Source organism: Melospiza melodia, chromosome 8, assembly GCF_035770615.1.
Source record: "Melospiza melodia melodia isolate bMelMel2 chromosome 8, bMelMel2.pri, whole genome shotgun sequence".
In the NCBI taxonomy this organism is placed as follows: domain Eukaryota; kingdom Metazoa; phylum Chordata; class Aves; order Passeriformes; family Passerellidae; genus Melospiza; species Melospiza melodia.
The window spans coordinates 10,775,609-11,327,313 of NC_086201.1; the positions used below are offsets into that span (position 1 = coordinate 10,775,609).

The following is a 551,705-nucleotide window of genomic DNA, read 5'->3' on the forward strand; positions in this document are numbered from 1 at the left end:
CATCAGAAGGAGTTTGGGATTAGAAGGGATGGATGGATGGCTGAAGGGAGACTTAGGGAAGGAAAAATCTTTTCACTTCACAGTTGAAGGACCCAAAACAAAACATCCTTTATGCCAAATATCTGCACCCCTAACCTATTGCTATCCACACTGCCTCCTCTCACCTGCAGTCCTTACTGACTGCACTGGGATGGATGGATGGACAGATGGGTGGGCTGCACTAGTTACCACCACTGCTGGTGCCAACCTCCCAGCCTGTGATAATCAGCCTGCTAGTAAAAGGGTCTGGATGTCCAGTTCAATCCCAGTTCAAACAAGCTATCAAAACTAACAGGAATAGGTAACCTCTTCTAGATGCTGTTCATCTTCAAATCCCCAGCCTATACCTGAAAAGCTTCTGCATGCAACTACCCTGACACGTCCAGACCTCTAATCTCAGCTGGATATCCAGATCCTCAAAGACTGCTTGAGTCCTCCTGTGACTCTTTTGTGTAGAAAAATGTTATATCTTCTGATGCTTCACATCACGGTTACCATTATCAGGCAATGTAAAAGTAACCTCAGTGTGGTAGAATTTTCTGTGCCGTGTCATAGCCATACAGGATGTGCTGCCATTGTGATAGGAAAGGATAAAATCATGGGAACATGGTTGTTTTGTCACAGCAGTACATTTTTATCGTGATGGCAAGAGGAAACATTCTCAGGAAGAAAGAAAAAAAGAAGACAAGCTATTTCAAACTGAGCTTCTGAAAGGTTATATAAAAAATCCAGTTTGGGAAGCTGCAGTTTTTATATACAGGAGAATATAGAAAAGGTATCCATGTGGCAACTACAGCTTCTTTCGTTCAGTTCAGCTCAGTAATTTGTATTGACATGACAGGCACTGCCAAAACTTAAGAGACAAGATCATTGAGCATCTGTCGCAGGTCAAAATAATATATCAAGTATCAGCTCTAGACAAGGCTTTACACAGTGGCAACTACTTAATCAATCCAGTCGTGCATTACTAATGAACTCATTACAGTTGTATCTCAGTGCACTGCTTTCTAGTATCCCAAGTTTACCCTGTATCTGTTTGACATTAATATCATATGTTGCTTGCTTCTCTGTAATTGTAATATTTGTATATGGCACTGCAAAACACTGTGAAAGCATTCATTTATTCACCACTGAGAAGAAAGCATTACTAACCTTGGATTATAGATCGGAAAACAGTGGCAGTGAGATTATATGATTTGCTCAAGGCTATAAAACCAGACAGTTTCAGACCATGTTCGTTTCCAAAGCCTGCACTGGGTCTGCTAATCCTTACTGGACTATCTACATTCAAACACCTCTTTTACCAAGAATAAAATACAAAACTGGACTGAACAGTAAGTATGTCTGTAAGGAATTACACCTTCCACATTTCCTCTATGTTTCTGCTTTTTTTGACAAGCTTTATTCTTTGTTCTCTTTTTAACCTGAACAAGTCTCTGTTGGCTTCTCACAAAAGATAAAATGAGTCACCTTTACCACAAAAAGTGATAGCAGAGCAGACAGAAAAAGATACAAGTCAAATTTCAAGCTATACAGAATCCAGGGGCAACACAGGCTCTGCTGGGACCCAAAGCTACATGTCATTTGCCCAGAATGGAAGCATGATTTGCTCACTGCCTTAACTACACAAAGTTCTCTTCCTTCCTTCCTTCCTTCCAGCAACATCTCTTCCTTCTTTAGTTCAGCTTCAGCCAACTGATTTTGATCTGCAGGGTTATCTCCTGCAAGTTTTGTGACATCTGTGTGTGGCACTGATTGCATCAGCTGAAAAGAGACATAGGAGGTGGTTGCCATCAACAGATTGATGGTATCATAGCCCTGGGCTCCTCATGACCTTCCTACAGCTCTTCAGCACATGATGAAAAGGAAGAGACAGGACCAGCCCCTGTAGGACTTCACGTGGGAGTGGTCTCAGAGAAGAGGCACAGCTGTACATTGCTTTTCTCCAGCTGATGTCTGTCAGAGGGGAGAGCCTGAAGGCAGCTTTCCACTCCTGCAGCCTCCTCAGCATCTGACAGCAGGGCTGCAGATGCAGCCTATCCATACACATAACTCAACTAGCAAGTTCCACGGAATACCATTAGCACACCATAATCATGGATACAAAGGTGCAGCTGTTACATAAAGGATTGTTTCTTAGGCCACACATTCTAGTTTCATACTGTTGCATGAACTCTTTTAACACTATTTTAAAATACATCATGAGTCTCAAGAGACTGCTTGTTATTCAAGCTGTGACATATTTGTGCTTTTCACCTGGTTCTCTCACTGAGGTCAATGGGAATGGCATGGAGGCAAGCTGGGATGGAGTTTAGTTGGAATGCTTCAATATCAGTGCTCTGTAATGGTGTTCTCTGCAGCATAGAACTCTGGGCCTCCATTTGCTACATCATATCCTTTTCCATTTTGGAGACCTAGAAGGCCTCTGGACTTTTTGTACAGACCTTGAACACTACAAAGAAAAAATACACACATGCAGTGTGCTTTCATGGGAATTTTACTTTTATACTTTATGGTTGTTGTTTCCTTCATTCTAGAATAAAAGTACTTTTGGACCACAGGTATACAGATGCTCTTTATATATGAGAGGAAAAAACCAGTCAGTACTGCAGGAATCAGTTAAAAGTTGAGTGCTGATATTTTCCAAGTATTTCCTCCTAGATGTTTTCCATTATAGTTTTTATTGCTTTCTCTAAGTCTGAGGTCTGCATGCCCCTTTACATTTAAGAGGCCCTACTGTTAAGAACACTGTCGTTTCTTTGACTGAGTCTCCAAAGCTGGATATAATGTGTTCCTGAGTAAAATAAAAACCTTCTACAGAACAGGCACCTTGCTGGCAGGTAGTTGATAATTTATGTCTCACAGTTACCTGCTGAGACAGTAGTTAAACAAGATTAAAACAACCATTGGAGTCTAGCTGTTGTGCAGTGACTGCCGCGCTGCTGCATGTTCCCCAGCTACTGTGGTCAACAGTTTTCCAGTGATTTGCAGAAAATATTTAGGCTTTAAAAAATATTTAGGCTACTTTACCTTTACTGTATCTTCAGGAAAGTGTTGAACTATGAGCTTGTGAGGAGGACAGAGATCTGAATTCAATGCAGAGTCCAACCACACGTTTCCTCCATGAGGATTTACATGTCATGTGATCTATGGGGGCTGATGTCTCCACCTAGAAATCAAAAATAGGTGCATAAGTGGAGTTTAGCTGATACCCCCTGGATGGTGATGACCTACATACTCCAGTAACAGGGGCCTGTCTGGTTATTTTTGAACAATATAGGTCTCTATTCTGCTGGCAAAATGTTTGACTTCAATATGCAAGTTCACATAACAGGACTGATTCTGCCATGTTCATCGGGGTAGCCTCACACCAACAGAGAAGGTGGGGCTTCTCCTGCAAGTAGAATTATTATGCCTCTGGTCTGGGTGCACAAAATATTAATCCAAATGAAGGACCAAATATAAAGACAGGACTATAAAAATACAATCAAAATACTGTTTGGTGTAAAACAATGTTTGCACTACTGGCCTCAGTATTTAGTGGAGCTGTATCCATGCACAGTAGCTGTGCATCTGTCTTCATATTATGTCCAAAAATACATTAACATTCAACTATCAGCACATATTTACTGCAAACTATGTTCTACTAAAATATTTTTCATACATCTATCCTTTGAGAATATAACCAATATATCCAATATATACATATTCAGTACTTTTCCCTCTCCATACATAGATAGATAACTTTGTATCTATTTTTTACACATGTGTACACACACACATACATGCACACATATACATGGTATGTATTAGAGATGCCTTGTGTGGATTTACATGAATTTATATTAGTAAATATCCAGTCAATATTGGGTTTTCTCTTCCATTTTCAGGTTTCCTGGAATTAGTTTGTGTGATTAAATACTGCCTGTTTGAGCTTAAGATCAGCAGAATAATTAAGTGTATGACTATGCAGTCAGCAGCTACAACACGTAATATGGCAAAGTTTAATGAGGGATTTTCCTCCTGGAAGACCTTGTCTTTGCAAAGACCACTACTCAGAGCCATGTGAAAGAATCTGTACTGTGATGAAGCAAGCATGAAAAACTCCCCTAATCTTATGATCAAATCCCTTGGCTTTCTGCAGCTGTGCACTCAGAGTAGCAATTTAGCAATCCTGTAAGGAATTTACTAGGTCCTTAGGATTTTCTCTATAAACCTTCTTCCTTCCCTGCATATTGCAGTAACCCATCTTTTAGGAGGAAAACACCACAGAGAATGCCGCATAGGAAAAGAGATTGTAGAAGAAGCAGAGAAGCAAGCGGAAATAAGACCTTGATCCTAAACTCTTTGAATGTAATGGATTGACTTCAGCAGGCTTTGGCTCAATCCCTAGCTGTCAGGGAGGAAAGTTAGTAGGAAAAAGGAGGAAAAACAGCTGAGGATCAACGGGGAAAGAGAAGAAGTAGAAAGAAAAAGTATTGAAGAGAAAGGAAAAAAACAGGAAGGGAGAAAGGTAGAGTGCCAAGGGAAAAGAGGCAGAAGAGTAATAGTGGACACCACTAAAAGAGAAGTAGAGAGGAGTGAGAAAAAAAAATAAGTGAATGATCTGTGAAAGGGACTGTGCAGGACACTGATTTGCTCCTGGTTTTTAAGCTGGTTGCACACAGCACAACCTCATCACCATGACTGAGACTGTCACTGTATTTGCCTGCTGATGTGCTTCCTGTCATGTCCTGTGCCCCAGCTCCAGGCCACCACTTCTTGGAGAGCACCATGGTTCCCAAGGGTTCTCTGCCTCGAGGTTTCCTGCACATGGAGCAGCCTGGTGTGCACCTGGGTCTCCCCTTGGGTATGGGGGTAAGCTCCTGCAGAAGTCAGTGGGAATGGAAGGAGATCAGTGTCAGAGTAATACACAGTCTTGCCTCTTGCTTCCACTGCAACAATTAATAAATCATTTAACATAGGTCTTATAAGCACAAGATTGTTTTGCAGGCCAAGAACAGAAGTTAGGAGACCTGAATTCTGTTTCAAAGCATGTTGACTGTTGCTCTGGCAATTGTTAGTAAGTCTGTACAATTTTTTTTCTCATTTTCTTCTCTTGAAATATGCATGCACCTATTTGACTTTGGTTTTGGCCTCTTGGGAGCTCACAGGCTGAAAAGTATTCCCAGAATCAGACCAGAACTGACATCAATCTGTTAGAGATCATGATGAGCAAGGAAACATGATCAGGAACCAGTGTGAAGGGCAGCTCTAAGACAGACTGTAGAGTTGCAGGTAGGGATGGTGGGCAAAACTCATGGGTGCATGAGGAGTCTGTGATGGCATGAGGACACTGGGAACAGAGTCAATGACTGAATGATGGATTGAATGAGGAAAACACAACTGAATTTTAAAAATTGGTGGATGAAACTTAAGGTAACAAGACGGGAGCTAGCAGGACAGCAGAAGCTGTAGACACATCCTCCCCTAGAGCCGTTACCGTCCCACATTTCTGCTTTCAGTCAGTATGTGCCTCAACACACTCTTATCTACAGATGGTAATGTGCTATTTCTATGAGTTAATTATGGTGGCTCAACAACCAGGATGGCAATGTGGAATTTTAGTGATGTCAAAGACAGAACATCACCTTCAAAATGAAAATCTTTTTTGTCTGGATTGCTTTAAAAAAAAAAAAAGGAGATCACATGCACACAAAATTCTGTTCAGAGGGAGCAAAGTCACTCACTCAAAAAGTCAGGAGATGCCAGATAAAGAATGCTTGAAAAATCATAGTAGCCTCCCTTGAACGCAGTTTGTGAAATGGGGTTTTTAATGACACAATTATTTTTTCCTCACAGATTGCCTAAGCTGTTTGTTGCAATAGTTGGGAGATGTATAATTAAAGGCAGGAGATAACTGAAAGGAAAAAGATGGTCTTATCGTTAATGCAATGTGACCTCTGTAACACTGGGCAAATTGCTTAAATGAAAATTTCCCACATTATCTCTAAATGTTCATATCTCTGTTTCTGAGCATCCAACTTGGTATCTGAACAGATTTGTAGAAATGCTGAGCACTCGTAAGAGAAACTGAATAGAATAGGAGCAGTGCAGTGAGTACGCAATGCTCTGTACAGCTGACTATTCTGAAATAGGAGATTTTTGACTGCTAAACTGTGCACTCAAAATAGGAAACTCAGCCATATATTCCCTATCTGAGAAGTGGAAAGACATCCTGTTTTGTTCTACAATGTAATAGAAAGACAAGCTTATCACGGGCATGAAGCTCTTGAGCTCTTAAATGATAAACAACACACAGAGGTAAAACTCACATCAGAGGGAAGTCTGAGAAGCATACAAGTAGGGATGCAAGGGACACACATGGATCATGGAAGTTAAAATATGAAAAGCTGTGCACCGACTGAGCACCCTCTACCCCCACGCTGAAAAAGGAAAGGGATTGTGGGGAAAAAAGTGTGGTCAAATATTAACAGATGTCTGTTTATCTAAGAAAACCATTTTAGAGGAAACGAGCAGTGACAAGACAAGAATGTGTTCAAAAACATTCTGCCAAGCCTATGCAAAAATGTGTTAAGGACCTATAAAACTGAGATAATGATACTTTTCCTTGCAAGAAAAGTGCTTGGAGAACTGCTGGTGAAATCTGCTACAAGACTTAATGCATTTTTCTTTTCACAGGAACTATAAGATCTTACCAAGTGACTCCCAGATAACTCAAAGGATGAATCTGAAGACAATTTTAGTCAGTGGGAACTTAGTTAATTTCAGGGATTTTGGAGCAAAATCCATGAGCCATCAAACCCAGTTCAATTTTATGAAGTGGCTTGATGTCATGAACTGTACACCCTAGAGACAAAACCACAGAGCTGAGGTTATTAGGGTGACATAAACCAGGATCTGGGTTTGGTTTATTTCTCAAACAAGCCGTGTCTTGGCAGCAACCCAGAAAAAAAGCAATATACATAAAAACAATAAGAGAAAGGATAGTATGGTCATAAAACAGCCACTGAAGTCTGTGAAATATAAGAGGGGGACAGCACTGAGTCTCCACAAAGGCATTGGCCAGCTGAATTGGTATAAAACAATAGAACAAGGTTTAGCTGAGGCTGCCGGGGTCACCTCAAGCTCATATCCCCACACATGCTGCAGAAGGAACTTAGCTGAAAGGGACAGGGATTTTTCACTTTTCTCAGTTATCCAGCAGGAAAAGTGAGCACCTGCTGAAGGCTCTTGCCAATGACAACCAGCAAATGGTAGCTGTAAAAGTGCAAGGCAGTGCAGTGAATGTGATCTGAGAAATACAGGCTGACAGTGAAAAATGCTGCAGATCTGAAGTGCACCATAGTTCTCCAAGTTTATGAAAGCAGTACATCTGGGCAGCTCACAGGGGAGACAATGACAGGACACATCTGTGGTGTTACTGTGCAGAGACAGAAAGTGCAAGGTGCTACTCATCATCTAGAAATGGAGTCTTACTGTGATAGTGAAGAAAAGAGAACCACGTTACCCATTTTTGTCAAATTCCTGGGCCAATCCCCTTGCCAGATTTGCAGCCCCTGCTCAAAGTCAGCTGGACACACTGTTTCTAGTCAAAATACTCCTTGAGAGGCCAAGTACCCAAAAGCTTTTGCCTGTCACTGGCAAAAGATCCATTCCTCTGTGAATTCCCAGGTGTAAGCTTTTATCTCACTTTGCATATGGCTTCTCTGAGCCCCAAGGAAAAGGGCTCCATGTACATTAGTGCTGAAAGTAACAGGCAGTTACTGTCACTGCAGATCCTCTGTGTAGGTGAGGGCTTGATGCACTGGCTGTGCAGAGTCTCCAGAGGTAAAGGGACACCAAGCATTTTCTTGAGTAGCTTCTGCTTAAAGCCTGCTCTGAGGAGAGCATGAGCAATGAGGGATTCAGTGAATTTGCCTCAATGAAGAATTACCAAACACTTATGTTCTTCTAGCAGACCTCAAGACAAAAGCTTTAAGGTACGAGCACTTTTATTCTGCTGTCATGTCTTTGGAAGAGGAATCCTCATTTCACATCTTGCACCACAGTGCTCTGATCTGATTAGAAAACCTTCACACTGGTGTGTTGCAAGCAGTAATGGTAATACTTATTTTCCTTTTCCTCTTGATTCAGTCCTGAGGTGGTGAGAAAAAGACAGAAATGGAAATATTCAACTATTCTTCCTTACTACCTTATCTTCCACCTTCCTTACCTTGAGTTCGTGCCTTTCCCTGTCCCATTAGTATCTGATTGGTTATGTATGCATAAATGCCAAACTTTTAAGTGGGAATGAACTTGTTTTTAATATTGTGTACTTACAGGAGGAATTTAAGGGCAAGGACCTTTTCTTTAATTGGCACATAGATATAATGTAATTCTGTGATAAGGAACATAGATATATTTGGATGACATAAATCAAAACACTCAGTGTTTGTACCACAAGAGGGATGATATGCCTTATGCAATAGAAAATCATCACTCTCATATCTTCTGGAATTACAAACCCACAGTTTTAATCAAAATCTTTTGGCTTTTTCCTGTTAATATTTAAGTATTACAATACATGCAAGAAAGAGACATAATCAGACTCAGCAAAACAAGTTAATTTTTCTGCAATGTCAATTCATGTTCCTTTCTTAAGACATGTTGTGTGGAAAAAGCACAGCTGACTTCTGATACAGTTCTGCTTTTGTAATTGGATTTACATACTGTAGTAAGATGCCCTTTTAAATTTCCTTCTTTTCAAATCTGTTCATTGTTTTTCTCTTATCATGTTGACAATACTACCACAAAGCCTATTTGATTTATAACTGCATTTTAGCAGACAATTTTGTTAACATAAACATCACCTTTTTTTGCCCACATTGCTAGTAAAAATATTTAAAATAATTTTAAAAATCCATTTGACCTTTCACTTTTGAAGTGTTTTAGAGTTCTGAGGAATTTCACCAAGTGTATGAGTAAGACAGCTTCCTTCCTTTGGATTAATTTTATGTTTTATGCAATAAGAAATGCAGGGGAAAATAAATGTTCTTTGTTTACAAACAACAGACTCCTATTCAAGTGTTGAACAACAGCTATTATTAATTATTTACATTGTTATAGCTCTGCAGAGACACCAACATGGAGCAAGGCTCTATTTTGTTAGCTGCTATACAAACACAGATGAAAAAGATGATTGGGACTATTTCAATATGCAAAGTTGCTTAAGGTAACAATGATTTGTCTATAAAAAGCAGGAAAAGGCTTGGATTAATCCAAACAAAAAAGCCTAATTGTACTGCTAAAATCATTTGTGGTAAGGAAAAGGGAAACATAACTAGAAAAGAATGTGGTGCATTAACCTCACATCTGTTTACTTCTAATAGAAGGATTAGCTATTCAAACCTTCAGAAGGGCCATTAAAAAAAAACAAGACTAGAGAAGAATTAAGGGGGTCATGAAAGGAAAGTGAGCCATTTTTAAATGGCTACTTCCTGCATCACCTTTGTGCTGAAACGCAGCAGAGCACTGCTGGAGCAGATCAGGCTCTGGGGGAAGCCCTTGGTGACTTCTGCCAGCTTTGGCCTAAACCCGAGCAAGCGCTGAGTTTCTGTTCATTGGATCAGTGAATCACAGAATATCCTGAGCTGGAAGGGACCCACAAGCATCATCAAAGCCCAACTTCTGGCCCTACCCAGGACACCCCAAGAGTCACACCATGCTCCTGAGAACATTGTCCAAACACTTCTTGAACTCTGCCAGGACTGGTGCTGTCACCACTGCCCTGGGGTGCCTGTTTCAGTGCCCAAACCTCTGGGTGAAGAACTTTTTTGTCATATCCAACCTAAACCTTCCTGGACACAATTTCATGCTGTTCCATCAGTTCCTGTCACCAATCACCAGACAGGAGAGATCAGTGCCTGTCCTGTTGCTCTTTCTACTGGATCTTTTTTCTCTCCTATCTATTTCTTCTGCATCTTTCTCTTTTTAGCATTTTTTGAGTAAGGGTTTTGATTAGCCAGCCAGGATCTCAGGCCTTGTTGCTGGGACATTAAGTAAGCGGAGATCCCTGCATTCAAAATCCCAAATCATGTTAAAATTTTTAAAACCAGACATGGGCACACTTTAGATTCACTCATCCTATCAAATTAAAAAAAAAAAAAAAACAAACAGTGATGCAGCAATCTACAATCTAGGAGCATCACACTAATCTAAACTTATAAAAATACTATTGTATGTTCTAAATTTGGACCCAGAACTATTTGAAAGTGTTTCTGTTATTGATAAAACCAGCATCAGAAGGTGTTAATCCCTAAGAAGTTTCAGGTTTAAAATATGGATGTAGGAAATCTGTGACATATCAGGACACTGAAGTCTGTAAAACTACAGGCTAGCATTATCATTACTGGATTACATTACTTTCTCCTAGCCCATTGCCATTTCCAGTAGATTTGATTCATTGTTGTTGCTTCATTTTCAGTAAAATGCCAGTTTCTGGGACAGCCAACACAATATACTGGGTTCCACTGAATTCTCCAGAAACAACAGCCCCCCACAAAGCCCCACTCCCTTCAGAATGCCTATTGAAGATGGGATTTGTGTGTCAGAAAACAGTCAGGCATGCCTTTTTCTGTATGCCTGCTAAAAGATATTTAACATACTGTGCCAGAATCTAGAGAAGGCTGTTTTCCCCTACAGAGTTTTTCTGAGGAAAAAATTGCTTCCTTTCTCTCTAAGAGGGTTGTTTCCATCAAGCTTTCGGAGAAGCAATCTCTGCTAGAAGGCATGATCATGATCATAAAGGCATCTCAGCACTGCAATTCATGTATGAGAATTGGAGGGACCAGCCCCTGTCATTTAATCTGATTCACAGGGGGCTGAGAAAGAAGCAGGCAGAAGCAGTGTCTGCTCAATTTGTCAGCAGGAAATCCGACCAAAAACTGTGCAGTTCTACTCTGGTTTAGGTGAAGAGCTGAGCTTTTGATACAACTGTTTTAATTAAAAATGCTTCTGGTCAATGGTGCTTGTTCTCTGCAGAGAAATGCAGCTAAAGCAGTGATAATAATCCTACTATTACAATTTTGTAACATTACTGGGTCTCTCATATATTTACTCTGTTTGCCTTATGCTGGTTTTTTTAGGCTGTGTTATCCCTTCATTGTGTTGTGGACTGCAGTGATGCACCATTTCCCTGTACAAATAAAGTGGAAGAGGAGGGCATGTTGGTCTACTTATTTATTACAAGGAACCTAACCTACAGTGAAGAATATAATTTTGCAATACCTGGACTACAGTTCCCAGGAGGCAGAGCAGCTGTGTTTAGGAATCAAAATATTTTTCTTTTTCCCTGCCATTTCAGGCTATTCTGTACAAATCAAGGTCTCCTTAACTGCCCATTTTCCAGGCAGTGCTAACCAAGGATCCACAACGACACAATAGAGGAGACCTACTTAAGGAAAAAAAGAAACCTAGGCTTTTTTTCATATTTCAACATCTTCTAATGAGTTTATTTTCTTTTATGTGAGGTACTTAGGCTGATTCTTCAGAAAAATTGGAAGTTAATAATGATCAATCTACATTTACTCTGCACATAACTGTAGAGGTTATGATGCATGGCATAATTGCAGTGTACTGAATGTTTCCCTTCTACAGCTGGCTGCAGAGACTGTAATAGCCTGTTACTCATTTCTAGATGAAGGAGTTCCTTCAGTTTAGGAATTTGTGCTTCTGCTGCTGAAATGTCTGAACTTGATCCTGACTGGTAGTTGTAGACAGCTGCATTTAATTATCATACAAACAACATTTGTTTATCATTCTCCATTCAAAACAACTCAAATATACCTGACAACAGTACTGTATCAAATAAGCCAAAGATGCTCTTGGAAAGGAGGTTTTCCTTAATGCCCTTCTTTACAGCTAGTAATTTATCACATGCTTTAGGTGTTCTTGTTTCTTTGTTTCATTTCTCTTTCCCTCAAAGACAATAAAGAAGCAGAGAAGACCCAAGGTTAGATCTGGCATAACTCCAACACCACTTTGCCTCTCATTCACCGATTAATTATTTATCTATTTTCCCGAGAAAGACAAACAACATGCAAACAAAATCAGGATGTATTATGTGTATTTACAAGCAAGTGAAACACAACTAAGATAAAAGAAAGAATTGAAAATTTAAATTATTATTGAGGAAAAGACACCAGGGATGAAGTGAAATTTCATGAATGCGTTCAAGTACTTTGGCCCAAATCCATGCCAGCTATTAATCCATAGCTCGCAGATGAATTTGTTTCACTGTTATTTGAAAAGAGAACAAAACTTGAACTGGAGCTGTTACAATGAGCTGACAATCCCAGCACAGAGCACAATGTAGTGGATTAGACCAGAGAAAACACATTTCACTAGAGAGCTGTCGCCAAAGAGTCAGGATGAGCTTGTGGCTATGGCTTTAGTGATGACTGGGAAGGGCTGGATTCACGTCTTGTGATGTGAAAATCTCCCTCTCTCTGTGGGTCTGTTCCCTGAGTAAAATAAATCAATTTTTACCATTCTTCCCCACGTAAACCTTCAGTGAAGATATGATGGGCCACCATTGGAGACAATACCTGGGCTTTGGAGAGCAAAAGCCCTGCACCTCTTCTGCGTGAAAGACAATCCCAACATTCTCCCAGGTCTTCAGGCATCTCAGCCAAAACGCAGCTAAATTGCTAAATTTTGAAGGGAAGGACGTGGAGATGCTGTTGTCTGTGCTGGCCCACAGACGGGGTGAGCAGACCTGGCCGGAGATGCCGCACAAGAGGAGTCACCCCTCAGGGGGAGTGAATCGCCTCTAAGGGGGAGTCGCCCCTCAGGAGGGGTCGCCCCTCAGGGGGAGTGAATCGCCCCTCAGGAGGGGTCGCCCCTCAGGAGGGGTCGCCTGGGGGCAGCGCAGTCCGGCCGGAGACCCTGGTGCGCTCCCTGGGCGATGCTGCTCCCGGACAGCCGTGGCCGCATCCCCCTTCCCTCGGGCCCGTGTGGTGCCCTGACGATGCCGGCTGTGCAGGCAGGCAGGCGGAGCCGGGTCCTGCTGCCATCTCAGGAGCTCTCCGGTGGCTGGAGAGGAGGAGGTAAGGCTGGAGGCACGGCGTCTGTCATCTTTGGGGGGATGGCAGATCATGGTGTTCAGAGCTCCCCATGCTCGTTTATAACTAATTTAGAGAACCCATGAAAGGGTTTTCTGGGTTTTTCAGGGGAAGCTTTAGACTGTCCCTCCTGAGTGGCAGGAGGTGGCCATCGGGTCCCTGTCACTGCTTGCCTGACCCAGAGGTGTTTTCATCAGCTGTGAAGGGACAGGATGGCTTTGGGGAACTGCTGCTGGAAGGCCGGAAGGGAGCCCCCGGAGCCCAGAGGCGCTGAGGGCACTGGCCCTGCTTGGCAGAGCGGCCTCTGGGAATGTCCCACTCGGGGCAGCAGCCAACGCTGAGGGACTGCCAGCTGGTGGGGGCCGGGGCGTGTCACTTATAGTTGTCTTCTCTGTGAATTCATAACAAATATTTGGAGAGGGGAAGGAAAAGAGAAACTTTGTTGTGCTGCTTCACAGGGAACATGTGTCAGGAAGCCATTAGAAGCGGCAGCTCCCTGGGTTCTGGAGGTGACAGGACATCCCTTCCCAGGGATCAGAGCAGTGGGGGATGCCGGGCAGCTCCAGGCACAGAGTTCCTCCCTGGGCACGGGATCAGCTCAACAGGACCCATGGATAGGGCTGGGGAGCTGGAGACCAGTGCTGTTTCATCCCCATGGGCAGGAACTGAGGGCTCCAGGGCTCATCAGGCATCCAGGTCTAAAGGTGCACTCAGGGCCCTGGCAATGGGCTGGAAACTACTGCACAACTGAGTGAGAAATTAAATCAAACAGCAGAGAATTCCGCAAAAGGAAGCATCTGATAAAAATAAGCACTTTTGCTGAGCATGGAACATACTGTCACAGGAAGCCACTGATGCCAATACCTTAAAAAGATTGAAGCGGGTTTGGTCAGTTATGTTATAGTAAGATTGCCCAGCTTTGGCATTATTTATGTCAGATTTCAGAGAGATTTTAAAGCATGTGCTCCAGAGAAGTATTGAGTCTCTCAGGAGATTAACTTGAGATTTAAAGCAGGAAAAAAGTACCAGCTTATGTCGCTGCCCTCTTAGACTACAATTAGAGAGGATACTGATCTGAACAGATTGCCAAGTTGATAACACATGACAATTCCTATATTCTAGGCTGAGTGCAGCCCTGGAAAACAACAAGGGAAGTGAAAGGGATGTGATTTTGGATTTTGCAAGGCCAATGGCAACTTATCTGCTGGCAATGGAAAACATATCTGACCTGAGCATCTTTCAATCAGTGAGGTCCTATCCTTCAGGAAGGAGGAATAACTGACAAAAATGTTATTGCTTCCACAAATTAATTCAGGTTTCCTGCTCTTTCACCTAGTACATAGTGCTTTGTTCCCTCTCTCCTCTCCTCCCTTTTTTATTCTTGCATGCATAGGAGACAGGAATGCTCCATCACTTAGGTAATCTCTTGTATTTACAAAACCAATCTGGTCTTGTAACATTTTTGATGACACATGAAAAATCACCTCTGGATGTGCCACTGTATCAGCACAGCAAAGAATAAGCAGGATATGGATTCCTTTGTCAACTCACACATCAGTTTAGAAAAGTTATAATATGGGAACATGGGGAGAAGGGTGCCATTCCTACCAGCTGTCCTGCTGCCATTCCCAGTTTGGCAGTAATATGGGGTTCTTTAAAATATACAGGCTACAAATTGACCTTAAAGAATTCCTGGGTGAGCCTTGAAGTGAAATTTGCATTAGTTGTATCAAGGTTTTCCCATAAAGCATGCATCTGTGTAAAAGGTAATAAATTAGAAACATATTTCTTTATATACTTTAAACACCACATAGCAAAATGCCCCAGCACTTTGGGGGCTGTTGGGATCCTTTGCCTGCCACTAAAGTGCAGTCATTCCCTGGCTGCAAAACAGCAGTTGCTGCAAGATCCACTAATGAACAGTTTGAACATTGTGTGGGAAGAATATTATCTCTTGCTGAAACCACATATGAACAGTAATGCATGAATTTCCTGATTTTCAGATACTGTATCATCACAATCTGCACCTCAGATCTTTCATGGATTCTGTTTTTCTTTCCAGTGTCACAGCCTTTTTCTCAATACTTTCTAACATACACTGGAGTTGCCATAAAAATAGTTAAGCAAAATTAGAGTGACTATTGGCAACAATATGAAACTGAGCTTCCTTCACCAGGAGGTGTGCATCTGCTTTGCTGCACCCTGTCATTCAGCATTCTCTTGGCAGAAGTGTTAGGAATTTACACTTGTTGTTACTGGGGACTTTTTTTCTGTTGCATGCAGATATATAATTTTCTTTCCAGGTCACTCAGTGTGTTGGTTCCCTCCTCTTGTTTGTTACCCTCTTGTTTTCGGCAGCGGCTGAGGGTTTGCTCATAGCTGGATTTTTGCCAGAGATACCTGAAATAGAAACAGCTCCAAGAAATATTCTGATTTCAGAGTCTAGCTGGTCAAAAAAACCCCAAACCAAACAAACAAACAAACAAACAAAACCACCAAGCTTCAGGACAAAGGGGGAAAAAAAAACAGAAAAAAAAAAATTGAAGATGCTTTTGGAAATCTTAAATGAATTGACCTGAGCTCCAAGCAGCAGCAAAACATCAGAGCCCTGAAATTGACAGATGTTTTAGTACTCTGGCAGCAGTGGTTTGGTAGACTGGAGTTTGAGAACTGCTGCATTTGCTGATTTCCTGGAAACTGAACAGCTAAAATATTTGAATACCTATGCACAGATCTTGCCTGGCTTCCTCTTGCTGTTCAGAGGAAGAATTAGGGATGGAACACAGGTGAAAACCTGGATTAAACTGAATCTGAACTCTCATAAAATGTGTCTGGCTCTGTCAAAAGATGTGATTATTCAGACCTAGCTTTCAAACATGGGAGCTGAGAGAACCTAAATTGTAACACTGTCATTGAGGCTCATCAGCTGATCACCTCTGAGTAAGTACAAGTGGGTGTAAAGCAGGACATGCAGGGGTAGAGGCAGAGGATGGTGTTTCAGTGCTGACCTCTGCACCTCACGAACCCTCAGCACCTTCATTTGTAGCAATGTGGCACCAATTTCCAAGGCTTGTTTCAAATCATGCAGTGGAAAATTATTGGTGCTTAGGCTGGATAATCTTTTCCCTTGTCATGTCAGGAGCAAATGACAGTTTGAAGTGAGTACTGCTGCTTCAGCTCAGCATCTGATGGGTTTGCTTACCTGATGCAGTGTTCTTAGGCAGTGATTAATGACAGCTCTTGAGTCAGAGCCTGTAACTGTGATGAGCATTAACAGGTAAGACTACAAACAATAAAGGAAAAAGCTCCTGAGAGAGCCAAAGGTATACTGACTGGCATCTCAGTCTGACTGTTTATATATTGGTCCCAATCAGACTGTTCAGAAGTTGCTACATTTCAACCAAAGCATCTTAAGGGTCTAAAGATTCATTAGAATATTAGATTCATTAGAATATTAGATTCATTATTCATTAGAATAAATATTTATAGCCAAATCTGACCCCTACAGAAACTGGTGGCTAATTTCTCTGGTTTAATCAGATCCAGGCTGAGAACTCATATTGGAATGCTACTTTTCTTCTGTGGCAAAATCAAAAGTACCAGCAGTATAGTTGTGTGGCAAAATCAAAAGTACCAGCAGTATAGAAACAAGGAGATGCAGAAATGCCTGCAATGTTAAAAAAAAAAAAAAAAAAAAAAAGATGGTGGAAGGTCCCTGTTTTATACTCAAGGATGTACAAGTAAAAATACCCCAGATCATTATGCATTTAAGCACATGCCTATCTAAGCAAGTGCTTGAATATCACTGTCCTTCCCTGAACTTTAATGGGACTTTGGGCCTCTGTTCAAGGATAAATCTATATTTGTGCTCCTTGTACACCTGAGATGGGCTTGCTTATGACTTTTTTTGCTTTGCTGGAACAGGGTTTATAACCCTGTAAGTTGATTTCTATCCTAGTCTGTTTAAATATTTCAGACACATACACAAAAATAAACCTAATCTTCTGCCAATATTCCACCTCTCTGGTCTCATGACATCCAGGAAACAAGCCACTGATCTTTCCAATGATCTGACTTACAAATCCAGTTTTAGAAGGCACCAGCAGCTAATCACTCTGCAGCTGGAATACCTGCATTACTGCATCTCTGTTGCATGTGACTAGCTTGGAAAATGAAGTTAAACTTGTACAATAGAAGTAATTTAATACATGATTTAGAACTTTAACCATCTTACTACAAATTAATTTGCATGCCTACAACCCTTTACTTGTATGAGTAACCCTATGTGTTTTGATGAGGAAGGAATATTATGAGCCTGTTGACTGTAGAAATGATTGTATCATAGATCCACAATAATATTTACATGAAATGTAGCAGTTCCACTCATTGTTCAGGGCAGAACAGTTTCTATCTTTTGTCTTTTCTTCCTTCATTACTACTGCTGAATCTCACATTTTTGAAGAAAAGGAGAACAGAGTCAAGGTTTGTATATTTCATCATGTTACAATAATCTGCATGTAGTATGTAGGCAATCTAATAATTTATTTCACTTAACATGATTACATACACTGTTATAATAAGCCATTTCTGTTGACCCCTGACAAGACTTGAGCACCTTGTACGGCTGGTGGAAAGGATATGTAGTATCATATGGAACTGCATTTTGTGAGATGCATTCATAGAAAACTTTAGGTTGGAAGGCACATCTGGAGTTCTGTATACCAAACTTCTGCTCAAAGCAGGACTAGCCTCAAAATCAGATCAAATTATTCAAAGCGTTGGGAAGTTTTGAAAATCTCCAAGGGTGATGACTGAACAGCCCCTTTGGGCTCCTGTTTCAGTGATGCTCTAGTCCCTCTGAGATTATTTTTTTTCCCTTCCCAATTAGTATTTCCCTTGTTGCAGCTTGTGACTGTTGCCTTTTGTTCTTTTGCCATGCACCCCTGAGAAATGTCTGTCTGTCTTCTCCAATGGATTGAGGCAGTGGAAGACTGTAGCTACATCCTGCCTTGGGCTTCTTGTCTCCAGCCTAAGGAAGGCAGTGGCCTCTGCCTCTCTCTGTACCTCAGGGGCTGTGGTTCCCTTCTTGCCCCAGCAGCCTTTGCCTGGGCCCTGTGCAGGCTGTGAGCAGCTGTTGTTGTGTGAGCCCCAAACTGCAGCTCTGGGGCTGTTTGCTCAGCCCTCAGGCTGGCCTGCCACATGGGGCACGTCTGACCCCAGTGCACAGCTTCATTTGGCTGTATTGAACCTCATGGGGTTCCTGCTAGCTTGCTTCTCTGGTTTGTTGAGGTCCTTTTGAATGGAAACCCTGCTCTCTCCAGTGTTCCACTCCTCCAGTTTGGGTGTCACTTGATGAGGTTGTGTTGTGTCTCAGCATCCAGGGCCATATGGCATAGCAGCACAGTAACATATTGACTTAGTCAGCGAGTGATAATTTTCAGCTTATCTGGCAGGAATAGAATTCTTGATAGTTGTTGACCAGAATTCATGGAATATTTTTGGCCACTAGACTAGATTGAGTATACAATATACTTTGCAGTATATGTTACACTAATTAAAATAGAGAGAGAGAGAGAGATTGTATTTTGATTATACATATCCAAATGTGTTTTAATCTAGCAAAGGTTTTTCCAATGAACAAGTTTGCATGAAAAAGAAATGGCAAATAGATAATCAGTAATAGATCATTACTTACACAGTGTAATGAAATGGTTGGGATTATCTGGGTAGAATAACAGTGCACTGCTTAATACCTGGGACTCAATACCTGACTCAGTACCTGGCCCTGCCTGTTCCAACACCCTGGTCTGTGTGGCTGCACCATGTACCCTCAGAAGGCACTAAGAAGCTCTTGCTTGCTATTGTGTTGTGCCTTATAATTGAGATGCCATCACTATATGTTGAGATGGCCAAGCTGAAGGAAAGATGTGGTGTTTTGGAGAAGAAGTTGCAGTGTTTTTAATTATTGAAAATACAAAGCAGAAAGCTTCTCTCAGTGCACTAACCCACTGTGCTGCAATCATTTTCCTTTACTGACACTCCTGGTGAAGGGAAGCACACACTCAGTTAGGAAGTGCAGCCTAATGTGACAGTGTGCCTGGCTTTCTGTTACTGCAAGGTTTGCAGTATGCCACAGTCCTTTGCTGAGGTACTGCAAGAAAAAAGGTGTCTATTTCTTTCAACTTTTTTCTCTAACAAAAACAGGTTACACACTGTAGAAACATTCAGCCCAGCCTCTTTCTGGTTTACCAATGATAAAATAACAAGGAACACATGTTTAACATCATCACAGAACTTCTTCCACCACCCTTCTCTTTGTGTGGGCGAGAAGCCACCTTGCCTCACTGAATCAAGCAGTGAAAAGGGCAGAGAGGGCTTTTTTGGGAGACTTTCACCTCTTCTCTAATGCAGGGCCTTCCATTGCTTTGCCAAGTCACAAAGGGGGACACTGCAGTTCAAGGGGGAACATGGCTACAATATGCTACATTTCCCTAAAACAGCAGGAAGAGCTTTTTGTGACGTTTCAGGTTTGTTGTTGGGAAATGTCTCACCCTGTGAAATTGTAGCTAACCTGTCAATGAATTTGGAACCACATTTCCCCAAAATGCATTGACCTGTCTGCATCAGTTCCAAAGGGCCTATTTCTTAAGAGATAAAAGACTTGGTGACTTCATCACAACCATTGTAGGTGAAGCTACAATACAGTTTCCCCTCTAAGCCCTTATTTTCAATATCCATCTGAAAACCTGCAAAATGGAGGGCTGAAATCTAAATTAGTTGGCATCTGCCTAAGGATAAAAATATGTGTTTGAAAGCACTTTATATTTTGATTGTGAATACTAAAAAAGTTTAATTTTAAAAATATTTTTCTCCTGATATTTTAGTTTAAACAGCCCTGCGGCCAAAGTGGGTGAGATTAGAAATTCAAATTGTTTTGATTTGAATTATAAGCATCTGAATATCACTAACTGAGTAGGTACAGTATGTTTTTTAGTTAAGTTCATTAAAACATGCAAGTATGCAAGGCCATTGTATTAACTGAGCGCTGTGAACTTCCTAAATCCTCAGAATGGCTTTCCAGATCATGAGTTTCAAATACTACAACAGAACTACAATCTGCAGAACAGATACTCAGTTTTATCAGCATGTTCACATTCCCATTACACTGAGAATTTCATTTTCCAAACCAGACACTGCAAGTTGCATTATCAAGACATTGGTCACTGTGTAAGCAAGTGGAGGAAGGAATATTAATACTTTCAAAACCTCCTCACATTTAGACTCAGAATTTTCAGCTTGCTGGACATGACAGTTCATTGTATAAGTGGGTCCCTGTAAAGCTTTTTAATTTAGCTTTTTAAAGGAAAATTAAAATAAGACAAGGTACTGCAAAGGCTGTAATGGGAACTTGCAGTGTTGAGTTCATCTTTCAGCTGAATTGCCTAAAGTGGGATATGAAGTCAGTAGATTAGCTGTCAACAGTCCCGAATTCACCTTCAATTAAAATGTGTTTTTTCTAGAGTGTGTTTAGTGAGATGTCTGATGTGCTAAACAACATGTCTTTAAATAAAGGTTAAGGCTAATTGTAAAGGTACCTCTACTTCCCAGAGAAAAGAAAACAGAAATTCCACTTGTATTTAGCAAGGAAGTTTTCAGTCCCTCAGGTAATATGTGTCTAGGGGCACCAGAAAGGTGTTTGGTGCTAGGTTTTACACTTCCAGTCTTAAGGCAAAAGTAATATACAATAAACACAGCCACTAGGCTCAAAGCTTGAGTTAGAGGAGGGGAAAACCAAGTTTTGATGTAGTGTTAAACCTCCTAATGGTATTGTTGAAAAACTAATTTTTCACTGCTCTTTTTTATTTGCCAACAAATAGGTGACTGCTAGGTGCTGTGTCTCTTACCTCTGTGTGGATGCTTACTGGGCAACAAGAAGTTTCTCAGTTTAACTTTCCCTTCCTCCTAGTGTATCATTGTGTTAACACACCTTTTATGTTTCACAAGTCTTTGTCTGCAAAGAGGGAACTTTCTACTTTTGTGAGACTCAGTGGGAATACTCAGGCCTGCCTTTATGAAGTGTGATGACATTTGCTGACTTTGTCATGTTGACTGACATATGAAGATTGGCCCTTGGCATCAGGGGGGAAACCACTGTATAGCACTTGTCTGTAGGCTTCAGATGCAATTCTCTGAAAATAAAGCAGTTGTCCCAATTTAAGCTCATTTCATTTCTTTCCAAAGAAGTTAAATACTGTCACTCTGGTGACAGTGTCAAGTCATCCCTATATATTATTCTATTTGTTTCATCACGGTGTCTTTTCTCCAGGGAGCTCATTTATATTCTCTTGCATTAAGGTCATCTGACTTTTAGTTAGTGTCATGGATTTAAATTCAACTTATCTTTAGTAAAAATTAAAATGTTGCTGTCACCACCAGACTGAGCCCGGAAACCACAGCTACTGGCTATTTAGCAATCTATTTAAAATTCAGGAAAAAAGCCATATACCTAAATATTTTATGGCTAGTTGCCATTTGGCTTCAGATCTAGATCTCAGTATTCAAGATAATGCTTACTATTGCTATTGCTGCATGCCATTGCTTCTGAGTATTTGCTGATACTGTGTTTAGAAATGTATTTTTTCTCTTTTGAGGAAACTGCATTAGAAGGGCATTTGGGCTCCACTCGGGGTCAGGCATTTGAATCATCAGAGATAGTCTGCTGCATATATTTTGACTGTTTTTTTTCATGGCAATTCTTCTTCTTCCCTTGCAGTATGATGGGGAAATAAAAACGTGTAGTTGGCCAGTGTAGTGATTGTCTGAACATATGTGTCCAGCTCTAAATTCCAGCATAGTTTAGAATTTTTTGCCACTGATATATGCACTGTCAGTCTGTGTGAAATGGTCTGGGTATCTACAGCAGAAAGAATTTTCTAATGAGACTGCTAGTAGTGTGGAGTCATGGTCCAGGCATCAAGTGTGGGTCAATGTTGTTCCCTAGCTTCCAGACAACGAGGCCAGGATTGATATTCCTCTAGACCACCCTCTAAAACATCTAGCAGGAAAACTTATCTGAATGCCCAAAACAGCTTAAGCTCAAGCAGGTCTGTGCAGTCAGTTCAGTCATGAACAGACTGACCTGTGTACAAATGGGGGCTAAAAGATGATCTGGTTAGGTTGCAAAAATACCATTCTATCTGCAATTTGGGGGACTGCCTTTGGATGACCCAGCTCATAAAAAGCCCGAGTTTGGTCTCTTCTTTCCCAGAGAGCTCTGTTTTACACTTGCACGTCCTCATCCCCACCAGAACCCACCTGTACCTGTTATCCTGCCTCCTTCTGCCCTGTAGCCCAAAGCGCTCCCATCCGACTCCTGTCCCTCGTCCCTGCAGCATTTCCGCTCTATTGAACTCTCCCCCATCCCTCTCCGTGCTCTGCACCGCTGAGTTTGAAGGCAGCAAAGGCGGGAGCCCCTTTTCCCTACAGGGTTCCCGGAACGCCTGTGCTAGACGCGCCACTGCCCTGGCTGCTCACACGAGTGCTGCAGATCCTGAATCACGGGGTGCGGGCCCCCGAGTCACGGGGTGCGGGCCCCTGAATCACGGGGTGCGGGCTCCCGGCTCCAGGTGCGGGCTCCCGGCTCCAGGTGCGGGCTCCCGAATCACGGGGTGCGGGCCCCCGAATCACGGGGTGCGGGCTCCCGGCTCCAGGTGCGGGCTCCCGAATCACGGGGTGCGGGCTCCCGAATCACGGGGTGCGGGCTCCCGGCTCCCAGGTGCGGGCCCCCGAATCACGGGGTGCGGGCTCCCGGCTCCCAGGTGCGGGCTCACGGGGTGTCCCGCGGTCCGGTGGCCCCGCACCGGCAGCGGCTTGAGCGGGGCCGGCGCTCCAGGAGGCACCAGCAGCCCCTAGCGGTGACAGCCGCGCCGAGCGCCTGCACCGCCGAGAGCCCGCTCCGCCTCAGCCACAGCCACAGCCACAGCAACAGCCACAGCCACAGCCACAGGCGCAGCCACAGCCACAGCCACAGCCACAGCCACAGCCACAGCCGCAGCCACAGCAACAGCCACAGCCACAGGCGCAGCCACAGCCACAGCCACAGCCACAGGCCGCGTCTCTGCCCCCAGCGGAAAGGGCGTTTCTCCAGCGGCGGTGGCTCTGGACAGGGTTACAGTTCAACACCTCTGCGAGCAACTGTGAGGAGTCTTGCCATGACCTCGGCCTCCGCCAAGCCCGGAATAGGAGCCCGGTACATCCTCTCCTCAGGAGACTGGAAACAAATTGTTTGATACAGATCACTTCACATGCAATACCCTGACTTTTCCCATGACATTTCTCTCTTTTTCATAGAATTGTAATTGTAGTGCTTTGCGTCACAAGCCCTTTACTAAAAGGATTTGAGTAGTTTCTCTGTCTGGCCGGTGATTTCCCGGATACCATGCTGTGTAAAGGCATTAAGGTGTCAGGACCTGACTGTCCATGGAAACATTACAAAACTTTTATTCATGTGCACATTTTATTAACAAGTCTTCAAGCAATGCATACACACACATGACCAACAGAACTGATCCCAGCCTAGTCGGAGAAATAGCAAAATAGTAGCAGGAAAATGCTAGAAGATTTTAGGACAAACAATCTTTCCTTCAATAGAAAAGTACTACCCATGATATCTTTAAATGTTGACAGACATTTATGTGGTCTCAAGTTCAATGCTCAGTGCCACATCTCAAAGTCTTAAGATGAGGAAAGGTTGAGCTGTCTTCTGGAAATTGCATATGAAGTTGTGGCATTTGATGAGGTGATCCTGAGGCTTAGATAACCAAGTGACTCACTCTACAGTAAAACTGAAAAAGAAGACAAATAGTGTCCCAGCACAGAGCACAACCTTCACTGTGTTCTGCTCTGTCCGCCCAGGATGTTGTACATCATTATTTAAAATTCAATTCACTAAATTGAAAGATATCATCCTATATATCAAAGAAATGGAAGGACACTTACTTACTATTCACATGTAAATTAAGACAATATTCTAAGAAGATACTATTACCAAAAAAAAAAAAAAAAAAAAAGGTCAGAGTTTTTTCAGTATTAGGAAAGATAGGGAAAAAAAGAGGCACAAATGTGATGCCACTGTGAATGGGGCAGTTTGCTCAGCACTTTCCAGACTATGTCTGACTCAAGTCTTCTTCCAGAGTTTGAGTTTTGAACAGAATACATAGGGAAATTGCAATTGTTTTGTATTCTTCACCTGTTCTATGCTTTCCAGTGTGAGTTTTAAAATGGAAAGGAGATAAAAAATGTTATGCATATAAATAATATATTGACTGCTTCACTCAAGGTATGAAAAAATACATTACTGCCTGAGCAGATGTAGTGATATAGTTCCTCGGTTAAGGAAGAACTGAGAAATTATGAACAGGCAAACAATTACATGTTGTATAATCATCATCTCAGCGGATCTATGCAGTTAGTTCTCTGAGATGAGAATTGGGAGCACACCCACTGCCGCCACAATTGGCTGTCACAGCACTGATGAGCCATCATACAATTACACTGTTTTTATATAGCTATAACATACTGTCAACATGAATGACAGGATCAGTTTACAGAAGGAAAAAACCCCAGCCTCATTATGTATGCACACATACATATGCAACGGCATCAGTGCAGGCCGTTCTATCTGGGGATTCAGCTGATAAATAACTGAGGCTCTTATCTGGCGATTTTAAAATGTCACTAGACCAGCCCAGAAGTGTTTTTATCCTTTGACTGCCGGGCTGCTTGTCCATCAGCAGGGTCCATCCTATGGCTTTATGCGGTTGTCGCTAAGGGCGTTCGGGCGCTGTGCATCAGCCTTCCCAAAGCCACGTTTGATGCAGCCCCCCGGCCTCGCGATTCCCCCCGGGCAGCGGTGGGGCCGCGGAGGGACAGCGCTGCTTCTCCCGTGCGCTCCGAGCCGCGTTCTCTCCTCATCGCGGATTTTCCGCCGCTGTCTGCTCTCCGGCGTCAGAAAACTGCCGCTTCCCTCCCCGGCTTCATCCCGGCCCCATTAGCCTCCGGCAAACAAGGGGACATCGGGGAGACGTGGCCACAGCCCCGGGCCCGAGTGAGGGGCTCAGTCAGGGCAGGGGACCGCGCTCCGCTCCGCGCTCGGTGCAAGCCCCGGCGGGGCGGCGTGTCCGCGGGGGCTGTAAGGGAGCCCGGAGCCCCCCGGCGCCGCTCTGAGCCCCAGCGCAGCCGCTTCCCCGCTCCCCTCTCCCATCACAGCCACAGCAACGCAGCCGGCCCTGCCCCTTCCAGCGGGGAGGGAAGAGGCTGGATTTAAACGCAAACATCGCTCCGCCGTTCGGTGGATTATTTTCGCTCTTGTCTGGTGCCTCACCTCCACCCTCAGCCCTCCCCACACCGGCGGCACTTGAACCTGCCCGCCTGAAAAGTGTGCCATCCCCCATCGCCGACCCCCTGCTCTCGGGGCCAGCCCCGCCGGCCCCCCTCCGCAGGGTCCGGCCGGGAAGTGCCGCTGTGCTCCGCGGGACCCCCCACCGGCCCGGGGAGGCCGGCTGCGACCAGCGGGGAGGGCGGCGAGGGCGATTCGCTTGCTAGAGAAATGCCCTGTTGAACTTTGAATATATTAGTTGACATCAGTGCGAGTTGGGGCTGCCAGCCCCTAGCTCCCTCCTCCTTCCCTACCTCCTCCTCCTCCGCCTCCTTCTCCTCCTCCCCTCGGTCTCCGATGGAAAGAGTTGAAGCCGTGCTGATAGGAGCCGCTTGGAAGAGACAGCGGAGCGCCCGGGAGGACTTCGGTCCCAACTCCGGCCGCACCGCGGGGACGCTGCCCGCCGCCGCTCGCATGGCCCGAGGCGGCACTCCCTGAGCGCCGGGCTGGGCAGAGCCGCCGCTCCGCTCCCCGCTCGCCCCGAGCCGAGCCCAGCCGAGCCCAGCCGCGCCGAGCCGAGCCCAGCCGAGCCGAGCCGCGCCGCGGCTGCCCCCGCTGCAGAGCGCGATGTGCCGGTGAGCCCCGCACCGGGAGCCCCGCGGCCACCCCGTAAGCGCAGCGCGGCGGCGGCCCGGGGGGCGGGCGGCGGGACGGGCCGGGGGCGCGCAAACTTCCCAACTCGGCGGGGTCGGGGGGAGCGGGCGGCGCTGGGAAGGGGATCCGGGGAGATGGGAACCCCCGGGCTGCTGCGCGTCTTCGTCGCCCCCGGAGCAGCGCCCGGTAATGGGGGCCGGGGGCAACCTGCGGGGCGTGGGGGTGTGTTTGTGCCCGGCGCTCGGCGCGCCGTCCCTCTGCCCGCCAGGAAGCCTAAGGGGCTTGTTTTTTGTCGCTGTGTTCGCGGTCCGGCAGCGCCGGAGAGCACGCTAGCTCGGAGGTGGCAGTGGAGGTGGGTTTTTTTTCCTCCTCTCCGCCACCTTCCCAGTTCTTCCTAAACCCGCTGAGGGAGGCTGTGGCGGGAGCGAAGGGGTGCAGTGGTGGGAAGGAGGATAGCCTAGACGAAGGGATATCAATGATTTTTGTTTTTCAGATGGTAATTTGTCTTTGTGGTAGGGGTGGCCCATTAAATTTCAGCTCACGTCCAGATGGAGATCAAAAGCGAAGGGGAGAGGGAGAGGGAAGCCGAGAGCCTTGTGCTGCTCCTTAGATCCGCGCATTGTTAGAAACTTACGGGGAGTATATGGGGGGTAGGATTTCCAGAAACAACCTTTGTAGATCCAGCTCAAATATCCACACCAAAGTTGGAGAGCTGTATTTTCCAGCGCTACCATCTGCTCCTGGTGCTGCCCAGGAGCACGCATACTGTTATGCCTCAGAGGAAACAAACAAAAGGTGTGCTTGCCAAGTCGGTCCTGAACCTGTCTTCATGGGCTTTTAGGTGGAGCATTAAGTATCTAGGAGTATCTATGTCCTAAAGGTTCACTGTCCTCTGTTGGCTCAGTTTAGACTCTTTGATAATTTCCTGTCCTTAAAAAAAGGTCTCCAAACATGGTAGATGCCAGGTCCTGTTTTTGTTGTTTGGTTGGGGCTTTTTTGGTTTTTTTGGGTGTTTTTTTTTCCTAATTTATTTATCTGGTTTTAGTTGAGGTTTACTTCCCCCCCCCCCCCTTTCTTTTATCTTAAAACTATTTATGTATGGATATATTGGTTAAGAACCACCATAGTAAAGTTCCTTATTTTGTTGTGCAAGTGCTCCCTCTCATTACAAAAAACACTTCTGTTCCTAAATTATGGTCTGAGCTGCAAGAGGTTTGATGTCTTTGCCTCTGGATGTGTTCAGTGGTAGGCTAAGACCCCAGGCTGACTACACCTGTGGACAAAATAGACCAGAAGTTGTAATGGGCTTTGATTCTTACTGCTGCTTGAGATCCCTAGAGATCCCAGGTGAGTGGAGGAGGAATGAGGGGAGCTGGAACAAACTACTCCTACAGAAAAGTACTGTTGTGATTATACATCTGATTTGTAAGCACCCAATGTCGAAAACCGGTCATAACTGCAGACAAAGTGGCAGTGGAGAAGGAAAATCCTGCTGATATTTAACCGGATTTTTAACAGATTCAGTTTTTAAACAGACAATTGAATGATACATATCTTTCATCTTTTCTCCTTTTGCACTAAAACTTTTCTGATTGGACTGGGACTCGGCACTAGGCAATAGTGGGGAATCTCTGTGTTTTATGTTATGCTTCTTGCATTTTCAGTGAAGTCTAGGCACGTTGTTCTGGTTTTCTCTCTATCTTTTTTCTTTCATTAAAAAGGCCAAGTTTTTGTCCTCTCCTGCCAGGGACTCACTAATCCTGAAGTCATGGGGGAGAGAGAGAGATCCCACCCTTCAGAATATAGATATTTGCTTTGTTCATCCCCCCCCCCCCCAGCCTGTTAGGCTGATGGAATTGGCAGTGGCTGCCCTCTGTGACCTCTCTCCCTTCCTGCAAAAAGCTGGGGCAACCAGGGAGGAGAAAATGTGCAAACTCCAGCAAGTGAAAAAGCACAATCCCAGAGGACAAAAGGCTTGAACAGAGAGATGCGGGGGATGAGGTTCTGCACAGAAAATGACTTTTAGCAAACTGGCCTTGATCAGTTCACATTGACTGGAAACAATGGCATGGGGATGGGTTCAGCAGGAATGTGGGTAGCCCAAGAGAAACTCGATGCAAGTGGTGCCGTGGAACTTTAGTTGCTTTGCAGTAAGATTAAAAAAGTTCCCAGACAGAATGGCTTTGGTCATCTACTGTGATTGGCCTTTATTCCCCAGGCCGACAGCTGACCTGGGGGAACATACCCCCAGACTATAAACTTTTCTTCTTACCTTGTAGTCAGTTGTAAAAGTGCTGCTTGACTTGGGCTGACACATGATAGGGCCCTGTAAGAGGGAAAGTTCCTGGGAAGCAGGCACTCTATGACATTAAACATGGCTCAAACAACAGATTTCTATTTTAGTCAGGACAAATAATGATGCGAACAGACATAGTAGGGTTAAATAAGACCATCTGCATGAATATATCTTCCCGAAAACAAATAGATGCCGGGCAAAGTTTCAGAGTGCAGCCGGGGCTGTTGCCTGGCTGTTCGGCGAAAGGGGGCAGTATCCAACAGTGCCAGGGAGCGAGCTGCCGCTGCCGCCTCCCTGCCTCCAGCGCCGGCTGCTGCGGGCTCCATCAACCGGGATCTGGGAATTCAGGGTCTTATCCGGTAGCCCGTGTTCAGGTGATTCCTTGTAGATGCAAGATCAAAGCTGTAATTGTTTTACTTTGTGGTCGCACCACTTCCATATGCTGGTGAAGGACTGGAAATTAAGGACAATGCTGTATGATTGCAAAGCTAGTTTTGTTCACATGTAGTAGGCTGGCAGTAGTAACCTTACCTTGTTTTTACTGTACTGTTTTTAGGGAAAACATGGTGAAGCCTTAGCATTGGAGTGCTGTTGGTACAAGTGCCCTCAAGGAATTATCACCACTGTTTTCCGTAGTAAGAAAACCAAACAATTTCTTCTCTAAATTTAACTTTCTTTGAGAACTCGTTTGTTTCCAGCCTAGAGAAATATATTGATCCATCTCATAAAATATTGGTTTTAGAATGCATTTAAAAGCCTTTTCACCTTTCATTTATCTACATGCCTGCATTATTAGATTAGCATTTCTTAGTTCATTTTTTACTGGAAGCCACGGGCAATTTTACTGAGGGTCTGTCATTGGGAGGCCACGTGCTGGACTCCAGCTTTGTCAGGTCTGCTAAGTGCAGCTCACTGCCTTCATGGCAAGAACTGCAGCAGCAGGGGCAGACTGGCTCCAAGAGAGGGGACGTGCTGAGGAGTGGGAGTCAGTCACTGTAATGTGAAGGTGTTCTGCTGCTGGGGTAGTGCCGAGATTCAGAGTTTAGGTGCCAGTGTGAAGTCTTCAACTGGATTTTCCTTGCTGCAGATCATGCCCACAAGATCATTTCTGGTATAAAGCTGAAAAAGGGAAATTTAATTACCTGCAGAGAGTGGTAGAGACAACTCAGAATGGTTCTCTAGGGGTAAAATTCATCAGTGTTCATTGTGTGTAAGTACCAAATCACACTGAAATCAAAAAGTCAGTCTTAAGTGATGGACTTACCTTTTACAGACCAAATACTGTGAAGGTGAACTGCCACAATTTTGGGTTGGATCCCTGTGATTTAGTCCAGGAGACAAACCGTGGTGTATCGCACTATCCCTGCTGTGCCTTGACATGGGCTGTGTCTGAGCGTTTTTGCTTCTGAGATTCAAGTCAACAGCTCTTTGTTATTGCTCTGTTACTTAAGGAAACAAAAATCAGCTCACTGAAGGCACTGTGTCAGTTTTATTGTAGGGATTGTTTCTCTTGCTTTTAGACTGCTGGCTTGTCCGGTGTGCCCAGTATCAGGAATCATCCCATCTCTGTCCATGGTGGCAATTTTCATTAGTTTCAGTGGGAGCTGAGTGTGAGACTTTTTCAGCTCTTTGAGCCTGCAACTGTGTGGACAGTGCTTTGCTTGCTGGAGATTATTCTTCAAGCACAGTTAACCTCAGTATTTATTTCCCCACTGTTCTCATTGTTGTCCAAAAAAAATTTACTGCATGACAGCCGTTATTTCTTACCCCAGGCTCAAACCTTGTGAGTAAAGTGCAGCAGAGCTCTGACTGCACAACTGTGACTTTCAGCACGCAGGGTCTCCTTGACTACAGCGCCGCGACTCCCAAAGTTACCTCTGCTTCAGAACTCATATAAAGCACGATTTTTTAAGGTCCACAAAAAATCACTCAAGGTGATTTTCTGAAGATGAGTTTATCAGTAGTAATAGTCCAGAAATATTACTGTTGTCAAAAATGTATCTACAAACCAAGTGGGTTTATTTTGTTTCTAAATGTAATAACTCGGGGAGGTAATTTGCATGTGAAGGATGTTACCAAGTTACAAAGTATGACTCTGAATTGGTGGCAGGGCTATTCATGTGCTTATAATTAAACATGTACCAAAGCACTGTGCTGGTTAAGGACTGGTGTGTCTTTATTTACTTTTTAGTGAGCTGTAAATCAGACAATAAGTAAACATGCTGATTAGTTTTAATCCCCAAATCAATTGTCAACACCTATAGAGTTTATAAATCATATGTATAATTTCATTGGTGTTCAGAAAGAGGTCATTTGTGGAGAGAGCACAGAATATTTTCTTCCCAGAAGCTGCTGTGAAGAAGTTTGATCTTACAAGGTGCTGCATGTTCCTCATTGTTGTTAACGCGTCTCCGGGAAACAGCGCCCGGCACAGCCAGACCCTGATAAACACAAACTGCAGCAGTGTCTGACCTCGTGGCTTTGTTGAGCAGGCAAAATGCTTATGGGCTTGTTAGTCTAGATAACATACTCCCTATTAGGCTGTTGCTGCAAATTAAATAAATTGCAGAGTGCCAGTTTCAAAGTTTGACTTTATCCGTGATGCAGCAACACGTGACCAGCCGGGACATAGCCACCTGCAGAGAACCTCAGTCATAAGTTTTATTTCTGCCAAACATTGTGCTGCACTCAAAAGCTTCATCACAACTTCAGACCATGAGGCAAACCCATTCCATAATTGAGAATATCATGTGAGCATCTGATGATGCAGAATGGATCCTCCAGTAGCCTTGGACCCTCTGTGCTATGAAGGATGTACCCTGATGCCAGATTGTCTTAGAAGTTAAGCAGAGATGCCACCTGCAGTCCTGCAGAACAGCCCAGCTAAGTCCTGCATAGATGATCTCTAAGCCATTTGCAGTTAAAGGGTTTGTAGCTTTGAAAGTTGGTATATTTTCCAGATTGTTTGTGCTGCAGTCTTCAAAAACTATTAGCTTTTAAGACAACCAGATGGCTTTAACAAAATATATTTGCTGGCACCTGGAACAGGTGGATGTGGAATCAATTTATGCAGTGTAATTTTTTCCACACCCCTTTTGGAATAATTTTATACCTTGGAGCCACCTAAGGTGCTTATTATGTAGCCAATAGGGAACAGCTTCTGTCTGACTACATAAGATTTTACACATCTTTTATAGCTAATGCCTAGATTGAAATGCAAAATTTAGTGCTGGGAGTGCATGTGAATTTGTGAAACTCCCTGGAGAAAATGTGGGTGCATGTATCAGTGAATGAATTATGCTTCTCCAGAGACAGAGAGTGTTTTTTTTAGTGATAACAAATGTCCTGTGTTCAGTGTTTGTCATTTTAAAAGCAGTATTTTTCATTTCAAGTGCAAACCTTGTGCAAACCCTGTGCAGGTTACTGATGTAGAGTGAAAATGAAAAAATAGCTTCAAATTTATTTGAAAGGATAACAGAATGAAAATTTCTTATATGGTATGAAATTGTTCTGACTCAGAGATCAAATTGGTGGTTCCAAAATATGGCTGTGACAGTTATGACTAGTTTTGTGGGAAAGAAGCAGATCCTGCTTGTTTTCTCAAAATGCAGAACACAAGCTTCCATGAGATTTTGGCCACATCCTCATTCTTGCAGCAGATGCAGGGACAGCGAGTTTACCCAGATGTTTGGATTCATAGTAACTTCAAAGGGTTTTGAGTGGGTGCTGTGGAACCATCTGCACAACTCAGAGGTAGGATTAGGAACTAAATCTGGGAGTACTTTGGCTCTTAAGGGAAGAGGAGTTTGACTACAGATGACCTGTTGGGCAGGTTTAATTGCTTTGCTGTGCTGCTTGGCCACGTGGAAGTTGTTTAGCCTGCTGTTTCAGCTAAAGGTTGCTTATTTTTCTCCTATGGTGCTGATTTACAGCACATCAAAGACAGGAGGAAAAAATAAGGCAAGAAAGGAAAGGGTAGGAAGTTCTGTCTGGATAACTCAGTTTGACAGGATAATATGGTAAATTCAAGAATGCAGAAGGAGATGCTTTTGGGGCCTGTATATATATATATATATGTATATATATAACACATGGAAGGAAAACTCAGCTAGGTCTCAGAAGTTTCTTAGAGTGATTACAGATCCCCCTGCCCTGCATCATGTTCCTTTCTCTGCTCTCCCTTCCTGCTTGAAGATTGTCTGCCAGGAGGAGATTTTCAAACACATGGTTTGGACAGGGAAATCAGTCTATATTTGTAAAACACTTAATATTTCACTCTCTGACCTTTTCTGGTGTCCATTCCACATATGAAGGGCATTTTCATTAGAAACACAAAGCTGAGACTCAGTTTTTGCCTGTATCCAATGTGTTCCTCCAGTCCAAAAGAGCTTAGCTTTTAGTTGCAATTGCACTTGTAACCACCTACTTAAAATAAAAGGCAACAGGGGGAAGAATATCATTAGTGGCTTGTGGTAGGATAAAGATACATACTTGCTCAACATGAGCAAAATAGGAATATGCACTCTAACCATGTGGTGTTCTAATACTGACAAAGGATGAGGTGAGGTAACACATAATATAAAAAATTTCACAGTTCCTGCTTTGTGAGGATAATCAAGTGATATAATAGTACAACTTAACCTTATTTCCATTTTAACATCCATGCTCAGCAGTCAGAATTAATAATCATCAGGGACAGAGAGTGAGGCATAAAAGGACTGTGGCCTGGAGAATTTTGTGCTCATCTGTTAAAGGTATCATGAATAATGATGCAGATGGGCGCCAGGTAGGGTTGCCAGCAACTGAAATCTGTACAAATTAAACTTTGAGGTCTGTGAAAAGCTAGTCTTATGCAACTTGCTGAAGGTCATAGAGTGTGTGTTAGTGGCAGAGGCAAAGTTACAAGCCCTGAAAACAGTTATTCAATTATTTAATTCTATAAGTGTAATTAAATCCTATGAATGATATGTTACATTTTGTTGCTTTCCTGCCTCAAAGCCCTAAACTCATGCCTTACAAGACTATGCCTTTATCTCCATGCTCAACATTGCCAGTGTGTAGGTTTATTGTGCAAATCCTTTACACAACTAAACAGTTCAGTGTAAGTGAGTGTGACTGTGGTGCAAGAAAATCAGTACCCTGCTGGCATGTGCACTGTTGGTCCCAATGTTTTCAAGATGAGCTAGGGATTATTCCTGTATTTTGCATTTTCATATGCATACCAGACATGCATCTCTACAGGTTGAAATAAAACAAAAACAAGTGATTAACATCTTTAAAATTTAACATTTCCCCCCCTTAACCAACAGAAATTGCTCCCGAGAGAGTAATTTACTAGATACCTTCTGTATTTGTCTAGGACTGTACATCAGTAATACAAACCATGATTTTGCTAACGCTGTGTGCTCCCTCTAATGAGTCTTTGAAATATTAAACCAGCTTATATTTGGAATGAGTTTTGCACAATTCCTTGTCTATGGTAGCTTTGCAAATCCAGGCTTCACTGTTTTGCCTCAGAGAATTATGAGTTTATTATACTCCTGGAATGCTAATAGCACTTCATTTTCCCCCTAAATTTCTTCTTCATATTTATTTATTGATTCTTCATTTGTGCACAGTTTCACAGATAATGATGGTACTACTGAGAATAGCTGGTGTGAGTTAATTTTAAGAAGGCTGCAGTTACAATGCCATCCTTTTTTGCCAAAAATTTCTCTGCAAAGTTCATACGCTAAGGCATCCAAAATGCTGAATTAGTTAAGATGACTGGATAAGATTACTGTGCTGTATTTCATTCCTGGTTTCATCAAAACAAAGCACATCAAGGCTGACAAGTCTAAATTTAATTTTGCATTGAAAACTCATGGGCAGATTTGAGGGTGATGTGCTTTGGGCAAGTGTTGGATCCCATTTTTCTCTTTCTCCTCTGTTTTATGGTTGATTTATGTTTGCTGGTTGTCGGTTTCTCTTCCCGGCTGTTTTATGTTCGGAGATAGCTCAGGGATGCCACTTGCTCGGTTTCTCGGCTGTTTAGGTGGCCGGGAAAGGCCCAGAGTGGCCTTGGACAGCCCGCGCTTCAAAGGACGAGGAGAGACTTCTGATCTTGTTTCGGTCTCGGTGTTTATTAATTGTTTATCTAAAAGATTTTCTTTCAGCCCAACAGAGGTCTGCACAGCAGTCAGCCATGGGCACACTCCCCAGCCTCCTGGGCGGTCACCTATCTTTATACTCGAAGTTACGTGTACAATATTTATGATTTTTCTCCAATACTTTCTACTCTTATTAACCGGTGCACTTCTAGTAAAGACCAATCCCAAAGTGCCACCATCACCACAGAAGATGGAGGCCAAGAAGAAGAAGAAGAAGGACAGGACACGCCCCAATTCCTCCATCTTACTTCTCTAGACCCCCCTGTACAGAAATCCTAAACCCTGTGTATTATACTCTAACTAACTTATCCCTTCACCATTCACCCCAGTGAAATCCTCCCAGTCCTCATACAGGTGTCATCTCCTGTGTAGGATCAAAGTCCTGTCACCAGACACTTCTGGCAACATTCCAGGACTCCCGAGCCCCCCAAGGGTGGTCTCGGTCTCTCTCTGCACCTCAGTCCTGAGGTGCTGAGATCCCACAGGCAAGCAGTCTTTGGTCATTTGGTCCTTTTTCAAATGGAGTTCATTGACCTGTAAGACTACATATATGAACAGGGTTTTTAACATTTTACCCTTTAGTTTTTACCATTTTACTTTTGATTCATGGGGTTCTTCCCCATCTGGTCCTTCCTTCCACAGTGACAGACTCCAGAAAGGTGCTTCCAGTCATTTTCTTCTGCCTTCCCTGAAGGCACAGAACTTCCCCTGAGCCAATTCATGTTCAAGCTGGTCAATTTTTCTAAACAAACATCCTATTTTGATTTAAATATTTATGAAGGGAGAGAACATCCTGCAATTCTTGGTTAAGTGTTTACAATTTAGCAACTCTTGTGATTATGCTGCCCCTTAGTTGCTAGGTTCTTGGCCCTGCTATGCTCTTATCCAAAGAGGAAAGCACCACATTTCTTGCTGTGAAAGTACTTTGATCTGCAGTCAAGTAATCTCTTAATTTTCTGTGATATTTCAGTATGATACTGGATTTTCCACTGTTTTTTTCAATCCTTATTGCTTGATGGCTCTTCTTTGAACTTTTTAAGGATGCTACTGGTCAAAGTAGACTGTAGAAGTGACAGAAGGTTTGGGAGAACTGAAACAGCAGAAGTTGTAGAGCAGAACTGAGCAGATAGACATCAGGAGATAAGTATGCAAAGTTGGAATGCAGAAGAAAAGGACAGTGGTGTAGGAATCCCTTGGCATGAGGAGCCTGGTGTAGAGCTGGAGTGGCTGCAATGGTTAAAGGCAGCAGCAGGTTTTTACTGGCAGAGGAGCATGGCTTGGAGCTGGGTGGGGATTGCAGCAGCAGCACTGCTTGTACATCAGAGCAGTGTTGTATCAAGGGAACTCTCTGCAGAAAATGTCAAAACATCTGTCTGCACTTTGCCTGGGCAGACTCTCATTCAGGAGCACTGCAATGCAGGCAGGGGGAAAAGAGACACTTTAAACTAACTGAGGGCAGAGTTCAGGCAGAATTTCTGGTGAGGAAGACATTATATTCTTGCAAGTGTAAGATCTGAGCCTGCAAAATCAAACTCACTTTTGCAATCTGTACAAATTCAGTGTGTTACTAATTTCAGTAAAATGACCTGTGAATGAGAGTTTACTGGCCTGAGTTCTTGATTGCTAACACAAGGCAAATGGTTAAATTATTTGCAAAAGTTATAGTAGTATCAGGTTGGCTTGCACTAACCTTAACTGTGATACCTGTGGTTAGAGAGGACTAGAATCTTCCCATAAGTACTACAATTTCTGTTTTTAGTTTGGAAAGATGTTATCATTTAATGAAAACCCTTTGTTTTCTGGCAGCCTACTCTGCTATCCATTTACAAAGCTCTCAGAGGGCTTGGACGTCCACAAAAAGTTCAAGAGCCCAATTCTACTCACAAATAGATGAGTGCAGCCTCAGTGAAGAGCTGTGGTTGTGCTTGGCTGAGGACTGCAATGTGAGCCCAAAAAATCAAAGAAAGTTGGTACCTATGGAACCAGATTGCATAGGGAGGGTATTGGTCTGGAGGAGCTCTCCTAAATGAGGTCTGCCAGATTATGCTGTTGCAAAACCCAGCACCAAGAGAAGCATTTTTAGTTTTAATTAAAACAAAAACGTGAAACAACATGATTTCTGTTTCTGCAGAATTTTAGGCTTCCACAGGTTTGAGCATAAGATGCAGAAGTAATTGATTAAAAACAGAAGTAAAACAATGAGGCTTGCGGGTTTTTTTTCCAAACTAATTCAACTGAGGAAAGAAAAAAACCAAACTTCTTAAGAGTTAACTTGAGATGAGTAAGACTTTTCTTCACAAATAGACCAAATGAACTACTGAAGTGCTTCAGTGAAGTTATCACAACAGCCTTGAGCTAGCAGGATTATTTCCATGGCAGACTTCTACCTGATAGAAACAGAGTTTTAAATTAGTAGTTTAAAGAATTGGTAATAATCATGTAATAAACATGTAGTTCTAATGGTCTAAGATATTTGTTGAAGAGACAAGAGGCTGACCCTGCAAGAAGGGACATCAGTAGGAAGAGTTCAATTTTTGTAAGTTAAAATTTGATTTTTTATCTTTAAAAAAACCCCAAAGTTCACATTTTGCAGTTCTTATCCAAAGAATATTTGGGTTTGAAATTGGCATACTACCTGAGTCAGAGCTGCAGGAGATGGCCCCACATTTTCAACTCGACAGTGCTTCTTTAAAATGCAGTGGTATAATTTAGGCATCTCTTATTTGTTTTGAATAGCAGAGCTTACATGTCTGTCAGTCACAAAGACTTGACAGACATGATTAGAAGGCAGGAGATCAGGAAATGTGTGCTTACCACAGCCAGCTCTCCCCAGTGAAGAAGTGAGTGGCTTGGTAGCATATTTACAATTAAGGAGTAACTGAAAGCTTTTTTAAAACTGTGCTTTGTAGACTGCATTGAAATGGTGTTTTCTATTATGACCAGTTTCTGGAACAGATTATCATGATTGTAGGAAGCACTTCAAAGCAGATTGATTTAGGAAGATCTTTCACCAAAAACTTCAGCTTCTCTGTAAAACAGAAATCTACAAATGTGTCTGCAATCTGGGTTGTTTCAGCTACAACAGCATTTATTTGATAGAAATGGTCTGCTCTTAATTTCCAAAGTAGTACAAAGCTCTTTTTATTTTGCTGGCCCCTCCATTTCACAGTGAAGTTCAAAGGTTGTGTTTCCTTTCTCCCATATCCTTCTAAATTTCTGTTTGGTATTTTTAAAAGGCTAAGATTTAAAGATTATAATGAAATACTGAGCTGCATCTGATGAAGTCAGACACTAATTTAATATATTGGTGGCCAGACTTTCATAGAACTGACTTCAGCACATTGTCCAGTCCATTCCCCCAGCTCAAACAGCATCAGCTAAACCTCCACCACTTAGCTAAACATATGCTCAGCTGAACTAAACCATGGTAGGAACTGGAAATGTTCTTAAAATTTATTAATTTCTGCATTTTCACACACAAGGCTAGTGATATTGCATTTAATCAAGACTGTGAAAAACTTGTAGGCTGAAGTCTCTGTCTTTGAGAATTGAAGTCTTCTGCTTACTAGCAAACACCAGAGCAAATGTGAAAAGCCATCTTTCTGGTTGGGATAAAACCAGGTGGTATCAGCACATTGAACTGTGATGGGATGCCAGTAAATTCTTCGTGGTTTTCAAGGATGTTGAAAAGAGAGGAAGCTTATGCAGAAAATGAAAGGCAGCTGTAAGAACAAAGACAAGAATCAATGAGAACTGTCTTGCTCCACTATATTTAGTAGCACATGCAGAGGACAGGAAGAAGAATTTACAAAAACAGTCATCATTGTTATTTTGTGCTTTATCCAGCAGTAATATAAAACACTCATTGCATTGTCCTTTATGAGTCTTAAGTGAACAAATTGATTTTTACCAGGGAAGAAGATGAGACAAAGAGAAGTCAAGCCTCTTGTCTAAACTCATAGAAGGCAGCAGTGAAAGACAGTCCTGCAGCCACAAACATTTTTTCTTGTTTGACAGCAGAAATCTGATGGATTCTTTATATTAAAGAGGGGCCTTGAAATAGTTCCTGTACATTCTGGGAAATTATTTTTTTCCTATAAAGCAAGGCTGAATGCTGTTGAAGAATATATTATGAATATTTATGGTAAGTGCTAAAAAATAAAAGTTTTTTTATCCTCAGTGTCATTAAATGAACAATTCTGAAATTCAGAATACAAGTTATTTATCAAATGTGGTGAGTAAATTAAGTTATCTTATGCAGAGGGTTTATTCTGGTTCTTTCTGAAAAAGTACATAAGCTTCTAAAGCAGACAACTCTGTGAACACTTCCTTACCATTTCTTTTTTCCAACATATAAAATTAATAGCCAAGCACCAATTTTGTCTGTATTGTTAATGAGGATAAATTAATCTACTTAATATGTACCATGCTTCTTGCACTTACACATAATTAAATCATATTTGTTCTTAGAAGCTATTCGTCCTGTGTAAACCTGCTTCCTGAGTAAATATTTCTTTAATTACTAGAACAAATAGATTGTGGGATTTGCAGTTGATTATCACAGCATTTCTTTCCCTGATGTGTGCTTCAGATGTGCACAGCAGAGAGGTGTGCTAAACACAGCCAGGAAACACAGCAACCAGCTTTTTTGCAATTTGAAAATAAAAATGTCTTATGAATACTTCACACCTACAGAATCCTTCATTTGGGGATTACAAGGTGCTTTGCCATGCTTTGTGGGTATTATTTATTTCCATTTTGAGGAAGGATAAAGGGAAAGGGGGAGAGAGACTAGGGCCCATTTGCACATCCCCATGTTGCATTAATAGAGATAGCTGTACTAAAATGTATATGGTTGTATGCTACTTGTGTAGGACAGCAGAGGACATGGCTTCTCCTACAGGCTAATGAGGTACAGCCTCTATTTTTGGATGTCTGGTAGTGCATTAGGGGTCCTAAAAGCCCAAAGCAGATGGAAGTCATGGAGAGTTAGAGACACCAGGGATCTCAGGACCATGTCTCTCCAGCAGGGCACCTCACGGTCAGGTTTGGCTACTGAGGTTCAATGGCTTATGACTGGTGTGTGCAATCAGTGAGAGCTGGGAGAGAAATGCAGGTGTCCAGTTCCTGGACATGTTGTGCCAGAGCAGAACAATTTAGTCCCAAATGAATATCCTTGTCTTCACTGCACAACTCATCTAGGAGGTTGGAAGCTCTGTGTGAATAGTACAACAGCAAAGCCATGTGTCTGTCCTCAGTGCCTGTGTGCTTGCCTCTGGGGAGGTGTGTGTTCATGTGGGTGTCACTGTCTCCCAGGACTCTTTTATGTTGAGACTGTATAGGAGTAATTCCCCAGAAGTTATGGGAGAGATACATTTCCTGTGGGAGGAGTGTTTAAGAGTTGTCAGCATCTTCATGTTTCTTAACTGCAGAGTAAGGAGTTTCTGATAGGGGAGGGTAGATTTTGAGCTCTGACTTTCTCTTGCAGAGTTAATTAACCAGAGTTTAAAGCACTTCCTCTCCTGAGCTGGAGTTTCTTATGTGGGAAAGAGAGGTAAGAGGCCATAGTCAAATGAGATCCCCAATTAAGAATGCAGGTGAACAAGGCTTGTAAATGACTGTCTTGAGTCTGAGCAGAAGACCGTGTCTGCCAGTAAAATACTGTTTGGATATACCCTTAATGAAAAGAAAGGGTTTGCTGTGGAGTCAGCAGCCAAACCCTTTCTGCTCTTAGAGTGCAGCATGTCACATGTGGTGAGCCTCTTCCTGGTTTTTCTTCAGGATTGCAGGGAATGGAGTAGGCATTTGGAGGAGACTTTGCAATATCAGAGCTGAGAGGGGCAATGGGATGCTGAATGATACCATGTTATTGGGAAGAATTCTTGGCACCTATTTGTCTTTTGATGGGTTAAATTCATAAAACCATCATCACTCACATGTGTACTTACAGAAGTCCTGTCTTCTGATAGTTGCTGTTTTATTTTTTCCTTACTGGAGCTTTTAGATGTGGCTGAACCCAGTCAGATGATGGACTGTGAAGGAACAAATACATCGCTTAAACAAAAACCTCTTTAGCATCTTTAATTTAGAGTTTTATTTCTCTGTGCACATTAACTCCAAAAGGTCACTGTTTCTTCATGGCCCCTGAGGGCTCTTGTTTGACAGCAAAGGTGTCAAGTGCCCAAGTAGGCACCTGGATGTTGGTAGTGCTGATACAGCCTGTGCCTTGTCAGCTATCACAGGTGTGCCTACCTGTGCAGGGATTGCATCTCCTGCCTGAGGTGGAACGGTAACTGAAAACTGCCTTTATGTGGCTCAGTGTAATCCTCTCAACCACAAGAAGATGCTCTGACTGTGCAATACAGTATCCACTCAGGGAGCTAATAGGAATTACCTATTGCAATTGAGATTTACATCCTGGATTATTGGGCAATAATTTCCTTTTTGCAGGAAGTTCTAAGTGACACAGAGGTCAGATGATGCTGGGATAGGAAGTTTAGACCATCTCCAGGAGGATGTCTGATGAGTGCTTTCTGCCTCAACTTTCCATGAATGAGTACTGAAGCACATTTAGTCTGTTTTGGTTTTTGAGATCAAAAGATCTTTGGGGATGAGAAGTTACTCTGTGGATAGCAACTTGTGCAGTGGCACTCGTGGAACCTCTGCCTGACTCTAAGTCAAATAGCAGTGGAATCCATCTGAAATCCAAGTACCTTGTGGTTTAAATGCTTTCTCTGTGTTTTCAGATAGCAATCTCTTTAGCTCTTTGAGGCATTTAATGAAAATTGTTTTAACAGGACTGCAGCATCATAGAGAGCATTGTGTGTGTTTTCATGCAGTGGGGGCTGCAACCATACAGTACAGCTGGAGCATTTTGCTGTGCTGTGACAGGTAGCATCGATTTTACAGTTAGGTGAGACTGATTTCAAATGTTCCCTTGTTGAGTTTATTGGCACCTACAACTAACAGTGTTAAAAGGTTAAATGGTATGTACGTTACACTGCACACAGCCCCAAAATTTGTTTAGAGAACAAAACAATAGTCACTTGTGACTGGTCCTTTCACCCTACAAAATTTCTGTATGTGGATCTCTGTCCTTAATGAGGTTGTCTGAGAACACATAGCCTTACATCTTCTCTGAGCCTCTTATGGAGAACATTTCTGGCTAAAAACTGAACTGAAGGAAGGGCAAAATGGACTCTTGAGCTGAACATTGGCTGAAGACTCAGAGAATGTCGTGGTACGTGGGGATTGTGAGATGACACAACGTTGAGGTTTCATGCAGCAGAGAGAGATTATTGGTCTACACAGCTCTTTAGAAAGGCCGTTCAAAAGACTCTGTACTTGATTCTGACTGGTTACCACCCAGCCCACTGACCAATAGTTACCTGCTTGCATTCATATCAGGGATTGGCTCTCTGTAGCCAAACCCTGCTCCTCTTGTGAGGCATACAGACTATCTGCATGCTTTCATAAGAGACCCCTTGAAACACCTGGGAATGACATGGACTCCACGGCTACCATCAAGTCCTGTCACATGCTGACTCTGTGAATATGAACCTGTCCCATGCACACTCCATCATTCCTTACTCAGCCCCCCTACAAAGCAAATTGTACTTCACAGAGATGTTGAAAGGCTTTGGTATCTGGGATTTGTAAAGCTCTGGGAACACTTAGCCTGGGCCAGCTATAGAATTGCAAGTATTAATATTGGTTGCATTCAAGTAATTCTATATAAATGTCACCTGCTTTGGTCTGTGTTAACAGTTAGAAAGGGTCATGAATTGACTGAGAGACGTGCTGTGATTGCTTAAATACAAACCTGGCAGTTGGTGAGTTTTAACTTCTAAACTCATCTCTACCAGCAGCTCACTCAATGCCTTGGGCAAACACTGGGAAGTCAGTATCAGGTTTCTCTGTTGAAGTAATAACGCTTGAGGGGAAAAAAAAAGAAGATAGACATAATTTTCTAGAGTTGTAAGAATTAATCAAAGATTGTTTTAGAGGATTACCTGAAAAGTGCTGTGTATTTTATTTTTTTTCTAATCCCTGTATATTAGTTATATACATAGGAAGTAATCAGTCTGAATAACAGCTCCCATTTGGTGATATCCATTTGAAATGACCCATCAAAACAGCAGAAAGGACAGATATGTGCTATTAAAAACAAGATGTTCTGTTTCAAACTGGCAGCATTATCTCTGAAACTCTGCTGGAGAGTGCTTTCAGAAAAAGTAGATTCCCAGCAGTTAGCTGCTGCTAACTCTTTAACTTAATTCCCCAAGTTTTTTGCAGAACAGCTGGTATTAGCTGCCCTTACTTCCTTTGATCCAAGAAGTTTGCATTTCCAGTTCTTAGATTCCTCCACATCTGTGCTCCCAGTAACAAGCAGTGATCAGCTGTGAGTCACTTTGACACATGGAGTGTCTAGTGTTGGCTTTGCTCCTAGTGACATGTGCCAGCCTGGGTGGGAAAAAGAAAGAAATGAAAAGAACATAGACCCTAAAGGCATGGTAACTTGAATTATTTCCCTTCACCTCTTCCTGAAGTGGAAATCCAGCTTGCATATGGAGTTCACGAACTGGAAACAAGCTGCTGACTCTGTGGCTGCTGTTGGCCATGAGCCTCCAAACCTCAGCATTCAAACTGAAAGCCAGATCTCTCTGGTGCATTAAGGCTCACACACTGGCTTTAAGTGTTGAGCTTCCTTTCAGGACTAAGAGATTACTAAGGAGTTGCCAAAGCTCTCTTGTCTGTATTCCATGTTCCTATGATTCCCTAGATAACTTCACTTTGAAGTGGGCTGCAAATGAAGAAGCTCCCTCCCCATTCTCTCTTCTCCAAATGTACATCCAACAGCCACTGAACTTTCCATCAGCTTGATTAGTTGGCACCAGCTCTGACATGTTCTGAAATGATAACAGCGAGTTTTCTTTATAGACTACCCCTTTAAAAGTTACTCAAGAAGTTACTGTATTTGTTCCTCCTGAATGTAAAACCTATGGACTGGCTATGAACTTCCAGCTACGGACCTGATGCAAAGAGCGCTGACATAAAAGGGAGAGAGTGTCTTAAAATTCCTTCCACTGTCTTTGGATTAGGCTGTCTTTTGAATATATTTGTCTTCTAATCTCAACCAAGTGTTCTTGAGGACTGTGCATGTCTTTACTGTTTCAGAGTTTTTTCATTTCACTCCTTTCATGCATGCCCAGTTAACAGTTCCTCTCATTTAGAATGGCTTGTGGTCTGTAGAAGCAGGTTGGTTTTCATTACTGCACCCAACATGGATGGCTACCAAGATTGTATTTTAATAGAAGGTAAAATAGATCAGTGTTGTACAATTGAAATTGCAGCCAAAAGCATATTTTACCTTTAAACTAGTGAGTCTACCAAAGTCAGTATTCTTTAAATTGGAACAGGGACTGTACATCTGTGCAGTACAGCTGGAATACACATCGTTAAGGGCAGGGTGTCCTCTCCAGGGCCTGGGTGTAGCACTTTATATGCAGTCCACCTGCGAGGGACTGTTTTCACTTGGCTGCACTCAACCGTGGTCATGGTTGAAAATAAGCAGATTTATTATTTAATACCTTTGGCAGTCTGACAGGTAGTTTTAGTAAAAAACCCAAAGCATGCTTGGTTGGCATCCTGTTCCCATCAGGAAGTACTCATGTAGCAACAGATCCCTGTGCTTGTCCTCTTCCGCTAGGGGTGTTATACCTGCTAGAGAGAGCAGGACTTCTACAGTGTTGCTGTTTGTTGAAACCAATTTGAGAAGAATAATCACAGTCACTGCTTCTCAGAAAGAGCCTTTTGGCTCTGGCTGCTCTCTTTGGTCAGGGGTTTGAGGATAGCGTTTCTCAGCCTAGAGTTCCTGCTGCACGCAAGTGTTTTTGTGTTAGCCTCCCCTTAGAGGTTGCGGATTTGTTCTGCCGAATGCAGGAGGGCCGGTCTCTGTCGTTTTTCTGTCAGAAAATCCCCCAAGAGGGAGAGCAAACTTCAGCTGAATTGCCTCTCTTAGAGGCTCTTTAAATTATGTGGCTCTTTCAGATGGAAATGGGCTGAGCTCCAACCTCTCTCATACTGTTTGCCCTGTGACCTCTGTTCCTTTCCCGGTTCCCATCTGCATTGTCAGAAGTGGGCAAGCGCCTGTCTGCTGCGGGCTGGGCTGCTGCTGACAGAATTTCTGCCCTTCCAACAGGGCAAGGCCCTTCCCTCCCTCTGCCCAGTCCTTGCAGACTGCAGTGCTTGGATGTTGTCCTTGGCTTTCATCCTCAGAACTGTACCTAATCCAGTGAATCCAGCTGTTTGTGTTTCACCAGAAAGCCTCCCCATCTGTCTGGGGGCAGGTTGGGTGGTAAGGGAGCGAGGAGTTTTCAGCTACTCCAACCTTGGGCTGAAGTACAGACTTTTAATGACATTTTTCTCCTGAATGTTAACATTAGCTGGTTATGAAGCCAAGAATGTGTCTCTTCATGCCACTGGAACACTTTACTGAGGGTGAGGGCACGATTAGTCATTCAGCAGGCAAACATCTGGTGCTTTTGTGTGCCCTGCAGCTCTTCCTAATCAGGAGGCCTCACCTCGGCCTGGCTAAGCCAGGAATGTGTTACCACAGGCATTTTAATTTTATGCTTTTAACCACCATCATACATGAGCAGGGAATAAAACTTGGTTTCTCATGTGCTCTTTTTCAGCTCTGTATCCTTGTATTTCTAGATCCCAGCTCACTCTGCACAACAATTTGTCTCTCTAGGTATGTGTGATAGATAAGAAAAATAGGATTTTCAGAGAATTCCTAAGCCACTAGCTCTGTCCTATCATGCAGAATAAGCATCAGAAAACTAGGGAGAATAAAAGATGTCCATATTCAATCTCTGCTCCTTTCCTTCCCATGCTTGGCTTCTCTTCTGAATCCCAGACTTACCCTTTGAACATGGCAATTCATGACTGATAGTTGAATCATTGCAAAACCTCCTCCTTTTATTTCTTTCCCCTGACATTGTTTCCTTCATCTCTGCTAACCCACACAGGCTTTTAATTCTAGAGTGACAACAAGTTTCTTTGTTTTCCACAGATGGGGAAACTTTCTTTCCAAATGCCTCTCCTTGCTGCTTGCTGAAATAACCGGCTTCTCCATCACTTCCAGCTCTTAGCACACCTTTTTCCTGTCTGTACATAAAGCTGCTCTCTTTGTCTTTTGTTTGTGTTGTGTCATCTTCCAGGAGCTTTGTGAGATGTGCCTGGGCTCTTAGTCCATCTTGTCTAGGGCTGATGCAAAGTGTGTTGAAGTTTGGAGCCTGAGCTGAAAGTGCATTACAGCTGCTAGGAATGCAGACAGCGTCTGTAGCCAGAGCCCGGAATTGCTGCAGGTATCTCAGTAGATCTTAATCACAACCTGTTTTCTTCATCCAGGCATAACTCCCAGGCACACTCAGACTCAGACAGACAAGGTGCAACTGCTCTGTTGTTTTGCAAAGTGCAAGGAGGTCTAGTTAAAGTGATCCTCACCATCATTTGGCAAGTAAACTCTGTGGTGAAAAGCCTTCACTGTATTTCAGTAATTGCAAGGTGACAGTACAACACATTGTACAGGGAGAATTTTTACTCTCTGTTGGGTAACGTGCATTTATGGAGACCAGTGAGAATAGTGAGGGCCTGAACCTTTTAACCCAAAGAAGAATTATTAGTAAATCATAAACTAACTAGAATTGGAAAAGGCTGACAGCCTATCCACTTTATCTATTACTGCTGTGGAATTGCTGTGGAATTACTGCTGTCCCTACAATGCATTCTTTCCTGTTGGCTTTAAAAAACGAAGCACCTGTTGCCTCCCTGGGGAAGACCAGTAGTGGACCAGTAGTGAACTCTAACAACCATCCTAAACTTTCCTTAATTTTTTGCCCATTTCCCCAGTTAACTCAAGAATTTTACACTTTTCCCGTATTGGTAGATGGCTCTGTTGCTACCATACTTTATTGAGTGATCAGTAAGCTTCATTCTTATAAATTGCAGTTTAATACTACTACAAGTTTCACTATGGAGATGTACATCTTCCACTGCCACCATTTAATGCTCAGCTCAAGCTCCAGAATGTCCTTTATTAAACCAGCTTGTGCATCTTATGGGCTCTGCATAAATCTGTTGCTTCAGATACCTTTGAAAATGTGGCCCTACAGCCTTGGAACAACATGAGTCTGTGCTGTGGAAAGCCACTAACTCCATTTTCTGATATGTGAGCACCTGTTTATTTCATTGCCCTAGGAAAGTGATTTTGCTTGATAAGTCAGGACAGCTTCTGAATGGAGGCTTGTGCATGATTAGTACAGATTGCTGTTACAAACTGTGTCTGAGCATGTGTGTGTGTGTGTATGTGTGTGTGTGTGATACATGAGTGCAAATGTCACTGAGATACTCAAGTCTTTAAGTCTTCCCAGCTCTGAGTTAGGGGTAATGTCAATTGCTGGGATTATTGTAAAACTTCACAAACCAAATACTAATCACTGTTGTATCAAAAATGTGCCTTATCTTCAAGATAGGCTCAGCTACCACCAAATTCTAGAGAAACCTTTCTTTTGTCTTTACCAGATCTGAATCTGAAAGGTTTCAGAGGAAATACTTCATTTTAGGCTATCTTTGCCATCCTTCAGCCTGGCAATTAGGCCACCATTTTCTTTTATTTCAGCTCAATGACCAAGCTATCTGGAATTACATATCAACCCCTGTTTCATATATTTTATGATTCATTGTAATTTTAAAAGAGTCCTTTATTGGAAGCCTGGAATTTTACTGGTGATTGAAGATCCAGAAAATCCATTTAGAGGAAAAAGACTAGTAAATGTAAGAGAGGATAAGAAGCATCACTGGCTGTGTCTTTTGGTGTAAATCACATTCATTTCATAAAAGTCTTGAACACATCTCTTAAACTTTAATACCAGAATTTCAAGCCCAGCAGTCAGTGGAGTTTTTAGCACCAGCCAGAGAGTGCTCATAGTTGGCAGGCAGATGGTCCTTTCCCCTCTTTTACATTCTTTTAACACACTATCGCTGCCAGTTGGGCATTTGAAAGCCTCATTAATTTTCCTTGCTGTTTGGCAATAAGACCTTGCTTGTTCCTTGCTGTCTTCCATTACAGAAACCTGTGAAGTTTTCAGATTGCTCCTACCTGTTGTTTTGATGTGGGGCTGGATTATTTGCCTTGCTCAGGAACCAAGTGGTGGAGATATTGAATGATGTAGAAACACGCTGAGATACGGTGTCAAAAGCACAAGTGGTTAGAGTGTGGAGAGAAGTAGTTTGGTGTGTTGATGCAAGGAGGGAATTAGAAATGAGAAGGAAAAGGACATGTCAAGACAATATTGATGTTGCATCCAGCAAATTCAGAGAAAACTCTTTTCTCTGTTTAAATTGTCTGTGCTTTGATGCTGTGGAATAATGGGGGTCTTTTTCTCCACTTTCTGGTGAGGTTTCAGGTTTCTGTGAAGCTCTGGAAGTACACTTGGCTACAAAAAACACTAGTTTTGCTGAACTTCTTTTCTTCCCCCCTTCCCCCCCCCCCCAACAGAGAAATGCTTTACAATGTAGCCATATTTAATAAAATGAATCTGAGAAGCGACAGCATGGGGCTGCATGTTGAGTGGTTTCGAATGGGCCTATATCTCATTATCCAGGTTACAGGGTAGATTTTTGATTGCCTGCCCTGCAAACTCATTTTGAGACAGGTGTGTTAAAAATGCATGTGTCCTTGGTTACCTGGAGAGAGCAGAGGTTCTTTGTAGCTCAGAGTTAAGTTAAACGACTAAAGCCTGTATTATTCATCAAGACAAAATCATTTTCTGAATCTGGAAGAAAAGAAGCTGTCTTGTCTTTGAAAATCATTTATCTGGCCTTGATTTTCCTCGGGGCACCAAGTAGAAGTCAAGTTTAAAACAGAGATTAAAACTCTTTTTCAGTGGGATCAAGAAAAGTAAATTGCCAGCAGAACCACTTTTGATCAAATGAGTGTCTGCTGCAGGAATTGACTGTGCTGCCTGTGCAGCACAATGTTACAGTGTTCATCTGCTCTCCAGTCAGTTAGCACCACTTCGTGCTCTCCTCATGGTGTGCCTGGCAAATTGAGAGAGATGGATGTGTAAAAAGGGTTTTGTCTTTCTGATGTGGACTACTTGAAGGTGAAGAGCTCACTGATAGATCAGCAGCAGTTGCCTCTGTCAGCACAATACAGAGAAACCAGAGGTGCTGGGGGTTTGTGGTGCCAGCACCTCTGCTGATATCTCAGCAAACAAACAGTGCCTTGTTCTGTCAGCCTAAAGAGGACGTGACTGGCATTCCTCAGATCTCTACCTGGGGTGCCATTGTCTGGGCTCTCACAAGTTGAGAAGAGCCAGATACAACCAGATCTTCAGTGCAGAACTGAGTGATAATTATTGTTCATGTGTTGAGTTCCTCTGCTGAAGGGTAGGATGTTGTGGAGTCATTATCTTTAAGGGATGAAGTAATTCTGATAATCTGAACTGTTTTATCACGGTCAGTATCCATCCATTTCATACCTCAGTGGTCTTTGCTTTTGAGTCCCTGAGTCCTGACAAGTGGCAAATTGGATCAATTTATATTCTTGGTGCCACAGTGAGATACAGAGGAGAATAAATCTCCATAGAAATGTGTGTTGGGTTTGTGTGTGAGTAGGCACTAAGCAACGTCACCAAGGGGACCAGGGCAGGCACAAATGGGGGGACTGAGTGTGGCAAATAAAAAAAGTAATATGTTGATTGATTTTCTTGAGCTTTTACACCAAGAGAGAGGGGCTGTGCAGAAATTTCTCTATAAAAATAATTAGGATTGATGAGTTTGGATAATCTGGATTCATATTCACTGTTGGTCTATCAACCAATGCCTGTCTTTGAAATTACACTCCTCAGACTTGTTACAAGTAAGCTCACCAACCAGCTTGTGAGACACAGCAAAAAATAATACATATATTTTCCCTAAAAATTCAGTTGATGTTCTTTTAATTCTTGATGCCAGTGATATTATTATTTTTTCAGTGATTCTCTCCTTCCATACTGGTAGTTAATAAGGTAAAACCAGAAGAGATACAAGGAATACTTAACCTCTTCTTCAAGAGGAAGCATTCCAGGTGTTCCCTACAACAAGGAATGTTCAAGATATCCTGTATTTGAGTCTGCTTGTAATTCTCCATAGCATTTCAACTGGTTATGGTGTTCTTTCTCTTCTCTCCTAAAATATTTGCCCATCTGTATGATATACAGTTAAACAGGAACCTGTAACTGTATTGCTGGGCAGGATGGAATGTCTTCTAAGGATAGTTCACAAAATACTTCATCACTCTGAGCATGAGATAATTCTACCACGAACAGCATATATCCTGCCTTCTTAATAATTCTCAGACTTGTTTTCTTTTAATGGATTAAAGAAAACCTACTATTTTTCTTACTCTTTTGTAAGCTGTACTAGTTGTCACCCAGATTCTTGCAATAGCATTTTGTTTGGCTGCTTTCTCTTCTTCATTATATACCAGAACTTAATTGAACTGAATGAGCTATACATGAACATGAAATGGTGATTACTCAGCCCTGCTCGTGTTAATTCCCAAATATAATTTAACAATTTTAAAAAGTCTTAACTTCACTCAGTAGTTTTAGAGCATCAATCACAAAATTAATTAAAGCTTTCTAAATACGTCATGCAAATTATGCTTTACACCCCCAAATACATAAATCATATAGAATTTCTAAGTGTCAGGGAAGGTTTATTGCTGCAGCTGCCTGCAGTACACTGGTGTGACTACTTACATCATAGCAGCACAGGGTAATGAGCTACTCTTTGATGGCTGATTCTCTGCACAGTGGAGGCTGCCATCAAATGTGTTGTACTTGGAGTCGACCTAGAGTAAGATGTTATCACTCCAGCTGCTCATCTCCAAAACCTTGCTAGAGGTTATTTATTTTGGTTAACATGCTTCACTCATTTGCAATGGGCTAGGAGCACTCATGGAGTCAATTTTTTATGTTCATCTGACAAGTGGTAACATGTTACCACAAGATTTACTGTTGTTTCTTTATTATCTAGGCATAGCTATTGCTTAGCCTGTAGCTGTTGCATGTTTTTATTTACCTTTTTATTAACACTCCTCTTGCTGAAATCTTTTCTTCCTCAGCTGCTACTCCCCTCCAATCATTCTGCCCTCAAATCTTGTAATCTTCCCTTAAACTTTGGCCAGATTGTTTTATAAGTTTTTAAGTAGGATGCCTTTTGAATCTATAATTTTGTGATAAGCCCATGGATGGTGGGATTTTGTTCCTCACCAAGGCTGGGGAGGCTCAAGTACCCCACAGGGTAAGACTAGGATGGCATCTCCAGACTACTGACCCTGCTCCCTGTTTTTGATAGGTGGTAGGTCGTTCAGCCCCAGCAAGAGCCACTTTTAATAATTGTGTTGTTCCCACTATTCTCACTGGAACATTATTAAAGAAACTCAGCCCTTTAATAGCCAGAAATATTCTTGAAGGTGTAAGTTAATACTATTCAGAGACAACCTATATAATTTCATTTCTTGTATGAACACTTCCTATTAATCTAAATAGCTATTTTATACTGATATATTTATAGTTAGTAATCTTTTCCACTCTCAGCTTTTGTTTTCCTTAACCAATCTAAGCTCATGAGATCCATAAAGTGTCTGATAGCATGAGTAGTTTTTCTCTGGACCTACTCAAGTTTGAATTCCTCTGCTTTGGGTACAAGACAGAAGTGTATTGAACAGCTCTATTAATGCTTTTTCACCTCTGCTAGAAAAATGTTTTTTAATACAATGATGTAGCTTCATTTGTTTTTGTAACAGCTGTGCCCTGATAATGGCTCAGGTGGCTTGTGAATGCAGGTATGAACCCAGGTCTTTCTCTTTCTAGCCCCTTATATCCACAATATTCTTGTTGGGTTTTAAGTACCGTATCTTGCCCTTTGCTTTATTTAACTTCTTGATTCATACCTCTTATGTCATGTATGATATCATTGTTCTCTGCTGTATCACTACATTTTTTGAACTGTGAATCAGCATCACATTTCTTCAGAACACACTGCTGAATTAAGAGCATGTGAGATGTAGAACTGGGGCTGCAAGTTACATCGTAGCTCTTGCTGAGGTCTGCCTCATCTGCAGGACTTAGACTGTAATGAAGCTACAGAAGTGTCAATCAGAAAGTTTTCATCTTTCAGTTTATGCTAGCAGACAACTTAACTCTGAATGTCTTCAGTTAAATCCCCAACATACCTGTTGTGTTGGTTTCCACAGTGCTGTAAGATCTTGTGTTGTGCTGGACTATTTCAGTGTGTGCACACTTCAAGGTACTCAGCAAATGCTAAGACAAAGCTGCTTTGCTCAGGGTAGCTTTTCAGCAAGATATATTTCTAGAGGTGCTCATGCAGAATTCTTTGCAGGACAGTAGCCTAAATCACTTTCAGTTTGATTGTAATGCAGAATCACTTTCAGTTTGATTCTAATACAGATGCAGTCTATGCCAGGCTGTGTAAGGGTGTTTGTGCCTCCCTGTCTGTGTAGAATTTGGAGGTCACCTGCTGTGACCCACTATCATTCCATTAATGAAACTGGAGCAAGCATGATTTACTTCAAAGCAGTGGAACTCCATATGGACAAAATTTATGCCTGCATGGAGCTCTTCAATAAAGCAGGATTTTATGCAATATTACTCAATCTTCTGATCCAGACAAAGACTGGAAATTCCGCTTACTGGCAAAACCTGAAACTGGTCAAATTCCATATTAAAATTGTCTATTGCAGGATCCCACTGTCCTATTCAGTAATTCAAGCGAGGTTACACCAGGGGATGAGTCTGGCCAGTTAATTTACCCTTGATGACAGCAGTTGTGCCGCTGATCTACACAATTGGATTGTGTTTTGGCATTGGAGGGACTCCGGGGAATCTCACGTGATCTGTGCTGTGAAATTAATTTGATAATGCACCATTGTTTTTCCTGAGCTTGCTCATTCATTCCCTGCTGAAGCTAAGGCCCTCAGGATCGGATTCATCACGTTTAGAAACCAACTACAGCTTTCCATTTACAGGATGTCAAAATCCCTGTGTGGTCTTTCTCTTAGGGAAAAAACAAAGCACAGCACTGTGCAAAAGGAGGCCTGACGGAGGTTTCTGCCAGTGAGGGGCACATTATCATCCCTCAGGCTTTACAGTTTACTGGGAGCTCTGTAATCCATAATCACTGCCCCATGAAAAACTGGCATCATTGAGTTTCCTCAGAGCTGATCGTGGGTGAATCTGCAGGTGCTCATTCATGAAGGAATTGATGCAATCCATTCTGATGAATGTGAATCCTGCCAGGTTCAGAGGGAAGCATCCAGTCCCTCCGGGCTGCTGTCTTTCTGTATCATGCTTGCAGATTTTAGCTGTGCCAGCTGGAGGCATGGGGCCAACTCCAGCCTTGGTGTAAATCCATTAACATCAGTGGAGTTGCCTGCACCTACACTTTGGCCCACTGTGGTTAAACTTCTGTCAGTATTTCCGCTAAGCCCTTTTCTTTATTCATGGGTTTAGAAGCTGGCTGTAAAAATGTGCTCCATGCTGACATTTGGCATACAGCATCTCCTCATCCTGGGAGTACAGAGTACAGATTTTCTCCTTCTGCAAAACAAAATAAAATAAATAGAATAGCCAAACCCCACTGAGGAATTTTAGTCTGATTTCCTGGATTAGAAATAAGTAGGAGTTTGTTTCAGACTTTTTCATATTCACCTGTGTCTCTGGGGTGGATTTGTGTTAAAGATTATCATACCAATCTGTGTGTACATACAGAGAATCTGTTTTTTTTCTCTCATCTGTGTGTGATGAGAGCTTATATTGCCTGTTTTGGTAGTTGGGGTGCCATGGCCCTTTTAGAAAATGCAACGTGTTGCTCAGGCCGCTGCATCCATAAATCAGTGGCTTGTGCTAAACAGGGAGCTTCTTTGTGATTTGAGATCCCTTATCTAAATCACAGCAACTGCTTTCAACAAGCATAGGTCTGGTTTTTGTCTTCACACAGGGATTTGTGACTTGATAAATTTGTTTGTTACTTAAAGTAAGTATTCATATAGGCTTTTATGGAGACAAATCTCAGTTTCAGAGTTGCTTGAGAGTGGCCAGTTGTGGTTTTGCATGGCTCTCATTTGTTGGTGGCCAATGGTGTAATGTACAAAAGCCATGTGAATCTGTCATCAGTCCGAGTGAATGGGAGAAGTGTTCACTAAAAATGGGGGACTTAAATGAGTTCATTTTGCAGATGTTTATGCCAAAGCATATTTACAGGAGCATTCATGAAACTGCCAGGATTTCCTCAGTGATAGTTCTTCATCTAAGTTTTTTGGGGTTTTTTGTGGGTTTTTTTGTGCAAATGCAAATGCTTTATGGACTACAATAAAATCAGCCTTAGAGCTATTTGTAGACTAAAATGCGTTTGCAGTGCTGGTTAAGAAGAATTGGCTGGAGGGAGTTCAGATAAAAAGGGAACCTGCCCTGTGCTACTGCCAACACCCAGAGATCAGCTAAGAAGTGGGTGCAGTAGGGGTAAACTGATTTCTGCCCTCAGTTCTGTCCTGGATCCACTATGGTTACAACAGACTACACAAGGGTAATTAGGAAATCTAGGTGTGGGTGGAGTGTGTCTATTAGAATATTTATCTATTTCACCCAGATATTTTGAAAGATGGTCATGTCCATGCGTTTTAAACAGCTGTACTGATTTAGGTTGTTACTGTCTCTCAGCTGTTCATTATCTGCTGCTCAGCTGACTGATCATGTAAGTATTCCTAATTTGTTTCAGTACAAAGTGAAGCAATTCATTTAATGAAGCTTTTAATGAGGCTGATAGCAAGAAGGGATGGCCAGATCTTAAAGCACAATTGTTTTCAGAAGTAAAGATAGGGCAGTAACTGCGACATTTGCAAAAGCCTTTGAAGGTGCAGAGGAAGAAGTGATGGTTTGGTTCATATTTTTAAAGACGTGTCTTGCCCTATATCCATAGGATATACTGTTTTTAAAACATTTTATGGCTTGCTTTCTTTCCCTTGTAACAAAATACAAGATCCTGGAAAACAGAGCCAAAGAAAACTGGGAAAAAAAATGTCCTTGTAAAGTGCAGACTTATTGGAAATTAAACCCAGACATTACAGGAAAGCTGTAGATTCAGACTTAACAATACTCATATTCCTTATTGCAGCAGCGTTTACATGGCCAGTGATGGAAAAACCCCAGTGTTCACAGATCTTCTTTTTCAGACTAGAACCTTCACAGATTTATGCAGTGCCTTGCCATTTTTTAGCTCATAAATCATCAGTCCTAGGGAAGCATATGTCCATGGACCTGTGGGCAGCAAGACCTTGTTTGGTTCTTTGTAATGGAAATATCACAGCCCATCTGCTTTTCCAATTGTGGAGCTGTCCTGGTCGGTGTCTCCCTGGCAGAGCAGCTGCAGGGAGCACCAGACAGATACACATTTAGTATTAATGTACACTACACAATCTAGTACCTTTCACACGCTCCTTTGATAACCCTTGTGCTTCTGAGGTTAGGGAAATATCAGGCCCTGAGGATATGCTGGCTCTACTTTTGAAGACTGAGCTTCAGAGGCAGCCAGTGGAAGCAGTGGGGGCTCAGGACCTCTTAAAGCTAAGCCACAGGTTGTGCAGTGTTTGCTCATGCAAAATTAGTACCTTATCTGCAAGTGGTTCCACTTGCTTCAAAGCAATCCCCAGCCGAAGGAGGCGCTTTGCTGTAGGAGTGAGCCCTAGGGCCAGATGGCTGGAGTCACTGAAATAAAGAGGGGTGCCCAGGGATGCCTCAGCTCTTTTTGGAAGGGTCACTCCAAGGATGCCTCGGATCCTGATAGGATATTTCTGCATGCTGCACACCCACACCAGCTGAAGATCTATGGCCAAGGGATGAACATACTCTGCTGAATGAAGACCTATTGTTATATTATATAATTGTTTTCAAAATAGAATGTAATACCCAATGTTACCTTTAGGTTTTACATATGTTTTTTTGTTTGGGTCAAAACCTCAAAGCTAGTTTGACTTTTATCTTTAATAAATTTCCCTTTCCAGCTCTGTGTTTTCTTCATTACTGTTTTCCCTCTGTACTCCTGGAATAATTTTAAGTATTTGCACAGAAATAAAAACAAGTGGAACTGTTTCTAAGAGTCTTCTATGTAAAGAAAATCTTGATATTGTTATAAATGTAGGATAAATAACCAGTTTAACTTTGAAAGCACTTTGTGATGCTCAGCATATCATAGAACATGTATTTGTTAAAACAATGCAGCATTTTTCATGGCCACTGGTTTTTACTGCTCTACCCTCTGAATGTCCTTCACTGAGTTTCTGACCATTTTGGTGCCTGAGCACATTAGAGTACCTGATGCATTAGAGTATAATGGATTTGTTTCTTTGCTTATTAAATATACGACCTAGTTCAACCTGAAATTATGTCCAAAATGCAGGAATTACAGGTGACAGTCTGTACCCTGAGTAATTCAGAAGGTCATCATAGCTTAATCTGTCTGTAAAATATAACAATTTGTCTAAACTTGTGAAAGTATTTTAAAGTACTGCAAGGTACAAAGTAGTCTAAACACAGTGAAGAGCCACCATTAGAGAGGAAATGACAACAGCCTGGCTTGCTTGGCCCAGCAGAGCGGAGGTGGGAAGGTAATATAAGTGTTCATAAATATATCTTGAGTGTTAATACCAGGGAAGGAAAGAACAATTTAAGCTAAGATACTAGGCTGGCTCAGGATTAGGAGTGTATCCACTGGTTGTGAGTTCAGACTGGGAGCTGTAATGTTCTGGCCACTAGAGAAGTGAGAGGCAGTTTTGTGTTGCAGCTTCTGAAAGGGAGAGTGTGTTTAGTGGGGATCATGGTTGTTTATAAAAAGGATCAATAGTGTGGTTGTGTGCGAGAGCGAGAGGCTGGATGACCCAGCAGAGTTCAATAAAGGAGCACAAACAGCCAAACTTTTGTTTCAGGCATTGAAGTGTCCGATTCAAACAAACCCCAGCAACACTGCAGCTCAGCTCGTCCTTAGCTTACCCCACTGCACATATTTCCATCACTCTGTAGAGCTGAGCTCTGGATATTGTGTGTAAGATTTTACCTTACCTTTAAAGTAAAACTTGACAATCTCATGATGGCCAGCAGACTGCATGGTAAGAAAAGAAGTATGTTTTCCTGCTTGTCACTACTTTGTTTAGACATGTTTGGGTAGAATAAATCTCTTGAGTTATCCTCCATATGCAGTACTCTGTATCTTGAGTGAAGTTTAATGAGAAAGCAAGGTCACAGAACAATAATGGGAAATGGCTGTGTTCAGCTATGAAGAGAAAAAGATTGATCCAGTCAATAGCCATTCAAGTTGGAGGAAACCTTTACATTGATTTCAATGAAACTGGATCAGAGCCTCAGTGAGTAAATTACTGTCTGCTCTCAGCACCGTGTCTGTCTGGTATCGTGATATAACACAATTATATCTGTGAGGACATTTTGCTCAGTGTTTGTGCTGTAAGGCATTAGGAATAAAAGAAAAAGTGATCCCAGCTGGAGCATTCTCTACACTGCAGAGGTCATTAATTTTTATCTGGAGCTGTGAAATGTAATTCAGAACTCTATAGAAAATGGACATTGGCGTTTGTGAGCTCTTTTTTAGAAACACTCATTTTCCTTCTCAAAAAATAAAGCAGATAATCACTTTTCTTCGATCAGTAAGGAGAGCTCTGTATGTGACTGGTTTCAATCAAATGAGGAATTTTCTTCCTTGGTGATTTAAACTACAGATGAGTCCAAGCTGAAATGTTGGATCCTAAACCTATGACTCCGGGACAGGTTTTTGGATTTCTACAGGTGTTTAGTTGACACTGCCAGGAGAGTGGCTGTCTTAGTTAGTCTAGCAAAAAAAAAGCTGAATCTGAAGTGAGATCCACAGAGTGGTATTGTTATAGTTGCCCAAAATTGTTGGTACCTTTTCAACTTTAGCACAGGCACAAATTACATTGCCTACTTAGAACTCCATATTTGAAATCCATTTTTGAAATCCATTTTCAAGATGATAACCAGGGCTGCAGCCAAGTCTGAGGGACTGAGCAGGGGTCAGTGGCAGAAGCAGTACTGACCCTGGATTGTCTGTGTTGCAGTATTTAATTCTAGACACCACCATTTAGGTCACTGAGCTGCATTTTAAATTTATAGCTTTCTCTAGCCTCAACAGGCTCCCGTGTCTTCTGAGTGTGGAGGAAACAGCATTTTTAAGAAAAACCTTACTTCCTCTCATTAACCCTGAATGTTCTAATGTGGTATGCTGGAGGCTTCCAATAAAAGTTCCTCTTTCACCTTCTGTATTATCAGATAGCAGACCAAAGCCAAACAAAGGAGAAGGAAAATCGCATGGCAAATTAAATCATATGGCCATTCTGAACATTTTAGGTATGCCATCCTTTTTTCCAGTTATGCAGACAAGATTGTCCCATATAAATGGAACTATCAAGCCTTCAGGGATGGGACCCTCCCATTGGAACACTGTTTAGTGTGTTAGCATTTTGTTTCTGAGCCATCCACAGAGAATACTTGAATCTGACTCGTGTTTGTCTTGGCAAAGAGACACCTCATGTATTCTCTTTGGTAGCACTGCAAAGCCTCCACTTGGGATGCACACACTGAGGATGGCTTAACCTGCCCTCTCCCCCCTGGAATATGTATGGATTCTGCACACGCTTATACCGAGCCATTCTGGCAGGTTTTATTTTGTACCATCACTGTGGATTTTCCAGGCCACAGAGGGATGGCTCCATGGGTGAAGGAAAGCTGATAATCTTCTGCTTTACAACAGATACTTGGATGTATGTGTTTAACCACTGCTGAGTCAGACACATAAAATTTTTAGGTGTTGTGTGAGAAAATACTTTGAGCAGTGAGGATCACGATCATGTACTGGTCACATCTGTACTGGCTGCACATCCACAGAGAGCTCTCTTAGTCCCTGAGAGCCATCTGCCATCCATTTGCTGGGGAGTGCTGGGACCTCTGTCCCATTTGGTGAGCCCTGTTGAAGGTGCAGCTTGTCAGTGCATCCTTCAGCTCACCAAGGGCCTGTGCTTGGAGAACAGAGCCAGCACAGTATTGCACCCTAGTGTGGGTATGTGCTTCCCAAAGGTCTCCAGAGCTGTGTGATCCTGTGTGTCAGGCAAATCCTCTGTGTTAATTGCTGGAGGAGAGGAAACAAGGAGTCTCCAAGTGCTAAAGTTAGAAGCGCGTTCTCTCGAATTGCTCAGAAATGTAGAGGATGTTCCCATGGTACTTCTGCTTCTCATCTTCCAGCCTCCCGAGAGAGTTCAGAAAATACAGAGCTGTTTCACCATTTTCACTCTTTTCTCCAGCTTTTAAATGTCAAATCTGTGTTCCCATATTGTCTTCAGGCTCCAGCTGTGTTGGTGTTACTGCCCTCTTAGGTCAGCTGCTCATTAGGTGCTGTGAATGCACCCCACTGTTGTGGTACAGATGAGCTGCAGTGGAATATCTACCGTTTCAACTCAAGTTAAATGACATTTCTGCTTCAGCTCTCCATTTGTTGCTGAGGTATGGCTTTGCTGATCCCACTGCAGTGGGAGCTCATGTTGAGTTCCTTGTTTGTTCTGACTCCCTGACTCCTTTCCTGGAAAGCAGTAGCTCTGCAAGCAGTTCCTTAGCATTCCAGGATGCATTATTGTCTCTAGACGAATTATCTTCGTCCAACATTTGACTAAATTAATTGTATTTATTTTAGTAGAACCAGAATATAAAGAAGTCTGAAGCATATTGTACATGCTTGGACTGTGAGGACCAACTGAACACATCCCTTATTAAAGGCAGCTCCTACTTTCTTTGCATTCCTTAGCCAGGCCCCTTTATTGGCTTTGGTGGCAATCTGTTCCTCAAGAACTGAGAGTATGATCAAATTCAAACAGTTAATACCTGTGGACCCAAGAGTTACTATTCCAGCTAAGAGCCCAGCTCCATATTCCAGGATCCTCTTTAGCATATGTTAGCTCTGAAGTATTCTCTCTTGTCACTCTTTGTCAGATGTCACTTGTCACTGCTATCACCTCAGGGCCATTGGGGTCAGACAGCTCACATGCTGTGAGGAAAGCAGAGCTCAAATGCTGCAGTGCTCAAGAGTGCAGCTTTGAGATGGGCTGAAGCAAAACTGTCAGGGAAAAAGAGACCTGGGGAGTGTGCAGATTTGAGAGATGTCTGTCTCCCCTCTCCATATTGATGAGTTTAGCTTTAAACTTTGTAGCTCCACTGTGTCTGGCATTTTCAGCAGTGCCACAACACTGTTGGTAAGGCAGGAATTTCTTTAGGAGCTGGACATGGAGAGTTTTCCCTTCCCTAAACCGACATTGAGCATACCCAGCAGAGAGAACTCACAGGAGGCTCGCTGTTAATGCAACCAGAACTGGAACAGATAGGACATATGTGTGAATCAATTCCTGACTTCCCCATGCATGTCTTTATACTCTCCCATTTCAGCAGTGTGGTGGAAGCAGAAAGTATCCTGAAGCTATTTCTTCTGCTTTAGCATAAAACACACAGGATACTGTAGAGATCAAATCAGAAATGCATATAAGCATATTTTATGCACAAGCTAACTTGATAATCTCCTTAGGTAGGAGGCATTTAAAATTATCCCAGTACATTCAGAAGCACTAATGCAACAGTTAAAGGAGTTGATTGTAGCAGCTTCTTGAAAGGTAAGTGTAGCTTAGTGTATTTGGTGCTGGCCTAGGACTGGGGAGCTGAGGTTCTGTTTCTGACTCTGCTATCAGTTCTTCCTCTGCAGTTTCCCTGTTTGTAAATAAAGACTTATCTCCTTCTGGAGAGCTTTAAAACCAGTTAAGGAAAGTCATGAGAGAGCTGCAATAATAAAGAGACGGCTTGGTTCTAGAAAACAAATCTGGAATTTTAAATTTTTGTACTAATATCTAAGCAGGCTCCTGTTTTTTCTTGCCTGGGGGGGGTCTCTGTTAGGAGTTGAGACCAAACCCTGAACAGAGGGGCAAGTGTTCTGTGCAGCTTGATTGACCCCAGGGCCTGTTGCAGTTAACAGGACACTGTTTCCATAAACAGTTTTGTGGGATGGGTGGATGCCTAATTAAAGACTGGAGGCAATAAGTGAGCATTGCAGTAGCAGAGGAATGGAGAGGTAACTGGAATAAATGGGAGTGGCTGAGCAGTCCAGATTGCTCACAACTGGATTTCCAATTCTGGTTTCACTTAGGGAAAAAAATCAGCTCTCTATGCATGCCCTTCTGCTTCCATTTAAAACTAAAACTATTTTTTAAACCTATGTTTATCCTCAGAAACCTGTTTCTGCCTGTTTTCATTTAGTTTTTTAAATTACTAGTTTAACCCAGTAAGACTTACCATGGATTTTCTTAAGGGGAAGAAATGGATTCTGCAATTTCAAGCCAATAATGATCTGTCCGTGTATAACATGAAAGAAAGAAATGGAAGGAATTTTTTGACAAGGAACAGACGTCTCTGTAAACTAATCTTTTCTAAGCCAACTGTGGAGAGATTTAGCTTTCTGGTGTTTCCCATGGAAGCACACTTAACTCAGAGCTGCTGAGTAGTTTCAGGTCACTTGATGGGGTGTAATTAGCAATAGGTAATGAACTGGTGAACCCACTGCTGGTCTTGCCAGGGAAATGTTTAGGACTCTGCAAAATGTCCTTCGAGACATTTCTGCTCAGCTCACAAGATGCGTTTGATGCACATATACACGTGGTGTGTGTATGGCACATGGTGCAGCCACAGGAGAATGTGACCACATCAAAATTGGTGCTTCACTAACAATTTGGGGTTTGTGAGCTGCCAGCACTATTCCCATGGATGGCCTGGAGAGGAGAAGCTGCCAGGGTAAGATGGGAAGCGAAGAACCTGGTGTATAAAAGAGCTCTGTGTGTGTGGAGGGAGAGAAAAAAGCCTGAGATAAGTGATAGAAAACCCCTCTGTGAGTACTCAGGGATTGCCTGGTCCTGCCCATCATTAGAGGGAGAAGCTCTGTGGGAGAGCAGATGTCTTCTCCAGAACTAGTCACTGGAGTTTGGAAAGGATCTCAGGGAAATCCGCCTTATACTCAAAAGCACATGTTTTCTGAAATGCTTTCTGACTGTGCATGTTCAGCACTAGCAATAATTTAGGCCCCAATCCAATACCCACAGAAGTAATGGGTGTCTTTCTGTTAACTTCTTTTTAATAGACCAGCCCATAAAGAGAAAACAAGCATATTTTTAAGAGCCTGCTAATCTGTGGAGCATGTGTTACTTTGAGTGAAATCCCCTAGCACACTGTTAATGGAATGTTTCCAAAAAAAAAAAAAAAAAAAGTAATAAAGAAAAAAGAGTAAATATCCATTTGTGGAAGCTGAGAAACTGCAATGGTTGAAAAAGGAAAGGTCAGCTGCATTCCAGGCTGAAACTGACGATCTTCATAGTTATGAATGTGCTTTTTCCATGTGGGAATTGTGAAGATGCCTCAATATTAATTTTATAGGGAAGAAATCAACAAGAAATCCATCCAAACAAAGCCCAAACCTCCTCACTTTACCTCAAAATAAATTGCATGAGTGGAAGAAGCAAGGGAGCCAACTTCCTTACAAATAATTGGAAAAATTTATTTCATATCGTTTCTGTAACTCTATTGTGTATTTATTTTTCTTTTTAAAACAGAAGAGCCTCTGAGTGTCTAGTCTGATTTTCTGTAAAACTTCAGAACATGGAATTTCATGTGCTAATTCTGGCATTTAATCCAATAATATATGACTGTGTTCAGACATACCTGTACTAGGGAGAAATTAACACTTTTACATTTAAGAAATTGGCAGTGTATGGCATCCTGTGTTGAAGAAGTAGGTAAAGATTAAAATGTCTGCTTTTTCCAGTTTATTGGTCTAATTTCACTTTCTAGTGCTTTGATGTGCCAGATTAAAGAACTGCCTAGGACCAGATACTGTGCAGGTACTTAAAGACTGTGATCAAATCTTCTCTTAACCTGCTCTTTGATAAGCTAACATTGATTGAATTCTCTACATCTCCCACAGAAAAAGGGAGATGTAGACCATAAGTCATTCTTGGCCGTTTGTTTGATACTGTTGCACCAGTGTAGAATTGGAGGTGTCTGATGGAGAATCAAGCTCTGTGCTTTATTTATTTTGTAGAGGCTCTTGTTCTTTGAAAAATAGTAGGCTTTCAATATCTTCCAAAATGTGACCAGCTCTGTATTTTTGCCAAAGAAAAACTGACAGCTGTCTAGAAGCATCTTCCCTTGTGTAAATCCACAATTTTAAATATTTGCACACCAGCAAATGTTTCAGAGAGGCAGTTATGGTGAGGTAATGTTCACTGAGCCTCTGGGGTGCCTGAAAAGCTCTGAAAGAACCAGAAAATGTTATGGTTAGACCAGTGTGGTATGAATGCCAACATGATGTTTTTATCAGCTAGGTAAGTGAATCATCTGTCTTGATGATCCTGTTGCTGATGAAATCAGTAGGAAATCCTCCTCAAACTTCCATGGAAGGAAGAGAGTATCCAGCCACTGTCACCTCCTTGGAGGCTGTACCTGCTAAATCCAGCCATCTCCATTCTGTGACAACTGCACTTCTTGGGAAATCAAAACATTAAAGCATTCCTGTGTTGTGAGTAAATACTGGCTTTTTGCTGAGATCTGGTTGCAAATTTTTCTGGCCCAGACAGAAAGAGGTCCCTTGATGTTTGTTCAGTGTTCCAGTAAAGAAGGAAAGTTGCTTCTTGGTTGCAGCAGTACAGGATCAAAACTGACAGCCATCAAAACCATCAGAGTTTAGAAGTTCTCCTCGGGGCCTTTCACTAGACATAGCACTCTAAAGCCCCATTTCTCCTGGTGTCTGCCTCTGACAGCAGGCAGCTGCAGATGCTGAGGGCAGAATGCGTGCAGCATGCACTGCACCAGTGTATAGAGAATTCATCCCTAGAAAGCTCTCCCTGCATCCAGGGGTGATGTCTTCTTTAGTGCTCCTACCTTAACCCTTTTTTAAGTTATATTGTATGATCTCATCTTCACCAGAAGATAAATCCACAGGATTTATCTATTTCCTAGATAAATTTCCTTTCTATTTCCAGTGTTAGATTTTGGAATACCGGTTTGTTCAACCCACCTGTAGAGATGGTGGTTAAAGTTTTAAGTCCTTTTTGTCTAAACTGTGCCATTTGGTGTATAGTTTGGAAGCTTTTGTCTTCTGGATGAGGAGATGGATTGAGGGATTAAAGAATTAAGGTTTAGCCAAAGAAACATAATATGTGTCCTCACATATATATTTAAAGGTGGAAAGTAGGTTCTGAAAGGAAACTCAGATCCCTTATCTAACTCTAATTAAAGGAAAAGGTGCAGTGTACAAAATTTTGCATCTTATTTCCTGTCTGTACAAAGGAATAATTCATGTGATGCTGGAGAAGTTATACCTGGTTGATAACCAAGTAAATGACAGCAAAAGCTAGCAGTGAGCCTCCCTCTCCTACAGACAGGTTCCCCAGAAGCTGTAATTGAAAAACTTGCTGGGACTACAAGCAGTCAGTGAGGGCTGAATGCATTCAGGGTGTTAAAACTTATATACCATGAGCATAAGGAGTTTGGTCAAGGCTTTAAGGTAAGGTATAATCATCTGCTCAAACAAGTTTAAATTCTTCCCCTGTAGGCAGGAAGCTGCAATGCATAACACGTACACGAACACTGTCAATATCCAGCTACCACAATTAGTACAACTGTAGCTGAAGTTGCATTGATCCTGAATGAAGAATTCCTGTTTATGGCTGGCAGAGGCAGCTTGCCTGCAGGATCCACTGGGGTTGGCACATTAAGCACTCTTCAGCCTAAATGCATGAACTTCAGCCTCTTTTGCTCTGCTTAGGTCTGCTTATATTTCAGATAAACCACCAGCAGTTTGATGTTTATAGTGGAATGCAATCTGAAAATCAATGTTCCCTTGCCTGCTTTCGCTATTGTGCTCCGTTGCTCTTTGTGGTGTTATGTTATTAAAATTACATCAGGTGTGCGGCTGTATTGTTTGATTTGGTAGTTGAAACACAGATAACACTTGGATTATTGGGTCAGACGTATTTATTATCTGTTCAGAGGCTGGATATCTGATGTGAATTTCTGGAAGTGTCTGAGTCAATTTTGCAGGATGAGGACAGCTTCCCCAGCGTTGGCTGCTGTGTGCAGACAGTGCTCTGGCTGCCGCTTACCTTTCCTTTATCGTCTGCTCTGCTGGAGCGTAATGAGCATCTATTGGAAATTGTCTGTGTGGGGAGAGGCAAAAACCTGTAGATGGAATCCAGCATCCACTGATCTCCTGGCAGAGGAAGAAGGGAATGGATGTTTCTTGAACCTTTGTACATGCCACGTGGGGCTGGCATTTGGCTTTGAGCTCAGACACTTCTGTCAGCACTCACTGAGGGTCAAGGGAGTGGCATGTGCTGATACAGGAGAATATCTCCAGTGAGCAGGACAGTCATGAGCATTGAGCAACTGGGCGTGTTACAGTGAGTCCTGTGACACCTGTGTCACTGTTACCTGTCTGCTGCTCCACGCTGAACTGACGCAGTGTCTGTGGATGCACACACAGCTGGGTGTGTGCCTCGGGGCGGGTGGGGCAGCACCTCCCTCCCTCTGTCAGGCAGGAGTTCCAGCTGTGGGCAGCAGCAGATGGCTTGCCATGGAATACAGCTCACCTCGGGCAGAGCAGCATTTCTCAGAAATGCCCAGGTCAGCCCAGGAGGTGCCTGTTTAGCAATGCAGAGCCAGGTGATGACACCAGGGTGATGCCTTTTTGGGTTAATTAGTCTTCCTTGGAAGCAGGTTGCCTCAGCTTGGCAGTTAGGTTACATTGCTCCCAGGTGCCAAACAGAAAGTGATTATGTTTCTCTCAAGGCTCAGTGTAGCTTGTCGAGAGCTGTCTTGGGTGTCTGCCCAGCAGCGCACTCCCGACACCTACTCTTGGAGATGGAGGCAAGTTTAAACAGACTCATCTTTGCACGGTGAAGAGAAGGGACTCATCCAAACCAAGTGTGTGGCTAGACTTGTGCAAAGGAGTCACAGCCAGGATGAACAATTTGGCCTCACTTTGGAAGCAGAGTAATGGAGAAGTACATGTGTGCCTGGTGGCCCGGTTTATAGGAGCCAACACATGAAAAATCCCCAGCCCCTTCACTCTCTTCAGTTCTCTGTTCACAAGCAGAACCCTGCAGGTTCAGAGAGACTTCAAATGATTGAATCCCTTACAAACTCACATTCAGCTACCTTTCCCTCCCCAAGAGCCAGCTCCCTGCTCAGCCTTTTCTTTTAGGAAGATGCAGCATTGTCCTGCATCTCAGCTTCTTCACTCAGGTGCCTGCAAGCTGGAGAGGGGAGGTGCAGTGCCTTCCAAGTGAGGAGGTGTACTCAGCCAGCAGCTGCTGAACTTCCCTATCAGGAGCTGACACTTACAGACATAAAACATTGAACCCAGGTTCACCTGAAGCCTTAAAAATACTTTACAAAGCTGTATGCATATTACTCACTAAAAGAGATTGCACCTGGCCAGCCCTTGGAGCTGTACATCAAAGGGATGTACACAGAGAGGAGGGAAGGGAGAAAGGGAACTGGGGAGAGATTTCTCATAAGATTGTTATCTAGGAGATGATGCTTGGCTCAGCAAGCCTGTTGCTTCCAAGGTTATAGTTGAGATTGTATTTTTTGCTGCCACTGTAAATAGCTTCTGGCTCCTGAGTCTAACTTGTCAGATCTTCGTCATACTCTTATTTGGCTCCTCTCTGGCAAGGTCCAGTTTGCAGGGCAGCTCTTTTTGTCTCAATCAGCTCATCAGGAGGGACCTACCTTCTTATGGGTCATGTTTGTACAGAGCTGTCAATACCAGTTGGGCTCAATCCATGTTTCACTGTCTTGTCCACCTGGGACTTTGAGATCCTTCACATGCTTCCTTCAAGGTCTTGTTTCCTTCTTAATCAATTCCACCCTTGGGCCTGCATACAAATTTTTAATGATTCTTTCCTCCTCTTCTAGCTCAGTTCAGTTCTCCTCAAAGCCAGTCTGGTAAAAACAACAAGCTCTTGGTATCTTGTGGTGTTACCCCTTGCCTCTGGGCAGCTGCAGTGCTGAGTGCCCCTGTTAGCTCTCTGTGCTGAAGGAGAAGCTCAGGCTGCCATGTCCCTGTCTGCAGGTGCCAGTGGCACTAAAAAAGGGAGGCTCACACATGTCTGGGGGGAGCCCAGATGTTTTTCTCCCTCAGGAGAGGGAATAACTGGTGCTATCAGCTCAGTGCCTATTAGTGTGCCATACACCACAGTAGATATTTCTATAAGCAGCAGTGCCTGAATTCATTTTGATCTACCTTGGTTCTGGATTAAGCTTTTGCAGAGTCCCAATTTTCTTTTTGTGAAACCAAATTTCCAAAGCAAAGGGAACACCTGGAGTGGAAGATACTGCAGATGTCAGAGATTCAGGCTATAAAATTATATGATAACTTATTTTTCTCAGTATGTGGTTCAGCAGCAGCTAGGCATCCAGGTATTTAATTTTAAACTATTAACACATAACATGGATTTGCAGCTCTATTTTCAGTGCAAATATTTTATAAAATATTGAAATTTAACACAGCTCTATATTCCTTGTTACAGGATAGTTAAACCTATAACGGCAGTTTCTTTCTTTATCAAATCCTGTAGAATCCTATTAGCTGTTGAGCTATAAAATCCAATTGGCCTTTTTCCCGTAAGATCAGCTGAGAAGATGTGATATAAATTCAAAATATTAGCACAGACTTTAGCCTAGGGCAAACACTGTTCTCTGCAAGGATATAGGGCCTTCACCATACTTACACTAATATTTGTGACATACCCTTTACCCTCAGTTTGAGACTTTGCTTTCCCAATCAACAAACCTGTCAGCTTGAGACTTATTTGATGAAGCAGTTGAAGCATCCTGCTGTGAAAATAAGCACAGCATTCAAGGGTCATTTGAAGTCCAGCTGACCAAGTCCTTTCTTTAAGACCACTTGAAGAGGGAGGGAAAATTGGGAAAAAACTCTCTGAAGAGAAACTTTACACCAAAGGAGCAATTTGAATAAAAATATTACATAGCTGCCTGAAGTGGTGGAAAAAGATGACCAAACAGGGTTAACGGCATCTGCAAAGTGTTTTCACATTTAAAGAAGAAGAAAAATGTTAAATCCTACACTTTTTCTTGTTTGCCAAGTCCATTTATAAGCTTCTTAAACTGGCATGTAGCTCTGTGAGCTCTTTCAGGCCATAATCATGTTACAGGTGTGGTCAGGGTGGCCCACAAGACACTTGTGTTTCCCGTGGGAGAGGGGAGAACCTGTGCTGTAACCAGCACGCTGAACAGGGGGTCAGGAATAGTTCTGGCACAGCTGGAAGCAGCAAATGTGGCTGGGGCTGGGTCCAAACCAGCAGAGCACTCAAAGAGCTCTGTGGCTGCAGCCCCCATGGGCCTCAGGTACAGAAAGATTTCCTTACACTTAGGAGTTGCTTGTAAAGGACCTCTGTGGGGACTGAGCATGTGAGCTCAGCCTAATGAGATCTGGGGAGCTGGTGCAGATCTTTTCAGCTTTGTCTCAGAGCTGGCCATGCAGGATCCATGCTGATTGACAGTAGTGAGGTGTCTTTATGATTTTCATTTTGTTGTTGTTGTTGTTGTTTTCTGTTTCCTGGGATATTCCAACTTCTTGTTACTTTGGACAGCAGCATGCAGATGGTATATGTGATCAGGTTTTTTTTCACATAGTTGGAACATAGGAATTTAACACACGCCTTATAATTGGCATTCATTATATCAATAAAAACAGCAATTAACCTGCTACCCTTGTCTGAGGTTGACAAAACAAGGAATTAAAGTTGTTGCCCAGCAAAATGGGATCTTTTACTTTCTCTCAGAAATAGGAAAGTTTAAAAGGCAATTCACTTGAGATCACCAGAAAAACCAACCATAGGGGGCTTGCACCAAGGAACTTGAAAACACATTGATGGCTTTATTGCTAAAAATCTTGTCTTTCCATCACATTAAGGTATAGATGAAATATGTTACATATGTAGCATAAACAAGCACCTCCCTACTTCAAGCTGCAGGTGAGGTCTGGGTTGTACACACCCAGTAGGAAGCAGCTTGAGGGTCAGAGATGATTCTTGTGTGAGATTGTTACTTCTTGGCAGGATGTGAGTCAGCAACAGGTCTTGTCTAAAAGACATGACTGGAGGGGGTGAATTGGGTCATTTTCAGTTACCAGCAGGACAGAAAGCCCCACCTCCCAGCAGTGCATAGTCACAGCCTCAGGCACATTGTGCCCTTGCCAGATCTTGTATAGGAATTTATATTTGAACAGGTCTGTCCTAGAGAAAGACTCTTTAAAGGTGTTGGCAGATGATGACATGGATGAGAGAGGTGTTCCTGATGAATTGGTCAGGCATGGTGTCACTAGTCCTCCTCAAAATATATAAAATAAAGTTTCTGACATTTGAAATCATGAATTATCACTTAGCATTTTTCAGAAGTGAAGAGATCCTTGTTCCATTCTGCATAGTTATTTCTTGCAGATATAATAGAATAAGAATTCATGTAGGATTTTCTTCTCTGTACCACTTAACAGCAAGTGTGTATTAAGCAGTGGCCACAGTGATCTCTAGCTCCAATCCTTCTCCAATTCATCCTTTTTCATACATGAGGCCTGAATTAATTCAGTGTAGAATTGTGGCCATTGTGTATAAGACACCATTATATCTTCCCAAGGAAAGTACTGTAGAAATTCAAGATCAGTATTTTAAAACACCCTCCAGGTCTGGACTCCTGCCTTAAACTCTATCTGAAAATAAGCAGAAGTGCCAGACACTGCCTGTTTTGCCCTGCCGCTGGCCCCCTGCCTTCAGAGCAAATTAGGAACAAATGTGGAACTCACAGGCCTGCTTAAGCACTCCAGCAAGTTTAAAAGCAAACATGATGATAAAAAATCAACAACCTTTTCATCGAGTTTTAACTCTGACTCCTTAGTAATGATGGAGATGTATTATGTAAAACAGAAATGTAATATATATTCATTTCTTCATGATGTCTCTTTACAGTTAGTAAAGGAGTAATGGGGTAATTGAGGGGAACTATTCATTTATTGTTGGAGGAGATGAACGAACTTTTTCCTCGCTGATATCTCCTCCTGTGAGAGAGAACACATTCCTTCTCTGATGATGTTGTGACTTTTGTCACGTTCTTCTTCTGAGAGTGTTTCTTAATTGGCACCTCTCAGATGGGCCTGTCTGTCAAAATCACATGTAGCACCTGGATGCATAGTGTAACAAAATACTCCCAGTATTTGAAAGGAATCCAGATTTAATATCATATTCTATAAATAAAGACTCCTTGTTGATATGAGATTGATGTGATATGCTTTTAATCATAAAAATGAAAAGTCGTCTCTGCATTTTCTTTCTAATGTTGAAGCTTTCAGATCCCAGATCAAGACAGAACTTGGACCCACAAATAAGCACCGCTGAAATCGATGACCCCTAGACATATGCTGAATTTTAAGTAAATGCTTCTTAAATGCTTAAAGTGAGGCCCCACTTTTCTTAAAATCCATTAGATTTCATTTTTAGACTTTATTGGTGACCTAATTTCCATGGATTTGGAAATGTCCCTAAAGTGGGGATAGACTATATAGTTTCCACAATACTGCTTTGGCCACCATCCTGCAGCCACATCCAAAGAGTGCAAACTATTTTCATAGGAACAGAGATTTCCTGGATGCTGTACAAATCTATAATCCCCCTTCTTCACTTGTAGCAAACTAAACTTACATCCAAGAACATATGATCATGCAGCCCAGTTCATGGAAAGAATCATTGACATTGGAGGAAGGGCTCTTTATTAGCATGTCACATTTCCCAAGTGAGTTACATTGTCTGTTCTCATGTCTTGTGTTCCATATTAGCAGCTTTGAAGGTTGCAGGTATGCTTGAACCTCTTGTTTAGTGGTAATGACTGAAATAATTGAACACAGAGAATCTCAACTAAAGACTGAGGGTCAGTGAAAAGGTCTTTACTGACTGGTTTTGATGATTACCTTGTTTTTTGTTCAGACCAAACACTGAAGTAGGAACTGAGTTTATGAGAAAGTATCCAGCACTTCATGCTGAACCCAGGTGTGGGTTTGGAGTCCTTTGCCTGGGAGATCTGTGGACATTGCAAAGAGAAGTGTTCTGCATTCTCACTTGTGTGCACAACGTAGGAAGGCTGGAGAAGCACGTGGCTGAGCATAAAAATGAAGGATAAAGTGCTTTCCTTGCACTGATGAGAGCGAACACACAGACAGAGAAATGCACACAGACAGAATGAGCCCTTTCATGCAGGGAGTGATGATTTACCGATGTGCTGACTGCATACCAAGTGCAGCTGTGACAGGAGCAAGGCTCTGCCCCGCGGGAGACTGGGGACAGACACCCAAACACCTCAAGTCCTGTTTTCTTCCTTACACCAATATTGCTCCACTGACTGCATGAATTTCCTGCTGACCTGTACCAGTATGAGAGTTACGATTTAAGCCCCTTCTCATCTTCTCTTCCCTCTATTTCCAAACTGGTGTAAAAGGCAGTCAGTTGATACCAGCAGTTTGCATGGCTATCAGTACCGTGTGCTTTGCTCAGGTGTGAATAACTTTGGTGGCCGAGATATGGGCCTATTTCCTTTAGTACTGATGATCACTTACATTGCTGTAGACACCACTGGGTCCCATTCTGCTGGTTAGTGCAGTGACTCTGAGGAAGAGGCAATCCCTTTGGCAGATCAAGGGCCTGTATCTGATTTCACATCTCCGTGACAGGTTAAATGGGTTGAAGTCAACGGAGCCATGCAGGGTGAGAGGAGAACGGAGCATCCAGGGTGATGGATCTACCCACTTAAGGAGTTTTTATGGCTCCCAGAGCTGTGATGTTTGAATGCCTCACAAACTTAAAGACCACTCCTGTGAGAGATGGAAGCATTGTCGTCTCAGCCTAACAGCTGGGGAGCTGAGACACAGTGAGATGAAATACCTTGGCCAAGGTCACTGTGGAAATCTGTGACAGAGCAAGGTCTGCCAAATTAAACCTTGCCAGGTTTCAAGCTGGTGTGTGGACTACTGGGCCAGTTTTCCTCATAGCATGAGGTGAATGGGCTGTTCCTGCCTTCTGTCCCCCTCTGCCCCTTCTCTTTCTTGAGCTGTGATGGTGGGAGCTGCCTACCTGCAGTGCACTGAAAAGGATCAGCCTCTGAGATGCTCTCCCCAGCACAGGTTGGCTGAGGTCCCCTGAGGTGCAGGCAGAGGATGGATTCCTGTTTCCCAGGAGTGTGGGAATCTGGGGTCAGCACACCAGCAGCCTGTTCATTACCAGAGTCTGAACTGTAGCACCTTCCCCTCTCACATTTCTGTTATTTAGGGTGACTAATCATAATAACAAATTGATTAAGGTTAACTGGATAAAGTCATCTAAGTCATATTTACTGCTAAACTAACTGCCCAGGGAGGTGAATTAATGATCTTTACAGAAACCTTTTATGGTTATTTGGCCACAAGGTGCGATCTGGTTTGATCTTTTATGCAACATAAATCAGTTTAATGGTTAAATCTGTGCAGCTAGCTGTTGAATTTAAATGAGGGCTTTTTAAATGAAGTATGATGCTTTTTCACACACAGAGGGACATTGAGCAGGTGTATATTGCAATTAAATGGGAAAACTTACAATTAGATAATGTTAAGTTTGTGACACTGGCTGACAGGAGCCCAGAGATTCATGGTGAAGGTCCATGATCAATCATTAATCCCTGCCACTGTGGAAGAAGTAAAATTGCAAATGGTTTCAGCTGAGGTCAGAGCAGTGTGGGAGAGTGATGTGGGTCGTGCAGCGGATGTCTGATATCAGCCATTCATTTCAGTGGCCTTGGGTTCAAATACTATGTTGAGTTACAGATGGGAATTATTTGATCTTCTGAGACAGATCTCTGCCTTCTAGTGTTTATGCTGCTTTGGTTAACACCCAGGAAGGTCTGCCAGAAGCCAGGATCTGTTACAATAGGCAGCTACAAACATGTCCTGGGAGATGGCTTCAGATGGTTGCTGATTTTCCGAGATGGGAAAATGCTAAAAAGACATTGGTAGCTCTCCCAGCCTTCCTGCACTTTAGCACTGCTCCTAAATTGCCTGATGTAGTCACAGCCTGTCCTCCCTCATTTATATAGCAGCAATATCTCTCCCAAGGGCTTGTTGTTTAAATAGTGAATGCACTTTGGGAGGCAGAGGCTGACAGACCTGTGCCAGTGCACCACAGGTCAACAACCCAGATCTGGAAATGAAACCAGAGCTTCTGGTCTACACAGCACTGCCTGCTGGGTCTCCCATGAGTCCTGTCCTCACCCAAGGATGGAAAAAGGGACCAAATATTAGACAGGACAGCTTAGCCATGAACTACTTCCCAGGGGATCTGCTGGACTTGAGAGCAGTCTGTTAGGCACACCTGTTTGCTCAGGTGTTTCCTGAAGGAAGGGAGGAGTGTTTGGGATGCTGACTGAGCACTGGGAAAAAGCTGTTTGTATTTGGGAAGGCATGGAGAGGAGTGAATGCTTCCTGTTTAATTGACTTATGTTCTGAGTGCTCCTATGTTAATGTTTTACTGGAGATATTAAAGAATAGGCAAACAGCTGAGATGGGTGGATGTAGGTGAAAGGATTCATAAATGCTCAGAGGAGGATTGGTCCAGGCAGAATAAGACACTTCTTTCCCATCCAAGTGGGGCACGATCCTCCTAGTCTTGTCTCCTTGTTGAGCAGACTGCAGTTCCTTAGTTTTTCCTGTAGATCTCGAAGTCTCTAAATGATTCTTTTTAAGTGATTTGGCCAGGTCTTCCTGCACATTTGCACTCCCTGGTGTGACCAGGACAGGCAGCACAGCGATGTGCCCACAATGCTGAGCTGGGACTTGGTCATCCAGTTACAGCCTTAACTCTTGTGTGTTCCCCACCCATGTCCCATCATGGAAAACAGATCTAGTAATGCAGAGTTCTGGGTAAATACTGCTTTCAATATAAGGAAGAAAATGGCTGTGTAAGAGTTAAGTCTACTTCTCATAGCTGTGCCTTAAGTTTACTGCTTGAAGATATAAAGATCCATCTGTGTGCAGGGTCAGAGTACATCGTGGGCACTTCTTGGGTTACAGTTTTTCAAAACTGCCAGCCAGTTTGCTTTGTTCCTCTCTAGTGGTTCACCTGTGCTGAAGTTCTCTCCCAGTAAAGTCAGGAATAATGTTTTAACACTTACAGTAATCATTTACATCTTCAAAATGAGTTGCAAACACAACTGAGGAGTTGTTGTCAACCAAGAAATCAGTTATGCCTTTTTGATTTTCAACTTACTTTCTTAAAAACCCCACTTGAGTACTGTAATAAATGCTGCTCATAGAACAAGGAAAGGAAGATTCTGTGGATTTCTTTTTGTCTTGTTTTTCTGGTTGAAGTTGTGCTTGACAAAGTTTTAATTCATTGTTTTCTTTATTAACTGGCTTGAAACACAAAACAACATGAAAAAGAAATTAGCTGCATTCCCTCCTGTCTGGTTTTGCTGTGAATTTGCAGTATTGGAAATTGGGGCTGTTTGGATTCTAATGCTTTTACCTTTAGTTCATTGATGTTTTTGTGTAGAACAAAATAGAAAGAACATCACAAAAATATGTGATTTTTTTTTTTGAGCCTTAAAAACAAAATGAGGAGGTTCAGGGTAGTGCCTGAAACTGCTTCAGACATTATCTTTTTGTATTGCATAAAGTGCAAGTTGGTCTACTAAATCTCCCACCACTTTGGTGAGGTAAGTAAATATTATGATCCTATTTAACATATGCCTCAAGCCACATAAAAAACCAACTAGAGACTTGGTGTCCTTGGAAGTAAATAATTAAAACTGCAGCTCATTAAATGAAGACTGAATTCAGTCTAAGGAGAGGATGTTAGAATTGGAATTAGACTTGGTCATCGACCCATCTCCAGTCCACCAAACTGTGATGTAATGACACAGTGACATGAAAAACTGTGCTGATGATTCTGGTGGCATTTCAGATGTCCACTGTCATGATTTTACCCCTGTTTTTATATCAAAGCTCATAGTTTCTGCTGTGCTTGAGCTTGTATAAAGGGTCATAGATCTGGCTGGCTTATACTCAGGGGAGTTCTTGCCTGGAGCCCTGGTACTGTGTGAAGCTGGGATCTCAAAACAAAGTTTGAAAACTTGACTGGCTCCAAGTTCAGTCTCTATCATGGAGAGCATAGGATTTCCTCCAAAGTGCATAAGGAGGCTTGAATGCATGCAGAATTTTTTTAAAGCATGAAGCAGGGCTGTTGTGGCAAGCTTGGAAAGTGGTTTTGTTTGGGAACAACCTATTTTGTGTAGAAAGGCAGTCTGAGGCTGGGCGGAGAATGTCGGATGCCAATTGCTTTGTTTCTTTACCACTTCACAGAGAAATTGGCTTATTTATTTTATTATCAGGACTCTCAGGATTCTGAAAATGAACATAAATGATTGCCCTATGCCAAGCCTGCACTGGTCTTTCAATCACTTTTATGTATATTTCAGGATGGAAATCAAATCAGCAATCACAGACATTTTGTTTCATTTCCAGACTAATAAAGTTGGCTTGTTCATGTCATTTTGATGTGAAGTTTACATTTAAGAAACCTCCAGATATGGCAGCTAAATTCTGTCAGCAGAGAGAATGAATAGTGGTCATCTGAAATATCTGGCCCTGACAAAAATTACTCAGGGTTGCATAGGTCAGTCTCTGCTTTGATTATATGACTTGATTTTCTTAATTTGATGTTTCAAGTCTGATTTTATAAATATGGTTGGCCCATTCTGCTGAAGAAGACATGTAGTCACACATCACCATAGCCTCACAATTTAGGAAGATCAAATGCATTTTCTTCTTTCTGTCCCACCTCTCAAGGAGGAAACCAAGAGGAAAAGGATTGTGTGGGCACTCTCTCAAAAGACTTGCAGAGTGTCAGCAGTTACCTGCCTCAGTTGTGCTTTCAGGTTTGCGCTGGCAGAATTGTCCAGTTAGAAATAAAAAATAGTGTTGGAGCCTGACTGTGGAACTCAAAGAAAAAGCCAAAGTTGTAAGCATTCAGCACTGATCCCAATTAAAACTGCTATAAAACACAAAGCAGATGTTCAGAGTGGATGCAGGCACTGTGAGAAGCAAAGCAAGTGAAGGTAAATCAGCTCTGCTTGCTCAAATGTCCACATCTCCATAACTCTGCCAGATATGCTGCAGAGAGGGAATGGGGAAGTGATCCAAGCACTTCAGGAGCTGGAAGCAGCTTGCAGCTGGGGGAAAGGAGGTCTCTGGCTGTAGCACATCTTCATTAATTGTCAAAAAAGTTTGCCCACTTGACACTGCTGCTCCAAGTGCTCTGTTTTCAGTCCCACCTGGCTGTGCTGTAACTCTCATTTTCTGCTTGTGCTGCAGGAAGGGAACAAAGCAGCACTGCCACTTTCCCTGCTTTGCCCTTGAAAGGTGAAGACACTCCATTAGAGGCAGAGAGGAAAGGCCTGTGGTAAGGGCACTAGCACAGGATTGGAGGATTCTGGTTTAATTCTTGCCTTTGCCACAGATGCTTGTGTGACCCCAAGGAGTTGGTTAATCTCCATGTCCTTTCGGTACTGCAGTTGTAGGGATAATCCTTCCCCAGCCTTCTTCTTCCTTGTCTTGCATATGAGCTGCTCAGGGCAATTGTGGTCTCAGCTTCTTTGCCTGATGCAGTAATGGGACAGTAGGGCTCCATGGGTTGCAGGAAAAATAGAACAGAAACCCAGGCCACTGTGAGCTGATTCAGGCCTTACATAGAATCAGAAGGTGGAGAGCTGGTGCTTGGCAGATTTGTGAGAACTCTGCCCCATGGGTGTCTGCAGGAATGCTTCTCTGGGGAGAACTCTCTCTGTTGTGCTGGAGGTGAGGACTCTGTGACGCTGTAGTGCCCTGTCAGCCACAAGGGATAATGAGGTGCTCTGCTGATAGGAAAAACTATGTGTGTGCTGGGCAAATTCCTGTGGGTCCAGATTCCAGAGCAGTTTCTAGGCAATAAAATTCTACTTGCAGTTTTTGTTTCATTTCCCAGGCCTGGGACTTGCTTTACTTACTGAGGTTCACAGCACATCTGTTAAGGTTCAGAGGAACCTAGAGGCTAAAATGGGATTTGTAACTCTGTAGGACAGACACCATTTGAGTTCAGCCTCATGCTGGAAATGACACCAAGAGACTGAGTTCTTATGGTGACAAGTCACTTCCAAGCTGGAACCTGAAACAGTTTGCCACAAGTCCCAGTGGCTGCATTTTAAATGGCCTTGTGGCCTAGGTCACCCTTACATATTGTACCTGTTACAACGTCATGTCAGTAACTCAGTGCTGAAGCCTCCTGAAACAGAAGAGAGCTTTGTGGGGCAGCTGCTCCCCAAGACAAAGCAGAGCACAGAGGGTAGGAGAAAACAAACAACAGCAGAGAGAGATGGCCACTGGCCAGGTTTGATGATTCAATTTTTAGGAAATTGTGAATGTATAGAGAAGACTTCTGTTTTCCCTGATGTGTTAATGATTCTTGTTGCTCCAAAGCATTTGAGTGGAGGGGCAGTATGAGAACCTCTATTCAGTTCTGTGGGAATAAATAGAAACCTTGTAATGCTGTGGGACAGCCCCAGCCCTCCTTTGCAGAGGAATCTGAGTAACAAACCAGAAGTGGCCCAAGCACATGTTGTGAGCCTGCAGACCCAGCCCTGCTGAAAAGCTCTTGAGCACGTTTTGAGTAACCTCAGAAGGGTTTGTGTGCTTGATTCGGATCTGGCATTACTTCTGTCACAGCCTCGATTGGCAACGTCCCTGCAGTGACTGGGGCCCGAGCAGTGTGATTTACAAGGGAAGTTGCTATGTTAAATAAAAGTTACATAAGGAATAATTTACCCCCAGCTGCGCACAATAATACTGCTGTAATGCCATCAAGACACTGTGCTGACTTCAGAAACTGCCCGTGTGAAGTGGAGTATCTTGTTTTTCTGCCCAGGCCTCACAGAGGGGTTTGAGCCGCAGCTGAGCTCCTGTGCTGCCCGTGCTGCCCTCGCGGGCAGGCGCAGCACGGGAGGCGCGGGCACGCAGCCCTGGCAGCAGAGCCTCCCAGCACCAGCCATCCCCGCGCAGGGCGGTGCGGTTTGGAGGGGGAATTACCCCATCTCTCCTCACTTCTGGCTGGCTGGGTGCGAGTCAGCTCCGGCCCCGAGGCTGCAACCGGGGCCTCGGCATGGCACAGAGCTGAGTGCCTCCTCGGGACTTATTAACAAACTCCCCTTTGATGCTCTTTGAAATACAACTCTGTGGCTCCTGGTCTGCCTCCAGAGGGCCCGGGGTGTGGGTAGACGTGGTACGAGCGAGCACACCTGACCTGCAGGCGCGATCGGCGGCGTGCCAGAGCAAAGGCCTTGCGGGTGTGAAGGGCAGCTCTGCTGCTGGGCTCGCTGGATCCTGACATCTGGCTGCCAGTCCTGCAAAGGGCTGGGGGAGTGAGCTTGGAGTGTGAGCCGGGAGTGTGAACTGGGAGTGTGAGCCATGACATTGAGCTGGGAGTGTGAGCCATGAGAGTGAGCTGGGAGCGTGAGCTGGGAGTGTGAGCCATGAGAGTGAGCCGGGAGTGTGAGCTGGGAGTGTGAGCTGGGAGTGTGAACCATGAGAGTGAGCCATGAGTGTGAGCTGGGAGTGTGAGCCATGAGAGTGAGCCGAGAGTGTGAGCCATGAGAGTGAGCCAGGAGTGTGAGCTGGGAGTGTGAGCTGGGAGTGTGAGCCATGAGCGTGAGCCATGAGACTGAGCCAGGAGTGTGAGCTGGGAGTGTGAGCTGGGAGTGTGAGCCAGGAGTGTGAGCTGGGAGTGCAGCTGCCCTGTGCTGGAGTGGCTGAGCCTGGAGCAGTTTACAGCAGGCCCTTGTGCTGTTCCCTTCCTTGGGCCCCTTGGACTGTTTGTGTGCTCATGACCCCCAGACCCTCTGCAGTGGGACTGCAAGCTATAACGTTTCAAATGAGAGAAGGATGATGGGGGGGATAAAGAGGAGCAAGGGAAAGGCACCTAATACGATTTCAGAGAGCCCTCTGGCAGTCTGTCCGTGGGAGGCTGCCATGTATAATAAGGAAACGATTTGTCTGGGAATGATTCAGCATGTAAAACTCTCCCTCCCTGACCTCTTTCTAAGTCCCCAGCATGGGATTGCGGGAGGTTTCCAGCAGAGGAGAGCCGATAAGGCGCAATAGTTTTCATATGCTTGGAAGAGAGGTCAAAGTGTCCATGCTGAGGCAGCATTCTCACTGCCATGTGGGGCTGCGTGGAGCCTACATTTCACCTTTACTCCATGGAAGGAGGTGGGTTTTGCTTTGCTTAGAGACACATTAACCATCAGGGAGCTCTCCTTCCCAGCCCTTGGGCTTGTCCTTCCCACAGCCTCTCCCTCTGCCCTGGGGACCATGGTGAGCAAAACCCCACCAGCAGCTGCAGAGCTCCCTCCTGGCTGATTTTCACGGGGCTGCCTCCTCACTCTGAGTTGGCCCATTGGTATTTCCCTGAGGTTTCCTTCCCTTTTGTGGGGGAACCACAAGGAGGGCTGGAGGCTGGAGCAGCTGCCCTGTGGGATCCTGGTACTGAGGGCTGGTTTCAGCAGGGAAAGTTCCTATGAATTTTTTGGAGCTTGCTCTTGATATGAGGGTTGAGACATTCTTGCTTCTCAGGTGCTCTGGGAGTTCCTTCTGTCCTGCACTATAAGCCTGACTTGCACAAATTATTACAAGACTACTGTTTCTTGGCATTTGGATTTTATAGGTTGTCAGGCTCTCCCATCAAGTGTGGGAGGGGAAGAGGAGAGAGAGCAAGAAAGTAAACTCAGCCACTCTGAGTTTGCAGATGCTCACTTTTAATGCAGTAGCCACCTGTGTGGGCTTCTCTGTACCCTAATATGCACCCTGACATTTGCAACCTTCTTTCATTGAAATCCTTAATTTCTCTTGGGGTGTGATCTTCTTTTGCTGCTTGTTTTCTGCAGTAAGTTATACTAATTTTAAAAAGATATGGAGCGTGAGCAAATCAAAATGGGCAGCCTGAGCGGGCTGCAGGTCCCTGCCTGCTGCCACTGTCATGTGGGGAGGAGCAGCTGTGCTTTTGAGTAGTTCCCTTCCAGAGCACTGCAGCTGTGTCCAGACCTAGGGTTGCTCCTTTCCTTTTCATTAGCTGAATGTAGAGATGGCCAAGATTCCTGACTCTACAAGTTCTGGGCAGTCCAAATTCTCCATGTGGCTGAAGGCCATGAAATACATACAGCATGCCTTGGGGAGCTGAAGGGGGAGCTGAGCCTAGTTCAGAGATAGGAGAAGAGACAAGATCTGCAAAGGTGTGACCATTCTGCTGCAGGACAAGGCTGGACTGGGCATGCAAAGGGGTTTTAGGGTGAAAAATGAGTGACAGTCAGCTCACTTCACCTGCAGCAGGGACTTATGCTTATACCTGCTGCACTGCTGGCAGTGTAACCTGCTCAGCCTGGGGGCTGGGTTTGAAACAGTTCTGAGTGTGCAGCTCAGAAGCTGCCTGGGGGCACCCCAGGCTTAGTGAATTCACAGTGTACAAAGCCAAGGTGAATGAGGCACCCAGTGTTAGCCCACAGCATTGAGGGAGATGTCAGAGGTTCAAACCAGAGTTTATGAATTCACCTTCTGAATGCTTGGCTTTCCGGGTCCATCAGAGATACCAGCAAGGACTGCAAGGGAAATAACTCTTTTCTCTGTTATCAGGTGATATCTGTTACCAGACACCTCAATTTCTGTTCTGCTCCTGATGGGGACATTTTGGCCAGAAGCAGTTTCCAATCTGGCAAGCACAGCAAAAGTATTACAGGAAGGGAGAGAAGGCCAGATCCATGGAGGAAATATTTTTATTCTCTTTTTCTTGCTGGTTTGAAAATAGCCCCTAAGCAGGATATGTCAGCCAGGAACTGAATTGTTTCAAGTTCCCTCTTCATATGTATCAGCTAGTAACAAGTCCACTCTGCACTTCTGTCTCTTCTGATTTTGGTGGGAATTTTAGGAAAATCTGCCCAGATCTGGATTCCTGCTTGAACTGCACATCTGCTGGGTCTGACATTGGTAAAAATTGGCTGCTTTGTGGGGTGTGTGCATGCAATAAATGGTTCTCTGTGAATGTCTTCTCCCAGCTCCTAATATCCAGGGACTGGCTCTGAAAGGGGTAGCATTTTGCAAAAGCTTTTGCCTCTCCCTGTCTACAGTTTGCCATCACAAATCTGGATAGACTTGTTACCAGTATGAATGCCCAGTCCCAGCTCTGTGTTTTGTACTTTCTCCTCATAGCTGCCAGTACAAATTTATTGCAGCCTGTCACAGCCAGGAGCAGAGGAAAACCAGGGAGTGTGGAGGAAATTTGGTGACTGTGTCAGTCATCATCTTCCTTGCTCTGCTGTTCACTTTTGCAGTGTAGAACAAATCACATAACCTTTCTCTGTCTCAATTCCTTCCCGTATAAGGAGGACAAATATTAATTTGTCTCCTAGTGACAGAGGTGTGTTCATACTCATTGCTTTGGTAATCACAGGTATTCCATCAGTGCCATGTATTGATATCCAGCCATCTGAATGATCAGGGTTTCCTGACATCTGGCCACATGGAGCTGGCTCTGTGTGGTACTGCACACCAGCTTCCTGCTGTGGCCAGGTGCTGAGTGTGTGACAACCAAGAAATGGTGGGTCTGGATGTGGCACCTGGGTCTGTGCTGCTGCTTTCTAGCCTGGTGCATTGGTAGCCATGGAGCTGCTGTGGCAAGGACAGTGTGTAGCTCCACGGGGAGAAAAGCGGATGTACAGATCCCTCTTTCTCTTCCCATCACCCAACCCCAACCTTTTGTCATCACTTGCTCTATGAACCCCTGTGAATTCTCTGGTGTGCAGCCATGGCTTGTGATGGGATGGTCAGCAAACCCATCTCTGTGATCCTGTACCTTGGTATAGTGGGGACTTGCTCAGTGGTAATTAACAATGTGCACTTCATTAGCACTTTCCCCATGACTTTTCTGAGCAGTCTGTGTCACACCAGTGCTTTCTTCATTACCTTTTCCCACTTCACTGTTGAATTAATTCTTTCAGACCTCTTCCCAGAGGACCTACTGCTCACTCACTGATATATTGGGTTTTCTTAAAGCCTGGCTTTTTTCTGGTTTTCATACCTTGGATATTGTTTCCTATCTTATCCTGCCTTCCCTAGATATTTAACACTTTGCATTTCTTTTACAGTCCATGTCTGATATTTTCTCTCTGCATTTTGTCATCCCAGTCTTCTTTTTTAGCTTTCCCAGTCTCACTCTTTTATACAGGAAAATGGAGTTTTGAGCATTCTTAAATCATCCTGTTAAGTTCTGCAGAGCACAAGTTCCCAGCAGCAGCATCCTAGGTGCTGGGAAAATTATTCCCAAAAGCCTTTCATTCTTTTCTTTAAATACAGGTTTTGGTCCTTTCTGTAGACCATGGTTGCAGTACTGCAGAAACTCTTAGTTGCATTTATGTTGAGAAGCCCAGGACTCTTCCACATGGACATCTGTGCAACCACAAGGGAAATACTTTATTTTAATTCTCCTAAGAGCCTTACAGAAGGTAATCTTCACAAGAACCCCAGGATCTGGGGTCTTGCACAGGTGGGAAAGCTGGGACACAGATGCTTAACCGGGGTCACAGGAGGAAATCAAAAGCAGAAATGGGATTGGGATTTTTGCACTGCTGCCTTGAAGACATTGTTGAAAACATTCTAACAACATGTTGGAATGTCTTCACCAGTTTTTCTGCTGCTTCAGTGCATGCACACCATCTACCCTCTACCAAATGCAATGGAAACTGCCACCAGGCATGGACAGCTGGCAGATTTTGAGCAATAGGTCTGAGGTGCAGCTTTGGGAGGAGCATGGATTTATGATGACACATGCTACATATTATGATGTATGACACGTAGGATACATTTTGTGAAATGTCCCTTAGTTGACTAAAAAAAAATCAATTACATGCATCCAAGATTCCTGCCTGAAAGGATTTCTGTCTACAAATGGCCAAACAGCATAAAATTTAACTGCTCTAATGTAGCAAGCCATTTGCCCTCACACCCCATTGTTGATCTGAAGAATAGTGGCTTTGCACAGGGTGGGAAATCTGTATGGGTCATTTTTAGCACTGACTTGTCAGGCTGTCTGTAAACTTATCTCAATGGGTTTTCCTGGGCTTTGCATCTCTGGCAGCACCTCCACAGTGCAGCAGCAAACCAGGGCTGGCTCTGCCCTCGGCTGCAATGGAGTTACACTCCCTCCCCAACACGGCTCTTCTCCCTTCTCTACTGCTCAGGGTATGTTGGGGGTATCTTAAATGCTGCTGTGCTCTGGCTGAACAGGCATTTCTTCTTGTTCCAGACGAGATCTGAGACTTGGGCTAGTCTGCTTTAGGTCACCTTGGCTATATGTGATGGTTACTGCAGTGTGTTTCTTTGACCTATCTGTGCACCAGTGGTCCCAAGCTGCTGGTTTGTACACAAGAAGCTGGGATGCTGCTGCTTGCCGAATATTGTCTTTTGAATCTTGCTGCAGAGTGAGCAAACCAGAGTATAGATTATCTGATCATGTGGCATGTGGATTATTGCTTTTTAGTCATAAATAAAGCAGAAAAACTGAGATGCGATGTAGAACATGAACATACAGCCAGTCTGGATGTTCAGCTTTTGCAGCTCAGGCCAGTACCTGCAGAACATAAAGGGTTAGTTTTTCTTGCAGTAGCATGATTAGGTGCTGTGAACACTAATGATCCAAAAAGCTCAGTTTTAGCTTACGTGAGAATTGTATCCAACTTTTTCATGCCTGTTAACTTTGCAGACAGCAGAGTTCCAACAGGAGGCAGAGATCCAGGAAACTACATGAAAACTTACTGCAAATGCACGTAGTGTCTGACTAGACCTGTGGTCCGTGGTGGGGAGTTAGACAAGGTGAGACTGTAAAAGGCTGTAATTGTACACAGGAGATGGCTGTGATTGCTTTGAATGTGGAGCCATTGTCAGGAACGCAGAGGGAAAAGCACTGCCTATTTGAGCACTCTTATCTCAAACTTCTGGCTAAGTGAAGTCAGGAAATGATTGGGGGGTGCTGTTGTTGTCTGTGCATTTTCACCCCTAGGATTTGAAGAAACTTGGGATTTTGTGCTGCCTTTGGCATGGCTTTGTTACCCTTTGCCAAGTTTCATTAATCAGCAGCCAGGGGTTACATGAAGGGTATAGTGTCTACCCGATGGGAATTCAAGGACCACAAGGAGAGGTTTCAGTAACGTTTGTTTAAAGGCACTTCAAGGTTTTTAAATTATTTTTGGCTCCTGAAACATAACTGCCATCCTTTAACTATTATCAATGGCAGTAGAACTTCACATAATAACAGCATGCTGGGATCCATGAGAGTGTCAGACTGGCTTGCTGTTATATGAAAAATGTCACATCTTGCGGCTTCTCAGCTCTTGATTTTTGTCTGGTTTTTAGCACTTTGGAATTTGATGCCGTCATATTATCAAAGGGAAAAATGTCTCAAATTAGAGCCTGCTTTAAACAGATGCTTGCAGTCTCAGATAAGTACAATTTGTAGACATTACTCAGAGAAATTTAAATGTTGAAGGCAGCTACCCTCACCAAATTGGTGGCATCCACCTAACCTGCTGAATTTTTACTTCAGATTCCCATTACCCTGTGAGGAGGTCTTTTCCTTCTGAGGCATCCCCTCCATTTGCTGTTTTCCCTGAGACTCTGGTGTCTTCTGTGCTGAACAGCAGCACTATCCCCTTGTCTCTGAGTCTCCTATGCATCACTGTTCCCAGTTGTGTGACGGTGGTGTTGCACTTCATACATCTCTCTATGTGGACAGAAAGCTTAATTATGGCACATTAAATGGAACAATATGTAGAGCCTGGGCTAAACTCTGGGATATTTTTAGTCTTTGTTGGCCTTGTCATGGCCCTTGCTGTATTTCTCTGGGAAACAGTTGCTGAGTAGCATCATTTAGCTTGTCCCACATAACTCCAGGCTCTTGGAAAGCCAGTTTCCTGCCAGGCTTGAGACTTCTGGGATGGCTGTTTTCCCAGTGGGAATGTGCCCATTTTAGTATATAAGACCTCATGCTTTATTAATGTTTTGGTGAGTGTTTGGGGTGGAAAGGCAATCTCAGAATTAGTGTTGCATTTGGGGGGAGTAAACGCCCAAGGTCAAGAGTTTAAACCATGGCTGGGTTATGTGTAGCCAACATCTGCATCCCCAAGCTCCTTTTGCAGAGCAATTGGATCACTGCTTTCAATGGTACCTGGTGCACAGATACTCCCCTGGAAAGGGACAAGAAGCATTCCTGTGACTGAAAAATGAAAATGCTATGGTTGGGTGGAGGACAGGGAGCCAAATCAGTGCCTCCATAGAGAAGCAGCCACCTTAGTGCCATGGTGGCTGACTGGGCTGGGCTGTCAGCTCAGGCAGCGTTCAGCTCTGCATGCCAAGCTGTTTGGGGAGAAAAACATGTTCTGGCTGGGGCTGTGGGACAGAGTTTGTCATGAGGGGATGTCAGCAGATTTGGAGGAGGGATGTTGCAAGGGCAGGGTGGGATTACAGAGGACATTGAAGAGCTGAGGTTATGGGGTGACTGAGCAGGGAAGCCAACCTGACCTGGATCCTATGGCAGCGTGAGCATTGCTGCTTCCAAAACAGCTTGTGTGAAAGGCTGGGCTGCAAAATGAGGGTGCATGAACCTGGGGCCAGAGAGCCAGAGATGTGGCTCCACTGTCTGTCCAGCCCTGTCTGTCAGAGCCCTGTTCCACAGCAGAATAGGCAGAAGGGCAGATAAGCCTGGGCTGCCTCCAGCTCTGTGCAAAACCTCCCCTTTAGCTCAAACCTGAGGCTGATGGTTGTGCACTGAGATCTCTGGCTCTAAGCTGTTGTGCTTAAGTGCAGACACATGTTCTGCTCTGCCCATTGCCTCAAGCAATGGAAACCTCTAGCAAGTGGTTGAGCCAGCCATCTGGGGATGGTGATGTCTGACACTGCTGTAACGTGATTTGCTAGGGCTGGTCTGGTTTTTGAACCTATGGTATTTTCGCCTTTGCAATCTCCTCTTTCTTACTCTGTGCACTAAAAGCTTTTTTTCCTCCTTCCTTTTTTTTATTTATTTATTTTTTTTTTTACATTTTGGTCTAATGAGAATTTTGTGTAACAACATGGCTCCAGGAACTGCAGCTTTATGAAGAAGAGAAAGTTATGAGAGATCGTATAAAATCATGCTCTATTATATTACATAAAAATTAAATAACACCACACTTCAGAGACAGAGAAGCACTTTTATTAGCTGAGAAAACACATGTGAAATTTGAGCTTTACATGCAACAGCACACAGGGTGGGTAGCAGGACTGGGAGCAGAACAGACCTCTTCCATGTCTTAACACAGGGAGGGGAAAAAGAGAGCAGCTGAAGATTCTGAATGTGGAATTCTTCCTTTGCTGGGCAAAGAATTAAATTAAGAATTAGAGCAATTTATTTTCTGCAGTCATTAAACTTGCTTAGCAAAAGGAGACCTTATATATTCTACTTTAAAACTAATTGTCCAGTTTTAAAACTTCTAAGAATCCAGGGAGTGCATTTAAGACAGTTTTCTGAAGAAGACACTGCTAGTCCCAAATTGAACCAGGACTTAGATTAATCACAGTCTTCTGTGCAATAGAAGGCATTTGAGAATCCATCTAGTTCATGGGAAAGTGATCTTGGAAGAGCAACAAATAAATAATGTGACCTTTTGACTCTGCTAGCCCTGGAGCTGTGGTAAGTTTGCAGTCAGGCTCTTGGTTCCAGACAGGAATTTTCATTGCTGCAGTGAAGTAAATCACCATGAGGAGGAGGCCTCTTTGGCCCTGTCTGTATGGAGATATTTTCAGAGCTCTAATTCTCTGTGAGTGCCCCCTCCATCAGTGATAATGTAAATGAAAGCTGAATGGTGGAGCTGCTCAGGAAGCCTGAAATGCTGGCATCTTAAACCACCCTAGTTGAGGCAATACCAGAAATGCCAGCTTTATCTCTGCTGTGGTCTGCAGTGGGTTTTGGCTAAATCCCATCGGTATGGGTTGGATTTATCCCCAGGGCAGATTTAGTGAGGGAACAAAGAGTACTGTAGTGCCTTTCCATAGCATCATCTTGATGTGGCACTTGTAGGACAGATTCTGTTTGCCATTCATGTGCACATATCTTTAGCAATTCAAAGAGGCTGAATTAATGATGGGAAAGAAAATAACTTTTGGAAAAACCATTGGTTTTCATGATTATTAATTCAATGATCCTTAGAAACAAATGGTTTCTAAACCTTATGTTTGGGAAAGGTAATTTCTCTGAAATTAATGTGGCTGAATTTTGTTTCTTTGTTTTGCTTCTGTAGCCAGGCAGAGCTGTGTCTTCCTCAGTCTCAGTTCACATTTCAGCCTTTCTTGGAGTTATATCCTGTCCAGAGCTTGTGTTCATGAAATTTGTGAGAACATACTTATCCTGAGAGCCTCCACTCTCTGCTCTGGATAAAAGCTGGTCCATGAGTTCTCAAGTTAGTAGGAAGAAGAGAAAGTCATACTGCACGTTTGGTCTCATTTCCTTAGGAACCAGGCACAGCACTCATTTTTGTGTAACTATAGAAACCAGTGCTTTAAAGAAATGACCAGCCAGTGCAAGATTTGGGATAAAATTGAGCATTGACAATGATGGTTTCTCCTGATAGGTCATCATGCACAAGGGAATAAAAGGCCTGATTACCACTGAGGCTGCTTGAGGAGGCAGTCCAACCAGTCTGGATGTTGTTTTGTTCTGCTTGATTGCCATGGTCTCTGTGAGGGCTCAGCATGACACACCTGTCATGTGAGGAGAGTAAGAGGGGTTTGTGCTCTGTGTAGTCATTGCCAGCTTGTCCAAGGAAAATGCGGGGAAAACAGCTTTTCTCAGCATTGCAGCTCCTGTTGGAGAACCTTCTGCACCAACAGTTACTCACTGGTACAGCTGCATGAACAGGCATCTGTAGCAAATGTTCCGTCTTTGTCTTTATGGGCTGTGTGGGCTCTGTCCCTACCCTCAGTACAAGACAAGCCATGTTAAACATGCTGAGAATCCATTAAAATGAGTCCATTTCCTCTAATGTTTGCAAAACTGGTGCTTTCATCACTGTTGTTCCTGGAAGTCTCTTATGGAACAGTTCCTAGGACTCAGCTTCTGAGTAGTAGAAACCCCTGGAAAAGTACCACAGCCTCTGCTGCTGGCTGTAGAAACCTCCTCTCCTTCCTCAGCATATGTGCACAATCTGAACCTGTGAAATGCTGAAGAAACAACAGCTATAAACTCACTTCTCTGAAATACTTCCTTTTCCTCTTTTCATCCTCTCCCATCTGCTCTTTTCTTGTGCTTCTCTTCTTTTGGTGATGACAAAGACCCCCCATATTCATTCTGTGGTTTTCCTCTCCCTCAGGCAGCTAGTGAAAAGTACAAATGGTATTTGATGTAAATCAGAGTAAGATTCTGCTAGGTTCCCCCTGCCCCCCTTTCCATGCTCTAGGCATTAGTATAATAAAGAAGGCAATGATTGTTATTTAATTTACATTCTTTAAGGCTGATGCCTTTGACCTGTGAGGGATGGGAAAAGACTGGTCAGTGTGGCAATGTGTGAATGTCTTAAGTCTGGGCTGAGGCTGATTTTTCACGTATTTAGGCAAAGAAAGGAATGTACCTCTGCCTTCCTTCCGCAGATCATCACCTGCCATACCCTCCCTTGTCACCTCTTTGTGGGCAGTGATTCATGGGCTCCCCAAGAACGCGGCAGCTGCTGCTGGTTCCGGTCCCAGGGATGGTGATGACAACTGCAGCACTGCTCCCCAGTGCAGAGAGAGCTCCTGTAACTGGCCAGAGCAATCACTCAGTGAAAGGAGACATCCCATGGCTGAGAGCTGTGCCAGGGATTTTCTTCTATGCACAAAAAAAGCCAAACTAGAAGAGCTGGGTTGGCCTGACCTGTCCCTGTGCATAGGGAGTAGAGTCTAATCCCCCACTGTGTTGTCCACAATATTTCCTCCTGCACTGGCTCATTTCCCCATGATGGAGTGAAGGGAAGCAGCAAGCTTTGTTCTGCCCCTTGTTTTCCCTCTAGGGTGGCTGCACACAGCCTGATGCTTAATGTTTCTTGCAGTGAAGTGGATACAGCTTTTCTCTGGCAAGACTGAGGGAACTGGAACTGCCTGTGCCACAATTTGTTCCTTGGATTCTGCTCACTGGGAAAGCTGGTGCCAGCCTTTATCAGAGCACATGATGTCTTACAATCAAGATGTAAGTGATTGCACTATTAGGATTTTTTTTCCAAGTCAAAAATGGCCCTCCAATGATGTAAAATATTTCATCCTTGATCCTACTGTCATGGGTGCATTGTAGTTCTTCTGCTCCCCCCGCACATCTTCCATTTCATATACGAAGGTCCACCAATTAACTCATTTACCATGTTTTCTGTCTTTTAAATATTCCTTAAATTTCCATTACTGGGAAAACATTTAACTGCCCTAAGCCTGCAGCATGGTTTTGAGTCCAGTTTGTTGAGGCTTTGAGGCCAGAAAACTTTATTAACAACAGTAGCTTGCTTTGCAGACAAATCCTCCTTTTCAGAGAACATCTTTACTAAAGAGTTTCACAGCTGATTATGGACACAAATAACTCATCAGAAAAATTTACTGATACTCAGTGCTTGGCAAGCCCTGAGTCATTATCCAGTTAATGCTGTGGCACCGTGCATTTCCAGCTGTGTTGCAGTGGCATGCAGACCTCAGCAGCTGTTGCAGAACTCATCAAATGGCTGTTGAGCATCATCCTTGATTTGTCATAAACCTGAAGGTTTCTCTGGGGAGTGAATGTTATCGCCTGCCACAGCCTGGCTACACTACAGTGGTGCTCCAGCACTGTTGTTATCTTACATACACTGCCTGTTTGAATTCTTTCCCTCTCCCCTTTGCTTTCATTATTTCTCCTGTTTGTTGGGATAGTTGGGATCAGATTATTCATAGCCTTATGCTTCTAACTGGCTTGTCTGAAAATGCAGTCTGGTGTATGCTGAGTGCTATCTGGCTTCATGTCTTCCTCTCCAGATGAGTTTATATTTAAAAAAATATTTAGATGCCTAATAAAGAGTCACAGAACATTTGGTGAACTGCTCAGATGCATTGTCCCTACAAAGAAGAATGGAGTTTTAGGTGTAAGTTATAATATGGACAAAAGCTATGTTTTATGGAGGATTTTAATGTTTGCACTTATTCTGAATAGGATCAAACACAGACAATTGCAAAACTGGAAAGAAAATTCTTAGGTGAGGGAGGGAGGAAGCTTTGTATGGGGTTCACAGAAATGCTTTGTTTTAAGAAATGTTTATCTTCAGATGCATAATACAGAACATGCAGAAGCAAAACCTTATTTCAGAATGTTTTATGCTTCTCAAAGCTTCTCCATGTCTGATTTTCCCCTTTTCATAGCTTTCACAGTTTTCTTCCCTTTTTTGTCTTTCAGACACAATTTTAGCAGAACTGATAAGGTACCACAAATTGTTTTGGCTCAAGGAAAAAAATTTCCCAAAGATTTTCTCACCACTTCAGCCTTACTGCTGCTGGAAACCTTATTTCAGTACTCATGTGCTTCCTAGAGACTTGAAAAATCCACCCCATTTTCTGCTGCAAAAGGTGTTTTGCAGATGTAAGAGATCACAGTTAAGTTTCTGATCCTGGTGGCCAGATTGCTTAAACCCTCTGTGTTTCACAAATTTTGTGATATTATGTGAGCAACAATAAAGTTGTTTTCCTTTTTGGCTCCTATGATTGTCTCTGCAGGTTCTGAATTATTGCACTGCCAAATTTCAGAGCTCAGCTTTTTAACTCAACCAACACCCCTTCAGTCTTTTAGTCTGGAAACACCTTGTTCAAGTCCTTGCTAAGTGGCCCTTATGTTTGTATGGAAACCTTATCTAAAGCAATGTAAGTCACTCCTGGCCACATCCCTTCATCTCTGAGAAACACCTTGACAATGGTATTTTTCCTCCCTTAAGTTGCACTGTAATTGCAGGAGATTTGAAATGGTCACTTCCAGGGACCCCCAAATGTCACAGGGGAAAGAATTTGTGTGTTTTCACAGAGAATTGCTAATTTTGTGACTGTAGTTCTTGCAAAACTTGCCTGTCACCATGATTGGGCTGTGAGTGTCCCTGTGATTGCTCCATAAATAGCCTGGGTGGACAGCGACCAAACAGAGCACTTAAGCAGTAAGGACTTTTCTGTTGGGCCTGCTGGGTTTGTGCAGGTTGTCACTGTCACTGTCACAAACAGGCTGCAAAAAAATATTTTCAGCTGCTTGAGATAAAATGGGCAGAGGTGGAGACTTTGTGTTGGCTCGAAACACTGAGATGCTTTCAGGCCAGAAATGTTCTTTCTGCTGCCAGCCCCCTGAAGACTTTGGCCTGAAGGCTCATGTGTTACAGCTTATATATCAGCCCAATAAAAGATTCACGATCTGCCTTGTCTTGTTATCAGTCCATCTCCTAAAAAATGTTGCTGCAGCTAATAGTGGCTCAGATTTGATTTCTATGCAGGGTATTTTAAGGCTGCAAAACCATGTGGCAGGATAGGTGTCTGTCTCAGTGCTATCCTCTGCCTGTTATTATGTGTGTTTGTATTAATGATGAGATATCCTGCAGCATTAGTTGATTTAAATATTGAAAACAAATGTTCTCCTATTTCTCTGCCTTGGGGCTAGGAGTGATTATTCCAGCCTCTTCAGTGTATAGGAATCTGCATCTGTTGAGGTCTCTGTTCTGCTGTGAGCCCAACATATGAAATTTTTGTTTGCAAATTCATCTGAGAAATGCTAAAATCAGCACCTAGTTCTGCAGGTACCTATACCATTACTATCCCATGGTCAAAATCCTGCTTTGCTTTAGAAATGCAGGTTTTTTTAGACTTGGTCACTTGGGTCAACATCCTTCTGTCTCTTGATTGTTTACATCTTGATGTTTCAGTATCACCAGGATACATTATTATGACCCTGGGACGCAAACAGTCCACTGCTGATGGTTTTTTTTAGTAACTTGGCAACGTTATCTAAAGCAAAGCAGACTCTTGAAATTGGGACATACTGCAATTCACAAGGACAATAAAAAGTATTTGTGGTACAGGGTATTTTGCACATTTGAAATCTCTGTTGTATCAATCTTAATGAGAATAGAGTGCCTGGAGCAAAAGAAATTGCTGTTTAATATTTCTGATAAAAGTAGGATTTTCAAAAAAATACATTTAGAAATGGTATAAGAGTTTCACACAGTAGCCTTAACAATGTTGATAGTGTTGTTTATAAATATGTGGTTAGGGAGATATAAAATTGTAGATCATTGACTTGCTAAGTTATAATATCATTTTCTGAGCTATTTAGGTGTGTTGACTGAATGAATGTTTAGAATCCATGCAGCACATGTAGTAAAAATTTGCATGAAGACCATATTGATTTCAGGTGCAGGGGAAACATTTCAAGGCAGAATAGATGAGCTGCTGGATTTATCTGTATTCCAAGTTGTGAGAATGCAGAATTTGCCCAAGGGACCCCTTTTAGTCTTAATGTGAGCTGGTGCAAGGCAGGGAGAGGCATCGCATACGAGATGTATCGAACAACTGCAAGCTGCAGCTATTGGGTTTGGTTCCTGGCCTCTCCTGTATATCCCAACGAGGCATTCCCTGATGGATTCCATCAAATAGCCTCATTTCTAGCCCTTCACACAAGGGAAAGCTGCTCCCACAACTACACCCAGAGAGGTAGAAGTAGATGTTACTCTTCAGTCTGCTCATTACATCAGTCTAGTGCTGAGTCACCAGCACTTTTTGGTGGCTGTGTGCTGGTTTTGGCATTGGGGGCTGCTGTGTTGGGATACCAGCAGCAGAAGAAGGCACAGCCCTTGCAGAGCAGTGGGTCAAGGGAGAACCTACATCCCTAGTGAGTGGGCAGTGAAGAGAGCTCAAGGAAAACAAAAAAGCATGGGGAATGTTGCTATTAGTTGAAGAAAAGTAACAGGAATTGCAAAAAACTGATGCTTATGTGGTGATGTGCCTTTTATGATGAAGTGCCTCAAGTTGTCAAAATCATTTTGAACATTTTGTTTCTTCAAGCCAATGTCAAGATCTTTTTGTGTCCTCAATCTGGAGCTCATTAAGTGTATGACGCATGGAAAATTCTGTTTATCTCTTAATAATGTGATACTGGGGAAAACAAACTCTTAACCCCATTTTCTGTTGGACACCTTCTGTACTCCAAATTCAATCTATTTCACATATGTGCACTCAAATATTTGTATATATGTCTCACTGTGTCTCAGTGTGGATTTGAAAGTTGTTCTGTGCAGAAATCTCACCTGGGCATCGAGAACAAACTACATAAGCACAGAGCTCTGTCTACCTGAGATGGCCCGGGATGGAAACACCCCCTTACTGCCAGTGTTACAGATGGGTATTTCTCTGGAGGGAGATAGTGAAGGATGCAGTGCATTTAGGAGTTTGTTGTTGCCTTGCTTCAAAGTGAGGAGAGAATCAATAATTTGTTAGGCTGTGAGCTGACGTCTTGTCTGAGTGCCAGCTCTGGTGTCCTCCAGGATAAGCTGCCAAAATGTCTGAGGGAGCAAAGTGGGATGTAAATTCCACAAGTCATTTTCCTGAAACTCTTATGTGGGAAACCTTTAGAAGCCTCTCAGTAAGGACAAAATCCTTCCAGGCTTAGTGCTTGTTTGAGCAAAATTCCTTCTGAGGTCAGTAGACCTAATCCTGAAGTCTTATCACTTGTTTACCTTGATGGGATTTGAGTGTGTGTGGGGGGAACAGAGGGTCTTGGGACAGGGTGTGCTGGAAATGCTTTCTTGGGAGGCTGGAAGCAGCTGCCAGGCTCTGCAGAAATGCATATGTGAAAGGAAGGCTTGCTTCAGTAAAAATCACCTTGGTTTCCCACTTTCTAGGCAGTGGTAGAAAGGGCAGGTGAGGATCTGTCTCCTCTGAAGGCTGTTTGGTGCCTGTGGGTGGCCCAGCCCTGTCTCTCAGGGACGGTGCATCTCACAATTCCATGTGTGTGCTTCTAAAGTAGTTTGCATCTCAGACTTTCTTTTGCACCCTAGATGGAAAAAGCCCCCCAGGCTGGCAACCCCCTCATATCTTTTTAATTGTAATGTAGCCCACCAGAGTGATAAATAGTGTCAGATACAGAAGGAGATGAGAACTGAGATGTTGGTTTCTCTTATGCTTAAGCTGGAAAACAAGCTCTGGGTTTGCCATGTGGCTCTGGGGAAAGAACCTTGCAGGGGGCTTTGGGGCAGGTCCTGGCTCTGCCTGCCCCATGTGCTGTCATAGTGAACCCCCATAAAAGGCCCCTTGTCCCTGCACCGCGAGTCATGGCGTGCCAACAGAGCCCTCAGCAGAGATTTCTCCTGCCTGTCTCTTTCCCTCCCCTCTTTCTCCTTGCAAATTGAAATCTATCTCCTTTATAACAGACTCAGCCTTTATTAGCCGAAGATCATGCCTCTTTATTAACCTTTCAGTAAGGCTACATCAGCTGAGTGAAACACCATTCAGCGGGGCATATGGTATCATAAAAGTCACTGCTGGTGTCACACAGCTGTGTACAATTTTGTTTGGTTTGAGGCTTTTTGCTTTTCAGTAAAGAGATGGAAAATGTTATTTTCTTCTTTTCTGCTTTCTGGTGAGTGACTTATAAACAGTCTGTGTGAAATTGGCTCTGGAAAATATAATCAGAAAAATATATATAGGCTGTTGCATTGTTTTTCTGAATTCCAGGTCATGGTACAGGGGAGATTCTGTGATAAAGTTTCATTAAAAGTAAAGAAAGAACACTAAAACTCTGCTACTGACCCAGGAAAAGTAAAACTTTGTCAAGACAAGTAACACTGGGCCATCTTGTACTTTATTCCCTGCTGCTTATCTAAAGCACATTACTTACATTCAATAGATTTCTACTTCTGGTAGTTTATAAGTCCCTGAGTTTAAGAGCCTTTGACTAATTAAGAGCAGAGAGATTTTCACCATGCTGTCATAGCCCTACTGGAAGAATAATTTTCAAGTGCTTTGTTCTTTGGGGGCATATGAGGCCAAAATTACAAATAAGTGTCTGTGTAACTATACATATATACTTATACTTGTATACATAAATATGCAGACAAGTATGTATATGCACACAGACATAAACATGCAAACATACACTCACACATACATATATATGTCCATATCCATATTTGTTTTTTAAAAAAAGCCTTAGAAGTGAACAGCTTTGGCAGGCAGAATGAAGGTACTGTTACCAATCTTCTAGGAGGGTCTCTGGTTGGGTTATAAGTTATTTGCAAGCTAACCACGGAAGAATTTCAAGAGGTTTGATCCTACAGGTGAAGAAGCAGGTGTGATTGTGTGACTGCCCATGCACACATGCAGAAGGCATGGGAGGGATGTCTGTGCCTGAACTGAACTGACAAGTTTTCTTACTTCTGTCCATTGTTGCTGATTTGAAATATGGGCTAAGCCTTATTAAGGTAGCTCAGAAATGTCTTTCGAAAATGGGGTTTGGTCCAGGACCAGAGAAAGACATACAGGAAAGGATCACAAGTGAGGAAATGACTGTGACAAATTGCACTTGAACAGTGGAAAGGTAAAATGCACATGAAAAACAGCTAAGTTAAAACAATATGTAAATGAAGGCACAGGCAGCTTAGCTGAAACTCACAACTGCACTGACCTTACTGTTGTTTGGAGTCCCAATCCCACAGTAAATCCTGTACCCCAGAGCTCAAGATTTAGGAAAACATAAAAGTTCTTAACTTCATTCCTGTTTGACAGCATAAGCCAGTGCCTCTCACATCACTGTGAACCTGATTGCCAGCTCTGTCTGCCAAAGGCTTGGGCAGTACTGAGGCCCAATGGGTTTTTAATTCCATGTGTAGGTGTTTGTGGTGCCACCAGGGAAGTGTCTGGTCTGAATCAGCAAATCTATCCTGAGATGACTGATGCAAAATGAAAGCAGTCAGGAAAAGTATTTGTTGATGGGAGTTATCAAAACAGCTTAGCTGGGATAAGAAAATTTACAAACGTGTCATTATGCTGTTGCTGAGATCACACCTGTAGCATCATGCACCAAGATCATGCTCTTAATGTCAGAAACCAGACTCCAAAGGAACACTGCACCATTAAAGGAGATACAGAAGCAGGAATGAATTTAGCCAGTTTCATCTAGAGAAATGCTTAATGGCAGCATGATCATCTTAAGGGTCATTTAATACCAGGAAAAGGAAATGATACATAACACAAGTGGTAACACAAAGAACAGTGAATTCAATTTAATAAAGGGCACATTCAAATTGGAAATGAGGCTAAACTTTCAGATGGTTAGGGGCCGGCAGAAAAGGGAAATCATTTGCTTAATGAGGTAGTTATGACAAACTAGGTACAAATACTTTGTTTTCTGAAATCAGCAAGTGTGACATTCATTCTTTCCTGCCTGATACAGTGGGTTCAACAGCAGAGTCCAGTGGTGCTCTGTCAGCCTTGTCCATCATGACCATTAGTTGCATTAATAATCCGTGTTTGCATAAAGGCACTATGGTAGCATTGTAGAATCCTTCTTGTTTCTCTAACACCAAAGAAAGAAATTGGATATTTTGTATCTTCATAATATGAAACAAAAACTCAAGTGTGCTGTGGTTGTACAGGTGATGGAGATTTACAGCCTCATGACTTTTGTGCCTGGTCAAAACTGTGTTATAGAAAGCCTGGGGGGGACTCTTCATGGGGTTGTGGGGGGTTTGGGTGCTTCGCTCTTCACTGTGTGAGGACAGTGGACACCTCAGAGGTACCTGCTGGAAATCCTACTCTTGTATTCCACTCCTGCTGTTTCCTCGAGGCAGAGCTGACCCCATGGCTGTTGTTACACAGTGGGTGATCTTAATACCCGACCTGCAGGGCTTGCTGCTCCAAATGGGCTCTTGGGCTCCTGCCTGCTTACAGCTCATTTTAGGAGCATGTCTGAAAACAGCCTTGTCTCTGTGTTGCCAGGAAGGCTTTATGGAAAAGAGACAACAAATGCCTACTGCCAGAATCTCACATCTGAGTAAAAGTGAGCCAAATGAATTTCCAGTGCAAGTTCACTAAAATTGGTGAACAGTGCAAGAACTGATACTGATATTTAAATCAGTGATTCTGATGCAGTAAAGGCAAGTGATTAACAAAACTGTTTATCTTTTTGTAGCACAGATATAGAGTTGATAGTTCTTGCTTTATTTTAAATATACTGATAGGCACAAATTGATGAGGTTGCATAGGGATCCCAGCTAACAATTAATGACTGCCAGCTGATGAGTTTTGCAATGTCTGAAAATGAAAGGGTAGCATCCGGTGCATGGAAGTGGTTTCTATTGTCCAAAACAGCTGATCATTACTGTGTTTAAAAAACAGAATTCTCATAAGGATTTGAGCTGCTCAAAATTTGATGCAATTTTTCCAGGACCTAGATAATCATCAGGAAATTAATGTAAAACTGTGATCTCATGTCATTTGGAAAATTAATGGAATAATCTGATGGGCAGAGCTTGCTAGGGATGTAACTGTACACTGGAAAATAAGTCTTTAGGCCTTGGTCTCTGTCTGCAATGGAAGTGGAGAAGACAGTAGATTTTATTCTGTAATTATCTGAAATGAAAATGGGAGATGTCCTAAAGACAAATAGAGTAGTATTGCTTTCAGCAAGGAAAATAGGGCAGCCTAAATACTAGCACTGGTTATTACATGCTACTATGGATGTGTGTGTTAGAGAGCTGGCTGAAAGATAAATTTATTCCTGTAAAAACATTGCTTTATAGAGATCTTTGAGTTTTGAGATTTTCATTGGAGAAGTGGAAAATTAGTAGTTTCCACCTACCAGAGATTTTTAGATGGAAACCTGGTTGCTAGTCAAGTTTCTTTCCCCAGTGCAAATACATAAACACTTGCAGGAAATCATCTGTACTGCTGTGGACATTATTTCCTCTGCAGTACAAGTGAGTCCATTTTTGCAATCTGTCCTGTCTCTTGGTTCTGCAGCATCCCTTACTGGATGTATAAGTCACCTTAGCTGCAAACTCGCACTCCAGTTGTGAGATTTACAGTTTTTGCTTCTAGGTTTCTGTTGCAATCAAAAGTTTGCTTGTTGCTTGGAGAACTTGCCATCCCATTTACTCTCAGATCTTCTCTGCTCTTTGGTGAAAATCAGTAACAAAGTGTTTGTGATTTTCTGTGGAAACAATGGCAGCAGTTGCACTGGCAGTAAATGTCAAATAAAGAAGCTGTAAAGGCTGAGGAAAGTAAATGTGAGTTATCAGGAGTCAGCACAAGAGATTTTGGTGCAGTAACTCAATCTCTTTGGCTGGGGATAGTCACAGATTTAATCCAGCTCTCATATGAGGCGTTGAAGCAGATGAACAGTAACCTATGAAAGTTACACTCGTAGTGTTCCAGGGCCATAGGAAAGATAACGCTTCCATGGGGTACAGCCAAAATATTTTTTTGGGCCTATATAGCACATGGCAAGTGTTTATCAACTACTGTTTAGCATGTACTGGACCCAGCTATGTAACTGATTCCAGCTTTAGTCTTTTATGCTGTGACATTGAGTTTCTCCTTAGGGTGCAAATGCCAAGTGGTCTTCCCCCAGCATCTTTATCCCTATGTAAAATGAGCAGTGCTTTGTGGGGGAAGTCTTTCCTGTGTTGGTAAATTAAGGACTTACTTAAAATATCTTCCCTCCTTTAAGTAGGTGTCAGCCACATTTTTTTGGTTAGATCCCACAGACTAGATCTGTGTCTGCTTTGGCTCTGCAGTTGAACAGAGTAGTTCATCACTGGGGGAAACAAGTCTTTCTCTATTAGTGTGTATAACTCTTCATTTTATCTGGGCTTGTCAGTGTCTGGCAGATTCTCCATCCTTTGTGCCGTTGGTCTGCAGCTCACTTACAGAGCCATCATTAGCTCTGCATATAGTGGCAGGCTTGGGATTTCATCACTTTTCTGAAGTTTCCTTCACTCTTTCTTGGGCTCTCTTTGAAATTTATTTTCTTTAAAGCTGAAAAAGGATGGGTTCTGCCCTGAATCTGGTCTTTGCTCTGTTCTTAGCACTTGTAATTACTACAGGACTGCACTGACCTGAAGCAGGGCTGCAACTCTGCTTAACATTTCTGCTTGGAAAGGCATTTATGAGATGCTGGCATGTGCATCTCATTTTGATAGGTTTACTTGTACTGTTTAGAACAATCTGAGGAGATTTATAATTGCTTGTTTTGTAATACAGATACAAAGAATTAAGTAAAGGCTTTTAAAGTAATGTCTTTTTTTCCTCCAGCCAAACAAGCACTGTCATGTTTTCATATATCAACTTATTTAGGGTCAAAGTTTGACTTCTCTCTGAATTTGATAGGCATATATAAGTGCTGCATCTGAGTAGAGGGATTTGGCACTTTGATTCACAGAGGGATTTGGCACTTTGATTTTTAAATGCAGTGCCAAAAGTGTGGAGAGAAAAGTGTGGCTTGATTAGAATGGAGCCCATGCAATGACAGGAGGTAAATTTTCAGCAAAAATTACTGTGAGAGGAGACGATGACTTAGAAAACCAATTGCAATTAAAATTGTTGTAACTGAGTTGATACTAGAGGCAGAAAACTGCTTTTGATATTTGCTAGCTAGGCAGAAACTGAGAGAATATGTGTTTTCTGAGAACAGAGATATGGAGGAAAGATGGTTTGTGTTTAAGGCTCTACACAGGGACTCAGAAATTGACTTCAGTTCCTTTCCTGGCCGCCTCACAGGATGCCTCTGTAGTCTTGGGGACAATTACAAAGTTTTCACCATATGTTTATGCTGCATCTAGTGATCTGGAGCCCTCATTTTAGTTGGGTTTCATGAAATTCTAGCCTATCAAGTAATATTTACTCACTTGTGTATACCAGAAAGTAAAAATAAATGGTCTTTGGAAAAATTAGGCTGAGTTAGGTTTACACTGCATAGGGATTCTGTGTCCTGGTCTGTGATGGAAGAAAAGTAGGCTCTTCAGAAATTGTGACATACCAGACTCAATGCTCAGACCCAGAATGGGCTAATTTAAATTGTTTAAAAAAAATTGTGAGGAGGGAAAAGGGAGAAGGGGAAGTGGTGCTTACCATGAAGTTTATGAGCTATTTTCCCAGGATCTTTGTCACATAACTCAGCAAAGAGGAAGGACATGAAGTAGAGAGATCCTTCCTCAAAGAGGCCTTTGTAACGCCATTATTTGTGTCAGCCAAATGCAGATGCGCTTCTTTTTTAATGGAGGAAAAATGTGCCTTTTTTTTTCTTAAATAGATAAATCATCCACAAACAAGCTTATGTGAAAATTAGAAGGAAGAAGTCCAAAGAGGCATGCCAGAGAAGGAAGTTTGCAGAGTCCCAGGGATTCAGAGAAGACTGCAGTGGGACTGTCTCTGAGAGGGAGCGTTTACATCACCCATTCCTGACGGCTTTACCTTCTGGGACTCTGACCTTGGACTGCTGCCAGGACATTTGTCTTGGACTTGTCCTCTGGGCTGGTGAGTTACTGATGGAATGACACACGTCTCTGTTGGGCTGAAACATGATATTTTCAGATGGCTCAGTGCAAGGGGTTTTGGTCTCTGATCATTCTGTCTCCTGCTCCAGTGATGAGAGGATATGTCAAGTAGTTAAAGCACAAATCTTGGAGCTGGAGACTTGGCCACTGTTCCTGAGGCTGCCACAGCCTATTTGTGATTCTGGAAAAGGCAAAGAATGACAGACGCAGCATTTTCCAGTGGCTCAATGACTTAACTCGGCTGTCATTAGACTCAGTGGGACTTTCTCTCTTGACTTTGTTAGGAACCTTATATTTCAGACTGTCTATAAAGCATGCATGTTCCTCTAATCATTTGGTTATAAAAGAAATGTGTGCCTGCTGCAGTGTAGGGAATTGATGCAACTTTTTAGCTGCTGTATAATGGGTGGGAAAATCACAGTTGACTAAAAAGGTGGGTCACTGCTGCAGGCCCTGGTTATATACTACTTCAAATCCCAAATAATGTTGGTGTATTTTGCCAGAGTTCATTGTTACACAGGAACCTACTACTTCTCAGTCAGGACAGATAGATGTGATGTAGTATAAGCAGGGGAATGCTGAGTGGAAATTGATTAGTTTGGTCCTAGAATATATCCCACAAAAACTCAACAAATTTTCCACAGAAGCACTACACAGAAGAAGTACAAGAAGGTACTATTTATAGTTTGTGCTTATTTTATGCTGTCTGAAACTAGGAAGAGTTTCCACTTTGGAAAGGTTGTAGTTTAAGTTTGGAAAATGGAAAGGCATTTTTAAATTCCTTATTGAAAATAAATTTTTTATTCTAACAGAAAGATAAAATTTTTTGTCTGATTTTGTAGAATGATGGACCCAACATAGAGTTTTCCAGAACAACTGATCTGGTCCAATCATGTTGATTTGTTTCCCTTTGGTCTGTCTGGCAAAGACAAATGGGTCCAGAAGATGTTTTTCCAGGGGAAGTGTCAGTTTCAGTCCTGCAGACAGCTCCCAGGCTGGGAGTCCTGTGAAAGAGAGGAGACATGAAGGAGGCTGCAGGAATCAATCAATCAAGTGGTGCCATTAGCAGGCAGCAGTCTGCAGAGACGTGTTCAGAAAGCCCCAGAAATCCCAGATACACTGTTCTTTTGCAGGTGGCTATACTGAGCAAAACTTGGTCATCTCACAAGGGAGAATGGGATCATATGGCCTAACTCTGCTGCTGGAAAAAAATACACATCCAGAGGGACCAAGTGCCACAGTGCCTTGAGAAAAAAGGGATAGTCCTGTGCTCCTTGTGCTCCTTATGCTCCAGAGGCTTGCTCGAGCAAGTCTCTCCTGTACCCTGGGCAGTCTAGGGGCAGAGGAAAGTTATTTTATTGAGAACTGTTTGACTGCATATCAGGGATCCTAAAAGCCCCATGAGTTTGACCTTAAAATTTGCCTGTACTTCCAGTACTTTGGTTTGTGGCCTGGCTGTGCACTGGCCTGTAAAAGCCCTGGCCCTGTTGCTGTTTTGCCTATGTCCTGCAGTGTGAGCTGGTGGGAAGCTGAGCAGTGACAGGACCAGCAGTACAGGCTTGGTCCCCTCACAGCTCTTCTTTGAAAGACCTGGCAAAACCAAAAGACCAGATGTGTCAATGTCAACAGATAAGCTTTAATCAGAAAAGAGTCATGTTGGAGATTTCCTGGGCAGAGTTGCTCTCAGTATCCTGGGTCTGGCTAAGAAACAATGAGAAAGGTGAACTTGGCTCAGTGGCTTTTACTTCTTTGATCTTGCTTGCCCAGAGTGGTACCTTCTGCTCCAGAATGGTGCAGCTGTACTCTTTGCAGGAAGAATAGGAATTTCATTTAACTAAAAATGTTTGCAGTCATTTCCTGTCTCTCCTTGAATTCTTTTCATATTCATATTCATGGATTTAGTGCTAATGAGAACAATAACTATATGTTAAAAAGATCACCTGTCCCTTAAAAGGTCTCTTGGAGTAGCCAAAGGAGGGGAAAAAACAGCTCCCTCTGAATTTTTGACTCATCTAATCGCCTAAATTAATCTTAGTGATTTAATTAATCTTAAAAAATTCTTGGTGTGCAGCTTGGTGTGACCATCCAGGGCATTTTTTCTGGCTCCATGACTTACCCTGCCTTGCCTCTGTATCCAGTGTGCTCTGTCCTCAGGTGCCTGCCATACTCAATGCTGTGTAATCAGACTGAATTCAGGACTAGTGTTGGCTATGACAGATGACTATTGCCAAGCAGCTGTAGGTCTAGTTTAGGCCTTTTAGGATCAAACTTTCATCTCCAGTTTAACTCTACTGAAGGAAAGAGTTTATCTTTCACAGCTTTTGAAAGTAGAACCTAGAGCTAAGTATTGTCTTCAGCACTATCCTGGGCCCTGCCTCTGTGACCTTCCATGGATATGTACATGGTTTTGGTGACAGTCTGAAGTTAATAGTCATGTCTGTGTATGGAAAAGGTAGGAAGGAAAATAATGCCTAACTTCAGGGTGTTCTTGCAAGCAATGAGGAATTGTGTCTGGGAAGCACTGGCTGGTAAGTTGGGGTTCCCCCCTTCCCCCAGCTGTGCCACTGGTCTGTTGTAAAATCCTTTGCAAATCATTCACCTTCCCTGGAGGCTCAGTTTAGCTTTTGTGCAGCAGGAACAATGATTCCTTTCAGCTCTGCATCCACAGTGGTGATTGCACGGGGCTAACGAGCAGTAATGCAGCCTTCAGGGAGCTGCAGTGCTGAAGCCACTCTAGCGAGTGTTTTGTGCTGGGAGAAGAATAGATCCTTAAAATATTTAATCAACAGTCACTGGGTATATATACCCCCACTTCTGGATTAAATACTCTTAGTGATTTAGGGCTCTATTATGTCTTTTCCTCTTTTGTTTATCTCATGTTCTCATCAATCAGAGCTTCACTTAAGACCATGATAAAGCACTTTAACCATGCCTTTACTGGCTATAGTTGTTAGAAAATCTTCTGCATATTTTTAATAGTTTTAAAATAGTGATTCCATTCTCACTTTCTGAAATATCTTGTCTTTTTTTAAAGGGAAAGAATAATGAATTTCCGTATGGGTTATACCTTGTAAAAAGATTATCTCCATTTGCTCTTTTTAGAAACTTTTCAGAAGGGAAGGCACTGTCCCAATGCACAGAAGCAATTTTTCTTTTCAATGGATCCTGTGACTCAAATCTAAACCTTTGCTCTCAGAGGAACACTTTTCAAATGTTTACTTAATGCTTGATTCCTGATAGGCAGTCTGGAGAAAAAAACAGATGAGGTGTTACTCCTGAAAGTTATACTGCTTTATATTGTTTGAAAGGCAGAGATTGAACTGATTTGTCTAGCAGCTTGCCTTTTCTCAGCTGGGGGAAAAAGTTCCTTTGTAGCTCAGGCTTTTATCAACAGTCCAATAAAAGTGTTTTATATATATACATAAAAAAATCATACAACATATAAAGCCTTTTATCTTGATGGCTCCAAAATAGTTGACAAATCTGTCAAGTTATTTGTCAGCTACTTCCCAGCAAAGTTATCTCTTACTCTAGAAAGTTATCATGGAGGTATTTCTATGGTAGGTGAAATTATTCTTGCTACTGATAGCTTTGAAATAACAATCAGACTTGTAATGCATGCATTACAAAATTTTAATCTACAAATTTTAGAATGTTTTCCTAGGCCTTTTTCCTAGCTGAAACAGGTTGTTGTGGATCGGCAAAAATTGCATGAACTGATGGGGATGCCTGCTCCTCTGTGGTACCTCCAGACCCATCCCAGGCTTGGAGAGGACCCTCTGGGCAAGAAGTGAGTTGTCTTCAGGGGCCTTGTGAAGTTCTTCACAGCAATTTACCTTTTACCTCACCAGTGACACCATGACCTTCCATGGCCACTATTCCATATAAGCCTTATATATCAGCAGTGTTTGCCTCTTCTGGCAGGGCTCTGGACACATCCCACATGCACACACACTCTGCATCTGTGAGGCTTCACCAGAGGATCCCTTGGCTCCTGAACCTTTCCCCTGTGCAAGTTGTTGGCTACCTCACCAGCAAGCTGGTTGCAAGGTGGCTGAGCTTTTGTGCAGGGATCCACAGCAGGAGTGTGTTAATGGACTCAAGTGCTGTTTATTGGCTCCATGGATTTTGCTGCGCCCTTGGCACGCCCGTGCTTCCTGTATGAAACTTGGCTGGAGGAGCCAGAACTGCAAGACATCATCCCAAATTCCAGCTGGGATGCGTAACTTGGCTACATGACACTCTCCCCTCTTTACCCCCCTTAACTGCTTCCCATGTTAAATAGTTTCTCAGGACTCAAAGGGGAAAGAGGAAATAATCTCCAGGCCAATGATTCTCATAAGTAGAAAAGTTGCATAAATAAATTAGCAATGATTAATAGGAAGAAATTGTCACTTGTCTCACTTGCCTGGAAGCTGTAGCTTGCTGAAATGACAGTCTTGGTGTCGAGGGGTTGGGATGCAGAGAGTGAGTGATGGGGGTAGGGATTTATTTTATATATATTTTCAAATTGAAAAAAAAAAAAGGTGTGATTTATTTTCCTTTGCTGCAGCTTGCTCCACATTTTCAGTTTTACATTAATAGCTGTGGGAACAGCAGTTCTTACTGCCATATACTTTAGCTATTAACACTGTGTCTGGTTTGACAGTACATCTCTCAATTTATTTTTTTTATTCCCTTGTGATCATAAAATATGTATCAGCCTTCCTTTCTAATCTCCTTTGGCATGTCCAGCTAGCTATTTTGTACCTTTTCTCTGTTTGAATTTGATTTTTCTAGCAACATATACTTAATCAGAAAAAAGAAACCCTCTATTAAAACTCCCTTTTTTTAAAATTTGAAGCCTGATTGAATTCATATATAATGGAATGATTTCTCTAGTAACCCCTAACAGCTTTCTACCCAAAATGTTTGCTTCACTGATATTTTAATTGCTGTAATAATCAGCATTCTGAGTACGAGGTCCTTCCTCTAGCTCAGTAAATCCATACTGGCTGAGTAAAGCATGTCTGTGATTTATGTGCAGATAAACAGCTTTGGATCCTATCCAATCACTTCATCAGTTTTAATTCGGCTGCCTAATCAGTAGCAAACAGAAGGATTGCTTTTTGCTGGTTTGGTTGTTGGGGTTTTTTTGCTTTATTTTGTTTTTAACAGGGTTGAGGGTGTTAATACAGGGTTTGGCATGTTCTCCAGAATGGCACAAATAGCTCCCCATTTCTCATCATCTTTGTGTCAAAATCAGCTGTAACTTTCTGAAAGAGTTTATAAGAAGGGGATGAGATGCCAAGCTGTGCCTTTGGGCTTTTGGTGGTATCTAAGGAACCAGGCAGATATGCAGTCTGAACAGCGAGTCTGCTCTTATCTCATGGTTTATAAAGGACTTCCCTCAGATGCCTGAGAAAAGTGGAAGAGCTCATACAGAAGCAGATTTTGTTTACTTTCTGTGTTTAGGGGTTGATGCCTTCAGAATCATTTCCACAGCAATTATTATACTGCAGTTGCTGTCTACTACAGGCACAGTGTCTTGGGAGGGTCCTGGGAGGTGCAGGGGCACTGTGGGGTGCAGCTGTGCAGGAGTGGGACAGCAGAGCCCACTCCCCCTTTGCACCCTCAGCCTTTTGCTTGCTGCACAAGCCAGAGGGCTCCAGCTGATTCCAGACAGGCTCTTTGAGATTAAGGCTCGTGACCACAGTTCCTGACCTCATTTTTGTCTAAAATAACCTAAGCAAATGCCTGTTAAGGTTAAAACATTGCACCATTTACATTATCATCTATTAGTGCCATGTGTCAAGAGGTGAAGCATTCTGTGATTTATAAGCAGCCTCTGAAGGATTACAGAGAGCAACCCCATTCTGGACATCAGATCTAGGGCATGCAATACCATCTGTAATAACAAAGCTTACCTAAAGAGCTTAGAATGGTTTGAGTAGTAAACCATGGCTGTGTGTCTGTGAACCTTGTCAGCTCTCCTGGCTGCTTCATTTCAGTGTGTAACTATGCCTGGCCACTCCATTTACACTGGAAACTGCAAGAGGTGTTAGTAGCTCTTCCTCTGCATCTGCTTTTTTCCTGTTTCATAGCAGCACTTGCTGTACAAGCAAGGAGCAGACTTGGGAAAGCTGTGCTAAGCTGTGTGGGTACCATTGGAGTGTGGCAAGGGGACACTGGCATTGCTGCTATATCTTCTTGGGGGTTCACATCATAACCCAGTTGACACATGCCACCTTTTTTCCATGTCAGGGTAAATCCTCCCAGCTCTGTGTAAAATTTCACTCTTACCAAGAATTCAGTCAACTTTTTGGCTCAGCCTTAATATTTTGCACACACCCATAGCTGTAGGCTTTAAATAGACTTTTGAATCATCATGAAATTCAGAGAATTAGGCTGGGCTGGAGGGAAAGGCAGGGCACTGGGTATGTGGCATTTTGGGATCAGTTCTCTGTGCAAATGTGGGTGTCCCAAGGGACCTTGGGTGAGGTGTGTAATCCATCTGCTGTGTTAGAATTTTTATAGCTTGCAAAAGGGCAATAACACCTTGTTGCCTTTGACTGGCAATGAAGAGAGAATAAAACCCATTAATAAAGAGAAGACATTTAGACCCAGCGGTGGTTCTGGTACAGCTCTATCTCCACTAACAGCACTTACTGGACTATAAAAACCAGTGCTTGAAGAGTTTTCAAAAATGATTTGGCAACATGTGTGGAGGGGGAAGTTTGGCCATTATACTGTTGTTTATATTATGTTGCTTCTTTTTAACTGATGGCAGCCTGTGGAGGGACTACCAGGCTTGGGATTCTCCTGGCTTTGACTGAGCACAATCTATAGCTTTGGTTCTCTTAAACTTAACAGGAGCTCTGAGCATTCCTGTTAAAATTGATGGGAAATGAACTTCAAGAGTCCTGAAAGATGAAGACTATCCCATCTATCTATCTGCTGCTTTAATGGAGAGATGAGAAAGGTTTCATACAGTAGCCCAGCAGGGAATTCAAATGTCTGAGAAGAAATTTCAGGAGAAGGCTCAGTGTCTTGCAGACCAAAGGGTTCATTTAGGGAATCCTCAATTCTCTAGCCAAAGGGGAGCTATTATGTTTAGAGAGGCAGTGTGCAGACCAGAATTCTTCTGCTGATGAAACTTAGAGTTTGTGCTGTCCAGTGACTTTCTGTATAGGAAAGACTACCTGCCAGTCCTGGAGGTTTGAGCTAACAGATGGATCTTGTTTTCTCACAAGCTGGTGTGCTGGGGTCTGAGCTGCCTCCTTGGACATCACCAAAGGAGCATTTCCACTGTCACCATTTTAAAGAAGCAGGAGTTATCTGACAGTGAAGATTGAGTCCTTTTGGTGGGTGTTCTATCATCCCTGGGCTCCTTTGGATGTCCCACCTTCAGGATTCAGCCCTGGCAGAACAGCTGCAGAAATCCCTTTCCTATGATTTCTTCCATGAGGAAAAGACTGATAGGAGAAAGAAGGAAATGTGAAGAGTGTGTATGCATGTTAGTCTTAATGTGTTGAACGAGAGGACTGTGAGAGCCTTTTTTGGGTTATGGAAATGTGATGAATGAGGTTTCTTGAAGGAAACAATTGCTTCAGTCCTCTCAGTGAACTGCGTGACTGGTTCCTCTGTTTCTGCAGTTTGGTTTTTTTCAGATGGTGCTACATTTATCATGTCTTTCCTTTATAATGTTTTTTTTTCCTATTTTCCCTTTTTACCCTCCCTTTCTCTTTTTCTCTTTCACTTTTCCTGATTCATACTGTACAGAAGCCATTGTTCAAAAAATAATTACCAGGGTGGTAAGAAGTCTGCCTATGGCTAAGGCCTGATGGCCTGTCCCTGAGAGCAGCACCTTAACCTACAGAGGCCCTCTGGCATTATATAGAATTTTGTCAGATCAGATACTAGTTTCCCTGGAAAAAGCATTTTGTCTTATTATCTCTACTCCTTGTCTATCATGTAGTGTTAGCAGCATGTGCTCCTTCTCAGGAGCACAGTGAGGAAAAACCCATCTGGTTTGTGAATGTTCAGACATTGCTCTAATGGAAGCCATGTAAATAACTAGATAAATTATTTCATTGAGTTTGTCTGTTGAGCATAATGGGTAGCAGGGTCAGAATCTCTTCACAGTGATTCATTTCTTACTGGCTGAGTGGGATTTGTGTTCACAAGCCATTGTACAGAAGTGTCCTCCAATTTTTACTGTCTGTCTTTTCCCTGCCTACAATTTTAGCTCTTTGATTTCTTGCTGGTGAGCTCCAGGGAGCAGAGACTACCACAGCCAATGTCTGCACTGTGCTCTATGCAAAGAGATCAGGCACAGGGTAGGCTTTTTGGTGCTGCCATAACTAAAGGATAAATTAGTACAAACTAATCTACAATTTGTTAGAATTTTCCATAATTTTTGCCTTTTTACTTTCAGGAGACTTGTTGTGGGGCTTGGATAAGACATAAGGGTGAAAACAGTGAGAATAACCTTTCAGATGTGGGTTTCTTGAGCAAATGTGTTCATTCTGAGCTTTGCTTTTGGTGTTTCAAAGAGGGGATTTATGGCTCACAGCCAGTGTAGAGGCTCTCTGCCCTGCCACGCCTGCTGTGAGTCTGGGAGCAAAGTGTAGGCTGCACTCACACATCATCTGCCTGCAGTTCCTGCATTTACTTGAGCAATTCAAGTAATTCTTGACAAACCTGAGCACATCTGTAGTTCAACTGGTGGAATGGAAGGTGCAGTGAACTCCAGCAGGAGTGAATGGTGAGGCAGGTGATGGATAGTGGGGACAGGAGTGTTCCCAAAGAGAGCATTGCAGTGAGGAGTAAGATATGAGTTCACGGCTTATGTTTCTCACTGGTGCAAATCTCCCACTTGGAAACTGGGACAAGAGTGATTCCTCATCTCTTCTCTGAGGATGAAGCATTTAGGATTATGAAAAGTTCAGAGAGGGCTGCAAAATTTCTCAGAAGGATTGATTGTGTTAAAATATTTATTGTTTCCACAAACATTTTCTGCTACCCAATCTGTGGGCTAGGATTTTTTGCAGGAAGCAAATAATTGCAGCTAAAGCTAGTTTTGAAGCAACCTTCGGGTAAGCATTAAGGAAAAATTTTTACATTGCTTTGTGGTTAAACTTAAATAATATTTACATTACATTTGATTTCCAAACAATGTCAAAATTCTCCCGTATCTGTTAGAAGGCGTAGTTAGAGATATCCACTAAAAAATGGTTTTCTGGTGTTTCCACAGGTCACTTAAGATTCTCCCTGGAGCATGACTTCGAATATGACACTTCAGTAATGCAGAAGCTGTAAGTAAATAATATCATGTTTTCAAGCCCTTGTTTTAGAGCTGTGTTTATATTCTTCCCAGAGTTTTGCTAGAACTCATCTTTGCTAGACCCTGTCTACCTCTCAACAAGCTTGCAGGGAAGTCACTGAGAGCAGACATGGTTTCCAAGTCAATCATGCCATTTTAGATGCTTTGCTTTATCAGCTTCTCGTTTAATCTAAAAACTCCAGTAATGGTTGCCTAATCTGCAGGAAGAAAGCCCAAGACATCTGCCAGTATTGCAGGAAATGTCACAAGCAGGCAAAATTAAAAATATCTCATTAGCAGTGAGCAGTGAATAAAGTGCAGTGATACTTTACCAAAAGCTGGCATGCCATTGGTTCCCAGGCACAGAACCTTCCTGTGCTTGTGATGCTAATTAAAAAGGCCTACTAGAAACTGAACAAATGAACCCTGGGGGCTGCTGACCTGGTCATGTATTTGTTGGCCTTTGGTAACTTGATGTCAGATTTCAGTATCCTAAAAGTCTTATCATAGAAATATCTCACATTGATATAAGCAATCACAGAGATTGCTTTTGGGCAATTCTTGGTTGTGAATGCATGAAAAGGATACAGTTTCCTTCTCCTTCTCAACTTTTTCCATCTTTTTTCAAAGGTGAATTAGTAAGGTGCTAATTTTGGTATCTCTTTTCTGAATTCTGCATTGTTTTTCCTAATCAATTCTCTCTGATCTGCTCAATCTCCATTTAATTCATTCAGCCACTCAACATCCAAACCTTTTGTAATAAAGAGTGTGCTAATTTTTCCATTTATTTCAATTGTCTTTCGTCAGGTGTTATCATATAACTCAATCATCCGGCACTGGAATTTGTAATTTAATCAATAAAGGAGGCCATTTTCCTCAAGAAGATCAAGGAAGAAAGATCTTGAGGAAAATGCACAGTGAAAGGAAGATGAAAAACAAAAAAGGGTGGTAGGAACTGTGGTTGGCATTTAATAGCTGCACACCTTGGTGGTTATACTTGCCTGGCAAGTAGCAAGCAAAAGAGGTATCACTACTTTAAAATTAATGGATATAATGATTTTGCCTGTGCACCCTTCTTGAAAAATCTAGAGGGACAATCATGGATAATACTTAAGTTGCTATGACAAGCACCTTGCACCATCTCTAGGTGTTGGCAATCCCATAGATGAGCAGTTCTGTTCACAGGAGCAGTTTGATATCAAGAGAGACACCAAGAAAGAAACTTTGCTGTGTGAGCTCCTCCGGCCTTTCTGCTCACATGGCATTTTATTGTGTTGTTGTTGCTTTAGATAAGGGCAGAGGAAGGATGATCTGCAGCCTCCCTTGATGTGATCACTGAAGGGCCCAAGGCTTTGCTTAGCTCAGGGATTATTAAGTAATGAACATGATGGATTGAAAAATGCCTTGACAAGGATTGCATTGGAAGGGGCTGCCCATGGAGGTGGTGGAGTCACCATCTCTGTAGGACTTCAAGAAATGACTGGATGTGGCCCTCAGTGCCATAGTCTGGTTGACAAGTTGGAGGTCAGTCACAGGTTGGACTCGATGGTCTGAGAGGTCTTTTTCAACTTAAATGATTCTGTGTGAGTCTGTGAAATGAAATGGAGATAAAACTGAAATGGCTTGGTCCTATATTCTCAGCCACTCTTGAATTCAAGTCCTGCTCCTGTTTTGCACAGTTGTACCAGAAAGTTTTGGACAAGGAACATGTGGAGTGTGCCAATCCGACAGCTACAAAATCTACAGAACTGCAACTAGATGACAAATCACTCCCTCCATCCCTGGAAACTTATATGAGCAATATTGTAAATATTGTTAATCTTTTTTTCATAAACCTGTGTTTGAGTCTATTCTCCAAGCTTTCAGTGGTGCCGAAGGATTACCAAACATGCACCATATGATCTCTGGTTCCCTTCTTGTGCACTCCAAATAATGTCATCAAAGCTGGTGCTGGTCTGCCTGTTGTGTTTGGCCAAACATGAGAGCGAGTTTCTCCAAGGAGTAGCTTTATGTGCTGTATTTGAAGATTGACTTTTGGAGCAGTGATTCTTTGACTGGCCAAAGCAATCAGTGCTTTGCCCAGCCAGCAGCCCAGGGAACCCAGGTCTAAGAATCTTTCTGATGAGAACTGTGGCTGAAGACATTTCTTGGGGTTAATTTAGCACTCAAGGGCTCAGAGCTTTGTGGAGCTGGAGTATCTTCAGAAGTAAGCAATGGCACGTGCAGATTGCTGCTCTGTCCTTCCCACAGTAATGGCTTCCTCTTTTCACCTAAAAAAGAGAAAATTATGAATTATACTTTAGTCCTGTTTTGTAGTGGTATTTTGCACAAAATCATGCCAGTGTAATGTATGTCCAAAAATATTTACATAAATGTTCATAAATTTTTCTCCACTTGCTTTTGAGCTGCTAAAACATTTTGAAACACTTGGTTTGGGCTTTTTTTGTCCTGCTCCCAGCACCAAATCACCCATTTTAGTGATTCAATACCAATCAGGAATTTGAGGGTAAAGAAAAGAAAAACTGCAACCACTTTTAGCTCATCTCCTAAAGGATGTTGGGTTTTGCTCCCACTGATTTTGAATTCAACAGGCTGCAGAAGGACTGGGTGTCATTTAGCTATTAGAGATTTTTGTTTTCCTGATCATTGTGAAGTAGCATCATTAACACAGGCAAATTTCCATGCTTCACTGTGCTGTGTCCATGGTACATTAAAGGCCCTTTTCCATTGGTAAAGCTGAGTCTATTCTTCTGTAAAATCAGGGGCCCATTGGCAGTTCTTTGGCAAGTGAGACAGAGGGACTATTTAATGGGAAGAAGAGTGGTTTAATAAAGGGGAAAAAGTCGAACATGACAAGTGCAAGGAAAGATAGCAGAATGTTAGTTTATAAATCACTGCATAATTGGGCCAAAATATTCATCCATTTTCACAGGGCCAGGGAGAAAGAGGACAGCAGTTTTGGGGTGAATGAGTTACGTGATTTCTCCAAAGTGCCTTTTAGAGAAGTCAAGCACTCTATCCATTTCTCTTCCCAATATGAGTGCTGTGATTTCAGGCTAATGGAAAATGGTTTGTATTGCTGAATTTTCTTTTTTGAAATGGTGTATTGGCTTTTGGTGAAGAAATTGGACTTATGCTTGAATATGTCTGGATTTTACAAATACATTTTTAGCTTAATAAGATGGAACCAATTAACCAGAAGTCATTGCCAATGGATTTTACAAGTACATAAAAATATATTGCTTTTTCTTGAAACATTTCATCACCCTTTTGAATGTTCCTTTTTCTTTCCTTTGCCGCCACTGACAAAGCACTGTGATAATTTGTTCCCTCATGCCTTTTCCTGAAAACATTGATCTCTGGCCCTGACTGTGTATGTGTGTGTGTATGGGGAGGATATTAGGCATGTATGTATGCATCTTTTTGTTTCTGACTCAGTGTTTATTTCTTTCTCCAGTGTTGTTCAGTGTGTTTAACTTGTGGCCTGAGGAAAAACAGAGCACACAAACTATAAAAAAGTTGTTCTGAAAAGGTTGCTTAAAGTGGCACAGGACCCAAGGGCTAATGAGCAATCTCTCAAAGCCAGGTATTAATGCAACTGCTGAAACGTTTGGCACAGCAGAGGCACTGAAGAAAGCAGTAGCACCCGATTGTCACCCCTCTGGATCTCTGGGAGTGGACATGTCTCCTGGAAACTCTTCTGAGGTCCCTCATTATGTCAGCTGTGCCTTGCAAGTGAGGGTGGGGACAGAGACCCACTATCCTGCAGTGGCACAGAGGTCTGTGGAAATGAGTTCTGGTCTCTGCCTGCCTGTCTCTGAACTGGAATGCTCATTTAATCACCTATAGCAATATTTTACTTGGAGGAAATTTTAACATGAGGCCCTGCCAGCCTCCTCTACCCCTAAATTTCCATCAGCTCTGCCTGCAAAGAAGGGCTGGGTAACACACAAGACATGGGCGCATACTGAGGAGTTGTAGGATTTCTATTTCCATTACCTCAGCCTTCCCCATTCCCTCATAGCCTTGCCTTCTGCTTAAAATGCAAAGGTTATTAACTTCTGTGAGCATGTGGGGCAGTAACCCAGGCAGGCACTGCCTTGGGATGACATGGTTTTCCCTGCTCTGATCAACTGTGTAAACTGAAGCATAGAGAGCCTGCTTTGATCCTTAATAACTTTGCTCATTTGCTTTAGTTACCAGTTGATACAGAAATGACTTAAACATGGTACTTTGGGGTAAAATATTGAATGTTTATCTAAGTACATGGCAATGACACACAAAATTAGCTGTTGCAAACAGACGTCTCTGTTCCCATCAACTTTGCCCAATTTGTCAAGAAAACATCTGTATCATCTAAAGAAAAACAAACACTAAATTTGGGTAACAGGAAAGGCTTTAATTCTTTTCTTCTGCAAACTGTGGGAGTGCCCTGCAGGACAGTGCCCTTTTTGCATCGCTGCTTTCATTTAACAGTGGTTCTCACATTTTAGAAGTAAGTTTAGATATTTTACCAGCAGTCTGACATCATTACTAAGTCTCTGCTTATTTACCACAGAACTGATGATCTAGTTGAAGGAAATTATTACATGCAAGCTTTAAAGGAGATACCCTTTCAATGGGGTGTGAACTTCAACACAAACCTAACAGTTGCTTAAAGTCCTTCTGGATTTGTGAAACTGTCCCATGAGCCACACCAGTTGTGAATGATGCTGTCCTTCAAACAGCCAGGACAGCCCAATACCTCCTTCCAGTAGCAGTGGTGTGAACAGCATGTGCTGGTTTACATCCAAGCTCGTCCACAGCTTATTTAATTCTCACTTTTTATTTTGGCCTGAGTTGAATTCCTGGCCTGTCCTTCATATTAAAATGACCTTGTTCCTCCAGGGAAACCTCCCCTGCTTCAAACAAATGGTACCAACACCAAATAGCTGCTTTGTGGGATCCAGTTTTGTCCTGCATTTGTTTTAAAGCTTCCCAGGAACCCTTGGCTACTTCGCACAAACTGTTAACTTGAGGGTAATAATTTTGTCTGGGTTTTGTCACAGAAATTCAATTAAGGAGGATTATGAACACAGTTGTAGGCCTGTTTCATTTACAGTCGCAAATGAAACCCAGGCCACACACTGATTGTTTATATAGGAAAGGAGATGCTGTGTAGTTTTGAGTGGCTGAATTACCTGCATGTTCCTTTGTGCGGCTTCGCTTATTGCAGAAGGGAGGGGAGTGAGACTTGCAAAAATTAATAAAAAAGTGATATAAAGGCGGGAAAGAAATCACCAAGGGAAAAACTACCCCCACTGCTTTTCCCTGGGAGGCACACATCCCTTCTACACATAATAAACTCCACAGGGAATTTCTTCCTCCTTAGAAAACATATCCCAAAGGGCAGGAGTGAGTAGTCATTTATTTATTTATTTTTAGTAAACAAAGAGCAATATTCTGTTTTCATGGCCTTGATATGGCTCCAAGTCCCTGAGCCACTGGGGACAAGGCATAAGGTTTCACTTTTTTTTCAGTTCTTATTTCTGGGCCATAGAAGCCAACATTTTATTCCATTTCTCTCTTCTCAAGTTTTTCTGCAAGCAGCTGAATTCCTCAGGTAGAAAAGGGGAGAGGAGGGGGAAGGGAAGAAAGGATGTTTACCATATTGGAGCAAAATGGTAGCTGCTGCAGAGACTGGCTCCAGGTGAAGCTGCATGTTTGGAGACAATGAAACAAGAAGGGAATTTATTTGTTTGGGAGATGCCTTTTTAAGTTATGAAGGGCAAAACAAAGGCAAAACTTGTTTTGATGTCCTCTGATGAAATGTCTGTGTTTGTAGAGGAGCAATATCTCTTGGCTTTGCTTTGCAGCAACAAACATGTGAAATACTTTGCACCACTCAGGAGATATGTGAAGGGCATGGTGCTTGGGTCACCCCTTCCTCCTTTTGCAGGCTTTGTCCCACAGCTTTGGGCTCTGCCCTCAAACCTTTTGCCTGGAAAATCCCACACTGATTTCCCCAGGGTGCTGCCTGCCTGAAGACATGAAGGATAAGGCTTAGCTCCCATATACTGATTTTTATTCATAAGGAGTTATCACCATTTTGCAGATGGGGAAGAGAGAGGTGCTCAAGGTGGAATCAGCCCCAAGTGAGTCCAGACTGGGCACAGTCCCAGGCCATTCCCTGTATGAAGTGAGTGCTGCAGGACCTTCCCAATTATTACCAGCACCTTTGATTAAAGCTCTCCCCAAGCATACGCTAGCAACTCGTTTACCTCTTGTTTCTTACTTTATTTCTGATCCTTCAATTCTAGGAGAGGTTATACTGTCCTTACTATGGTTTCAACCACATGCCTAAGAGGCTTACTGGATTCTTCACCAGATGAGGGAAATAAGCTCTTTAGTTTCTAGCTTTAGATCAGATACTGTTTCTGTACCTCTCTCTATACAGACTTGACACTGTTGAACACTGAAAGAGAAGCAGGCAGCTTATTAACTCTCAAAAATTTCAGCAAAATTCACTGTAAGTGATGCAGTGAAGTGTGAGCAATATCTGGATGTGAATGCTTCACATCCAGGACAATTCATCCTATGGTGAGGGGCTGTTACAGTATTTTATATTTCTCAGTGATTTTGTGGTAGAGTTGTCTGGTGTCAAACCAAACTTCTTGTTGAGGTAAAACCTGGATGAAAGTAATGAAAGCCTTATATAAAGGATGATCTGTGAGTCTCTTGCATTTTGGGCACCTTTTCGAGGGAAGTTAGGACAACTGAAATCAGTGTCCTCAGCAGCTTTCAGTCCAGGTGAACATGACTTTATGGACAGTATTATGGCCGGATGGATCTGAGTGTGAATAACCTTGCAGAAATCAGTGGATTTATGCTGACACAAAAATAGTGGGGGACAAAAAGGGGAGGATCAGTATTTCATGTAGCTATCAGATTATTTTGTTACAACTGATTGGGACAGTCTGTCATAACCCAGTTTTGTTGTGTAGTGGAGGAAGGAGATGAGGATCTCCAGAGGGTGACTCACCAGAAGGGCCTTCCCATGGGTGACAAGAGGTGACCTTTGGGACTGCTCATCTCCTCCTGCTGACGTACCAAGGCCTTGCAGCCTAGCTTAGCTAGGTGAATAAAGTAGGGTGAGATGAATCTCTGCCTACATTTCACTCACATATTTTATATTTGGTAGAGCATATAGAAATAGTCCTTTTTTTAGCATCTTTCAATCTGTAGATAGTAGAGTTGGATCCTTAGCCAGCATAAATGAGATAAATGTCAGTACTAAAGAGCTGACTGATGGAGTTCCTTCTGCTTTGCTCCAGTTCAAGAAGTTTCAGTCTCCATAGAGTTTTCTGGGGTTGCTTCAGTAGTACCTCTGAGCTTTACACCTAAACTTCAGGAAAAGGACAGAAAGAGGCTGCATGGTACCTAAAGTACACATGATTTCAGGCAGTACCTTATGATTTAGATAAAGCATTTTGGATTCATGACATCTGGCAACATTGCTCTCTCAGACTGTAGCAGAGAAATAATCCTTTCAAATTAACTCTGTTGGAGAGTGAAACATTTTTCACCAGCCTAGTCTAAAAATCCTATCTGAGCCTTTCTCTCCTGCTAACTGGTTCAGCACAAACAAACAGTGCATACAGGATGTAGCTGTTTCAGCAGTTTCCCTGGAACTTGCTGTACATTTAAAATTATTTTCTAGCTTTTTTTTTTTTTCTTTGAGCAAGTTTTATTTTACACAGAAGGTAAAATGTGTAGTTGAATCACAAAGCTAGATAAAGTATTGTGAGTCTGTGTTGGCCTGAAGTCCTTTTCATCCAAATAATGACTTTATCTGCTTATTATGAAAGAATTGAAAGAAGTGTGGGAAAGTAGGACTGAAACACACTCAGGACCCTATATTTCAGCATTGTGGGGGAAGCTCACCGTTAATATGGGAATTAATAACCCACCAAATCACCTCATCTGAGCAGCAGCAGTAGGAACTGGTAGTGCAGAATGCACAGACTAATTCTCTTTCAGAGAAGCTAAAACTAAATGTTTGTTACAGCTTTAGGTGCATGCACTCTCAGCAGGAGCCGTTTTCATTCCCTTTAGGCAAACTCAGAAGAGGCTGAACATTTAGCAGCCTTGAACTACCCAGTCTGTGTGCCATATGTACACAGCACTGAGCCATGCCTGTGTTGTCAGTCTTCCTGAAAGGTGGAATCTGGATGGTTGCTAGCAATCCATGTCCTTAGAGGCACTGAAGCAAAATACTGATGTTGATCAGAAGGGGAAGGTCTGAAATTGTAAGCAAACAGAAAAGATCCATCATGCATTTTCACAGATGATAAAAGGCTGACAGTGGCAGTCTGCTTATCAAATAACTAGATTTATTGAAATAGCCCGTGCTCTCATTAAATAGTTTGCTTTTTGTGTTTTTGTTTTATTTCATCTTACTGAAGCTGTCTGGGTTTTTTTCCTAACCTACTATTGCTGCCATGGCAAACTGGCTAATTTAGACCATTTCCTCTGTTAATGCTTAAAAGCAGCATGGACTGCAGTGTTCTCACTGACATTGCAGGACCTCAGAGCAAAGCCAGTCCCTGTCATGAAATCTGAGATTCCTGGAAAATAAATCAGGAAAAATAATGTAATAATTATAAGTTTGTTCCTTCCAAGTTATAGTGCTAATGATAGTGCTATGCATTTCATTTAGCATAAGCCTAGTGCTGTCAGCTATGCTGAAAAAATGGGGTAGAATTGGTAATTTTTAATCAGTAGAGAGAAATGAAATGCAGAAACAGAAATGTTGCTAGCATAATATGACATCTCTTTCCTAACTCAGTAAGGTATCACATTTGGTGGTTTTGTTCCCAGGGGAATGAGCTTCTGCTTTCCTCCTTTTCTGAAAACATTTGTAAGATGGGAAGTGGAATATTAATAATTGAAAATGCAAGTTGCAGTAGTGCCATTTGCATAAGGATGTTTCTTGACCCATGGAGGATATTCACTGTTTGTTGGAGAAAATATCAACAGAGGAACTGTGGGAGGCTGATGGATCTAAAAGGCTACCTGGCAATAAATTTATTTCTCAAATGAATCCTAATGTGGTTCCCAAGACTGGAATTCTCTATTTGTAGCCTGCCCTTTTTCCTGGAAGATGTGATGCACTATCAAGAGATCAATATCCCCCAATACTGGATGTGGTGCCAGTAAGCAGATATTTAACATGAAATAAAGGGGTTTTTTTAACAAAGAACATGGAGACAAGTCCTTCCTCCTGCAGAATTTGCTTGTTGAAGTTTAGCATTCCCAGTGACCTTCGCTGAGAAAGCATTTTGACAATGAACCACATGGAGCTCAGCAGCTGGGGTTAAGACTGATTTGACTGTGCTGATACTTTAACCTGTAGTTTCAAGAATTGTGGTTTTCTGTTTGGACCTTTTAGGGTGTTGTTTGTTAAGTCAGATGCTCATGAGGGAGAGCCATCCTTCCATGGTGTTTTGAAGGCCTGTGGTACCAAAACATTTCTCATAAAGTGCGCACGCTGTTACGATTCGTGACTTTAACTCTCGGCATATTTATAGGCCTCATTTCCATTTCTTGTGGTCTCATTAATGGAGCAGCAATAATAAATTGAAATGTTAATGGGAGATCATTTCACCAACAGCAGAAGGTATTAATGAACTTGATACAATAGTTGAAAGGAAAATAGCTTTCTAGTAGTGTAATTTTTTTAACTGTTGCCCCTGGATCTCTCCTTCCAAATATTTGGAATTGGGACAGTTTCAAAATTATGGAAATTATTTCATGCAGACACTGAGTTTTCCGGATATGTTGCATGGGAGATGCAATGTTTGCAGAAATTCCAGTGGGGACAACCATTCTGTAAGTGAGCAGACTTTTCTGTAGTCATGGTAGTAGAGATAGAAACCCAGAAAGCACCTTTTGTATGTGTGAGTTAATGAACTTCGTTAATGGAGAGAGAAAAAGTGGTCCTCCTTGTATGAAAAGGGCATTTCACACCCTGTTGTGAGATGCCTGGGGATAGTGTTAAGATGTGGTCTCTAAGGGGACTTCAATTCCTCAGCAGACAAGTGTACCTTAGGGTCCCTTGGGAGCACTGTATCTCAGTTTTCCCACTGGTAAAGCTGAGGGCTTTGAGCTAATGGAAATAGCTGGATTTAAGGCTTGGTCAGTCAGTGTCTGTGGAGAGTTAGTGTCTCCTGAGGGAGAGGAGTTACACTGTGGGGCAATCCTCAGCTGGAAATAAACAGTACCAGACACCATCCAGCACCTTCCCCAGCGCCACGTTGTTGAAGGCCTCTGTGCTGAAATCAGTTACAGCTGTAAAGACATTTCTATGTGCATGCTTAGAAGTTGAAGGCTAACATTTGTAATACATTTGAAGAAAATTTGCATTCTGGCCCCTGGTACAGAGCATCTGTTTGATGCTTTTGCTGCTTAGTTCTAGAAAGTTTGTTCCCAGTGAGTTTTCATCTGAGTACACTCATTAATCCTTTTTGGATTTAGCTTACCCACAAATATAGAAGAAGCTTTGAAGTGGATTGGCAACTTTTCACCACCCTTCTTTCTTTTGTTTTCTTAAATAGTAAGTTTAAAGGTACTATAGTAGGTCAAGAATTGCATGCTTAAACTGTTTGTTTCTTGCAAGAAAAGAGATTGGGGTTTAAATGTGCCATTCAAGCTAATCATCTCATAATCAGGAGTTTACTGACCTAGAAACTTAATCTAGTCCTGTGAGTTCATGTATCTGGAACGTTTTTTTAGAAAACAGAAAAAATATTATTTTCAAATGAGGCATGTGATTAGTCTAATTCTCACTTTTTTGTAGATACCATTAATTTGAAAATTACTTCTGTGAGGAACTGTTATCTTGCTTCTGTGCAGGCAAACTGTGAGGTCTAGCCCCCTGAATGAAGCAGAGGGTGACCAAGTACATATGAAAATGGGCAGATAAATGCCAATGCAGGCCCATTTGAAACAGGAAGAAAGGAAGGGGGAAAAAAAGAAAATATAAAAGGGAAGATTATCTGTCTAGCCTTACTGGCAAATGATCAGAAAAGTGACTGAAAGCATTATATTGCATTTTTTCCTGCTTAGGGTTTGATAAAAAACTCACTAAAATAAGTGGGAAACTTTCCTTGATGTTCTTGATTTTGGGCTGGGATGCCTGATCAACACTTACTCTGTCTCCCTGCAACAAATTGCTAAGTGCCTATAGCAAATATCATCAACAACGACCACTGTCAATACTACTCTGCACTGTCAAAGCAAACTCATCTGTTGTTGGCTAAAATGGCTCCTCAACATGTAGACAGGAAAGCACTTGCTTTGAATATGGATATGGATATAACCCAGTCATGTGGCATGGAACCCCATATGTTCAATAAAGAGTCATTTTTAGATAGACAAGTGACCTTGAAATGCTTTTAACAATTTTCTGCATCATCACCTTTTACACTTCTTACTGTTCGGCTTTAGTGCAGTTGTATTTAATTTTTCCCCCGGTTTCTTTATGTCTTATAAAGTTCAGCATGTGCAGACTTGGTTTGGGAATGGAGGTGGAGCACAGCTGGTGGAGTGGAGGAGCAGGGAATGAGATCTTTTTAAAGCAGCTAAACTTGTAACCAGAGAAGATACTGCATTTATAATGTTCCCATTCTTCTCAATACTTAACAAGAAAAATGATTGTGTGTGTGTGACGTGAATATTCAGCACAGAGCTTTGGTAGCTGACCGCTCTCTTTTCACAGCCATCCAACCGCACACACATTCCTAAGGGATTACCTCACTGCCAGCGCTCCTCAAAGTGTGGGATACGCCGAAGCCGACCAACTGCAAAGCTCCTTTCTGCCTGCTGCGGGGCTGGTTTAGGCAATGACCTTTAAAACCACAAATCTAACCCTATGTCTACCCCTAAAAAGGTTTTTCATTTGTTAGTTAAATGGGAGAGATGCTGGGCGTGGAAATAGGGTAGAGTCTGTAGGTTACATGTAGAAATTCCTTTCCAAGCTCTCCACTCCCCTTTGGCTCCAAACACTCAATAACTTTCCAGCCAGAGAATGTTTGTCCCTTCCTTCTCCCTCTCTTTTTTTTGTGTTCTTCCCTTGTTTTGCATATTCTGACAGCACTGTTTACTTCAGCCTGCAGCTCCCACTGCTTTGTCTGCTTTCTCTGTCTCACAATTGCATAAATAAACCACTAAAGAAAATTTGCATTTGATGGGAATTTTTAGCTGATATTAAGTTTTATGGGTGGAATATAATATATGTGAGTTGGCTTAATTAAACTGAATTGTCATTTGTGACATGGAGGTCTTTATCTGTACAAGACTATTTTTGCCTTTCATATTTTTTGCTATTAAACATGCCAGTGGATTTGAAAACCCAAGGATGACAGGTCTCAGAAAGTATCATATCTCTTGTAGCAAAATATCTGCTTATGCCAAGTGAAGGAAATCAGCATCATCACAGAGCTGAACAGTTAATTTATGCCATGAATTTCTAAGTGCCAGGGGATGCAATCTGAGGCCCATATATGTTGTAGCACCCTCTAGTCGCCCTGTTGGTGACTTGCCTCACACTAGAGGAGAGATGGAGTCTGGCAAAATGGTTTAGGTCAAGAGAAATTTGACTAAAACTTTGTCCAGGGTTTCTGTGCCCTGATGTCCTACCTAGGCTGAAAGTGGCTTCCTCGCCCTCCCAAGGAGCCGTGTGTGCCCCGGGCACTGCTGCATTTGGCTTCTGGGAGTGCAAGGCTCTGGTGGGGCTGGCAGGTGGGCACAGCCCTCCCTGGGCGGGCACAGCCCTCCCTGTGATTGCCAGGCCTGCACACACATACTGCCCCTTCTTCCACACGGGCTGGGGTGTTAACCCCTGCACAGCAGTGGGGAGCACACGGGGAATTCATCTCATCAGCTGCTGCAGCTTTGTTTCAGAGGCATGAGGAGCCAGCCTCCCAGTTCCCATTTTCACCCTGTTCTTAAATATCTGAATTGAAGGGAAGGGCGGAAATGCCATTTTACCCTGGAAATGCCATTTACACATGCCCAACTAGAGCGTGTTTAATCCATCCCTCTGCCCAGGACTGTGATATTTATCCTTCCTTGAGAATCAGGAAGTGTGTGAGCCTTCTGCAAGATCCCCAGATCTGGCTTCACAAAGCACAGGTTCTTGAGAGGGCTCCCTACAAGTTCTGAATTTTTGATTGTTTCTCTGGAACAAGGCTGGCAAAGCATAGCCTGAGATTGTCACACTGATTAATAATAATAATATTGGTGCAGCTCCCCAAAGTGTGTGAGGGACTGGTGGAAGTACTACTTCCAATTTATTTCTTTTTCAGGCTAAAGATTTCCACACTTGCGCAATTCTTTGCTGTCATTTTCCATGCAAGGGGTCTGCGTGCCCCTGAGACTGATACTGCATCTGCTCCTCTGCGAAGACAAAGATAAACTGGCTCCTGGTGTGTTGTTCTTTCGCTTACTCTTCAGCATAAGAACAAGCAACAAGAATGCATTTTAGATGTTAATGAAATTAATGAAAGCCAGATCTCGGAAACAGCTGAGATTGTTGACTGTCTCAGGCAGATTTTACTTCATTTCAATTACAGATGAGCCACAACCAAACCCCTGATTAGAATTGCTCCAAATTTTGGATCCACATCTCTCAGCTTTGCAGTTTTGACCAGTTTCCAGTGTTTAATTTTCTTTCTGTTTTATTTTTCCTTCTAGTTTTACTCCAGGTTTTTTAATGTTTTCATTTTGTCTCCATGAAAGACTGGCCTCATGAAGGACATGAGACGTGCTGCCGTAAGTCCCACTGGGCCTGCAGAGGCACAATTTGGTTTCAGGATGTGCCTGTACATGCTGGGAGGGCTCACAGCAGATTTGGGGTTGAGAAGCATTACTATGCCATCCTGGTGGCTGCCCCTGCTGCTGTCCAGGTAGCTCAGTAGGGCACAGCCCCTGGGAAGTCCTAAATGGCAAATGTCTTTCTCACTGGCCTGAAATGGCTGTGACTCTTGAGAAGTCCCCAGCTGCAGAATCTTGCTGCTGGCTTGTTACCATGCCTTCACCCATAACTCCAGGCCACCCATCAACAGTGCTGTGTCCTCAGTCTGCACATATATGAATTCCATCATGAATTTATACTCTGATTAAAAAAAAAAGGCCTCCTGAAGAGAGTGTGTTAATAATAACAGATTCCTTTTTATGTCTCCTGGATATAAGGGGACCTCCCACCCTAGGGAGAGAGAGTGGTCTGAGCAATCCCGTTAGAAACCTCAGAGGCAGCAAGCACACAGGAAAGGCTGGTTTATTATCCTTGTTCTTTTATTGCTGTACTCAGATGCCAGGAACAGTGTTACTTTGGGTCCACAGATATTGTGCAGTGCATTTTTAGGGGAGGTTGAGAAGAACTTGATCACAATGGTTTTAAAAACATTGATAAAAGAGGAAGAGGCAAACATAACTTACATTAAATGCTACACTACTTCATTTACACAATATAATAAAAAGCAAATTTTGTGATTCAAGTAATGATTGCAGGTTATTAAACTGGGCTTTAAAGGCTTCATAAATGAAAGCCTTTTAATAAATTGTGAACGTGGATGATAATGTTCTTGGAAATAGAGAGAATCTTTATTAAGCTTGACACATTTGTTCTCCACCCACCCACTTCACTGTTGCTTTACTTGGTCCCTGGATCACTGTCACAAAAAAACACCAGTGGGACAAAGCTTGAGTTGGGAAAGCACCTCTACATGGGAAAGCACCACCTTCCATGGCTGCCAGGGCCTGGAGAACATGACATCTTGGGAGAAGGCTGCAACGCCATGGATTTGCTCTGGTCAGAGAGGGGTCATGGGGAAGCTGAAGGAGGTGGGAGCCAAATTCATCACCAGATGGTTTCTAACCACATGTGTAAGAGAGCTCTCCTCTGGCAGTTTTGAAAGATGGAGCAGAGCACTCACTGACACATGAAAGTTGCTCCCCCTGGGTACCTGTTCAGTTGGGAATTTGGCAGCTGGTGATGGGAGCAGGCATGGGGCTGAAGGGCAGAGCAGGGCTGGGCTTCTTTAGGGCCTGATTCAGAGTACAGTAACATCAGTGGGTGCTTTCTCACTGGCGTGAAGGATCTGGCCTCAGCAGTGCCCGAGTGAGGAACTTTGACAGTCATTTCACTGTTTCTTTGTGTTTTCAAGGGTCTGTTCTGACTGGCATCAGGTTGGGACTTAGTGACCCAGAGGGGAGGTGGCAGAGGGAGAGGCAGAGCCGAGGCAGGCAGCAGACAATAGAGCTTTCCTTCCCTTGACCGATAATAAACCGTGCTGGTGTAAGGGAAACTGTTCCTGCAGGTACAGCCTTTTGATTAGAGATCTGAGAGTCATAAAAGACTTCCTGTCATGAGGGTGAGCACATGAGACAACCCTGCCCAACTGCAGTTTTGGATAACTTAATTTTACCTGCTCAACTTGCCTTCTCATAGAGTGGAATATTCTGCTCTATTTTGCCTAAATTATTAAAGACTGATGAGGTTTCCAACCTCAAAGTGACTGCATTTCAGTGATGGATGAGTTGATTCTTCTGTGGATATAGTAATCAAGGCATTTTTCAGCATCTTCGGCATGAAAGACACAATATAAATGTGAAATATTATTTTGTGCCATGCAGCTGCTCAAATCTCAAAAACACATTATGTCTCAGTAATATAGACGGTGTTTAAGACTGTTAAATTAAACTATTAAAGCCTATCGAAAAAACAGAGATGACAGAGTGCAAATTAAATCTGAATTATCATTAAATTGCTGTGCCAGTAGTTTTCAAACACATTCATGGTGACCTGGAAGAGAGCAGGGGGAGTGGAATGACATTCACACCTCCTAATTGGAGTCATTATCCATTCTTTGTTATCGTGCTGCCCACAACAAGGGCATGGCTGGGACACCAGTGACTTGGTGGGAGCACAAGGATGCCTGTGGACCGCAAGGGATGTTTTGAATGTCCTGCCATCTCTCTGATTTAAAGTCAGGACACGGCCAGGCAGTCAGATAGTTTTTAAAGGCAATAAATGCCTGCAGGCTCTTTTCTGTGCATGGTGATTGACACGGAGGGTTGGGAGAAGAGGGGGCCATGGTGGCGTGGCTGGGTTGTGCTCCTGAAAAATGTTGGTGTCCCAAGGACATGTTGGTCCTTCCTCCCCTCTTCTCTTCCCTGCAAACAGCCCAGGCTCACTGAGGGCCTCGTGGACCAGAGGTTTGTAGTAAAATCTATGGGCCTTCGTGGCATATGAGATAGAAAAGGAGCTTTTGAAGTTACCTAAATGATCTGCCTGCCAAAATATGAGTGCACCTGATAGTATGTTCCCAGGTACTGGTTCATTTCTATCCAGTTGCAAATGATGAAATTTTCAGAACTTTGGAAGTTTATCTCTGCTCCATTCTCTAATAAACACTCCACAGTGCATTTTCAAATTAAGATTTTGCCTTTGTTTTCCTCAAGTCATTGCTCATGATGATATCTCTGTGTACCTCAAAAAATCCTTTTCCATCCTTAATCTTTACAAGCTTGCAGGCATGTGGATATCTGTTTATTGTGAGTAACCTGATGCCAATCCATCAGTTTGCTTCTTGGAGGGCTATGTGACAGCAGAAAGTGATTAATTTTCAAAGCAGACACAGCCTTTAATCTGCAGAAAAGGAAACAAACTTTCCCCCTCTCCTTTGCTGATTGAATCTGGAAATGAATGAATGATACCTGACTTCAATGTGTTTCTAAACTAGCTTTCATTAGATGTATTTGGTCAGTGCTGATCATCAGAAGTGTCTTGAAGATTGGTCTGTGTATGTATATGGTGCTAAAGTCAGAATAAGTTTAGTGATCGATATTCATTCAACATCTTAATCTGCTCAACAGTATTAAATGGATTGCCCCAATGTCCTTGCAAAGCAGGGAAATAATGTTAACTCTTGAGCAGGAATATTAAAGCAAAGAGGATAAATGTGGTGTCCAAAGTATTGCTAAGCAGCTCCTTACTTGTATCTTTGTGCCCATCATCCAACTGTTTGTTGTCACGAACCAATGCAGTTATAACTGTGGAAAACTCCCAAGGATGGCCAAAAAAATCCAAGACTGACAAAAATGAAGTAAACATCTCAATGTGGCTCCCCTGTATGTTCTATTGTATTCCCAGATCTCTCTGCTTGTCTCCAGTGGCTAAGTTGTTACTAAATCCAAGTGCACACACAACCCTAGTTCTGAGTATGGTTTATTTGTTGTCTGGGTGTTTTATTAATCTTTGGGCTCCTCTTCAAATGGTGTGAACACTGATCTTTATCTTTAAGTCCATTTCTTTCTTTGCTGTTAAAATATATTTCCTGTTTCCAGCATGGGACTGAGCCTCTGTCCCTGAGAAGTTGAACTTAAATATGCAAGTCATTTTACAAACTGCTCCACTATAAAAATCCTACTAATTTTATATACATATACAGTTAGCACAGTAATGGCTAAAGATCTGTGTTCCTCCCTGGATTTACCATAGGAGATCTCTTCAATTTCCCTGCTGCAAAATGAGAGGGTAACAGTGTATTTAATTTAGTTATTTGAGGCCAAGACTGCTACGGGACATTTCTCTGGCTGTGTCTTCCGGGGAGATTTGAATGAATGGCCAAGAAGAATCTGAATCATCCAGTCATGCAAATTAAACCATTTCAATAGTATGAGGGCTACTTTTCCTGATCCATAGTAATTGATGAGGCTCATTATATGTTAATATCACTCCTTTTTTTTAATCTTACATGTAATTTGCTACAGTGTTTCAATGTGAAGGTATAATTAAGATTCAGATGGCAATTTCATTCTAGACTGCTCTCTACAGTTGCTTTAATAAAAATTAGAGCTTGGGATGCTATTTTCTCTAGAGGCAGAAAAAAAATTCTTTTTGATACTTCAGATGTAAATCCATCCAGCCACTGCTGAATTTTCTAATTGTGAAAAAATGCAAAGTACCACCACTTCCAGGCAAGCAGTGCTTCTCTTCCCCCTGTGCATGGTTCAGTGCCCCTGCTGAAGTTCATGTGTTCAGTGCAGCAGCCAGGACTCAGTTCCTAAATGCTCAGAAACTCTGACTTTCATGTCAGCCATGCCCAGATCCTCCATCTACACATTAATGTTAATTACCAGTGCCCATGGTGCTCCTGGTACAGCAGCCAGCTACTCCAAGATCTGCACCACCAAGCTGCTGGGGGGGAGACCTGTTTGTGAACCTTCAGGAAATTTCATTGATACTTTATTTTACATATCAGGTGCTTTTGTGGGCACAAAGTCTTTGCAGTGAGGGCAGGAGAGGCACGTGTGTGTCTGTGCCCTTGCAGTGTGTCATTGCTTTGTGCTGATCCTTGTCTTTACCAACAGGATCTGGCTCTTTGTGGGATTTGATGGCTGCCCCCCAGCTGACTACACACATGAGTTCATGGTGGGGATGCAGCTCCCTGTTGACAGAAATGCTTTGGGATGTAGCACACGAAAAGAGCAAACCAAAATATTTCTGTAATAGCATGTGAGGAAAGGCAAATGTGGGTGTACATGAAAACATCCCAGCAAGCCTGCTGACACGGGCAGGGAGAGGGGGAGGTGGGAGTTTCTGTGCTTTTGTAAAGAGAGTGAAATAGTCACCACCTGGTAGTGGGAATTTCTGAAGTGGATGGAAAAATCTCATCTTTTTTATAGCAACCATTTTTTGGAAGTGACCATTTTGTTACTGTTTTGTGTAGGCTGACATCAGGTGCTTTGTGAACCCTCTTCAGAGGTTTTCTTTGCTGGGTACTTGAGGAGAATGGGACTCTGTGTGTCTGGAGCACAAACTTTGTGCTGGTCTGAGCTGGTGCCTGGCAGGGCACACCAGGTCTTTCCTCTGCCAGAAGGGAGATGAGCATTTTACAGCACTCTCAGCTTGAGTCCCCACGGGGTTAGTGGATTGGAACACACAGAGATTATCCCACCAAAGCCATGCAGCCCCTGGGGAGAGGAGAGAAGGAGAGATGCTGCTGGTGGAGGGGGGCAAAACCTCACCTCCACCTCAGTGCTGGAGGGGATGAGACAATGTGCACTTATATCACTCCTTTTCAGAGAGATAAATGCTGGGGTGGTTCTGTAAGAGCCAGAGTGACCATCATCCTGCTTGACAGTGGAGAGCACCAAGCAAAATCACTGAGTGGCTTTCTGACTCAGTTTCCCCTCCTGTAAGTTGGAGGAGATCTTTTCCAAAGATGCAGTAAAGATAATTAGGATTACACTGATGCTGTGGTGTGAGGGACACACAGTCCTCCAGAGAGAGACCTTTCTGTCTGACAGCTGCTTTAAAGATGTAAGAAGAAATGCAAAAATTTGGCTTCACTTTGTACCATGTGGAAAAGCAGGACGTGTCTTTCAAGAAAGGAATTTATGGCAGTGTTCTGGTTCTGAAGGACTGCAGGTGGTGTGGGTCCTCTTCTCCCTGGGTGTAACTGCAGCTCCTGCACCAGGCTCACACAAACATGGGAATCTGGGGTTGCCTGCCCGTGCAGGTAGCTGCAGTGGGAGTGTGTTGTCTCTGTGCCATGTGTTGTACCATAATGTGAATTTTGGAACCAAGCCCATTTTTAATAAATTGTACCTTTCCTCTACTGCTTCCTGTCTAAATACTGTGTGTTAACCCAGAAACGAGCAACCATCACAGCAGCTGTCAGTGGATTTTTGTATGCTCTCAGCAAAGACCCTCTGAGGAATTTCCTTGTTAAACAGACGAGCTATCAAAAGCACCTTTTCCTGCCAAAAAGGGCAAAAAGCACAGAAAACTGAGTGCATGTTCAGTGAAATTCTGTTGCAGTTTAATGAGATCAGGCCTTGGAAGGAGATCTCTCCTGACTTGTGCCTGCTGCGAGGAGAGCCAGAATTATATGTGAGAATCTTGAGCATATAAACCCTTTATCATCTTTGCTTTGACCCTTTCAGGACATACCAGTAGTTTTGATGTATTTCTGGTGGATGCTGTTGCTCTTGGAGCTGAGCTGGGCTGGGGGTGTTTGTAGGGCATCAAGTACAGCGAGGTCTTGGCCACTCATGGACAAACCCTGATCAGGGAGGCTTGGGAGTGTTGTTTCAGCCTTCAGTTGCATTTCAGACTTGATGTTGAGGAAGGCAATTACTGACCTCAATTGTAAGAAAACAAATGAAGTTTATCACTAGGTCTGTCTGTAAATGAGTAAAACAGACCAGGACTCTCTGACCTGAAAAAGAGATGGACCAAGTGGACATGTGGTAGAGATCCAGCAGATAGGAGAGAGTGTGAAAGAGAGAGGGAAAGAGGAAGGGTGTATCTCAGACACCTGGAAGTCACCATTTTGCTTGCTGTGTGGCAAATTCCAAAGGAACATTGGTTCAGTATTGCTGTTGGGTGGAAAGCTATGAGAAAATCAGGATGAGTGGTGATATGGAGGATTTGACCTAGAAAAGTGATGGGACAAGGCTTGATCGAAGCAGTAGAAAGGTAGAACCTGGATTTTTGGAAAGAAAGAAGGAAAATTACCTGATTTGAAACAGAGGGTGATATTAAAGAGAAATTCTATGTCTCAGAGGCAGACAAATTGATCACATGAATTAAAACTATTCATTTCAGTGGTAGTAGAGAAATGTGCTGTCTGCTTTTATTCTGTCTCAGCCTGGGTTTGGCCAATTTTATTCTGAGTCACTGCTGCCCTTCTGTACGGAATTCAGGAAAGGCTCTATACTGAATCTAAGTCTGTCCATTATCTTATTTCCTTCCTAAGGGAGCAAGATTGATTCCCAATAAAGCAGCTGGTTGATTTTTAAGATTCTAGGACTTGCCTCTTTGCTTGATGTTTGGGTTTTGCATTTAGCTGGTTACCTGCTCTGTCCCACCTCTAAACGACTTTCGCCCAGCCTGTGGGCACGGACTGCATCTTTGTGTCCAGGCTATCACACACTGCACCACTTCTCCAGGGATTCCCTCCACAGTGTCAGATATGAAAGCTAATAAAAAGTGTTGTTTCCCCTTTTCCTTTGGCGGTTTTGATTTTTATTCAATTTGTCCCTGCCTGTCAGGACTGAATGATGGGAAAGGAAGGAGAAGTCACTAAAGCTCTTTCTTCACATACCCCAAGTGTGCTCTGCTTCATTTTCCCCATATTCCCAGCAGTTAATAACCATTTTTTTCAAACTATTGCATTTTCTTTATGCTTATGTTTTGTCCTTGTTGCCTTGACTTCTTCTTCTGGCACTGAGATCTTCCTCTTTGGGGTATTTCCTACTTCAGTGAATAGGTTTGGTGGCAATGAACATTGGAGCATGGTCCAGGACAACAGTGCAATACATACCTTGATATTTCTTATGGATTTCTGATTAATGTTCACACACTAAACTCAGCCAGTTTCCAGGTTAGACATTTTTTTTCTTTGTCTCTGACCACTGCAAACTCTTCCTTTTATATAGAGGAGAAAACAATTTTTCCTCCTGCTTTTTAAAGGGATGCAGTAGCACTGAGGAGGCTGGGTTAGGAAGCTGGCTGGTAATTTTGCATATTATACACAGGGCAGAGTAGGACAATGTCTTTTCTCCAGAGCTGCTTTGGTTGTGTAGCACAGGCCCTTGCTTGTGAATGACACAAATACTATGCAGATGAAAAAGGGAATGTAACTGTGTCTGGTATTGAGCATTATTTTTTAATACCTTCCTGAAGATAACTTTCATGCAGCAGGATGTTGGTTATTTGACACACCATATCATTCTTGTGGGTGGTACCTTCCTACAGGACTCCAGAAGTCTACTGGCACAACAATTAAGGGTGCATATTTTAAGCAATGCTTTTTGACAGATGCAGATAAAACTGGCAGTCCTCTCGGCAGTGTGCTGCCAGTGGCAGTATCCAATGTCACATGCTTTAGGGAAGATGTGAGAAGTTACATGGTGCCATAAAGGAGTTTCCTCTGCCTCACAGCCATCAGAGCTGTCTGGTGTCCTGAAGCATGTTGATGCTGTGCATTCAGGGATGTTAGGAGGGAGGTGCTAATGTTACAGAGCAGAGCAGTGATGGAAGCAAAGGTAGCTGGACCAGTATGGCTGGCCAAGTGTGCAGCCAGGGAGGGTTGGGATAAATTTAAATAGTGTGGTGGAAATGCTCCATTTTCATTACATTAATCACTTTCAGTCCATACAGTTTAGTCCTTTCTTTCAACTGGATAAATTAGGTAAATCACTTACACAAGTCCATAGGCAAATATTACAATAATTTTTCTCAGAATTAAAATAAGATTTGTTAATGAGTTCTTATGGTCTATCATGAAGCAGTGAAGACTTGTGAACATCTGAATTACATAGAACTCAAATGAAAAATAGGTGTGTTTTTTTCCTCATTACTTAATTAACCACAGTCTGCTTTCACTTTTAGCTGCTTTTTTATATTTGAGTGACTGTGATTTTGCTCTTTCCTCATGTATTTGAGTCAGCAGAGCAATCACTTAATTTTGATATAATAACCATGTAGGAGATCGGGGCTGCTTCCTGTAATTTCTTAATTCTCACCCATCAAAGAGAGAAGACAGAATTGATACAGACAACTTGGCTATAACATCCCAATGTATAGGATGTCAACATCAGCCTGAAATATCCTTCCTGCAACTCAGACCTGAGCATTGCCAACCCTGACATCAACTTGCCTTGGGACTCTGCACCGTATCATTCTAGCAGGTGGTTCCTGGTAACAAAGGGAGATTAATATCCCAAAGAATTCTACTCAGCTGTGTAAAACATTATTAAAAAAAAAGAAATCTAAATAAGGTTTGTGTATTTCTTGCTCTCTGGCTGGGCAATGTCAGGGTGCCAGGTACTGCTGGCTGATTTTGTGGGTGTGGGAGGCACAGACACAGTGCGGTGGTGAGACTGAACTCCTGCAATTTTAAGGAGGCATTTTTTGGAGAAATGACCACAAAAGCTGCAGAACTGCAGCAGATTTAGCCGTTGTTAGGTGGGCAAATCTATTTTCATCCCACTCTATCAGCAGAGTGAAACTGAGTAGGACTGCAAATTGTGGAGTACATTGGCCCGTGGTGTAACAGCAATTTCCCGGTTCTGCCCTCAGGGACAGGCAGACTTTGCTGCCCAGGCAGGCTCACAGGCACCACCCTCCACCTCTTGTCTTCTCAAGTAGAAATCAGCTTGACTTGGTGGGCTTGGGTTTTTCTTGTGTTTTAAAGCTTCAGCACATCTCCAGTTTCTGAATATGAAATAGTCCCCCATAGAAAACTCCATCAGACAGGGCCAACACAGTGCCTGTTGCCCTCAACATTGAACTCTTTTATTCTGGTCTTCTGAGAACTTTGCCATTCAGAGAATCCACATCAATAAGGCAGCAGTAATGCAGAAGTCAGCCTGTGCTGAAGTGCCTGGATTTGGTGGCTCACCTGTGCTGGTGTCTGTGTGTCTCAGCTCAGCTGCCAACCCTTCCAGATGTAGCTGAATGACACCTGGCCCATTTTTGTCTACACTGTGCTGCAGTTCCATTAGAGTCTGCAGCACCTGGTATAAAATTATGCCTAAAAAATATTAAAAGACAACTTTCAAAAAATTATATAAGAAGGAAAAACAAAGAAAAAATTAAAAGAACATACTTAGGTCAGCTGCATGAACAGTGTTTCACCATTCTAGGGAGAGAATAGCAGATCTTTCTTTAATCAGGAATTCCAAGCTACTAAACGGCTCTGGGATATCTGGTTTGTCCAAATATCCTATCTTACACTGAAACCAGGCTCTTAGTGTTGCTTATACACTCCTCTTACCGCTGAAAATCCTAAATAATTTTAACATTTCATCTACTTAACTCCTTTGAACAAAATTAATGGAAAGAGGATAGAGGAATAAAGAAAAACACCAATGGGAAGTAGAATCAAATCTGACTGATGAGACATAATATTAAGTAACAGATGTCAAGCAAGTTTAACTAATTCTTTATATATTCTTCCAAAGACTCATCTCCCCTGACTCTCACAGCTGAGCAGTTTGGATGTGTGTACAGCAAGTTGGTGCAAATCAAAAGCAAAACATTTGTCCACAGACTTACAAGGAGTTCTTCAGTTAACAGTGGTGGTATAAATGTCAGCCTGATCTGATCTATTAGTGCAGTTGAGTCTAACCTCTCTAGCCTCTTAAACATAGAAAAACAACAGCTCTTAAGTGACTGTGAGGTTTCAATTACATTTGCACCCGAGGGACGCAGCAGTGACCTGTTGCTGATGGATTTATGAGTATATTGTCTGACAGGAAGGTGGGTTTAAAAACAGTTGCTGCACCATGTGCTTAGTTATTACATTAAACTACTTTCCTTGACTTGGACATCTCTATTTTTCTCCTCTCATCAGGCTCAGGTAGTTCAGGGGATTCCCACCTCTGATACAAAGATATTTCCTCATTGATGTTCCTGAAATCAATATGAAAACAGAAGTAATTTTAGATATTAAAAAAGCACTTACCAACATTTGAACCCCTAGCATGGTGAGAAAACTGCTCAGATGTTTTCTTTTAAAAGCTAAGAAGATTGTTTTCTCTGACTAGTCTGAGCAAGAGTTATTTCAAATGTAAAAGGACAAGTTAGAATTTTGGGAACACTTTTACATTTAAATCCTTAGAATAAACATTGTCTCACCCACATTATATAATAAAAGAGCTTGGTTTACTTAGTTGGAAGCCATAGATGATTTTTTTTTGAAAGTTATGAATTGCTTTCCTTATTCCTTTGGAGCCTTTTATTCTCTTTTAGAGTTAACCAGTAAAAAGAGAAGAATTGAATATTGATTGATAAGACAAAGATTTTAAAGGGGCTGAAAAACACAGAATTGTCATGACTCTGAAAGTATTGAAATTAAATAGTAATATTTCATCTTTAGTATGTCACAAGCTTACATGTGTACATTCCAGCTCAAAACAACTGTCTCGTGTAATGGTTTTGGTTTTACAGATGTATTCACTATTAGCCTATGTGTGAAGATTACTAAGCAGTTTTAATTAACTTATGTTGAATGCTCCATAGCAGTACATAAACAAGAACTTAGAAGAACAAATCTTCATTCAGCTCAGATCAATACATATATGTAATTCAGTGCACCTGTACAGAAATATCCTGCAAAGACACCCTAACTCTGACCCATGAGGCACTGCAGACAGCAGAAGTCTATTTCAATAATTATTTCAATAACAGAGATGAATAGAAACACATCCTCAGATGCTTTTGCACATACTAGTAAGTTGCCCATATCTATCTGCCTGCATTAAATTGGGTAAGTTACCTCTTGCAGAGCTAGGAGCTGAACCATGTGTTCCAGCCATGGTAGCCCAATTCACATCCTTTTCATCTTGTAATAACTTGGTGAAAGTGAATGGCTGTGGATTCACCCGCAGGTATCCTTTCTTCAGCAGACTCTAGTTCTGCCTTTTCAACTCCTTGGAGCCTGCCTACCAGGCAGTGTTAATGTGTAGCTGTGTGCTGTGAGTTTGAGTCTTCCCAGCAGCATTATATCTCAGATATTCCCAGGCAAGATGTGTGGCTGTGCTCCATCCTACCATGCCTAAATTGCTGATGATACCTGTAGTACATGTTTGGAAGGTGGTGTGAATGCATCTGCACCTGGTTTAGGGATCCCAGGGTAGGTCAGCCCCTAAAATGTGAGAGGTTTCTCACTTGAGCTGGTGAGACTGCAGAACATGATTGTACTGTCCAGAAGAAGGTAGTATTGAAACTTTATAAGCTATTAGTTTTGTATGCCAGTAAGAATTACCCTTTGGGAAGAAAAAAGCCCCAATATTATTCACTATGTAACACTTTTGAAAACACTCCTGCTTTGCAACGCTTTTGTCTTGGCCATTTTCTTTTTTCTCTAGTGGACAATGAGTGCTTGAGTCTGTGGCAGTCTCAGATGGTTCAGGTATGCCTGAGTACCATCACTGAATTTCTTACAGTGGCCTGAGTTCCAATACCTAGGCTGAAGCAAGTGATAAAGAGATCACTGATCACTGGGTGGTTTTTTTTTTTTTTTGTTTTTTTTTTTTTTTTTAATGAGAGCTCACTGGCAGCACTGCAGCAAGAGGAGATCTGCTCAGAGGAAATCAGATCACCATGACAGACAATTGTGTTGACTTCATGTGTTGCACAGAAAGAAGCCTGACATAGTCAACAAATTTCCTGCATAGCCAAATTTTCCTCTTAACAGTATGTGCATGGATAAGTCAGGAACATGATATATCTACTTTCACAATTTTTCCTTATTCCTATTGCCTTTCAAGTGGTCACTGAGGTACGAGGATGAGAAAATTTAAATGTGTGAATGGTCAGTATCTACTGGCATTTGTGTAACCCACTGCCTTGACAGAGCTCTGCAGCAGCAGCATTTCCAGTCCATTTTCTCTGGATATCTGCTTCTGTACAAAACAAACCAGCTCACGACAAACAGGAGTGTGTAACTTATCCATCCTTGAACCTCTCCAGCAACAGACTCTTGCTGCATAAATCAATGGACTGTTTACATGATGGGGCAGAGAATATGAAGTCAGGGATTTTCACTTCTCAGTGTGGTTCCTATTTGAAACTTGTGTGATCTCCCTGTTACTGCCAGGTTAGCAGCAATAAACATTTTACTGAGAATGTTTGGCAAGGAGGGGTTTTATTTTGTTCTTTTCCTGTCTGACAGATGGTTTTTGGTTGAAGTAGGGGTAGAAATTCCCCACAGCAGTTGCGGGGAGACTTGGCCACATCTACTGGCATTAATTATAATAATTGTCCTTTGTAATTAGCTGCATGCCAGAGATGGAGGCACGACGTCGCCTCTCTGCTGACTCTGATTGTTGGGTCCTTTTGTGGATTGCTCTCCCACAACTGGGAAACAGATTGTTTGGGCTGGAATTAGAGAGTTGTAGGTAGGCAGCAGCTGCTCTTGAAATTTTTTCTAATATGCTAGTTAGATGTGTGATTTCAAATTGATTTTGTTGATTTAGCAGCCTATTCAGCTGGGGAGGAAGAACAACATAAGCCCCTGTAAGTGGTAATGCTCTGTTCTGATAGAGGCTCTGCCTTAGATGACACCCAGGTGTATTTGCAACTCTGAAAATGATCAGTTCTTGTTCCCCTGCAAAGGTAGAAAAGAAGCTCTGCAGGTACCTGCTCCTGGCAGAGAAACCCTTACCCACTGCATGTCACACCAGCCAATGCAGGTGGCATTTGAGTTGACCTAAATTTGGTGTAAGCAGTTATTCAGTGAAGTAGCACTGCTGAAATTACACAGGGATTTTCTGCTTTCTGATTTAAACCTGGAGTTGATTTCACTGATAAGACCCTCACATTTAATATATCAGCCTGTGTATGAAAAGCAGGGCTTTCATCCCAGCCTAACTAGGTGAAGAACCCAGGCTTACACATTTATTTGGCTGGGTCCCCTGCTTTCTAGGTTAGAATGCAGACAGTCTAAAGATTCACAATTTTTCCGAAAAGGATTTCCCACCAGTGGGAACAAGGGACTTGGTATCTCTTAAACAGGAGTGATAATCTTCACTAGAAGATTGAGTGAATGTTGGAGGTGGGCTACTGCAATAACCCATGTAAGTCATGTGATAGCCAGGTTGGGATGATAGGACTTATCACAGAATCACAGAATCACTAAATTTTCCTCTGAAATTTAGTCCTTTATATCATGGCAATCATATCAAGTTACAAAGGGCAGAAGTCTGTTAGCATTCCTATATTGGTAGAACTGTAACTTTCCCCACAGTGTACAGCACATTTGATCACATCTGCAACAATACTCTGACTCCCCACAGCCTGATTTGCCCTCAAATCTCAATGCATTTCACAAATTTAAGTAACTAAGATATTTTGGTAAGGTGAGCAGGCAATCTAAGAACCACATCATCAAAAAGCAAGTTAGTGTTCACAGAAGTTAGAAAAACTGCCCAGACTGTGTTAGATGATTCAAATCCAGAGCTTTTGCTGGGCAGTCCTGCCCCTTAACATCAGACCTGGACCAGGTGGATCTGCTGATGTGGATGATGCATTTCTGCTCTTGTCAGTGGTCTTGGACTGAGTGATAGCTGTGCAATCTGGCTCCTAACATGTTGTGTGCAAATTGGTGTTTTGTGTTCAGGGTATGGCATCAGTGCAATATTGAAATGAAATTTGATTTGTGTCACACAGCCCTGACAGTGCAGAAACTGCAGTGATGCTGTAGTGAGTGAACAGGTAACCAACCACGCTGAGCCACAGCATGGATGTTGTCCAGAGACACTCCTATGCAGTGTTATGAAGCCTCAATGATAAAATGATTAACTTCTCAAAGCAAAACAAAGATATTCCACTTTATCTGGAGAAGAAATGCAGGGTGGCTGCCAACCCTGCACTGTGGGAAGAAATCTATGCTCTTTTTTTTTTGGCCCCATGCCAAGCCAAGGCTCACACCAGGGATGGCTCTAACTTTGCTCTGTTTAGTTTGAATGTGTAGGAGCACAACAATACAGATTATTTTGGTGCCTAAATCAAAACTTTCAGAGGATGAGAAAATCTACATTTTCCTCCTGCATCGATTGCATCAAATTACTTCATCTTATGAAATTGCATTGCATTATTAAAGCTAAACTTCAAGGGAGCAGGTGGCCCACTGATGCTATTTCACCTCCCAAGCTGGTTGGCAAATCTGTCCTTTTAACATCAAGTGAGAATAAATATTGGAGGTTGCAGTCAAGGGCTTTTTTCAAAAGTAGGGAGTTACTAATGATAATGGCTATTAGTGTTAAATGTTTGCTTTTTTGCAAAGGAGTTGACTATGGTTTGTACTAATTAGTGTAGAGAGAAAAAGGAGACAGCATTTTCTCTGAAGCCATTCCATTCCCAAACCATTTTTGGGAGAGTTGGGACTACCTCTTCTCTAAATTCAAAATGATGTGTTCATGTTGAGGATTCAAGGGTTGTTTTTGCAGGCTTGACTGGGGGAGAAGGCATGGATCAGAACAAGAAATTCTTACTTGTTGCCTGTCTGCATTCTGCATAGTTTAAATCATCTCCAAAGTGAAAAGAAATTTAAGTAGAAAGAAAACCCATATCCAGCACTCTGAGTATTCAAGGAAAAAACCAAAACCACAAACAACACAAGGGAAAGAATCTGCATCTCAATCTCATTGTTGCATTAAAGGAGATACACTGAATTTGCAGAATGGCTGCAGCAAGTTTTGAATAATAAATGAAAGGGGAAAATTGCTTCCCTGTGCACAGAGAGAATGCCAACAGCTGTGCTCTTTGCTTGTGTGCTGTTTGCACAGATACACTGGCATCACTCAGGACCCATGAAGAAGAGTGTAGCCAGTCCAGAGTTCCTCAGTTTTCCCTCCTGCCCTGACTTAGTCCTTAAAAAAGTTTTAAATTCCTTTTATTGCTTATAATCAATTTTTGTTGCTTATCTCTTCTTCTCTATTGGCAACTGGCCAGTTAAAGGGAGGAAAAGGAATGAGAAACAGAGGCCAAATAAGGAAACACAAGTCTAAATACTTTAGGGTTTTTTCTTTTTGAACTCAACCTTCTCTTTTTCAGTTTTGTTGTGTATTTGCTGTAGGTGCCATAAAGACACCACCTAACTCAGTTCAGTTTTTATTTTATGAACAGGAGATAATCAAGAAAAAAAAAATTGAGGTCTGACTTGTGATGCATTGATGCACCAGACTTACTTTGAACAGATTCTGAGTTGTCATATCAAATTTACAGAATCATCTGGGTTGGAAAAGACCTCCAAAATCAGTAAGTGCAACCATTAACCCAGCACTGTCAAGGCCACCACTAAGCCATGTCCCCAAGTGCCACATCTACAGGTCTTTTAAACACCTCTAGGGATGATAACCCAACCGCTTTCCTGGGCAGCCTGTTCCAGTGCTTGACAACCCTTCCAGAGAAGAAATTTTTCCCAATATCCAATCTCAACCTCCCCTGGCACAAATTCAGGCTCTTGCCTCTTGTCCTATCACTTGCAGCTTGAGAGAAGAGACCCACCCTCACTTTACCACAGCTTCCTTTCAGGTTGTATATAGAGAGCAACAAGGACCCCCAAAGCCTCCTTTTATCCAGCCTAAAGAACCTGAATTTGCTCAACCACTCCTGATAAAACTTGTTCTCTAAATTAACTACCCAAGGTAGTGACCTTTGCCAAGCCCACTGATCCTGATTTCTCATAGGACCAACAGGACACCAGTCTTTTTCAGAAGGTTATCTGAACTCAGGCCTTTGGAAGAGAAGGGGAAAGAACACAAACCCATTACTTACTTAGCTTTCATTTGAATAAAAGAAGCTTTTAATTTTTTTAAAACAAGCTTTAAATCCTACACTGAAAATTGAAGCAGATGAGTGAATAGCAAAACACAGCTCAGAAATCTGTCCCTCACTGCCAGGAAAGCCTTTTGTCTGATGTGGCAAAGAAAACACAGACAATTAGTCATTTTTATGCTTTCAAAGCATTGGTTTGATGGTGCCAAACTTTTTCTGACAGATCTCATCTACTTCAGTTATCTGCCACTCCAGTTTATGAGGTTTCTAGGGCAACTGTCATCTTCATAGTGAACCACCCAGGATTCATAGAAGGCTGCTTTTCCTTTAGCACTCCTAGATTTCAGTAGGATTTATTTTTTTAAAATCACAGTAAAGTATTATTTTCTATGAGCACAGGCAAATGATTTCTTGTTTTGGATTTTTGCAAACCTGGTGGTTGGGAAGGCACCATCTTTCACCTCTGTCAAATGTCTTCATAGGCAAGGAGTCTTGGCCATGGATGTTGTTGTAACTCTCTTGAACTTTGTTGGGAGTAACATTAGCTCCATTGCTCTGGAAAAAGTGTAATTGTCTGAGCCTGGGAGCTGGGCTCATCTGAGGAAAAAGAGAGGTGAAGAAAAAGGCAGGGAAATAAAGAGCTCTGAACTGGGACTGCAGAGAGGGGGAGTTTCTGCAGAGTGTTTGTGAAATTGCTTCTATCAAAGACTCAGTGCATCTGTGTAAGATGATATGGGATTATTTGTATTGGTAGTACCCAGTCCTAAAAGGACAGGAGCTCATTTCCTGGCTGAAAGAGATGGGAACCTTTGCTCTGTAAACCCACAGGCTGGGGGGAGTTCAATAGGATACTGTGGTTTTGGAATGCTTGTTCAAATATGTTTATTCTGTGAAATGGGAAAACCATTAATCATGCTACCTGGAAGAAATTAATGACAAATGACAAATCAAATATAATCTGATTTGTCTGAAATTCTATTTTTTGGGGGGGAAAATGTGTATACGTGCTATGATAATTAACTATATTTGTCTCTAAAGTCAAGTCTCTGTTCTTAAAACACTTTCTTGTGAAATGAGATCATTTTATCATTCCAGGTAAGATGGATTGGTAGTGATAAGGAGATGTAAGGAAGCTGCACCACAGCTGGGTGCAGTCCAGACATGAGGCATGGAGTTCCATTGATGTATTCATAGAGACATTCTCCTGTGTGTTAATTTTGTGTTCCAGTGGTGCCTGGGAGCTCTTTGACAGCACTTTTAGGCTGGATGTTGTGTATTTGGAAAGCATCTAGCATGTTGGTGGCAGCTATTGAGGAAGGAGTATTCTTCACTGCCCATTGGTATCATTCTTCCTGCACTGTGCAGAGGCAGCAGCCGAACAGCATTGATCATTCAGGTCTCAGTTTCCAGGCCAGAATGTAACAAAGGGGCCTTGCTGGCTCAAGAGCTCGCTAAGGATAAATGGCTACAATGCTTTTCACCAGACCTTCTCTATGAGGGGGTAGAGGGGCAAGGAAATGCAGTTTGCTATTGAAAATAATTGATAAAGTTGCTTGCTGTTCCAGCTGGAGCCTGTTTGCTGACACCATCCACCCCAGCCACTAATGCTTCCCACTTCCCTGATGAGTGGCCATTTTCTACTGCTGGCTTGGTGTAAGAATATCATGAATAGGATTTTTTATTTATTAGCTGTGTTAATGTGGCACACAGGAGCTGCATTACGTTGGGCACAGTACAAACACATTTATTTAGACTTGTGTGAAAATTACTAATGAGAGAAGATGGCTGGCCAAAGCTCTAGGCGTTCTGACACCTCTGAATAAAACAATGACATCCCAACAATGTTTAAAGTGATGATTCCAGCAGAAACTCAGCCAGCTGCTTCCAGAAACTCCTACAGAATAACATTAGCTTCTCTAAGTACTCTAAAAAACAGAAGAGTTCACAAATGTTAGGAGATGGTCTTTACCCTGAGGTGTTTACAGTCCAGAGCCTCCATCCTTCAGAGAAGTGTCTGCTTATTTGGTGCATCCAGGGAGAAGTGTTGATACTTGCCTTCTTTAAAATTTTGCATGGGTCGGGATGGTCAAGACAGAGAGTAAAGGGGAGAATTAAGGAAAACTATTACTTGCTTGAAAAGAAAGAAAAAATGGAGACTTAGAGCTGAAAGGACTTGCCTGAGGCTACAGAGAGAGTCAGTGGCAGAACCCAGAATAGAAGCCAGATGTTCCAAGTCTGTAGCAATATGACTTAGCCAGATTTTAACAGAGGGATGTTTTCCTTCAAAGTCTGTTTTCATCTTTCTTTTGAATTATTTTATTTTATTTTATTTTATTTTATTTTATTTTATTTTATTTTATTTTATTTTATTTTATTTTATATCTAAAGGGTAGTGAGGGGAGTTTCAAATAAAAATAATACACTGAGGAATCTGAGCTTTGGGATGTCTGGTACGATTCTGATTTACCATGAGCAAGAAGAGCAGCTCTGATGCTAATTCTTAGGTAGGAACTTCAAAGATTGCAAGAGTCTATAAATATTTGCTTTATTTGCAGTGAAGAGTACAGGAAGTTCTGAGTTAGCCTAATTTAGGCCTCAATATAGACTATTTATGTACTACCTCCTGGGACCACCTCTGATTACTGAAAGAATGACCTTATTGGAAACCAACAAGTAGGTCTGCAGTTAATTATAAAGGGTTCAGAGCCTGCTGCAGAACCTAACAATGGCATTTTTGTGGATGATGTTATGTGTTTTTATTTAACTGTTCAAATCAGGAGAGCTTAAACAGATGGCACACACTTTCCTGCTCTCTGGGAGTACCTAGAGAAAGACACTGATAATAACTGAGGGAGGCCAAGCCTAACAGGTCAGGAGAAATGGCAAAGCTCAGGCTGTCTGGCCTCACTAATTACCATTTGAAAGCAATAATGAACTGGTCAGTGGGGTCAGGAACAGGTGATGCTGTGTGGAGAGGGAGAAAGGGGGGTTTGTTTGTCTTCTGCATTTGGAAGAAGTGGTTTGGACATGTTGCCTCTTTTTTTATTTTACAATAACAACAGTGACTTAATGTAATCTAAATGTGGCTTTTGGAGAAAATCTGCTTTAGAACTTATCCAAAATAATTTCCTGAAGGAAAAAAAATATCACTACAGTTCAGGATAATGTCTGAAGAGAGAAATGTAAAAAACTGACTTACAGGGCAACAAGTTTATACATGGGATGATGCTCCTCTGGGGCATCATAGAAAATGATTATACCAGATTTTGTTCATCAAGGCAAAGTAAGCTAAATCAGATACAAGGCAAAGCCCTTAGGAGGAGGAGGAACGTATTCAATTTAGTGAGGCAACTGTGATAGTAATTAAAGCCCAGATGGAAACCTTTGAATGTGTCTGGCGTCTGTGTATCCGCTGTGTTTTTTCTGTTAACTTGACATTATAAAAGGAGCACCCAAAGAATAAAGAGATGGTGTTTGAAATTTCATCAGTCAAATACTGTCCCAAATTTGATTTATTGTAAACAATCTGCAAAAATTGCTTTGGGTATATATGATACAGGCAGGGAGTTTTCTCAAGTGGTAATTCACAAAGAGAGAAATTGTACATTATTTCTAGATTTGTCTTTGCTGAAATGCAGTCAGGATTAATTACACCATTTGCCAGCTCTACTGCGAACCCCTTATATTTCGGACATATGGATAGAATTTTATTCTGCTGTTATATATTCTCTCTGAAGCAGACTGCTATGCTGGTTACTTTATAAGCAGATACACTCCAAGATTTCAGTAAAAAACCTATACAATTAAAAAAAGGCAAAAATCAGGAGTTAAAAAGGTAATCATTGTCCTACTATTTTTCCTGTAATACACAAGCCAGGAGCAAAGGATGGTACAGCATGGAAACACTGCTCCAGGGCTAGCAAAACGTGAGGAGTGATTTGCTATTCCTGCTGAGTGGAGGGCTGGGGGCGGCTGTAACTCTGCTGGGCTGTCGCTCGCACTGGGAGCCTCGAGTGTCTCCTGCCTTGTGTTTGAGTCATTACTTTATCTGGAGCAGACAGACTGCTTGCACTCCCAAATCCTCCAGCACATGCACTACTTGGTGCCTAGTACAGGCGTGGATGTGCTGCTGAGATTTACTACTGGCCCCTGAGTGAGTGGAGAGCTGCAGTCCCTGCCCAAGTCTGCCCGGTTTGACAGACCAGGCTCTGCATCCCAGGCTGGCCTCAAGAGCATGGAGGAAGAGCTTGGTGTCTGCAGCAAGGTCAGCACAGAAAAAAACAAAGAGGGGAGAGGGAAGATGCTCCTCTTCAAGTGTGATAAATCACTTTTCCCCTTATCATCTGCAAGCACATATTTAGGGACCTTTGAAGCAGTCTGTTACTCCCCCAACATTTTATTGGCATGTTGTGATGTTGCAGTTCCAGGCAGAGCTGTAGTTAAGTGTGTATAATTAGTGGCAATATTAATGGTCTTTAATGATATTCACTCAAGGCAGAGGTGTTTTCCCTTGGTTTTCATTACCTTTATGCTGATAATGGCTTATATCCTTTGTACTAAATCAATGTTGCCAAAATCCTCCTGGTGGTTTTCACTTAAAAAAGTATCTCTGTGTGAGCATATTCCCCCCACATACACTGTCAGTCTTCATTATCTTTTTTTTTTTTTTTTTTTTTTTTTTTTACGGAAGTACATGGAGCCTCTTTTGCAGTCTATATCCTGAAATAACAACAAAAATCCAATTTCTTAAAAATGAGGTTTGCTGTTAATGGAGAATTTTTGAAGAGCTCTGCTCCTAATCCACCTGCTCTGTGGCTTCTGAATTCCCTGCAAGTGGTTCACTGCTCATTGATGAGAAACCAAAACCCTGAGTCCCACAACTCATGAATTTGAGACAGATTAAATTTTCAGATCTAATTTTATTTTAATCTTTATTTTACCTACAAATTTAATATTACAGGGCCTCACAAGTGACTGTCTATGGAAGGTGTTTTTTTTACATGAGTCAGGACAGCACCTATAACCTTGGAAGTGGAGTCTCAGTGTTCATGGGCTCTGTGATCAATCCTCCAGAAAGGGATGAGAAATTTACAAGTTGATAAAAGACTTATGTGTAGTGCAAAAGAGGAGCCTATTCCTGTTCACCCTTTCAATCAGCACTTCACTTCTCATTCTCTGAGTTTGTTTAAAGACAAATTAATTGTAATTAAAAAAAGAAAAGAAACAATGGCCTTTTTTTTATTCCCTACAACCAACATCTTCTAGAGTTTATAAGACCACAGGTTATATTTATGGGTCTTATATTTCAAAAGGGTCTCTGTGATGCTTTTGTCTGCAATATCATTGCCACCATGGGACTGAGGTCTGAATCTTACATCAGTGTACATAAGAAGAGGCTTGAGAGATTTATAATGGGAAAATGCTGACAGCTCCATAATTTACTGCAGGGCTAACAGCAGCACTGTAGCTTCTGACAGCTCTAAACCCTTGTTCTGTGGGATGGTTTGTTCCTAATACACTCCCTTTGCTGGATCTTCCCCCACCCTCTCTCTGGATGAATGGGCCTAGGCCTGTGAATATCTATATTGCTGCATTTTCCTTTGGTATTTTAACAGCCTTTCACTTTTAGGATTTCCCATTGTTGAAATTTGTAAAAGATTTCAGGAACTTCTCAGCAGAAAGGCTTTTTCATATAATTTGCCTTTTTTCTTGTTGTTCTTTCTTCAGCCTGGAGTATCTTACATATTCATTGTCACACCGGATACTCCAGCAGCAGCTTTACATTTTCAAGCCCTGGTACTTTGCTGTGTCCAAAAAATGGGTAGACACTGAACAATACCTACTTTTTAACTTATTTGAGTAGAATGCTGTGCATCTGCATAATGGTTTCACACAGAAAGTGCTTTATCTTCATGAGTTAGTGAGTCAGTTTAGGGGTATTCTATTGGCAAAAGCTTTCAGAGAAATTATGCATGGTAAATTAATGAAGGCCGGCTGAGGTATTATTGTGTGTGAATGCACATGCCATTAGAATCAATGGCTGGCTGAAAAAAGTTAACGGTCATTAAGGGGCTGTGAAAAAGGCCAGTGGACACAGATTTACTCTCTTGCAGGGCTCTGGTTGGGTTAGGTGAAGACAGAGATTGCTATTTGCCTCCAGGCCACAGGACAGCCCAGGGTTTGTGCTTTCCTATCCCCATTTCTCTTGGCTCCTGTCAGTGGCAGATTTAAGAGAGACTGCAATAGCCTGTCTTCTGAGGAGGTAGAGAACATCTTCTCAGCAGGTAAAGACCTTTGCATGACTTTTCCTTAGTTTACAAGTGGTTGGTAACAGAAAGTCCAAGTGGTTGAGCTTGAAATGGCTTAAAACAGTGTCTCAGTCGTGGTGTGAAATGGAGAGCTTGCCAAAGAGAAGGTTCTGTTGGTTTTGGTTGATGCCTCCCTATCTGATGGTGAATCTTTAAAATGTCGCTCACTCGAGTTGTGGGGTATTGGCTGCAATCAGACAAGAAGAAAAGAGCACTGCAGCAGATCTGACCATTGGCCAATGGTATGGGAAATGCTGAATGCCAACTGGAGATTAGGCAACTGTGTGCCACTCCTGGCAATATAGCCAGGAATTTGTCATAATTGAGCATAAGTGATGCAAAGTGGTTTTCCTGGGCACTTGTATTCTCCTGGGCTGTGTCCTTTCCCTTGAGCAATGTAGATTTTTTTCCCTGCATTGTATTTTGAATGCAGTGATTCTGACTGAAATAAAATGCATGGAGAAAATTAATGATTTGATATCTTCTTGCTGCTGCCAAAAGAAATGTAAAAGAGTCTTTGATCTGGTGGCTTTAAAAAAGTGAGCTGGACCAGTTACTGACACTTAATGACCTAAGTAAGTGATAAAGCGACTGTGTCGAAGTTTAATTAGTCTTGATCAAGATACGTTTTTAAGATTTAGAACTAGTGGCCTTTTGAAGAAGTAAGGCTTCTAGTTGTCATTTATGTCACAACATGTCCTTTTATCATACTTTCTGTGTCTCCAGCAGGAACAGTTTTTATTATAAAGGAAAAGAGAAATGGTTCATTTGATGGGGATTAGCACAGACAAGCTTACTAATATTTGAAGGCAATTTCTCTGCCTTACCTTTTTCCCTATTTCATATCCCACAGAGATTACCTCAGACTGCTGTTGTTAGTCACTGTTATTTATATAAAGATATGTAATGCATTTGTGCTTGAGGGGTCGTCTGTAACGAGGTATGCAATTTCAGACTGTAGAGACTGGCAGGAATTACTGTGAAGGATTGCTTTGCAGTGACAGCTTTATCCTGCCTGTAATATGTCATTGCGTGTGACTCTCAATTAATCACGCAATAACAAAACATTGCGTCTGGCGACAACGGTGTGTCCATTGATATCGAGAGGTAAGGCTCAGCTCTATGAACACAAATGCTGTCCCCTGCCCACTCGTACACTCTAATCAGCGAGTCTCAGCCCAGAAGGAACATTTTTCTCTTCTCCTCTCCCCCATCATCCTCTATTGCGATCTATTAAGCTGCAATCCATAATGTCTCATGTCTCTGTAATGGCCTGATGGCGTGTGGTGTTAAATGATTGCATGAGTTTGACTTTGTCTCGCTCCGCCTTGACCTTGGTGTCTTCAGTGGCTTCCCCTCTCTCGTTTTTAAATCGGGAATGGGGAGTTGGAAGAGAAAATGGAAGAGTGACAGAATGGAGATACTACAAAGGAAATTTGATGTTGTTCTTTGAGGAGATGGGGGAGACAAGAGGTAAGAGGAACCATTGCTGGGAGATGAAAATGCAATGATTTGCAAATTGGCGTGAGAAAAGCTATCATGCTTTCGAGCATAACCTGTTCCACAGACTGAAGCCTGCCACATGCAGGACCTCTTTGGTAAGCAGAGTGGAAACCTTGCAGTAATTCTTCCCCTTGTTTGTTCTGCCATTTATAATATGATTGCTAAGTAATATATCAATTTAAGTAAAATCCCCAAATCTCGTTGTGTTTTACAGCTGTATTTATGTCCTGAACAGAAACATAAAGAGGCACCTGGGTGTTCTGTGCTTGGGCTACAAAGAAAGACACCCTGGTCCCAGTCACCAAGTGTGAATCCCTGTTATTACATCCAGCCAGGTTTAGACATAGATTCTCCCTCCCTTGATAGCCTTAGTTTGTTTTTGTTCAGTTGATTTATTTTGAGTTGGCATTGAGGTTTTACATCCTGTGCAACATAAATAGGAAGTCTGGTAGTAATTAGTGTTGATGCTTTTGGTTTTTTTGCAAAGAAAACTAATTTTTAAAAAGTGCTTGGCAGGACAATCTCAGAAGAATATCCTGAGCATCCTCAGTCTGGTTTACACCAAAGCATTGTCATGTTACATGCAACAGAGGAAATTAATTATTGTATCTCTTCCCATGGGTTAATACTGTTTGTGAATTTGTGACACATTTGACTGGTAGCATTGAAAAGTGCACATTGAAAGAGGCATTTGGATTTTGACAATGGTGTGTCAGGTGCATTGCAGTACTTTCACTTTTTGTAAATAAAAACCAAAAGCCTTTGGGATTCTTAGCAATAAAAAGCTTTGTAGCTCTTTGGGGAATTCTTCATGGTCTGAATTGCTGAATCTCCCCATTGTCTCTGAATTATCAGCCAGACAATAAAAAAATAGTTAATCCAGGGTTTATGTCAAACATGGTTATTCTGGAGTAAATGCAGTATTATACCAGCACCATACAAAGTTCTTACTCCCTCTGGGCAATGTGACTTCTGCCAGTTAGCAAGAGCATTGGTTTTGGTTCTTTAATTAAGTCTAACCCCATCTCCCCTGCTGAACGAGCAGTGGATCTGACAAGATGCTGAACTTGCTAAACTATATAAAATAAAAGCACCTGCCCTCACATGAAATTGAGGGCACTCAGTAGTTCAGAAGGTGTTCTCCTTGGTGATCCCTGGCAGATACAATCCAGCACAGCTTCATAAAGCCATTTGCTGCCAGGTGGGGCTGCATATTTGCATCAAGCTTTTCCATCAGGTGAATGCTGTTAGTTCATGTTTAGGAGCCAAGCACACACAGGGGAGACCTCCAAGAAGGAGGGTTTGTAATCAATTTCTCAATCCCAAATTATTTTTCCAGGGTCCCCACAGTATGGTGTTTGAGTAACAGAATAATTTCCTAGCTATTAAGTGCCTGAAAATCAGCAGTAATTAACTTAGCACAAGTTCTTCTCTTCCTCTCCCTCCTCTTTGCACAAAAAAACAAACAAACCCCCTTTCTCAGCAGAGGAAATGCAGATGGAAGCAGTCTCTCCTGCCTTAGTGCAGTCATGTACAGATTACATCTTTTTCCCCCTTTCGGTTCTGTGAATAACATAATTGCTTTGTTATCCCTCAGGGGATTTGTAATATTAACATTGGTTAATGACATTAATTCAAGTTTTTACCATTAATAAAATGGCATTGCTTAAAATTAAGCATTACATTTCAATTAGTAGTCCATCAAAGACTTTAATAGTCTGGAGCATTAAAGTGATATTTTTTTAAATTTCTTATTAATTTTTTATTGTATCATGCTAATTTCCAAAGAGTGATTGAAAGCCCAGCTGATCCAATGAACGACCCTATCTGCCATGTTTCTTGAAGGAACTTCTTTCTTTTATGACATTATGCAAAAAGGTCACATTTCCACAAAGCAGGAATCTGTTTCAGTCACCTCCTGAATTCATTATCTTCCTTTTTACTTTTTAACATGAGGCACATGATATACAGGCACCCCAGGTGGACATGTTTAAATTAATCTAGTAATAATTGATTCAGAAGAGATTTGGAGGACAGAATTTGCATAAAAGCCATAATGAGAGCAACTCCTCCAAGGCCAGACTGAACAGCTAAGTCCCTGAATAGCTTACATCTCCTAAACTAATTTGGTTATATATGCAGGAATGAAGGTGTGGGGGCTGGAGCACCATGTGATTGGAATTCATTACAAATAATTCATCTTCTCTAGGAAGGCTGGCCTCAGAGTGTATTAAAATTATATCAGCTCCCAAATGCTTGCTCAGACCCTGCCTCTGGAAGATGATGACGAAGTTTCTGTCTGAGGGATTGTTTGGGTATTTTAAAGCATTTCTGAGGCTAAGAGCTGACACTCCAGGGCTGGGGTGTCCTCAGGCAGGCTGCTTCTCCTGCCTGGTGGGAAAATATTCAGATACTCAATCTTGGCCGGACATCTCATGGTCAAAAACATAAGTGCAGAGGAGGATCCCAGCTTTCAGTCTCAGATATTCTTCCCTTCAGTTCCAGAATGGAATTTCTTAGCTAAGTTGTAGATCATTGGATTTGCATTAAATCCTGGATCCCTGTGATGTCTTTGGGAATTTAGGGAGTCCCACTGCAGGATGGGGACTCTGTACTGTTTAGTTAAAGTAAATCTGCAGACAGAGAAAATTACAACTGTTCAGTCCATTAAAAGAAAGCAGTCAAGGCCTTTTTGAAGGTCAGCTGTCCTGCTTGACTTTGCCTTTGCCTAAATACTCTTTTAGAGAAAAGCTCTAAAAGGATGTCTCCGTGACCCAGCATAGTAATGCCTGTGTTCTGAAGCTGGTGAGCTTCAGTTAGCAGGTAACACAGTACCACGCTCCTGGTATCAGAGAAGTTGCATAGCGTGTGTGGAAGGAGGGGGAAATTCAGCTCTGTCTTTTCAGAAACTGTTGATCACCATATATTTTTCATGGGAAAACTGATGTCACTGTTGTTTTCAGCAGATAGGGAATCAGTCCCATTTTGTTTACACACAGCAGTCGGTAATACTCTGTCATTTGTGAGCTGTGTATGTTCTTCAGTGCTGCCCTGCAGCCAAGAGGATCTGGGAAGAGCAGATCCTGCTTTTCAGAGTCCCAAATACAGTGCAAGAGTTGGGGTAGAGCAAAGCAGCCCTGCTGCTCCAGTGAGGGGAGCAGTTAACAGAGCTCAACTGGTACCTGCTGTTGCAAGAGGTATGAGAAGAGCTGAGCACTGCAGGAGAAAAAAAGACTCTGGCTGACAATTATTGTTTTGTCTGTTCACATTTGGGGCATATAGAGGCTGGCTGAATGCTTTCTAGCCAAAGGTTTCTGTATGATAAATGATGCCGTGCTGTGCCAAAAAGACAATGCAGCAAAATACATTCTTGTTTCCAAACAGGCTGAAACTTGGAGTTGTGCTACAGGGATGCTTTATGCTTCTTCTCCTAGAGTCAAAATTAAACCATGAGTATGTGTTATGTGGCACTGGGTAATCACAAATCTTTGACAAAACAAACAAGCTCTGGTTTCTCTCTCCTGCATGGGCAAGCATTAAAAGAAAATGTTCTTCTCATCCTGTTTTTCCAACATAGCAGTGGAGGAAGGAGCTGCAGGGAGGGATGAGTTGGGTTTGCAATGTGCAACAACTGTCTTTGACTCTGGCAGTGTCAGAGGTTTTAACAGGAAAAACAAGCCTCTGGAAAAGGCCAGCCCATATGTTATGGCTGACTCTCAGGCGGGAGGTTTGTTGGTGTGATGATTTCATGGCTTGGTGTTTGTCTTCTGGACACTTGAATTGTGGGATTGCTTTAGGTCAGAGGAAAATCAAGTGGTTTATTGTTTTTGTGTTTGCTTTTTTGTTTTTTTTTTTTTTTTTTTTTAGATTTCTGCTTTCTGTTGTTTTCCCAGCTCTGTGGACACAGGGCACCACAGTGACTGCTACATAGTTTATCAGGATTGCTTATCTTCAGGGCACAATCTGGGGATTGTACTTGTCCCCAGATTGCCGTCGCAGTGTTGAAGAGAGAAACTTTGTGAGTCACTAACCTGTGTCAGGTCTAACATAATTTGAAACTATTGTCACTAACTTCCTTACTAAGCATTCCAAGGGATGTCTGCAATAGACCCTATAATTAGAGCTGAATAAAAAAATTGTGTCAGTAAAACATTGGTTAATACTTTCGTAAGTCAAAAAATTCAATAGCATTTATGGTTTTCATATTAAACTGTGAGACAAAGGATAAGCCCATACCAAAAGCATTTTGAAAAGTCAGGAGGGATTAATTCTTCTTTCTGTCTCTGTCTGAAACTGTCTGCAGATACTAGTGACTGAGTGACAAATCTGTGTCCTGCCTCAGTTTCCAGCATTGTGTCCTCACAGCTGCAGTGGGGAGGTCTGTGAGCAGGAGCCCCACATGTCTGGAAATCACTGCAAATAGAGGATTGTCTCCAGGCTGTCAAGTACAAGTGTGTTGGAATGACAGTGGCTGTGCAGTGTGGTCCTGGGGACTGTGGTTCTGCTAATTTCACATTTACAAGCCAACTACATTGTGTAGGGGAGTAACTTGAAAAAAATCTGCTGTGTTGGTGTTTCTGTAACAGCTACAGGCTTAAGGCATCAGGCTGTGGGTTGAGTACCAAACCTCAAGCCAGAAAGAACTCTTGCAGCCAGGTGATGATTTGCGGTAAGTGTGATACTTGCAGTATATAAACAGCATGTCTGGTACCTTGGATTTACAGCCCCCATGCAGGGGATTCCAAATCACATGTTCAGTGAGAAAGGTGACTTCTCTGCAAGGGATGCTGAGCCCTGTGCACATTCACCTGCTGCAGGCAGGGCCTCTGGAATAGTTATTCCTGCTATTGCTGCTGTCCCATGAGCCCTGGGACACTCTTCCTCTTTTTGGCTGAGGATCTGGAGACTTTGACAGGGAGTCAGGGTCTCCTGATTCTGGAGCTAGGCTCCAGTAAACGTTGAGTCTGAGCTGCAGTTGTGCTCAGTACCATAGCATCCATTACATTCTGCTGTTGTGTTAGGCTTTGCCTTCATCTCCATGTTTCACAGATGGAACACATAAAAATAATTCCATAGCCAGTACAGGTCCGGGAATTACCAAAATTTGGTAATTCTTTGACAAAATTGTGACATCTCTCAGAGAGGCCATTCTGTGAATAGTAAATAGCAGATATTTCCATCCCCCCTGTAGAGGCACTTTTCTAGAAAACAGTGGCAGCACACCACCAGGGAGATATATGAGTGTGAGCCTTCATTGCCAAATACAATCTTTGAATAAACACACGACTTCAGACTCCAAGGCACCTTTTCTCAAGTGCTAAATTCATACCCCAAACAAATGCTAACAAAGCCTCTCATGTCTTTATGTTAAATGTAGCCTGTAAAAAGAAGATCTAGAGCTCTCTGGGGAGCCTCTTGAAGCACTTGGGGACACACTCGATGTGTGGTCAGGTTAGCACTACTCAGAAGCAAGTCTGAGTGTCAGCAGAGCAGGTATTTATTTATGCTCACTGGATTTGGCAGGAGCCCAGAGGTACAGTATATTTTGTGCTGTTACACAGACTTTTATTGTTGAATCAGCCTTATTTAATGGAATCTCTCTATAATAGGGTCTTGTTTTGGAGTGCTTCCTCTACAGGTGAGGAAACAGCTCTGTTTCCAGGACCTTGTGGCAGTGGAGTGCACTACTAAGGCCCAGTAACCAAGTGGTGGCTGATGGTTTGCTGAGGGCCCACACCAGTCCATAGAGAAGTGGCCTGACAACAACCAATTCATTTTGTGCTAAACCATTATTAAGAATTTTGTCTCTGTTGCCTATTCTGAATGAAAATATCCCATTGCATTTTGTGGGCTTGGTTTTGGACCATGACCAGTCCTGGGTGGCTTTGATCAGCAATCAGAAAGAGCCCTAGAAATAAAAGGCCCCCAAGTGCCCTGTCAATTTTTTGTGGAATGTAGTCCTAAGAACATCAAAGTATAGACTATTACAATTTAGCTCCACTATAGGATTCATGAGCCATGAACCAAAGAGTACATTAGGAAAAACTGATTTCTCCCTTGCAAAGAGTTACCTGAATTATTTATACAGATCTAGATAACAGAAGAGTTTCAATGAATTGACCTGTGTTGCAATATCTTGATTGTTTTATTCCTGATACAAAACCCACTGTGATACTGCCAGTGGTGTCCTGCAGACTCCCTGAGGCAGGAGCTGTGAGAGGGGTCAGCATGGAGTTCAAGCTTCTGCTCTGCCACAAGACAGTATATTGCCTGCACACACTTGTGATGCACCCTGCTGCTGAATTGCAGGGGGGTGTGAAGATAACCCTTGGATTATATGTGTGAAAATGTGACTTTGTCTTCCTGGGGTGTTGTAAGAGGAAGATCAATGTGAGACTCATAGAAGATGTTGCAGTTGAGGCCATGGGAAGCCCTGAACAAGGTGGGTACACACAAGCCTGGTGACAGCCAGAGCAAGGCCTTTGGCATATAAACTGCCATGAAATCCAAAGTGAGCTCACCAATTCTTCTGAAGACTGTAGGGTGGTTTAATTAAAAGCAAAACAAGATCTCTTCACAGATTCTCATCTCAGCCAGAGTTTGACCATTTCCATAGATTTGCCTCACAAAGTAAGTAAGTGAAAGAAGCTCAGTATCCACAAGTCCAGTCTAACAGTGCATATGAGATTTGACCTCTGGACATGAAGTGCAGCATGGCATGTTTTGGCTGTAAGACAGATCCATGGGCACAGCTGAGGGCTGAGTGTGTGCATGTGGCCAGGGGCAGAGGGAAATCTGTGCTTTTTCTTCGATAGTGTGGAATGGCCCTTGGAGCCAGTTGGGTGGGATGGATTCCAGCTGGAGAGGGAGGGAAGCGTGAGGAGCATCAGATGAATAAAGGACCATAGTTTTGTTGGTCTTGGAGCTGTTTTCTAGGGCAGAGCTGCCTGTGCCAGCCTGTCATAGCCACATTTCTGAGCTGTCTTTCTTTACAATGTTTATATTTATTTCCCTTATTCTTCCAATACTTTTTTGAATACTTTAATGTCCACATCTTTCCATTGCACCTCTTCCCTCTGCTATCCCAGTCTAATAAAACCATAACTGTGGCAATCACAAAAGATCCTGAACAGAAGAATTAAAGCTTTTGCAGGAGGTTCCTTTTTTAGTCTTTTTTAAAGGCATGTCTTTCCTTTAAAATGAAAGATGAAGCATTTTCTTTTATCCTTTAACTTTACTGTCACATTTTATTAAGTCAAAATGATAGTTACAGTCAGAGGAAAGCAGGATATGAATTCCTGGTACAGCCATTTTTAAAGTGTGCTTTGTTTTAAAGCCCTGAAGATTGATTGAAGGTATTTTTCTTTTAGACACAAAGCTTTAGTCAAAAGGGGCCTGATCTGATTTACCCTCTGTAAATCAGGATTAGTTCCTGTGAAATCAATGGAGTTGCAATGATACAATACGGGGTGAGTTGGAAAAGACTCATGCCCTGGCAATAAATAAGGGAGGGACTGTGGGCGATCCCCTGAACGCTGCCCTTGCACTGGGGTGAAGCCACAAGGCAAAGCAGAATTATACCCTGTCCCTCTGGGCTGCCATGGAATGTCCTGGCTGGGAGGTGGGCAGGCAGAAGGGGTTTGTGCTGACACAGGCACTGGGGGTGCAAATCTCAGCTTTGGAGGTGCTCTGAGTGTGCAGACCTCGTGCCTTTCCCAGATGGAGCAGCTCTTTGCACATCCCCTGCCACTGCCACTACAGGCAGGGAGGCCAGTGAGCTGAGATAGCCTGATTTAAGAGACAAGAGGATGGTGGCAGAAGTGGTGCTCTATAAAATATCTGACTGTGGAGCAAATGTCACCAAATCTAATGTAGCCTGAATTTATCGACCTTCTTCAGTCAGAGGGCTGTAGGGATTCACTGGGTGGAGTAGAAAAGGGGAGAAAGTTGCCCCATCACTGGCCCTTGGGGCTTTGCAGAGGCTCAGAGGACAGCTTTCATAAGGGACAAGGCAGATAAACTTGGACAGATAATATTTTTGGACATTTTTATCTCTTTTTAATGTGTCTGCATTGAACCAGGGAGAAGAGTAGCCAAGGTGGTAACTCGCATCAAGATGAGCAAATAAAGAATTGAAATGATGTGTCCTGTCTGAGATTTCAGTTTAACCAGGGATTTGAGCTCTTGTCTCTCATCTGCAGTGAAACCTTGACAACTGGTTTCTTGAGCCCTAAGCCATTCTGAGCAGACAGTCTAATAAGAACAGCTCTTTTTATAGCATTTAACTGTATCTAAATGGCTTAAGGCCAGGGCAAGTTCCAGCACTGCAAAGCACCATACTCTGGGCTGTGCTTGGGATGTGCAGCATTTTAGCAGTCTGGATGGAGACTGGCCCTAAGAACTGATCATACTCCGGGCTTCACAGGGAAAATCTGCAGCTTGGGCAAAATGGGAGGCTTAGATTTGGCCACCTCCAGTAAAATGAAAACATTTCATTTCATTAAAACACTTCATAACTGCTGGACTCTCCCAGGCAGTTATGAGCTTGCTTTTGGCATACAGCTGACCTGTGCTTGCACATGGCACTACTTCATATTAGAAGTGTGGGGTTCTCTTTGGAAATGAATTTGCTGCAGCTGGGAATTACCAAGTTAGAGTCTTAAAATACTGAGAAAAAGTGAACAAGGAAGCCTGGGAAAGGACAGGTTGAAGGACTAAGATTTTTCAGTTTTATCCACTGTCTCAATATTGTTCAGCTCTAGGGCTCTGGCTTCTGTTGCCCTTGATCAAGCTGGCATTTCCCACTGACTCTGACTCCAGTTACACACCAGCTCAGGGCTGCACATGACACTGGTTTTCCTCAACTTTCCAGCACACAAATGTTCCACACATCTGATGAATGCAACTGGATGTAGGAGGTACAGAACACAGTGAAGGATATGAGTTTTTTACATGTTCCTTTTTCACCTTGGTTTGGTAATTTATTACTTTCTGCTTCAAGTTCAAAACCATTCTTTTCATGCACACTTTGGATTTCCCTATGACAATAAGGAAGAGAAGATGGAACTTTACCCAAATACTGGTTACAGCTTTCTAAGGAACACTGAAGTCTCTTGGACTGTGGTAAAATCTCCCAGGGAAAGTGGCAGAAATCCAGATACTTGGCACATTTTACAACTAGTCCAGACAAAACACTAGTAAATGTACTCTGCTTTGGCACAGAATAGGCTGTGGGATGCTATGAAGCTTCCCTGTATGCAACTTTTTATAATTTCATGACCATAATGAGTGTGAAACTTGAATTTACTCATCTGCTGATTGCACATGAGCATAGGACATTATCAAGTGTCTTTGTTTTAAGATTTTTTTTCACCTAGCTTGAGATCATTGTTTGGATGATTAGTACATGAAAATGGCCATATTGGCTCAGACTACAAGTCTGTCTAGTTTAGTACCTTCTTTCTAGGATTAGCCAGTAATGGCTGCACTGGGAGTAGTAGAGCGTGCATAAAGTGAGATTTCTATGACTGTCTTTTCCAGTTTCCAGCAAGGATATCTGACAATGAAAAAGTTCTTTTTGCCTTTTGTGCATTTCCCACAACAACCATCTCCTATCTCAGGAAAGTTTGGCTTTGACTTTAAGTGCATCTGAAAGCTATACAAAATGCATCTCCCTGGCCTTCACATCTCTGTGCTGTGCTTCATTTCTGGATTTTTACTGGAAAAAAAGGATCATTTAATCCAATGGTTGAAAATATAATGTGAAGCTTCATCATCAATAATTTTTATTACAGTGTGGCTCATACAACATGTCCATCATATGAGGTGCCACAGTACTCAGTGGTGTACACCCTGCAGTATGCTTGTGCTTAAAGCTGTGCTGGCCTTAGCTCTAAACTATTTCACATCTCTTCCTTCTGCCAGTCCCATTTCTTAATTTAACATTATATTTGCTGTGTTTTTCAAAACAGTCACCCTCCGTAGTAAAGTGCTGTAGAACCTCTTTTGGAGAGCTGGAAAGCGATTTTATATATCACTGCATAAAATCTGCATGTATATGGGGATGGAAAAAATGTGAAATGTTGTAATGTCTCACTCACACTGGTTGGGAAACCAAGTCCCTAGAACTACCCCGAGCCCTGAATGCCAATGCTATTTTCAGTCAGAGGTATGGAGCTGCTGCTGAGGACGTGCAGAATGGATGCACTGGCAACTCATCTTTATGCATGTTTAAAATCACAGAGAAATACAGTCAAGAATAAAACACAAGATCCATTTTTTCAAACCAACTGTCTCCCATTTCTGGTGTAAGCAGTCCCTTATTGCTCTTGTGATGCCTGAAGACCTTTAAAAGTTTCTTTCAACTCCTTGATGTCACAATATTGTCCTCTATATTGGAGTTTGCTCCAAGCCACAATCCTGTCATTGTGCATGAGTGCCTCATGTTACCTGCCATCAGCCTGCCCATTTTGGGTCACTGAAAGTGTTTTAGAGACTCCAAACAAAAATATAGAGGTATCAGATACTGCAGGTGTTGACTGTTACACTAACTTTATGAATAACATCTGCAGGAATTGAAAATCTCATTATGTGTGAATTTGATCAGAATTAGCTTTATCACTAGGTAAGATTTAAAGGTAGGAGGCTCTATTTGTTTGAAAACACGTGCTTGCAATAGTTGAAAAAAGTCACGTAGGAAAATATACTATGCACATCAATAAGATTAAATTTAGCAATGCAGATTTTCTTAAGCTGCAGCATCATCTTGGGGAGCTTGTGGCATGGGCTAATTAATCCTCCATCCTCTGCCTCAGGCCTGGTAGGCCTGGGAGAATTTTTAGAGCTGTGGCTTTACTGCTACTGTTGTTAAAAATGCTCACGTAGAAAAGGCATGACTTTCCTCTCTCCTCGCCTGAGAGTGGATGCTCCTCCTCTTGAGCTCTGCCTCAGCTCTTGTGACTGGGAGCTATAGCATCCCATAATAATGAAGGCAATCAACTCACTTCTCACCATTTCCCCCTTCAGATTATTCTAACTTTTATGTTACCTCAATTAGCACTTTCCTGGCAAGACCTTTATACTGGCTTGTTTTGTTTCAAGACAATTTAAGCAGCAGTGGTCAGATGTATGAATCACACGTTAGAACAGAGTTTTCATGGTGACCGATGTTGGCCTTTCCTTAGCACTGTCTTGAATTTAGCAGGGAATTTACTATGGACACATTTTGAAATTGAGGAGGGAGTTGTCCACACTGGGGGAAACATTTACACCTGGGATAGTTGAAATTTCATGTCGTCGGAGCCAGCCATTGCAGACCAGGTGCTTTATAAGACACAGACCCCAAGGGTACACAGAGATAGGTGTTTAGGGAGCTGTGCACTTCCCTTCTTTATGGTTGTAAATTGGGGTGGGTTTTTTTATTTTTTATTTTTGTTGGTTTGGTTTGGTTTTTTGTGCTGTTTGTGGAATATTACCTTACATACTTAAGCACAAGTAGGGTTGGTAGGAAAGGGGAGCTCCACCCTTCCCCATGTTACACACTCTGGACAAGCATTTGCCTTTCTGAAAGTGGAACCTTTCTGAAAGAGGAATTATTTGTATTTCAGGTATCCTCCGTGGGCCTGTCTTGGAAGCTAGATCTGCAGCCGCCCTTCAGTCATGATTGTTTCAAGATTAAAGGCCATTTCCCTGTCATTGCCAAGCCTTTTTCTTCTTGCTTTTCATCTCTCAGCATCACAGAATGCACCTGAATACACTGAAGCTGAACATCAGCAATGTGTTAGGAAAGAACACCCCACAATTGCTTTTGAAGGTAAGAGCTTCTATTCCTGTTCCAGATTCCAACTGGAAGATCTATTTAGGTTTAGTCTGTGCTGTTTTTCCTTACAACTCTGATCCACAGGCCAGGGGAAGTGGCCTGACGAATCCTTTTCCCTTTGATGCTTTACAGTGTTTTAATTCTGAGGTTTCACAGCAGTCACTTAATCCAGGCCATTTTGGGACTACTGGTCTAAGAATCTCAATTTTCTACTCTGTTACAGGCCCCTGTAATCTTGTGCCATGCTGAAAGTGTGTTTCAGTTTCCTTTTCTCTAACTGGTTTCAATAATGCCTCACCTGGCTTGCTGGAGCCAGACACTTGATAAGTGAAATGTGATAGAGAATTTGGACACGCTTGAATGCAAGAGAAATGAGTTGATTTAAAATTGCAGGGAGTGGCTGTGCTTTTGTTTGTAGCATTCCTGGTTTGGTTTGGTTTTGTTATGTATTTGTCACCTGGACTAGTAGTTTTTCTGTCCTTCATCTGAGCATTTAACTTGAATGTGAGAGGGAGCCTTTGTGTTGCAATGGCCAATTCTTTTCCTGTTCTTTTGAAGCGTGGGACTTCTCTTGTCCTTATCCACTCAGATTTTCCAGGAACGTTCATGTCATGTACACCTCAATTGTTGTCTGGATAATCTGTCCACTTATCCACAGCTAGATTTTTATATTGGTACCACTATTATTTGAAAATTCACTCCAGACTAGTGTTCAACTCAGTGTGCCAGCATCAGCAGCTGCTGAGTCTCCTTGCTAAAAATGGTTTCCTCCGAAATGTTGGAATATCGATTGTGGCTCCCATTTCAGACTTTGCAATGCATCTCCAGTTACATTCTTTGCTAAAGGCAATTGAGTACCTTGCAATGTGTCTCTAGTTAGGTTCTTTGCTAAAGGCAATTCAGTTGTGGTTTTGTGACCTTTGAGATAGGGTTTCCAGGAAGAAAGTAGTCCAAAGCTTCCTTGCTGACCTTTCAGGGTTCTTCTAGAGAGCTTTACTATTCTTCACAGAGGAGGAAACTCTTGTCTCTTAATTTGGAAAGTTTAAGGGATTTCTTGTCTGTTTTCCATTATCCATGCCTTAAAGGTTTAAGTAGATTAAAATAAATTAGCAGAATCTTTGAGCCTATATGATACAGCACTGTCTCTAACCTTGGTCTGGCAAATAAACCTTGATTTTAGTTGCTAAATAAATCTAACCATCTGTTTTAAGTGGGGAGGGCCAAAAGGAGAAGCCCTTGCTATTACAAAACAGTGAAATTCAATTCAGTAAATAAAAAAGTTATTAAAATATTTAGGTACAGAAAACAGAGAAAGTGTTGCTCTCTCTATTAACCAGGAGCACCAAACTTTGAGTTTAGAGGATGTGCCTCAGCAATCCTGCACTGAGGTAAATCATTCTGCAGGGAATATTAAAAGCCCCAATTCCTGAAGTTGAGGAATTGGTGGGCACTCAATATGAGTGCTACTCTGCAGAATTGATGTCTGTGTAAACACACTCATAATCTGCCAGTTTGCTTTGTTTTAATAAGGCATGAATATTTCACAGGGAAAAAAAATCTGTCCTCCTCTTTCACTGTTCTTTTTCCCTTCCTTTTTTCAATGATAGAGGGCAAAAACTGGTGAGTTAATTAGAACCTGACAATTGTGCAAAAGAAAGATTTAAATTGCAGATACATCAAGAAAATGATCCAGATTATCATTTGAGATTCTTAAACCCAAGTTAGATTCAGAGTTATGTTTTTTTCACAGCACCTGTTTCCTTATGATTGTTCATGAAACAGTTTCATCTTGTATTTTCTGCTGCAAAGCTCAGCTGGAAAATACACTGTAGGAATTAAATTAAAGGCACCTTTTGTCCACTGCACATAAGGTCTGGTGAAGAGGGCTCACATGTCCAAAACCATATCTCAGTTCATAATCTGATTTCTCTTAAAGCTATACCCTGTTCTTATGCCAGCACATGCAGGTTTAGGCTACAAGGGTAGACAAGTAGGGGAATCTAAATTTTATGTGGTGTTCCCAGATTGCTTTGAGGATGTCTCTGCTTAACAGTGTGCCTCAGGGGCTTTCTGTGGCTCTCCAGATGCATGGACTCATGAATCAGAACCTGGTACACAATGGGAGTGTGTAATGACTGAAACAGTGACCCCAGCAGAGCCCTTCTGATGCTCCTGCTGCCAGGGGAAGGGATTATGTTACACCAGCAATTTTCTGTGGATGGGCCACAATAATAATAAGGCCTCTGACCATTCAGTCATACAGGGTACATTAATTTACTGCCAGAATGAATAGGCTAACAAAACAGTTTATGTTACAAAGGGGTTGAATAACTTCTTTTTCACAACCTTGTTGACCAGGCTTCCCATCACCAGACAAATGGGATGCCACACCGTGTTTTGTGTTCTCTAGTCTTCAGTTCCCACTTTGCTTGTGCTCAGTCTCTTTTTTTATACTTTACCCCTAGATTATATTCTTAACATCCAGTTGGATAATGTTCTTGTTGTAGAAGAATGAAGAATCCAAGTAAAACTTCTTTTCTGTCTATTTTCCCTTTATTTCCTGAGAAATTCTGTATTTTTATGTTCTTATTGTATCTCATCCACATTAGCCAATCATCTGTTTGATTGACTTTCTATCTCTTTGTCTTGCTATGAGAGTGGGTAAGAAAGATAGAACCCAGTACATGTCCTACCCATTTAAGCAGAAAGGATAATATGTATGTAAAATGCTTAATATGTATGTAAAATGCTTTTACTTTAGCTGTGTTCAGACCTGAAGAAATGTTTCTTTACAGACTCCATTCCCAAAATTATTTGTGCTATTACATGCGACATAGAGAAAATGGCCTAGACAAGTCAAGGGGCATGCATTCTGGTTCTAGATGTACACGCTTTAAATTCTAAAGATAACATTGCTCTGCCAGGACAGATGTGGGCGGGGAGGGAACATGAGCTGAATGGTTTATCCTCACAGCCTGCATGGAGATCCTGAGGGACACAACAGGAATTTTGTGCTGCAAGCACTGTCCTGTGTGTTTGCACAGTACCAAACTATCACAACAGTGCCCCAGTTTCCCTGGGGCTTATAAATGGTGCTCATTGTACAGTTCCAGCAATAATAACATACCCAGTTTGGACTTTTCATAATTAGATTGTTCTACTCTGTGCTTATAGGAAATCCAGTTAAAGTTTGATTTCCCTTGTTAGATCAATAAGAAAATGATCTTCTACTTCCCAGGAGGCTGTTTCTGGGTCTTACTACCTATTTGACTGTTAGTGGGTAGCTACATTAGGGATGTTGCATGCTTGTTTGTTTTTCAGTGAGTTGAGAATTTGGTGAAACGAGTCAAGTGTATTCTTAGTGCATCCCTTTTTATTTATACATGCGTGTACACATGCTTCCAAGTCCCATTTCACAAAACAGTTTGTCATTCCAGCACAGCTCCCCTGTGGTCCACTCTTGTAAGCCAAACACCAGAGAATTTGTTTCTACTTCTTGTCAATCATGTTCATATTTCTTGTTTTTTCTGTATGGGTTTTACTGTCAGTAGATCAGTGCCTGCATTTCCAATTGGGCAGTGCCTGTGTCCTACTGTCCTGGTTGCCAGCAGTATAATTCATTGTTGTACAGCTCTTTCTTGGATATAAAACACTCTTGCTATTCCTTAAAGACATTTGGAGCTCCTTTGTAACGTGCCTTTTGGGAAAACCAGAAACATCTTCCATGTTATATCTTCCTTCCTATATAAGGTTTGTTATTTCAAGAGCCAGAGCCATGAGGGATGTGCACTCATGTTTGTAATGGCAGCAGAGTGTTTGGCTTCATCTTGTTTACCAAGTGCTTAAAACTTTGCAAACTCATCGGTGTTATGTGAATCATTCGGATGTTCACAACTTCACTGGAAATGAGTTGTAGACAGGTTTCCACTTGCAGTTCTTTCCATTATTTTTTCTTAATAATTTCATCCAGTAAATCAGTATGCTCAGGAAAAAGTATGATAACTTCACAGGTTTTTCTCTGTTCTGTCTCTCAGGACTTTCCCCCCTGGGTCATGGCAGTTAGGGTAAGCTGGAAGAACATAATTTGTCCCTGCTTTAATAATTGCAGCCTTTCTTCATCCGTAAAAACCCTTCAGCTGATCTCATATGGAGGCACAGGACAGAGGGGGACTCAGTTAAATAGCTTAGGTCTCCTCAGGACTGCAAACCTCAGCTTTGCAGACTGTACCATCATGGCCAGTGTGAGTTCTCAATGTGTGGCATGTGATCCATTGTCTAATCCTCAATCTCTCCTAGATGCAGACAAGTTGCTCTGTCTGTTGCCTCAGGTTTTCAAAGTGATTTAGTTTGGGAGTGTTTAAATCTGGGAGTTTACTTCAGACTGTCTGTAATTATTACCTCCTACCAGATAAATGTGATTCAGGTGACTTGAATGTAGCTTGCTATGCATTTTCTCAATATTTTATTTCTTTAAACAACATTTTATAGAAATGTGTCCAGCTTCAAACACTGAAACCTGTGGGGAGCAGCTAAATGTTTTCTTGTATTGAAAGCAAAAGCTATTTTAACTTTGTGGGCTGAAGGATAATAAGGTATGATTTATTTGTGTAGAAAGTTCTTGACATTTCACCAAACACTCCCACTGTTGTTGAATTGGTCACTAATACATTATTGCCTTTACTGTATACTGATGGGAAAAAAGCACATTAGCATTCATCAACTCCAAAGGCCAGCTGGGAAAGCCCCATAGGAAATTCTGGTCAAGATACACACTTTTCTCAAGCAAGTGATATTTTGACAATCCAAACCAAAATTTTAGTTAAAGAAGGATGAAGATTGTGAGGTGAAGTATTAAAGGTGTATGTGAGCATTAAGGGAAGGCACAATACATTATGGGAGAATTGTCTTCTAGCTCATAGCCTTGCTGCTCTTGGTTCTCCATGCAGGGAGCCCAAACATTAACTAATGGTGGAGCTTCAACTGGAAACTAGTGGCATCCTGTGGGTGCTTCTGAATATTTGACCTTCAGTGCATTTCAGTATGGATTTTGTTTCCATTAAGCAAGGCTTGTAGCAATTTTACTTTTAATCTTGAAAAACAGAACTCTGGCAAATGGAAACTAGAACTATCTTATTTAGATTTGATTTAGAATTTGTTTGAAAATTATGACTGATAAAGCCATAAATATACAGTCGTTAGGGAAATAATTGCTCTCAGCAAAACTTCAGAAAAATACACCTAACTGCTCTCAATATATTTTTTATTCCAAAATAATAATTGTAACAGTAATTATGCTAGTTCTTTAAGACTTCCTCATTAATGATGTCCAAGGCACTTCACAAATAATAGCAATGAGATTTGATTGAAAAAATTACTCAGTGCGCTGTTTCTTGGGACCTCAGGAAGAAAGGGAGGGTTGGAAGAATGCCTTTCATTCAGAAAATGCTTTAGATGGAATGAATCATGAGAAGCAGGAGAGAAAAGGAAGATTTTGCAGTGAAGATTCAGAAGTGATCAAGTAACTTAACATATGGGAGTGAGGGAAGGTAAAACTCTAAAGAGGTACAACAGCTCAAGGGAAGGAGCAGCCGGTGACCATGAGTGGTGGTGTTGATGAGAGGGAGGCTTCCTCAGCAGCAGGACTGAGTAGACTCTCAGTGAGGAGGAACAGGCACTCAGGTCACCATTCTGCATGGACCAAGGCCATGAAAAACTCATGTGAGCAACAAAGTAGCTGATTGATATTTTCCAGAGGTACTGCTGGTATAATCGAGGCTAACAGCAGCATGTGCCTGGTCCTGTCTTTGGCACAGGGGCTGGATCTAGGACATAGAGATGGGCAGCCTTTTTTTGGATTTTGGGCACACATCAGAGAAAAAGAACAAAGTGGAAATCTAAAGTGAAGTGCTTATCTTCTTTTTCTGTGGTTCAGTCCAAACAAAGACATCCCTTGGAGAGACCTCATTTTCAATTTCAAATCTTACTTAATATAGTTCCCTAACTGAACAAGTTTGTGATACAGCAGTGGTACAACAGACCTCATTTATTTAGCACATCTGTTTCTGGTGACTGTTAACATAGCACATTCTCCTAAAACCTTCCATTCAAGGATGGCATTATGTTTTGATAAAGTTCCCTTAGCAATCTCATAATAAATATTCTTGTTTTATTATACAGGGTTCACCCTGGAAAGCCCACAGATAGTGTCATCTCAGTCAGGTTCTGATTATGTACTTTTCTTGAAGTCAGTGGGATTGTTTATTATTAGCCAGTTTCCAATTTAAAACACTGATTCTTATGAGAACAACCTAATTTCAAAACCCTTTCAGGAATTTACAGCTTGTGCTCTCCTTCTTTGCTCTAACTGCCTCAAGGTGGGAATTTTGTCTGCAGAAGACAAGAGTCCTCGTAGTCCCCTGCCAGCTACACAGCACAAACTGTGCATTAAACTGGGCATCTCCAGTTCAGTCTTTGGTTAGCCAGCAAGGAGGATCACCTTCTGCTTCAGATGTTCACCACAATCAGACACTTCTGCTTCTCTGGCAGATCTGGTTACCTGCAGGAAAAATTCAAGGAGAGTTTAGCCCGGCTTTCTCTGCCTTATCCTACCTCCTCACTAGTGAAAATGGTTGTCCTGAGCACCACCTCTGCTGGCACAAGTGGCTGATTTAGACATGTAGCTGTAAGGATAGTGAAAAAAATTGCCTCCAAGTGTGGAAGAGAGACTGAGGGATCCTTGAATAATGACAAAGAGGTGTTGATTTTTTTTCCCTATCGGACTGCAGTGGTTGTAGAGGCCAGGATGCAGGTTGCTTTCTTGTCTGAAGAGAGGGATTATACTGATCAGAATGTCATAGGAAGCTGCAAGTGATGCATGAGCACCCACTTTATCTTTCTCAGTGAGGGAGATTGCGTGACAGCTGCAGGACTTGTGTCAGTAAACAACAGATCACAATACTTGAACACTCTGCAACATCCTCAGGAGAACAAGAAGTCTTTGGGTTTGCTCACAGTGGGGCTGTGTGTGGCACTGCTCAGCCGAGTTTCCCCAGCGGGTGGTGGGGCACAGGGCTGTGGCCACATGTCACTGTGCAGTGCTCTGTGGGGCTGCAGCCAAGGCTCTGGGGGAGAGGAGGAAGTGTCAGGGTGGTGTTTGCTCCAGCTGGCAGCCAGCTGAGGAAAGCCAAATCTATTCTTTCCATAAAGTCCTGTGCTATGTGGGCACACACATTTGGTCCTGTAAATATCAGGCAGGACAAATGGACTCGCTTATTTCTCAAGGATGCGCATTCAGATCCACCACTCTTGCAGCACTGTGGCATCCCCTCTTGCTCTTTATTGGCCACAAGGAACACAAGTGAAGCAGAGAGGGATGAGACTGACCTCTCTGATGGAACAGAACTGCTGCACAATGTAGAAATGTGCCAAATTGGGAATGTGATTTGCTCGGTCCTTCAATACCCTTCCTTGAGGTGGCCCCAGGACAATTAACCAGCACACTGTCCCATACTGGAAATGAGCACTAGTTCCTGTTTACTATTTAGTATTTGCTTTATCTGGGATTGAATCCCTGAGTTCTTCCTCATATATTGGTGTGTTTTGCCATCTGTTCCATATTAATAATAAAAAGTAAATAAACAAGCAGTTATAATTGTACTTTTGCAAAAACTTGGTTTGGACTAAATTATTTATTCTTCATATTAAAACAATTTGGCAACATTTGTTTTAAAGAAATGATTAAAATTTAGGAAATAAAGAGTCAGAATGCTTGGTATGCAATATGCAATACTTAGTGCCTGCTGTACATCACATGCATTACAGATAATTACACCTTGATGCACCAGCCAGTATCCCTAAACCTGTTTAACAATTGGAACCACTGAGACATTAAATAGTTTCATTATTTGCTCAAGACAGAGAACTCCTGTGTCAGTGCTATTGGGCTCTTGGGACCATGTCTACATCTCCAGCTGTCATCTCTCTCTTGGGGTAGAAGAAGCTCAGCAAGATCAGTTCAGAGAGAAGTTGTAGACACTAAGGGGAAAAGGTATAAAATCATCCAGATCTTTAAATTTTACTATCTTTATTGGGATTCCTATGGTTCTGTGGAGGCAAGACTTGAGTCTTTGGTTTGGGGACGTTTTTCCTTCAGGATGATAAAAGCCAGAGCCTTTTCTTCTGTGCTGTTCTGTTCCTTGGTAGCTGAGGGATAGGAATATTTCTTCTTTTACAAGACCAAGAGAAAAAAGTCTTATTCTTTATTTTTCCCATCATCCCCTATCCACATATTCTAGGACAGTTTGGAGAGGGACATTAGCAACTCTTGCCTCTTGGACCTCATGGAAAAGGAATGGCTCACTGCAAGCTGCTATCACAGGGACTGACAGACCACTCATGGGTTAGTTCATTGCTCTTTCATTTGAGAAGGAGCTTTGTAGTTGGTCAAGACAGTAAAAATTGTTTCAGTGGGCAGGAAATGAGGTAGAAACATGTCTAGAAGGTGAAGACTGCTAGGAAAGAAAGCAGGCATGGGAGGAGAGGTGAATATGGGGTCAGAAGGGTAAACTGAACGAAACCATGAAACTGAGACAGCTGGAAGAACATCTGAGGTGGGTTTAGGTATTGAGGGGAGAGAGAAGGAAACTGCTGGTTTGGCCCATTTTGTAGGAGGGTGTGTATTCTGTCAACTGCCTTCTAAGTCCTCAGAGTTATGAGTGGAGATCAGAGATTTGAGAAGACAATGACGCTGGAAATTGCAGCAGTTGGGATGAGGACATATTTAATGTACAATTAAAGATTTCAATGGATCGGGTTTAAAGAAAGAAAGAAAGAATACCAGCAATGAGGTGGAGGTGGTGATGGGAAGACAAGACAGCAGGGTGATATGTATGTGTAGGAGGACTTCTGGGGTAAAGCCAGATTGAGTTTTTGGCCTCATAAGTAAAGTTGAGCTCTGAGTGCTGACACATTTGTTTGCTCAGCTCTGCCCGTGCAGCAAAAGATTTCTCCCTCCCCTGATAAATTTGCTAAATTGTGGAGTGGTTTTGCATTGTGGAGGCTACTCTTAAAACTCAGCATGAAGTGGGAGTAAAAGTTAATGTCCACAGTCTATTGCACTAACCTGTGGTGTGACCTACAACTGAGAGCTAAAATTTAAAATGAAGCTGATATTAAAATATGATTCATTGTCAGTCCAATAAAGATAATGCTGTAATTTCATTGGAACGTCTATGCATTCTTGGAAATGTCCACACTTGCAGCATTTGAGAAGACAGGTGATAGCATGGCTGGGTAATCATTAGCTTTCTCAGCTTTGGTTACAGCCTTGTTTGTCTTGTCTCTGATGGGTCTGGTCAGGGGCCCACACACAATGGAAACTGTGGCCTCAGTCTTAGCAGGCAACTGTCTACTTCATGGAGAGGCTCTGAACAGTGAGGATAATTGAAGCAGAGGATGGTCTGAGATGGTAGGTCTGATTCTGAAAAGGGGACATTTCATCAGTCTGTACCAAGAAGAGAGCCTGAGGCCTTTCCTTGTTTTACAATATGATTTGCATCTCTTGGTCACGGTTCAAATCCGATATTGAGAGTCCTCCAGCCTAGTGGGTGGTCTGAAATAAAAATGAGTGGTTTAATCACTATACATCATCTGTCCTGTGCCAAGGCTGAAGCAAACCAAAAGGGGATATTGTACAAGTTACAGGAGTCATGGCTGTCAGCTGAGCCTTGCCAGGAGTGCTCCAATACTCACACACAGTAATTAGGCGTGTCCTGAACTGGTAAGCTGAGTCAAGAGAACTTAAAAGAGACCATGCTGAGGTAGTAAGGGAAGCATTCAATGTGTGATCAAGTTAGCACTGCACAAAAGTAGGTCTGAGTATCTGCAGAACAGGTACTTCTTTATTGCCATTGAGTCTGACAGGTCCAAAGTGCTGTGTATGCTCTACTTCATTGCACAAACTTTTGCTATTGAATCAGCCTGTTTTACAGAGCCTTACATAAGGTATGGGATTCAGGCTATCTTTTCTGGAATGGGGACCCTCTGAATTTATCTCACAAAAGGTCTTTTTATGATCTCTTTGAAGCTTTTTCATGCAGTTCTAGGATAGGAGCATGGTTAGCCTGTGCTCATGGGTATACCCTCATTTTACACAAAGAATCCTTGGTCCTGTTCACTTTAGTTTCTTTTGCTTCAAATTGGAAATCCTCGCTGAGAATTATTTTGCAAGAGCTGTTGTTGAATAGCACTGTGGGTAGCCACACTCCATGCACCTACAATGGCTTTGCAATTTCAAGGCCTGGGCATTTAACATCTCTGCTCCTGTGTGATGTGTGCTGGACACTCAAAGCTGTTACAGCCTGCTGGGATGGGAGTGACAAGGGGCTTAAGTGAGATGAAGCAGTGAATGCTGTCCTTCAGACAGGGAACCCTCAGCTCAGTCTTTACATATTTCCTTTCTCCAAAACACAGAGTGAGGGTGAGCTGGGGAGCAGTTGCTTTTGAGGAGAGGAAGACTCAAGTATTACCAGGTTTACCATATCTTCAGAAGGTGATCCAAAACCCATCAAACACAGCGGAAAACTGCCAATGATTTGGAAAGCTTCTGTATCAGCCCCTTAAACCCAGCTCCTCAAAATTGGCTTGCTGTGCTTTGTGCAGCTGAGTAATCCTGGTCCCAGCCCTGTGCTCTCAGGAAGTCAGAGCAGAGCAGTGTGCTGGAGGCTGCAGGGACCACCCTCTGAAATGGCAGAGGGCCTCTTTTCACCCTGCCTTAGGCTTGCAGAATGGCTGAGCACCGCTGTGCCTGCAGACTTACATTTCCTTCAAAACCTTGTGTTCTTTGCAGCTGGATACCTGAGCCACCTTGAGCTGCCGAGGGACTCGCGGAGCTTTAGAGGTTCTGAATCAGATAGCTGGAGATGGATGATATTGGAAACTATTAAACTTTTGTTCATTGATTTTCATGTGGAGGAAGTGAGAGCACGGATCTTTAACCCCCTGGAAATGATTAGAGACGAGAAGCACAAAGGAGGCCTTGATGAACATTTTGCCCCTAAGCCATGTGGTTCCAAGTTTTCCATCTCCTGCTGCCGACATGCAAAGCCAGAGCCTTGGTTTTTAATTTTTCATACTGTTTTTAAACAGATACTTTTGCAAATGTAAACATACCCCAGCACTGAAGGTTTCCAGTCAAATTAAAGAGTCAGCACTGGAAAAATCAACCTTCAGAAGAAGGTCAAATACAAGCAATCTCTGGAGTTCATTGGGTCCATATGTGTAAACTTCAGCTAATATGGGGTGGACCTAGGGCAGCATTTACCTTGAAGTACTGAGTTAGTTTCAGAGTGAAGTTGAAAATGTTTTAGGGATGCCTGTGGTCTGAGCAGTAGATTTTAATGTGTTGAATGAAAAAAATTCATGTCCTGATTCTTGGTTGTAGTTGCATTCCCTCTTAACAAGAAGAAAAAAGTTTGGGAAGGAAAATGTGCCATTTGGCATTAATTCTGACGACTTGCATTTATACATTGTTATGTGGGACCATGCTGGGTTTAATAATCTCCAACTACATGCCTATAAAAGCTTAATTTTGCTATGAGGATGCATGCCTTTCAGCCTTTAATTTAATAACTGGGAAGGGTTTCTTTATAAGTTGTACCACCTGCAGTACTAATAGAAATCAAGACGGTGCCTGTTATTTCTTGGGCTTGATTGACATTTGAGCCAACTTGGAAAGATTCAAGCAAACTACTGCCTTTAATTTTTATAAAATTATTTTTACCTGTAGTTTGTCAGAGCTTGCCATTAAAAGGAAGCACTGATGAGTGTACCTCTCTGAAGTGATGAGCTTTTGCTTAGAGCAGCAGATGAAATATTCTTCCTGCTACTGCACTTTAATAGTGGGTTAGTTAGTAGGAAAGAGTCAGTAAAAGAGGAGGTAAAATGACAAGAGAAATTATGGCCTAAAAGCAGGATCCTTAAAAGGTATCATCATTATATAGCAATTCTCTAATCCTACCCCCATCACCAAGAGAAATGCCAGAAGATCTGCAGCACTCAGCCAGCTAACCTGCCTGAAAGGTGTTATTGTTGCTGGTTCTGCTACTTGGCTCAGAAATGTCTCTGCAGCTAAAGAGCTACAGAAAAAGAAGTCAGAGTCCCATTAGGAGAATGCCAGAGGTGAAACTGCAGTGCCTCCCTGGTGCTAGTACATCATTAAGGGTCCCAGAGGAGTGTAGGAGGATGCTTGAAGGTTAGAGGAGTTATTCCTTAACTCATGCCTTTTCATTGAAGAGCAGAGGAGGTACACGTGTTGTGTGTGGTTACATAGTGTGACAGGAATGCTGAGAAGAGCTGAAACCCTCCAGCCCCAGCAGCAGAGTTTTTGTTATTGTGAGGATGGAGGTCTCACTGTTGGAGGGGCCCTGGCAGTGTCCAGTTAGGCAGGGCATGGGGCCAGGCCTGAGGGTGTCCAGCTCTGTGGTGAGGGACTGTAGGAGCTGTTTTGAAACATGGTGGTGTTCAGGGCAGAGGCAGAAGCTCCATGTCAAGATCCTGCTTTGGAAAGAGATGCAGGCCATGTAGATTTCTTATATGTGTTTTCTTAAGGTTTCAATAACTTAAGAGCTTGATTAAGGGTCATCCATCCCTGGAGGGAGAAAGGACTTGAAATTGCACCACAAAAATTCCTACCTCAAAGGTTTCAAATCATTGCACATCTGTATTCCTGTGAAGCATGCCAAGACACCACAGGCCTTCGTGAGATTCCTCATCAGCATTGTCCTCTCACCCCTGTGGAAAGGGAAACTAATGCCTGCAACAAAGTGTTCAAACCTGACTGTCTTCAGTGAGACTTCTCCATTTATCCTTGGGGTTATAAAATGACAGTGGAACATGTTTTTTCAGAGCTGTCTTGAACTGGTCTGAACTGCATCATTATTGTTATGAGTCATCAGGTCATCGGCCTGTGTAGTGGTATCCTGTTGGCATGAGACCAGGAGATATTACCTTCCATGCTGAGCCTCCTGGATCTTCAACAACCAGCCCTTGAATGAGACAGGGCTACTTGTCAACAGGTCATAGAGGGATTAGAGTCATACTGATTTGGTCTCATCTGTGCCTTGCCCTCTGAGGTATTTTGTATTGTCCATATATTTTACAGGCAGAGTAGTTAACAAAATAAATTCTCAAGAGAGGTCCTCACAGTAAAGCTGGATGACTTTCTGAAAGACATATTTAAATCTATTCCCAGTTATTTTGTGCAATAAAGGTGTAAGGTGGGAAATTGAAATTCTGTGATCTGTAATATACACAAGGTCAAAGTTGGTGGTGGTATTGAAAGATAGGATGCTGTGAATGCCCTAGCATCGTGCCTGAGTGTACCCTAAAAGTAATAATTCACCTTTTTTTTTTTTTAAACATGTGGGGTTTTTTTGTTTTGTTTTGTTTTCTTACAACAGGACTTCTTGCCCTAAATTGCTCAGTTGATGTTAACAGATGTAACTTCTGAAAGAGCTTTGTCTCTCTGAGCAAAGCGTAGCCAGATCTATTGCTTTGCACTTAACCTGTACGATTGCATTTTGGACAGTTGCCTAGATGGGCAAATCCAAAGCAGTTGATAAAGTCAGTCTCAAGCCTTTGCAATTGCTCAGTCACAAAGATGCTGTGATGACACCCAACATCCCACCATGTGAAAATGAAGAAAGGATTTAGCTGATAGGCTGTGAAATGCTAGGTAAAGTGAAACATAGAAGAGAACCTAAGATCTGAAAGAGAAGGCAAAATCTGTCATTGAAGCAGCCAGGTCTTGAGTGCCGATCACTAGTATTCCCTAACTTGGTTCTTCATCATTTGGCACAACCTTCTCTTTCTGGCAGGCAGCAGTTTCCCTTTGATTAGCACAGAAGACAAAGCTGGGGAAGTGTTATGGCTGGCAGCCTCATCCCTTTACACCACTTAATCCTGACACTGAAGATGTTTCCTCAGTTTTAATTTAGTAAAATTGAGCTGCTGTTGTCTCTGAAACCAATACTGACACTCCATTGTGGATGTGAAAATAACTGCTGAGATGGCCTTGTGTTTATGTGTGGAATTTTTGCACGTTCTGACGAAAATCAGAATAAATAGAAACCCTTTAAAGAGGTTATTAATTAGCCTTCCCCTGACAGATAACTCAGTAGGAAATCCATTAGTGGATGTCTGGGTGAACTCACTGCTTCTGGAGCAGCTTTACTGTTTTCTGCTTTCTTGTTTCCATTGCAGATCTGAAGCCCTGGGTGTCGAATTTCACCTATCCAGGTGTGCATGACTTTTCTCAGCTTGCACTGGATGCCAACAGGAACCAGCTCATTGTGGGAGCAAGGTAAAGATAATATTTTGATGAGTCTAGGGTTGCTGCTCAAGCTCCTTCCCTTCAGGTTCTTGCTTCAGAGGAGAGTGCGTATCCAGCTTATGTGGCCAGTTTCCCCTCAAAAAGAAAGCTACAATTTATGTAGAGGGATTTAGACATCCAGTATAATTGCAAAGAAGAGAAAATTACTACAATTAAAAAGAAAAAAAAGATGCTATCAAAATGACTGGTTAATGAAGCAGAATGCTGGCATCTCACTCAGTATTGTGAATGTTAGAAGAGCTACAGTAAATCATTCTGTATCATCCCTCTGCCAGCACAGAATTTGACTTTATGGTTTATTTGCCATGGCAAGACTTTCACTCAGAACCAGGTTCATCTGCACACCTTTGAGTAAGTGATAGGTAAATGGTTGCTTTCTTCTCTCTTAGAATCCACTTCAGAATCTGGTAGCTTCATCTGGCTGATGTAGTCAGATCCACACCCAGTGTGTTCTGGTGCAACTCTTTCTTCTAGCCCATTGTATATAATTATAATATATTTTCCTTTATTTTTAAATATTATTTTTATTTAGGATGTCACAAGAGGAGAGGGGAAACACATAAGCACAGGCAAGGTCTTACACATTTAGAGCTACATTTGTAATGGAGAAAAGATCTATGCTTCAGTGAAATAATATATGTCAGAAGTGGTTCAGTCACAAGTCCCAACAGCAACTATTTTTTATTGCATAATAAACAGATAAGACAAGCCAAAAAAAAAAAAAAGATACTAAGCATGGGCTAACAGATCAGTTAAAGTATAGCACTTAGAACATTGTGGTATCAATCTCTGCTCTTAACAAAAATGGAGGGAGAGTGCTTTCTTCCCAGTGTATTCAGCAGTAGAGGACAGGGACATGAGGAACAGAGGTGGAAGAACTCATGGTACGAGCAAGAGAAAACAGCAAGATATGTAGCAGAAGGAGAGTTTTATGCTTCACAGAAACAAGTGAAGTGTGATTTAATATACATTTTCTGCCTGTATATGTGCAGTAAATAATAACATTTACCTTCCTGTAGCTGTTCGAATTGCCAGAGGCCCTCCTGCTTTTCATACAGAAACATTTTACTTTTCAAGCTGAGCCTTTACTTGTGCTGGGATCTTTAACCAGAAATTATTAATATTTATTACTTCAGAACAGCATTGCTTTAGGGATGGCTGTGAACAGTGCATTCTGCCAGGCAGTGCTCAGGCACGGTGCTCTGAGGAATTTGTGGTTTACATAATTGGACTGCATGGCAGGTTTCCCCACGCAGTCCCTCACCACTCCCCAAACCCCACAGCACGTCCTGGAGGGACTCCCTGCCTCCCAGAGAGTCTGTACGAACCTGGTTAGACAGGGGTACAACATCATCACAAACAGGGGAGTGACAGCAAAGCTGGCTTCCCGCTGGAGGTACACTATATTGCAGGGTATGGCCTCATGAGGAAGCAGTGACAAGTATTTATAGAATTTGCTTGGAAAAGTCAGTTTTCATGAAGCACTACCCACCTGACTGGGACACTGAACATTTCAGTGGTGCTGCACGGCTGCGCTGAGCGGTGCAGGGTACATTTAATGAAGATGTCATTTCCCAGGGTGGTTTTTTTTGGTTGGATACACATGCTTGGTGTGGAGAAAGTGGGAAGAGCTGAACCCATTTCCTCATCTCAACTCCACCCTGTGGAAGGTGACAGGGAGAGATTCTTGAAAATGGGGTGTGGATGGGGTCCTTGCTGCTGTACGGCTCTGGATGCACTGAGCTCCTGCTGGAGCTGTGCCTGAGAAATGGGAAGTAAAGCCTTTTCTGTTCCCTCCTTCCCTGATAAATCCACACCTTGTTCTGGACTATTTTTAGGGGTGATTTTTTGAGTCATTAGTTGCTCGTGCACCATCTGCTTGAATTTGCAAATGAAACAATACCTCAAAGAGATAGGAGCTGTCTCTATCCATCTTTGCAGGGTGTAATTTATGAAACCTAAATTTAAATGTTAACCATGTTTAAATGTGCTGCTGTAGATCATATTAGTAGTAATGCCAGCTATTCTGGGGTTTGGGAAGGAGTTTGGGATCAGGGTGGCGTTTATAAGTACTCCCACTTCTCAATTTCCTGGTTAACATTCTCTTAGATGATAGAGTTATAAATTATTTCAGACTGCTTCTGTCTGTCTCTATTTAAAAGCAGTATGACCTCACCACAGCATCTCTTTGGCTTAGTTTGTCCTGTGTTTCAAAGCTTCATAGAAAATACTTCCTAGAAAACCTGGGGGTTCACAAGAGTTTTTGGTTTCAGGAATTGGACACAGCGTGACTGAAACTGTAAGAGGTATTCAGGGCATGCCATGCAGACAGGGAGCTAGAATAACATGAGACTTGGATTTTTAAGCTTTATCCTTGTCTAAGAGCCCTCCTTAAATGACTGGTGCTGTCTGAGAGAAAACCAGAGGAGTTTGATAACTACACTGCACCAAACACCTGCCAAGTTAAAAACCCAGAAACAAAAGAATTAGTTTCAAAAGCCCACCATGGTTTCTAAGCAACGTATTTACTTGTCACATCATTTGTAAAATCCAAACGCTTGAGAGAAAGGATATGAATAGTTTAGAACATTGTAAATCTACACTCCCGATATTATGAGTCACATTTCATTAAGTATAAAAACACACATTTCAAAAATTTATAACCTTCATTTTGACTCACAGTTCACATGTTTTGTTTTTGTTTTGGGTATAGTGTTAGTGTTTTAATGTACTGTTTTTCTTCTGTGAATGAGTGATTGTTTTGAAATATTTGCTGCTTTTTTTCAGCTCTTGAGCACAAGTGATCGCCATTTGAGCTGACTTTGATGAGAGGGAAAACTATAATCTAGACCTCATTATTAGTGAGAAAAAAATTGAAAATACAGTCAGAGTAACTTCACCTGTCTGTTGGAGAAGCTGTGCTCTGCTGTGTCACCTGTGCTGTAGGCAGGGTGCCCAGGCCCCAGGGAGTGAGAGTTTTGTGGAGGAGGGACATGGTATAGCTGTGACATTCCACCTCCTCAAGGAGCCTTACTCCTCAAGACTGTCTCATTGCTGGCTGGGCACAGACAGAAGCCAGTAAAGTGAAAGACCCTGCTTGGAAGCAGGCCAAAAATCATACTTCACAAGAGCTCCCTGGTGAGGACAACATAAAAGGTGTGAAGGAGGGTGGTTGAGACACCGTGTGACAATCTGGCACAACAGCAAGCTGAAGGGAAACAGCTTGGACAACAGGAGGATGGCACCCAAACAAATGACTGTACAGAGGGTGGCTGGGAAGTCCTAAGGGAAACATTTGACTTTTCCCAGAAGGAAACTACAGGGGTGTGAGCTCAGGGCCGTAGCCTGGTGAGGCAGCTGATGCGAGAGGCAGGGCTACAAGGGTCAGCCATTCACAGTGAATGGAGGTATTACTGAGGGAAACCAGCCAGAAAACATCATGGCCAGAAGCCCTCACTGTTCTGCCTGCCAAGAGGGCTGTCAGCTCCAACAGGAGATGGGAAAAGATCATCCCCCGTGGCTGTCACATAAGGAAGTGCAGCCCAGGAGCCCTTGTCACAACTGGCTGTTACCAACAAGAGCCCAGAGGTAGAGAGGAGGGAGCAAAAGCTGCATCAGGGACTCAGAACTGGCAAGTAAAGTGCACATCGTTATGGACTGCCAGACTTCTCAGCAATAAATGTAAAACTGCTTAGCTGCAGGTGATGCAAGCCTTGATGCTGGACAGAGGTGATTTTCATACTTGATTTAGAGCTGATCTGAATGTGCCTGTTACTGCCAAGTAGATAGGTGCAAGGGAGGAGATATCACAGAGTCATAGAAAGGCCTGGGTTAGTAGGGACCTTAAAGATCATCTAGTTCCAGCCTTCCCACCATGGACAAATGTGGCACCCACTAGATCAGGTTTCTCAGGGCCCCACTAAAGCTGGCCTTGAACACTTCCAGGGATGGAGCATCAATATGGTTGGTTTGGGGAGCAGGGAAGGTGCTGTGTGAAATTTCAAGTGTTGTTTTAGGGGAAGCAGCCTAGGCACACCCTTTTCTGACTATTATGCTTCTGGCTGTATAAAAGCATTGAAAAAGGTCTGGATCATGCAGGCTTAGGAGCTGAAGGCTGTGTAGAATGACTGATGTCCCAAAAGAGTTCCTTCAAGTTGCAGCTTGCAGAAATATGGTAAATTGTAAATATATTCTAGGACCCTCAGCCAGAAGGTTTGGCACCCTGAGTTTATTGAAAGTCTCTGGTGTATGATTGATTATTCTGTCAGGAACCAGGTTACATGCAGATTTGTGGCTGAACACAGGCTCTTTCCTGCCTGTTTGGCAGAATGCTCCAGAGCACTGCAGTAAAATGCTCAAAACCTGTGCTTGTCAGAAAATATCACTCTTACCCTTGGGCACATTCAATCCTGTCCACATCTGGGCTGCCACTAAACCCTTAAATCTCCATAGATAATGTCTAGGCAAAAAATATTTTGCAAAGCAGGAAATTCAGTGGCAGCGGTTGGGTCAGAGTAGTTCCACAGATCCACAGAGTATAAAATCTGTCAGCAATACTTACTATTGCTAAATGATCAGGGCCCCTCACCAACATTTCTTCTCACAGGGCTTCAGTGAGGCAAGAAAGCACGAATAATTTCACACTGTGGATTGGAATCCAAGGCCAAGAGGGATTAAGAGCCACCTTGCCCTGTGAAAAGACTGTGATATTGTGGCACATGAATATGTAGCATATCTGAAAAGCAGTGCAGTACTGCACCTAACACAGCTACTCCTGCAGTGAGACTGCACTTTCTGAAGATACCAGTCAAGGTCTGCACAACCTCAGTCTGCACTTGACTAATGTGGACAGAGCCAAAGTTCTTTTCTGGGCTCAGAAAATCCATGGAAGAGGTGTGATTTGGACCCCTTACTCTTGTATTTGTTATTTTAATCACTTGTTCTTAGCCTTGCTTCTCCAAAGATGCAAAGTGTTCATGAAAGCCTGTGAGTCCCATGCACTAACACTGGGAAAGTGTGGCTTCAGCATGGCCAGAAAAGTCAAGTCTCTTACAGCACAGAGAGACTCACATGCACACAAGTCAGCATTGGGCACAACCACATGGGCACAGCCAACAGCTGTGTAGTCCACAGACCTGCCCTAAAACAGCCAGGAGTGGTGTGCCATTGGTCCCTGTTAGCATCTGACTACAGGATTTTTCTCAGTATTTTTCTGAAACAAATGGACTGAACCATTTCTGGTGGCTTTGGGCTATTTTTGCACAGTCTTACGCCAGCTTTACCCCCTGCTAAGTCACATTGGGCTGAGAAATTACCTTGCCAGTGGAGGTATTAATGAGGACATGAGCAAGCAAAGAGCATGATAATTTTTTTGATTACATCCTGATCATAGGTGGGCAGCTGAAAGCGCTAGTGCACAGAAATTGAGAGAAACAAATGCCTTCCTTCTCACTGCGATTTTTCCTATCAGACAAAAGAATGTCCTAATTAAAGTTGCATCCTTGTATCATAGACTGGAGAGGGGCAGATAACATGGTGATGTGAGGGGGGAAAAAAATCCCAAAATCAGTCTCTGAAATTAACAGAAACCTTCAAAGGACCATGTTTTTTATTTTAAGGCATTGCTTGACCTGTGACGTAAAGAATGTGGTGAAGGTGAGAAAGCTGTCATTAGACACTGCAGCTAGTTAAATCCATAATTGGGGTGCACAGTTTCTTTACAAAGGGAACAAAAGTGTGATTTAAAGTGCAGGTTTTAACCTCCTTGGTTGAGCCTGGGATAGTTCAAAGGGAGATTTTCCTCTCTGATACTCTGCCAGGTGAGGTCAGCTCAGCCCTTGTATAAATTGTGGAGGGTGAAGCCTCACTGGGGTGTCCTTTTTTTACCTATAGGGTTTGCTTTCCTCTTCTGGTCTGCAACCAGTGTAAATTTGGCATACCCTAAATCTATGCTGTTATATCCCTTGGAGAGGAGGGGAAAAGGTGTGGAAAGGATGAAGGACAGTTTTTGTAATTATGGGATTCTGGGAGGTTTAAAGCCTGGTCCAAATTTTGTTTAAAGTGGCTTTTGGCTTTTTCTTAGTTAAAATTTGTGCATTTTTTCAAGCAAAGAACATGAATTTTAGTTAGCTCATAGTAAATAAATCAAATTAAATGCTATACTGCAACACTGTCAGATTGTTGGAAAGGATGACTGTGCAGAAGAAGCTGCAGCTGTAGGAGGGCAAAGGGGCAGTTTTGCACATTAATATTGTACATGGAGAAGAGGGTGAGGCAGTGGCAGTCTCTGGTCTGTCATCTCTGTCAGCAGGGAAAACAGCTGCTCCTTCAAATTGCCTGCAAGGCAGCACCACCCACCCCTCTGCAAGTGACCTCAGCAGTGCTGTGGGGCTGAGCACTTTCACAGCCAGTGCCTGCACAGCCAGTGCTGTGTGAAAGGCAATCTTTGTGCAGCACAGACTGATAGGAAGCATCTTTACACAGCAAATTGCAGGCCTCACTAGAAAAATATCTCATATTCCAGATAAAATGAAAATTGGTGATACCCTATCAAGAAAGCAGCCACCCATGAGAGGCTCACTTGCTTTAGTAATGCACTGAGAATAATTAAGTTTGAAGATTGCATTTCTGAGAGTGGGATGGGTGCAAACACAAGGTCAGGATACTTTGGCAAAAGCCTTGGAGACTTGGACATAATGTGTTCTACAGCATCACAGAATGGGGCTGCAGAGCAATTTTCCTCTGCATTGCTGAGAATACTTTCTCTTGCTCTGGTTAAGGTAGAGATGTGTCAGTTTTGTATGGCATGGCTCACCACAGTGGTTTGCATACCAATTTACATCCAGATGTTTAGGTGCTAAGCCTACTGTTCTGTGCCACTGCAGAGGTATAAAAACCCAGCAAAGAGTAGGGATTGCTGGGCAATAACTTAATCTCACCAGCCAAGTCCATCAGTATTTACATGTTGAGTACATCCAGAGGACTGAGGATGTTTATCAGCCTAAGTAGCCAGGTGGGGAGGCTGCCAGGGGAGATTTGAACAATAATCAGTGCATCAGAAGAAGAGGAATTTTATGTTGTGACTTACTGAAATGATGGGCAAATAGGAGAGCAAAGGTCTCTGTCTGTCTTGGGACCATATAAACGTGCAACTGGATGAGAGAGGAAGAGAGGAGCTGTCAGCCACATGTCAAAAAAGACTTGAGGCGGCATGTGGGATAATATGTGATGGTCTGAGAGATGGAGTCACTCTTCCAGAAAAATAAGAACAAACCCACACATGCTCTTTAAAAATTTGTCTCATTTCTCTGAGGTTTTAAAGAAACTCATCTAGTGAAAAAGAGGGAAGAAAATATAGTAAAACAAAACAAAAAAAAGAAATTGACCCTCATTTGATAAATATATTCAAACAATATTACAAAAAAAAATCCCAATCCCCATTCTTTGAAGTGTCTCAGGAGCATAGCAAATACTATAACCCCCAAAGATGTGGAATCATTTTGCAGTGAGGCTTTGTCTTTCCTGCCCTGGGGAAAGAGAAGGGCCAGAGACATCAGAGCCAGCTTGCTGTTCCCTTTGTAAGCTGATGGAAGAGGGGACAAGGCTGTAAATCCAAAATCCAATCCCCTTTCTGCTTCTCCCTTCCCCAGCAGCATCCATCTATCTAGATTTCTGCATATTGGCATAGCCCAAGTGTGCCTCAGCTTTGCTGTTGTCCTGCCTGCTCTGCAGCTGTGTCTGCCTCCTTTGACTCTTCCTAGAGTTGGCCCTGAATATGCAGCATCTAGAGGAGCATAGCTGTGCCATGTGCCCTGTGCCATTAAAGCTGATGGTAGTTTTCCACTGAATGCAATCTAGAGGAATTTCATCCTTGTTTCCACAGAGAAGTACTAACTGGGCTTCAGTGCCACACAGAGACAGTAGCTGAGCCCCTGCCTTGATTTGGAAGCTGTTTAATACAAATGATATGCTGCCTGCATAAGGAGCCTCTTCTATGAGGTTGTTTCTCTAGCTCCAGCTGAATTTATAACCGAGAAAAGTTGCATTGGGAAAAGCAATGCTTCATACAGCAACTGCATCATATTACTGTCTGCCATTTAGTATGGTTCTCTGTTGTACATCTATTGATTTTTGAGGAAGAATGATGTATTGGACAAGTTTTTCTTCAATAGAAACAAAATTACTGGTGAATAAGGATCCAGCTTGTAGGGTAGCTGCTGGTCCTCCACTTTTCTCCAGCAAGTGTTTGCCAGGAGCTTCAAATGAACCACTGGGGTAACATTTGCAAACAGATTGTCACATTACACTCTGGACCAGGCATGTAATTAACTCCTTCTGAAAGCAAAGGCCAGAATCATCCTTCAGGAGCTGGGTTTCTTGGTATGGTTGGCTAGTTCAGAAATGTGGATATCCATCTGAAAAGTTCAGCCACAGCTGGACCTGCGTGCAGGCACTGTGCGTTAATCTAGCATGAGATTTGGTAGCCAGGAGCCCTGGGGTCTGATCTCAGTTCCATCACTGCCTTGCTGTGTGCTTTGGAGAAGGTCATTTAACCTTTCTCTGGCTCATTTTCTCCATTAGTGTAAGGGGGGCAATGAGACTAACCAGCTCCTTGGGAGTCATGAGGCATGACTAAGCTGTGTTTGCCATGTAGTGTGAAAGTACAAAGTATATCTAAGGCCTCCAGGAGCAAGGATAGGAAGAGCTGACAGGAGTTGCTGGCTCCTAGCCTGAGGCTCAGCCCCAGCGCGTGGCTTCCAGGAGTGCCAGAAGGGAGCATTAGTTGTCATATGCATAATTCTGTGTCTTGTTTCATATCACCCAAAGGACCAAAGTTCTGTTAATTGTTTTTCTGATTATCTACTCTGTGACAGTTGTGAGACCCTCTTGCAGACCTGGACCCTGACTGCAGCACAATCCCACCCTGAGGAGGGGAAGGGAGAGGGAAATGCAGATCTCGTCTTCCTGGCATCCAGTGATAGGATGCACTGGCATGGTTCAAAAGTGTGACAGTGAAGGTGCTGACTGAGCATGAGGAAGCATTTCTCTACTGAAATAGTCTATTTTATTTTATTTTATTTTATTTTATTTGCACAAAGAACCTCTTCCCAGAGCACCATGAGCCCATCTGAGGCTCCAGTTCCTCACCCAGGCTGTGTTGCATGAGGGGAGCAGTACAATATTAGTCCCCAAAAGGGAAAGTAACTCTTCACTCAGTTCTTTTCAACTTTCCCTGTCCTGGTTTTGGCTGGGATAGAGTTAATTTTCTTCTCCGTAGCTGGTACAGGGCTGTGGTTTGGATTCAGTATAAGAATAATGTTGGTAAGACACTGATGTTTTAGTTTTTGCTAAGCAGTGCTTATCCTAAGTCAAGGACTTTCCAGTTTCCCATGCTCTGCCAGGGAGCAGATGCACAAGAAGACAGGAGGGTGGCCAGGATAGCTGGCTTGGACTAGCCAGAAGGATATCCCTTACCCTGGAACATCATGCATTAACTGGGGGCCATTGGCTAGAAGGGGCCAGTTGCTGCTGGGGGATGGGCTGGGCATTGGGCAGGATGGAGTGAAAAATTTTATTGTGCAGCACCTGTGTTTCTTGTGCTTTATTCCTCTTTCTCATTATTATTGTAACAACAACAACAATTGACTTTGTTTCAATTATTAAATAGTTCTTATCTCAGCCTGTGGGTTTTACCTTTTCCCAATTCTCCTCCCAGTCCCACTGAGGAGGGTGGGAGTGAGTGAGTGGTTGCATGTCTGGGGTTAAACCACAACATTCTCTCAATGTGTATTTTTCATGCATGATCAAACATTATTATCAGCTTCTGTTGGCTTTGCTTCTACTTGCAGAGTAATTGCCTAGAAAGAGAGGGAGCTTAAGACAGCCTACCCTGTAAGGAAGAAAGGGGGAACTTCTTACACTTACTATAAGGTGGAGGGAAGTAGCAACAAATGAGCCGATGTAAGGTAGTGATAGAGACTGAGTTAAGGCAGCATATTGTTGGTTTCTGTGTGCATGTCCAAGTCCTGAGAGGTTCTGGTCATGGTCAGCATGTGGGCTGTCATAGCTCCAAATTTGATAGCAGGGGTTATTCTGAAATATATAGAGAGGTTTTCTTACCTACTTGGTGTGTGAGGAGTTAGAAAATGTGAAACAAGCCTCACTCATTTAAATAGCAAAAAACATCTGAAGCTAGGATAGCCTTTTATTTATGAATGATCAGTCCATCAACTGCAGAACTGAAAAGCTGCTCTCTCTCTTAATTAGGAGAAGCACCTTTTAATCAGCCAGTACAGTGCTGACAGATGTGGTGCCTGAAAAGAGGCACTGAGGAGGAGGCCTGAATGAGTGACTGAAGCATGCTGCAATGCTTGTGGTTTCAGAGCTCTAAGAGGAAGGGTCTCTGTTGTTGTTCAGGCACTCTAATTATGTGGCTTCCCAATAGAAAGGCCTAAATTTGCCTTGTATCTCTATTGCTCAGTGGCATCACAGCCAAAGTGCTCTGCCTTCAAAGTAAGTTGTTTCAAGGCCAGGCAATGTGTGAACAAGTGCATGTGCACCGTGTTACAAAGTTCACCCAAGGTGCTATTGGCTACATGAAATAAATACTTAAGAAGCAGATTTGACTTGGAACTGTCATGGCAAACAGATTTACATGGGTATATTCTTCCACACCCTTTCCTGAATCACATCTCAGCTGCTCTCTTGCTGCTCTGGTATGTGTGTTTTGTGGTACCAGGCACAGTGAGCACTTAATCATTTTACAAGCAGCCAAATACAAATTACTAAGCCAATTAACAAATACTTTCATTTAAAGGATTTCTGCTGCAGCTTGACTCTGTTCATCTGCACACAGGATAGAGCTCTCAGTTAAAAAAGTAATTCAACCTCTACTCAATAGTGTAAATGACACTTCAGCACAGGTTTACATGCTGTGCCCCAACTTTGGGTGCAAGTTATTCTCCTAACTAGGGCATAAACTAATGGTCCAGGAGATCTTCTCCTGGTTGTGCTGCAGATATGTTCTGTGATGTTGGCTAAATTGCTCAATCTATGCTTTGAATTTAAATGAGAGTGGTGCATCTTTTTCTCTCTTCTCTATATATCCAGATGGCAAATTCTTTAAGCCTAGGTTTAATAGAGCAGGACAGACTTCACAGAAGCTAACTTTGTATATCTGAGCTGGGCAATAGTAACCCACTGCAGTCAGAGGTGACAGAGAGGATCTGCCCTCAGTTTGTTTGAACAGGCACTGGCTGGGAATCAATCTCCAGAGGGTCCATCATCAACCCACTCTGTCTTAGAGCAACAAAACCTCATCCTTGCCTGAAACTTCAGGGCATTACTGTTTACCATGGGCATTTTCAAAAAGGCACTGATGTTTATGAAAAATAAGGCTAGTTGTAATAATAATTAGTAGTTTGAGGCATAATGTCATTTGTAGCAGAGTACTCAAGAGTGTTGGCATTTGCTCTGGAGATGGCTGAAATGCAGCCAAATCTGGGGTAAAACAAAATCTGGGTTTAATACTGTGAAGTTGTGTGACCTTTTAGGACAGAAATTAAGAAGGCTGTCCTATCTCTCCAAATTTGTGCACCAGCTTTTTATACAGAAGCAGGAGGATATTGGAATTTCCTGGCTGCACCAGGCCATTGCTCTTCTGGCCTAGTCCAGGGGGTTCAGTTTAGGAGGGAAAGGAATTAACCAGCATTCACTTACAAGAGAAGATGGGAGGGAAAGAAAAAGACAGAAAAAAAAAGACCAGGAAGGTACCTCATGCATTCATGTGGAGATCTCAGTGTTCTTATATACTTCTTAATCATACTCCTTCAGCTGCTCTAAATTATAGCTCAGCAAGGTATTAAACAGACATAACTTCAAACACAAGCAGAAAAGAAGGACACAAATGGGGCAATTCTAGCTACACTAAACCATGCCTGTCATTCAGAGATCTTGCTCATTCTTGGACTGAAATTGCAGTTCAAATGCAATTCATAAAAATGGCACTGTCTGATTCAGCAGATGTTTTCCTTTGGCATTTTACTCCTGGTACAGCTTTACAGAACAAGTATGGTTAAAAGAGCATGTTATTAATTATGGATTAGTCAGTTCTAGCTGGGCAGGTCAGCTGGAGTCAGGAGGGGTCTGATAGCCTGGTTTGCCTACAGGTGTTTGTATTGCTGCTGTAAGATGTGAGAAGGATCAAACAAACAAAGAGAAACTGCCAGTGCCTGTACAGACACCAGGTGAGGCAAGCTGATAAAAAACATGGGGAAGCCCTCCTTTCTGTAAGAAAGCCCCAAGGTCAGGCTTAGAGAGCTAAGGTTAGTATAAAGCTTTTGGAAGATCATTGTGCTCTTCACATTAGCATTATTATGTTCCTGCCTGGTTCAGGTCTCAGCCACCCGAGTGGCTTTGCCCAGGTGCTACACAGAAGTCACTGAGAGAACAGACTGGCTTTATTGAAATGGACACTATCCCTGTCTGCATCTGTTTTGGCTGAGTGGAATGAAAATTGTGTCCTTTGGATATGTCTCTTTCATTAAAGATATTTTGGTTGAATTTGCTCTGCAGTGCTTCCAGGGAAGAAAAAAAAACCCCTAATATTAAAACTTATTACCTAGTCAAACTGTCCAGCTTTTTGCAAGCCTAGAACAAGGAGCTGAAATCTGCATTATAAGACTTCCAAAATCAATGCATTTAAATAGCATGCTTAACAACAGGAGAGAAACTTCAAGTCCCTAGTTATGAGAACTTTTTTCCTGAGGGTACTGTAAGATTGGAGGCCTTTCCCGGCAGAAGGCTTATTCCGTGATATCTCATGTCCTAGAGTTGCATTAATATTTTGGTATGAGTAGGTATGTGGTGTTCCAAGGGAGTGGTCAGATCTGTCACTGGATGAGAATTTAGCTTCATTTTGAAATTTTAGCTGTGTGTAGCTGTACTGCTTCTGGTCTGCTGCATACACCTTTATTTAAGTCTGGTGCTAAAGAGTTAACAATTTTTGGGGGGAAAGTATGCAGCCCTTTGAGACAGAATAGGGTTTCAGACTGTACAAAAGAACTGCTGGATCTTCAGTGACAGAACTAGGAGAAAGGATGGAGATTTCCTCTGTGTCTGTATACTTCCCTGTGTACTTACAGGAGGTATAATAATCACTGATACATTTTCTTCAGACACTGCTATTGGGTCTCATTCCTCTCTGAGTAACAAGTTCCAGTACAGAATACAATGGTGCAAGTCAACAGCAAGTCAGAGCTATATCAGCTGAAGATTCGGTATCAGGAGTTCAACATCCCAAGTTCCCCATCATCCTTGTCCCCATCCTTCTTTATTAACAGTCAGCAGCATTTGAGAGATCTTGATTTATTTATAGAACTGAGACAAGTACAACTCCATGCTTATGGCTTAGATGGTACACAAGTGATACATAACAGGAGAAGGAAAAATTGCCCAAGACTTGTTGCAGTCATTGTGACCCAAATATGAATCTTTCACTAGAGAAGTTTGAATTACTTTTTTTGCCTGGTCAGGCTGTGCTGCTGTATTGACCCTACAGAAGAGTCCTTAGGACTGTTTCATCACTACAGGATCTTTCCTCTCTGGTAACTGGCCTAGGACTGGAACTTGCATTTTCACTAGGTGGGGGAATGTCTGTATACTCGCATTTCTAGAGCAGATGAACCTATATCATCAAAGCTGCACTTTCTGCCACTTAAACAGAGCCACTTCCAGAAGTATGGTTCAATTCACCATGTATGACATAAATGTGTGTTCTCTGGAAGATTGTGGTGATGTTGGAAAAGGATTACAGCTCTTTAGACCTTGTGACAGATGGTATGCAAAAATATGAAGTTAGATGTGGCCAAAAGCCTCAAGCACACAATCCAGTCCGTATGGCTTAATATATCAGCTGATTCCTGGTGACTGCATTGTGCATTGTCTTAGCAAGCAAAAATGTGAGATAAGTCATGTTAACTAAGCCTTATCTGTAGATGTTTATGCAAATATGTGTTGCCTCCTATTTGTGATGGAATATGAACATTTAGAAGGGTGACAGGAACTCAGCTGATATGTAGTACTCATGCTACAGTGACTTCTGTCAGAAATTCCCTTGCTTTGCCCATGAAGAGACAATGACAGGAGGATTGGGAATATCTGCAGTCACTGCCTTGATTTCCCTGCTGATTTTCTGTGCAGAGAGATTCCACTGAGAAATATCTGCTCTCTTCTCTTCCACGAAGTCCTGAATGGGAATTCCCACAAGAACAGGCTTGGGGGAGCATAGTAGGAAGTCAGCTCTGCTCCAGCTGGCTTCTATCCAACCCCAGTTTTCTCAGAATTCAGTGAAAAACATGACTGCAGCCCATACGGACCTCAACTAAAGCCTGCTGAGAGTTTGCAAATGGCCCTTTGTGGCTGGGATTTCACTGTGGTTCTTCAGTATGGATTCTGGAATATTTAATGCTAGGACCTGCTCAGAACTTTGTTAACAGGTTCACTAAGATACTGATAAACAAGTCAGTGAACAAGCATATAACTGCTTTTGTATTCTGTGGAGAGGAGTCCAGGAAAACCTTTTGTTTGTAGACATGAATGACCAAAAACTCTTACTTGCTTTAATTATTTTCCCTTCCTTCCTTGGTAGCCTAATAGTTTGTAATTTTTCTGCTTGTTCATGCAGGAACTACCTCTTCAGACTTAGTCTACACAACGTTTCTCTTATTCAGGTATGTTCACTTTTTATTCTCTTATTTTATTTGACTTGTTAATGAAAGTTCTGTAATATTTGATGTACATTTTCAGAAGCCTCTATAGTGTAAATTTGCCCAAAGCGGTGCATCAGAACCAAATGCTTGTTCCCACTCCAGTAATAATGCTGGGGGAAGGGTTCTGCTGCACTTGCCCACTTGGATGGTGCTGTCTGGTTTTGATTCTCAAGTATTTGGGTGGTAATGGCGTCTGCCAAAAATTTGGCATCTTAAGGAAGAAAGCATGTAGTGTGACTGATAAAGGCTTAAACAAAACAATCAGTAGAAATCCTTGGCTTTCTTTAGAGATGTCAGTAACATGCTGGAGAAGGTTTTACTCTTCTCATCCATCTTCATTTTAGCCCTTGCAGGCCTTTGTGAACATGGATTGTTGAGGAGCTGTGTGTTGCTAAATGCATTACTAAAACCATGATTGGACTTGCAAGCATTCAAGAGGCAAAAGGGGTTGAAAAATGCATGTTACCATTGCCTTTACCAAGAAAGAGCAGCTGAAGTTTGAAAGCACTTGAAAATATCCAGCATTATTAGGACTTTACTCTCACTGCACCGAATCTGGAATTGAAGGATGCAACAAAAATTGTTAATGAAAACACCAGCTTCTTATCTTTAAACAAATTAACACTTATGCTCTGGGATACTTACCATCTTCTATAGTTGCTGGATCACCAAAGAAGCATTCAGCATTTTTTCAGACAGGCTGAGAGGCCTTGCTCCTGTACCTGACCACACAAAGAAGCCATTAGAGTAGCATTGCCAGCCATTCTGATGTGCACAAGCCTTTTGCTGTTAGTAAGAGTTACAAGTAGAGCTGGAGAGAAGAAAAGATGTTTAATGGTTGTAAAATGCATTGAATCTTTCTTTAAAAGGAAAACAAAATGCAGAGTTACCAATGACAACAATAAAGAGTTAGAGAAGCTGCTACTCCCATTTGGCAGTGCCTTCCCTTTTGCAGAGCTGCATTAGCATGGCTGGAAGGTTTCCAGTGAGCACACAGGAGAGGGAAGTTCATAGTCATGAGAGGTGTCTCTGTTATCGCACTGCCTGACAGCCTCTGCTGCTTGTCAGGGATCCCCTTCCACAAAACCCAATTATGAATCTCCCTCACACACTTCTGAAGCCAGGCTTGGCCCTCTTCAGTGCAGTGAGTTTCCTTTTCTACGCTGCAAAACATGGGAAGTCTCCTTCTATGGCACTGGAGGCTGCTGTGGGATCTCCGGTTAACATAATGAGCTTAGTCCGCTCCTGCTTTCTGGGTGTATCCGGTTACTTTGCCAAGACTTTTTGCATGACAAAGAGAGCATGGAATTATGTTGACACACGTGTTGGGAATGATGGAAGTGATTGTTTCCCAACCTAATGGTTGCCTAAGTAGCTGCTTGGCTTGACTCCATAAAGCTCATGATGCTTTTTAAAGGCACCACCTTCCCTCTACCATGCATCATTTTAAAGGTCAGATCTGAAAGTGAGACAAGAAATGCAAGGAACTTGCATTTAGTTCTATAGGGGTGAGAGTGCACTTCGAGAAATAATCACAATGTCAATTTGCATTTTGTATCTCCTCTTTGCTTTTAAATAAAATACAGTGTGGATCTTTCCAGGCCTGAATTGGGATAGTTTTTCATCTCGAGATTGTATTCTGATTTATTTCTGCTCATGAAACCTCATTGTCATCCTGCCAGTGGTGCTAAATCTGCTTCACGGAGCAGGTTTGTGCTGACAGGTATCTGCTCCCTTGCATTTGTACTTCCACAAAGTGAGGGCAGAAACATGAGGAGCAGGGTCTATGGAGAGAGACATCAGGATATGCTGGCTGTGGCACAAAGCCTGGCAGTGAGAGAAATGTACCCCTCTAAGCATGGTTTGATGAAGTATAAAGCTGTTTTTTCCTAAGTGTTCTTGTGCTGTATCCTGAAGCTGCACAGTTCCTGTGGGAAAGAGGCATGCCACGTGGTTTAGATAGGAAGTTACTGTCTTAGAATTGCAGTAAACTAAAAGACAAAATTTAGTATTAACTAGGAAGTTGTTGATTAAGAATTGTGTAAAAAAGACAGCATTACCCTATAGAAGGATTTTGATTTCAGGGTAGTGAAAGAAGAGAGGTCAATTTTGGGATGTGTCAGCTCTTGGGCCTCTTTATAATAAGGGGTCAATTCTCTTTCTTATCTCTCATTTGCTCTACCATGAGATGATGTTTCCTCCTCACTAGGAATTTTCTTTTGGTTCTGCTGAGATTGTTTCTCCAAGGCACTAATCTTTTACATGAGAACTAGTAGGTGGAGTGGAGGAGAGTGAAACAGAACAAGCTCATTTCCTGCTCCACAGAACAAAATGTCCCAACTTCTCAGAGATTTTTCCTTCTCCTCTCTTTGTTTTCGACATGTGTTCCAGAAATTTCATTTGGAACCCTTGAAGCTTTTCACCAAATGAGTTTTAGTTGCATGAGAACTTCTGTGGTGGTTAATACTTTTGTGAAAAGCATTTCTGGCTGATCTTCTTCTTCTTCATATCCATAAGGAAGGTATGGCCCAGGCATTTTGGGGATAATTTGTGATTTTGTCTACCTCTTTTACTTGCCAAAATTGAAGCACCTTGTTAAAGAATTACTGAAGATCAGCATCTTGAGGTGGGGTATCCAAAAGCACCTGTTAATATTGGAAACTTTGGCATGTAGCATTCAAATTCTTGCAGCAGTCAAAAAGCACCATTTAAAAATGGATACTCTTCCCATAATTTTTAGCACCTCTTTTAAACAAAATCTGTTTCATGTCTGTTTTTAAAGATTGTCTTATATGTATTGTAAACTCTTGTTACTAGACATTTAATAGAACATTTCTTTTAAATGATGTGCACCTGGAGAGCATGCTGGTTAATTTATGGATGGATCTGAAACAAGGCTAGCTCCTAATCTGCAGCTTTCATGGTGAGGCCATAGAAAAGTCAGTTTTATACTGGAGTTGGTAATTAATAGAGTAGGTGGAAGAGTCATTTTAAAAACATAAGCCTTTAAGCAAAATTTTTAAAATTCATAGTACTGATTGGGATTTCTTAGCAAGGAATGCTATTCTGGTGTGTGTGTTAAAAGCAGGCTATTTGGCTGGCCTTTCATAAATCACAGTACAGTGCCTACCCCCTGCTCACTGTGATTTTACCTGGATTCTTAGTTCTCAATTAAACTGAGTAGGAAATTGTTTTTGCAACCTTTCTGAGATACAAAGACTTCCAATCTTTTTGCACTTAGATGAAAACAAGCCTCTGACATTTTTCTAAAATCTGAAGGAGAATGAGATAGACATGGTTAATTGGCATGCAAATACTCTGGGTCAAGTTATTTTCTGAAGCATCAAAAGAGAACATTTACATGTGCATTTCTCTCATCTCAAACAATTGTTCTTGTTTGTTTGGGGTGTCCTTTTGCCCCTTCCCCTTTCCCTTCCTCTTTCCCTTTCCTTTTAATTTTCATTTTTCTTTCCTCTTCTTTTCCTTTCATTTTCCCTTCTCTATGGATCTAAGGTGTCCTTCTGGACTCTCATCTGGTAAGTGTAAGAGAAAATGTTGGAATTTCATAAAATATTTTGGTTTCAATTGTTTCTTTGAATGGAAGATCTCTTATAAAAAAAGTTTTTAAGCAGCCTTGTGAAGTCTGAATGCTGGTTTGTCAGGCTAGTAGTGTTTCAAATATTTAAAATACTTCAACAGTTTGTACTGTATTTTAACAGACTGTGAAAGAATAAATAAGTGCGCCAATTGCAAAACTGTTTGGAAGACATAAGTTATTTCACCTAAGAAAAAAAATTGAGATCAAAATATGCTTTAGTTGACAAGTCAATATTTTTTTCCTAAGGACAAAAATGGAAGTGTGGATTAAGCACAGAGAAAGAGTATGTGAGTTCCCCAGTAGTCATAAACCTGCATTAGGAAGGATTGCCTGTGGAGTTCCACACTGTCCAGTACCACCTAGGTCTACAATTACAGATCTACTGGTACCCCACTGCAAAACACAAAAATGCTACAGAACACTCAACTTCATTTGCTTCTGAAATTTGGCTTCACATTTCTGAATAAGTTCCCCTATATTTACAGGGGCACTTTGGATAGTGCTACCCAGTCACTAGGGCAAAACCTGAGATACTTATCAGTCCCACTGAAGCATAAGACTTAAAACCAAGCTTAAAGCAATGTATCAATATACTGAGGCATTATCAGCTCTTAAATCATGATCTGAACCTTACTGAAATAAATTTCTTTCTACTGATATTGTTGGGGTTTTGGAATAAGTATTTTTCAAACCTGAAATAGAGACAAAATATTTCCATGGTGTCCTGTGACAAATAAACTGCAGCCACCTACCCATTGCATTTCTGATAAGGATGGTTTTACTCCAGTTTTTCTTCCCTCATTTTAAAAAGCAGTAACATCTCTGCTACAGACATGAAGCTCTTAAAACTGCACAGCTGCTCCTGAAGACACACTTCCCTCCCTGCTATTCCCTGAAGAGATCTTTAGCTCTGTGGCATAATCACTGGTAAATCAACAGCATGTATCAACAAACTGTAGTTAATAATAATAAAACTTGCCTATCAGTCCTCAATATGTCACATAGCAACAAACGGAACAGGTTTTGTCTTTTGCACTTTGAATCAAACCAAGCATTAAATGCATTATTTTCTACTTATTTAGGGCTCAGTAGTGCCACACTTATGTCTGCTGATGAGAAACATGCTCTGTAAGTGTATAGAAGTGTGAGGAGAGGTGGCAGAGTTTAACTTGGTTCCTCTCTATAGTTGAATAAAATATGATAAACAAAATCAACAGGGAACAGTGAGTAATATAGTTTACAGCACAAGTTGTCACTCAAGTAATCTTTCCTAGTGAAAATACTTAACTGAGAAATATTAAGGATTCAGAATATGTTCATAAAGCCCTGGCACTTATCAGAAAACTTGCAAATGTTAGAAAAATCTTCCATCCACAAGAGTTGCTGGATAGGCACCAGATCAGGCTTGGAGGGCCAAATTTGTGCTGCTGGCTCTGCCCATGGATGCCTGAGGTAAAGTTAACCTGCCCAGGTTGTCTGCCTGGTGTTTAACATGTGCAATAGGGCTGCAGCACTCCTCTATAAAGTGCTGTGGGGGTTGCCAGTAGAAGAGAGGTAAAAGTACTGTATTTCAGATTTCCTTGCAGAAACATCCTTGAGCCAGAGCTGTTCCTATTTTTCAAAATATCCTTTCAAAGATCATGAAAAAATTAGGCATTGACATTGCAGCACAAGCCCAGGGCTGGCCCAGCCCAGCTGTGCTGAAGGTATTTATTTCTCCAATCTAGTTGGAATGTGAGATTATCGTCCAATTTAACATCCAGTTTGGGAAGTAATTTTGGGAAAGAGTAAGAATACTTTGCCTATTTTTATGTACCATTGAGTTGCCTGACAGGAGCTCTATTTTGAAATGTTCAGGAATAAGCTTCACTTTTCAGAAGCAGTTTATTGTTTGTTTCTTGCAGATTCCCAGATCTGTGTTTGAATTATGTGGCACATATTTCTAGATACAAAGTTTATTTCTTTATTTTCAGGCCAGTGCAGTTCCCTCATTTAAAAACATAATCAAAAGACCTCTACTAGAGCAGATGCAGTCTTTAATATGTGGCTGATAGCTGAGTCCTGGTTGTCACATATTTTATCAGTATGAAACATTTTTTATTAACAGATTAACATATAAATCTATTCATAAATCACCTTCCAAAGCCGCACCTAAAACCTCTCACTCTCAGCCTAGAGGTTTAAAGCTATTCCATAATAAAGCTTATATTGGCTGGGAAAACTTTCTGGTAAATTCAGCTATTTATTCTTATGGTTTAGGGTCCCCAAATAAAATCTACTCCCTGAATATTCCCTTCCTTAAAATGACTGGTCAGGAGGTAGATTGCAGCTTTCAGGTGCAAGTCATCCTTCCCAAGATTTATGTAAGAGAGAAATTTCTACGTGGAGTGAGAGATGAGGGACAAAAATAATGCATGTCAGACTGAAGGTGACAGTGTCTGAAGGCCACACCTCATCCTTCAAGGACACACTTCTCCAGCTCCTCACTGCAGGGAACTCTACTCTGTGATGGGCTGCAGCATCTGCTCTTGGGAACCAAAGTTCTGCTGATGTTACTCATCAGCTGAAATTCAGAGAGCAGAGAAAGCAAATCTCTTCTCACAGTCCATAGTGTTGAGTGATTTCTGAACACAATATCCCCTCTGTCTAAGAGAACCCAGCTCATGAGTCCATTTATAACCAGCAAAGCTTTTAAGCCCAGGTTTAGCTTTAAATAAATACCAGTTTTCTTTTGAGAATTCTCTGAGTTAAGAACATACTGCATGCTCTAGTGAGTAAAAATGTTTCAATATGCACATTCATAGGTCTGCTAAACTGTCTCATAGTCTACCGTCTAGTCATGATCAATTTAATTGCTGTCTAAAGTGAGTATTTAGGCGTAGTATAGGAAGTTCTTATATATATATTTATACATCTTTTTTTATATATGTACCCATACATGGGAGGATCATATACATAGGGTATAGCACCCCTATAGAGGAGGTCCAGGAGCTGTACCTGTTTGGGTTTGTACTTTAAGCAGGGCAGCCCTCCTGGAGTGAGTGAAGGCCATGGAGCTGATTTGCATCCAGAGGGGAGCTACCCTGTTCTGCTCACACAGTAAAGTGAGGTTTACATGATGGATGTCAGCTGTGGATTGCCAGCCTGCTTCCCTGGGTAATTTGTTAGTTGGCATTCTCTCCTTCCCAGCCTCACCTCACCTAGAAGCCAAAATTACTACAGGGGTTTTGGTCTTTGTCAGCAGACGTTATGAGCAGGATTTAGAAACTGAGAATTTAATTAGCTGCTGAAGTCACTTACTGATAACTGTAGCATATTGGACTCTTTATTTGATAAAACCCTGTCAGGCATTTTATGTGTAGGGAATGAAGACTAATGCTCTTATTTCTTGCAACTTACAGTCAGGACCATTAGACATACTTTCAAACAGGAAGAGAAAAAAAATGAAAATCAAAAGAAAAATAAATTCCTTGGACTTCTCATTTCCTGACACTACTGTTGCTTCCTTATCATTACAAAATACATTTTGGTTTGCATGTTTAGCCTTTTTTCTCTGTGGGCTGCTTCCCACTCCAGCAGCTCCAGGAGCCTTTGGGGGATCTCAATGTGCTTATGGCTGTCCCCTGCTCTGACAAACTCACTCATCTGTGGCTGCTGTCAGCAAACCCAGCCCTGCACATGTTCTGAGAGGCAAATCAGCCTTTTGTTGTAGGCAGCACCTTACCTAAGCCAGCATTTATACAAAATGAGATTTACACAAAAATGTGCTTTTAAAATTCTTATTACTTCAGGCATGCGGGCTATTTTTTAGGCACGGAGTGGTTTATTGGCTAGCTGCAAGGCACGGAGCGCGTTTCCGAGGCGCTCCCCGCCCGGTCAAGGCTCCCTGACACGATCGATAGCGGGGCCCCGGCACAGGATGGCTTCAATGGCAGCTCGGCCGGGAGCGCTCGATGCGGGGGCCGTGACCTATTGAGCTCCACAGGCGAGCACAGCCAGCTCCTGCCGCACCCTGTCCTGGGGACGGGGGGTGCCTCCCGCGGGGTCCCCGCTCAGCAGCCCGGGTTTGTGGCGGGGGAGCTGCCCATGGGTCCCTGCTCGGCCGAGGGCTCCTCCTGCCTGGGACGCCGCGTCCCGACCCATCCATCCCTGCCCGGAGCTGAGCCGCGCACGCTGCCAGTCAGGGGTGAAAGAGTCCTTGAAAACACAAAGGAGCACACTGGGCATCGTACAGGATGAACAATGGAGTACCTGGGACAGTTACTGCAAAAAAATAAAGCAGCAGGTTGGCGCTTTTTAAGGACTGAGAATACAGAGGAATATCTACATTTTGTTCTCAAGACAGAGCTTAAACGAGATCTAAATGATTCATGTCCCCTGCACTGGCTCTCTGCACGGGATTAAGTTTGACCCTGTTAGCATCCAGTCATTTATAATGAGAGCATTAAAAAAATCACCATTTATTGATTTGCATCTCTCAACGGCCTACAAATGACCTCACGTTTCCTCTAAAACCAACTATGAAGCTTTTTGCAAAAAAGAAAAAAAATTTTATAGTAAACACATTTCATATTACTGTGTGTATTTTTTCCCTAGGTAAATAATCCTACTTTTCTCTGTTAGTAACAGTTTAGCTGATATGTTTTACAGCTTCTTTTAAGCACAGCAGTTCTGAATGACTAATAGGAGGGATTATTGGAGCTATGGAGCAGTCACAGACGTGGCCTGCACAGCTGTTACCAGACACCCAGAGCTGGGGAGCCGGGATGGGAACAGTTTGCTCATCACTCCCACAGGATATTGATCCTGTCTCAGCATGGCAGGTGCAGCTGAATCCCTGAATCCTTTGAAAACCTCAAAGAGCTTTGGCCTCCAAGGTTTCACCTGCCTTCCCCAGGCTGAGCTCAAGGAGAGCCCAACCCACACCCTAAGAGGACAGATGTGTAAACAGGCACAACCTTGACTATGCCTGTGGCATCTTCAGCCACCCTGACTGGAGAAGGATGGGAAGTTTGCATCCTCAGAAACCTTTCTTCAGGGCTGGAGGAGGATCAGCAGCAAACCTTCAGCTGAAGGAGATCAGGCAATAGCTGCTGTGGTTTGCCTGCTACTGAGTGGGCAAAGGGAAAGGAAGGGTGGATTACACCATGGAGGAGGGTGAGGGAATGTGACTGTGGGGTATAAATGAGTTGCTGGGTGCCACTGCAGTTTGAGCAGTTAATAGGAGCAATTATTTTAAGTTATTCTACTGTCACTGAAACGCTTCTTTCATCTAGAAGATACCACACCATGGTTATAGGTACCTATCACATTTTTATCACTAACACGACCAAGTAAGAGACTATTCTGAGACTGCAGAGACCAAGAGTGGTGAATCAGGTGAAGGGCACATGTAGAGAAATGACATCTTCTCCATTCTCTAAGGAGAGTTTGGGTAGCATGGACTGGCTGCTTCACTTGCAGACAGCTGTGAACAGGTAAGGTGGTTTCCAGCTGCCCCCAGTTTGAGCTTTCCTTTCTCTAGATGTGAAGCTGAGATAATGACACTTTGTCCTTTTGAGTGCTCTGAAATATGTGGCATTTCTTTAAAGATCTAAATGTTATATGTGATTACATGCACTTGTAAATATAGGAAATTTGCCATAACTGTGAGCCTGCAAAATTGTCATGTTCTGATTCATAGAGGATGTGGTATTAAGCAGTTGTTATCTTCATCTCTTCTCTTTAGGTAAACAACTAGGCAATTCCAGCATATCCATGTGTTTAAAATGGACCCCTTTTTCACTACTTGTTTTCTAAACATTTTGAATGAAAACCTTTGAATGTAAAAATAGAACAGTTGGGGTCTGCTAGGGGAAGAATGCTACACAAATGTATCCCTTCAGATAAAAATACTTAGAATATGAATAAACCTGCAAATTTGTGTAAAAAAGAGAACAGCTTGGAAGGAATGTGGGGGAGGGTTAATAAAAAATATGTTTTCATCAGAAACACTTTTCTGTCAAGAATTCTATGCACTAATTATTGATTATTCACTTCAGACAGGAGACAAAGCAAGGTTTTGAGGTTTTAGAAAAAAAGTTATTTTACTTCCTTATGAGTAAGGAAAAGGAGCTAACAGGGCTGCAGCCATTTGAATAGGCTGCAAGGTCATCCAGAGAGAAGTGATTTAAGCTTTATTAAGAATGTGGAAAAAAAAATCCTAACTTAGCCTGGGAATATTAAGAGACAAACTGCAATTGCCTAAGAGGAGAGAATTTTGATGCATGGGGCAGAAAGGAATGATCAATGGTTCATAAATATAATAGTGGTAAACACAGTGACAGGAGAAAAAAATCTATGTGGCTAATATAATTGTTACAAATTTAGTAGCTTTTGCTGTGAGATCAGTTATTGAGGATTTAATAACAAGGCAAAAAAAGAAAAATAATTTTTTTCAATAGAAGATAAATGTGAAAGCTTTGAAAACCACCAGAAAGGAGTTAAGAAGAAACACAAAGAAGTATGCTGCATTAATCCTGTTGTAGAATAATTTTGTATTCCTTCATCTTAATTATAAAACATATTCTCAAAACTCATTTATGGAATCTTTGACCTTCATAGAGGTCAAATGCAAATGTGCTGGAGGGGAGGTGAGGTAAGAGCCAGGTGGAAGTGAGAATGTAAGGGCAGGACTCAAACTGAAGGAAATTGAAAAATAAATCCTGGGTTGGCAGCAGAATGCAGACTGGAGAACAGAACAGAGGATCTGGGAGGAAGGAATAAAAGACACTGCACCAGAGCCATCTTTGCAGGAGAAGGAGCAAATACATTCCTTGTTGAGATGAGGCTTGGCAGAGCTTACTACAGCATCAGGTGCTGACGTCTGGTGTTGGAAAAGAGGAGGCAGAAGCAAGGCAAACTGTGACAGACCAAGCAGGGAGTCTGAAGGCATCTGTTTCCCAGCCTTGGGAGGAAGAGGGGTGGATCAGTGCCGTGCACAGTGGTCAGGTTCTGGCAATGGCAGCAGGCAGGGGCTGTGTCCAGCTGGGCTTGGCAGCGAGGGGACAGTAGGGCTTAGAAACACTTGAAATTTTAGTGGTGGGACAGGAGTGGCAGAGAGCCATTGTCCCTAACACTGCAGTTCAGTTTTTATTTAAATTGTAGTGCACTCCCAATAAAAAATAGACTTGAGAAATATCAATTGGATTCTTGATAAATCAACCCCATTGCTTTTTCCCCTCAAACTGACTTCTTGCTCTTCTTGAGAGAAGTATTTGATTTACACTGATTGAGTGCTGGACTCAACCACTGCATATGTTGCTGGGGATGTGGTGGTTTTTGAATTATGAAGCTCTTGATATGAAGAAATTGAGAGATTCAGGTCCTTTTTGGCTTGTCATTTCCCCACTGACCACTGAAAAGTATTGCTGCATCAGAGCCTTCCAGAGTATTTAGGACTGGATGGATGTTGGCTTCACACTTCATTGGAAATGCTGGGGAGAGGAGGTGGAGGCAGGATACTGGGAATTCTGCACTTTTGGTTCTTCACTTTCCCTGTATTTAAGTGTTCCTTTCTGATGGAGCACAGATGGTCTTAGATTAAGGAAAATACATGCCAGAACTGCAGGCTAGGCTCAGACTGGGAGTTAAGCTTGACATGAAATAAGCAGAAGGCTGTAATTAGCTGATCAAGAGCGTTAGGCACCTGGTGGAGGAAAGCAGAGATGTAATGCACAATGTAGCTGTAGAACAATAAAAAATACTGAAATCTCTTTTATGAAACATTGAGGACTTTTCATTGCTGGCTTTCTCTTCCAGCCCTGCCTGGTAATTTCTGGATGGTCCTACTTATTCTTGGTTATTAGTGATTTATCAAAAATGACCTTTTTCTGACAGTTTATGATGCTGAGCACCAAACCCCATAGAAGCCTGCGAGTCTAAAGGTCGAAATCTAAGGGTGTTGTCAACAAACCATCCTGGGAAGCTTACACCACACTTGCCTGTGCACAGTGTGAACTCCCTGATTGCAGATATCTGTTGTATCACTGGTCCATCTCCTCCTTTCTGCCTGATTTTTCCAGCCACGTGGTGGCTTTCACCTCTGTGCTAGGATTTAGGCCCGCTGGGGCAGAATTGCCTTTTAATTTCCAACAGAAATGCCTAGCACTATGCAGCTGTCCATGTGCCTCTGCAGTTCATGCCAAAATCATACTAGGAACAGGGTCTGGATCTTTTTTCTTGGTGTGCTAGAAAACAAATGGAAATTCTCACATACATCTGCTGAACTGAACAGGGAAAGTACTTTTTTACTTTAGGTTTTAGAATTTTTTATCTATATTATTGAAGCTCAAAAATGATTACTTTAAATTGGGGAAGAACAAGTGAGAGAGTTTGGTTTCACTTAAGTTCCTGTGGTTCAGGATGGATCTCTGTTTTCAGCCTGACTTGCAAAACTTTCCCAATCTCTTTGGCTTGCACAAGACTGGCCTTGGCTCATTAAAGGAGTCTCAGAGCTTTCGTTTGGTCCCAATAATGCAGCTTTCACTTAATTAGAGATTTCCAGTGCCTTTTTTTTTTCTCCTTTGATTGTACTACACCAAGCATAAGTGCACAACCAGAAAAGCATTTTGATAGGCTAAAATAAATCACATGCACATTTAGTTGTTTAATTGTGCACTGCCCTCTTTTTTTTTCCAAGCCAAAGCAAGACTTAAACCATGTTCAACCTCTTACACAATTTTAATGAGAATATATTGCAGTGTTTGTCATCTGAAAGAGTATTAGCACCCCCCAATGCAATAGATGTGATTTCCCTAAAGAAAAACAGGAGGCACAGAACAGTGAAAATGTCATCTTAGTTCTACATTAGTCTCTTTAATACTGCAGGAAGTGCTGATTTTGATTCCTGAATCTTAGCTTAATTGTTGTAAGAATCAAATCCAAATTGGACAGTTCCTCAAACTTATTTTAGCTTCTTCTCAAAACAAACAAGTAAATGCTGAACAAGTATATTCAATGATGCAACCTGGAGAGGAATAAAGAATGCAAGACTTCCCCACTTTAGAAAGCTGGTAATACACAGGCATTTCACAAGTGCTTCAGTGATTGCATTTTTGGTTTCAAGCTTATATGGAAAGATGGTGTTTCATAGCTGAGCTCTTAATGCAGGTGCACAAAATTGCACTCAGTTGACTGTGTAGGATTTGTCCATAAGCTGAGGGAGAGAGAATTCAAAAAATGTATGGTGGAGAACCCTTAACATCTTTCCATAAGCAGTGAGGTTCAAAGAGTTACAATGGCAAGGAAACCCAGAGCAGAAAAGTGAAGGAGAACAAAATCGCTTTGCTTGATGCAGAAACACAAAGGAGACTATAGCCATGGTAAATTGATTTTGTACTGAATATGGGCTGGTCCATTGGAGGGGGTTTTGAACCTCCTACTCCAGAAATCATTGTGCAAAACAGTAAGAGGAGGCTGCTTAGAAGTCTTGTCACATCTATCAGCAGAGGCCACAAAGAAGAAGGAGGGATTTGGTTCTGAATGGCGACTCTGCCAAAGAACATAAAGGGGTGGAGATGGACATCATTTGGCGGTAGAGGAGCCTTGAAAGAAGAATTGCCTCCACTCTATCAAGGGAAACCATTGCTGTGACTACATTTGTTGGCTCACTTCTTAGAAATAGCTTGTTGTACCTTGTTTGTATCAACTGAAGAAAAGAAACCCCAAAACAAAGCCTGCTCTTTACAGAATGAACAGTGCTGGGGCTATGAGAAATAGTTCTATGTGATACCCACCTGGCCAGTGACAACTGCACCTGCCTCTGCATCAGCTGTAATTATATTTCTGACCTGTGCTTGACAGCAGTGAATTTTTTCTTTAATTATTTTCCCCTCAGTATATTTTAACCTCTTTATTTAGTTATTTTATTGATTTAACATATAATCTTATGTCTCTGTAATCTCCAGTACATTTTGTAAATGTTTGTTATCCTAAGCTGTAAACTGAATGTGACATGGCAAGAAACCAAATTCTACTGTGGCAGTTAATTACCCAGTGTGCTGAAAGTCTCATCTCAGTTTCTGTATGCTTTCAATCTTCACTAATAGGAAAACATAGTCATCTTTCCCCAATATCTCCTCTGCTGTTCTCCAGTTCTAGATGTTGTCATTCACTCTAAACTGGCTATAGGTGAGAGCTTCAAGGTCTTTTTTCACTATCATCCCAGTTTACTGAGACTGTCAATTTATATGTGGCCCCATCCATGCTTTTTCACGCTTAAAAGCAATAGCTTTCAAAAAAATGATAAGCATTCCCATATAGAACTTGCAACTAAATCATTGCACTGTTAAGCACTTTCAAGCAAAAGAAGTAGATCACCAGCTAAATGAAATCATTGGCACAGACTGACATTTTTCTTTACATAGAATGATAAAAATACAAACACTAGATAGTGGGAACAGAAATGCTGTGCCATCTTTATCTCTCTTCTTCAGAACTGTATATTCCTTGCAAAGCTTCGTGTTGGTATGTTCATCTAACATTGCTGTGTAAATATGCAACTGTCAAAGCTCGGCACACAGGCACAGCAGAATGTGCTCTCCTTTCTTTATCATTATGGACAGCTCTGCATCCCAGCATCTTTGTACCCCTACACTGATTCCCCTCTCTTTGGGCCTGTCCTTGTGGCATTGCCTTAGTGCTTGTGTTAACTGCAAGGGTCTTCCACAAACCTTCTTATGACTCTTAGTGAGAGATTTTAGCCACTCTGAATCAGTCCATTAAACCAGCACCTTTCGTGCCCTTAGTTAATGTGCATTCTCCTCTTGCTTTTTCCCATGTGTTCCCTTTGGGTCTCAGAAGAATCCAATCCTTGATATAATAAAACACTTCTGGTTATGAAAACCTCACAATGAGTTATGTGGCTGGTGAGCTGTGACCTTTCCCTTTTGTGTGGCTGTGCTCTGTTGTCTCTCAGTGCTCTGCTGTCCACTGCTTCCTGATACCCCATTTATTATTGCACTTTACTCATAATGCATTTTGACAAGGCTATACCTACACAGGCTTGCATGGGGAATCTTGGGCTGCAGTGGAGGCTCACAGGTCCTTTGAAAACTGCAAATTGGGATGACAAAGTTCCATTATGTTAAAAAGCTCAAATTCTCCTCTGTATGGAATTCGGCATCAAGTTACAAATGCTTTACAGAAGAGTTACTGAAAATACACTTAAAGCAGTGGCAAGACAATCTGCTTGCTTCGGATATGAATTTTAATTTGACAGCACCTAAGACTGAGCCGGCTGCTTCACTGTAACATGTTCTTTGTGCACTAAAATTCCTGAAGAGCTGAAAAAAGCTGTAACCTGTACATGACTGTTGTTTATCTCTTAGAAAACACCATTTTAGTTTTAGTATTTGGTATCAAATGTTCTTTACTAAATCTTTAGACAATCGTCTTTAATAATAAGACCTTGGACTATTACAGTACTTCCATTGGGGTGCACTGTAGAAACCATGATCTGTTAAGCCTCACACAATGCTCCTTTCAGATAAGGGAATGCATAGTCTGGAGTTGTAAATTCCTACCTGACATTGCAGAGAAGGGGGAGTGTTAGATTTACAGACCTTATGTTGTTGTTTAATGGAATCTCCTGTGGGACAAATGGAAGTTGAAGGCACAAAAACTCAAATTTCTTTTTGTAGATGAGACTGTAGCCATGCCCGAAGATGTCAGAAAGAAGCGGACAGGACGTGGAGTCTTGCCCATTGTTCTAATCTCTAACCCCACTCCCTCACACACCACTGATTCAGTGGATGTATTTTGTGACACTAGCAAAAAGAAAAAGGCTGTCTAAGAACTCATTTGTGCTAGACAGGAAAGTTTTTATTCCGCAAGAGAGCAAGGGTCAGTGCTCATCTCTGCCTCTGACATGCTCAGTGGCTTTTCCTAGTCAGTTGACCTCTTTGTGCATCTGGTTTTCCCTTCCTCCCATGTGCCTGTGTTTTCTGTTTAGATTGTAAGTGCTCTCAGGCAGAAATTGTCTCCCACAGCATGTTTGTATATTGCCTAGAAATATGGGGTCACAATCTCAGTTCACTATGTGCTTCTATAATACAAGTAAATAACAAGGGATTTTGAAGCTGTGAAAGAGAGAAAATCAGTAGCATTGACCACCAAAGAAGAATTCACAGCAGCTAAGAACTTTCTCTGAAAGAATAACATTTGCAGTTGAGAGCAGATTGTGCCTTTAGGCACAGATGCCCAACTGTGGTACAGGAGCTTACCCACTTGCTGCAGAGCTGTGCACAGGAGGAAAACTCTGAAGCATTTAACCTTGCATGTGAAATACAGGGGGACCATGAACAGGGTGAGTGACCATGGCTCAGCTGAGCTACAGGACCTCGTTTGGGCTGAGATAACTTGATCAAAAGAGCAAGAGCTCCCTTATCTTGAGTCTGGGGCCCTGTTCTGCTAGGTGTTAGAGTGGTCCTGTGTCCAGTTGTGCCTGGAAACATAAAGTGAGGGGCCAGACTACTCTAAATCAACAAGGCTTAAGAATGAAACCAAATAAAACAAAGTCAGTCTTCTGAAAATGCTCCTCCCTGTTTAATGGTCAAATGCTGATTTGTGCAGTAGGTGAACCAGGGCAGAGGAATGTACCTCCGACTATTGCATTTCCCTCTGCAAGGATGTGAGAACAGTCCATTAGACAGAGAATCATGAATATCCAAAGATGGTATTACTTGCAGTTGAGTAACTATCCATTCTTAAATGTCCTTCTTTTGATGGATTATTCCATCCTTACTGTGCCAGTATGAAGCATCCACTTCTCTGGCATGAACAGAGTGAGCAATTGTGTTTAGCAGCCAATAAATGCCAGGCCAAGAGCCATCCCTGTACAGTGAGAGGTGACATTTGTTTGTAGAGAGAGGGTCTGATTCAGAGATTAAGGTTACAGGACCTGCAACCCACTGATGGATTTTTCTCAGTTGTTTGTTTGTTTGTGAACCTCCATCTTCCAAGTTACATTTGAAGTCTTCCCCAGCTGAGTTACTGTCCAGCCACTCCAGGAGAGCCATGTCTGGGCCAGTCTGTTGTTTGCACTATGGGTTTAAATGGAGCAAACAGCTTGAATTTACTAAATCTTGAAATATCAGAGATCACTTAAGGGAAATCAATTAATAATTTGATAACGCACAATGCAATTCCCTTCATCCAAACCCCCTCCTCTCCCTGCAATGAATTGACTGAATTCCATGATCATTCCTCATACCTGTCACTGCACGCAGCAGTGATCTGCAATTCGAATACTGCAGTGTGAAGCAGAACTAATTATTGAAGTTTGGCATTCTGTTCTTTTGGTATTAGTTATCTTTTTATCAGACATGCTTATCACAGTTTTAATAAATTACCAGTGTTGAAACTTCAAAAATGGCCTCTAGGGCATTAAGCTACTGTGCTTTATTAGATTTCAAAAAGTTATTATTTATGGAGCACTGTAAATGTTCCTTGTCCTCAAGAGACAAAAACCAATGCTTCAAAAAGGGAATTTAACTTCCCATTTTTAGACTAAACCAGCAAGTATTTATGGAGACGTTCTGGAGGATTAAATAGGGGAGAAGTAGCTGAAGTGTTGTAGGAATGTTTTCACTGTAAACATCATAGAAATGGAATAACCTCTAAATGGATTTTCTGCATCCAGTCTATAGAACTTCTTTGAAAGATTATTTTCCTTCCAAGTGTTGTAAGACCCAGAATTTATCAATTTCTTTTAAATGCTGCAGCATTTACCCAGAGAAGGGTGGATCTACACTGCTCCTATGTTATGTTAGACACTATGAAGTATATCGAAACTTAGGGAAACACTTGTAAAATGGATTTTTCATTATCTAGAGAAAGAATCTATGGGTGATATTTTAGAGATCTGAAATCTGTTCATCAGTGTGGATGGGAATATTGGGGCTTGCATCTTGTAAGGGAATGAACCAGCCTCTGAGCAGCCACTGAGGGAATGAATCTGCACTCCAATTTAGCAAAGTCCCTAAGAACGTGATTAAGCTAAACTGGTCCAGTAGGATGTGTAAATATGTGCTTTATTTACATTGAAGTTGGCAGATTCTAAATGCAGGGTGGAAACATAGTCCCTCCATGTTATTCTCTCCATAGACTTGAAGAAAATCTTCCATACCTTACTGTAAAATGTGTTGATAAAAAAAAAAATTATGAGTGTAAATAAGAGAGGAAGAGATTTTTGGCCTGTATATGATTTTTGGCTTCCTGTATAATCTAGGAAGCAAGTTTTTGGTTTTTTTTTTTTCCAGAGGTAAATTTTTCTGAACATACTAGTGCCTTGTACAGTTACTGGAAAGGAAGATGTAAATAAATGCACTGGGAAAGGAATAAGTCTGCAGCTCAGGTCTCTGGCGCACAATAGCTGTCACAGCACAGCACCTCCTGCCCTCCTTCCTCATGCATAACTCAGCAAAGGGTGATGTGACTGGCAGGCTCTGCTCGGGGTGCCCCTGCAGCACAGGCAGAGAACCAAAATCACCTCACATTCCGTGGGCAGGTTGAGAAATCTCCTGTGGGCACTGCGGAGGGTTGATGGAAATGGAAACTCCTGCGTCAGCAATCCCTGCACACCCGAGCCCGGGACACAAGGTGCTGCTTTTGCTTCTGCATCTGCTCACAGTAGCAGAAACCTGAGGAACACAGTACCTTCCAGAAAAAGCTGGCATCTCATGGAATCAGTACCTGATTTGGGGGGTGTTTGCTTGCTTGTTTTGTGGTGGTTTTGTTTGTGAAGTTTGTTATTTTTTTCTAGTCAGTTTGTACTTGAGGGATTTTTGTTTCCTTTCAGAAATATGCATGTGCATTCTGGTATTACACATTTTTCCCCTAAAAGGACTGAACAACATGGTTGTGGGTCTGTCTTCAGGCATGCAAGTGGTTTGCATGCAGCAGTTGTTTCATGGAAGTGAGGTTGATAACAGATGGATAGTTTTGTAATAAAACACCTTAGATGTGTTTAACAATGTGTTTAATTGATAAATATGCATGTAATATATTCTCCTCCAATCTTAACTTTCCAGTTTTAAACCAATGGTTTGGTTTTGCATGAAAATCTGCAACCTCTTATTGTGCAAGTGCAGTGCAGGGATTAGTGTATATTTAATCTATAAATTCATATTGTGGTCTTGAAGTATAAACTGCTGACCTGAGTGTAAAAGCTGGTCCATAGAAGTCTAAGCAACTTTCACATTAACAATTGAGGATACACATAACTGTTGATAGCAGGACTTGCTAGTGACAGGCAGGTACTTTGGAAGCCAACGCCGGGATGTGCAGGTAATTAAATAAATGTATCTAGAAAGCTTCTCTCAGCAGTGCGTGCTGAATAACTGATGTGACAGCGCATGATGAGCTAGAATTCTAGAGCACTGCTGATCTGCAGTCAGAGCTGGTAGCAAACTGTGATGCTTATAATTTATTGGGAGAGACATTAACTCTTTCTGTCTGTGTCCGGATGTGACCTCTGAATATTCAGATATGCACTGACTAGGCTTAGCTATTGTGGCCCCCCCTGTTGATTTCTAGTTGGGCAATGCCACACCAGGTGCATATGATTGTACACATGGATGCTTCTCTGTGATTGTCTCCTTCATGGGGCTTCTAAAAATGCAGGAATAATACAAAAACATGCAATTGAAAAAATATTTGAGAAAATCTGTCTGCATAGAACCTAAGAAACAGAGATGTGAAGGACAAGCTGTCCTCGCAAATAGGCTGAAAGAGGGCATGTTTATTTGCATTTTCAGTTCAGGGACAAAGTTGCTTGTCCTCTGGTGTCTGTCTGTACAGGTGGCTGGGCAGTCCTGCCCGTGGCTTGCATGGCTCATCTTGCAGAGCAGCTGCAGCCCTGAGCTGTTCCCTTCACATGGCACATGGATCTGGGTACTCCCATCCTGCAAATGGGCCATGTGGTTATAGAGGCGGTCCTCAAAGTGGCTGGAAACACTGTGAGAAACTGCATTTCTTCTGGAAATGCATGAGGGAAGAAATACTTGAGAGTTTGTAGGGAGGTAGCATGAGAAGCTGGAGTGTTCTCTATGTCATGGGAGGAATTGCTGACACCCTGACAGCCTAAAAAGCTGTTTGCTTGGTTGCTTAAGCACATGGTCAGTACACACTGTCCTGTGTTTGCATATAGCCCTGCTCCCAGGTTTGTCACGTCTTCATCCAGATTGTCTTCCACAACCCATGCCATGAAAGTTGTTTTCTTGCATATGGGTCTGGAGATGTGGACTGCTTTTGACTGACATATGTAGCAGGAGGTATAAAAATAATCCCAGATGTGTTTTCTGGGGCTGGGAAACTGAAATGTCTCAGAAAACTGAGAAAATTAATCATAAATTCAGGATGATATCCCAACAGAGTGACCGAAAACATCTGGTGGATACAGTTTGTACCTCATCCAAGTGTGCAGAGGCAGTTAAAGCAGTAAAAAAAAAGAAAAAGGGAAAAAGAAATTTGGTTTATTGAGGGATATGAGGGAAGGGAGAGGAGGCACCTAAGCCATTGTTCAAGAGAATGGCTTTTGAGAAGCATTATGATCAGGTAAGGAGGCCAAAGTACAAAGCATGTCTTACAGTGCTGAGGTGTTATGCAAGTGTTAAGTAGGTCTGTGCCTCACTGATTAATATATGGGTACACAGATGCACCCCAGAGAGAGAGATCTTTCTGCAAGTTGCTCTGTCAATTGTCCAGTGGTTTGATCATGGGGCAAAATGGATCTAAGGCAGAGGAAGAATATATGTTCATCTGTGGAGAAGGGGCTTGGGTTGGATACACCAGTGAGAGGACAGAACACCAGCATCCCACAGGGAGTTTGCAGAGCGTAGCCCAAGGCAACAGAGGTGACAGGGGTGAGACATTTTGACCTGAAAAGACAGCTGATCAGTCAAGTAAAGAAACTGAACAATGCTGGAGAGCTCATGTGAAAGCCCCAGGCTCAGAAGTCTGAGCCCAGCCAGGTCCAAGGCACAGGCCACGGCCACAGATGTGTGTGGGCTCCTGGGAGTCCAGCACAAGGCCTGCTCTAGTCTGTAGGTCAGTGGACCTTGCAGTACAAATATTTAAGTGCACATTAGCTGCTTGGCTTTGCAATTATACTTTTATTATTTTCAAGATGTTCTGCTTTGCAGGGTCATGAATATTTTCTTTGAGTCACCAGAGGTCATTGGAGTTACTCAGCCCTCAAGCTAGCTCCCCCCTGTCCTGCCAAAGACATGTGTGGGACTTGTAAAACACGCTCTGGCTTGCCATATTGCTTAATTATCCTCTTAGCTCTAATGAGATGCACCCTGACTAATGGTGTAGTCACAAACAACATGTTGCTATAATTTGGGCCATCACTAAGATCTTCTTTATCACTACCCATCAAGGTAGTGCTTCAGAGGGCTGAAGGGCAATGTGCCTAATAAAAGAAAACATTTAGGCACATTAGAACATGGCTAGAGGAGAGCAGTGCTCTGACTAGAGCTGTGTTTGCAGCATGCCTCGAAGTTGTGTGGTGCAGGTGTCTGGCAGGAAGAGCTGGGTGACCCCTGGGAGGCCAAATTCTTGTGTGCTCCACTGCTGCAATCCCACATGACCCAGAGTATTTGCAGAGAAGCAGCATCGATTGCTGGAGCAACCAACAATTTTTGTTTTCATTTTCTCCTGTCAAGCACTGTTAAAGTAAACTGGGCTGCAAAATGGAAAGTTCTCTGTCTCTGGTTTTAAAACGGGAAGAAGGGCCTCACAATAAATGATCTCTTTTCTGAGTATCTTTTTTCTTTTTCTTTTTTTTATTAAAATTGTCAAAACTTGATTGAAGGTACAAAGACACTGTGTTTTAATGAGCATGGGCTAGAGCTGGGATTACAGATCATAATCCTACTGCACAGTTGCTTTGCTGATGTCAATGGATGCTGGTAGTCAGCAGGCAAAATTCCTTGCTCTCCTGTGATGGCTTACAATGTGAGCCCTGTCATCCAGTGTCATTCCCTCTCAGGATATGACTGAATGATCCTTTTCAGCAAGGACTTATCCCAGCTCTCACAAAAACTCTTCTGAGGCACAAGCTTTTGGCCTCCACCCTGGATTGGACTGCAGTATTTGGGAGATATTTCCCAGTGGGGACCCCACATGTACAAGTGGCTTCCAAGGAAAGACCTGTGCTCCTCTCTTCTCTCATCAGATCTTTGCCTGTGCTCATGAAGTCTTTATTTCAAGTCAAAATGAATGGAATGCTCAGCTAATGGAGAAATGGGGTGGGTTTTTTTGGTTTTTGTGTTTTTTGAATGAGATAGAACTATCCCTTCCCCTAATGTTGTATATAAATGCATTTCCTGGCTTGTTGCATTTCTTGTACATCTGAATGTCTTCATGGACCTGAGCTGGGAGTTGGAAAATTCATCTTCTCTTTTTAGTGGCTTCCCAACTTTCTCCTGCAAAAAAATGGATTTATCATGTGTCAAGAGGACAATTTCTATGGCAGCCTACGTTTTAAAAAACATATTGGCTGCAGTGAGAAGTTCAAGAAGAGTTCAGATCTGGACCGAACTTTGAAGCTATTTCCTTTGTTGGTAATGGACTGAGGAAAATAAAAATAAAGAAAATCTGGCTCTGTTAAGGGAGCTCTGGATCTTTATCTATACTTTGTGAGCGTGGCCTTTCCCTGTGTAGCAGAGCTGTTTTTCTGGTACTCAGAATGATGTGTTATGTATAGTATGGATATTTATATGTATTTTCACCTCCAGCTAACAATACCTGCTTGAATCTGTTAGGACTATTTTTAAAAAGTGCTGAAGGGAGGAAAATTGGGGAAGGCACTGAATAGTTGGATATGTTGCTAAATATTTTACATTTAAAAGTTCTCTCTAATGCAGCTTTTCTGGTCTTGACTTTTGCTGTGAAGGAAGGGGCCTCTTCATTCTGAAGCAGTCAGAGGTCACTGGGGACCCCACATGCACTCAGCCTCCAGTCAATAGTGCCCTCAGCCCTAATGTGTTTTACTCTACCTCAGGACCTGACCTCACTTGTCTGGCCTCACAAATCACCATCAGCCTTTCTCCCCTCTTCCCATCTTTCTGGGTTTTATCTGTCAGTTCCCAGTTTTGATCCGGCTTGATTCACTGTAGGGTTACTTAGAAGGTGATAATCTTGGGGGTAAATTTAAGAAGACCAACAGATTTGTGCACAACTGCTAGACTTTGCTGTAGGGAATTTTTCTTTTTGGCAATGAAAGCTGGGGGTTTATACTGCACTATCCTCTTTAAAAAGAATGGGATGACTTGGTGTGTGGGGCTCATGTCTTGGACCTTCCAGCTGAATGATGATCAGAAGTTATATTTACATGTAAATTAAAGTCTGTCCTCTGTGAACATTCCAGTTGCCACCGCCTCTGAACTTCTCATCTATTTATCATTTGTGTGCACTGTGAGCACAGTGGGAGTTAGATACATGTTTACTGTCACAATGCTGCTTTTAAATTGGGCTCTGCAAATTGGCTGGAGATGCTTGCTTTTGTTTTGGGAGTCTCCAGACATGGTGGTTGGTGGCATTCTTGTGTGACTTGTGCACTTTGGTTTTTCAGGCAACAGCATGGGGTTCAGATGAAGACACCAGGAGGTCCTGTCAAAGTAAAGGGAAAACAGAGGTAAGTTTTGCTTTGTTACAATGATGTTATGGGTAAATATATTTGCAACATGTGAAATCCACACAGAGAATGTCTGACACCAGTTTGAGCTTGCAAATTTGCAGCAGTTTAGCTGTACTACCACATGGGTATGAGCACCACCAAGCAAGCCACTTCAAAGGTCCCTTGTTCAAGTTATTACACTTGCTCTGCATGAAATTTAAAGGTGATTTCACTGCTGGAGAGGACACAATTTGTGACACATCAGGGAGGAGAGTGGTGGCAAGCCAGGGGTAGCATCCTGCAGAGGGGTGTGAGGCCAGGCAGGCTGGCTTAGCCCAGGTCCTCAGCAATGAGCCACTGGCATTCAGCCACGTGGGATTCAATGTTTGCCTGCAGTTGGAGTTTGTAGCTGTATAATTCCCTGGAAGGTGAGAATTGAATCTGCTCACACACTGCAATCTGTTCAGGTTGAATATCACAGAGCTGCTTGGGAGGCAGGTGCACTCTGTTAAACTGCACTTTAAAGTAGGAATTGCTTGAACTTGCTCATGCTATCCCAGAAGTTCAGAGTTTCAGGCATTTCTGATCCAGCCATGGGGCCTTTCCACCCTTCTTCTGAGAAGCTAAAATGAAGGCATCTATATAAAAGCATGATTTTTTTTGATTTTTCAAATGTGATATTCGTGTACTTCAGAAATCTTCAGTCCTTAACTGAGAGGGTGTCCATTGTCTTTAGTAAAACACTGCAAAGAGCTTTCAGTCCAAACCAGTGGAGCTGGGCAAAAGATGAGACAGAATAAGCACAATCTTTGCTTAGACACAGACAATCAAGCACAGAGTGATTGTGTGGCTAGCCCAAAATGCTGGAATCTGCCACATTCCAGTTTGGTGCTTTAAACACAGGATTATCTGATCTTCCATTGACAATATTATTTTTATATAATGAAATTCATGTGATTACTGTATAAAATTGTATGTACACACACAAAAAAAAGCTAGCTTGAGTTTTGCCAGATAGGCAGCAATTTTCTTCATGTAGCTGTGGAGAACAGGACTATGAGTATCCTTGAACATCTGTTAGTGTTTCAAGTAGAAACTACATGATGCAGGAAATCAGCATGGAGACAAAATGGGTTGGGATGGACAAACATCAAACACAGACAGGCAGCAATGAGAAGAAGTAGGACAAAACACCAAAATTCAAGACATGAGGAATTTTTGAATTTGTGGTATTTGTACTTTAGATGTGCAAAGAAAGGTTTTCCTCTTTTCTTTCATTGTAAAGTCTGTGAGATTTAAGTTGTGTCCTGTTGTTCATGAAGAATTTGTATTTATAACCTAGAAATATTTCGTCAACCACTGGATAAAGCCATACATGTGACTGAACAAAGTCTAGGGTAATTTCAATCTCTCTTTGTTACTGTTATGTCAAAAGTAAGCAACAGTCACTGCTTCCTTCTCACACTGCAAAGGGTTTGCAAAAAAATGTCATGAGCATAATGCTCTGAGCAGCTGAGCTTATGCTGATTGTGACACAGAGTTTGAAGTCATTTGGTGGGTGCAGTGATCATGAGTGAAGTTTGGAGGAATGGAGGTATTCAAGCAGACTGTTAGGCACTTCTTGACATACAATTAGTGGCAAACAAAGGTGTTGACTAGGACTCTGACAAGAAGACAGGAAGCTACAAAGGCAGAAGGATTCTGTAGTAGCTAAGTAAACACTGATCTCCCAGGTCTGTATCTACACTACCCTGTGAGTCCACAGCTGAGTCCCCTATACATTCATTGTTAGTTCTACTGCAGAGAAATGACTCAGCACCAGCTCAAAAAGACCAAGTTCAGTCTAGGCAGCTGATGAAGCTCTACTCCAGCAAAGTCCAGATCTGACCCAGGATCTCTGCCCTTGGCTGGGTAAACGCAGCACGTGAGGGCAGCACCATTGTGAACACTTCTGATTCTGCTGTGCAATGGTGGTACAAGGTGCAGACATCTGTCTGCCTCAAAGTTGACTAATGGCAGGTTTCTACAGCACAGATGATTTGATGATAAATGTGTTATGGATTGTTAGACACTTAGATATGTGGTGATTGTGGCTAGAAATAAGGAGAACCTTTGGATCTTACATTAATTCACAGTGTAATTGCCTAGGTTATATGGCTGGTACATTTTCCTTGCCCATTTAATAATGTATGTAGTTTAGGTGAAGCTTTCAAAACTGGCTCATGTATTAAAACGCCTCTTTTATTGTGCCTGTTAAGTATGAGATGATAAGATTGTTCCTGCTGCTTAGAAACTCTCTTCCTAAAATGCACAGAGCTGTACACTAAGAAAAATAAGAAGCAGAAGAATAAAAGCCACAAAATGCATATCACAGAAGTGTAATTATTATGATATTATTATCACTTTCCTTTTGAGTACCTATTGTCTAGAGGAGAGGCAGATGAAAAATCTGGATCTTAGATAAAAGGTGAGAAGGTCCTTTTTTCCTGACACCTCTGGCCATGAATTTCACTTGCTTATTCCTAAACTGAGCTCAGTGCCTGTGTCTGTCTGCTGTACCTTTTTGAAAAAGATGGAAAGTTTTGCTCTGAGGGCCTGAAGCAAATGTGCTTCCTGTGCTTTACTGGATTGTTCTAATGGCAGATTACCTTCCCTGGTAACATGTACTTTATTTTTTATTTGGATATAGCTTCAGTTTTGAGTGAGTGGACTTCATTTTGCCCTTCTCTGCTAGATTAAAGAGCCCTTTAGTTATCAGTATTTATTTTTTTACAGAGACACTTATATGCTCTTTTCAATGCAGTACTTTGGTTTTTTCATAAAGTAAAAGATTAATTCTGCAAGCGTTTCTCTATGTCATTTTTCTACTGCCCTTGAATACTTTTTGTCTGTTTTCTGCATACTCCAATTTTTCACCTGTATTCCCTTGCAATCTCTCTAATGCCTAAGTGTGATTAAAACAGCCTCCACCCTCCTCAGTTCATATACATGGCAGTTTTGTAGCTCCTCTGCCTGAATCCTTTCACAGTTACTAGTCTTGGGATGAAATCTCCATGTTTATACATAAAGCCCTTTTGTTGTTCTGTCTTTAATGCACAGTATCTTTATAAAATGGGACATTGGTCTCACTGATAGTCGCAGCTTTTGCCATCTTTAGGTTAAATTATTGTTAAGAAAAATGTTGATACTGAGCTGGTAGCACCCCAGCTGGGGCTCCACTAGGACAGAAAGTTTATGAGTGATTTCACTTTGAGGATTTTTTTAATCACAGTAATTTATCAGACTTTAATCACTTAATGTATAAGTTCCTGAACCTGATTTTAAAATTAACTCTCTGCAATATATCATGAAGTATGAAAACAAGCACCTCAGAAAAGTCTCTTTCATTGAAGTTATTTTTATCAACTAAAACTTGCGGTTTCCTCAAAGAAGTGTACATGCTTTGCTTGCCATGTCTCTGAAGAGCCATGCTGGCTTCCACAAGTAATCATTCTTTTTTTTTTTTTTTTTTTTTTTGCAGCATTTATAAAGTGTAGCATGATCAATATCTTTAAACTGTCCCCTGGAAAACATCCACATTACTGAGACAGTGCAGAGAACAAAGTCAGTGTTATGTTGCCTTTCTTTGTGTCTTCCAAATGAAATCATCCAGAGGTTGTAGTTAAAATGAATGATGGATAGAGCAGAAGGGGAAGAGATGTATTTAATTTCATTAGGAGTTGCTCAGTTCCTCGTTTGTAATTGGTTTGTCTCTGCATAACAGTTTGCCATCCACCACATCTAAGGAATTTTGCCTAACATGGAAAATTGTCGTTTTTCAAGATTAAAACTTTGGTCTTTCTTTTGTCTAAGCACCAAATTATTTGTTAATGTTCCAAAAGCAGTACACCATCATTTTAAACTGTGTAAAGAAAACACTTGTGAAAACGACAGTGAAAAATGGCAGCTCTTATATTCTGCCCTAAGAGCTTTGTGTAGCCAGGAGGAAGATGATGCACTAATAACACTTCTGGAGCAAGAAAGAAATGAGATTAATATCTGATAGTCATCCATCTGGGTTGTCCCACTGCACTGGCAGTATAGCTTCTTCCCTCTTTTTGTGTGGTGTCCTGTTGCTGTGGGCGCACAAGGTTACAGGGAAATCCTACCCAAGGCTTCAGCCCAGTGGAATGGGATTGGTGCATAGAAATTGCTGAGCTAAAGGAGGATTGAGCTATTTCAGGCCTTCCAGTGGCCTGAAATAGAGGATGCTTATGTGCTTATCTGGTGGAACTGGGAAACTCCACACCATTTAAGAATAATAGACATCCAGGTAGGAGAGGCACCATAGAAATCCCCAGGGAAACAGAAATAGCTGGGAGGCCATCAGCTATTTTTATCCCCTTTGTAACTGTTCCTAGAGACCTGAACCTACATTCCTGTTACTTCTGCTAAGCTATCAATGCAGAATCAGCCCCCAAATAAATTTGATTAGGAAATCTATTAAAGAACATTTGGCTAAAAAAATCATTAGCAATTCTCTTTGCTATCTGTTCCACTCAGAGGAGAGGGGTAGTTTGTCTGGGGCCTTGGCTTAAACTGAGTAGCAGACTTGCTTGTCCAAAGAAGTGAATACAGATACCTGAGAGTGTACCAATAGCAGGGCTCAAGAACCAAGTTAGGTCTTGATTATTTTTTAATAAATCGGGATAAACTGCAGCAGATAAATTAAATGTTTGCTGCACTCTAAAATGTCACAGAAGGGGTAACTTGGAGTTCTGCTGGCTGATTCTCTGAACTCCAGGTTGTGCTCCAGGAGTCTGTGTTTCTCTACTGAGCATGGCAGACTGTCTGCAACAGCTATTTTTCTCATATAGTGTATAACTGTAAAACCTATCAGTATGTGATGAAATAGTGTTAACAAATAATTTAAAAGGAGATCTCTGACAACAGGGCTTGGGTAGTTTATTTAAACTAGAAAGCCATTAAAGTAGTGCCTATATATAGCTATGCTTACAAAGAAAAATTCATCTGTACAATGAGATTAGGATTTATAACATTTTAGAACTCTGGTGTTAAGAGATGACAGAATAAACAACTAAGAAGCATCTACAGCTGGTTTATTTGCAGCAGCCTGAAACTTTTTGAGTTTTACCTCAAATGGAAGCTGCAGGAGGTCAGCCCCTCCATTGCTGATCTGTCCACATGAATGAAGGCAGTAACAGGACACCACTCTTGCTTCTCAGGTTTGAATTGTGCTCTCAAAACAACCTGATGTCTCTGTGAGCTAGAAAGAGACCTGGTCCTGTCCACAGTCATGGACATACAGCATTCACAGACAGTGCATGAATAGTAATTCTAAATGCTACAAAAAATAAATAAATGAAAGTAAGGCTTAAGCTGAGGAGGTGACATGAAGGGGCTTCAGTGCAGTTTGTTCTGACTCTGAAATCCTGTGGCCTGTAGTGTTGAGCATTAGCAGTCATGACCTCTTCCTTTCTAGGCAGACAAGGGTCATTAGACTGGAGAAAAGTGATACCTTCTAAATTTATGGCCCTGTCTCAATAAAGGAATGAGTACCAGGTAATTTTGGGGAAGGAGCAAGAACCTCAAAGTATGTAACATGCAATTCATAGGAAAATCAGAAATATGCTTAATTCTTTGGCAGTGAGCCACAGGTTTTTATCAGCTCTACCATATATTTAATAATAATCCTAACTAATATAACTAAGTTATTCTTATTAACCATATAAATATGCAGTCTTCCCCCTTTATTTAAAACCTTAATCTCTTGATCCCTGTAATATCTTCTGGTGATGAGATTTGCAGACTGATCATACACAGATTTAACTGTCTGCTCCATAATGTGAGAGCAGGATCCAAATATTGTCTTGTCTGGACAGAGGTGGGTTCAAACTTGCCAAATTTTCTGCTTATATTACAGCCCATCTGATTTTTGCTTCCTGTGTGCCTAGAGTTTTCCAGCCACATGGAAGAAACTGCATTAAATAGCTCCTACTTTCTGTAGGGGTTTGTGAGATCATTTTACTAACCAGTTGCCTCAGCTATGACTTGCTGCAGAGAGCACTGTATTGAATGACTTTTCAGAGCAAATCCAGGCTGGTTTAAAGAACACAGAGAGGAAGCTGTTCCTTGCTATTTATTTTGAGAATGGGGTAGTAAGAGGATCTAATTAAATCTCCCAGACACTGTCTTGAGAAAAATCCTGCAGGCTGGAGCATTTCAATGGTTTTGTTTCTTTGCTTTTGTTGGAGGGTTCATAGACTGATGTGTCTGGCCATGGGTACAGCAATAAGAAACACGAGGTGAGCACTGTATTCTGCTCTGGGCCAGGCAGGTTGGAGAGATGTGGTCTGGTAGTTGGAACTTTGTGTGTGTCCTCTAACACAGTGTGTCACCACAGAGAGGTTAGCACTTGCATTGTTTCCATTCCCCCAGCTGACAGAGCAGGGCAGACAATGTGCATCTGCCTCAGAACATTACTTTAAGTGTCTAAATTGCTTTGAGAGCAGTGCATGAAATGAGCATATTATCACTGCTCTTCCTCCAGAAGCATGCAGTGCTGCTACCATGGTCAGTCAGTCAGGTCCAGGGAAAATATCAGCTCAGTTAACTCATAGGAACAACTACAGGTGGACATGGCCTACACCTAGCAGCATTATTTTTAAGCGGTAAAAATGGATTAAAATGTGCAACAGATTAATCATTGCCAGTAGTCTGCAGCCTATGACCTTCCACAGAAATTCTTTTTGTGTGCTATCTTCTCAGCTGGGACGATTTTACAGAAATTGAAGTTTGTTAATCTGTAATTCAGCTGTGCAAATAAAGGGAATTCTTCAAATTAAGATTTTATATTTTTTCTGGGCAGGGCTTTAGTTAGGAATACATTGTAGCACCTAGGCAGGAAAGGGTCCAGCAACATAGCTGGTCTTAGCTGTTCTGGGTCAGAAGCTCTGCTCAGACCTTGCACAAAGCAGAAAATGGTGGCAGTGGAGGGGGAGCAGGTGGGTACTCTCTTGTGTGAAATTTGAGTACAGAACTGCATTCTAGGTTAGATGGCAAATCAATCATATTCTGAAAACAACACTCTGTTGGGAGATGACCTAATACTTTTTTTTAACAGCATTTGTTCGAGAATTTTTAGTACTTTGCAGTCAAATATATAGTGATCCTAAAATTATGTGGGATTGAATAACTGTACTCTACAGAAAGAGGAATTACTTAACCCAGTCATGAACTACAGACATCTCTAGGGCAGGAAGGAACTGACAGGGCTCCCAGCACCATGCAGCAATGACAAGAGAGAGCAGAGAGGATGGCAAGCCCTTTGTCTTGTTAAAGGAAGCAATGAGACCACTGTTCTCAACACAGCAGGCAGGACAGTGCTTCTTAAGGCCCTGCTTGATAGACTGATGCACAGTCACCATGACTGATCTGCTTCTGAAATAAAAAGAGTTGACTCAGCTATGAATCTAAGCTCTCATTTTTGGGTGCTGGGCATTGGGTATCTGATTCCTGCTGCCTCTCAAGACTGGCAGCATGTGCCTTGTGGCACTCAGTAGCCTTTTTCCAGACTGGGCAAGTGCTCCTGGGCTGGCTCTGGAGTGGAGTCTATGTCATTCAAAAGCAAGGATCACATATCACGTCCATGCAATTTCCATCTGTGGGTAGCACTGGCAGGTTTCCTGTTGGATCTTTTCTGCACAGCAAATGAAACAAGATATTGTGTAATCCAGCTAAGCAAGCCCCTTCCCTTCCAGATGATAGGGGGTGTTTTTACACTGCTGATTCTTGCAAATGAAGTCTTCAGGGGAATTATCAACATTCCCAACATGGGAGCTTGCTGTATGATTGCTGCTAACAGGAGGGAGAAGTGGTGTCTGCGGCTGTAGGCTCAACTTAGTGGCAAATGATGATCTATTGGAGGGAAGAAAGCAAAGCAGCCCGGGTAACCCAGCTGAGGTTGCTATTTTTCAACAAGTTTCCTTTTCTGTTTATGGTATAACATAATAGACTTTCTTCCCTTGGAGCCCAGTGGGTGCCAGTCATTGCTCATATCCTCTCCTCTGAGGTGGCCCAGGGCCTGGGGCAGGCAGGCTGGTGCACATGGCTCATTGGGCTCTTTGGGTGATCCTTGGGGCAGGTGGTGTTGCCCATTGCTCATTGGGCTCTTTGGGTGATCCTTGGGGCAGGTGGCTCTGCAGCCTCTTGCACTGCCTCTGGGAATTGCATACTAGTCTCTTACCTCCCTTTTCCTGTGTGTAATGTTGGAAAGTTCCTGCCCTGTGTGGCCTCCTCCACTACCGCAACTTCACTCCAGGAGATGCTCAGTTAGCCTGATTTGCACTGCACAGGTCTGTGGGGAGCAAGAGAGACCATGGCTCTCTCTAGCAACATGAAGGTGATTTTCTGAACAACTGCAGCCTTGTGCTGCCACCCCCACAGCAGGACCCCCACACCTTTGGGGACTGGTATGTGGAAGGAGTTGCCTACTGGTACCAGCAAGTGGTTGAGCAACTGAGACTGGGAACTTGCTATTTCTCACTGGCCTGGCCTGAAAGAGAAACTCCTTCTACCATGGAAAATCCTGAGCACACAATCCTCTGGGAGGCGGGAAGTAACAGCCTGTTCAAGCACGAGATTGTCTGACCAGTCTGGTCTGTTAAAGAGAAGTTCCTGCAGTTATCCTGCTGGCACTGGTTTGAATTATAGTGCAGACAGACCTGCTGTCCTTCACTGGTGAAGTTGGTGTCTGGGTAATGTTTTCAAAGCTGCAGCATTACTGGGAAAATAGGTCAGAAGTATCATTGTGGAAAGAGGGAAAATTTCTCCTCCACTCTAAGCAGAGCACAGAAAGAGGCACTTGTAGCTATGACAAAATTGACCTGATGGCTAGCATCCTACCACAGGACTGGCAGGGCTATGGTTAGAGAAAAAACCAGGAAATTGGGCTTGCTCTCCTAGACTGCTGGCTCCCTACAGCTGTGCACTGCTTGAGGCAACAAACCTCAGCCCAAGTTAGAGCTAAGGAAGGTGCATTCCTGCTGCAATACAGGTATTTTTAATGTAATAACATTTTCAAAAATCCTTTGTCTCTGTCTCGTGTCCCTGTAGGAAGAGTGCCAGAATTATGTTCGAGTGCTGATTGTTTATGGCAAGAAGGTTTTCACCTGTGGTACCAATGCCTTTTCACCAGTGTGTTCCAGTCGACAGGTCTGTTCTGCCTCTTTTACATTGATAGAGAGGGTTGGATACATGCTCTGGGGAAGGACAGTCATTTGGCAGGCTGTCATGGCTGCACAAAATATGTTCTAAATGTAGCTGACTGAAATTATGTTGGTTTTCTTCTTTGGGCTGCTTTGGGGCAATGACTGTGTCTGCAGTTGGGGAACAAAAAGTTCATGTTATGGGTGAGTTTGGTCTGGAGAAAGTGCTGCTCAGGTAAACCTTGGGTATGGCACTGAAAATGGGAAATATAGACAAGCTTAGCTCTGAGTACCTCCTGAGCTAAACACTTTAAAGTTTCTTTAAAATAAATAGCAAAACTCCCTTTGGGTTCAAGGGAGGCAGGAGCAGGTCCAGAAAAATGTTTGTATGTTTTTTTAAGGCCAGTATGTGTTCAGGAGGTGTCTACAGAAGATTAAAAACCTGCACTTGCATGAGGAGCACCTGATTACACCAAGGGGGTTTGGGCTTTATTGACTGGAGAATAAACCTTTGTACAAAGCAATAGGATCAGTGAGGCTCAGGCACAACTTCTTACATTGGCAAATGTTGGCTGTAAAGAACAATTTTCAGTCATCACTAAGATTACATTCTCCTAGCTACCTGATTTTTAAAAATCAGGGATTTGCTCATAGGTACTCATGGGCAAACCAAATTCTTTGTACCATTAAGAAAGTCAGATGCTCTTTAAATTTTCTTCTCTCTCCTTTTAAATACAGGTAGGAAATCTCAGCAAAATCATTGACAGAATTAATGGAGTGGCTCGGTGCCCGTACGACCCTCGGCATAACTCGACAGCTGTGATTACATCACGGGGAGAACTCTATGCTGCAACTGTGATTGATTTTTCTGGACGGGATCCTGCTATTTACCGCAGCCTTGGAAATGTTCCCCCACTTAGGACAGCACAATACAACTCCAAATGGCTCAATGGTAAAGTCATGTGGGTCACATCTGAGCAAGAGATGTATTAAAGTCAGCTTGACAGGCTTGTAAATCTTTCTCTCTCTTTTCATATTGAGATCCAGAGTTATGATGGGGAAGGGCTTCCGGAGCAATAATCAATGCAGCTTAGAAGACATTTAAAAAGAGCCTGGAATTATTTCAGAAAAGTTGATTTAGAATATAGAAACTGGGTCTTATAGGCTACTTAACATATATACGGGTCTCTGTCTTGTGAGATGGCCAAATACATCATTTTAACAAGAAAACCACCCAAAGATTTGAAGATCAAAATCAACTTAAAGCATGGCATTGTTGACCCAGTTCTGCAGAGTGATAGGCACTCTTTACTTCCCCTGACTCAGCTGAAGATGCCTGGCTTCAGTGCCAGTGCAAGATCACTCCAAAAATGAGAAATTTCACAGCACGTTATGTTCCATATGAGTCCATGCTGATGTGGATTTATAGTTATTAAAAGCAGCTCATACCCCAGTGTGATAATACCCTGCATCAAGCAAGCTATGGAATTTCAACCAGCATCCCCTGCACTGAGTCCATACCTTCCAATTGGGGCAAAGCACTTCTAGTCTGAGCAGACTGTAGTGATGGAGACCCCAGTATTCCCCCTATCTCCTTTTACTCAGGTAATATGACCAGATATTTCAAATATTTCTATTAGATTTCAGGGCCTTTCAATTCAAGATAAGAGCAGTGGGACTGTGCACTCTCTGGAGCTTAAGAAGATTGAGCTAGGCTTCTGCAGGCATCCTGAAGTCAGTATGGAGATATGGAGTGCAAGGGAAAGGATGTCATCAGGAAAGACAGTGAATTAGGAACAAGAAGCATCATAGCCCATATACACTCACTGGAAACATGTTCCTGTTGTCTGTGCATGAATGCAAGATTCAGAAGGAAGCCACATTGGAACATGGGAGTTTAAGGAAGACAAACAGTAACTGAAGTTCTCGTATGTGACTGGAAAAACTCATGTGACTCTTGGATTTATAACCTTGTGCAGCTTTGGTGACATTGGAGTAACTTTATCCTGTTCTGGCCACTTTTCAACAAGAAACAGAAAAGCTGAAGGTGATTCAGAGAAGAGCCATTCAGTGATTTGAAACTTGGAAAGCCTGCCTCACAGCGAGAGCCTTAAGGAGCTCAATTTATTTATCTTTCTGAAAAGGAGATAAAAGGTGTTTTGTTCATGATATGGAAGTACTTACATGAAGAGAAGATTTTGGAAAGGATAAAGTTCTTTAGTCTAGCAGACAAGGCATGACAAGAACCTGTGATTGGAAGCTGAAACCAGATAATGTCAAATGGGAAAAGAAGTACAGGTTGCAGCTGGGTCAGTCTTTAGTGATTTGAACAAGTCACTGAGGAAAGTGATGGATGTAAAGCCAGGTGACATTGTCCACTAATATCAGATCTCCTTTGAAAGATGTGGTCTAATTCTCCTGTTAGTTACAGGATCTGATGGTGGAATTACAGGGTCAAATTATCTGGCTTGTGTTAGACAGAAAGTCAGATTGGGGATCATAATGGTCCCTTTAAGGTTCATGGTTAGTTTGAAGAAGAAAGTTTGACAGGGGATGATTTGCAATGCCCTCCCCTCTGTACCATCATCTGCCTCCCAAACTTGCCTTGCAGCAGAAGTGGGCTGCCTGTGTTCTCCTTCCATTCCTGGACTGCAGCTTTAAAGGAATCTTGTCCTTCCCTTTATTCTTCTTCCTTTGAGCACTAATCAGAAGTTAACATTGTGAAAACACCCTATTAAACCAACAGGTTTGGGGAAGGTTTGTTTGTTTGGTCAAATATTATTCATTGGCCAAAGTTTTCCTTTTGCCAAAGAAACTTTTAGGATAAAAGACTGTACACTTTAAAGCTTTGTTATATCCCCAATTAAAATATTTATTACTAAACCTACTAAATTCAAAGTTCTTTTCAATTCTTGTGAAAATAATACCGAAAATTTTAGGTGAAAAAGCATCAAGGAGAGCACATTTCACTGCTGTCAGTCTCTGGCATGGTTTTGTTTTATGGACATAAGATAATCTTTTGTGCCTAGAAACTGGAAAGGTTTGATGATAAAAGCCAGATGTGACAGTGCTGGGAGAGTAGCTTGAATGTTTCAGTGCAGTTGTCTGGGGAATCGGGCGGATGCACGCAGCATATTTAACACATCATAAGGTCCACTTCAAAAGTGAATAGGTGAAGCAGCCCAATGGGGAGACTTTATCGTGTAAAATGAGTATAGGTACAAAGAATAGTCATGCATATGCAAAATGTTGAACTCTGCTTTCACTGAAATCAGTAGCAGCTTTGCCAATAAAGTGGAGAAAAAATGGGACCTTTCCAAGATCTGAAAAAAGGTACTAGAGCTATACCCTCATATATCATTATTCCCATCTACTGTTTTTATGTCCTCTGCTGACTCCAAACTCCCTGTGGTCCCAGCTTTGACAGGCTGCATAAATGGAGCTGGCAGTGCAATGCATTGAGCAAGTCAGTGAGCATGGATTGATTTCTAACCTATATAAATCTCTTCAAATGTTTGTTTTTCAGAGCCTAACTTTATTGCTGCCTATGACATCGGCTTGTTCACCTACTTCTTCTTCCGTGAGAACGCGGTGGAACACGACTGTGGGAAAACAGTGTATTCCCGTGTGGCAAGGGTCTGCAAAAATGATATTGGAGGGAGGTTTTTGCTGGAGGACACATGGACAACTTTCATGAAGGCCAGACTGAACTGCTCTCGTGCTGGAGAAATCCCTTTCTATTACAATGAATTGCAAAGCACCTTCTACCTTCCTGAGCAAGATCTGATCTACGGTGTCTTCACTACTAATGTGTGAGTTGCACTCGCTTTACTGCCCTGCCTCTAGTCCCAGCAGTCTGAGACTGACAATGTATTGATTTCTGAGACAGTCTGAGTAATCATTTTGAAAGATCATTTGGTAAATGTGAAAGAATAGATAGATCTGTGTTATCCATCACGACTACATAGCCTTAGGACAGTGTTTTTAATCCATGGCTCACAGATTCTTGGAGTCCATAAAAGGTGACTGTGCAGTTTTAGGGTAACTTAATTTGATGCAAACCTGGGCATTGACAGACCTCAGACTTTTTGTAGGGACAGTCCAACTTGTGTAGTTTAGAGAGATGATCTAAAAATGACCAAACAGAAACACATTAATTTCCAGCCAGGCTAATTTCCTGGACAATCTAACACATTTGTGTGAACACTGGAGCTGACCCATGAGATGGACTGGTAACACACACTTGCCAGAGAAGGGCTGGAAGGAAAAGAATGAGGCACATGGGATCACAACAGCCTAGACGGAAAACAACATCTATTGCAGTTGAACAGCACTGTAATAGCAAGGTCATGAGGGCCACAAGGCATTTAGCATTTCCAAGGCAGGATGGGGAGGTTTTACCTCTGCCAGACTGTTTGAGGTCCACAAATCAAAAGCAGTGATGGAACTCTCAGGGGAAGGTATGATTTCTGATACTTCATAATCACCTCTTCTTGGCTTGATATTGAAAAAACTTGTAATTGGAATGATTTAGTGTAGCTGTGAAAGCAGAAAGGAGAAGAGGAGTTAATTAAAAAATATATTAAAAAACTCATAATGTATATTTTTAAGTCAGGAAAGCTCAAATAACTTTTTCTCCGATGCCTAAGGCTAGGATGATAAGTTTCAAGCTATAACCAGTCTGCATGGTATTGAGTTTCAATAATACATGTTCTCCAGGGGGGTGTTAGGCTGACGTGTAAAGTGGAGAATGAAAATCTGAGTAGTTACTCCATATGGCAAATGCTCAAAGTGCCTTCCTTGTGCTGGGCAGCCAACTTGTGTTTGGGGTTTTTGTGTGCAGTGCTGTCCTATATGAATAAGGGCCTGTTCCCAGGGAGCCCACAGAAAACCAAAGCAGTGAAGCCCTGCTGAAGTACAAACCCTCCTATTTTAATGTGTCACCTGCTGGTGTGACAGGGCTTGAACTTCAGCCCTTGAAGTCACAAAGCATCAGCCCCAACTCCTTGAGCTAAAGCACTGTTGGGAGCCTCACTGTGAGTCAACAGAGCCTGAATGTTCTTCCCCCTCTGTAAATTCCAAGAAATAGGTAAGTGTTTGGCGACCCTCATCCTCTTCCATGTTTTGTTTCTGTTCCATTGCCAATGTCAGTCAAAGTGATCCAGCAGAGAAGCAACTAGAAAAAATAAACACAATTGAGCACTGCACCTTGACTATGGGCTAGGGGAAGAACTGTCCTCAGATTGAAAGGCACATGAGTCATTCTTTAAAATAAGACTATATTTGCCAAACTTCCTGAACATTAAAAGGAAATCTGGCTACTGCTTTGGGCACTTGAGCTGACTACTCCCCCCCCCCCATTTTGTTTTTTCCCATTCATCCAGCCAAGAATGGAAGTTGGAAATGAGAAAACTATTAATAACTGTATTTTATTTATCAAATTGGTGATAGTTTTGGACAATCAAAGGGGAGACATAGACTAGCTTTGGCTGGGACAGTTCTCTTCTGCTGTGTCCATCTCCCAAGTTTAACATGAGATATGATGAGTGTTACCTGTCTCCTCAGGGTACACTTGAGCATTTTCTGTACATCAGGGATGTAGGATATCTCTTTTATCTTCTGAATATAATATGCAACATTTGTGTAATTGAAGAAATTAGTAATTGATAACAGCTGAAGTTAGATCAAATAGCATTTTGGGTGCACAACATAGTGTTCTTTTAAAAGTTCAGAGAGAAAATGTTCCAATTTGTCATCCAACTAGAGAAATAATGGTAATTATTCTTTTAACTTTCACTGGGACTTATATCATGATACATGAGCTCTGCATACCAAAGAGGGTTAATTTATGCGCCAGTCTGAGTTTCTTTGTGATAAAATGCCAATGGAACACAAAAGTATGTTGAGTTTTTTTTTGTTTTTGCTGATGTTTACAGGTATTTTTTACTTTGGATGGTTAATATTTATGAATTTAGGGTCATCTTATAAAAAAAGGGAATTAGTGGTTGTGGCAACACCCACGTATAGATTTATTGCTTCATGTTAAGTTATACCCAGCTGAATCAGTGGGAAACAGAGCTTTTGGAGGAAGCTGCTGATGAAATTTTTAAGATGTTTTTATTAAAATTTTCTGGGAGGTAATAGAGACAATGTTAAAACCTCTTTGAACTTAACCCATTCTTTAAACCAGCTAGTTAGTCACAGGAGGTAGGAGGTGGGAATGAAGGAAGTTGCACTTCACACCAAAACAGAGGGGCCAGCTGCACCAGTTGATGTCACTGGCTTGAGACTGGGATCAAACTTTTCATAAGGAGGGATGGGAAATATGCCAGACCACAGATGGAAAAGAAAATGGTCCACAGATTTAATGGAAAACCTCTTTCCTTTCTCCATTCCAGCAAAGAGAAAAGGTTAAACTACAAAGTCCTTAGCAGAGCCCTAAAAATATTCTTTTTTTTCTCTTTCTTTTAAGTATTTTCATTAGACTAGTGGAATTTTATTCTTTCTTTTCCTTTTTCATTTTCTCCCTCATTGTCTTTTTTTTTTCCTGTGTGCGCCTCAAGGCATTTACTTGTCATCCATCATTAGGTTTGTCTTAAAAGCTGCTGTCTGTGAGCATGCACTGCATCAGCAGTGTTCAGACAAAAGTGGAGAAAGGTTTGCCTGGCATTGCTTTGACATGTTCAAAGTGAGCTACTCCATCATTCTGGGGATGCAAGGGGCAGGGGGGAGCAGAGAATGGGAAGGCAAAGCAGGAAGTTCTTCCTGATGTTGTATTGCTAGGAAGAAATATGCTGTGAAAGAATCTGTTCTTCTGCTTTCCAGCCTGGAATGGTGAAGAAAGGGTTTTTTTTGTGTGTGCAAGAGAGTGTAATTATTGGTTTAGTTAAAAAAAAAAAAAAAAGCAAAAAAGTGTTCTTTTCAGGGAATTCAAATTGCCTTAATTAGCAAAAAGATTCATACAGAAGGGCTTGGGTTATTTAAAAGGCACCGTGATGAATCAGTCTTTCATGCTGGCCCTATTTTTAGTTTTATTTTGATATCTTTTTCTCTAAACCTTGTAGTTTTTCTAAAAAAAAAAAAAAGGAGGGGGAGGAGGGAAGAACTGGGAGCAGGTTTGAATTTCAGGTCATCACTTATCAAATGTCCCTCTGAGTCAGTTTTGTTGAGGTCACCATCTAGGAAGTGCCCTCCAACCCTCTTGAGGCAGGAGGAGATGAGCTGGCTCAGGACCCTGCAGAAGTGAGTCCTCCTGGGCTGAAAAGGAATAGCAAAGGCCAATGATCTGTGTGCAGTGTGACTGGGCAGCCCAGCATCCCTGAAACACACTCCTTTCCAAAGAGTCCTTCCCACAGCAGCATTTCCCTCACTGTGCTGTGCCTCCCCTGGCTGAGTGTGCTTGAACAGTCTGGGGCTTGTTTGCCCCAGACAGATCCTCTTCCCACCTGGGAACACACAGAAGTGAACTGTGACATTGAAAACAGAGGTTTTCGTGAATTAACAAGACCTTTTTGCATGCTGAGCTGCTGTCAGAACCAGCTGGTTTGTCACTGTCACCTTTTCCCTTCCACTGCATATATATAAATATAATCCTAGGTGATATATTTTGTAGCTGAAGATTTCAGGAACCTATAGAAACAGAATTTCACCTTGAGAAACAACAAGAGATTAAAAATTAGCTTGCTTGTAATCAATAAAGATAGGTTGTAAAAAAATAAAAGTAAAACCAGACACAAATAATCCATGCAAATTAAACTGTATTCACCTTTCTTGTCAGAACTGCTTCCATGGCCCTTAAATCTCTGACATTTTAAAACCAAACTTTAAATTCATTCTCAAAATTGTCACGCAAGTCATCTGCATTTTACAGTTTATTTATTTATTTATTTATACTCCCTGTGAGATTGGTATCACTGTACATCTACCTAGCAATTTACATGTATTTTATTTGAGTGGAGTTTGATGTCTGTTATGATGAAAATGTCAATGTTCTAATGATTAAATTGATTTTTTTCCCCTCCCCTTTTCCAGAAACAGCATAGCTGCCTCAGCAGTGTGTGCCTTCAATCTGAGTGCCATTACTCAGGCATTTAATGGCCCCTTCCGCTACCAAGAAAACCCAAGATCAGCCTGGCTGCCAACATTAAACCCCATCCCCAACTTCCAGGTACTGCTGTTGCCCTTCAGTTTGCTGCAGTCCCTCTGATGTTCTGTCCCTTCAGTGGGTTGATTTGTGTAGGGCTTATTTCTCCAGGTAGACCCATGGTACAGATAAATTGTTTTTCTCCACATTTATGAGTGTTTTAGTCTGTGGAACTACTTGCCACAGAATTCATGGCAAAAATTGAATAGTTTAAGGAATAATAAAAATGTTCTGGGTTTTTTATAATAATGAATGGTTTAAATCTCTGTTGCACTTATCACTGGCACATGAGCTCTGAGGATGTGATTCTCACAAGAGGACATAAGGCATGTCCCTACTAGAACTGGGAAGGATTAAAAGCTGAAGCTGGACAAAGTCAAACTAGAATGGAGACAATCTATATTTTTTAAACAAGAAAGGTAATTAACCACTGTGACTCTGCAAGGAAGTGATGAATTTTCCATCACTTGATGGGGCCCCTAAGGCTACCAGTGCTTCAGTGGAAGATGAATGACTTTCTAACACATGGTAGCTCAGCCAGAAGCCATGGACATGTTGCCACAGTAACTGGTGGAAGAAGACACTTGAGGATTGTCACAGGATTGTTCCTTCTCTTTTTAAAAATCTTTGAGTTTATGAATGAGCAGCTTTCCAGGATTATCAGTTAAAGCAATTTGAAAATTATGAAACAGCTTCAGTTGCTTTATCACCAGATCCAGTCAGTGTGGGGCAGAGTATGTGTATGACAGCCCTGACAACCCTGAGTCTTCTGGAGCATGAGCCCATTTTACAGCTCAGCTCCTTCCCAGCAGGAGAATCCTGGGGAGGATGGACTTGTCTTCATGTCCTTGTTTCCCCATGGTAAATCCTTTCAGCCTGATTTTCTGAATCTGGCTCTCCTTTATTATGGCAAATGTGCTGAGGCTGCCTGCAAGTGCCATCTGCCTTCAAACTGGTGATGTCAAGGACCTTCCAAACAGAAATCTACAGTCGCCTGAAATCACAGCAAGAGCAGATGGGAGACAGGTCTCTGCTGCAGGCAGGGACAGCCTTGTCTTCCTGCTGAGGAACCTGATTTCTTCTCCTGAATTCCCTCTTGGCACCTGTCTGAGGGCTCCTGCCCATACGAGGTGGGACAGGCTTGGCCTCTTGATCACCCTCTCAGCTTGGTGCATTCAAAACCAAGAAACAAAGCCCTGCTGGAGGTCCAGCCATGCCCAAACATAGCCAGGTTTTTGTTGTTGTTCTTGGTTTGGTTTATTTTTTTTAATTTAAAGGGAATATTAAGGCAAACTGAGACTCAAGGACTTTCTGTCCCTTGCTTGGCTAACCCAGAAGGAATAGTAAAGGACTTTGGAAGGCATTTCCATGTAGAAAAAAGTATCAGATAAAATGTGGAGTGTAAAGATTGCAGCAGCAAGATGAAAGAAAAGGGTCAGAGGAAAATAAGGAAAGGAAAAAAGAGGTATGTGGTAGACAAAAGGAAGATTGCAAGAAGAGATTAAGATGTTTTTCAAGTACAGAAGGAACAAGAGGTCAGTGAGGAGCCTTAAGGAGATGACAAGGGTAATTTAGTGACAGAAGAGGCAGATATTGCAAAAACATTAAATTAATTTTTGTGCCTCAGTGTTCACAAAGAAAGATGAGGGGAGCATGCCAGAATTTTTTTTCTTGCAGAGAGGAAGGAGAAATACTGAAGGATGCAGAAGACCAGGACAGTACAGATAATCAGGAAATTAGAACAAAACAACATTAAACCAAATCAGAGGGATGCTGCGTCAGCACATGAGCTGCCAATAGACCAAAAGAATTATCTGTGACTTGCTGAGAACAGAAAACAAAACCAACAATGACATTCCTGCTACTGGGACTCCTTTTAGGTGATGCAATAGAAGGAAAAGTGAATGGGGCGAAGAGTATCCAAAGGAAGACAGTGCTGAGAACAAGAAGGCGCATGGGATACAATAAAAGAGAGAGATCTAAGAGCTCTTTAGAATCTGGGATGAGTCACGAACTAAAAAATACCATTGCAATAGAAAAAAGCATTAAAACCCACCTGAGGACACATAAAAAACCCAGAGATGTTTCCTTGGTCTAGCTATTCAGGAAGATGCTTAAATTGATTAAAGAGTGGCCATGTTCATAGGTTGTGAGAATCAACATAACTGTTCTCCTAGTTCACACAACCTCTAGACTATTGTAAAGCTTAGTACACCAGCCACTGGAATCCATATTTACTGTGTGAATGTGTGTTAAATCCTTGACAACTCATTTTAGCACATAGTGGGAGAAGGGCTGCGTGGTGCACCCAGGAAAGGCAGCGATACCACCAAGGGTTGCTGTGATGTGCATGGAGAGTGTGCACATGGGAAATTTGTACACTGCAGCTCAACTGCTGTAAATCAGCATCCTCATTCTCAGCGTTCTGACTTTTCTTCAAGGAAAGTCCAAACACCTGGATCCAAAATGAAGAAAAATAAATGTGTAGGATTTTATTTCTAGTGAAATTTCTCAGGTGTGAGTTTCATTTAGTGAGTAGTGAAGTTGCTCATCGACTGAGTATGGGTCTTGGCAGGATTTAGTTGTACCACTGCCTCCCATGGTCTTGGGAAGATAAATAACCAGTCACCCTGCTGCCTTTAGGAGTAATAAGTTTTTTGCCCTCCAGGCATGATATTGTGGGGAAGAGTGAGATCCAGCCCTAACAACTGACATGGACCAAAAAAGTAGCACTGGCTTTTGAAAATATTGAGTTCTAGAGATTAATCTAAGATGGCAACTCAGGCCTTAAAATGCATTATCCACTGGTTTAAAAGACGCAAGATGTGCTGTTTTTCTTCCTAGTTCTTGCTGTACAAGGGAATTGAGTCCTGTTTCAGTGCCTCCCTTGGTGCTGGAGGATGGGTAGTTATGGCTTGATCTGGTATTTGCTGTTAGGAGAAAAGGGGTGGGGGGAGCTTGTTGTGAACCTGCCTTGCTTCAGACGCTGCAGATTCCCCCTGTCCAGAGGGAAGCACATCAAAGAAAAGCAATGTGGCAAGTTTAGTTCTTTTATGCAAAACCAGTCCATTTTTAGGTTCTTTAAACTCCAGGTTTTGTTCATTGTACAGACTGACATGCTAGGTAGTGTCTGAAATATTTTAAGGATTTATCACCACAAAACTTTCTCTCCACTGCTACCTTTAAATGTTTCTACAACTAGTTTTAATTCTTTCTTTTTCTCCATGGATTGTTGAAGGCTTTAGCCCTTCTGTTGTGCTGGTTGAGGGTATCACAAGGGAATGAAACTGCACATTGCTGGTCAGTGGACCTGGGAGAAAATTTTCATAGAGTGGGCTAAAGGCCAAATCTGGGCTAAAGACCTATGATCAGACTATGTGCCTTATCCTGTGACCCTCACACAGACCCACCTCCCCAGGAAATCAGCAGGACATGAGTTTCTATGCTGGGCTGGGCAGATGATGCACTTTCTGAAATTCAGTTTTCTGGATTTAGTGTGGCACACTGAACGATGACAGCCCTAACGAGAACCTGACAGAGAGAGTGCTGCAGGATGCTCAGCGCCTGTTCCTGATGAACGACGTGGTGCAGCCAGTGACCGTGGACCCCTACGTGACTCAGGACAGCATTCGCTTCTCCAAACTGGTGGTTGATATTGTTCAGGGGAAGGACACCCTCTACCATGTCATGTACATTGGAACAGGTAAGAGCATGAGGGCTTCCAACAGTTCCTCCTGCTTGCTTGTAGACCTAGCAGCCCTGGGAGCCCAATTGGGAAGTCCTTACACAGTTGTCATTCGATATGATTTTGGTACAAAACTGCATGGAAGTTGTTTGCCTGAGTAAATTAAAAGCAGGATGGAAGACTTGAGGCAGAGTCCCAAGTGATCAGACTATAAATCTCCATTGTGTTTAAAAAGAACAATAACATTTTCTCCCTCTAATAAAAACATATTTCAACTAATCAGGCTAATAAATAACAGGGAGGAAGAGCAGAGGTGGCTGGAATGCTCATGTGGTTTCATGCATGTCAGTTGCCTCTCAGTGCTATGACAGACCCATCTCTAAATAAGCAATAATAATGCATAACCTCCAGGCTTGTCCAGGGACTTAATTGTGTCTTTCTTTGCACTTTCATGGCCCTACTGATGTATGGCTCCCAGTGCTTTTGGGAATTGGCATGCGCTGAAGTTTAAGGCAGATAGGGAAGCTGAGTCCTTTTTTTGTGGGAGCATAGCAAGCCAGTGGTAGAATTAAGTGTATGATTTAGGCTCTTGATTTTGACTTCCATCCACTAATTAGCAGAACATGTTGCCTCTTCTGAAAAGCACAGGTATCTTGGATAAGTGAAAATGCTGAAGAAGGACAAAGTGTTATAAATGGTTGTCTCAGCCCATAGTAATACTAATGATAGAGGTTAAATTAAATAGTTTGATTAATCAGAGCATATGGCCAGCCTCATGGGTATAATGTTGTTATCCTCTGCAGCAGAAGCTTTGACTTTAGAATAAGATGGATAGCTTCCATAAGTGTTCATTTAATCCCACATCTGAATGCAGAGTCATTGCCTTATTCTCGTGTTTAGGAGAATGGAACTTCAGGACTGTGTAATAATTTATCTAACTTTTACCACCACTTGTTTCAAAAGTGGTCGTCTTGGTTTATTATTTATATGTTCTAGCAACACTCCCAGTATGGGAACTCCATGAGCATTGATTATGATGAGAAGATTGTACTTAAATGGAAATACAACATGATTCTGCCAATATGATATCTTGATATTTAAAGTGAGAGGTCCAAGCTACAAAGCCTTTACAGAAAGTTGGAATACTTCTTGCCTCATATCATTAGTGTAGAAAGGTCCAATGCCATAACCTTAACTACTTACTCATGTTTGCTTTGTGGCCCTGGTTATTGGTGGCTGAAGAGTAAGATCTGCTGAAAATGTTTAAACCTGTGAAATGCTTCAGTAGAGGCAGCCCTGAGCACAAACTCAGTCCTGAGACTAACTGAGCCCAAACTGTTGTCTTGTTCCACATGTAAGTGAAAGGGAAACTTCACATGGTGGCCAACCCCAACATTATAAATTGCTGAGCTTTGGCACTAGTGCAGAAGTTACTGGAACAGAAAGATTAAGTTTCATGAGCCATCCGGCTGACAGTCCTCTAGGGGGTTTCAGTGAAAAGTGGTGTGCATTAATCTCCCACAGTTTAGCAGATCTTAAAATGTTTATCTAAGAGCACTGTGAGCACAAACATGTATGTTTCTGTGTATGCACTCCTCATGCCATAACATCCCCTTGTCAAGCTGGCTTCTTCCAGGAAGAGGATCAATTAGGTCTGTGACCCATGCAGTCATTATGGAGGCCTCAGAGATTTCCAGCAGGGCTGCTGCATCTGTTGTCATTTGTCATGACATCAAATCACACTGATCTGCTCCATAAACCAATAGAAATACAGACTAAAGGCACCAGAAATGATTCTTGCCATCCTGGGTCACCTTGCTCTGTAACTCTCTGATAATGGGACCAGACTCCTCTGCCTCAGTGCTCCAACTGGGAAAAACTGCCAGGTGCTCACTGTCCACAGTCCACAGATGGTTCACATCCTTCTGAATTCCCGTTTAAGTGCATTCTCAGGTGGTTTTGGCTGAGATTGTAACGATGTAGCTGGAGCTCTCTACCGAGGGCAGCAGGTGACCCAGAACTAGGTTAAACCAGCTCTGTAAAGGTGACACTAATATTTCCCTCTTTAAGCAGGTATGAAATGAAGCCACTGCCTCTAAAATTTACTTGTGATTTGTTTCTTGTTCTATTAGAGTATGGCACCATCCTGAAGGCCCTTTCTACCACCAACAGGAGTCTGAGGAGTTGTTATTTAGAGGAAATGCAGATCCTCCCTGATGGGCAACAGGAAGCAATCAAGAGTCTCCAAATCCTACACAGCGACAGATCACTCTTTGTGGGTCTAAATAATGGAGTGCTAAAAATTCCTTTGGAGAGATGCTCCATGTACAGAACAGAAGGGTAAGTAAATTTACAGCTCTAATAGATCCCTGCTGGAGTGTATCTCCTTACAGATACATGCATAACAGGAGCAATGAGGATAAGCAATATAAGCTTTTTTTTTTTTGGTAAATGTTAATTACTCCTCTTCAGAAATTAATCATATGTTTACCAAGTAAGGGTTTACAATATTTACTTCTGTTTTTGTGGGGTTTTTTTAACATCATATTATAGTGTTGCTTTTATTAAGTCCATGTGTTTTCCTGGTGGTTCTTATTGGCAGTATGGCTGAGGGTTTTTGAATTTGGGTTGCAGCCAGGCTTTCCTTGCTTATCGGAATGATCACCTCTCAAACATAGGATTAGGCAGGGCTGGGCTCTGTGGCAACTTGTTATTGCTTTTGGAAATCAATAGTTCATCTCAACTATGTGTGACACCTCTTACACCTGGATAGATTCTGCGCCTTGATTGTACCTTATAAAGGGAGTAGGAAAAATGACTTTTTCTAATTGTCTGCTTTGACTCCAGAGCAGTATTTCACACAGGACTGTAGAAGGTTTTTGCATCCAAATGGTGCCTCTCCATTTGAGCAGGTGAAAGTGTGATAGCAGCTGTTTGAGACAGATGCTGAAATATTCTCACTGGGTGCTGTGGGCATTTACTTGTTTACATCTCTTGAAAATACTTTACCTTCTCCTCTCATGCTTTTGCCTTGTTTCTCTCTGTGAGAGTTTTGTAGTTTTGTGTGAAACTGATGTCCTCTGTGCTAGACAAGAGGAAGGATTTTGTTAGCAGCATTTAAACAGATTCCCTCTTCCATGGCCTACTTCAAGATGTCCCTGTTCTCCTGCCAAAAAAGCTGATATAGAAAATGTCACCATAACTTTATTTTCAACAAGTAGAGTTTATCTATCAGCTTGTCTAAATCCATGCATGTCTAAAACAGACGTTCACAAAAGTGTTTAGTAAGAGAAAAAACCACAACTGGAAAATGCCATCCTGACCTTAGCCCTTAAAAGCAGAGATTTTAAAAGGTAGAACATAACAGCTGTCCTTTTCAGGCTGTCCTGTAGTCTCAGTCTGAGAATATTTATGTGTGTATACATATATATGATCCAGTTTCAAGAGAAATGAGTTCTTCCTTTCCTTTTCCCTTCCTAATCTTGAGTTCAGCTTTCCAGTAATTTATAGATGCTGTCCTATTTTCAGCCTGCTCAAGTACTTTCTATGACACTTCCATTAAAATTCAAATGTTGGAGGTTTGCTGAATTGCCTTAAAATGGGGCAAGCTAGAAAAAGAAGTGGCTGGAGAGCAGACAGGTGGGTTATCTCACAGGACCACCACGTTTAGGTCCTGGAGGCTGCAGAGCAGCCTTGTATAAGCTTATCCCAGCAAAACAACAACTGTCCTCACTGAGGTTCCCTTGCCTGCTGGTGACCAAAAGCAGCCTCAGTTTTATGCACTGTATGGCACTGAGTCCCAGCTGAAATCACTGGGAAGTTTGTGTACCAGCGCTGTTTTTTTTCTAAAACAAACTTCCTGGAGGCAATTTTGAGTGAAATGAGAAAACAGCCCAGTTCTTCAGGCTTGGGAGACTTAAATTTTGCCTCCATTGACTAGTTTCATAATAGAAATCACCATCTGGGCAATAGCAAGGTACAGGAGATAGGTCCTGATGGCATGGTGGGGTGTGATATGGGAGGCCAGAATTTGCTGAATTTAAGTGCTGACCATTTAGTGTTCTTGTGTACATTGCAAACCATCCTTTGCTCTGTCGGTGAGTCTTGTGCATTTGGAAAAAGGAAGGAAAAAAAAAAAAAAAAGAAAATGCAGGAAAGCCAAGAAATTCCACCATTTATTTATTTGTTTGAGAGAATGTTTATGATATTATTATTACATTTTAGACTTAGAGTTTTCCTTTTTTTTTTGTCTAGGAAATTTTCAACTGCAAATTTTTCAGCTGCAGGTGTTGGAGCCCTTCCCCCCCTTATCATCCTGGCTATGTAGGTGATAAGTCAATTTGACCTCCTTTGTATTTCTTTCAATCCTGAACAGTATCAAGAAGGATATTTTAATTTCCTCCAGTGCATTCTACCTGGCACTTCTCCTGGGCTGTGATTTATTGCTTATTGTTGTGTCTATATTTAATACCCGCCAATATTCAGCCACTCTGGGTAGAAGGGCTCCCGCCCCTACAATACTCCCTGCTTACTTTTTTGTTGTGCTGTGACTTCGTGACTGGCCTCCTTGAAAACCTCTGGTTTCAGCAGCTTTTATAATGTAATTGTTGTGGTGGGGCGGCTCGGGAAGCTTGGAGGTGATGGAGAGAATTTGTGCCTCCCAGGCAGGAATACCACATTGTTTGTTGTAGGCTCTGCCTTCTCTTATCAGGAAACTTTTCAGCCTTTTAGACCCTGGGGGCTGATGTGGGTTTATGATTGCTGATACAGAGCTGTTGCCTTCAACCTGCCTTCCTCCTCCTCCTCCTCCTCCCTGGAACGGCAATGGTATCGAGAGAAAATCGACCCTAGCATTGATCCCGACCAGCGATCTTTGTTGCTCTGCCGCTTTAAAACCTCGGGGCTTGCTACCGAGGCTCGGAATTGGGGCAGAGGGAAAAACAGCAGCAAACGGAAGAGATGGAAAGGGATAAGGATTTGTGCCATCTCCTTTACTGTTTGTTTATTGACACGGCACCAATTTAATCTCTTAAATGGTGACCAGTAAGTCAGCCCCGTGTCTTGATGTAGTGGGTGTCTGAGCAGTGTTTTGTGTGTGCCCACTGACCTGTCTCAGTCTGTCTTTTCAGAACAGCCACTCTTAGCAACAGGGACACAGGAAGACATCTGTAATGTCAGCTGCCCAAATTTACAGGCTGGTCTTGGCTGCAGGGACCTTCCCTTGTCCGTGTGTGCTCCTGGTGTTTGTCTTTCCTGCTCTCCTGAGTGCCGCCGTTCCCCACTCACTGGAGACTCTCAGGAAGATGTCCAACATGAGCAAAACCTACAAGCCCTTTGAATATGCAGAATGTTTTGAAGGTTGCTTTGCTGGGTGGTAGTTTGGCTGTGCTTGCTGCTGAATTTTGCATGGCTTTGAAATCTCTGTAACTTCCCTGCAATTTTCAAATGAGCTTCGATTTTTTTTTTGCTTCAAGTTGCCCCCAAGCTTTGGTGAGGAATATTTGAAGAACCAGTACTGCAGCCTTATCACTGACACCACTGTATCTTTAGAATGTGCCTGAACAAAATCCCAAATCTGAATTTCAGAGCTGAGGACCTCAGATCTGCAGCATTATTTTCAGGTGGGATGTATTTGTAAGGCATAGTTTAATTATTTTTTCAAAGGCTGAGGTGCAGTTATGCATTTTTAGGATTGCAATCAGACAGATAGGAAAATGAAGCTGGTTGTTACAAGGAATAGTTTGTGATCTCTTTCTGTTGACTCTGCAGCATCAGAACCATGGGCCTCTGAGCACACAGAAACCCTGAGGTGGACTAAGGATTTTGATTGCACATTTAAATGAGGAAAAGAAAGTGTTTGGAAATAGGACCAGTCTCTTCAATACCCACCCCTTCTCCTCTCCCTGTCCTGAGCAGTTTATTTTAATGCACTTTATTTTGATATTCATTTCTTCCTCTTTCTCCTTCCATATTATTTTTTTCTGGATAAAACTTGCAGTTAACATGATGCAGGTTGCAGTTTTGGATCTACAGCGTGGTTCTGGGGATAGTTTAGCTTGCCTGTGCTCTCCCTGCTGTGCTGTGGGCATCTCCCAGGTTGTGGCAGTGCCACCTCAGGTTACCTTCAGGCCAGGGTGGATCCTCCTGCTTCCAGAGCCAGGCCCTCTTGCATGCAGCTATGACAGGCTCTTACCTGAACCCTTGTCTGCTTTTTGACCGGATTGCAGGAATTTGCTCTTGAGTGATGGTGAGGTTTTGCCCTCTTGCTTGGCCTAAATTCTTCTGAACATCCCCTCCAGCCATGGTACTTAATGCAAAGCTGGCAAAAATGACTCAGCTGACAAGGACTCTTATTTGCTGACTTGATATCTGTGAGAGAAGCACAGATAAATAGCTCTGGGCCAGTGATCACACAAACTAAGTACATATAGGTGAGTAACTCCTGAAATGGCTCCAGGGAGTTTTTGGAAGAAAAGGGTCAGCAGCTACACTAAAGAAGCAGGGAGTTTTCTGCCCTCTTTGTCTCTCTCCAAAGTGGAACTGCAGCTCCAAACACAATCACTGTACCACCTCCACCTTTGAGGGCTTTGAGATATCACATGGAGGATTGCTTTGGAGTTTATTTTACATTCTTCTTTTATTTTTTTAAGCCTTATATGATGCAAAATCCTCTGTAACAAAGGAGTAAAGCACTTAAATGTAGGATTCTAAAACCTGAATTACAGGATTACCATATTTCAGGACTTAAGCTATTGGGGAATTTAGTTTGGAGAAATAACATACTCTGGGAAGAGGTATAAAAATTTTCCAGTTTGGGGGAAGGATTTAATTGAGTACAATCCTCTGACTTCTTCATCAGAATGATGATAGTTCCTTGAAAGACAAACAATGAACTATTGTTGGGTTAAAAGAAAAATCTTTAAAAAGGTGAGGGAGGAAACAACAGGGACACTTGTTCAGTGGAGCCCAGCATCCAGCAGATCGCTGAGGCGACACTGATGGCCAGATTGTTCATCAAAGATCTTGAAAATCCAACACTTCTTAGCTGAGGCTGTTGAAAATCTGGCCCAGATTTTGTTTTGAAGATCTTCTGCCTGAGAGTTTAAAAAAATATTCAGCACATTGAATATCCATTTAAAAATAGAGGCAAAAGGAAAGGTAACAGACTACAAAAATGTTGTGATAAAGCTTAATCATTAATTTCCATCTGTTCTGGCTGATATGGCCTCTCCACAATTAAGGGAATTAGCTAATTATTGTATCACCAATAATGCTGAAAAGATTTGGAAGACTTCATAGGCAGAAAGGAGAGTGCTCAGCCCAATGTTTTGTCATCCACAATATCCAATAATACATCAGAATAAATCACTAAACATCTGGTTTGACATTCTGGTTGCATTTAAGAAAATAGCAAGACTCCCACTGACAGAGAATGAAGACATCAAACAGAACCATGATCACTAAAGCTCTTGGAAAGAATGAAGTTTGTAGATGAAATGGATCTGTGTTCTTTAAATAGAAGTACAAAATTATACCATTTTCTCTATCCTGACAACACATTTGCATCTGCTGTAGCAGGCAATTACTCCCATTTTCTTTAATGTAGCTGTTTATATATGTAAAGTTAAGTGCATCCATACAATTTGCAGGATATGGACCTCCAAGGTTTGAAGGGATGGTAAGGTCTAAGGAACGTGGCTTTCAGAATAGCAGTCAAAGAGCTTCCCTTGAATGGTCTGGGAAAGGATGTGTCTGAAACTGGAAATAAAAAGCAGACAAGGATAAGCAGTGAGCTAGTGAGCTGGGGCATGTTTCCTGTAAGATGCCAGAGAGATTGGTTTTCAGTTTCATCTTATTTGACATTATCTTTAATGGCATGGAAGAAAGAAAATAGCATACTTTGTAGATGGCATTTAAGTATGAAGGAATCACAAATAACAGTGAGGAGAGAAATGCAGTGCAGGGCCAGCAGGGAAAGCAGCAAGAGGCTGAGTTTGAGGAATAAGCCTGGGCTGAGATTTCTGGTGCATGTGTTGCAGAAAAGAGACAGGATACAAAATAGGAAGGCGCTAATTCATCTGCTTCCAACCAGATGAATTATTGGAGTTTTTCTCATTTCTACTAAATGCTCAAACCAATGACATGTATTATATTAATTTTAAGCAGCCTGTGCACTTTTAGGCTCCCACTTTTAGTTCTGAAGTCTGGAAATGACCCTTAGTGAACAGAAGGGGAGTTTAGCAGTAGCTGGAGTCCAGAGTAATACGATTGCTGAAACAGACAAAGGTCACTTCAGAAGAAGCAAACAAAATCAGCTGATTTCAGGACTCACTTCCTTTTGTCTCCTTCCTATCATGACTAAGTTGCCAACTCATTTTGGGTTTGCCAGGAGGGAGGACACAGGTTGAACATGCCAGGGCTTTTGTTTGCTCCCTATTTTTAAAGCATCCTGCCAACAGGACTTAGGAACAGTTTAGTGTACAGATCCTTTTACCTCTAGGAGCTTGGCTGTAGGCCAGCTCAGATCAATGCTGTCTAAAAGTCATTACCATCTGATGCCTGCTAGGTGGGCTGTGTGAAATTACTTTCAACACAGTGGCAACTGACAGGAAAGCATGTCGTTTTCTTGGAATATGTTATGTTAGGATGACATCAATGCTATTGTTATACAAACAAGATTAATAACTAAAGCTACCAGCAAGCCCCAGGGCAGATATCCATTGCATCTGTCAATTCTTGCCATTTGCTACTATTTTGTCATAAGATTTGTATTCTAGGCAATGGTCACATTCAGTAACGTGGCTCCTGATGAAAGGATCTGCAGTCGTACTGCTGCTGTGGCTCGTTTTCTTCTTGTCTCAAGCTTCAGGCAGAATTTGCAGGGCAAACACAAATGTGTCCAATGTTAATACTGAGTTAATGTATCGCTACAGATGCATCATTAACTTTTTATCAGGAGATGTGCTGTTTTACCTGTTTGGGGAAGAGGAAGTATCTGGAGTCAGAGCAAATTTGGTTTTGCTGGCTTCAGTTTAAAACTGAACTACATATAAATACATAAAATATGTATGGGTTATCAAAAAAAGTAATATTGTACAATATTTGGTATCTTCTATCAAAATACTGAGTATTGTAGAACTATTGGAACACTCCAGTCTGCAAGAGGTAAAGCTGGATTTCAAGAATATCCATTTACTTAAGTGATATTCTCTTGTTAAAAAAAGGAAGGAACATTGTTTGATGGTGTTATTATGATTACATGGGAAGAAGCACTGGAGAATATGTAGCAGAACCATTTTGGCCCTTATACAGTGTTAAAATATCCCTGCATTAGAAGGCAGATGTGTTTGATCCTCAGGCTGTAATGGATGGTCTAATATTTATTTGACTTTTCCAAGATACATTAATCTACAAAGGCTCTATCCAGTTTAATCTGCATCTTGTTGAGCAGAAAATAATTACCCAGATCTTAACAAAATCCTACTTTCACAAAGGAGCTGCTTGAATATGGATTACTTTGTGCAGCCTAGGTGACAACTGTAGGCTATTTTCAGGTTTCTTTATCATCATTCACACTGCTTTCTAAGTTTTCTGCCTTTGCATTTTTCTTTCCCATCCTGAGTTCCCATTTTAGTGTAACTTGTGTTCTTAAATCATCAGCGTCTTGCAGAGGCTGCATAAAGCACCTGTCTGCCTCTCATGCAGTGGATTTGCTCTTGCCTAAGCCACCCTTTGCCTGTCTCCACCCGCACTACCAAACTCCAGCAGTTTGCACACAGAGATCTCAGAACTGCAGCCACAGAGCAGAAGCACAGGAGCAGAGCACGTCTTAATGTGACAGCTGCCTCCAGACACTGACTGACACAGGGCAGAGACAGGGAGTAACACTTGAGTGCACTGATCTGCCCAAGCTGCCTTTCCAAAAGGATGCCTGGTCCCCTCTGCCTCTTCCCATATGGCAGCCCTGGGGACCATGTTTTCTTAAGGCTCAAAAGCCTGCTGAGGCTTGGAAACGGTGGTGCTCTGCAACCCCGACAAACATGCCCTGCATTCAGGAATTCCTTCTGGCTATTCCTTTCATTAGGACTTCAATAGTATCTGAGTTTTCTTGTGGATGAATGATCCTGTCACTGGTAGTCAGAGACCCTCTGTACTTTTGTTTTTATTAGAGGTCAGTTTTGTTTGGCACGGTGACAAGAGTTTCTAAAAGTGTTCATGAAGGAACACTCCTTTTTTTTTTTTTTACTAATCTGTTTTACTAATGTAAACATAAATCCAGATTTAATCAGAGATGGCATTAATCTTCATGTTTGAATAAATGGAATGTTGTTTTATTTCACAGCTTTGAAAATAAAAATAAATTCCTATCCAATAAAGAAGTCAGTGTTGCTAGAAGATGATGGAATGGGATGTCAGAAAGTAAGAAATGGAATAGTTGTGTAGCTTGTGCGAGGCCATAATCTATAAACCTCAATCGATTAAAGTGATATTGAAAATGGTAGGCCAGAAGGTGAACTCTAGCAAGAGTTTCCCTGATGTGGAAAAGAAAATGAGATGAAACTGCCTGAAAATCCTCTGTCTGTGCACTGCTTTTTTTTAATAAATAACATGTGTTTGACTCATAAATGGACTTCAGTTTTGGAGGTTGCTTTACACCGTGGCTTTAATTTATTCATTCAAAACAAATCATGTGCAGAGGAGCAGTCACTGATGCTAAGCATGTGTGGGTGATAAATGACACATACCCATTTCAGCTTCTCTGCCTCTGCATCCAATATCACATGCCAAAATACCAAACCCTGTCTGTCCATATTAACATCAACTGCACCCCTCACAGTGGTGGTACCTGTGAGCTGCAGCATGCTCTTCCCAAGCTGGGGTCTGCTCCACAAATAGCCCTGTGAATTCCTTATGTAGTATGTGGCTGCTGGTCTTGAGGAAAGGGCAGTAACATCTGGCATGGAATATGTTATATTCACCAACTGAGAAATGAAGCTGCTACTTGACCAGCATCTGACTAAAGCAGCTCAGTTCCACTTGGCTTCTCTTCTTATGGGGAAAGATAATGAATTTGTACAGATCACTAACTCATTTCTGCAGTCTGAATTTTTAAAGGTATCAAAATTAGAAGGATTTTTAGAATGTCTGGTGCTTTTTTTCCCTTTACCATCTTATTTTCTTAAACCACAATCATCCTTTTGGTTCTCGTTTTTCTTTTTTCATGCCATCTGGCTTTGGGGAAGACAGAGGTCCACTCTTCCTTGCACAGGCTGTTGAGGTTGTCAGTAATTGTGATTTGGTTGGCTGGAAGCTAATATGGTTATTTGTTAAGTTCATCCCCTCTGCAGGTTGCTTGCAATGGGACAGTAAGCTACCCTTGTCTGCCAAACACAGCCTCATGCTTACAACTAACTCAGCTAAAACCCCTTTATTGCTTGCAAAGGGCTGTTCCCTCACAGGTAACCATTCTAAGAGTGCAACAAACCAGCGTGGAATTGGAACTCTGAGATCTTGTTCCCCAAAAGAGCAAGGGGCACTCCTGTACTGCCCATGCTCCTGAGATGCTGAGCATGGATGAAGCTTGCTCAGTGCCTTGCAGGATCAGGGTTATAAATCCTGCACCAGTGGATGTGCCTCTGATGGACTGCCTGGTGATGCCCGTGGGGTCTAAAAACCAGGTACAGAGACAGTTCTTGTGTCTCCCTGACAAACAGGACCTTCACTGCAGGTTCCAAGCTCATGAGCACAAACACAGAACTGTTTCCTGGTGCAGTGAGCAAACACAGTTTGGGAAGGAACTTCTCAGCCTTTGGGTCTAGAGCCTTGCCTCTGCACATCATCATGTCCTGCCATTCCATTCCTATTTGCTATTAGTTGTAAAAAAGGAGTGATAAAAAGTTAAATGAAAGAGAGGAAATGAAAACTGGGAGAGTAAGCACAACCTGGCAGATGAAAGGAGCAGAGTTCTTAGTTGTAAATATTTTGAATGAGTTTTGCGGCTCTTGGTACAAAATGGCATTTTTATGTGTCTTCTGTCTGGTAGTAAGAATGGAAGAGGCTGTAGTAATTCTTTCTTTCCTTTGGTCTGTCAAAGCCTAACCTCTTGGGTCTGGTTCCATTGATTTGATGATTCATTTTCAGTCTAAAATTTTAACTTTCAGGGAAAAATGACCAAAAGATGAGGTTGTCTAGACCCAGAGCACATTAAAGTGGGAATGAAAAACTTTTTAAATACAGATGTTTAAGCTTTAATGAAGATTCTGAAAGAAGATGTCATTCAGGACATTGCGAAAAAATGGATCTTGGGCAGCATTAGCATACTGGAAGCAGAAGCCCTTTTACAGCCCATACCATTAGTGAAGGCTCAGCACACTGGCTGTCAAAGACCATATGAAAACTCTTTTGAGTCATAGGTAAGAGTTTCCATTGACTTTAGTGATAGCGTCCCTGTTGCAGAGTCTTAATCCTTTGTGTTATCCCAGATCACTGCTGTAGAAATGATTGCAACAGCCAACAGCAGGGAGGCTTACAGCTCCCAAACAGCTGGCAGCAGGTGAGCTCTTAGAGCAAGATCTTATTTTCATGCAAATGACCTTAGTAAGTGAGAACGAGGAACTGAAGGAAAAAAACACCTTGAATAGGAGACTCAAATGGAATTGTTTTTCAATTGAACTTTTCCGTGTATGTCTTTATGCCTCACTCAAGGCATTTATTGTGAGGCGATGAATTAAAATGAATCACTATTGATATTAATGCCCTATAAAAATAAATCCAACCTCTTCCTATCAAAATAAATCCAACGTCTTAGATATCTGTCAGGAGGTTCCAAGTCCTCACTGAATGTGAGGTTACTAGATGGCCAGAGGGAAACAGGGCATGAGCCATGAGGTGTAATCATCATCATCATCATCTTACTTTCACAAGCATCCCACTTAGTAGGATTTCATTAACTAAGTCATTAGCAGTAAGACAGTCAGTGTTAACCTGCTATGCTCAGGTAGTCTTCTGGGATAATGGGTTCCCTCTACCCCTGGGAATTGTGGTGGGAGACAGCAGAATAGTGTCTCATTAGTTCCTTGAGTCATTCCCAGCCTGCTACTGAAGAGACAAGTGAAATGTTCCCTTTATATACAATATAAAACCTGGGCAACCAAGCCAGTGGCAGAAGTCCCATTGCCTTTGAAACATCAGAATTTCATTGTTGTATGTAAACTCCTTTGTATCTTATTTCACAGTATTTACATACTGCCCCGCAAGACTGCAGGCCCTGTGGCCTCTGTGAGATTTTTCACCAGTATCATAATACAAAATGGTATTTACGTGTAAACATTTCAATTTATTTTGTGTTATGAGCACAGAGAAATGCTGTGATATCTTTGCATTTTCCACACCATGGTGCCTGATCTACTAAGAATGACAGTGTATTTCTGAAACATTTTGATTTGGGTATGCATGTGTGCTTGCATATATTTGTCTTTTGGTATGTGGTTTTATCTTTTAATGACATAAACAGGGATATATATATTTTAAAGATACTGTAAGGATATAAATTAGGCTGGCTTTTGAAGTGTTCACTGGAAGTATTTGCCAGAAATGTCATTTTCTTGCATTACATACATTGTAATGCTTTTGCTGCTTAAAAAGGGAGAAAAATGGGCAAAATTTTGCTTAAGTAGATACATTTCTCCTTACCCCTAAGTGTATCGCTGCTGTTGATATAACAGGTTTCTCACCAGAGTTGAGGCAGATGAGTGTGCTCTGAGTCCTGAAGGGAGGCAGACAGCATAGCTATTTTGTTTTCAGATTTCAAACGGTTTTAAGGGCCTGCCATGAGATGAGAAGTCCTGGGCTGTGATGGTTGTTAAATTACAGAGTGTGTGTTCTGACAGCCCAGCAGAGCCTGGGCTGGGTGCAGGAACTCAGATGCAGCACATGGGGCTGGCTGCAGCTCCCAGCCAACAGGTGCCATGCCAGCATTTCCCAGTGCCCATCACAGGGCCTGCCATGCCAGCCTTTCCCAGTGCCCATCCCCATGGCCTGCCATGCCAGCATTTCCCAGTGCCCATCCCCAGGGCCTGCCATGCCAGCCTTTCCCAGTGCCCATCCCCAGGGCCTGCCATGCCAGCATTTCCCAGTGCCCATCACAGGGCCTGCCATGCCAGCATTTCCCAGTGCCCATCCCCAGGGCCTGCCATGCCAGCCTTTCCCAGTGCCCATCCCCAGGGCCTGCCATGCCAGCATTTCCCAGTGCCCATCACAGGGCCTGCCATGCCAGCATTTCCCAGTGCCCATCCCCAGGGCCCCTGGCAGCCGTGCAGCTCGGTTGCTGGTGGCTGTCAGCTGGGGGTCACAGCAGTGGCAGGAGAGCGTGGGCTGTGATTCAGTGAGAGCTCTGTGAGGGATCCAGAGCCGGCTGCTCCCGGCCAAGAGCGGCCCATTAGCTCCATGACATACATTATGGCAGTGCCAGCAGAGTGGTCAGTGCCTAGCTGGGCTATGCTGCAGCCTGCAGAGTGGCTGAGGGTTGCAGCACAGAACATATGGAGATTATTTCCTGAATTTATGCAGCACATGTTTTCCTATAAATTAAATTCAGAGAAAATGTGTATCATAATAGGGTGATGCTCGTAACAGCCTTCTCCGTTATGAATTACAATGACCTCTCTCAACTCGCTGGGTGCCCAGTGAAATGGCTTCATGCAATTGGGAACAATAGTGTATGTGGTGTCAGGGTCTGAAAGCCTGACCAAAAGGCTCTCTGAGGAAAGGCAGGACCTTCCCCCCCGCCCCCCCCCTCCACTTCTTCGCTTTTTCTACCTTTTAGAAACTGCCCAGTTTCCTCCTGAGGTGCCAGCTTGTCACAGTGTGGGCAGATGCCCCAGGGTGTGCTCAGTATTGAACTGGGTGCTGTCCTTGCTGAGGGGCTGCTGCACAGCAAAGGCAGCTCTGGATGTGGCAGCAGCCCCCTTGGTGGGTGAGGCTGCCAAAACAGCAGAACAGGGGTCTTTAGCCAGAGTAATAAGCAAAGCAGCACATGTCCCTTCTGTGTCCTTGGACTGAGGATCCCAAGCCATTTTCTAGGTAAATATTTGATGTTCTGTTGCCTGGGGCTGGGGTAAAATCGTCTTTGCCTTTTCTTTGGGTGTGCTGAAGCAACTGAAGGAAAAATACAGTAGACAGTCATTGTAACTACCTTCCTAAAGCATGAAAAAGAAGTTTTGTTCCTTACAACTCTGTGTGTGAAATCTTTAGCAGAGGAAATGTAGGAGCGGAGCAAAGTGGAAATTCATAATTAAAATATAAATGTGTCTGTGTATAGATATATATAAAGCAATGGGTACCAGACATCAAAGCAGTCTGGGGTTTGCTTTGGGACAAATCACTGTGGAGTCAGTACAGACTAATAGAGTGTTCTCAGCTGTGTGAGGGACTTGCTTTTTCATTTGCAGCTGATTACAGGCTAATAGGATTTCAAAGATTTCTGGGAGGGAACAGTTCACATCTCATTGCATTTGGGGGGGAGGGGGGGGTGTTGATGTTTCGTTAATCATACTGATACCTTGCCTTAGAATACATTTTATTACTCTCCTGTTTAGCTTCTCGAACTGAATATTTCCCCGGTCCCTTGCTGCTGTCTAATTGGCAGTTTTCAAGTCATTTGGGATTTTTTGAAAGATCTTATCAGCCTTTTGTGTGACAGAAGAGAATGGATCATAGGGATTAAAAATAGTGTTGTGAATATTTTTAGGTTTAGTCCTCTTTTTGTCTTTCACTAATACATGCATGATGTGACTTGTACCTTTATATTTTCTTAATGAAAATTAACAATTTGAAAGCAACTCATGGGAACGACCAATACAGCTGAATTTTATCAGTACAGACTACTTCTGTGACTGATCTTCACTGTTTAGTGGCAGTAATAGCCCTAGATATTTTTGTTTAGCAGCTCACATGTTGGGAACACACACTTAGCCTGTAAATATGGATTCAGGAGGAAAATGAATACAGCAGTGTTCAAAGCAGCCAAAAGCTTAGAAATAATGTTCTGCTGTGACTTTTCCAAACTGACATCTTGATGCTGGGATTATAAATGAGACCATTGTTCCAGCAAAGACCAAGACTAATAGAAAGCCTTTATTACCAGTCCATTGGCTAATTCTGCTTGTTTAACCCCTTCGGATGGACACAGTGTCAGAAAACATAGTCACAGAGGTCGCTTTGTGTGAGATTTGGCCTGCTGTGTGATGGGGGCTCAAAGATATCTCAATGACAAGCGTTCTTTGACTAAAATTTGTAAAGTCATTTTCTTTCCCTAGGCCTTGGAGAAGAGTGAAGTGATTTTTAATCTACAGCTTCTATGAGTGATATTTGCTTTGTGTCCTATCGCCCTCCTATCCATTTTTCCCCCCTTCCAAGCAGGTAAACCTCTGCTTAAAGAAATTGTTTCTTCTGCTGAGCCTCGGTGCAGTTGACAGCTGTCACATACAAGGACTATACTTGAATACATGTCTTTGGAGCTAGACAGTCTTAAAGGGCTTTAATCTTTTGTCTTTGCACATGCAGGGAATGCCTGGGAGCCAGAGACCCTTACTGTGGCTGGGATAGCAAGCAGAAGCGATGCACCACCATTGAGGACAGCTCCAACATGAGCCTCTGGACCCAAAATATTACTGAGTGCCCAGTAAGTGGTAGCAGTGGAAAAATTTTATGTATACTGATGTGTGTATGTGTAGAAGGGATATCTACATGATATGGCAAAGAGATGGCCTTTTTTCCTGGTCCTGGTCTCCAAGAGATGGGAATAGAAAATAAATGTCTCTTCTTGAATTAGTCTGAGTTGACTCTCCAGCTCCCTTCCCAGCCACCCACCCTTCTCTGATGACAATATCCAGTTCCTGGCTGTGATCCCCAGAAGCTGTCTGGCTGAGTATAATTCCTGCTGCTTGAACTGTACCTCCAGGATGGCTGGGAATGAAAAAGCAGTCTTGTTAAATAAATTGAGGGTGGAGGAGAAATTGTCATTAATGCTCATTGTTATTATCTAACGTCAATTAGCATGTTAATACTGCTAAGTCCAGTAGATAGGGAGAGAGGGCTGGATGGGTTATATCTTCAGTACGCTATTTCTGTCTGGAGGTGCTGGGATGTTTATTCCCCTTATCTTCCTTACTCCGAAGATATTTTCCCAGGAAATATTAGTCATTACTTCAATCCATCCTCAGCTTGGCAGGCTTGAGTTTTTCACTGCTGGATTCAGAGGCTTGTGTGTTTATAACCCTCCTGTGTTGAACTGGGATGCAGTGCTTCTTGATTGCCCATGCTGTTATCTCATCCTGCTTAATGCCTGTGTCTGTTGATAGGTGTGTGAGGTGTTAATCCTCTAGTTTGAACATGTCTGCTGTGGTGCACACTAGGGAACAAACTACTCCAGGTCATTGTTTCAAGGTCATAAAAATCCAGCACAGAATATTCAGGAGCTTTGACTGCTCTTGGGGTGCATTTTACATTTGTTTTAAAATTCCATTGTAGATTATTGTCTGTGTAGATGCTCCTATTCTGTTACATGTGTCAGCCTTGTGCTCTTTGACTGACAGGCTGCCAAGCTGTTTAAAATCCACATGCAAGTGCTTCCTTTTTCTTTAACCCCTGCCACTCACTGGAACGAATTCACATTGACATGGAGTGGGATGGCTCATTTAAACACCTACATCAGCAATATCCAAGTATTTCCTTGTATTCAGTGCAGGACAAAGGTCATGGACAAAGAAGTAAGGGTCCAGAACAGCATGTGCAGATGAGCACTGAAAGGGAAGGGGTATGTAATGACCCAATGCCAGACTTCATTCCTGCAAAAGACCTGTCTGTGAGTTTAGTTGGATGAGTTACTCTCATAAGATGTCCTGGCTTTTCCCGCCCTGCTTTTCTGGGCTGAGCACCAGGCGCTCAGCTGTGCTGGTACAGCTGTATGTGAGATCACAGTCAAGTGTGAAATGCTGTAGATTAAAAGCACCCCTCCCAAATAAACTTTTCCTAACCCAGCTAATGTCAGTGAGTTCTTCTGCAGCCTAGCCCACAAACAGATGTCCTGGCACAGCTGAGAGACTGGCATTCAGCAACTTTTAAAGCCAGAACTGGCATATTATTGAATTATATCCTACATGGGCCAGGCATTTGTATGAGTCAACCACAACACTAACACAACTTGACTGCTGCTCTTGTGCAAACAGGCTTGTTCAGAGCTAGTCTGAACATCATTGTACAGCACTACATTGTGCCACAGATCTCCACTATCCAGCTTTAATATTAAGAGACTTCAGATGGAGGCTTAATCATGCAGTGTTAACATAATACATGGGGTAATGGTTACTGTATGGTATTACTAGATAACATCCAGAATCTCCTAAGGGTTACTGAGGTTGCAATCTCAACCAATTTAACATTAAGAAATGGTAGCACACAAATTCCACAAACTAAACTGCTCTCCCATGTATGTGTCCATAGTATCCCAGGGAGTCCTGATACAGGATTGTGCTTGCTTTCCTGGGAGAAGGGAGTGAGGTGCACTTTGATTTCAGAAAAACAGATGCATCCTATTTTGTGGTATCTTACTGATGCCAACATGAGCCACCAGCAGGAAAGGAACTTTAGCTTAGTTAATAAACTATTAGCCAAGCTCATGGTGTCACTGTTGCGGGTGGTTGGCAAGTCAGGAATTGAGTATTCCCAGTAAAGTGTATCATCGTCCATATCCTGAGCCAAACAATCATCTTCCTTCCAGGTTTTCATCCCAGTCCCACTTTGTGTTTCCAGCAAACCCCTATCTTACTCATATTGCATCTGTTCCATGCTACCTCATTTTCTTGCTATCAGTGGCAGTTTCCCCACTCTGTTTTTGGGTGTCTTGTACCCTGCTGCCAATTCATGTGGACTCAGCTGCTCAGAGCTGCAGTGCTCAGGGTGGTCCTGCTCTGGCCCACACTGAAGCATCTCCTGTGCACAGAAGAGTCTGGGTGCTGGGATTAAAATCCACGAATCTCTGAAAACTGAGTTTTCCCCATGTCCCAGTGATTTTATACTCTGGACTGTTTTGAATGGCTTTTCATGGGAATTGCAAAAAGGTGTTACAAGGACATAAAGTTCAGTTCCTTGCTCTGAACACTAGTCTGTTTCAAGGAAAATATTGCAACTTATGAACAGTCTTTTCCTCTAAATTTGATTTTATGAATGGTTTAAGCAGTTTGACTGAAACTTTGCAAGAATTTTAGCTTTCATCAAACAGCTAACATGGCAACTTCCAGATTAATTAAAGCTTGGCAAAATTATAAGCAGTTTGTATCTGAATCCCAAGATAAAGAATAGATTAATTGAAGGAACAAGGAATGCTTCCAGTCTCACCTGTAATATCAGAATAAACATGGAAAATATCCTGGTAGCAGAGATTAGGAGTGGTCAGTCTGAATTTTTAGATCCTGCACTTGTCCTTTTAGATTCTCCAAGGAAGAAAGAAAAAGATTCGGTCTTTGGTGTGAGTATGGCAGTTTAAAAAAGACAAGAATTCCAGAAATGGCAATATTGTCAGGTGAGAGAAGGGCATTTGATCAGATGTGTTTTTAAAGATGTCCTCTCTGCCTGATGGGCACCGTGAAGGCTTCAAAGGATTTGCCTTATAAAGGTATTCCTGAAAAAGATCAGTGCATGTGGGTTTTTATACCACTTCCTAAGTTTACTCTTTTGAAGATATTTTTGTGGATTTAAAGATGGAATGATAATCCATATGTAATTTCTTAAGTATAAAAACTTCCCACACTCACAGTGTGACATGTTTATAAATCTCAGCACTTTGGTTATGGTTGCTTATTTGTTTAATTTTTGGGTTGTTTCCCAGTATCACTTATGAGCCAATGATTATTTGCTTTTTTTTTTTTTTAATTGATGCCACGGGCCACATCATCCCATTGATTTCGGAACAGAACTCCCTGCTGGAATCAGCAAGGCTTTCTGGCTCAAAAATGAATAGAAATGATCCAATACTTGGATTATGACTTTTCTAAGGCAGGAGGAAAATGAGATAAAAATCTAGTATTAAATACCTCAAAGTACTTATTTTGATTCCCCTACTCCAACCTCTAGAAACCCAACTGTATTGATTTTTAAACAATGTTTAAAACAGCAAATTCAACAACAACAAAGCTCCATGATCTCCTCCGTGGGCATCTTGCCTTGTAACCTTCAGCCCAGAGCAAATTTTTACAACTACATGATAATCTATTGCAAACAAAGGCTTACAGCAGATGCCTGAAACCCCCAGCTGCAGCCTGAGGAGTGCAGTATCAGATCTAAATTGCTTCCATGCCACTGCTGCATATTTTTGATGCTGCTGTAGATGGGCGAGAGGGGAAGATGACAACCCACCAGAGGTACATTCGGAGTGTTTAACGTAGTGCCAGTCGTGGAGAATAAGCACAGAGCAGCACGTTTCAGAGGATGAATGCTGGGAAGCACTCCTCCCCTGGCTGTGGTTGGCTCCCTGCATGACTGCTGAGCAGGCTCACAGCCCCTCTGTGCCTTCTGTAGAGCAGAGCCAATCATTCCCCCTCTGGGGCAGCCCAGGGGACTGATCCTGCTGGCAGCAGGGCTCAGTGCAGCATGGCACTGTGGGGTTTGTCAGGGTAGCTGGCTCAGATCTGGGGCCAGGGCTGCTTGCCAGAGACCCAGCCTCTTCCTGCCTTCACCCTTCGTTGCGTGCAACACTGAGGCCAAATCTAGTGTTGCCTTTGCTGCAGGCTTTTACCAAAGCTGTTGAGCACCCCACCACCAACTGGGTCACCCCACAGGCATGACCTGCTTGCAGGCACCACCATCTGTGCCATCTGCCTGGCACTTTGGGATGGGGCATGGGGTGGGGAGCATGGAGCGAGCCAGCAGGGCAGAAGTGCATCATGGTGCTGTGCTCTTACAAGGGAGTAGCTGTAGGCTGGCAGGGCCAGCACCAATCCCTTTCTGCATCGTGTTTCTCAGGTCAGTAGCAGAGGTGATGCCAGGACAGGGGTGTTCAGGGAAGCTTTCAAGACATGGTCTTGGGCTGCAGGATTTTGCAGTAGCGGTGGAGTGGGCACAAGAAGGCAGTAGTGGCCAGGAGGGATTCCAGGAGAAGGAAGTTGCTCACATCCTCTCCAGACAGCCTTGGCCCCAGCAATCTGATCTCCCAGCCCTCGGCTTCGGGCTCCCCTGGAAGCACTGGTTAAGCAAATGGAGAGCAAGCTCTGACACCCTGTCTGCTGGAGGGTTGTCACAGCCTGGAAACAGTTCTGTTTCTCATGCTCTTGGTCTGCCAGTACTACTTTGTTTTTCCTTCACTACAGCTTGCAGGAAGCTGTCAAGTCCCAGCCTCTTCAGGGCTGTGCAGGCATGAAGCAAAGGGCAGAGGGAACAGATAGCAGTATGGTCTGGTCTATAAATTGTCTTGAGATGAATTCTTACTCTTTAGGTGACTATGTGATCCTCAGCATTAATGCTAGTCACCATCATGTCCACTTTTTGTTCTTCAGCCATTTAGACTGTGCCTCAGTTTAGAAAGGGAAATAATTGTTACTGCAAGTTTGGGCAGCACCAACTCAGCAAGGCCTCTCAGCTGGTCACTATGGTTATAGGAACACTAACTTGGAAAATACTCTGCAGTAAGCCCTGCAGAGGCTGGAATATGATGGAGTGGGGTCAGTCAGTACGGGCCACTGTGTTGCTTGAAAGGCTGAATCTGTGCAGTGTGGAGCAGGGAGCATGGTGTTTGTGTGGTGTGGCAGATGGATGTTGCTCCTGGTGTGGTGCTGGCTGGGTCGGCTTGGTGCCTGTGTGCACATGTTAGGTATGCAGCGTGGAATTTGGAGGGTAAATATTGATGTGGCGTTGTCTGAAAACAACCCTCTGTTGTGAATCCTGCTCACAAGCACAGACAGCTCCCATCTAAGATGCATCCTAATCCCCCTGGCAGCTTTGTTTGGCATTTCTATTGTGGGCCTGTCTCCAGAAATGTAAACTTGCTATTAATGACTTTTTTTTCTCTTAAAATTAGGTGAAAAACCTGACAACAAATGGAAGATTGGGGCCTTGGTCCCCATGGCAACTGTGTGAGCACTCAGATGGGGACAGCACAGGCTCCTGTATGTGTAGATCACGTTCATGTGACAGCCCTCGTCCTCGCTGTGGAGGTCGCAGCTGTGAAGGGGCCAGGATTGAGGTCGCAAATTGTTCAAGGTACCTCAGCATCTTTGTGCTTCTCAAGGGAGCAAGAGTTGTGTGTATCCACAGCTTAGCTCTTCCCTTGTGACCATGCCATTGTATCCCAGCCAGTGTGAGGTGTGTGAGGTCCAGCTTGAAGTTAGTGTACAATGAAGAAACCCAAACGCTCTGAGTGAAGGGCCCTCAGGCAAGGCTCTTGGAAGATGAACACCCCAAATTACTGTACACTCTACTGTGCCTTGGTTTCCTTCACCTATACAATGAGTAGTCCACCCATCCAGGAGGAGATGAGTAAGGCAGAGGTAGCTGTCAGCCAGCTGAACAGCAGACTAAAATAAATCAACAAGCCCATAATTTTTCAGAGCTTGGGTTCCAAGGCCACTTTGCCAAAACCAAGCAGAGCTCCTTCAGAGCAACACTTGTAAGGACGGGGCTGAGCCTAGCTCCAGGCAGGGCTTGTTTGCCTTGTTCTGTGAGTCTGTGACCTGTCTGCAGCACAGGCTGTCTGCTGGGCAGGTGAGAGCAGCTCCTCATCCTCTGGCAGCCAGCAAGTGTGGGAGATGACTGCCAGGATGGTGCTGGAGCAGCACAGGCAGCTCAGCTGGGGCCAAAGCACTGCCTGTCCATGGGAGCCTGAAGCTCAGCTCTGGCAGTATGGAAACTAAATGTCCTCCTGTAGGATGCCCAAACATAGCCATGGTGTTTGTGTCTGTGGTGCCCCACCACCCTCAGATCACATCATGTCATGACTCAAGGGAAGATGATGCAGTAGTGTAAGCACTATTTAATCAGGGTGGGGGCAGACAGGATTTTGGTAAATATTGGGTCAATATAGTTTTTATCTACTTTATCTTCTCCATAAACATTCACTGCATTAAGGACAGCTGTCTCTTGACTCATCCCTGGAGATCAGTGCTGGCCTTGGCACCAAAAATTCAGCAATACTCATATTTTAATTGGCATTTCTCCTTGCAGTTATGGGCTGTGTTGCCCAAAAGGTGTGCAGTCATTCCTACCCCTGTGTTGCCACTGTGGGCTGAGCAAAGCCTTTCCCAAGCAGGCTTTCTCTGTCAGTGACAAATGGAAAACATGCCAGTGGGATGGATTTCTCAGCACTGCTCTGATGCCTCTTAAGGCAGGAACAGCTTCTAAGAAGGGGATGAAAAACAGATTATTCAATCTTAAGACACACGAAAAAAAACAGCACGGTTTGAAAAATAGGGACATCTGGTCATCTTACATCCGCTTCAGCCCTCAAATTTCCTTTAATTGACTTCATATGGCATTGAGATTTCTTTCTGCAAAGAGGGAGTAGGATGTTTAAAGATGAGTTCTATTAAAAAGCTGGAGATCTGAAAGTGGAAGGTGTCTTTATTTCTGTTAAAAATCCTGAAACACAAATGGGTGTTGAGAATTGTTGGGGTTTTGAGGATTTCTTTAGTGGAAATTACTTGCTCTTTTTGCAGCAGTAACAGCAACCTTCCATTTGATTTTTTTTCTCATAATTTTACATATAATCATTCTTTTGGGGTAAAGAGTGGGGAGGTAGTAGGTAGTTTAAAACATGTCAGAATAATATGGAATAATAGCATTTTTATATGAGTGGATTTCTTGTTCTTTGACCTTGTTTGTGGTGGGAGAGGGGAAGGGAGAGAGGGAGAAGGATAAGAGAACAAGAAGAGGAGGGGGGAAAGATCTAACAGGTTTCTGAAATAAAGCTGCCAAGAACAGGCAAGAGTTGATAAAAAATACAAAAACTGTGAAGGGCAATGTGGGTTTTAACTTTCATCCTCTGCCCTGATTGGTGCTATGCCAGAAAATACTTCTTGCCAGCAGTGTTATTAGTTCAGTAAATGCTTTGAAAATTAACATCTGTTTTCAAGCTTAGCTTTCAAGAGTCAGAGAGCACCTGAGTTGTTTTTTGACTAGATTTTTTTGAAAGGTTTTTCTTTATAAAAAAACACACCCAAGGAAAGATATTTTTTGGCTTAAGGCACTGAAGTGTCAAGATTAGGCAGTTTTATAAGACAGAGCGTTACCACTGGCTCCATATGAAATGAAACCTGCAGCACAGAATGGATGAGATATTGTTCCTCCTCTCCTGCTTCAAGGTCCAGTGCTGCCAAATCAGAGGAAGGTGAGCTTTAACAGATGCAAGATTTTAAAGATGAAAATGTTGGCTTCTGTGTAAGCACACGTTTAGGCACCTGCACGTGCTCAGCCTCTCACAGGAGCTTTGCCAATGTCTCCAGCGCTGAGGTGTGAACTGGGCGGTTTTACATCACCCTGGCTTCAGGCTGTGTTACCACTGTTCAGCAGAGATGTGATCACTCATTAAACCATGAAACTCGATCCTGCCTCTGAGCTCTTAATTGCCTCTGGTTGCTACAGATTTAAGGTCACACTACAGTGACGTCTGCAGGCAGCCATGAAAGCTAGAGGCAATTATTGTTATTTTTAATGAAATTTCAGATTTCCACTTAATAGGATTCAATGCTGAAGGCTTTAGGAAAACACAAGATATTATGAGGTTTGTGATAAAAACATGGGAGCTGGCAGTGGTGTTGCTGTAAAAGATTTGAAGCATCAGTACCTACTGAATTAGCAGAGGGTAGGTTTTTTATATCCTTCAGCACAGCTGGCATTCGTATCCTCAAAACCAGAACTCTTTATGCAGAAGAGTTTGGAACAGACAACTTTGGGATAAGCCAGTGGGTCAGAAGAGCAGGGTTATGATACATGGGGAAGATGATGGGGAATAGTCAATGAAAATTATACTAACCACACTATTGCCCAGTAAATTCTAGGAGATATTTTCAAAATCATTAGGCATTGGCTTAGTTGTCTTCCTTTCCAATTCTTAGAGACTTCAAAGGGAGGAAAGTTAGGCCACTGCTAGGCACTTTTGAAAATCCCTTTTAAAAAACTCCCCCAATACAAAGTCTGGTTGAAATGAATGATCTATGCTCCCATGAGTTCAACACTTCTCCCATAGTTGTTCTCTCTCACCCTTTTTGCTAGAAATGGCGCTTGGACACCGTGGTCTTCCTGGGCCCCATGCAGCACCTCCTGTGGGATCGGCTTCCAGGTCCGGCAGCGCTCCTGCAGCAATCCTGCTCCCCGGTACGGGGGCAGGGTCTGCGTTGGACAGAGCAGGGAGGAAAGGTAAGGGCTGGCCATGATGCTGTGTGTTCACTCCTGTGGCTGTAGTGGTGCTGGGAAGGCAGATTGAGGCTGTTGGGCTCAAAGTGCAGAGTGGAAGCAATCCTGGAGCGTGGGAGGGATGCATGGACACCCTCTTTCAGTGAGCCTGTGAACATCAGACACTTCAGAGCTGCCCTCACTCCCAAGCAGGACCCTTCTGACCTCTGCAGGTATTCCTGTCCCACACAGAGGGCTGACCTCCTCCCCGAAGGCAGAAGCTGTGCCTGCTGTTGGCACTGTAGAGTTTATGGACACAGTTACTCCGTTCCAATCCATCCCTGGAGTGGCAGCTGAGTATATGCAACTCACTGCCAGTTGCACCATTTCCAAGGCTCTGTTACTTGTGCTGATGCTCCAAAAGCAGTTCAAGGCAAAACACAGCTTAACTCACAGATTCAGGCGTGAGTTTTTGCAGGGTATGGTATCAAAAAAACATCTTTTTTCCCCTCTAAACTATGAAAATTTCACACAAAATTACTAAAAACCTAGTACTTTCTGAACCTACAGAGCCATCTGCACTATGACCCTTCTTCAAGCTTGGTCCCTCATGAAATACATGTTTCAAGGCATCCCAACTTCCTTCCAGGCCTGACATTTCATGAAAGGTCACCTGTGCTTGGCAATAGGCTGTTGCTTGTCCCTTGGGTGGTCACTAAGACATATGTCTCTGCATTTCTCAGAATAGAAAGAGCAATTCATTTAACTTCCATGTTTCAAGACATTTTAATGTTTGGTTTGATTTGTGTCCATTCACAACAGTCCTTTTTGGGTTTAAAGACTACCTCTGAGTCAGTTGCAGTTCTATCTGATTAAATTTGAGAAAAATATTGATTAAAAAGATGAACAAAATCACAGTTACTTTTGATACAAAACATGAAATAGCATTCACTTAGGGCCTGCCTTTAGATGCCTATAGGGTCCAGTTGCAAACTCTAGCTTTTTAGGGCTGAGGCAGCAGTAAAAGCCAGATTGTGTAAAAAGAAGATTGTGAGGTGTTTAGTATGTGCTATTAGTGACAGATCACTGTTGAGTTGTCCTCCCACCAGTCATCCCATTTAGAATATTTGCTATCCACGCTCTCTTTGTGACACTTGGGCATCAGTTTATGAGCTCTTTTGTAGACTCAGTGTTTGTGGAAAAGTTTTGAGACATAGCACTTCAGAAAAGCTGATCTCAACCATTTACTCCAACAAGCTCAGCCTGATTAGCCACTCCCATTTGGTACAAAGGCTACATTCCTCTCCATGGACAGGAATATTGCTAATCTGATGTTGTGTCAGCCACTGCTGGCTCTGTGCATGCATCAGTTGTGCCCAAATGCAGTGTGCAGTCTTGTGTCCCACACCATTTCCTCCCTTGGATGTGCTGACATGGAGTTTTTTAAGCAATGCACTTTCTTCTTTCAGATTCTGTAATGAGAACAATCCATGTCCATTACCGATTTTTTGGTCTTCCTGGGGACCCTGGAATAAATGTAGCGTGAATTGTGGCGGAGGGATTCATTCAAGGCAGAGGTCCTGTGAAAATGGAAACACATGTCCAGGCTGTGCTGTGGTATGTATTATTTACTGACATTGCAGGAGGGGTTATTGACAGTACTTATTGACAGTAGCATTGAGGAATGGGGTATTTAGCTTCTCTCTCCATTGTGGTTTTATTTCTCAAGCAAGAAGAAAATGCTGCCTTCAGTTTTTGCTGCAGAGGATGCTGAAATGAACTTGGAAACAGAGGGGTGGCAGATTTAGGGACAGACTTGTATACTGAGTTCTTCCTTAGGCCTCTGTAGGCTGATATCAAATCCTTTACCTGAAAGCTCTAGACACGCTCCTTTCTTCTGTCCCACTCCCAAGGATGATCCTGTTGAGTCAAGGAGGCCACACACACATCAAAAATGAGTTGCACTGTCACACTTGAGTAAACAACAGGTCCAGCACCCCATTTGTTCTCTTTACTTTCCCACTTCTGTTCCAGCAGCTGTTTCATGCAGCTTGTGTAGGGCTTCATTTCAGTGTAAGCAGGTTTGATCTGGAACCTCCCATTTCTTACCAAGATTATTTGGCATTATTTGGCATTTACAGTAGAATCATGAAGCCCTGAAGCATTACATTTCTTCCCCTCTGCCAGAAGAGAGTTGTTAATTTAGTTAATTTAAATCAAGAACACAAATGTTTGTCACTGGAATTCCTCCCGTTACTGATGAGAATTGTAAAACCCTTGAATCCCCCATTCCCAGCCAGCCAGAATGCTGTGTGCGCTCAATGGCTGCTCTAGACCAAGGATGGCAAATGGTTCATAACCTTCACTAGAGAGTTTGAAAAGCCAACCAAACAAAAATAGCTGTAAAATATCTACTCTAAACCCTACTATTAAAAATAAAATTATAAACTTTCAAGGAAGAGACCTTACTGACATCTTGTCCTCTTGAGGCTTCTCTAGGCTGACCTGAGAAGAGCATCTCAGGGTCAGAGCAGAAAACTTGTTTGCTGTTATTATTATCTCTTGCCAGAATTATTCTCCTGCTGATAATGAACCAGGCTGTTGAAGCCCCACAGGACTTTGAGTCAGCAAAGAAACACAAACCTGAGGGAGACATAAAAATAGCAAGCGCAGTTTACCCTTGAGGTCCACCTATGTAGCACACTGCCTCCATAATCACCACATTTTGTTCCTCTGAGGTCAGATAAGGTGGATGGGGACTGTTTGAGATCCAGAGAGTACCCCCGTTATTTTCTGAAGTGTAAATGAGCCTCTGCCAGTTAGGCTGCTGCTGTTTAGTAAGTAAGGAGGGAGTGGTTTTCCTTCTTGGCAGGAATACAAGACCTGCAACCCGGAGAGCTGCCCAGAGGTGCGCAGGAACACCCCCTGGACCCCGTGGATGCCTGTCAACATCACCCAGAACGGGGCCCGCCAGGAGCAGCGCTTCCGCTACACGTGCCGGGCCCAGCTGTCCGACCCCCACGAGCTGCAGTTCGGGAGGAAGAAAACAGAGAGTCGCTTCTGCCCCAACGATGGCTCCGCAGTGTGTGACACTGACTGTACGTCCTGCCAGCTCACAGGGACCCCGGGGCAGGCCTGGGGGGGGATGCAAGGGAGGTGCTCTCGGAACAACAAGCCCCTGACTGTGGCTGCAGTAGTGTCAACATGTGCGACTGGTGTCACTGCAGAGGAGCAGGGATGGGGAGTGCCCCGTGACACACATAGACACACATGAGCTCTGTGCTTATGGCAGTGTGTAGATTTGTTCTTGCTCCTGCTAGGCTGCCCCAAAGACAACAGGCAAGTAATGAGGGTGTAAAAAAGAGAAGAGCTGTTCTCAGGATAGCGTGTCTTTTCTTTCTCCCCTTGCGCGCTGTTTCTCAGGTTGTTCCCTGCAGGACTGCTGTGATGCAAGGCAGCATCTTGAGGGCACAGCCTGGACTGCCACAATTTGCTGCCCAGGGAGGTGATTTATCAAGGTTACAAGCAGACTCAGTTTGTATGCCTACAAATTTCTTTTTCTATCTAGTTTAGCTGTAGCTCTGGGAAAAAAAAAACCCTCTTGCCAAGGGATTTCAACAGAAACTATTCTGTAGGGCACATAGATCCTGATTTTATTCATAAGCTGAACCCCTTTTTAAAAGCTCAGCAAATTACTAATTTCGGATCTTGGTGTCTTGTTTGTTTTCCTTGAAGCTCTTGTTGATGACCTCCTCAAGACTGGTAAGACCTCTGCACGGATTATCAATGGGGGCTGGTCCTTTTGGGGAGCCTGGTCTTCCTGCTCCAGGGACTGTGAGCTGGGCTTTAGAATCAGGAAGAGAACATGCACAAACCCTGAACCTAAAAATGGTGGCTTGCCCTGTGTGGGGTCAGCGATGGAGTACCAAGACTGCAATCCTCACCCCTGCCCAGGTAACCATGATCATCTTCCTGCATGAAATTCAGAGGTGTTTTCCTAAATCTTAATGGTAGAGCAACAACAACAACCACAAAATCAGTATTTCTGAACTGCCTTCTTTTTTTTTTTTTCTTTTTTTTTTTTTTTTTTTTTTTTTTTTAATTTGGGGGATTTTTCCTTATGTTTTTTAAAGTTATTGTAATGACCAGCATATATTATCTTTAGTGCTGACTTAGGTTTCACCTCGGCTCAGAGGGTAACACAGCCACATCCTCTAGAGGAAGCAGTATGGTGGCTTTTAGCAATCCTTTGCTTCAGGAAGATTTGATGCTCCATCCAGTGGAGGGCATCATGGTGCATCTGCTCCATGATGAGAAGGCAGACTTAATAAATGTGGCTTAATACTGTATAGAGATGCTTGATGTGGTGGTTCTTCTTGTGAACACTTATTTCTTCCCCCTCTCCTGCTTACGTATTGTTCTTGCGATGGGCATCTACTCTTGACATCAGTTACCATTTCCTGCACAGCCAGCAGGGAGTATTCTTGCCTGGTTTCCTGGTTTTCGAGTTTGTCCTCATGTTTATGTTGCACTCCTGGTCCAGAATAGTAGTAATAGATCATTGACTACTGTATTCTCTTTCACTTATCCTTCCCCTTGCTCTGTAATAACTGTCTAAAGTAAATTTAAGTGATCTTACACAAATTACCTTGCCTCTTTGCAGTTCCAGCAATTATCTACCTCTGGCAATGTAGTTTGTGGCCTACACTTGAAAATGCTCTATTATAGTCATACTATTATGATTCTAAAATTCAATACAAAGATAAAATTCAAATGCAGATATGATCAGAATGTGCAGCAAGAGTATAACAGGAGTGCCAAATATTGCACTCTATGGCCTATAAAAAGGAAATAACTCTAGCACTATAAAGGCAGCTATTAGTACTATTTTGGAAGCTCTCAGTGGCTTTTTCACTAATGTCTGTGCCCCTTTTCTGTGCTGTTTTCTCCCCTCAGACACTCTGATGTTTTACAATCTGTTCTGAGTGCATGATTACTATTTCTCTGTGTCTCCCTCCTTCCCTGCCTCACTCAATGTGTATACACAAATCCTGGGTTTATTTTGCTCTAAGTCATCAGGTTATTATCTTCTGAATTAATGGCATGTGGATCTGCAAACCAGGCAGTTTAGTGGGTGGGGGCTGGGGGATTCAGGGGTCTTAAGTTCCTCCCTAGTTTTATTATTAAACTGTTATGGGGTGATGCTTAGATCATAGAGTGGTTTGGGTTGGAAGGGACCTTTTAAAGGTCACCTAGTTCAATGCCTCTGAGTTGCTGTTTCCTGAAGGCTGCAACTAGAGGACTTGGGCCTCCCACAGAAAGGTGCCATATAAGCTCAACTTTGGTGCTACAGTGCTTTTTTCCCAAGTAAATCTGCTGTTGCTATGAAGTTTCAGGTGACAACATAGTAGTCATTGTAGTAGAAATAGTAATAATAGTAATAGTAATAGTAGAAGAAGTACTAGTAATAATAATATTGTTATTAAGATTAATAACATTAATAATAATAATAATAGTAGTAGTAGCAGCAATGCTGTTTTATAAAAAGGAAAGGAATAGACTGGAGTAGAATATTTCAGTGAATATTAATGACTACAACAAAGAATAGTTTCTTTATGATGCAGAGTCTTTTTCTGCATAGATTTCATTCTGCATCCACAGAGTGAAGTGGATTTGTACCCTTTCTTGATGTGAAGTTCTTGTTGTCAGGCCCAAATGTCCTGGGGTGCAGGAAACTGTTAGCTAGTGTGGGCAGGGTGGATGTGCAAGGTGAGACACTGGGGATCTCCAGCTTTGTCACAGTGATAGGAGTAACCAATGGCCTCTACCTGTCTGTGCTTTTCAATGTCCTCCAGTGAAAGGCTCGTGGTCTTGCTGGACTCCCTGGTCTCACTGCTCAGCCACCTGTGGGGGTGGGCACTACCAGCGCACGCGGACCTGCACCAACCCCGCTCCGTCCAGCGGGGAGGACATCTGCATCGGGCTGCACACCGAGGAGGCCCTCTGCAACACACACCCCTGCCAAGGTAGCCGCTCCTCATCCCTGCTCCAGCTGGCTTCCAGGCTGCTGCGAGCAAGGCACAGCTACAAAATGTTTAAAAAACAACCAGAAATACCACAAGTTACAAGTTTTTTGGTCATTTATTCAATGTCTGTTGAGCCAGGGGATAAGGAGACATCCCAGTATCAACTGCATTGGAACTCCTTCCTCTTTATGTGTTCACTGGCCATTGCTCTGGCATTCTGGTGCTGGTCAAGCAAAATTTTGCTAATGGTTAATCTCTTTCAAGTAATGGAAAAAGCAGGAACTTGGTTCTTCAATGTGGAAGTTGACCTGACAAACAAAAGGAGTCATGAGGCAGCAATCTGTACAGTTGCTGAAGGACAGTCCTTCCTTTTTGTTTCACAGACAACAGATCAGCATGTGCTACAACTCAGAGGACAGGGTTTAGATTTGTGTATTTCTGATCCAGTGCAGGCTCAATCCTGTCCTTAGGAACCTCAGCAAAACTCTGTGAATGCTCTAATTCGTGCTGGCTGCTTGAGGTGTCTTTGGAGGCCACATCACAGCTTGGACGTCTTGGTGCAACGTTGCCCCACCCTGCTCCTTGTATGTCTTTGACCAGAGAGCTGATGTAGGAGGTTTTAAGACAACTTTGTTCTGTGAAGTGCTCCACCAAGGGTTAGTTTAGTCCACATTAAGAGAACTACAACCTGACAAGTAGAGTGCAATGCTTGCACTGAGAAAATTAAATCCACTAAGGATCCATGGAAAACATGTGTGAGAGAGGCCAGGCCAGGATCTGGGATCCTTCAGCATGGGAGAAGTCTGATATGTACAAAGCATCCTTTTCCTTCTTGGTGACACTGTGTGTGTGTTTTGCTGCCCCTGGATTTCAGGTGGCTGGTCGGAGTGGTCAGAGTGGAGCCTGTGCAATGAAGAGGGCATCCAGTACCGCAGCCGCTACTGCGAGGTGCACAGCCCGGACTCCTCCCAGTGCGTCGGAAACAGCACTCAGTACCAGGAGTGCCTCTACAATGAAATTCCTGGTATGTACTGGGTCATCCAGGAGGACAGGGTGGGCCAGTTCGGGAGAGAAGCTCATGCCTGGACTGTCAAAGTGGGCTGAGATTTTCTCTATTAAAAATTGGGCTTGGATGTTTCTAGAAAAACAAGGAAATAGATAAACGTTATAAATTCCCTTGTGGCAGGCATGGGATAAATGGCTTTCCCTTAAGCAGCTTAGCATTTCTTTTAAACAGAATTACCTTGATCCGTAACGAATAACTAGTGTTGCTTCACCTGAATTGAAGCTTTTAAACTTGTATGGTTTGTCTTAGGCTGGGTTATAAAAATTGTCTCTGTTCTCAGTATGCATATGGGCAACAGAAGGTCGTTGATTTCAGGTATCCAAAAAGCATCCCAAAAGAGATAAGAATTAAGGTGAGGCAGATGCAGATAATTGGGGTATGAAGGTGGGAGATTAATCCAGGGTCTAACAGAGCAACACTATTGATGGACAGATGGTCATCAGCATATTCCACCCTGTGCTTTCTGGAAACTGAATCTCTCAGGCAAATATCTGATATGGGTCTAAACTGAATAATGCTTTTCCACATGTTCTTTTTTTTGGATTACATTGCACTGACTTAAAAATCTGACATCTCTAGGCAATGGTATTCTTTTTCATGTTTTTTTCAGCTAACACCTTTTCCCTAAACTGAAGAAGCTAAAGAGTGATCAAGTAACAGAACTGGAATTATAAGATCTTTGGAGAGGTTTCGTTGCATGTGTTTCAAACCATGAGCCTATAATTCAATTTAGAGAGACTCTCAGCTTGCTGCAGAACTATGAACACCTTCTTGTGTCTGAAACACAAAGGGTTTAATTACTTGAAGAAATAAAGGGATGGCAAAATGATAACTTTCTCCAATCTTCTTTCCTTTGTTTAGTGATCCTGCCAGCCTCCAGCATCGATGAGAGCACGAACTGTGGAGGTAGGTTACCACTAACTATATATCTTATTTTTATCTTAACCTGACTTCTTTTCTCCCTGTGCAGTATCAACCAAACCATTAATCTATACCGCTCATATCCCACTGATAGCCTTAATTCCACTGGAGTCTTGCTGTCTGAGTCAGACTGGAGGAATGTATCTCATGTCCACTTGTCAGGTCCAAGACTTTTATTTATTTGGAAGTTTGGGTTGGCCACTGAGGGTCATTAATTACCAGAGAGCAATTCCTTGTGTCTCTCTACCTCCAGGGTAAATGGTTCAGGTGGAAGAAAGGGTTATTCCCCATTCACCACTGTAAGCCTCCAGCTGTTTGGAGGCAGGTGTTTTTAAATAACCTATAAAGATTTCAGTGAACAGGGTCTCTTAAACAGATCCTTTGCTGATATAGGATGAGATTAGAGGTTTATACTTGTCCTCCAAGCACTTCCTTTCATTCAAGTTCTCACCTCTCACAGAAACCGTGTCTTCTTTCTACATGTAACATGGAAAGGTCCAGCCATTAGTGTCACTTTTCCACCTCCCTGGGAGCCCCTATGATAAAAATGCAGACTGAAGAAAATGGCAGGTTCCTTTAATGTTTTAAAATGCTAGTTTCACACTAATGGCCATGCCAATTCCTGCTTGCGTCACATCCCTGCTTTCCTGAAATCTAGATGATCTTCAGGCTGCCAAAATCTCTTCTCCCTGTAGAGATCATGGCAAAAACAGGCATGCCACCTGTGGCATGGAAATGTGGATTCTCAGTTTGCAACTGAGGGCAATCAATGCAATTAAGATTTCAGCTCCTGCAATGTAACATTTGGCTTCCTGCATCACTCCTTCTCCCTCAGAGGGTGCAATGGTTCTGCTTTGATTCCAGGATCCTTTGCTATAACTTGCACTCTACTGTTATACACTGTACCCACATTTCCTTCTTTTTCCACCACCACTGTGCTGTTGCTATATACATTTTTCCATAGCTAATATTATTTATTAATGTAGTGTTCTACAATATTTGGCAAAGAAGCCAATCAATAGAAATTCTGTTGATGCATCTCAGAAAATCTATATTTTCAAAGTGATGAACCAGAAAGCTTTCCCCTGGGGACTCACATGCTGCAAACAAAATAATATTATTTTTTTCCCCCCTAAGATACAGCCAAAACTCATTTGAAAAATCAGATGGGTGTTTCAAAGGTGAGAGTGAAATAGGAGAGAGCTTTATGTTGTGACTTGCAAATGTGGCAGTGAAATGAAACATTCACTGCAATATAAGCAAATCTGGGCAGGAGGAGAATGTGGTAGCATGTCATGTGACTTTACTGAACACAGTTGCATATTCTATGTTTTAGGTCTCATGAGTGATGCAAAACAGGCAGAGGTTTTTAGAAAGGAAATTTATTTTTTAAAAAGTCTAGTGACATTTAGTAGGAAATTATAGTATTTCTGCTGGGTTTTTTGGGACCATCATCCAAAACAATAGAAAATGGTAATCTTGCAATGGAATTTTATAATGTGGTTTGAAAAATAAATCTAGCTCATCAGTTTATTAAATTCTGAATGGTCCCTACTGTAATTATGATTGAAGTGCATTACTTTGCTGTAGAACTCTACTGGTGTTGTTCTTTTTAAAATCAGAAGGATATTTTTTAACTAGAGATTAGACGAGAGTCATTGACTAATGGGCAGAATCTGCTATCTGAAAAGGATATCACTTAAAATGTAAGATGGCACCAAAAAACTGCACACCGTGATCAGACTAAGAATGAGCCTCATTTAAAGCCACTCTCAGAGCAGCCCCATTTCTCTGCACACAGTCAAGTCAACACAGCAGTCTGTCCAAATGAATTGGCTTTTTAAGTGTTAAGGGAAATTTACCGCTGCAGTCGCCACTGAGGCGATGTGACTGACCCTGGGGCCAGCAGTCAGGGGGTCCCCTCGGGCTCTAGGGCCTCTGTCATTCCTCTTTGAAAGATGGCAGAGCAAAGGCAGAGGATAAGCATTTGGAATCAAATAGCTGATTCCTTTCTGTTTAGTCCCCCCTGCACATAGCAAGATACAAGTCGTAAAGTTTTGCCATCCCATAATGCCCCTGGTTGCTTTGATAACTTGGTGGCTCTAATGGTCTCTACTGCTTGTTCTGTTGTCAGAGGAGATCTGGTGGTGGTGTGTTTTACTGTGGGGTGTGAGACACAGTGAGGTGAGGGAGGAACGAGAGTGCTGTTTGACTTTGCCTTCCCCCACCAGTCAGAGCTGTGAGTTAGGTGCTTGCCAGTGTGTGGGCTGCTCAGCTACTGCTCCTTCCAGAGCTCAGTGCTGGCCTTGAAGGGTGCTGGTGCAATCCCACATGGAGAGATCTCTGCAGGAGGCTTTTATAGCCAGCACCTGCCTGCTACTGATTTCCTATCTCTGCAATTTGCTGAGAAAGCCAACAAAGAAGTGTTTTTCAAGCACTGTCCCCCTTTCCTTTGTCCACTTTATCTTTCCTGTTCTCCGGAGGACCTCTATTTCACTGTTAGCCCTACAAATACACCTCAGAGGTAGCGCAGACCAACCAAGGCAATGCCATCCCATGAATAAGCAAGAATGCTGAGCACACTTGGATTACAAGGGGGAGGAATGTGTATCTCCCCCACCCCACACACAGTCCCATAGGCATTTTGGGCAGCCGACAAAAAGTGCTTTTCCCTCCCTTCCTTCCCCTTCAGAGAAACACTGAGCATTTTTATCCCCTTATTTCCATGACACGCACATGCTTTGGAATCCATTAATGTGCATTGTTTGTATGGCTCATTTCTTTAGCTGTCAGCTTAACATAATGTTTAGTTTCAATATCAATAGAGGGGAGAGAGGAGAGACAGGGAGGGAGCTTTGAGAAAACAATGCATGAACCTGTTAAACTGCACAAGGCAGAGCTGCAGTGGGGAGACCGATTTGCAGGGAGATTATGTCAGTTTATGTTAGAACGTAAGAGTCTGGCTTCAACAGCTTATTAATGTTGATCCCGAGATGTCACTGCTCTGATTTGCACCTGTGGTCTTGTCAGGGGAGGGAAAAGGGCTGTTCTTTAAAAATAGCATCTCTTGTCATTTCCCTTGCAGGTTTTAGTCTCATCCATCTGATTGCCACTGGGGTCTCCTGTTTCTTCGGCTCCAGCCTGTTAACGTTTGTGATTTACGTGTATTGCCAGCGCTGCCAGAGGCAGTCCCAGGAGTCCACTGTTATCCACCCAACCACTCCCAACCATCTCCATTACAAGGGCAACACAACCCCCAAGAATGAGAAGTACACCCCTATGGAGTTCAAGGTAGGGTACTTGAGGAGAAATACCAAAACCAGCTTGATACTGCCTAAATAAATTCTGTATTCCTGTCATGTTTGGAACTGGGTAGGTCTGTGTTTCTGTGCCCAGCTGATGGCATTATACATGGGGTTGAAAGGGCATTTAGCTGTGCTGTCACAAAGGGGTTAAAAAGCCTCATTACTGCAGTGGGATTTTGTTCTGTTTCACGGTCCTGATGAATGCCAGTCTGGCAAGTACATACCAAGATACTCCAGCCCATTCTGACTATTGAATGTATACAAATTGTCCTCTAAAAAAATCAGTAAGAGCTCAGTTCAGTGCATTGTTAGTGCATGGTAAGAGGAAATGGAGGGGAGGAAGAATAAAAATGGAAACTTCATTGCACAAATAGCTGGGAAAATGTGCATTGGTAGGATGAGATTTTGGAAATTCTTTGGTGACTGCCAAATTGGAGTGAATGAGAAAGCAGAGAGGGTTTTGCCCCCCTCTATCAGTACTGGACAGAAACTTACCCCAGGCAGCTGTGCAGAATTCAGTGACAGTAGCAGAGTGGGGAGCTGAAGCCCGTAGGAGATGAGTGCTGAAGTGGCATGTGTTGTTGGCACGTTGGCTTGCTAAAGTGAGCATGGCCCATTATCAGAGCAGATAGGACCCAGGGTGCTGCAGACAATACCCTGAGACTGCATTTGAGCATCAGCCTCCTGGTGAAGCGTGGGATCAGAGCAGTGAGCAGCGGCAAGGGTGGAGGGGCTTCATGTCACCACAGGAGGAACAGCCTGCCTAGGGTCACTTGAACAGTGTGGAGCATGATTTGGGACAGGAACACAAGCCAGAAGGAAGCCCTGCAGCTGCTTGTTCCTTTGTACAGCTACGTGCTGCTGACATTTTGATTGGCTACCTCTGCTGGTCTGGCCTGGCTTCTCACTGAGACCCAACAATAAGATCAGTGGTGGGACTGTTGCCACAGTCTAAACTCCCTGGGTGTTGAAGACTCTTTCTAAGTAGGAATTGTAACGCTGGGCACAGTGAGACTCCTGATACATGGCTATGATTCACAGTGTGAATACATATCAGAAATAAGAGCTTGCATCAAATAATTTGAGAAGAGTCAGTGTTGTTTTGCTGTTTTAAAGGAAAACAGTTTGAGCTGGAAAATAGCTGACCAGTGTGGTAATAAGAATGTGGTGAAATCCTTGTTGGGCATTGCAGCCTCTCAGAGGATACTACTGCCTATAAATGCAGTCTCAAAACCACATTTGCTAGCAAGCTTAAGGCTACAGTTGCATACAGTTTAATAAGAGTCCAGCATCATAATGCAAGTCAGCATAGATTTGTGGAAAGTAAATCATGTCAAGCAAATTGGATTCCTTTTTTAAATTAAATAAATATTGATCTAGATAGGAGGGAAGCAGCAGACATATTGGGATTTTCAGAGACTTTTAACAAAGTTTCATGGGATGCATTATTCTAGACACTCTGCATATGCAGGTTCAGTAATAAATTATTAAGACAGGTAAAGAACAGGGACTTGATCTTGGAAGCATCAAACTTCCAAGTAATCCTTTCAGTTAGGGGAGCTGTTGTGGCAAAGTCAATAGGAAGACCCAGATTAAAAAGGCTTGCAGAAATTAAAAAATGAGCAAGAGTATTCCCTTGTTTCTTATATGGCAAACAATAAAGAAAAGACACAAATCTGGTTTTGTGGCCAAAAGCAGGTAGTTAGAGGGCTGGATTTATGTTAACATTTTCTTCATGATTCATACTGTGCTATCATATGTTATCAGATGATGCTAAAATAGGCAGAATGGTTAAAATTTAGAAGGATGAGGTTGTTCACAGAACGATCTTGATCAATTGGGTAAATGGGTTATGAAATGCACTATGTCTATGTCAAGTGGTGCAGTGAAGTAGAAGTAATAACAAAGCTAAGCAAAGTTTAAAATAGCAGCAGATTAGTTAATGTGGTGTCAGGAGGGAGTTGACCTCTTTGATAGATCCATCTCTGAATACTTGATCTAGTGTATAGTAACAGTGAGCAGCTGTTAGAGTCTTCTTTCGAGGGACATAAAGAGCTTAGGCATTAGATCAAGGTTTGAAAAGTCTGGTTTATTTAAAGGGAGGCATTAGCTAACTGAGACTGTATGACTTACATTCGGGGAGAAGGGACTTGGACACAAGGAGAGATAGACCAGATGGGGCTTATTTACAGAATGTTAGGAAGTGAAAGAGTTCAAGTGCATAAATCTGCAGTCATTGGACAGACCAAAGCTAAATGTTTAGGAGCAAGGGGCTACTTGCTGAGAAGAACTCAAAGTCATACACTTCAGAGTGGTGAATGAGGCAAAGAGATTTACAGAAAGGGTAAAATCTATTTGTCAAGTGAGGCCTCTTTTTCTCCATTCCTGCTGAGTATTTCCTTCTGCTCACCTTCTCTATTGCCCCTCCTTTCCTAAGCTCTTGGCTGAAAATTTCTCATTTCATACTACAAATCTGCCACTCCTCAGTGTTCCCTTGAAGCATATAGCATTAATGAAGTAAAAGGAAAGGCTCTGTGTGCTCTGTGCTGTGTAATTACTTATGGAACTTGTTATTAGCCAGGTTTATATTTAGGAATAACTGACAGATTTTTTTTAAGGGTTAGCAGGGAGATTTTTCATGCCTTCAAGGAGCATGTGTAGTTTTATTGTGATGCCACAGAATTAACATTAAAATGATGGAGAAGCTAGAATTCACCTTCCTGATAAGGAGGGCTGGACTGAGCTTGGGTGTGGGCTTATCTGAATTTGAAATGTGTACATTTGAAAGAAAGTGCAAGGACCTGAGGTTCCAGATTCTAAACCCAAATAAGTTTGTCTTCAGCAGATACAAAGGAAACCACCCTCAACATTTTTTAATGAAAGCAAAAGAATAATTGTATGTGTGTGTATCTGTGTGAAAGAGTTAATAAATTCAGGATTAAGGAAATAGAGGGTGTGGAGTCTACTTTTCAGTAACAAAAAATGATAATACATAGTGACATTATGGTAGCAGAAGGCTGGCCATATGCACAAGTTTATTATTTTCCATTCTTTGATAATAACAAGCCTTCTGCAACCATCTTTAGTTTGTTTTCATCTTGAAATATCTCTGCTCTACAACCAGCAGGTGAACACTGTAGAAAGTTTGGCAGTGTTACATTCAAATGTACAGCACTGAATGCAAACTCATAAATCAAGGTAAATTTTATATGAAGGCAGATTTTAATGAAGGAAGTGCTAGCTGATATGAGCCTTGTTGGCCAGTCCAGCACAGCACTGCAGTAATGCAGATCAGATGTAAATACCATACATAATGGGTGACCTATTGATCATGTAGCTGATGCTAACTTGCATAGGCAGTGTTTTGCAGAAGCATGTTTTATTTTTGTTGGCTCCTTTTCCCTTCCTGTTCTGCTTTCTCAAGAATGATGTGAGGTTTATTATTAGCTATTTTAGCCAGGATGCCTTGAAAGATTTCATGCATATGCATTTACCAGCAACACGTTGATTTTGATTTGGTATTCACAAATCGTAGGGGAGAGACCTTTTGGGTCACCTAATAAGCAGTTCATGTTTCATTAATTGGTTGAAGTTCAAACAACACTCTGACAATATTGAAGACTGTGCAGAACAAAAGCATAATGAAATAAAAATTATCTGCTCTTCACATTTTGGCATGATGGGTTACAGAACCACCTACAACCTTCCCAGTACTTCCACGCCAATTATATAATAACTGCCTATCAAAGCAGTGAGGAGATCTTCTATTTAACATCTTGCTTCAGCTGCTCCATGCCTTGTGTGAGTTACTTAGCACAGCTGTGCTGATGGAAAGCCAGATGATCCTGCAGTAGAAGCAGGAGGATGTAGGGTCAAGATTGAGCCCTTGTGAATTAGGATCTCTTGGAACAGCCACACATGGAGAAAGGGTTTGGACTGAACTTCTTCCTATTGCTAAATCCTCTGCCAATAAAGGGAGCCAACATTTTATTCTACAAGGGATTTGGACAAAGGCGTCTGCATATTGGGCCAGATCCAAAATCCAATGGCCTTTGGATCTGGCCAGATGGGATCAGTGAGAAACGTAAGTTGCAGGATGGTTTTGATGATGATTCTGCAGATTTGCTTTGCGATTGTGCTGGACAGACCTCCCTCTGTCCTTCCTTCCTTCCACACAGCTTTAGTCATGAGTCACGCAGTAAAACTCTCTGTGCTGATGCCTCAAATAAGCTGAGGAAGCACCTGAGCATTGCATCTTCTCTGGCATCAGCACTGCTGCTGTAGGAACTTAGGGCCAAACACTGAAGCAAAACAGTCATTTATGTCAAGGATTAAATTTATTGTGGGAAAAGATGAGGTGAGATTGCAGGATATGGCAATGAAAGAGGGAAACTAAGTGTTTGATGTATTGCTTGATATCTGACTTTTCTAGGACATTAGAACAATACACATTAACTTTAGTAGAACTGTGAGTCCTGCACTTGCCTAAAATTATACAGCAAATATAGATGCAGTTACCAGAAAATGGGGGGAATAATCAGTAGATCACTTGGACTGTATAAGTTAGAAGCTGCAATGAATATTTTCTAATGAAGTGAGAACAATGCTGTTGGGAAACAAATGACAGAATGCAGAGCAGACACCCCCTGTGAAGGACTCCGGGCCCTGTGATCCACACTTCATTACTAATCCCAAATAATTCATGGCAATAAAATACTAACAAGGAGAGCTGAGACACAGAAACCAATTCTGTCTTTGGAAGATTAATCCTTCTGAATAGAATAACACACTGCATGCTTGGTGTGGCTTTCAACCTTGCAAAAATTAGCAAAAAGATTAGTTAGTTGGTTTGAGCATGGTGCTAATAATGCCAAGGTTATTCTGTATGGGCCATTCTCTTGAGAGATGGACAGGATGATCCTTGTGGGTCCCTTCCAGTTCAGAATAGTCTGCAATTTTATTCTGTGAAAAAAATAGTAGTTCTTAGGGTATAGGAAAGTGAATCTCTGTATGGATTTTAAATGTCTCTCTCGTGGTGATGGTCATTTTCATTGCTGCTGAAAATCACACCTTTTTTATAGAGAGGAGGCAGCCAGTGGTTTAAGTTAAAGCTATTTAAACTGCTGTCAAGTGCCCTAGAGGAATGTTTGTCAAAGTCAGCCTTGGTCTTTGAGAATGTTTGCTTCTCCATGGAAAACTTTGTTTCAGTGTCCTGCAGTTAATTTGATGTGTTGTTACTTCAACTAAAATTGGCCAACCCATTTATTTTTGGTGATCACAGCACATACATTGATAGCACTGTGATATAAGCTTTTTTCTTTTCCCAGTGACCCTTTCACTGAATCGTTCAAGCCCCAGGAAGTGGCTGTAATGTTCACATATAAAGCAGTAGCTGATGATACCCAGTGTTCTCAAGAAGTTATCAACAGTGTCCCTGAAGTATTTGCTTTAGCTGCATGGTGTTAGCTGATGTAATCAGCTGGGGGGAAAAAGCCATATATATATGTATAGATATAGTAAATCAGATTGAAATATAAATTCTGTTCCCAGTGAATTGCATGTTTAACAAAGGCCATTTCCCTTGAACAAAGTGGCATTTAAGAACATTAAGTGCTTGAATGGTAGAGTACATATTTTTAGTACTTACCATGAGTATAGTATTATTTGAAATAGAATAGTAGGGGCAGGGGGTTGGATTGGCAAAGAAGCATTGTGCCCTTTCTTGTATGATCCTGCAGTTGCAAATATCACTTCAGGGGACTCTTGATTTGCATAATGCCTACTATGAAGGGAAAGCAAGAGAGCTTACTGATGGGGAAAAAAGGATTAAGTGGTGCGTCTCAGTCAAAATCTATTAGTGTCTTTTCTCCCTTTATATCATTGGCTCGAGTCAAATTGAGCAGTCAAGCATGCCTGGAGGTGTGGCTGTCCTGGTGATTGTGCCCAGGCAGGGATGTGCCTCTCCCGGTGCTGTCCCCAGCCCCTGGCAGCAGGGGCTCAGCGGGCGCTGTGTGTGACTCACAGATAGCGCGCTCCCGTAGATAAAGTATTTCAGAGTAGGGGAGGGCGCCAGTTCACATCGGAGTGCTACCTTGCTCCTGCTCCCTCTGGGATACTAAGCAGATGCTCGCAGCAGTCCCCCGATGGGAATTGAGTCCCTGCTCCATCTGTTTTTCATGCAAACCCTTGCTGCTTCACAGGGTGTTGCTGCTCCCTGTAGGGTGGGAATCCTCACTGTTCCCTTTTCCCTACCATTTTTAAGAGAGTCTGGCTTTTAAGATGACTTTTTGTTTTTAAGCCATGTTAAGAAGTTTTGACACTGTGGGTAGATGTTTCACAGTATCCTGTCACGTTTTTCTGTTTGTTAACTCAGCCTTCTCTGCTCCCCCTTTACAACCAGGCACATCTCCTCTACAGCCAGGTTAGGGATATGGTCCATGCTCTGCCTTCTCACAAACTCGATCATCAGGGATGCTCACATGAGCCTTTCTTTGGAGAAGTATTACTGCAGCTGTGATAATCTGTTTGTAGGCAGACAAGTTTCGGTTTGTTTTTAATTAGATCAATGAGTGTAGCTGGAAAATCTGGCAGGTTTTTGAGCATGTAAGCTGCTGTTTCAGAACTGAAGACAGACAGATGTGTTCTAAAGCTTATCTGATTTTTCCGGCTACACTAATTGATCTAATGACTGATATTACCTTTTTCTTGCAATTTTCCCCTTTCCTAATTTCTCTGAGGTTGACATGCACAAGCCTGCACCCACCCAGCTGTGCTGGAAGAATAATTAATTGAAGAACTACAGGAATGGGCATAACAAAATTGCACTGGACTTGCTGCTGCTTACTTACATGAGTTCCCTCTACTGGTCAGCAGTGGAATATTTCAAATATACCCTTTCCTCATTTGCTAGAAGTTAATGGTTCTCCCTTGATCCAAGTGCTTGGGGTGATTCTCTCCTCTTTATCAAAGCTCTGGCTAGAAGTGTTATGTGTATTAGCTGAACCAGGAAATCCTCAGTGCCACCAAGATGTGCAGGAGGAATTAATTATGTGTTTGCCGAAGACTTTAAAGGGAGCCATGAAAGAGGCAGGGAGCTAGAGTAAAGGGAGAAGATAATATTAGACAAACAATCAATATCAGAAAACATATAACCTTTGTGCTACACTTGGAGATGAGCTGCCTTGCTATTCTTCTTAAACAGTTCCACTTGCAATTAATGGATTCTTAAGTAGAGTTATAAAGAAATTGAGCTACATGCATACAAAATAAAGATAGCTGTGTCAGTATTCAGGACTAGAGCTCAGTTTCCAGTGTTTGGCAGCTCTTGAGTGAGGACTGATGGAATACTTGAGCTTTTTTTTTCTTGACCATGACTGCACAGTCCTGAAGAATCATTGAGAGCTCAGGGCTGCTCAGGATTCACTGGCTGCTGCCACAGCATGAGCTGCACAGCCTGGGGAAACACTACAGGCACAGCCACTTTCCCTGGTGCATCATTTATATATACACGAGAGGTTTGGCCTAGGGGAAGCAGGAGTAATTCTGCCTGCACTCCCATAGAGCTGGGGGAATCCTCGTTGAGTCAGCTCTAATATTGCCTGAGATTTGGCACAAAGCATGTGAATACAGGAAAGAACTGAAAATCTGTGGGTGAATGAATCTAGATGGACTCTATCCCAGAGTCTCTGAGAACCAGCTAATGAACAACTCCAATTACCTTTATAAATATCAGGGACCTTAGGCAAACCCCCAGTGCCATGAATTGCAAAGGTAATACAAAAGTGTTAGTGAGAAAGCAGGCTCATTTCTGCCCTGCTAATTGAGTCACTGTTAAGCTACAGAAGTGCAATGCACTGAAGTCCCACAAGTAGCATGAGTAAGTCTGTGTGGGAAATGTCAGTTGGATTTGGGGATCAGACAGAGCATCTGTGAGCATACGGGCCCACAATCGCTAGAAAAAGCCCAGGCCTTCCCCATTCAACCAAGCATATCAATGGGGTGTTAAATCCTGCTCTGTCTGTAAAATTTGGCAGCCAGGGCTATACTAGAGAGTGAAACCAGGAGAAACAAATGGGATTGACTCAACAGTGCTTTCACTTACAGCAGTGGAAACTCATTGAAACAAATCTGTGTCAGTATTAATATGTAGGAAGACCTGAATTAATATTTGAGAGGCAACATATCACATACCCTGATGAAATGAAAGGTGGTTCAGCTGAGCTGACAGCTGAGCCAAGACCTAATGCTGAGCAGGGAGAAATCAAACATAATCACTTTTTGCACAGAGTTAGAGCTGCAGATTCTCAGCTGGTTAAAAATGTAGCTTCACTCGTCCATACATCTAAAGCAAAGAGGGTGGTATTGGTGTCTTAAATAATCTTGTGATGTGTAAATAGAAATTGGCTTGGACAGGAAGGCTGCTGTAGAGATTGAAACCTGGCTAATGGACTGTGAACATTGGGCAATTGTTGATGGGAACAAACAGGGCTATGGGGAGGAGTTGTTTGGGACGCTGCAAGCAGTAATGCAAGGTTTGGCTTTATTTAATATCTTCATTAACGACCTTGGAGAGAGTGCAGTCGGTGTGTTAATTAAATGAGCAGTAGATATTAAACTGGGAGGTGTGTCAAAAAAACAGCCACTGGTAGAGGACTAATGGAAAATGACCTGAGGAGGTTACAGAGGAAATAACAAGGTGAGAGGCAACATGGGGAGAAAATAAAGCAATCCTGAGGAAAATAATCAAGAAGCAGCTATTTAGAGGGTGGGAGAATTTGGAAAGCAGTAAGACTATAAGAGACTGAATGGAGTTAGCAGATGGCAAATTGGGCCCAGTTTTTACTTTTATTTTTATTACTTCTTTTTTCACCACTGCAGTTACACCTTTGCAATTCTCAGTCTAAATGCAGCACTGTGGGCTGGCACGAGGCTGCATTACTTGTGCTGGTGAATAAGCAGCTCTGAGGCCTCAAAGCTGCTTGCTTCAGTATGAGAGCAGCAGGGCAGTGGGAGCTGTGCCCCCAGACAGCCCCAGACTAGTTGCCATCAGCTGGAGCCCAGTACAGCCCAGTGCTCCAAACCTGCACCCAGTGATTAATGTCAGTTTTAAAGGGCTGTGATTATGCCTCTGGTGAATTTGTCTGAGTACTGGAGGATGCTGAGCCTCTCTAGTAACACTCTGTGTGCGTGGGGCACCCAGGAAGGGCATTCACCAAGGCAAGGAGTGCAATGAGGAGACAGTTTGCACCTTCCCACACAGCTGAGATCATGTCTGCTATATCCTGTGCATCAGCTATATTGGGAAGCAGTTGGGGCAGCCTTGAATTCCTCTTTTGTGTCTGGACACCACGTAATGGGTGTTGCCACCCCCAAATCATAGGCAAGCTGGGGCTAAATTGCAAGCTTTAGGCTAGACACCTGCACTTGCCAGTGGGAAGATTTCCATGACCTCCTCAGACTTCAGTTTCCAGTTCAGAAAAATACTTCAGTTTGCCTTACTATTACATGCAGTTTGTTTTGCCATCTTACTCATGTGCTTGAAGTCAGAGATGTGCCAAAGCATCCTTCTGACAATGGTCCTTTATGCTGCCAGCTCTGAAGGGTTTTATAAGTTTACAATGGCAGTAATATAACTTCACTCCCTCCTAAGTGCAAGGATAAAATAGCTATTTTCAAACAGCTATAAATAACTTTAGCTATTCATTTTCTGATAATTGGATGTTAGTTCTATTGTCAACCTGAGCACATCTACAGATGCTGCTGTCATTTGGGGGTTGTTTAATTTATTTACCAATAACAGTGAACAAAGAATCTCCAGTCTAAAAATATGGTAAGCTTCCATCCAAAAAGAAAATGCAATCATAAGTTTAGTGTCCCAGTGGGATTTTTTTGTATCTCTTTTTGAGATGAATAACCTTCTTATATAGAAAATAGGTTCCTCATCTGTACATCTACACTTCACTGTAAATCCTGCAAACAGCCTTATTGAATTCATCAGGAAAAAACTCAATACATAAACCCTGGCCACTGCTTCCTTTGACTCCATGTAGGCAGAGCTTAAGAGATTTTATAAAAGCATCAGGTGAGATAGTTTTCTTGGCATAAGACACTAAGCAAATTTTAAAGAAATATCAGAAAGAGGAGTCATTCAAGTCCTAAAAATCACTCCTAGCTTGGAGAAAATACATGGGTCTCATAAGGTCTTCCTGGCAACTTTCCATCTTTCCAGGGTTATTTGTAATTCTTAGCTCAAGAGGCACAGCAGTATTGTGGCATCCAGTTGATCAGAAGAAAGGGAGCATGTGGGTGGGCCAGACGTCATGTATTTTCTCAGTTATTGCCAAAAGAGGTTATTTTAGTTGTATGGTTTATTTTGTTGAAATGTAATTATTATGCTAATTATGCCCAAATTTACTGATTAATTATAATTCCAAGATCTCTGCCCTGGTACTTCCAGAGATGTACAAGCTTTGGTAAATGTTTCATAATATTAATATATTTCCACAGCCCTGAGTCATTTGGCTAATGTTCCAACAAAGCAAAAAGTAACATCCTTTAACAAGGAGGCATGTCTAGCTCCATGGAACAGCTGATCTGCATCAAAAAGGCATTTTGTTCAATCTGATTTCACTGCAAGAAGCAAATGGCTTAAAAGGAGTACAAAAGAACCTAAATGTTGGATCTTGGTTTCATTACATCATTGCACAATTCCCTTATCCCTCCGTTTTTCTGGGGAATGAGGGGGCGTAATGGCCATCCCACTGTTCCTACAGGAGGTCTGTTGGATGCTGTTAGGAAAGTTGGAAAGGCTGCCTCAATTCTTTTAGGGATAATTGTGTGGCTGAGTTCAGCAGGAGTGTTTTCCTTCATTTCTGCAGCGGAAGGACGAGGGATGCACAAGGGCTTCATTTGGATTTACTAAGAGGAATGGATTGGCTACAAAGTTGCTGTCTGCTCCCTGGACCCTGATTTTAGACCTTCTGCTGTGTTCACAGTGGATGATCAGGGTTAGCAGTGATTGAAGTTCTTGCCCCTGGTTCCTTCATGCCTGCACTCATCCTGGGGTGAAGGAAAGGGGAAGATTTCTCTGTAGTGCGCTGGGACGTTCAACATTGCAAACAAAATTCCAAGGTGGAAACCTAAAGCTGTGCAGCCATGGCACAGGCAGCGTGTCTCTGATGAGCCATGGAAAGGTGTGCACTGCATTGTTCAGCCTCTCCAAAGGCTAAAGTGGTGGTAACCATAAAAACTGAAAAAAAAATGTTTGAAGCTGCCCAGGGAAGTTCCCCCACTTTTTTTCTTTTTTACCTTTCTAAAGAGGAAAATGTCATGGGTGGGAGGTAGAAGAAGTGAAATTATACCTGTTTACAGAGAAATAGTGGAGGAGCTGTGAGGCTGGGGGATATTGTCCTTGCTTACTGACTTCACTGGGATTCTGGTGCTGCATAGCTGGTGAAGATTAACCTACAAAACTCCTGGGAAACTTGCTGACTCTTCCTCCACAACTCCCAAAATAGAAGGATCTGGAGCTCACAGAGAATGCTGAGCTCTGAAAAGCTGAGTGCTTTCTACATGAGCAGATTAAGGAAATCTTGCCATCATATGTTACCCTGTGGGAACTACATTATGGCCCTAATTTTAGTATTAGTTGTACGAGTATCAGAAGCTTTTAGAAGTATCATTTTCACTTAACTTTTCAAAAATATATGGGCTTCCTTTTAATTGTGAGTGGGGAGATGCCCATCTACTTTTTAAATCAAGTTTTGAAATTTTCATGACTTCATATTGGAAATTGAAACATTTGATCTGTTTATGTGTGTAAGAAATGTTTACACAGCTTATACTTGCAGCTGTGGGATGGGAGTTGAGTAGTACTGGAAGTCCCATACTGTTATGTGTAAAGATGTTTTGATACATCTGGGAGAATGTAAGCAAGTAGGTCAGTGGATAATGACTTAATGATTTGGAGCAGAGGTAGAATTTGGGGAACTAGTGGCAAGGTCTTGCTGGAGGAAAATGAACAAATGGAAAATCTGAATGATGACCTAGGCTAAAAATATCAATGGAGAAAGCTGAACAAAGTTAAATGTATGCATGTGGTACAACAGAGTCATGTTTAACACACCCAACACTGGGCAGGAACTGGGAGAAGCAGCCTGTGAATGCTCTGCCTATGGTGTGACCCTTCCCCTCAGACTCCTCCACTTCTAACTGCACACTTGCATGAGTGATCAGATTGTTCATATAATTCCATAAATATTGAATTACTCAGGATTCTGCTGTGCTTGGCACGGACATGCGATTCACCAACAACAAGACTGGATCTCTTGGTTAGTTGACATATCACATATAAGGGAGCAAGCTGCTGCTCTTTTACAGTCTGTTAAAGCCATAACCATTGTAGTCCATATGAAAACATTCCTGCTTGACAAAGCAGAGTTCCTGGGTCAAATATTTTTTCAAATTATATCAGTCATATGCCAATGCAGCCTAAAGGCTGTGTAAGGTGTCATTTAAAGAAAGCAGTTAAGTTGGGCTTGCTTTTGAGTGATCCACTTGGCTTGTTAGAGCGTGCTGGGCGCTTTCCTTCTGCTAACAGGCCCTTGAACTGAGGTTAGTGGTGAACAGACCAAAAGAAACAAATTGTATCAGCTATGCCAGGATGTCATGGCTCATACTGTGAGGGAGGAAGCAGGTAAAAGAAATAATTGTTAGTGAAATGGAGTACTTTTCCTAAGTGCATCCACAGGTTTTCATATTAGCTCAGTCTGGCCTCACTTTTTACATGGAATATTATGCTTGCACAAATACCAGACGCTTCTTTCTTCTCAAGGCAGGATAGGACCAAAATGAGGGCCTGAAATGCATTTTCCTTGGTGTTTGGAATACATCAAGTGTATGGCACGGAGATTTTGTCAAAACTAATTTGCAGCAGTAAGCATTGATCAGGCTTTTGGTTCTTTCTGCTTACTGAGCAGACAGTTGTAAAAGCTTGTAGTTGCTGGCAAGGGCAGTCAGTAGTGTTTGATATGGGAGGAAGCAGACAATAAGAGGAAGATACAGGTTGAGTGTCAGGAAAAGTGTCATTGGAAGGGCCTGGAGGTGCTGAGATGACTGACAGGTCTATTGCCCTGGAGGGTGCAGGAGGGCTCAGGTTGCAAAGGCAAGTCTCTCTCTTTTCCTTCCCTGAAACCTCTGGTGAGCTCTAGTGCAGGCTGGGCTGCTTCAGTCAGCTTTGCTGCTGCAGCCACTGCCAAGTCCCTGCAAAAGCACCAAAGGACTGTCCTTTCCAGGAGGACATGCTGGGCATTGTCTTCAGGAAGCACTTCTTGGCCCTGGTCATACTGAGGACCTGGCTCAGGGGGGCTGAGGGGATGAGACACTGGCAGGAGTTGGGCTGGGAGCCAGGGTCTGGTCTGTGTTGGGTTTTGTGATGAGCTGGTGACAACTTTGGTGACAACTCTTGCCTTTCCTGTTGGGACTGATCAGTATTGCTGGGAGCATCCATGGGTGCAGCAGGACGATCCCATCCCACAGGAACTGCAGTGAGTTCAGGCTGTCAGGAGGCTCTGTTCTCAATGGCATAACCCACACAGCAATGAGGAAATGCCTTCCAAAGGGAAAGTTGTTTGCCATCTCTGTAGTGTCACTGTGAAGAGCTGTGGGATGAGAGCAGGGGTTAAAACTCTGAGTAAAGCAGCACAGGAGTCGACCCAGAGAGATTTAACTGCAGCCTCTTCTCCTGCAGGGAATGCATGAGTGTGTCTGTGTACATCTCTAAATTTCACTGCTGCCTAATTTCCCTTCTCCAAAATATCAACCAATTTCTAGTGCCAAGGAACCTAATCATCTGTTTATTAAAATGAGACAGACAATAAGTTTGTGGGGGGAAATGTTAAAGCAGTGCACATTGATCATGCTGATTTAGGACAGTACTGCCACTGCAGCATTTCCAGAGACAAATTATTTGTGGCTAATTGTATTATAAATTCCACTAAGCCATTTTATGAGGTATTTACTTAAGATATAAACCCTCCATCCAAAATAAAACCAAAAAGAGCAAATGACCGGTTGAGGTGTTTTTCTTAAGTAAGTACTACAAGAACATAAGAAGAGAGAGAAGGAAAAATGCAAATCATGTTAATTAATTGCTAAATCTGTTGTAATGGGCTAGTTTTAAATACTGTGGAACATGTTAAAACTCATAGAGATTTTCCATCCCAAAGCCAAAGAAGTTGAGTCCTGAGGTCTTTGTCCTTATATCAAGATGGTCCTGAGCTATTGCAGGTCAGGGTTTTCATCTCACTAAGTTTCAGAGGTGGCAATCCTGTCATGCCATGAATCTTAACCAACCAGACAAGGCCTGGATGCTGCAGCAGAGAAAGTCAAGAGAGTCCAGAGAAACTGTGGCAGTGGGACTCAGCCTCTTCATCTTCCTTCCTGCTGTGGCCATGGAGTTATGGTGCCAGCAGTGGGTATTCCAGACTAGGAACATCAGTAGGAAACAGTAGCCATTGTGTACAGCCAGTGTGAACATCTGTGGGGCTCACCAGAGAGCAACCCCCCCAAATACTTGGTGGTAGTACTTAGAAAAGTGCCTTTTTACAGGGAGTCTCAAACTTTGTTTTTCTCAAGCTGGGTCAGAAGACACGGAGGCGCAGAGCAGTTAATTGGATTTCCCAAGGAAGCATAGCAAGCACTGGAGGACTGAGGCTGGCTTCCTTCTTCCCCAGCCTCCAGCACAAAGCTGCAGACTGTTGGCCACACTACTTTAATATTTCTTTGGGTGACTGCGAGCAAAGCATGACATTTCCTTTTTTACTTCCATATTGAAGGGCACAAATTCTCATTTCTTGAAAGTGTCACTTAGAGCATGCCTATACAAATTCTCTCATTGGTTCCTACAAGTGTTGTGCTATGGGATCAATTTAGGGAGTCTGGGCAGGGGGAGATTGCAGTCAGACCAGGAGGGGGCTGGGTCTCCTCTGGTTTTCATATGAGATATTTCAGGCAGTGCTTATTTCTGAAAAACTTATTTGGTGGTTCAGCAATTGGGAGATTTCTTTGCCAGGGTAGCTTTGGCACAGGAAAGCTTTTCTTTCTAACATCTTGTATGAAACTGGGAGTTGTAAGCTCCCAAGGTAGCTGTAGCTGTCAGTCTGCTGATTAGAAGAAAACATTTTCTTTTCTTCCTCCTCCTCTCCCCCTCCCCATGCAGTAAAATGATTTGATTACAAAGAAACAGGGAGATAAATGTACTGCCTGTGGTCTTGTCTTTGAGCCCAGGGTAGCTGATCCTTTCAGTGGTCACAGCTGGGATGTGGATGAAGCCTGACTGTGCAGTAGGGAGCCCACTGCTGGGGCTGGGGGGGACAGAGCCTTCCCCACAAACTTCCACCTGCCCTCAGGCAGAGCAGAGATTTCTCACCTTGCTGAGGGAGCCACTTTGCCTGAAGTTCAGTGGGTTGAGTAAAGCTGAAGGAGCTGGGTAGTTCATGGATTCAAGCATTAGTTAATTAGTTCTCACCTTGCCCTGAGCTGGGTCAGGCAGGAGGGGTTTGTCTCAAGGGGGAACCGAGGTGAAGTGGCTCCTCACTAAAGCAGCATCAGATCGTGCCAGAACAGCCATTAGGGCCCAGGACTAGCTGGCTCATTAGACCTCTCCATCTCTGCTCCTGATGGGAGAGATGCTCATACTCCCTTAAATGTGCTGTTAATTAAATGTTCCCTGAAGATAAGGATGCTGTAGCAGCACGCCTGATGTTGACTCCCAGATCAAAGGACTGAGTTCCCTGCACAACAGCCATTAAAGGTGCACTTTGGAGTGACATAGACCAGAGATAGGCATAAGAAATTTAAGCCAGGGGTTAGGTGAAAAAATTGTGATAAAAGTAACTCAGAAAAATTCATAGAAATCAGATGACTGTGAGGATGGAGAAAGTTTCATAGAATTATTGCACACATACACATAAAGTGTGATTTTATCCTTGCACATAGGTAACAGCTGGCATAGCAATGGTCTTTAATCTGGGGAGAGGGGGACATCTGCTTGTTGGTGGGAAGAGGGGAGGGAGAAAAAATCATTTCTAAATTTTTCTGGTAAAACGGGCATTTGTCATTCTAATTTTTTATGTTATTGTTTCCGACAATTGTTACGTGGTTGTTAAATTTTTTAAAGTAATTTTAGATTTTCCAAAAGTGACCATGATTTGTTACTTATACTGTAGCTTACAGAAGTGACACACTTAATATCGGGGGGTCCAAACCTGGATATCTACCAATGGAGATGGAGATCAGGTAAATGCACACCTGCTCTTCCAAAGAGGAAAAGGTTGGCACCGTTTGGCACCTGGTTTGAGAGGGAGCCACAAGCTGAGCCATGAGCATTTTGGATGAGGTCGGAGCTGAGCCATGAGCATTTTTGACGAGGTTAGAGCTGAGCCATGAGCATTTTTGACGAGGTTAGAGCTGAGCGCTGCCGTTAATCGCCAGCTTTCGTGTAGGCCCAGCATGGCTTTGCGTGACAGTGGTGTTCAGACACGCCATCCACCAGGAGACTCAGTGTCCCTGGAGAGGGCTCTGGCTCCATCCCCAGCAGTAGCTGAGCACAGGGCAGCTGAGGGACACCCGGCAGGAGCTCTGGTCCCCAAGCCCAGCCCGTAGCGAGCGCGAGGCGCCAGCTTGCTCTCCCAGCCGGAGGGAAGGTGGTGGTGGCTGCAGCAGAGTCTGTCTGGAGCAGGCAGGTGAGAGGGAGGTGCCTGCAGGTAGAAAAGAGTAATTGTGTGGCACTGTGGCCATACCTGTCATCTCCTCTTCTCTTTTACAGACACTTAACAAGAACAACTTGATACCGGACGACAGAACCAACTTCTATCCACTGCAGCAAACCAATGTGTACACGACAACCTATTACCCCAGTACACTGAATAAATATGATTACAGGCCCGAGGCCTCCCCTGGAAGGACCTTTACCAACAGCTGATGATGGACAGATCCTATGGGACTGGATTACTTCCTATATGATTTTTTTTAAAATTGATTTTATGGACCAAATACCGGCCCAGCTTCTAGATGTAAATATTGTACAGTAGGGTCTTTTTTTTTTTTTTTCCTTTGGTTAATTGTGTTTCTTGTAAACAGCACATCTCCTTACAAGGACAAGAATTCAAATGGACCATTTGCAGAGCTTTTGTGGATACTTGTCTGGAGATGGCTCTTCTACTGCAACTGTTTATGGCTGGAAGGTCAGCATGCTGTCCAAGGCTGAGGTTGTCGAGGAAGGGGCTGTGTGCTGGGCTTGGTGACCATTGAGCAGCCGCACAAAACACACAGGAGCACTCCAAGAAGGCAAGAGGTGGCCTCCTGGAGCAGGGCTGGATGCATCATTCCTGAGCCAGGACAACAATGGTGTGCCAGATGACACACAGCTCATGGGACGGGCCAAACAGAACTCCATCACACCAACAACTTGATGAACATTTTCTTTTTCCTTTTTTTTTTAATTTTTATTTTCGATTTTTTATGTTTCTGAGGAAAAAAAAAAGTAGTAACTTTCTAGGGCAGTGTTCCCTATATCTTCAAGAGAATCTTTTCATATTACAGGAAATACTCTCTGCAGCCTTCTTTGGTAATATGCAGTTCAGCTGATGAGAAACAACACACAAAGAAAGTGCATTATCCAAAGAAGCTTTCCAGAATGTTTCCAGTCTTAATTAAAAGAAAATTATACAGGCAGTGAGACACTGAGAAAAGTAAATGTTGGAATAACATTGGAGACATGAACTTGGAGTGCCTAACAAACAAAGATGTTTATATCACTGGAAAAAGAGATGTGATGATTGCCGCACAAGAGCTTTTTTTCTTTCTTCCTTTTTCTTTTTTTCTGAGACAGTATTAACTCTTTTTGTTCTAGCTTTGATCCTGATTGTGTCTGCCAGGAGAGGCAACTTTAGAGGCCATGCTCTTCTTGTGGGAAATCACCTTGCTTTGGGCTAATATTTCCTCTTGTTTTATTATTGGGTTTTAGTTCATATACTTTCAAAAAATGAGTGATTCTGACTTTGCAGGGGGAAGGTATTTTTTTAAGGAATGTTTCCATAGTCTGACATGACCCAGAAAGTCTGCTGCACAGCGTCTTCCACTCAGTACTCTATGAAATAGTAACACAACTGAGTAAAGTTCGTTGTTTGCCAATATTTCTTTAATTTTTCTGAGAAAAAACAATCCAACAAACAAATGCTGCTGCAGCTATTGAAGTAAATTGGAGCGGTGGCATTATTAAACAGTATATCCAGCCTTGAAATGTAATTTTGTGTATGTGTGTGACTGTGTCTATAAGAACTGTATTAGTCTGATGCAGAAGCCATGTTGTCTACAACCAGATGTTTGTCTGACATAATTGTTTGGCAAAAAGGAAACTTATTGCTGGTGCTTAATGTACAACTACATCCAGTGTGTTAGCAACGTGAACAAGTTCACCGCTGTTACCATTCAGTGTTTCTAAATATTTATGATGAACTCCTGATGCTAAGTATTTTAGAATGTCGCAATACTGAGCATGAGATAAAAGTAGACCCTGAAATACGCATGAGCTCCACGTGGTCCTGAGCTTGGCTTTGTTGTCCGCACCTTCCCCGAGCAGTGCCCGGCCCGGCTCGGTCTGTCCCTGCACTCCTGTCTGTCCCCGCTTGGTTCCGGATCTCGCTGTGAGCCCACATCGGTTGTTTCTTGGTGCTGTTCCTTTGCAGTTGCTTGTTTGGGAGCCCAGCTTGGGCCGTGTACTCAGCTCTTTCACGTAGGCAGCTGGTAGGAAATGAAGAAAGCCTGTGCTACTTGTGACAAGTATATTGCTTTTCCTGCGAGGGAGAGCCAGCGTGACTCTGCAAGCCTGTGTGTTATGGTGGTTTGACCAGAGGGCAAGTATACAATAGCCTCCCATTTTTAAATTACTTTGTTTGACTTCAGTTTGCAGTGATTGAAAGCTGTAGGGATATTTGTAATAAAGTGGGGTTATTAGCACTGCCACAAGGACACCTTAGGCTCAGCAGTGCCCACCATTTTCAGCAGCTGCTTTTCTTATTTAGCAGCACACCTTGTTTCTGCTCAGGTGAAATAGATGGGGCAGAGGGAGAGAGAGAGATGCCCTTAAACAGATTTTAAGCAGTGGAGTCAGGAGCTGATGCAGACCTAGCAGAATGTCTGGAGCACCTGCTGCAACTCTCCAAGTTGGCACAGTGGTTCAGCAGCCCTGAACCCTCAGCAGCACAGCCAGGCAAGAGCAGCTGGAGCAGAGCAGGATCACCAGGGAAGCAGGGTAGCACTGGTGGCAGGCAGCCTTCAGGGAGGCCCTTCCCAGGCCCTAAATCCCATTTGAGGAGTGATGACTTCGTGCCTCGTGCCATAAGGAGTTCACTGTGTCTCACTGAATTTCCACATGCCCCTCAGCAATATTTAAAATTCTGACTTAATGTAGTTCTAACAAGTATGTAGCCCAAGGGTTGGAAATTATTACATTAGACTATCAGGATGGGATTTCCCAGCTTTAATTTATGTGATTCAGAAGAAAACACTGGCTCCCAAGATCATTTCAGCCATTGTAAAATCAAAGCCATCTCTGAGCTTCCCCATCAGAATATTCCCTGTATTAATACACTCTGCAATTACCATGCACGTGGCAAGATTGCAGCTGGAGTTTGAGGGAATGCAAGCAAGTCAAACCTTGAAATTATCTCAATCTTCTATTTTTCCTTTCTCTTTTCCCCTCTCCCCTTTAAATTTTTTTCCATTTGTGGCTTCACAGAATAACATGATGTAAACTGATTTCTTTTTTGCAGAGTACCATATGAAATTATTTAAATGTTCAAGTCACCAAGATGGGTGATTATTGCCATTGTGCTCAGGAGGTGGATATTTTGTAGGCTATTGGAGGGCAGATGCTATGAGGGTGGTGCATGTGGTTATAGTTTCATCAAGACATTCTTTCTTATCAGCCATCCAAATGGATTCAGCCCTTTATCATATAATTGGCAATCACAGCAAGGGGCTGTAGTCTCCATTCGAGCAGAAAGCAGAATCCAGGAGAGAGTAAAAAAAAGAAATCAGAGCACTGTATTACTCAATTAATGTTTGCAGAGGAATGCAGTTCTGTAAGGACGATGTTAATGCAGTGTGAGAGTTGCATTTTTTATGAGCTCTGCAATGTGTGGCAGGTTAATGACGTGATGTGCAGGGATGTTCTTGCACTCCAGGTAATTTGGCACCTTGAGCATCAGGTCTGTAATATCTGTAGAAGTTTGAGTTGCTCCTGCAGCTGGATGTTAAACATGCTAAAATTTCCTATTCCTAATGCCATCTTAAACTGGAGTGGAAATGCATTTCCTTTGGGAGCATTTCCATTGCTTTCCAGAAAGTTCATTATGCTATATATATTTTTTCCTTTACTTCTAAGGCAGAGAAAAGGAACCCTGGGTGGTTCCTCTGTAGGTCTGGAGACACTGTGTCTCTGCAAACCCTTTGGATAGGATTCAGGTGTACAGGACATGAAATATGATGGAAATCTTACAGCCAAGTATGTAGTGGAAACATCTGTAATTAGGCCATTCTCTGTTTTTCCATGGAAATGGCTGCCTTTCTCCCAGCTGAGGGCTGTGCCTGCTGCTGTTATCCAGGCATGGTGTGCCCTTGCTGTCGGGTGTTCCTTGAGCAGCTGCCAGTAACTCACAGCTCACTGACAGACAAACCACTTGAGGATCACACCCTCACACAAGAGGTGCTGTTGCTCTAAAGGTGCACTTGAATGTTCAGCTTATGAGCCAGGGCTGCTCTCAAATGTATGACCCGTACAGATATATAGGAGAAAAACATTTATTGTCTAACCACCACTGTTCCTACTGCCTTATGTTCAGAAAATGAAGTGTTTGCTTTGAGATCAGCAGAGAGCAGGAATGGAGCCCGTGTCTGATGCAGACAATTTGATGCCTCCGGTGATAATCTGCTGTTCAGCCCACCTGGAGAGAAAACTGCTGTCCATTGAGATTGATTTATTCTTTGTACCAAATGTAGCGGGGGAGAATTTTATATATATATATATAAATATCTATAAATATATATATAAAAATGTAAATGTAAAGTTTCTGTAACAACTTACTCTTCTTTTTGTAACAGTGTATACATCTATCAGTGGATAGATATGGTATATATTTATAATATATACACACGCAATATATATATTTAGCAAAATGCCTGCAGAGGAAACTTAGAATAAGAAAGGCAGTGCTGGTATTCAGATTCCACAGGGACAAACTGAAGAAAAAATCCTATAAAAATCTACTACCCTTTCCATTAGGTTTAAAAACACACTTTTGAGGTAAATGAAATATAATTTTTTATTGAAAAATAAATTGATTTTTCTAGTTAGAAATGCTGGTTCTCCCCTAAATCATTCTGGTTAAGAGTTATTAAGAAAGAGATACTTGATACTGTTTATATTTTCATAATAAGCCTCCTAAATTTCTCATGTGTATCACTCTATTGTTCTTGTAATTATAAGTAGGGAGTAATTGTGCAAAGAAAATTAAAATAGCAAGTAGGAGTAACAAGTCTTGTGCCATTAGAGCAAAAGACATCATCTGTTAGAATGGGGAAAATGTCATTTTCCATGTTAAAGAAGTCAGTAACTGCCTTCTGAGTTATTGATCAGCTTTGCAAACCTTGCCTTACAGTCACACCAGGAGGTTTTATCTGAAGTGTAGGAAAAGAAGCCCTGTGATCCCATATATTTTGTTTTTCAGAAGGGTCCAAAAAGGCCACCAGGCCATGGAGGCCCCTGGTGCCGTGGGTGTCTCTGGAGCTTTCCGTGTCCGTGGCCAAGGCTCTGCCTCACCTGTCCCCCCTGAGCCAGCCCTCACACACGGCAGGGCACAGCACCCTCGGAGCATGGCAGAAAGATACCCAGTAAATCAGGTCTGGAGGATTCATTCCTCTCCAACAAATCCCTTCAATGCCCTCATGACCAAAGCCTGAACTCCCAACAGATGAATCTTTCCCTTAAGCTTTTTAGAAGGAAGCTTCAGGTGGCTTCAAGAGCAGTTTGGGGGTAGCTGAGAGAGCTTTCTGTTTCCAGCTTTGTTTTTCCTGGTTATCAGAACCTTCAAAACTGGGCAGAAACCCCTCTGGAGCTGGGTCCCAGTGGGACTTACCCAGTCTCAGCTCTTCTGCCTGGAAAATCCTTCTTTAGAACCTTTGGGCAAAAATAACGCATTAATGCTGGCTGGAGGAGCAAAACGAGCTACCCACTATTTACACAGCTCCAAACATTCGTGCTCAGTAGCATTTGGTGTAAATTTGGGTCTTGAACCTGTTACTGTTTCCATTCTGCCTCCAGCCTCAGCTGCAGACTCGCCCCTGCTATTCAAGAGGATTCAGTGCTGTAAGAGCAGCATTTGGCTTTCTGCAGGCCCCTGCCACTATTGGGTTTTAAACAAATCTGGTCATGAAAGCATTAACACTGCACCCTGGTGCTGATGCCTCTGTCAGCAGGACGCTGCTGATTCTCAGGCCACGGAGTCAAGCAGAGGTCGGCGTGGATGGGCCATTAATAACTGGAGCAAAAATGTTATTAGTACCAAAATGTCAAACAATGTAAAAGCCAGCCAGCTGCACAGCAGTGTGCTTTCTTTCCACACCCCTCCTTAGACAGCATCCAGACCTGCCCATACCTAAAAGCCATGTGCTTAATTAGGAGCATTCCCACAGAGGAATCTTTAGGGAGGATGCATGGTATGTGAGATGGAAATGATAGGATTTAGTTTGTGGTTGAGGTGGGAGAGTGACAGATGCAATATTGGATCTTGGATACATGGGAAACAATTATGTGAAAACAGAATGCTTGCCCCAAAACAATAAAACCTGGAGAGTGTTATTGGACTCTGTTGTGAAGGCACATCACCTTTCCTATGCAATCGAACTTGATGGTACTTTAGCATAAAGGTGACCTAGACTATTATCACTGCCTTTAGACACTGTGAATTTTTTTTGGGTACTCTGTATTTTTATATATTGTACAATGTAAAGAATAATTCAGAAATAAAACAGACCAACCTGACAACCCTGTGAGTTATTTCTCCTGCGTGACCAACGTGTGGCGGATCTGGAGCTCCTGACGGCTCCGGCAGGATCGGCCAGCAGGAATGAGGAGGAGCTTCCTCCTGACCTTTGTGGCCATGCAACATCCACTCAGCTGGGGATGGGGAATTGCAGCATCCATCCTTCCTCCCTGTCTGCACTTTGGCCACATCCTGAGGCCCAGGTCTCAATTGTGTTTGTCATGAGTTGCAGTCTCTGGGGACACCAAATTGTGTTACTGGATGTAAGGCTCCCTTCCCCCATCACAACCTCCAACCAAACATGGGGTGTGCCTTTCAAAGAAGGTATTTCTGAGTGAAGTGCCCACTGAGGTGAGATTGAATATGAAATTCAGGGTGCCAAATCCTTGTCCAGATCTGCAGTGAGCATCTCCCTTGTGCTCCTCAGCTCTCTGCAGGTGACACCGAGCCCCCAAGGGCACAACTGCTCTCTGTGACAAGCCAGCAAAATACATTCATCCTCTGCAGAGCCTTTCAGCTGCGTGTGCTCAGCTGCAATGAAATCCTGTCACTGCTGCTGCTGATGCTGCTGCTGCTCAAGCCCTACATATTGATGCAAAAAGTTATGAAAAGCTGAGGGACATATTTTGATTGAAGGATGATCATAGCCTCGTGTTGAAGAACGTTATAGCTCTTGTTGCATTTATTAATCAAAGTAAAGACCATGAAAAGTGACAGAGTCAGGAACATTTTAGTTTATGTTCCGATACAGCTTAAGACTTATATTGAAGTTCCATAGAGAAAATTACACCATAATGTCATAAAAAATAGATTGGATTGCTAATAACCTGAAACGTGCTACACCTGCATACGTAATACTTTAATCCTACTAAATCATAAGCTATCATTTGGGTGTTTTCATATTCTCAAGTGTGCATACAGGAATTTCTTTTCAATGCAGACCATTAAAAAGTAATTGAGAGGCACAAGAACAGTAAAAACAAACTTGCTGTGAATAAGATGGATTTTTTTTCTCAGTTAGTTTGCACGATAACACAGGGAGGTCATTTTTGAACAGTTTTGTTTTGCATCAAGACACCTCTGCATACAATTAGAACAAAGTATTACGTTGGAACCAATTTCCAATTTCCCTTAAATCTGTCTACCACCACATTTTTTTTCTAGTTGCTAATTTGACTCATTAACATAACAGCTTCACTTGTAGCGTCAGTAAATTTTGTTCTCTCACCTTCACTGTTCATCCCAACTGTACCCTTTTCTCTCTTTAATTCTTAATTGTGTGAAAAACAGAAAGTTTCATTATCTTGTGGGTTTTCCATGAGGTGTGGGAGCACCCCCAGCAGCACAGGCAAAGCAGGGACCCAGGCCAGGCTGTGGGGCTGCTTGGGGGACCCAGCAACAGCTGCAGCCTCACAGACCCCTCCAACCTGCCTTGGGTAGTGCTCAGAGGTTTGGTATTAAAAATGCAGGAAAAGGAAAAAGCAGAAATTTCCTCATGACTCGAGTCTGGTCTCACTGTTTCCTCCCAGCTCCCTGACAGAGCAGCTTTGGGGACAGGCTGGGCCAGGTGCTGCAGTGACAAACCTGTCCCAGCCCTGTCCCTCCATATGAAGCCCATTTGCTGGTGTTTTCTTCTCTGATAAGGGATGGAAATATCCATGGCTGCTGGGGCAGTTGCCTGGGCAAGGGCACTGCCAGCACTCGGTGCTGTGGGGGTGAGAGGGGCAGGAACTGCAGCCCAGTCCAGGTGACCCCGGTGCTCGTGACAACGCTGGAGCAGAGACTGGGATGAACGAGCTGTAACCACCACAGAGCAGCTGAGCAGAGGTGTTTGGGCACCCAGGCATTATCCAGAGCAAGTTAATTTCCTCCTCTGAACAGGCACCACATCGTGCAGATAGCATGGAAATAAGAAACATCCTGCAGCCTGATTTTAGCAAGGCTGCTGACTCTCTCATACCTGAGCCTCATTTGCTGCCAGGAGCAGTGGCCAGGCAGAGCATTGTGCAGACACACTCCTGTGAAAGCAGGCAGGCTGCAGCAGTGAAAAAGGTCTCAAGTGAATCCCCTACTCCACACCCAGCACTGCTGCTGGTGCCCAGCACCCCCATCAGTGCCCCCAGTCCCCCACCACAATGGGATCACATGGCCTGGCTCTGACTGCTGAATTTCCCTTTGCCCACACAACCATTTCACTCCTCTGTGAAAGCCCACGTGGTTGTGCTGCTGTGACCAGGCAGGGGGACAGTCCCCAAGCTCAGCAACATTCCCTGTGTTGGCCTAAATCAGCTCACTGCAGCCATCCTGAAGAGATCAGCACAGAGCAAGCACCTCAGTGTGTGAGAGGCAACCCTCAAGTGCAAAAGACCACACACTCAGTTACCAAAAGCTTTGAAGACTCATTACAAACTGTTTTGCTAACAGCTGAAATGCATTCTGACATGGTTTGTTTTGTCCCTTCATAAAGAAAACACTGACAGAGTTGTCATTGCACTTTCTGTTTAAAAAACTGAGGTTCAAATTAATCAAGAAGGTGACAGAGTTCAGCTGTTCCCAAAGGAAAAACCCAACCACATGCACACTTCCCTGTCTTTGGAGAGATTTCAGCCCTTCAAGCTGCCAACAATATCTTCAAACCAAACCTTTCTCCTCTGGGGTAAGGACCAAACCAGGTGAAGGTGATTCTGGTGTGACAGAAATGCAAATCTGGCTCTTGGCAGCTGGGCAGGCTGCACCTTTTCCTGCTGCCCCAGTGTGAGCACAGGCCAGGTTTATTTTGTGACCCAGCAGTTCTATCACCCTTTTTTTGTTCCAGTTGGAACAGCAACTCAAACATGTGTAAGGTCAGCTGGTTTTCCTTTTAAACCTACTAAGATGACAAGGAAATGTTGTTGTGCGGCACACCAGCCACATCCATCTGTCAGCTCCATGGTGTGGATCTCTACAGAGTATGGAAGGTGCAACTCTTTGGGTCCTCATGGCAGCTGAGGCAGATCTGGAGCCCAGCAACCACTCACAGCTCCTCCTGGCTGTGGGGGAGCTGTGGGCAGTGTCTTCTGGCTGAGCAGCTGTGCTGCAGCCTTGTCACCCTTCAAAATAACATCTCTGAAGATTTTCAAGGTCAAACTTCACAGTTTGTGAAAAAAGCAAAAAGTAGTCCGGGCTTTCCATCACTCTGGGGACAGTGAGGTGTGTCCCAGAGCCAGGGTTAACATGGAGCACAGTGAACAGCAACAGGCTGTGGAGGCTCCATCCATCCAACCCTGCTGCTTTCCTCTGTTTTTAAACCCCCCGTAGTCATTTCCTTGCTGTCATGGAAATAATGGAGCCAGCAAAGGATTGCTCCCCTCTCAAGCACAGGGTAATGAACAGCCATCAGAAACATTTGATATTTCCATGATGTGAAGCATCAATGGCCACAGAGAAAACCCTTCCCATTTTGGCAGTACTTAATTTACTGTCACGAGCAAGCGATCTGTACGGGAGAGCAGGCACAACGCTGATACACTTTTATTACCCTGCCAGGAGCCACATTATTGTTTTCTGTTTTCACATTTCTTAGCAACAACATTTTTTTGTTCATAGGTTTCTTCCTAGGAGCTTGGCTGGAATTATTTTTATGTTGTCCCCAATTTACATGCTGACTTACATCAGCCTGTCCTCGAGCGAGAGCCTTGCTTTCTGCCTGAAAGCCTCCTGGCAATTACTGCTGTCTTCTGCTGATCCATCACTCCTTTGGCACTGCAGGAGATGAACCTCCTGCCTGGCAGAGCTGCCTGTCCTGGGGAGCAGCTCAGTCCCTGTCAGGCCCCACCGTGCCAGGAGCTGCTGGAGCCAAGGAGGGTCTGGAGTGAGCAGGTACAAACTCTGAGCATCCCTGCTGCACGCCAGCCCAGAGCCCAGATCCCCAGCCAGGATAAAACCATTCCTGACACACTGAGTGTGCAAGGGGGGACAAACTGCAGTGCTTGCCATAGGCTCAGGCCTATGCTGAAAACTTCTCAAAATATGTAAAGGTGAATGCCTTGGGTCCCAAGTCCCTGATGCAACCCAAATCATGCTCCTGGAGCAGGCAGAGCCCTGCAGCTGCTCATGACCCATGGATGGAGGGTGAAGGCAGAAACCCCTGCCTGGGGGCTGCTGCTGCTCATGTTTCCCAGCATCAGCATCCTGGGTGTTTGGCTGCAGCCCAAAGATGCCAAAACACACAGACCCAGCATTTACAAGGGCCCCCAACCTTTTCCACAGCCTCTGCTGGTCCCACAACCATTAGAGATGAGGTATCTGAGAGCCCACCCACATCTGGGCACATCTGGGCACAGCACCAAGAGCTTTCAACCAGCTGGCCCCAGCCCAGCTGCTCCCCCTGTGCAACTGCAGCACAGTCACAGAGGGAGCTGCCAGCACCCAGAACTCTCTCAGGAAAGACAGAATAAATGTCATTCATGTGCCAGGGAAAGAGCAGGCTTCAACAACAGCAAAGATAAAACAGAAAATAGGAAAAAAACCTGAGAAAGAACGAGCACAGGGACTTCACCAACACACAGAACTACATCAGGGCTCTGAGACGGATCCTCAGTTCTCATCCCCCTAAGGATGGAGATTTCTGTAACACTGCAAAGATAAATACAACTGGGAACTGTGTCATTAGAGGCACTTTAAGCTCCCATATATAGCCTGGAAAGAGACTGTTGCTAAGAATAGTGGGGCCCAGATATTCCACAACATGAGAGTTGACAGATTTCTTCCCAGCACTAATAGGATGTGAGGCTATTTTAAATTTGCCCTGATAAGTAGTCAGGCCATTCTTGAAGAGTTGGTCCTAGAAAATAAACACAGATCAAGAGATGCTGGGCTGGGTCTGCTTCAATTAAACACAGGATAAACACAAGGAAGGCTCTTAGGAAGGGTCTCCTTTCCAAAAGCCCCACAGAGACAGTGATGGTGGGAGCCAGCAAAATCAACTGGCCTGCAGCATCCTGAGCCCTGAGGAATCGGTGTGAAACCAGAGTGGTGATGATGTGTGGGGCTGCAGAGGCTGCCACCCCTGCCAGCCCCTCCCTTCCCCTCCCTGCTGGAGGGTACCAAGGGGTGCACCCGCAGTGCCAGACCACCCCTCCAAAGCCTCAGGAAAAGCCATGGAAATCTTTCATTGGCTGGGCTGGGACATTGGATGAGGCTGCATTGATTTAGACTAAACAACCCCCATTTCATGGCAGTATCTGCAGTGGGTTTTGGCAGCATTATGGTAGAAATAAACTATTCCCTTGTGCTTTCTTGGAAGTGATGAACAGTGATGGCAGCAAACCGAGTAACCTATTTAATGTGCAACAGCCAGTACGTAAAACAACACACTCTTCATGGTCAGAGTCCAGTTTTAAATAGAAATTACACAGTGGGTATGTTACATTGACAAGTATATAGTGGTTTCAACATTATTTTCTCAAAAATAAAAATACATCACATTGGAATATCTCATACAAAATGTAGTATTTGCCCTAAAATAAAATTCTATCAAATCACTTTAAAAATTACAAAAGTAAAATGCATACACATTCTAGTAAAACTGAACAGTCTTACAAGTCAAGGATAGTTTACAAAGATGCTCTCCAACATGTAAAACCCTCTTCCTTCTCCATATGTTCATGCACTTCAAAAAACCCCAAATGTTAGGTGTGTCCCATAATTAAAAGCTGTTTTTGTGACCTTATCAAGTACTTATTTCTAAAATGCACAGTGGAAGACATTAAACATGGTAGGGGGAAAAGAGATGTTAATCTAGCAAATATCACAGGCAGAGAAAAGAGATATGTTTGGAAAATGCCTCGTTGTCCCACAGGAGCAGGAGCTGATGGCAGCCTGCCCGTGGGGACACCTGCAGCTCTGCTGGGCTGGCTCAGAGCAGAAAGAGGAGCTGTGGGCAGGGAGGGGCAGGGACACAGCTCCAGTTTATAGTGCACGTTCAGGGAGTCCCTGCTGGGGAGGGACACGGAGCATCCCCTCCCCTGGCATGGGTGGGCACCCCAACCCTGGCAGCCCTTCCCCAGGCCCCCTGGCTTGCCCCACACAAACCTGCACATCCCCTCTGAGAAGAAAAACGTGACCTTGGACTTGTGGTGGCTTTGACAAACACGTGGACCAAGGCTGGAGAAGTGGCCTCAGCCTGAAGGAAATATCTTCCCGTAAAGAAAAAAGGTTTTGCTGCTGGTATTGTCTTCATGTAGCAATGCAGAGTGTCTGTCCAGATGCAACAAGAGGATAAATCCCATGGAGGAAGCCACTGGGCAGAGAGACCTTGCAGAGAAAAGTTGTTAGTGCAGAAAGCAAGTCCCACCTGCCTTCCCTGCTGCACCTTGGAGAAGCAGCACCTCCACTCGTGTGCCACCACCACAGCTGTCCCTGTGGCACAAATCCCATCACAAACAGAAAATGAAGGTCAAAAACTCATCCTTGAGGAAGGAAAAAATGAGGGTCTGGAACAAGTGGGCTGAAGGAGCCACCCCTCCTGTGCAAACAGCCCAGGTGCCCAACATCCCCTGTCCTGGGCATCCTGGCTCAGCCCTTCCCTTCCCTCTGTGCTGCAGCCCCCGCCTCCACCAGGGCCTGGAGCTTCCCACGGTGCTGCTGGGCCTGAGCAGTGAAGAAACAGTGCTGGGGCTGTGGGGGGCATGAATTGATCCAAAAACATTGCAATCCCAAGCAATTGGCAGCAGCCAGCACATCTGTGCAAATATTTGCTTTTGCTTGTCAAAACTTTGGACAGAGTTACATTTCTTCCTTTATTTATTAGTTTCATCTGTCTTGAAACACAAACTGCAAAAATTGTGAGCAGATTGACATCTTCTTCTGACTGCACTGTGGCTGTGCCTGCTCTGGGGCAGCTCTGTGCCAGCTGCAGTGACACTCGTGGAGGAAGCAAGGCAGATTTCCTGTGCCACCCACAACCCACCTGGCAGCAGGGACGTGGGATGGAGTCTGTGTGGAGGGGGATGATCCCCTCAGGTGAAGCAGGGAGCCTGGAGCTGCCTGCCTGTCTCTGATGGAAAGCAGCAGCAGCCACAAGGAGCATTTCCCCCTTCTCCCCCCACAGCTGGAGGGCTGGGACCCACAGATGGTGACAAAGTCCTTGTGTGTTTTGGCAGGGTTGGCTCTGCCCTTCACAACTGTGTATCCACACACAGAGCTCCTTGCATACCCCACATCCCTGCTCTTCCCATGTGGTGCTTGAACAACCCAGAGAATGGCAGCCCCAACATCAAACACCAAATCAATACCCAGAACTGGTGTAGTTTCCACACAGTGTAGCACTTGTCTTGCCAAGTTATTACAATGGTCTGCACTTAGTATAAAAGGAACCTCCTCAAAACTAATGAAACATAAAAATGCCTTTGTCAGAGATACTTATTTAATTCGCAAGTGACCCAACAAAAGAAATGAACAATTAGAGCCCTGCTGTCACACCATTACAGAGCAGTAATATCCACTGTGCAAACTGTGTCATTCCCTTTCATATTTCAGTCACTCCTGACAATTAAATCACATTTCCCTTTCTTGTAAGAGCCAATACATGCACATCAATCAGGGCTGCTTGTTTATGCTGCAGTGCAAGGCCATGCAGTCACTTGCTCAGCTTACTGTAGAACAAACCCAGCATTAACATCCCTGACACACAAAATTTCAAATTGCATATGGACTTCATCAGTCCAGTGCAATATTTTGGTGCTGAAATGCCCCCTGGAACTGGGCACTTCTTGTTACTCAATCCAACCTGTTGCTTTGCCCAAGTTACCACAACAGACCACTGACAGAGTCTGGGGTCTCCTAACCCACTCCAACATTCAAGACATCCCACTCCCACTCCTTTCAGCTCTGTCAGATGGTTGGGAATAACTGAGATGCTGTGAGCCTGAAAACCTGACACAGACAGTGCCCATTTGCTTGGGCTCCCCAGGTGTGGGAGCTAAAATCACAGGTTTCAGGTAAATTACAGGCTGCTTCTAACAGATTATCTGTTCATGATGTGTGCAGAATCCTTTGGGTCCGCACTTTATTCCAACTGGCACGATTTTCTAAAAAAAAAAAAAATTGCCTATTTTTTTGTACATTAAGTACATAGCCAGCAAAGCTCCTGTCCCTGTAAAATTGCTCTGGAAGCAAGGAAGCTCCTCCCCACACCTCCAGCTCAGGGGAGCAGGCACCCCAAGGGAGGGCAGAGGGAGTTAATGGGTAACAGCAGTGACCAGAGCCAGGAACCAGGGCTGCTGCATTTTGTAATCCTGAGCTCCCCATGAGCAGCATGGGAGCTTGCACAGCTCCAGAGCTCAGGAGAGGGAGAGCCAGCAGCACTGGAAGCTGAACCAGGAGTGTCCCTGAGCCAAAAAAATGTTTACAATAACCATTAGGAGAGAGTGGTCACCATGGAGCAACCTCCCAGCATTCCCAACACAAACCACAACACCATTACCTGTGTTCTTCAGGGCTGTGAACTCACAGGCCACAAAGAGAGGAATATTCCAGGGCTCCTCAGGGCACTTTCCTCTGCTGGCAAGTCACAGGCCACACAGCAGCCAATGCTGTGGCTGGTTCAGGTTAGAGAGACTTCAAACTTTCATTATGAAGAAAAGCATGAACTGTTTTGAGCCTATTCTGCATCCTGCTCATTGCATCTGCACTGCTAAGGGCTCTCCCTGTGCCTCAAACTCAAACTTCCAAAGAAGTGCAGGTAGCCTGGCAGCTTGGACTCCTGCTAAATCCAAACAAGGGTGACCAGGCAGCAATGCTTATCCAGAAAATACTTCTGTGGGTTGTGTTACTGACATGAAAGGGCCTGCTCCTCCACAGAAGGATGCTGCGGTGGAGCACAGATGGGGATAAAGTGTTTTTCAAAGATCTCAGCAAGCACATTTAAAATCCTCACTTCCATCCTAAGGCAGACTTGCTAATCTAATAAAATCCTAAGCTTAACCCTGTGTGTGTGGAATGCAGCCATGTCCTGCACAACTTCAAGTAACTTGGGAGGAATCCTTTGACTTTCACATGGGCAGATTTCCATCAGAGCTGCTGGGAACTCGGGCTGAGCCCTGACTGCAGAGTGCCTGTGAAGCCCAAGGTTTCCCAGCCCTGCAGAGGCACTGGTGGCTGTGACTCAGCCCAAGCTGCAGTGCCAGGGCAGGGGCTCAGCGTGGCAGGGCGCTGGCAGTGAGGGGCTGCAGGGCTGGTGTCTCTGAGGAGCAGTGGGAGCTCCCCATGAGGGACAGAGCCAGCCCAGCCAGGGCACAAATGCAGCTCTGGCCAAGGCTGAACCCACCAGCCATGGTGATAACACCTCTGGGATAAGAGATTGGGAAGGGAAAGGAAGTGACTGCACATCTGGAGAGAGGAGCAGCTCTGCAGGCACCCAGGTCAGGGCAGAGGGAGGGGCAGGAGCTGCTCAGGCACTGGAGCAGAGATTCCCCTGCAGCCTGTGATGGAGACCATGGTGAGGCAGCTGTGGCCCATGGGGAGCAGAGATTCCCCTGCAGCCTGTGGAGAACCCCGTGCCCCACAGCTGGATGCCCAAAGGAGGCTGTGGGAATCCTGCTGGAGCAGACTCCTGGCAGGATGCAGAGAGGAGCCCAGGCTGGAGCCGGTTTGCTGGCAGGATTGTTCCCAAAGGTCCCTGCCCACACTGGAGAAATTCGTGGAGGATTGTCTCCCCCCATGCTGGAGCAGGGGAAGGATGTGAGGAGTCCTCAGGGGATGAGATGTGTGATGGTCTGACCACAGCGCCCATTCCCTGTCCCCCTGTGCTGCTGAGGGGAAGGGGGAGAGAAAACCACAAGTAAAGTTAAGCCTGGAAAGAAAGGAGGGATGGGGGAAGGTATTTTCAAGATTAGGTTTTATTTCTCTTTATCCTACTGTGATATGATTGCTAGTAAACTAAACTGGTTTCCCCAGGTTGAGTCTGCCTTGCCCATGATGGTCACTGGTGAGTGTTCTTACCTCAACTCAGGAGCTTTCCATTGTATTTTCTCTCCCCTGCCCAGCTGGGGAGGGCAATGACAGAGTGGCTTTGCTGGGCACGTGGTGTCCACCCACAGTCAACTCACCACACAGAGAAACAGCCACCAAACATCAGAGCCACAGTGAGCCATTCACTCTGACTCAGAAAAACAATCAACAGGGTTTAAAACAAGAGGTTCACTTGTCCCCCTGACTACAGAGAGCCTGCATCTGGAAGCACTGACAAATATTTTAAATTGTCTGATGCCTTCTGGAACAGAGGAAGAATTGGTTATAGTCTAAGCATTGTGTAAAATGCTTCTCCATCTTAAAACAGTCAGGACAGTGAAAGGGTTAGAAATCTCTGTCACTCAGGACAGCAATTTTAATCTTTATATAGCTACAGTAAATTGCAGAAACAGAGCTCTGGAGAGCCATCCCAGCTTGCAGTTCTGCCATGACAATGCAACTCCAGACTCTTGGCAAACGATCCCTGGTTTCAGAGACAATAGGTAGCAGCAGCTACTGGATACTGAAACTAATCCAGGCACTAAAACATAGTAAAAAGAAGCTGGACAGTTAACACCACTCATCTGAAAAGTAAGGGATGATGCCAGTGGATCTGAATGTGCTGGTTGGACTGATTTCATATTCCCTATGCAGGTTAGCTCCACTACCACAAAGAACCTGCTTCAAGACAGGAAAGACTATTCAGAACTGATAGAAGCAATGAGCTAAATCCATTTTCAGTACTACAGTAAGGACATCAATGGCTCTGAAAACATAAAAGCAGGGAACAGCTTGTTTTATTTTACTGCACAGATACACTCCTGAGTTAAGTCTCAGAGGCGTATTCTCTCTACAAAAGGAGAGCAGGCAGAAGGAACAGATCCACGTCTGAAAGATAGTTCTGGGTTTATCTGGGTGAGCTTACCATGTTGGTGTTGCCCCATGGGCAAAGAAGAGCCCCACACAGGAGCAGAGGGTGCTTGATTCAACTTCTGGAGATGCAGAGCCTCCTCCAACACATGCACCCACCCCCTGCCACAGAACTGCCAGGACAGGAAATCATTCCCTGAAAAGAATCCCTGTCGCAGACCGTGCACAAGGCTTCCCACTCACGGCAGTGACTGGCTTGGATACAAACAAGGGCACATCACCCTCCCCAGGCAGGATCACCTGCAGTAAACCTAGGCAAACACATACCCTTGCACAACTTATATATATATATATATATATATATATATATATATATGTATCTCTTATATATATAAGTTTTATTTGTGTATACATTGATATAAATATGCACGCCCCCATACACACAAACACATCCCCAAAACACAAAGCACAGAACACACACACACATACAGAAATATTTTAAATGATGCTGAACTGAAATCTAAGAATATAATTAAGAAATCATTAGCAGGTTTAAAAATTGAGTTAAAAAACTATTCAAAGTGTCTTTAATATTTATGTTCAAGTAAGGGCCGGAACGACCACAGATTAGTACTGATAAAAAGAGCTGGCAATAATTTCCCATATTATGCCAGAACTCGTGAGTTACTCATTGTCAAACTCATTGTCATTTCGCCGTCAATGCACCTCCTCAACTAGAAAGGTTTTTTTAGGAAACAGTGATTTCTCCAGACTTGGGTTACAAGCAATATTGTTTAGGCACCCTCAGTCATAAACTAATCCTAAAAACCACACACACCTTAGAGTATCAGGAGAGAGCTAGCAGGATTCAGACATCCACACCCACAGTATTCAGTGGCACAAACAGTAAAAAAGGCAGTACTGGAGATGGAGGATGGAAAGGTGACACAGTGGTGGCCTTCAGAACAGCAACATTTACCTAGAGTGACACTCCAGTACACCACAGATGCTCCATATTCAGGAACCAGGGTGGCATTTCAGAGATGACTGTGGGTGCAGGTTGGGATTCAGTGGCAGCTAAAGCTATTGTTTACTTGTGCTCCAGGGTGGTAACACACACCTCTAATAAAACTGCAACAATTATTTGGGGTATTTAGTATGGCTAAAAACCCTGGTACCAGTGTCTTATATCAGAACCCACTTTATTAGAATGTAAATGTAGTGTACAAGCACCAAATCACTTTAGCTTAAATGTTTAATGAGCATTCAAAATATAAATGACTAGTGATTTTAAAGAGATCTTGAAACGATTTTTGTTTTCTTTCTTTTTTTTTTTTCCTTTTGTTAAGATTATTCCCTATTTTCATTCTGATAGAAGACTCTGAAGATTACTGGTACCCTGGTGTGTATAACCGTGAGTAAGCACACAGGCATACACACAAAACATACACCTCACTGCTACATCAACAGCCTCTCCAACAGAGAGCCCCAGCCCTGCACAGGGACCTGGACAGCAGAGAGATTCTCTTTGTGCATTTTGGTGTCTCCATCACCACTCCAGTTCCACATTTATGGCAAATCAAGATGGTCTTGAACATAAGAACGACCCATCCCTCACCCTCTCTAAATAAAGCCACGATTAAGTCTTGAAATTTCTTTGTTTTTCTGCTGTTCAGCTGTGCAAATCCAGGCAGTTGTGCAGACTGCAAAGCCGACTTCCAGTCTCTTCCAAGCCCTCACCAGTGCGGGGTGATCACACGGAGACGACGACGTCGAGATAGAGTCTGTCGTAGGACTCGCGGAAGCACAGGATGAGGAGCAGGCTGAGCAGACACGACCCTGGCAGGCACCAGTTGAACCAGGAGAACTCTGTAAAGCAGAACAGAGACCCAGCCTCAGTTATCAAACATGTTCTGGGTTTAAAGCGACCAAAACTTGGACTGATGGCAGGTTTGAAGGAAATCGCTGTGTGCTGACAAAATCCTGATGGCTCCCAATTTATTGATCCATGGTTAACTTGGTCTGTGAGCCTCCTCCATGGACACATCAAGTTATAGATATTTATAGCCAATGCCTCCAGCTAATGGAAATCCTCCTTATTCAACCTCCCAATGAAGGGAACAGGGGAAAAAAAATAAAAATCTATCATTGCTAATGGAGAATAAACCACTTCCAAAGACTCTGCTCATTAGTCCCTTGATTTCTATGGATTGAGAACTAAAATTAAAAGCATAGAAGAAACTGGGTTTGATTTTGAATCAAACCCGCTACATTGTATAAGAAGGGAAAAGCAAATCCTCAGAAGAAACTTGTGCATAATGGGATCAATTCAATTTAAAAGTCATTGCAAAAAATAGGCCCTTTCAGCTGTTTGACATAATGTACTGTCCTTAAAAGTCTGTGCTCTGTACTCAAGAAATCCTATCATCTGATATTTGACTAATAATTAGCAGTTTGAGTCACATTTTCTTCAAACAAGTACAACAAATTCTTTTTTTCTACATGTGTCAATTTACTAAAGAAACATTCATTTCGCCAGATAGTGTTTTATTCATTTTTTTCAAATTTTCCATTATTATTATTACTATTATTATTTTTTCTCTTATTATTATTTTACAGAATCTAAACTCTCCCTCCAGGAGAGTTAATCAAATATGCATTAATCAAATCAAGGCTTCATCACTGCTACTTTCTTAAATCTGCAATTTATATTGCCGAAAGAAAAAGCATGATTTATTTTAAACAAGGCAAAGGACAACAGTCAGAAAGCCTGAAAAATCAACCTTCCAAAACAGTAACTTTCAACAACATTCTCCCTGATCCACCAAAAACCCTTACGGATTTGTTTAGGCAGTATTATTATTAAAACCATAGTAAAAATTTCCTAGGCTTGGAGAAGACTTATGTGATGCCAGAAGTCAACAGGCAAATGCTTTGCTATTATTTTCCTTACAACATTCCTCCTTAATTGAATTAAACAGGTTTTACCTCAAATATCCTAAAAGATGAAGTTTAACTTGGGAATACCTCATGTCTTTTTTGATCTAGAATTTGTGCAAGCCCTGGCAATGCAGGGCAATCAATCATGTGAAGCCAAAGGTCATTTTCCTTTTGTTTTTCCCTTGGAAATCCCTGCAGAAAGGCAAAGGAAACCTCATCCAGAGGCTGCAGCTTTGGGGCACAGCACTAGCAGCAAGGCTGAGCTTCAGGAAGGTTTACATCCCCACTCTGCTGGCTGAACCAAACTCTTCAGTGCACTGGAAAGCTTCCAGGGCTTGGGTCCTTCACAGCATTTGCAATATCAGTACAAGGAGAAAAAGAGAAATTGGAATGAAAATTACTGAAAGATTATTTGGCTAAAAGGAAAGACCAAGGGAACAAGATGAATTTGACTGAGTTCTGGTTTATCTGTAAGCTTCTTAAATGCCATTACAGGATGTATTTGAATCAAATGAAAGCAAATGATTAAGATCATTATCTACCCTCTAACGGATTTTTTTAATCAGAGGAGCCAATAGCACCCCTGGCGCTGATCCCCCCAGTGACCACACACTCTCTCATACTTTCTATCAAAGGATGGATTTTCCTAAGCACAAATCACTTTATTTTATTTCCTTTTGAAGAAATATGGAAAATATTTTAAGTTTATGGGTACACCAATTTCAGGTTTATCCTAACCTGCATTAACTGGTATCTCATAGGGAAAGAAATATGAGAGACAAAAAATGGTCCCAAATACTCTATTTATAGGGGAATGAGTCCACTCTATTGTAATTTTTTCATCAGAAGTGAGACACCATATCCCCATCCTCATTTATTATGTAATGCCAAACACTGAAAAAATTCTCTGAACATTCTGTGTCATCTTTCCAGCTCAGGTACAGATGTCAGAAACAACAGTATGTGTGAACAGAGTTCACATCAATTAATATCAAAAGTATACATTAAAATGTAAAGATCAGCTCTCACACCACCCAAGGCTAGTCCAGATGGCATTCAGATTTTAAAATGATACAGTTCAGCATCAGTATTAAAAAATAAAATAATTTCTCTCCATTTGTGTTCACAGACCACAATTTGGAACAAGGTTGTCATCCTGCTTGCAATTTCCTGGCAAAAAGACAAACCATGCTGAAAATTTGCCCCAGGTTGAAACCTTGATAATTTATAGCAGAATTCAATCTGAAATTTGTCACTCTCCTCTTAGTTATAAAATACAACATCTTAAGAAGTAATAATACATAAAAGCTCACATTTTCTAATGGTTTACAAATATTACACCATGAAGCAAATATTTACCATAATGACAAAATACAAAGAAAAGAAATCTGCGTCTTTGAAAACCTTTAATAAAGACTTCCCTTTGAAAGCAAGCTGGGCTTTTATTTTACAGCCTAGAGTAATAATATGTATTATAGTCTACTAAACAGCAAGTTTTAAGTTATGATTATGAGTTAGGAGGAAGCAAATAATACTTGAGAGATGAGGAAGTCTGAATGAATTGATGAAAACCTGGAGTGAAATCCTGTTGAGCTGGAATAGGCCATGGGATTTCCCAAAGGAATGCCTGTTCTGTCCTTGGGCAGTGGGACCTCATCCTCTGAACAAAGCTGGCTTTAAATGGGGTATTTCTGCTCTACCCAAGAGCAGGAGGTTGGGTGAGCTTTACTGTGGTTCTCACCACCCACAGGTACAAACATTATTAATGGTCACATTATCCAGGCCTTTATAAAATGTGATGACAGTGTGCACCTTGGTGGTTTCTGGTTGCAGCAGATTCAGGCAGAATTATCCTGCATCTAAGAAATTTCATTTTTGTAAGCATGCATATAGAAAAGGATTATTAAAATTCTCCTTCCTTGCTGCCCTTGCTTGGATTCAAACATTTGGTTATTAACAGAAATTGTACGTGCAAATCCTTCCTTTTACTGACAAAGGTATGTCCTTAAGGAGTATTAAATTTTTCAAGTGTCTCATATTTCTTACCTGTATGGTAGAATGTGAGGAAAAACAAAAGCACTCCCATGAACACATTACTCAAAAAGGTGACAACTCCACAGCTTATTCCTTCTGGAACAGGGTAGACTGTCTCCACAAAGAGCTCAAAGAATATTGGTACGCTGCTGTTGAGGAATATGCCCAGCAAAATGCAGGATGTGTACAGTGTAGCTATGACAGAAACAAAAACAGTTATTAATTTCATGCTGGTGTGTTCCCCTCCTATTCAGAGCTGCCAAGAATACTAATATTTGAATAACCAAAAAATGTATAATCTTATTTTTACCCTCTGTGTATCCAAAAGAACATCACATCCCACAAGCCTTAGGAAGAATGCATGCATTGATTTGTGGAAAAAAAATCAGAAATAGTGATTGATTTATTTATCTATTTATTCAAACAGAATCCATGAAGATACATTCAGTGATTTGGACTTCACTTGTAAGTAAAACAAACAACAAGATTATGAATGCAAAGCATCACCTACAGTTTAATTTACCTCTGAAACAAACAGAAAACATTGTCCTACACACAATTAGGACAGGGAGCAATTAATGCACCAAATTGGAAATGGACATGGATTAACCTTTTGACTTAGCTCTAAAGGTCAAAACTAATTTTGCTTCCATTTTACAAATAAATACTAATGATCCACCAGCTATCAAGACATTAGTATTCAGCACAGCCTGAGCTGCAACATGTTGAATCCCTTCTGGCTTCAAAAGGAAATGAAGGGCACCCAGCTCCTGACAGGAACGGGACACATTTGATAATGCAGATTATTTGCTGCTGTACAGCAAATTGTTTTTCTTGGAAAAACCAACAGAAAAATGTGACATTTCTTCAGCAACCTCAGCTATTTTGTTCTACAATTTCTGCCAAATACTTCACAGTACTTAATACAAAAGCTTAATATACTTATATTATCCTTTAATAAACTTATTATAGCTATTTCTGGACTAAAAAAACCAAAAAACAAACCACAAAACTTCACAAAAATTTAATATCTATTTAGAAATATAAGTAAGTTTTTTCTTAGTGCTGTCTTGGACACAGGAGATTTCCTGACTTGCAACCTCAATAACCTGAGGTTACTGACCAAGTAAAAAGAAAAAGGAAATTATCAGAAGGTTTTAAATAACCAGAAAACTCTGGAATAATTTGTGAGGCTCCTACCAAAATACAAAGAAAACCTAAAGAAAAGTATTTCAAATACAAAAGTGTTATGATGTCAGAGGTGAATTATTTATAGTGTCTTTGCTGCAGTGAAAAGATTCTATGGTACAAAATCCTTAGAATTTTTTTTCATATAAATATATATATGTGTGTAGATATTTCAGTTTAATTTACACTCGTTTGTCTTAGAAAAGGGAGAACAGAAACAGCTCTACTTCATCTTTTGTTAAGCACTGCTCAAGCTTTCAACTGAGAAACTGTTAGGAAGCAGGAAATGTTCAGCTTTAAAAAAATTAAAAAACAGCTTTATAAAATATAAAACATCATGGAAAAGAAATAAAGAGATTAAGAAGCAGAAAGGGCTATTTATTACATCCTCTATTTCATGTGGTTTGCATCCAAGGGACAAGGACATTTCTTTTTCAACAGAGAACTTGTTGAGACAGGAAAAAGGAGGGAGAGGTGGCCCTACTTCTTTGAACATACCACAGTACTCTGAGCTGTAAGAAATACAAACAAACACGTGCAAAACCAAACAAAACTAACTCCCTCAAAAAAACCATGGTAGCTTTTCCTACTCTTGAATTCTCCTGTCATAAAATGCAGAATAAATCAAAGAAATTGATGCAAGATATGTCCAGGAGTCATCAGAGGAAAGAAAAAACCCCATACAGCATTAAGATTTTCTTCCTAATGCCCTCCTCTAGCTAACACTGAAGACCTGATTCCCTAGTTATAAGATCCATAGATTTTTGCTGCAAGTCCTCACCAGTATTTAAAGTTTCATGAGCCACTCTTTGAACTCCCATTCACCTCAAACACTGCTGCATATTGCTCTAAATCTCTCTAACTGCTGTCGGGTGCAGCCAGAATATCCAATCACACTCAGCGGTTTGAAATTTTTGTATTGGCTTGAGAGACCAACACATAAATGAAATAGAAGAATCTCTTAAGACAAATGAATATTTGCCCCTCATTACTACACTCAGTTGAAGATATCTATAGATAGACTTGTAACTTCTAGAGAAGAACATTTTCAGAACCTCCCTCAAAGGAGGGAAGGTGGCACCCAGCTGTAATTCTGCATCAGAAACTCAAACAGTGGAAATAGCTGAGAAGCTGCTGAAAGCCACAACAGCACCACTGAAAGTGGAGCAGTGAACAGACTGTCAGAAGAAACACCTCTGCAAGAGGGCTGAAACATCTTCCAGAAGGAGCAACAGCCAGGAAAAGGGAACTCATACCTCTAAACAGAGACAATGTCTAGACATATAATTTCCAGAAACATAGAGTCACTGAGATGAAAGCAAAAATTAGCAGCCATTTAAAGACTCCAGATTTTGCTTAATACAGTAGGTGCCAAGGTTTCCATAAAATGAGAATAAGTCTTCAAACTAGATTTGCTAGTTTAAAATATGCCAGTTGAATTACATCATTGCTCACCATGCACTGCAAGGTATTAAGATGATCAGACCACAAGTGAACAAGGGCAGTAACTCTGCACCTTAGACACAACACCCTCAAATTTCTTGTCAGGACACTCACAGGAACACACCCACTGGCACACATCTCACACTTCCACGCTGAGAGGAGCAACCCAGCCTTGGCCTCACCCTTTGGCTGCCCCAAAGGATTGCCTGCCTTGTGTGTGCACACCAAGAACTGCCAGCTGAATACCAACAGCAGCACCTCAGCTGAGACCACAGCTGGTACTGATAAAGCAAGGTCTGTGCAGAGGTACAGGTAACACCCATCTCTGGAATTAACAAGGAGAAATGTCACAGCAAAAGGACAGACAGAATACAGCATCCAGTAGATGCCAATTTAAGTTCTAACATCTAATGGAAATGATAGCTTTTAACTGGGAAACCACAAAAAGAAGCTCTGAAAATGAGGAAGATGTGCACATCTGAAAGCCTTCTTTAAATGGTACATATTGTAGTGATGGGAAACTGCTTTTTATCTCATGCCTCTGTAAATCAGCCAGGGTTATCCTGAGTGCTATACAAATTAGCTTATTGCAGTAATTTAGCAACTGAGTCACAAATCCAACTGGTTGTTGACAGGAACTCAAAGATAAGATATTTCTAGAAAAGTAAGTCCCAGAAACAAGTAAAATCAGAGTTCAGAAGTGGTTTTTGTTTTTTATTTCACACATTAAAGAGTGTATCTCATATTCCAGCTCGTGGATGACAGGACAGCAGGAAGATACCACCTATTAACAGGGACCATTTGCTTTCCATCACAGAGACCTTGTGCTGAACAAACACAAACAATTACCACAATTTCATACCGCAGAGGAACAGCTGCTCAAGTTACAGCAAATGTTCTTTCAATTAAGACAATCTTAATGACAGTCCTTGGAAATGAATATAAGGATCTGAAAGCACTGACAAAAGAAAAAAAAAGAAAGAGATGATTCACCAAGAAGCTAACATTATGTCCTAAAGAATAACAAGTAACTTGGATAGGCACACACTGGAGAAGTGTGTCATATTACTACTATTTTAAAAAATCACTTTTTGTTAGGAAAAGGAATCAATTAATTGCCTATGAAGTTATGTGCAAAGTTGTGTATCCAAGACAATGGCAGCTATGGACATCAACAATGGAACTGGGCTAGGTTTCTTAAAACATTACATTAATTGAAATAGTTTAAAAGATGTTTGAGTGCATTAAGCAGCTATTTCTCAGGCTGACCACTGCAAAAAGATCAGCAAAGACAAAAAACCCATCCACAGCACAGCCGTTTCAGAGAACTGGCAGGAGCTGCTGCAGCAGGAGGCTCAAGCCACGTTTCATCATGTCATGCTGATGCTTGAGGTGTGAGGTAACCCTTGCTATTCCCTCAGCACTCATCCTGCTGGCCGGGAAGGGAGCAAGGAATAAAATGTGTCTTGATAATAGCATTACAGATGATGCCAGTTAGATGACTTGGGACTGATGGTGATACAGTGGATTAGCAGAAAGAGGAGAAAAGGGGCAAGAAGGAAGGTTCCTGACTGGCTTATCTCCTACAGGCCTTGAGCTACTGGATGGCAAATACATGCCCACATCCCAGAAAAAGACTTTCTCTTCTCCCAGCCACAAGCTGTGGCAAAAACTTTCTACCAATTAAAAAAATATTGGGGGGGAAGTTAGGAATTCAAACAGGGAAGTGATTCAAGTGACAGCCTTCACTTGGTGTCCTCAGATGAGCTTGCAACGCAGCAAAAGGAGACTCAACTATCTCTGACATACAAACAATTTCCCAGAATTTTCCAGGACATTCTGCAACATGTTTAGCAATTTACTCTTAAATTATACCATCACTAAATGTACAACTACAGAGCCTGATCCAAACCCAAATGAAACTGATGGAAGGACCTCAACTGATGTGACCAGTTCTTATCAACCATTAGCACGTGTATCTTGGCTGATTTTTAACAAAGAATATGAAATATTACCATTTCTTAAAAAAAACCAGTTTTCACATAAATTTACACAGGAAATGCTGTATCAAGTGCAAGCAAGAGGTAAAGCATCTCCTTCCAAAGTCCTCTGCCAGAATCTCTTGAACTCTGTGCATTTTCTAACAGTTCTCTTTTGAGACACACTCAGCCAAAACTCACACAAATTTTCTAGAGATAAACAGGAGAGTAAATACAATGGAATATATTCTCTTGGAAGCACCACACAATTCACAGCAAAACCTGTGGAGATCTAGGGCACTTTGTCAGTGCCCATTATAACTGTATTGCAAACATCAAAGTGAAAGGATAATGCCTCATGTGGATGCAGCCTTTGTTGACTTCAGTGCTTCAGTATCCCCATGACCAATTTGAACAATTCAAGTTAGTTCCTGCCAAAATCTAAAGTCCATTAAAGTAGAATGAAACCTCCCTATAATCTAACTCTTGCTACTGGCTATGGTAAGAAAAGTCATTGCAGAAGTAATCCTTAATTTTTCCATGAGAAATGTGACTCCCTTAAGGTAAGACAGTAAATTTTACTGTAATTCACTTATGGGAATGAAAAAACACAATAGAAGAAATATGTCTCTGTAGTGCACATTTATAAAATGTTTCATTGCCTGCATTTCCATTCCAGCACACACTGATCAAATTGCTATCTCATGATATAGTTTTGAAAGTAACCAAAAATCTGATCAAATTTGATTTGTTCTACATTCTTCTCATGAGAAAAGCAAGTGGAACTTGCTGTGAAAGCAGAGCATTCAGTTTGGAGAACCAAGAAGTAAAAAAATTACTGAGTAAGCCTCAAGAAATGAAAGAGGAGAGGGCTGGAAATTACACAGTATTTGAGGTTTGCAATTGATGGATATTTAAAGTGCCCAGATTCAGAGATACTCATCTCTGAAATGTTCCTCCCAAATTTCACGCACTGTATACTACCAAACACTGTTTCTTAAAAGAAAATAACCCCCTAAATTAGTTCTTCTTTAAGCACTCTTCGATTTGTGAAGTTAAAGAAGCTGTCAGCAAAACAAGGGTCATTATTCCCATCTTATGAGTGAGAAAAGCACATTTGCCCAAAGCTCTAAGCAGGTTTATGTTTTCAGGCCACTCTTTTATCCTCTGGGCTCCCCTGCCTTACACTTACCAAGCACATCTTGTTTATAGTAAAGAAATTAAACTGAAATAATAAACCTATCAGTATTATATTATTAACACCTTTCTTCTTCTGTGCTCTGTAGATGAGGACAGAGAGACAGATGTGTTTACAATGTTCAATCTGTTGAACCTGAAAATAAAAGTGTGGGCTGCTTAACCTAAACACAGTCATCAGCTTATGGAGTTGCCACTGTATTCAGTGTCTGCCATGCAGCACTAGAAAAGATTTTGTAAAGCAAACTTCTGCTGAATGTGCTCATAAATATTAGAATATTCTTGATATGCTACACTGAAAATATTCAATCTGAGCTGCAAGCAACTAGTGTTGCATATCAATTTTTGGAAAATGCTGGTATTTGTATCCAGAGATCCTACCAGCAATACAAAGTGGCAAGATACTGAAACTGGCGATACAATGCCTTACACGATTATTTTGGGTCGAAGTATCCCATTGTACATAAATTCACATAATGAAGTTCAGTACAAAGCAAACTAACAATGAACTTGGCAAAGAGAAATAGATCAGCAGCTGCACTGAGAATTCAATGGAGAAAACTATTTTAATGCTCTATGTGTACATAAAATTGTCTTTGAAACTGAAATGCAAATAATACACATTAAAATTAAAATTTCTTAAAATAAAATTCAGGCTTGCTTAAAATATAAACCAATTCCAGAATCAAGGTTCTTGGAGAGTTGTGATTAGCTGATGAGAGGTGTTTTAGACGGATGATATAGTAGCTGGCACTGTATCATTATTGCCTCACTTTCTTTTTTCCCCACACTGGCTGTTATGGTTCATATATACAACTATGACTACATTTTTTATAAAGTCCTTTGGAGTTACATTAAGAAGTCAGCAAATGACACAAAACTTGTCTTCCTCCATGGGAGGAGGAAAAAATGGAGTGTATTATGCAAATATGAAGCAATGCAGGCATTACTCAACACAAACAATCCTAAACAGTATAATTTAAAACCACAAATGCAGTCATTGATTTTTAATAACTGCATTAAAGGTCTCCATTCTAAGTAATTAGATTTTGTAGGAAATGTCTTTAAATGACGTTATGCCTATTTAAAAGGAATTAGAAGGATATTATACAAACAAGGTGAGGAAAATATATTTTGCTGTGACCATTTTTTCAAATACCTTCCCTCCCCCAGTATTTAAAACAGACATTACTAAAACTGCCACAAAGAACACCAATTAAAAGAGGACTTTGGTTTGTTTGCATTTTACAAACAAATATTTTGAGATTTTTTTCCTTTTATTTTAGGGTGACTAATTGGCCAAACTCTCTCATCTTTTTTATGCTTCCATAAAAACACATCCACCTACTGCCTACTCTGAGCCCAGGTGGGAGACAAGCAGAGGGTTTTCAGAAAAGGGAGATGAGCTTATGTCCCCAGTATTCACATGCTAAAGGAAAAGACTGGGCTTGGACCTGGGGAAACCACTGTCAGGGTCTGCCTATAGAGGCAAACTTAATTCATGAATCAAGCAGCTGTTAGGTGAGATACAGCAGCCAATGGTGATGCCATCTAACCAGACCTCATCTCTGTGGTGAAGCTGCCTCAACACCTGGGCCAGTACAAAGGCTCCCAAAGGTGTCCTGTCTCCTCCCCAAAATGACCATCCTGTCCTGTGGGAGAGCTGCCTTTTAACTGAACCAGCAATCCTTCAGATCACGTGGATATTTCAGCAGTTCCCAGGTATTGCTGAAGATGGCAAAGCCTGACTTGTTCACGAGAACAACACTGGAGGCAGGCCAAGAGAGGAGGGGGAAGTCCCTCCCAAAATGGGAGCTACATGGTTGGAAGGGAAAACCTCTTTGGAAGATCAAATGTACACCCCCACAGATTTCCATGTCAGTTTTGAACCCTGCTTGCTCTGCCTCAGCATTTGAATAAGGCTGAAAGTGTGGACTGAGATCAATCACTGGCTCTGCAGCACTGCCAAGCCCAACACTTGTGCTCTTTGCCACAGGACAGGAGGAAGTGGAGGAGCCTAAGAACCTTCTGACAACATCAAAACCTGCCTTGAATAACACAACCCCTGCTTTATAGCAGGTGTCCAGTGATGCCTGCAAAGTGGCTCTGGAATAAAAAGTATTTTATGGACCTTTTCTGGAAAAAAATAAAAAAAGCAAAGGAAAGAGAAAAAAAGAGAATTGTAGATGAAAAAGAAAATCAACCAAAATTTTTTAAAAATATGAATGAGGGAAAAACCCCACGATGATGTCTGCTTTTGTTTTGCACATCTTCAAGCTCTACAAAAACCACACAGCAAATAACTACTTGGCAGTCCACTGTCAACACTTGCCCACTGATATGCAGAGTGACTTCCACCTGTACCAGCTACCACTGATCACTTCCAAAAGCTGCCAGCCCACAGTGCCAGCCCACAGCCTGCATCTGACCTCTTAGATTTGTACTCCAACACACTCTACATCTCAAACTTTTAATTAAAAGGAGAAGAATAAAAAGAAGTTCATCCAAATCAATTCAAATGTACCGTTTCTCCCAATTACTGTGAATGCAGAGGTCATCATCATGTTGCATCATTACACTGAGGAATAATCTAGCATGAAGTCCTATAAATTAGCTTAAATAGCTTGTGTGTTTTCATCCATAACAGCATATTTCATAAAGATATAGCACTGCTTTTCTGTGTACAAGGAACTAAATTGAACAGGCACATTACATCTATTTTTTAAGAACTTTAATGAGAAAAGCCTGATAAGAACCTTCCCCCACTGCATATCTACGAAATTTAAACAGAAAAAAAAAGAGATCTTATTTTCTGGCTGCACATTAGACTCTGATGCTTCAGACTGCCTTTATTTTATTTTTTTTGAGGAATGCACCACATTCCTGGCACTTCCATTCAAAACAAGCTGGTGTTTTAAAGAAAAGGGTTCAGTATTTACAGTGGCATATGCAAGAAAAGCACTGACAGAAAAATCTGATCTATAATTACAACTTAATCTAAGGAATCATCCATTTTAAGAGAAATGGTAATTGCATGAAAAGTACAACCCAATCCCTGTATTTGAATCAAGGGATGCTAGTTTAGGACACTATATATCAAACCTCAAATACCCTATCTACTTTTATGTCCTGACAGTATATGACCTTTCCAAAAAAAACCAGCACAATGCAACTACACCTATAAAAAATAAGAATTCTTATAGAACCTATGTTGCATGCTGAATTCTTTACAAAAAAACCCAATAAAATAAAATCAGAGAGAGCTCCATCAGTTTTGTTTTGGAACACTGGTGAGTACGTACGTAATGACTTTCCCCTCTTGAAACGTTTCTGCTTCATTCTTATGCATAGACTTGAAGGGTCATTTATGTGTTTGGTTTGTTGCATCAATTCAGAGTATAGAGTTACTGTAAAAATTTACATTACTGCAGGCTTGTAGTGATGAAGCAGGCAAGCATGAGAAAAAAGCTTTTATTGCTTTTATTTTAGATTTGATGGAAATGTGTAGTCATTTAGTATGACAACAGCCATCATGAAATTTGATTTATTTATTGATTAAATTATGTTTTATTTAAGCAGAATTTTTGAAAGCATTGAAATTTCAAGATAAAGCACAAATTTGACCTATCCATCCAGATGGTGTTGCTCCTGAATTGATCATGTATTTCAATTTGCTGTACCCACTTTAGTTTATAGTTGTGACATTTGCAGTGCACCAAGGACACTTACTGAAACTCAAACTTAATTTGAGTAAAACACTACTCTATATACTACTCTCCCCACCAAATTCTTTTATTAAAAATAGGCCAAAAAAGTTTTCATTTCTCCTAGAATGCATAAATTGCTTGTAACAGAGATGGCCTTTCATTTAAAATGGATTTATAGAATTCTTCACTAAATAAATACATTTTCGAACTTTGATGGCTTAGGTTTTATTGCAACTTGCTACTCTGTTGAAGGTCTTGGAATCACAGATAATAAGGTGAAGGACAGATTTTTAAGAACTAAGCAGTGCTAGCTTTCACCTAAGGGTGCAGCTTGCTGGCAGCCCAACTGGACCTCTGAGCTTTTCCCCCACTCCTGCCAACTGCTTTTTTCTCTGTCTTTTTGAGGCACAGGCTGAGTTAATTTTGCGCTGGAAGAGCTCCCTGAACCTGCAGGCAGGTGCAAGAAAAGAGGACAGCACTGTGCAGGGACAGATTTAGATGACTGAAAACACTATGGGTCACCTTGGTTTGAAATGCACCAAGTGTTTCTAATAACTAATGCAAGTATCAAACCCCTAAATTCCCAGACATGTCACTGTTTCTTATATGCAACACTACTCTCATTCATCTGATTTTTCTTGATTTATTTCTCACTTCGGTTATTCCAAAGGACCCAAAAGCAGAAAAAGACTTAGTCCCCAAATCAAATTTAAATGTGCATTCAGGGCTCCTGTTATTGAATTTTTCAAGTTTTTAATCTTTTTATTGAATTATTCAAAGCAGTGAAGGCATTTCAGGTTTCAACAGACTTTCTAAACATTTTTTTTTTGTCTCAGTAAAACTACTGTATTACTAAAGATACCAAACCAGGTTATAAGATATTGAAGACTGCAAATATTTGCCTGCAATATGAATTATAAAGAACAGGAATTCAAATAATTGTCAATACCTGTGGTCAAAGGCAGATGAGTGACAGAAGTTAGACAGGTGAGAGTGAACCAGGTTGATGCTAATGTTGCTCCAGATAAAAGCAGCAGCAGTATGAACTTCAGCATGCCCCTGATAAAATCTGCAAATCTAAAATAAAAACACACATCAGAGCAGTACAAACACCGATTTTCATATTATTTAAATGTGATGCTTGACAATTAATTCAGTATATCCTCATTAAACATTTTGGAGACTATAAAAACAATTTAAAAGTAATTTCTCATTTTCAGAAATAGAAAAAAGGTATTTTTATAGAATGGTGATATTTCTAGCTGTCAAGCTGAAGAGCCATGGATTTTTTAGCTGTCACAAAGTAACAATCAAACCAGAACAATTCTCAAGCAATTCTCAAGGCATCACATGAAAACACTGGAGGAGAGTTATTTTTTCCTTCTGCATTTGTTGGACACAATATCTCCCCCCTACTTCCATCACTGTTTTGTCAGCATTTGCTAGTCTCCCTTGGCAGACACAGAGCTCCATTAGCATATGAGGAGGCTGCCGCCTTTCATTCAAGACATAGTTAAGTGTCAAGATTCATTCCTGTGGGAAATGGAAAATCTCCAAAAAAGTCCAAAGAGTTCCTATTTGAAGATGACAAGGAACAGCTTCTGAACCCTTGGATGCATTGGTGATGAAGTTTGTGGTGGCTTAGGCAAGGAAGGAGCTCCTTACACAGGGGATCACTCTGCCAGTGGCTGGTTTGGGTTGAAAAGTTCCAGAAACCACAAGCTCAGTGCTGCTCCTCTTCTACAGAGACCCTGCTGACAGACTGGGGGAGGATAGCCCCACAAATCCTTGGGCAGTCTGGCTCTTATACAGAGGGAATTATGATATTTACACCACCTGATGGTACAATTGCTTTTTTCATCTTTTCCTTTTTCTTTCAAGGAGACAGAATGAGCAGCGCTCGTGTGGCATAATTATCAGTGCAACTGCTCTTTTCAAAGGGGATGTTAACCTAACTACTGGAAAAGATATATTAGAAAAGGCAATGTTATTTCTTCATGAGTAATTTTCTATAATCTCCTGCTTAGGTGTGCTTTTGGGATGGGCAGGTTAGGTATGTATTTCTAAAGCAAATCTTATGCCCCCTTGACAGGTTCCTACCTTGATTAGGTTAATAGCATCATAATCCACCTAGATTGGTCCATGATGAAATTTGTCTGTCTACCAGCTGACTGCCTTATCTACCCTGACAAAGATCACTCTATAAGCAGATACGTTATAGCTTACTTGATAAAACAGGAAATGCTGCCAAAATGTTGAGAACTTCCAAATATAGCGTAAGAGACGTAGGAGTAATGCACTCAAACACACTCTGCTCCCCCAAACCAACTTCTTTCCTTGTATTTTTATTCTCCCCATGCCTGAATTCCACATTGAATTTAGCAGTGAGTAATTCAATAAGCAGCAGTGGGAGATCAATGCTACATATAATCTGAGAAGTTTATGACTGCAGTGTTCAAGTGGCTTATGCATTCATCTCCAATAGCCAGAGGTCAGCCGCTACTGGTGGAATTTTTTTCTGACAATCCAATTGAGGAGTCAGGATCACCTCACTGGTTTGCCAGTGAGTTTCTTTAATTATTCTTTGGGATCACTAGGGTCAAAATCAGCAATTTTAAAAGCTTTGCAGAAGCATCTCAAAGTGTAAACTTCCAGCTTATTCCACAGAGACTCCCACTTTGCTGGCTGGCAGACAATATCACTGTCCTTACAGGCAAGGGCAGTGATGTAGGTCCTGTCCAATGAAACAAGGTGAGAAATATCAGCCTTCTGGGAGAGACACTCACAGACTACAGGTCTGGGGTGATCTCTAAAGGATCCTTGGTCTCTATCCCACCACCAAGGATATGTGGGGATGGGAGGCTGATATGCATCTAAACCATTCATGACAGCTAAGTGGAGAAAACACCTCCTTTACCAAGCAGGTGCCACTCTTCCTGACACAAGGATGCCAGTTTGGGTAGCAGCATGGTCCAAAGAGCTCTCAGGTATCATAGAACTACAAAAGGGTCAAATGTACCCCAAAGTAAAGGTTTATTTAGCTATTGGATTCAGCCAGCAACAGAAATAATAGAAAAAAAATGACATAATAACCTAACCTGAACTTGGTAATTGAAGGACTTCTGTTTCTTGTCTGGTTACAGGAGAATAAAGAAGACTGTAAATCTAGTCTACTTTTCATAATACTTGCTTCAATAAAAAAATATGAGAAATTACTTTTATCTTCAGACTCTGTACCTGATTTCAAACCTTTGTTCTGTATAAATCCTTCTACATCATCTAGCATGTAAGGGGTTTCCTGCAATGCTAAAAAAGTAGGCACAACAGGACAGAAGGTGTATACTCTGCCAGACACACACCCCTGAGGCTACTGCTGCTAACAGTCTCCAGCCTCCCAGCAGATCCAGCCCTAGGTTGTATCCTACAGTTAAAATCACAAACCTGCACTGCTGACAACACTGTCTGTTGCTAAGGAAATTATCGCCATGCCATAAAGTTTCAGCATTTTGACTACACTGCAGGTTAGAAGCAGGAACTGAAACTGAGCTGCAGAGGACAAAACCTCAGAAATATCTATGATCCTTGGCAAATGTGGGGGGAAAAAAAAATTTAAAAATCTGAGAAAAGATTTATGTTTCCATGCAATTATAGGAATGATGCTCTTTGACACTGCTTTTCTTCAAACTAGTAGCATTTGAAAGCTGCCAGCAAAGGGTACAGCACCTACCAGCTGCCCAAAATAGGCCAGGCTTTTCAATGATAAAAATGCATCGAACACATTAGCTAAACATGTAAGTTCATGGCTATCAGGACAGCAGTGGGTGGAGAGTAGAAGGATTTATGTATAATGCTGAGACAAACTTGAAGCATTTTGAAAACGAGATAGATAAACAAATTTCCAAACTGGGCATTACTTTAAATACAGATGATTTAACACCTACTGTGATGTACAGGACCTAATGCTCAAGGGCAAGGCTCAGGTTGTTAAAAATTCTAAATTACAGAATCTGCATTGACAAAAATGGAAGGAGCAAATTCCTAAGATGCACCAATTTTGCTTTAACAAATCAGCAGAAGAAAAAAAAATGAAAAAAAATCCACCCCAAAACTAACAGCTTCTTGAGAGGTGGTTAAGGGAGAGAGCTGCTTGCTTGGCAAATCACAGTTCTGACACTGAAATATATCAACTTGTCAGCTTTGACAAGAATCATTACTTAATTTTCCTAATTACAACTTTCAGCAGATTACAGTCAGACTCGTCATTGATTCAACTCTACACAGATAAATGCTGAATAGGCCTAGGAGGGAGAGTCATCCATCAGAAGTGACAAATCACCTCCTCCCTCCCTTTCTGTATGCAAACCCTCCCATCTGAACTGTGCATCGCCCAAGTTAGAAAGACATATTTGGAGACAGACTATTGGTATTTCTTAAATTTACTAAATGCTACAAAATACAGGTATTCAACAAGGTTTGAAATCAATTTTGAAGCAGTTAAAGGGACTGCCTGCATTTCCTGAAAGTAAACTCAGACAGCATATTAAATAAATTAATCTACCATAAAGACTGAGATTTGCATGTTGACATAGAGTTTGCAGATTCTCTCTCAGTAAAGTTAAGTGAGCTTCAAAGCCCTACTATTGAAATGCTGCAAGTATACTAGAGATTAACTCATGATGAAAAATGGCAGTCTACCTGCTTCAACATGCAACCTATGGCATCTGTGTCATTTGCAGCAGTTGATTTTAAACATCTACTCTCTTACAGAGAGAACATTGTATCTGAGCCTGGCTAATCAAAAGCAACTCTTTTTAGAGGAAATCAGGGCATGAACTTTGTTTGGCTAGATGAAGTCCTTTGGCCTGCATCTGGAGTGGATGGGAGAGAAGCACTTGTTTCTTTTCCCTAGGTCAGGAGTTTTTCCCTCTCCCTGTTGCAGTTGCTAGGCAGCCTGCAAAACGTCAGGATGTGAAACCTCACATTTCTTTATGCATTGTGTACTCTGATGAAGCACAGCAAGTGAAAACAAGAGAGTTTCAAAAAGAAAATAAGAGAGTCTTAAAAAGATCACTCTCTCCATCCACAGCACCATGATGATGCAACAATTGCAGATATCTGCACATGGAATCTAAAGAGTGGACACAGAGAAGCCAGGACAACGCTCAGATATCCCAAAGCAAGAGGGGAACATGTGATTGGTTTTAATCACATAATAAACTCACTGCTCAGGGACCTCCTAAAAGACTTTTTCTCCCTCCCACCATCCCTCTTCCTAAAGTGGACCTCAATGAATGAGAAACATCAGCCTTTTGGAAGGGCAATCCTATTCTTGCTGTTCCACTCCCTGTATCATCAGCTTTCATGATGGTCAGAGACAGCTGTGTCTGGATTTACAAAAAGCAAACACACCCATACTGTAGCCCATAGGATACAGCAGAAAATAGTTAGGCTATGCAGGAATCCAGCAACCTGCCCAAAATGGGCCCAGAATAATTTCTCTGTGAGGGAACAAAATGTTATTGTGGGTAGGCTGCCTGTGCTACATTCCCTATATCCCTTTGGGAAACAATATGCCCAAAAGTGTTAATGGAAGGAGACAGAAAATTTCTTCAATGCTTTCCAAATGTGCTGCAATGAGGTTCTTCCCCCTCATACCATGCAGCTGAATTCACCAGAGCTGTCTTTAAAAGCAGCATACAGGAAGCCATTGTCAGGAACAAGAATCTGACTTTCAAATTCAGGTATATGCATGTGGAGTTCTCAATCCCCAGCAACCACTAAGATGGTATGAATTATTGCTTTACTAGAAACACATTATAACCCCAAAAGGAATTTTCCATTTCAAGTTTCTGAAAGATGAGAGAGAAAACAAGTTCTGTTCTTAAGAGGATAAACTAAATGACAATCACAGTTGAAGAAATGGAGAAGGACCTGTAATTATTCTTACCTTGCCATTGCTATGCCAACAACACAACCTCCAACTATAGACCAAAATCCAATCCAGCCTGCATCCACCTGACAGGGAAAAAAAAACAAAACAGAACATAGAGAAATGTGTTAAAGCTCAGAAAATAAGATGGTGTTACTTTCAAAACAAGTGTTGGGCAGGAGCTCCAAACTGCTAACAAGAGCTCTCTACAATATTCTGAAGTGCAAGGCTTTTTCTGGGAAAGGAAATAAATTCACCACAAGAAAGTAAGACTAAGTAGTCTATGCCCTAAATGTGACCTCTCTTTATGGAATCTGACTAATGTCCTCTGTTTTTTTATAATACTCTATCAAAAGCTTAGAAATCATCTTCTCCCCACTTCATCTTTTCTACCATGCATAGATTATTTTCTTTCACTAGAGACGCAGCAGCCAACAATACTCCCATTTTTTACCTACTTCTTCCTTTTTGTTAAAAGGCATGTACAGTTCTGAAAACACTCACCACTGATGGAGAGTCAGCAGGGAGAGTTTTGACACTTTGGGATGCCAAAGGTACAGTTCATTTTGTTTAAAATTTCAGGGAGTAAAGCAGTCCATACGTATTAACAGCATGTTAAACATAAAAATCTGATAAAACTGCATGCTAGTGCAAAATAAAAACATGCCACTTACAAAACAGCTGCTGATTATCAGTCAGGAGATACTTACCTGGCTTACATGAATGGGTGTTAATATCAAATCCAGAACACCAGACCAGCCAGAGAAAACACCCAGTGGTATGGCATAGGCCAAAGCAATCATCAAGAATCGGAAATTGCTGGGAAGATAAAACGTGGCCATTAGCCTCAGCTTATATTACAAATTGCACCAAGATTAGCCAGGAGAGTAAATCACAGCCTAGAATCTATATTCTGCCCATCAAAAAAATCAGAAAAGGTCTGAAGCAGGAGTGAGCCAGGGAAAACAAGAAAGGAATCCAGCCATGCCGCTGAATTCCTAGTGGCTGATATGTTACCACCTTAGCACTGATAATAGAAAAAGCCAGTCTCTCCACACTGTTCAAAGATTTTTGTAACATGCTGGGCTCATATGTTTCTCATTTCTGCAAGCAATTCTTCCATGCATTGACATGGGCAACCTACTTAGCCTAAATGTATGTTAGGAATAATAAGCACTAATTTAAAAGATTAAAAGCTTATTTCAAAAATAAAATCAGAGATTCATCCCTCTTGAACTGCACTTAAAAGATCAAAAAAATCCCAAGCCTGTTTTAATTCTCTTTATTTTGGTGAAACGCAAGGAAAGCTCTGGAAATGAGGCAGATACAGTTGCAAGAGTGGAAAGAGAGTGGAAGAGTGGAAAATTTTGACAATTTGAACTGGCAAAAACAAGAGACAGCTATAATACTCTACTCTAAATAGTCAACATATTTGCTCCCCCCCCCCCAATTATTCAACCTTTAGTATTCAGTGAAGGTGAAACAGTCAAAGCTGTATCATCATCTTCAATGTATAGAGCTAAACAGGAATTTAATCAACAATTTCCCCCATTCACCATAACTGAAAGCAAATGTGAAGTCCTTGCTAAGAGAAATCCAAGTTTTCCTCAAAAATGTCTCAAATGGGAAAGAAAATATACTTTGGAATCTGAAACAGTGATATTTTAAACTGAAGAGATTTTACGGTGATTCCAAGGTCAGTTATCCCATGGGGTATCTGTGTAACCTGAAACATGGCTCCCTCTGGTCAAAACAATTTACATAAAATTGATCCTGATCAGTACCAGTTCCTTGGCAAGCAGTGGCAATTTGATAGCACACAGTTACAAAAGCCAAGAGGGAGGGAGAGATTCAATTACACTCCAAAACATTTGTAAGTCTGCAGCTTACGCTGTTTTACTCCCCTAGATGCTCCACACACAACACAAGCAGCCAGTGCTTTTTGCACTGTTCTTTTTCACACATCCTCTTCTTGAACAACACATTCCCATCCCATGAACATATCCTCTGCTTTCAATGCCATTTGTGTCAGATTTATCTTTCAATGCAAAGAAAAACAACACTCAAACTTTCAGCTCTTCTATACATTAGTTATATTTCTCTGAATGCTACTGTCTTCCTAACAACTTTCCTCCTTTTTTAAGAATGCCATACTCTTATCCTAGTCTATCTTGTATCACCTTGGTATTTGATGCTATTTAATACTATCCATGTGAAAGCCATTTCAACATTTGTCAAATAAAATAAAAGGGAATTTTGCATGGACCTTATAGAGCCATATTGTGGATTGCTAAGAGGAAACAAGTCTGAATGCAGTATTCTGAAATAACACTTGGCTGAATATTAAAAATCTTTGGCTAGCTGGACCTCAACTTCATTAATGAGCTACTTTTGAGGGAGAATTTTGTCCTTTACTTGAGCAGTGTTTTCTGTGGTGTATTTGTTTTCTGTCACTCAAGCAACCAGACAGCCTGTGATGTGGGATAGCTGCTCTGTGCCACATCCAACCCCGAGTACCAATCCTACAGTAACAGCTCTGTATGATGACAATCTCCAGGGACAGAGCCTGCTCCCCTGCCTGGTCTCCACAACAAGGAAGGTGACCAGGAGAAAGGGAGCCTGGCAGTGACAGAGATACTGATCACCAGGTGTCATTCTGCCCCCTTGCCCAGCAATACCTCTGTGCTGCCTAAAGTCATTCCAAACACACATCTTCAGTAGCAGCTCCACTTCTCATGGCTCCAGTCACTTGTGCACAGCTTTGGCAATTTTGCAATTGCTCCACTGAAAGTAGAAAAATGTGCTGTCTGTCACACCATCAGCTGTTGAACCCACACTGTTTTCCATCCTATCAGCAATGACAGGATATCAGAATTAGCCTCCCTGTTAAACCATTCTGCTGGGATATGAATTGATTTTTTATTCTGTTTTTTTCAGAAACCGAACGCCACCAGAATCCGTAAGACAGCTGGTTCAGAGGGGAGCCCCATCAAAGTCAGTCATCTTTTTCAGAGTAACTTTGACAGTGCCTATTAACATCAGGCACATTCTGAGCAGCTTCCATTACTGGATGGTGTTGTTGATGAAAGTGTCATTAAAGCAATAATGATGCATAAAATCCCTGATACAAAATTTCAAAATTGCTTACATAGTCCCTAGAAAATATAAAAGCCATGTAACTGGCTAAAAGTATCTTATTACTTCAAATCAAAAATCACAACACATTGCAGGTTTTAAGACTTATCAACCATTTACTTGTATTAGAATTTTTTTCCACTGAAGTTTGTGGAATATCCTGAACTGGGGAAATAAAAACAAGTCATATTTGCTTCACCCAAGAAACTGAGATAGGGCACCGCACATTTTCTAATGGAAATTCAAACTTACACTTGTCACAGTGTGTGATAGACTGTTAAAAGATTTGGGCTTAGCTCCCAAACCATGACCAATCTGTTGTCTCCCACTGCAGACTGAGAGAGTTGGTATCAGGAGATAATGAGACATCAACTAATTGTAACAATCTGTCAGAAGGAGGAACCCTCCAAATCAGAAGGAAGACTCAAGTTCCTAAGAAAGTCCCCCAAAAAGGGCCCACAGGGGATGGCTGACCTCTGCTGATGGTGTAATAACTCTGCAAGAAGCAGCTCACGTAGAAGACTGCCAAAGGACCTGAAGGCATGAGAGAGTGTGGGAGTTGCAAGGATGTTATAGATCCCCTTGGCGTCCAAGGAGAAAAGGTCAGTGACTTCAATGTTGCTTTATTTTGAAGTAATAAAACTGTAGCTTGGTGGAGAAGACAGAGAAATGATGAACATCTCAATTCTCATGCTTGTATCTGGTGCATTGCTGGGTCAGCCCACCAGCTCGCACACATCCTGAATGCCTTACACACAGTTCTCACACCAAAGGGTAATTCTACAATAAAAGGAAATCATGATTTCCTGGTACTCATCTGCTGGTTACCTTCAATCTACACCACCAAGTCTCTTTTAAAGAAAGGCTCTCTAAGCCAAGATGAAGCCTAGATTAGGCAGGCAACAGAGTGTAGAAGCCTAACGAACCAGATGATGGATTCCTCCTGAAGCATGGCAGATACTATTTTCTTTTATAAAACTCCCTTGCATGACAGATTGTTACTGAACAGCTCCCCAAGATAAGTGGGCTTAATGATGAACTGTTGATTGTTTCATGTGCAGAGGAATGAAGAAGTGCCTTTGATAAAGGGTAGCATGGAAGAATGCAAGACCCGAGGGAAGAGAGATATAATTATCTACCTGTCCACATTTTAAAAAAGCCCTCTTTGTTCTTGGAGACACTGTAAACTATAGTCATCACTGAAAAGCCAAGTTTGTTTTCTGAAGTTTCACTGGTTATTGTTAACAGTAAGCCAGCTTTGCCGTTTACATCCTGACCTTACCAGTATCTCAGGTCCACTGTTTACAACACTTTAAACACAAAATCTAATGGTTATAAAACTCCCAAATGGAGCACTGTCAACTAAAATTTTATATTTCACCTGCAAAGCCAGTTGCTGTTTGGATTTCTGTTCAACAGCAACATTTTTACAACACAGCCCTCAGGCAGGGTCTAACAGCACATCAGCCTGGGTGCAGAACAGCACTATTGTGTGTGATAAGTGTCCTTAAGAGAACTGCTATTTTTTAATACCCTGAATAGGTCACTTAGCAGACTAACCACCCAGCTGTACTCACACCTCCTGAGTGCCAGCCTGCTCCAGGATGAACACACAGGATTAAGCATCCTGCCAACTATTTACTCCCCCAAACAAAAAAAAAAAAAAGCCTCCAAAAACAGAACAAAACCCAGTGACAAGGGATGAGTTGTTTTCACTGGCTCTAAATACAATTATTGAAAGGCCCACAATAGGCCTGCAGTAACTAAATGTCTAAAGCTGCACAATTATTGAGCTTCAAGCAACCCTTTATATGCAGATTCAGCTCCTACATCACTCAACAAACAATTACAGCAAGAGTCAGAAGCTTCCCAGTGAAGTCAGTCATACTCTGTACCAGGGGAGCAGCTCTTCTTTGCCCCAGAAGTTCCTCTGTGCAGTATCATCTACAGGGCATGGCCTTCACAATTATACACCCTTAATATTACAGTTGCTTTAGCTACTCCTCACAGATCATATTTACATTACACAAGACACTGTACAAACACTGGGGGAAGTGGGACTGTGTCTTACCAAAAGAACCCAAGAGGGAGAAGCTGCAATAATGTCTCTTTCTTTATAACCTCTCTTTTTATTTAATCTAAAACTTCAAAGCAAGCTAGCTCACCTTTGAGCCTATCCAGAAACACACCTGAAAACATTTTTCCTATTCCCACTTAATATTTTAACGTACAATTAATGAGATTTAATAGATCATATAACAGTTTTAGATAATTCATTCATTGCTTCTATGGTTGAATGAAAGCAGCTGAATAATCCTTCAGAAGACAAGTAAACCCCAAATTCATTCCAATATAATAAGCACAGAAAAAAACGACTTAGAAGTTAGTTTTGCCCAGTGTTATTCACTGTTTTCTCACTGCTCACTTTTAACAACCTTGTATAACCTGATGTAACAGAAGCATTGCATAAGAAAAGCCATGCTAACAGGATGACTAAAGCACTGCTGGTGCTGAAGGACTGGCATGAAGAGTGGAGATACACACAATGGTTTAAAATTTAATGTCTGCTCTTTAGCAGTTAGCATCCTTTTATGTCTTGACATTAATATTTAATTTTATTTTGTTTAAAAGTACTACAAACTGACTTGTTTGCTCAATGAGAAGATTAAAGCACACTTGTTTTTATTTACTTAGGCACTGATCTGCTTTGAAGTGGAAACCCAATGAGGTCCTACCTTAAGAGTCTGCAAAAACTTCTCCTGTAGCTGAGGCGCTGGCTCGCTGCAGCCACGCTGGGGGGGAACGGAGGGCGCGAGGGGAAGTAGGCCAACGCTGCAGAAAATATCAGGGAAACCATTCCAAATTCTAAACAGGAGGGCAAAGAAAAACAAAACCAAGAACAGATGTTAGCATTGAAAGACTTATTTCACTGCAGTGCTGTTATCAGCCCGCTTCTGAGACATAAATCCCATCACAAGTGCTTGACTGCTCCTGACAACAGAATTCCGTAACTTCAGGGAGGAATTTCTTTCTCCTTCTCCAAACAAGACTTCAAATTGAGATGGAGAATCAGTGAGACTGGCAGTCCATTCCAGTGATAGGTGCTGCAGAGAACAAGGCTCACACACAGAGAACTCAGTGAAGCAAAGGGAAAGCTTTTGCTTTTTCTCTTCAGAGAGAACTGCAATATGAGGGTTTGGCCACGTTTCCTTTCGATGAAGTAGCTCAGTGCAGGTAACAGCATGCTAGAGACTTGAAACAGATGGGACTGGGGAAGCCCCAGGGCATGCAATAACAATTATTCATTGCACAAGATGATGAAGGCAAACAAAAGGTCAAGCAAGGCAGCAGTTCCAACACAAACAGTACTACATGGCAACAGAATATAAAGAGCAAAGTGCAGAAGCAGCCATGGCTCATGAATAGAAAAAGTGCAGGTAAGAGGGGGAAAAAGAAAGAATACAGCTGTTTGTGGATGCTCTGCTTGTTTAGCAGCAGGAATTCAAAATCTTTGAAAAATTTCATAGCAGAAGTTTGAACCTGAGCTTGAGAAGTGATGAGCACTTCATAGAAAACAGTAAGTCCCATGAGCAGACATTCTGAAGAGAAACAACTCTACCCACAGTCAGTCTAATTAATTTGTTTTACAGGCCTTTTACAATATATATCATGTTCTCCACAGTCCTCAATCCCAGTATTTCTCCTATTGCCTTTGAAAACAAGATTCTTTGCTGATAGAGAGAAAAATGTATAGCTGAAGTGTGTTATCTTAAAAGAACTTGTGATCTTATAACAAAGGAGTGTTCACTGACAGCACAAATAAATTCCAGCAGAGCTGGATACTCAATTGCCTTAATTTTCTTTTTTTTCTTCTCTTTTTTAATAAATCAATATGAACATGGCACTTTGCCAGGTCTTCTGCTAAACTAGAAGAAAATAAATTCAGGAAACTGAAAAGTAAATAACACTCAGAGTCTAAATAGATCAGCTGAAGATGGAGAAGGGAAATGAATGCTTCTATTTGGCATATGGGAAAAAAGGCATATCGGGAGTGTGACAATGCCATTTTTCATCATCAAATACTAAAGGACTCATTTTGAATTACTTGGTGTCTCTTTTCCTGCTCTGGTGTAACTGCATGTTTCAAGGGCCAAGGGCACTTAAACTTGATCTTACTCCTCTGCTCTTCAGAAAACAGATTAATTTCCATCTTTGTGCACATTGTCTTGGACACCATGATCACTGAATAAAGACCTGGCAGTAACTGATCACCCCAGACCTAAGAAAGGGATGAGATGCTCTTTCACTACAGGATGATTCTACACAGCTCTTCAGTAAAAGCTGTTTATCTCCCCACCTCCTGCCTCTAGTTTACATACAGGTTTATAGACATATATATTACACACATTTTAATCACATATTAAAGGAAGATTTAAGATTGCAGATAGGTATAGCCAATCAAGAATGTGATCACACAATCCCATCAATTTTGTCCAAGGTACTAAAGTGCCCTTCTCATACTGCAAGGGGAAAGGCCAAGTTTTATTCTGCAGAATCACAGAAATATTTAAATCACAGAAATATTTCATAACAGGTGCCCATCTGGGGTCTCATCTGTGCACTGCCTCAAGATTTCTACCAGTCAAATTACTGTAGTAGGAGCAGTACAGTAACCTTTTTTTTTTCTTTTTTTGTCTTTTTTTTTTTTTTTTTTTAATTACTAAGTTCAGGATGCTGTCCTTGCAGTAGCTTCTTGCAACTCTTTAATGTTTCCCAGTGTTATACTTTTCAGGCTAACAAATTTGCCTAGATAGCTCTGCTCCATGCCTAAATGAAAAGTAACAAATTCACAGTGGAAACAAAAGCATCTCCCTCTGTTGAAGAATATGAGTTTTTAGTGCCATCTTAGCTTTGTATACAATACTTACACCTGTAACAAAAGTCCAGGTACTGCCAAACACATCTAATGTATTGAAATCCTTCCTCAATAAGAAACCTACACCCTTATTGCCATAATTTAATTTACTAGATTAGAGAAAGAGGAATACAATCTAAAACTTTTCCTGGGCAGGTAAGTAATGAGCGAAAGTAAGCAAAATTAAGAAGGTAAGAAATAGGTCAATGCTGAGAACGAGGGAGCTGCAGTCACAAGAGAGAGGCTCTTCTTTAGAAGCTGCCAGCTTCTCAAAAGTGCAATGAATGCTCTCAAACAAGGCAAAGCACATTAAATGGGGCAACTCATAAATTAGTGTGCAGAGACACAGATATGTACACATCTGTGTACTTGTTGAGGAGTGAAACTGGAATGCTTCACAAAAGCTGGGTATCACACCACAGTGACTTGTGATGTGAGAGATGCCTGCATCTCAGCCTAGGAAGCAGGCACCATGATGCTTGTGTAAAAAAAAAAAAAAAAACAAAAAACAAAGAAAGAAAGGAAAAAAAAAAAAGAGGTTCAAGACTCCTTGATAACAAAGTATTTTTCCTTCAGACAAGCTACTCATAGCACAAAAACCTCTTCAATTCCAGAAACTCTCCTCCCCACCTTGTTCTGTGGGAATATTCCAGGGTGCATGAGGGCCCCTTACACACACACCCTTTTTTTTTTTTTTTTTAAACAAATAATAATTTTACATTGATATTTAGCAAAGTACAAAGCTAAAGGCTCTGGCTGCAGTCTGGAATAATTCATTCCTTACATGATCCAGGTAATACAATTCAATCCTGATCTGCTACACCCATACTACTTGAGCTGTGAACCAGAATGTGCAGCAACATGGACAACATAGAAAGAGGCTGTGGCAATTCAGCTGAGCTGAGTCCATGTTTGAGCTAAAGGAACAGCAATTTATTAAAACACAGAAGAGACTGGAGTTAACAGAGCAATTTCAGAATGGGTTTATAAGCAATTGCTTCGTAATCATGTTTGAGCTTAAGTCCTTGGAAAATCTGCACACTGTTGGCACACTACTGATCCCAAGTCAACAATTCACATCGTTGCTGTCTTTTAAAAGACATCATCTAATTTTTGGAGGCTGCTTATTTAATGCTAGCTCACACAAAAGCAACATGCTCATTAGAAATGCAGAGTGCTTACCCTGTGAAACTGGCTTTCCCATAGTATCTGAAAGAACAAGTCATACCAAACCTGACCACACTGGCTGAAGAAGTGGGGAAGTGGGACATTTCTGTCCAGCAATTCTTGCTCTTCTACATTCTGCAAAATCTTTGCTTCTAATCTGTGACATCAATCTGAGCCTAGTTTTCTGCACAGCTGTTTAAAGGGACAAATAGTACCCTACCACACCTACCAGGTATTTTTTTGTCCCACAGGTGAACAGAGCTGTCTGTTCGCTGTTACCCACCACAGAGCAGCTGTCCTTCCACCTCTGGACCCCATGTGACACAAGAGAGCACAGGGAAGCAGTCAGAGGAACCTTGTGCCTTCAGCTCTCCAGGGAAACAGGGCTGAGACAGAACAAATCCCATGAGGGATCCAAAGCAAACTCCTCTTTGACAGTTTTTAGCAATTTTAAACCTCTTGGAGGTTTTCCATCATTACTGTGATTCACTGCAGGCCAGCAATGTTCACAAAGCAGCTCTCTGTCATTGTCTGAACAGCTACAGGGTTTGCAGCTCCTGAAAATACACATCCCATAGGACACAAACACCAGCACAAAGAAACTATCTCTGTTCAAAGCACGTTCAAATACTAAGTGAGAAATACAGCTGCCCCACAAAACACAATTCCTAGGAAGCTGAAGAGCTGCTGCAGAATCATTGCCTGCTGGGACCAGTGATCCCAAACAGGTCTACAAAGGTGTTCCCACATCCTTGCCAGCTCAAAAAAGTAGAAAGAGTCCTGCTGAGGTGTGAGGCAGGCAAGACCTGAACCTTGGTGGCAACATCCGTCCCTGTTTCTGAGGAAAATGCTTAGGAAAACCTCCCAAAAGAGAACAGAAGAGAATGTGAATCTGATGCACTGCTGAAGGCAACATTTCTACTGCTACCAGACTCTAAACAGTGGTTACAAGCACAGCAGGTAATTCCTTAGGCAGATGAATTCTTTCCTCTCCCTGTAAAATCTGCAGAGGGAGAGCTACAGCACTTCTCTAATTGCTATGGTTTTCCTCCCCTTATATAGGGCTCCTCAGGACAAAACCTGACTTGCTTTCGTTTTTCCTTCTTTCACATCAGACATTTTCATCTGCCAGGAGATTTTCAGAGCCTAACACCATATTTACTTGTGAAAAAGGCTTAGCTAAACCTGAATTTCCTTGTTGTTCCATTTGAGTCCAATAAAAAGTAGCTTACTCAAAAATACTTGCTGAACTCATGATCCAAATTCTATTACACTTTCTTTAAAACAAACATTAAAGTGGCCCTCGCCCAACAGGAATATTAACTTGACAAATTTCCATAAGGATAACGTCCAGGAATAAGTGATCACAAACAGCTAACTCAATCCACTAAACTTCCACATAAACTACACAGTATATATATGTTAGGACTTCTGGAACACTTAGGACTAACTCCTGGCTGGATTTCAGAGGATGCAATTATAAGAGGGGAAAACCCCTATCAGATGCAACTCTTAAATGCTGTACCAAATTATATTCACTAAAAATTAGAATGCAGACACTTTAGCCACTTAACCAATTCTATTTCCTTAAAGTTTGCTGCTAATTTTTTTGAGTGACAGGAAGAGGCATAGAAACCATTGTAATAAAAAGAGCAAGGATAAAAAACCCAAGTTTTATCAGGTGAATTTTATATCAGTGATTTTTTCCACTAAACTGTTGTCACTTCATTGAAATTGCTCACCAGTAAGAATTACGTGGTTTTAGCTAAAACCAAAATCTATCATGTTTTAATTTCAATGTTTCTGATTCTGTGGATTCTGAAATACTAATTATCTAATCACATTTGAAAGGCACATGCAGGTCATAAATTAAGGCTCAGTTAATGCAGAACAGAATTTCATGCTAAAAGACTATTGAATTTCCATCCTTACAGAAACAGTAGTAGAAACCCAACTTGTCATGGAAACAAATTTTTAATGAAAATTCAATAAGCAAAAACCAGTTTTGAAGCTCAGGGAAACTCCAAGAAGACATTTCTCCCAAGTTCAGCCGATGCAAACAACCGAACTACTTCTTTTCAAGTCAGTCTGTACAAAAGGCTATTTAAAAAATGAATCCTCCTGATTAAATTTTCTTCCCCCAGGCACAGACTAGATCCTGTGCAAACCAGCCACTAGAGGGTAGTGAATCTCAAGCACCAACACACAGGAGAGCACGAACACGTTGCGTTTAGTCTCACCTGCGTAGAGCACGGCCTCGATGCGGTCCTTGATGTGCTGGGTGTTGGAGGGCGCTCCCAGCTGGGCCGTCCCGTTGGGCGGCGGCACCACCAGCGGCCCCACCAGGAAGGCGGCGGCCGAGCCCAGGTAGTTGAGCAGCGAGGCGATGGCCGTGGCCGTGGCGCGCTCGTCCGGGGAGAACCAGGTGGTGGAAAGGAAGGGAGCGGCGTTCATCACCGTGGGGCCCGCCAGCCCGTTCAGCAGCTGCCCGCCGTGGATCAGCCTGCGAGACACAACACACGGCGCTGGGAACCGCTCGCTGGGGTTTGGGAATTAAACAGGCTCGTGAGGTACTGTGGAAAACGCCAATCACTAGTTTTAAAAAATTTAAAAGTTTAATTGTCGGGATATTTAGCTTGTCAGAGTGACCCCGAGAAAAGTTCCAAAGTTTCTTTTCCCAGCCCGGCTCTTGAAGAAGGAGTCGGAGCTCTTCATTTCTTGGTCTCAAGGTTGTTTATTGTATCTTATCTTTTATCTTTCTCCTGTCCTGCCGAGGTCCATCCAGCAAGACAGTTCCAGGCACTCTGCCTGCCCCTGGGGCAGTGTTATGTCTTTATACTAAAAACTACGTATACAATGTTTTCAATTACTTTCCAATACCTACTAAACTATGGTTTAGTGAGCTTCTGCTCTAAACCAATCTGTAAGTGCCAACATCACAGCAGAAGATGGAGGCCAAGAAGAAGAAAAAGGAGAAAGGCTGGACACACCCAGTTCTCTCCATCTTGCCCCCTGAACCCCCATACCAAAAATCCCAAAATCTACTTTTCCACCCTGTGATAACTTCACTATTATTCTACCTAAACTGTTGTGGCTTGCTGATCTTCATGTAAGGTTGGTAATTTGCTCCACGGGTCATAATCAAAACCACAGGAATTTTGGGCTCTGTGCCAGGGTCTCTGAGACCCCTAGCAGGGGTCTTGGCTGCTCAGGACAGCCAGAGGGATGTTCTGGGTTCCAACATTTAATAGTAATAAAATGGTTATAAAAATAGTAATACGATTAGAGTAATAACAGTTTGGACAATTTGGACTAGGACAATATGAGACAATAGAAACAAAGAGTTACAGACGTCTGGGTACCTTCTTCTGGGCAGCAAAAGCCTGGAAAAGGACATCCATTAACAGAGGATTAACCTTTAAAAACAATAGTCTGTGGCATATTCATACATCTCACACATGATGCATAAATTCCATTTAAACACAGGATTCTGTCTGGTCAGTGTCAGCTTCTTCCTCTGAATCCTAACGGCATCATCAGGGCTGAGAGAGGCAGGAAGAAGTTCATTTCTTCTGATAACAGAGCAATAAATTCTTTTTCTCTGAAAGATTTAGGTGTCCTGTGGTAACTAGCTCACTGCAAGTCCTTTCTTTAAAAAAAGTATCTTACATAGCATAGTTTCTATTTTAACATTATAACCTAAAATTATATTTAACACACTACTTAAGAAAATTAATACAGCATAACTTTCTAACAAAACACATATAATATTCATTTTAATATTTGAGAAAAACCAATCATAAAATACGCATTTTTCACAGGTACCTAGTGCTGGAAATGGAGCTGCTGCACAAAGAAATGAAAGGCCTGTGCAAAAGAAGGATATTCTATCCACCAAAAGAAGCCAAATTAGATTGATTTAAAGAATCCAGAGCTACTCTGATCTCATTACCTCATATAAAAGGAGAAGCAAATGTTCTCTTCAAAGCAGAAAAGGAAAAGGGAATAAAAGGAACTTTCTTTGCAGCAAAAAGATATCATGACAGGATATAAAAGTAGAAAAGGTGCAGTAGCAGAAAAGCTTTAAATTATAAACATTGTAAACCTGACCCTCCTGCCTGCATAAATCCCAGCGGAAGATTTAAATTAGTTATGGCAAATCCAAAATTGAAACACTTCAGCAAAATACTCTGCATATTTTTTCACTGCATTATTTATTTTTATTTACACACTCAGATGAGCTCTATGTGCCTACAGATGAGAAGGCTGGGCTGTTAGGGTTTCCAAGAGAGTCATCTTCTGCAGCAATCTGGCCATTCTCAACACACTGCTGAAACAGCCAAGTAAACCCAGATTTTTCTCATTTTTCACACTCACTGGGATTTAACAGATAAGGCTGGTGACAGAACAGAGATAGTACTTCCAAGCAGTGAAGTCTCTGCAAAGTTTGGCTTAATAGCAGTACAATGAACAAATACAAAAAGGACTTTTTGAAGGCTCTCCTACCTGCAGAATTCAGTCAGAAATCTTCCACTTTGACTTTTTCAAAAAGTAATCAGCCATAGAATGCAAAACTATTTCAGAACTTATATAAAAACTTCATGCCTAGAAAACAGCTAGAGAGTCACATGAGCTATTGCAACTCTCCAAAGTAAATCTATTCATTGTGCAATAAAGTGGTGGCAGATGATATTTTCAAATGGGTGGTGTTTTTTTAACCATAGCAGGAACTCAGTGTTATTGCTGCAAGACTTGAGTTGTGAGACATAAAAAGCTCCGGCTTGAAAATGGGGAAACATAAGCCAGCATTTACGCAGGGTTTCAAGCCACAAATGGCTGAATAATATACAGTATGGCAGGAGTTTTTAAAGCACACAAAGGAACACAATATGCAAAAGAAATGCCTACAGACTCTTTATAGAATTAACAAGATCGATTGCAGTAGAAAGGAGTAGATGCTACTGATTCTCAGTGGATTGGAAATTAAATTTTTAAACAAAATTTATAAAAAACATCCAAAAAAAGAAGCATTATTATATATCATCTAAAGGAAACTCTTTCTGAGCTGGGACAGAAATAATATCCACTCTTAGTTACAAGCAATTCACTGTTTTTGGAGATTTTTTAATGCTCACACAGAAATGACAAATTTCATTACTAGTGTTGATAATGTGATTCAGATGGACACCACCAAGGCATGGTCAGGCCTTGTCAATGCTTGTTAAACTCTCACACAATGCTAATCCAAAATGAAATGGTTTTAAATAAAGAAAAAGTACTATATAAACAATGCTCTGGTATTTTTCTGGAGGACATATTACATCAATACCCCATGGTTACTCTCCAGTATGTTTGGGACAAACCAAGGTATCCTTGTGCACTTTGGTATTTTCATTCTACTTATCTCACTGTAGTTATTCTCAAACTTTAAAATGTTCCAGGCTATTTGCAGAGCTACAGCACATCCCCAGAAACAACTGCATTTCAGTAGCAAATAAGGTAACTACTGCAACATATAATGATTTTATTTTAGTATTTCCTCCTGTTCCAAAGTGAATTTAATGCTTAAATTATGTTCTTGTTACTGTATGTTTGAAAAACTGTGTCACCACAAAATAACCTTCATAGCTTTAGGTGTACTACCACTTCTGTTCACTGACACCACTCTGGTGTTATTGTTTTAAGCCAAATATGCCTCCTCTGTAGTCATCCTAAAGGCAAATAAAACTCAGTAAAATCAGAAAAGAGTACAATAGTTTTGCAGAATCTGTAGGCACTTCATCTGACAGAAGAAGAAAAGTTTTGTAAAAAAACCTCTAAATAAACCATCAGACAAAAGCCCCAGTTGATATATTTTGAAGATTACACACACATATTCCTACCATGTACTTCAGATTTAGATTATGTCTATCAAACTCCATCATCTGAATAAAGCTCTATAACCAATCTTATACTCAAAGGGAGCAATAAATGTTAATTTTACTTTGCAGATCCCAAGGGATAAAGTAGCAACTTAATCCAGTATTTAAATTCTATATTAGCCTTTTGTCTTTGTTGTTTTGGATTTGTTGTTTTGGTTTTTTTTCAGAGGGTGAGCCAATTTTGCCTCTCTCAAAGTGTCTTCTGTGGGTGTTTTCCTGGCTGCTCTCTCTCCTTGTCCTGGCTGGTGTGGTCTGTTCACAGATTTGCATTTTTGGCATTTACCAAGCCTGACATTATCATTCAGGGCAGAGCATCTCTTATCTTCATATTGTTTAATTTCTCAAGTCCAACATATTTGAGTTAATAAACACTTATTTTCAGACTAAATTGCCATCAATATACAGACTACTACCTCAAATATCTCTGCATATAATAACAGCTTAAACCCTATTTTATCTCTTTTTCAATACTGACTTGAATTAAGCTACTTTTTCCTGAGAAAAAGATTATTTGCATGGTTCTTCTGCACATCCTTAACTCATTTCCCCAGAGAGGCAGGGATGAGAGATTCCAAATGCAATTCAGAGCATTTACTAAGCTGCTGCTCTGGGAGATGTATGTAGCAGCTGCTCCACCTGACAGAGCAATATGAACATAACAGTATTGGTGGCTTTTTGCTGTTTGTTACAACATCTTATCAGCACTGCACTAGATTTTGGTCTCACAGCCTGTGAGTCTATTCTCATACACCATCAGTGCTAAAAACTGCCCCAAGAGCAAGAGAGGTTTGTTTCTGTTATCCCCTGATTTTCTTCTTGTTTCTGCTACTGGAAAGGTGCAAAGAGGAGCTGCCTTTTCCCCATCACTATTCCAATTTCATACTGCACAAGTTTTCTCTTTCCTGAGGAAAGAGATGAAAAGATAACTTTAGCTCAGGATCTTACCCAGATGGAAAAACATTTCTCAGTCTCATTGCACTATAAAATGTAATATTCATCTGTTATTTTTCCCAGTGCTGTTTTCAGATGTGTTATTTATCCAATCATAATTTAATTATTTTCATGTATCAAAAAGTAGAAAGCTATTGAGGTCAAATGACAGGAAATAACATGAGCAGAAGGCTTTTTAATCATAATCATGAAAGAGAAAATTGGAAAAAAGTTACACCAGAAATTCATTCTCGACTTACAAAATAATTGATGACTGTAGCTTAAAGCAAAATTGAGGAAATAAACATCTATCTAAAATATTTTGTTTCTAACGTCTCAGTGACCAGGTCAGCACTCATTTTGATATGTCAAGGTTTTTAACATCTGACCTCCCTGCTAATGAATTGATGTGCTCTGCCAAACTTGTAATTTGCAATTGAACGTGAGCCCTTTATGAGCCCTTATAAAGAAAAAAATAATAATTTGAGGAATTATGGTAAATGGTAGTGTGAAATATCACATGGCAGAACATCAGAGTAATGAGTAACTTACATATTTACATTATGTATCTATCTAAGAAAATACACATATGGACACACCACACACTTCTACACAAAATAAAGATCACTTCTGTTCCTAAACTGGCCTCTGAATTGCAAAAATATAGTACAAGGGACAGTTCAAATATAGCAATAGAAATTAGAGAAGAAAAACTCTTACTGTACTATACTGTCACCTCTTTCCCAATTTTTTTTATCAAGTCACATTATAAATAACTTTAATTATGCACTTTTCACCACTTCCCTGAGAAGATTTGATACTTGTAGCAAGAACTGACCTGGCTGTACCTGTTTTACTCACTTCTTGCAGTGACTGTTAAAATATCCTAACAGGCAGCAACAAAGAAAACCATGAAAGGCTATAAATGCTGGAATTACAATATACCTGAGCAAACTGGGTATGAAAAAAGTGAGATTACACTGGAAAAAGGTTCTAGTGACTGATGATAATACCATACAGTTAAGATGGGAAAGCACTTCCATTTAGAGTCGGCTTTATTTTTCTTTTTCTCCTTGTACAAGTTGAAACTTTGCATGCATGGTCACAGTCACATCAGGTACTGGATTTGTTAAGCTGTTTAAAAGCTGTGTGTTACATAAGTGGTTTTTCTAGGTAAAAAATCCAGACATGTAGGGTTCCTACCACCGTGTGTCTAATGCCTGGACTTAGGAGAATTTTAAATGAAAGAAAATCTCATTAGTTTCTGCTCTCAGATGGGGAAAAAAAGGCAACACTGGAAGGAGAACTACTTACTCAAAAATCACTTTTGATACAACGGATTTAAAACCCACAACACTAAAATAAGTATCCAAAGTTCAGTTCTAAGATATGTAAAGTGAACCTTTTCTGGAAAGGCTAAGACTGGAGAAGTTGGATCAGAATTTTAACTGATTCACAGTGTGGAAAAAGCATTTTCACCTTTTCTTTGGCAGACAATACAGTGCAGAGCAGGGCTGCCAACCCCAGTGTGTTGCTCTGACTCTCTAAACACAATGACAATTTTCCAGCCCAAGTGGAAAATTCAATCCCTTTGCATCTTAGGAAGAAGCAGAGCTCATTTCAAGAGCCCTGAGAAGAGGAGATTCTGGTGCAGGTTTTGTTTGTGAAACTTCTACCCTGCTTTTCCCACTCGCTGCCATGAGAATTGACCACTTAGTCACTTTCAAACTTCTGTGCAAATACAACACATATAAACTGCAATTCAGTTCTGCCACTATTGGGGAAAGTGTGAGGAGCAAGGGAGTCACGAAAAATGCTGATTCTGCAGGAAGACAGGGCTACAGTGTGCCACTTACTGTGGAAAAGGTTACTACATGAACTGCTGAGCCTAAAAATTAAAACAAAAAGCAATTCTGGATAAAGAAGTTGATGTTTTATAGAAATGGATGGCTAATATTTCTTTCACATGCCTGACAATTTCATTCACTGAAACAAGTGGATTGTTCAGCTCTTGCTAATTTGGAAGACAAACAGGTTTATGAAGTGATTAGCTCATTGTGGGAGCTCCTGGAAGCAAATGAAAGAGACCCTTCCACTGGAGGACTTCAGAGCACTTTTTAAGTGTCACTACATGGCAACAAAGCAAGCAAATACCTCCTACTCTAGAGTGTCTATACTGATGTGTGATGCAAACTGCTTGCCCAAAAAAAGGCACATGAAAAGCCATGGGCTTACCCACATTATATATTAGGAGACTGATTATACCTCAGAGGGAACCAACATTAGTTCTGTCAACAACCACTTCTGATTTTTCACAGTCAAGCTACTAGAAGTGGACAGAGCTTTTCCTTTAAACTCACAAAAATAAATATAACAAAAGAACCTCCTAGTAAGAGGAACTTTTTCAGGCACTTTTAGGGCAAAGAGAATTAGAGAGGTCAAATTCATGCTTTACTGCAATTCATTGCTACATTGTATGACAAATGCAAATGATGATTTGTTTATACCCCAAAGAGAGAACAACCAAGGCTCTATGTCTGGAAAAAGACTGGAAAGAAAAATACCTCTGGGTAAAGCAATGAATTCATCTATTAAAAATAACATTCTATAGATGAATTTCATGGAAATGCACTTCCTTTCGGTATTTTCATTAAATGATATATTTATACTATAAAAGCTTTCTGCCTTCTGGATATTCATGGATTGAGGCTATTAGCTTTTTTTTAGCTTGTTTTTGATGCATGCGACCATTGATATGTGGAATAATTTAAAGCTGTTTTTTCCCCGATCAGTAAGAAATATTATTGAAAGCACAAAGCCTGAGTCATTGTTTGGTACATTATCTCCAGAAATAGAATGAAAAAAAAAAGAGAAAAACTTAGAATGCACATTTTGTCATTTTCATCAGGAATTAGGCTCATGTTTTACCCCCTGTATGAACCATGGCCCCGGCACAGTCAGTCAGACCACTATGGGAGTGGGCTTAGAAGGGGACACAGCATCTCCATCCCAGGCATCCCAGCCTCACGGCCCTTCTCCCACACTTAAAGAAAACACATTTACAATGGTCTAAAAGCTAGTGAGTTTGGGGATTAAATTTAAAGGATTGGAAAACCAGAGTTACTCCAAAACTTATTACTGAGAGCCTGCTGAGAGAGACAAGTATTTGCAAGGAGAGGAAGCAGCAATCTCAGGCAAAGAGCCTGAGGTGTCCATCACACATCCTGACAGAGGAAAGGGATGAGGTGGGTGTACAGTGAGACCCCCTGGCACTGTGGTGACAAATTCCCTTGCATCCTCACACTGTGCTATTGTGCAGCCATCACACCTGTCACACACCTGTGGGGGGAGTTCTTCACTTTATCCAGGTTTGAAAGATAAAGGCACATAAAGTCAAAGCTGAGGGGCTTTTTTATTAAGTTCTGTTTTCTTGTTTTTCATTTAAAACTAACCAACTCCACAAACCCATTACTAAAAGAAGAAATATTTAAAGCAACACTAATAGAGGACATGCTCATCAAATATGAACAAACCCAAAGTACACAACATTGTAAACACGAAGTAGGCAATTACATTATGGGCTAATGAGGCAAAACATACTGAAAAAAATTATCAGGGAAGTGCACCAGGACTGGCTGCTATTTGGGCTGCTGTGGGAGAAAGCTGATTAAGATTACTTAGTACAAAAGAGGACCTAAGTAGGATTTTTTAGTAAAAGAGTAGGAGTGTACAGGAGATGCAGCAAATTAAAGAATGGGATAAACAAGACCTATTTAAATATTCCTGAATAATTTTTATTAAGCAAGTGAAAGAGCAAGAGGGTGTTTTGATTATAATGCAGCAACTTCAATATAAATTTGATTAATATGAATTCTTTAAGGACAGAAATTAGCCACCATAATATGACTCACAAACTAAGGCAAAGAGCTCAGTATGATTAAAAAATTAAAAGCGTTCTACAGTTGAGGATACCACCTGCCATTATATGAGATGAAGCTAAATATCCCACAGAGAATATAAATCCTCTTCCTTTCCAGAACAGGCTTGCACTGAGGCCTTGTAGAAGTGCTGCCTACTAAATACAGCTGCAATACCAAGCCCTTTCTGAGATAATTTTAAAACTCCAAGAATTTACAGAGGGTCTGTAAATTGCTAATTCAGCATGCACGCTGGCTGCAGGTGGGTGACACCCACAGTGCCACGGCCAAAGTCCAGGACAGGAGCACAAGGAAAAGAGCATTTACGACCAGAGCTGTCAAGTCATCTCCTTTTTGCACGAGGGCTGATGCAGCTGAAGGAGGAGCCAATGTGGCTGCCCCCCAAGCTGATCAGGAGCTGCTGGTGCATCACAGGACACGTGGCCCCAGCAGTGGCAGGCGGGACCACTGGGCAGCCAGAGGGACACTAAATCACCCCCCACCACCATCAACAAATAAGCAAAGCTGGGAAGAATCATAACCACTTCAGAATACAGGACCTCTTATCTAAAACAAATGCTTTGGAACAGAGGTTAAAAAATAAACTCTGTGTACAAGATGAAGCTGATGGAAGTAATAGAAACAAGATAAACTGTTACATTACAGAGGCATAATAAATAAGTATCCCCCATGTGAACCTCCTCATGAATGACTTGTTTCCTTTTTTCCCCACTTTCCTGTTTTTCTGATGCCATGGATTAAACCAGCCCTGCAGCACAAATCAGCACCAAAAGCACCAGGCAAGTGCTCAGTTTTAATGTTTTCCCCCTCCACTTGCTGAGCTACAGCACACAAACAGGTATGTTTATTCATCTCTCTACTCCCAGACTCTCACTTTAGATTAAATCCTTTTTTCATTTCTCTTCCCCAGTGAGGTAGGGAGGACAAAACACTCAGCACACTCTGTCTTTATTCCTTACAGGCTGATTTGTCTACCTTCCTCTCCTAACAGGCTCTTCTCATTCCCTAGAACACTTTAAATTCCTCTTCTCTACAGATGCTCCAATTTGGATTGTTTGGGATTTTTTGAGCACAGAAGTGTGTTCAGTATTACCAGAGAATACAGGAATTCTAGTACCTCTTTCCTTTACTGAAATAACCTCTTCCAAGATGCTCCTTTGCATATTTAATGCATAAGAATGGTGGCTTATGGCAGCCTTAGGATCAGAAAACACAAATAATTAGATTATCTCATTAATTCTTTAGGCTTTAAGCAACAGAAAAGGGGAAAATGTGGAATTATTAAAGGGTAAGTCTAACAAGAGTAAAATTCAAACTAGTTTGCAACTAGCTAATAGAACCAAAATATACCAAAGATGTGCTAAGAGTGAATCTTCAAAGTTCACAACAATATATATATATAAAAGAGAAATATTAAAAATCCTAGGAACTGTTAGTATTCACAAAAAGACCCATTTATAGGTTCTACCAACTATTGGTGTGTTTCCTATAATTGACTGTGTAAACAACCATTCTGTTTCCACTGTAATTCTCTGTGGTTTTTGCTGGATTCCCAACATACATTTTAATGTGCTCACTGCTAAGGACCATCCTCTCACTGCCATGACTTCAAGGTCCTCAGTAACTGCTTCTCTGTTGTGAAATCTAATGTGAAGGACAAACACTACCAGCCCACAGCGTAAAAAGTTCTAATAAATTGCTTAATTAATGTGTTCAATACAAATGACAAATTATGTTACATCCTTTACTTCCATGTCTTTAATTATCCTGCCTTTCAAAACATTTTAAGAAGTCTTACATCACACAATCAGTCTTAAAAGCCAAAGTTTTATGGCTGTGGGCTGATTTCTTAATTTTATTTCTTTCTTTTACACATTTCAGCTCATACAGCTTTTTGCCTAGATTTAAGACATAAGATGTATGTAAATCTATTCCTAAACACAGAACACAAGGTAAATATGAAGTGCTATGGGGAGGAGAAAAAACAATTCTGATTTAATCTATAAAAAATGGCCTCTGAGCAATGTTAATGTACAGGATAAAATAATCAAATCCTAAAAGAATCCAATGAAAATATTTACTCAGTGACAAGCAAGTGTCAGAAAGGAAAAGACTGGACAAAATGCAGGCAAAAAAGCATTAGTGATGTTCTGGTAAGCTTCAGGGAAGGGAAGAAGATTCAGGAAAGTACAATTTGGTAACATCTTTCTTTCCTTTATGTTCTATGTAATGTATATTAAATGTGAACTAAGTAAATAGGTGTGGCAAATGAAGTTTTCATAACTTTTAAAAAGGAACAGTAAATTTGGAGTCAAATTTACTGTCATATATCTGGCACATCTGACGAACCCAGAAGCACATGGTACCTAAGAAAGATTCTTTTTAACATCCTTGTATGATAGACTCATTAACCTCATAGATTGCTGGGCTGGGGAGGGAAACAGGTAAAAGCATATGTGTATATGAGAGGGACTTTATTAGTCCATTTAAAGGATGGATCCTCCATCTGACATGCAAGTTCACACTTTAACATTTTCACCATGTACTCCCACTTTGCCTGCACTGAATTCAGGCAGTTCTGGCATGGATTTCCAGTACAATTTTAAGTCACACACTGTCAGAGAACAAAAATTCACCACAGAAAATGTACAGCTGCTTCAAGAGACACAATGAAATGTGCAACTTGAATTTTCCCTCACATGCATAGTGCATATCAAATGTACTGAAAAGAGAGGTTAAGGTCTGTGTTTAAAATATGACTTGGAGGACTGGGCATGGTCTTAGTCTGATATTACATACTACAACCAAAAGAATAATTATGGACTAGAAAGGGGATTAAGAATACACTTGGATATTACAGGTCTGCTTGAGATAAGGAGCATAAAGCAGCCAGGATTAATGCCAGTCTTAACAGTGATTTCCTTATGTCTATGACTGCTCTGATAGGTGGTGGGCTTTAGTAGCTCTCCTTAATGTTAATCACAAGAGCTTAGGGAGCTACAAAGTACAAACCCCCCAGTCTAAGCCCTACAAACCTCATGAACATTCTTGTAATTTTATGTATATTAACTCAGACAGAATTGTCCCATGGAAATCTTCAGCATATTCCCACAGATTACTCTCAGGCTGAAGGAACACACTACAAAATACACAAAAGCATTTAAAGAAATTCCAGTTACACTGGCTTCTGAAATGCTTCCAATTAGCTTGCAAGTGATCTTGTCTCTCTGACAGGCTCTGTAACATTCAAATTGTTGTATTAACATATAGACACATTCAGAATAAGTGCATAATTTGGTGCTCAGCCAGTTGTGGCTAATGCATCAAGCAATAATGTTCATCTCAAAAAAAAAAATTATTTTATTTGGTATCACTTCAAAGAATGGATGAAAACTGGCCTTAAGCCTTAACACACAAAACAATGGAAGTTACACAGTATAGCATCACAGGGTCTGTACAATTATTTACAAAATCTCAAGAAAACCATTCTTTTGCTTCCCACAGTTGGCCATAATTAATTCTTGGTAGATTTTTAAAATCAAACTGTGTAAAAGATCAAGCTACTTCCTCATGTAGATCTACAATTCTGGCAAATTTCTTTTTTGGGAGTAGGATAAGTAGGCAAATTTATCAGTTTCAGCTGGAGGAGATGATACATATTTTCACAGCCTGAATATATGAAATTATTAACCTTTTCCATCCGTATTCTGCTCACACTCTTTTTTCCCCTATATAGTTTTCAATAAATTTTAACATCACATTTTATACATCTCACTCATCAGACTATAGAGTCCAAAGCCTTTCTTTGTTCCTTGAGTGTTTCTCCTTAGTTTTGTATTTCATTGCTTTCCTAGGCCTGCTTTCTTCACCTACACTGGAAAACCTTAAAGGTGGAAACTCTTCTTCCCACTGCCCAAATGATACCTCACATCCAAATCTCACCTGGGAATTTTCATCTTCTCAGGTATTTATATTCTTCATCCTTGTTTTAGTAAAGCCTAGGACAGCACATGTCTTCTGGCATACATCATAAATGAAAACTACATAAAACACCACATTTCATTGCATTTAAGCCACATGTCCCATTTAAAAGCTACTGATATTTAACCCAAGACTGATGAGAATGAACAAACTGAATGTTGAGCACCCCTTGACATTTTAAGAAAATGAAAACCAATAAGGACAGCTCTTCCTGGCCACCCAAACAGTACATTTTTCTCAAAAGGGTCACTGTGAAGGGTAGCACAATATGGTTAGTGCAGTCTGCCCTGCTCACAGAGTCCTTGAGGACCCTGTCAAAATGGGCAACACTAGGTAACCAACATCAGGAGCACCTTGAGTGCTTCCTCATATACTCACTAAGCACCTACGAACTGAAAGTGCATGATTTCATACCTCACACTCTGCTCTTAGTTTACTTATCAGGGCTAGTTTTACAATTCATGTAGTTTTTCACATTCTCAGTTCTTTCTCTGAAACTCCTTCTCTGTTTTATCCATGGTACCCAGTCATCGGCTTTCAACTTCACACTGAACATTTTCTTTCTCAGCTTAAAAGGTGCCCAAGCTGATTTTCAGGTTAAACAGTACTAAGGGGGAAAAAAAAAAAAGCCCCCAAGCCCAAATAACTTGCTGAAGTAATACCAAGACTTTGTGGTAGAATTCAAGCTGACTAGAATTCAAGGGGAAAAAAACCCAACCCACATAAAACATTTTATTTGTAAGACCTTTCCTTAGTGTTTACATATTATGCAAGCACAACTACCAAAGAACCAGTGCTGCTGCTTTTTCAAAGTAGCAGGAAAGAGTAGTAATGCCTGCATACTCCCACCTCCTTCACACTAAGAGGCAAAAGAAAGTTAAGTGAACAAGTGATCCATGTTCCCTGGCTGTACAAAACGAGCAGTGCCGCTGTATTACTCATGATTCCTCAATTCAGGATATGTTGATGGAACAATTAAATTGTTTGGTTTGTGGGACTTTTAGGAAGGAATCTGTTTTTATCACAAATTTGTAAAGCAGAAAATCACTTCACTGGAGAAGAAGTACAAGGCTACTTTGAAACATGGACTGGAAGAGACTACATGAAAAAAGGCATTTTGCACAAATTCATCTGTCTCACGGCATGATCCCACACATTCACTATGAGAAAATGAACTAATTATTTAACATTTGCATACAAATTACTTATTTTTGGGGGTTGAGGCATGGCTCCCTGTGTGATCTTGGGCCAGTTTCTGAACCTCACTAAATCTCTAGCTCCTTATTTGCAAAGCACATTAATATTAGTTATGCAGGATGTGGTGAGAGTAAATTAACTCAAGCTTGTAAAGGGTTTTCTGATCTTCAGATACTATGGAGAAGAAGGACTAGAAAAACCCATTTAAGAAGCAAAGAAGCACGTAAACCCATGGCCACACAACAAACATGTGGGATATCAACTTCATACAAAGAATTGGTACTAACATTTCTATGTAGCAGCAGCAAAAATTATATTAGAAGAAAGAACAAAATACATGTATTAAGAATAATGAATTCACTTACTTTTTCCTAATTTCTAGGTCTGAAACTGGAACACATCTCAGGCCAGCTCCCAATACCATGAGGGATGATGTTAGTAACACTGTTACCCTCAGACCTATGATGAAAAAATAACAGTATTTTACAAGTTAAATCAGTAATGTTGCAAAAGAAACATTGCTTTTATATATCTATATTTACATGGAGTTTCACAGAAATAACACGTTTCTTTCAAATCATAAGCACTTTGGTGCTGATATAAATTCCAGACACATTCTGAAATCTTGAGTTATTTTCTACACTTGCACTCCAGAATTACAAAAGCTTACTCTTGGCATGGCAACACACAGGAGTGTATCCAAAATCTACACAGACATTCTTGAAAGTTAAAAGACATAATAAAAGTATCATCAAAATATACAATATTCCCTTTGGAGTTAGAGGCATTGGGGAACATGCTCTACTGTGTTATCTGAAATCTACACAGACGCAAAGAAACATCTGGACTTGTTCATTCTTCTCCAACCACTTAACGAGCACAGACACAGCACTGTTATTGTTTTCTTTCATAATGCAGATATGCATTTCATCCCAAAGAAACAACCATTTATTCAGGGGAAAACAAGTACAAGTATATTTTTGCAGTCCTTGCAATTAGGGCAGTTTTTTGCTGCTCTCAGCTCCAATTGTCAGAGGTTGTAAATATCGTACATTAGAAAAAAGCCACAATTGACTGATTCCTTGAATATGTTTTTCCCTCGTGCAATTTTCATCTGAGAAGCTCTTAGATTAGAAACAACCTTATCTTCAGGCTGCAATTCCTTTTGCCAGCAGTTTGTTTGCTGCTGTTAAGGTGTTTCCATCAGCAGCACAGAACAGTGACAGCTGAGGGGCTTAAGCTCCAAAATCTTGCAAAACACCAAATCATAAATACTCACAATTAAAAACCACAGAGAGAGTCTGCATCTGTGAAGTTGTAAATTTTGAAACAATTTCATAGCAACAAATAGAAAATAAAGGGCTTCCATGTTCTTAGTAGAATATAATAAAAAATATTAATGATGACAAACGTGCAATACCTCTAACATTTAGGTAAAACTAGTAGTTACCCAAAATACAGATGATAAAAGAACCTGTCCTATGATGTCACCTATCAAACAAATGACTTTGGTTCTTTCTAAAGCTGCCTGTCTTCAGAGGAGTGTTCCCTCTGTTAGTGACTCCTGTAATCAGTACAATTCAAGCAATAGTTGCATTAAATATTTTGTCTCCGTGTATTTTACTGAAATGTGATTTTACTGGATGAGACATAATTTTGCTCATATTGTGACAGTTCTTAATAAATCTCACTCACGGGTATGCAGCTCCTGGTGCTGGACACTACACAAAACCAAACACAAGATAAGTTTCTATATCAACCAGTGTAGCCCAAGACAACCCAAACAACAATAAGTTAGTAAGTAAAGTTACAGGTTTTCTGAAATAGAAGTGAGACTTCCTTTGGTAAGGCCCCGTCATTAACACAAGGAATGCCAGCTCCAGTGATGTGACTCCAAAGGACACTTCACATCCCTGATGCTCTGAAGAAGTATCATCAACCAAAAATACATCTTTCCTGGTAGGATTTCCCAATACCTCCTTGAGCTTAGTTGCTTGACTGTGCTCAACCAGCAAATGCTGCTGTTAAACTGGTTTTTCAAGTGTGTTCAGAGAGCCCTAAAGAAATGCCCCTTTAATATGGCTGCTCAAAACCTTCATGTTCCTGTGTTTGCTAGGCCACCATGAGTCTTCATGTGACATTTAATTCCACATTGCCATACTGCCTGTGCTGTGCTGGGGCAATTATGCATATCTGCATTGCATACATGATGCTTCTGCCTTTTCTTCTTGGAAATTAATCTTTGTTAGCACTGCTTTTGTGGATAATGAAAATTTGTATGCAGCAAGGATTGGAATTTTATTGATGGAAAATTGAAATACAAATCTTTTATCTGAAAAACTTGAAGTTATTTCCATTAGGAAATGCTATCGAAATTTTTCAGGGAAGCTCTGGTAATGTACACACCACCTTATTTTCCATGTAAACTAGGCTCTTCTTGAACTACATTTCACAAAACACAGTGCATTCTGCCTTTCAAGAGACACAAGGAGAAGGACAGCATGGAGGGTGCTGCTCATGGGGCCCTGCTTGAAGTGCAAGCCAGGGGCAAGCCCAGGACACAGATGTAAATGGGAAACAAAAATTTAAATTTAAATCACCACAAGACTTAAAATGAGTGTTTCCATATTAAAAACTCTTACTTGATTTCTAATTTTTAAGAAAATCCCTAAACCAAAATACATGCAAACCAAGAAAGTTTTAAATTAAATCTGCACAAAAATTTCCTTAAAAAAATCCCAACATACAATTTGGCAAAAAAATTATTTAGATGCTGAAGTTTGCCTCCAGCTTTAAATTCAGGCCTATCTTTAATGTCAACCTCATATGTCAGATAATTTTAAAGTAAAATTATCTGTTAAAGCTTCACAGTCATGTAGGCCTGATCTCTTCATTCTTTGAAGTCCTAATCTTGAATACTATTTACTGTAAGATATCCCTTTAAAATGTTTTGATTGCCCAGCTTTTTCTTTGTCCTTTTTTTCTGTTTCCACCTTAACATGTAAACGCCCTCCTGCAAATTCCTTTGGTTAATGCTCCATGTTGAAAATGATGACACCAAAGTGAACAAAAGATTGTCAGACAAGCAGCATATTAGACATTTGCTTTGCTAATTACACAGTATAGTTTTAGCCTCTAAGCAACTAACCCTCTTATTTTGCTTTAGATTTTAACTCTTTTTCATCTTTGTCAGAAACCAGTCTTTTTATTTATTTCAGTATTTTTGTTTTGAATGCTGCAGTTGTTGCTACATTGAATCTGACATCTTGTATTACTCTAAAAGGGGCACCCCAGAGTGCTTAAGATAGCTACCATGCATCATGGGGACTATAAACCAAAGCAACCAACCAAGCTTGAAAAACAGCCTGTGAACCTTACAGCAAATTATGTCTCTACTTTAAAAGATCTAAGTAATTCACTCAACCAGGAGATTTTGTGCAGATGTAATTAACTTCATTAATTCTACCCTGTAAATGCAAGCAGGAATTGGAGGGAGGGAGGAGGGTACAGCTTCTTAAAATCCATCATTCTGTTTCTACCCCTTTCTATCAGAGGTTTCTGACACATGGCTGAAAGGGGAAGAAATTCCTTTAAACAAGATTTTCTGCCAGTGGGTGAAGTTTTGTGTTCTATACACCTTGTCTCCTTAGCTGCTCCTTCCCATCCTCTTCTTGCAGGAGGTTTCTGGGCCCCACAGATGGCAATTGCTCTTGAGCAAACTATGACCTTGTTCACAACAGCCAGACTTCACTGACAGCAACAGAAAAGTCCAAGCTAGCAGCAGAAATTGAGTCAGTAATAAAAAGGATGTTTTAATTATCATTTATGAGTGTAACAGTCGATATTGTTCAACTGTTTAACCCTCCTGTGGCTCATAACACCATCTGCTTTATGACTTCAGCAGTCAATGCTGCATTTGCTGTTTCATATTTCTTTTTACAACTGTCTCCAAACTCTGGCCACTATTACAGACTTAACAAACTCTCAAGCCACAATCCCCACCACCCACAGCCCAACACAGAGCAGAAGCAGAACCCCCTATGCTGGAACGTGGGGGCAGCAGCTGCCAGTGGCACCCAGCTGCTCTTCAGCTCCCTCACAGCAACATCAAGCAAGAGCATTCAGAATGTGGGTGCTCATCCTCCACAACTCCTCCAGCATGCCTTACTTTCAAGATGCTTTTCAAAGTATATGAAAAGAAAATGCATTCCCCCACGCCCCACATTACTGACTTGTAACCCAATGAGTGAATTATTATGTCCAGTTTAATAAGAAACTTAAAAAACTATGCTGCTGTCCTAATTCCAACAATTTATACATTAGTTTGTGATTCACCAGTAGAAAGTGATTAACTCATTCCTGAGCATCCCCCACCTGAGCCCAGCACAGCAGCTCCCTCAGTTCCCCACTACTGCTACAGAGCACTGCAAGCAGCCTCTTCTAGCTCAGAGCATCACACACATGGCACACACCTTTTGAGTTTGGTTTCCCCCCTGCAATGAAGCATTCATCCTAGGGGATATCTCAGTTGGATGGGCAGTACAGACAAGTTTTCACCTTTCTCCTTTATTTTTAATAGAAGTTTGGCCAGAGGAAAGGCTGCTGGATTCAGCCCTTCCCGTGCCATGGCAGCACTGATTTCCCTCATAGAGCTCACACACCCTGCTCCTAGATGCAGTAACATTTCAGGGGTTTCCTAACTTCCCCTGCAGATACCAAAATCAGTTCTCACAAATACCAAGTACAGCAAGGCTCTGAGTGGAAACATGTGACATCAGCCTCCTGCCCTTTTTCACAGTTTTTAAAGACCAGGCTGAAAGCTCAAATTGTTCCTTCTGACACTGAACTGAAAGCATTTGCTTGACTTCCCCATCATTTTGACTAAAACATATCTAGCTAAGAGAAAACAGAATGTAAAAGTCTGTCTTGGTCCACACACACTAGGAAATTTAAAACTCACCAGTTGCATTAGCTGTTTCAACAATTCGCTGTCAAATTGTGCTTTTCCGCCCAATTTAAAGCAAATTCAAAGTTCTTGTTTTGCCCTTCTTTACAAAACAAACCACAGTTCCTGGAGGTTTCCTTCTAGGAAATTAATCTATAAAAACTAACTTTTACATTTAGGTTCAGTAAGTAAAGTATTGAGCTCCAAGCCTTCCACAATTTTTCTCTGGACTTGGAATTGTTTTTATGTTTTGTTTATATGGCCTCCTTATGGCTCAAGCATTATTTTTAAATGAATTTCTTTTGCTGGATACAAGTTCTCTGTTTCATATGATGGGTCTGCTTTTCTCCCTTTTTAATATATCCCTATACATTTAGCTATAATTTTAAAAAGGCTTAATTAAACAGCTCCCTTTATCAGGCAATCCTGAAAGCACTGCACACACACACCATCCTCCAGAAATCTTTGGTTTTTTAATGTAATTCTAGCAAAATTATACTAATAGCTGCAACATTTACTCTCATAACATCAATTATCTTTGCCATGATTAAAATACCAAAAAAAATTTGCTTTCTACTAAACACAGTGAATAAAACTTGTGTTGTGCCTGCTCTTTGCCAAATTGACTACAGCCATTAAGGAGAATAAGTGGCAATCCTCTTTCAGAAGAGGCATCCTTGCATCAAGCAATACAATTTCCAAAAGAAAAGAACCTTTTCATTGATGTAAAAATACTTCATTGCTGAGATGTGGTCCCAGTCTTTCTGCTAACACATGGAATAAAATTGAAAAGTCAGTGTATTGGGCCTGCCTCAGATTCCACAAAGGCACTTGATTGCAGAGTGGCATAAATTGTGTTTGGAAACTCAATGGAAAATAAATACATTCTCAAGAATAGCATCAATAAAAACTGGGAACCAAATACAAACACTGCATGCAAGAGAGAACAACTACCAGGTTGTATGTAGCTAATCCAAAATTACAGACTCACAGATAATTCTGAGGTAGAAGGGACCCACAAGGATTGAGTCCAACTCTTAGGTGAATGGCCCATAGAGTGACTGAGCCCACCACCATGGTGCTATCAGCACCATTTACAACATGCTCTAATCATGGATTGAAGGCCAAGATATCATTGGTGCTATTAATTGCTGCTTCTGTCATTGGGAGCTATTAATCACAACCTGGACTTCCCTTTCTCCCCAAGTACTTGATGCTGGTTCTTCTGTTATTGTCCCATTTCAAACCTCTCTTTTTAAAATAAGCTGAAGCAAACTGCTTCCATTCATCTCCCTGGCTTTATGTGGCACTGCCAAGACAGCATCCCAATCTCAACTGGAAAGATTTAGGACCCAAGTTACTTTTTATTTTCTGACTGAAAATGAAGCTAACTCAATTTAAACATTCTGCAAGACAGGTGACAGCATCCTTCTGGCATCAAAATGTAGGAACCAAACTCTATCATACAGAACCTGTCTGAAATAAATTAAACCCAGAGCTACATAAACCCTCAGTCTTGTCTAGGGCACAAGAAGATATTTTTCTGTACTAATCCACAACACAGTCCAGTTCCACCTTTCAGTGGAGGATTGCAGAGTGGATTCCACCTGACACTGCTCCAATTTCTGTCTGACATAAACAGTTGGCAGACTGGGATACTCATATGAAATATGTACTAGAAATTTCTTGAAATGCAGACATAGGAGGTAATGATCTTCAGAGGGGCAATTTTTCTTTATAGTATCTTAAAGCTGTTGCAACAGAATGTGTCAGCAATTGCTGCCCAGTTAACAATAAGGCTATCAGCAGGAGTTTGACATTTCTATATAAATTGATTTACTTGCAAAATTTAAATCTGAGAAAGCAAACTCTGTACACGAACACAACAAGCTGAAGTAAAATAGTTCCTGTGATTTGGAGAAGCTTTCTCATTGGGGTCAGAATTTCAGTAGAGCCAACATCCCAGAAGTGTCATCACCACTGATGGGGGGAACCCACAGGGAAGTCCCTGCCAAATCAGGAAGACAGAGGGGTGCCAACAACCAGATCTGACCCAAAGACAAAATAATTTCTGCTGCTTTTTGGACAGATATAGCAAGGGTGTGTGCAAACTGAAAGCATGAGGGCCAATACACATGCTTTCTTTTTTCCAGTGTACCTCTCAGATGAGGAACATGCACTCTGCATAAACATCCTCATGTGCATCCTTGTAAGGAGGGTATCCCTCCCAAATTCTGAGGTTAGTTAAGAATTTTGTAAAAAAACACAATACAGCTCAGAGACTCAAAGCACAAAATTTAGCCTGTCAAGTGTTTCACAGAGAAGACACTCATCATGAGGGAGGTCACTGAACACATATAACCACTAAAACAGATATGGAAGCTGACAGAACAAAATTGTGAGAAACAAAACTAAACAGAATGCAATTGAGAGCTATTACAACAATGACACAACCACTCTGCAATTCCTGAGCTGCTGCATCTTTTTTTTATGTGCACCCCAGCTGTAAGGAAACCAAGACACTTAAGTACACATTCTAATGCACAGCTCGCCTCTGGTATGTATTATAAATACTGTTCCCGTTTTTAAGTTATTTTTATTCTTCTCCACACACCCCTCTCCCCAACATTCATTAAAGCATGTTAAAGTCCTTATTTTTCTGTTTACTCTAGCTACAAGAACTTGTTAGAAAGAACACCTGTTAGAAAGAACAACAAGCTAAAACAACCACATCAAGAGGCTGCAGGGTGCCTTTATCTCATTTGCATGGATGAAGCCAGGCCCACATCAACAGTGGACCTGTACTGCTTTTAACATTATCCCAGCATATTAGGCAAGCACATAATCAATCTCCAAAAATATGACAAGGAAAGTATCACTTAATTCTCCTGCTCTCTACTCCTCTACATTTAGTAATTAGAGACTTAATGAAGCAAATTCTTTACAGAGTTGGCTCCACTACCACAGATTTAACCACAGTTGGTGACACACTATCCATGTAAATACAGAGCAGTATTTCAGAGTTTGTGCAGCAATTTAAAAGTCTGGGAGTGTAAATAAAAAAGTCCTGGTTTTAAAAACTGAACAGGCTTAATCTAAGCTTTCAGGTATACAAAAAGGTAGCTTACAAGTAATGAAGCTTCCTTCCACATGGCAGTGAAGGATTTTGAAGCATCCTAACAGTTTAACATCAACAATGGGGAAAAAAGGCAAAATATGTAAATTAGAAATCTGCATTGCAAGTTTATACAAGTGCTGTAAATTCTATTCAGCAATCCAGAGGCTGACATTTTGCCTGAACAGATAAACAAAGTGCTGAGCTGAATGGTATTTGCCTGAAGATCAAAACGATGATTTTAGAATCAGTTTTAGACCCTTTATTAGAATATCTCCTATTCTTTAATAACACGTTTCTTGGTTTCAAAGGAGACCAATTATTTTAGCCAATTATTGTTATTACACATTTTACTGCAGAAAGCATCCCTTTTATCTGCAACTAATCCAAGTGCAATGAACCTCTCCTAATGCTTGCAGAGCATCTCTCAGAGAAGAGAGCACTGGCCTGGGGCAGCAGGACCTGCATCTCTCAACATTCCATATAAAACTGGGCAGGCGACTTCCCTTCTGCTTCCTCCTGCCCTGTGTCTTGTTTATTCAGGCTATGAACACAGGGAAACAGGAGCCTGTCCCACCATTAGTATCAGAAAGTCATTTAAATCAGGTTTTCTCTTCACCTGAGGTGAGTGCAGTGCTGGGATACAACAAAAAAGAGCTATTTAAGTACTTCCTAAATCTGTGACGTTAACACTTGTATGAATTGTTCTTTCTTCTCTCACCACAGGTAGCTGCTTTCTAGTCTCAACACCAGTATCTAATAAAACAGGAAAATTCAGGTGAATCATTGAATCCATCTTTGCTATTTGATAAAATTAAATTACATAATGGCATGTGCTAGGGTGTACACAGAGAGAGATGCAGAGCAATTAACAAAAATAGCCAATAATGCAGTTGGGGGCTAAACCTCCTCACTAACTCTGAAGCTAAAGAAAGGATGTCACTAACAAGCTGACAGAAAGTGCACAACAAGAAGCCTTTGCTCTAAATCTCCTGAATGAACACCAACAACTGAAGCACTTTCTTTTCTCTTTCCACTCCTTTCAAGGACTCCCAATTGCACAGCAGGCTCAATTACCACACCACTAACTACAGAGCCTTACCTGTGGCAACAGACAGCAAAAACAATTACTCTTATACACATCTGCCAGGGAAGGTGTTCTGTTGTTACCTTGATAGCACTTACTCACACCACTCAACAGTGCATGAAACTCTTCTTTTTAAGAAGTACAGAGGCATTTTGTTTTGCCTCAACCAAGTATCAAGAAGCAACCGTGCAGCAAGGATTGGCAGCTCCATTAAATACTGCCTACTGCATCTGCTAAGCAGGACACTAAGTGCAAGGTTTCCTCCTTTCATTATCCCTGCTGGGAGAGGAGGAAATAAAGAGCTGCAAGAGCTTCACTAATGTAATATCCATGCAGGTCTTGTGACTTATAGGAAAGGTCACTGAAGTGAGCTTTCAAATTTTCTCTGTGTGAACAGTTTCAGTGTTACTTGAACATTAAAATGCATCAGGCACTACTTAGGGTACATAGTTCATTCTAAAAGACATCTTTCTCAGCACTATAATGAGTCCTAAACCCATCATATTTTTTAAGGGTCCTGATCAATTCTTTAGGTTCATGTGATTAATTAAAATTATAACACCACCACCTTTCTCAAGTATTTAAAAGGGATGGCTCTCTTCAACAAATAAAGTAAAACAAAAAAGTTTCTAACTGTGCTTATACTTGATGTCCTATATTCCAGAAAAACACCAGCATTCATTCTTTGCAAAAAGCAGAAGACCTCTCACTTTCAAAACACATCACTCCCTCTGGCTGAGTCACATATGTCCAGCTCTGGAAACAGGAAAAGTCTAAAAAACCCTCTCTACTAAAAATCTGCATGAGAAAGCTTAATTTACAGCTTTTGAGGAAGTTGGAGCATTGATCACAAGCTCCTGCAGCACAATTACAGCTACAGCACAGCTACAATAGCACATGCATGCCAGAAGCATTAAAAAGCCAGTTACAGCAGGAAGTGATAGAATAGCTCTGAATGTCACCCCTAGGAGAAAGGCAAGGCAAGCCACAATTTCCCCAGTGCTGGGAATATATTATTTACAATATATAATCATATAATTGTAACTAAAAAACTTATTAAAGAATTTTTTATCATGTCTTTGGTCTGCTCAGTTAAGGCAATACCACACCGTCAGTGGAAGAATTCAAAAACTCTCCAAGAAAATTTGTAAAATAATGAAACAGCTGCCAAAACATATTTCTTCAATTTACTTCTGCTCTTTTCAGCACTGACCATGGTTTTGGGGGCTTGGGTGTTTTTAAACAAATATTTTATATAAATCAAATATTTTTATTTGACAATGTCAGACTACAAATTTTCACAACAGGCAAGATTATTTCAGGACCTGTGTTATGTATGCACTGTTTCATAAGTCTGAAAAGGCAAGCAAATCCCCCTGTTTCACATGGCTCCTTTCCCACAAGTGAAAAGAAAGAAGAAAAAAAAGCACAGGTGAAAAACCAGCAGTGCCGAAAATGTCCAAACTTTACTAACAGGTAATGAATGAACCTCATTTTTGTGTTTGCTTCAGACTTTTCACTCCTAAAACATAACACAAATCTAACTGCTAAAAACAACTTCTGCTGAAAATAATGAATAAAAATTATTTTGTTTATGCAGTTGTGTAATGCTTTTACTATAATTCAAAAATCAGTTAAGAGCAGTAAGTTCAGCATTACCAAGTGAAAATGGTCTTTCTTTGTTCATACTTAGTTTCTTCTGATAGAAAAAAATATATCATGTTAATTCTTTGAAGAAAAGTCTCAGTTTTCTTTAAAGGGAATAGAATCAGCTTCTGCAGAACAACAGCCAATCTACTCTTTTTCTCTTTAACAGAATTCTAAACTAATAGCTTGGGATTATAAATACAGTATAAACATACAGCTAGCAAAATGAATTCAATATAACTTTCCTAAGTACTTGAGTACTTCCATAATAAAAACCTATGAGAAAGCCCAGGGGACTTTGATAATAGAGAAATTACTGTTGTCATTCACATTAAAAAGTTAGTATCAGCTACCTTTATGCACCATGGATGCCACACTATTAAAAACTCCCAGGAAAAAAGGAGACTGGCAAAATGTCAATGTTTTAAAAATGCAGCAAGGCAGCGCAAAACAAAACAGTATTTTAGCACTTTTAGTCCCGTTCCATAAGGCTTTCCAGAAGGGAAGAGATACCAGCCAGAGGGGCTACAAACATCCTCTTTGCATCCCAGCATCACGAGGCCAGACCTCCGTCAGCACCAAAGCCACACGAGAGGGAAGAGCCGCCCTCCTGTGCGTCAGCAGCGCCCGGAGAGTCCCGCAGGGGCCACAGAGGAGCTGGGACCCACCAACCTCGGGGCAGGCAGGGCTGCAGGAAGGGCCAGCTCACCCTCTGGCTGACACACAGTGCCAGGCACGGTGCAGAGGTTTGGCTGTGAAGAGGCAAAACACCAGGATCTTGTTGGAGATGAGAAAAGGCAAAAAGGTCAACTGTGTCCCAAGAGATTCCCAGCTCCTGGTTTTAAAAGTGCCTCTCAAGAGAGCTCACAGAAGCTGTGCTGCTGACCTACACTGCTGTGCAGGCATCTGCCCCCTCCCCATTTGCTGCAGCCCCATTTCCTGCTGCCCCTCAAAGTATCCATTTCCCTGTGCCTCCTACTCAACTCATTCCTCCACCTTTCCCATTCCCAGCACTTCTTGCCCTCTGGCTCCAGATCTCATCTCTGCATCTGTGCGTCCAGTACTTCACCCACTACCTTGCTCCACACTTTCCCCTTCTCTCCCTCTTCTCATCCATTCACAGGCTTTTCTCACTCCTTTGAGCCCTTGGATCTTCTTGCATCCAACCTCTCCTCCTCCTCAAGAACAAGAGGAGTGGAGAACAGAGGAAAACAGGATGGCAAGATGGGTATACCACAAGACAGGTGAGGCACAAAGTAGAGAAGAAGCAGTGAGATTAGAGTGAACTTGGGTCAAGAGACGGTTATGAGGAGCAGTAAAAACATGTGAGCATACAAGGGAGGTATCAGTGCACAGCTGCCCTGGTATTACTACCCCTGTAGTCAACTTCTAAAAGCTGCTGTTGACAAAATATCTTCCTATCTGAACCTGTGTCCTGATCCAGTTCAGGGATGCTTCAGTGCTTTAACTGCTTGTGTTAGCAGCTGCATAAGAAAAGCAAAGGATGATATTTTACACTGGTAAATTATTTCCCTATTCATCAGCTTCCCAGCATCAAGGTGTATCAGTTGCATACAGAATCACAGAATTGTCAGAGTTGCAAAGGGCCTCTGGAGATCCTCGAGTCCAAGCCCTCTGCCAAGGCTCAGGGTGACCCGGAGCAGGTTACACAGGAATGCATCCAGATGGATTTTGAGTGTCTCCAGTGAGGAGACGTGGCTCCACAATCTCCCTGGGCAGCATGTTCCAGTGCTCTGCCACCCACAACATAAAGTTCTTCCTCATGTTGAGGTGGAACTCATTGTGTTTGAGTTTATGGCTGTCACCCCATGCTCACTGCGCTTGTGCATGCAGCGTGCCAAAGCCCAAGAGTGTTATCCCAGATAACAGGGCCATTACTGTTGTCACATGAGCTATATGCAAATAGAATTATTTTACTTTCCACCATGGAAAAGTTCTTCCAAATCAAGCATGCAGCTTCCTGATATGCTTCACCACGTGGTGTTTAAACAGCTGTCCCAGTACCCCTACTCAGCTGCAAAGACCTGTGTGAAGAGTGCAAAGGGCACAGCAGCATAAAGAGAATGTATGGAAACACAGCAGCAATCAGAGCTGGGGTGGAGCCCCACCCAAGAGAAAGACCTAGCTCCAGTAGAGGACATCTATCTACAGCCCCAACTGATGCTTTTCAATCCAATCTGGCCCAGCAGGACGTACAGGAAGCACTACTAAGAATCAAGCTAGCATTGCTATGATGAACCAGAGCAGCATCAAGTTAATACAATTCACCAGCTCCTAATTAAAGCACTCTGTGTTGCTAATCACTGTGTATCAAGTGGTCTTTTGCAGCATGCCTGACTCCAAGGAGGGTGGGCCAATCAATTCTCTAATGCGTCTCACTTCTGGAAGCACTTGCACAAACACTCTGTGAACATTCATATAGCCACAGTAGATAAAATTTAGCAACAAAAGCCAAGTTTGGTTCCGTCTTCCTTTTTCTTCTCTTCTGATGATACAGAGGAAAAGTATGTCAATACAAATATGCACACCAACACTCATCAAAATAAATTTTGTAAAACCAAGCTGATCAAATACCTGCTCTAGTGGGATTTACCTATATTCAGCTCTCTAATTGCTTCTTTCATCTCTCCACATGAAAAGCAACACTTCATGTCATTTCTTTCAAGATTTGTTAGCATAGGAAAATTAATCCCTTTCACAGGATTTGATAGGTGTGGATCAGTATCATTTAAAAGATAATGAAGTATGGACCATTAATAGCATGCAGTAGCTGTCTACAGGATGAGAGAGACAGACTGCAGCAAAGAAGGTATTTTCCTTCAAACTTCTTTTGTATTTGGTTCAAGTGCATCAAGCACTTGCATTTTCACCAAACACATGCACCTTTCACTTCTTGAGTCAAGGCATTCTCCCCCGGCTCCTTTCTTAGCTGAAGCCCAAAGTTCACATTTAACTTTCATTCAATCCCAAAGAGCTTCTTGCTGCTCTGGCTGGAGTTAAAACCTTTGCCATTTGTAAGAGACATAAAGGTCAAAATAGCTTGAACAGCTTTTAAGGACTTTGCCCACTATGGCAAACTGTATAAAGAAGCAGCTGCTCATCTGTGACCACCAAGCTCTCCAACCTACCCCTTGAATATGACTCCATGAATTCCTGGAAATTTGGACAGTAAATTATGCCACCTGATGGGAACTTGAGATAAGATAAAGGTGCTACTATTTTCCGATTATCTCAGACCAGGAAGAGAAAAACAAGCTGGGGGAACACTGGCAATAAACACAAGGAATCTGCACTGAAAGCCAACACAGCAACTGTGCTGAAAGTTCTGACTGGGTCCTGCAGGTGGAGGCCACAGCCCACCCATTTAAGTTGAGAAGCCCCCAACTCAAAGAGAAAGACTGAACATGGGACTAATTAACATTGGAATAGAGGGAATCATTTAACCCATAGAATAAAAGAACTGTGTAGCCAAATGAGCACTGATTCCTGAGTTTGCTAAGATGTATAAATGGTGAAAGTCTGGAGTGACCTCAGGACCCCCCCACACTGAGAAGACAAGAAGAGGACCAACAGGATGTCATCTGGATCTGTGGGTAGAGATACCTTTCTACTTAATCTGTCACTCCCTTTCTCCCTCTTTTTTTCTTATTTCTATCTCTCTCTACCTCACATTTATGTTAAATAAAATCCGTACTACAAACTTGGACATATGGTCTCATTTGCACCTTAATTCACGCAGAGGCATCTCTCTAATAATCATAATTACTGGATCCTAACACCATAAATACTAAGTAGAATCAGTTGTTTATTATGAGGCTACTCTCTAATCTCTGCATCATACTTGCCTTTCTGACTTGCTCCCTTGCCATTCTACTCACATTTTTGAATCTGTAAGCTTTCCCGTGGGTATTTCTTGCAGACTGTACTAACCTGCCGAAGTCAGAATGCCTAAAAACTTCTACTGTTGAAGCATGTAAATCCTTTTGGCTTGATGTCACTAAGTTAAAGTCTCACAGCCTTAGGCCAAGTCTTATCCCAGATGTTTTTAGCTGAGGCTCATGCTTGAACTCAGCACATGAATTATCAAATTGGTCACTGAAATACTGGGCACTCATCTTGCAGTCATGAATCTGAGATAAGAAAAGTCTGTTTCTGAGATCATGACAAAAAGGAAATGAAAATGAATTTCTTTGCCAAAGGTGAAAATTCTCAGACTTTCAAGGTTCACAAGTCATCTCTTTTGTCCTTCTGTTAAGCATCTATGGCATGACAGAACTATGAATACTTCCATAAAAAACTCCCATTTTCTTCTGAGTGCCACCATGGAAATTACTCCACATATTCCATCTATATTAACAATGGAACCTATCAGCAACTACACTTGCAGTGATTCTTCTAAGTTATTAGTAACATGTCAAACTTATACTTACATTGTCCAAAAGCCTGAATGACAGAGAAGGACCCTGAAATGCCAAGCATAATGGGAACACTTGAGAAAATCTTCCCCACCTGTTGGATTCACTTGGCCATTCAATGCTTTCACCAACTTCTAGAAGGACAACCTGCTTTCTCTCTGTACCCACTTTCACATCTCTCAAAATAAACCCAAAGGCATTTCACAAACACCTCCTAGACTAAAATCTCAGGAGAAAACAAGTTCACCTGAAGTCACCTCCCTTATGTCCCAGTGACCCTATATGTGAGGTAGAGGTACCCAAAGGACCCATGAAAGCAAAACCAGAATATGCACCCAGCACCAAGTGACAATTCAGGAACTCCAAACATGAAAGCTGCCATGCACAGTTCTGCTTCTACGTCATGTGTAGTTTATTTTATAGGGAGAACAGTTATTAAGAACATTTTTTGTATTAGTAAGGTCTGATTTAGTACTTGTACTCAATAGTCATGACAATTTTGTCAGACTGCATTAAAGAATTTAATCTCAAAATTCCCAAGTGGAAGAGAAAGAGCTATCAAATGTCTTCAGAAAAGGAAACCAAGATGCATGATTCAGGAGACAGCAATATAATAAAGAGTTTGGTATTCAGGAAAGAAATAACTACTCTTACAGATAAAAACTTTCATGGTGTCAATGGACAAGCCAATCTTGATTAAAACCAGTATCTGATTATTGAAGTTTTCTCTCTACTTCATAATGTAATCACTAGAATAACATCGCAGCATAAATTCAATTTCAGCAAAATAAAATTACTGAGATTGTATATGCAACCCACATAAGCATATATAATTTTATAAAAAAGGACCAAGAAATAGATTACATTCCACTTTTACAAGTAATATGTCTCATCTTCAAATTCAATATAAAACTGTTCACTGCATTCCAAAAATTAATGAAAAAAATCACCATTCTATTCAATTTGTTCAATGTAAACTATCATAAAATATTTCATCCTTCATTGCCTCTTCTTGCTTATATGGGAACATAATGAAGACTGACATATATTGCTTCTAGGTCTCACTTTGTAACTAGGAGCTTAATAAAACCCCCTTGGTGAACCAGATCCAGCTTTTGATTTCGAGTTAGACATATAAACATCCTAACAGTCCTGTGAGGTTGTATTTACAGTTCTCAGGAAATGAAACACTCAAGGCACGAAATGTACATAAACACTCAAGCATCATGTGACAAATTGTAGCTAATTTTAATCATGTAAACAACAAGGGTCCATCCAATAGCACACTTAAGTAATTTCCCATTTAATTTCAGTCTTATTAAATCTCTAAAGATAATTAGAATTTAAACAAGGACTCTCTAATCCTATTGCTAAAGAAAATACACCAAATAAGACACATAGTTCCATGGCACCCTCTATCTTTTCACCTTTCTTCACTAAGAAACCAACCAAGACAACACCTCTAATCCTGCACACAGAAAACAGTTTTCAAACCCACCCAAAATGGCACATACTCAGAAGTGACATATAACTGCTGAATTTCATCATGCACCCATCCCAGAACAGGACTAAGAAATGTGACAGATGTGACAGACACTGTCCTTACACAGCACCCAGCCAAGGAACTTGGAAACCCCTGGGGGTGCCCAAGGGCTGGCACAATTCAGCCAGAGGAAGTTGGGAGGCAGGAACAGGAACAGAGCTCACTCCCCAGAGAACTTTCAGCTGTGATATGTGAACCTCACTATGCATCTGAAAACAAATGTATATTTGAGGACAAGAGCTCACTCAGCAAAACCACAAAGTAGCTTTCAGTTTACACAGTTTACAGAGACATGGGCTAAATCCAGACTTCCTCCATCACCTCAAAGACCCTTTGAAACAGTGTGGAAAGTCCCTTCCAAAATGTCTTCTTTGAGTCTGTTCAGATCTTCAAGTAAAAAGGCTTCTTTGTGAAGCCTTGTGAAGACCATCACTACCTTCCTGATGAAAAATCATCTTCAACTTCATAAAAAACATTATATCCCTACAGATCCATAAGAACATGGTCTTAAGTCAACGAAGACTTTTTGTCATGCTGCTTCTGGCACCAAGACCCTTCTGGGTCATCCTCTGGGGAGGCATACAGTTGCCAGAATTATTCCTCAGGGAGCCAGAAGTGACACCATCTCTACACCTTTCCCAATCCATGTATTCCTGCCATTCCCCAGTTGCCCAGCTTGGGCTGGCTGCAACCAGGCCTTCAGAGTGAATCCAGGGGATACCCTCAGCAGGCCACAGGGAAAAAGGTCACAAGGGCCAATAAACCTTTTGAGGTTAGAAAAAGCAAAAAAAATTGTAATTCCTCCCTCCTAGAACCCTTCTGTACAGAACTGAAGAAAAGAAGTTATTTAGCACACCTCTCACTAAAAATAAACACTGCTGTTGTCTCTTCTCAGAGGGCCCCACACTTCTCTGAAAAGCTATAATGGAAGCGGCTCCTGGAATCCAAGAAATGCTTCTTGTAACTATTAGCATGCTATTCATGAATATTTATTCTTTCAACTTCCAATTAGTTAAGAAGCAAAAAAAAAAAAGAAGAAAAGTGACCAAACCTTTACCAGTGACCAAACCAGTACTGAAACAAGGAGCAGGTGCACAAAATGCACAACAGAAGTCTGGTACGGATACAGATTTATGCTGTGAACTATGTGTTGTGAATGAACAACTAAAAACCAAAAAGACCAATTCTTCTGAACTTCTTCTGAAGCATCATAACACAAAATCAGATTAAGTGACAGCAGGCAGATACTTATCAGTTCGATTTACCTCTGACTGTGAAGTATAGGACTATCTAACAGCACAATCTCCTCTCAGATTCTGACATGCCTCATCTACAGTGTCACACTTCTGATACTTGCCAGGTTTTACATGTTGACACTTCACAAATACATTTTTGCCTGACAGCTCCTTTACTAGCCAACTCCAGTAACAAATGATTCAAGTCAAAGAGTAAATGGTGTAGCTTCTCCAGAGTAAATCTGGTGTAACAGCAAGCAAGTGAAATACGAGCCTTGCAAGATCAGATTCAACCACCTTTACAGCTTCAAAGCAATAGTCAAGATCCTCCGGGAACACGCGTACTCCAAAGAGCAGGTAACTCCTCCCCAGAGCATGCCTCCAGTGAAGTGTGCCCCACGGCTGACTGGGGGCTCAGCAGCTCTCCTGTCTGCTCCGTGATGAACCAAGTGACAGGACTCCACCATCACTTCCAAAGTGAACAGCACCACATTCTCTGTGGGAATCACCCAGACTCAGCAAACAGCAAGAAACAGTATCAGAAAACATTCAGTGCCCTCACAAAACCTGCTGGAAAGAACTTGCTCCAGTGCCCATATGTACTCCTTACGCACACAGCGAAATGAGTTGAGATGCCCTGCTCAGGTTACCTAACAACATTCTCTCAATAAGGACAGCAACAAACCAAGAGTAAAGGGGTTGCTCATATCTGCACCTCCAATGAACATGAGAATTTAAAAAAAAAAACCCAACAAAAACACAAAAGAACCCTCCAAAGCAATCGGTTAGGGAAATGAGAAGAACACCTGTATACATATTCTCATCAAAACAACCTACAGGTGAAACCAAGAAATCCCACAACTACACTACTAATCATAATATAAAAGCACAAAATACTAAAGTTTCTTTTCCCATGAATTGCTTCAAAACTTTTACAGTTTTATTTTGCATTGCTCAGGATCAACTTCATAGAAAATGTAGAAATAAAAATACAGACTCAGCTCTCTAAGCATAGGTTCACATTTACCTTTATTTCCTTCATGCCATGAGCAGTCTTCACTGTAGAAACCAAACTAACTTGCTTTAATTTTAAGATCATTAACAGCATTATTATGTATCAATCGAGACAGATATTGCCAGCTCGAGTCTAAACTGCTTGAGAGAAAACTGGATGAACAGCCACCATGGACTCATTTCCAGAATGTACTTTCAGCCCAGTAAATTTTATTCCCCCAATGCCTCTTCAATTTTAGGAAAAGTGATTACAGTTTTGAAACAGGCCTTTTCAAATACAACTTTTCTCCCTGCCTGCTTTCACTTTCCTTTCCTCTTCCCCTTCCTTTCCCACAAATGAGCTATTAATTCCTAAATAAATGGAATACGTAGCACTTAGGATCAGGAGATGACTATCTCCTGTTTAGAGGTCTGTTTAAACAGGAATTAAAAGAAATCCCTTCCGTAGATTTAGGCCCAAAAGCTGATATCTGCAAATACAGATGCTTGACCTCACTGGAATGGTCGTCTGGGTGACCACAGAGGAACCACGCAGACCCTGGAGAAGTTCTCCAGAGACAAACACAATTTTGGTAAGTTTGCAACTGAGATGCAATGGTCTGAACACAAATTAGGAAACTCTGCCTTGTACTCCTCTTTGAAACACCAAAGCACAACTTCTCTGTGTTCTCTGTCTTTGTATCTCCCTAGCACAACGAAAAGAAAACCACCAACTTCATGTCCAGCCTGCTTTTAAAAATGAAGAACTTCTTACAAGATACAATGGCCACCCTGAGCAATGGCACTACTTGATCAAAACATCAACGCGTGTTTGTTTGACAGCTGGTAACCAGAAATCACCACCAGGTCAAACAGCTGGATGGCAATGCCGGACTGGAGCAGCTCCTCCAGACCCACACCTCCCATGCGACGTCAGATGCCCTAATTCCGCTTAGCTTAAGTATCTTCCTTGTGAATGGAGTTTGGTGAGTCTTCGTTTGGGCAGAGTACTGAAAACAGCAGTCATGATGCCTTTTAGGTATTAGTAAACCCTTTTTAAGGCCGAGGCCATTGGGCCCGAGTGTTCCCGGTCTGGCAGGGTCCCCTTCACTGGCCACGGGACCGCGGCGCCGGGGGACACGGCCACGGCGTCGCCGCCTGGCCCGGGGAAAGCCACAGGAGCGGGTCGGGGAGTCCCGAACCCCCGGCCCCGCCGCCCCCGGCCCCGCTCACCCTTCTTGTCCATGAGCCACATGAAGAAGAAGCAGGGCGCGAAGCCGATGGGCCCCCAGAAGACGAGCAGGGCGATGTCCCAGCCGCTGAAGCCGAAGGCCAGGCGGGCCGAGTTCTGGATAGGGCCCCAGGTGTTCCACACCAGGCCTTGCGCGAAGCCCAGCAGCGAGAACAGCAGCAGCACCAGCCACCGCCGCCCGTACACGCGGCCCGACAGCGGCGGCAGCCGCCCCGCCGGGACCCCCGCCGGCCCCCGCGGCTGCGGCCGCGGCTGCTGCGGCGGCGGCGGCAGGAGGGGCCGCCGCTCCTCCGCGCTGCTCCAGCCCAAGCCCATCTGCGGGGGCGCTGCCGGGGGCCCGCAGGGGAGGAGGGGACGGGGACGGGGCCGGGGGAAGGGACACCCACACTTCAGCCCCCGAGCGCGGCAGCGCTGCCCCGGCCCGGCGCTGCCGCATGCGCGGTCGGGGAGGGCCGGCGGCCGCCTCCTTCCTCCGCCGGCGAGGGGAGGAGGGAACCGGCGCCGCGGAGGAGAGCCGGGCCCGCCGCCCGCGGGGAGAGAGCGGCGCTGGCGGGCAGCGGGGGCGTGCGGGACGGGGAAGGCACCGGGCCGCGCCCCGCGGGGAGCGCAGGATTGGAGCCCGGGGCAGGAGCGCGGCGGCCCGCGGGCGCGGCCGCCCGGGTGTCACCGGCTGGGCCGGGGAGCTCCGGCCGTCACGCCGCCACCGGCTCCGCCCTGCCGCGGCTCCCGGGCCGCGCTGCCCCTTCCGCCGCCGAAGGCGGTGCCGAGCGAGGCCCGCCCGAGCCGCCCCGCAGGCAGAGCCGCCGGAGCATGGCCGGGGCGCAGAGCTGCCGTCCCCCCGCGCCGGGTAGGTGCCCCTCGGCCCGGAGCGCGGCGCGGCTGCAGGCCCGGGCCGAGGAGGGTATGGGGAGGGTGAAACGGCGGCTGAAGCTGGGCCGTGACCGGACCCGCCGAGCCCCTCCATCAGCTCCTCCTCCAACACGTCCCTGTCGGCCGCGGGCCCCCTCAGCAGCGTGGTACCTTCGCGCAGGGAGGTGCTGCAGCAGGGCGTCCCTCGGATATCGATCCTCTTAAAGGGAGAAGGAAATCGTGTTGCTTTGGTGGATACAAATCAACCACAGTCCGAACTGAGCGGGAAAAAATAGCAGGGTTCGGATACAACAGGCACAGAAGTCCATTTTAAAAATAATTCGGGTCAATGTACCATCATGTGGGGAACACTATGCTCATTAGTATTATCATTTAAATAGATTGAAGTATATATTCATTAGATTAGTTTATGTGAGAATTTATCTGTAGATCAACCATCTGTACTTGTCATAAAATTAATGGCTCGCATGCTGCACAGTGCTTCATGTGCCCTAAAATATTGGGTATTTCAGTGTGGCTTGATTAGACATTCTGTCACCAAGTCTGGAAGTTGGCTTGATTAATGCCTGTGTAATTAAACGAGGAGAGCTGAACGGTGGGATCCCCACAGACTGGTTTTATGTCCAGTGTCAGTGTCATAACTGTTGATGTACTGGGCAGTGCACAGCTGAGTTTTACACATGGCCACCATCCCACAATTTTGCAGCCAAAATCTCCAAGGTTTCATTTCATTCCCATGGAATTCTTCTCAGAACATAACAGACATTGCTTTTTTTTTAGTCCATGCAGCTCAGTTTCCTATACTGAAAGTATATGCTGACTGAAATCAGCAGAACTATGATCAAAAGAAAATTATATTTTGTCTACAAAACTTCAGGAAATGCCACATGAAAAATAAAATTCACACACAATTAAATAATGGAGGACATACAGAAAACTCAAATTTGAGGCTGCTGTGTACAGCTGTAGTGACAAAAGTACAGTAAAAACATAGGGTGAGATTCAGACTTCCTCATGGCTGATGTATATTCTGGTAGTGCTTTGAAGCTCCCAATAAGATTAATTCCCCATTTTACTAAGTCTTTTTCATACATTACCACCTCAGCATAGTTTAGCCCATGCCAAAACATTCTTTCAATTTAAAAAGGGTATGTTACAACTGTAATTTAAGTGATTTGCTGGCATTCATCCAAAGACAAAGTGCTGCTATTTGCAGAAGTAAACAATGTGAAAAAGTACTTCTCTCTTTGAACATTTTTCAATTAACTGTAGTAATTGTGGAGGTTTCATGGTTCTAGTGGCAGGAAACCCATCAAGAAATAAGACAAGTGGGGTTTTGTGGTGTCCTTTTTAACTGCAAAACTTGTCTCATGCCTCATATTATCTGCCTTGTCAAATGAAAACTTGAATATAAGCAGGATCATTCTTTGACAACTTACCCAAGACACTTCATCTTACGATGGGTTTCAAGATATTTTGACTCTTTCATGAGGAAAGAGAAATTTCTGAGAAACAGCAACAAACTAAAGGGGCTGTCAAAATAGGCTTAAAAATATTTAAGTATATTTATTATTGATTTAATGATGATTTAAATAATTTATTTTAATTGCTTGATTTTAAATCGCTCCATCTTTTCATAGCTTCACAACCCATATGCGCATCTTTCAGTCATGGCCTGACCTTTTCTGTTCCAGCTATTTAATTAACACAGTGTTATATTCTGTGTGAATTATTCTTGTTTGCAGGATATGGTATTAGTTAAATTTGTTAATGTAAAGGAGCAGTGTATTGTTGATAAACTGTTGGAAACCAAATTAGCTTTATCTTGCAGCTAGCTGATTGCATTATTTCCCTCATGGGTATAATACTCCTCTAAATATGCTAATTTCACTCTTTTCTCCGTGTGGTGACATTTTTACTGTTCTCATTACTGACATTTGTAATATTTGAGGTGGGGAAATTTTTCTTGCTTTAACCTCATTATAATGTAGCTAAAGAGATTTGAATATTATCAGATGAAATGCACATATATTCAGGCAAGCAGAAAGGTTATTTTCTCTCCTGGCCCATAACTTTCATGTCTATGCAGGTCTTGCATGGACAGAATGACACCTGGATCCAAACTGTGATACCGATGCCCCTGCAGGTACTACTTGCCTGAGCACAATAGTGTGTCCATTGGTAGGTGCCTTCATTTCCAACCTACAAGCTCTGAGGTGGTTGTGTGACCATATTCCTGCCTGTCTGCCTGTGTCTGACCTAAAACATTCAGGAATTCATCTTAGGAGGAGTTGGTTGCCTGGAGCTCTGATAGACTAGTGGTGACAGACAAAAATTACATGACTGGGGCTGTCATTGCTTCCAAATGCTCTTGCCATCCCTGAGGCAGGCCTGGTGGATCTGCTTGCAGGTTGGCACCTGCAGTGTGCCAATTTAAGATTGGCTAATTAATATAAACTGAGGCTTTGATGGTTTGTTGCCCCACCTTGGGGCATCTGGAGAGTCTAGTTCAGCTAAAACACATCTGTCATGTAATGTTGTGCTCAGCAGTCCAGGAGAGCATCCCCCCATGGGGCACCCCCAGTTCCTAGCACATTAGGAAGGGCCATTTGCTCTTTCCTGTCGCCATGGTTTTGACAGATTTGCCTCCATGTGACATTCCTCAGAGATTCCGTGAATGTCAGTGTCCCCTTGGTTCTTACACCTCTCTCCCAACAGCTCCTAATGTCATGTATACAATCTTGTCCTTTCTTGTGTCAACTCATACCTTGCAATGTGACAAGCAGCAAGTCATTGCATACCCCATAAAGTTTAGAAGCATTTTGGCACAAATGGGCAGAACCCAAAATTAATTCAAAGATTGAAAAGTAGTATTTTGCAGATTCTGAAAATTCCTCCCAGGATCTAAAAAAAGTTCTCTTTACCAGGGATTTCCCTCAATTTCCAGACTTCAGCTGGAACTATGACAGTGCAGTTTCAGAGCTGCCATAAACAACACTGGTGTAGCAGGGATCTGTAATGGGTGAGTTCTTTACACCCCATCTTGAAAAACACTTCTGAAGGTGAGCCTGTGAGATGTGAGCAAATCCTGTTCTTCCTTCCTTAAGTTTTGACATTGTTTCTATTCTACTTGCTCAGGAACAGGTTGGTTGAAATCTGCTCTGGTTTGGGCACCTTCCAATCTGTGTATTCATTCAGCTTATTTTCTTGCCTGCCTTTTTCATTGGGAAGTATGTGAACTCCAGCTCTAACGTCATACAATGATTTCCTGGTCCTTCAGGTTTTACAGTGCTTCCTTTTTTCTAGTATCAACAGGAAGCAAAAATACAGACCAGACACATCTTTAGCTTATGAAAGCTGAGCAGTTTTATTCTTAAATTCAAACTTCAGTGTTTTCCAGTGGGGAATTCATTTATACCTTTTGATTGCAGCTGTGTGTATTCCCACTGCAGAGTGACCATTGTAGTGCAGAGGATTCCAGGTTTGTGGTGAGCCAGAGCCCATTGTAAGATTCTCTAGGGAGAGGTGGGATTTTCCACCTTTTCTTGTGGAGTCTACCTTTGTGGCTGGCTAATGAAAGACATGTCACTGGATTCTCTGTACACCACACTGCAGGTTCTTTAGTGCAGCTCTCAAAAGGAATATGCAAAAGTCACATCTGGCTTGGGCTTTGAGCACATTTAAAGGATTCTGTGCTCCATTTCTGCTTCTCCTTCCATTCATCACCTCCTAAATGATGAACATGTAAGTGATGATTGTATCTTCTTTGAGGGGGAGGTGGAAGCTACATGATGTCTTTCATCAAGGTAATTTTGTTGGCTACTTCCCTACCTCACTTAGCCTTCAGGCTCCATGTCTTAGACATTGTAGGGAGTTTATATTGGAACTCCAGCTTCAGCAGACTACTGCCCCTGTGTTGTCTCATTTTATTCAGGGCCACCATGTGCAAGTAACCGCAAATGACATCAGTGGAATATTTTACACCCCAAAGTTATGTTAAGGAAATTCATTTCCAAAGACTGATGGTTCCCGTCTTCCTGAAAACCTGAGAATTATGCAAATGAACTGAGTCACAGGATGGTAGGCTTGAATTGGGAAGTACAGGGTGAAAATCTCTACTGTTTCCTTGTGCTGGGACTGCCTCAGTGCAGGTCTCATTGTCTCTGGTGCCAGCAAGGAGAGATAGTCATGGTGCTCTGGTACTGGTCTGTCCTTTGTGCCTCTGGTGCACGTGTTTCTCATTTCTTATCAAACTGTGCCATTGTTCTCCTGTTGTCTTACATGGAAGCAATAAGGGGTAGTTTAATTACCTCTCTGCTATAATTAACAATGTAGACATTAGGGAGTTTGTTTGTGTTGGTCTAGTCATGTTTAGCTGTCATACAATAGGTATGCTGTGAGCTCTGCAAATGAGTTGTCTGAAGACCTGATTGTCTGGATAGGTGTTTGGGATCAAATACATATTGAGGAAGAAAGCTCACAAAATGTTGTTTGTGTCTTTGAAAATGTGACTCTAATATGTAATTCCATATAGAAAGAAGAGTCTGAATAGATTATTTCTTTGTCTGTGCTTTTCTCAGCAGGGACATATATGAATAAAGTTTAAATATTCTATGCTTTGTGATCACAGACACAATGAAATTCTTGGGAGTAGATATAGTAGCATGAGATGTTGGGTTCTGTAAGATTATTTTAAAAAAGAGCAATGGTAAGGTAGTTTGGATGTCTTGGTATAAAAGTACAACTTTAACCTTTCACAGTTTTATTATTTCGCTAATGTTCAGGGGTTATCTTAAAATTCTATGTAAAATTCATACTTTTGAAGACCAGACATAAAAGACATCATTCCTTCTAATACTAGTATTACATCAGACAATGCTGAGTGATATTAATGTTTAAAAAGAATATGAAAATAGTGAAACTGTAAGGAGTTTTCCCTGTTTACTCACAGGTTGAAAAATACTGAGTTTTGGTAGATTTTACATATTGCAAGAAACTTCCAAAATTCCAAAGCAGCAGCACTGTCATAGTTTGTTGTATAATTAAAGGTCACCTTCAGTCTCCAGAAATGCAGATGCAGCTGATTACAACAGGAGTTCATGGAGATCTGAGTAGCAACTTGGGCCTGCAGTCCTTGATCTTCTCTGATATTTAGTCTTGGTATTTACAGATACAGAAACTTTGCAGGCAGTTGTTATTTGAAAAAGAAAAGATAAAGGAAATCTCTGGAGGGAAAATGCTGAAGATACGTTGACATCACTAGCAGCAGTTCACTGTATTACAAAGTTGTGAAAAGGCTGTGCTTTTTCAGCTAAAGAAGAGTTTATGTTTAATAGTTATATTAAAAACCAGAACTAACCATGAACATGTTAAGGTTGAAAATTAAGTTAGAAAACCTTGGTAGTTCACATTTTTGTGGGCTGTTTTGGTCAAGTGTATTGCTGACATTATGTCAAAGTAAAGCAATATTTTTACGTGAACCTATATGGTCTGGGTCTATATGAACCCCAGGATTCAAAATATGCACTGTTAACAGTTTTTCACCATCAAAATTCATGTTGCAGCATGAAAATCTTTATGAACAGAAATAGGAATTTGAAGCAAAGATTAAAGGCATTTCTGATTGTTTTAGCCATGCTGAAAGAACTTGAATGATGTAAACAATGGAATAATAGCCATGCTTTTTCCTTAGTATTCCTATAATAATGGCAATCCCTGAATCTAATCCCCTTATTGTGCATTTCAGAAACTGTTCTTGAGGTTCACATGGTGGGTCTCTTTCAAGTCAATAATTCATGTAATTCAAAAACTTCTTATACTCTTTTAAAGTATAATTTCATTCTGACAATTAATTGTACCTCTAATTGACTTTGTCATTAATCATAATTTGTATCCTGTGCAGTATGATGGTGAACAAGGTCATGTATAGTGCCATCAGAACTCCTTTGAGGATCAAATTCAAAAGGGTCCATTGTATTAATTACTATTTATTACAATAGCTTGTAGGGAAAAAAAGCATATATTTTGAGAATACTATTGACTGTTTACTACATAACTTATGGGAAAATAGTGTAAATGAGAAGATTTAGATTCTTTTGTTGCTGCCATTTTGAAGTTCTTGTCAGTCAAGTTTGCAGGACTGAACAACAATAAAGTCACAATTGGTTACAGTTTCTGACAGTGAATTTTATACAGTGTATTCATCTATTTAAGAGTAGTACTTTCATAGGTACTACTGACAAGGAATAGAAAAAGAAATACAAATAAACTTTGCTTATAATATGAACAAATTCTTTTTTTTCCTTAGAAAGACACACGTTAACTTCCTGACATGCAAGTTCCCTTACCTTCAATTATAATGCTATATTAGCATTGAATTTTGTATTAAATTTTCTGTTTATTAGCAAATGTCAGAAATGTGTATCAGTGCTGGTGGGCCACTGGGAAGATGCGGTTTGGCTACTGAATTTCCTCAGTAGCAGGTGTGTGTAATTCACACCCCACAGGCTAACAGAAAGGTGGAATTTTGGCAGCCTAGCTTAAGGAAGAATAGTCTATCTTTTTATATCTTGGTGGAAGGTTTTGGTTAAAGACCACAGGCTTTTCCTTCAAGCATTTCTTCTGCTGGAGGAGACCAGAGGAGCTGAGGTCATTGAGCATTCAGTTCATGAGCTGAAACTGGCAGGACTGCATTCTGAACCTGCCCGGCAGGATGGAGGAGAGACGGCGGGCAGGGGCTGGCCAGGGGGTCAGGAAGAGCTTTCGAGGAAGAGCCTTAGGGCATTTAGGGGAACAATTTCCTAAACGGATGCTTGAGCACACTGCATTTAGAGCAGGCGGGGGGAGGTCCCTCCCCTGCTCCCCCCTAAGGAGCCTGGCAGCAATTCCCCTTGCTCTATCGGAAGGACAAGATGAGGTTTGGGCATGGCTCCCACCCCTCTTACTTCACGTCTGAAGTCACTTCAGCTTCCTGTAAGAAAAACTGCAAGATGCTCATCCCTGCCACAGGAGCACTGGAAACTGAGTCCAAATTCCTCATTCAGCCTCTTTCTTTTCTTCCTTTGGCTGCCCTCCTTCTGCAGTAGCAGTCTGGGAGAGGAAGGAAGGCTGTGTTGGCTTCAGGCTGCCAGTCTGACACGTGCAGACTGGTCTGTCCAGAGTCTCCATGCAACTGCCACCTCTCCTTCAGTAACCAAAACATCTGCACATCTGGGGTAGCTGCCACCTCTCCTTCAGTAACCAAAGCGTCTGCACATCTGGGGCAGCTGCCACCTCTCCTTCAGTAACCAAAGCATCTGCACATCTGGGGTAGCTGCCACCTCTCCTTCAGTAACCAAAGCGTCTGCACATCTGGGGCAGCTGCCACCTCTCCTTCAGTAACCAAAACATCTGCACATCTGATGTGCAGGTAGCTGCCTGCTGGCTGTGTGCATTCACAGCATTAACATTCCCACAGCCAAAACCAATAGCAACAGCAATAGCTGGCTGGCAGGTAATACCTAGATGTTGGTGCAGCCAATCCTGAAAACTACACATGTATATTTAGAGGCATTCTGTTTGCCCAGAGGAGGCTGATTATAGTGCCTAGTGTTGTAATCACACTGCAGATTAAAATGCAGATTATTTAAAGTTGGTTTTTTAATTTACAGAATTAATGTACTGTGAAACCATTAAGTCTGACCTCCAAAGCAAGTCACTTATATTTGGTTTGGGGAGTTTGCTCATCTTCCCCCGTACCTTCTCTTTTCCCACTCTGGGTTGTTGAATAGTTAAGATTCTGGAGGTTAGGTGATTTTTATTGACTCACTGTCTGCTCTGTATTAATGTATTCAAAATGTAATTTTTTTTTTTAATAAAAGAAGTAAGGAAAAGGGAGCATTACAGATTTGCTAGAAAAACAATTTGATGATGTATGTACCAAATAAATTACCAGGATTTCCTTGTACTTCCTATTTTAGAAAATAATTTTAATACCTCTCAATTAAATCTCATATTTAAGCAGCAGGGTGTTTTGGCAGAAGCCAACTGCCATGCACTAATGAACTCTTATAATTTGCTAAATTATTTTAAATGAATGACAGTACATTTAGCTTTTTAATGACTGTACATTTAACTTCTGAACAACTTTGATCAAGTCCACTTTTAGTTAGACTGCCTGCTGTGCTAAACTCTTAATTCCCAAACCCAACTCAGTTATTCAGAAAAATTGTTAATCAGAAACATTAAATTATTTTCTGTTTTGGAAGCACAAAGTCTACTGGAGACTACTTGGCCAATTCATTACTTTTCTTTTACCTGCCCTCAGTGCTAAGTCTGGATGAGGCTTAATGTTTGACAGTACTTTGTGTAAAGACAACTGGAGAGCTTTCTTTTTTTTTAATTGGGAGATCTCTATTTTGCAAGGTTTTGCCTTTCTAAAGAACACCTATGTTTTTTGCCAATTATATAAGCTGCCACAATTACAAAACTTGAGCTAAAACTTGGTTCATTTTTTCAGTTCCTGGCTGGATTCTGTACATGCCTTGGGTAAAGTCAAAACACGAGAAAATTATTCCTGCTTCCTTTTGTACTGTGAAGTCGCACCATTTGTTGAGCCTGATAGAAAGAGCTAAGCTGAAATATTCCTTTTCTCTTGTGGATCAGAGTACAACTGAGAAAATGAAGACTCCCACAGAGCTTTTCTTTTTCAAGGGAATATGCATTTCTATTCTCTCCTGCTACCCAGTCTCCCCTAGGAATTTGATATTTAATGCCTAAGATGTGCAATGGATATTTTTCTTCTTTGCTACACATTTTATTTGTTCACCTTTTACTTGTGCACATCTGTATCCAAACTGTATGTATACTTATATATGCTAGACAACCTCAGGTTTTGTCTTGGACTCAATTACCATCAATCTCAAGCTAAAAAATACCAAGAAGCAACAGCCCAGTTTATAAGGTTTTTGTGAAACTATGATAATAACAATTAAGGAAATTATTATTTTAAACTATAACCCTGGTAATCTCTCTTCAGATCTTCTATCTTCAGATATCTCTTTTAATTACTTTTCCCCACTCCTACAGCATATGGTTTCATCAGAAATCTCTGTTGGTCTTGAGCGGAGTTCTCCAAATTATGATAATATCTATTTGCTGTATTATATGATATTTACTTTTTATCAAGTGTCTTTTCTCTAGCAGGCACTTAGATATGCATGACAAGTGTTACAGGGAAAGAATTCCGTTTAGCTGACTCTGTTCTCACCAAGAAATATACAAAGGCAAATCAAGACACAAATTCTTCACACAGATATAGCAAGAGTCTGCATTTGTCTTTGCAAAAATCCCTAATGTATATTTGTTTAAGTCTTTAAATTTTCTAAAATGTTTCAAATGCCACTGTGCATTATATGTACTGTATGTGATTATCTATATCAGGAGAAGATATATACTTATTTAACAAAGATTTTAATACTGTTTGAAGATAGGAATTATTAGCATCTTAGTAAGACAGGCTCTTTAATTTTTTCTTGATTTCATAGGGAAATACGTTTACAACTGAACATGGTGACATGACAATCATTCAGTAGAGGAGAGGCTATTTAACCTAATTGTGGTTTTTTGTTTGCCAGTGGCCTGCTCTCCCAAGTAGCTTCAGCTCTGAGCTTCCCACTGTGTGTGTATGCCCTGTGGTTAAAACCACACCTTGCAAAAGCATGATGTGCATGTGGAAATCACATTAGAAAGCCACACAGAATCAACAGTTGGGCTTCAAAGAGCCTTCCTGTCTCTTCCAGTAAAATTTCTGCTTTTGTAGCACATCCCAACTGTTCACTGAAGTTACAGGATAAACCTGAAACTTTTGCAATAAAAGTCAGCTTTACAAAATCTTCCAAAAAGGTGTCACCAGTTTCTTGCATTTATTTGCATTTACATCCTCTAAAATACTTAAATGTAGTGCCCTTAAAGCAAAAAAAAAGCCCTGAGTAGTCAAAAAGACAGCCATGCAGTGATAAACATGGCCTAAGCAGAAGTGATTTCATTTTTATGAGCTGGAAAATCTGAAAGGTAGGTAAGGCTGCCAGCTCCCACATGGTGAAAGCACCTCTGTGCAATATTATAATTGCCCTGGTGAAAGACAGAAGTTGTATAAACCCCCTGGGAGTGTTCAGATCTGGACCAAGTCTTGTGTTAGCTCCTGACCAGAACGGCTGTGAATAAACATGCTGAGCTTTCCCCTCTTGCCGTGCCTCCAGGCAGCTCCTGGTGGCTCAGAGCACGTGCCCTGTGTCTGCAGATGGCCTTTCTGCCTGCCCTGGAGCTGCTCCCCCAGGTGTGCCAACTTCTCCTTGGGAAGCCCAGAGCCTCCTCAGGGGTGGGGAAGAGCATATGGTGAGCCATACGGTCCCTCTGAGGCTCCTTCTGTCCTGCTTGTGTCAGCTGCTGGGTGTGAGACTGAAGGCCAAGTGTCAGAGACATCCCTGTGTCACAGCAACACCATCCTGTCACAGCAACATCATCCTGTTGCTCTGCCTAGGAGAGCAAATGTGGAAAACAAACCAAAATCCAAGCTCCCTCCTGTCGTCTGCCTTAGGAAAGAGAAGCCATTTAAAATTTTTATATTCCATGAAGATGAAATACCAGAGGTCTTTAGTTTTAAAGCTTCACAATGGAGTTTTCATGAGGGAAAAGTGAGGGATTTGGTTTCCCTGAAGACTGTGGAATAAGAGACCCATTGACTCTAGGAAAGCCCAGCCCCAATACCTCCCACTGAGTTTGTGTGAAGATAGCAGCCTAATTTAGAAAACCAAAAAGCACAGCTATGTGGGACTGTAAACCCTCCCCTCAAAAGAGGAGGGACTCAGAAAAGTTACCAACAAGATACAGCACACAGCATGTACAGGACACCTCTTACTCCTGTCACTCCCACTTCAGCATTCATAGATTTATTTTAGATTTTTGTTGCATTTAAATTAATACTGAAGAACTTTTCTCGGTGACATTGTTCCCAGTGGGTCACCTTGTGTTTCCCCCAGCTGGCCCCACAGGGTTGCCCCATGTGCCACTGGGTGGTTCTCTGCCATCTCCCATACATGGGGAGGAATGACAGGCAAAATTAGTACCCAGAGGGGAAGGAAATTTTCTTGGCCTGTATTTATTTAATTCATCATGTATGCCAGACCATCATTTGACCCCTATATACAATGATTGAATTGAATTGGTTTGTTTGTTTCAAATAAACTGCTGGAAGTCACAAGGAGCCATTTGTATCAATTCAGTATGTTAAATCTTAGCCATTATACAGATAAAAATTCTGGATGAGTTAACCTCAATAGAGGTTAAAATAATGAATGGATTTTTTTATGATCTGAAGCTGTAGTCCACCTCTTCTGCTCTACAGAGATGTCATTCCTTTTTAAAAACTCCAGATTTTCCCTCTGAATATGTCCCTAAAGAAAAGTTGTTCTGAAAGTGCGGAGTTAATTCAAGATTGCCAGCATTTCAGCTTGACAGTTTCAGTGGGACATATAAATCTCTAAACAGCAAAGGAATAAATGGAAATCTTGGGTGTAGTTTAGTTCTTGGATTGGCATAATTTCCTTTTTCTAAAATTCTGTTGATGAAATTTTAAAACACTTCAAAAATACCTGCTGATTGGTTGTGCTACTGTTCCTCAGTTTAAAGAGAACACATGGAGAGCCCATTTGCTACCTCTGACAATATACTACAATTTTGGAAAGAATCCCATGCAGAAAAAATGCTACTCATTAAATTTATGTTCTCTAAACTCTGAACATTATTTGCAAGTTTGTTTTATTGTTAGCCTATTTCTAAGCAGTTTGGCTACAGTGCTATATTGCCTAAGATACAAGTGAAAATTCTAAGCATGTGCCTATTTTTATTTTTTGCTTTATATTTTATGTGCTAATACAAAGCTTTAAACTTTAATTTAGTTCTTCCAGTCTTTGCAGTACGACTTTGATTTTTAAAAAATCTACAAATATAATAAAACAATCTGTCATAAACAAAGGAGGCCTTAGTTCTAATTTTTTTCTGTCCCATGGAAGATGATAGGTAAAACTTCATGTATGATAAATCATCTCCATCGGTTTTTTTTCTTTACATAGATGAAGATGTCAAACCATTTACTCCTGAGAAAACCAAGGAAATTGTGATGTCTCTACAGCAACCTGCAGTCTTCTGTAACATGGTTGGCAACTGGCCAGCCCTGCACTGGAATGTGGAATACCTTTCTGCTGTGTTGGAGGGAAAGACAATCCAGTTTAGGCTGGGCCTGAAGACAGTGGATTTAGGTGAGAATGAGGTGGACAGGCATTAATGTCACAAGTCTCTTTTCCAGGTCCTGCAATTATCTGCCTTTTCATTATAACTGTTTTTCCTCTAATGTATTGCTTTTCATTGCAGGCTTTGTTTTTAGGAATGGGATCTGGCCAGCAGTAGAACTCTCCCTTCTCTTTCTCATGTGTTTATTCTCAGTAGGAGGTGTGGTGGGTAACACCAGCATTTAAGAACCAAGTTTCTCAGTGTTCCTTCCTTGCTTTGTCGTGTGTGTGTTTGGTCCTGGTCTTACACATGATTAGATTGTTCACATGAGCTGAGCTTCCATATCCATAAGCCTGACTGTGTTAAGGAATTAGCTAAATAATTAGCCAGACTTGGAGTATTTATCTATATGGTGGTAATTCTCACCTTCCTCCATAGGTTTTTAAGATTTAGGTGATTTTCAGTACTTTAAGGTCCTGTGATGGAAGACATGATGGAAGTATATAGCATTAAGAAAATCATTTGACACCAGTGCAGTAATTTCACTGCTAACCCTCCAGGTTCACTCATACATCTTGGAACATGCCATGGGAGAAAGACAATTTTTCAACTGGATTTTAAATACTACAACTTCATCTCTGTCTGTAGGCACACAGTAGGGTGTCCTTGGGACAGACTGAGTTTCATACCATGGGGGGAAGACAGAAGAAACATGTTCCATCTGTTATCTACTTGAAAGGTTCTGCACTGCTTTATCCCTGCCCTTTACAGCTTTTGCCCTCCCAACAACATACCTAAATACATTTTGCCATGCACTTTCTCCCTTCTGCCTATAAAGTATCTTGACTACCTTTAGGATCTTTTTTAACCCTTAGGCTAGAAAAATCCACTTTAAAAATATTTAATATGTCATGATCTTTTAGACCCTACCTAACTATTCTTTCTGTAGTCTTCTAACCTTTTTCAGTTGGAGTTCCTCTTTCTTGGAATGCAGAGTCTGCACAAAGACTCCAGATGAGGGTCTGCCAGTTCCAGTGAAAGTGGTAGGATTACATCATACTATCTTACTTAACACTGTGAAATTTGCTTTCTTCACAGCATCATGACCATGTTATTTCATGTTCCATTTTTGCAAGAGAAGTGATGAAACAGAAGTGTTAGAGGGAAAATGCTTGGCGTGTTAGGATTTCAAAGCATTTTACCAGCATGGATTAATGATTTCTGTGCCATTCCTGGGGGGAACAGATATTATTTACTCACTTTCTACAAATGGGAAAACTGAGGTGTAGAATTAAAACCTTGGTACACATCTTCATAGCAATATCTCTGTAGTTCAGTGAGGTACCACCTAATTCTTGCACTAATTGTGAAATGCATCCCATTGCCAATAGAGAAGGTGTAGCATATATATTTATATATATTTTATATATATAAATGATATTTGCCTTGTTGCCTATATACCGTGTTACCTTATACCTTGTTAACATATCTGAGTTGTAACAGACAAGGCCTACCAGGTAAAAGAATAGTTTTGATCCTACTCTCCATTAATTAGTAGGCACTTTTTGAGAGCCAGATGGATGTTCCAACTGGCAGAGTTTCTGATGGGACTGATGGAGTGTTATGTAGCTAAGTCACAGATTGATGCTACCAACTGAGTAGATAAGAGTCACCACTTAACAATAACTTGTAGTCACTAGAGAAACAGAGTGGATTTAAATTGGAATTTATATCTTGAAGCATCTAACTGCATTTTGCTTTTTCCTAAAGGCATTTATCCCTGTGCAGAAATCATTTTGCCTCCAGGAGCCTCCATTATGTGGTAATGTTGGTTGGAATTGTCTTTGAGGAGATTGGTACAGCCTTCAGGGGTTATATTGTAACTGAATGAGACCTGTGATGCCATAAAAAAATTTTCAATATACGAATATATTAGTGAAGCCATTTTCCAAGCCATCTCAGAGTCTGAAATAATGTGATACATTCCATGTGCCACTGTCATTTGGAAGGTGGTTGATCTCACTATTGCATGCTTAAAACTACTTTTAATGAGGGCCTCTCTTTCTTATTGTTCCTGCTAACTTACCTAGGTGAAATGGAGCCAGTCATCTGCTCAGAGAGAGAACAGAATTTGTATTTTAGAATACAACTAAAATTGCATTGATCTCTCTCTCTCTCAATATTCTTTCCATATCCACAAGAGGTTTATTGCCTTAAGACTAGGTGGGACCTCTCCTACTATGGAATTGGAAATGCAAAAGAAAAAATCCACTCTCCTGCTTAAAGGCACATCTGGTGACACTCTGAAATGGCAGCTTCAGAATTTCTGAGGTTATTTAAGTGAGGTTCATCTGGAAAACTCAAAATTCATGGAGATCTCTTACTACAGCAATTCCTCATCTTTCTTTAGTGCTACATCTGCATCTGGATGGGTTTCCCAAGCTGAAGATTCCTTAATGTACAAAAGTGAGAATTGCAAATGGGGCAACTTGGTGGGAGTTGCAAGGATTTTATATTTGCTTTTCTTACTAGTTTGTAACATCTGAAGCATACCAATGTGGATGGTACATTTGAAATATGGAAAAATGTGAGAGCTAGCAGTATTATTTGTATATATTATTTGTACCTAAGTGTGTTTTTTATAGTATTCTGTCTGATTACACAAGTTAAACAGTTTGTGTTCATAAGAAAGGGAAAAAACTACAATCAGTGGACTAAGCATTGACAAAAGATACCTTCAAAGAGAGTACCAGAGTTCATTAGAAGAACAGTGAAGATGCTATTAATCAGGAAATCCCTACCCATCTGGTTCCAGCCACACTAAAAGATTTATTTTTCTGATGTGGGATAAGGGATAGGCCAAAGCTTCAGAAGCTTTGCTTCTGACAGAGAAAATGTGGCATTACTGCCATTGTGTCTGATGGCTACCTGGAGCACACCAGCACAAAGTAAGAAGAAAACTTAACAGAACTGACTTCTGTATGCAGCCATTTCTTGTTTTGACTGTTTTTGGTGGTTGCATAGTAAAATGAATCAACAATGAGTTTACTGTGAAGAAGCCAGAGAGAACAAGAAGCTGTCATGTTAATCAGTTTCTGAGTCACAGGATCTCTGGAGGATGTTTCTCTCTCACTGATGCTGGATAGAGCTGATGCTGTCAGATGTGCAGTTGGATGGGAAAGGGCTGCAACTTGACCATCTTGCCAAGAGGTTTTATCACTAAGGATGGCAAAAGAATTCAGATCTCTGAGGTTTGATATAGAGGGAGACTGCAAAGGTGGCTGCAGAATCAGTAGCTGAATAGGAGGCTGAAATGCAGTACAAATACTGTACACAGATTAAATGTTGCATAAAGCTGAGATATGAAGTGGTTATTGGACTTGGATGTGCATGGCCAGGTTCTTTTGTTTGTGAGTATGCCTGTGTTTTGTTTTAGTATGAAGTGGCTATTCCTTGCTTGGATTATTTAATTCCCCAGCAGCTGTGAATAGGGGTTTGATTTTCTTTAAAGAAAGGAGAAGATATTTCACTTGCATTCTTAATGGAGCTTTAGGTGTTTTCTAAGGCTATTACACCTTTTTTGTCTACATTTTCCTTAGTACACATTGCAAACACTCTGAGAAGAACAGATGTTGGCAACTGTCAGAACCAAACCTTAACTAAGGAGGAGAGCTGCTTCTCTGAAACCCACTTTTTCCTTCTCTCCTTCCCTCCAATTTCCATCTGTGGTATTAGGGGAAAGAGGAGGACTGTTATGCCTTCAGGTAGCATGTCATCAGACAGAACTGGCAGCCTACTTTAGACTTGCATGGCTTAATCTGCAATTTGTCAATAACTAAACACCCTCAGCTTTAAATGATTAAGTATTAGCAAACTGGTTAATAATGCTGTTGCTTTCTGTTGCTCATTGCTAACATTTTCACCCTTGTTGCAGCCTACAACCTACAAACCCATCTAAGCAAACTGTCTAGATTGCCCAAATGTGTTTTTTATTACTATTTATTTTTCCATAACCACCCACACCTTGGTATTGAATAAGGTATCAATCAAACCAAGAGCCCTGCCCCGAGGAGATTGTATTCTACAAGATAGTCTTGCCTTTCATAGTTGGATTTTTTTTTAATGAAACTGAGAGTGAAATATGCTGTGAGGTAGAAAGAGCATATTTCTTGCCTTTAAAACATTTGCTTCTGAGTTATCTTGGAAAATATGCAGTGTCCTAAGAGTGTCATGAAATGAAAAAGTGTCCTCTTTTTTTCTCATGAAAGTAATACAGATATTGAGGCACCCTCAGTAGTGCCTCTTTTGTCTAATCTTTCTGCCAGACACCTTATAGTAAAATGATAAACATTGCATTAAAACCTGGGTATCAGGAGAGGGACTGCAACACAGATATGGGATGCAAAACAGAGGGTTTTGGTTGTGATTTTGTGACTTGCAAGTGATTTATATGTCTTGTATGCAGTCCTTAGGTAGGGAGCCCATCCACTGACACTTTTAGGTAATGATTTTATAGTAGTGGGAAGGAAACCACTACCTATGCTACTACAATGGAAAATAATAGTGATAAAGGTTTGTAAAAGCTGTATGAGACTCTGTGAGAACTGCTGCAGTAACAAAATGAAAGCGGTTAAGAACCAAGAGCTGCTGCTGCACAGCAGTGAAAGGATCCCATTTCTGTGCAGCTCTCTGCAAGTTACACAAGATTAAATTGCAGCTCTGTCATTGTCATTCATGCAGGCTGCAGTAATTTTTCCTCAGTAGTAGTTATAGTAAAGTAATATTTTTTTAACACTGAATAAGTCTCTTTGAAGATGGCACAATTAGTGGTGGCAGGAAATGAAGATCTCTGATGAACTGCAATTAAAATATTCTGTGATGTGGGCTACCTTACAGGCCTTCCAAGTGACCTGACCTTGAGCTGAAAGGCTGTATCAGTCAGCCTGACCAAAGCATGCTGGGAGCAAAACCCTGCTGGTAAACACTTTCTGTGTCTGCCAAGGAACACTGCAATATGCTTTTGTCAGCCCCAAATGAAAAATAAGGCCACACAGCATTTTAGATGGATCATTGGCAGCATGTGTGTGGCTCCATACCTCACTTTCTATGCATGACCACACTGGCTTGGTCATTGCTTCAGGGAAAGGGTAAGATGAACATGTCCATCTGCATAAATCTATGGAGACAAAATGAAGGATACAGAAATACTTGATGTGCACATTTGCACCTCACACTTAGGAAGGGAGATGAAGCAAAGCTCTTTAGTGAACTTGGGTGTGTTATTGAGTTACTGTGCTGAAGAACAACGCTAACTATTGGTCTGCTTTTGTCTCACAGCAAGTTCAAGTTAAGAGCCATTCAATTAAACCTTAATGAAAAAGCAATAGTCTCAGACTTTACTTATGAGTTAGGTCATGAGAACCATTTTATTGACCAGAGTCAAACTACCTAGTCAGATTTGTATCTGATGTTCCATTTAACCACAGCTGAGAGAACCTGTATTATTTTTACTGATTCTGTGCTCAATGCTCATGTAATATTTGATTTTTCTTTTGTTGCTCTAGTTCCCCAGTTTGAAACCAGCTGTAGCTATGTGGAAGCTACACTTGAGGAGTTTTTGGCTTGGAGTTGTGGGCAGCCTTCTTGTCTCTCTGGACCATTCAGTTGTTACGATTACTCCAAATACTGGGCTTATGCTGACTACAAGTACATTGCCAGGATATTCGAAGACAAGCCAGAAATTTTCCAGGTGAAACATTAATATTATCTCTTCCTAGTTGAACCACTGCAAATTATCTAATGTAGCTTCTACTGCTATCCCTCTCTGCTCCTTTGGCCACTTATTTTAAAATTCTGAAAGAAAAGCTATTAGCTCTCAGGCAAACTGAAATCTGCCAAGTGGCAGCCATCAAAGTTCTGAGTCTCCTTATAAATTTAGAAACACCACTCCAAGTGACAAAAAATAATTACCAGCCTGGCATTACTCTCTTCCCATTTAGGCCAGATCCACCTTACACCCAAATGGTGCCCAAATGAACAGCTCCACTCAGGAGGGAGGATTGATGGCATGTATTTCATTGTAGTAACAAGGCTGTAACATGGCTTTGCTCCTTGTTTTGCCTTGTGGCTCATTTTATTAAGTAGCTTAGCTCCTTTCCTTAATATAATTAGATTAACTGTTTGTGAGGAGGAGAGATTCTGTGGAGGCAGTAAAATACAGGAAGTAACCTGTCCATGGAAGTATTCAATTACCATACACAGTAGGACAGCTACCCAAGGTATTTCCTTTTATTTTCTCTGTGCCTATCTCCTATTTCAATATCTTGCTTCATCTACATTCTTGCTACTTCTCCTTGCAAATTGTAAGAGGGCAAAATTAAGGACAGCTATACAAAAGGTATACTTCTTCAAAAGATATAAAGAAAGAGTAAGTAAAGCCTTATTCATTTCTATACTTTGAAAGGGGAAAATGGAATCATAATTGCCTGTAAAATCACTGTATCACTGGGGTGACAGTGAATATGAACTGATAAGCCCCCTCAAATTAATTATTTCCTCAGAAAGCATTTCCCATGTTCGTCATATGTATTTTATTCTTTTGTGCCAGTAAAACTGATGTTTTATAGTGATCAGTCTTTTTTCAGACTTTCAGACTTTTCCAACTTTCCATTGGGCCGGAAGGTAAGGATTGGGCACAGAGATCATCTTACCTTTCTTTTCCCCCTTCCCTTCCTGAGCACACTGAAACATAACCAGCATCACATAACCTTGGGCTGGTTTGTGTTGTCTGAACTAAACTGGGAGCTCCAGGGATGTTTCTGGCTCCCCGAGATCTTTGCATAACTTTGTCTGTAGTTGTTCCTTGGTCTTCTCTTTGTCTGCCTCCACAGACAGCATTTCCATGTGTCTTCCAGCACAGGCCAATAGCAGCTCAGAAGTCCTGAATATCCTTCTGCTTCATTCACACTTGAAGGAAACAACCATTTTTCTGCCTCTTTCTTTCCCTTGCCCCCATTCAAGAACAAAGTTGAGGCTCCAGGAGTTGCATTTCTGTGCAGGTGCCATGCCACGACCTGATCACCTGACCTAACGCACAACAGATTGTACTGCAATTTTAGAACAGACACACGTAATGGTTATGCCATGGATTTTTTTGAGAAGCAGAATCTGGGAAGGAAAGACTTGGTGGTGTTATGCAAGCAAATATGGTGTGTGTCATCTGCCATTTTCACAGGCATGGGAGAGAAATGCCTCCATCAGTTCCACACTCACACAGCTTTTGAAACACTGCTACACAATTTATACCAGCCAAAGGAGTTCTTTGTGGAAATTCTTGTGTGAATCTGATGATAACTCCTTTTTTTTTTCTTCTAGATTTTATTTAGATTTACGTGAGGTTATTTGAAGGGGAAAAGAAGGCCAACTGCACTGTTATTTATAGTGATTAATAGGGCCATTTAGAAGTTGCTTGAAATTTAGATTGCACTGTTTATCATTTACAGTTGTGTGGGCTAAGGTAATGATTCCGTTATTCTAATCTATGAGCAATATCTAGCATCTTACATTTTTTGTTCAGTTGATATTTCATTACAGAATTTGAGATATAAATCAGGAGCAAGATACATGCATGAAGTTTAAATAGAAATGAGACCTTTTAAAGTGACATACGGGTACAGATTAACTTCATTATAAGCAGCAAATGAAATAAATATATATCACAAGTAATGTGCCATCTGTTATGGTTGGAACACCTTTTAGTGCATTTCTTCTTACTCTGGCTTTTTATTGTAGAAAAGGAACCCAGTGTGACAAGATTTCAGTAATACTACCAGTTCCTTTTCAGTTCATTGGTTAAAAACTATTTTACCCATAATCGCTTCAACTATTTACTACAGCAGGAGCATTTTCAAAAAGTTCTTTTAAATCTGATATTGATTATGTGTGCTTTCTTTTCACTTAAATTGTAACAAAATATAAAAACTATTTAGGTGTGAGATTAAAGTGTAGAAATGGTGCTACGCTTAACTTTTTCACTGAAATAGTTGTATTGAATTCCAAATTTTATGCCTGCTGAAATCTATAGGAGCAACTTTTTCTTTTTGATCTTTTGCTGTCTTTGACAAATGTTTATATTACACTTCTGCATTTCTTTCAAATGATATCTTTAAAATCAATAACTCTGAAATTCAGAATCTTTAGCAACACCTAATTTTTGGGAAGGCTATTGCTCACTTTGAGGGTCTCCTGATGCAGTGTCGTGGTGAAGTCATCCTTATAATGTCTAGCTGTCGTTTTCCTCATCCATAAATCTTAAAAAAGGATATCATCCACCTGTCTGCAAGCAGCAAGCTTACATACTTAAATTAGGACTCCTAGACTCCTATTTTCTCTTTATAGACAGCAGAAAGAGAGAGGCTTTTCCAAGGCTTGATTGAGAGTGCTTTGACTAGAGCAGGAGCCAAGATTAAATTAGGTTCCTAAAGTTAGGTGATGTGAATGACCCCAAAGTGCTTTACTGAAATGGAACAAATACCATTATCTTCCTTTTCAAGATGGGAAAAATAAAACTCAGAGATGAAGCGATTTGCCCAAGACCGTCAGGAAGCCAGAAATTTAATCTCTGTTTCCTAAGGCTCAGTCTGGGGCTCCAGCCAAAAGGTGCCAGTATCTCTGGCCAGTATTCCTCAAGTGCTTTCCAATAAACAAATGATCAGGCCCTGCAGGTGGCAGGGAGAGCTGTAGATACATGGAAAAGCTTTAGCCAAGCTACACAGAACCATTCTGCAAACCCCTTGGATTGTCTGAAAAATGCCTCACTGTGCCTCTTTCCAACTGTCAGCCCCAAGGGATTGCTTGTGGGAGGATCAACAGACTGGAAAGATCCAGCACTGTGTTCATAATATGTGTACACCTGTTCTGCCCTTCCTTACCCTGTCATCAAGTTGTTTTAAGTTCACTGCCTCTGCATTTGCAATTGTGTCCATTAAAAAATAAGAAACTTAACCTGGCATAACACTGGGTCACAGATGGGGTAAAGTCTGTGTTCCCGGACTACATGGAGAAAGCTGAAATAGGAGCAAGGAGAGAGCAAAAATTCCACATAGATTATCAATTGTTTGAAAAGGGAATAGGGATTTTTCTTCTTTCCTTTCATTCTCTTTTTAAATGCCATACATAAGAAGTTTTCTAAAAGCAATCCTGAGCTTGGGTGGATGGTTAAGGGTGGAGAAAGATAAAAAAGAGTGTTTGAAAAGAAAAAGAAGTCCCATGTGGCCATGAGAATTTGGGCAGCCCTTCTGTAGAGCAAAGGAGTAACTTGCATGATATGAAAGGTGAGGATGAAAATTTTGGAGGAAGGGGAACAGACTGTGCATGCTCCAGAACCCAACCAGGGAAAAACAGCTGCAGTGGATAAAGAGTGATGAGCAATGGAAGGAGAAGACAGGAGACTCTCAGAACTAAGGATAGGATGTCAATCAGTTCAACAGCTTACATAAATAAACCTTTTTATTGCTCTAGGATGTAAGGTGGTCTGACTTTGGTTTTCCTGGAAGAAGTGGAAAAGAGAGCACACTGTGGATTGGTTCTGAAGGAGCAAACACCCCCTGCCACTTGGACTCCTACGGCTGCAACTTAGTGTTGCAAGTACAAGGAAGGTAACAAGTGCACATACCTACAGTAAATACAGGGGAGAGCTATACTGTGCATAAAGTTAGTTTTGGACTCTTTTTAGTATTATTTCTAGGTCCTGATTATTTCAGTTTTCTGACTTCTCAATGATTGAAGAGCATCATAACTGTTCTACAGGAAATGGCAGAACTTCAGGGCATTCTGGAGTTGACACAATTTTATTTTCTAGTCTGTGTGTAATATGGTCCAATTATAAACACTTTCATTTGCCTAGTAGTTATGAATTCAGGAATTTGGAATTAGGAGATAAAAGAGTTAAAATAAAAAAAAACTAAACAAAATAGAAATAAACTACTTTAGACTTTTACAATATTGTCTGTGCAAGAGGCTCTAATAGCCTGCTAGAGTTAATTTAAAAGGGGACCATCAGGATGGGAGCAGCCAGCTGTGAGCAAAGTTGAAAGGGACATTTGAGGCTCCAAACTCATTTGGGATCATGTAGCTGTTGCTGTATCTTTCTGCCTGTTCGCATGCTGTCTTTGGTTTTTTTTCGCATTCTTTTTTTTTCTCTTTTCCTTACATATTGGCTTCAGGGTTGGTGGGGTTTTTTTTGGTTTTTGGATTGTTATCTATTATTGCTAGAGTAGTGCTAGAGTAACAGAACAAGTTGCACACACTTTCTATGTTTGATAGTAGAGAGTGGAAGGAGAAATTTGCTAGGAGTTTTTCAACGGGATTAATTACTCTGCCATTTTATAGAACAGTAAGACTGTGGTGGTGGTGTGATTATGGTGCAGGATTGGAAGTCAGGTGTGTTGCCTTTTAGCTGGGCAGCATCACATGCTGACTGGCTTTAAGGCCTGAGGTAAATGAATTTGTCATCATCTTATCCCTAAGAAGGGTAACTCTGTGTAGGATTTTCATTCATGTTTGCAAACAGCCTTGAGGTCCTTGGGTGGATGTGCAGCAGAGACATTCTAGAAGCCTCCCTCAGCACTGCTGTGCTGCAGCCAATCCTGTAGACTTCAGATCACTTGTGCATTGAAGTCCAGACGCTTTAGTGTATTCAGGAGCCAGAAATCTCAATGAAAACCATGAGACTTAAATGCCATAATCTTCTAAGGATCCACTTAAATACTGGGTGTACTAAATAAGTACAGTGATGTAGCAGACACAATACCTGCCAAGCCTCTTTGATCTGTACCTTCAGATGTTGAACTTGAGCCAGAGTTCCAGCATCATGCAGCAATTCTGTCCACCTTCCCAAGGCACTTCCTCCCCCTCAAGTAGACCAAAATCCTTTTTCCTCTCAGGGAAAGAAATCCAAAGCCCTTACACAGCCTGAAAAGACAAAGTTGTTTTCTCTTCAGAACAAAGCCTGTAAATAGATTGCAAACTTCCACAAGCTTGTGAATCCTGTGCTTCCTCAGAGCAGAAAGATTCCCTTTTGAGACTCTCAAACAAGACAGGCTTTGTACCAGAATATAAGCTTATGCTAAACTTAAATAGATTTGCCTTTGCAGGAAAGCCAGGGACAGCTCCTTAGCCCTTTGCTGCTATCTTGAATTTCCTCCTTGCATCCCTTAGGCTTCTTAATTTTTTGCTTTATGATATTGCTTTGCCGTGAGCCTGCAGGATTAACCCTGAGCCTCCTAACCTAGTCATTCTCTGCCCCCTCAGAGGATCTAGCTTGGAGGGCAAAATAAAGTTGCAATAAGGCTTGAGTTTCAGGAGAAGTGGTTTTATGCTTGCATCCAGCAGTTGCTTTGGTAATTACCAAGAAATATCAGCAGCCTATGGCACTTGCATCTGTGCTGGTCTCTGGAGTTCTGACTATCTCTTCTGTTCCTGTCCCTTTTCGTTTCGTGCCCTTTGGTTGCTTTGCGCCCATTTTCAGATCTGTGACTTAGAATTGACAACCAGAAGCAGTAGACAAAATTCAAGAAGTGAGTGCCAAGGGAAAGGAAACAAAGAAAAGCCCTTTCTAGAGTCCAAAACAAAAGAGAAGAGCTACACAAGGGCTCCAGCTGTGCTGTAAAGTGCTGCCTTTACTTTTCCATTGCTTAGTGTATTGGTCATGTTGCACTATTTGTCTAGCACCTCTTAAATGTAATAAATTCTCTTTGTGTATTCCTTCTGGTTATTTCTATCACCTACAGTACTGCCATTTAAAACTTATATTTTTAAATACCATATGTACCTGCTAAGATATTTAATTTATAATGCCCATAAAACGGGCACCACCAGTTCTGGCATATTCTTTTTTTTCTCTTTGATCTGGTCTATGTCAGTGAAATAGAGACATTAGCTCCTGAGGACAAAGTGTGGTCCCAGCTCTGCTTGGCCTTTGCACTGTGGTGCCTTCATGTGCTTCTTTGGGCATGTAGGAGCAACGTGGCACATGAGTGCCCTCATGAGCAGAACAACCCTGTCCTGCTCCACCTGGCATTTAGTCACACCAGTAAGTTCTTAAATGCACAACCAGCCACATTTTCCTCATGTGAGATTGATAACACAAAAAAATACAGGTGTTTAAGGATACTTATTTCTATGGATGTATCTGGTTTTTATTCATTCCATCTTTGACATAGAAACATCAAGGTGACTTTTAAAAATGAGGGGTTCATGACTAACAGCCATATAAGGAAACAGAAGATAATGTCTACACCCTTTTACTGTTGCCATCTTAAACACACAATGCCCTCCTTTCAAAACAAATACAGATTTTGAAAGCTTTTCATTCAGTGAACAAAAATACATTGTCTGTAACAAAACTATTTCTTCTAGTTTATAGAGCAATTTTTAATGCTCTGAGCATCTGTAAATGCTGCATGTAAAAAAGAGGAAGAAGAAACCAGACGGGAGAGGTTTTTTAAATTTTATCTGCCTTTAAAAATGATTGGTGAGAAGCTGTAAATCTTCTCAGTTAAAAAATTAAAAAGTGGAATATTTTAAAAACACTTTCAGGAGACAGCCTGTAAGCACTGGCTGTGTTCTCACTGCGTAGGAGATTCACACAGCGAGGCAGATTTATGTTTTATTGAAAACCTTGCTACTGCCTTTAGTTCTTTGCTGCAAGTGACATGCACTGAATACATTTTTGTCTTCTCTCTATTTTCAGGAAGAGATGGCACCTCTTCCCACCTGGTGACACCAGTTTCCTTTATCCTACCAGGATCCCTTATGAGGAATCCAGCATATTCAGCAAAGTCAACGTTGCCAACCCTGATCTGAAACGCTTTCCCGAGTTCAGGAACTCAACAGCCCATGTTGTTACACTCAGTCCAGGACAGGTACCACTTACATACAAGCTTCACATTACTTAATATTCTATTTAACTGCCTAATTAAGGGCTAGGAAATCTTAACAAATTGACTGTGGAACTTCCTTCTTCCTCCACTCCACATTCAGACCTTCTCAGCACAGAAACTTTCTTCGCTGTTTGCGTTGACTTTTTAGTACAAAAGCTGCAGACATTTGGAGAGCTATCAATCAGCTGTCTGATTCATAGATCAGAGTTCAATCAGCTGCCTGATTCCATACAACCACCCGTCTTGCAGCCACCTCAAATTTGTCTACTTCAGAACTTTCTTGAACTCTGACCTGTCTACTCTGACAGCAGTATGTTCCATAAAATGCATTTGGTTAATGAGTATATAGAGCTAGCAAAGGAACTCATATTTTGGTAGTGAATAGGCTTCACCTGTTGGTTTAATAAATACTTTAATGATGATACTTGCTTTTAGAGTGCATACCATTCACAGGTTTCATGGTGCTTTCCAGGGCTGTGAGGATGTTTTTAATCCTGCTTTACTGAGAAGGTTCAGCTGTAAGTGCCTGGCCTACAGTCACACTGGCAGGCAGCAGCAGTGTGAGAGTAGGGCTCAGGACTCTTGATTCCCAGTCTCCTGCTGTAAATAGTGTCCTTCTTTATTTAATCAGCAAGGTCTGTATTTGGAGTCTGAATTACCCTTTTTCATTTGTTCAGCCGTGCATGTCCTGCTAAGGCACTGCTGTGCATCTCAAACTGTCAGGCCCTTCCAAAGGAATTTTGCAATGGTCATTGCTCAGACAGTGGAGTTGCTGCTGCTGGAACCCTTTTGCCATTCTCCTACCAGATATTGTCACCTCTTTTGACCTGCCAGCTCAACAACTTGTATGAGCATTCCCCTGTCCCTAACTGGCAAACCCAGCTGTCTTCAACAATTTAAAGAATGGATTTTTGCTAATTAAGTTAATTCTGAGGAGGCAGAGTGGGGCAGGATAGTAGCTTCCAACAAAAGGATGATACCCTTCAACTGGAAGTGTATGCTCTGCAGTTGGTACAGATGCAAATGGAGAATCTATGATCAGCCTTTACTGTTTGCACTACATTAGCTCATACTCATATTCCTAAAGCAAATCATTAGTTTCACATTCAGCACTTTGTAAGGTTGCAGCAGTCAGTAATTTAAAGCACAAAGAACAAATTTTTACTATTGATAAAAATGCCACATCCATTCAGCACTGCGTTATCCCTGATCCCCAATACTATTTGAATTTATAATCTCCTTTGCAACGATCAAGTGCACTAGTGAACCTTTAATATGATCTTAATTTTAATTAGGCTTAAAGCAATTACGAATTAATCTTGCTAGGAATAAAGATCTTGAGCCAGCTCAGTAATAGAATTTGTCTGCATTGCCATGAACGAGATACTGTTTGGATTTCCTGGGGGGGAAAGTGATGTAGCAGCAATGATGGAGCAGTGAGGTATTGCCTTTGTCCATTTCATCAGTGCTTTTTGTGTGGTGCTTGCCAGCATCTCATCCAGAAGCTTTCAGGGCAGGTGGCTGGGAGCTGCAGCCATTTGATGGAAAGGAATGACCTAGAAGAACTCCTTTTTTAACAAGGGAGAGAATTCCTAAATAATGTCTTGATATGTGTTTAACAGTGGTTTTCACATAGAATTAGCCCAATTACTGGAGAATTTGTAGGCATCTTTATTTTGTGATAAAATGTAGCATCTCGACTCATTCCCAGAGGGTATGCAGAACATTTTGGATTATTGTAACAATAAAAGGCTGAAAAAACGAAGACAAAGGTGTTCTTAGGTATTCAGGAGAGCAGCTGCATGTAGAGTGAGTGCAGCTTTGAATATCAAAAACTTAATGTGTCTAATGCCACCTTCTGGTCAATGTTTGCCACCAGCCATTTTTCTGCCTGAAAGCAGAATTCCTTCATGTAACATTGTGCCAGTGCACAGAGTGTTCAGTCAGTTAGATCCTTTGTGCCCTTGCACTGTATTATTCATAGGTGAGCCTCTATTATGAATTTGGTAGCTGATTGAGAATTAAGGTTTTATAAGGTTTCATCCTGTACCTGACCACTGGCTGTCAGCTGCATTTCAACAGACATAACTTCTGGTTTTACATCAGTGATCTGTTCTGAAACAAATGATGAAAACATTTAGATGTCAAGCTTACTCAAATAGGCAGCTGAGTAGTGGAAGGGCTTGCAGCAGTACATGACTATATCCACTATATCCATGAAGTTACAAGCTCAAGTTGTGTTACAGAAATGTAGGGGGTCCTTATAAATGTTTGGACCTGGTCCCCTCTGTGATGGTTGCAAAGCTGAGGATTAAGTATGGAGCAGCATTTCTAGTAACACCCTGATTTTTTTCTCAAATATACAAATGCTCCCTAAAAGACCAGAAATGGGACAAACCACATCTGTTCTTGTATCTTCTACCCATGCTCTGGGAAAAGTATTAAGAGAGTTAGGGATCTGTCACCCTCAGCTTAAATCCTGTTCAGGACAGGTGTCCTATTTGCCATCAGTGGCACCTGGCACTTCAGCAAGGTGGTTCATCCTTCCTGTCTTACATAATTACAATCCTGCAGGAACATTGATCCTACCTTGTCCTTCAGCACAGGCTGTAGAAGGAGCCTATGCACATAGATGCTTAACTTTTTTGATGATTAAAAATAGGAAAGATGAATACCACCTGAAAAAGCTACAAAAAACTGAGGTGCTGTACAAGGATAAAATCATTGATCATTCTTTCCTCTGCCCCACTTCTCACTGACTTCTGGCTTCCTTCCTGCTCACTAATGTAATTGCTCTTAATCCATCTCCCTGTTAATCCACATCCACATAACCAGACAATGGTAGGGAGACTATGAAGTGATCTGGGTTTATCTGAAGGGATGGAGAGCAAGCAGCTGCCCTCTGTGCCCCTGTGAGCAATCCCATTCCCCCCTTGCTACCCCAGGCAGGTGCTGTTAGGCAGAGCTTGCCTGCCCTGGGCCTGGCCCTGTGCCCCAGTGCAGCCTGAGGCCAGAGGAGCTGCTGGGCAGAAGTGCAGGGAAAGGCCTAACTGAGGTAGCCAAGAGGCACATTGGGTCTGAGAAGGGTGCCCTCCCTCTGGCCTTGAAAAATATTGTCATTGGATGGGAAAAAAAAACTATTTTAGAAAAATATGAACATTACTGCTTGCTGGTTCTCGCCATGGCCTGCTGCTCAGAAGCTCCCCTCCCCTGCTTCTGCAAAGTCTAAAAGAAACACATTGATGTGGCCACAAATACAGTTGTCACTCAGTTCCTGTGTTTAGCTGCAGGATTTTCTCTTTCTGGGCTTCTGCTGCAGAATCTAACACACCATGGGATCCTGCTCAGCAGCAGAGCTCCCAGCAGTGCAGGCAAACCTCTGACCTCTAATCTAACCCTGAGCAAGAAGAAATCTTCATGAAGTCAGGGAGGGATTTCCCTGTGTGCTGCCTTTAAAGAAAGGGTATGAGAACATCAGTTTGGGCTTAAAGTGGAGAACAGAAGAACACACAGCCTGGATAGACAAGAAAAATATAATTGATACCGAAGTGTTTTAGTAAGTCAAGAAATGCAGTAATTCAAAGGTAGTGTAATGTTCCTGCTCAAAGTATACAAAAGAGTTTTTAAAAGGGGTTACAGTAAAAAAACTACTTTTGTTGGAGAAGAATTTAAGTGATTTTACTAAAAGAGAATTCAGAGTTGGCCACACCATTATGCATAATAGATGGCTGATAATTCTGTTCTGGGAAAGGAATAAAGAGTTTTCACAGGGGAGACTGCAGAGCCTGCCCCAAGTCACCCCATAGAGAAGGTAGACAGCCCAACCCAACCTCAGGACACCAGAACTATGATTTCCGTCACAGAAGAAGCAGAAGAGTCCAGGAGCTGAATTTATGCTAGGATTGGTGATAAAAACACTGCTCAACCTGCAACACCTATGGAGAGCCCTCAAAAATGAAAGGTCAAAGCTGCAATTCCCTGACTCTGCTTCTCCACCTCTTCCCTGAGCTTCCCTCATTCTCTCACCTAGGTCACCTGTGGGCCATTCCTCCTCTTCACTGTGCCTTTCCCCATGGCTGTGCCTTTCCCTTGGCTGTGCCCATGTTTCTGACTCCAGTCACCCTTGGAGCTCCATTTCAGTGCACAGGAAGACACCAGGAGGGAGGAGGAGGAGGAGGCAGGGTGAGAAGCACCTTCCAAGCACCAGGACAGCCAGGCTCCAGCTGGGATGAGGCACAGGCTGGGGCAGCAGGGCTCACACAGTCCTCAGATGGTGCTCCCACAGAATTGGCTATGCCTGCACCTACTTCATTTTATGTTTCATTGCCATGGTTGCAAACACTTCTGGGATCTCCTTGGGTCCCCCCCGTGGCTCAGTGTCTTTATCTTCCCCTGACACTGGCTTCCTTTTTGTGTGCATTTACCTAAATATCTTTTTCTAATGAGCAGAAATTTCTTGGTATAATATTTCACTTCAGGGTATGCTCTCTTTTTGAAGCAATTCCACCTCTGCCCTACCTTTGCACTGTATCAAGTTAATCATGTCCACTGAGAATTCAAACCTGCTCTGTTCTCTGTGCTGTACAAGTCTTCAGCATTGCTCCACTTGCTCTCCCAACTGTTCCTTTGGTTTCTTTCCTCCCATTACAGCATCTCATTTTATCTTTTCTGGGACTTATGTCCTACTTTAACTTCATTTGCTATATTTGGCTGTCACTAGCCTAAATATTAAAATTATCTGATTGGTTACTGTTTAGATCAGTATCTTCCCAGCACGAATAAAGTTAGATAAGTTCTGTGGAAAGCAGGCTAGCACAAGATTATTTCTTAGCTTGGAGTAGTTCTGTCTTGCTATTGCCCTTTATATTTTCCCTATAAAATGTTTGCTGCATTTGTGTGTGTTGTTTCACTGTGGCTTACTTTTATGTTTCCTATAGAAATGTAGCTAAATCTGTGTCCCATATTCATAAACATATGGAAGTCTGCTTTTTTTAATTGTGAAATTGATTTTTAGAGGCAGCCGTGGTGGGTTTTTTGGTTTATTTTCATTTGATTGTGCTTCTGTTTACTTTTAATTTGAAAACCTAGAAGGATACTAGTTTGTAAATGTAGAAGAACTCTATCTTTCTTTTCTGGGTTGTTGGGGTTTTGGGGTGTTTTTTTTTTGGTCTTATTAGTTCTGCTCTCTTGCCAGCTGTATTTTTTTGTTTTAATTACCTTTTTCCATTTCTTCATCTTTATTAAAGTTTTAGTCCTTTTGCTTTTTGATACTTTCAATTTTCTTGTTGCTATAAATCCTAATTTTAACAAGCATAAGCTTGTTCAACAATGAAGGAGGGAGAGCAAGTGTCTTTATGGACCCTCTTGCCTATTTGAGTCGCAGCTCTGTAACTCTCCTAGAAACTGCATCAGCGACCAGTGCCAGCTGCAGAGACACAGCTTTGCAGTTATTACCCTTAACCTGCTGGCAAGGGAAACCTGATTAGTCTCTAAAGGACCAAGTTCCTCCTCTTTGGTTTGAAAACCCAGGACAAGTTGTGGGGATTGTATTTTCCTTCTGGCTGTACCTGCTCTCTCCAAAGCAATTCTGTCTCCATTTTGCATGTGAGTCATGTGGAGCCAGCACGTTCCATGTCTAATTTCCTTCTTGGTTTTCCAGGCAGCATTTCTTACTGAAACATTTATACATTTCCCTTAATCTGTCTCTTGCTCGTGTTCCCTTGCCACATGGTCCCTGTGCAGCACCTCCCCAGTGTCTGCTGCCCTCCTCCACGTGCTGGAGCTCGCTGTTCTGCACAGGGCTCACAGGAAGGATCCCACTGGTGCAAACAGCCACTCACAGGAGCTCTGCTTTCTTCTGCTGTAACACAAAGTTTGCCAGGGCTCACCATTACACCCAGTCACTTGGAGGGCACCCAGAGTCTTTAGCAGAGTTCAGTGTAAGAACCCCTATAGAGCAGATGAGCATTTGGGGAGGGAGGGGATTTGTATGATTTTGCAGTCAGTGAAACTGGAAAACACTTCCTTACAGATAAACCCATTGCTGCTAATGCAACGGCACTGTTCATTTAAAGTGGATGTTTCCTTGATAAAAACAAAACTCTGAAACTCGTTCAGCAGAGAAAACATGTTTTGGCTGCAGTCTGTAGGGTTTCATACACTTACATGTCAGGACTAATTAGTGATATTTTTAAAATAATGACCCTCCACTGACTGACTTCCCTTTCTGTTCTGTGTGCTGTATTGGATTAAAGAATAATTTCCAAAGGATTTTGACCTTTGGAGAGCCAGTGCTTTTTGTTTGACCTAAATTTAAGCCTGTAGAGAACATTTTGTCGTCTGGCCCAAAAAATAAGTGTTCCAAGTGTCCTGTAAGTGTTTGCAGGACTGGTGCCATTGTTTGCCCCACAGATATTTTCCCATTAGCCACGTTTTGATGTAATGAAGCACAGGGCTATCTGGGTAGCAGAACATCCTTCTAAGTAATTTGTGTCTACCAAGAGAAAGAACTGTCTGCAATTCAGATACAGATCATTGCTTCACTTTCCCCATTGTGAAGTATATATTTTTATCTGTCTCTGACCATTTTTATAACTTGTCAAAAAATATCTTTTATGCTTTCCTTGATAGCTCCATGTTACTCTAATGTTCAGTAATCTGCAAAGCTTGTCCTCTATCATCAAAACAACATCAGTGTCTTGTACCATAAAAAACCATGGGTTGGAATCAATTTTCTGTCACAGCTATCATCCTGATATTGTTGTAAAGCTCTGATCTAAACTAGATTGTCCCAGAAATCATGACATTTTCTTTTAAAAGCCTGTCTACTAAAAGTGAAACATTTAATACTGGTGATTATTTACCAGAATTAAAGTTGCATTTTGTCACCTAGTCACCTAGATGAGCAGAGGGATGCCTGCTTCTTGGGAAAACCAGCTGGCAGTCCTACAGGAACTGGGAAATTTGCTCAGTTGGAGAGTCTACAAAAGAATTCCTGCTTGACTGAGACTCTCTCTGAAGTCCTGATGTACTGCTGCACCATCTGCACCCCCTCTGTTCTGCTGTATTTTGCTTACCCACAGCATTTAAAGGTTATAGTCCTGCTTGGGACTGTATGGGAAGGAGTTTGGATGAAAGGTAGTTCTGGATCATGTCCATGTCTTACATGGTAGTATTGATAGCGTGGGCATTTAAGTCTTGAGAAAAGGCTCTTTAAAAGAGAGAAATAAATATCACCTCTCACCTGTGTCCTTGCCTCAGTTCTGTCTCTACACCCCACATCACCTAAATTAAAAAACCGTGTCTTTCTTCAGGCTTCTGCTTGTTCCCTAATGCAATGTCTGCACTTCCAGGTCCTGTTTGTCCCAAGGCACTGGTGGCACTATGTGGAATCCATTGATCCTGTCACTGTCAGCATCAACTCTTGGATTGAACTGGTATTTTCCTTTTAATGTCCTTTTAGTGGGGATGTGGCACAAGGGATTTCTGTCCCCTGCCTGCCAGGTTCAGTCCTACTGTGTGTGTTGTGTTCAGAGGCTGGGGAGCGAAGAGCCCTTATGGATACATTTTTTCTGGAAGAACCTTTCAAGGTTCCAGATCTGAAGCCCCAGTTCAGCAGAAATCCCCTTTCAAGTTTACTTCAATCAGGTAAACAATTAAACACAAGCTAAATTTTCATGCCTAATTTCTTAAGGGCCAGCCAGCTTTGTGCTGAATAGAGAACAAAAAACCAGGAACTTCACCTCAAGGACAAGCTTATGTGCAAAGCTAAATTAGAATTTAAATCAGATTAATGTGAATAGGAAGGGAGGAGAAGAAGATTTTTGAATTTTCATTCCTCTGTGATAGTTTTGCTTTGGCTGAAGTTGGATTTCCTCATGTATTTAATTAATTTTCTTCTCACTGGGCTTTGATTTTTCTTGCTCATGTTAACCAGTATATATGGGATGGTTCCAGGGATATTATAAAATCATAGAATAGTTTGGGTTGGAAGGGACCTTTAAAGGTTGTCTAGTCCAATCACTCTACAAGGAGCAGGGACATATTCCACTAGATCATCTCAATACTCCAGAAGGTTTTCTGATTGACATTACTTTATTATTAATCCTAGGTTAATATTAAAAAAAAAAACTTTTGAAATGGCCTCACTGAAATACTCACTGCCTTTTTTTTCCCTACTTCTAAAATCCATATTAGACTAGAAATCTGCAGGGGAAAGAACACATGCTTTCAGCTTCTGTTCCAAGACCAGATGATGCATTTCTCATACCAACATCAAACCAAGCAGAGCACAGGAACTCACTTGGGTATTTTCCTCATGGAGAAATTTTTGAGGTGAAACCTGTGTATTTAGCAAGGACAGCAGGCCCACAGCCCAGACCAGGCTCTCACACAGCCCTAAATGCAGTCAGGCTGTTTGCAGAGCCAGAGAAGGCACCAATTATATTGTAGAGCAGCCACTTAAGCCTGCCTTGAATTTGAGCCTTTGAGGTAATTCAGAGGAGCTGGCTGTGTGCCCTGGGCTTGGGAAGGCCCTGATGTCAGCACACACTTGTGCCCTAAGCTGGACCTCACAAGTTGTCCCCCTCTGGAGGAGCAGGCTGTGGTGGGATCAGCTTGGCTGGTAGCTCCCAGGTGCTGGCGTGGGGCCTGAGCATTTCTAGCTCTTCTTATGTGTTGCAAGGGGAAAAAAAGTGGAGCTGAACTCTACATCCTGTTCTGTCATAAAGGTCTTGCAGAAGTCACCAAGATCCTGTTTGGTGCCAGCAGGAGTCAGTGGCTGTGTGGTGTCATAAGCAGAGGAGTCTTTGCTGGATCTTGCTAATAAATGACACACACCCTCCCCAGATATCAGTATCTGCCATGAGCAAATGTGGCAATGGCAGCCCAGGTGAAAGATCCTTACAGAAATCACCCCTGCAGCTGATGATGCAGCATTGTTTGTGAGGTGTTGGGCACTCCATCTATAAAATAAATTCTGACATGGATTCTAAAAGACAATTCTGAGAACATTTGCATTACCAAACCAAGCAGTTCTTGCTCGCAGCTGTTACCAGCTGCTTTCATATTGACAGATGTGAATCACACCAACAATTACAGTCCCAGTGAAACCATTAATTATATTGGCAAGAGTCTAGAGTAGAAATTTAATTTGTTTTCAGCTGGATGTGAGCTACCCAAAAGTATTCCTTGCTTTCTAACATACTGCCATGCAATCAGTACAGCCCTGTTGTTCTGCAGGCCAGGATGAATACCAAGAATGCAACACCTTAAATAGTTTCCACATGTCAATACCAAACTCTGTACTTTGGTGGTTTTTTATACAAGGCCATTAAAAAGCCTAGCATCCAAACCCACAAAATGCCAAGAGCACTTCCCCCTGCTTCTATCCCAAACTCTGCTTAGGGTTCCAGGAAAAATTGCTGCTTTCAGCCCTCATACTAGCCAGATGTGTGGTTTGCTTGACAGGTTCCCTGGAGCCACAGTTAGACTGGTCAGGGCTGTGGGTTGACCACGTTGGATCTTCCCTCCAAAACTAATACATCTAAGCATCTCAATTAAATCAAATATATGCATCCACTTCTAGGTACTTGTCATTGAGATAACAAAACCACCATCCTGTTTGAAGAGTCTACCATTCCTTCCACATACAAGAAACTCAAATGGGAGAGAAAGCCAAAATCCTATAAAGTTTTTTCTGCTATCCTAACCTAGCAAGCATCCAAGCTGTCCAAGGGGGATCATGAAGGAAGGCCTGAAACAAAGAGCCTATATTAAGTTAGTAAGTCAATTTTCAGTTTTGCAGGAGAGTTTTCAGAGCAAACATGCTTTTCCTTCTGGTGATGTTCAAAAGTGCAGCAGTTTGTCAGCTGCTGTTACATGATAAAATGTTTCCTAAATTTCCTTAAGATTCACTTTTGTGCTTGTGTAGTCCTTAGATAGCTGCTGCCTTGCTATAACATCTTGTGTGTTTTAATTGCTTAAATTAGACATAATATGTAGATATAAAAATGTGCTATATAGTTCTATGGCTCTTCTAGTCCTAAAGAGCTGTTTAAATGCACACATTAATTAAATGCTAATATTGCATTATAATTTCAAGCACCAGATTCAATTAACAAAACACTAATAAGGGAAAAGATTATATACACATACTATTTTTTGCAAAACCTTATTCAGATGAGCAGTCACACCAAAGCCTGTGCTGTCGCCTGTTTGGGGGCTTTGCACAGGAAGAGAGTCTGAAACCTTCCACTGACTTCACATGCATGAGTGTGGCTTTCAAACTAAGGCCATCTATGTTTTTCCTAAGATCTTTCAACTTTCTGCAGAGAGCCATGAGCTAATCTATCCCCTAAAACCTTCTGTTCTCTTGAGGCAGGATGCAGATCATGAAGCCCGTGTAGAGGAGGCAATAACTCGAATGCTGGTATGCGCCATAAAATCAGCAGAAAATCCCAGTGATGGAGATCTCTGGCTAAATCCCACAGAGGTAAGCCCTCTACTGCTCTCATTATAGCAGCAATAACAAAGAATTACTGACATTTTGCTTAGCTCCCCCTGAGTCTTTATGCTGCTTTGAGAAAGGGAGTTTGAAGTTCCATCCCCCTTCATGTAGCAAAAGTAATTCATGGAAGATAATCACGCAAGGCTGAATTGAAACATGTCTCCTTTTAACTGAGTGTATTCTGGGTGTTTTCTTAGGTTGAGGCAACCTCCCATGAAATCAATCTTCAGTACCTGAATAAAGCAGTGTCTGCATACTTCAAGTGTCAGGAGACAAGTGTGTCAGGACAGGCACGTTCGAGCAGCAGTGGTGCAAAGCAGAGGACAAACAGCTCATGCAAGAGGAAGAGAAGGGAAGCTGGCTGTGAACCAGAGAGCTGCACATTACTAACCCAGGAAAGTGACTTTCCTGCACCCAAAGCAGAAGAGCTGCAGAAAATACCTTTTGGGCCTCATCTTATACAGGTTTTACCACAGTCTCACAAAACCAGCGTGGTGGGTGCAGTTGCAGTTGAAAGCGATGGTAGAGATCTTCTCCATGAAAATGAAGAACATTTTGGAAAATTACAGTGCAAGAGGAAGAGATTGCTAATGAGTAATGACTGTGAGGCAGCTGCACATCAAATGGATTCAGACTGCAGTCCATGCACCTCACAAACAGCCCTTTCTACCAATGACTTGTTAGACTGTCTGGTTAATCCTCGTGTCATCAGTTTAGTGGCTCAGCTGCTGTTGGAGAGAATGAGAATGTAATGCTGGAGTGCTTTATCATTGCTGAAACAGAAATCAAACAGCAGTTCTTGTTCTGCATGTTTAAGATCTGTAATAATTGAATGTTCCATTTCAAGTAATTTTTAGGTACAGATAGACACAGTTAATGGTTAAGTGCAGGTTGAAGTTGAGCTGAAAGAAGAATAGCTGGTTAGTGATGGCTGTGAAGAGAAAGGTGTGTTTAGTCAGGGAGCTGCTCAATGTTATGAACAAGAGAGAGCACACACAGTCACACTCCCACCGTGCTGTGCAGGTGGGATCTTCACAGTGCTCTACAGCTCCGAGCTGGAAAACAAATATGGCTTGATGATGGATAGCAGAGGGAGTGCTGGGACATGGTCACAGCAAAGGGGAACCACGGGTAGGAGCAGAGAGATTGACTGACTGTAGACTGCAGTCCTTGACCACATTTAAAGTAATAATAAGCAATAAGAAATCAGTTGATTACATTAAAAATAATAAATTCAGGTAAACCTAAACCTCAGCCAAGAGAGAATGCACTCACTAATGCATCTACTTCCTCCCTTCCACTAAATAACTTCAGTTTTGTCACAGAGCTCTGGGTTGGAGTGAGACAAAAGCCCTTAGCAAGAAAGTAGCCTTTAGCTACTTGAAGGTGGGAGAGTAAGGGCATTGGGAAGTTCCTGCTATTATTTATTTAAAGACAGGTGTGCACAGTCCCCTAAGAAACAAAGCAAAACAGCTATGACTTTTTACCTCTGTCCTTCTCCTTACCATAACAATCAAAATGTATTAATTTTTTTCTTTTGGTTGTAAATGGTTGCTGTACAAGATCAGCCTTTCTTCAAAGGATAGTAATCCTTGGATTTGGTTTCAAAAGCTGGGTTGTTCTTTGATTGAAATTTAAGGAACATGGAATATAGGCAAGAGGTTTGTTAACTCTGAATCTATGCATGGAGGCTTGAACAAAACCTGGGAAGAAAGCTGCTGGCACCTTCCAGGATGCTCTCACCTCCTCTGATTTCTGTTTGTGGTGGCACCAGAGGCATTTTCCCTAACTGCAGTTTCCAGAGACAGCTTCAGGGACAGTTCCTGTGAAAACTTTGCTTTTAAAATGTCTCTTTGCTTGTGTCTGCTAGAGACCAAGAAGCCAGTTTCTATCATCAGCCTGTTCTCATAGCCCTAACCTTCCACGACCAGCCCTCCAGCTGGTATTTCCTTTGCTTGATGTGTGCTCCCTGCTAAATACATGAAGCTAGTGCTGTTTTCACAAAGATCACCTTCCACTAATTTATAGTTGAAAAATCCTGACTGCAAAGGTGCTTTCTCTCTGCTTTTATTCAGATTGCATTGTTGGCAGGGCCCTGATGAATTATGGTAAGGGCTTTACATATGCACCAGTAGATCAGAAATTCAGGGAACCTTGCCATTTCAAAAATCTCCCCAAAAACCTAATACACTTGGAAGAGGATTAAGTTGAAAAGGCTCAAATGTTCATGTTTAACAAGCACAGAAACCTTACTCTGATGGAAACAGAGCTGTGTGTGTAGTTTGCTGGAGACCCTGGCTTTGAAGCGTGGCTGTGAGTTAGCAGCAGAGGCCACACGAGCTCCATCTCTGACCCACAAATGGGCAATTTCCAGTCCTGCTCTGCCCTGGTAATTGGGCTTAGGCACTGGTAACACCTCAGCAATGAGAGACAATCCACTGTTCTTGTTTCATATTTCTACACCAAAGAGTTTCAGCAGGGTTGCACCCCTGCAACCAGACCAGATTTTAATAAACAATCCTGTTGATACAGTTCCTGTTTGTGTGGTGGCACTGCTGTGACAAAGGGATTTGGTCAGGAATCACTTAGGAAACATTTTGGTCACCTCTGCTGCCTTTAGTGATTCACCAGGCTCATAGGGTGCAGTCTGTGGAACAGGGCAGACCCATTTTGAGGCACAGGCACACCTCAGCAGAGCTGGGTTTAGCAAGACCCTGCTCATGTCCTACTGCTGGGCTTGCCTTTCCCAGGCTGACCAGAGGGGCTGGGACCAGCTAGAGAGCTCTGCTGCTGGGAGCAGTTGTACTGGGAAGGAAGGGTTACAAATGCCTCATTTTAATTCACTGAGCAAAAATAGTCTTGCAATAAAAAAGCTTTTATGTCTAGAACAGATAGAGGTGGGGGAGGAGAATCACAGGCAGTAAAGTGGAGGAGGATGGCAGCATCATCTTCCAGTCTCCACAGTGTGAACTTGCTTAGCTTAAGCTTTCCTCCCAACACACAAATCATCTTAACACACCCCACGAAATCCACACTGAACATTTCATCCCTCTGTATTCCAAATGACTGTCCTTGGAAAAGCTCACTGAACATGTCAGGGGTCTCTGTAGGACTTGCCCTGATCACAAGTCTGTGCCAGAGGAGCCATTTCAGGCTCAGTGTAGGAGCAGCAGCCTTCTCCCAAGGCTGAGCTGTGTTCAGTCACATCTCTCACCACTCCAATCACACCCTCCCTGTCTGGGGACAGTCACAGTTTATGCCTGTCCAGGTGCAGGCCATGATTTAAGGGCCAGGCGGTGGCCAGAAGCCATTAAGCCAAGGGGACAGGGAGAAGAGCGAGTGAGGCTGTTTAGGATGCAAGGCAAAAGCACCAGAAGGACTTTGTGTCTCAGAGGTGCAATATAAAATCTCAGCCATACACTCTGCACACGGGGGCAGAGAGAGAAATGACCACAAATTCAGCAAGTCACGTATGGCAAATGGCTTGTGCACCAGCAAGAGAAATTTATGGCTCTGACCCGATTCGCAGCGTGCCCAGCGCCACCATTCCTGACGCCGCTTCTAAATTCATGGCTGCTGCGTGCAGAGGCTCAGACAAGTTTCTACATATTCATAGCGTTAAAAATAAATGATTCCTGATCTCTCTGGTGACAGCCTGTCTCCAAGAAGAGCAGGAACCCAGTGCTAGCCCTCTGCAACTGCTGATAGAAGCTTTCTCCCTCAAGAAGGAGCATTTCCCACCTCACTGTGAGCAGTGGGCACAGCAGCAGTTGAGATCATAGCCCAGAGCCATTGCTGGGGTGGTCACAGTGGTGACATCGTGTCATCTCTGCAGTAGCGAGTGACAGTAAGAGATGGATGCTGCAGGGTCTAGTTTTGAAGTTAAAGCTTTGCTCCAGCCCAGAGCCAGTCCAAGCAGTGGGATGGACCAGCACATTCACCTTCCCACACACATCCAGGCTGCTCTTGGCTGGTGGAGACGCTGCGTGTTCCCTGCCGCAGTCCCAGGTTTGCAGAGTGCCTCATGGGCCAGCCTGGGTTATCTCTCCTGGACTCACTGGCATTGCTACTCACTGGCCCTGAGCACCACCCTCATTGAAAGGAATCTGCAGAAACCACACGCAGGTCTGACAGCCTCAGCTCTCAAGTGAGCAGGAAGGGAAAACCCCAAATAACAACCTCTTCCAGAGTTTCAGTCTTCTCTGGAAAACCTCCTCACTAAATTTCTGTGGGTACCACTGGGTTTCACAGTGCTACTGCCCCCATGTACCTCTCCCAGAACTTCTGCTGTGGCTCAGTTTTCTTGATGCCACAGAGCAGCTCAACTGCAGAGCTGTGACATATGTTATCATATAGCATTAACCATAGATTGAGCTTTTAACTAACAAACATGGCATATTGAAGAGGCAGAGAGAATCCTTCCACAGTGCTAATTGCCCTTTAAAATAAAAGTAGTGCTACAATTCAGTCTGTTTGCCAACTAGAAAGCTCCTTGCTGTGTTTCTCAGCTGCAAATGTGAACTGTTTTGGTGTTTGGCATGAACAGGCTTCCACTCATGGGAGTTTCCTTCATGGGACATTTCCAGTATGGCTGATGGGGAAAGACTCCTGCAAAGAAGTGGCCTGATTTTACCATCTGGTTCATCCAGATGGGGAAGGAAAAGGATCCTAGATCTCCTGTACCATATTCTGTCCTCCAGACAGAGAGCTCTGACCCACAGCAAGATGGGGACACACTTTGCCACGCTGACTGAAGGGGCAGTGGGATGATGGCATCTGTGATTAAAGAGCCACACGTTTCAGGGCTGTGTTTTCGGAGACACCCCAAGTGGATGCTCCCACTAAACATTAATTTCTCCATCTAATTAGTGGGGTTTGTCCACCTTAGTGGGGTGACTGGGAGCTGGAAGTTCTGGTCACCTTGGAACAGCCAGTTTGGGAGGACCCCATCCCCAGGGCTCTAGGGGGGACTGTAGGGCAGTGGGAACAGAGGTGGCAAGCGCAACAGTGGTAGAGAGAGGATTTTTGTGAGTCTCCCAGAGGCTCAGAGAACACAAGCAGAAGCCCTGGAGCTCTCTGACCTTCCAGTGCCCCTGTGCTGAGGGACCTGGGGAGCCCTGGAGCTGGCGAAAATGTCTCACAAGCCAGAAGTGCTTCTTTGCACCCAAATCTCACATGCATCACAGCTCTCCTGGTCCTTGTATTTATTTACAGGGGCAGTGTTATGGAAAAGACACAGCCAGCTCCCTGCTCAGTACCTATTAAAGATTCTTAGAGAAACCTACCTCTAGGTTTTGAGAGCACAGATTTTGCTGCTTCCAAAGCTGTGGTGGTATTCTCCCAGCAATGAGTTCTCATTCCTTGTGATGACCTATGAAAACCACTTTGTGAAGGTCTGAATCTGATACTTTCAGCGCTGAAGGACTTTTAAATCCAATTTCACAGCAAAAAAGGTGGCTCCACACCTTTCCAGATCAGAAAGGTTGATTGTAAAACAGGTTTTTATCTCCCTGGTAGATATTTGAATCATGTAGAGTCACTCTCTGTCACATCATTGCATCAGGGAGGGTATATGAGCTTCAAGGGCAGCTAAAGAGTTAAAATTGTTCCTGAATTCCTCTCTCACCCCTGCCATGTCCCCTCCTCCTGCTCCCCAGAGCCTGGCTATGCCCATTGAAAGCATCAGGCAGTAAAACCCATCCCTTCAGAGCAGTGCCAGGCTTGTCCCATGCCCTGGTGGGACACATGAATCCAGCCCAATTAGCAGCAGCCCTAACAAAGCTGGCTGAAAAACCACTATTATAATGAAAGATGGTGCTGTGTAAAAAGAAAGCAGAGCAAGTGAGGCTGTAACACAACTTATTGCTGTCCCCAGAGGAGCCTCGTGACTTACGAGGGACTCGGTGCCTCGCCTGCGTTTCAGCCCTGCTTCCCCAGGGATGTAATATATTACCTCTGCATTTTCTTGGAGCTTTGGGGTTCTATCCAAAGGGATTAGGATCCCTGCCCTGGTTAAGAATGGAGCTTTCTGCCACCCTGGGATAGCTCACTGCAATGTGATTTGTTCCTTGTGTGCTACTGCTCCTTGGAAGCTGCAGCATTGCAAAGATCGGTGCCGCAGAGAGCAGGGAGCTCACCCCTGCTCTGGCCATGACTGGCGTCTCTCCACGGGCCAGCAGCCCCATCTCCCACCCAGGCTGGGGCCCTGAGGACAGCCTTGCCTGGGTGAGCCTCCTCTCTGCGTGCTGGGGACTGGATGGGATCAAAGGTCTCCAAATCACCAACCCCAGGCATGTGAATAGACCTGACTGCCCCCAGGTTACATCCATGAGGAGGATCTTTATGGGCAGATCAAGGCCAGAGCAAGGCCAGCACAACACATCAACAGAAGCATTCTCAGCCCCATGACTGCTCTCCTGCATCTGTCAACCATGTTATTACCATTATTAACTCAAAAAGATGTTCAGAGCTCTATCAGAAGAAGCACTAGAAGAGGAATCAGTGGAAGACCAGCCTGTCCTGGCTGGGGCAGGAGAGCAAAGAAGAGATGGCCATGCAGGTCTTTTCCATCCCTTCCTCTTCAGAGAGTCAATTAGCAAGGCATGGTAACAGTATTTGTGCAGTCCCTGCTTGTGCTGATTACAATAAATTTTGTCCTGCATGTTAAAGTCAGAAACATCTCGCATCTGCCAAGCAGCAATCAGGACCAATTAATGAAGATGCAATTTCCCCAGATGCTGCTATTAACATAATTCACCGTGTTCCTAGCAACATGAATATAATTAACCCAGTTAACCACAACTCTCATCATGTCACACCAGGCTGCCCTTGCCCTCAGAGGAGCCTCCCTGCCCTGTCCCCAGCCACATCCACACGGCTGAGGGGCAGAGCCACTCCCCATCCTCTCTCCTTGGGGATGGGTTTGTGAGCCATGGATGTGGCCCCCAGCCCAGCAGTGCCAGAGACTCTTCTCAGGGGCAGGAGAGCACAACAACCCTGACACCCCACATGGTTTCCAGGCCTCAGCTGCACCTCCAAATTGATGGGGGACACTGCAGCACACCTGCCCCAGCTCTGGGAATGGCACACACCTGTGGGGGTCAAACACATGGCACAATTCAGCCAGTCCCTTCATGCAGGGTGCCCTCCAGCCCTTCTTCCCAGGCTGATTCCATGGTAATGATGTGGCTCACACACAGCTCTGCCCTCAGCACCACCCAGAACACAATGACTCACTGTGGGGAGCAGCAGGGCCAGCTGGAGTCAGGGGAGATCCTCACCCATGGGGGCAGCCTGCAGGGCTGGGACCAGTGTCCATGGACACCTCCACACACAGAGACATGAACAAGATCCAGGGTCCACCACAGTCCAGCAGATGGGAGCAAAGAGATTCTAGGCTGGAGAAATGGGATGATGTAATGCAAGGCCCTTGTGAAGAAAGGCTGGAGCCAGGACTGGTGGCTGGGGTGAGCTGCAAGAGGCTCCAGTGTCCTGTGCAGGTGTGTGTGTGTCCTTGTGTGTGTCCCAGCTGAGTCTGGGCAAGCCATGAGGGCCCCCAGGTGCTCCTGTGCTATCTGTGCTTGCCATGGGCTGGGGACAGGTGATGCTCCTGATGCTGGTGGGGAAGGCAAGGGGCAGTGGGATTTTCTCCCCTGTCTGTCCTACCTCAGCTTTGCTGCTGCCTCTGAGGAACTCAGAGTGAGGAAGAGGAGGAAATGAAGGTTCAGGCGTTCAGACCAAATGTCAGGGTTTAGCCAGTGCTTTGGTCCTTGAAGAGTTGAGGCAGAAATCTCATCCTGTGCCTGCATCCCAGTCTTGCTCTCACCTGATCATTCACCAGGTGCTGGAAGCAGGAACTGGAGATGCTCTTGGGAAGGACCAGGCCTCCTGCAGCCCCCTGGGCCATGTTTTAGCAGAGAAGCTTAATCACTGCCCACCTTCAGAGCTGACACAGGGTGCAACCAAGATTGTTTACACAAGTCCTGATTGTTTACACAAATATTATTTCAATTTTCCCTGATTTTAGAGAATGGACATTTTCAAGTGGTCAAAACTGGTCAGAAGCAAGTTTCATTCACATGAAAGGACTAATCATCTGGGGGTTTGGGCTGGGTTTTATTTCATCATTCCACATTTTCAGTGTAATTTCACTTAAAAAAAACCAACAAAAAAATCCATGAGCAGCATTTCTGAAAAGCTCAAAACAGTTGGAAGGGCTTTTGTTTCCTGAGGGAAGAGCCCCTGGTTTCTCTCCCAGCCTTTTTTTCTGGTGAGAGAGGAAACAAGAAAGGGTATGTTAAAAATTAATGAATGCCTTTTTTTTCCCCCACAAGTGTGGGGAGTTTTCAAATGAATTTAAACTATTCAGTTCGTTCTTTTGATAGCTTTGGTCAATAGGGAGTTGATTTCCCAGCCAGCTCTGGGAGCACCTTGAAACTTCTAAAATTTGGAGAAGCATTGACCAAATCCCATTTCCTAGTGTGAGGCCACTAGTGCTTTAAATAATTCATCTGGTTTCCTGCAGATTGATTTAACTCAAATCACCTGCAAATTCTAAGTGTAAAAACGTGGGTAATCTGCCGGGTCAGAAAAAGCAAGACATTTTAATGAAAGCATAGACCTCTCCAAACCAGTGAATAGTTTAACAATTACCCGATATAATAGCACGTAAAAAGATGCTGTGGACAAAGGTGAGATCATTCTTGTTAATTAAAGTGTCTGAGCCACAACACTCCTGCCTTAATAGTGGATTTAAGCTGAAGCGCTGTAAAGCGATGATAGAACGGTCATTGCTTTTGTGTAATTAAGGGAGAATAGAGAATTGACAAGTGCTTCTGCGGAGGGCCGAGGGAGCGGTGCCAGCTCCTCACGGCTCTGCAGGATGCTGTTCTGGCTTCCCTGGGGCTGCTGGGACACCCAGGGCAGGCGGGGGATGTGAGGCTGCCCCGGCCTGGGCTGCGGCGGGACCCCGCGGGGATGGAGCCCCAGCCCGGCCGGGAAGGGCCCGGGGCCTGCGGGGCCCGCTTGGCTCTCCCGCAGCCTCCTTTCTGCCTTTCCACCCTCCTCTAGAAGGCCCCGCCGCCAAATCGGGATCGCCGCCAGCGCTAGAGGCGCCCTGGGGACACATTTTTGTGGGGTTTGGGGCGTTTTTGTGCGCTGCGCTGCCCTCTGCCAGTCTCTGCCCCGGGCGGGCTGGCTGGACCCGCCTCAGAGCCCGGGGAGCCTCAGCCGCGCCGGGCAGGGATCAAACATTGCTCGGGAAAGGGAGCGAGGGAGGGAGCGACCGGCTCCGTGAGGGGCGACCGGGGCACGGCCGGGGGAGACCAATCCTGCACAGCCAGGGAGCGGCTGCCATGGCAGGGAGAGCCTTCCAGGGAGAGTCACCCTGCTGGAGAGACCCGGGAGCAGGAGAGCCCCTGCCCACTGCTTTCCCATCCTCTGCCCGCTGCCCTTCGGAACCCTTTGCTAAGGGATGAGGTTTGGTCCCCAAACCCCGGAGTGGGTGGGGTAGAGACTGCGTTCCCAAAAGAGGGAGCCTGGTTCTCCATCATTGCCCTGCTTTCCTCTGGGCTTTGGGGCCTGGCTGCTCCCACCACAGGGCACCCCAAACCGTGCCAGCATGTCAATGCAGCTTGGCCTGCAGAAGGATCCTGTCCCAGGAGCGCCAGCCCCACTCATGCACAGCACGTGCCAAGGTGGCTTTTTGAACAAAGTTTGCTTCCTTTTTCTTTTTTTTTTTTTTTTCTTTTGGTGCCACAGTAATTCTTTTATTCCATCAGCTACAGAAAATCAATGTGTCTTTTCAGTTAGAAGCCCTGGCTTGAAGCTTTCAGTTCCTTAAATCATCTTTGTGTGATTTAAAGGCAGGAGAAATCCCTCTCTGGTGCGAGGTGTGTGATGCCTTCCCAGGAGAAGACCTGCCACAGAAAGACAACGTGATGGCACAAGCTGCAAGAGGGGCTGAGCCCCCATCCCTGCCCTTGCACCCCCCTGGCCCCTCAGTGACCCCACAGAGCCCCTCCTGCCCCAGTCCAGGACAGGGCTCTGTCAGGATCAGCGTCTCCACCTTCTTGGCACCTCTCAGCACCAGTGGGGGTCAGTGCTGCCAGGACCCCCAGCTCCCAGAGAGGCCACTGAAACCACACAACATCCTCTTAACTTGCAAACACATGAGCTTGGGGGGAAATGACTCAAGCACAGCAGACAGGGCTGCTGGGAGCCCAGTTCCAGCCCCACTGCTGGCAGTAGGAGTACCCACATACTCATCCAGCCAGATGTTATTAAAGCCTTGATCAAATTAAACATACTGAGCTTTTAAATTCACTTAAGTTTTAAGTTACCCAGACTAAATTCTTCAGAGAGAACCTGCTGATTGACAGGTTACTTTTTTAAAATTTTGGCAACTTGCTGGGTTGGAACATCAGGTGCCCAGCCCGGGGCTGCTGGTGGGATGGCTACAGGGTCCATGTGTTTCCCTAATGCTTTATGGACTTGGCTGAAACAGCAGGAGGACATGAAGAGCCCCAGACATAATCCCTTTAAATCCTGTTCTGAAGGCTTTTCCCTCCTTCCCGCGTTCAGATTCATTTATTTAATTTCCCCCATTGAAATAAAGACTAATGTTGCTGAGTTGGAAAGCACAGCTCTTTTGTCTCGCCTTGCAAGGAAAGAAAATAGCCTTGCTCCCCTGTTAATGCTCATGCATGAAAAATCTCCTGGCAAAATCTCCATTTATCAAGCCAGATTGAAGGGCACACAACAGAGGAGCTCATTGCTCAGTGCCTCTTACCTTGTACCTCTGTTTGTGCTCAGAAGTGCTATGATTAAGAAGATTGCTTTTGCTTTTAGGTGTCATGGGGCAGAAAATTTACAGCAAGGGGAAGCAAGGACAGGGTTGCAGCTTTACATGGAAATCAGAGCATTTCCTAACAATTAAGAGAGAGGCACCAAGTTGGAGGCACCTAGTGATTTCCAGCATTGAGCTGGTGTGTGTTGCTTGTCACCAAGGGGCACTGGGAAGCTGGTGGGGACAGAGGGCTCAGGCTGGGTCTCTGCTGGTGCAAACACATTATTCACCAGCTGTTCTTACCACAGGGGGCTGCTCCACCACATCAGCAACACAACAGGAATGCCTTCCACCAACCTCAACACAATCTTTTAAACAATTATTTATAGAATTAATAGAGAAGTCAAATAATCCAAATGAATGATAACATTTAAAAGTAATTATTTGCTACAAATGAACACAAATTATTTCAATACATAATGCATTAACTCCCGCAGAAGGGAAATTCATCCTAATTAGAGATGTGCTGGGGCTGTGGCACATCATGAGGGCACTTGGCTCTGGGACCTCCCTGAAACCCTTTATTGGCTATAAATCCATATTTTTTCCCTCCCATATAAACTCCTCATAGCTTTTACTTTTCAGTAGGACAGATCCATGATGAGCTTTTCCTTTTTGTCCATTAATTGCTCCGTTTTGTTCATTTAATTCCACTGAGGTGCAAAAATGGAGGGACACAGCCCAGCCGTCAGGCTCATCCACTCTAAAGTAATTTTTCCTTGCACAGAAAATCTGTAGTGAACAACAAGAGCATTTTAATGCCGGTCTCACTCTGCCAGCAGCCAAATTTGCCAAAAAGGGGGATGAGGCATCTACAATGGTCCCAATGGCATGCTGCTCCAAGCCCTCCCAAGTAAAACCCCATCACTTGGCCAAACAGGGACTCAAATCCATCATCAGGGCAGATATGGATTGTGGTCATAATGCAGTTTCTTCCACCTGATTCAATCACTGCATAATTAAATTACCTTCTCTGGCATCTATTTATTTGTACCAAAAGCACACACTTTCCATCTTTTATTTTTATCCTTCCAGGCAGCTGATGCTGGACGATGCAATCAGTGGTGACAGAGAGGTTCTGTTTAGATTAATGAGAGAGCAAAGTTCGGGGAGGAGGAGAGGCAGAAAAGCCAGGACAGAGGAGGACTTGTGATAATTCAGGGTGATTATGGCTAATTGCCCTGTTTTGCTGCCAGTTGCAGTTTCTGAGGCAGAACTATCAGGCTGTGAAGGTTGGAGATGTCCTTTGGACGGGCGCAGGGAGGGTGAGGTGGCTGCCCAGTTTTCCATGGGACTCACTGTGGTCACAGAGCTGCTCATGGAGCCCTGCCAGGATGCTTGAGACAGGGCAGGCAAAGGGACAGGGACATGGCCCTGGCAGAGCAAGCCAGCAGGAGGAAGGAGGGAGGAAGAAGCTGGATTTGATGTAGAGGCTCCAGGAGGAGCCAGTTGCCAGCGGTGATCCTTGGTGCGTGGCCATGGCGCTGCATGGGCAGACTAACACCAAACCCAGGCGTGGCTTCTGCCAGCACATTTCTCCATGGAGAAAGCCAGAAACTGCCTGCCTGCCCACAGCATCTTTCATCCTCCCTTCCCTCCTACGTGGCTGGCTCGGTCCCTGAAGTGTGGTGGCTTTTATCCCTCATAAACCCCAGTGCTGGCTGCACCTCTTCCTTTGATGGACATGTTGCTTCTTAACGCCAGTGACACCTCATGGCAAATGAGTCCAGCTAATTTCCTTTAGCTGTGTCAATGCTGCTGCAGTGTAACCATCTGACTTTGCCTCTGGAGCCTGGCTGGTGTGGCCATGTTTGCTCTCCTCTAATCCTCCCCTCTCACCCTTGGCTGGCCTCAACTCCATCACCCCATTTCACTCAGTCTCTCATTGAAGATAGTGAAATGCCATCTTGATGGACTTCAGCAGGAGCAGGATTGCAGTAAACAGTTTATATTTTTATTAAACAAGGCACATTGACTGCTCCAGCTTACACAGATCATCCTTACCCTGGAGCTACACAAGTCAGGAACACCTGGATTGTGGGCTCCCTTGACTGCCTGTTTTGCTAGAGGATGTGTGTGACATCTCCACACTCACATTAGCCTATTTTTCAAGGCATATGATTTGCTTTTGGAAATTCCCAAACCTTAGGAAAGCAAAATTAGAAGAGACTTGGCTCCTTCCCAAAAACCAGTTGATGTATGAAATGTTCCTTGAGTGTTGTGAGTTTGCCTTGCCCTTGTGTGGCTTAAATGTTGCACTAGGATCATGGAAATGGGGAGAGAGGTTTTTATTATTACTAGTTTTGCCTGTTTCTTATTAAGTTTCACCATCTCCATGGCCCCTCTGTCCAGGTGGGATCCTGCTGGTTAGGGGCCAACATCCCACCTACCCTCGGGTTTTTCCACCAGCTGCTGCTCACTGCTGCTCCCCCAGCACCACTGGGGGCACAAGGGGGATCCATAAGAGCATTTCTGGCCATCCCTGGGGGGCTGGCCTGTGCCAGATGCGTCAGGGGATGAGGTAGATGAGGGTGACAGGAAGAACATGAAAACAAGCAGGGTTCCCACTCCCAGGTGTTCATGTGCATTTGTATATCTGTAGAAAAATGTCCACACTGCTGAAAGCAGTGAGGGTGAGGAAGGACCCTTTTCCAGTTATTAATTAAATATATTATTTATTTCTGAGACCTAAAATTCTACCCATGCCTCACACCCTGTGGCAGCCGTAGGAAGAGACCTGCCAAAGTCATCTTTGTGGAGAACAGAGGCTGGAAGTAACGGGAAGCTTTTATCCAGAGCAAAACCTTTGTCATAAAACTTCAGAAAACGAATTTCTTTTCAATGGATCCCCTGGAGCCTAAAAATAAGTGTCTGGGGATTCATGTAGTAGTAAAAGTCTATAAAAGTCTTTGAAGCAAATGGGCTGTTGAGGAATTATGTATGGAAATAAATGGCTGGATTCCTCTGCAAATCCCTTCATGGAGATGCCCTGACATAATGAAGATGCAGCAGATGCATTAGTAGAAATCATCTTTTTAATAACTGCTATACCTTATGGTTTTCCTAAAGTGAGGGTTTACCTGATGAAAAATCCACTTAAACATTTTTTTCTAGAAAGGAGGCTGTCATCATTCAGTGGGAAGGAGCCAACTTGGTTCTCCATCCCCTCCCAGGGGTGGAGGATGCTTTACCTGTCTTGTGCAATACAGAGGAGCAGTGAGAGCCTTCCTTTCCCCTGGCAAGAGGTGGGAAAAGATGAACTTGGGTCCACAGCCAACTTTATGATAGGAAAATGCAAGGGGATAAAGGCAATTCATGGCAATACAATGGTTCCTGGCCAGGGCAATGGCAGGCACATCACTCACAGAGCACCTGACAGACACAAAATGCACTGGACAAACTCCTTGCTGTCCCACAGGCTGAACTTGTCCCATGGAGGTGCCTGTGGCTCCCCCAGGACCTCCAGCCCTCAGAGCAACATTGGCACCCTCCCCACCACGCCCCACGTGCCAACCCCTGAGGTGTTCCTGAGGTCCCCACGTGTGGCCCTTGTGCAGCTTTGTCACAGCGCTCGCCCACCCTCATGGGGAGCTCCCACACCCCCCAAAGAACCTGAGCTGAGTTAGTTTTACAGGAGTGCTGGGTTCTCTGTGGGAGCAGAGCTCCCTGCTCTAATTATTATCCATTCTCTTTTTTCCAAGGAAATGCTGGGCCTCTCCACACCCCCGCTGCTGACTCCAGAGATCTCACAGTGATTTCGGCTGAGCAAGCGTTTCTCTTGTAAATCTAAATGTTTATGCTTCAGCTGTGTAAACAGCCCAGACTCAAATGGGGGTGTTTATATGGTACTGAATTGCAGAGAGGGATCAAGGCTGACCCATCGTGTGGGTCTGACATCTTCTCATGCTGTTTATTGCACGTTGTTGCTGATGGGCTCAGCCCCCGCACCTCCCTTCTCCAGGTGCTTTGCTCTGATTATTTATGTGGTGAATCCAGATGGACAGGAATTAGATGGTTGTTACTTTATGCTGTACTGTCTATCCAGGTGCCTAATGCACATCTGCTTGAATGCAGTGGTTTAAAATCATATGACATTACAAAGGGGAGAAAAAACCCACCACCAGGCTTTGCTAAAACCTGATGTCCATGAGGGAGAAAAGTTATACACTTATTCCTTAGTGTAAATATAGATAATATGTTACCAATCTTGGCAAGGCCCTCCACAGGCTCTTCTCATGGAGAAATTATTTACTCAGCATGGAACAAGCAGGAACTTTTTGTACAAGAGCTGGCCTGGAGGTTACACTATCCATAACTTGCTGCTCAAAAGGCAGGTGGGGGTGGGCACACGCCTGATAAGGCATGGATGTGATTGCAGCCCCCTCCCTGATTTTGTCTGGGGTCTGCCTGCACAGCAAATAAGAGGTTTAGATGTGTCCATGTGCAGTGTCCCTGTGGAGTCACTCACAGCTCTGACCAGCTGCCTGCAGACATCACTGATGCTGGGAGGCAGCCTGAGGAGATGGGAATTGCACGGGGTGAGCAGCCTCAGTTCAATACAGTTCCAAATAGATAAAATTAATAACTTTTTTCTTCTGGTCACAGCAGAAAAAGATGCAGCTTCTCATGGGATACAAGCAAAGCATCCTTAAACCTGCCTCAGTCCCATTGTGGAGACACCTGGGGGTCACCAGGGAGGCAGCAGGGAAGGACCTCCAGGACCACATCCCAAGCCCTCAGAGCATGCTGTGCCTCCTGGGGCAAGAGCCTGCCCAGCAGGGGCTCTGTGATAGCTGACTTGGACAGCTCAGCAGGGAGGGGGATGCCAACACCCAGTGATGGAGGTTTCTAAATAACCACCTCATTCCCAGGTGGGAGTGTTCCTGCTGGCACCTTGCTTAGGCAAGGGATCAATTCTCCTAATTCCCATTCCCCTTGGTTGGTGGCATGGCCAGGAGGCATGGTCAGGGGACACATGGCCTGGGCTCGCTGGGGCCATGAGGGTGCTGCCCTCCTGCTGTGGGGTGACCCCAGAAGCCCCTGCAGGAGCTGCCCCAAGAGCAGGGGGCTCAGGCTCAAGGCCTTAAAAGCAGTTTCCAAAACTCAGGTTTTGGTGTTCTGAAGCCTCAGTCACACTGAATAGGAGCAGTTCTTTGGCATACTCCAGCACCAGTCCCACACACATGCTCAAGCCTTTTGACAAATTTCAAAATGAGACTCATGCTCCCAGTACTGGATAGGAACAGAGCTCATATTTCAAGCTGGGGAGGGTTTGTCTGACACAATTAATATTAGGCAAACAATTTTTAATAGGGGAACATTTCCAGAATACAGGATTTTTCTTTTCAGGTGCATAAGAAAAACCTGTGAGTGGGGGCTCAATTTCCTCCTGGTTTTCACCAGGGAGGTTATCACAGTTTGCAAAGTGCTGCTGGGGGAAGAAGGACTGAAACCAACTCCTTCTGCTATACCACTTCATTAATTTTAGACACTTTACAGCAAAACATAATTTGGCCCAACTCCTACAAATGAGAAGACAGAGTGGTGAAAATGCCTGGCTCACCCAGCTCTGCTGCACACCCCAAACATGCTGCAGCCAGACATGGAAATTCTCCACCTGAATATTAAACAAGGAGTGGAAGGTAATTCAAGCTTCCTAAAATTAAGGGTCTAAATCCATTTACATTTACAAGCTCTGTAATTAAATAATAAACCAAAATATTATGGTTTGCACTCTAAATGTGAATTCAAGAGCATATGTCTAAGATTACATTACAGTCCCTTATTTGTTTAGCCTGCTGCAGACTTTGCTTGCAGGGAGGAAAAAATTGCAGAGAGAGGAAAAAATTAAATCCCTGAGTCCCAGAGCCACAGCAGGTCCCTTCTGCTTTAGGTTGGGCAGGTTCAGTCAGGCTTTTCCTTGCAGAGCTGTCCATGTGCCTGTGGCAGCACAAACATCTTTCCTCCTAGTGCCTGAGCCCACCCCATGCCCTTCCTGCTGTAACCCTGTGCCAGAGCCTGTCCCCATGGGTGACCTGCCCTGAGGTGACTGCTTGGAGCTGCTCTCTCTGCCCATCCCAGCCTCTCATGTGCCAAAACAGGCACAGCCCTGTGTGCTTGTCCCCAGTCTGTGCCCTGTGCTCCTCTCTGTGGGGACATCCTGGGGCTCTGCCCCTCTGGCCATCTCTGCCCACCCTGCTTTTGAGGGCAGGGACAGTGGCACAGCCACCACTTGTCTGCTCTTTTGTTTGCAGTCTCGGCAAAGAAATGAAGGCAGCAGGGAGGGTAATAAAGCAGCAAATGATGCTCTGCTGCTGTGCTTCACATCTCCCGTGGTGACACCAACAAATCACAGCCTCTGTGCAGCACAGGCACTTCTGGGAAGAGAGGAGGGTTTGGGGAACTTGTTCTGATGCAGAGGATTTTAAAATGGACTGTCTCCTTCATTTCCTCTTGGGGTGTCCCCTGTCTGCTCAGTGCAAGCCAGAGCCCCCTGCTGACATTGCCAAGAGTTCCAGCAGTCACTAAACAAGAGTTTGCAGCAGGGCCAGTGTGCAGAGGGCTTTGGGAACCTCCTCAGTCTCTTGCCCAGCATCTCAACATCATCTGTTGCCTTATAAATATTTAAAGGTCTCGTGTTCATGTGCATGGCCTGTTCCAGCAGTTTGCCCCCAGCACAGCAGGGAGGAAGCACCAGTTCACCCCAGTGACAAGCTGGGACCAGCGGCACAGCTGTCTCTCATCATGTCCAGCAGTGGCTGTCACCCACCTGGTCCCCTCCTCTCCACCTCCAAAGGAAAGGTAATGTACCCAAAACCCTTATGTCCTCGTGTCAGGGTCACCTAAACTCTTCTGTCCCTCCTTCCCCTTTTTATTTCCTCTTTTGCCCCACTGTGCTGCTACAGCAGAAGCGGCGGCCACTGCTTAGAGCCTCTCCTTCATTTCCCCGCCTGTTTCAAGAGATCCAGGCGCCTTTAAATCCACGTACATCAATTATTTCTGCCAAGTCTCCATCCTGCACAAGGGCACTCTGAACAATGCAAATGGCACAAATAAAGTGTTTGATATTTAATGATCCCCCACTGCAAGGGGAGGGTGTGCTCTTGAACAGGAGGCGCTTTCTCAAGCCGGTGCAATGCAGAAGGACCCCTGTCTCTCGTGACTAATTGAGCCCTAATGGTTTTCCTTTATCATCCAAAATGAAAACAAAGGATTTAAGGGATGTTTTATTGTGGCGCTGTGGGTCTTCTATTCATTTATTATTCCCCAAGTTAAAAGCTGTGCTTTGGCTTGTCCTTCTGAACCCGCTTCTCTCTGGTGTTGCTGCTGCTCTTGAAGTTCTGTCGCTTTCCCTCTGAGGACTGGAAAACAAACACAGCATGTCTGCTGCTCTTGCAGCCTCTGCCAGGAATGAAGGTGCCCAAACCGTCCCCATTAGCTATACTGTCCTTCAAAAACTTGTGGATTTGGGTATTTCAAACAGGGTGGCCCCACATGCACCAGGAGGGAGGTGTGGGAGCATGGCTGACCCAAACACAGGGGGAGAGCTCCCCCCGCAGCTTTCATGGGGTTGATGGAAACAGCAGAAAGGACCAAGGCAGAGCAAATCTTGAAGAAATTATGCTTCACTCCTTACAGCCAGGGGCAATTGTTTGGGATGAGCTGGTAGCTTGCCCTGCCTCCCTGGAAGAAAAGCCACTGGCCCCCTCCTTCACACACTCGTGCACCAGCTGCAGGGTGTATATTTAACAGAGAAAAGAAAGGGAAGGCTTGTTTTTGCCAGGAAAACACCCAGGGTGTGCATCACACACACCTGCCCCAGTGCTGAGCCCAGAGTTCACGCACAGGCACCGATGTAAAGGAAAGACACCAGGACAAGAGCAGGACTGAAGGGAATCTTGCAGCAGAATCATTCTGCCAATGGCAATAGCTCAAACCACTGCACAGCTCTTTCTGGCCATTTGATGTAATTAAGGCTGGGCTCTAAAGTGCCATCCCCGCCCCACGACACATTTCCAAATTGCTGCTCCTCTGCAGAGCCGCCTCCAGAGCTGTCCTTGAGATGTCAGCACTGGGGTTAATTGGAATCGACAGGAAAATTGGCCTCTGGAAGGAGAAGCGGGGATGCTGGCTGTGTGTGGGTGGTGGGAACAGAGCCATGCTGCTGCCAGTGTCCCCCAAAGGGCAGCAGTGGGTGCTGCCCCCCATGAGATGGGTGACTCCATGCCCAGCCCAACCTTCACTCCAGATGCCTTTGTCCCAGGTCCAGATGCCAGCATGGGAACCCCACAAGCACCAGAGCCCACACAGTTCCAGCATGGGAACCCCACAGGCACCAGAGCCCACACAGTTCCAGCATGGGAACCCCACAGGCACCAGAGCCCACACAGCTCCCCTGTGCCTGTGGGCAGGGCTGAGGGTGGATTTGGCTCTTCCAGCTGCCAATTCCCCAACTCTGGCTCTGACACCAAGCTCAGTGCCGGGATGCTGGTGGGATCTCAATGGGAATAAAAGCCACCTCCCATCTCCCTCACCCTTGAGTAATGCATCAGCTCCACTGCAGGGCTGCAGACTCCTGTCATTTTTCTAAGTATTCCTCATCCCCTCCAATGCCATTAATCACATTATTTCAATTAACAGCCCTGAACCATTGAACAGACCTGTCCTGTGCTAATGTGTTATTAATTGGGTCGGGTTGGGTGGCAGCAATATTGAGTGCCAGGAGGCTCTGAGCTTTCATCTTCTGGTCTGGGCTGCTTTCATTTATCTAATCACCTCCCCAGTGCCACAGGGGCCCTTTCACTTTTCCCCTCTCCACCTTAAAGGTACTCAGATGCACTTTCTGCATTCTCTGGTACCAACTAGTCACTGAAGAGAGTCATATCTAACTCACAGTACTCTCCCAAAAAAAAAAATCAATGATTGTTTACATTACTATCCTACAATCTCTATTTTAAAGTAATTCATGGCAGAGCCAGCACTATTAATTTTATTAAGCTGTTAATAGTGGGCAGATATTATTCTGCTCCATTGATCCTAAGTTGATGCAATTACCACTTACAAATCTTGCACCGTGTGGCTGAAAATTTCAATTCTGTGTGCAAGCTGAAGCTATACATTAAAAACATAAAAAGTGCCAAAGCCAGATTAGATGCTGCTGGTGGAAATTGAGGAAAGCTGATTCAAAACAAATAAGGAACTGTCCAAATTTTATAACTTCCCCTCTTTTAAAGCTGAGGTACAGAAAACAGCCTGGAACTCAGCCATTCCCAAATGCCCTATGTCAAAGGGAGAAACAGACACTCTTCCTCAAACCTCTTGGGACCGAAGGTTCACAGAAAAGTCATCATCATGGATTATCAGCTAAATGAAACATTCTCTCATGTGAATGGGAAATTTTATAGGTGAAATAAGGCTTAGCTCTATCTGCACAGAAAACATGTCAAAGGCCAGGACAGGCCCATCTCCATCTGAGTGTGCGTTGTACTCTGTTTGCAGAGGGTGAGTATCCCTCAGAGTCCTCAGATCTTTTCCTCTTCTCTGTGTAAAAAAAAGGAAAAAAATAGCAGAGCGGTGTGGGGAAATGGAAAGAGACAAAATGGTGCAAATCACCCAGGTCTCAAATATCCCCAGGAAATCCAACAGCACAGAGTGACCATCTGATCATGAGAGATGTGAGGGATCCTGCCTCTAGGAAGATAAAGAGATTCCCCAGTGGTGATGCCCACCCTGTTGTGGAGATGCCATGTGGGTGCCCAGTGTGGCTCACAAGGCACAAATCCCTCACTTTAGCCATCAGAAATTAAAAACTGCAGTTTAAATCAGAATTGAGGGCTCACCCTTAAGCAGCTTGCAAAAAGATTCACTCAAGCACATCCTTTAGATCATGGGCAGAAATTCCCTTTGTGTGTATTTGTGAGTCAATAAATACCTGCCACTCAAGGAATGGGATATAAGAAAAAAAAGGAATATAAGAAAAAAAATGAAAAAACCTCCTTATTCCAGGATCTTGCACTCTGAATAGAAGATGATGGATGGATGGATGGATGGATGGATGGATGGATGGATGGATGGATGGATGGATGGATGGATGGATGGATGGATGGAAATACTAGACAAGGGTGAACCAAGGAGGAGGCAGGAGCCATCCTATCAGCCTGCAGTACCAGCAGACTCATGGTTGGTGATAGTCAAAGGATTTGGAGGAAAACCATCAAATCTGCTGAGAGCCTCAGCAATGCAAAGAGGAGGGAATTGAGGCTCCAGGAGACCTGGGTCATTGGGACCAGCAGCCTTTGGAGTACATACTGCTGGAGAGGGACCTTCTTTCTTCCAGTCCTTCAGCCTGGACTAATTTTGAAGTGATAAACCCATTTGTTTGGGATATACAGTTTGACCTGTGTACTCTCTCTCAGTCAAATGTATTTTAAAACACCTTGAAACAACAATATGAACTCTTCAGTAAAAACTAGGGCATCTGAGATTATCATACTTGTGGAAGTTCATAGCAGCATTAGACAGTGTAAATCACCTGGATTTGGAGAGTGACACCAAGTTACACCAGCTGAGACTCTGGCCCAGAATCCACCCAGAGTAACATGGAAAGGTATCATAAAACTGCTGATCCCTGGGTCTGCTTAATGCTCTGGAGAGGGCAACTGATTTACAGGACTGACTTCTGTCAGTTAAAATGATTGTTCCACATTATAAACCAGCAGCCTTGTCAGCCATGCAAAGCAAATAAATGAAGAAATAAATGCTCTCCACAGCTCAAACATGGGAGGCTCCACCACAGTCCCGCAGGAGGGTGTGTGTGCCAGGGGCTCAGTGGGCTGGGGTGCAGGAGCAGGATCCAGCTGGGATGCTCCTTGCTGCCTTTCTCCTGGTGCCAGCTCCAGCCAGGCCCAGACAGTGAGATTCTCTGTGGATGGCAGCAGTGGAGCATCCCTGAGCCTGTATGTTCCCCTCAGCCAGGGTTAAGTGGGGCACCAGCATCCCCTCAGGGGGGTCCCTGGGGGACAGAGGAGCAGGCACAGCAGCCTCCCAAACTCAGTGATTCTTCCCCTGGTCATGAGCAAAGCTGTTTGCAAGGTGGTGCTGAAATAGGAGGTCAGATTCATGAGCATTTTTTGCTATCAAAAGGAGTTATTTTTAGCATTTCCCCTCCCTTGTGCTCCTTAAACCATTTATACCGTACATTTGATTTTAACCCTTTTGGAGAGTGGGAGACCAGGATTAAAGCTTCCCCTTCCTGCAGGGCCTGGGCTGTGAGCAGCAGGAGCAGCACGACCTGTTTGCTATGGAGGTGTTGGGGGCACAGAGCACAGGCCAAGCCTGCAAACAACTCCCTGCAGGCAGACCAGATGCACATTAGCCTGAGTGCCTTTCCCAGTGCTTAACACCCTTCACCAGGGACTAAGTTCAAAGCAAATCCATCCCCTGCTTCTCCAGCCAGACAGCTCAAAGTCCCTTGGAAACTGATAGAGTTTGGCTCATCAGCGTATCAGTATCTGTTTTATTTTATCTGTCTGCACAAGCCTGCATGCAGGGATAGATCAGATTAACATGACTGATGAAAAACATCCTCCTCTTTATCCCCTCTGACAGCAGCAACCCTTTATCAACAGTCTGAAGACAAAGTTTTCTCAGCCAGAAGTTTTCTGCCCTGAAGGTTCGTTGTTGTTTTTTTCCAGCAGAAGTTTATTTTTGCTTCAAGAAAAATCAAAACATTTTGATGGAAGATTTTTCAGCCATCCTTATGCATTAGACATGGTGGCAGACAGGCTTGGCACATCAACATCTGCTCCTTCTCACTGGATTGAATTTAATATCTGGTGTATGAGCACTAACCCTCCCTCAGAGCTCAACAAGACAGTTGGAGAGAAGAAAACAGCCTCTCTTCTGAGGGTTTCCAAACACTTTTCCACAGTGACCCTTTCATAATTTTATCCCCCTTTATTTAGCTAACTTCATAATGCCCTCCAGTGGGGTTTTGGGGAGGACAATGTTATAAATTGCAGACCAGTGAATCTGCCACTCACTGCTGCTAAAACTCTGCATTTATCCTCACTGCCACAGAGGCTGTGGCAGCAAAAGGAGGAGAGAAGAAGAAAAGTAATTACTTCTTGTTTAGCTTGTCACCAAATCCTCTCATCAGCCCTCTCATGTCTTTCCTGGCTGCCTCAATGATTTGCCATGCTCTGCAGTGCCCAGCTGGGTTCAGTGGTGCTGGTGTAACAGTGAGGATGGGAAAGGAAGGAGTTGGGGGTACTGGGAGCCCCTCAGTGCCCAGCACACCCTGGGCTCTCCAGACTGTGTGCACCAAGTCCCAAACAACTGATGTGTGAATGCCATTAGGGATTCCTATCAAGACGTGGGGTTATTTCAGCCGGGAAGTCTTAACCCAAAAGCATCCCCAGGGAGGAGTGAGGGAGGAGGGGTTTTCTCCAGAGGGTTTTTTAAACATTTGTCAAAAATTGCAGATGTTGAAGAGCCCAGTCTCCCAGAGAGGACTCAAACTCCACATTCCCACTCAGCAGTGTGGGTCAGCCAGATGTTGAGCTAAAAGCAAAGATACTGAGTCATAAAATGAACTTAAAATTGAGCCAATTTGCTGGTTGGTGCTGAGGTTCCCCAGAGCAGCATCATCTTCCTGAGACCTGAAATTATGTGGGATATCAAAAGCCCTTACCTGGTGCATGTATTAAATTGAAGATAAATATTTTGACCAGCACCTAATGGGCCATCTTTATGATTTTGTTCAAGACCTGCAAGATCAAAAGAAAGACAAAGAGCAAGGGCCATTTTCTTCTGAGGAGGTGGTAGATGTGGGGGACCACTGGAGATGCAGTCAAAGTATCCCACTGAGCTGTCCTGGGCTGCCACTGCTGGGGTGTCATGCACTGAAACCAATGTGCCATGTGATAAATTTGATGCACTTCACACTGAAGTTGATGCATCACCTTTGGAATTGAATTTATCATCTCTTCTGTCACACTCCACAGACTGGGTCAGAGTCACCACCTACTGAATTAAAAACTTCACGTGCAGTTCACATCACACCATAAATCAGCCCAAAATAGAATTAAGTGCATTGTATGCTAAGAACCCATCCATCATGCCATAAATTAAACATGGAACAAGCCTCTTAAGCTGGATGTGCCCAGATATAGACTGCAGAGTCCATTGGGGAAAACATGACACCACTGAAGTCACTGAGGGCTTGGTCATTAATTTCAGTTAACTTTTTAATCTACTGATCTGTACCAGATCTGTCTCTGTCCTGCACCAACCTGAACCTTGGGTACCCAGAAGCTTTTTCTGTCAGAGGCTCTCCTGTTGAGCCATGCACATAACCCACTTGGAGGTTTAGACAGGAGCTTGGAGGAGTGATGCAAATCAGCCTCCTACTCTGCTCCTGCATGGGGAAAAGGCAGCAAGGGGCTGAGAGGGCAGGGCAGCCCTTGCTGGCAGCCAGCACACTCTGTGGGACACACACAGCATCTCCTGTCTTCAAAGGACCTGTGCCAATGAAGGGCCAGGCTCAAAGTCCTTGTTGATGGAGGAGAGCATCCTACTCCTAAGCTCTCAGCAGAACTGCACAGGGCTGGGCCTGGCTGCGGGGGCTGATGGATGCCTGGCACACCCTTTGCAGTGTTTGGACTTCAAAGAAACAGGGGAGGGGGGGGGGGCGGGAAGAAGAGAAAAACAGTCTCAGGAGTACATATTGTGTCAGAGCATCCCAGGCAGTTCAGCCCTCGGCAGGTGTTGGTCCCGTGTAAAAAATGGGACCAGGAACACAGAGTGAATGGGTACCAGCTGCTCCAGGCCAAAGCTGGAGACCTCAAAGATAAGACTTCAGAAATTCTTACCTAAAACCAGGATACTATTTCTGCTTTTTGTTATCTGTGTTAATTTTTGCTTTTCTGACAGCACTCTCACAGCACAGGAGCCCCCTGTCCCCTCCCAGTATCTCAGGGAAAGGAGAAACAAACTTCCAGCTGAAGCCCAATGCAGTCAGAGACATCCTTGGATCCAATCCACAGTCTTTCCTCTTATTTTCGTATTCATCTGGTCCTCTCAAAATCTGCTCAGGAGCAATTAAAGCCTGTCAGCCAGAAGCTGATGCAACTTCTATTTAATTAGCCCAGCAGCCAATAAAGATCTAATTCATCAAAATCTCATGGAAGGTATGGCTGTTGTGGGGGAGGAAGATTTGTCACTTCTTCCCTAGATCCAGATGGCAGTGGAGCATCGATCAGTGATCCGATCACTCCTGCGCAGCCTGAGCAGACCGAGCAGCTGGCACACATCTGTCCAGAAAGCAGCAATGGCTCAACACTGTGCAGGACTGTCCCAGGTGCTGTGGTGGCAAATCCTTCTGGAAGCTCAGTCTCCAGATCATGACTAACTTGGACAGCAATTAGCTCTGGTGGGATCAACAGCTTTGAAGGGCTTTTCCTATTCTGACCCATTTGGCTGCCCTACCCAGCAGCAGGAAATGGCAGAAGTGTGTAAGGAAGGCTGAACACCAGCAGGATGACTTGGGAGAGGGCTGAAAAAACATGGAGCCTCCCCAGAACTGTTGCCTTTGCCCTGGGGAAGGGTTTAAGAGTCCCTCTCACTGTGCTGCCACTCTGAACCTAAACACATAAGGGATGGCAAAGCAAAGGAGAAATCAGTACCCACCGTGATGTATCCCAGCAAAGTTTTGGGGTGTTCAGCATGTCAGAGAAAGTCTTTAGGGTGATATCCTTTTGGCCTGAAAGCTTCTCCTTAAATTGCCTATCAGGGTATCAAATATTTACCTGACCTTCTTCTGCAGGGTTGAGATTTTCCCAGAGACTGTGCAGGGTGGCCAGGAGGATGGGGGGAGGATAAATCTGTACCTGCAAGGTCACTGTGCTGACTGACAGGGGGGTTTCACCAGCTCAGACCTGCAGATCCTTGTGGGAATCACTTGCCAGCACTGTTTGCAGCCTCACCATCAAAATTCATTGAACTGAAAAAAAAGTAAATCAGCTATCACAGGATAGTTCATACTTTACAAACACGAGTGATGCTATCTTTATAATTAATGATTATGAGAAAGCAGCTTAATAGCTTGGTTCCTTGTGAGTGGCTTGATTTGTAATACATGGCAATTGGCATAAGCAAAGCAGGCAATTGGGGCCAGTTTACCCTTGGTGTGTCCAGCTGGTAGCTGCACTTCACAAACTTTCCTCAAAGCCTTCACTCCTGGGCAGAAAAAAGCTGCAGATGTAACCCCAGTGACAGGCATATTCCCAAACTGGGAGGTGCTTGGGGGTGGAATGATGGGCACTTTCTTGCTGCTGCCCCACACATTTTGCAAGTTGGTGTTGTCAGTGAATCCTCCCTGGCATTTGCAAGGAAAATGCCTGTGCTCAGCCCAGGGCCTTGAGCCACCCATCTCCTCAGGAGTTATTAACAGGAACATCATAGCTGGCACATTACTGTGATTGATGCTGTATCAATCAACTGCAAAAGTGTTAAGCAAGCCTTAAAAAGAAGTGAGATGAAGGCTTAAATACCAGGCTAAGACGTCCATATTATGGGATTATTCCTGGGTTGAAAACACATGAGCAGAGATGATGACATCCTCAGCTGTGCCCCTGTCCCTGATGCTCCATGCTGGCCAAACTGGTTCCATGGGAAGTCAGAAATGAGTATTTGCATTGCAAATGACTGTATGCACTGTGAGTCTGTAGTTTTCTTGCTTATCAAATAAAATATAATAAGAGATACTCTCTCTTAACACCTTATTTCAAGCCAAGCATGTTTTTATTCTGTTTCATCAAGTCTGATTTGATTTGGTTTATCTTTGTTTAAGATTGATGTGATAAACTACACTGAGGCTTGCCAACTTTAGTTATTTCTGCTAGTGTGACATTTGATATTTCAAAGCTCAGGTGGGAAGCATCCTCCTTTAAGGAGAGTCTCAGTTTTTCTTGCGTTAAAAAAAAATAAATTTATGGCCAGGTCAGTTGTGGAGAAATTTATGTGCAGCATTCAGTTTGTCATACCCAAGAGGCAAAAAACCAAACACCTTACACAAGAACAAACCAAACAAACAACAACAACAACAACTAAGCAAAAGCAAAACCAAAAACAACACAAAACAAAACTAACCCTCAAATGTGTTATCTTTTAATCATCGGTGATTTTCAAACACTATGCCCTTGGGGAACCCAACTCACAGATTTTCTGCCAACAAAGAGTGATTTTTCTTGAGAACAAATTCACTTCTCATCTCCAAAGCCAGGCCCACGCACCAGTGAATTCCTGTATTGTGCATGCAAAGCCAGGATCAGAAGCCACGGGGCAGGGATGGCCCAGTGCCCAGGACGTGCTCTGAAGGGGGTGCTTCACACATTCTCTCAGTCCCTATTCCAGTGCTGTGCTTTCTCCCAGAAGATGTCCCTGATTCCCCTGGGGATGCAGCAGGCTTTCCCAGGGGCTGTAGGACCTTCCTTGCTTCACCTGCAGCCATCTACAGCAGAAGGAACCTTCCCAGGCAGATGCTGGCCATCCAGCATTTCTGTGCCCTTCACCCCGGGCTCAGACCTGGAGCAGGTGGAGAAGAAGCTGCTGCAAAGTGTGGATGTGTTTTACCACTCCTAGAACCTGGGCTCAATGTTTCCCAGAGCTTTACAGAGACTCAAATTCAGCTTCTCCTTCTGGATCTCTTTTTTCCATGGAGGGTCAAGGTGGACTCTTTGCTCCCCTGCTTGTGCTCAGAAAGGATTTTAAAACATTTACAGCCTGACAGACCCAGCAAGCTCAGGGCTGGCAGAGAAAAAATACTCCTTTTGCCAGCCTTTCATGTTAAGTGTCTATATTTAAAATGACTATATAAACTAAAAAATTATTAACAGGTTTAAGCACTTTACCAGGCAAATCCAATTTCTTCTTTGGAGAACTGGATGGAATAAAGCTAAAAAATTTGTTTTGAGGATGAGATTTAATTCAAAGTGTCAGTGTTAGTTCTCCTACTGTACTTGTAGGTTTAGAGAAAAAACCTGTTTGCTAGCAAACAATTGTCTTAAACAAGATGATCATTAATCCTGAATTCAGCTGTCAAAAGGACTGAGACTGCAAACTAAGAGGGAACAAGGAAAACCTGGTAATTTGTTTGTTAAATATTTGTAAACTGTCATGTCAGTAATGGATAATAAGAAAATTTTGAGCCTCCAGAGCTGATGCATAACACAAAGCTTTGCTGTATTGCACCTAAACTATTATCAATAGCACATTTATTATAATAATAGATGAAAAACAAGCTTCCTGGCTGAAAAACAAGATCAATTTGAGCTCAAGCTATTTGGACATGTTCTAAATGTTGTAATTAAAATGCAGCATGAATGTTCCTTTGAAAAAAAAAAAAAAAGGGAGAAAAATAGCCTTGCTACAATTACATACGCCATCCAGCCCTGACTCAATAGCCTGACCCTGAGGAAAAAAAAAAAAAGAATAGGCAAAATTGTATTTGTGTCCAGTCAGAACGTTTGTCATCTCCAGGGCTTGCTGCAGAGCCTAAGCTAACATGACTTTTCCTGTTGGGTCAGGATCCAGCCCAGCCTTGCAGATTTGATGCAGGGAGTCAGCCCTGGTTGCACTGAGCTCCGTGTGCTGGTCAGGATGTGATCACAGCAAAGAAACCCAGCTGAGCTCTACCTTGCTGCAAAAGCAACTGCACTTTATGGTGGAAAAAAACCCAAAAAACAAAACAACCCAAGCAACCATAAAAAGAGATAAAGAATCCACCTTGTGTGTGGAAGGTTTTAATCCCGGACCGAGTGGCCTGGGGACAGAAATGGTTGGAGTGGCTTTCTCCCCAGCACCATCCCACAATTCTAGCACACATCAAAGCGGCAGCCCCGCCTCCCGCAGCAATTAGAGACTCAGGGACACTTCCCAGAGCTGCCTGTCGCCCTGGAGAATTGGACTCTCCTTTTGTTCTGATAAAGAAGTGACTAGTGAGCTACAGCAATCTCCTGGTAGCTCTCTAAATAATTGTGTTCTCTCGTGTCTTTTAATCATAAGTCCCGCGAGGCTCCTAATACCACATGTGCGCTCCAAATGGGCCCATCAGCTCGGCCCATCAAAGGGACTTCATTTAATCCCAGGCTTTGATGGAGACACCAGCGGCCAAAGTCCGCCCTAATGATTTTCTAAGTTTACTTATCTTGCAGATTTGGGGCATGAAGGTCACTTGGACTCCAAGTACAGCATTGATAATGGGAAACCATGAGGAGGAAGACAAAATTGGTAAGAGCTTGACAGTCTGAATCAAGAGAAATCACAGCAGAAACCTGGAAAAACAGTGGAGACTGAAAAGGCAAAATAAATCCCGTGGTTGGTGTCACCACAAGCAACAACATGAGACTGGTACAATAAATTGCTGGAGGCAATATCTACCTCTGAGTGAATATCACAGCTGTGAGACACCCACCAAGGAGAGGCCAAGAGTAGGAAAACCTAAGCTAGGAAATGCAGAGCCAGAGAAAAGCAGGCACAAAAGTGCTGTGGATGGTGGAGCTGCTCTGACCTGGCAGCATCCGCTCCCAGACAGAGCAGGATGCGGTAGGCATGTAAAACACACCTTTATACAAAAAAGTGCCTGCTCTTCCCTGAGCTCAAAAGAAGCTCAAATCTTTCAGAGTTGAGCATCTTTTAAAACCACTGGGCTGACTTCTCTGCTCATTTTCAGCCCAGCAGGTCAGTGGACCCCAGGAGTTATAATAGAGTGACACCAGCTAAAAAACGCTGAGCAAACTGAAGCAAAAACCCAAAGAAAGGAAAGGAACTAAAATCCCTGGCTTCAAGGGATGCTAACAATGAACATTAGGACCAAAGGTATCACAGATAAAGGTTTAATAGAAAAGCTAAAAGCCCAGCCTTCTCCTGAGAGAGTTGACAGGAGAAGACTGGAACAGTGTTTCACTCCTGAGCTGTAAGTGATGGATGTGAACACAGTGTGAAAAAACAAAGAATTAAAAAAAAAAAAAAAGTCTTTACTAGATAAAACCCAGCTGGTTCTGAACCTCTCAACAGCCTTTAGTAGTTTTCAGCTCAAATGGAAGAGGGAACTTAGAGCCTGCAATACAGAAGCAAGAAGTGCTGTGGGCTGTGAGAGATGGAGCACAAGCCCTTTGGTTACAAGCAGCACAAACAAAAAGATGGTGGAAGGGAGAAACAAAGAAATCCTCCAGTAGGGATGTAAAGGACTGTGCTGGCACCATTAGTACAGAGGGATTCTTCATGGCACTATCAAAGTTTTGGTGGAAGATGGGTAAAACATCTACCTGAAAACAGCCAAGGCCATTTATTTATTTATACAGAGAATGCAGGTGGTCTAGGACAACCTTTGGGGAGAAAATGTAAAGAAAAACAGTGATATTAGCTCCAAAAGCAAATCCACAACCAGCAGACAGAAAAGGGTAAAATGCAAACATTACCCAGACTGGCTAATCCCCACAAAAGGACTGACTGGTTAAAAACATGTTAAATCCTTGGTCTCATGAGGAGTGCTCTTTGGAGAGGTGGAGGACCTGAATCTGAGGAGAGCTTCCAGGAAGGTGCTTGTGGGTGGGCAGAATGGGATTGCCCAAACCTTCCCTTGCTCCAAGTGATGAGATGGGGGACTGCACAGCTCCTTGGCCATCCCTGAAATAACAGGGCACTGATGACACTGGCTGTGGTGGGAAAGGAGCAGGAACACGCAAATGAAATACCCTTTATGGAAAGAGGGAACTGTCTTCTCTTTGCTCTGCAGATTTGGGGCTGTATAAAGTGTCAGGAAGCAAAGCTGGCACTGACAGCCCATGACTGGCACACACTGGGCTGGCCAGTGCTGGACCTGGGAGCTGCAGCCCCAGAGAGGCATTGGAGCATCCACTGAGCTCAGGGCACAGCAGGAGCTGGGCTGCATAGCCTCACATGGGGGGAGCCACTGTGACTGACACCACTTTGTCTTTCTGAAAGACAGCAGCTGCTGGTGCCTGGTGGGTTCCTGCTGGCCTGTTACACCTCTAACTTGGGCAGGAAAAATCCATATTGGTACAGCACCTTTGAGAGGTTTCTTTCTTTGGTGAGGACAGCATGAAGCTGCTTGGAAAGTGTTTTGATGCCCAGATTAAACAGAGAAAGAGCCTGAACAAAGGCTCCCAGCAGCTCCAAACAGACTTGGGTAGAGTCAGAGCTTCAAGCAAATTCACTTCCATTTGAAGAAAGTTCATTTGTGAGTGGTACACAAACACAGCAAGGTCTGGGAGATGCCAGTTCTTGCCCAAGACCTGGTCTCTGGGGATGGACAAGTAGACCAGGGAGCAGAAAGTGCCCTGCCAGGATACAGCTTGCTGCTCCTTGACCCCAAGATTCAGAAACTGAAGCCTGGCAGCACATGAAATACAGAGTGATAAGACAGGGCTCTCAGCAAAACACTGACAATGACTTTTGAAAGGCCAAGCCTGGCATGGCCACAGAGCCAGCCCCACCAGCTGGCACTGGTGACAGAGGAGCTGCCCCTTTCCACCAGCTGCTGTTTCCATGCTGACGGCAGGGCTGTGATTGCAAAGGCAGCCCACACACCACTGCTGAGATGGACACAGCCTGTGTGGCTTTCTCTCACTTCTGTGCAAGGGACTCTCAAACTGGCGGGCAGGGCAGGGCCATAAATAACGTGTAAACAGGCTGGGGCCACAGGCAGCACCAATGGATGCTCCAGGGCTGGTGACAGCAGTGTGTCAGTCCAGAAGTCCCTGTGGCTTGACTTGGCACGACACAAGGGCTGACTATGGGCAGCTAACCAGGCACAGAACAGGTGGGAGGGAGATGCTGGACAATCCCTGTCAGTGCTCTGAACTGATTTGCCTGCAGAAGATGTGTCAGGGCATACAAAGGTGTGACAAAAAGCCAGAGGCAAAGCAGCCAGGGCAGATGCTGTTACCACCCGGACGTTTGGCTTGGCATGGGCTCTGCCCAGACACAATTCTCCTGTGGGCCAGCAGCTTTTCTGGGTGCAGGGCAGTGGGCAGCATTGTCCAGGACAGCTCCAAACAAACACACTGCTGCTGCCAGCCAAGAGACTGCATGAGTGGAGGAACAAGCAAGGTGCTGAGAGCTGGCAAAGTCATCAGGGAGAAGGGACTTGTGGGGAGGGAAGATCAGCATGTGGGACTGAGGGGGCTGACTGCTAGCAAAGGGAGTCATTTGGAGCTAACCTGGGAGTCTGCAGCAAGAGGAGAACCAAGCTGAAGCTTGGAAAGGGTACATGGCAAGTTAGTTCAGCTTCTTTTCCTTACACACATGGGTAGATCCATCAGGACAGGCCAAGCAGACTGTACAATGTCTGCAGTGACAAAAACAATCCTAAGAGAAATGTTTGCTTGATTTGTGTATCTTCATCTTGGTTGCCAGTTGTCACATTAGTGGATTACAGTTACAGCTCCCCATTGCTCCGACTGAATTGCTAAATTCAGGTTTACATTTTTACTTTCTGTAAGCACATTAGAATTTTAATTAAGCACTAAGTCAGTGTTTTAGCAGGTTTTTGAGACTTTAGCTATTTATCTTGTTGATTACAGTTCTCTCAGGTCCTTAGTTGTGGCCTAAATTTAGAGCAATTCTGACTGACTGAGCCCTGCAGGATAACTGCTACAACTATTCATTAAAAATGAAGAGATCAGAGCTGATCAGCAGACTGTGGGAGCCTGCTGTGTGGTTGCTCTGCATCCTGACAGTCTTCTGATCTACAGGTGCTAGGGCCAGGTTAATGCTGATCTGCTGGCAAAACACAGCATGAAAGACTTTGAGAAGATGCAGCAGCTCCTTGATACAAAGCTTAATAAGAAACTGTTTCCCTCCTTGTTATCCACCTGAGATGGTGAGGAAGGAGGGATTTTAAGCAAAGCAATTATTTTCTTTCATGCAATTTCCATTAGACAACACGAGCCCTTCTCAAGGCAAAACGTTTGTGTCCCTCATTTTTGTCTCTCTGGGGAGAACTTTGCAGGAGATGAATGAGGGTCCCTGCTTTACCAAGCACATGGGAAACTCCCTCAAGGAAGCAATGCCACAGTTCATGTTTAGCCAGCTTCATGAGGAACTTTGGGGATTTTTTCTAAATTGCTGGAGAATTCTAAAGGCCCCACATCTACTTGTACATGAGAGGTTTCTCACACACATGAACATGAAAGACTAGCTATCAACAGCTAGTGAATCCAGCTATCAACATGCAAAACTCTGGCCAGATCTGTCAACATCTGGGACCAGACACATCTCTTAAATGCTGTTTTAGAACTGTATCACAATAACGAATGTAGCGATAATGAAATGCAGAGTCTGGGACCATCCAAAACTCAGCAGCTGTGGTATTTGCCATGGCACTGATCTCCCAGGTTTAAGCAGCTTGTGCTAGATAGTGGTTCTTGTGACTCAGAAAAGAAATTCAATGCAGAGAAAAACAGAGATTATCCTTCTGTGGATGACCCTGGCCAAAACTTGTTAACCACCCCTAATTGTAGCTCTCCCTCCTGTGCTAATCACATCTGTAATAACATTCAGCTGTTTGCTCTGTTCCCATAGTTAAGCCAAGGTGGTGGCTCCCAGGGATGGTGGGGACATTGCCAGGCTAAAGCCACCTGCTCCTCTGCTCAGTGCAGACCCACCAGTGCTGGTCTTCATGCTGGTTTTTGCAGTACCCTGGAATGCCAAACCCATTTTCAAACCATGGGTGACCATCTCCAACAATGGCCCTTCACCACCAGCTAGGAGAGTGCTCTTCTGAATTCATCCATTTTTTAATCATCTGAGCTTTCCTCTTCTCTCACCTCATGTTCTCTGCAATTAATTCAATGTAACTTCATCTGTTCATTGAGGAATTGGGAAGACTTTGACCAAACAGCCCTTTGTTTCCTCCCTGCCCATCAGTCTGCAGTTTCCTTGCCTCAGGCCAAAGCCAAGTAAAGTGAAAACTTTTTCTTTAACTTGTTTACATTTCTCTTTCCCAATGAAACTCACATCTAGGTCACTGCTCAGTAAACCACAACTTCCACCAGGGCCAGCCCTGCCTCACTCTAATTTTCTAGGCCCCATTTGAGTATCCAGAGAGGAACCAGCTCCTGACCTGGCCAGGCTCCTGCTTCCCAGTCAGTGGTGACAGCACACACCAGCTGCATCCAATCAGTCCCAAGCAGCCCTCCTGGGGCTCATCTTCTGGAATTCTGGGATTGTGGTGAAAAGAAGATGGAAGAAAAGAGAGATGCAAGCCCCTTGAGCTGCACAGAGAACTCGCTACCTAAAGGCATTTGATTGCCTCAGAAAAAGGTAAATTTAAGAACTGACAGCAAAGATGTTATTTTGCTGAGTTTGAAATCTCATTTTTATGCTTATCTCATGCAAAACTGGAAATAACACTGGTCACACTTACAACCTGCTAAGGGGAAAATTGGCAGCAGCCAGTGCAAATGAATTTTCTGCACAAAATTCCTCCTCAGAAAGCACCTTTCAGAGAAACAGATAAACACACATACTTGCAGAGCAAAGCCAAACCCCCGCAATCTCCATGAAGGTTTGTGCAGCAGCACATCTACAGCCCCCCACCACCTCTTCCCTGTCCCTCAGGTGGAGAGGATAATTCCTGTAGGTCAGTTGGAGTGAGCTTCCCCTAATCTGTGCCAGGGAAAGCTTCACCAACAGCTGAGAGTCTTCAGTGACAGGTGAAGCTGGACAGGCAGCAGGCTGCTATTTCTCTATGGAGTTTCATTCAGCTTTACATATGCTATCACTACTTTGGATCCTCCCTGTGATCCTAAAGCAAAGAATTGTGAGGAATAAAGAATATTTTTCTAAAATTTGGTATGAAAAGCTGAGCATGGCCTCATCTCTGAGGTGACCATATGGAGGAAAAACCCAGAGAACTCATTACTCCATGGAATCAAATCCCAAACCTTTTATCCAATCTTGAGTCCATTTGAAAGTGATGCAAGGCCTCCAAGGATGGAGTTGTGGCTCTAAAACTGGAGAAGTGCCCCTACAGAAGGGGCAGCTCACTGTTAGAGCCCCCAGCTTGCTCCTGGCTGGTTGTGAGCATGCCAGTGGAAATCCCTCCAAACTGGTGGTGCATTCCAAATAAATGGGTCCAATTTAGCAAAGCTACAGCAGCAGCTGAAGTGAAGCAGTGGGGAAGGATGATACCAGCAACCAAGCAGGCAGATCAGAGAAGGGAAAAGCTTCCAATAGGTGATGATGAGCAGGTGGGAAGAAGTAACCAGTTCATCTCTGAGAGAAATGTGAACAGAGCCTCACAGTCCCCCCAGTAATTCCTGGGAGGGGCTGCAGAAGCAGCCCCCGGCCTCATGCTAGCACTTTATTTATAGCATTGCCTTCCTATTCATAATCTTCCCAACTGTGAATTGCAATTTTTCCTTCCCCCAGCATTATGGTGACAGTTTGGAACACGGAGATATTTGGAAAGGGGCAATTTGGCATCAGGAGTCTAAAAAGCAGATACAGATGACATCCTAAATGTATCTTTTATGAGTTTGGAACGATTCCTTTAAATTAAGCTCAGAGTCTGTGACAGCTTCTGGTAGTGTCGCCAATAAGGAAATAAAACAAAAAAAAATCAAGAGGTTCTCAAGCATACGTAGTCTTAGAGATCTGGAGACCTTGCTTTCCCTCCTGCACCTTTGAACTGCTTACCAATGCTTCCCAGGGAAAGTGCTTCAGTAATTTTGTCTCTACACCACATATGCCCTCGAAGCCCAACATACTTTTAAATTCAAGGCTTATAAAAAATTAAATGCTCCAATAATTCTAAATTGTGTTTGTTCAGTGTTACTGGAGCCTGGCCATTCCTTCAGTTTGGGGATTTTTGTTTTGTTTGCAGTGGGTGGAGGAAGAAATGCTTTCTATTAGTGCTTCAAATTGGAAGCCAGTCAAACAGCATCACAGCAGAGTGATTCAGCAGCCTCTGAGCCGATTCACAGTGTGTCATAAAATGGGATTAGGAAAACAACAATGCTTGGAGGAGAAAGAACCCACACAAAGAATCACAGCAGGAGAACAATACCAGAAAGAACAGAGGGGAATAATCCTCACTTGGCTTCTGTGAAGCAGGTTGGATGACCTAATTGGTGGCTTTCAATGCCCTTCATTCTCCATGGAGTTGCAGGGTTCAGCTGCCTGGATCCAGCCACCACAGCTTAATAAATGTTTCTGCATGGACTGAACCACCCCAAGTGTTCCTGCGTGCACATCTGCAGCCTCTTCTCATTTATCTGATGAGACCATGGTCCCCCTCTGGCACAACCCCAGATGCTACTTCACAGCAGGCAGGAGCTCACGCAGAACAAGTGCTGAAAGTCCATGCCCACTTAGGATGGGAAGCAGAAGGATCAATCTTAGGCTGTGAGTTAAAACCAAAAAGCTGTGTTTTGTTAGTGTTACTCAAGAAGATACACACACACACACACACACTGGCAGCACATCAAAGGAGCTGAGGTGGTGTCAAACTAAGTGTATTTCCTAGCACTGTCCTGAACAGGAATTAAATTAAACACGTATTTTGTGATCTCCGGAATCCAAGTATCAGTAACCACCTATGGCCACTGCCAAGATGGAAGAGGAAAGCATAATTTAAAACTTATTCTCTGTGAACCTGAAGATCCTATTGACAACCTTGTTTTGAATTAGGCCATACCTGTTACAACTGTGGCCTTGAAGTGACAGAGGAAGGCAGGGACTCTCTCAGGAGTTTTACTAGATCAGCAGTGGTTGGATTACTCCTATGCAGAACATGAAATCACAGCTTCACGCAATTGAGGAAAATCAGACAATTATATCACAATTCCAATAAAATTGCTATATCCAAAGTCTGGTAGAGACAGACAAACAAGGAGGAAAAAGAAAAATCTCATATGCCATGGTCTCCTCTTGTAGACTGAAAAAATGATAAAGTGCATCCTTGTAAATAACTCACTGCAGGATGCCTGGAATTTTATAGAAACTACTGCAACTTGTCTCCCAGTGGGGAATAACTGAGGCATGAGATAAGAAATCAGCCATATCCTAACTTGCAGTGACAGGTGCTGTAAAAGGAGATGCCCAATAAAGGCTTAATGTATAGGAAGATGGCAAATAACTGTCTGGAATTCTGAAATATGAAAGCATAAAGCAATTCTCTAATCATGTCTAATCAAAGAACACCATCAGTTGTTAAAAACTTCTAGGGGAAAAAATGGGAGAGGTGGCAGCATGCTTGTCTTCGTCAGCAGTGTTTTGGGAATATTTTAGTCTGCAGAATTTAATTCCCTGTTATTACTTCTGAGCCTGAAGGTGAAAATCATAAATCAGAACCATTCATAACATGCAATAATGGGATGAAATACTCATAAGGAGAGTTACATGATGAAATCCTTTGGGATTGTGTGTAACCCTTACAGTCCTTGATGATAGCATTAAAAATCCTTCTGTCACTAACATCTATTCTTCCCTAATTCTTATACTAGTTTTTCCTCTTTCTTCTTTCATAACATTTCCAGATTTTTGTGTCATATGTCATTCCTTCCACCCTTCCTCCCTGCTGCCCTAAATATATGTTTAAGGCAAAATCATAGGAAAGGATTCCATGCTTAAAAAGATGGGCAGGTTTTAAATTACACTGCAATTACTACTAAGGGCTTTTAATACCTGAGGAGCTTTCCCAAGGAGTTTTGTTCTGATTTCAGGACCCCCGTTGTTTTTATAGAGGGCTGTTTGGTCCCATTTATAAGGTGGTTACATTTTGAGTAACAAAGACTGCAATGCTCTAAAATAAAAAAAACACTGTCCCCACCCTTTTTTCACCTTCTCATAACTGAGTTTAAAAAAAATCCCAACCCATGATGTGTTAGAGCTTTGTTTTCTGAGTAACAAGACCAATCATGTTTCCTCTGCTTGAGGTCTCTCTCTTCTCTTCCTTTTCTTCTAGGTCCTCTGGATCCACACTGACATAGAAATATCCCATGATGGAGAAAATAATGCACACAGCAAAGAGGAGAACAGTGAACAAGACAAATTCAGCCCACTAGGAAAGAAAAAAGAACAGCAGGTCAGGAGACCCCAGACTCTCAGTCTGGAGGATATCTCTGCACTTTCAAGTGCTTTTTAAAGAGCTGGGTGAAAATCATTTCTTAGTTTCCAAAATGGCTCACAAGATGGAAACTTTCTCATCCTGTTTTTCTGATAAATGCTTGTACACATAATGCAATTACAAATATGTGATACCTCTTGTAACAAAACAGTTCGCTTGAGTTGGTTTCATTAAATCTTTTCTTACAAATCTGACTGGAACATACCCACCTGGACTTTTTTTGCCCACAAGATTCTTTTGGGAGAGGCAGATTCATGCTGGCCAGAAATAAGCCTCTGTTCAGACCTTCATCATCCCAGAAGTTTCACAGCCTGAATTAAACTACTTCTGCAGCCTGAATTAAACTACATCAGCCTGAAATCTCAGGGATGCCACAGGCAGCCTGGCAGGATTCCCCAGGTGAGACCCCTGAGGAAGAGCTGAGTGCCCACGGGTCTCGTGTCTGGGGAGCACTCAAGGTGTGGCTGCCACTGTGTCCGGGCTCCAGGTGCAGACACAGCCAGCGTGCCTAGAGCTGAGCTCCAGCAGCATTACCAGCACAGGCCAGGTACCTCCAGCCCCTGGAGGGCCAGGGAGGGCCAGTGCTCCCCAGGGGAGCTCCACTGAGGGCCCCACAGAGCAGGGGCAGGGGGACAGCTCAAGGGAGCTGCTGTCAGCTCAGGAGCAGGAGCCTGGGGCTGGGCAGGGAAGCTGTGCACCAGGACATGGCCATCCAGAAGCACCAGAGGCCTGTTGTAAAGCACGACCTCTGTTTTAAGAGCCAAACCCTACCTGTGCCATTGGTGCAGCCTCGGCAACAATGAGCACAAAGGTATTCCCCACAGCCACGGTGAGCAGCCAGCCTGCCTGCAGCACTGACTTCATGCTGGCTGGAGACTGAAAAGAGGAGAAGGGCCTGATCAGTGGGGACCGCGCTTGCCCTGGGGCCCTGCTTCACCCTCTGCAGTCCTGCCCAGGGCAGGCGCCACTGGGCTCAGCCTAGGAGGAGATGGGGGCATTTCCTCTGTGTGGAGTGGTTAATCTGTGGTTAATCTCAACATCTGCATACAAGGAGCTTTCAGAACATGGACAGGAGGACACATGAAGAAGCAGGAGGTGCTGTTGTTGCAGAGCTGAATCCGGGTCATCCTCAACCTGCAGCATCTGAAATGGTACCATCAGGACGTCCAAGGAGCCACACAAGCCCTGCAGCTTGGAGTCTGGTGCCATGTGGCTGTACACCTTTGGAAAAGAGACTGGATCTTGATGTTAAATTTCCTGCTGAGGACAAATTTTTCACATCCCATTACAGATCATCCCACTGCATTAATCATCCTCATTAATAAACATCTGCACCTTACTCCAGGGATAGATTTGAGCAGCTTCAGTAGCTGTTTGACCATGTAATGTCTCAGTACTCTCTTCTCATCAACCTCCCCAGACAACAATCAAATCATCCCTTTCAGGTTCATTACCCCTTGTTCCCTTGTTACAACCTTGCATGTTTAGACCCCTTCAGTCTCTCAATTTTAAGCAGGTGCCAAGTCCTCATGCCACCCTGTAGCCCTTGAGATACCTTGCCTTTACATCACTGAAAAATACATAGCACAAAATACTTCACTAGGAGAAAACCCTGATATTAAAATATTCAGAGTTTTCCCGTTAACTATCCAGTTCTGTTCTGTGTTCTCAGGTTTACCAGAAAAGGATATTTCCACGTATCACTGAGAACAGGTACCTTCAGAATATGAATTAATTTAGCTTGAGGGCACTCAGAAAGCTGTGTTACAATACCACTTTCAGCTAAAGGATAGATAACATTGTTAGTGTCATGTCAAAGGAGGTATGACAAGTCAATGACAGATGCAGAAATAAATCTTGAAGTCTAATTGTAAGGTCCGTATCTTTAAGTGGAGTACCTGAGAATAGGAGAAGGCCAGACCTGTAATGGAGAACATCACCTCCCCAGCAGATATCAGTAAATATTGTGGCAACTGCCAGGCCATATGGACATTGTTGGCTTTGATGTCTTCTGACTTCCACGTCTCAACAGCACCTCCAGAAATCTAGCAGGAAAATAAAGGCACACTGATTAGTTGCTGAAAGATCAGATCTTTCTTTGCCTGGACAACAGCAGCAAATTTACCAAAAAACAAAGTTTTAAGCAAAGGTGGAAAAAAAGCCCTGCCTTTGAAGCAAACTATGGCTCTCAACCCTGCCATTTCCAAGCTTGTTGGGAATAGGATGACTCCTGCTGCACAGGGCAGAGAGAGAAGGATGGAAGCATTCCAGCTCATTTAGGTACCACAAGAATTCCCTGAATTATTGCAAACCAACAAGTTGTCTTATGTAGTGGGGCTGGGAAAAGCCTGTGAGGCTCCAGTGCAGAGCCTGTGACCTGCAGCTGTCCCCAAGGCAAAAAAAGGATGAGAGGGTAAGTGCTCATTGCATCCATGTGGTCACTGCTCCCATCTCATCAGCACTGTACAACTTCCCTATGATATCACTGACACCCAAACAAATTCAGCTCAGGAATGCCAAGAGTAGCAAAGGCTGCTCCATATTAGATCTATTCAGATAGTTATGGTAGCTGTATTCCTAATTATTTTTGTTTCTTTTCCCAGGTGTAATTAATACTGCCTGTGATGCACAGAGGCTCAGAGGCTGAGAGAGATTTGACTAGAAGCCAGGAAAACACTAGGTTGAAATGACTTCAGGCAGAAAGCCCTGTGTTTAAGAAGAGTACTTGGGAAAATACAAGGGGATGTTTACGAGATGTTCTTAATCACCAATCATTGCCAGGGAGGCAAATCAAGAGACTGTATTTCAGCAGGCTAAAAGGGGTGAGAAGAGTGCTCTGCATTGCTCTTTAGCCCATAAAGAAATGTCACAAGCACCATGCTGTAACTGCACACTGAGGAAGGCTGGGTAGAAGGCAGCATCCCCATGATTTAAGTTTCACAGTTCAGCTACATTAGCAGACTGATATATTGTATTCTTGGTTCTTCTATATGGCACTCCTGGCAGAGGAGCAGGGCTCAGTACAAATCACTGCAATAATTAAAAGTGATCTTGGCCTCAAGCAAACTAACTCTCTACAGAAAGCAGAAACCACAGAGAGAGAGATGGAAAAACAGAGGATGAAAAATATTAAAGCACTAGCACAGGGTTGGGAAGGGCTGGGGCACAGAGCCACCCTGAGCAGCCAGGGCTATAGCAGGGACTTACGCAGATGGGACCACAAACTGGAGTCCTTGGCGTGACATGGGACACATTTACCTCAGCTGGCCCTGTTACCAGAGGCTCTGGGGAAATTTTCTTAGTGTTGTATTTTTAATGCAACTTCTCTATCTGGTTTCTCATCTGGTGAAAGAGGCTTGCAGCCATGAAAGAGGGGTCTGGCCAACATCACTTCAAGTGTGTGTGTTTTATGTACATAAATCTCTGCACTCACAGATGGCAGCATCTGCTTGTTCCCTCCAGGGCTGTACATCCCACTCCAGCTACTGGAATTGGAAAAAAAAAAAAAAAAGCCAGGTGCTTCATGGCTATATTTTTCCCCCAACGTATTTGGACTCTGCAGACATGAACAGCTCCCATTAATTGCCCAACAGGGAGATGCCACTGCCAGGGAGTAGCTGACAACACTTTGCTCTGCTCATCACAACACAGCAGCCAAAGTCCCAGAGGGCAGCTTAGCAGTGTGTCCTGTCAGACCCAGTTTGTCTGTGTGCCTTTGTGGTGGAAAGGTTAAAATGGGAACTAAGCTGATCACGTTCATCTCCGTGGCTCCAGCCAGCTGGACCAGGGTTGAAGCAGTGTGTCTGAGAGGTTGGCAGGCAGGGAAAGGAATCCACCCTCTCAGAAGTGCTCAGACCTCATCAGGGCGAGGCTGTTCAGAAAACCAAGCCTTGACTTTATACTAGGCTCCAAATTAGCTGTACAGAGAGTGAGAGGAGGAAACAGATGTACAACCTCACCAACCTCCTCCCTCAAGACTTTGTCCCTCTTCCCCCTATGCATAATTTACAAAATCTTGGAAGATCAGACTTTAGTTCAGTAAGCTGAATGTGAGGATAGAGCAGACTGTTTCTGCAAATTTTTTGAGTGTGAGGCACCACCAGGTACAATATTTTAAAGACCACAAACAGAGCCAGCTCTTGGCAGATGGTAATAACTCTTTGCAGTGCTCTGGGTCAATGTTAACTGCTCAAGGATGGCATGAGACCAACACAAACCACAGATCACATGATTTTCTATGGAGGATTTCTATCAAGGAAAAGATTTTACTTCTTTTTAACCCATGCAATCTGACATGATCACAGTGGAAGGTGGAACAAATACCTACCCACTTCGCTTATGTAGGTACCAAAACTTTTTACAATCCCTTTGGTAACAGACTTTCTTCAGAGGGCTGCTGCCCAGGGATCAGAAAGTGGACAAAGCAAGTAAGAGTCACCAACACAGGAACAAAAGCACTACCAGAGAGTAGAAGAAGAGTGTGTGACCATCACAGGAACACTTACATTAGTTATCACAACGGTGTATGAGGCACCAAAGTCAAGCAGCCCCAGCTCCAGGGGGAACTCTCCTGTTTCAGTTATGCATTTTCCATCATTATATCTAGATAAAAGGATGAAGTACAGTATTTCACAGTTAGTTCCACAAAGAACACAGAGCAGAGCTATCAAACATGCCCCTGAAATGGAGCAGGGAGGATGCAAGGTGTAAAAATACAGTAGTGTTTATTTACATCAGACAATCGCTGGAGTTCTTGCTATCTTATCCTTCCAGAAGCACTTAGCCACTGATTGGAATTTACCTAATGACCCAGGCCATTGCTAACATTTTTAATGGTTTCTGCTCTTTCTTAGTGCTGATGTAATTTTTTTCCTCCCCTTAGGTTTTATTTTCCTCCCAAATTTTGCTGCATTTCTTCAGGAAATCAGAAATGTGGACCCAGAAGCAACTTTGTTTCCTTTCAATAGAGCAAATTAGCCTTCATATTTGTTCTTCTGATTTTGGATGTGTGAGATGGCACAGAGGCTCAGTAGCATTGCCACAATGGCTGCTGCGTCCTACTAAATTGCAGCAATAAATATTTTGGATGGAGCTGATGCAGAGAAAAGCCATGAAGCTTGTTTTGAAACATTGGAAATGCTAGAAATACCCTACAAGAGCCAACTCCAGTGCTGCCAAACCAAGGCCATATGGAGGCCCTGTCTAACAAGCCCAGCCTGCAAAGCCATGTAATGCTACTTGATGTTCTCAGCCCACATGCTAACACTTGGTAGCATGGAATATGAACTGGCCTTTCCCTGAGAGCACCCTAACACCAGGAGCTTAGGCCTTAGGGAGTAACAAAATAAAGCAGGCACTAAATGGCAGAGGACACTTCGCCATGTCCCACCTTACTCCACTGACAGATGCACAGGAAGGGCCAGCCTCTTCCCTCCAGGCCCCCACATAATGTGAATAAAAACTTCTGCACACACATGACTGGCCTGGAGCACCTGCTCTGCACTGAGTTGATAATTCTGCTTTTTACAAACATTTGCCCCACAACCACATGCCAAGAAAATAGCAACGCAGGTTTTGCTATTAGGCTGAGAAAAGTCTCTTTGTACCCAAGGAAATGCCTCAGCAAGGACCTTCAGCTCGGGAAGGGAGACTTACATGTCCCTCTCCAGCAGTGAGTACTCAGAAGCACTGTAGTTTTTCTGAACAGCGATGAAACTTTTGCTATTGATAGTGAGGTTGACATCTTGGCTCAAAGCATTAATGAATCTGCAAAGAAACCATATTTCATTGACCTGTCACACAGGGCAGGAGAAGCATAATAGCAGACACTTTAGAAGTTTGCATATTCTCCCAAAGCATTCTGTAATTCCACAAGTTCATGAGTCTCTTCTGCAAGTCACCAAAATATTTGTCTGATTCATTGCCTAGTTTTTTCAGTACAAGATTATTTTCCCTGTCGCATAAGTTTACCCTCTTACTCTTTTTTATGTGAAAAGTGACCCTCACTTTTTGTGGTCTAGAACCTCCTGGCAACCCAGTCTCAGAGACCAACAAAGATTGCAGCAAATTCTGAGGAGGCCATGAAGATGCTCAGAGGACTGGGGCACCTCTCCTGTGAAGACAGAGTGAGAGAGTTGGGGCTGTTCAGGCTGGAGAAGAGAAAGCTCCAGGGAGACCTCAGAGCACCTTCTAGTACCTGAAGGGGTCCTACAAGAGAGCTGGAGAGGGACTTATTACATGGGTATGGAGTTATAGGACAAGAGGGAATGCCTTTAAACTGGGAGAGGGTAGAGTTAAATCATGTTAGATTTTAGGAAGAGTCTCTTCATTGTGAAGGTGGTGAGACACTGGAACAGGCTGCCCAACAAAGTTGCGCATGCCTCTTCCCTGGAAATGTTCAAGGCCAGGTTGGATTGGGCTTTGAGCAACCTGTTCTAGTGGGACGTGTCCCTGTCCATGGCAGGAGTGTTGGTACAAGGTGATCTCAATGTCCCTTTCAACCCAGACCATTCTGTGACACTGTGCTGAGTGGTCCGTGGCTGTGTGAGGGGACAGAGTCTCAGCTGAGCACAGGAAACTCTGAAGTTGCGCATCCTGATGAGCAGCTGCACCATGCTGGCAAAGAGCTTCTACCAGCGACAAGGAGTTTTCTAGCATAATAAGATATCTTTATCAAAACTAAAACTTATATGGGAACAGTTTGTTTGGTGTTTTTTCATAGACAAAAGACAGTTTCCTTCTGGCAACTCAAAAATTGATAGTAAAACCAAACGCTTTTCATTTGACCTGTTTTAAGATATTTTTGTTTTCAGTTCTTTGAATGGGGGTGAAATCCCTGAAGTTAGTAAAGTGCTTAACAGAAGTAAAGTTTTAGTGCAAAAATAGTTTCTTCCACTGAAACTTCTTTACAAATTCTTAAATGGAAAGTCTGAGGATTTGGTCAAAAATCTCCACAAGAAAATATAAAAAAAAATCTGACTGAATCAGGCTTCAAGGTGTTTAGTCAATAGAAATCTTCACAAGTACAGGGCTATGAAGAGATACTGCTCTCCTAGTTTGTCTATACAGGCTTTCAGATAAAGGGGTTGGACATTGATTTTAAGGTTTGTTTTGTTTGGTTGTTTTTTGTTTTTATTTTGTGGTGGGTTTATTTTGTTGTTTTGGTTTTTTTTCTAATTTCACCTTGCCCAAATCCTCTAGAAGGTCTAGGTGGAATCCTGGTTTTTTGGAGGTTTTTTTTTTGGGGGGGGGGGGGGAGTTTGGGTTTTGTTCGTTTGGCTTTTAGTCGTTTGTTTTGTTTTTTGTGGGTTTTTGCAAATTTGCATCTTCTGCACCTCAGCAGCCAGCACAAACCAGAACGGGAGTGTTCATGGACTAAATGGAGTAGCTCAAATTAGGAAGAGTGCACTAAGCAGAGCCCAATGCCCAGCTGAATTGTTTATGAGGATGTAAAATTGTTGCTGCATCCATTTTAGTAGAAACTTGTGCATGAGTTGGGGTGAAGACCATGGGTTGGCCAATTTGCAAAGGACACAGCAACAGCTGCTATCCAAATTGCTGCTTCCCTTTCATCAGTGAGATGAATTTGCCACTTTTCCAAGGAAGGAGCTCTTTTATGTTGCCATCAGAGCCCAGAGTACCCTCGGCAGTGAGCAGCAATAGTTCTCAGCTCTGCATGGCATGTGTGGGAGGTGACACTCTGTCAAGCCTCCACAGCTGACACCCAAGTCTTGCATGAGAACTGTGGACTGGATTCCAACCCGAGAACATCTGGGCTATGTTACATACAGATGCATTAGACAAAAGCACTTCCCCTCACCCAACCACCGCCAAATCCTCAAAAAAAGCCATTCCTACCTAACAGCTGCCAAACCATTTTCTGGCTTTGCTTCCAAGTCCGTAATCTAAAGAGAGGAAGAAAAAAAAATCAAACATATTTATTAATGCTGCCTTACAATGTGTGGCAGACAATAGGGGTGTCTGCAGAGTTACACATGTGCTGCAAAGCCTGTGGAAATCAACTGGACTCTCACATGAGCTTTACATCAGGCCACAGCTGGGGAGCCCTGGTACAATGAAGCCAATGGCAAAACTTCATCTCCTCCAAGGGCTTAAGATGAGATCATACCTTTTCTTCTCATCTCTTCTGTAACAAAGGTAGCTGAGTTTCAGCCAGTCACCCTTCTACTGAGGCATGTAACCCTCTCCAAAAAAAAGTATTTTTCTTGGTCTTGAGCTAGCAAGAGAGCATTATCCACATCAGCATCTTTCAGTGACTAGTTACAATTAAACTTAAGTGCCTTACTCCTACAAAATCTGCAAATGCCTAACTTTCAGACCCTGATTCTTGTCATATCCACAGACTTCACAAAAGTCTAAAGCTGACAGGAACTGCTAGGTTACTATACTGATGATCATGCATCACTCAGGCTTTCCCTGATCCTCAGTACTCAAGAGATTAAACTGTTGCAATGTCCAGGCAGAGAGTAGAAGAAACCAAGAGGCTTCTTTGTGCTCACAAACAGATCCCTGCAGACAGATCCCTGCAATGGCCATCTGGATGGGCACACTGGGGAGTGAGAGCCTCTCTCCTGGAGACCACAGCTAAAACAGCAGCTAGATAGTTAATCAACATTCATTTGGAGAAACCTGTTTGGTGTACAACGCTGAAAAAACAGAGTTAAGACACAGCCCTGCCCTGGAGGTTGTATGTCACAAAAAAAGAACACAAAGCAAAGCTCTTGGCGGGTAGAAATCCAGAGCTGTGCCATGTCCACTGAAGATGGCAGGGCAATTTCAATTTGCACTGCCCACAGATGGAACCCAGGCAAGCCAAGAGGGACTTTAGAAACTGGCTCTCTCTCAAAATTTTCTGGCCCTTTCTCCACACTTTTTTTCCTGATGCAAAACCCTGAGTTTCTGAGACCAGGGATCCAGAATTTCAGTATATCTATTAATGTCAATTGTACTTCAGAGTAATATGCTACCCACAAATAACATATGCCCTAAATAATAAATAGCCACAGTGAATAATAAATGTCAGAGCAATAAATAATAAATGGCAACATCATTTTTTTTTCCATAGGAGACACATGGGGATGAATACTCTCATTCCTTGCAGACAGACCAGCCAAACTATTACTCGTTTTCACTGATGATCCCCAGAGCTCTCAAATTCATTTCCTGCCTACTCAACAACCCACAAAGGAGAAGAAACCAATTTGAGATAGGATCCTTCCAGGAAAGCACTCACACCTGAGTGAGTGGGCCAAACCCAGCAGTGAGGGAGGTAATTCGAGGGCGAGCCCTGCAACACAGCAGTGATGCTGGCACTGCTTTCCTTGTGTTGCAATGCTGGAAAAGTATCATTTATCACACTGTCTTCCACATCTCCCTTATCTAGAGCTGTGAATGACAGGTCAATAGCATCACCCAACAGCACAGCTGCTTCCCAGCACATGAGAGCCTGCCTGTGCCAGGGTGGGCATTAATTTAAGCACAGTCTAGACAGCTGGGGCAGCATAGATGTACTGGAGCTCTGAGATTGCTATGATCCAAACCTGTTGAAAGCTTTTGCTTCTTAAAGAGTGTATGGAAATGACAAGTATCCGTTTCCTAAAGAAACAGCACACATCTTTCAGGGTCACAGGGAAACTTTGTGTGATACTGAGCCCCAGACTCCAAATCATAAAGTCTGTTCATCACCAAAAACCTTGATGCTATGACAAAATAAATTCTTTCAATTAATTTCAAAAAAGTTATATGGTTTCTACTGTATAATATTGAATGCTTAGTATGGCTACTCTGCCAGGTAAAAGGGTCAGGAACTGCAAAGAGAATGGATATTTCAGCATGAGGACAGATTCTGACAGCATATGCACACCTGCCACAATGTGCAAAAACACCATAAATTTCAAGAGAGCTTCTTAAGATACAGCTATGCATATTGATATCAGAATCTGCCCTGCACATCCCATATGTCCCTCTCTGATTGTTGCAGAAATACACAAAAGTCCAAATACAGCCAGCTCTGCTGAACAGCCTGAAATGAGCTTAATCATTTATTCTGTTCAGCAAAACAAATGGGCCTTCTGTGCTTTTTCACTAAACACTTGCAATAACTAATCCCAGAATCATTCCTCTGATGCTTTTATTCCATGGCCAGCCCTAGAGCCTCTTTAACATCTTTGCTTTATAGAGCCATCTTTGGGGGAAAACCCCTGGCTCTGTTTCCCCAGCTTTCTCCAGCTCTGCTGCCTGGCAGGCATGACTCTGCTCTCCCACTGCAGCACTCAGTGGATTAAAGTGTGCCCAGAATCTCTCAGATGCCACAACGCCTCTATTAATCAACCAGCAGAAATGTGTGCAGATCCAGTGCCTCTAGCTAAGAAGTGAGTTTTACACCATCTGAGAGCAATCAGACAGACATTGCAACTGAGCAAATGAATTAATGAGCCTATTACCCCATTGTAGCATCACAGCCATTGAATTAATACTGTATTTACACTTCCCTCCCACACTCACTAAGCAGCTTGATAGGCTTCCTTCTGCCTCAAAAACAATTAAGCTGTATACTGATTTTTCCTTCATGGTGTAGTTAAAAGCAAGAGTCAATCCTTGATGTTGCAGGGTGAAGTGAAGGCTCTGTTGCTCTCCATTCAATATTAATTTTGAGTACTCAGCTGGGTTCTGTGGAAGAAAATAAACTTGGTTACACTTTCTTCAGATAAGAAAGGATTTGTATTTTCCTACCAGGTGCAACACTATCCCCTCTTTAAGGGAGACTGTAATCCTGTTATCCTTTATTCCTAATTACAGGTGAATGTAAGGTGTATCCTTTGCTGGGAAATTCTTCTCCAAATGTTCAATTTCTGTTTCATACAACAGAGATATTATGCTTCATTTGTAAAGCTATTCCCATGCACTTCTAAGGCAATGGAGCAGAACAAGCTTTTGCATCTGTGGGCTTTATTAGAAAATGCCTGTAAAAAACTCCATCCTTTCTCCAATTACATACAAGTCAGGCCTTTCAGTCCCAAATATATGCTTACCTGAAAGGACTCCACAGGCTGCTGAAATAGGTCCTTGTCTTGGATTGCCACTTGAACAGGGTTTTTTGCCAAATTCAGGACCCGAATTAAACTTTCTTTTGGGACAAGGCGAGGCATGTCGGTTTCCTAATTAAAGTAAAAGGCTTTAAGTGCCATCTGTATGCTTTATTAGCACTTTAATATCTCTTCATTTTTAGCCATAATAGTCTTCCATTCTGTAATGACACTTTCCCATCCCTTCCTCAACAGAAGTTGCACTCAGAGGAAACTGAACATAAATTATTTTTAGGGAGGTTTCCTCATAGTAGCTCAATGGCCAACCCATCATTCCTCCCAAAAATTGCTCTTCACACCACTAAGTGTACAGACTGCACACCTACTGAGGAGGTAGAACAATGTCACAGCTTTCATTATACAGCTCCCTTGTGCCTGGATTTAACCAACTGCCACATCAGAATGGAAAAATTTGTGCTTAGCTTTCAAAAGCAGTGACCAGAATAATTATTTCCCACTGCAGTCAGTGACTGGGAAAAGAATCAGACCAAAAGTTAAGTAGTTTTGAAAGTCCCAGTCCAGCTTCATGTCTGTAATCAGTGCTTTTGCATTACTGTACACCTTGCAATCTATACAGCTGACTGTACAGATATTATTCCTTGTTTTCTGAGAGAGATAAGCTGATGCCTCCAGCACTGAGGTATCTCCTTCTGTCAGGAACCATTTCCTAGAAAGAGTACATCAATCAGTGTCAGCCTTGTACTACCTGCAGAGCTAATTTTTTTTTAACTTCTCTTTTTTCTCATTTTATTTTCAAGTAGCTGCAAGCAATACTGCAGAGCTATTTATTTTTCTTCTATCTTATCTGATAATTTGGGTATTGCAGGCAGGGCATTTTGAACCCATCTGGGTGGGGAGACACACTGCCAAAGAAGTCAGAATGAGCTGATTTCCTTGTATCCATATGCTGCTCTGGACCAACAGGCCTGCTAATATTATCCAGCAAATTCCATTACTGTAGCTTTTCACTTCTGCTACCCACAGTCAAGTGAAGATGGACCATCTTACCCTCCTCTTTGCTGGATCTTAAAATGGCCTTTAGGGTAAGATTTTCATGCATAGGCAGAGGGAACCTCTCACCCCCAGCCAGAGCAAACTTTGGTGCTTGGCCAGAGATGCTGGTGGTGACAATGAGCATTTCTTTGCTTGCATAAATAGATCAGAAAAAAGACCTGAACCCACAAGTCTCATTTCAGTGGGAGGCTCGTTAGGGGATTCACCTGAGGAACCAGCAGATGTTAATCCAGGGCTGTGAGCCAGCCACTCTAACAGAACGTTTTAAGTATACATAGAAGCTTTAAAAATTAATCCTACAGTAACTTTTGTGAGACAAAGGTCAGCCAAAGTCTACACAATGCTGGTCATGAGCCAGAAACAAACAGTACAAATCTGCAGGAGCTAACATGGAATTTATAAGAGATGTGCTGCCATCCTCTCTGGGGATGGCAGTCCCTGATGTCTGTGTCAGCATTCACTTGCCTCTCCAGAGAAACACTTTGGCTTGTAAAAAAAGCCTTCTCCATCATAAAGCAAGAAAGTGATTAAATTTTAAAATTTTAAAACAATTAAATAAAAAACCAAAACCACCACACACACACAAAAGACCCCAAACAGAAAAGAATAGGCAAGCTACAGCAAGAAATAGGAGAGAGAACAGACTACCTTTTGGAAATTAATCACTAGCATTAACTAGATGTCTGTCAAGCACTTTGACGATGGAAATCTAGAATATAGACCAATACAGATGACCAGCACAGCAAAACTGCAAAGACTAGAAAGAAAGACACAGAGACAAAGAGAGGGAAAAGTAGACAAGGTAAGAATTATCATTAGCAACTGGATCAGTATGCTCAATTGCAAAGAAAACATTACAAACTTTGATCAAGGAGCACAATGGCTTAAAGGATTATCTACCAGACATCACTAATAACAACTCATGGAAAGAAAGTATTTCTGAGGAATGCCTTGTGCTTTACTTACATTTATTTTGACTTCTATAATGGCTGCAAGTCCAAATGCCAGCCCTGCAAGGATCATACCTGTTGCCATTTTCCTAATAGGTCTATGGAGCAAATGAAAGAGGTGCCATTAAGGAAAAAAAAAGTAATTTAAACTATAGAATTCCATTCCTCAGAGCCAGAGAGGTGCTAAACCCATGTAATAAACTGTCCAACAGGTGGCACTCAGGATGACAAGCTGTTTAAATTGCCAATCTCTTAACTTAAAACTATTTTATTATTCTGCATGAGGCCAGCACTGAGGCCTGTTAATACTGATATGCCATGAAAAGAGTTCCTTCCTTGCAAGTTTCACATTATCTTTTTCCCAGCTCTTCTAGTGGGAATAGTCATGACTTTATGTCAATCCATGATGTTGGAAGAAGCACCAGAAATTACATATCTTCGAGTCCCTTTTGGGAAAGGCAAAAGAAAAGTAACATTCTATTTAGCAGTGGGAACGAGGAATAGAAAAATGTGTAGTTTTATGTCATCAATGTTTCTGACCATCTGGGGCATCATTCTGGGTTATTTCTCATGCCAATACATTTACATTTCTAGGAAATAAAGAGCTTTCTTCTAAACTCAAGGCAAAGCTAGTGCAACTTTACCAGAATTATGTGAGAAAATCTGATATTATATAAATCAGAATAATACATGTCCAGAACAGCAGATTCAAACTGAGTATTGAGTTGTTGAGATTTGAGACAAATCTGGTTCTAGATTCAGTCATCTCCTCTCTTTAGTCCTGGCATTTAATCCTGGCTGGTGCTTGAGTTTCTGTTGCTGGGTGAACTATTCTGTGATCTGGTCATCAGGCAGGAAGTTTTATCCAAGTCAAGGCTCAGTCCAGGCCATGGGCTCACAATGGTATCAGGGAGAAGCACAGCCTCTGATGTGTATCCTCCATAAGGGGCACCACTGCAGGGCTGGAGAATATTTTGATATGTCTTCAGGTGCAAGTAATTCAGATGGTGGGAAAGGACCGGCAGGGTGAAGGGGGAGGCTTCTGAGGCACCTGCCACCTCCATTTTATGTGGTTTTGTCTGTCCAGCACTTCAGTTTGGATTAGGAACATGCTTTTTAAGCCAGTCACCCCACTCATTACCCTTTCCCATGCTATGGCTCACATGCAGAAGTGGTGCTGGGGCATTAGAAACTTGTCTCCTTTCAGCTGAAATTCCACTGACAAAGGCACTCCAAGAGCGCACATAATGTACTTCCACTGCTACAGGGCATCAGTCCACAGAGGCAGAGTACAGATACTCTGAAGTTAATTCACACAAGTTGCATAAAGTGGGTCTCATAAACAACCTGAGGTGTGCTTCTATTACACTGCACTTCTTGCTAACATAGACTAAGGATAAAATGCTTGGCTCTTGTGGAAATCTCCTCATGCACTCACTGGTTCAGATCCTAGCCAGCATGGGACCATGAATTTGGTCCCATGGGGACTCTTCAGGGAGGGAATTATTTAGGCATGACCTGGGAAACAAGGTGGAAAATATGTTGATCAAATTCAAAGTGAGACTACTTGTATCTGCTTTTGGAAAAATCTTTACAGAGCAGAATCCAACATCACTGAGTTTTACCCTCTGCATTTCCATGAGAAAATGAGTCACTTCCTTCTGTGGAAGAGGGTGATGCTGCCTCTTGGGACTGAAGTATACTCAAGTATTGGGAAAGGTGAATGGAAAATTGTGTTTCTCTTCCTTAAAAGCTATTCTGCACACTTACAGCAAAAGAAAAAGCACAGATGTATCTGCACTGTCCCCAGGTACTTACGTGAAATTCAATTTGCACATGTTTATCAGGGGGTAGAGCCCAAAGTCAAAAATTGGGATGAAGACAAGAATAAGAAGTGGATTTAAGAACTGCAATACAAAAGAATGGGAGTTCAGTGACTAGAAAGCAACTTTTAGTAATTAAACCCATAAAGCACTGTCCTCCAGAAATAATTCCATTACAGAAGGGACATGGACAAACACTTAAAACCTCCTTTTAAAATATAATCACAGTTTGCACTTAACATCTTCTGCTATTTAGTTTTCACAGGCATGAATACATTTTGTTCATATCCTCCCCTCCAAGTGGCAAGCAAGCATCTCCAGTTTCCCTGGAGAGAGAACTGAAAGATGATGTTTTTAAAGAGTACAAACCCCACTGACAATAGAGACAGGTGACCTTTGTTGCTGTGGTGGGACCTTACAACAAATCAGCAACAATGGAAACATCCTGGGACTCCAGGAAAATCCCAGAGGAACAGGCACTATTCTGTGAGATTGGCAATTTCTCACATTTCAACACAACTGAGTAATCCCCCAGGAATAAAATTTCTCCTGGTAGGGGCACGGCTTGTCTGCCAGCCAGAAGTGGCAAAGCAAGAAAATAGAGAGCAATGAAGAACAAGCAGGGAGAAATGTTGTTTCAGTTCCAAAGGAAGATTTCAGGAAACAGAACAGCTTTGAATTTCTCCAGAGCTATTCACCATAAGAATTGTAATCAACTGTGACAACATAGCACCATCTTGCTTTCATGTTTTCATCTCCCCTGCAGAAAGGGAGGAACCAAACATATTTCAAGAACAATGTTCATCCCAGGACAGGAGCCTGTTAAAAGGAGATACAGGTTGTATTATCCACATGCCAGCACTAGGTCAAGAATTATTATGGTGGTATGTTACCCCACACCTCTGCACTGTTCTGTAGGAGTCAACTTCTGCACTAGGACATCCTCAGGGTCTTCTGAACCCCAAGCTTGCAAAGCAGCCTGTGAGCAATAAGGCAGAGGCCACACCACAGCAACCAGCAGGAGCACCTGCTATCACCTTGAAAAGGAGCAGAGAATGGCCACTGGTCCCATGAGAAAAATATAAATGAGAGCAAAGAAGAAGATACATTCTAAGGGTTATTTCCCACCCTGTAGTATCTTTTACCTGCATTTGGTCAGGCTGAAGGACATATATTCCCTGAAACAAAAAGATAGTCCAAGTGATTCATATACACTATAACATATCGGTGCATATGGTAAATAAGTAATCGGTCCCAGAGAGGCCTTTGCAGCCAAGGTGGTTTCCTCAAATGCTTTATGTTGGCTTTACTAGCTGATATTGTGCTCTTGACACTTTTTGTCTAAGGACACAGTGTTTATTAAGATCATTTTGCAGAAGGAAGCTGCACTCAATCCTTGGTATTTGGCAGCTGTGACACAGCTCGTGACAGGTACTGAGGCCCATCCTTCAGGCTGGCTGAGCCATGAACTGGGTGAGGGGAGGAGGATGGGGGTGTTAGTGTCTGAGCTGGGAGGCAGGCTTGAGCTTCCTCCCTCCCTGCTTCCACAATGTGAAAAGCCCCAATCCTATAAGTGAGTGCTCTCAAACTTCAGGACCCTGTGAGCTCTCTGGGCATTTCTCCCAAGTTCCCAAAAGGATAACAGAAGACCATCCTTGAGCCAGTGGGCTGCACAAACACCTCTTTCCTCCCCCCATCTGCATCTAAGAGGTTTTGGACAACTGCAGATTCCAGGTTTGAGGCAAGAGTCCTCAAGGCTGTAAGAGGTGCCTCACACTTGCATCACTATCCCAGCCCCACAAATGGGCAAGGTCAATAGGGATGGATGGATGAGGGATCTGAGACTCCAAAAGGAACCATGGACCTGTCTCCAGGGAGGGACTGGTGGTTTTCTGAACTCCATTAAATGCTTTTCATTTGAAATTAAGATGAAGAAGATGGGGGGAAGGGTTCAGGGTCAGGGGGAAGAGTGCAGGAGGGAAGAAATTATGAAGGAAATAATGTATTTCCAAGAAAATACTGGGGGTTCTCTCCTGTCTGCCAGTCCTGTCCTGAGCAGAGTCTAGACTGGCTGCCTGTCTCTGCCCACAGCTGCCTCCTGGGAGAATGTAAAAATACCAGACAAATACCCCCTCCTGCTACTTTGCACACACTATAGAAATGTGCCATTAGGAAATGAGCCTGCAAATACTTCATCTGACACTAAATCATTCCCTGTTTGACTCCAGACTTCCTAGCTGAGCCCTTGTCCACTGAACTGAAAGTCACAAAGTATTATGAACATGAACTCCAACAAGCCTAAGGGTGGGATCACTCCAATGCTGCAGTTAATTTTCACCCTCTTGAGGTGGGGTAGCTCATGAGGGGAGAGCAGAGGAGACTGAAACAAAAGTCAAGGAGCTATGCAGGTTGGTGTGACAAAAGAAATCAGAGCCTTGAATCTATCTTTCCTCACCTGGGAGAGGCCAGTAGTGACACCTGGTGATACTTAGCTCTCCTGTTAATGGATCACTAAGTGCATGTGAGCAAAACACCAGAAAACTAATGTTTTAGATATACATCACATAGACTGCATGGACTTTGTCCTGTCTTTCTGAGGTGGATAAATATTACCCAAGGTGTAGTCTTTTTCATGCCTCATTTGAACTAATTAAGCCTAATGAGTATCACATATTGAGAGCCCAATTTTTAACAGGAATGATATACAAGGTCTCAGATTTGTGGCTTTAAGACAATTTTAAACTGGAAAACTGACACTTACAATCCTAGATTTTAATGTGAGCATCTGCAGACAAGATCTAGATGGCCTGTTAAAACATGTCTAAACAGACCTAGATGGCCTGTTAAAACACATATGGGGCTGAAAAACAGCCCAGTGTGGGGACAGCTTTGGGCAGATAGCTGGTCTACATTTATCTGCTACTGTAGCCATTCACACCTTTGAAGACCTTTATGGAAACCAGCTAATTAATCCCTGTAACATCTTTAACCTATACACAAGGTTCCTGCTGGTTTTGAGAGGCTTCATTAATGTATCAGCAAATGATCCAGTGCAGAAATGTACAACAGCTCTGGTCACATCTTAAAAGGGCTGAGTGACTTGTCTGCCTTCCATGGGAGCAGCAGGCTGAAATCCTACCTGCTCTAGGTCACAGGGCCACTGGCTGCCAGCAGGTCAGCACCCCTGACCTTTAGGCTGCTGATGGCACCCCAGCCCTCACTTCTAGCTGAGCTGAGCTGTGATGAACTGAACATGGCTGCATGAACAGAGCCTCTGGCTTCTCATTACCAGAAGTGAGACTCACCCAGATTCACCAAGCAGATGCTCTTAGTACTGCAAGGCTCCGGTTAATAAGCAAGAGCAGGGATGCTACTACTAGTCTTACCAGCCCTGATGACATTAAGTACTTACAAAATCAGCATTCATTTTTGTGGCTTGCAAAGTCCACCTGGATCCCTAAAGAGAAAACAGACAGCGGTGAAGCCTTCAAGATGTTCTGTGGGGCTAGAAAACATGGGGACAGAGAAGATGACAGTGATGGAGCTCTTATTTCCCATCTATTCCTTCCCTTCCCTGTAACATCTGTCATTAGGCAGGGCACATTCTCCCTTCTTATTCTTCTGTGCCAGACACCTGGCAGGACTCTGAAGGGCTGACCAGCAGTGATGGTGGAAGGCCCTGGACACTTGGCAGGAATATGGCCTGCTGTGTCCTCAGGATGCTTTCACCTTACCCCAAAAGGACAGAGGTGCCAAGCGAGGCTGGCAGGCAGAACTGTACCCACGGTACTGTACCTGCTGATCAAACAGGGCCCAGAACATTGGCAGTGGTATGAAGAGGAAGAGAACGCGAGTCACCATTTTAACCTCCCCAATCAGCTGTTTCTAAAAGGGAACAGACAAAAAGGTAAGGGTGTAAAGCCAACAGGGTGATTCAAGCCACAAAGCATAACTCCATTTCTTTCTGCATGGCAGTTCTTCATTGCTCTTCCTTGTGACATTGGACATATTTGCATTTCTACATTTCAGTGCAGCACCTAAACTGTCCATTAAGGGTCAGGAGAGTGCAGATGTGGGAAGGGACAGGAAAATTCATGTGAGGAATGGTGTGGCCAGGCTAGTCCTACTCTCTCCCCTGTCTGTCTGCCCATCTCCCCCTTCCCACTCCAAACCTACCAGGTAGAGCATCACTCACTGAGTATTTTTCTGAAGCCCAGTCCAGCCAGTGATCTCTCTTTGGAATCTCAGGGGAGCGGTTTTTCAGCCGGTTTTTAATAGCAAACTAGGGAGAAAAACGGGTGAGTAACTCATTCATGCCATGCTTGCCCTTGTCACACTCCCAGCTCAAGGCTACCTTCCCCATCTCCAAATATAAGCAGTGCCAGAACATTGAGGGGGGTTGGTTGCTGGATACCTCTAAAATCTCAGATTGGAGGCTTTATGATGAATTGTCTGCAGGGAAGTTTCTATGACACCGGTTGATTAAAGGTGTGAAGGGGGAATGAATCACAGAATCACTGAATTTTAGAATATCCTGAGTTGGAAGGGACCCACAAGGGTCATTGAAGTCCAGCTCCTGGCCTGTTTATGCTCTGTGCTCCAGTCACTGAACACACTGACAGAAAAAGTGGCAGACCTCACTTAGAAATCCTGTCTTTAGGATCCTGCCTGTTTCCCTAAGGTAAATCTGGCACTAGGACTGACCTAGATAAAGAGAAAACATCTGCTGTTAGCAACAGCTTCCTGAAATAGAAACATCATTATCCACCTAATAATAAAAGAGTATTTTTCACATACTGTATTCAGCTCACACACCATGAAAAACAATTTATAAGGCTCTAATGCAACTTCAGCAAGTGTCTCTTGCATTTACATGAACTTGCTGAATGTCCATAATGTGAATGTGTGCTATTACTGTCTGCTGAACTGATAAAGTTCAGAAAAATTATTCAACTGAAAAAAAAGGGAGTCATATATCTGATACTCTCTGAGTTTCTGAATTTTCCTTGCAGTTCAGTTTCTACCAGCATCTGCCACTTGTGGTTCTACTAGGTGGACATCAACTGAACAGTTCGTGGAGCTAAGGGAAAACAATTGAAATGCTGAAAAAATAAACTAGGACCTAAATATGTTGCTGATTCCTTACAGCTCATCAGCAAGACATCCCAAAGCAGCATAGAGAAGAACTCCAAAAGTCACCTCCCCTTTCTCTTTGCACCTTTTTGTCCTCACGCATGAAAAAGAAAATCACACACACTTACACCGATGCATTTGCACACTTCCAGCAAGACATTTCCTTGTGGTGGTGTTTTTCTGTACAGTCCACTTCCAGCAATGAACACAACTGAAAAAAAGATTATTATCCAAATGGGGATTCACATGGCTGAAGCTCAATCCTGCACTGGCTTCTGGGAAGGATCACCCACCCCTGTATTCAACAGAAATGCTCTGCCCTTGGGGCACACAGGATCACTCTTCTAACTAAATAAATATACAGGAGTCCTTTAATGCCTACAGATGGAAGAAAATGCAACATCCTACAAGAGGCAGTGTGATCCCTAGAAAGTCACCACTGTGCTAATATCTGTTCTGGCGCAACAGGCACCTCCACATCTAATTTACTCTGGGAACCTAAACTTTGAAAATTCACTTTGTCTATGCTTTTTGTAGACTAAACTTATAGTACAATCCACATTTAATTGCTGCACCTCATGTTGGAAATCAGCCCTCACTCACTGGAAACCTGTGAGGATTAATGCAGATACAATACAACACAGGCTCTGTGCACTTGCATCTCACACACATTTCAATGGAAACTGCCCAAAGATCCCTGCCTCACACAGAGATGTTAACAGAAATTACCTCCATTTATAGTTTCCACAAAGGGATATACAATTTAAGATACTGTTTTATCCTGGTTTTCTCCCTCAAAGCACAAAGAATATCAGAATGAGACTTTAAAATCCTGTCAGAGATGGAGTCACCTGATTGTGTGTCATTTATCTGGTTCTATGAGAGTCTTCGAGGACACTGGAATTCCAAAGAGATAAGTGGGGAGAAGCACCTTAAAACTGAGCATGAAATCCATATAATTAACTAACCTGAACTTTTAAAACTAACCCAGTTGTCTGTGTCAGTCCACAGGCAATGGAGAATATCAGGTACCTCTGTCCTAACACAGGAGGCCTGAGACACTGCAGGGAACACACTTTTGCTTTTACCTGACTATGAAGACCTCTGGCATCCAGGTTTGACTTGCAGAACTTGAGACTCTTCTGAAGTCAGTTTAGGTGAGTAGCACTTTGTGCAAAGTCACCCAGAGCGGGTAGCTGCACTACCTAATTTTCAGCATTTCCCTGTGAATATGTTGGTGCTTTTAAAAACATGATCCATTAGGTTTGCTGAACACCTTTTGGTGATGCCATTGACTCCTTTGGGAGCTGATGTTCCTGCATTAGGTTTAGAATTTGGAATTAATGGTTATCAATCTAACCCATCCTTCAGGAGCAGTAGCAGCCCAGAAAATCTTGCTCTAAATCTGCCTCTAAATCTATCCTTGCTTTCCATCAACACAGGCAGAGGGCCAGTCAGGGCCAAAAGGGTATTTTCTGCAGTTCTGCATGCTACTCACATAGTCAAATATATCACTTCCCAGAGCATTTTAGCATGTTACAAAAGAACAGAGAGCTGCTTTGCCAGGCAGGACGTGGAATCTGGCAGCAGGACACTAGCTAAAAACACATTTCCACCGATGCCCTCACTGAAACTGCAACATTTACACGTTCATTTTCCCCTGGGCAACTACTGCTGTGCTAGAAACATTCAGCACAGCATGGTGCACACAGTGGGGCCCTAAACTGATAGGAACAGGCCACAGGGGAAAATAGAACATTCTCAGGCCCGTGACCATGCACTTTTTTGAAAGTAATTGCTGCAACATTAGCTGTGGCCTGATGACATTTCTTCAGTTTCCTGATTCTTCTCCCTGATGGAAATTTGAGTGGAAACAGCAACATTCACGTTCTCTGGGGGACAAACTTTTCAAATCCCAGATGCTGCAGTGAAATCACACAACTGTTTGGTCTCTCAGTGAAGGTAACAAGCTGAATGAAAAGTCACCCCATGCTCTGTCAAAAGCTCACACATGCAGTATAATAAGGGAACTGCTCTTCTCAGAGCTTGCAGCTGTGAAACTAAAACTGATGGGGTGTCCTCTGTACTGGCTACCAAAGGAGTAACATTAAAAACGGGGAGATTGTTGAATGTTTTATAAAGGTTGAAGAAGAAATCTTGACAAGTACATAAGTGGGGCTAAGATGCAAGTGTTAAGAAGCACAGGGATTGTGGCTGTCTCCTGACACTTGGATAATAAGGATTTTTTATTGCAACGTAATAATAAGTTGTCACTGCAACTGTGGGAATTACTTCAGCCAAGCAAAGTAAGACAGCTCAGAACAAACTAACATCTCATCTAGCTCCTTCTGCAGCACACAGATTCAGCAGCAGCAGAAGTCTGAGCCATTGAAGATGGCCCTGATCTGCAGGAAGCCCATGGAAAGGTTAGAGGTGCCATGTTGAGCTTCTTTTCTATAAGCTGGAGATCTCTAAGGACTGCTCAGATTGAAGTTCAAAGGCCATGTCAGCTCATAGGCAAAGCTGCAAGCCATCAGGTGAATCATTTTGGTGCCTTCCTTTGCATTAGAGCAAAGCAATTATACTGTGAATCACCCATGAGACCACCCCCCTACCAGAACAGTATCACAATAAAAGATTAAAGTAAAACCATGCTCAGCCCACCATCAATCAACTACTGATATTTACTGCTGTTCTGAAGTGGGAATTGTTAGGTGACTTTGAACCCTTTCGTTTCCCATCACAGTATCCATTCAGATTAGTGAATTTGTGCATTTTCTCATTTATCCATGGACTCAAAACTGGTAACTCCTATTACCACTATTTCCACTCACCAAGTGCCAACACCATCAGTGCTGCTGGGACACCAAAAGCCAGTGCATAACAATCCTCTCCAAAACATTTCACATCCCCTGAAAAAGGAGTCAGAAATTAAAGCAGCTCATTACATCTAGACTTATGTTACTGGGGCTTTTGACTTCATTCCCTAAATCAGTCACTTCCCCTGGTTTTAAATCTTCTTTGCTGGTGCTTGACACTGTGAATTGAATCTCCTTGAAACAGTTGTCCTCCCTTGATGAAGACAATTTGGAAGCAGGGTTAGTGTCTGCCAGCAAAAGCAGCTGATAATGGAATATTGATGCAAACAGTAGAAGGGAGGGGGCAGACAAATAGGTATAAAGAAGTACTAGGAACTGTAATTGAGGGGAAAAAGCACAACATTTCAAATAACCTGAAGCCATTCTGTATTTGACTAGATCTAAATAACCACTACTGTGCTGCATCAGTCTTGAGTGAAAAACCTGAATCTGTTTTCAGAGCGACCTACAGTGGACAAAGTGGGAGCCAGTGCCTGCACTGTGTAAGTGGGAGCCCAGGAACAGCCCCAGAACTCCAGTTCCCTCTCTTACCATCACCAATCCCACTAGGGCAGCCTGCTTCAAATGTCAGGTCTTGCAGCAACCCATTAGGAAACCAGGTGTGTTACAGCACAGGTTGCATAACTCCGAGCTCTGGGTCACTGAAACCTGTGCCTCTTGGACCAGGTCAGTTCTTGCATGGTGCTCTGCCTGCAAACAGCAAACCAGCAGTGGGCTCTGTGTTTGAATGCCAGGGGCCAGACATTACTGCATTCTCACATGGATAATGACAAAATGGCTAAAGTAAGCCAACAGAATTAACAGGAGACCAACCCATGAAGCCCTCAGCTGCTCATGTTTGTTGTAGCTGGAAAATCCCAGCTGCACAGCTGTGTGCATGCATAGCATTTATTTACTTATTTTCAGCAAATTAGCTAAAATCCAACAAAGCTGAGAGCATGGGCTCTCTGGGCACACTGAACTTTTAGCATGTTAAATGAGTTGGACTTCTCTACCAAAAAGTATATATTTCATATTTGTACCAAATGTCTACAAACTGCATTTCCTGCTCTTCCAAGAAAAGATTTCACACTTAGCAAAAATATTACTCTTTCCCCATCCTCTCCAGTTCCATGTTGCAACTAGTTTATACTGGCTCATGTTTTGGTGCTTCAAGGAACTGGGTTTTCATCTGCCCATTGACTACTTTAAGCAAAACCCCTTCCCAACTGAATGCTGACCAAGAGACACCAGAGAATAAACAAGTAAGAAATACAGCATTTGTCTTTGTCCCTGTGCATGGTGTAAACATGAGACAAGAGCCTGTTGAAATGACACTCCAAACAAACAGAGCTTTCTGGAAGCCATGGAATGGAATGGAAAAAATGGCAACTAAATGTGAAGACTACCTTGTCCCTGTCCCCATCACCTATGGCCTGCTGCTCTGCCCCTGTGCCCATATTTAGAGTGTGCCAATCCCTTTGGCTTCGAAGCGCTGCAATACAATGAACTAAGTGCAGCAAGGCTTAGGGACTAAAAAGGGTTTTGCAAGCAGGCTGGAATATAAAGTAGGTCTTAAATGGGGCATAGGCCTGTGCTTTGTCTTCAAGGCTAGTTGCTCAGGGCAGCAATCTTGCAAGCAGATCCACGCAGACAAGCCTGAGTGCCAGGTCAGAGCCCTCCAGAAGTCAGGAGCACCCCGTGGGAGGGAGAAGGTAGGACTTTAAAACCAGCCCTGCTAAGTTTTTCAGCCCTGATACTGCACAGGACAGCAGAGCTCATTTACCATCCATAGTTTACTTGAGGCCAAGTTCTTCACTGGCAGTGGGGAATAGATGACCATATGGGTCCTTCCACTGTTCGTGTTTTAATTCTGCAGTTCAGGCTGGCTTTGAAATACAACCAGGAATATAATTTCTGTGAGTTGTCTGCCTGTATCATAAATCTGTTATGCTGCCACAGCAGGATTAACAAGGTGTAAATGCAATACACTGACCACTCCACAGATAATATAATTTCTGCCATTCTGTTGTCATAAGAGTCCAACTATGCACAGTAGAGTAGTTAGAGGGCAGCTAATTTATTGTTTTATTCTAAATCCACACTGACCTCTTAATACAGGAGTTACAAACGTGGAGATCAAACTTCCAGCATTAATGGATAAATAGAAGATGGAAAAAAACTTGCTTCTCTCTGAGGTCTAAAACAAGAGAAGACAATGTCAATGTCATGGCTAACACACAGCATTGGGCTTGCAAATTGAACACTATCAATTCTCTCGTTAGGAAGGCTGGGTAAATATTGACACAAAGTGCATAAAATGTTAAGCAAACAAGCTCACGTTCAGGTGATGGTAAATGCTCACACAAATCAGCTCACGTTACTCGAGAAGTGCTTTGGGGCTTTTTGGCATTTCAGAGGAAAAGCTGCTGCTTTGAGAGTGTTGTGAGACTGGAAGGAGGGGAAAGCATTTACTTATTCAGAACAAGTAGCATGATTCAGATCCTTTGTCACCTAATTCAATCCAATTTGGCATGGTTTGACAAGCTCATAATTTCTTTCCATGTCTGAGCTCTTTTTTTTTCCCCCCTCCTTTCCTGCGTACAAATAGAAAAAGAAACCTGTATATTTTAAGGAACTGGCAATCACAGCACAGATGAAAAAGTGCCAGCAATGAGAAGTATTCATCAAAGAGGAGACCATCAAGGTGAGGCCAATCAACCTCAAACTAACAGGGTAAATTAAATCTAGGGGAGCAAATTCAAGAGCCTGACAGAGGGATCAACTCTAAGAGAAAGAGTTTTGAATTTAACCTAAGCTGTAACATATTATAGTTTATAGAGTCAAAAATTCATGCTGATCTTCTTTATTCTTGCATAATTCATAACTTGGAAGGAATCAGGAATTTGATGCAAAGTTGGGTCCTCTGTGCAGGAGTAATGTGTGTGTGCAGTCTCTCCTTGCTTGTGGAAGGGACATACACACAGAGTCACAGTGTGCTGTATACAGTGTTAACCTCCTCCCTGTGCCTGGTGGGCCAGCAGAGAGGGGAAACAAAAGCAGGCTACCTGACCCACCCCGTGCTCATGTGTATCAGCAGCTCTGGGACACCTGAGCTGATAAAGGGAGAGGGGAAAATTGCATCAGACATTGCATGGTGCCCGACAGAGAGCTCCCAGGGCACCTTGAGCCTCATCTCTGTGACCTGAGCATCATTTGAATGCAAAGCTTTAACTCAGCTGAGGGCTAGAAAACTCCTCAGGGACTGTTGTTCTGTCTCCTTTCCTTCTAATGTGTGCTGCTTCCGTCTGTTCCCTGAGACAACAATATTCACAAGGCTAGAAAACTGGAGAAAGCGTGAAGAATTGCGGGCAGCCTGAAGAGGACAGCTGTAAAGTAATGAATCCTGAGCTCCAAAAATGTAACAAAAGTTTCTGTAACTGATGGTGCAGCCAACAGGAAATATTGCTACTCGGTATGGCAAGAAGCATCTTATCACAGGGGATTACTGCAGGGAAGAAAGGGAGGTGGGAGACTGTGAGAGGGCTCCTCTTTGTGCCCCCTTGTAAAGTGGGTGCTGAGAAGGTGAGGGTGAGAGCCCCATCACCTCCCACTGCCACCCACCAAGGAGTCTGGGGCCCTCCTTACTTGGATTAAGGGCTTTCTGCCATGACCCACCACAGTTAGGAAGACCCCATCAACTGAGCTTTTGGCTTTTGCACAATTTTATTTCCTAGAATTTTCAAGGCTGACCCATACATTCCTCTTAAATTATTTATCCTAGACGAAAGGATTTGAAAGGCTTATAAAAATCATCTCAATGGCATGTTCTCATGGTTAATAGAAAACAGCAGTGGGTCTTACTATCTGTTATATTTCTTTCCTTGCTGGTAGTTTTGATAATCCAGAACTTTCTACTGCTAAACTAGTAAAATTATATTTTCTTTTTCATTCTACTTTTTGACTAGTTATTTGTCATCATAGAGAAAACTAGAGAGATGAGCAGCCTCAGCAATCTTCCCCATTCCTGGATAGCCCTCACATGACTTGTCAACAGTGGTGCAGAAGAACCCTCACAGTCCTGCCCTCTTCTAGCCAAATTGTCATGGCATGTCTCTAACCCTTGATATCTGAGCAAATCAGAATTTCTGAGAGCTGTGATAAACTCAAGCATGCAGCTCTTGACATGATAAAGTCTAGAGCAACAATTACCAAAAAGAATGTGGTAGGAAGAGAAGAAGATAGTGATGCATAAAGAATTTGGAGCACCTTATTTCACACATTTTCAGATTTTAGTGATGGAAAGAAAAATGGTCAGAGAAAAGCTGAAATAGCTACAAAAATAATGACCCAGCAGCTTGCAAATTATACTGATTGGAATAAAGAATTTCGTCCCTATTGTCTTAATCTTTAGAGCAGACACACATTAACAACATGATTTGGATTAGCTAATTTGAGAAAAGGTACTGTACATGATAATCCTGATCGCCTTGGCAACCAGAAAATAAAGAAACAAAGGAAAGCTATTTAGCCCCTTAAACACCATACTGCACTGTTTGAAAGCAGCTTTGGTCCCTAATTAATGAGTGCAGCAGCTTCACATTCATATAACATATTGTAAATATAATTTTGTTCTGGCATTTTTAACTTGGACTTCTAATCCCATAGACAAAGGCATTTGGAAATCTCCTGCAGATAAATCTGTTTTCCCTATCTGACCTCCCACCAAATTAGTCCCCATCACTGTCTGCAGTAGTACCATTCTCAAAGTGGCAGACCCAAGACTATTATGCTCCTGAAGTACTTTAGAGAGAATCAGATTGATGTTGTGCATTTACCTCAAAGCATAAATTTGTCTCTAGGAATAGCAGGGGTAATTTAGTTATTTATACACAGAACTACCTCATTCCAAGTTTTCAGACAAAACAAATAAGCCCGTGCACTTAAGGACTCAGATGAAGTTTATTGGCATCCTGAAAATTAAGGGGGAATGCTTCATTTCATAGTGAATTTTTGAAACTTATTTCAGCCTACCTGGAGTGGAAGAAAATAAAACATAAGATCCCTCAAACACCACTCCAGAGGAAAGAAACATTCTGTTTGGCCTCAAACCTTTCATTCCTTACAAAATCAAAACTTCTCATTCCAATTCTGATGACTTAAACTTCCTATCACAAAGCATAAAACATTTGTTTCTTCTGAAAGGCCAAGTAATTTCAAAATGCTAAAATAGAAAACTTTCTATTTTGAAAAGAATGTTTGAAAAAGAATGCATAGAGCAGAACACATTGTTCTTATCAGAATGATTTTTACAGTTTTCTTTCTCTAAATTAGTTTTTCTTGAAGGTAGCACACGGGTGAATGTTTGAGCCTTTGTATTTGATAAATTTGTTGGAGAGATGTAGTTTGAATGCCAGAGCATGGGTAGAGGCCCGCACAACCACAGGCAGTTCAGGTTTTCTCTCTGTGATGCAGCTGTAGTTGTAAAGTTGGAATAATAATATGTATGTGCCTGAGAGGGGTGCTGAGATTCATTAGCTGAAGTCTATGAAACACTCTGAAGATAAGTGTTACATATTATCATACTGTAATTAGGTGGTAATTGAAAGATGCTGGATAAACACTATTAATCATTAATATTCACAGAAGTAGCACTTGTATAAATGCTGCTGTTGGACCTCACAGAATTCTTTTGGGACAGCAAGCCAGGATGTCCATGCACTGGTATGCAGGCAGCTATCCCAGAGCACGTGTGCTGTGCTGCCAGCCTGCTTTTGGTCAGAGTTGTGCCAGCTGGGGAGGTTGGTGACCAGCAGAGCATTGCTGATCCCCTTTCTGCCACATCCCCTAAAGCACATGAGAGCATGTAGACATGCCTGCAGGAGGATCTGCTTTGGACAAGTGGCCACACAACATCCCATCTTTTGTTACTTCTTAGTAATCATAAGCTTCATCACTTCAGCATCACTCAGTTCATGTGCAGAAAGCACAAGTCTTCCCAACATTTTAAATTTAGTTTATATTATTTCATTACATGTTGACTTCATACTGGGGTATTGCAAAAGACAAGGAGAAAACTCCCCTACTGGGCTCCTTGTTCAAGGGGCCAACTCTTATCTAAATTGACCAGTGCTTTTCCTGACACACTGTTAGTCTAATGTCCTTCTTTAATGCCTCCATTGATGGGAATTTCCATCTCACAAAGGCCCTAGTATTTTCCAGTGTTTCTCTAGATCTACTTCTGGAAAAAAATTTCACACTGTCAGTCCTAAATAATCCTCCTTGAGTTTAAGCCTACTCACCATAGACCCTCACACTTATTTTCTTTTTTGTAGCAGTGGTCTTCTACATATTTGATGACTTATGCCCTGCACACGACTTGGTGATTTGAATACTTGTCATTGAGAAAATAGAGATTTTTATTTGTGTGTTAGGTCAACACAAATCTATTTAACTTCAAATCAATTGAAAAATTTAGCATTTTGCCTGAGGATTAGCACTTCCTGACCTGCTTTGCTTCCTTTAAGTACTACCTTATCCCTGGTTTAGCCCCTGTTCTGAATAATAGGAGTTTGAGATTAATGCAGATGAGGAGCTAAGCACTCATGACAGAGAATGAGGACACAAAGCACCTGGACTACAATTCTCAGGATACACAGCACAAACACAGCTAAACAGAAACATTTTCTCAACTCTTCAGAACCTTTCATTCTGGAATATCCAGAAAACATTCTAGCATTACTTGCAAAACACTAGAATTTCCTACAGTTCTTTCTGAACAAGATCTGAGACATGGACTATGACTAATTTGAGGAAAAAATCCCACAGAAGCATAGGCTGGTGATAGTCTTTTCTTTCATTTGCCATATTCCACTGCAGTGCATTATAATCACCCTTGTTAAGATGTGATATAGACACAGTTCTGTGATATGCAAGACAGGATTTTTCAACTACTCTGATGTCCAATTAACATTTAGATGATTTGATGCAATTATGACCTATCCTTTCCAGTATCAGTCCTGTTCTGCTGTCATTTTGCCTTCCTGAAGCATCTAGATTCTCTCAAGTCCTATGCAAGCCATCCTACCTCATGCCTTACTATGTCTTTTCCAGCAAATTGGCCTTATTCAAGCACAACAGGATTTTGATCACATAAACATCCTCACAAAGTAAGCAGACACCGCAGATTTTAGGAAAGAAAAGAAGTCTTACATGTTCCTCTTCAAACTGGTCCCCACCAAATGCAGAGACACAGGGCTTGATACCTCCCGTTCCAAGGGCGATCAAAAACAGACCAACCATAGACAGGACCCTTCATGCAAGAACAAAAATATCACCATTGCAAAACCTTTCCAGAGCTTATGAGAGCATTTTAATGCCACCCAACCATGATTCCTCTGATGTTGTCTTTTGCACGCAGGTAATTATGATGAGCTAGATAAACAAACAAATTAAGTATCCTAATAATTTGAAAAACAAATTGATTATCCTAATTTCTGCATTCCATAGCAGTCAATTAACCAAACTGGGTTTGTCAGTTTCTTGTTGTTCTGAGGTCAAATGGACATATAGGAGATCAAAGATCTGTGGAATTAGTTTTACTTATATGACAACAAAAGGTGTCAGAGATCAATTGAGAAAAAGAAAAAAAAAGAAAAAGGGGAGTACTTTTTGCAACCTTGTAGTCTGGGTAAGAGCAAACAAACTGAATTAGGCTCCTTCTTGTGTGCTTTCTACTTCCCAGTGGTTTTCAAAATACCATTGTTGGCCTGACAGATTATGTCTCTAGGGAACAAGAGTATCAGGACTGACCAGGTCTGGGACAAAAGAAAACTGTTCTGTAAACAACATGCGCTCCTGCCTGCATGTGCATATTTTTTGAGCCATGACTACACTGACAAAACCAGCTTGGTGGTTTCAGAGACACTACTGTGACAAGCCTATCAGTTCAGAATCTAGAGGGTTGTATCCTGTGGAAGAGACAGACCCTTCCCCTGTCATCAGAAAATGTATTTCAGTTTTGTGTTCCCATGCAGATGGGGGAACCTTGCTGAGCTGGGCAGCTGTGCTGATGAAATGAGCAGGCTCCAGGAAGGAGCCTGCTGCAGGCAGTTGGATACAGAAGACCAAACCAAAAGCATGGTATAGCAGAAAAGGGTGATCCCAATGCCTGTGCCAAAGGGGTTAGAGTCTGTGTGGTGATTTCCAAATCCATCTGGGCATGTTCACACACTAGATCCACCCTTCTGCTCTTAGTCAGATATTTCTAACCATTCCCTGATGAGAGTAATCCATGCACAGCCCCCAAAATGCTGTTCTGATGGAGATAAAACAAATTACAGACTTGGGCAAACTACCATCACAACCTGCTAGAGCACTGTGGCTTCAAGGGCTACTTACACATGAACAGCCTGGTTGCCCAGGGATGGAATGGCACCGACTGACTTTATCAGATGGCCAACAACATACACAATGGAGAGGTAGATGATCGTCCTGTGAGGAAAGCAAACAGCAGTGACTGGAGGTGCTGGGAGATGTACAAGCTGAAAACAGAGTGTGCCCATGGGCCCTGGCATGGCAGCTCTGCTTGGCTGGCACACAAGAACTGGTTTGTTCTACCAGTGGTACAGTGGACAGCTGTAATTCCTTTGTGTCAACACTGAGTGCACTAGAAGGAATAGATATGCAAATGGGATCAGATTAAGGAGGGATAGCCCATGCTTTATTTGCAGACATTACTGAACAGAATAAATGAAAAGTGTTCCAGTCTTGTCATGCATGGAAGACTGCAAAGAGAAGAGCACTGTTCAGGCCCAACTCAGTTTCCAGATTACTAATAACTGGCATTTTGTAGGATTTGCATAAGTGGATCCCTTGACTGGAAGGGATATCTAGAGACTGTTGCCCACATTCAACCCACCTAACCAACAAACGTGAATTAGGAGTGTGGTTTCCTCATTGTAAATCTGTTTTGGGTCCCAAGTATCTCTGAAAGTCTAAGCTCATCTATCTGCCTCCCATGCGTTGGTGAGGGAGAGGAAGAAATATGAGCAGGATGATCAGACTCTTGAGTGTATTCTATTCCTTCACCACCCTCTAGATTAGGAGAAATCTATGTATTCTTGTGCTGAAGACACATACAGAGGCGAATCAAAGGACTTGTAAGAACAGAAACAGGACAGAAGTCCTATGAGCTTTGAGCATGGAAGAGATCCCTGATGCATTCAAACCCTGGTTGCAACAGCTAATTTAGCAGCACATCAGATCATTCCTAAAAGCCCCTCTAATCTGTTATATTGGCCAAGGTTCAGCTACTACAGTAAAAGCCACTTCCCATTAAATTATAGGGATTACTCCAAGGAAAGTCTCTTGACTAACACATGAGCATCTGTATAAGGATTTACCTTATCACAAAATCGTGCCGCAAGATAAATATCCTCAAAACTAATGAACATTGCTATGTGACCTTAAATAAAAAATTTAATAAAGTCCCACTGTTTTTTGTTTGGGTTTTTTTTTTTTCATTCAAATGGACAAGAAAATGACTAAAACTGAGCACAGAACTGACAGCTCCTTAAGAACTTTCTTATGGATAGGCATATGGCAGCTGTTTATTTCCTATAGAGACACCTCTGCCAGACAGGCTTAGTCTTAGAGAGAAAAGTTCAGCTGCACTTCATCACCCTGACAGCCAAGACTTCTCAGACAATGAAAAACAGTGCCAAGCAAAGGAAGTCCTATATCCAGCTGCTCATCACCACTCTGGGGCAGATGTTGGCTCCACAGTTTATAATCAGAAGGGAAGGCTGCCTAAGGACTCTTACTCAGGAAGAGTCTACCTGGTTATGTGCTGATGGAAATGATTTGAGAGAACACAGATTAATCAGGCATAAAAGTGGGTGTGCTGATATACTACCTATGCTGTGAGAGGTGTGAGTAAGTACATTACAGTTAATGATATCTGAATCTGAGATCTACATGATGACATTGCTTCCTCACTATCTTTGAATCCTTCTCAGAAGCAGACCTTAGCAAACTGAAGGTTAATTGCCCTACACCTCAGCTTCCTGAAGTCAAGTAGGGAAGGACAGTGGAGGAAAAGGGTTATTGTAACATTTAACTTGTCCCAACTTTGTTGCCTATTGGCCTTTGTGTGTCAGACAAGCACAGAACAGCATCAGAAAACAGATCAGCTCTGTTAAAAGAGACGGGCTGACCTTCACAAGTGTGTCTCTGCTGCACTCTGAGCTAGCTCAAAACTGGGAGCACACACAGCACTGTCCTTGCATGCTGACTAAATTAGAGAGAGGTCTTCACTCACTTGTATTTGCCCAGCCATGAGTCTGCCATGATGGCTCCAATGACAGGTGTGAAATAACACAACGCAGAGAAGGCATGGTACACAGCAGTGGAGAGATTCTCATCCCAGTGGAAGAAGCTTAAGAAATAGAGTGTCAAGACAGCTAAAAGGAAACAAAATTAAAATCATATCAGATAATTAATGTGTATATCTGCAGGTAAGCAGGATCATGGTGGCAAGAAAACTACTGATTTGTCTAGCAACTGAGCAGTGCTGTGGAAAGATTTGTGCTTCCAGACCTGTTCCTCATAATCTCTGACACAGGAGAAGCTAAAATGAGATATATGAGTATCTGACGTCCTTTGCTCATAAACAGTTATGTTTAGCTGAAAAACGTATTTTCTAGCTTATCTTACCCTAACCTGTAGTTCTGTTTATGCACTTTTTCTATTTACAGATTAGGTGCCTGTAAGATTCAATTCCCAAACACACTGATTGCACATCAACTATGAAAGACATCACACAGTAGAAAACCGGGTTTGATATAGAGAATTGTACAATAATTTAGACTGGAAGGTACATTTGGAGCCCTCTAGTCCCAACTTCTTCTCATCTTAGATACAGCAACAATGTTAGGATACACTGTTCATATGTGCATTCCAAAATATCAATTAACTTTGAAAGACAGCTGATACTACACCCAGCACAGCTCAGAAACACCAGTGCAGCTTGTCTAAAGACATCAGGACAGGAAAGTCACAGCCACATACCTCTCATGCCATAGTAGGAGAAGCGCTCGCAGAACTCGTTCACCACAATGAAGGCAATGCTTAGGGGGTAGTTGGAGCCACAGAGTTTCTGTGGAAGACAAACAAGAACATATAAACTGTCAGAGCCTTCACCCCAGCAACAGATTCCCACAGTGTCTGGGTGGTGGAGAGGAGTCCAGTCCAAAAACCAAGTGCCCACAGCTGCTTGACTGGCCTGTGAGCTGGACTCAAAGGGGAGAGTGTACCTCACAGTACTCTTGCTTTGATTAAGGCTCCCCAGTGAATCAGCCGGGCTGACATGAGCCCAGTAAGGACTGCCATGGGGATTCAGCAGCACACCATGCTTGGAGCTCCAGGAACTCCACTGGAAGGGTGCTACCCACTCTCAACTGCAATGCTAAAATGTCACTGATACCAAAAAAACACCTTTGGATGCCTTTTCTTCTGCACTCCACATAAAGCTACCACCCTGCCCCAAAACTGCTCCCTCTTCTAGTACCAGATCAGACCTTGCCTCAGAAACTGGGAGACCCCAGGGATCTGCTGTCTGCTTCTGTGTGTAAAGCTGCTCCCTCTCTCAATCTCTGCTCCTCACTTGTGCTGAGCTGTGCCACCACTCACTGAAGCAGAGCATTAGCTCTCTGTCTGACACTCCCTCAGGCATGGCATCCATTTCATATTTCAATATTGCTGGCACAGCTATGGATAATTCAATTTATTAATCAGAACTTTAAAAAAAGCCAGTGATGAGACTGTCAAATCTGTCTAAGTGTGGCCACTCTTTCCCTGAGCCTGACTTTACTGCAGCTAACATCATCACTTCCCAAGTGAAATACAAAGCATTAAACAGATGAGTCTTGGCATGACCCTGTGTGGGCCTCTGTCCCTCTTGCTACCCCACCGTGGTTTGAGCTAAGCAGCTTTCAGATTCCAGCTGCTTAGTGGCTCCACTGCCTCACAACAGGAAAGCAGGTTTGCACAGCACTGCCCAGCCTCTGCCAATTAGCAGGAGAGGGGCTGGCCATGGATTTGGTGAGGAATCTGGGGGGAGTGTGATATTAACAGATGCAACTATACTTATAGGTTTAAACAGCCATAGTATGGGCCAGTGAAGTGAGATGAACTATTCACATGCATTTCTGTGCCTCATGTCAGAAATAATGAATTCCTGTATTTCTTCCCAGAGTCCCAAATGCAAATAAAGTACCAAAATATATGTGTTTATTCAGGTTTATTTTACTACCAAGAGACCTAAGCTTATTTGGCTTCCCAAAGCAATGGCATCAAGTTTAGAAGAGTACAGTTTAATAACGCTGTCTTCCTCAACATTATGAAAGAGCAACAAAACAGACAGAAAATCAAAACTCCACAACTCCCACCTCCCCCTTACTTTCCATTACTTAATCCTCTAAAGACAAATATTTTTGTCCATTTTTATATATAATATATATATTTTTCTCACCAAAGGGCTGTCTTTTTATAAGAAACCCTTAACCATGTTACTTTACTAGAGTAAATACATAATTATCCATTTTATTTATGATTTACTCTGAAACCATTGTGCTCAGCAATATGGCTTGTAAGAAAGAGTGGGCTCCCTTGGAAACTGCACTGGGGCCTCCTGCTTTTAGACTAGCCTAAAAATGGTGGCATATATAAGCTGTAAATGCACAAACACACAGCCATATGCACACACAGAATATTTTTCTCCAACAAGCTTTTCATAATAGAAGAAAATCCCTAAGAGGCAGATTATGTTTCATGTTTGTGCTGGGAGGCATTTTATGAAATTGGAAGTAAAATTGTACAACAGGGATTTTTTTCTTCCTCTCCTTCCTAGACCTTACTATACATACTCATGGCATTTAATAACATTTGGTGGAGGTACAGAGAGTGACTGTCCAAACCAGGTGGACAGGTGGCAGGAGCACTGCTGCCTGAACTCACCCCTCCACACGCAGTGCACAAGTTCCTGTGGATTTATTTGCACCGGTTTAAGGTGCAGTGACTCATTTCAGCCACTCCTGCTCTGGAATGGGCACCTCCTACAGACGAGAGGGAAAGGAGAGCAGGGGGCAGTGACTTCCCAGCTAAACCTTCCCAAGTGCCTGAGCCACCACCCTGAGTAAGTGCTTACAAACACAGAGCAACGACTTACAAACAGGGGTGCTTCCATCTGGCTTGTGTGTCATGAGATGGCATCAGCACGTGCAGAAACCCTCATGTATTGTCTCCACTGTATCACTGACCTGCCTGTGGCCTGCCTGGACATCCAAAAGTGGGAAGCTTTCATCCATGTGGAGAGCCAGATGCGGTTTGCTCGCTTTCTAGGAGGAGGACCGTGCTCAGCAAACAGCCCCAACAAAAGCAAGGAGGTTAAGCCTGGATTCATGAACACACAGTCTGCAGTGCTTAGCTTCCACAGCAAGCCTGGGATCTGTGGGATTATGGATCTCTTAAAGATTCTGTGGAAGTTGATAGACCGTGTCTTTGGAAAAAAGAAAGTTCATTTAAAGTACCCACTACAGGAGACGTTTGTTTTCAGCTCTCCTTCTTGCTGACTAATGGCAAAACAGGATAAAGATTAATATTTCCCAGGAGCTCTGGATATCCAATAGTTAATGTCTGCACAGTAATTAAAATTGAGTTAAATAGTTGGTTTGCTAATGACATGACTGTGAGTTTTAAGATCAAGTATTACATATTATCCTGCAAGTCAAAGCAGCTACAACCTAAGTCAAATTCTTCCTGAATGCTATGCAGTGAACAGTTTTTAGGGGTCAAGCACTCAACAAGAATTAGCCTGAAAACCTGCACAAACATCAAAGCTGCAAGGCAGCAACACATGCACCTGACTCGGGCTTTAAATCAGAGGCAAAAATGTAAATTCATGGTTCTGGCACTGCAGTTGGTCTCTGTAACACTCACCAGTGGCCTGTCCTCAATCCCTGTCCTTCCTTCTGCCTTTCAGCATCTGGGTACCCTTCCCTGGTGGGTTTCATCAAACTAAACAGAGTTCAGCTCCCTCCCTCCTTTGCACAACAGCCCCATCCACTTCAGAGATCTAAGTTCTTTCCCACAAGGAAAGTAGTGTTCAGGGAAAAGGCAATAAAAACCCTTACCCTTTTCCCCAAACATTCAGACAGTTTGTGCTTTCCCTTTAAGCTGCACTTTCTTAACTTAATCAGGTTAGTGGAGAGATTTTTGCCTTGAGTTGTTAAGGCTTATTTCAACCCTCTGCAAGAAAGGGTGTTTGTCTGTAGCCAGAGCACAACAGAGGAGAGAACAGAGAGATCTTGCAATGTTTAAAACAAGCTGAGCAGAAAGCAAAGCAAAGGAAACCAGCAGTAACACTTACCGGAGATTTTTTCTGAAGAGGGAAATCTCCTTTGGGGGGATCATCTCCTGCAGAAATAAAAGTGAACAAAGTTTCCTTGGATTCGTTTCTCTGAAAAGCGTTCATCTCCCCTCTCGCCTTGTCTCCCACCATGCTATGTGGCTGTGGTGAGTTGACTGGGAAGATTTCCAACCTCAGGCACGAAGTTTGATTCAGTTTGAGTTAACCCTAATTGAGCACATTTGTGCAGCCAGGGCAGAAAGGGGAGGGAGATGCTACCAGGAAAGACAGCTCCAGAGTTCAAGAGGAGTCAGGGAACACAGCCTAAACCAGTCACAGGTTGGGGCTGTCAGCACTTTGTGGCACAGACCTCCCTGTTGTTTGGCATGCCCCCAGCTATTTTACGTGCACCAGCCCAGCACGGTGCTGGATGCTGCACAGATGTGAGCTGAATAAAAATCCCAGGTCCCAGATACACCTACTGCCTGTGGATTTAGGAGCAGAGCGTGCACCTCCCTCCCCGTGTGGTAATGACAGGTTTACTCTGCAGGGATCTCATTTCACTGGAAAGCCACACGTTCCAAGACATAACTACTAAAATGTTCATCACACCAAACCCTTGGACACTGGATGTCACAGATGCCTGCACTGTGTTAAATCATTTCTTTGCTACTGCAGGAGTGAAGTGACCCAGGGTTCATTCCCACAGCAATTCCCTAGAATGACCTTGCCTTTTCCCATGGGACAGTTCAATCAAGCGGGCACAGCCAGCACCCAGAAGCAGCCCCAACACCTCTCTCTCACTTTCTATTATCCAGAGAACCACTTTGGGGCTCCATATGTGACAAATGCAGCCCATCTGTGCTGGGAGTCCCTGGGTTCCCCCTGCAGCCATGTGGGCTCAGCTCCCTGCAGGTACACAGTTGTTCCTCCTTCCATGCCCTTCCCATGGCAATAGTGGAGCTGTTCATCTGCATTCTTGCAGTGCCAGTTGCAGCTGCAGAGCAAAATTCACAACCTTCCATAAACTATCCTCTGTGCTTGTGGCTCTGCTGTATCCTCAGCACAGTGCAGAGGTTTCTTCTTCCTCTTACACTTGGCTTCTTTAAAAGGCAAATGTTCAAAGAATTTTCCCAAATATTTCTCCCTTCTCTTCTCAGGAATGCACAGACCACACCCAGAATCCACAGCTGGTACAAGGAGTCTCCATAAACTCGTCCTTAGTGCAAGTACTGAGTTGCTGATAGTGTTTGGTTATCACAAGAACCAGGTTTGAAGCTGATGAACCAGGAAAGAGGACTTGGTCACACCACAGATCCTTAATCTGGTTTCAGTTTTTGTTAACAAGACAGGGAGAACACTTACACAAGAGAATCAGATGTGATGGACTGCACAGAAGAAGTATAATTACTATCCATTGTGTCCTCTGGCATTGCTGCTTCTGAAAATCCCCAGAGATCCCATCTCACTCCTGCTAACTGGGCAGCTAAACATGGTGCCAGAAATCTCTACCCCTTCCTTGTTTCTTTTTTCTTCTACAGCAGTGGCAAAACAAGAGTTTGGTGCCTCCTCTGGTACTGCCCCAAACCAGCTCCTTGTCTTCAGCCCTCCCAGTGACCTGCACACATGCACAGCCTTGCTTTTCACCGGGGTGCAGCCTCCAGGGTTTATCAAGCCCTTTTCACGGGCATGAGTGCTCAAAAGCAGACCCAGATGGGGGCAGAACAGGTCTTGTTCACATGGATTCTGTCCCTACACACCAGGTTGGCACCTGCTCGAGTCCTGCAAGTCTGACCCCGTGCTAGAGGCAGCAGAAATATTTCTGAGCCCTCTGCTGGCATCTCATGGCCCAGGTATTTCTCTACAGCTCCCAGTAGAAACCTGCTGTATTCTGCCATACACAGGCAAGCAGAGCAAACACAGCAGCAGAGTTACTAAAGGAATAATAAAAAAGGAAGGCAGGAAAGGGTTCACCATCCCTTGCACAGTGCTCCCATGCTGCTGCAGTGTGATGCCTTAACATTTTCAGCCTCCTGCAGCTATATTTCCTCTGTGTATATACAGCCCTGTGCATCACATAAGCTAAATGATTATTTTTTTTAATGCTAGCATGAAAAAACCCTATCAGTCAGTAGGATTAACATACTACTTGTCTAATACACTGCAGAGTTGTTTAGGCCACTAGCTGCCAGAAGGTCTTCTCAGACAGAAAGGAAGAAAAGGAATTTAAATGTCTGGCAATAAATGGTAACTTGTAGCAAACAGTAAAAACAAGTTTAGGAGAATAAAATTGCAGGCACCACAGATACAAATACAGAATGATACTTGATAGAAGGAGACCTGTGCGACTGGACTGAAAATCAGGAAGGAATTGTACCACAAATGGAAATAAGGTGGCATTTCTGAAGACAGGTATAGACAAACAGATCAAACAGAGTGGTAGAAGTGTGCCTGCAAAGCTAAGGCACAAAATGAACCACAGCTAGCAAGGAGACATAAAAGGCAATAAGAAAAGGTGTTAGAAATGCTGTCAATATTGGAGAAAGAGGAAGGAAAATGAAAAGCTGTTATTTAAACCAGAAAACAATCATCCAGAGAAGCCAGGAAACTTGTGTCCTTTTTGTTATTTTTACTAAAAAAATAAATTGCAACAAGGTATGCAACACCTTTGAAAGGAACCAGTAGGAGTATGTGTGAAATGAGACAAAAACTGCTTAAATAATATTTGGATATCTCAAATGTGCTCAGATCATCAAAGCCTGATGAAATTCACCTTCAAGTGCTGAATACCACATTGAGCCACTTCCCTTGTGAAAGGCAAAAGCAAAACAAGCATCACCACTGCCTTTAAAAAGCCGATTGTTCCTCCAGGAGTGTTCCTCCATAACAAGAGAGATACTTGATCAGATAATCCCTTGTAAGCACCAAAAGGAGAATAAGGATTACAAAACAGCCATTTCAGATTGGAAAAAAACACTCTCAAACCAGACTGTTTTATTCTTTGTTAAGTGGAGTAACAGCTAAAGCAGCTCTGTATGTGATATATCCTAACTCTGGTGCCTCTGATCTCGCACAAGGAAATAGGGTTCATATGAAATGCTCATAATAGTGGACAACTGGGAAATCCCTCTAAGAGTATCAATGATTTTCCATCACATTAGGAAAGCATGAAACATGCAGGTCCTCAGCTTTTCCATGAGCAAAGAAAACTTCAGCACAGCCAGCATGGTGCTCTTGTTTGTACTCAAAAGCAGGGTGAAGAAGCCGGGGAGACAACTGGGTATGAACCCAAAATGGTGTTGCAAAATGGGAGAAACCATTTTACAACTCTGGAATGAAAGCAATGAAATTTGGGAAAGAATAATACCAAATGCCACTCCTTTCCATTGACAGGAAAAACAGCCAGGGAGAGAACCATAATCCATTTTTGTTGAGGACAAGATGAGAGAAATAACTGATTTTTTTCAGTAAAGAATATTTGGGGCTCCTTTTTCCAATTTCCCTCTCAGTGAGGACAGATGAGCATTGGAACAGAGATGGTGTGGCGATGTCTGTTACATAAGAATGCATTAGGGACTACATAAATATCAGGTCCTGCTCCAGAGCAGGCATATAGAAGAGGTTCCTTCCTGAGTTTCTGTGAAAATCTTGTGCCAAACAACTTCACCTGGTAAGTGTGAAAGCAAGGACTACTTTCTGTACAATTTCCTCATTTCTGAATTATCCCTTATGCAACTGGGGAGTCTGTAGGATGATTCATGTTTACATGTTATATTCAGCTACCAGATGCCTTGCATAGCCAGAAGTTCCCATTAATACATTTTGCTATGACTTTCAGTTCATAATTTAATTTTTTTCTGGTTCCCAAATCCTCAGAAAGAGAATCTGCATTTTCACGTTGCTTTTATAATCCTCACATTCTCACTGCTCCCTGCTGCAGTACTGTGCACCTTAATCTGTTTATACTCAACTAATCTCTTCATTTTTACCTGCATTCATCTCATGGTACAATCCCTTCCTAATTTTCAGCTCAGCCACACTTGTCTTTTCATAATGAGTCTTATTTTTAATTCGTATCCACTGGCCATACTTTTATAGCCCTTTTGCCATATTTGTATTTCTCTCCTCTTTCTCTTTTTCTGAGATCAGGTTTTAAGAAACTAGATGAAATATGTGGCAGCAACACTTTGGGCTTAATGACCAGACCCTGGAAGGACATGATAACCTCTGGAGGTCTTTTCTGGCTTATTTTCTCCAATTCTTTGATCACAAGAAAGAGCAGGGCTTAACTGATTTATCCAGATCAAGAGTGGTTTCCATTGCCTGCAGACTTCTCCCAAACTTCAAAGAAATTTAAGAAAATGATGTATCCAATCATTTGAACAACCAGGAAAATATGCCAGAAGCCTTCAAACCCATATCTCTCCTCTATTCACCAGCCATTACAGACTTAAAATTGTGAAGGCATTTAGATCAATACCAGTAACAATATCCAGTACCTAATCTGCATTTAAGAACCTGTCATCTGGCCACAAGTCAACCTGTAACAATCAGAGAAACTTCTCATCCCTCCTCATTCCTTTTTGCCCTCAGTTTCTCCTACTATCAGCAAGAAGAAATCTTTAAACACTTCCTCACCAGCTTGGGCTTCCTTTGCAGGCTGTGGTGTGCAGTCCCCCTCTGCCATTCCGTGCCTTGGATGTGCCCAGCTCTGCTGAAGATGAACCTCGTTAAGCAATCCCGGCTCTCTTTCACCCGCTGTTAATGTTTCACTTCTCAACAGCAGTCCTTTGGCCACCACTAAAATAGTTAAACTTCCATTTATTTCTGATCTGAAAACCTCTCTGCTCAGCTCTCAAATGTCATAGGGAATCTGCCTTTCTTGAATACAGCCTCTGAGGCTGCATGGCACCTTTCATGGATGTTCACGATCAATCACTCCACACTGCAGCTACACTATCTTTCAATAAAATTACTACTTCTGGTTGAGGATAGGGACTGGGTCTGTGACTAGATAGGATCTACAGCTGCCCATAAATCCAAATTTTTGACACGGTACACCAGCAACAGAGTTGGTCTTAACTACACATGTCTTTCACTATCATAGAATCACAGAACAGTTAGGGCTGGAGGGGACTTTCAAAGTCCATCCTTTCCAACTCCTCTGCAATAAGCAGGGATATCTTGAACTAGATCAGGTTTCTCAGAGTCCTGTCAAACCTGATTGTGAATGTTTCCAGGGATGGGGCACCTAGTGAGAAGATTATGGTTTTGAGAAGACACGGGATTTCACCAACCTTTGACAGTCTGGCTTCAGTTCCCAGTTCTTCACATATCGCACAGGAAAGCAGGTATAACATTGACAGATATAACATTGTCCCTCCAGACCCTTTTTCACCTTCAAGCCATGAGCTGCCTGAAGGAGAATCAATAATTTTTCAACTGCACTTCCACTTTTTACTCCTTTCTGCTTTCCCCCGTAACTGCCTGTAAACTGCTGTGACTTTCTTTCAGAGAGGCTTTAGGGAAACTCTTCTGCAGGGGAAAACCCCAGATATTTTCTGCAAACACAGAAGTAGTTTAGAGTGAGTTCAGCAATAGAGTATAATGGGGTCTCCACGACCCAACAGCATGGCCCTGAAGCCATCTGCATCCTTCACCTTTTTATTGCAGTCAAGTCCCACCTGCTTCAAGGTCCTGTATCTATCATCATCACCTCAAGATAAAGTCTAGGCTACAAACAGGCTGTCAGATCCTGATGAGCTCTGCTATTAGCTGGACATAGGATGACCAGTGGGATTGGGCAGGAGGACTAGAAAGATGCACTAGGGAAACACTGAGAGACACCTGAATTTAAGAGTGAAAAGAAGCACACAACAATAGCTACAATGTGCGATAGTGAGAAGCCTAAGCTGATCACAATCAAACTCCAAAATGAAATGAGGAATAAATCCCTACATATGATTATTCATTTGATAGAGCAACAAGGGATGCAGAGCCTGAAGTAAAAGATGAGGAACAGCATGAACAACTCATAAAAAGATGATGGCAAATTGTGAGGGGCTTGTGAAAGGAGGACTGAAGCAAAAGTTTAATAATGGCTAAAAAAGAGCAGGCTGTGCACAGAAGAGATATTAAAGAAAAGATAGATGGTAAGAAGAATTTAAATCTATAATGTAGGAAGTATGGCCAGGATCCAGGGAGTATTATTCATATTATAAGAAGATACAGCATAGATAAGTACAAAGCACAGCATGGCAAAGCCAGCAGCATGAGACTCTGGGCAAGCACTGTGAAAAACAAGCAGAAAAGACATATGAGCACTACAGGCCAGACAATGCAATAGAGAAGAAAAGCTGGAGGGAGAATAGTTTTTGGGAAAAATAAAAGGCTTCACTTGGTAATGCTTGTGACTTATATTAGAAGATTTGGGCAGGGAGAGCCGAGGAACACATGAGGAAGGGCTTTTATTTCTGAACAATTATTTAAGAGGCTACCATAGCAAGGAAAAATTAGGATTTTTCTCTTAATTGAAGGGAATGTTCAAGCAAAACACATGAGAGCATGAGAGAGCTTAGGCAGGAAATGAAGAAAACAGCACAAACAAAATACAACCATGAATTTAAATTACTTTCTAGGCTCTCAAGTTGAGAGTATCACAAAACCACTGAAAAAAAAATGGAAGTTGGTTCCAGAATAAGACTTGTGGTCTTTCAGAACAGACCATTGATTAACAGCAAGTGAATACCAAAGAAAGCCATACATTGCATAGAAAATCAGGGATAATATAACTGTTCAGGCTGTCAGTAAGGAAATGGGCTATGGGACCTCTTAAATTATTTTCCAAGTATTTTCCCCTCCACTTCTAAGACGTACTTGTTGCTATGGTATAAGGTACCATGCACTGACTGGTAGCACTGGTTTCAATAAGTTCAAGACATAGAGAAAGTGTACATACAGGTGCTCCACGCAATGGGAACATGTCCAGTCCCTGGGATGTTTCTATGCTCTGCCCTTCATGATAGTCCTTTGTTGCTTCTTTATAGAAATTTCAGGCATTTTAGCAATGCTGTCCACTGCTTAGAGACAGTTCCTAGTTGAAACAGTAGCTACTTTTAATGTTCATATAGGTATGTAAAGTCAGCAACAGAGAGAGTGCTCTGGAAAAACACAAATGCAGAAAAGGAGAGCCAAGATAGGTGTGCAAGTGCATGTGAGCTCCATTGCAAACTCAGTGCTGTTTGTCTCTCTTGGGTGCAAGTGATGAATTCTGACTGTCACAAGGTGTGATGGTCCCTTGGGCACCCAGTGCCACACCTGTTGGTACTGAGATACCTGTCTGTCTCACACTCAGCTCAGGCTCTCAGTTCAAAACTTCTGAATATCAGAGAGAGCCTGGAAACAGAAAAATCCAAACATTTACCCAGTCCACTTGCCTGGAGCTGAGGCTGGCTCATCCCCTTCCTGGTGTGGGAGGTGCTTCCCTGCAGCTGGAAGAAAGATGTATGTGGTGAGGCAGAACTTTGGAAAACACCTGAGGACCATTTGGTGTCCCAAGAACATTTTCTCCCTGGTGGTTTCAGAAGCAGAATCTCACATGGTGCCTTTCAGCAGCAGATATCTCAGAGCATCTCACTGAGCAGATAGCAGTACCTCCATTTCAAAAAGGAGTAAAAGAAGGAAGAAACATCCTGCTGAAGGTAGACTCCTCTAAAACCTCTTGCATGGCAGCCCAGCAGTCTCTCCGTTAAGCTGCCCCGCCTGCAGCATTATCAGAACAAGTGAGAAACAGCAACTGATTTATTGTGCCATAGGCTCTGAGGGACAGCTCAGCCACTGAAGGCATCACAGCCTGCAGCAGCCTGGGTCTGGAGGAATGCTGAAAGAGTTGCATCCAGTGTCCCAGCCACCTCGTGGGTGCATTGCCAGTGCTCACTTCCAGCCTCTGGGACAGATACTGCCTTGGGAATTTCTCTTTCTGCACTGATCTCTCAGCTGACCAGTAGCTCTCTTTCGGTGGTGTGTCCCACTCCCTCTCTCACCCTGCTCCTGAGTAAAATGCTGCTTTTACTGGCTTCACTGAGGCAGTTGGTACTGAGAAACCAGAAATCCTGTAACCACTTTGCTCCTCACAGCCTGCTCACAGGGATGCCTGGAACTGAGTGGGGGTGTCTGTTGGGCAGTGAAGGAGGGGCTGCAGGATGTGACAGCGGGACTCTGGAGTTTGGTTCTGATACATTGCTTGTCAGCCCCTTGAGCACTTATTTCAAGTTTCCTAACCTTAACTGCACTTCCTATAAAAGAAACATCAAGCAGCATAATCTCCTGTACATCTGGGGCAAGTGGTTTCATTCATTAATCTGGCTACTGAACTAAGAAAATCTCAGAGAAGGCAGGAATTCCAGTTTTTCCATTTTTTTTTCCATACACCCACAGTAAACAGCCTGTTTGTTGTTCTCTGCAAGTTTTCCTGTGTCAGGAGACATAATGCACTGCACAATTTCAAATCTTTGCCATCACAGAGAGGGTGTTCTCACCATAACCCAGCACACAGCTGATTTTTTAGCTGTGGTTTAAGTCAGATTGCAATTGTGTAATCAGTATTTCATCAAGGCAAGCTGCCAGGGACAGAGAAGATGTAAATCCCAAAAATATATCTGTTCTGATGAAAAAACCTTCCTGATCTAATCCACAGAGATCTCAGCTCTCTGACAGCGGCCCCTCCCAGATGCAAGCACTGACAGATATGATATGACCTTCTGCATTCTGGGGTCTGTCATTTCCACTGAGATGTTAATCAGATCCTCCCCAGCCAGCTTCCTCTACCACCACACCAAGGGCCAGGCAGATTAGAGGCTCGTCCAAGATTCATTAACTCTGGTTCCCTGCATTTTCATAATGAGCTTGCAGTGCCATCCATTCTTTTCAGCCTCCCCCAGCAGTGACCAGGGGGATCAATTTGCTAACACAGTGAGTGGGAGCAGCTCTCACCAGCTCCAGGGGAAAGCAGAGTCATGTGGGTTTTCCCTGCATCAGGTCCCAGAGGAACTGGCACAGAATTGGAGATATTTTTGCTTTTTTTAATGTTGATCTAACCATAGGGTCTCCAGGGATCCTAACACTTTGTAGCACAATTCTTTTTGTTCTGGCCCTCCTTTGCCCAGGGAAGTCTGTTCTCCACCGGCACTCATGACAAATCCCTCAGAGTCTGGCAGGGATAAGGGTTATATTCTTATAGAAGGAAGAATTAATCTGTGACTCTTCATCCTTATGCTAATCCCCCCCCCCAAAAAGTCCTTTTTTCCTAGGAGATGAGTGGCATCTGATCCACCTGACATCAGTGGGACCAGGAGTGCTCAGCCTTCCCTTGATGCCACCCCAGAGCACATGTTGTCTTCCTCCTGCTCAACCATCTTTCTCCCAAGTCTCCACTCTCATTACCTTAACTGGAGCACATCTTCTGGCTGTGACTGAATACTGAATTAGGCATTTGCTTTATTCCTCCTCCTCCTCTACTCCCAGCCTGTCTCCTTCCTCCTGGGATCTTGCCCACCACACAACAGCTGAGTTCTGCATCACACACCTGCAAACACTCTGTGTGCTTCTCTTGTGCAAAGAGCAACCCTGGAAAAGGAAATGTTTTTTCCATGGGCACACAAAACCCACTCTGGTGCTCTCCAGCTTGTAGCCACCCATAGAGCAGTGCTGAATGCACTGGGCAGCAGCATGGCACATACCCAAGCAGCAGGCAATGGTGTATATGAATACATGCACTGCAGTCTCACCTGTGGTGTGTGACAAGTGGGGATGGTGTTTCCACCCCAGCTGGTGCACAGGGGTGCTGGGGATACACTGGGACAGGCTTTGCACCCCCTTTCCACCTCCTGTGCCCACAGCTGCCTTTGCTGTCTGGCATTCAGTCTTTACATGTCTCCAAGTACTCCTTAATAAATAGAGGAGACCACATTGTCAGAGAAATCCATTAGTGACAACATTCAATAACTCTGATAAATCCATGCCAAAAAATGCAAACACCTTTTCCACAACCTCCAGCTACGCCTATGCAACATGAGAAGGTCTAGCCATGCCAGTCCTTTAAGATGCAGACAGCCACTTGAGTGAATTGAATACATTCAATTGACTTCAAAGAACCTTTGAGTGCTCAGCAACTTGCAAGAGATTTGTTTATAAAAATAATCACTTTCAGAAGAAAAGTGTACATGGCACTTTTTCCTCTATCTCCCATTCAGTTTTACCTCTAACAATAAATCACGAGACTCAACATGGAATGGATTGGCATTGTATTCACCTAGAAATATTTATTTCCTGTATAAACTCAGATTAATATTAATTCTCTTCAAGATAAAGGCAGCTAGAAATAATTTGAGGGCATAAAACCAGTTTTCAGCATTCCTGACACTTCCCATTGTTAACAAACAGATGATCTTATAATGGTAAAGTCAGAGGAATAATTCCTCTCTTATACAAGGTCTGATTGACTAGACATGACAGATGGTGTTTTTATTACTTTCTGTTCTAAAAGAGGCCTCATCTAATGCAGTCCAAGCTGTGTTACGAGTCTTAACCTCCCAGATAAGCAAACGCTGTTTCATCAGGTTAATGGATCCTTACTTGATCCAGGAAGGCAATTTTCCTTAAAGTTATTCTAATCAAGTACTCAGAGTCCAAATTGTCCCGACTGATTGACTGCCAGCAATGGGTAAATCTCTCTACTAAGAACCATATTTATTTTCAAAGAGGGAAAGCAAGTTATTATTATTATTACAGAACCAATTCTATCCTGTATTCAGGGGCTTCTTGTATACTGGCTTTTATTGCAGTTGCAGAATTAAAGAAAACAGTATAGTTAATGGAGCCTTTCTCTCCATAGTTTTGTTAAATAACAGGCAGGGAAGGAAAATTAGAGAGGTGGCCTGCTGTCTATTGATACCCCCTCAATTAACTGCCCCTGTGTCAATAACATGTGACCCTAACCAGCACAGAACTCCTCAAGCAGACTCACTCCAACCTGTCTCCCTTCATCTGCCCCCAAATTGAGGGCTGCCAGCCCCAGCAGCTTTGCCACTAGGCTGAGAAGCAACAGAGGACAATCCAGTTTCTAAAAGGAAAGCTGTGAAGGAAAAGCAGTGCCTGAAGGATGCTCCCTGTAAGTCCCATCTCCTTATGGCATTTGGCTGCTCAGGTGGTTTGGTGGCACAGCTGCACGGGGGCACAGTGGCAGCACACACGAGGTAGGGATGGCAGTGCCCTGCTGCCTCTTTGCTGGCTCTGGTCACTCCAGGCAGAGCCCTGGAGCCCTGGGGCTGTCAGGCTGCTTACAGAAGCAGATGGGAGGCCTGACCTCTCCTACTCTCTTCCACCTACTGCAAGACTGGTCTAGCAACTAAACCCATGTGAGGACAAGAAGAAGAGCAATCAACTCAAGGCTGTGCAGAAAACACACAGACCACATTGAATTATTGCATAGAAACAAGAACTGAGTCCACAACTCCTGAAAGATCAGTCAGCGCTTTTACTTCTCAATGCACATATTAGCTTTTCACACAGCCTCACAACCAGAATTGGTTGTCCTCATGCCCCATCAGACATTCAATATTGGATTTCCACCTCCAGAAAATCTGACCCCCAGGAGCCCTGGCTGGAGTCTCCAGAGCAGGGAAAGTGAGCTTCATTAAAAAAAAAAAAAGTTCCTTTGCAATTTTCAGGGAAGCTGAGCTGTTCTCCCTACAGCTCTGCTGAAGTTATTGATGCCTCAAATGAAACAATCATTCTCAATAATTCTTATTTACTAGCCACCAGACTTTTAGGGTTTTGTCATGCAGAGAATTGCATTGTTATATTAAGGCAGGTATCTTAAAAACAGTGATTATTCTGCAAGAATGATAAAGCTATGGATAGCAGGTGAAAATGCTGTGCTTGAATCAGAGACTCCCAAGCCAAAAATTCAGGAAGTATGGCTTGGCTCAGGCTCAAGGATCAAAAGTCTCCAAGCTTCCTCAAATGTCTCTGTTTCAGGTCCTGTCATGTAGCCTGTCACATTTAAAACACACAGCACACTTCAGGAGAGGCAGCCTTTTAAAACAGTGCTCTCCTTGAATATCATTGTGGGGCTGATTGCACACACCTTTGGACTCAGAGCAAGCACCACTGCTAATTGTTCAGATGGGGGATCAATAGAGAGGCATAACTTAAAAGCCTATTACTTGTGGAGACAGCCTCAGGGGACAGCCCTGGAACTGTCCCCACAGTAAACAATCCCAGAAGAAGTAGGCATCCATCCCTGTTAATTACTGATGGGAAGGAAGGCATCAGAGCAGAAGGAGGAAAAGATGAGACCTTGACTCTTACTAGGTCTCCTCTGCTACACCAGTTTTGTAAATGAGCAGTGTATGGTGTAGAGAACTTGTCTCTGGGCCTGATGCAAACCCCCATAAATCAGGTGAATAGACCATAAGCAAATTTCCCTCCCATCCAGTTTCCAGTGTCTAGGAACAGCTGACTCTAGCTGCTTTGGAACTGCAAAGTGGCTCCACAGCTATTGGATAAGCTGCCCCAGTGGGTTTCTCACTGCCTTTATTGAGTGTTGGGTCAGACACCACACACAGAAGTGTCTGTGATCAATGAACCCATGCTTTGCTAGTTCTCTGCACAAGAACTTATTCACAGTTAATCCAAACCAACTTCATTCATGAAACTGGCTGGAAATCTCATCAGAACAGCCTTTGCAGAGAGATTTCTGACACTTTTGCTTCAAGCACCAGCTGAAAATAGAGCAAAAGAGACTCCAACTTCCTCTGAGTATTTTGTCAGATCTGAAGATGGGTGGTTAATTCACAAAAACTAATGGCAGCTTGCTCATTTTCCGCCTTTTGCTTTTCTTTCCCCCTATGAACAGGGGTGTTTTTTCCTTAGGCTTATATGTTATTCAGAACAATTTTGTCACATAGTGTCTGCAAACCATTTCAGCATTAGTGATCTGCAATACAGGCACAACAGGACAGTACAATACAGGCACAACAGGACAGTAGGTTGCTTTATATGCTTCCCAGATTTCCACCTGGATGAGCACACATCTTAGAAACAGGTTTGCAGTGCAGATTTGCACAACTCCCATTCTGAAGCTCTTGGATGGATATTTCAGACAATTGCCTCCAAACAGCCCACTCCCACCAACATTCCACACACAATGCCTGTCTGCTCGAGCACTCCCAGCCAGGGAACATGGGAAGAACAGGAGCATAATCCAAGTTACTTACGGAAATCTCTGCAGAGAGTCTCACACAAAGGTGTCGGTGGAGTGTCCCCAGGTGGAGGGATTTCCATGGAGAAAGCAGTGAAATGGTCCAGTGCAAAAGGAGAGCACTATGAACCTGTTTAAGCTTCAGGATGTGTCCAAGATAAATGCAGGGTATGAAGTTATTTCTTCTTGTACTCACAGCAGCACTTGTATTCCATGGTAACATACAGAGAACAAATGGCAAAACAAACTCTTGGCCTCACAGGAACATTGTTCTGTTTGTTGTCCCTGGAGACTTTCAGTTAATCTTCATCTGTGGGTTTGGCCAGAGAAATGTACTGGTGAACCTCCCCTCTCTGACTTCTCTATGCAAACCTGAAACTTCTTGAGGATTCATTAACTTTTTACTTCATCATTTCATGTATTTCAGATGGTGTTTTATATTTTCTGTGTCACTCAGTGGCTTTGTAAGTGCAGAGTTATTGGTGAGGTCCCTTCCCAACTTGCACATGTTCCAGAGCAGGGCTCAAAATAAATAGATGGTCATACAGAGAGGGTAGACAGCTAAAAAAGGTACACTGGACCTAGCTTGGCGAGACTGGCCTCTCTCTCTCAGCCTTAGAGTTTCCTCCTTTTTTCACATTCCCTGTTGGGGAATGCAAAGCAACTCAAAGGGTTTAACTATATCAAGCCAACTTATCAAAACTGATCAGTAAGCAGAATTGATGCCATATGTTTTCAAAAAGCTCATATTCAGCTTAGTGCCTAAAATTAGATTTAGGCTTTGGTGATTGACAAGCAACTTCTCCAAAAAGCCAGTCCTCCTGTGAGCGCTGAACATTTCTCAGGCACCCCTGATTTCTACTCATGCAAGAATCACGTTGCCATTCAAGTCCAGGTTGCAGTGAAACAGGAGCAAGCCAGGCAGGTAGACATGTGTCCCTAAGGCAAAGTAACCCTGAGTGTTTTAACTGAGAAAGAAAAGAAGTTTTCACTTGCTTTAGTCTTGCCTTCATAATCTGCTGCAAAGCTGAAATTTGCTGCTCCTGAGAGCTGGCATGCAGAAGGACAGAGCCTGACACAGGTGGCTGACCAGCCATCCACCCAAGCACCCCGTGCTCCATCTCCACAGCACCCAAACATCTCAAATGCACCAGCAGCTTCCTCTGGTTCAGACCCAGAGCTCCAGAAAATACAATAATTTCAGTCCAAACACTCAGGTTGCTGAACCACCTGTGGCATGTTAGTTGTGAAATAAAGATGATTGATGAGCAGTGCACGGATCATTTTAGAGGAGATAAACCAGACATTCAAGATGCTTGTGGCAGAATAATTCAGAGGACATGATAAAATGCCATTGCATTCCTTGAGATTAAAGGCCTGATTCTCCTCTCACCTAGGCTCTGCATTGCCTGTGAAGCCAAACCTGTAGTAAAATGGCTTGATAGGAAGAATCTCCTCCTTGAATGTTGGCAGGACTGCACTGGAGTGAGGATATCTGGGTTGCAGACCTCAGTAGCCCCTGGCAGCCCAGGGAATCCAGCTCATTCCCACACTGAGGACCCTGCAAATCCTTGGAGTATGGGGGCCTCCAGGCTTCCCAGCATAGAGGCAGGAGCCTGGATGCCCCAAACCAAGCTTGTTGTTTCCATTGCTGCTTCTGGCAGGGAATCCCAGACTTCTGGGGTCTTCTACACGCCTAGATAGGCCCCAGTCTGATCATGCCAGGTGAACAGCCCTTCAGACTGCAGTACAAGCATGCAAGTCTCATATGGCTGGGTTATGGACACAGAGCCCCCCTCAGAGACAGCAGAGAGAGGAAATGAGGTACATAAAGGCTGGAATTCAGGCACTAATGGCTGTGAGGTCACCAAGGAGAAGAAGGAAGGGAAGAAAAACAACATGAAGGGAGCTCAATTTGCCATAAAAATCATAGACAGTAATACAAAATCTTTGTAAAAAATTCCTTCTACCTCAGAGTTCATGCACAGGAAGAAATCTGTCAAGGCAAGCATGTCCCAAGAAATGACCATCAGGGAAATGTTGAGGCTGCTCTGCCCAGTCCCCTCAGCACATTAATATGTCAGGTCAGTGAAAACAGGGCTAGACAACACTTCAGTTTATAAAAAGGTCAAGGCTATTTTCAACCAGCTGCACTTGGTATGTGGAGCAACTCCAGCTCATCACATTTGTCTGCCCCTAATGCACATCCCTACGGGATTTCAGAATAGCTGCTTTGACCAGACTCAGTAAAAGCAAAAAAATGTGTGTTTTTAAAAAGGGTTCTGTAGGAAACATGCCATGTGTAAGTCCAGAATAAATAGGAGCCTGCAGAAAAATTGTGTCTGGTGGTTACCACATAGAAATAAAAACTGGGAATGAATCACATGGGACAACCAAGGAAGGAAGAAATTACCATAACTGAGCCCAAAGAGATTCTCCTCTCTGCAGTCTCACACTGCAGTGGGAGTGAGGGTGAGATAGATCTAGCTGTAAGCCTGAGCAGTGAGTGTGAGACCAGGGATGCTGCCTCTTGAGTTATCTGCAGTCAGAATCACTGCCAGGTTCTCCCATGACTTTCTGTTGAACACTGGTGCTACCCACAGCCAGGGAGACAAACAGGAACCAGCTCATCCTGCCCATCCCCATGTCAATGAAAAAACAGGGATTCAGTGCAGAAAATTGACACCTAGGCATAAACACCTTCCTCAAGCCCCTCATAGCACCAGGGTGGAAGATGGATCATTACTAATAAAAACAGAATGCTTTGCTTTCAAAATTATCCCAGGGAGTCAGTGTCTGCTGGAGCAAAAGGCCTATTTCATGAAAATTTAGCAGGGGAATAATTTAATGGAGCTCAGATAAAAAGCAGTCACCTGGAACCCAGATTTAGAAGAAATTGCCTTTTTTTTTCCCCAAATTACTGGTTTGGAGGTTAAATAAGGAATATTCATCTGATTTCACTTTTCTCGCACATTTTCCCTGATGGGTGCACTAATGAACTCTAAACTGAATGGCAAAATGCTTTCAGTCCATCCCCACACCTCCCAAGGAGCAAATTCTTTATTAAATCTAATGATTCTCCTTTTCAAAATTAGCATCTGCAAGTTTGGGGGCAACTGCAAACCTGGCAGAAAAAGAAGCAATTCCCATTGCAGTGATTAGGACTTCCTCCTTCTCACAAAAATCCCAAGGGCCCCTTAACTTGACTGTCTTGATTAAAGAGGGGCTTAGCTTTAATTGGGTAATTGCTGTGGTTTGTTACTCTTGGTTACAGCAGATTTCCTCTGCTGTATCTTGGCCAGGCAGGGTTGCTTCCCTTGCACCCTCAACCTTCCACAAGTGAACTGTTCAAACAATTCCAGGTGTCACATATCATCAAAATACAAATGAATAAGTGCACAGCAGACAGTTTAATGTGCCAGCACTGTCCTGCCCAGCACCAGGTCCTGCACCAGGATGATGCTGCAGTCAAGCAGCTACAAGACTATGAGGGGACACTTGGCTGAGGATGCAACACAATAACATACATTTTCTTCAGGATACAGCACAATAACATACATTTTCTTGAAGCCCTTTAGAGGGATTTGGAACCAACTGCAGTGGATGAGAAGCTAATGTCTTTGTTTGCAGTCAGGACTGTAAAATCTCAGGATGTTCATCTCTGCTGCCTCACACTCAAATGATCTAAGTGCTTTGTGAGGCTTCTTATACTGATTTCCTGACTCAAACCAAAGTCAGAATTACCAGCATTTAAAACTGAGCTAGAAGATAGGAAAAACCAGTTCCCAGGTTAACTTTAGATCCAGTGGTAACCTCTTTGACACCATTTATCATACAGGAGATAAATTCCCTGACTTTTCTCCTCAAAAGCTCTTTCTAATTTAATCAAGCAGATTTACATTACACCAACTGATTTCTTTTCTAAGCAGAAAGTAGGCATTCACTTAAACCAGTGAAAAAAATATGGGCTTGCAGGGAAAGGAATTGAAAAGATTTTCTTTATATATGAAATCAGAGAGAGAATGAAATTTCAGCATTATTCAAATATGTAATTTCAAAGATTTCAATTGTTGTGGATAAAAAATCTGCAAACACATCATAAAAGCTTTGAACAATTGAAACAAAACATGTCAAAAATATTTTGACTGACTCAAGCCATATTATTCATGTTTTCATTCTTTTCAAAATACAGGCAGTTTGTTCTGCCTCAGGATAGGAAGACTTTCTAAATCTCAGACATTCTGGTGAGGTGGAAATGTGCATCTTTAAGTCTCTAAGACTGTTAAATATCCAGATCTTCTAGAGACAGGCAAATGCATTGCCAATGTACACTCCTTCCACTTCTGCACCTCACTAATGGAGTGCTGGCCCGGACAAACCACATGCAGTGAGGCAGGGCAGTGCCAGTGAGTGGCCACACCAGTTTACACTGCCTCAGCTGCCTCTTCAGTGAGCGTGGCTCATTTTCCAGCCAGCCAAGGTCAAGCTCTGGAGTTGTGTTTGCTTTAGGGAAGGGCAGGGCAAAAAGAGTGGCTATTTGCCACCTGCATGGGCCAAATCTGCCCTACCTGTGCACCCCATGCAGCCCTGCCCCGCTGCAGCACATTCTCAGATACCTCAGCTATTCATTGGCTGCAGCACACTCTCAGATATCTCAGCTATTCATTGGCTGCCAGAGCCACTGAATCTGAAGACATGGGCACCCAAAAAACTGCCTTTGTGACAGATATTGTGACTGCTGGACACTGTGGATTCAGTTGGTTTTAAATGGAGAAGGAGCTCAATTCTTTCGAGCTGAAAGCTCAAAGGCCACCATGCCAGGGCAGAGCCATTGCTTACTAAATTCTGCTCTACAGCCGTGCTGTTGGAGTACTTGGTCACTTGCCCTTTACAACATATCCTAGTGGTGCAGAGATTTGCGAGGTGCTGGTCAGCCCCATTCATGCAGAACAGATGGTTCTGGCCATACCAATGAAAGCTGTGGCAGATGCATTGGGTGACTGCCTGAAGCAGTTGTTTTTCCTGTGCAAGCCAGAGAGGGGCAGCAGGTCTGCCCAAATGGCAGGATGGCCAAACACAGCTTAGATGGCACAGTAAGCAGCTCCTCTTCTCTTTCTGAGGCTGAATGGATGGCCTGGAGAGAGGCAAGTCTGCATCATTTAACACTTTGCTGCAGGACAAGTCACAAAGGGCTTTCTTAGGCAAGAGTCATTGAAGGCACCAGGCTCCCTGCCTGCTTACAGGATAAGGAGAAACCTCTGGCACTGTTGGCTTGGACTGCACAGCTGTATCTGCCAGAAAAAGCTGTGTGTGCAGCACCTTCTGCTCTGCTGTATTTTTGGCCCCTGCCCCATTCTGGCAGGCAGCAAAAATGAAAGTAATTTGACATGCGATGAACCAAGGTGAGCCAGAAATGGGAAGGCAAAAGAAAGCCAAAGCCAAGACAAAGGATGGGCTTACACAAAGCACCAGAGCCAAGCACCTGCCCCAAAGGATATGATACAAAAGGTCAATCCTATCACTGAGTTGTCCATGAAATAAATATTCTTTGGCTTCAGGGCACACAACAGAAGCTCAATGAACCTTTTGCTCCCACAATGCAGCTGTAGAGTCCTCGTCCTCTGAGTCACTCCAGAACCATGGTGATGGGCTATCAGCTGACAGATGGATTTGCCTCTCTGTTCTTCAATATGTGAAAGGTTACTGATCTACAGATTCTCCTTCCCTGGTCTTTTTCCTTCCTGTCAGCTGTGGAAGTCTCCATGCTCATTCTAGCTCTGATGGCTAAGGCAATCAGCCCTGCATTTCCCCACTGGTAGCAAAGTACAGCTGCGCTGCCTTTCAGCACGAGCCCAGCAGCCCACTTAAAATGAGCTGCTGATTCCATTTCACTTCCCAAGAAAAAAACAAGCAGATATCAAAGCCATGCCCATCTCTCATTGACTGCAGAAAATATGAGGTAAGAGTGGAGATACAACTCTTCATGACAAAGCAAACCAGACTGCTACACCCATCTTATCATTTCTGGGAGAACCATTTGACTAAGCAACCAAAGAAGGTTCAGGCTCTGCTCAAGAAATTTCCTCTGCAAATTTTATCAGACCTGAGAAGCCAGATCATAGGTGAATCCATCCCTATTGGTTGAAAGGGAGGCTGTTTCTCTCACAGGATCTGAACTTGCTCTATTAAGAACTAATTTATGAGGAATCTTGCATTCTGGCAAACATAAAAGGCTTAACATTTAAAATGTCTGAGAAGCCATCACAAAGCCATCTCTTGAAACACTCTCATGGCCCTTCAGGCAAGGAGCAGTCAGCCTGAGCTGACTTATTGTCATCATGCTAGTCATAAAAAAAAAGAAAGGACCAGAGATAAAAAGGCCAACAATAACGTAATGCACATCACGTCTTCAGTTAATATTGCACTGAATCTGGCATCACCATTTCTCTCCTTTTGCTCAAAAATTGGAATGATAGCACTTTGCAACCAAAATTCATGAGTTTACAAAACAGCTCACAGATGGGAGTCAAACACAGGGCAGTGACTCCTGTCTGAGCTGGGGCATCCTCAGGACCACAGCATTTTCTGCTGTGCAGCCATTCACACAGAACAGCTGTCCCTAGTCAGGCACGAGCAACACATTGTATGGAGCATCCAAACTGAGTTAGGAGCGGTCTTGGGTCAGAAGAGGACAGCAAGTTACTGTCCAGATATTAAAGGAGCAGAAAGGATCATAATTAACATGTCTTTCTGAATATTCAAGTGAACAAGTTCTCCTTGGAGTCAATAGGAATTACAGTCCTGATATAAGGAAAGAGGTGATTCTCAGATCAACCACAAACATAAATCCATCTAGAATTTCTACAGAGAGGCTTGATGGGCCTCCTGTGGCTGACCCAGACTCCTTTGGCTGGACTTAGAAAACAGCAAAATCAAGAGCTTCACCTTGGAAGCAATGCAAGTGAGAGCAACCACCATGTTACTTGTCAGAGCCAGTGTAGCTTGGAAATAGTCACGTGGAGCAACAAGCATGTCCTTGACAGGAGCAGTCATGAAATTTTAGTCCAGAAATATCTCATTGATTTATTTCAACTTTTTAAAGCAACACTGTCAGGAGAATGGAAAAATAAAACTGACTGCCCTACATTTTTAGTACTGTTTGAGAGCATCCAACCCAGAGCAGTATTTGTCACTGCATCACACAAAGGTTCAAAGCCACTTCCCTGGGCTTCCTCACTTCTCCTACACCTACAAGGCAGACCAGGGCTCAGGGATGAAGACAAGGCACATCTGAGGGAGCCTGGGTATGACACAGGAGCAAGTCCTCAACCTCACACTACACAACTCCTCTTTCAGACACCATTCACCCACTGGTTGTGTCTCATACTGCAGAAATGTTTCCCCACCATTCTCCCTCCCAAATTCCCTGACACATCCATACAGAAAATACCCCACTGGATTTTGAACACACCCCATCAATTTTTTTCTTTCTCAGCTGCCTGCCAGCCCCAGCAGAGCAGGGCTGCCCATTTGCAGAAATCAGCACTCTAATCCACTGACCTTTTCAACATTGTACAGGATTGTCTATTTCTTATGACCATAACCTATTTCAAGTAATCTTCTAGATGTTCAGTTCATTCTTCTGCTTGCCTAAGGAAATATAAAAATTTACACCTATTGTAAAAGCATGAATAAAAGCTGATTGAGGAAAGTGGAGGCAATAATGTGCCCATAACACTAACCAGCTCACTTGCACTGCATTTCTCTTTAAAGCAAGATTTGTCTGATTATCAACAGGGTTTTGATTTAGACTGCTGCTGAAATTACCACTGTAAAAGTAAACCCACTTTTATTGCATAAGTACAGAGAACAGTTATGTACTGTTTAAACCTTTATATCTGTTGCTGGGGGTGATCAATCTCTTAATTATCAATCCAGAAAGGGTTCTATGGCAAAAGATGATCTATTTAGTGCACTTGGGATATTTTTTGAAGAGGTTAAAATTTACAAAATAAAAATCAACAAACTTTTTTTTAGAATAGAAATCAGCAAAGTTGGTAATGGAATCAGGTTAAGAATATATGCCATTATTAGATCAGGCTGTTTGACAAAGCCAAGTGAGGGCAGTGCTCTAAATGTAATATTCACATTAACTTTCCAGTTCTGAGCAGACTTATCATGTGACTGCAGCTATCTTTTGGGTTTGGTGAACGGTTTTTGCACTGATATTGTGCAATTTTTCTAAATATAACAGTGAGAGTATGAACTACATGCCCTGTCAAGGGTCAGTCACCTTCAGTGATGACTATATGCATTTTGGTTACTCTTTACACAGTTCTCTGGTAACCTGAAACTCAAGATGTAGAACCCAAGTTTTTTTTGGCAGCAGTCACCCTCCTCACATTCATGCATGCCTAATCTCAATTCTCTAATGAATCACAAACAGCAAAGAAGGAAGAAGTTTGTGTGCATTCTGCATGGGCTTTGCTGTGTACACTATACTGAGAAATAAACCAGCAAGAAAACATTTCATATGCGCAAGCAGAGAGTTGCTTGGATCTCCCAGTGTCCAGACGCCATCAATTTCTGCTCAGTGGAGACCATTAAAACTGAAAATGTATCTAGAGATATTCTTCTTTTGGTTTCAGCACACTCAGTATCGATTCAGTCCTTGCTCAGTGTTGCGACTGCTCAACAAGAACAGCAAGATCTGCTCTGGCCATTGTGAACACTGTGCCTTTGTGACTGTTTCTCCTTCAGCTAAAATCAGTGGCTGGACTATGGGCTTTTCAGCCCTACACAGCTCACAATCAGCTCAGCTGCAGCTCCTCTTCAGGGCTATACTCTGGTCAGCAAGGACAGGGAGTTGGCAGCAGGACTAGAGGGCAACATGAAAAATACCAGCTGGAATCACTTTTGTGGATCATTTACAGAAAACACATTTAAAAATGAAAAGCACATTTAGCTGAAGAACATCTCATCAGTCACAAAGTCACTTGAATGCACTGATGAGGAGCACTTTGGAGAGGACTCAGGATCCAGTTCTTTTCAGTACAGCTTCGTTATGAGATTTGTGTAGACTTGCTTTCCAGTTGGGTGATGTTGCTGGGTAGGAGCACTGGTTGGAGTGACTGATAACTCTGGTGGTGCAGGCTGGGTGGGAAGGCTGCATGCTTGAAACGAGCATCACAGGGACTGCCTTTCAGACTGCCATTGTAGATCAGATCTTCTCTGAGAGAAACTCATTGGATAAAACATTTCCAAAAACTGAAACCGTGAAGATTAAATGACTGATCAGAGAGATTTCTAAGATAACTCCCTCACCAAAGTAGCAGAACGACCAGCAGACAGACTATATGAGAGAGAGAAAATCCTGTAATTCAGCCTATTTCAGTACATGAGAGGTGGCACACAAGCAGAAAATCAGATTGTTAAGGTACCTTGGTTTCACTTCTCAGCTTTGTCTCATCTTCCTGTCATGGTCTTGGGCAAATGACTTGACCTCCCATAACTTTAGTGCCTCAGTTTTGGAATGGAGAAGATTCTGCAGCCTTGACTACTTGGCTTCTAAACAACTTGAGCGAGCTCTGGAGGTTTGTACAGTAACCTAACACATGCTCTTTGTGGCTGTTTTGAGAGGAAAAGCTCCATCCTTTATGTAGTATTGTAGACACTACTAATTAATAATCACTGGAAGTTTTCCACTGCATCTATATAGTTCAAGAGGGCTGTTCTCATTCCCAGGCCACAGAAGTGAGTAGAACAGACTGAATTGCTCATGCCTTCTTCAAAGGACTTCAGCTGGGACATTGGCTGCCTGTGGGTTAAAGGTTTTCAGCAACCCTTCGAAGGCACTGGCATTGCCTGTGGAGTCTTCAGCCCAAACAAAAGAGTAAAGACCCTTCAGGTCTCTTGGGACTTAGAGCAAAAGAAATCTTTCTTTGAATTGAGGAAATCTTTAAAGAAGGGACTTCAGACCTATAGTGATAAAGGAAATAAAAAACATCTACACTGACAGCTCCAGTTAGGAGCAAACAGGCACAACAGACTTTGAAAAACAACCAGTCTTTCATCTTCAATAGCAAGCTCAACAGCTCTGCACCAGCTGCTCTGTAAACAGTATAGCAAGGGAAAGAAAATTACTGGCAGCAAATGCATTAAACATGGCAATGTCTTCAGATGACATATTTTGTAAATTTCCTCCTTAAAAGTTGTGCCATTTCTTAAATCTAAAGGATTACCTGCTGAATAGCAGCAGAGACATTCTTCCAGGCAGCTGGGCAGCTTCATTACCCTTATTTCTTGCCAAGCTTCCCATAATGCAAGCAGGCAGTTTGGCTAAGGTGGGATGTCAAGCAACTTGGGTTCATCTCCTGAGTCTGCTTTACATTTTCTGAGGGACCTTTAGCAAAGCACTTCATCTCTGGGACCTGTTTTCACCTGGAAAAGAAAAGGAATTATTCTTTTGTCCTAAAGCAGTCAGCATTTTGTAACAATCATGTGAAACCTTTTAGTGACTGTGGATCCATAAGAACTTTTCAAGGAGACAGGTACACACTGCTTGGGAAACTAAAATCTGTTAATAGAGTGATGTTTCCCAGCTCTGGACCACAGAGAAATAGCCCAGGAACACCCAAACATGCATATCACAGGCTGAACTTATTCCAAAGTTAAGTTCCTAATCATCAAATAAGAGAAACTTCAGCTTAGATTTGGTGTGGTTTTATTTATTAAGTCATATAATGTGAAATACAAACCACTCTAAGCAAGGGGTAAAAGAAAATGCTGAGAATCATTACACAGTATTTTGCATGCTGAAATGGGGAAATATGCTCAGTATCTATGTAGATATATGGGGAGGGATTGTATCCCCTGAACGGTTTGGTTATTGGGGTCTATTAACACTGAAGTGTCATTTTCTCCAGTTTCCAAATTCCTTTCTATTATGAGAGCTATGTTAGAAATAAAGAGGCACAGTTAAGAACGTCCACCCATCATTTCTAATTCCTTTGGTAAGGCATGACAACACCTCTACCTTTCCACTTTCTCTTCATTCCCAGAATCTATTGGGATTCTGGTCACTTAAACTTCCTAAGCCTCATTTTGCTAGCAGAAGAATAACAATGCCAGACATTTCCAGAGTGCACCAAGGCTTAACAGTAACATGATATACTTAATACATCTGTACTGTTTAAAAACCACGACAGGTTCTTTAAGTAACTGACTGCCTTTGTGGGGAAGCAGCTGAAGATTGTTCCTGCAGCCAAGTTCACTCTTCTGATGGTAACCCAGAGTCATAACCAACAGTGAACAAATCCTGCTCAGCACCTGGCACCCACTGCAACTGAGCCCTAAAATGCCCCATTGTGTAGATCACATCCCCCTCTCACCTGGCACTTGACAGTCCCATGAAAGGCAACTGACACTGCTTAGGGGGAGTGTTCAGGGCTCCCATCTGTCCCTTAGTCTTTGCCAAGGTGTCATCCAAAGATTTCCACAGCAGGAAGCCTTTGCCAGCTCCTCCACTTCTGGCTAACTGGCTGATGCTGCACCAGATGCCTTCCCTTCCATCAAGCATGGATAGGTGACTCCTCAGGAACCGGCTTGAGAGGAGCGCAGCTGTCTCAGTGTGCTAAAATAGGCACTTTAATTTGTTCTCCCCACTTTGACCAGTGAAATAACACAGGCATCTGCTCTCTTTCATTTGCTGCCAAGCAGCCCCAGGGTTTCAGGCGACAGCATTTGGTGATGGCACTTGTAAGAATGCTGAACACTTGTCCAGCTGGTATCTGCACACTTACTAACCACTCCAGTGGGGGGAACAGCAGCACTGCATCCCGTATGCTCTCAGGTCTGCACCTCATGTCTTACAGCAGAGAGAACTGGTGGCTCAAGCCTGCACACAGCATTCAGAGCAATTTTGCTAGCAAAGTCCTTTAGCAGCTGAGTTGCTATTCAATACCTGGGAGAGAGGCTTTGCTACCACTCAGTTCAGCATTAAAAATCTTATCTTCTTTCCTCAAAGCCTGTGGAAAGGCAGTGTTCTACATAGCCTGCTGTGGTGGGTCCTTAGGACTCGACTTAAAGAGTGTCCTTTAGCCAGAGACATGACATCTTCAAAGGGGGACCACAGACTGGCTGCTACAGAGCTAAGCTTAAAGAGCCCTGGTGCAGTTTGAACCTTGTGGGGATCCTCCTTCTTGTTTTGAGGGAACAGCATTAAGAGGTGTCCTCACGCGGCCAGAGACAGCCACTAGTTTAATGGCAAAGGCAAATATCCTTCTGCCTTAGTCTCAAAACCAACCTCCTTTCCCCCTCTGGCAGCAGCAGCCCCTCAGCAGTGACAGCCATAATGACACAAAAACCCTTATCACCTCCTCTTTCCCCATGGTGTTATCCTGATATGAAAAGGGGAAATTGAGGCAGAAAGCAAGGTGGCAACATGTCCATGGCTGCTCAGGGCATTGCAGACAGTCAGGAGGCTACATGAACTGCTGGTCTGGGGGCAGCATCTGTTTGCCTGCCACAGGCTCAGGAAACCAAGCTCTGCAGATAGGGGGATGCTTCTTTCAGGTATCTGCATGAGGTCTGAAGAATACCAGGATGACCAAACCCTGATCTGCAGCAGGGCTAAGGACCCTGTCAGTGCCTGCCTTTCCCACAGGCAGTCAGCAGGAACAAAAGTGTTCCCCACTGCCTCAGAAGCCCCTTCTCCCAGGCAGGCAGAAGAAGGGGAGATCTCTTCCCTGCTCCCCAGCCTGGCCTGCTTCTCACCACAGCACAACTGACCCCAATTCAAGCTGCTGACATTTATTTTCAGGGTGTTTCAGAGCTTCGTTATTTGTGAATGCCTTTTTGTGTAGCGCCATTGGCACTAGCACAGCCTGTTCCCAGCCTGTTCCAGCAGCTCCCCAATGACTGAGGTGACAGGCTCCAAACAGGGCATGGGCTCTGAGCAGGTCCTCAATGGGGTCACTCAGAGACAGCAAGCATCCTGCTGGATCTTCCTCCCTTTTCCAGCTTTGCCTCCCTGTACACAAACTTCAGTTTCTGCTCTCCAAGAGCTCAGTGCAGAACTGCTTGGTTATAAAATACACATATACATTTGAAATCCCCAGCAGCAGGCTGGGTATTGACAAACTGCATGACACTCGGAGGAAGGCAGCAGAAATGGCTTCTGGGCCTGATTTGTGAGGATCGGATTAAAACAGACTAAACATCTATATCCCAACTAAGCAGTGGGACTGCCAGGCTCCGGGCAGGGATGTGATGGCTGCACACATCAGGGAGATAAATGCTACAAGGAACAATCCACAATATCTGCAGTTACTGTGAGAATCCTATATTTAAGAAAAGGAGGCTCCTCCAGTGAGGTTGCTGCATAAACTGGCAGCCAAGGACCAGTACCTGAAATGCTCACTACCCTCTCCACATCCCACCTGTAGATACTGCCAGGCTCAAATTAGGGAAGAGACCAAGGTACATCCTCAATCAATTTCTCAGCACAGAGAGCAGATAGTAAAATGGTGGGTTAGAAAAACAAGAATAACTAAAAAACCCCAGCATTACCAGGATAGGTGTGTGTCCACTTTGATCAACAGCCTGCCTCCAATTCCAGCCAAAGATGCTCAGGGAAAAATGCAGCAAGAGGGCAAATGCCACAATCCCAAAGGCACCTCCAGTTCTTCCAGCTTCTGAATCTGTAGCTCAGGTGCTTCTGTTCCAGAAGAAATTAATGACAAAGAGAACCCCAGGTGGGAGATCAGAGCAAAGTCTCCTGAGAGCTGAAAACCTGCAAAAGTGTGCCAGGTGAGTGGTGATGCTTGGGAAGAATACTGATCTCTGTGTAAAAGCAATTTTCAAAGGAAAACAGGTGTGACCTGTGTGACAAGCCTTAGTGGGCATCTCAATCTCTACAACATGGCCAGTGTACAACATTTTTCTTAAAGACATTTCACATTTGAAATTATATCAAAGCTTTAGGCAACATGCTTTTCCTGTCCCATATAATTTGGAGAATTCTGTCTTGGTAAGCATGGGAACTCTGGCACTTGAGCCACTTTGCACAGTAACTCCTTTCTGCAGGGTCTCATCCAGGGGTGGCTCCAGCAAGCAGAATCTGCATTTTGACAGGGTTGTTCTGCTCCTGCAGACCAGCATTCACCTAATCCAGCTCTGCTGCCTTTTTGTCAAACCCTTGCTGTATCAGCAGGCACAGCACTGCTGCCAGACCTCTATTTACAAGTCACACCTTCATCACTGCCAGAAGGGGAATTACTTTTTTCCAACAACAAGAAACACCATTTACTGAGTACTGAATACAGTTATCAGTTAGCTAGCCTTGGCTGCTCAGGAATAAAGACAAGGAGCTTTCACACACACAAGTAGGAGGTCCAGTCCTCACTATGATGTTGAAAGGGTACAAAGCTAAAAAGCATCCTCAGAAACATCCACAATCAGCTGAGATTGTTCTTGCTGTGAAAGGCTAAATTTCCCTATTTATGATATTCAGCATGAATGTCTTATTTTTCTATAAAGTGTGACATTTGAATTTCTCTGTTATAGTTTTAGAAGTAGCCTCCCGTGTCAGTCAATGGAAAACTATTAAAAAATAACTGCTTTAAATTCAGGCAAAAATAATACAGTCCAAAGCCCAAGAAAACAGTCTATATCATTGCTATGACAAAAATTAGACTTGTGTAGCAAAATACTCCATGTTTTTAATTTTCCCATGACAGTGTAAAATAATTTATGCAGTTGTCCTACTGGACATGGGACGTGGCTGATGTGACACAGAAGAACCCAAAAGCAGCCCACAGCTTAATGTTCCAAAGCAGCCTAAATCTAAAGAAGAAACTGCTACCTCCATTATCCTCAAATAACTGAGGAAGAAGAGCAGTCAAGCAGTACTGGACAGGCTGCAAAGTTTTCTTTTCCCACTCTGACATCTCCAGCTGCACAGTCAGAAGTGGGAAAGGAAAGATCACAAGGAACTGGGTTAGTCATGGCCACGTTGCTGTTTGGCTGTCACTCTCCATGGGATGACTTTTCAGTGCATTAGAGGCATTTCTGAATTAAAGCTGGAGTTTTAACACCAAAGACTTCTACACATTCCCTTTCTTGGTGAAAAAATCCTTGTCCATAATGCCAAGGGAAAGAAATCTCGTGTTCTTTCTCCAGGTACTTCCTTTTTCTCCTGGCATTTCCTTGTTACTTCAGTTGTTTTTTGTTGTTATTCACTTTCTTTAGCACTGAACTTGTCCGCCCTGCACTTGGACTGGACTGAGCAGACCCATCCTGCAGCCAATCACAGTGAGTAACTCAACTCAAACAGTAAATGGTTAAACCCACATTAGAGGTCAGGAATGAATAAATACTGCCCTGCCTGAATAAATACTAAAGAACACAAGCAAACCACAGACATGATGAAGTGCAGGAAATCTCCAGCATGTAACAGAGTGGCCAGCACACAAAATCACAATACCTAATTCAAATGCTTACACATTGACAGTTGAAAATAACTATATCATTGCACTTTATTATTTAGAGTTCTTGGGTGCTCTAGTAAGACAATTAATTTAATCAGATCACTTCTTATTGGTAAAGCTCAGGCTCTGGACCAAGACAATGACGATGACAGCCTTCATGACAGGAGAGCAGAAGTGCTTTATACCCTCCTCCATAAAACACCTCAGAGGGCACAGACACAAGTCCTTCATCCAAGACACAAGTTACAGGCTAGAGTTGATCATCCCATGAAGTGAGATGAGCAAATCATCCTCAGCAAAATCAGATCTCCTGACTGCAGGAAAGGATTTGGAAGGAAGCTTTGTCCCTGCAGCTAAATGGCACATCTGAGATCATTCAGCCTGAGCAGAATGAGCAGTTGCACTCTCCCATGATGCCAGTTCAGTCAGGCTCTTCTCAGGTGAAAACCTGGGTTAATTTCAGGGGTCAACACCTGAGCTTGGGGCAGCAAACACTGCACAAGACAGCTTACACACACAGTCTCCTGTGGCAGAGGAAATGTATTTCTTTTACCTGAACAGAAGGATTAAACCCCCACTATGGCCAGCAGATTTCATAGTCCTTCATACATGGGATGGGATGGACTGAGAAGGAGTAAGGGCTGAGGATGGGCTGGACTGAGTAAGGAACAGTCAGCCGGGACTGTTTGATTTTGGATCTTTTCCTAGCAATTTCCTAGACACCAGTTGCTACACCCCAAAGCTCTAGGTCTTTGTCCTGTCCCTGGTGGAGCAATGGGATTGAGTAAGCAATGAGGACCAAGCAGTGGAGGATTCTGCTGAGCCTCAACACTTGTTTCTACAAATGGACCCATCACATGCCTCTGCACCATAAAGCTCCCTTGTCAGTCACACCAAACCTCCCAGGAGGAGAAGCAGTCAGGCTGTGAACTACTGTTCAGCTTTCCCTCTCCCCATAAGTGCCTGCACACCTGCAGGAATGAGGGATGGACACACTTAACCTTCCCAGAACCAGGCAGCAAAAATGGGATCTTTCCAATAAGGATGAGTCACTTCCAACTGGGTTATTAAGTTATTACATTGTATTATTATATTAACGTCATTGCCATTTTCAGGAGAAGATAAACCTAATTTTAATCTGCTCTTAATTGAAAGCTTATCAAGAGACTGGCTCCATCGCTACACAGTCAGACAGCTTTTTTTTTTTCTTCTGCTTCCCTTCCCCCTCTCCATAGGCTGCTCTCTATGCTGATGAAAAGAAACATCTCTATTCATTAGAGAAAAATCAGCTTGGAGTCGATCAGGCCTGTTAACCTACAGCCTGAGCTGTTATCACAGAGCAGACCTTTCCTCACAACAAAAAAACTGTTGGGGGCTGCAGTTTGGCACCCTGTTGCAGGGGATTTGCTGCTGATTTTTATGTTGAGGTACTTGACAGTTTCCCTTAGAGGACGTGAGAATATTAAAGATATTTGAGCAGCTCTGGAAGAGGGTTAAGTATATAATGCAAGTTGACTGCGCAGATTTTAATTACAGATTCCCCCAAAAATCCATAGAAACTCTGATTAAACTCCTAATTACTTTTAAAGAAGTGAATAAGCGGTCAATAAGATGAACAGCAGCCTCTCTTCTTCTTTCTTTTTCTTTCTTCTTCTTCTGAGCAAGCTCTAGCAACTGCAGATGTATTATCACAGGCAAGTTAACAGAAGACCAAGGGGGAGACATTTCTGTAAAGGCTCCTTTGAAAGAACTTTTTGCGACATCTTCAATACTAAGGCTGGCCCCGAAATCAATCAGGTCACAGAAATTTACACAGGCAAAGGATATGCCTGTTGCCACCAGCTGTGACTTCATGGTGCAGGATTACATTGGCTTTTCCAGCAGAGCTTTGCCTCCCCACACAAGCAGTGCTGGCCTTCAGGGAGCTGTGGTGGGGTTTCCCACCTTGTCCAGGCTAGGGAGGTGATGTTCACAGAGTTGTGGACCCTGTCCCAGGGGTCAGGGTTTTACAAACAGCCTTCCCAAACATGTCACACAACCACTCTGAGCAGCTTCACTGATCCCCTCTCTGTCAGGCCATGGAGCTGGCAGCACATCTTCCCTGAGAGCAGCCACCCAAGGTCATGACTCAGTCACCACTACTAACTCCACAGCTGAAGATGTGGTGCCTCTGTTCTAAGCAGAGCACCAGCTCCTGGCACACAGAAATGCCTTTATTCCAAGGGGATTTCTCATTGGGTGGGAAGAAACTTCTCAGCCCTAGACCTGTGGGCATGTTTCAGCCCCTCCACCCAGGCCCAGCTCTGCAAAGTGGATGCACCTGATAGCCACACTCATTCTAAAAACAAAAACTGTTTCCCAGCAAGACATTTTAGTGCCTCCTCAGAACCTGCTCAAATCTGCCGGACTTGCAAAGAAACTTCTTCCTTCTGAGCTTAGCTGAGACCCACAGTAAACTACAATCCATGTTCCTCAGCCCCACGAGAATCATTCCTCTCTTTTATGGCATTTTCTGGCTCTCACTTAGCCAGAGCTTTGCTCCAGCTGTGCCAGAGCAGAACAAGCCCTGCTCACTTTCTCTGGGCACAACAGGGCTAAAAACAGTAAAAAAGAAATATCTCCCCTAAAATAATTCAAATTCTGAAGGTGGGACTCAGTCTGAGATGGTGTACAGCAGCAAGACATGCTGTGCAAGCAGTGACTGTCCCCAAGGCACAGCCATGCTTCATCTTACTGTCTTCTCTCTAAGCCATTATTGTTTATTTTGCTGTCTCCAATGGCCATAACTTTAACCCTGCAAATAACTTTCATTTTCCCATCACAGGAAGGAGATGAGAGTGCTTCTAGGGGAACAGCATCTGCGTGTGAAGACTCTCATTCTCTATTTGTATCACCACACTCTGCCTCTCACATGATTTTTTTTACATTTACCCTACAGGGAGGACTCACAGTTACCAAAATCCCCTCTTATACCACTGCCAGATATTTTGTACTGCTGAGGAGCAGTAACCACCCATCTCCTCATCCCTGCCCATAGTGCAAATGCATTTTAAATTCCATGATGTGGCTGGAACCGCCCTCACTATATCTGACTGCTCAGGTCCCACACTTTCATATTTCACAAGCCTTTCAGACTAGTCCCCAGATATGGAGAGACCATAACCAGAGGATGTAGATTCCCTCTGGTAGATTTGTTGGTTCAAAACTACTAAAGCCATATTTTGCTCTGGGTACAGCACCTGGGAGAGCAGGGCTCAGTGCTGGCTTGGAGCTCTCACGGCTTTTGCCACAGAATTATTTTGACAGAAGAAACTTGACCAAAATAGCAAGACTATAGGGAGGGCATGGAAATTCATAGACTGATTTGGGTTTTTTGGAAGAGAGCTTCAGTGGAGCCTTCAAGGGGAGAAAAATATCCTAATAGAACATTTGCATTAGAAAAAGAAGGAGATTCTGAGGTGCATTGGAGAGTTCAGTCAATCCCCAAGCCTCGATCCAGATGGATTGGGAGGAAACAGAAAGAAGCTTGGGAATGGAAGGAGGGAAGGAGCTTGCTCTGCAACCAAAGCTCTGCACTAAGGCATATGTGGCTTCCAGTGACAGTGTGAGAATTTACAGTATAATAAAGATATATATGGCCATTTGGAACAAGCTATTTCTAACATAAAATGACTCTGTATATTGATTGCCCCAGGAATTTGTACAGAACACTATTTCCAGACATATAACTGAGCATATTATTGCTGTCGGCACTATATACAGCCACGAACAGGGACGGGACACTCTGAATCAGTGTCGTGAGCTGTTTATTTCAAACATCAGTCTCAGTACATTGTTAGGACAATGGAGACAGGATATGTTTACAGCTCGCTGATTCCAATGGAATGCCAAGGAAATGTCATGTTACAGCGTAGCATAAAGCCATCTCAGTCCAAGTTTCAGCCAATCACACATAGAGCAAAAACATATTGACAATAATTCTATCCAATCATATGAAACACACGTAATGGTAGTTAACACAATAGAGACTTATTTTCTAACACAATGGCTCGTTTATGAAAGACAAAGCACAGAGACTCATTCATGCTAACCTTCTAAAGATATACATTAAATAAACTTGTTGCAACCTAAAAGGGCAAATCACCGAGGCTTATTGTTCTATCTCTCATGTTTGCTCTACAGCTTAGAAAACTTTCTGCTGCATCAGCAGTGTTCACAAATCTGCTGTCTGAGGCCTGTCTTTTTTACCATTTTCTCAAAACCCTCTAATTTTATGGATCCCAACAATTCCTCCTCTCTGTTGACTCAAAAAGAAACCTTCATACTCATGTTGTTTACTACTTGCGTTTCATAGCCCTACTATAAAATTTCTGCTTACTATCTGCTGAAGGCCTATACTTGCTGATCTTAAGCATTGCTATGTTACAGCACAGCAACTAATGCTGTGAAGGCTCAGTGAGTGAAAGAGATATGAATCACGTCTGACAATAATTACAAGTCATTGTTCAAAAAACTCTCATCAATTCCAGGGTCTTAATTCAAAATTTTCCTCCATTTCTACACCTTCGTCTACCATTTCTGTGAGATTTCGAACACTCTCTGTGCTTCTACTTCTAATTCTCTCTCTTGTATGACAAAAACTTCTCAGACCGTTTTGTTCATCATTCACTGCACACACTGAAGTATGCAGGATATTACTATCAATATCAATACCAGAACACCCAATACATAAAGACTTATCTTGCAAAGCTGCCTTAGCCAAGGTGCAAAGCTCCATTTTTGAAACAAATCATACAGCCAGGACTCACCATCTTCTTTAATTTGAGCTGTCAAATCTTTCAGTTTTTGTATGCTTTTGTGCATGGATTCAGAATGATCGGACAAATTCATACAACACAATTCTTCAAATTCCTCACAACCATGACCTTGTGCCAGTAAAAGAAAATCAATTGCTGCTCTGTTTTGAAGAGTAGCATGTCTAACACTATCAACATCGGTTAGCATATCACTAATTGCAGAGGAGGTGGCATTAGCTTGTTTGCTCAGCCAGCATCCAACTCAATCTAATTGTTTCAATGCTACTGCTGAAGCCAATTGGGGTAAAAAAATATACCTGCTGAAACCCTTCTTGCAGCTTTCCAAGGCCTGAAATCACTCTGACAGTTCTCCTCATAATGAAGAACAGCTCTCGTTCTCCGTTGTTTCTTTTTCATGACCACTTTGGCAGTGGGTGCAATTATAATAGGCATCCCAATGCTACAAGGGCCACTTTCAAGGTGTGCTGGAATGCCTTGCCAAGCTCTGTCTACATATGAACCAATACCCCTTCAGCAATTGCCATGCATATTGGTCAGCCTGAGAAAGCACATCTCAACTGTTCAAAAAATTACACCAAAAACTCAAATTTCTGTATGCAAAATAATGAGGAGGAGCATTGTACTTTGGAGGATCACCTTTTCGCCAAGCACTAGCTATGAAGGTAAAGCAAAAATTCATTGTTAAAGAGCCAAGGATTTCTAATTCTTGGGGTTCAGATGCTGCCTTGGGAAGATTTTTGGACCAAACATTCCAATTCAATGAGGGATCGTTTCCATTGTCAATTTCACTTGGCTTAACATTGGATTCTTTTTTGACTAAAGGCAACTCTTTTACTGGCACACCAACCAGACAGGTTGAAAAAGGTTTTTCTGGTTCCAAATTAGACAAACATATAGTATCTGAGCCAGCTCCCTTGGCTAAGGTCACCTAAACATAGGTTTTTGTTGTTCCACAGGCGAATCTGCACAACAAAAAACAATTAAAATCCACCACTACCAACATACAACTTGCATTAGCTCCATCTTTTTCATGAGCTAAGTTTTGGCAGAATCCTTACATATATATCAATTTTTAAATTTTGTTCTCCACAAAAACAAAAACCTAAACTTTTGCCAAAAATCAGCTCTGTTAAACAAACATTCAGCATACAATTGACATACTCATAAATAACATTAACACAAAATCAGAGTTTGCAGGTTATACCGATGCACAAAGAACATCAGGCACAAGGAACGTCAGGCGTGACCTGGGATCCCTCTGTTCGGCTCACGCCTGCGTACTTGATTCCTCGGTTCTGGATTCATCAACACGTTCTGGGGTGCGATATGGTTTGACGATTTTGGCAGAGACCCACTTAATTCCAGCACCTGTAGAGACAGGAGCATTCCTCTGCCCCAAGTTATTGATCAAATAGGAAGTTCAATTTGTCCACATTCACGGTTTCTAATTTAAACAGGAGGATTATCTTTCAGTTTTGCCTGTGTGTTATTTGAAAAGTGCCTAAAGATTGGTAAATCAACTTCTGCAACCAAACTGTTTAGAAAATTAAAAACATACAAAATTTCCTTTTGGGAAGGGAAAGAGAATCTTGCGATTTCAATGGGGACCAATAGAGGAATCTTTGGTGCATGTCCCTGCCCTTGATGGCATGTCATGCCTTTTGATGGCTTTGACTTTGGGAAAGATTTTTTTCTTTTTGTGTTTTTGTTTTAATGTTTCCATGCCATGTCCCTGATATCTTCCCCTCCAAGTTTTGTCTTCCTCCTTGACTTTTTCCCCTGCTTTTGCAACATCTGTGAGCTTAGTTTTGGCATGTCTTTTGTGTTTTGCACTGCAGCTGATATAATCCTGGTCCATTTTCTTGTAATGATGGAATTTTCAAAATTTTCTTTTTTTCTCCTCCAATTGCAATTCCTTTGATGCATCTCCATTCCAGCGTGTTTGTACGTCTTTCTTTTCTGTTTTGGCCTTCAGTGGAGATCAATTTTGGCAAGCTTTGCTGCATGTGCCTGCCCTTGATGGCATATGGCCTGCCTGCATTTTGATGGCTTTGACTTTGGGAAAGATTTTTTTTTTTTAGTATCCATGTCATGTCCCTCATATCTTCCCCCCTAAGAGGTGTATTCCTCCTTGACTTTTCCCCCTGCTTTTGCAACATCAGTGAGCTTAGTTTTGGCATGTTTTGGTCCTTTGCAATGCAGCTCATTTCCTCACAGCCTATTTTTTGAAGACACTAAAAGTCCCCATTTTCTGGTTTTTTGACATTTTTTGAATTGCATTTCTCTTTTGCCTGTGTTTTATGTGAAAAGTGCCTTAAGATAGTGGATCAGGTTCTGCACCCGAATTGTTTAGAAAATTAAAAACATAGAAAGACTTTTTCAGCCTTATCTGTGGTGTGACCTCAACTCTCTTTCTCTGTTTATTTAAAATGTGTTTTAATGTTTGATGTGCTCTTTTAATAATTGCTTGGCTTGTTGGAGAGTGAGGAATACTAAAGATGTGACGAACACTATTCGTTTTGAAATGTGGCCAATTTTTGAGATATATATGCGGGACTATTGTTAGTTTTTACTTCTTGGGGTACACTTAATGAAGCAAAAGCTTGCAGAAAATGATGACAAGCTTGATTGCTTGTTTCACCTGTATGAAGAGAAGTAAAAATTGCACTAGAGAACTTGTCTACTGAGATATAAATATTTTTAAATTTACTAATGGAAGGATATTTAGTGAGGTATATTTGCTACAACTGCAGACTTTGCAAACTTCATGGGTGGACAGCTCCTGTAGAAACAGGAGGTTGCACAAGCTGACAGTCCGTGCAAGTACTGATGATAGCTTTAGCTTGACAGCATTTTGGTGGAAAAAAGCATGACTCAATTTTGTTTGTTCAAAAATGTTTGGCAAGGTGTTTGAAATAACTATTGTCAGTTTGTCTGCTCTCGCGTTTCTTTCTACTAAAAATCTAGGAAGCGAAGAATGAGCTCTGATGTGAGAAACAAAATATGGATTAGTTTTATATTGCAAAGTTGTAAAAAGACATGAAAGCTAATGATATAAAGTTTTATTACTAACATCTTTTAAAATTTACTCTTCTAATTTCTTAACCACATTAGTAACATGAGCAGAATCTGTGATTAAATTAAAAGGTTGAGGGAAAAGCTGAAAAGCTTGAACTACAGCAGCAAGCTCAACAATTTGAGGAGATTTTTCTACTACTTGAATGTTGGACTCTTAAGCATTAGTTTTTTGATTCAACTAAGTTACAACTGATTTATGACTTTTGCCAGAGCTATTAGTGAAGAGGGTCACTGCATTTAAAGGTTCTTCACTTAATTTAGGTTTTTCTCTGAAACTCAATTTTGCTTGCAATAGTTTGTGAGCTGGGAAGTGAACAGAACAAACAGTTGGGAAACTCAAGAATGCATATTGAAAATCATTAGAATTTTGCATTGCCTAATTGAGGTAATCTTTTTTTAATGGTAAATAGATAACTGAAAATTCTTGGCTTGCTAAAGTTAGCAATTTGGTTCTGGCCTTAATTACAATGTGTGCAACTATTTCTAAAACTGTGAAAATAGTCTTTGGAAACTTGTAGGGAGGAAAAATCTACTCTATTATTAACAAAGGATCTGGCTCTGAAGGATCTCACTGAAAAATGAGACTACAAAGTTGCATTTTCTCTCTTAAACCTGCAAAAAAGAAAGGCGTGTCTGGAACACAGCGATGAGCTTCTTTTCTATGGAGAGCTTTTGTGACCTTGTCAAGGGCTGCACGAGCTTCAGGGGTTAAAGGTTTTGGTGAAGTGATGTCGCAGCTTCTTCTCAGCAAATCAAAGAGTGGACTTAATTCATCATTGGTGATTCTTAACACTGGTCTGACTTAATTGATTTCTCTTAAAAGTTGTTGCAATTCTTGCAGGTTGTTGATACTGATTTGGATTTGTATCTTTTGTGGTGTTATTGTTGTCTCAGTCATCTTCTATCTCAGGTACTTTTAGGGTGTAACTTGAATTTTTGTTGCAGAGATTTCAAGTCTAGCTTTTTGGATTTCAGCGACAACACAAGCACGGGTTTTTTCTATCTCTTCTTGAGTTGAAGCTGTGATGAGCAAATTATCTATGTAGTGTAAAATCATGGATCTTGGAAATTTCTGGCGAGCAGGAGACAAAGCTTGGGTGACGAAATATTGACAAATTATAGGCAAATTCTTTGTCTTTTGTGGCAATGATTTCTACTGGTATTTTTGGATGGGTTCACTTCGATTGATGATGGGAACTGAAAAGGCAAATTTTGGAGCATCATGGGGATGAAGTGGAATATGGAAAAAACAGTCTTTTAAATCAATTACGACGAGAGGCTAATGTTTTGGGATCATTGATAAAGAGGGAAGTCTAGGTTGAAGAGGTCTCATGTCTTCAATCACTTCATTGATCTTCTTCAGGTCATGTAGCAACTTCTAGGAGTCTGATGTCTTCTTGTGGATGACGAAGACTGGAGAATTCTAGGGACTGTTTGTGGCAGCATTGTGACTTTGCTGTAATTGTTCTTTTACTAATTTATTAAGAATGTTTAATTTTTTCTCTGTCAAAGGCTATTGATCGATCTATACAGGATGATCAGTTTTCTAAGTCAGCTTTAAAGTTGCAGGTTTTTGATGTGGTTTTCATTACAGGCTTACTTCTAGTTTTGCTCTCTATTGGGACAGAACGTCTCTCTTTTAGATGGTGAGAGGCTTCTGAACAACAAAAGGATGCACTGTTGCAGTCTTTCTCTTAGGACCTGTAATGTTAATCATGGATGCACTTTGCAAACACACAGTAGTACTTCTAATCTCTGAAACAGAACTTGAAGGAGGTACTAAATCTCAATCATTGGGCTAGAACATGTGAGAAATTACAGAAACATCTGCGCTAGTATCTGGCATACCTGGAACATAAATTGCTTTACTACAGTGAGTCATGCTACAAGTCAGTTGTGGTCGGTCACGGTCTAAACATTGTACTCAAAAGACTTCTGGACTTGAGGTATTAGAAGACACATACACAAATGAGTTCTTAGAAAAGTTGCTTTGCTTGGGTGTATTCATAGGTGACAGAAATGCAACAGCAGTAGGTGTTTTTGGTGGAATTACTATAGGAACATTAAGTGCAAGAGCTAAAATCATCAACTCTTCATTAGAGTTTACTGAAACAACAGTAGGAAGAATTGAGAGTCGGGGAAATTTGTTGTTTGCTTTGCTTAGAATTAAAAAATCTTGTCTTTGTTGACAAGGATTGACAACTGTAGTAGGAATATTTACTTAAATTATTTAAAAGATGAATTAGTTTTGGGGAGGCTAATTTGAACTTTGTACTTGAGAGTATTGAGCTGGATCTATTTGAGGGTTGGTTGATTGAGGGACAAATGGCTGGTGTACTAACATCATTAGATTGGGTACTTGATTATTGGGGTACTACTACTTGTGTTTGAGCACGGTGGTACGCACTGTTTTTGAACTTTAATGACAGAGGCTTGCTATCAATGTCAAATTGAGAGCGACAATGTTTAGCAAGATGTCTTTCTTTTCAGCATTGAGGGCAGATAGAAAATTGATTTGGTGGAAATGCTGTCACATGGCAATCTTTTTTAAGGTGACTTGGTTTACTACAAGCAAAGCAGCAAGGCCTTTTATTACAGTCTAACTGCACAGTGTTAACAGAATTTTCTTAATTTTTTTCTCGTTTTTCTAAAAGCTTTTCAATTTTATCTATTTGTTGTGTCAAATTATCTTTTAATGTCTTTCTTAAAGCATTGACTTGTAAATTTGCAAGATTTTGTGAACTTATGAGTCTGCTGCAAGCTGTTAGCATTTGTGTGACAGTTGGAGGCTGATCTGGCAAAGTTAAAATAATTTTTCTACATTTATCATTGGCATTTACAAAAGCAAGGTTTTGAACAATATAGGAACGGGCTTGTTCATTTGGACATTGCTTTTCAACTGCTTGAGTTAATCTATCTAAAAAAGAACTATAGGATTCTGCTTCACTTTGTTTAATCAGCAGATAAGAATTTACATGTGCGCTAGCTGGCTCTACTGAAAACAAGGCCTTCCTAGCAGCATCTTTAATGTTTGCTAATACAGGCTGAGGCAAGTCTACGGCTTGATTTTCTGCTCTATGGTAAGGTGGCTCACCTGCTAATTGAACAACATCTAAATCTGCATAATCAGTATCTGCGTATTTTTCAACTAACTTATTAAGAAGTTTTTTCTATTATAATTCTTACAGTAGGTACTGTAAGAATTGGTTAAAATCAGAGAAGCTACATTTCTACAGTCAGCAGGGACTAAATCATAAGAATTAAAAGTACTTTTCAGCACATTGTTAAAATAGCGAGAAGAGAATCTACTTTCTTTCAAATCTTGATGTAATTCTTTTATGTCATGGTGAGTGAGTCTTTCGTATTGTGGGTTACGATCATTACGACCATATCTTACAGGTAATGCAAGGAGTTGTTTCTTTGAGTCTAAATATTTTTCTTAATGTAAGACCACTTAGGCAACTTTAATGGGAAGGCAGAACTGTAGCCGACAGTTTCACTGACAGCAGCTGTTCTGGGAACTTTGCTAATGTCTGAATTCTTGGCAGGGACATTGCTGTAGCAACAAAGTTTCTTGGGAACTCTGCTAATATGGACAGAAGAACGCGCTCTTGAATTCTTGTCAAAGACACCTAAACAAGACGCTTCTCTTGGAGCCCTGCTATGAGGGACAGAGGAGGGCTCAGCCAAACACCACGCTTCTTCTGAAGCTCTGCGAAGAGGGGCTGGGCAAAGGGCGTGTCCTTTGGACTGTGGAGGAAAGCTAAGATTCGAACTCTTCTGGTAAAGCGACTTTGGGTTTGTACTTTTGAGAATGTCTAGAGAACAATGGCATGATTCACAAAGTCTCTTTGCTTGTGAAGATTCAGCTGGAGAACAGCTAACATCAGACTGAGAATTTAACACTATCTTTTCTCTCAACAGCAAAAGAAATAGATTTCGAATTCTTCAAAATCTCAGCTTGTTTCTCTCCAGAAACTCTTCAAAAATCTCTTGTTATTTCTTCAAGTTTCTGCTTGGGCAGAGTCTTCTTAGTTTGGCTAAATTCTTGACTGCTGCTTGCTGCATTTGTCTTCTCTCTTTCCTTGTCTTGTGAACGAATCTTACTCACTGCTATTTCACCTTGTACATCAAAAGGCTGGCAAACAACTGAAAAACTTGGCAAAGGCTTATTTGAACAATTTATCAAAAAAGAACTCTTCAAATCACAAAGCACCCTACTCGCTTGAACTGAATCTGAGGGGTTGCTTTCTTGAAAAGGGAAAATAGTGACAGGAGCAACTTCTACAGCTTTCTGACTAGACACAGCAGACTTTAAACTAGTTTCAGCTGCTCTTGCTTTTACAATTTCAGAACACACAATTCTTTTATCACAAAACTTCTGGAATTGCTTGAGGTCCCCAGCCATGGATGTCCAGCTAGATCCCACAGGCACTTCAGGGGTGAGAGAGAACAGCCAAAGCTCAGCCTCTGCCTCACTTCCCATGAGCCCAAGGCCAGTGCTCTGAGACAGGTGCCCCTCAGTACTGAGAGTTACTCACTCATTCCCAGCTGGATGGAAATGCTTGAATGGCACAGTTGACAGTTCCAGGTCCCAGCTCCTCATCACGAGAGACCCCATAACATACTGGTGTTCAAAGCAAAATGATGTTGCAGATTTCCTTGTCTCACAAGCATTTCCCAGGAAATGACTTTAAAGCATTTCCCAGGAAATGTGATGGACACAACAGCTGGCAATTTCCTTTCAAGGCAAACAGGAAGGAAGAGAGTCTGAAAATGAGGGACAGTATAGAGAAATATCTTTTGGCCTACCAGCAGATATGCAAAAAGTAGGGCTATCCCAGAAATTGGGAATTCTGCAGTTTAGCAGCTACTGCAACTGTGTTTAGCATATTGTCAGATTTGCCTCAACTCCCAGAACAGGTGAACATGCAACACAATCTTCAGCATTCTCCTCCCTATCTCCTTGCCTTTCACGCTCCATCACAATGTAATGTATTGGCAACACCAAGTCCAGATAGATCCCCTAGGCAGGGCCTGCATAATTTCCATTATTGTTAAGGGTCCAGACTGTCATAGCAGTTACATGCAAAGACCCAAAGGACTGCCCAGACAGGTGACAGGGTCTTGACTCATGATTTCAGCTCATCAGCAAGTTGCTCTAATAATGCAAATAAACTTTCATGTGTGTTAGGCTATGAAAGGCTGGTAAAACTGGGTTTACATTCTCCAGCACAAAACTGTGCCATTGCACTGCTGCAGGGGACTGTGAAGGCTGAATATTCTTGTACTCCTGCTGCCACCTAAAGGAAATGCCTCAAAAATGCTCAGAAATATCCTAGGAAAAACATTTTCTGAAATATGCTGAAATAATGCAGGCTAGAGTGGGCTTTTAGCTGAAGAAGGATCCATTTGGGAAAAGGACTATTATAAGAAGGATATTTTTGTATCATGGAATCAGCTACAGCGTACCAGCAGATTTTTAACAGCCATGATGGCAAGTGGATGGGGTCAAGGAACTTGTGCTGTCCACTGAGGACCCCAGCTGTGACCATGCCAATGGCCATGGTCTAAGACCACAGTTGAGAGGTTTGTATATGGAAGCAATATCTCTCATTACATGAGCTGACCTAAAAAGAAAACCAAATCAGCTTTAGGATCATAAAAAATCATCTTCAAATAATTTAGGGCTAAACAAAACCACCACCAGTTCTTGTTGAATGGGTCCTTCTGAAACAGTTTTCTTAAAGGCACTTGATTCCTCTGTTTGAATTCTTCCCATTATCCAGGCAAGACACCAGATCCTTTGGTGCCTTTGAAGAGAGGGTGAACTGGTCAGGTCAGCTTTAGAAATCTGACACCATGTCCTCTTTGTGCCAGGTGCTCCTGACATTGGCTGCCTATGTAACTCACTTGGATTAACCCATTCCTTTTGGATTTGTTTGCTAGAATTGGGTATGCTCCAATGGATTGGAGGTAGCCGGGCAAAGGTGAGATAGCTAAAAGGAAATGTTCCCATATTGTGCACAAAATAGCAATAACTTTGTTCAAGCTTCTATGCTGACTAAATTCTCAACACCAGAAATTGTGTACAATCAGCACTAGTGAGCTCAGGGAAGTACTAAACTGCCTTGCAAACTGGAAGCCAAATGGAAGTATTATTTAAATGCTCAAAAAGTACAATTTGCTGGTGCAGATCAACAAATAGCTTTATTAAATAGAGGGAACATTACTACATGAGTTATGAAACTGGCTTTACAGCTTTAACTGTGGACTTCACATTTTAATAACCTTCGGTTTAAGGGGTTAATGGAGCCTCTTTAGTTTTCCCCATGTATGGGCACAAGGGCACACATCAAAAACATGCATCTGGTATTTGGAGTGCTTGAGTACAGTGATTTCATTGTCATGTATCAGAGGGTAGGAGCACTCCTCATGAACAGGATGTAATCTCCCACCCAGGACATGGCAAAACCTCTCCCATCCAAGATGATTAAGTAGATGCTTCCAGGTATCTCCATATGAAATGACATGTTTGTCAAGATCAAGCAGCAGTGCATAAGCTTCAGTGCAAGCACACTCCGATGAATCATTCCATGACATGAATATCTGGCAAACTTATTACCTTCCCTACGTATTTACTTTTTGGGATGAGTGAACACTGTGTTGTCCTTATTTCACAGTGAGTTAAGCTGAAATGCATATGCATCAAGCAATTTGCCCCAAACGATCACATTGCGATGCGTCATTTGATGAGAACTGCTGTTTCCTGGTGTTACTCAGGAAGCCATTTGACTCCCAGCCTGTGACTAATGTCTTGCCTGAGCAGTCTTGTCAGGAGATGTGACTTCTACATATGCTCTCCTTCTCCACGTGTTCCACAGAAACTGGATCTACCCACTTTGGCCTAATACTTTCCCCATTTATCCTCACTAGGGAAATTTAGCTTCTCTTTAAAGTGGAGGAAGAAGCTATCCAGGGCACCAGGCATAGATGGATATGACCTTTTAATTAAATGTTCTGAAACTGAGGAGGAATTGGGAATGGAAGACAATATGGATTATTTTGAAAATGAGAATGAAAAAAAAATCCCCTCAAAATGATCATCTCCTTGTGATGCCTGTCTTGCTTTTACTCCCAGACTGTACCTCAGGTCCAAGATTCCCATGAATCCTCAAAACAAGGACAGCACAAAAATTATGGTGTGCTCTGCTCCAAGGCATAGCGCAGCTTTAACTCCACAGCCAGTTGTTCTCATGACTGACGTCAGAATATGCTTAATATCAGAAGATGGAAGCTAACAGGGAAATCAGAATTTAAATTTATCATTTAATTCCTCAACTGCTCAAACTGGAAAGTACTTTTTTCCTTCAGTACTCTCTTGTGTTCTACAGAATAAAAGAATTCCCAGAGTCTTTAAGCATAGAGGCAGTGAGGTAACTCCCACTATGTATCTCTGCTAGTGTGACCACAGGTGTGGGACACCTCTCATATACCTGTAGCTAAACAAAAGCAACACCTATAGTCTAACCCAATGAGACCCACTCTCACTGAGAAAGTTCTAATCACTGGAGGGAGACCAACTCTTCTGGCAGGCAATTTACCTGCTCATCTCCAACCCTTTCCTTGGGAAGAGATGAAGTCTTCTCAGCCTGTCATTAGATGACTTGCAGGGAGAGGAAAGGACCTCTGCCCCCAAAGATTCAGAACTTCATTCAGAACTGGCTGCATGCCAAGTTCTGCACAAATACAAGCATGGGGAACTAATCAGAACACTCCTCATTTCTGTTTTTGTCTCTTCCAGCAAGACAAAGAAAACATACACATTAATAAGCAATGATAGAAAATCAGACACATAGCCCCTCTCTGAGACAAGAGCATGTATTTCATATTCTAACCATCCAAAATGTGTCCCTGTAGCCTTGGGGTATCATTTGCTTCCCAGACAACTGAAATTAATTTTGCTTGTAACTTCTTATGAAACAGTGTCTCTAATACTTCATTTGACACACTATGTTCATACCTACACCTATTAATTTTTGTAATGGTACCCAGGGAAAAAGGCAAACAGGTTTCCATGGCATACTTTGGTTCTGAAAACAAAAGAACCATTCTCCTCTCCAAAGCCCTCACTGCCTTTTGCTGTTATGTCAGAATCATACATCCTCACTGTACTGCCCTTATGTATTATTTGGTTGTGGTCTCCCTCACTTTAATGCAACCTTTTGTGTTTCAAAGTTGCAGCACCAAAGCAGAGCAATACAATGCACAGGACATACTATGCAGATGCCAACTCCCGTAGGGCCTTAAAAGCACATCTGTAGCTTTTGCACAGCAGGAAGATGAAGTCATACTGACATAGCTTTTCTTGCCATTAAGGAAAAGATGTAATTGTTCCTCAGGATCTTTGCTTCTCTGAATAACCTCACAGAATTTCAGCTATCAGGCCCTTCCTTCAATGGAAAGTCATCCTGCTGGGTCACTTATTGTTACTGCCACAGACAAAAAAAGCAGGATGGGGATTTGGGTGACAGGTCAGGGACATGGAGAGCGTTTCATTTTATCTTGGCAATGTGAAGAAGAAAGGATTTTTATTTTCACATTGTTAACATGTTGCCTGTAGAGATGCTCCCTTTCTGTTAGCAGTCCCAAGTCCATCTGAAGAACTGCACACACAATCAATGACGTCAAATATAAAAGGGACCCGTGAGGCAGAACAAACTAACACAAGGATTCATGCTTGCTTTGAGAGAGCCTGATCTACAGAACACCCCGGCATCCATTTCCATCAGTCATCAATTTCCTGAGTTCTTTCCAGTTTTAGTACAATGCTGGAATACCCTTAGATTTTTCCTTAGACACTTAAGTTTAGAAAAGGGCCCATGTAGAGAGACCACTGTTAATTTCCACATGCCTTAGAGCACCCAGTCAAATCCACCCCTCTGCATCCACTGACCTGGCACTGGACTTTCTGCAGATATCAGCCAAAAAATGAGAGATAACAGCCCTCCTAGTACTAGCAGAGAAGCATCTTCCTTATCTGCAAGCAGGAGACACCTGCAGGCCAAGCTCCACTGTAGTAAATACCAAACAGGTCTAATAAGAGTCAAAGTAACTACTTTAAAAAAACAATAGACCACAAAAAAGGCAAGGAACGGCATGGCCTTTGGAGCATCCAGGGCAGACAGTTTGGAGGGCAGAGAGTTTGGGGGGCAGAGAAACCCCAGCTGTGCCCCTGGATGGTCTCTCACATGCACAGGTTCACGGGCAGCTCTCTAAAATTACTATTTTACCTTTTGTGAGCTCAGTGCTAATTACAGGAGTCTAGACTAGGAGCAAAACCTGAGGCATTAGAGGGCAATGTTTTCAGGCCAGAAGGTAAAAGGAGTAGAAGCAATAAAGAGAATTGTATTAAAGATATGAACTACCTGCAAGGGGACTAGAAGACCTATAAAAACAAGGCAAAGTGAGTTAGGAGGATTATTAAGGAACCAGAAAGAGATATTGAGTGCCAGACTTACACAGAGGTGCCCAGGAAGCATAATGCACTGTGCACAAGTCTGTACCAGACAGAGAGTAAACAAGACAATTACTTCAGTAAAAATGTTGGGGGTGAACTGGAGTCAGCAGGTGATGAAATGGGGGAATTTATGAAGAGATTTTTTTTCTTTCTGCCTCTTTGCAGTGAGGGAGGACCCAATGGCATGACAGAAACAATATACCTAGGAAGGAAAGAAATAAATAAGTGCAGATAGCCACAAAATGGTGCTGGAAAATGTAGGGCAGTCACCATTGCCAGATACATGAAATACCCAGTTAAAAGAGAAAATGCACTTAACTGCTGTGTGGGAAATGGAGATAACAGCCAGAGAGCATCAGATGTATGGAAGCTAACAGTGCTAGCAAAGGAGCACAGTGTATTAGCACAGCACTGAGATCCCCAAGCAGGACCAGGGGAACCAGCAGGCAAGCAGAACTCTGACATCCCCAGAACTATGACTTTGCTACAGCTATCCTGTGAAGCCCCATTTCATCATGTCCTGCAGAGCTCCAAGGCATGGCTGATCCATGCACACCAGAAGAATGGCAGATCCAGAGCACAAAGGAATTTGGCAATCTGCTTGTAACATTACTTTGATGTAGTCCCAGACAAACAGGCAAAGTCTTATCCCCATACTTCATTATCATATTCAAGTAAGAAAAAATAATGTGCTTCAGATATGAGTGGAAGCCTTAAGCAGGACAGCCAGAAGGCTCTTGCCATAGCCTAGCTGGGACTCTGAGAACTTGTGATTAGCTCTGCCCATGAGCCAGAGCAGACACTGGGCATTCACTGTACTTGGTTCCACTCACACCAAGGAACAAGACTGTGAAGGTGGAAGAGGGGAAACTGAGACATAAAGTATTACAGGGGCTTGGCTTTGTCCTTCACTGAAGAAGTCCATGGCACAAATGGCAATTCCTTCTAAATCAGTAACAACTCCAGTCAAGCCAGTACAATTACTAGAATTAAAAGGGAATCTAATCCATTTAATTGGATCTATATACTTTAACATTAGCCCTCAAAAATCTTCATTTCAGATGGAAAGAAGATTTGCAAGGAAAACAGATAAAGTGCATAAAATAGCAATATTTCACCTCTTCCTTAAACTCCTGATGTGGGTGGTAAGCACAGGCATGGAGGAGTGATGATATTAAAACACCAGACTATTTGCAAACAAAACTCACCACCCCTGCTCTAACAAATGCTTCTACATAGGGTGAGTTCTACAGAAAAACACTCTCCTCATAAAAGTGTGCAGAAAGGAAGACATGCAAAAATTCTAAAAGGCCTGATCCTGACACACACACTTTATCTCACATAATGCTTGCATCCCCCCAGACATACACACAAGATTTTTTCCTTAGAAACAAGGCATAACTGTTTTTCAGATTAATTCTAAAATGTGAGTAGTCCCATGCTTACTAAAAGTAGGGGGTATCCTTTCAGGTTTGTGTGATCTGTTAGGGAATGAATGCCCAATGCTGTCATGCCTATTTGATAGCTGCTTCACTTCTCCTGACCCACAGCTAGCCCTTAATTAGTCCTTAACTAGTCATCTGTTGCACTGATTAATAAGGTGAATTGCAACTCAGGAGACCTAATTTCTCTCCTGCTTCTTCAGCTGTGTCTGTATGGATAGCAAATTCTTTATACTAAGGATGGTATGGCAGTGCATCCACCTATTCCTGGGTCTTATACCTATCCATGGCAGTGTGGTTCAGGCTCACTTCTTCAGGACAAATGAATGTTTTAAATTATATTTCCCATAAGCATCAGCTCAAGGGACTGTATATGGCAAATTTACAACTCCTTCCATTTGTCTACAGAAAGATGAGAAGCATGACTGCTTGTAAATAACGGACTTGAGGATATAAATCGTCTCTCTGCTTCCATCCCTCTGTCCCAGAGACTCTGAAGCCAAAAACCCACAGTTCATTACCACTTAGTTGTTATTTGGCCAAGTTTCAAATAGCATAAATGTACATCTTCACGTGACAGACGAGGATCAGCTCAGTCTTGTGCTGTGCATGGCAGCAGAGGTCATAGTGGCTGTAAGGAAGCCTTTGCAAATTCTGCATGTGCCCAGGACAGCTCAAGACATTGACACAAGAGGGGAAGAGACAGCCTGAATGGAGTTATTGCCCTGTCTTTTCTCCTGAGCTCTGCAAAGCCAGGACATTGCCCAAGGGGTAACACAAGCCATGGCACCACATAGAGATCCCTGGTATCACAAGTCTGAGGGATCCAAAACAGCAAGACCCACATCCAACTGTACCACAGGCTCCTATTCAATCACAGACATGACCTTCCCCTCCATTCCTCCTTTTGTGGTGACAACTGTGCAACTTTTACCTCCTTCCCAAATGCACTGAGGCTTAGCACATTGATTTGTGTCGGGAAGAGGGCAGAGCAGACACCACCCCAAGTGCAAAGCAGTGTCTCACAGGAGCAGGTAACCAACTGAGTGATGGGTGCTACAGGAACGCTCACAAGTAAATCATAAATCTGTCTGGGCTGGGATGCACATTGCACAGCAACTAATGCTTCCCTCTGCAGAGATGATGCTGAAGAACAGTGTCTGGCTGCGTGCTCAGCACCCACCTGCTCCTGAACACAAGATAGCTCTGCAGGGCCCCACCACACTACCCTGACTTTGAAGAATATTAGAGTAGCTTTAAAGCTCTCAGATATTAAGAGATCATTACTCACTGTCTCCTGAAGCTGATGGAGTCCTTGCCCTACGTGTTCTCCATTTAACAAATGTCACTGTTTTACAACACACTCCTCTGAGGAACAGAGGAATCTTTCAGTTCAAACAGAACTGTGACAGATTTAAGCAGCCAGGAGCGCTTTGCGCTTGCTTGGGAGCAAAGCAGCTCTGCAGCCTCAGGTCAGGGTAACAAGCCCTGAGAGAAACTGCCCTAAGCAGAAGGGCTTTTGCTGGAAAACCCTGCCCTCCCTTGCAGCCAGTTACAGGCTGCACAGCAGACCCAGCAGTGAGGCTGAGGTGTGTCCAACATCATGCAGGAAGCCTGCAACAGATTTAGGGCTCATATATTACAGCTTCTGCTCAGCTGACCAGCAGCATATGGGATGATCTCTGGACAGATACTGCAGTCAAGCCTCTGAGGCTGGAGCTGAGAGGGATCTTCCCATCTGGGCAGCACTGGCTCAACCACGCTGTTGTTTCTACTTCCACGCAGTAGAAAAGTACTACTTTCTTACTTACTACTACCTTACATACTCAGAGTAATTGAGCTGACATCAAATCATCATCATTTCTAGCAAAAATGAATGTTTCCCCTATGCTAGCACTGGAGAGAATATGAAGCCCTACAAATTTAGTCAACAGTAATCACAAACCTACATACCAGTAACATTGCAAAGGACAATTAATAACTGTAGTCCTGTTAACACTGAAAAAAGGTTTCATCATAGCTAAGTAATTTCTTTAAAATCTAAACTCAAGAAGGATAAAATGGCACAGAAAATCTACAGTATCATAAAAACTTCCATTCCAGTGCACAATGGATTTAATACCATTATCTAAAGATAGCATGTGTTCCTTTTCTTCTGAAATCATCCATTTCTCATCTATGGTTAATTACTTTACATGAGAGTGGCTTAAAAATTATTTCCCCCATGTGGAAAACTTGGATGAAAATGAGAACATTCTGCTTTAGAATCAAAATCCTCAGTAGAAAACTTGGGCTTTTTTTTTGTTTTCCTCATCTGCTCACAGCACTGTATTAAAAGTTTTGAGCTTTGGTTTTCTATAAGTATAAGCTTTTCAGGCTGTTTTTGTTTGTTTTTTTTTTCAAAGAAAGCAAATGCCCTCCATGATTTGCTGTTTTCTATTTCAAAACTAGAATTTTGTTGGCATTAGGTCTAACCAGGCCTTGTGCTGGTTCCAGTGCTACCACAGCTGGCTGATATCCAAAAGAACTCGGAATTGCTGACAGACACTTTTGTTTCAGTGTTCTGACGCCGTGTCTTGCACCACTACCCTGGGTTGCGCCCATTGGAACAAGCGCTCTGGAGGGGAGATGAATTTGTAGAATCAGACTGAGGGACAAGGGTACACAGTATTTTTGAACACATTTCCTTGACCCCTCAGTATTGTGCCAGAGGCATTTTGGCAGTCCTCAGCACTGGTTTCTGGAGACAGAGTGATTCTCTGCAATCACAGCAGGAACTGACTTTTCCACCTCTTACCCTAGAACCAAACAACCTTCCCCTGGTGCTTATCAGAGACACCCACTTGTGAAATGGTTGTGCAAAAGGGGCCTTGAAAGGCAGGAGGAATTTGGATGCTATTCCAGCTCTAATGTAATAACAGAGATGCTGCTCAGGAGTGATGTACTCTGTGTCCCTCAGCCCCTCCAAGATCCCAATTAATAGGATTCCATTAACTTCAAAAGGTGTGCTAAGTAGTAATGCTCTGGGCCATTAATTCTGACAACGTCAGCATGCTCTTGCTGTGACATTTGCCTTAATTAGTATTATAACCCACTACCTTGACTGCAAGCTTCACAGGTAATAATTCACACCCAAGTCCCCTATAAACAGAATCCTGTGTGCTCTCTGCTAGAAACTTCACATGGTAAAAAAAGGCACAGGGGTACAGGATTAAAGATGCAAGAGAAAAGAAAAGAAAAGGGGTTTAAATGGTGTTACCTGAGTTATTGTATCTTTTTGAGCCTCAGTTACCCCCTAGGGGTTTGTTAGGCTCCAAAACTGACCATTTATAATGTTGTTTAGAGATCCACCAAAAGCAACAGACTCAAGAAAGTGTCTCTGCTTGGCTTTAGTCTGTGGCAAACTGTAGGCATCTTGTAAAATCTTTATATGGGTTAGATTGAGCTCAAAAGGATTTGGTCTCTTGAAAATGAGAAGCAACGTTCCCATCTACCCTGAAAACAGCCCCTGAACTATTCAGACTGCCACCAGAAATCCCTATGACATGTTTTTTCTTCGATTCTGCCTCAGTGGGAACAAGGTGGTCCCTGGGGAGACAACACTTAGGAGGGTATTTTCAGTTTAGAATGGGGGAATTACATATGCCATAGGAGAACATACAGCTGAAAGGGGAAAAATAGAAACTATGCCAACTTTCCCATAATTTTTTTTTTAGTTTCTGCTAAAAAATTCTTACAAAAAAATTCTTAAAAAATTTCCCTAGGCCAAAGGATCAGAATACCTACCTTCATGTTAGGATCCCTTAGACATATGAGCTTAGCTCACTTACCCCACAACTTCTACAACTTGAGAAAGAAAATATCAGTCTAGGCAGCATTTTCTGAACGAGCCAACTGGAAGAAACTTCAGAGAGAAAGAGCTGATGATGCCTTGTAATACCCAAGCTCTTGAGACAGACACAGTTTGGCTAGAAGTCTTTGAAGGGCAAGTCTCCCAGAACATGCAATGTTGCTAAAGGGCCAGATCTCAAGCAAGGCGTGCTGGCAAGGTATCAGCACAAGAGGACAATGATGCCAGTGGATATGGGCCAAACAGTCATGCAGAAAGGTGTAGGCTGATGGAAGGACATGGATATTGAGTAAAGATGGGAAATTGAACAAAAGATATCATCCTCTTCAAAGACAGCCTGTTGGGGATTGACTCCAGAAAGTGACAGAGGTTGGGATGCACAGTGTGTCTCCTAAACGTTCTCTCATCCTCCACCCAGACACCACAGATGTTCTTGGTAACAATCCCTCTTGTAGCTAAATGAGATAACATGGATGGCTGAGAAATGCCAAAAATGTTGTTCCCAGATCACTAATTCCTTGTTTTTCCCACTAAGACTGCCAAGAAGAGAGGCACTGGCTGCCAGTTAGAGTTTCTGAAGGCAACACTACTTCAGAAAGAATTCAGATGAGACCAAACAACTCATATCCCCCCAGCACTTCCTTTCCATCAGCAGGGAGGAAAGTGTAATCTAACTCTGCCGGCCTCTGACGCTGAAGTCTGAGTCTCTCAGTCTGATCTCTATCATACTCATGTAAATCAAGGCCTGCCTGTGCCACAGAGTCAGTGACATTTCCCCGCTGCAGTATTAATAAGGCCCCAGATATCACCTTCCCTGATGTGCATACAGAAAGGAGACTGAAGATACCTTGACTAAATTCACTGATGTTTTCTTTACATGTGAGACTAGGCCAATTGAGAAAAGAAAGGAAGAAAAACTCGATGTCAAAGAGGAGGTCTGTGCTGGTGAAGGACCTGCAGCAGGTCTTCCCCATGCTAGACCAGTGAAAATTCTCTGGATGAGAGGTTAAGAGAAATGAGTAATGACATCACCTCTTTGTCACAGCACTTGGATTTCACATTACCAGTGCAGTCTCCTGCCTTCCCTCCAGCTACATGACCTATGAATGACATGGAGGGAACACAGCAAAGCCTGGAATCTGGCCCAGCAACCCTGCACTTCCCCTCCCAGAGCACCCAACCCCAGCACATGAGCTCATCACTCATGGGGTGTTTGGACCAGGGCAGCATTCACCCCACCAGACTGACACCCACACACACACCAGCATACTTCCTCCTTCCCACCAAGACTCTGACAGCCTCAATGATTCTGGTCATTCTCCAGCTCTCTACTACAAACAGACTGAGGAGCAGACCAGAAAAAAACACTTACTTGAACCACAGCAGTGTTATGTTTTGATGAAGCATGATGGGTTTTGCAACCACCAAGGGATCAGTCATAAACATCCATTCCCACTAATGCAGTCAGGAGCAGTTACTCTCAGTGGATCTGAAAAGCAATACAAGACATAGGCCATCAGCAGGTTAAATGAAAAATAAGCAAAGACATGGGCACAATCCAAATTATTGCTCCAATCCCACTGTGCTCAGTGCTAGAAACAGCTCAAACAGAGGTTCAAGCCATAGGATTTCCAAACAGCTCCCTGACCCCTCACACTTTAGGAAGGCTGAGACTGTCTTCTGTGGATTGACTTTTAGTGCCAAAAATTTTTTTCTCAGGGGCTGGCCCAAGTCTGTGGACTGTGCAGCCTGCAAGATCCAAAAATCTGCTAAAAACCACTCTACCTCTCCTTCCAAGTGGCAGGCCCATTTCCCAGTAGGGCAGCCCATTTAATGCCACTCATGCTTAAACAGAAATGGTTGTACAGTTTTGTTGAACTTCTCCTTCCACCATCTTCTGCTTGGGAGCAGAGAAAAGTGGATCTATATGAGGAGAACTGGCTCACCTCATTTAATGTGGGACTGACAGCTACCTCAGCATCACCAGTGGGTCAGATCTCTCATGGTTGATTAGAAAAACCTGCAGCAAATATGTATCCAAGCTCAATAACAGTTCCTGTTCAAAACCACCCATAAGCCTCAGGAACGTCAGCCAGGTTTAGGATTATGATGAAGATGGCAAAGGCCCAACTACACAATTTTCCACATCCTTCTGGAAAAATCCTATCTGCTGAGAAGAGAGTTACTAAAAAGAAGTGACACTTGTTTCAGACTCACATATCCATCTCTGGAAGATGTAAGCTCTCATATAAATTAGTCACTATAAAACAGAGAACCCAACATTAGAAAAAAAAGTAGGAAATAATACAAGAGATTTTTCTTGGTTCATGACTGGAACAGCTACTGTCATTTAAATTTTATTAGGAAAGATTAAAAGGAGCCTTGGAGTGAAGCTGCTGTGATGAAGTGGTCCCAGGGTCTCTATAACCATGATTGGCACCATACTGATGTGTCAGTCTGACAAAATTATGATAGTTATTGCACTGGCCCTAAAACAGAACCTTCTGCCTGAGGCAACATAATAAAAAATGGGGAAGAAACCTTCAGAATGCAGGAAAACTGAATCCACCTGGGCACAGAGATAGACATTTGCCTCAGTTTTATGGGTTTTTTGGAGGTGACATGAAGTAGACAGTCAATACTGCTAAATCTGTACGTGGATGATTCTTCTCATAAATATCTTTGTATTCCAGCCTGTAAGCAAGGTTTGGTGTAGGGCTGGTCCACACCTGCCCTCCTCTATGGAAGCAGAGACCCTAGGACACAGGAGAAGCAGGATGAGGAGCTTCTCAGCTGTTCCTAACAGTGCTCATCCTGGCTGTTTCTGGCCCTGCAAACAGGCTCTGTGAGGCAGACTTTGCACTCACTAAGTAGAACCTCTGGTTTTACACCCATCTTCACCCTCAGCCACAGGAAAGGAACAACAACAAAGGGTCCTTGGGATGGTACCACTCTGAACTGCTCTGGAGTGAGCAGCCACTCAGAAGTCACAAATGCCTGTCTCCACACTGCCAGCCCTCCCAGTGCAGGTGCAAATATCTCAATTTCTGCAGGCTGCTGCCTTTGAAACCCTGCCTGGCCTCCAGATGCCTCTTGACACACACAACTACTCACTGACTGCATTACACCACACACCCAAGCGCCATCTCCAGCCTCAAGAGACATTGCCTGCACAAGCACAGCTAACAAACAGAAGCATAATGAGCCCCTCTCACCACCTGAAGCTGAAGGTGAGATCCCTTTTTAATAACAGGGTATTTGGAAGGATTTATAAGCTCTGGTTGTCTCAATACACAAATGACAGCATCAATCAGAGACAGACAGCAGAGGAGGGAAGCAATATACTGTTAGGTGAGGGGAATGCTGATGTAAGGCACAGACAGCCAGGCTGGGACTGCCAGGAGCTGAGGTTTTTGTCTGAACCCTCCTAGCTGGCAAGAGGCGTGGAGCTAGCAGTAAAAGAAAAATTGCATTCTGCATCCCAAGCAGGTTTGACTTGTATTTTGGGATACACTGAGTCCCTTTGGTTCCATCCCTTCCTGTCTCAGGGACTGTCTACAAGGTGCTTACATAAAGCCACAGGACCTCACAGGCCAAAGAAGAGGCTTCTTTGAGGTCTTTTTGCACACCACAGTCCCTCACTGCTGCAGACATGGTAGATGTAGAGTTCAGACCACTGCTAACTGAAATCCCTGTGATTCCTCATTTACAGGCCAAACACACCAGGTAAAATTGATTTCTTGTTCAGAGGTTAGAAAACCAGAGGAAGTCAAGTTGCAGTAACTGCATTCCTTAAAGACACCTTGAGGAAAGAGCAGCACTTAAAGGCAACCAAAGGTGGGCAAGCAGATGGTAATCCCATGTTGCAGTAAGAACAACACTGCACATGAGTTCAGACAGTCTGGGGCACTAAGTGATCTACCAGTGGAGTCAGCTGGCAACCCACAGTAGATCTGCACTGGCCCATCACCTTTTCTGTCCCTACATAAGGGAGGGGGATAGCTGTAGTACCAGTGAGGGAGATATTGTACAAGAAAAAGGCAGATGGTGCTCTGAAACAGGGCACTAGGTTGGACAGATTGTTTGTTTTCACAGTGTTTGATCTGCAAAGCCAAAGCAGAAAGGGAGCTTGCCCATCTAGTGGGGTCATTTTAATTCAGGTTCACCCAAAAAGACTTTTTAATTTGAGGAGGTCAGGGGTTCAGCTTGCTCTGTGCTCACCTGGTTATTTCACAGATAATACCTAATACAGTTTAAAAGGAAACTTATGTTCATGTATTTTCAAAAATTTCTAGCAAGCCTTCGGGGCAATGATCCCAATTTAGAATTTATCTGGAAACTAGAGAAACCTACTGAGTTGGAGTTGAATTGTCGTATTCCATTAGATACTGCATGGATATGAACACGCTGCATTTCACTCCTGTGGCTGCTCTACTGAAACAAGTATTGGGTACAAAATGTGTTACCAACCCAACAGAGATTTTTCAAACTTCAAAAAATCCCATTTTAAAATAAAAACAAAGCCTCTCAAATCCATTCTGAAAGAAATGCATGTGTACCCCAGTGGTGAGGAGCTCTCAGCTGGGAGAGAGTGAGACTCTTCAAGTCCAGGCTGACTTTTCAGCAGGTCTCCTCCAAGCAGGCTACTGGGAATGCCACCATCTCTGCTGCTGGAGCTTCTTCACACCGCATAAACATCACAGCTTCAACCCAACAGTGACTTGAGCCCAGCTCCCTCAGGGCTAGTGAATACTTCTCTTCTACAAAGTGGAACTGTTTCAATAGGACGAATCAATAAAAACTTGACCCAAAAAACCCAGCCTGGTACCCAAAGCTGGGATACATGCATCCAAACTCACATTCAGCATTCTCTCTCAGCTCCTGCTGTCCTGTTAACTCCCATGCTCTGCACTGCAATAGAGCATGCAATCATTTCTCTCTATGTCCTCGATTCAAGTGGAGTTTGATCAAAACCACCCCCTTTTGAGAAGTATTTTCTGAACAAAATTATTTCATCAAAATATTTTCAGCCATTTCAAGTACAACAGCTCAAAACCATTTGTTGCATTGTGCCTACTCTGCAATTTGGAAAATCAATAGGAAATCTTTGCCTTTGTCACTAGACACAGTGAGAACCTTTGCCATGCAGACACTCCCTTCTTTTCATGTGCTTTTAACAACACTTCTGCCTCCAGCTTCTCTTTGCACTCAGGCACTCTGCAGGTACACTCAAGAGCCAAGTCAGCATCTCATTCATGGGACAGATGAGGCAGAATAAAAAGAGGGCTGAAAATACACCTCTCTTGCAGAAGGGAAAGCTGAAGTCTTGTCATTCTGCAGGGCAAACTGAGCAAGCAACAAAGACCCTCGCTTTCCTCTGGCGACAGCCCCGGTGAATTACGGCCCCGGGATTCCAGCTGGGATGCAGAGGCACGCTGCGAGCACTTGGGCTAGCAGAGCAAACTGCCAAATGGCGAGGGACAGAGAACATTCCCTGTGCTCTGCAAACGGCAGCCGACGTTCCTCCCGAACCCCCGCCGCAGCCTCCCAGCACAGAGCGTGCCCCGCAGCACACCTCCCGTGCAGCGCACACACCTGGCCGGGCTGGCGGCCGGGCTTTAGCTGAGCTTTCAGTGCCGCTGCCTGGCCGGCCGGGGGACTGGCGTGCGCTCCGTGCGCCCCGCGTGTGCCCCGTGCAGCGGCTCACGGGCTGTCCTGCCTGCGGAGCTCATCCCGAGGCACTGCTGCGCCAGGGACACCCAGGAATGCTGTCCAGGGACACCCAGAATGCTATCCAGGGACACCCAGAATGCTATCCAGGGACACCCAGAATGCTATCCAGGGACACCCAGGAATGCTATCCAGGGACACCCAGAATGCTATCCAGGGACACCCAGGAATGCTATCCAGCACACCGGAGAGAATGCTTCTTCATTGGCATCCACATGTGATGGATAAGCCAGCCTTTTAAGATGATGTTATACATGTCTTCCAGGTATTTCATCGCTCCTGGGCCTTACTAATCAAGTCCTTACAGAAGGACGCCTCAATTTACCCAACAGAACATTCAGACATAATTTTTAACTAAATAATAATAATAATAATAACTAAAGAAGAAGATGAAGGAGAAGGAGGAGAAGGAGAAGGAAAAGGAGGAGGAGAAGGAGGAGAAGGAGGAGAAGGAGGAGAAGGAGGAGAAGGAGGAGAAGGAGGAGAAGGAGGAGAAGGAGGAGGAGGAGGAGGAGGAGGAGGAGGAGAAGGAGAAGGAGAAGGAGAAGGAGAAGGAGAAGGAGAAAGGAGAAGGAGAAGGAGAAGGAGAAGGAGAAGGAGAAGGAGAAGGAGAAGGAGAAGGAGAAGGAGAAGGAGAAGGAGAAGGAGAAGGAGAAGGAGAAGGAGAAGGAGAAGGAGAAGGAGAAGGAGAAGGAGAAGGAGAAGGAGAAGAATCTAGCATGATTATAATATAATGATAATATAAATATAATATAGTATAAATAATATAAATTACTATAGTCACTAAGCCAGGTCCCTCCGTTTTAAGGGGAAAAAAATAATAAAAAAAAGCAGTGCTTCCCAACATAAAGACCTCACAGTCACCACCAAATCTCAGGGCACAACTGCAGCAGTTTTTCCCTCGTCCTCCAAGATTTTAGGGCTCGTTACCAAACTAACAGATAGACAGGATTTGTCTGTTGGGAGCTTTTCACCATAAGGCAATCTATCTGCAGTTCAAACAGATTAGAACACAGCAGGGGCACAACACAACTGAAAACAGCTTGAGTGTGGCACAGTTTGCCCCAGAAAGCAGGGCTCCCTCCCAGTGTCCTGGAGTTACACAAAGCTGTGTGTCAGAGGTGTGCAGAGGATGATGCTGAGCACTCTCTCCTCAATGAGGAAAGGAAGGCAGCCCCTTCTGGGGGCCCACTCCCTATCCTAAAGCCCATCTGCAGGATACAGTCACCAGTGTCAAACAGTTCTTTAGAAATTTGCTATCGCTCCACTGTGTTCTTCACTGAGGTGAAGCCAAATTCTTCCTGCAGGTGGGAGCAGCATCAAACTTTAACTCTGCAATAAGAAAAGTGTCAGGGAGTCCTCTCATCCGTCCATGTTTATCAGGATGAGGACACAGAGGTTTGAATGATGGCTGAGAAAAGAAATTATCATAACCCATAAATTAGTCTGACCTCATACAGGTTTTTTTCAGGCTTTTTCAGTCAACTCTGAGCCCTTCCCTCCTCCAGGCCACACTACAAGTCCCATTTTCCTTCCTAGAAATTGTAGTGATTTTAACAAACATCACTTTCCACAAAATGTGTCACATTTTATTCTGAGGCTGTCAGAAAAACCTTTACTCAAAAAGATCTCTGTCTTCTTTTTTGCCCAAAACAATTCACTGAACTCAACCCAGTCTCACAAACAATTTTATTCTGTAAAACTGTATTTTCCAGTGAATTCATATTCCTCAAAAGGCATTTCCCCCTATGCTAATCACCTCCACCACTTCCTTCTTTGATGTGGTAAATAATAAAAGACAACTGAACAAGAACAAAACACTCCTCTACTGCTACACAAGTGATTCAACACCCAATTTTTCATGTCAGAAACAGGCTTCTCAGACTTTCAGAGACATGAAGTTACTCCAGAGAGAAGAAATTACTTGCCTACAGTCACACCAAGCCAATGGCAAGGCAAAAGTGGTCCCTTGCATTGCAACTCTGCTTAACCACAAAACACCCTAGAGAGGAAGAGATTTATTTCTACAGTTTCCTGTTTTTTAACAGAAGCACCACCACAGGGGTTCCTGCCAGGAATAGTCATTAGCAGAAACACTCTCTGGTGCCTAAAAGCACCAGATACAACAACTGCATTGTGCAAGATGTCATGCCCTCACCTAGTGAGAGACAGGCACTGGAGCAGAGGGCTTGCAGTCTGGGAAGATGGCAGAAGGGTGGGATGGGAAGTGCTAGTCCCTTCCAAAGGCATAGAAGCAATGATTCCATGATATTCATTATGCATTCCCATATCCAAAGCTTATCTAGGGCAGACTTTCATCACCAGTGTATATTAGACAAGAAATGCAATTCACTTGTGTAAATTTCCCCATTTCTCACTGGTTATTAGGTCGCCTCACTCATTGAAGCCCATCTCCTTCCACACAGAGTAGCAGTTATCAGGGCAAGGACGTACTGATGAGATTTCTTTTTGATCCATCAGATAACAACCATGGAAACCTCTCGAGGCTGACCCTGAGTAAACTGAGGGAACAGGGATGCAGTGCCCCATGCCTCCTGCTAACTCCTACAGCTCTGTGAAATCTCAGCATATTAGCCTCCTTGAGAGGCACTGAACTCGGGAGCCTCTTAATTGCAAATAAGATCCCTACTGAATACCTCCACAGACTGTGGGCATGACAGCATAGACAGGCGCAGGTCCCACCAGTCCCAAGCCCTGACTGCCTGGCACAAGGCCAATCCTGCCTGGAGACGGGAGCAGGGGAGTGCAGCATCTCCTGCTGTGGCTGCCGCTCGGGCAGGGCCCGGGTACTTACCGAGCCCTCAGGACGTGACTGCTGGGGTGGTGTGCCAGCACAGCACATCTGCCTTTGCCCAAGAAAAGCGCCCTGCCCGTGACTTCCCGACACCAGTGAGATTGGCACATCTTCTTTCCTGTGTTCTCACAGTTGGCATTCTGCTGATTAGAGCAAGTCCCAGGAGTCCCGAGGCCTGCATGGCACACGCTGCCCGTGCGAAGCCCTCCCATGCCAGAGCCGGCAGTCGGCCCTCTGCACGTTCCTCCATAGATGGCAAAGCACCCGGGACCACGCTGGTCTCTCTGCCCCGAGCTGAGCGGGTTGAGAAACACCAGTCTGGAAGGGACAATAAAGCCCACAGTACCAAGCGAGGAGGGATACAAAACACGGAACAACACTGAGGGGTTTTCTGAGTGCCCCTCTCTCCTCCCAGCCGCTGGCAGGCGGGAGTGGCTCCCATGCTAAGGGAACATATCTGGTTGTTCCTTGACCACCGACTGCCCTTGGATGTACCCCCTCAGCCGCGGTGCGGGTGTTCCCCAGCCCAGCTGTGCCCCCTCAGCCGCGGTGCGGGTGTTCCCCAGCCCGGCTGTGCCCCCTCAGCCGCGGTGCGGGTGTTTCCCATCCCGGCTGTGCCCCGGCAGCCGCGGTGCGGGTGTTTCCCATCCCGGCTGTGCCCCGGCAGCCGCGGTGCGGGTGTTTCCCATCCCGGCTGTGCCCCGGCAGCCGCGTTGCGGGTGTTTCCCATCCCGGCTGTGCCCCGGCAGCCGCGGTGCGGGTGTTTCCCATCCCGGCTGTGCCCCGGCAGCCGCGGTGCGGGTGTTTCCCATCCCGGCTGTGCCCCCTCAGCCGCGGTGCGGGTGTTTCCCATCCCGGCTGTGCCCCGGCAGCCGCGGTGCGGGTGTTTCCCATCCCGGCTGTGCCCCGGCAGCCGCGTTGCGGGTGTTCCCCAGCCCGGCTGTGCCCCCTCAGCGGCGGTGCGGGTGTTTCCCAGCCCGGCTGTGCCCCCTCAGCCATGCCCAGGAGATGGCGCCGGCCCCTCGGCCATGGCCGCCCTGCTGCGGCCACCTGCGGGCCACGGCTCTACGGCACACGGGGAAATGCGCCCTGTCCCCGGCCTGTGCCTGTCCTCGGTCTCTGGGGGACGGGAACGTCCAGAGCAGCGCTCCCCTGCCACGGGAACACGGGGCTCGGGAACGGGAGTGAATAGGGTCACCCCGGCAGAGAGCCGGACATTTGCTGCTGCTGAAGTTTGGAGCAGCCGCCGGGAGCAGCTCAGGGCCCCCGCGGGTGCCAGGACCTGCGGCCAGGAGGGTGTTCATATTTCCTCTGGGCCGGGCTCTCTGCACTTTCCCTGCTGCTCTCATCAGTCGTCACTACCTTCAAATCTTTAAATGGCTACTGAGCCATTGCAAAACAGCTTCAATGCCAGCCTGGTGCTCTCAGGCTGGGTCAGGAGTTCTGTGAGGGTGACTGTGGGTTGAGGTGCTTGCAGCAGATCTTGGGAATTGCAGGAGATATTTTCCTCTCACAACAAAAATGCAGAGTAAAATCATAGAACCATTGAGGCTGGGAAGGACTTCTAAGGTCACCAAGCCCAGCTGTTAACCCAGCTGCACTGAATCAGTCCCAAAATGACACATCCACACTCCTTTTGAACACTTCCAGGGATGGTGATTTCACCACTTCACTGGGCAGCCTGTTCCTATGCCTGACAACCTTTCAGTGGAGAAATTTTCCCCGGTATCCAACCTAAATCTCCCGTGGCACAACACAAGGCCATTTCCTCTCATCATGTCACTTACTTGAGAGAAGAAACCAACCCACACCTGGTTACCACCTCCCTTCAGGTTGTTTGCAGAGAGCAAGAAAGTCCCCTGGGAGCCTCTTTCTCTCCATGCCTAAGTTAGGGGGTTTTACGAGTCTGTTTCTTTGAATATGTTTTTCTTTCAAGGCTTCTGTTGGAAAGGCAGTCTTTGGGACTCATGGCAATCTCTGGTGGAACTGAGGAAGGAAATACTTCCCTTTAGGATTTACTCTCATCTCACCCATATGTAGACAGACGTGTGTAGATCAACAGAACGGTTTAATTTCTCAGCAGTGGCAAACAACATCACAAGATGAACTGAAACATCAAGAGTACTTTTAAAAAGAGAGTTGGAGATCCCAAACATGTAATTCTTCAAATACAACAAAAGTTTGGGCAACTCCTGAGTCTGGCACCTGGTCCTGAGTGCCAAGGCTTGTTATCCCCACTGGAGAAGCAAATGAGGGAAGGTCCTTGAGTAGGAACTGGGGAGAAGTAGGGTAGGAAAGCTTACGGTCATGGCTGTGTTACCGGGCAGGGAATTGAGCCCAGCACATCTGGACACATGCAGCTGCCCTCTGAGTGTTTGTACAGCTGTTTCCAGAGTTCCCCAGGGAAAACATGTTCCAAAAGACTCCACTCTTATTCGTCTTTCTTTTTTTTTTCTGTCATTGCTAGCAGTCCTTTTCTAGGTGCCCAATTCTCAGTGTCTTGAGAATTTTCCCTGGTGGGCACCCAGGAAATCATTAAGACATCCATTAGTTAAAGGTCTTGCTCTGGGCTGCTCCATGGGCTAACTGTGGGAAGCCCTCTGAGCTGAGTTCTAATCAATACCAATTCCAGCTCTCATGGGGCTGCTTCCCATCCCAAGATCCAAAGCTTCTGCCGCTCTCAGTCTGAGGCTGTGGAAAAATGGTCTGCCTTCCTCAGCAAGCTGTGGCTACACAAAAAAGCATGCAGCATATAAAAATAACATAACATTTCTCATAATTTGAGAAAATTTTGGGAAGAGGCCCCAAACCAAATAGCTTCAGATTTCCTTGCAAACCACAAGTCCAGAGAGTCAAACTATTCCCAAACACATCACCATCTCTTGTCTTGCACACAAATGCCACAAACTGCTCTCCCAGTACCATGTGCTGAAACACCAGTTTTAGGAAAAGTTATATATGCATGTCACCAGTATTTCACTATAGCTCTTTGGGAAAAGACAAGCTCCTGGAAATTTTTGTATCTGGAGGAACTGAAGCTTAAGCAAAGGTTTGCCCAAAGAGGGTACTAATCAAAGTTGGGGGTCAGTCTGGTCAAATAGGTTGACCTATTCAGCATGCCAAGTTCAGGCTTTTGGAAACCTACAAGCACATGAAATAAAAAACGTTTACCAATTGGGGTGTCCTCTAATTGCAACTAGAAAAGGAAAAGAAAATCTGAGGAGTAGCTCTAGCTCAACCCATGTCCAGGCATCAAAACCTCCAGGAGACAGGATGCTCCCAGAGCCTTTACTCTCTTCCCACTGACAGTCCAGCTGTGCTAATGTATAGGGATGAACAGTCCTACTGGTAATCAGCAGAAGAGTGAAATGCAGAAACACCAAAACACACCAGTCATTCAAAATAAGCTGAGAACAGGGACTGTGGACGTCATTGTGCATTTATTAAATCCTCCTGGAAATTAATTTTCCATGCCCTGAAGAAAGCCACTTGGATATTTGTAAATTCAAATTGTCATTTTAATCAGATGGAAGTCAGTTAGAATTTTACAAATCATTTAAATAATGATCAGAATTTAAAATCTATGTTCCTACTCAAGGGCATTTAAAGCCATTGTAAATGAAAAATGAAACTTATCAACCATTTCTCCCTTGTGCTGAACAAATGGCCTTCACTGAACAACTGCTGCGTAAGACTTGTCTTTATCTTGCTGAAGCTGAGACCAGAACCTACAACACCAAATGCTCTTTCTTCAGAGTGTATCTCAGCACACACACACACACACACAAAGGAGAGTTAACAGCAGGCCTTGCTGACACAGGAGTTTATCTTAGCATGGCTAATGCATTACCAGCTAATTCCTGGAAGTTGAAACCAGCCAGGTCTCAGACCCTGCTCACACGTGTTGCCTTGTGATAAGAAGCCACACTTTTGTATTTCTGCATCTGTTTGTTAGCGTCACTGAACAGTTAAGCTGCTTTACTGCTAAAGGTGCCCTGACTGTCTCATTTCCTCCCTGCCCCATGTCAGCCTGCTGCTCCAAGGAGTTATTTGGGCACTGCTGGTTGCTGGTAAACAGCCATCACACTCTAGGGAGGCTGCACCACAGTTGGGGATACATAAATCTTACACTGTCTGTAGAGGGCCTCACAATTAAATACTTAATTGTATCAAGCCCAGATAAAGTCATTTGAGAAAGCAGTGCTCTAATTTCCAGTTGTTTTGTTGTTCAAGAGCTAGAAATGTTAAAAGAGGTTCTAGTTAGACAAATGTCTCTCTGCAAATTGCCAGAGATACACAATTAGTACTAAATTGTCATTAACCCTGCATACAGCTTTACAAAGCAGAGTATAAAGTAATCTGAAATTGTGTCCTTGCCAGTTTCATCAGGACTTGCCTTTTCAATACGAAGACACCAATTGTTTGAAACAGCTCCTAATGAGACATTTTGGGCCACACATAAATTGTTTCTGCCTCGAGGGATTTGACTGTCAGATGCAATAGCAACAATGATATATTCCTGGTTTGCTTTTTATCACTGATTTTGTGATGTCTCTATCTAAATCCAGAGAGATCCAGGCCTGGGTGGATTTTGGCAGGGTGGCCCATGATCAGAGTTAAGATGTTTCTGCACCTTTCAACACCACCTTGAGCTTTAACACAGCCAGATCATTTCCTTCAGGAGAAATTGGGAACAATACTTGCCTATTGCTGGGGTGGGTTAGTCAGCATAGCCTCACCTAATCCTACTCACCCACACTTTGTTTGTGACTCAAACATTTACACTTTATGATTTTTCTTTCCTCATGGGCAGTAGTGCTGGAGGCTGGGAGACCATGCAGCTGGGTGGGTTATGTCCTGACAGGACTGTGAGCTTGGATGTGTGACTAAGTCAGACCCAGAGGGAAAAGGGCTGCCAGGTGTGGTTCCCAAGGCTTGTCTCCCTTCTAAGATGGTCTTTGTGCTTCGAAACTGGCACCTTTTTAGGAAGGCTGGGCCTCATTCCTTTGTCAGAAGAGACATAGTAATGACGTAAAATACTCTTGCATCAACTCAAACAATACAGAATAGCTACATGAAGAGTAGAGTGAGAGACTTGTGGCATAAATACTCTCTTGCATGACAAGGGAGGAGGGAAGCTCATGCTAGCATGGTAGAAAAGAAACTTGTGAGGGCAAGTGGCCTGATTTCACCAGAACTGGGCTTGTGGCAGTCAGGTAACACTCTAGTAGCACAAGTTGATTGGGTGTTAAATTGTCTGGCTCTGTCACCTGAGCAGAGTCCAGCAGTGAGGATCCCTGCTGTTGAGCCATTGCAGTACCTGGAACAGTCACCTCACCTTATTGTGTGATGACCGAACTGTTTCCCTCCCTGATGAGCACCCTGCCAGTATCCCTGTGAACTGGAAAGCTGTGAGAAGTGCCAAGGCAAGCAAGCTTGAAATTACAGTTTTCATTTAGCTTAGAAAACAAATTTACCATCTGTACAGCCCATCCTTCTTGTCAAAGAAGCACAAGGTGAAGAAAACACAGCTGTGAGGCAGCCTCTCTCAGCTGAGCAACTCTATCAGGCAGGAGGTCTCTGTGGGGTGTGAGCTGCTGATAAGACCCAAGAGACTCACAGCTACCACACAGCAGGGAGCACAGTTTGTAGCCTCAGCAATTCCAGCAAAAAATGCACCTGCTTGGGTGTTGCTCTCAAAGTCCCAGAAAGCATCAGATCAATCCAACATTGCCTTCACACACATCCCATGGACACTGGCTGTTTGTCAGCCTCCCATCACAGAGCTGCTCCCACTGGGCAGCAGCTGAAGTTACCTGGCAGCAATCATTATCCTGTGCAGCACAGACAATCTCACATGTATTCTTGTTGGGTTTAGGAAGATTTGTGCAGCATGGGCATGTACTGTTTCCACAGTAGAGGTGATTTGGATCAAAGGCTCTGATGTAACATGGTATTTTTTGCTCAGTCAGCTCAGCTCCACAGAATTATAAATATAGGCGACACATTATTAAAATTTTAACAAGTTTCTCTCTTGGGGCCCTCAGTTATTCACCTGTGAGTAGCTGTTGTTTCATCACCAGGAGGGTGTCAAATGGAAAGTACAAAGGCAGGGATGGGTTCTAATCTTTTAGTAGTCAGTTTGTTTTACAAATGAATGGGGATAAAAAGTCCCCAATAAGTTTAGTACACTCCTTCCAGGTGGTAGTTTCTAAAATGTAGTCATTGTGGAAAAAACTTCTTAAATAGTTTAACGGTCTTGCACCCTCAGTTAAACAGAGCCACAGCCACTGATCATCACTGTCCTTGACAAATGCCATGTTGGCTACTAGGAAAAGTCTGGCTTGTGAGGGGAGAAAGAGCTCAAATAAGGGAGTAACACAAGTGTAGCTGATAATCTGCATGGAGTTTTCCTCACCTGCATTCAGGTCACATTTGGCAAACATTTTTGATGACCAGCATTTCTAACAAAAAGTAGTTATAAATCGTTAGCTAAATGTCAACTTTCACACATGGGGAAAAAGATACAATGAAGAAACCAAAAAAACCCCAAAAGCCCGAGACATCATGCAGCATGGGAGTGGAAGTTATTCCACACTGTGGTGGGAGAGGATCATAATAAGGCACACGAACATTTCCAGCAGAATCTCTGAAGGACAGATAATTCCAAAATAGTTTGTTGTGCCCTCATTGCAGCAAACTGGCACGAATGTATTTTGATTTGAAGGAGGAATCTTAATCAGACACTGGCCTTTAAAACAGCCTTAGCTTTTAGGAACACTTCACAGTGGTAGATTTTTTTATTGCTACAATATACACTTGGATCAAAACTCTGGTAAAAGCCTAAATCTTTTCATAAATTGCTAATGTGCAGAGAGTCAGGTGTAAAAAAGGTAATTGGATAAGGGATGAGTTGGTGTTTTCATGCTGCAACCTGCCCCCGTGTCTATCTGGGAGCTGTATATGAGGATGTCCATGAGTAGTTATTCCAAAAGCCGTAGCAATGAAAAGACACGAGGAAAAAGGGGGTTCTGTAGAGTTTACTGGAAATTCAGTACATCTTAGAAAAGGTACATTCAGTTAGGAGAGCTCAAGTTTAATTCTACTGGTTGCTAAAAGGAAGCCATTGTGCAACTGTTTTGCAAAAGCACTGAAACTGGTAGAACAAGATACACAGCATGTGGAAGTGAAACTAAAGATATTAAAGAAGAGTTTAGGTTGCTGTTGGGTCTTCTTTAATTAACTTTTTAAGACACTCCACTCTTCTTTAAACTTAAACAGCATGAAGGCCTCATCTCTTAGACAGAGCAAGTAATCCTCTGTCATGCGTAAGCACTGACGAGAACAAGCCAAGCTGCTCAGCACACGGGAGATGAGAGATGGAGAACAGGTTCTGTAACAAGGGCCCCTGTTCAAAGCCAGTCAGGAGAGGTCTCAGCAGCTAACTCACCAGGTATGTGTTGTACATCAACAAAGCCTTCTCTGTTGAATGAAAGGCTCCTTCATCTTTGCCTCTAACCTCCATTCCTTCCTGACCACAGCAGAGGGATTTGCTTTAGAGAGAAGGAAAATCTGAGAACATACTAATTTCTTCTATGGATTCAGAAAACCACAGAAACAACTAGAGCCCAAGCCTTTGCTGTTCCCAGCAGATGTGGCACTGGTTTTACACAAACCTTGTATGAGAAGTTGGGATTTCTGTTTTGGAGCTGAGTAGTTCTCCATGCCAACGCAAGCCTTGACCTCTGAGTCTGCCCTTCAGAAGCTTTTCTCCATCATGAGAATCTGCAAGTGGGGAAACAAACCCCACAGTAACAGATGCTTTAGGGACTTCCATTACTTCAGCCCACTCCTATGCATATATCTGGTAAGCAAGGAGCTGCTGCCTTGGGATGCTACTGCTAACCAGTTAACAACCAGGGAAAGCAGCTACTCTAGTTTCATTGAACTGGGCAGAGTAATATCTGAGACACAGAAGCCTTTCTATCCCCCCCCAGATGTGGATGACTACTTATATCATATTTGAGGTGTAAATTGTGAAAGACTTTATAATTTCTCACTTTTTTTCTCCTCATTTCAGCACATCTTCACCTTCTTATTGCATTTCCCCTACATCGATCAAAGCAGCAGGAATATATATTTTAACAATATTCAAAGCTCTTTTTCTTCATTCTTCTTTTTATGTGTCCTCAAAAAGCTGGTCTGAAACTCATATATATCAAGACTGTCCTTAGTACCTTATGTGGTTGGCTGAATGACCTCAAAAAGTGGTGAGAGAAGGGATTCACATATACTGCAAGCATTCAGCCTAGCAACCATCATGACCCAAGTTATCTTCTCTTTCTTCCTCTGACCTTCTTCATTTCTGTCCAGTTTATGCATCCTCATTTCTTCTGTTTAAGGAGGATTCAACCATCTGCTTGGCTGTGCTCAGAAACCTTCCTGTAGAAATTCTAAAGAAAATGAAAAGTGTTGGCCAACAATTACACGATTTTGGTGGATCAACATCTTGAGTATCAAATCAAACTATTATCTGAGATGATCTGTTCATATTTAGTTCCCCAGAAATCTGTCAAGAAAGACCCAACAAATAATTCTTAAAAATACTGCGGTTCTGTTGTTAAGGTGATACACTGTTAACACAGAATTGACTTAGAAAAGGTTTTTAATCTGAAAAATCATTATACCCTGCCTTCAGAAAACCCCAAGTACATGGCAATCCCAGTGTTTATCATGGAATACAGTGGTGCCAGAGCTACCCTGAAGAGATGGCCCCGGCCTGTCCACATGCCCCAGGGCAGGATTCATGAAAAACAAGAGGACAGTGTTCTTAAGATATTAGAAGCTGCCAGGCAAGGTAGGTACAATTGGTAAACACACATAATCCCTATTTCAGGAATTAATGGAGGGTGAATACTGCAACCTTGAAGTAGTTACCAGACAAACTGTGCTTGTACCAGGTACCATGCAGAGAGAAGGGGCAGGTGGACTGTGGCTGCAGTGGTCTGTATCATTGAAGACTAAAACATTCTCAAGTTTTCAGCTGCATTGGGAATATATTTTTGATTTATCAATATAAGTGATAAGCAGCTGTTCTTCAAGTCCAAAACATACACACTAGCTTCATTATAAAGTCACAGAAAAATATATACTGTCTCAAAATATTATTCAAATATACCTGCTGCTTAGAGATACACACACTAGTGCTTTAAATCTCTGGATGTAAAGACAAAATAACTAAAAGAAATAAGATAGAGCCAGATATATTTCAAGTCATTTTGAAAGATGTACTCAGAGATTGTAGGAATAGTGGTCATGGAACTTACAGCTGTTACTGATTTTATTACTTTCCAGTTAAATTGATATCACATGAATAAAACTGGCTTTAAGGGAGGATAGAATTTTCAAATCAGGGTCAAAAAAGGGTCCCCTTCTCACTCATGCCATTTGGGAACAACCTGCAGGGGATATGGAGGCTCAGCACCGCTCAGGGCGCACAACCCCAGCCTTAGGGGAGGAAATGCCCCTGGAAGTCACAAATGAGACCCTTGCCAAGTCCTCTGCATGAGAAGAGGCTGCACAAGCTGCTCAGCTCACCTGCTGATGTTTGACAGGTGCATGGATAAGGGGGAAGCCAATCACATGTGTTTGGGATGGAAATGGCATGTAGAGCTTTATTATCTAATGCATTTACATGTTATCTTTTTGCCCTTATTTCTCTAAGACCTGTTAGAAAATCTTATCTCCTGTCCCATTACTTAAAGGGAAGCTTTCCTGCATTATCACAATTGTGCATTTGACAAAATGCCTGACTGGCCACTAACCACTCTGTACTACATACTGTACAAAAGCTTCAATAATATTCTTCCCTTCCTAGAAAGCTTTCAACCCAAAGATCAAATCCTAAAGATAGCACAGGCTTAGCTAGAGTCCTGAGACCCAGGAACCTGGAAATCTGCTTTGCTCCCTGAGCTATATTTAAGCACATGTATACATGTGAGCACAGTTACATACAGACTGCACTCAACAGTTTTATCACTGAAGGA

The 551,705-nt window shown here is 42.7% G+C and overlaps 4 protein-coding genes across 13 annotated transcripts; 2 read left to right on the top strand and 2 right to left on the bottom strand.

Annotated features, from left to right (window-relative positions):
• The first annotated feature begins 26,068 nt into the window (after nt 1-26,068).
• SEMA5B (semaphorin 5B) lies at nt 26,069-293,071 on the top strand. Of its 4 annotated transcripts, XM_063161769.1 has the most exons (26): nt 26,139-26,187; nt 89,070-89,206; nt 100,307-100,530; nt 109,786-109,846; nt 159,609-159,814; nt 174,080-174,179; nt 188,893-188,938; nt 212,194-212,256; nt 221,353-221,451; nt 222,183-222,396; nt 224,971-225,256; nt 229,476-229,611; nt 233,083-233,290; nt 235,405-235,612; nt 249,836-249,953; nt 255,342-255,523; nt 258,530-258,673; nt 260,119-260,266; nt 261,522-261,747; nt 262,385-262,603; nt 264,505-264,675; nt 265,550-265,699; nt 266,603-266,647; nt 269,748-269,953; nt 286,194-286,263; nt 286,793-286,924. In XM_063161769.1, the coding sequence occupies exons 5-26, from the start codon at nt 159,661-159,663 to the stop codon at nt 286,798-286,800; spliced, it is 3,201 nt and encodes a 1,066-aa protein (XP_063017839.1). In that variant the 5' UTR covers nt 26,139-26,187; nt 89,070-89,206; nt 100,307-100,530; nt 109,786-109,846; nt 159,609-159,660; the 3' UTR covers nt 286,801-286,924. The 4 variants fall into 4 exon arrangements, with proteins under 4 accessions (XP_063017838.1, XP_063017837.1, XP_063017839.1 ...); XM_063161766.1 differs by lacking the exon at nt 286,194-286,263 and having other exon boundaries at nt 286,793-293,071; XM_063161768.1 differs by lacking the exons at nt 89,070-89,206; nt 286,194-286,263 and having other exon boundaries at nt 26,069-26,153; nt 286,793-293,071.
• A 10,767-nt stretch (nt 293,072-303,838) lies between these two features.
• On the bottom strand, nt 303,839-370,113 carry SLC49A4 (solute carrier family 49 member 4). The gene is made up of 9 exons (XM_063161770.1): nt 369,765-370,113; nt 349,896-349,989; nt 335,804-336,066; nt 330,217-330,346; nt 325,057-325,165; nt 324,365-324,432; nt 319,367-319,494; nt 308,916-309,098; nt 303,839-305,798 (listed from the first exon to the last, which is right to left on the bottom strand). Exons 1-9 carry the CDS (start codon nt 370,096-370,098, stop codon nt 305,683-305,685), a joined length of 1,425 nt encoding a protein of 474 aa, XP_063017840.1. The 5' UTR covers nt 370,099-370,113; the 3' UTR covers nt 303,839-305,682.
• Nucleotides 370,114-370,565: 452 nt separating this feature from the next.
• HSPBAP1 (HSPB1 associated protein 1) lies at nt 370,566-408,902 on the top strand. 3 transcript variants are annotated; one of them, XM_063161772.1, is made up of 9 exons: nt 370,587-370,630; nt 372,743-372,834; nt 382,764-382,949; nt 388,485-388,669; nt 392,440-392,576; nt 395,672-395,843; nt 403,214-403,297; nt 406,243-406,353; nt 406,566-408,902. In XM_063161772.1, the coding sequence occupies exons 3-9, from the start codon at nt 382,811-382,813 to the stop codon at nt 407,118-407,120; spliced, it is 1,383 nt and encodes a 460-aa protein (XP_063017842.1). In that variant the 5' UTR covers nt 370,587-370,630; nt 372,743-372,834; nt 382,764-382,810; the 3' UTR covers nt 407,121-408,902. The 3 variants fall into 3 exon arrangements, with proteins under 3 accessions (XP_063017841.1, XP_063017842.1, XP_063017844.1); XM_063161771.1 differs by lacking the exon at nt 372,743-372,834 and having other exon boundaries at nt 370,566-370,630; XM_063161774.1 differs by lacking the exon at nt 370,587-370,630 and having other exon boundaries at nt 372,685-372,799.
• A 33,832-nt stretch (nt 408,903-442,734) lies between these two features.
• Nucleotides 442,735-495,099, bottom strand: SLC15A2 (solute carrier family 15 member 2). Of its 5 annotated transcripts, none has more exons than XM_063161776.1 (23): nt 494,936-495,099; nt 481,680-481,726; nt 478,322-478,409; nt 477,573-477,714; nt 475,652-475,744; nt 474,464-474,563; nt 469,361-469,451; nt 467,228-467,305; nt 464,522-464,604; nt 463,456-463,542; nt 463,056-463,145; nt 462,673-462,717; nt 460,406-460,438; nt 459,256-459,344; nt 457,454-457,535; nt 455,420-455,545; nt 454,893-455,057; nt 452,226-452,272; nt 450,024-450,134; nt 448,874-448,970; nt 446,267-446,413; nt 445,140-445,244; nt 442,735-444,302 (listed from the first exon to the last, which is right to left on the bottom strand). In XM_063161776.1, the coding sequence occupies exons 1-23, from the start codon at nt 495,000-495,002 to the stop codon at nt 444,126-444,128; spliced, it is 2,190 nt and encodes a 729-aa protein (XP_063017846.1). In that variant the 5' UTR covers nt 495,003-495,099; the 3' UTR covers nt 442,735-444,125. The 5 variants fall into 5 exon arrangements, 4 of the variants coding, with proteins under 4 accessions (XP_063017846.1, XP_063017847.1, XP_063017848.1 ...); XM_063161777.1 differs by lacking the exon at nt 494,936-495,099 and adding an exon at nt 486,297-486,397; XM_063161778.1 differs by lacking the exon at nt 494,936-495,099 and adding an exon at nt 481,809-482,010.
• Between the last annotated feature and the right edge of the window lie 56,606 nt (nt 495,100-551,705).

Coding starts and splice junctions, on each gene's coding strand:
- SLC15A2 (XM_063161775.1), bottom strand. CDS start 481,811: ATGGTGGGAGACAAGGCGAGAGGGGAGATGAACGCTTTTCAGAGAAAC. Junction 467,306..469,360: donor TGTAACTCCTGTATTAAGAG/GTCAGTGTGGAT, acceptor CTCCTTTTTCAG/GGGATGTGAAATGTTTTGGA. Junction 463,543..464,521: donor AAGTGTGCAAATGCATCGGT/GTAAGTGTGTGT, acceptor TTTTCTCCCTAG/TTTGCTATTAAAAACCGGCT.
- SLC49A4 (XM_063161770.1), bottom strand. CDS start 370,098: ATGGGCTTGGGCTGGAGCAGCGCGGAGGAGCGGCGGCCCCTCCTGCCG. Junction 336,067..349,895: donor GACCTAGAAATTAGGAAAAA/GTAAGTGAATTC, acceptor TGTGTCTCGCAG/GCTGATCCACGGCGGGCAGC. Junction 309,099..319,366: donor TCATCTGCCTTTGACCACAG/GTATTGACAATT, acceptor TTTCTGTCATAG/CTACACTGTACACATCCTGC.
- SEMA5B (XM_063161768.1), top strand. CDS start 159,661: ATGATTGTTTCAAGATTAAAGGCCATTTCCCTGTCATTGCCAAGCCTT. Junction 212,257..221,352: donor AAAGTAAAGGGAAAACAGAG/GTAAGTTTTGCT, acceptor GTGTCCCTGTAG/GAAGAGTGCCAGAATTATGT. Junction 260,267..261,521: donor CATGTCCAGGCTGTGCTGTG/GTATGTATTATT, acceptor CCTTCTTGGCAG/GAATACAAGACCTGCAACCC.
- HSPBAP1 (XM_063161771.1), top strand. CDS start 370,594: ATGGCCGGGGCGCAGAGCTGCCGTCCCCCCGCGCCGG. Junction 382,950..388,484: donor CCTGAAGACAGTGGATTTAG/GTGAGAATGAGG, acceptor TTGTTGCTCTAG/TTCCCCAGTTTGAAACCAGC. Junction 403,298..406,242: donor TCAACTCTTGGATTGAACTG/GTATTTTCCTTT, acceptor CTCTTGAGGCAG/GATGCAGATCATGAAGCCCG.